Raw genomic sequence first — 530,362 nt, forward strand, 5'->3', positions numbered from 1 at the left:
TCTTTTCCTCCAAAATCTTACAATGGCCTCAGTCAAGGGATTCTCTAAGAATAAATTTCCTTAAATGTGTAGCCTCACTTAAAGAAAGAATAAGGTGACAACGTCTTTGTGATTCATGGGAAACTGTGTTAGCGTAGGGTGGTATTTTCGATGATGTTTTAGGTTATCAGTGGCTTCTGAGGAAAAAACACCTTCAATATGTCTCTTGGCTAACAACCAAATGGACACTTACTTGTTCCCATTTTCCTCACCAGCAGAACCCCGATTTTGCTCAGGCTCCTCCTAGTGGTCATGTCTTTAAGAGGAGGCAGGAGGTGGATCTTAATGAGCTAAACAGAGGAGTTCTCGTGTCCTTTGACAAGTACAGCGTTTAGACGTGGGCATGAGATGTAATTCGAGCTGATTTGATGTAAGGGGAAGTAAAGTTTTCTCCAGTCAGAATATTCTGACTGGAGAATTTTCAGGATATCCCAGTCAGGATATTCCCGGGCACCTGGGTAGCTCAGGGGGTTAAGCCTCTGCCTTCAGCCTTCAGCTCAGGGTCTTGGGATTGAGCCTGACATTCTGCTCTCTGTTCAGTGGGGAGCCCGCTTCCCCCCCCCTCCCTCTCTGTCTGCCTCTCTGCCTACTTGTGATCTCTGTCAAATAAATAAATAAGATCTTTTTAAAAAGGTGAAAAATGAGGATGTTCTCTTTTCTTCCCTTTGGACATTGTCACCTACATGCAGCACTTAAAAGCACAGTTTCCACTGAGCAGCCATGATACAAAGAATCACTGACCTACTGGAGACCACAGAAAAGAGAGATGAACAGTCTCATCCCGGAGTCACTGAACTAACGAACCAATGACCTCACTACAGTGAGACTTCTGTGAGGTTATAAATGTCCTCATTCGATGCCACTATCAGTTGGGGTTTTGGTGAGCTGCAGTTAGAAGTGAAGCATCCTTAAATGTCCTTTATGATGAGATCGTTAAGTTATTTTTCATTTTCACTGTTGTTCTCCTCCACTCTTCTCCTCAAGGCATTCCTTCCTCCTTCATTTGTTGGGTATCCTCCTGCTGTTTTAAATACTCTATTCATTACACTTGAAAAAAGTTGTGAAATTGGATCACTTCCCCTCACAGAATAATTGTGATTGGAGCAAATGGGTTGAAGGGATTTGGGGCATGCGCAAACAGTAGAGGAGACCTTTTTAGGAGACTGAAAACAGCCATATACTATTACTTATGAGGCTGGTCCTGAAGGCTAAGTTTGAATTCATCCTTGGTGGTATTTAGCAGAAATCCCACTTTCCCAGGGGAGAAATTGAGTATTTACACACTCTAGGCAAGTTACCCACCCTTCCCCCTGTCAGAATCCATTGTTTCTATCATGTTTTTACTGCCCCTTCACCCCTCATTTCTCTCCTTACTCAGCGTAGGTACCACAGTAAAGTATTTTTTCCAGCTTTGTTGACAGGTAACATTGCGGAGTTTTAAGACGTACAATGTCATGATGTGATACATGTATAGATTGTAAAATGATTACCGCAACAAGGTTAGTTAACACCTCCATCATCTCACATAAGTACCTTTTTTGTTGTTGTTTGAGGTGTGGTGAGAACATGTAAGATCTCTCTTAGCCACTTCCAGGATTACAATACAGTTTTGTTAACCATGCTCCTTCCGCCACTCTTCAGAACTCATTCATCCTGTAAGAGTGGGAATTTACACCCTTTGACCACATCTCGTCATTTCTCCCAACCCCCAGCCCTGGTAATCACTATTCTCCTCTTTGTTTCTATGGGTTCAGCATTTTTGGATTCTACATTCAAATGGTATTATACCGTATGTATCTTTCTCTGACTGACTAACTTGCACTCTGCATAATGCCCTCAAGGTCTATTCATGTCTCAGAAGTCGGGATTTCCTTCCCCATATGTGTGTGTATATAAATATACAGATAAATCTCAGATTTTTTTCTATCCACAGATGGACACTGAGATTGTCTCCATGTCTTGGCTACCATGAATAATGCCTCACTGCTCATGGGGGTGCAGATGTCTCTTCAAGATAGTGAGACGATGCTTGCATTTCCTTCAGATACATACCCAGAAGTAGGATTTCAGGATCATATGCTGGTTCTATTTTTAATTTTCTGAGGAACTTCCATACTTTTTCCATAGTGGCTACATCAATTTACATTCCCACCAGCAGTGGCCAAGGATTCTCTTTCCTGCACCTTCTCCCCAATACTTGTTATCTTCTTCCTTTTTTTTTTTCTTTACAATAGACTTTTTAACAGGTATAAGGTGATACTGCGTTTGTAGTAAAATAGTAATGGCTAATTTCTGTATACCCTCAATTCCCCTGCCCCAATCTCCCTTCATCAAACTACCCTGGCAAAAAGCAACCGATTAAGATTAAATCCAGCCAATTTAGCTTCAAAAACCATGTAGCTGAAAACGGCTGAAGAACAACACCCAAATTCATACCAGTTAAACTCAAGTAGGACTTTAGTGCTGCTCTCCAAACCTACTATTTCTTCTATAGTTTATTCACTTTTCCAGTCTCCCAAGCCACTCTTTCACACATTCATTGATCTCAAACCTTGAACCCCTCCTCCCTATTTGGCATTCTCCAATGACAACTTTGCTCCTACTTCATCAGAAGATAGGCACAATCAATGTCCATCTATAAATTTCCATCCCTATATGTATTAAGCTTCTTCTGCTGTTGATGAAATCTCTGTGTTCCTATTTAAGGCAAACCCCTATTTAAAGCTAGATTCCTTCCTCTTCCTACCTGCACAAAGATGGCAATCCCTTCCCTTTCTCTCCAGTGTCAGCAAATTTTCCCTTTCTATTAAACTATTCCTATCAGAAAAAAAAATGCATTGATATATTTAGAAAATAAGAAAATATCTAGAAAAAGAAAACTCTTCCCACACCTACTTCCTACTCCATTTCTCTGCTCCTCCTAAACAGAGTTTTCCATACCCACTGTCCAAATGTTCTCCTTCCATTCTCTTTTAAACTCATTCCAACCAGGTTTTGGACTTCACCACTCTTTGACAGGCCTCTTTTCGATGTCGTTAATGACCTTTTTGTGTGACTAAGTCCTACAGCTGATTTTCAGTCTTCACTTCCACCTCTCAGAAGCATTTTGTACAGTTGGCTACACTCCTTTTCTGGAAACATATTCTTTTCTGTCTTGGCTCCTAGAACTCTGCTTCCCCTTGATTTTCCTCCTACATAATTAGATTCTCCTTATTCTTCTTTGCTGATTCCTCCTCAGTCCCAGGGTTTGGTCCTCAGATAACCCCAGGTGAGCTCCTCTAGTCTCATGACTTTATTTCTTTTTCAATGAATTATTTGTTTATTTTAGAGAGAAAGAGAGCAGGAAAGTGAATGGGGGAGGGACAGAGGAAGAGAATCTGAAGCAGATTCCCTGCTGAGCTTGGAGCCCTACCCTGGGGCTCAATCCCATGACCCTGAGATCATGACATAAGCCGTAACCAAGAGTTGGACACTAAACCGACTGAGCCACCCAGGTTCCTCTAGTCTCATAACTTTAAATATTACCTCTATGCTGATGATTCTAAAGTTTATTTCTCTAGCTTCACCTATCCCCCGAACCTAGACTGTATATCCAACTGACATTTCAGTATCTCAAGCTGGACATTTATTAGATATCTCACATTTAACATGTCTAAAACCAGTCTCTTGATTTCCTTCCTCAAATATTTTTATCTCCATGCTCCTTTATTTCAGCACATCTCAAATCCACCTGTCATCTTATCAGGAGGAAAGAAAATTCTATTAATCCGTAATTATTTTTTATAATTTTTTAATAATTATTTTATTTTTATTTTTCTACATCCAAACTTTCAACAAATCCTGTTGGCTTTACCTTGAAAAAATATTCAAAATCTAACCATTTCTCAGAACTTCTTACCACTTCCACTACTAAATATCACCATCAATATCCTTCATCTGGATTATTGCTATAATCCTTGATTTTTTTAAAAGAGTTTATTTATTTATTTGAGAGAGAGAGAGCTTGAGAAGGGGGAGGGTCTGAGGGAGAAGCAGACTCCCTGCTGAGCAGGGAGCCTGATGGGGGACTTGATGTGGGGACTCCAAGATCATGACCTGAGCTGAAGGCAGTCCCTTAACCAACTGAGCCACCCAGGTGCCCCTATAATCTTTGATTCTTTACAATATCCCTCATCTGGGTTATTGCTATAAGCCTTGATTTCTTATTGTATGGTCACAGCAAACAGCTAGAATCATCCTTTTATTTTTTTTAAGATTTTATTTATTCATCAGAGACACAGAGAGAGGGAGACAGGCAGAGGGAGAAGCAGACTCCCCACTGAGCAAGGAGCCTGATGCAGGACTGGATCCCAGAATCCGGGCATCATGACCTGAGACCAAGGGAGACACTTAACTGATTGAGCCACCCAGGCACCCTAAGATCATCCTTTTATAACTTTAGATCATGTTACTCTTTTGCTTAAAGAGCCCTGACTCTCATCTGCACAAATTAGAATATAGGCTAAAATGTTTTAACAGAGACCCAAAATACAGTTTAAAAAAAAAAAAAAGACTGCCTTTCTTTTTTTTTTTTTTTTTACCCACTGTTAATATTTATTATTTGAGGAGATTATATTAAATTAGAGTTTTCAGGGTTGGGTATTTTTTTAATCTTTTTTTTTAATTTTTAATTTTTTATAAACATATATTTATATCCCCAGGGGTACAGGTCTGTGAATTGCCAGGTTTACACACTTCACAGCACTCACCAAAGCACATACACTCCCCAATGTCCATAACCCCACTCCCCTTCTCCCAACTCCCCTCCCCCCAGCAACCCTCAGTTTGTTTTGTGAGATTAAGAGTCACTTATGGTTTGACTCCCTCCCAATCCCATCTTGTTTCATTGATTCTTCTCCTACCCACTTAACCCCCCATGTTGCATCACCACTTCCTCATATCAGGGAGATCATATGATAGTTGTCTTTCTCTGCTTGACTTATCTCGCTAAGCATGATACGCTCTAGTTCCATCCATGTTGTCACAAATGGCAAGATTTCATTTCTTTTGATGGCTGCATAGTATTCCATTGTGTATATATACCACATCTTCTTGATCCATTCATCTGCTGATGGACATCTAGGTTCTTTCCATATTGGCTATTGTGGACATTGCTGCTATAAACATTTGGGTGCACGTGTCCCTTCGGATCACTACGTTTGATTCGTTAGGGTAAATACCCAGTAGTGCAATTGCTGGGTCATAGGGCAGTTCTATTTTCAACATTTTGAGGAACCTCCATGCTGTTTTCCAGAGTGGTTGCACCAGCTGGCATTCCCACCAACAGTCTAGGAGGGTTCCCCTTTCTCCGCATCCTCGCCAGCATCTGTCATTTCCTGACTTGTTGATTTTAGCCATTCTGACTGGTGTGAGGTGATATCTCATTGTGGTTTTGATTTGTACTTCCCTGATGCCAAGTGATATGGAGCACTTTTTCATGTGTCTGTTGGCCATCTGGATGTCTTCTTTGCAGAAATGTCTGTTCATGTCCTCTGCCCATTTCTTGATTGGATTATTTGTTCTTTGGGTGTTGAGTTTGCTAAGTTCTTTATAGATTTTGGACACTAATCCGTTATCTGATATGTAGTTTGCAAATATCTTCTCCCATTCTGTCAGTTGTCTTTTGGTTTTGTTAACTGTTTCCTTTGCTGTGCAAAAGCTTTTGATCTTGATGAAATCCCAATAGTTCATTTTTGCCCTTGCTTCCCTTGCCTTTGGCGTTGTTCCTAGGAAGATGTTGCTGCGGCTGAGGTCAAAGAGGTTGCTGCCTGTGTTCTCCTCAAGGATTTTGATGGATTCCTTTCACACATTGAGATCCTTCATCCATTTTGAGTCTATTTTCGTGTGTGGTGTAAGGACATGGTCCAATTTCATTTTTCTGCATGTGGCTGTCCAATTTTCCCAACACTATTGAAGAGGCTGTCTTTTTTCCATTGGACATTCTTTCCTGCTTTGTCGAAGATGAGTTGACCATAGAGTTGAGGGTCTATTTCTGGGCTCTCTATTCTGTTCCATTGATCTATGTGTCTGTTTTTGTGCCAGTACCATGCTGTCTTGATGATGACAGCTTTGTAATAGAGCTTGAAGTCCGGAATTGTGATACCACCAACGTTGGCTTTCTTTTTCAATATCCCTTTGGCTATTCGAGGTCTTTTCTGGTTCTATATAAATTTTAGAATTATTTGTTCCATTTCTTTGAAAAAGATGGATGGTACTTTGATAGGAATTGCATTAAATGTGTAGATTGCTTTAGGTAGCGTAGACATTTTCACAATATTTATTCTTCCAATCCAGGAGCATGGAACATTTTTCCATTTCTTTGTGTCTTCCTCAATTTCTTTCATGAGTACTTTATAGTTTTCTGAGTATAGATTCTGTGCCTCTTTGGTTAGGTTTATTCCTAGGTATCTTATGGTTTGGTGTGCAATTGTAAATGGGATTGACTCCTTCATTTCTCTTTCTTCTGTCTTGTTGTTGGTGTAGAGAAATGCAACTGATTTCTGTGCATTGTTTTTATATCCTGACACTTTACTGAATTCCTGTACAAGTTCTAGCAGTTTTGGAGTGGAGTTTTGGAGTTTTCCACATACAGTATCATATCATCTGCGAAGAGTGATAATTGGACTTCTTCTTTGCCGATTTGGATGCCTTTAATTTCCTTTTGTTGTCTGATTGCTGAGGCTAGGACTTCTAGTACTATGTTGAATAGCAGTGGTGATAATGGACATCCCTGCCGTGTTCCTGACCTTAGCGGAAAAGCTTTCAGTTTTTCTCCATTGAGAATGATATTTGCGGTGGGTTTTTCATAGATGGTTTTGATGATATTGAGGTATGTGCCCTCTATCCCTACACTTTGAAGAGTTTTGATCAGAAAGGGATGCTGTACTTTGTCAAATGCTTATTCAGCATCCATTGAGAGTATCATATGGTTCTTGTTCTTTCTTTTATTGATGTGTTGTATCACATTGACTGATTTGCAGATGTTGAACCAACCTTGCAGCCCTGGAATAAATCCCACTTGGTCGTGGTGAATAATCCTTTTAATGTACTGTTGAATCGTATTGGCTAGTATTTTGGTTAGAATTTTTGCATCTGTGTTCATCAAGGATATTGGTCTATAGCTCTCTTTTTTGATGGGATCCTTGTCTGGTTTTGGGATCAAGGTGATGCTGGCCTCATAAAATGAGTTTGGAAGTTTTCCTTCCATTTCTATTTTCTGGAACAGTTTCAGAATAGGAATTAGTTCTTCTTTAAATGTTTGGTAGAATTCCCCCGGGAAGCCGTCTGGCCCTGGGCTTTTCTTTGTTTGGAGATTTTTAATGACTGTTTCAATCTCCTTACTGGTTTTGGGTCTGTTCAGGCTTTCTATTTCTTCCTGGTTCAGTTGTGGTAGTTTATATGTTTCTAGGAATGCATCCATTTCTTCCAGATTGTCAAATTTGTTGGTGTAGAGTTGCTCATAGTATGTTCTTATAATAGTTTGTATTTCTTTGGTGTTAGTTTTGATCTCTCCTCTTTCATTCATGATTTTATTTATTTGGGTCCTTTCTCTTTTCTTTTTGGTAAGTCTGGCCAGGGGTTTATCAATTTTATTAATTCTTTCAAAGAACCACCTCCTAGTTTCATTGATTTGCTCTATTGTTTTTTGGTTTCTATTTCATTGATTTCTGCTCTGATCTTTATGATTTCTCTTCTCCTGCAGGGCTTAGGGTTTCTTTCTTGTTCTTTCTCCAGCTCCTTTAGGTGTAGGGTTAGGTTGTGTACCTGAGACCTTTCTTGTTTCTTGAGAAAGGCTTGTACCGCTATATATTTTCCTCTCAGGACTGCCTTTGTTGTGTCCCACAGATTTTGAACCATTGTATTTTCACTATCATTTGTTTCCATGATTTTTTTCAATTCTTCTTTAATTTCCTGGTTGACCCATTCATTCTTTAGAAGGATGCGGTTTAGTCTCCATGTATTTGGGTTCTTTCCAAACTTCATCTTGTGGTTGAGTTCTAGCTTCAGAGCATTGTGGTCTGAAAATATGCAGGGAATGATCCCAATCTTTTGATACCGGTTGAGTCCTGATTTAGGACCGAGGATGTGATCTATTCTGGAGAATGTTCCATGTGCACTAGAGAAGAATGTGTATTCTCTTGCTTTGGGATAAAATGTTCTGAATATATCTGTGATGTCCATCTGGTCCAGTGTGTCATTGAAGGCCTTTATTTCCTTGCTGATCTTTTGCTTGGATGATCTGTTCATTTCAGTGAGGGGAGTGTTAAAGTCCTGTACTATTATTGTATTATTGTTGATGTGTTTCTTTGATTTTGTTATTAATTGGTTTATATAGTTGGCTGCTCCCACGTTGGGCATAGATATTTAAAATTGTTAGATCTTCTTGTTGGACAGACCCTTTGAGTATGATATAGTGTCCTTCCTCATCTCTTATTATGGTCTTTGGCTTAAAATCTAATTGATCTGATATAAGGATTGCCACTCCTGCTTTCTTCTGATGTCCATTAGCATGGTAAATTCTTTTCCACCCCCTCACTTTAAATCTGGAGGTGCCTTCGGGCTTAAAATGAGTTTCTTGTAGGCAACATATAGATGGGTTTTGGTTTTTTATCCATTCTGATACCCTGTGTCTTTTGATTGGGGCATTTATTTAGCCCATTAACATTCAGGGTAACTATTGAGAGATATGAATTTAGTGCCATTGTATTGCCTATAAGGTGACTGTTACTATATATTGTCTCTGTTCCTTACTGATCTACCACTTGTAGGCTCTCTCTTTGCTTAGAGGACCCCTTTCAATATTTCTTGTAGAGCTGGTTTGGTGTTTGCAAATTCTTTCAGTTTTTGTTTGTCCTGGAAGCTTTTAATCTCTCCTTCTATTTCCAGTGATAGCCTAGCTGGATATAGTATTCTTGGCTGCATGTTTTTCTCGTTTAGTGCTCTGAAAATATCATGCCAGCTCTTTCTGGCCTGCCAGGTCTCTGTGGATAAGTCTGCTGCCAATCTAATATTTTTACCATTGTATGTTACAGACTTCTTTTCCCCGGGCTGCTTTCAGGATTTTCTCTTTGTCACTAAGACTTGTAAATTTTACTATTAGATGACATGGTGTGGGCCTATTCTTATTGATTTTGAGGGGCGTTCTCTGAACCTCCTGAATTTTGATGCTCGTTCCCTTTGCCATATTGGGGAGATTCTCCCCAATAATTCTCTCCAGTATACCTCCTGCTCCCCTCTCTCTTTCTTCTTCTTCTGGAATCCCAATTATTCTAATGTTGTTTCATCTTATGGTGTCACTTATCTCTCAAATTCTCCCCTCGTGGTCCAGTAGCTGTTTGTCCCTCTTTTGCTCAGCTTCTTTATTCTCTGTCATTTGGTCTTCTATATCACTAATTCTTTCTTCTGCGTCATTTATCCTAGCAGTGAAAGCCTCCATTTTTGATTGCACCTCATTAATAGCTTTTTTAATTTCAACTTTAGTTCTTTTACTTCTCCAGAAAGGGCTTTTATATCTCCCGAGAGGGTTTCTCTAATATCTTCCATGCCTTTTTCGAGCCCGGCTAGAACCTTGAGAATTGTCATTCTGAACTCTAGATCTGACATATTACCAATGTCTGTATTGATTAGGCCCCTAGCCTTCGGTACTGCCTCTTGTTCTTTTTTTTGTGGTGAATTTTTCTGCCTTGTCATTTTGTCTAGATAAGAGTATATGAAGGAGCAGTAAAATACGAAATGGGTGGCAACAACCCCAGGAAAATATGCTTTAACCAAATCAGAAGAGATCCCAAATCGTGAGGGGGGAGAAAGGGGATAAAAAGAGGTTCAAAAAGAAAGAAAGAAAAAAATTTAAAAAAAAAATAAAAGAAAAGAATTAAAAAAAAGAAAATGAATAAAGAAAAATATAAAAAAGAAAAAAAATATATATATATTAGATAAACTAGTTAAAAAACGTTAAAAAAGAAAAGGGTAAAAGTTTAAAAAAATTTTAGCAGAAGAAGAGGAAAAAAAATGAAAAAGAAAAAAATTAAATTAACTGCAAGTCTAAAAAAATCACAGGGAGAAAGCCATGAGTTCTGTGCTTTGCTTTCTCCTCCTCTGGAATTCTGCTGCTCTCCTTGGTATTGAAACCACACTCCTTGGTAGGTGAACTTGGTCTTGGCTGGATTTCTTGTTGTTCTTCTGGGGGAGGGGCCTGGTGTAGTGATTCTCAAGTCTCTTTGCCCCAGGCGGAATTGTACTGCCCTTACCAGGGGCCGGGCTGAGTAATCCACTCGGGTTTGCTTTCAGAAGCTTTTGTTCCCTGAGCGCTTTCTGTAGAGTTCCAGAGGACGGGAATACAAATGGCGGCCTCCTGGTCTCTGGCCCGGAGGAGCCGAGAGCCCGGGCCCCACTACTCAGTGCGCCCTCAGAGAACAGTGCCCAGTTGCTCCCGTCTGCCTGACCTCCGGCCGCGCTCCAAGCTCATGGAGCCTGTGACCAGTTCAAGGTAACCCCGAGCTGTGAGCTTACTGTTGGCTCTGTCTCTGTAGCTGGTTTTCCCGTTCCAATACCCGTCAGCTCTGCGACACTCAGACACCCCCAATCCTTCTGTGACCGTGCGGGACCTGAGGCCACGCTGACCCTGCGTGGGCTTCACCCCGGTTTAGCCTCTGGAGCGATGACCCTCAGTGGAACAGACTTTTAAAAGTCCTGATTTAGTGCTCCGTTGCTCCACCGCTTGCTGGGAGCCAGCCCCTCCCCCCGGGGTCTATCTTCCCTTCGCTTTGGATTCACTTCTCCACCAGTCCTACCTTTCAAAAAGTGGTTGTTTTTCTGTTTCCCGAATTGCTGTTCTTCTTCTCTTCGATCTGCCAATGGATTTGCAGGTGTTTGCAATCGTTAGATAAGCTATCTAGCTGATCTCCTGCTAGCTGATGTAGTCTCAGCCTGCTACTTCTCCGCCATCTTGACTCCTCCCCTGCCCTTCCTTTTTTATGTAGGAGTCAAAGTAATGAGGGAAGTTCAGAAGGATGTGCAGTGCTACTCTATCAGTTGGTCCTGAAAGCCACGTTTTGTGTGTCTTATTGTGCCAGCTTCCTGTAGTGCAAGTCTGCTAACAATGAGTTCTCTTGGTTTTTATCAGAGAAAGTTTTTTTTATTTCTTCTTCATTTTAGAAAGATATTGTTACCAGCTATAGAATTCTGATTTAACTCTTTTTTCTCCCTTGTCCTTTAAAGCTGTCACTCCACTGTCTTATGGCCTGAAAATTAATCTGTTGTTCTTTCCTTTACACCACTTTTGTTTTTTCCCCTTCTGGTTGCCTCTGAGATTTCTCTTTTTATCTTTTGTTTAAAACAGTTTGAATAGAATATGTCTATATGTATATGTGGGATTTTGTTTGTTTCATTTTGCTTGCTTGGTATCTATCCTGCTTGGTGTTCTCTGAGTTCCCTACCACTATGGTTGGTGGTATTCATTAGTTCTGAAAAATAAGTCTCAGCCATGATTTAAAATGTATTTATTTGATCTTATTCTCTCTGAGATTCCAGCCACATGTTTGAGACTGTTTGGTAATGGCCCACAGCTTTTGGATGATCTATCCTGTTTTTGTAGGAGTTGAGATTTATTTATTTGAGATAGAGACAGCGTGCACATGCATGAGAGTAAGAGGGGAAGAGGGAGAGAATCCTTAAGCAGACTCCAGCTGAGTGTGAGGCGTAACGTGGGGCTCGATCGCAGGATCCTGAGATCATGACCTGCACCAAAATCAAGAGCTGGGCGCTTAATCGGCTAAGCCACCCAGGGGCCCAGTGCTCCTTTCTATACTCTTTTCTCTTCATATCTCATTTTGGGTAATTTATATTAACCTGGTTCACTTCAGGTTCACCGATGCTTTGCTCGGATGTGTTGTTTCTTCTGATGCACTTACAAGCCTTTTTCGTCTCTGTTATGGTTTGTGTGATTGACCTAGTTTGAGATTTATTGTTGCTATGGTTACACTTAGGGCACCCCAAGTTTCAAATTCTTATAACATTAGTTTGTTTTTAGAGTGGAGCTGATTTCCCAGAAAGTATTTTTTAGTGTCTTGTTCACCTTTAGGTCTTTCTACCACATTCTGTTCAATAGAAGAGTCACTAAATCTAGTCTAACCTTCAAGAAAGGGGGAATTAGGTTACATCTTTTAGACAGAAGGGATGTTAATTGATCAGTTAATTAGTTAATTAATTGTGGGGTCCACAGAGAGCACTTATTTATTTACTTATTTATTCCATTTATAAAAATCAAAATGTAATTCATGTATAACACTGGGTAAATTTTAAGTGTATGATGATTTATATATTTATATATAATTATGTATTTGTATATTATAATATGATTTTCTTTTGGGGGAGGAGTCTGGTGGAAACTCCAGAAGAGAAGAGACAGAAGAGACAGAAGAGAAGGGTTCAGGTGGGGTCTTACTCCCATTCCCCAGGCCTGATCTGCAAAGGAAATTCTCTCAGGGCTCTCACCAAATTTCTTTAGTAAGAATTCTGCTATGTCCATGGAAGAAAGCCAATGAGTGGGTGGGTACACGTTCTCCTTGTATTTGTGGCCCCAGCTGTCTCTATATCTCTAAAAAGACCACACACATTATTAATAGTAATTTGTGAAATAAATTGTTTCTCTTTTTTTAAAGATTTATTTATTTTAGAGAAGAGAGAGTGCATACACATGTGTGTGACTGGAGGGGGCGGCAGAGGGAGAGAATCTCAAGAAGACTCCTTGCTGAGCATGGAGCCCAATGTGGGGCTCTATCTTATGACCCATGAGATCTTGATCTGAGCCAAAATTACATGTTGGATGGTCAATTGACTGAGCCATCAGGCCTCTCAGCTAAGTGTTTTCTTACCAATGTCTAGAGGTATCACCTCTAAGTAATCAAGGGCTCAAGACCCATCTCTTCAAAGTCTTCAGAGTCCTTCAGATTGCTTTGCCATCTGCAATCTCAGATCTCTGATGAATGCAAGTGAAGTTGTGATTTTGCAGATTTCTCAACATATTTTGTTATTTTAATAATGGGGGGAGCAAAGCTCTTCTCAAATTTCTATATCAATAGCAGAAGCTGAAAACATACTTCCATCACACATTCATAGACTGCCATATGCTTGAAGTATTTCAAGCTATTGTAGCTTTTATTTTTATTAGGGCTCAAATTTAAGGTGGTGGAAGCCTCTTTAAGGTGGCTCCTAAATGTTTTTTTCACAGTCTCCTAAGTATTTGATAGCTTTTCTGATTTTTGCATGTTCCAAGACCACCCTGTACTTTTTCTGCCTCTCAGCTGGAATCAGCCATTTCTCAAAGTTTCTCTGTTTGTACGAGAGGAAAATGGTGTTTAGAAACCAACATCTAAGCACTAGGGGTGCTCATTGCAAAGGGTTACTTCTTGTTTCAGACTCTTAAGCGAGCAAATATTTATTAAAGACAAAGGAGATCATTACTATAATTGAAACTTTAATTTCAAAATCAGATGTAAAGGATTTTTACTTAATCTCATCTATCTTATATCTGTTTCTCTTTTTCACTGGTTTCCAAGGACACCAGCACAATCATTCATTTGCTTAAAGTGCATGTTGCCTAGATCTTTCTCCTCAAGAATAGGGAACCCATTGCCCCCTCTGCTGGAAATATTTCCTGTTGAGGCATCATGCTGAGACTTTCCCCAGGAATTGTCCTCAGCCAGAGGATGATGACTTGGCCAAGACTATATCTCTTCTACCAGTGCAATATGGAGCTACAATGGTTTAGTACTCTTGCCTCAATTTGGAACATATTTAAAGGGCCATCACAGTTTAAGAGTCCCCCAAGGTGGTGGGCCCTGGGTGGCTCTGTTGGTTAAGTGTCTGCCTTCAGCTTAAATCATGATCTCGGGGTCCTGGGATCGAGCCCTGTGTTGGGCTCCCTGCTCAGTGGGGAGTCTGCATCTCCCTCTGCCACTCCCTGCCTCCATTCATGCGCTCTCTCTCACACACACAAATAAATAAAATCTTTAAAAAAAAAAAAAGTCTCCCTATAGGGGGTAACTGGGTGGCTCAGTTGTTTAAGTGTCCAACTCAGTTTTGGCTTAGGTCATGATCTTAGACTCATGGGAATGAGCTGCACATTGTGTTATGCATTCATCAGGGAGTTTGCTTCACTCCCTCTCTCTAAGCCCCCACTCCCTGCTCTCTCTCTCTTTCAAATAAATAAATAAATCTTTAAAAAAGAAAAAAAGAGCTCCCCATGGGATCAACTGAAGCTTCTCTTGCAACTGTCTGACAGTTCAACTCCTCCTTCTGCCCAGTCCTTCACAGGTATTTTTTTTTTCCTGAGCACACTTCCTGATAAATGATCTGCATGCAAATTCTAGAGTCTTAGAATCTTTTTACCTAAGAATCAAATCTGTGATAGCTTTGTACTCACAATGCATAGTCATTTTTACAATAATATTACCCACAATATTATTAGCAACAATACTTACAGAAAAAAACTTAAAATTATTTGTTTATATCATTTTTATTTTGTGTACTTCTTTTGTTCTTAGATTTTATCTTTTCAGGAATTCACTAATTACCTTTTTGAAATCACTTGAAATAGTTCTTTTCTGTGTGCTTATACCAATAACTCAATATACAGGTGAGTTCTTTTGGTTCATTATGTTTTTTACTTTTAGAGGTTTAAATTTAAACTTATATTTTAATTATGTAAAATAATTACATGGTTCCTATCAACTATAGAAAATGATGTATATTTTCAGTAATCAAACTTCTCTCCTTTATTCCCCATGCTTTCTCATGTGGAAATATTTTAAAAGCTTTTGGCTTATTCTTCCATTGTGATAATTATATTTTCACATAAATGGATACTGTGGGGAGGGTATGGGTACACCATCTCCACTTCATAGATGAATGGTAGCAAAATATACACATTTTTCTTTCCCTTTCATTTTTCACTTGAAAATGAATCTTGGAGGGGCACCTGGGTAGTATAGTTGGTGAAGCATCTCACTCTTGATTTTAGCTCATGTTATGATCTCAGGATTGTGAGACCAAGCCCCGTGTTGGGCTCCATGCAGAGCGGAGAGTCTGCTTGAGATTCTCTCTCTCCCTATCCCTTTGTCCTTCCCACTCATGTTCTTTCTCTCTCAAATAAATCTTAAAAAAAAAAAAAAAGAACGAAAATGTGTCTTGGGGACCATTCCACAGAAGCTTATAGAAGTATCCTCCTCCTTTTTGTCGCTGCCTATTCCTCCATTATTTGGGTGTTCTGTACTTTATTTAACCACTCAACTATTCCTGGATGTTTAGGGAGTTTCTAGTCTTTTCTACTTAAAAATGTAGTGCTGTGGGGCGCCTGGGTGGCTCAGTGGGTTAAGCCGCTGCCTTCGGCTCAGGTCATGATCTCAGGGTCCTGGGATCGAGTCCCACATCGGGCTCTCTGCTCAGCAGGGTGCCTGCTTCCTCCTCTCTCTCTGCCTGCCTCTCTGCCTACTTGTGATCTCTCTCTGTCAAATAAATAAAATCTTTAAAAAAAAAAAAATGTAGTGCTGTGATGACCCAGCCTTCTGTACAGATTCCCAGAGGAAAGACTGCTGAGTCAAAGAACAAATGCATAGGTAATTTTTCTAGAAATTGACTAATTCACTGGGATTGTATCATTTTGAATTCCCAGCAGTGATGTGAGTGCCTGTTTCCCCACTCATACCAAGAGTATGTCAATCTTAAAGCTAGTAATTTAAAAAAATAGTATTGTGCTATGGTTTGAATTTGTATTTTTCTTTTGCAAGGGAAGTTGAGTATCTTTTCATATGCTTAAGGATCATTTGTGTGAATGAATGTGACTCAGCATACCATGTTCATATACTAGCAAGCAAGCTGGAAAGACAAAAGAAATGGAGGGTTGGCAGATTCTTTTTAAGAACATGACATATGAATTGTACCTCATAACTTTCACTTCCCGTTAGTTACAAAAGAAACTAGGGAATGAAATTTCCAGTTGGGTGACCATCAGTTCCATTAATTCCTGGAATGGGGAAAGTGTTCTATTGCCTGAAGGAATAAAGGGTGAGTGGACAGGGCTGGGGACAGTTAGCAGTTTCTACCACACCATCTCATTTTAAGAAAAAAACAGCCATCACCATTGCTATACAAGATTTGGTCATATGTTTTCTTCTTCTTTATTTTGTTTTAATTTTTTTTCTTTTTAGAGAGGGAGAAGGTGTGGGGTAGAAGGTCAGAGGAAGAGAGAGAACCTTAAGCAGGCTCCATGCCCAATGTGGAGCCCCATGTGGGAATGCCATGGGGCTCAATCTCATAACACTGAGATCATGACCTGAGCTGAAATCAAGAGTCAGACACAACCAACTGAGCCACTCAGGTGCCCCAACATGTTTCTTCTTTACCCTCGTCTCCTATTATTTTCCTTCTTACTGGTCTTGCTGTTTCTCCAAAAACCACGCATCATCTCCATGGGTCTATTTGCTTTTCCATCTACCTGCAATAGTCTTCTCCCAGAATCCATGGCTCACTTCTTCACTTAAATTTCTGCTCAAAAGTGAGGCTTTCTTGAGCATTGATACTGATTAGTATTGTCCTTCCCAACTCTTCACTCTCCTTTGCTTTTCTTCTTAGAACCTGTCATTATCTGACGTAATAAGCATATTTCACCTTTGCTTGTTCAGTTTCTCATGTCTTGTACTCCTCAACCAATGAAAAACTCTTTGTAATGCTCCAGTGCATCAGGTACTGGCCTAAGTGTTCATGATTTCTCTATACTTAAACTGAGTTAGTTCTCAGGACAACCCTCTCATTGACTATTGCCATGCTATTGCTACATAACAGATCTACCACAATTATAAGGCATAAAACAATGATCATTTATTATTGTTCCTGTATCTGTAGGTTGACTGAGGGTAGATTGATATGGAGCAGGTTTAGCGGGACTTGCCTCTGAGCTCAAGTTGGGTCCAGGTTGGTTCCTTTCAGCAGAGAACTAGCTGGGGATGTACTGCCCGTGACAATGGCAGGGGCATAAAAGGCCAGGCCCCACCATACAGACACATTTCAAGCCTTTGTGTCATGTCGGCTAACATCCCATTGACCAAAGAAAGTCATATGGCCCAATACAACTTGAAAGGAACAGGAAAGGATACTCACTCATGAAGTCAGGGGAAGGTAATATTTACTGAAAAAATAATCAAATCTGCCATTTTATTATTCCTGTTTTAGATGTTGAAAGTGAGACCCCTAGAAGGTAAGTAGCTGTCAAGGTCACATACTCAGGACTGGCATGCCCAGTTGGTATCGTTCTCCTCTTGCCAATATTACTCTAGTTTATACCAGTGATATGAGCAAGAACTTAGTCTGTTGTATTTTTCAGCACCTAGAACAGTGTTTAGCACTTAGAAGGCTTTCAGTAAATATTTGTGGTGCAAATAAATGAATTCAGCACAGTACATAGCCCTTGATTGGTTGGTACTTGATAAATGCTGGCTATTTTTTTTTTAAGATTTTTATTTATTTATTTATTTGACAGAGAGAGATCACAAGTAGGCAGAGAGGCAGGCAGAGAGAGAGAGAGGAGGAAGCAGACTCCCTGCTGAGCAGAGAGCCCGATGTGGGACTCGATCCCAGGACCCTGAGATCATGACCTGAGCCGAAGGCAGCTGCTTAACCCACTGAGCCACCCAGGTGCCCAGTGCTGGCTATTGTTAAGAAAAATTATTAAAAACTTGAGAAAAAGGTCAAGGAAAAGCAGCCTGTCTTTTCCATGTCACGTTGGAACATCATTTAACCAAGAGATTACTTAATTATCTAGGGAAATGTACCTCTTTTGATTAATTTTTTCTTAAGATTTATTCGTTTATCGGGCGCCTGGGTGGCTCAGTGGGTTAAAGCCTCTGCTTTCAGCTCAGGTCATGATCCCAGGGTCCTGGGATCGAGCCCCACATCGGGCTCTCTGCTCAGCAGGAAGCCTGCTTCCTCCTCTCTCTCTGCCTGCCTCTCTGCCTACTTGTGATCTCTGTCTGTCAAATAAATAAATAAATCTTTAAAAAAAAAAGATTTATTCGTTTATTGAGGGGTGGGGACAGAGGGAGAGAGAGAGAGAGAATCTTAAGCAGACTCTGTGGAATCCAGTGGGGCTTGCTCTCAGGACCCTGTTATCATATACTCATTATTTACTACTGATCTGAACTCTATGAAGTTATATTTTTATTTATAGATTTTTGTTCATTAAAGATTTAAGTTATTTCTAAAATCAAATTATTTTTAAGAAGACCTCCAAACAAAAGTTAATGTTACAGTGTTCTGAAGGACATTAAGGAATATTGTATGTATCCTAGTAATCTATTCTAACAGTCTTCCTCCATGGACAAGAAATCTTTTTCTCTTATTCCCTGTGGAACAACTTCACCATTTTCTTTCCTTAATAATGAGTTGAATATATGTTTGCAATGTCTTCATTCTATATTTTGAGTTATGTATTTAACTTTTTGAAAATTTTACTTTAATCTTAACATTATCTAGTTTTGTTTTTTTCCCCTGAATCTGAAAGTGGGTGCTCACTATTTTTTTATTATTTATTTATTTATTTGACAGAGAGAGAGACAGGGAGAGAGGGAACACAACCAGGGGGAGTGTGACGTGAGTCGAAGGCAGAGGCTTAACATCCAAGCCACCCAGGCACCCCAGGTTTTCACTTTTAAGTCAACTCTTATTTACAGAATTTCTATTTCTCTAGGGTAAGGGATGCAAAGCTGGAATGGGGTGGAGGTGCGAGGAGAGATGAAGAAGCCATAGGTGTTTTCCGGGATTCCCAGACTTGCACCCTAGCCACTGGAGGATTGCTGTGGCCCATACCCAGAGCGCTTGACGGTCTGAAGTTGTTATAAAGGCTTTCCAGGAGCCTGTATTAATTCAAGAATCTGATCATGTCACTAGAAAAGCTTACAGATTGTCATCAGACTCATTGAGGGCAACACTCCTTCAGAGCTACTATGACAGAATTGGGGTTTGAAGTCTTTATTTTGATGTGAACAAGTAAAGGGGACCCATTAAAAAAGTTTAGTTCGAGGAACCGTCCTCAAAATTCTGGCTTCTTCAGTCATCAGAATTTCCTTAATAGTCTCAATAGATGTCATTTATTGATGAATACTGAAATCCCATTGCAATATCGTGGAGACTCTTTAATCTGGAACTTTTCTCCCCAGACCTTTTACTCTGGGATTGCGTAATAACTCCAAGTACTGCTTTGCAGTGTACAAAGAGCGCTATGCATTTTCTTATTGGGCGTATTAACATTCTAGTAAGTGGCCAGTGAGGATCAGATTCATGACTTCTAATACCTAGCTCTTGTATTTCCACAACTAGGAAAGTTGATTGCCGGGTTAGCTCTTTCCTGGTAATATTGGGACAACCTCCAGCAAGGGGAATAAAAGCCTGCAGCGCGGGGCCTGAATTCCTGTTCCACTTTCCCCTCTTTAAGCAGCTACTGTGTGACTCAGTTTCCTTGCCCACAGAACAAACTGACCAGTCGGAGCCCTGACTTTTTAAGGATTATATGAAATAATCAAGGTGAAGGATTTAGTATGGAGCTCGGCACGAGACGGCATTGCTTAAACCATGATCAATCAGTGCTGGGCTTTTACTTTCGCTGGCTAGGAGCTACACCAAACATCCGCAGGCCCAGCAGCGAGAGGGCAGAAGCGGCGGCCCACCCAGCGGCTCGGAACCGTGGCTCTCGCTCCCGCCCAGTTCAGAGCCCAGAGCCCGAAGGCCCCACCCCCGGCGCTGACTCCGCCCCCAGCGGCTGGGGCGGGGACGCCGTCTCCCGGGAAACGGGACGCGCAGCTCAACTCCAGCCTGCGCCTGGGCGGGTAGAACTCGCCCTGCGAGCAACACCCTCCAGCCAAGTAGCCCCAGGTTGGGGCGAGGGACACGCTGCTTGCAATCTCCCGAGGAGGTGGGCGCCTCTCGCGACGCGTGTGGGAGGAGAGAGGAGTCCTCGCCCACCCCAGGCTGAGCAGGGGCGAGCGCCGGTCCCGCATCCTCTCGGACGCGCGGGATGGCAGCCCGGGAGGCGCGCGGCTTCCCAGAAGGCCCGGCCCTTCGCCTAACCCCGGGCGCTGACCTGGAGGTGGCGGGCCTGATAGACCTGGAAGAGGAAGAGGAGGATGAGGAGGCGGCGGCCGCCAGAAGAGCGCTGAGTTTCGCCCGAGACTCGCGGGTGCGCTTTCTCGGCGGCTGCCTGGAGCTGATGCTGGCGCTCCCGGCGGAGAAGTGGAGCCAGTATTTGGAGAGCGAGGACCACCGGCAGGTGCTGGGGGAGTTTCTGGAGAGCCCTAGTCCCACCGGCCTTGTGTTCAGCGTCGCCGCCGCGGGGCCGCTCGCGGTCTCCCGGGAGGTAAGGGACGACGGGCAGAGGGACCCGGTCTCGCCGTCGGCTCTGCATAGCGGGGACGGGCCAGTCGCGCCTCCTTGGGTTCCCGTGGAGCACGCATTCGGGCGCTTTAAAAAACTTTCTTTCGAGCTCTTGCTATGGATTCTGCAAAATCCCCCCCTCCCCCGCCACCACGTGCACCCACTCTGCAGTTAAGCATTAAGCAGCTGTAGTTTAGTTTTCTGGAAGGTCGGTTTGTTCGACCCACCGGGAAAAGCTGTCTGGGCCTTAGGCGAAAGGTGGGTTCTTGAAAGGTGGGTTCTTGGTTTTCCGCAGCTACCGTTTCAGTCGCTCTTGGGTCTGGGGACCTGTCTTTAAAAAATGTTTCGCAGAGCCTGAATGATTTGTCCTTTGCTCAGTCTGACTGCTTGTCAAGTTTCATCTCAAGTAAAATACTTCGTCCTTAAAAAAGTAGTGCCCGCGCAATCAGTGCTCACATGGTATTTACCAACCGTGGAGGGGGACAATCCCTTCTTTCTTTCCAACTTTTCCCCCTTTTATTTCCTCTTTTTCTTTCCTTTTTAAAATTAAAAAATTACTGCTCCACTTGAAGAGCTTGAAGATTAAGGTATCACAGGTGCATTTTTTTTTTAAGTGGGAAAACTTTGGAACAAGATTTACAGTCTTCAGTGTTGTACAGTGCCTCAGTGGAATGCTGTAGAAGTGTTTTTTGTTGCTGTTGTTGTTGTTCTATTTTTGGTTTGTTTTTGTTACCATCAGTAAAGGTGGTCACTTTAATAGTTGGGAAATGGAATCCCAGTGGAGAAAGAGACTAACAGGAGTTTGCCTTAGGATTTTGAGTGTTGAAATTTTTTGTTCTACTTTCACAGTTATAAATAATTAAAAATGTGTCAAACAAGGAGGTAGGACACTTAACTCCAGTATTCCCCAAGTTAAATGACAATATCTGAAGAAATAACTGAAGAAATATCTGAAGAAATAGTTGGGGAAATGATAGAATATCTTCATTAAACATTTTATCTTGAGAATAGAAGTAAATATTAACTTCCTGTGCCTGGTCTTCATTTCAGTTTGGCTTATTTCCAAACAACAACAAAAAGATTATAAAAAGGAATAAACCTTTGCTGAGATAGAAAACTTCTAAATTTTCATTATATTTGTTTTTAATTAGGAAATGTTATGGGATGTAATGATCTTGGCTAAATGGCTTGCCCTTTAAAGGTGATATTTCCACACCAATAATGCCATAAAATTAGCATTATAAAAGAACAAAAGTGTATACATTTTGTAGAAAGGAGGAAGAGCAGTGGAACTACTTTATGTATAAAGATAGGCTAGATGCCAGATTTTTTCTTTTTCTAGCAATCCAGCTTCAAGTAAGATACAGCAAATCCTGTTTGTTAATGTGGAAACTGTACTGTGAACTTAAACTAATCATCTTGCTCTTGTTTCAGATTCCAAGAGATGCAAAACATAAACTTGTCTATATTGCCAAGAAGATTACCAAAAATATTGGAATACATGGTTTTTCTCAAACAGTTCTATTTGGAGAGTTAACTGCCTTACCATTTGGACATGTAACTGCTTTCCTAGATGAGGTACTGGGCTATCTTTAATATCTGAATCTTTAATTCATCTCTATGACACTTGGAATTATTCAGAAAAACTCTTGGCTATTAAAAAAAATGTAGAAGCCAGTCATCTTTTTAGCGAGATAGTTGGAATATGATAACAGACTCTTTCTGAAATGAGATGATACTGGTGCTAATATTCAACGGACAGTAATTTGTAGGATTATCCTTTTTGTTTCTAAATAATGGAAGTAAAAAGCAGCTTAAATTGAATAGCCTTTTGTAATTAGCTCTAGTTTTAAATTCCACATTGAATGAAGACAAACTGACTCTTTGTAAATGAGTATTACAAGTTTTTCAGATTTCCCTTAGTTTCTGTGTCTCTCAGGTTAGATAAAGAGGAAAAGGCAATGGAAACAAAGTTTTTAAAATGATTGCTTTAAAATTCCTCTTTCTCTCCCCTTAGAGAAGAGCTCTCTAAACCCAGGTTACTTAAACTTTTAAGGTAGGATGTTTTAATGTAGGGTTTTTTAAAGGTTGTTTTTTTTTTTTTTAAGATTTTTCAAGGTTTTTAAAGTGGGGTTTAATGTGGGATCTGGGGGATTTTATTAAAGGCAGTCTGCTCTAGGAGGTCTGGGGGGGGGGGAGTGCCGATCTTCTTCCTGTCTAACCTTATACTTTTGGTGGTTGTTCAAAGACCAGCTTTGAGGAAAGATGTACCAAATGACCAGGTTTTCTAGAACTAGAGTAGTGGTTCTTAAACTTTGCTGAACATTAGAATCACCTGGGGAACTTTCTAATCTACCCTTGCCCTGTCACTCCTAATACCAATAAATGAGAATGGAGTCGGAGCCTGGTGGGAATTGAAGATCCCCAGGTGATTCTAATGTGCCCAAACTTCGGGAAACACTAGATCATATATCAGAGCTCCATGATCAGTTCAGACCTGCCATGGCGATGCTTAAGGTAGGAATAATTACTGGCATATGTATCAGGGTTTGCCAGTCTCCCTGTAGCATGCCTCTTCTGCTTTCCGAGCGTTGCTCTCTTGGGACCATCCAAGGTTTCACTCCCAATTTCGGTATCCTGCCTCGGTTTCCTGCCTCAGTTTCCCTCTCCTCCTATTGAATTGACTTGCTTTTCGATGATTTCAGGGAGATGCTAAGAGAGTTTTTAATCCCCCAAGCTTCTGGGGCACTTTTTGGTCTGTAGCAGGAGCTCAAGAAATTTTTATTGAACAGAACCTGATGAAAGAATTTCACATGACATGTGAATGGATTTTGGTCATTTGAACCCAAATTGCCATCCACTGGGGCTTGGAAGGGCAAGGTTGCACTCTTCTTTGGAGTTTTTCACTACCATCAGTGTCTCGCAACAGAAGATACACAGCTCTCTCAGGTTCCTCTTTCTTACCTTTTTCTGGATTTGTATCAGTACCAGGGTCTGCATTCTGCTCTGGAAAACGTTAAATGGAAGAGCATATGCCATCAACAAGTATGTTTATTGTAGGTATAAAGCATTCAGAACCTCAGAGTTTAAGTGGTTTAGAAGACTGATGTAATTATGCTTGAGAATCTGAGTATTAGGGGAAAAAAATGTGAGAATGCACTTATGAAGTCACCTGGGTTTGTTTATGAATAAGATTTAAATTCGGTATGAACAAAGCAGTAAGGCATGACAGTATGTTAGGTTAAAAGCATTTACAGACAGTATGTTAGGTTAAAAGCATTTACAAGGAGGGCCCCTGGTGGCTCAGTAGGCTGAGCATCTGACTCTTGATTTCAACGGATTTCAGCTTGGGTTGTGATCTCAGGGTCGAGGGATGGAGCCCTGTGTCAGGCTCTGTGCTCAGCGGGGAGTCTGCTTGAGATGCTCTCTCTACCTCTGGCCCTCCCTGGGCACGCTCACTCTCTTTAAAATAGTTTTTAAAAGGATTTTTGTGAGGATTGTCTTTGCTTAGTATCCAGTATAGCTCACAAAACTGGCTGATTGACAGTGGTTTATGCTGGGCAAGGTACTCCCAAACTTCTTTCTAGCTGAGAGTTCTCTCCCAAATTTCAAACTTGGAGATCCACTTGTTTTCCTGAAATTCATGCTTGTTGGATAATAAACATCCCAAACCTACTATTCAACATTGAACTCCTCTTCCCCAACCTGCATTACTTATGGTTACCTCCAGAACAGTGGATGTGAACTCCATTCTTGCAGTTGCTCAAGTCAGAAGACCTCAGAGTCAACCCTGACTCCTTTCTTTGTATCCATTCAGCCACAAAATCATGTAAGTTCTACCTTCAAAATACCTTCAGAATCCACCTTCGTACTCTCTTCCACCTCTGTGATTCTGGGCTGGTTCACCTTGGTCTCTCAATAGTCTCATAATGGAGGTCTCTGCTTTTGCATGTTTCCCATCTAGAACCTATTCCCAACAGAGCTGCTGGAGGGATTCTGTTGAAGCATGAGTCAGAACATGTCACTTTTCTGCTCAGACCCTGCCCTGGGTCCCCTTTGACTCCCTGTCATGTTCTCTGTGGATCAGAGCTCTCAGTATTAGCTAGACAGTTGTTACCACTCTAGAATCTCAGGACCTTCTTCAGAACTCCTGAATCCTGATTCAGGTCATCAGGTCATTCTTAGCCTTACTATGGAATGAAAACCCTAGTCCAGAATCTGTGATCTGACCTCTCCATGACTTTTTTGCTATTACTTGTCTTAGGTACATTGTCATTCCTGCTGTTTCTTTATCTTCCCCAGAATTCAGTGAGCACCTTCATGTGCTTCACGTCTTTCTGCTCAAATACTCCTTTTCGTAAAGCCACCCTTTGGGGGGCAGGAACCTTTGCAGGGTGGAGATTAGAGGTAGCAAATGAGGCACTCAGTTCAAGAGTGAAATTTACAGGTGGGCAAGGACGAAAAACAAGAACCCAGTGATCAAGATGTTTAGTGTAGCATGTTAAAAAAAAATTTAAAAATCAATACTTTAAATAAAAACTGGATAGTTCAAAGTGCCGTACTAGATCATATTGGAGCCTGGAGCAAAAATAAGTCAGTAATATCGGTTGCTGTCTTTATTTTGTAATGTCGATAATTTGTTCCTCATTACTTTCTTTGCATTAATTTTGATTTAAAAATGCCTTAAGGGGTGCCCTTTTGGCTCAGTCAGTTAAGAGTTGACTCTTGGGGGCACCTGGGTGGCTCAGTGGGTTAAAGCCGCTGCCTTCGGCTCAGGTCATGGTCTCAGGGTCCTGGGATCAAGTCCCATATCGGGCTCTGCTCTGCAGAGAGCCTGCTTCTCTCTCTCTCTCTCTCTGCCTGCCTCTCCATCTACTTGTGATCTCTCTCTGTCAAATAAGTAAATAAAATCTTTAAAAAAAAAAAAAGAGTTGACTCTTGGTTTTATCTCAGGTTATAATCTTAGGGGTCATAAGATCGAGCCTAGTGTTCATCTCCATAGTCAAAAGGGAGTGGGCTTGAGATCCTTTCGCTCTGTCTCACCCCATCCCACCTCTACACTCACGTGTGAGACTGCACACTCATTTGCTCTCTCTCTCAAAGCCTCAAAAAAGCAAAACAAAATATTACTCATCTCCATTCCTAAATTTTTTGGTACCCTTAGATATTCAGCTCCAATAATATCCAATAGGTATTCAGCTCCATGAAGGCCTCACTTGCCTTACCCTAGCCCCTGCTCTGAGTCTTTGTTTGGCTCCCGGTTGTGGCCCAGACACCTAAGACCTTGCCTGACTCATGGTAGGAGCTCAGTACTTGTTCAGCGAATCAAAGTCAGTTAAGGGCTACTTGACATGCTGTTCCCGTAAGAGACAAAACACTGAGGCATCAAGGTATTCCTTTAGAGAAGAAGCACTTGGTGTATGATCTCTGATAGTCCATTTTAATCTTTTTGGACGTGTGAAAAGGACACTTGGGGAATTTCATGCTAATCTCAGTTAATAACCTATATTTACTGAAGACCTACTTAGTGCTGGTGACAGGACAGACGTGGCAACTAGTGACGTAGTTTGGACCCTCAGGAAGTATGCAGTCTGTTCAGGGAGGTGGACTGCTGGGTCTGCCGTAGGAGGCCACAGTGGTCATATTGTGGGAGCCTAGGGGCACTTGCCACACCTGGAGGGCTGGCAGGGGTGTGCGGACTCGGGAACAGGATGATTATAGATCTCACTTCACCTGGGATGCTTTGGGTTTCCACCTGTTACAGATCAGTTAAGGTCTGTTAATAATTTTCCTCTCAAGGTACCATAGCTGTATAGTGAATTACTTGGTCCCCACAGTGTGGAAGGACAAGGAGGAGAGAGCTAGGTGGAGGAGGAAGGGCATTCTGAGCGGAGAGAGAAACAGTGTGAAGGCACAGAGGTGAGGAAATGAAGTTTGATTTTTTATTTTTATTTTTTAATTTTTTTAAAGATTTTTTTATTTGACACACAGAGAAAGATCACAAGTAGGCAGAGAGGCAGGCAGAGAGAGAGAGAGGGAAGCAGGCTCCCTGCTGAGCAGAGAGCCTGACGAGGGACTGGATCCCAGGACCCTGAGATCATAACCTGAGCCCAAGGCAGAGGCTTAACCCACTGAGCCACCCACACGCCCAAAGGTTGATTTTTTAAAAAGGAGTGGATTATTGTAGCTGGACAGGGGAACCAGAGCTGGAAGGTGGTGAGAAACAAAGTTGGAGAAGCTGATTAGAAAAAACCAAATGGACAAAGAGACAAAAACAGCCGTGTATTTCAGGTAGTTGCCAGAAAAGACAATGGCCAAGCCCATACTCGTGTGTTGATTGGAAGATGGTTGTGGTAATGCACATTCTGGGAAGGTTTTTATCAGGGCAGCCTTAATTAGGAAGTTGTGGAGTCGAATGGAATGTCAGTGGTCCTTCATGCCTTTCATTCCAAGCTAATCAACTTCTAACTTTCTGATTTGTACATTAACGATAGCCACACTACATACAAGGACTAGGAACTGGTGATTCTGTTGAATGAAGGAGAGACTGATACAGTAATTGCTTTGGAAGGTACTGAGGGAGATTTCTGGTGTTTGACTTCTTTAATGGGATAGAATAAGGAAGGAATGGACCAAGTGTTTGAACTGTAGGTAGGGAAAGTCATTTGTGCCTTCATATTTTTTTTTTCCTCTTTTAAATGATACTCTGGCTTACAGTCAATGGTGAGCAGTTTTTGGAGTTTGACTCCACTCCACAGAGTAATGGAAATTGATGCTGAGGTTCTCGGGGCCTCTCAGACTTCTGTCTCCAGCCTGGCTCTCTCCTAAACTCTAAGCTCAGATGTCCACCTTCCTTGTGGATGTGGCCACTTAGTGTGTAATGTCTCAGATCTAACCTGTCTCAAGTTGAACTCCCAGTCTGCTCAACATCATTACGTGTTGCCATACAGTGTGGTTTGTAGAGCTGTATTATATTTAGCAAAACTATTTAAAATGTCATGTAGCTCTTTATTATGTTGACCCAAATCCTTAAGGAAATAATAATTGTGAATTATCCTCATTACTCATTTGGCTTCAAGCCCAAATGGAAATATGATTTGGTTTTTGAGGTTAGTGTCTAGGTCCCATCCTTGGGCATTCCAATTTAAGAAGTCTAGGAGACTATGGTGAGTGCTGTGAAATGTGTAAGCCTGATGATTCACAGACCTGTACTCCTGGGGCAAAGAATACATTATATGTTAATTAAAAAAAAAAAAGTAAAGAGGGAAAAAAAAAGAGTCTGGGAGAAGCCCTGTCTCCTGAAAGTATTGCCCAGGTGACAGTCTCTGTTGACTTAAGAACCATTATGAAAAGAAAATCCCCAGTTAAAAAAGAATTAAAGAAGGGGGGACACCTGGGTGGCTCAGTCAGTTGGGTTCTTGACTCTGGATTTCAGCTCGGGTTGTGGTTTCCAAATTGTTGGGTTGAGCCCTGGGTTGGGCTCTGCAGGCATAATGGAGTCTTCCTCTCCCACTAGCTCTGCTTCTCCCTCCACTTGTGTTCTCTCTCTCTCAAATGAATAAAATAAAATCTTAAAAAAGATCAAAGAAGGTAAGTAGAGAAAACCATCACTAGGCCCCATAGTTCTTTAATTTGTAGTTATACATGGTACACCTATTGAATATGTAAACAGTCAAATTATTTTAGTTTTCAGGAAAAGCTTGGAATTTTTCCTCTACACCCCAAAAAGTAGGCAAAAAAAAACTTCCCAATGGAAACAAAATAAAACCCCCAACTAATTGAATTACTCTGTGTATAGTTTAATAAGACGTACTCTAATTAAATAGCACATCCCAGGTCTATTTGTTTTAAACGAGGTTTATAGTGATGCTCTAGCTCTTTGACTAATCACTCTGCAAAGCACATGGCTCAGAATTTCACAGTTTTATCTGCAGTGTGTGACAGAAATACTTTAAAATAAGCTGGCTTTGTCATAGAATCATAAGTGGAGTGAAAGTTTGAAACCATACCCAGTAAATTAGCTATGCTGAATAACCAGAATTTTCCTCACGCCTGATGTTCAGAAATAGTTGTTGAAATCTGGGATTTAATTGAGAAAGAAGTTTTCCAATAGGTCAGTGCATGTTCCGCCCAACAAGCTTTGACCCTTCAGTGTGATTTCCAAAACTCTTCATGAACAACTCTGCCTTTCCTGAAGCTAATTCTGGGCAGGCCAGACTGGCAGTTTTCCAGAAGCATTTTGCTTCTGGAGTCCTGATCAGTGTGTTTATCCTGTGTTTCTACTTCGCATTCTGAATATGCCTCAAATCATGGCAGTTCTTGGAGCAAAGGACCTAACCCACTGAGCCATTGCAAGCAGAGACTGTTTCTTACTCTGCTCTTCTAGCTTGACATGTAGAAGGCGCTAAGCAGGAAAATGTAATAATGTGATTTGGAAAGAATTATTTCAGCACCGTTAGAAAACAAAAGTGATTGTATTGTCAAAATAGACTTTGAAAAGGGGGAGTAATTATATTCTGAGCGTTTTAGCTAATGGAAATTTTATGGTATAATGCTGGTACACCTGGCGGATTATCAGAAAAATGAAAAGTGTTGGAAATTAGTCGATACTAGAAAGGAGTGGGAAAGCAGAAAGAGGCTAGAAACTTCATTCACTCAACAAGATTCTTATTAACGTATGCTAGGCACTGGGAACACAAACACGATTGTTGAAGGCTTTCACATGCTTGGTATCCCATATGTGATGCTTCCATTTCAGTGGTAGAGGGAATTCCAAAAAAGGGCCATATGATTAACAAACATGTATTTTTTTTTTTAAGGTTTAAGATTTTTTAAGATTTTTAAGATTTTATTTATTTATTTGACAGATCACAAGTAGGCAGAGAGGCAGGCAGGGTGGCCGGGGAAGCGGGGTCCTTGCTAAGTAGAGAGGCCGATGTGGGACTCGATCCCAGAACCCTGAGATCATGACCTGAGCCGAAGGCAGAGGTTTTAACCCACTGAGCCACCCAGGCACCACATAAACATGTTTTTGACTATGAAACTTGAATGCACTGGTATGCCCCCAGGGGTTGAGAAGATTTATTCACTTTTGCTTTGATGTGATTCAAAAAGATTTTTTTTTTCATTTATGTACTTGCCAATGTGCTTGGTTTGCCTGAAGAAAGCTATTTGCCTGCCCGATGTGACTGTGCTTGGTTTATGCAGTGTTTGAGTTATTGGGAACCTCCTCGAATGCTTGATGAATGGGTTAATGAACCAACAGGCCGCGTCGTATTTCCACTTTGAAAGATTTTATCTAATTGATGAAGTCTCAATGGGATACTGATGGTGTCCTGTCTTTGTAAATTTGATATCCTAGGAAGGTATTGAACAAATAGAGTGGTTTTGTGGCTGATTTTGTGTGATAAGAAAATCTTTGAAGGAGTATGTTGTCTGCAAATTAACCTCTTTTTGAAAATGTTTCTCTTTCTGTAGATTTTAGTGCCCATTCTTTCTAATAGGAACAACCATAAATCCTGGTCCTGTTTCATTTCACAAGATGTGGAACGCCATGTAGAAGTCATGAAAAGTAAAATGCATGTTTTTCGGGGCAAAATGCTGAGAAGAACTCTTCTACCAATTCCCACGATAGCAGGGAAAATGGACCTGGATCGGAAATACTCTGAGACCAAGTATATAATGATATGATATACATAGGTTGTTAAAATGGAGATCCCACATACCCGATTAATATACTTTCCCCAGAAAACTATTCGTAAGATAATTATTAGAACTATATAATTTTTTAAAGTTGTGCAGAGCACCTATTACTTACAAAGTATCCTTCTTGGGCTCTTGTGTGGCTCAGTCAGTTAAGTGACTGCTTTAGGCTCAGGTCATGATCCCAGAGTCCCGAGATCGAGTCACACATGGGGCTCCCAGCTCCACGGGGAGTCTGCTTCTCCCTCTGACCTTCTCCCATTTCATACTCTGTCTCTCAAAATGGATGAATAAAATCTTAAAAAACAAACAAACAAACAAAAAAATCCCACAAAGTATCCTTTGCTGTAACAATTGCAAAAAGCAAGCTGTAATAATTGCAAGATGTCAGCCAAGTTCTTTGGGTAGTAATGGTGTGAGCATATGCTCATTTGTTATACAGTGTTGATGCCACAATTAAAATTGAGGCTGTAAAAATAAAAGATCTGATTCTGAAATACTTAAATTTGGGAAGCTAGTTCATGTTAAAAATACTGCTACATCCGAGTCCTCTCTTCCTTTGGGCGGGGTAAATTGGTTTTTGAATTATTCTGTTGATCATTTCAGTGTTGGTATGCTAGACATAAATGAAAGGATGCTACTCCATGCAATTGAGACTGTGGTTATTAAATGGTCACATCAAATCCAAGAGATTGTAGAAAAAGATTTTGTGCAGCCCTTGCTGAGTGGTCTTCACTCGAATCCTCAAACTGAACTGGATTTCTGGATGATGAGGAGAGAGAATCTGTCATGCGTTTATGATCAAGTAAGTAGACAGTTCCTCCACGTGGCTTTTCAACTAATTTAGCCAAGTCCGTTGTAGAATCTGGTTTCTGGAACAGTGTTTTTTAATCACTTTAACAGTTTAACATACTGTCTTTGACCTAATAGTCCGTTCTCATTCCGAAGTTCTGTATCATTTAAAAATGAATGGGATGGGGGCTCTTGGGTGGCTTAGTTGGTTAAGTCATCCTACTCCTGATTTCTGCTCAAGTCATGACCTCAGGGCTGTGAGATGGAGCCCCACCTCAGGCTTGAAGCTGGGCATGGAGGCTGCTGGGGATTTCCTCTCTCTCTGCCTTACCCCCAACTTGTGTGTGTGTGTTCTCTTTCTATTAAAAAAGAAAAAAAGTAAAAATGAATGGGAATTAGAAGTAATTTTGCCTTTTTGAGACTATTTTGACAGCTTTTGATAATTGGAAACACTGTGGCATAGAGAGTGGTTCCCCCAGGGAAATGTTGAAGATGGTAAAATTTAATTAATCTAGTTGATTGAATTGATTTAAGAAGGAGTGGGGAGTGTTGCTTGGTGGAGAGATGCGGCTTTGGAAGAGCTAACTTTGCTTCCTCTGGTGTTTGCCTGACGTAGTACTTAATTTAATGTTCGGAAAACTAAGACATTCATTTGCATGTTCACATGTCTCTCAGATTTTCTGAAACATAGCAAGAGATTTTATATGGAAAATTTAACATTTTACACATGAAGTGTAAGTTGACACACTTTTTGAAAACTCAAGAGTTATAAATGTAAAATAAAATTCAAGCTGAAGGAAGAAATGCTGTTAAAAATTATTTTCAACCTGAAACCATATACGTCTTTGCGTATGAAATGCTGTGTGTATCGTGCATGATTGGAATAGAACTTAAGTATTTCATTACCAAATGCATCTATTTAGACATTATTACAGCTTCTGCTTCATTTTCTTTTTCTATTAGCTTCAAACTCCTGTTGTCCTCAACATGGTTAGGATCCTGGAAATTAAACAGAGCAGCTATTTTCCAACTTTGAAGGACATTTTTACGGCTGTGAAAAATGGTAAGACTCTTGTTTTTTGGTCTGGTGTTGGTGTCCCACTTTATCTTACCCCACCTGCTGCTGCCCAGCCTCATCTACCCTTCACCATTAGCATGTGCATGAGGTGATGGCCCTTGGCTCTTCTAAGGATAAATTAATCTTCATCAGTACTTCGTTCTCCAGTGATATTAAACTACTTTTCGGATAGATTGTAGGGACCTAGCAGACAGGCTCCAGATGAAGTTCTAATCAGAATGTATGGGAGCAAGGCCTTTGCGGGGGGTGAATGGAAGCCCAACATGGGCGTTTCTTAGTCAATGTGGGGCTACGCTTAGTCCAGTAACTCTCTGATAGAGTCTCTGGTTCTTGGCATTCACAACACACTTAATTCAAAAGAGCTCAAATTCTTCATCGAAGTTTCTGTGAGGATTAAACAGAGAGGACAGTCTGTTTGCCGAATTTTGGACAAGTGCATGCACATGGTGAAAAACCAGAAGTTTCAATGAAAAGTCTCCTTGTTCCCTCACTGTCCAGTGTTAGCTCCACCCAGGGGTGACAGCCATCTTGTTTCTTGACTTCTCTTCTTGTTTCTTGAGGCATATTTAAGTGAAAAGGAAAACACATGACTGAAGTTTTTAATGTTGCAAATGGAAGATAATTGGAAGATAATAACTTTTTTGGTTTCTAACATTAGAAAATGATGGCTTAATTTTTTAAAATTTATTAATTATTTTTATTACCATATAATGTATTATTTGCCCCAGGAGTACAGGCTTACACATTTCACAGCACTCACCATAGCACATACCCTCCCCAGTGTCCATAACCCAACCACCCTATACCTACTCCCCCACCCCCCAGCAACCCTCAGTTTGTTTTGTGAGATTAAGAGTGTCTTATGGTTTGTCTCCCTCCCATCTTATTTTTTCCTTTCCTTCCACACCAAAGCCCCCACCCTGTCTCTCAAATTCCTTGTATCAGGGAGATCATATGATAATTGTCTTTCTCTGATTGACTTATTTTGCTCAGCATAATACCCTCTAGTTCCATCCATGTTGATGCAAATAGCAAGATTTCATTTCTTTTGATGGTTGCATACTATTAAACTGTATATATATACCACATCTTCCTTATCCATTCATCTGTTGATGGACATTCGGGTTCTTTCCATAGTTTGGCTCTTGTGGACATTGCTGCTATAAACATTCAGGTGCACATGTGCCTTCGGATCACTACATTTGTATCTTTACGATAAATATCTAGTAGTGCGACTACTGGGTCGTAGGGTAGCTCTGCTTTCAACTTTTTGAGGAGCCTCCATGCTGTTTTCCAGAGTGGCTGCACCAGCTTGCATTCCCACCAACAGTGTAGGAGGGTTCCCATTTCTCCACATCCTTGCCAGCATCTGTTGTTTCCTGACTTGTTAATTTTAGCCATTCTGACTGGTGTGAGGTGGTTTGTCATTGTGGTTTTGATTTGTATTTCCCTGAGGCCAAGTGATAGGAAACACTTTTTCATGTGTCTGTTGGCCATCTGGATGTCTTCTTTGCAGAAATGTCTGTTCATGTCCTCTGCCCATTTCTTGATTGGATTATTTGTTCTTTGGGTGTTGAGTTTGATAAGTACTTGGTAGATTTTTGGATACTAACCCTTTATCTGATATGTCATTTGCAAATATCTTCTCCCATTCTGTCAGTTGTCTTTTGGTTTTGTTAACTGTTTCTTTTGCTGTGCAAAAGCTTTTGATCTTGATGAAGTCCCAGTAGTTCATTTTTGCCCTTGCTTCCCTTGCCTTTGGCGATGTTCCTAGGAAGAAGTTGCTGCAACTGAGGTTGAAGAGGTTGCTGCCTGTGTTCTCCTCAAGGATTTTGATGGATTCCTGTCTCTCATTGATGTCTTTCATCCATCTTGAGTCTATTTTGTGTGTGATGTAAGGAAATGGTCCAGTTTCATTCTTCTGTATGTGGCTGTCCAATTTTCCCAACACTATTTGTTGAGGAGACTGTTTTTTTTTTTCCATTGGACATTCTTTCCTGCTTTGTTGAAGATTAGTTGACCATGGAGTTGAGGGTCTATTTCTGGGTTCTCTATTCTGTTCCATTGATCTGTGTGTCTGTTTTTGTGCCAGTACCATACTGTCTCGATGATGACAGCTTTGTAGTAGAGCTTGAAGTCTAGAATTGTAATGCCACCAACTTTGGCTTTCTTTTTCAACATTTCTCTGGCCATTAGGGTCTTGTCTGGTTCCATGTAAATTTTAGGATTATTTGTTCCATTTCTTTGAAAAAAATGGATGGTACTTTAATAGGGATTGCATTAAATGTGTAGGTTGCTATAGGTAGCATAGACATTTTCACAATATTTGTTCTTTTAATTCATGAATATGCAATGTTTTTCCATTTCTTTTTGTCTTCCTCAATTTCTTTCATGAGTACTTTATTGCTTTCTGAGTACAGCTTCTTTGCCTCTTTGGTTAGGTTGATTCCTAGGTATCTTGTGGTTTTGGGTGCAGTTGTAAATGGGATCAACTTCTTAATTTCTCTTCTGTCTTGCTGTTGGTGTATAAAAATGCAGCTGATTTCTGTGTGTTGATTTTTATATCTTGACACTTTACTGAATTCCTGTATGAGTTCTAGCAGTCTTGGAGTGGAGTCTTTGGGGTTTTTCACATAAAATATTATATCATCTGTAGAGTGAGAGTTTGACTCCTTTCCTGATTTGGATGCGTTTTATTTCTTTTTGTTGTCTGATTGCTGAGGCTAGGACTTCTAGTACTATGTTGAATGTCAGTGGTCATAGTGGGCATTCCTGCTGTGTTCCTGACCTTAGGGGAAAAGCTCTCAGTTTTTTCCCCATTGAGAATGATATTTGCATTTGTTGTGGATTTTTCATAGATGGCGTTGATGATATTGAGATATGTACTCTCTGTCCCTACACTTGAAGAGTTTTGATCAAGAAAGGATGCTGTGCTTTGTCAAATGCTTTTTCAGCATCTATTGAGAGTATCATATGGTTCTTGTTCTTTCTTTTATTAATGTATCACATTGATTGATTTGTGGATGTTGAACCAACCTTGCAGCCCAGGAATAAATCCCACTTGGTCGTGGTGAATAATCCTTTTAATGTACTGTTGGATTCTATTGGCTAGTATTTTGGTGAGAAGTTTTGCTTCTGTCTTCATCAAGGATATTGGTTTTTAATTTTCCTTTTTGATGGGATCTTTGTCTGTTTTGGGGATCAAGGTAATGCTGGCCTCATAAAACGAGTTTGGAAGTTTCCCTTCCATTTCTAATTTTTGGAACAGTTTCAGGAGAATAGGTACTAATTCTTCTTGAAATGTTTGGTAGAATTCCCCTGGGAAGCCATTTGGCCCTGCGCTCTTGTTTGGTGGGAGATTTTTGATGACTGCTTCAATCTCCTTACTGGTTATGGGTCTGTTCAGATTTTCTATTTCTTCCTGGTTCAGTTTTGGTATTTTATACTAAAAATTATCTAGGAAAACATCCATTTCTTCTAGATTGTCAAATTTGCTGGCATATAGTTCTCATAATATGTTCTTATAATTGTTTGTATTTCTTTGGCGTTGGTTGTGCTCTCCTCTTCATTCATGATTTTATTTGGGTCCTTTCTCTTTTCTTTTTGATAAGTCTGGCCAAAGGTTTATCAATCTTACCAATTCTTTCAATGAACCAGCTCCCAGTTTCATTGATCTATTCTACTGGTCTTTTGGTTTCTGTTTCATTGATTTCTGCTCTGATCTTTATTATTTCTCTCCCCTTGCTGGGTTTGGGCTTTCTTTGCTGTTCTTTCTCTAGCTTCTTTAGGGTTAGGTTGTGTACTTGAGACCTTTCTTGTTTCTTGAGAAAGGCTTATATCACTATATACTTTCCTTTCAGGACCGCCTTTGTTACGTCCCACAGATTTTGAACAGTTGTGTTTTCATTTTCATTTGTTTCCATGACTTTTTTTTTTCAATTCTTCTTTAATTACCTGGTTAACCCATTCGTTCTTGAGTAGGATGCTCTTTGGCCTCCAGGTATTTGACCTCTTTCCAATTTTCCTCTTGTGATTGAGTTCTAGCTTCAAAGCATTTGTGGTCTGAAAATATGCAGGGAATGATTGCAGTCTTTTGGTACCAGTTGAGACCTGATTTATGACTGAGGATATGATCTATTCTGGAGAATGTTCCATGTGCACTAGAGAAGAATGTGTGTTCTGTTCCTTTGGGACGGAATGTTCTGAATATATCTGTGATGTCCATCTGGTCCAATGTGTCATTTAAGGCCTTTATTTCCTTGTTGAACTTTTGCTTGGATGATCTGTCCATTTTAGAGAGGGGGTTGTTGAAGTCCCCTACTAATATTGTATTATTGTTGATGTGTTTCTTTGATTTTGTCATTAATTGGTTTATATAGTTGGCTGCTCCCATGTTGGGGCATAGATATTTAAAATTGTTAGTTCTTTTTGTTGGACAGACCCTTTAAATATGATATAGTGTCCTTCCTCATCTCTTTTATAGTCTTTGACTTAAAATCTAATTGATCTGATATAAGGATTGCCATCCCATCTTTCTTTGGATGTCCATTAGCATGGTAAATTATTTTGCACCCCCTCACTTTAAATGAGGTGTCTGGAGGTGTCTTTGGGTCTAAATTAGTTTCTTATAGACAGTATATTGATGGATCTTTTTTTTTAATATCCATTCTGATACTCTGTGTCTTTTGATTGGGGCATTTAGCCCATTTATTTTCAGGGTAATTGTTGAAAGATATGAATTTAATGCCATTGTATTGCCTGTAAGGTGATTGCTACTGTATATTGTCTCTGTTCCTTTCTGGTCTACTACTTTTAGGCTCTCTCTTTGCTTAGAGGACTCCTTTTATATTTCCTGTAGGGCTGGTTTGGTGTTTGCAAATTCTTTAATTCTTGTTTGCCCTGGAAGCTTTTTATCTCTCCTTCTATTTTCAATGATAGCCTAGCTGGATATAGTATTCTTGGATGCATATTTTTCTCATTTATTGCTCTGAAAATATCATGCCAGCTCTTTCTGGCCTGCCAGGTCTCTGTGGATAAGTCAGCTGCCAATCTAATATTTTTACCATTGTATGTTACAGATTTCTTGTCCCAGGCTGCCTTCAGGATTTTCTCTTTGTCACTAAGACTTGTAAGTTTTACTATTAGATGATGGGGTGTGGACCTATTTTTATTGATTTTGAGGTGGGTTCTCTGTGCCTCCTGGATTTTGATGCTTGTTCCCTTTGCCATATTGGGGAAATACTCTCCAATAATTCTCTCCAATATGCCTTCTGCCCCCCTCTCTCTTTCTTCTTCTTCTGGAAGCCCAATTACTCTAATATTGTTTCATCTTATGGTATCACTTACCTCTCGAATTCTTCCCTTGTTGTCCAGTAGTTGTTTGTCTCTCTTTTTGTCAGTTTCTTTATTCTCTGTCATTTGGTCTTCTATATCACTAATTCTCTCCTCTGCCTCATTTATCCTAACAGTAAGAGCCTCCATTTTTGATTGCACCTCATTAATAGGTTTTTTGGATTTCAACTTGGTTAGATTTTAATTCTTTTATTTCTCCAGAAAGGGATTTTATTTCTCCAGAAAGGGTTCCTCAAATATCTTCCATGTCTTTCTCAAGCCCAGCTAGCATCCTGAGAATTGTCATTCTAAACTCTAGTTCTAATATATTACCAATGCCCATATTGATTAGGTTCCTAGCCATCAGTACTGTGTCTTGCTCTTTTTTTTGTGTGGTGAGTTTTTCTGCCTTGTCATTTTATCCAGATAAGAATATATGAACAAGAGAATAAAATACTGAAAGGGTGGCAAAGACCCAGAAAAGTGTATGCTAACCAAATCAGAAGAGACCCAAAACTGGGGGGAGAAGATAGGGGAAAAAAGGAAATAGATATAAAAAAGTTAAAAATTAAAATATATATGTATATATATATTTTAGACTGGTGAATAGAACAGAGCCACCCACTTGATTTTGGATATATTCTTGTCTCTTAGAAGAAACCACCTCCCAACATTTAAAAGAAAAACTTATATATATATACACAAAAATAAGGGTAAACACGATGAAGGGATGGAATATGACTGTAAAGATGAAAATTAAGAAAAAATTCTTAAAAAGGAATTGATAGGATAAGTTGGTTGGAAAAAGAAAAAATAAGAGGAGAGAATGTGCTCAGGCTGGAGACTAGAACAAAGGCATGTGCTAGATTTAGGGTATATTTTGATCTAGTAGAAGAAATTGTATTCCAAAATTTTAGAGAAAAAACTATATACAAAAAATAAGGTTAAATACCAATGAAGGGATAAAATATGACTATAACAATGAAGTTTTAGAAGGATTTTTTTAGAAAGGCATTGTTATGATAAACTAGTTAAACGTTAAAAGAGGAAAGAGGAAAAGTTAAAAAAAATAGAATAAGGAAAAAATAAAATTAGAAAAAACATTTATCCAGGACTAAAGGATCATGACTAAAATCCATGAATTTTATGCGTTGCTTTCCCCTAGCTCTGGAGTTCTGCTCTTCTTCTTGATTGGTGAGCTTGATCTTGGCTGGATGTGTTTGCTGATCTTTTGGGGAAGGGGTCTTTTGCAGTGAGTATCAAATGTCTTTGCCTGAGATGGAATTGCACCACTCTTGCCTGGGGCCAGGCTAAGTAATCTGCTCAGGTTTGCTCTTAGGAGCTTTCCATGGAGCTTGAGAGGATGGGAATGAAGATGGTGACCTCCCAATCTCCAGCCCATAGTTGCTGAGAGCTCAGGGTCCCGCTCTTCAGTGTGCCCTCAAAGCAAAACAGTCAATACTTCCCACCTCCCTGGTCTCTGGCTGTGCTCCATGCTCACCTGGCCTGTGACTGAGCATTTCTGTCTCTGGTGCATGGCCCATTTGGAGTCCTCAAACCCAGCAGATTCCTGCCACGTGCTCCCATGCCGCTCCTTCCGAAGGAGGAAGGTGAGTCTCTCTGGATCTGCCACTTATGGAGTCCCTGCTCAAAGAGCACTGGCTCAACTGTGCCTTGGATCACTGTTTAATGTAAACCTGAGCTGATAGCCCACTCTTCAGCCCCATCTCTGCAGCTGGCTTCCTTTCTTGGATACCTGGAAGCTCTGCCACACTCAGACACCCTGGTCTTTCTGTGACCCCATGGTACCTGAGACCACACTGTCCCCGTGAGGTCTCCACCTCTGCTTAGCCTCTGGAGTGATGTCCCTTAGTGGAGCAGACTTCTAAAAGTTCTGATTTTGTGTTCTGCTGCTCCACCACTTGCTGGAGAATGGCCCCTCCTGCCTCAGTCTATCTTCCCGTTGTTTTGGATTCACTTCTCCACCCGTCCTACCTTTCAGAAGGTGGTCGATTTTCTGTTCCTAGAATTGCTGCTCCTCTTCTATCTCTTGTTTAGTTTGTAGGTGTTCAGAATGGTTTGATAACTATCTAGCTGGACTCCTGGGTCCTGATGTCATTTCTGGCTGCTATTCCTCCGCCATCTTGATTCTCCTAGCGGCTCTTTAATTTCTTCCTATATAATATATGTAAGTTAGGAAATACTTAAAATACACTTCAGAGTTAGATGATCTCTTCAGGGTTTTCCCCAAGAGCTCTCTTGGGAAGAGGACATGAGGGGGAATATTTGGGTTTGAAGGTCTGTCAGATCAGAATTCCTGTCCCAGCTCCACTTAGTACATCTTAAATTTGCTGAACTTCCTGTTTTCGTCAGCCAAATTGGCATATTAACACCTTCCCTGCAGAATTGTTCTGAGGATTAGAGCAATATTTCTTAACCTTGTCATTTTTTTAAATTATTCTTTTCATGGTTTATCACCATTGACATTTGGGACAGGATGATTGTTTGTTGTGGGGAGCTGCCCTGTGCTTTGTTGGATGTTGAGTGGCATCCATGGCCTCCACCCCCCACCCCACCCCATTGCATCTGTGACCATCAAAAATGTCACCAGACATTGCCAAATGAGCCCTGGGAGCAAAACCTTTCTTGGCCAAGAACCTTTGGATTGAAGATAAATTATACAGGGTACATAGTACTAGGCACACAGTGACATATCTTCAGTGAGCCAAAAGTGCTCAAATTTTTTTCTGTCTTGGTATAAGAGGAAAATTTTCTATGGATAAAGTTTCTGCAGGAACAAATCCCAGGGGGTACTCAGGGCCTTAGGAGCACATGGATTTTGAGATTCAGACATAAACTCTTTCAGTAGAACAAGTGGCCCGAAGCCATTGTCAGTTAGATATGCAAGACCCCTTCTCAAGGATGTCCTTGAGGCCTTGTGAAATCACCAGATGTGCATATTGTACTTGAAAGGCACTTATCAGATATGATTATTTAATTTTGAAATTAACATTGATTAAAAACACTAATTTGAAAGCATGAGTACAACTGGGGAAGAAAACAGTTCTTGGATGCTCTCTTTCTTCCGAGGTCTTTATTGTTTAGGTGGACAGAAAAATGGATTATTGTTAAGTGGAGTAATAGGAGTGGTGCATTCCTGACCCTGACAGCTCAAAAAAGTTGGCAGGTTTGTGTTGCTTTGTTTTTTGCCCCTGACAGGAATCTTTCCTGTCTTATTTTCTGGGGTTATCCTGAGATAACCCCAGAAAATAAGAATTTACTTAATTCCCTACCTTCATAAATAAAGCCTGATTTCAGTTAATCAAAGGTATTTGTATTCTCAGAAGCAAAATCCATTTGGTTGGAGATCTATTCAGGGTGCATTAAAATGACTAGTTTGTTTTGTTTTGTTTTAGTGAGCAGTTTGGGTGAGGGGTGGAGGGGAGGGGCAGAGGGAGGGAGGGAGGGAGTGATTCTTCAGCAGGCTTGCTGCCTAGCACAAAGTCTGACTCAGGGCTCGATCTCACAACCCTGAAATCATGACCTGAGCAGAAATCATGATAGGTGCTTAACCAACTGAGGAACCAAGATGCCTGTTTTTGTTTTTTTAAGTTTTTGTTTTTTTAATTTTATTTATTTGACACAGAGAGAGAGAGAGATCACAGGTAAGCAGAGTAGCAGGCAGAGAGAGAGAGAGAGAGAAGGGAAGCAGACTTTCCGCCGAGCAGAGAGCCCGATGCAAGGGTCGATCCCAGGACCCTGAGATCATGACCTGAGCTGAAGGCAGAGGCTTAAACCACTGAGCCACCCAGGCGCCCCATGAGATGTCTGGTTTTTTTTGAAATAAACTCTGCACCTCGTGTGGGGTTTGCACTGCTCATCCTGAGATTGAGTTGCATGCTTTACCAACGGAGCCAGCCAGGAATCCCTGAAATTACTAATTTTAATCAAGAGAAAATTTGGATTACATCAAGCAGTAATTATTTTCTTCATGTATATCATGTTTTGGGGAAATATTCCTTATTCATCCTGCTTAATGATTTTTAAGATGGAGATAAAATTTATCTCACATAAAAATAACCATTTTGGGGGCGCCTGGGTGGCTCAGTGGGTTAAGCCTCTGCCTTCAGCTCAGGTCATGCTCTCAGGGTCCTGGGATCGAGCCCCGCATCGCATCAGGCTCTCTGCTCAGTGGGGAGCCTGTTTCCTCCTCTCTCTCTGCCTGCCTCTCTGTTTCCTTGTGATTTCTGTCTGTCAAATAAATAAATAAATCTTAAAAAAAAAAAAACCATTTTGAATGTAGTGTTGAATGACACATACTACATTCACAATGTCCTACAGCCTTCACCTCTCTCTAGTTCCAAGTTATTTTTTTATCACTTATATGGGACAATTTTAGTAGTTACATTTTTGAATTATATAAAATTCCACAGTCATTGCCTGAGTTACTCTCATAGGACATTGGGATGAGACACTGAAATTGTCTTGATACCAAGTACCTAAGAGGAATTAACATTGCAGTGATGAGCTTGTAACCCCAACCATAAAGTGACGACAACTTTGCAGACCTGCTTTATTTCTGTAGTTTCGTGCAGTTGGGTAAATATCCTTAGATCTTAAAGGTGTATTTTCCCAGTGAGTGTTGCGTCATGCTTTCCTTGGGCTCTGTAGGTAACGATACCAGGGCTTGCTTGGATGGCTGCTACATGCAGACTGTATATAAGTCTTCCAAATCCATAGTGGCTCAGTTGTGGGGTCCTTATTTAAGTATAGCCATGTTCTTTAGCTTTGTTTGCTTGAACTTGATAAGTGAATTTCAAAAAAGAGACTGCAGCCCATTGATGGTGGTTTTCGTTCCTCTTAGCGCTCCTGGAAGCCCAAGATGTGGAGCTTTACCTGAGACCCCTGAGAAGACATGTTCAGTATCTCCAGGAGACAGAATTCCCTCAGATCCATGTGCTCATCGCCCCGTTATTTCATACCACCTGCCTCATCTGGAGTCATTCCAAGTTTTATAATACTCCTGCTCGGATTATAGTCCTATTGCAAGAGTTTTGTAATCTCTTCATTAACCAGGTATGTGGTATTAAAAAAAAAAAAAAAAAAAGAACCATCATTGCTATGTGGTAGGTTTTAATAAACCAATGACGAGCAAATAAATGTAGTCTTTAGTAAGAACACCATTTTCCTTTGTTTTTTTTCCAGAAAGGATCTTTATGGTAACAAAGACCAGGTGACTTTTTATTCTAAATGGCAGAAAAGCTCTGGAAATGCGTCCAGTGCATTCAAATGACAGTTTGTTACTGGATTAATACTCTACCTTTCTTCAAAGAGATTGAAGGCAGCTTCTAATAAAAGGCAGATAGGTAGGGCACCTCGGTGGCTCACGTGGCTAAACATCTGACTCTTGATTTTGGCTCTGGTCATGATCTCAGGGTTGTGGGATTGAGCCCTATTTCGGGCTCCAGCACTGGGCCTGGAGCCTGCTTAAGATTCTCCCTCTCCATCTGCCCCCCTGCAACTCCCCCTTCTCAAAAAATTAAATAAGAAAAGTCAGATAGACCTAGTCCCTTCTTCGCAGCTTTCTCTTTTGTTTCCACAGGAACACTAAATGATGGGAGACTTTTGGAAAATAAAGTAAGAGAACCTGGCTGAGAAAGAATGCTGAAAAGTGTAATGCAATTTATTAAAAAAACGGATTCAGGGTGCCTGGATTGGTCAGTGGGTTGAACCTCTCTGCCTTTCTGCTCAGCTCATGATCTCAGGGTCCTAGAATTGAGCCCCATATTGGGCTCTCTACTCAGCAGGGAGCCTTCTTCCCCCTCTTTCTTTGTCTGCCTCTTTGCCTACTTATGATCTCTCTCCCTCTGTTAAATAAATAAATAAAATCTTCAAAAAAATTGATTCATAGTTGACCTTTAACAATCTCAGGTTTATATTTGTTTCTCTATTCTTCACTTGGAAAATGTTTTTTAAAAATTGGACTGCATCCTTAAATATTCTGTATGAATTTTAATTCTTCATGTGCCCATAAAATCAGAGAATATTATATAATTTGAGAGCTAAAAGATAGTTGGAGGACACATAACCCCGTGGTTCTCATTTGGGGCTGTGTCTGAGTCTGCTTGAGCTGCTGTAATGAAATACCATAGACCGGGGTGGCTTTATTTTCAGAAATGGTTTTCTCACAGTTTCAGAGTTGGGGACTCAGATCAAAGTGTCAGTATGGCTGTGTTCTGTTGAGAGTTTTTTTTCCTGGCTTGCAGTCGCTGTGTTTTTCTCTGTGTCCTCACATGGGGTGGGGGTGGGAGAGCTCTTTTTCTCTTCTTACAAAGTCACAGCCCTATGACATGAGGGTCCTGCTCTTAGGACTCCGTGTAATCATAATGATCTCCTAAAGACCATTTCTAGACAGTCACGTTGGTGAATAGGGCTTCAGCATATGGGCTTGGGAAGAGAGACTGTTCTTGGGGTAGCAAATTCCGTATGCAGGAAGTGTATCTGAACCACTAAGGAGTTCTTATAAAATGCCAGAGAAGCAGGATCTGTGTCTGTATGGCTTGGACTGCGAGTTGTTAAGGTTGCTTTCCATGAGAAGTGGATTGCCTCCAGCTGCAGTGGACAATCTGAAGGAGAAAAAAACAGTATAAATTCATGTTAACTGGAAAGTTAAGAATGCAGCGGCTTCTGGAACAGCTTGTTTCAGAGATCTCAGATGATAATTTCAAAGCTCGCTGCCATCCTCCATTTTGGTCGCTTTATTTTGGACTTTATTCTCATCACTTGTTAAGTAAGATGGCTTTTAGTACTCTAGATATGTCCCTTTTTCATAGAGTAACTTCCCTGGAAAGGGACTGTCCTTCTTGCTTAGTTCTGGTCCAGTGGGTTCTGATTCCATTCTGGGAGCAATCTTTGTGGCAGAGGAGATAGGCTACTTGGGACAGTTCTGGGTCACTTGCTTAGAGGAGGTTGGATGACTGTGATTGACCTAAATCTCAGATCTAGACTAATGCCTCCCAGTGGTGTTGACGCTGTGACTCACATGGAAAATAAAAATGCTTTACTGTACAGTTGGGTGAGTTGGAGAGCATTTGGAACCCTGGAAGTGTGGTCATAGACCAGGCGAACAGCTTGAAGCTTCTGCTGCACCAGGCCCTAGAGCCTTGCTGTTACAAGCAGTAGAGAGAACATGGTGGTAGGATGAACAGCAGTGGTTTGGGAACTGTATTTCAATCCAGTCTCTGATATTTTTTTAGACAAATTACCTGAGACTTGAAAAATGACATTATTTCCTGAATTACCCTGAGAATTTAGGGTGAAATCCAGATTAAAGAATGGGTCTCCTAACTTGTGAGATGGAGTTCAGTGGTGTGTGCGTGTGCATGTGTGTGTTTCTCTCTGATTTTAAAGGGGTGGAGAATATGGAGAGGGACTTCGGCCTCAGACCAACCTGAATTCAATTTTAATGGGAATACTTAAAGCAGAGTGAAATTGGTTCTTGAGAACTCAGTTTCCATATCTGTAAGTGAGGGTAATGTCCAGTTCATGGGCTGTTTTGAGGATCAAGAGGTAACCTAAATGGAATGCCCAGTGTGACATTTAACAGGCGCTCAGTCGAAGCTAGTTCTAAGCTATTGACCTTCAAATTAGTTGCAGCTATTGGTGGGAGATAACAATGGATCAGTTCCTTGCTATATTCTCTCCTCTGGCTTTATTCTATTTCTTTCTTTGTTGGTCAACAAGTATGCTAGGTCCTAATGGCTTTGCATCTCCATGTTAAAGACCTTGATCCCTATTGAAAAGTCAGCAATGTATTCTCACAACTTCTGCTATACCCATTTTAAAGGATCCTCATCACATTTTAAGATTTACTAAAACTTAATGCTACAAAGCCCTGCTAATTTATCAACTCCAGAGGTGGTTATCTATTGCAGTAAGTAGCTTTTAGGAAGTCCTTTAAACCTGTGCTCCCTGGCCTCTAGTCTATGGCATGGCCAGTTTGCCAAGCTCCAAGCAAATAATGTAGCTTTCCTTGTTGCTTAGTGTTTCTGGCTCCTGTCCAAATGTTCTGATGACCTGATTTCCTTGATTCTCAAATGGACTTGGTAGTGAATGTTCCCCAACATGTTACGAATCACAAATCAGTAATGAGCCAACTTTCATACCTGGGTCCCCTGAAGAGCTGAATTCTCCCCAAGTCTTCCCCAGTGATCTGCTGTCTAGTTTATTTCTTATGTTAACAAGCAGTATATAGTGCCTTTTATTTGCGAGGAACTCTTCTAAGCCTTTACAAAAACTAAAAATGTAATTCCCTATCAATGCTGTGACATAGAGATGCTATTAGTAATTTGTTTTATAATTTAAAAAAAAATCCCTTGAACTCAAGAGAAGATAAATAGCTTTCCTAAGGTCACCCAGTTTTTTAAAGTGGCACAGTTTCTTAGCCATTACTCTAGGCCCCATATTTTAAAATAACAATTTTGATTTTTAATAACAATGTAATATGTGGTATTCTAATGATAATTGTAAAATATTTTCATTGTATATGATTTATAATAATAGAAATAGTCCTGCACATCGATCACCACAAAATTCAGCCTTTTTTATATTTCATATTCTCAAAACTTACTTGTATTTATGCATTTTATCACACATGTAATTATTTTTTTATTAGCTCCTTGAAAAATTATTTTATTGTTGGATATTTAGGCTGCTTCCAGTCTCCTCTGTTGTACACAATATGCAGAAAACGACTTTATATGAGAGTCCCTTTTTCGTTAACTTGGGTCATCAGTTTAATATAAATTCCTGGTAATGATCAAAGGGTGCAATGTTTTCATGATCCTTGAATAATTTTTGATATTTACAAATTTTTTTAAATGTTGTATCAATTACATTGCTATTACTGATGAGGGAGCATGAGGCTGGCTGAAGACAAAGCAAAAGCTGGCGCCTTGTACCCCCCCCCATCCGCTTCCCCTCTGTCATATGTGTAGCATTCCTCAGGCAGCCCTGACTGCCATGAACAATAAGCAAATAGTTAACTTGCAGAGCTCACAATCCTGCTAGACAGGAATCTCCCTTGGCTTACAATTGTCCTAAATCTCACTAACAAAGACGATTGATAGCAGGATTGTGACACCCCACCAAAAAGTCTCCCAACTATCTTAATGTTAATGGCTGGTCTAAAGACAACATTGATCCAGCCGCCAGGGCAAAGCCTGGGACATCCTGGCACCTTGTAGGCCCTCTTTAGCATATGAAAACTCCACTGACACCTCCCTTCCCCTCACCTTCCCCCAACTGCAGGGTACATAACCTGCCATCCCTCACAACCCGGGGCAGCCCCAGCTCTTCCTGCCCACGGGTCCTGTCCCTGTGCTTTAATAAACCACCATTTTGCACCAAAGATGTCTCAAGAATTCTTTCTTGGTCATCAGCTCTGGACCTCAGCCCACCAAACCTCACCTAGGTTCTAGAACTTCATCATATGGTGCCCAAACATGGGGCTGTGAGTCTTTACATTTGGAATCTGAGCTTTGGTGCAATATGTAAAACATTTTATTATAATTCACCAGCTTTGAACATTACCTCTTTTTTTTTTTTTAAGATTTTATTTGAGAGCAAGAATGAGTGAGCATGAGTGGGGTGAGGGGCAGAGAGAGAAGAAGAATCTCCTCTGAGCAGGGAGGCCAATGTGGACTCCATCCCAGGAACCCGGATCATGACCTGAGCTGCAGGCAGATGCTTAACCAACTGATCCACCCAGGCACCCTGAGCACTACAATTTTTTTAAAAAATTGGGGCGATTTATTGGGTATATAGTGGTAGCATCGTGATTAATTTGTACCTTGCACAATTTTTTTTAAAGATTTTATTTATTTATTTGGCAGAGATCACAAGTAGGCAGAGAGGCAGGCAGAGAGAGAGGAGGAAGCAGACTCCCCGCTGAACAGAAAGCCTGATGTGGGACTCGATCCCAGGACCCTGAGATCATGACCTGAGCCGAAGGCAGAGGCTTTAACCCACTGAGCCACCCAGGAGCCCCAGTACCTTGCACAATTTATGTCATTACACATTTTGTGTTTTTTATAATTTTATAATGTAGCTTTCATGTACTTTGTATATACTTTGAATATACTTTGTATATACTTTGAATCTATTGACCTTTAAGTGTTTATGAAACATTTGAACCCTTGCTGTGTTCAAACATCAGAGGTAACTTGGCATGCTATCATATGTATTTGACTAATACATCAATGCAATCGTTTTAATTTCTGTGGTATTTTAAAATTTTAGAAAAGTATTATTTAAATTGAGGAGGTCTCACTTAAATTTCGGTGTTCTACCCTCCACTGAAAAGTTAGAGATCTCACAGCACTGGCTGTGTCATGGCCATTTGCACAGTCTGTTATAGGAGCTTTGGGTACCCCTTTGGAAAGGTCATGTGCTGTCTAGATGACTATGGTCTCCACCATTTGCTGTTATTCCTGGTTGGTTCCATTCATTTTCATTCTATGACCGATCTTTCTAGGCATTCCAATTTCAGATCTTTTTTATTTTAGAAGTAAATATGTTTCTCTTCCCTTGTTTTCTAACAGTGGCCATTAACAGTCATTTAGGCTGGATTTATAAAAGGCATCATCTCTTCATCTGGCCACCTGGCCACCTCAGTTGATGGCACACCGGAGTTTTGATAATGGGGTCTTTTTTTTTTTTTAATGGCTTGCTTCTTTTCTCTGGTAACCTGACTCCATTCCCTATTTTTTGTACCTCATTACTACTCTAGGCCCACCACTCTGTTTCATGGCTCGGTATCTCCTTGTCGATATTTTCTTAAAGATCCTAGATGAAGAGGCGTGCCCAGGTGGCTCAGTCTGTTAAGCATCTGCCTTTGGCTCAGGTCATGATCCTAGGGTCCTGGGATGGAGCCCCACATCAGGCTCCCTGCTCAGGTGGGAGTCTGCTTCTCTCTTGACCTCTGATGTTCCACCCTGCTTTTGCTCTCTCTCTTTCTCTCTTGGTCAAATAAAATAAAATAAAATCTTTGTCAAAAAAGATCCTAGGTGAAAAGAAGTTTTAAGTGTGAGAGGTCAGCTTGGAAAAGAGATGTCGTGTTTGAGCAAAAATAAGAATCCATAAAAGCACATTTTAAAAAAGCAGCTGAGAGATAGGCATCCAGCTAACATAGTCTTGCAGATAAATTGCTTAATTAATAATTGATTAATTGGCTTACTGATAAATTGGTTAGCAGTATTTTAGTGTATAAGGTCTCTGAGTGGGGACCAGTTCATCCTAAATCCCATGGGTTTTTGGTGTATGCTGAGACCCTTGAGTATGAGAGAATAGAGTACTCATGGTCAGGCGTGCTCCAGAGTGTTGCTGTAGGAAGCAGAAAAGAATTCAGAGTTTAAGAGCTAAGAGGAATTTTGAGATTTACTTAATTCATCTCGCTCCTTTCATAGATAAGGAAACTGAGATCCTCTGAGATAATTTAGCTAATATCACAAAAGCAGTTAGTAGCCCCTAACTGGATCATAACTGCCTCCTGCTGATCGCTTTTACCTCACACACCCTGCTGCCCATTGAAATGATATAGACTAGATTTTCTTAGGGTATTTAGTACTATGAGTACTATATCCTTGTCTTTGGGAGATTAATTGCTGTGATTGTGTCATTTGTGCGAAGGTCCATCAGGAAGAATAAGAATGAAAATAAGAACAGCTTGCCTGGACGTTAAGTTAGATGCAGGTAATTAAGTCACTGGGGGCTTCTGAAACAGAGAAGGCAATTGAGTCATTGCCACAGATTTTTTTTTTTTTTTTAAGCTTCCTGAAAGGACACAGGGCACATTTTTTATAAAGCGCACATAAAGATAAAGGTCTCTGGAAATCCTAGTTTGTACCAAAATGTTGACTCCTTTATAACATAAGGGATTACTGGTGGTTCTCTTCAGTGTTCTCTGTGCAGTGTTAGCAGCATACAGGCCATGTATGCTCTTCTGGGCAGCTGCAGTGGGAAGTAAGAGCACAGATGGGCGATCTACAGCTCAAACTCAAAGAATTCTAATCCGTAGGGGTTTTAGAAGCTAAACATGAGTTTCTTACTTACAAATTATGGCACAGTCTATATTACATGTAAAACTGTGACCATTAATGGGGGAAGAATACTATGTCTACATTTAGAAAAAAATCCTTCCATCTGTAGTGAACTCAATGGCTTTCATTACGTACTCGACTGGGATAGGTAACAACTTTCTAAGCAACCACCACATTCAAGGAACAAAATTTAAGCCTATGATTTATGTGAGTTGAAGATGCTTCGGGAAGAAATAGTGTACAAAAGAGCCTATCGAATTTATATTTTCTTGAAGTCCTTAAGGAGGGAAATTCTGAATATTCCTAACAAATATGGGTAGGGAAGGTCTGGAAGGTACCTAGATGTGACTGTCCTATGAGAAATTGACCAGTGTACATGAATCTGCTACTAGAGTCTTTTTTTTTTTTTTTAATAACTAGTTTCCATGCTGAACATGGGGCTTGAACTTTTGCCTCAGATCAGTGGTCATGTGCTCTACTGACTGAGCCAGCCAGGTGCCCCTGCATGGGTCTTTCTTTTAAAAAACCCCTCTTACCTTTCCATTTACTCTACTTAAAACTCATTATATAGCATTATTTTCACTAGATTTTATGTCCTGTCATGTTAGTAGAAGAGATGCTTGCTACCATAAGAAAATTGCTGGTGTGACCCTTAACTATATGAGCTCTTTCTCACCTTTACAGATGACCCACTGCTACCAGGTAAGGTGACCGTAGTTTTTAAAGCCCATGGTCTTCAAGAGTTCCCCTTCTGGTTTGTGTATTTCTTTATATGAAGGAAAAATTAAGCAGAATATTTGTAGTGAGAATACCCATGCAAATGCTCATTATACAGTTGTCATACCTGCAAAGCTTAGCAAAAACTTAGTCATTGCTAGAAAGTGTATTTGGAAATTGTACAGTCTCCTGTATATCTACAGGATATACAGGATTCTAATGTATACAAGTATGTCATTGAAAACCCAGTGTCAAAAAAAAAAAAAAAGAAAGAAAGAAAGAAAGAAAGAAATCCCAGTGTCTGAATTTTTAGAATTTTTTGTCTCACAGCATTGCTAGCCCAATTCTAAGGATGTATCATTTAAAACATGCGTTGAGGGGCGCCTGAGTGGCTCAATCCACTCCATGTCTCACTCTTGGTTTCTGCTCAGGTCATGACCTCAGGATCATGAGATCCTGCCCCAGGCCAGGCTCAATGTGGAGCATTCTTGTCCCTTTCCCTCTGTCCCTCTACTTCCCCCCAGTGCTTCTCACTCTCTCAAATAAAATCTTAAAAAGCAAAAAAAAAAACCCCAAAAGATTGAGGGGTACCTGGGTGGCTCAGTCTGTTAAGTGTGTCTGCCTTCTTCCTGGTCATGATCCTGGGGTCCTGGAATTGAGCCCCATGTTGGGCTTCTTGCTTAGCGGGGAGCCTGCCTCTACCTCTCTTCTGAGCCTCGGCACATGCTTTCTCTTAAGTAAATAAACACAATCTTTAAAAAAAAAGATTCATTGAAAAAAATCCATTGAAACAGGTGTTTTCACTAAAAAACCTTTTTTTAAAACATATTTTTGATCAGAGTTTCCTTTTATTAAAACCTAGGCAATAGCTTATCTTTCACCTGAAGACCTTTTGAAAGGAGAAGTTGAAGACTCTTTGGAAAAGATTCAGGTGGCCATTAACATCTTAAAGACTTTCAAAAAGTCTTTTTTTGACTACAGAAAAGAATTGGCAAGCTATTTTAAGGGAAACAAGGAGCTAAAACCGTGGGATTTCCAGTCTCAACTGGTGTTTTGTAGATTTGACAAATTTCTGGACCGTTTCATGAAAATAGAGGTATTTATTGACTTGTGATTTATTTGTATTGTGGATGGGTTAAAAAATCTTGTTTTCTGTATCATTTGGGAGATAGTTTATTCTGTTTGGGTGGGAGAGAGGAAGGTCTCCTTTCTGGATTATTATGAAGTGCTGACAAGGCCAGTGCTGTTAAGGCTGTTCTTATAAACTTTACTTTGATTTCTTTCTTTTCTTTTTTAAATTCATTTTTTATTCTTTTAGTATACTGAACATAAGTGAGACTCTCTTATGTATTAGTGATCTTTGACTTCTAACTTAATAAGCTCTTGGAAGACCATTGTAAAACAAAAATCTCTACTATACGTGAAAAACCTATTTGATTACCTAAAATGCCATACTATCTTTCAGAATATTAATATATGGACTATAAAAATACTAAAGCCCATCGTAAAAAAAAAGAACATGGAAATATGTGCTGTGTGTAAATAGTTTTTCAGATACTTTAAAAACAAACAGTGAATACACGCATGTACAAACATTCACACACGTAGTTGGAGCCAACTGGCTAAGCGTTTTTTTAAAGCAGGGGATCTAGTGGCAGTGCCTTCAGCTCTTTGTAAAACTCTTTCAAGTTTGGACTTTCTTGTTATCATAAAATTTGTTGTATTTCATCCAAAATTAGAACTGCGTGTTTTGAAAATTCCCATCCCTTAATCAGCCTGAATGCCTCTCAAAGTCTAAGAGCTAAATGCCTAACTAGGGGCGACTGGTCCCCTTTCCTTAACAGTCTTCTGCCCCCTCTCAGTACAGGAGGTAATTCACTGCAAAATGGAAGCTGCAGATAGGATTTTAGATATGACCTTGGGATCTGAGGTAGGATTAGAAGGATGTAAAAGTACAGAATCATATGTTTAGCTCTGCTAAAGTAGGTATTGCCTGGACTGCTGGAAAATTCTTAGGAAATGTGAAAATGGGAATATGATTTTAAAACCAGTAACTTTGTTCATTTAAATCATTTATGATTTTCTGTCATGTAAGTGTCCATTAAATCACTCATTTTTTTTGAATACTTGAAAGAGTTTCATCTTTGCAACTTTAAACTGCTCCCGTCCTGTTTGAGGTGGTGGAAAGATCTTTATTATACTGTGTTTTTACCAAGGATATATTTGTCACCATATTGGAATTTGAAAAGCTGGAAAGACTTGAATTTGGTGGTACCAAAGGAGCGATTTTAAATGGACAAATCCACGAGATGATGGAAGAATTTATGGAACTATGTGAAGTTTTTAAACAGAGCACTTATGACCCATCTGATTACAATGATACGGTAATATTATACCTTTGCATTTCATTGCATAGAACCTTATAATTTTAAAGCTAGAAAGGATGGAAGGTCAGAGTGGTAATAGGTTCCGCCTTGTAGAATCTCTCTAGGATGAAAGAGGTTAAATGACTTGCCCCAAGTCTCTCATTTACTTAGTGGTAGATCAGGGACTGGAACTTAGGCCTTTGTATTTAGAAGTTGAGAACATTGACAGCTGTTTCTAATGTAACAGTGGACTCAGTCAGGATTTGTTTCTGGCTTATGTGTACTTTGAAAAGGAAGTTTTCAGATTAACTCATTTCTGTATGACTGATGTCTCTGTAATTTGTGTGTTTTATTTTGTCCTTTTCTTGAATCACCGGATTATTTTTTGGTCTATTTGAACATTCCATTTCAGGCTATTCACTATATATATTATGAAGATGTATATTGTCTCTCACATATTTTTGCTTTCTTCTTTAGTGTTCTTTGTAGTTTCATAATTTCAGGCTCAAGGAAATACGGGGAAGCTTTCAGATGTAGGTGCTTCTGTTTTCTGCCACTCCCAGTGTGTTAGTGGCCAGGGAGTTGCCTGGGAGGCTCCCTGCAGCTCTAGGATAAGAATAGCTTCATTTCAGTTGTCGGCCATGAGCGGTGAAGTCTGAGTACTAAAAAAAGAAAAGAAAAAAAAAAGGATTTCACTCTTGTCTTCTTTTTTTTATACAGAATGTGAATTTCTTCACTGTTGTGCTTATATTTGGTCAAATAATGGGTTATGTGTAATGCACAAGTGCAGTGAGTTAGCTTTATTAAAGCCAAGGTCAGCAGACTTAATCCTTTTGAACTCTAGTCCGCTTTTGGGGAGTGGAAGTAACGGCAAGAGGATGCAGCTGTTATGTGTCCTGCTATTTTGTGCAAAAGTAGGAGGAACCTAGGACCCTGGTGAGTAAGAGCCTGAGCTCATCTCCAGAGCCTGTAAGATGTCTGTCCCACGTGGTGGGCATTCCAGGAATCTGGATGGAATAGAACTCTTGCAGCTTAGCTCTCCTGAGCAACTTGGCAGAGAAGTGTGAGACCCACCGCACAGGGAATCCTCGGGTGCACCTGAGTAGCTAAATCTGGATTTCCCCATGGTGGGAACACCTGGCAGGTTTTCAGAGCACAGGGGTTGGAGAGGGAGGTGAGGTTTAGCTGATGTCACTACCTTGGCAATGCCAGAGGTCCTGAATTTATCCCTCTGTCTTCCCAAAGCCTGGCACAGTTGCAAACAAGGAGGAATACAATATTCATTTGCTCCTAACATACGTATTTACTTAGTATTTGTATTTTGGTATTGAGTATTTTGAAGTCCTATTCATTTTGTGAGTAAAATGGGCAAGGCTTACTCCTTTATTTATTTATTTAGAAAGATTTATCTATTTCTATTTAGAGAGAGTGCACACACAAGCAGAGGGAGGGTCAGAGGGAGAGGAATAGAGAGAATCTCAAGTAGACTCCCTGCTGAGTACAGAGCCTACCACAGGCCCCTTGGTCTCACAACTGCAAGATCATGCCCCAAGCCCAAAACAAAGAGTGAGATCCCCAGCCAGCTGCATCCCCCAGGTGCCCCCGGGCTTACTTCTGATGTCCGTGTCTGGGTTGAGACGTTAATAACCTGCCCTTGAAGTTCTTCATCCTCTTCTCTGGGTATTTCTCTTTAGAAGAGAACCTAGAAGCTCCTTGACTTTGGCCCTTCCTTAAAATTAAAATACTAATTAACTAAAAGTTCATTTAATTGCTTTTCTTATGTTGAAGAGTTTTGCCTTTTGTTTCTTTTGAAGATTTTATTTATTTGTTAGAGAGAGAGACAGAAAGTGCAAAAGCAGGGGCAGTGGAAGGCAGAGGGAGAAGTAGGCTCTCTGCTCAGCAGGGAGCCCGATGCGGGGCTCAATCCCAGGTCGCTGGAATCATGACCTGGTTATCAGTGTTGCCTCAGAATGTTGCAATGATTATGTATTTTTAGCTTAATAAGCTTTATCTGGGGCTTTTTAGCTGAATTCATTTTATTGATTTTTATGATGAATTCAGTTGGTAATTTTTAGGAGACATTTTCTGAAATTATTTCCAGCCTAGTATATTCATACAGTCATATCCACATGCCCACCGCATGCCCTTCTCTTCCCACTGCATATGCTTTTGCATGTTCCCTGGTCCCCAGTTAATATACACGAGCACTAACATAGCAGTTGATTGTATCATGACTTTAGTATAATAATGGTTCAAATATATTTCAGTAAATTAAAGAAATAATTGCTGATTTGCATTTGGATGTACTAGTATTTGTTTCTTTCAATCACTTTCAAGCCTATAATCAGGCAAAAGAGGTGTGCCACTGTGGTCCATTTATAGAACATAGGGATTTTCTCAGGCATATCCTTAAAAATATTTCTAGGTTTCTCAATTAATTTTGAATAGAAAGATCACTTCAGGCATTTCTTTGGCTTCTTCCTATGGAATTTTGAGATTTAGACAATAAAAGGGAGAGACTTGGATTATTTATTTTGTTGAAATTGATTTGACATTTAACATCGTGTAGATTTAAGGTATACAACTTGTTAATTTCAGACATTTTATATATTGTGATACTGTCATTGTAGTGAAAACCACCACCTCTCTCACACCACGTAGTTATATTTTCTTTTTAGTGGTTGGAATCATTATGTTCTAGTCACTTAGCAAGTTTGATATTAAATGAATATAGACACAACAAGTATTGTATTAAAATAACAAACTTGCTAAGAGATTTGCTTTATTAGTTGTATTTAATAGCTAGTCAGATCACTTCAGCCCCAGCAGCTTTCGTTTGTTGACATTTTGAGGTGTTACTTGCGTAGTTATCTGGAGAATTTTCTTTAATCAGGGGTAGTGGCTATTTGTGAGAGGAATGTCCTGGCTCCACTTAGTTAGTCTCTGTTCATCAGAGTCCATTAATATTTACTGAGTAATCGCTAGGTACCAGGAGTTATGCCGAATCTTCACACATTCCTGTTTCTTTCTCACTATAATCCTGAGAGTGATGTTGTGGTGGATAACAAGCAAATTACCTGAGACTCCACGGTCTCCTGGGAGGGGACCCGGCTCCAGCCCCGAACTCTGAAGCCCATGCCAGTGCTCTCCCCTGTGCCTCTCTGACTTCAGTATTTGCCTCCTTGTTGTCTCCTCATTGAAATGAAGGGAATAAGTTCATCTGGGCAAGGGGGGGTGGTGCTGTGTTTGGAGGAATCAACCTGAGCGCCTGTGCCCCAAGGTGAGCTGATCCCAAGATACAGTATCTTTTGCTTCCAGTCTGTCTTTATACCAGAATCTAAAATACATTTTCCAAGTTGTTCTTTAGTTAATCCATACTAGGTTGTATTCCAGTTCCTACAGTTCATCCTCTGTTCTGCTCTAGCCTACCGAATGATTAATTCTTCTATTACTGTATGTAGCATTTTCTAATTTTAGTGATAAAACTTGTTAGCCATCTACAGGATTTTCCTATGTCTCACCTGCTTATTTTTCGAGATAAAATTTATTCTTTAAAAGCATGACACTCTTTTGAAAACATATCATGCAAAAAGTCTCCTCCTTCTTATCCTGCTGTCTTATTCCTTAATTTTCCACTTTTTTCTCCCCTAAGGCATCTACCATTAGGAGTTTCTAGTATAATATTCCAGCGATACTTGGTTCATGCACTAGCAAATCCATGGGTGGGTTCTCTTGCATTCTGCTTTTGCACAGATAGCCTTCTTTACACACCACTTACACCTTGCTTTCCTCACTTAATGTATTTTGGCAGTCATTTTGTATCACTACAAAGGCATTGCCTACTTTTTAAAGAATTGCATCTTATTCCATTGTATTTATGACTATTTATTTTTAAATGTTAAAGTAGTAGATAACATTCTTTAAAGATACATTTAGGAACTTCTGCTTCTGAGAAGATGAAATAGACATACTTTTCCATATACCTTTTAGTAAGTAGGGCTAAAGCATTTTTATATAAAATTGTTACCTGAAATTTACCTAGACATGGGACTGGATACACTGGCAACCTGGAAACACCAATGAGCACAGACATAACTTGCCCCAGTAAAAGCCTGATCTCTCTTAAGAAGGGAGAAACATAGTAAGAAAACTTGTAGACCTAATCTCTCTAGTTCATCCAAACCCTACAGAAGAAACTGTGTCCTACCCCCATTCATGCCAGCAAAGACCGAGTGGGAAGCCTAGACTTAAAATCAGTCTGGGGATGCCTAGGTGGCTCAGTCAGTTAAGCATCTTCCTTTGGCTTAGGTCCTGATCCTGGGGTCAAGTCCCACTTTGGGCTCCCTGTCCCTTCTTGCCTGCCCCTCCCCCTGCTTGTTCACTTTCTCCCCCTCTTTCTTTCCTTCTGTCTGTCTCTTTCTCTGGCAAATAAATAAAATCTTAAAGAAGTCTGTAACAGGTGCCTCAGCAACCTCCCACCCCCACCGGGATGGTGCCAGAGATTGGGTAATTGGAGAGCTGTGATTGTCGTCCTGCCTGGATACTAAAGAGCTCCCACTTTGTGGTGTCAGTGGAGACCCCATGAGAATCCTGGACTTTCTTCCTCATCCAGTAACATACTAACCCCACTGGGGTAGTGTCAGAGGAATCCTGCTGGAGAGTCAGAACTTTGACCATGGCCAAGTGGTAACCAAGTCACCTGCACTGGCATCAGTGGAGACCACATGGGGAACTTGAATACCCAGTTATGGTAAAGAGCTCCCCACACTTCGGTATCAACCAATGCCAAGGGAGAACCTGGATGTCTATCTCTACATGAGGCTGGAGCAGTATTGGAGAAAATCAGCGAAAACAAGTTTCAAGATCCAGTGTCTCATAATATGAAAGTGTCCAGAGTCCATTGAAAATGACTTATTATACCAAGAGCCAGGAAGGTCTCCTCTGAATGAGAAAGATCACTAATAGATGGCAACATGGAGATGACAGAGATGTTAGAATTCTCTTACGGATTTTAAAGAGCCAGGCTAAAAATGCTTCAATAAGTAATTATGAACATGCTTGAAACAAATGAAAAAACAGCCTCAGTAAAGAAATATAAAGTTTCAACAAATAGATGATAGAATGAATGAATTTTAGAGCTGAAAACAGAACAAAATATGAAGCACTGGGATTTGGAATTCTGTGGCAGAATGGAGGAATAAAGAATTCACACACCGGAGCCACCTGGGTGGCTCAGTGGGTTAAGCCTCTGCCTTCAGCCCAGGTCATGATCTCAGGGTGCTGGGATCAAGCCCTGCATCAGGCTCTCTGCTCGGCAGGGAGCCTGTTTCTCCCTCTCTCTCTGCCTGTCTCTCTGTCTACTTATGATCTCTCTCTCTCTCTGTCAAATAAATAAAATCTTAAAAAAGAAAACCAAACACACACTGGAAGGTAGAGCAATAGAGACCCCTCAGTCTGAACACTAGGGAGGGCTAGAGAAAGAGAAAGAGCAGAGCCTCCGGGGCTTGTGGGAGTGTACCAGACCTAGCATTTGTGTCACTGGACACCGAGAAAGACCGTGAAGCTGAAGGTCTCAAAGAGATAATGGCTGAGAACTTGCTGACTTTGATGAGATAGAAAACTACAGATTCAAGGAAATAAGAACTCAAAGGTAAATCCAAGGAACAACCCAGAGAATTCTGTGCCAAGAGACTTAATTAAACTTTAGAAAACAGAAGACAAAAAAATCTTCAAAGCAACAAGGAAAGTCTTGCCTAAGGGGAAAGATGATTTGAATGACAGGGAATTTCTAATCAGAAATCGTGGGGGCCAGAAGGAAATGGCAAAATATTTTTCAAGCCCTGAAAGAAAAAATCCATTAACTCTGAGTTCTCTATCCAGTGAAAAACACCCTTCAGGAATTCAGGACAAATCAAATTCTCAGAAGCACAAAAGACCAAGAGAATTTGTCGTGAGTAGACAACCTAAGAGAACAACTGGAAGAAGTTCTTCTCACAGAGAGGAAATGATAAAATGGGGAGCCGTGGGACCCCAGGAAGAACATGGTAAGGGAAAATATGTGTAAAAATAAAAATCCTTGTCTTCTTGCGTTTTCTAAATTGTTTGACAGTGAAAGCAAAAACTAGAACACCGGTTTTAAGTGTATGTGCTGAAAATATTTAAGACAATTGTATTTTAAAAGAGCATGAAGGGATCAAAATGGAGGTGAGGTTTGTTCTGTTTTTGCCTCTTTAAAAATTGTGGTAAGACATGTTTTACATTTTACTTTTGTGTCCATTTTTAACTGTCTGGTTAAATGGCATTAAGTATATTCACAGTGTTGTACAATCATCAGTGTTATCCACTTCTGGAACTTTTTAATCATCTTGCATGAAAACTCTACCCATTAAATGGCCACTCTTCCTTGCCCCCTCCTCCTCTCAGTCTCTGGTGGTCCCTAGACTGCTTTTTGTCTCTGGACATGTTTATTTTATATATCTCATATTAGTGGACTGATACGATGTCTTTTGTGTTTGGCTTATTTCACTTAGCATAATGTCTTTAAGGTTCATCCAGTTACAGCCTGCGTTGAAGTTTCATTTTTTTCAAGGCTAGATAATATATGTAAATGCTGAAATTCATTTATTGATGAACACCTGGGTTGTTTCTATCTTTTGGCTCTTGTGAATAATGGTGCTATACACAATAGTATATTAAGTATTTGTTAATCCTTTCTCTTCTTTGGGGTATATACCTAGGATTGAGATGATTGGTTGTGGGGCTCCAGGGTGGCTCAGTTGGTTAGGTGTCGGACTCTCACTTTTGGCTCAGGTCATGATCTCAGGGTCCTAAGCCTGAGCCCTGACTGGGGTGCTTAGTGGGGAGTCTGGTGAGATTCTCTTTCTCCCTTTCCCTCTCTCACTCCCCCTTCACTTCCCCCATGTACTCTTATACACTCTCTGTCTCTCAAAAAAAAATGCTCAATCATGTGGTAATTTTATATTTAACTTTTTTTCCTAAAGATTTTATTTGAGAGAGTGGGAGTGTGAGCACGGATTTGGAGGGGCAGGAGTAGAGGTAGAGGGAGGAGCAGACCTCTTCCCTGAGCAGGGATCCCAATGTGCAGCTCAATCCTGCAACCCTGGAATCAGGACCTGAGCCAAAGGCAGGAGCTTAACCAACTGAGCCACCTAGGTGCCCCTATGTTTAACTTTTTGAGGAATTTCTAAACCTTTTTCCATAGTGGTCAAACATTTTTGCTTTTCCACCAGCAGTGCAGAAAGATTCCAAGATTACCATGTCCTCACCAACACTTACTGATTTTCTCTTTCTTTTCTTCTTTTTCTTTGCCATCCTAATGCCTCTGAAGTGATAGCTCATTATGGCTTGATTTGCATTTCCCCAATAGCAAGTATTGTTGGTCTTTTTTTTTTTTAAGTACCTATTGGCCATTTTTATATCTGTGAAGACATGTCTGTTAGAGTATTTTGCTCTTTTTTTTTTTTTTTTATTGGAGTCTTTGTTGTAGTTTTCCCTATATTTTGGACATTAATTCCTTCTTAGATATAAGATTTGCAAGTAGTTTCTTCCATTCTGTGCATTGTCTTTATACTTTCCTGATAGTGTTTTTTGATGCCAAAAAGTTAACTTTGAAGTCACATTTATCCATTTTTTCTTTTGTTGTCTTTTCCTTTTGATGTCATATCCAAGAAATGGTGGCCCAATCCAATGTCGTGAAGATTTTCTCCAGTATTTTCTTATAAGAGTTTCATATTTTTAACTCTTACATTTAGGTCTTGATCTACTTTAAGTTTATTTTTGTATATCTTGGGGCACCTGGGTGGCTCAGTCGATTTAATTTCTGCCTTTGGTTCAGGTCATGATCTCAGGGTCCTGGGATCAAGTCCCACATCGGGCTCCCTGCTTTCAGGAAGGAAGCCTTTTCTCTTCCCTACTTATGCTCACTCTCTCTCAAGTAAAATCTTAAAAAAAATTTTTTTAAATATCTTGTAAGGATTGCCTTTATTGTTTGTCAGTAAAGTATGGAAATGCAACTGATTTTTGCATGTTGATTTTGTATTCTATGACTTTGATGAATATATTACTGCTGAAAGTTTTTTTGGAGGAGGGTTATAGAATCTTAAGGGTTTTTTGCATATAAAATCCTTTAACCTGTTAAGAGATCATTTCACTTCTCGATTTCCACCTTTGATAATTTTTTTCTTACCTAATATTTCTAGCTAGTACTTGTTATGTTGAGTAGAATTGATAAAAGTGGGCATTCTATTCTGTTGCTGATCTTAAGGGAAAAGATTTTAAGGTTTAAGCAATGAGTATGATATTACCTCTGCAGTTTTGATAGATGGCCTTTATCATTTAGATAAAGTTTCCTTCCATTCTTAACTTTGTTGAGTGGTTTTATCATAAAAGGATGTTGAATTTTGCCATGTTTTTTATGCATCAGTTGAGATGATTGGGGTTTTCTTCTTACATTTGATTAATGTGGTGAACTACATTGATTTTCATTTGCCATCCTTGAATTCCAGGAATAAATCTACTTGGTCATTGTGTGTAATTTAATATGCTGATGGATTCTGTTTGCTCATTTTTTTTCGTGAGTATGTTCGCATCATTACTTATGAGGAATACCAGTCTAGAATTTCCTCCTCTTGTAGTATTTTTGTTTGGCTTTGCTATCAGGGAGATGTTTGCCTCATGGAATGAGTTAGGAGTATTTCCTTTTCTACAGTTTTTGGAAGATTTTAAGAAAGATTGTTTTCTTAATTTTCCTTACTGCTGGTTTGTTATTATAAAATAGAAGTGCAACAGATTTCTGAATATTAATTTGGTATCCTGGAATTTCACTGAATTCATTTATTCTAATAGTTTTTTGTTTTGTTTTTGGTGGCATCCTAAGAGTTTTCTCTATATAGTATCATGTCATCTGCAAATACTGACAGTTTCACTTCTTCCTTACCAATTTGGATGCCTTTTATTTCTTTTTCATATCTGATTGCTATGGTGAGGGCTTCCAGTACTATGTTGGATACTAGTGGTGAGAGTGGACATAATTGTTTTGTTCCTAGTCTTAGAAGAAAAGCTTTCAGCATTTTACCTTTGAGAATGATGTTATCTGCAGGTTTGTCATATAGACCCTTTATTAATGTGAGGTGTGTTCCCTCTAAAAGAGTGAGTTATGTTCTCTCTAAACCTACTTTGTTGACAGTTTTATCATGAATGGATGTTGGATTTTGTCAGATGCTTTTCCTATATCTATTGAGATGATGATAAAATGATTTTTATCCTTCATTTTGTTAATGTATCCATGATCATGGTGAGTCATCCTTTCAATGTGTTGTTGAATTTGGTTTGCTAATTTTTGCATCTATGTTCATCACGGTTACTGGTCTGTTATTTTCTTTATGGTGTCTTTGTCTGGTTTTGGTATCAGTATGCTGACCTCGTAGAAAGAATTGGGAAGCATTTCTTTCTCTTAGATTTTTTTGGAATGGTAAGAAAAAAATAAGTATTAACTCTCCTTTAAATGTTTGGTAGAAAAAAAAAAAGTGTTTGGTAGAATTCACCTGTGAAGGTGCCTGCTCCTGGATTTTTGTTTGGGGTTTTTTTAGGTTTTTTTAGTTACTGATGGATTTTTGTTACTAGTAATTGGTCTGTTCAGATTTTGTGTTTCTTCCATATTTAGTCTTTGCAGATAGCAGGTTTCTAGGAATCTTTCCATTTCCTCCAGGTTGTCCACTTTGTCGGTATATTGTTTTTCAGAGTAGTCTCTTCTAATTCTTTGTATTTCTGTGCTTTTGATTACTTTTCCTCTTTCACTTTTATTTGAGTTTTCTTTTCTTTCTTTCTTTTTTTTTTTAAGATTTTATTTATTTATTTGACAGACAGAGATCACAAGTAGGCAGAGAGGCAGGCAGAGAGAGAGGAAGGGAAGGAGGCTCCCTGCTGAGCAGAGAGCCCGATGCGGGACTCGATCCCAGGACCCTGAGATCCTGACCTGAGCCGAAGGCAGCGGCTTAACCCACTGAGCCACCCAGGCGCCCCGATATCCTTCTTTCTTGTGGGTTCCTACACCAGGGGTTTGGTTCCTAAAGTCCATCTCTGCCCCCCTTCTTCCCTTCTCAGTGTGGCTCCTTTTTTGCCTATGGCCATGGGTGATCTGTTCTGTTCATCTTCAGGTCATTTTCAGAATGACTTGCCTTATATGTACCTGTTGCCTCTGTGTGTCATGGGAAGAGGTGAGCTCAGGATCCTTCTACGCTGCTGTCTTCCTGGAACTCTTGTGTCAACATAGTTTTCATTTCCTTTTTGATATCTTCCTTGAACCATTGGTTATGGGAGGAAAGATATTACTTGAACCGGTGAAAGATGATGACATTAAACATTAGATAACTGATGTACATATAATGTAAAAATAAATCTATGTATCTAGATATGTAATATCTCGAGCATCACAAAGAGATACATTTAAAACACTATAGATACATCAAATGTAAGTCTAAAAAAATTCCCAGAGAGTTGCAGAAAAAGGCAAGAAATGAAGAAAAACAACTGAAAAGAAAAAAGAAAGGGGCAGAATTAAGCCTTAATGTAGCAATAATTACCTTAAAAGTAAATGGTCAAAATACGCCAATACAAAGAGCTTGCCAGAGTGGATTAAAATATAAGACCCTACTGTATGCTTTTTTTCAAACACTCCAAATATAACCATATATGTAGATTAAAAGTGAAAGGACAGGAAAAGGCATATCATGGGAATGTGAATTGAAAGAAAGCAGTAATGGCTGTCTAAATATCAGATAAAGTAGATTTCATAGCAAGAAAAAATTAACAGAGAGAAACATTATATTAATGATAAAAGGGTCAATCCACCAAAGAGATCTAGCAATCCTAAATGGGTGTGCACCAAATAAGATAGGAATAAAATATGTGATTCAAAACAGACAGAACCTAAAAGAAAAATAGACAAATTCACAGTTCAAATTGGAGATTTCATTGCTCCCTTTGAGGAACTGAAAGAACAGGCAGATAGGAAATTAGCAAGGATATGGAAGGGTCCAGTACCACCAGCCAGGAGGATCTAATCAACATTTATAGAACATTCTGTGCAACAATGGCAGAATTCACATTGTTTTCAAATACTCATGAAACATAGACCATGAATATGTTATATCCTGGGCCATAGACAACCTTAACAAATATAAGAGATGTGAAATGGTACAGAGTATGTTTTTTTGTTGACAGTGGAATAAAAAAGAAATCAGTAATGGAAATCTAATAGGAAAATTTAAACTACTTAGAAACTGAAATGACATCTTTAAGTAGTGACTTGACTTTTTTGTCTTTTTTTTTTTTTTTTTGCCATGAGTCAAAAAAGTAGGGAAAAAAATGTAGAGAACTTAAAAAAAATGAAAATATACCAAAATTTGTGGGAACAGACACAGTAGTTCTGAGAGGGAAATTGATAGCTATAAATAAGCATATATTAAAAAAGGAAAGTCTCACATTGGTAATCTGAGTTTCCACTCTACTAACCTAGAGAAAAGAAGAGCAAAATAGGCACAAAGCAACTAGAAAGAAAAAATAAAGAGCAAAATCTATGAAATTTAAAACATGGAGAAAATTCAATGAAACTAAGAGTTAATTCTTTGAAAAATAAAAAAGTGAGAAGGCAAGTTACCACATCAGGAATAAAATGGCTACCACTACATCCTCTGCAGATATTAAAAGAATAATGGGAATATCAAAACAAGAAATAACCTCTAAACACGTAATTTGACACCTAGAAGAAATGGATTAATTCCTCAAAAACCAGAACTATCATAACTCATTCAATAAGAAATAAGTAACTTTTAAAATTGTAATATAATATTGTATTAGTTTTGGTTGTGTATCAGGAGTGAGTTGACATGGGCATATATGGAGAAATGGTTATCACAATTTTATTTATTACCCACATAGTGATTTTTTTCTGTGATAAATGAAGTAGAAAATTTGAATAATACTATAACTATTAAGGAAATTGTACTTGTCATTTAAAAAAAAGTACTCTCTGAAAGGAAATGTCAAGGCCCAGACTGTTTCACTCGAGAATTTCTCCAAGTATTTAAGTATTAAGATCATATCTACACAGTGTCTTCCAGAAATGCCAGAGGAGGAAACACTTCCTAATTTGTCTTGTGAAGCTAGTAGTTACTGCCCCAAATACCCAAACCAAAGAAGTTAATGCAAAAAAAAAAAAAAAAGAATATTTTGCTTCCCTAATTTCCCCTCCTAAATATAGACATAAGAATTCTCAAAGTATTAGTAAACAGAATTCAGCAATATGGAACAGGGGCACATTTTATATGTAACTGAGGTTTATTCCAGGGATGTGAGACTGGTTTGATATTTGAAAACCCACATATTAGCAGGTTAAAGAAGAGAAACATGATTGTGTTAACTAATGCATGAAAAACATTTTACCAAATTCAGTGCCCATTTCTGGTAAGAATTCTTGGGAAAAAGAAACAGAGAGTAACATCCTCAAGTTGCGTAAAGAACATATACTGAATGCCTATAGCACATGTCATGTTATGGTGAAGGGTCTTCCTAAATCCCAACCCATAGCATATAGTCAGCTGCCCACTCAACGTCTGTGCTTAAATATTTGATAGACATCTCAAACTTGCAAAACTGAAACTCTGGCTGTACTCAAACCCCTTCCCTGTCTTCTCTCCATCTCCTAAAATGGCACACCTAGTGGGCTACATGGCGCACAACCTTGGAGTCATTCATGATCTTGTTCTTTTTCTCATGATAAACATCAGGTTCTGTCAGATAAACCCTGAAAATATATCCAGATCTCCTCTCTGACCCGAATGACTGCATTTGCCCTGAAACTGCCTCCTTAGCCCCTTTCTTGACTCCATCAGGCTCTGTTCTTCCCTCAGCAGGACGAGTGCCATTTTGAAGCTAAATCAAGCCAGCACATTTCTCTAGCTAAGACTCATCAGTAATTTCTCACGTCACTAAAAGGGACAATTTTAGAGTTGTCAGGATAAAGAAGAAAAAGATGTTTATCATTATAAACATTATATAATACATTTTTTAATGTATATCATTATCTTTGAGTAATACCAGCGTATCGTTGATGCTTTAATTAGTATTTATTGAGAAGCAGCTATGTGCCCTAAGAACCCCATTAAATACTGGTACTGTAATTCTGGAAACCAAACCTGTTCATTGGACTCCCAGGGCTGGGAGTCCAGGGGACAATACAGGTAGGCAGTTACCCAGGGTACTCAGTGCCAGGGTCTCTGAAGTACAGGGTTCAGGGAGAGTATTTGTGAAGGGCCCCTTGCCAAAGGAGGTGCAAGGAAATTCGAAAAGTAACTGAAAGAGACATAGAACTAAAAAATAAATAGAAATTAAGCCGGTGGAAAGTAGGTAGAAAGGGATGAGTGGGAAATTGTATCCTGCCGCAAGAGAGAGTATATGACAAGGCAGGTGTGACAAGATCCTAGTGTGGAAAGGGGGGAAGGTGCTGGAATAGTTCAGGGCAGTCAATTAAAAATTAGAGTGCCGGGCTGCCTGGGTGGCTCTGTTGGTTAAGCGTCTGCCTTTGGCTCAGGTCATGTGGGATTGAGCCTCACGTTGGACTCCCTGCTCAGTGGGGAACCTGCTTCTCCCTTTCTCCCCTGCTCATGCTGTTCTCTCATTCTCTTTCTCTCTCTTTGGATAAATAAAATAAAATTTAAAAAATTTTGAGTGACATAAGATTTATATTTTAGAAAGCTTATTTCAATGGTACTTTGAGGAATTATTCAGAGAGATAATAATAGAGACAAAGAAAGTAGTTAGAAAGTGGTTAGCAGAAATCCAGGTGAGTGGTGACGGTGATCTGGACTGAGTGACACCTCGAGACGGGAAGCGTAGTGGGTGTGTTGGTGAGGAGACAAGAGGAGAGATAGACAGCTCCTGACCTTGCAAGATGAGCTTGACTTCGCTGTGGGAAGGAAGGGGGAGAGGTGCCTTTGGCCGTTCTGAATTTGGGTTGGATGAGTAAAACCGTCTGGGAGAGAGGGAGAGAGAGTTGGGATAAAGATTTGCATTTTCCCCTTGCTAAGGTGTTAAGCTCTAACTGTTTAAGTAATATTTGAGCATCTTCAGTTGTAAGTTTCTTGTTCCCTTACTGAGAGGAGGGATAAATTGGGCTTGTTACAACTTGTTGGGAGGTTGTGTTTACTTTCACAAGTCAGTGATGCTTGAATGAAGAGACTGGCTCTCATTCAGACCTGGAGACTTCCTCTTGATGCTAAATATAACATTGTGGTGTGTAAGACACTGTACCCTGGGACGTTGCGTTCTCAGGGCGTGTTTGAGTCCACACAAGGGGGCAGTCCTTCGTAGCAACATCAAAACATCGAAATGGTTGCCAGGCTTTTAAATTCTGGTTCTGCCAGTTAGCAATGTTGTGGCTGTGGGTGGATGACTAACCTGCTCTGCATTCGCCTTGTCACCTGTAAAATGGAAGCCGTATGACCTACATCCCATGTGGTCGTGCACATCAAGTTAACAATGTAAAGCATTTAGAACAGAAAACTGCATGTTCGCTGTCATCATTATGACTGTTACTAACAGACGAGGCTTACTTGACAGAGGAGAGGACTTCATTCCACCAAATGTGTGGTGGGCATTCTCCCCGCGGCCTAACTGGAAAACCCAAGGGGTGTGTGTGTGTTTCTGGGACTTCTTCACCGTGACCTGCCCTGCGGTGGAGATGGTAGTTACTCTCTCATGGTTTTGTTCTTTGTGTTGATGAGAGCTGCAAACTAACACATGGGGGAAAGGGAAGAGCGTGGTGTCTCATCTGCGTCACTGGAGGACGCTTTCTTACAGACCTCTGATGCTACTTCTCACCTGAAGAAAGAGTGCCACTTGCTAGGTTTTCTGCTCCATGAAAAACAAAACAAAACATGTTCCTATTTAAATGGACACTGACGTTGTGATGAGAGCGTGGTGTTTTCTGTTTGTTTGTTTGTTTGTTTGTTTTGTTTGGAAAAGGTTTGCTTTATCATTTATAATCAGAATGGATTGGGAGAGGGCAGAGTGCTGTTGATGGGGTCTGAGCCACTGAAAACACCCGGGGAGACGTGGACTCACAGGGCTCAAGGCTCTGTGCTCCTCTAAGGTTGCCGTTTTGAATGGTTAGTCCGAGCTCTCCATCTTCCCCAGAATCCTGCGATGAAACCTGCATTGGGAGAGATGGGGCGGGGGAGGGAGTGAAGGGGTGCAGGGAAGGGTGAGACAAGGAGCCGGGTGGGCGAGAGGAGCCACGTGGCTCTGTGATGGCTGTTTTCAGTGGTGGATACTTTGCTGTAAACTCTTTCACTTTGAATCTTACAGGAATTTGAAAGTGATTATGTTGTGTTTAAGTCCAAAACTGTGGATTTTGACAGAAGGCTTGGGATGATTCTCTGTGAAGCTTTCTTTAACTGCAGTGGTTTAGAAGCTGCATTTAAGGTTAGTTCTGAAGAAGCTGTCATTAAAAAATACTTTACTAATAAATAATTTCAACTGTTAGATGAAAGGAGTGGATACATTTCTTTCTGGCCCAGGTGAACTATTAACTGGTCACATTCTGTTGGTATTCACCTCACCGAACTAAATTTTACACACTGCTCTAATGAATGATGTTTACTTAGGGACAAGGTCAATTTTAGGACTTTTGACTATTGATATTTTTTCAGATTCAGTAGGTTAGCTCTCATTACCTTTAGAGTGACTTGGCCTGGCCTGTGAAATCCTAATTCAAAATTAAGCCACCGTGAAAAGAGAAAAATACATGTTAATGCAAGATTTTCTCTATAGCATTGTTTGCATGTGTTGGGTTCACCTGCCCACTTCATTACTATGACTGAAACAAATAATAATTTGTATAATACTTTCCATCAGGCATAAGACACCCTTGGTGATCAGACATACCATTATTTTGTATATAAATAAAATGCCCCCAAAATGATGATTCCATTATTATATAACATAGTCCACTTTCCGATGTTAAGACACAAAGAAATGTTGGACAGAGCATTAAAGAAATGCAGTATGGTATTTCTGTATTCTGAGTTGCATAAAAGGAATGCATCTTCTTAGACGTCCCACATGGATAGCTTAGGATGTGGGGAAGAGGGACACCATGTGAAACTTGCTTATCAAAGCAAAGAACTACAAGTAAGGTGTAGAACCAAATGATGTCCCAAAAGAGGAACGGAGACTTCTGTTTCTGAAGAAACACACCTAGGGGATCATGGGCCCAACTCGTTGGAAATGGCAGTGCAGGGGTGCCTGGGTGGCTCAGTGGGTTAAAGCCTCTGCTTTTGGCTCAGGTCATGATCCCAGGGTCCTGGGATCGAGCCTCACATCGGGCTCTCTGCTCAGCAGGGAGCCTGCTTCCTCCTCTCTCTCTGCCTTCCTCTCTGCCTACTTGTGATCTCTGTCAAATAAATAAATAAAATCTTAAAAAAAAAAAAAAGAAAGAAAGAAAGAAAAGAAAATGGCAGTGCAAAATAAGGAAACGGACCCAGACTTGATGTGGGATACTGTTTGATTTTGATCTCCAAATTCACATGGTGGGTCAGGGGGTGGTGAAGGTCCAAGTATTTTCTGGCTCCAGGCGAGCATTTTTACATGGAGAATTCGCAACGATCGTGGTCTGGGTGGTTCAGTGGGTGACACATCCAATTCTTGATCTCAGGTCAGGGCTCGATCTCAGGGTTGAGATTTCAAGCCCCATGTTGGGTTCCACACCGGGCAGGGACCCTACAAAAAAAAAAAAACAAAACCAAAACCCTCATAAGGATTAAATAGTTATTTGTTTTGTAAGAGCTGGTAGATGAAACTTTTAGATGCTGTTGGCCAAAATATCTGGCTTATTATTGTAAAATTAAGCTGCCTGTGATTCCCATCTCTCAGAAATTATGTTAGCTACATATGTATACATGTATCCCTTTGACAAGAGTGACATCACAGGCTGACCCTCTTTGGTAACATTTTCCACTTAGGAATGAATCCTAAACATGTTCTTGGTTTCACAGCAGAAATCATGATTTTTGTAATGGCTCCATAATGTATCACACTCTCTGTTGCTGGAGCTGCTTGGCTTTAATGCCTTCATAAATAACAGAAGGAAAGCGTGTAGATTGTTCCCTTCACAGAAGCTCCTACTGGGTCTAATTCAAGTCTCTCTTCCCGTAGCACAACTATTGGTAGGGTTTCTGTTTGAGTCCATGCCACTTACTTTTTTCTAAGTGATCTTATATTTTTGTCATGTATTTTGTCTTTAACTTTGTAACTGTTTGTATCTTGTCTGTGGAAACATGCAGCATGAGCCCCTGCCCAGTAGCTCTGTAGGGCTGGGACATCATTTCACAGTTTGTGTTCCAGTTAGATCCCCTTCTTCAGTGTCTTCTAGAGCAGACATCTAATAACTGAGGTTGGGGTGATGGACTGGTAGTCAAAGCCCTGGAACGACTCACAGATGAGGGTAAAATGCAGCAAAAGTCATGGTAGAAGAAAAAAAAAATCACAGGATGGCGTGTTAGGGGAAAAATTATTTCTACCCTAGATACAGGGTGATGAGCTCTGACCACGTGCCGTTGGGTCCCAGGGAATAAATATTTGCAGACCGTTCTCTGGAGACCATGGTTCATGCCTGCCCTCGGCCAAGACATGACCAGGAGGGGCACTGGGACCAAGCACTGTTCTACTCAAACATGAAACTGTAGTTCAGAGCCCACAGTGTTGGCACTCAATAAAAAACAAAACAAAGCAAGACACTAATGGATGTTCCTCTAAAACTTAAAACAATATGTCTCCAAGAAGGTAGACTGGAGTGTCTCAGATGAAGCATCCAGAGAAGTCTTCAGGCGATAAAACTGAAAGCTATAAAATTGTAAAGTGCACGAGGTTTCAGACAGCAACAGATTTAAAATATCCTCAAAAGAGGCAAACCCAGAAAAAATATAAATAGGTGATGAACAATGAATTTTGGAACACTGAAAAAGAAATAAAATGGAATGGAAAAAAAAATAGGTATTGCTTGAATAGTGGCAAAGGCATTATCCCAAACCTTGAGGAGTGGAAGAAAAGGTAGACCACACAGATCTCAAAAGGGACAGTTAGGGAAAGAAACATGTGGTAGGGGCTCACTTTTAATCTTTGGAGGTCGAGATGAAGAAAAACATCTATACTCTTCCCAAAAATCGCTCTCGGTTTCCTGAGGACAAGGAAGCAAGAGGTCCACTTGACCCTTGTTCTCTTCCCAGAGAGTAGTTTTTCTGTAACTATGATGCTGAAAAATTACAACAATGTGTACTACCTGAAAGGCTAAAGGCTATCCTTACTACTATTAGCTGGCTTTACAGCCTCCCCAAAGAATATTTTCTGTGTCTTTTTTCTCTTCTACTTGGAGTTCAGTCCCACTAAGCATATCAAGTAGGCAAGATGAGATGCAGCTGGGAAGCTATGGGTATTTCAGTTGTGGTCAGTACATTAAGTGTTTGAAAAGAACAAATCATGAAGTAAATACATTTCCCTGGTGTTGGTGGCCCGCTCTTTGTTAAATCTGCGAGTCAGTGTTTGCTTTTGACTGTTAACATGAAACGCAGAGTCAACAAAAGAGTGGTTCAAAGAAGAAAGTTAATAAGCATTTTGCTAGGGAGCAGCTAACTAAGCAGGTTTTAAAATATTTAGCAGTTTCTCTACTGCTTATAATTGATATTACCGGGGTGAGAAGCCAAATGTATCTAAACTGACCTCTGAGATATGGTTTGATTTACATTTTACTTTGTACAATTTTTTCATTTTTTTTTTTTTAGTGAACATAGTTGATATAAATATTTAGAGAATGTTAATAATAAAGCTGTTTTTAAAGAAACAGGTATTTCCCCTTTATTTTACTTAAATTCCATTATAATTAATATAGTGATAGGTTAGTTTCAGGGGTACAATAATGAATCAGCAGTTGTGTACATTACTCAGTACTCATTGTATAAGTGTATGTCTCTAATCCCCATCACCTGTTTCACTGCTCCCCCCACCCACCTCTCCTCTGGTAGTCCTCAGTTCTCTACAATTAAGAGTTTGGTTTTTTGTTTCTATTTTTCCTTTGCTTTATTTCTTAAATTCCACATATAAATGAAATTGTATAGTATTTGTCTTTCTCTGCATGATTTGTTTCTCTCAACATTATATGCTCTAGATCCACCCATGCTAAAAATGGCAAGATTGCATTCTTTTTTAGGGCTGAGTAATATTCCATTGAATATACATACACCACTTCATTACCATTCATCTCTTGATGGGCTCTTTCCGTATATGGCTATTGTAAATAGTACTACAGTAAGCATGGCGGTGCATATATTTTAAAATTACTGTATTTTGTAAATACCCACGAGTTCAATTACTGGATCATACAGTAGTTCCCTTCTTAATTTTGTGATGAACCTCCATTCTATTTTCCACAGTGACTGTATCAGCTTGCATTCCTTCCAATAGTGCATGAAGGTTCTTTTCTCTCCCATCCTTGGCAACAGTTGGTATTTAAAGAAAACAAATTGTTAAAGAAAACAAATTTGAGGAACACTTATTATTTCCTTAAGAGGAGTAACAAAACTTTCTTTTTGGCCATGTTGCTAACAAGGCACAGAGCTTGGTATATGGTTTTCTGCCATCTTGATTACATTTTACTTTGAAGGAGGTATCATTTTTTGTTATTTTTTTTAGAAGATTTTATTTATTTGAGAAACAAACATTTTAATTACACTATTGTGCTTGCAAAGAAAGTTGTCTCACACTGGCACACAGAAGGAGCCACATGGGGCAGAGAATAAGGCAGGAGGCTAATGGAAATCCAAGGTTGGGCTCCACAGGTAGCTGAGCTTTGAGGAAGCTAGTGGTGAAGGTGAGTTTGGATCTGGGTGTGGGGCGGGGCATGGACTGAGTGAGGAGAGCTTCAGGACTTTTACTTTCCTGCTTGCTGGTAGTGTGTCGCACCCCCCTACCCCCACAACCCCAATACCCGTCTCCCTACTCATTGGCTTCCTCTGCTTGCTAATAGTTGTTGCTCACTCCTAACTTGCTATCTTAGGTTCAGCCTGCCATGCCCTGGTTCTCTTCCTGGGGAGGAGAGAATGTGATTAGTTCAAAGCATTAGTTTAAGGTAGGACATTCCTGTCAAAGGAGCTGTCTGCCCGTGAAGTGGTTGTTCTTGCAACAGGTCACCGCTACTGCCCCAGGCCATGGTTTTGGGGTGGCTAGTTGGTGTGGCATGGGATGTGGGCTGCCAGGGACAGGACAATCCTAGTAACTGATCCATTTTTTTTTAAATCAAAATTTTTTTAACAATTTTATTTATTTATTTGACAGAGAGAGACAGCAAGAGAGGGAACACAAGTGGGGGATGGGGTGGGAGAGGGAGATGCAGGCTTCCTCCTGAGCAGGAAGCCTGATGCGGGGCTCGATCCCAGGGCCCTGGGATCATCACCTGAGCCACCCAGGCACCCCCATTCGATGTAATTATTAATGGTGTGACTTGAAGGTCCTTGACGTGGATGTTCTACGTTGAAAGAGCACCTGTGGGGCGCCTGGGTGGCTCAGTGGGTTAAGCCGCTGCCTTCGGCTCAGGTTATGATCCCAGGGTCCTGGGATCGAGTCCCGCATCGGGCTCTCTGCTCGGCGGGGAGCCTGCTTCCCTCTCTCTTTCTCTGCCTGCCACTCTGTCTACTTGTAATCTCTGTCTGTCAAATAAACAAATAAAATCTTTAAAAAAAAAAAAAAAGAGCACCTGTGTAGGAGGGCAGAACAAAGAAAGAAGATGTACATTTTGCTTCTGATTTTCTTTTTCTTTTAATGTTCTGCATATTTTTAAAAAATTTACTTGGATTTTATTTTATTTTTTTCAGTGATCCAAAATACATTGTTTATACTTCTGATTTTCTATCTGCAGACCATCTTCTCAAACTTTCCCTGGCACTGGGCAGGAGGAAGTGGTGGTATCTGTGAGCAGGGATTGCTGACAGATAGTAGTTAATTTCTGACTCCTCTTATTTTCTGCTGAGGAAGGGAAATTACATTTAGTATTTGTCTTATTGGAAACGTGTCTTAGATTTGGATTTCAGGATTCCTGCAGGGTTCTAGATTTTTGTTTAAATTCTAGGCACGTAAAAATCCATGGTCCTTAACCTTTTAACTTTGATTTTTACAGCTTTTGACCATATTTGGGAATTTTCTAGAGAAACCAGTTGTCATGGAAATTTTCAGCCCACATTACAGCACGCTACTGCACATGTTGAATGCAGAGTTGGATATGTGCAAGCAATTATATAATGAACACGTGAAACAGGTAAGCAGGGGTTGACGCTGAGCACATCCCAGCGTCATTTTTGTGGGTAATAGCCATCGGCTAGAACTTTATTGAATGGTACCCTAACTCTACTAATCAGGTTACATAATGCATACATTTTACGTCTTTGTACTGTGAAACTGCCAAACTGAACAGCTGCTTTCGGAATGCACTCTGATGAAACATTCCCTTCCTTCCTCTTCACCAAAATATGATTTTTCAGATCGAACATGGAAATGTAGTTCTTCACAGGAATATGCCATTTACCGCAGGCAACATCAAATGGGCTAAAGAGGTCTTCGAACGACTTCAGACATTTTGGTCCAACTTTGCATCTCTCCGGTATTTGTAAGTTATTAGGCCTATTTCATGACAAAATTATCCTCATGAGACAGGCAGTTATTATAAAGGGCAGTGAACTGTTCATTTCAACATTTGAGGAGTCATTGCCCTACTTAACGCTTTTCCTAGGCTGGATTCATTGAGAAGGTTTCATCCCCGTGGTTTTAGAATTCATGCACTGGAACTCTTAAAACCTCCATGTTTCCCTGTCACAGGTCCTTAGATGTTTTCTTCTCACTTTTCCTTGGCACCTACAGTATGTTGGTAGTTTTTGGTTCCTTTTCTTCAGTAACTAGCTCTCCTTTTATTTTCCAGATTTGTTTCTGTAGGAATTGTAACTCACCATCAGTAGCAGAAAGTTACCATCTCTGGTAGTTCCATTCATTTCATAACTCTGTCTTTTAAGACAAAGACCATTCATAAGCATTATTTGGGCTTTTCTTGTTTCTATTTCTGTTTTTTATAGAGCATTTTATTATACGTTCTAGTGTATATTTCCTTGTAAAGTAGTTAAGCTGAAATCTAATATGTAGGAAAGTAGAAAAATTCTATTCCTACAGATTCTTGGAAAGTGCTGATGATGCCCTAGTTTATCAGAAGTACATTGAAATGACTGCTCTGCTAGACCAATTTGAAAATCGTATCTATAATGAATGGAAAAGTAATGTGGATGAAATCTGCGAATTCAATTTGAATCAACCCTTGATTAAATTTAGTGCTATAAATGGGCTTCTCAGTGTCAACTTTGACCCAAAGGTAGGGGTGTGATGTTTTTAAATTGTTTTAAAGATGCTATTTTAATTACAAGTATATTCCTTATTTACAGTCATTTATATTTAATTTTGGGAGAATGTCAGTCCTATGAGGATTATAACTGAAAACAACTTCTAATAGCCCTTTGTTTGAAAGATTTGTTTTCCAAATGCTATGCCAATTACTTTTTTTTTCTTTTGCCTTGTAATTATTTACCACTTCTACCTTTACTAGATAATGAGCTGAGAGTAGGGTGCGTTTTATCTTATCTTTGTGTTCTGTGTTTCTAGCATAGTGTTGGGCACTCGGTAATACTTAATAAACATTAGCTCACTTGAATGTAATCATTAATCTTTTATAAGAGTTTCCTGGCTTGAATTATATTTGTAGCATATATACCAGTGGTTTTTGTTAATTAAAATTTTATCATGTGAGATTTGGGGAGTCCACAAAATGTATGGAATGAGAATAATCTTCAGAGGGGCAGTAAACTGTAGCATGTTCATTAGATTGGTAATTTTTATAAAACAGTTTTCTGAAAAACATAAAACAACATATAAATGCCCCCAAATAATAGGAACAGTTAAATATATCTAGAATGAAAATTACCTTTATTGAAGATACCTTTTTTATCCTATGATAAACCACCTAACAGAGGAATTTCATAGATTCTCTGAACAAGTTTATTTTCTTAAAATGTCATTACATGTTATGTAATAATGAAAGTGGAGGAGCTTTAATAGCAATTATATATGTGCCTGTGTGTGTATTTATAGATAATGTACTATATGTGCATGTATCTGATAAATGATATCCATGCGGGTATGTGGATATTTTAACCTGTCTCCGGCTCTGAGAGTTTGGTAGGGAGCATAAAATAAACTTTCTTCTCTATTGACCTCAAAGAATATGCTTTATAGGAAAGAGCAAACATATGAAAGTATCTATTTGTAAGTTGCCATTACAAAAAAATTAGTAAACATTTGGCTAATTTTTTGATAGTGAAGATTATATGCTGTTTTTTAGCAATTGCCCTCTCATGTCAGTTCGAACGTATGTCTAGGTAGGAAGTGAGAAAGTTAGCTTCCTGGATCTGTTTGTCATAATCTGCCCCCAAATTCTCATGTATTTGTCCTAAAATAGTACCAAGAATAGCATCATTTAATTATATTTACAAACCTTAGCCCACGTTTATGAATATATGACCGAGAGAACTTCGTTTCCTCCCACCTCTGATTTCATGGAACCAACTTAAGGAAACTAGATTCCTAAGATGCTTTGGGGCTAATTCCTGTGATTGTTCCTGAAGGAATTCTAACAGCAGCAAAAGTATGGTACCAGCTCACCAGTGGTGTGACAGCCTAAGGAGGTGAACTGGTTTACCTTCTAAACATGTTACACAGTCTTTTCCTCAGAACCTGTGATTTAGAGATATAGTCCCTTCTGCTACAACAGGACATGCGTTCCTAAAATTCACTGTGCTGTGAAAGAATTCACCATAAAAAGTACAGCACTTAGGGGGAAAACAAGGGTTTGGGCTCTCATACTTAAAAGCTGTCAGCGGTGTATTAGGAAAATAGGAACCTAGGAAAAACAGCATTTTACACATTTCATTCAAATGGCTAAATAATACATAAACACTGCAGTAAATATGACACTTTGCCCTGACACAGACTAGAAGTTTCCTCATGGAAGTGGGCGTTGGACAGGTGATGACTATGCGTTAGTGTGAAGTGCCAGGAGGAGGGTTATCTGATACCAGGCAGGAAGCTGTACCCCTCGACGTGAATGCATGTGGCTCGTTGTACTTGAGGGAACTATGGTCGTGGTGGCTGCTGGCATGTGAGCATTTTGCTTATTTCTAAGCCTTTCAGTGGAGTTGGGTACAGTTTATGGCATTTACCTAGTGTTTCTTGCTAATGAAAGTGCAGATTAGTACAGACAAAATTTATGGTATGCCCACATTGCTAGTCTATTAGTTGTATTGGAACAAATTTATCTTTTCAAAACAAACATTGTGACAGAAAGAACAGTCCTGGGAAAGGATTGAGGTCCATGTACACCCTTCCATCTCACAGCTCAGTGTGCATGTGTCTCTGTCTTTTGCCTGAATTCTTTCTCTGAGGGTAGGCCATAGCCGTAAGTAACATTGTTATTCATACTTCTAAGAATGTATGATGACTCCTTTTAAAAGCCATATGAAGAAACAGTCTCTTCACCTTGACAATTTGGAAATATTGCAATCGTTGACTGAAATTTTAAGTGTTTGGGTTTGACATGTGTTAAAAGAGAATATCATTCTTAAAATACAAATAATCCTTGATTTTCTTTTAATAGCTCATGGCTGTTTTGAGAGAGGTGAGATACCTTTTGATGTTGAAGAAATCCGACATACCAGATTCAGCATTTGCCATCTTCAAAAAGAGAAACACTATTTTAAAAGTGAGTGTTTGGGGCTCCTGCGTGGCTCAGTGGGCAAAGCCTCTGCCTTCGACTCAGGTCATGGTTTCAGGGTCCTGGGATCGATCTCTCTCTGTCAAATAAATAAATAAAATCTTTAAAAAAAAAAAATGAAGGTGAGTCTTTGTAGGTATGAGGGCATTTTTGAAAAAGAAGTATTTTGATTCATAATTAGGAACACATGGACCTATAATGCTTCAGTACCTCTAAGACAGATAACTTTAACGCGTTTGGCACTTTCTGTTTTGGGATTTCCTTCCATTCAGTACATTGGGAATCTGGAACTTCTTGTGCAAGGATATAACACGCTGAAGCAGACTCTCCTGGAAGTGGAATACCCTTTGGTGGAGGGTGAGCTGAGGGCCGTGGAGGAGCAGCTGCAGGCCGCCGCGACATCGCTGACCTGGCAGTGTGACTGCTGGGCCTACATCGAGAGCGTGAAGGCAGCCACGTTGGAGTTGGCGCGCAGAGTGGAGCGCACGCAAAGCAACGTGAAGGTGATCCAGCAGACCATGAAGGCTTGGGCCGAGTGTACGCTCCTTCCCAGGAGGGAGCCCAGAAGGGAGGCTGCCTTGACTTTGGAGGACAAGGGCCATCTGTTTGCTAAAAAATACAAGCAAATTCAAGAAGATGGCTGCAGGATACATAACTTGGTGGAGGTAATGGCTTTTAAGGTTTGGAAATTGACAGAGGGTCTTTTCAATTAGTTGAGAAAAGAGCAGGCATACCCAAGCTAATGATGTAGGATTCTTTTATTGGGCCTGAGAGAGCTTTGTGTATGGTTTTATTCAGCATTTTAAAATGGAGGAATTTGCATGACTTGCCTCTAACTTCTGCAGCCCTTCTTGTTTTCATTCCTGAGGGAAGAGATTAGATCCTAGAGATGGGATCCTTGTCTTTTTCCTAGCTCTGTGCTCTCCTGCATGCTGTTCATAGCTCACAGGGTTTGTGGAATGCCTGTAAGTCCAGCTGACTTGTCTGCATCCCCTCCTGCAACCCTCCCAACCTTCTCCTGAGGGTGCACAGGAATCACTCTCCTTTTAACAAATATTTGAGTTTTTAAAACAGCAACAAGCACTATTCCAGAGTTCTCAATTGTAGAGGAGACAAAATAAAACAAAGGAAACAAGATAGAAAATGAAAATGGAACCAAACAAAAAGTCCCTTATTTCTTGAATCTTACATTCTAGTTGGAAAAGGTAGAGAAAATAACATACACTGAATAGGAGAAACAGTGGAAAATACAGTAGGTATGATAGGGAATCATTGGTACAGGTGTATTTTATACGAGATGGTTTGAAACATTTCCATCCTAAGGTAGCAGTTCTGCAGAGTACTGGAAGGGAAAGAGAATGAACCACATGGATATCAGGAGAAGGATGCTCTAGGCAGCAAAAAGTACAGAAGTTTGAGGAAAGCGATAACAGAGATAAAAGAGATAACAGATACCGTTGGTATCTGTTAGAGAGCCTACCTTCCAGAAGCAGAATTTGCAAGGGGAATTGTAGTATTTGAGGAAGCTTGGAAGGGACTGAGGACACATATGTGGGATTGACATTCTGTGAACTTGGGTTTTTACCATGAGGTGAAGTGGCAGCCAGACACTCTCTGCTCAAAGGCCAGCCCTACTGAGTATAAATCAGAGGTGGGCAAGGAGGTGGTAGGAGGTCCAGAGACATAGTTTTAATAATTTAGGTGATAATGGCTTGGGTCAGACAGTGGGGATAGACGGCGTCATGCTGGATATATTCTGAAGGCAAATATTCTGGTCGAGCAAACAGGATTTGCTGTGATGAATCAGGAGAGAGAGGGAGGTCAATGATGAGTTCCAGTTTTTTGGTCTGAGCAACTGGAAAATTGGAGTTTGCCTTTACTGATATGGGGAGAGCTGTGCTAGGTGGATTTTGTATGGAAAAGAGAGGCTTTGGGTGGGGAGGCCATGTTGCTTAGAGATACACGCCCAAGGGAAGATTTCGGGTAGGCTGGCACTGCAGCCGAGGCTGGAGTCTGGGGTAGAAATCCAGGTCAGGAACCTAAACTTGAGAGTCAGGAGTATGTATGTCATATGTGAAGCCATGGACCTTGATGAATTCATGTAGGGATTAATTAGAGATCCAAGGACTGACCTTGAAGTCCTCTCTGAAGCCAGGGAGAATGGGAGGGTCCAGCACAGGATGCTGATAAGGAGGCCAGTGAAGCAGAAGGAAAATTCAGAGAGATGCTGTCCTGGAAAGCAAGAAGCCAAGAAGACATTCCAAGGAGGAGGAAGCATTTGACTTTGTCCCGTCCTGATCCAGGACCTGAAAATGAGGGCCAAGGTTGGCAGTCAGATATTGCACCACGGACGCTGTCGGTGACTGTGACAGAGCTAACCTGGTACAGTGGAAGCCAGAATGGAGTGGCTGACGAGAAGGGGAGCAATGGGATCCAAAAGCTACTCAGCTCCTGAGGAGCTCCGAGCTGGCGGAAACTGAAAACTCCGCGGTGCCTGGGGCATGTCGGGGAGGGGGAGGATTTTATTTTTAATGCCGGTTGGTCTTTCCGAGTGATGGTATGTTGACCGGAATGATCTAGTAGAGGGGAAATAATTGTTGGAGGAAAGTCCTGGAAGGAAAGGGATTTCATATATACGTGTGGAAGTTGGCTGTAGATAGGAACTTGGAGAGTTCATCTGTAGTAACAGGAGGGAGGGGGTCCAAGGACAGGAATGTGGTGCTCACAGGGGGGCAGCTCCGATTAAGGTGATGTGGGGAAGTTCATTTTTGATTCTTCCTAAGGGAAAAAGGATGGGGAACAAAAGAACAGTTTGTATTTCTTTCTGAGTGTGTTTATTATATGGATTATTTCTGTAGATCAATGCAGTCCTTAACCATGACACTCTCCTTTGGGCAGAGCACCAACACCCCTGACCTCTACCCCACACTCCCATACCCCCACACCCCTACCCACCCCTACCCACCCCACCATCACAAAGCACCATAGTCAGGGGTTTGCCCATGGTGGAGGTCAAAAACCAGGGTTTTTAGTCTTGTGTCTTCCAGAAACCACGCCTGAATTTCCTTATGTGTAATGTAAACACACTTTTCTCTAGGCTAACTTTCAGTAAGAGAATGAGCAATAGACTTACAGTTTTTATGCTGAAATAGACTATAACCAATTATGTAGTTTAATGTTCCAGTATCCTTCACTTCCTCAAGAAATACTTCAAGCGAGCCTCTTATGGGCCCAGTACCAATTTAGCTTCTTGAGATACTTGAGTGGAAAGAATAGGGACCCTTGCTTCTGTGGTGCTCCCATCCTAGGGAGGAGAGAGATGTCAGAAACCGTGGATGTGAGGCAGAGGTGGTAGAACTGGTTGAGTGCTGCGGAACAAAGAGGAAACGAGAGCAGGGTGCAGGAGTTTCTGACGCTGGGCTTGGGGTTGGGGGGTGGGGGTTTAAACAGGATGATCAGGATGAGCCTAAAGGAGAAGGTAAGATGAGAGCCAAGTTACAGAGTCAACACAGTGGGCGGGTGGGAAAGGAGTGTTCCAGACAGAGGAAGTGGTCATCAGGGAGGGAGGTGCCGGGTGTTTGGTGCGAAGCCTGAAGGCGAATGCGGCCCCTGCTCAGGGGTGTAGGGGGGTGCAGGGGACAAGGAGCTCAAGTCAGATGCTCAGACGCTCATGGGCCATGAAGAGGGGTGGAGTGGCCCGGCACTTCAGGGAAGTCCTCACAGGCCTTTGTACAGACTTTGGCTTTTACTCCAGGCTCCTTGGGGAGCTCGTTGTAGGACTTGGAAGAGAAGAGAGTAAACATGATCTAACTTTGATTTGGAAGAGAGTCCAGCTGTCATGTTGAAACTCAAGCACAGGGGACACAGGGGATGTGGGGGTCTGGGGGGGGGGTTACCATGGCTGTAACCTAGGTGACAGAGGCGTGGCATCTGGCTGTAACCTAGGTGACAGATCCCTGGTGTCTGGACTGGGGTCGTGAGGATGGAGGTGATTAGGAATGGTCGGATTCTGGATATATTTTAAGTTGAGTATAACAAATAGAATCTCCTAACAGGCTGGATGTAGAGCTTCATAAAAGGAGGCTTTGAAGATTATTCTAAGAATTTGGTCCCCTCAGAGAATAAGGTTGGAGTTTTTCTGCTAATAAATGGACTCAATTCTTTTTTCCTCAAGCCAGAAACTAAGCACCTCTGGAGTCCTTGTTCTCAGTATGAGAACAGAGGAGAGGTTCCAGCTTGAGAGAAGTCAACTTCAAAATAGGGTTGGAATGATTGTTTCTAGAAGTTGTATCTTTGTGATTTCCTCCTGTCCCTGGGATCAGTCCATGATTTTGAGCCTGGCTCTCAGACGTCCTCTGAGGAATGTTATTTGGGGGAAAGCTGTGGAAATACTGCAGAGCGTAGGTCATTTCTGTCTTTTAAGGCTGCACCCTGTGTGGCTGAGGGGATTCCAAGGAATAGTTTGCAGGCAGAGTCTAAGATGAAGAGAGAAGAATGGAACCCTGAAAGATTAGGTTTGGAAGGGACCTGAGCCATGCCTAAGTTACCCAAAGCTCTTCTTCCCTTTTCCTCTTTATATTAAATTGTTGAAAATAAAACAATCACTATAAATGGCACTGCAGTATATAAACTGGATATCTTGGGATGGAAAAGTATAAACAGGGTGCCTGGGCAGCTCATGAGTTAAAGCCTCTGCCTTCGGCTCAGGTCATGGTCCCACGGTCCTGGGATCAAACCCCACATCGGGCTCTCTGCTCAGCAGGAAGCCTGCTTCCTCCTCTCTCTCTGCCTGCCTCTCTGCCTACATGTGATCTCTCTGTCAAATAAATAAAATCTTAAAAAAAAAAGTATAAACAGTGAGGCAGTCACAGGTACTATACTGTGATATGTTTAGAAGAGCCCTACCCTGGGCGGGGGGGTGGTCAAAAGGTCCTATTTGTAGTCCTAGCTTGGGTGCTAACTTCCTAGCAGTGTGACACTTGGTGTGTTTTAGGTCTTTATTTTTATACCTTTCTTTTTTTTTTTTTTTTTAAGATTTTATTTATTTATTTGACATAGAGATCACAAGTAGGCAGAGTGGCAGGCAGAGCGGCAGGCAGAGAGGGAGAGAGGGAGAGGCAGGCTCCCTGCCGAGCAGAGAGCCCGATGTGGGACTCGATCCCAAGACCCTGAGATCATGACCTGAGCCGAAGGCCGCGGCCTAACCCACTGAGCCACCTAGGCGCCCCATATTTTTATACCTTTCAAATGAATAAACTTTTCATTCGAATGGTCTTTAAGGATTTTTTTTCCTAGGTGTAAGATCTATACTTCTCCTTTCTAGTGACTACAAAGGATCCAGGTCTGTTCTGTACAGATGACTAGGATATCTACTGTACAACATGCTCCAGGGATGTGGGCCACATATACTACAGATATATACAGATGTGAATGGTTCCAGCTAGATAGGCCAGACAGCATCCTTGAAGGGAGCGGTCCTTAAATTTGTTGAGGGCAAGATATCCCTCTAAGAACTTTCCAATCTAGGTCCCATTTTATCACCTCTGTAGTTGTGGTTCTTGCCTGTAACACATATCTTTTGAATCGTGGATCATACATCCATAGTAGCAAATGATCAAAGAAAAGGCAGAGTATCATCTATCTTATCATCAGCCCTCATTCAAGTGTCTCCTTTGCTCTGTGATCTCGTTTCTGCCTTGGGCATCTGCCCCCCAGACTGGAGGGACTACGTAACCTTTACCACTAAAAAGGTATCTCTGGAATCTACCCTTGCTGCCCACCTGACCTTTTCAAATCTGTGTCCCTAGTCCTGCTACACCATATACTCGGCCTCCAGCAGTCCTAAACAGTATTCATGTCTGACCTTGTCATGCCCTATCGACCTATTCATTACCCATACTCTTGGGAGATGTCAAGGTAGAAGAACTTAATACTGTTGAAGCACAAAGGGAGCTTTGCCTTCACCAGGCTGGTTTTTCTCAAGCTGAGTTACTATTCTACAGGCTGCTTATAGGTGGTTTGCACAAAGTGTTTGTCATTTGGTTGTTTGTTTTGGTTCAACCAAGTTAAGCTTTCAATAGTAGCACAGTGAATCTCCCAGAAAGGCCTAGACTACATAGCACTTTGCAGACTATGTGATTTTGGATATTCCAGAACAGTGTTCTCTGAAAGACCATTTTGGGAAACCTCATTTACACATAAGGCCATGGAAGACAAAGCCCAGGCCCACACAGAGTTCAGATAGAGCAAGAGCTGGAGCCTACATCCAGAACATAGAGAATGCATTAAAAAAAAACCCCCAAAACCCTCTACCTCTAGTACATACTTGAAGACAGCATTTTTCATTATGATTTTTCCTTTAAAGGATGACTTTTGAATGTATGTTATAGTTGATCTAGGTGTTACAAAATCCTGCTGAGATAGTTACTGTTCAGCTTCCGGCTCTGTGACCTGGCATTTAAATGTTCCTGTCTCATGCACAGAAATGCAGTCTCTTCTTTAACAAAACATTTCAGTGGAAAGCTCTCATTTTTGTAACCACTATAGTTGATACCCCTCTGTTACTATTTATGTTTTAGGAAAATAGGAAGCTCTTCAAAGCCAATCCTTCTCTGGATACCTGGAAGATTTATGTGGAGTTCATCGATGACATGGTGGTAGAAGCCTTTTTTCAAGCCATCATGCATGACTTAGACTTCTTTCTGATGAATACGGAGAAACAACTGAAAGCTGTGCCATTTTTTCAAGTGCAGATGATCTTAATGCCCCCTGAGATTCTCTTCAAACCTTCTCTAGAAAGAGAGGCAGGGGATGGCTTCTACGATCTCGTAGAAGAAATGCTGGGCAGCAGTTGTAGGATGTCTGCCCAGATGGAGCGAGTGGCTGCACATCTGGAAATAGCAACTTATCAGGTATTGTCCCTGAAAAAGCTTGTGACCTTTGATTGAAACATAACTGGAGATAATGGGGAGCACATGGAAAGGAGAAGTGGGAAAAAACCAACAACACAGTTTATGAGTTCACCAAGTACTCTCCCTTTGACAGATGGCCTTCAGTGATGTTACCTTGCTTGTGATTGACAAAGCGAGGTGCGTTCTAATGAATGTTTGATTTTCCTTTCATTTAGAATGACATGGAGAATATGTTGGGCCTGGTAGAGGTCAGGCAGGAGATCATGAAGAGAGTGGCAGATGTCATCAGCAAAGTCTTGGACTTCAGAAACACCCTGGACACGTACGCTTACCTCTGGGTTGATGACCGAGCTGAGTTTATGAAGCATTTTCTCCTGTATGGCCAGGGGGGGTCATCTGAGGAAATGGACACTCACACACTTGAAGAAGTCCTTGAACAACCACCGAGTCTGGAACAGTTCAAAGAACAGGCAAGGAGAACCCTCAGTGTTCCCTGTAGTTTCTCCTGTCTGACTGAACTGTCCAAGGACTTTTTTTTTTTTCCTAATTATAGATTGACATTTACGAAGCCTTGTATGTTCAGATGAGCAAGTTTGATGACTTCAGAGTGTTTGATAGTTGGTTCAAGGTGGACATGAAGCCTTTCAAAGTGAGCTTGCTGAACATTATTAAGAAATGGAGCTGGATGTTTCAGGAGCATCTTTTGAGATTTGTCGTAGACAGGTAACCTTCTCTGCTTTTGGGATTTGGAATTACAACTCTTAACACCTGACTGCTTTCTGAAGCTGAGACATAAATTTTAAGAACATTAAAACTACCACTTTCTTAGAGACAGAGTAATGTTTAGAAAGAATCTTATATTCATTATTGACTATCAGAAGTCTTCTGAAGGTTTTAATGTGTTTACTTTGGGTTTGTGTGTGTTCATGTACGTATATGTTTGTGTGTATCTATATATGTATGTACTAGTCTGAATGAGCTCCAAGAATTTATAAAGGATACAGATGCTGGACTTCGGAGAGATTTAAGTGAGGGTGATCACGATGGTTTAGTTGATATCATGGGGCATCTTCTGGCAGTAAGAAGCCGACAGAGAACTACGGATGAACTCTTTGAACCACTAAAGCAAACCATCATACTCTTGGAGAACTATGGCCAGAAGATGCCTGAGCAAGTCTATATTCAGCTGGAAGTAAGTGTCATGGTTAAGTACCCAAATTAACATACATTAGGTACCTCCTTTGGCCAAGTTCTTCATGTGACCTCTCTGAGAACATCCTAGAACAACCTGTACTGGAGACAACTGTTGTCATTCTGCAGGTTAAGAATCTGAAACTTAAAGAGATATAATACGTTTTTCAAGGTCACACAAGTCATTTCAGCCTGGATGAACCTAAGTGTGTTTTATGCCAAGATATTCCATCTCAACTGCTGTGCCCGTTGCCTTCTTGCTAGGACGTATTTAGCGAACAGCCTTGGGGCTGCTCCTTGGAGTTCCCCAGCCGTTCCTCCCAGACATGAAACATGCCCCTGTTCTTTTTCATTGAAAGCTGTTTCTCAATTGAGAAGTGTCCTAGTCTTCAGAAACATATCATGGACATTTTAATAAAGAATAAAGAAAGCCCAAGTGACGGAGAAACTACTGTTTTCTAAATAGGAGTTCTGTGTCGTCCTCCTGTTTCTATGCTCTAGAAAGTTGGTGGCTGCTCTGTGCCCAGTGACAAGCGAAGTCTTTTTAGTTTGAACTGGAACCATGAATCAAAATCTCATAGGTTTCTCTCTGCACACCTGGGTGGAAGATGGATAGATCATATATTTCCATTCTCCATCAGCTTCCAGCCTGGGCTTACATTTAACTTGGCAAGTGTGAGCAGTGGACACATTCAATACAAGAAAGACTTGTATTAAATCCTAGTTCAGTGATTCGAACCTGGAACCCAAGTACAGTGTGAGGCCATCCCATCTGCTTGCCTCCGAGCATGCTTCCTCTTCCGTAAACTCTCTCTCCAGACACCTCGCTTCTAAAATGGGTATGGTCTCCAGCTTCCCACTTCTTTGATGAGGTGAAATTCACAGTTCACGTGCCATGAAAGTAATCCTTTGAAAGTGTGTGACATTTAGTACGGACTTAATACTGTGTAACCACCACCTCTGATCTCTAAACATGTTCATTGCTCTGACAAGAACCTCTACACCCACTAGCCATCCTTCCGCATTCTTCCCCACTCTCACCCTGCCACTGGTCCTTGCTGCCCCCAATCTTTGCCTGTATCTATGCATTTACTTACTCTGGACACTGCACATAAATGGAATTATCCAGTTTGGGGTAGTTTGTGTCTGGCTTCTTTCACTTGGCCCAGTATATTGGAGGTTCATTGGTCTTGTGGCATGTAAATGCCACGTTCATCTCGTGTTTGAACACCAGCTCATTGTGTTTGCATCAACCACAGCTTGTTAAGCTTTTCATTGGTTGATGGACATTTGGACATCTGGGTGGTTGCCATCTTTCCGTGATCATGAATAACACTGCTGTGAGCAAGGGTTCGCAGGTGTTTATTTGGGCATTTGTTTCTTTTTCTTTATTGCTTTCTTGCTTGCATGTTTGCTTGCTTTCTTACTTTTGTATCAGTTTTCAATTTCTTCTGTAACACAGTAGTGAAATGCAGGGTCTTGGAGTGATTCTAAGTTGCCAAACTTTTCACAGCTGCTGCTGCCTTGTGTAACTCCTGTTTTGTTTTGTGAGGATGAAATGCAACAGTGTATTTACAGGTGGAATCTTTTGAATCTGGGGACTATAAAGAATTAATACAGATGAATTACTCAGTTCTCTTTATGAAACTGTCCTTAGATCTGAAATCCACTTAGACACAGAGATGAGTTGTGGATACATAGCTACATAACAAGAGTGAGAGATGAAATGGTATAGGGCACAATGTAAACATTTGTTTTTAGAAAGCTCTGGATATTCTTTGAGCCAGGTCTTGGACCTTAAAATAGAGAAACGAGTAGGAACACAGGTCATGGATACCAGGGATTTTAACTACAGCTAGAATTTATACTATAAGAGTTTGGCTACTTACGTGAGGTTAATGAATTATTGAAAGCGTTAGGGTTTTTAATATTTCAAAAGTGGGCCACACTTCTAGCTATGTGTGTGCCTCCGTCAGTAATTCAGGCTAGTCAAGAGAAAAAATAAGACTCAAAGGCAATGCACATTTCAGTTGGAGGCTAACAGTGCCCCAATTTTATTTTTATTAAAGCAGCTTGTGATAGTTAGTGTTTCTTCTTCATAATCGTTAGGAGTTAGCAGTTTCATTTCCCTAATACTTGCCTGTGTTGGGTTCTGTGCTAAGAAGCCCCTCCGTGTGGCTGTGTCCTCACTCCCTCTCTACGATACAGTCTGGAAGCAGGATTAAACTTCAGTGTATAGATTTGTATCAAGTTCCTTCTTGTTAGGAAGCCTTCACTGATGGCCTCTAGCCTATGAGCCCCAACTAGTTGCCCTCCGAGCACTCTTCTACCCCCAGCCTGCACTGGTCATCTTACCTTGCAGGATCTCAAGGATCTTGCCCTAGTTTCTGCCTGCTAGAACCCAGTCTTGTCTTTGAGCCACAAGTTCTGTGCTACCTCTTTGGGGGAATCCTATCATTTAACTTCAGAGATTGTCTGATCTGTGGTTTTCAAGGAACATCTGTTTGGATCAAGTGGAAGCTTATTTGGAATCCCTAAACAAGAAGCAGGTTAATAGCACGTTTACTGTGTCAGTCAGGATTAAGGGGCGTGACCCAGGGATGTGACCTTTGTACCTGTTACTCCCCAGGGTCCAGGAGATGGTTAGGTTCCTGGGCTCAATTGGAAATGCGAAGTGAGAGTGCAGAGATGAAGGTGTGGAGTTTGGATGAGAAGGGTAGAAAAAGGAGATAAAGGACTAGGAGGGTTTAAAGCCCAGGTCTCTTGGTCTCTGGTCTGTTTCGGTAATTCCATCAGGAATGTCGCCTTCCAAGCATTCTGTCCCATAGAATAGTTCTTGGGTGCTTCTCATTGACTCTGACAAATTGCGAAACAATTTAAGTGGAAGAACTTAAATTGTTTTATCTTTCCAGTACCCCTCCCCCACACGGATACAGTTGACACTTAGCACGGCGTACTCTTCATAATTGGCAGCTACTCAATCATTCATCAAATATTTATTGAGGCTTACAAAATAGTCTTTAGAACCTTTGTTTTTGCACTTGAGCTACACAAGTAGAGTCCCCTCACTATGGGTGGTTTTGTATGACAGAACAATTTCAGTGTCCTAGGAGATCACCCAGAGAAACAATGCTTTGTTAGTCTGGGCACAAGGAATGCTTTTCAACAGCATGTATGCACAACGGCTCTTCAAAGAAAATAATTTGCTGTTGTCCTGTTTGCATTGTAGTCAGGCAGTGCAGAGCGGAGTTGCTACCTGAACTATTTATTGCTGCTTTTGTCCTACATCAAGTAGAAATTAACCTTCCCTTCCCTTGGCTTCTCTTCACTTCAGAAATCCTGGTTACTTGCAATGAACCTGACCTAAATGCTCGAATTCTCTGTCTGTCAAGACAGAGTACACACAGAGCTTTGGAAACTAGAGGAAAAGGCAGGAGATTAACTTTATGCCTTCCTCTGTGCCCCCACCAGATTCAAAGCATCTTTCTTCACTTGCTAAATTGCTAAACCCGGCTCCCATTTCCACTTGTTAGACAGCTGGGAAGTCCTTTCTAGAGCCCCTGAATTTCATTCCCTTAACAGCAAAACAGTTTGGAAATTGATGTGTATTTGGAAAAGACTTCCTGTATTCTGCCATAAATCTTAGGCCAGAGGACAAATCTGGCTTATGCTTGGAAGAGATGAATCCCATGGTGCCAGTGGGTCAGCCTGGCCGGAGCCTTTAGCCACTTGCATCTTTCTGGGGATAAAGTCCTTCTGTTCCAGAGGAATGTGGAGATGTCATGGGTTAATGTATAGAGGTGGGAATAATTAAATCCTGTGGACTTCATTTAATGCAGTCGCTGAAGTATTTTCCCATCTGTACCTTTGTTTCTGTAGGAATTACCCGAAAGATGGGAAACTACCAAAAAGATTGCAGTGACTGTTAGACATGCTGTCTCGCCTCTCCAAAATGCAGAAGTCACCCTCATAAGGAAAAAGTGTACTTCCTTCGATGTAAGCAAGCTACCAAGTTTTAGGGGTGTTAGGTTCGTTTTCTCTTTGTTTTAGAGAGAGTTTTTACAAGGGTGACTGAAGCTGCTGTTGGTAATTCACCTTCAGTGTTTTCTGCCCTCATCAGCGGAAGCAGGCCGAGTTCAGAGAGAGATTCAGACACTACGCTCCTCTCAGTTTTAATGCAGAAAATCCGTACACAGTGCTTGATAAGGTAATGCTGATCTCAGTTGTTTTTTGCTACAATAGCCCTTGTAGAAAGTTGGATTAGACACTGACTTACTGAGATATTTTGCCTTAGTTTGGCACTTAGGTAGGCAGTTGAGAATTAACTGTTAGAAACCGGGTTATGAACCGTTCACTCCAGTAGTATTTTAAATCATGTCTCTCAAAATGACCATCATTATCAAAGTGATCACGATAGTGAAAGTAACAACTATTTTTAAGTACTTACTATGTAAATGTGCCAAGAACTTTAGATGTATTGCTTAAATATGGTTTTTATAATATTCCTATGATGTAGTTTCTCTTCTTTTCAGATAAATCATCATGTGTAGTTGAGTAACATTGGGGATTACATGGTGGCAGAATAGTATTAAAATGCTAGCTGTCCGAATTTTTTTTAATCAGGAATTTTATCCTCTATTATTGTTGGCCCTGTGATACTTTCCTAGCAACTTTTAACCATAGCGAAGAAAGCCCATAACTTAACTTTTAACTTGGGATACGAATATTATGGAGTCATCCAGCCCTAGTTTCTAATGAACTGCTTTATTGTCGTTGCCTATAAGAATGAACTTAATGGGCATACAACCCAAAATGGTGAGTAGTTCACATGAGGCTTGAAAAAAATGTATTAAAAGATTACTAGAAAAATAACACTTTCATTTCTTTAGGAATTCTTAACCTAGGATCCAAAAAGAGCAATGACTGTGAAGTTTAGATTCAGGAGCGGTGAAGCTTTCTGAGATCTTCACGGAGGCTGCCATCCTGTTTTTACTCCAGAGAGAGGCCTGACTCCTTAGACTGGTAGAAAACTCAAGCGGACACAGCTTGTACCTCCCTGTCCCATGTTCTGGGTTGAGTTTAGTTTTATCTGCTTTATGCCCTTTCAAAAAGCACTGTACTGGAGCAGATCTCCTCCTGCACTTGGCTGTAGAAAACTGGTTAATGTATGCATTGCGGGTTAGAATATGCTAATAGAGTTGTGGGGTTTTTAAAGATTCTGTCTAAATTGCAGGTGGTCCGAACAGATTGTGGAAGGGGAGGCATTTTTACTTGAGTAACCAATGTGCTGTATGTAAACATTTACTACAGATATTTATTGAATGCTTTTTTTCATGCTGTAATGTAACGGTATAGAGTTAAATATTTAAAAGCCAAGAGATATTTATCTTGATACCTACAGAAAGTGTCAAGGGATGTTCTGAATATAGTAGGACTAGGGTACCTTTATTTTGAAGTTGTTTGTGTGTGTGCCTGTGTGTGTGTGTGCATGCATGCACGCACGCACTCACGTATACACCTAATACTTACTGAAGCAGATTCATCCAGAGGCATGTATCTGCTTGTTCTGGGAGGGTGTGGTAGACCCTTGTACTCAAGGCACCTCACTCCACCAGACAAAACCTTTGACCCTCCAGAATCAAAGGGAGTAGTATGGTGAATCTCTCCTTTATAACTCGTTCTGTGGTAAACTTAGATTATGTGCTTTTGTTTCCTCAAAGCCAAAGACATAGGACACACTTGAATTAACATAACTAGGTGTGTATATTTAGGAATAAGTTAGTATAAGAAATGGAAAAAATGCTGACTGGAAGGGCTGTTGACTTTGGGGAGCATGGTACTCTAGATGATTCAAAGAATCCTTCATTAAAGCAGTTGCCAAAACACATGCACATTTGTGCAACCTGAAATGCATTGCTGAGCTCCCCAGAAAAGAAGAGGAAGCTCCTAAAGGGCAGGCAGGGAAAGAAATGGAGGAGCTAAATCGAGGGTGGAAAGCAGCAGCAAGCATAGAAGCCTGCACCGCTGCGGGGGCGCATGCAACGTTTCACACCACAGGGACAGGGAGATGCTTGGGAGCATGAGCACTGGTTACCTGGAGGGCCTAAATGACCATCAGAAGCAGACAACAGTAACTGTGTTATCTATACAAGGTAATAAATTAAATGTAGTATTTATGCAGGGTAATGCTTACACAGTAGTAGGAATCAATGAATTTCCCACAGCCTCATGAATATATATAAATGTGCCTCAAAAATAAAGATGAATTGGAATGTCTTAATACAGAGTATAAAATTATTCACATAAACTTCAGAAATAAACTTTAAGATTTTAGTATTTAGCAGTGCATACAGAGGTTATTAAAAAAAACAAACAGGAATATTAAATAAAAATTAGGTGGTTAATTCTATAGTGGGAAGGAGGGGAATAAAACCGAGGAGTCCATTAAAAGTGATTGAGAACATAGTCCTAAGCTGGATGGTGTGCGCACACACCCTTTGATGTGCATGGGATTTTCTTTCCTCCCAGAAAATGGGTGAAATGAAGAGAATTGTGGTTCTTGTTTATAAAGGTGTGACTTACAAAAATGAAATCCGTAACTCCTATAATGAAAGAAGATGAAAGTGCTGATCCTCCTCTTGGCATAGTAGGGAATCAAGAGTTAAAAACTGATGAAGCAAAAAGGATTAAGCATGAGTATTTAAATTAAAAAAATCAGAAGAACTAAAGTAATAGTTGGGTATTGAGAGGAGCATGGGAGAAAATATAAGTGGAAAAATAAAGTCAAGTCTTTAGTTTTATTTTGACAAAGCCGGTAACCTAATGTAGTGGCTCAAGTTGGTAAATGAAGAAGGAGTGGCCTGTGCACGGAATTAGAGTTAGAGAAATGGCGCCCAGAAGAACTGGAGAGAGAGAGCGAGCTGCTTCTGCCCCACCGCCGCCTCCTGCCCCACCGCCTCCTCCGTGCTCTTCTAACTTGGACCATGTGAATACACTGCTATGTTCATAAAAACTAAAATTAAGAGTTGGCTTATCGAGAAAGAAAAAAAGACTCCACTTACATTTGGCACAACAGACTCTCCTCCATCACTGGGATGATAGACCAGTTGGGGGAAAGATCGTCGTACAGTGAAGCTTCTCATCTGCTGTCTTTAGCTCCAGGGTTATATTTCGTGAATTCTCTTCAGTACAGTTTGTGCGGTTGATAACCTCTAGGATATTTTTTAGATCCGAAACTTTTTTAAAGAAGTGGTTGCGTCTTCAATGGAAGCTCTAGAGCCTCACCGTTGGCTCTCTAGAGCCGAGTCTCCAGCTGTACAATGAGAATCGGGAAGACAGTTGTCCCAGACGTCTGTTACCTGAGCAAATTTTGTTGAAGCAGGCGTGGGGGCATGATTGGGTTGCTGACTAATCTCCTCTCACTTTCTGAGTAGCCGTGAGTTTCCTCATCAGAACCCTACAGTTTACCAATAATTACACTGCCAGCTTCTTTTAATTTTCATTTTAAAGTAGAGGTTGCAAATGTGGACCTAGCCAGAGGTTCACAGAGCTGTGTGGCTTCTCTCTCTATGGCCGTTCACTGAGTGTGAAGGGTGTTGAGGTACGTGTGTGTGTGTGTGTTTTCTCCTTAGGCAAATCAAGAGCTTGAGGCATTGGAAGAAGAAATGTTACAGATGCAAGAATCGACCCACCTTTTTGAAGTGGCTCTTCCTGAGTATAAACAGATGAAGCAGTGTCGCAAAGAAATAAAATTGCTCAAGGGCCTCTGGGATGTCATTACTTACATTACAGTAAGACACTGCCTTTCTTTTTTTTAAATAGTTCTTTTGTATAAATAGGCAATTGTTAGTATCTATCTCAGTCTTTGGGGGCTTTATACTGTGAAATCTGTGGGCATTATAGTCTCCTCCCCCCCCGAATTAGAATTGTCTATCCCTATGAAAAGATTCTTCTCCAAATTATCATTTATTTTCTTTTTGGATCTGAATGAAACTGTATAGAGAGTTGATTGCTTCAGATTCTTTTCAGGGATTATGTAGGGTATAAATGAAAATAACACGTAACTATATACTACATGTATATGGTGACCTGTGTGTGCAAATTCATGTATACACTCCTACCTACATGTATGTGCGTACGGAACAGACCTGATTGAAGTTAATTTGCATGTTGTTAATTAAGTCCCAAACTTAAGTGAGTGAGTTCTGGGGAACCAGGTATATTGCAACACATATTATACATAATTTGAAGTTAGTCGAAAGCCATATAGAAATGTGTTCAGGGACATAGAATATGGTCAAGAAGTTAACGAGCATTTTGTCAATAAGGGACGAACACTGTCTTATGGAAGCTGATTTCGTGTTACATGAAGAATTTCAAAACCTGGTATTTAATGGTAATACACTTATCAATTCAGAGTCCTCAGGATTAAATGATAATGATAGTATGTAAATGGAATTTGTCACTGCTGCTGGAAATTAATACATCATAATGTTTTCACCTTAAGTTTGACATGTCCTGACAACTTTTTTGTTTTGCTGATAGGGAAGTTTTGACAAGTGCAGCTAATATTTAAATAATTGACTTTTCACTGGATGATGGAATCACTGTGTATCATCAGTTTATGTATTTTGCTGTGGAGACTTGCTTTCACCAAATGTTGTTGACACTTTTATCTGCTTGTGCGTTTTCAGAGAAGCATTGATAATTGGACTAAAACCCAGTGGAGACAGATTAATGTGGAACAGATGGATGTAGAACTCAGAAGGTTTGCCAAGGCAAGTTCCATAACTGTCGATTACAACCATTTCTCTTTCTCAGCCCCACCTCCTTCCATCCTGCCTAACCGAGGATCTGCTATGTTGGGCTGCATGTCCTTATTTACTTCAAACAGGATGATAGGAGACAGTACTTTTTTTTTTTTTTTTAAAACCCTGAGCCAGTTGCATTTCTAATCAAGCCTGCCTTTTTGTGAATGAGTGGATGAAAGCCTATTAGGGCAAATGGATTCATGAGTAGCGGCTATAATCTTGAACTTCCTCTGGCTATCTAGAACGGTGGATGTTAAGATTTAAAGTACTGGGGCTAAGAGGTTAAGATTATGAAAACTTTTGAGTCCTTTCCTTGGCAAACATCATTTTATAGTCAAATACAGCTTTTGATTCTGGGATTTGGGGCAATAATTGAAGCATGCCGCTTGGGAATGTATATGGAATACTGGGATCTTTGTTCTTGTTGACTGTTCTGCTATCCCAAAAAGGGGCTCAACATATACAGAACAGAGCTGATTTGAATATAGTGCTTTGATGTCTAGTCACGTGCCCTCTAAAGAGGGTAGAACCTCTTCGGATAAAGCCAAAATGCACAGAAGTGAAAGACAGCTAAAAACTGGCAGGGCCTTTGCTTTTTTTCTCAGAACATGTTTGCCTCAACTCATGAGGTTTCCTCATGGGATACCGGCGAGAGCCTGTGAGTAAGAAACCAGTGTCTCCAAGTGACTTGTAGGCAGAGGACTTGTGATAGACAGATGAGTGGATCCTTTTCTGTTTCTCTGGCTTTAGCCCTTAACCAATGGGCTTAAATTCTTCTACTCTTTCATAATCTAGGGAAAGGTACATTTATTCTTTCCTGGAACACAAATTGTGAAATGTACTAATATATATGTTTTTTTTTTTTTTAAATTTAGGAAATCTGGTCATTAGATAAGGAAGTCCGTGTGTGGGATGCTTATGCTGGCCTGGAAAGCACGGTGAAGGAATTGGCGGCCTCCCTGAGAGCGGTCATGGAGTTACAGAGCCCTGCACTCAGAGAGAGGCATTGGAACCAGCTGATGAAGGCCACTGGGGTCAGTTTTCTGGGTCTTGTTAATTGAGTATTTTTGTGACTGTGAAGTGTTATACCTTGGTTTACATTATTCATCTGGGATGAAGTGAAAAGACTTCAAGTCAAATGGGGGAGGTCAACTCCTCAAGATAGAACCAACAGACTGATCATGCAAAGATCCTCCTTCATCCCCCACTGTGAACTAAATGTCATCCCCTGACCCATCCCAGCGCACTCCCCACCCCAGTTCATACACTGAAGCCCAGGTCTAAGGTGAGGGCATTTGGAGGTGGGGCTTTGGGGAGATGATTAGCTCAGGAGGGTAGAGCTCTCATGAATGGGATTAGTGCCATTAGAACAGATGGAAAGACTGGACATTTCTACCCTCAGCCATGTGAGGCTACAGGAAGAAGACAGATATCAATAAATCAAGAGAACCTTCCCCAGGAACCCGTCCACGCTGGCACTCTGGTGCTGGACTTCCAGCCTCTTGAACAGTGAGCAAGTAAATAAATGTTCATTGTTTAAACCACCCCGTGGATGGCATTCTTTACAGCAGCCTGAGCCAAGACACCCTCCTTTGGTCTTTTACAGACTCTGTAACCTCAAAAAGACTCTTAACCTCTCCCTACTTTGCATTTTGTTTTTTATTACTACAGTGAGAGGATGCTGTGTGCTCTCATACATCAGAGGATTCTCGTAAGCATCGAGTGAGATGATGTGAAAGCCTTGTATAGAGCACAGCATGGCCACAAAGAACAGTAGTCGCAGGCTGGGGAGAGCCGGAGGGGCTGCAGTGACCAAGAAGCAGGGACTGGGTATTAGCAGCTGTGGGACAGGAAAGGGCTTTCCTGTAACCACCAAAGCAGAGTCAGCTCCTCAGGGGTGAGGGTTGTGGTTGGATTTGAGCACTTAGGAAGAGTAGAGAGCTTCTTAGCAAATACTGGAGGGTTGTAGGGGCGGTGAGGGGCAATAGTCAACAAGATGATGAGGAAATAAATGTGAAATATTTTGTCACATGGTAAATATGAATAATGATGCTATGAGTAAGGGTATTTTTTTTGCCAAGAAACTCAGATTAAATTAGTGAGAAAACTAAGTTAAATCACGGAAGCAACTGGGAATTATGTCCAGTGAATAGAGTACTTGAGGAAGAAAAGACAAATGAGCTACTCCCTGATTCCTGGGATTTCAACCAAATTAAAATAAATGAGCATGTGATTCTCTTTAAAAATGGGTTTTGTGAGCAAAGAGGTAAGAAATGAGCTGACGAAGGATATGAGACAAAAGAAAGTAGTGAAGTATGAACGTGGCCTAAGCCTTAGTTAGCTTCTGGTGGGTGATGCCTCAGTAACTCTGAGGTAAAAAACAGTAATCGTTCCCACCTTCTAGAACCAGAGGTTGCTCAGCACCTGACTTGAATATATTTAGCTGTGATTCAGCCTTCTGGCCATCAGGCACAAGAACCATTACTACACGTTTAATGTAAATTCTGCCCTTTTCTCTTCCTAATTAGGTCAGATTTTCAATCAATGAAGCCACAACTTTGGCAGATTTGTTAGCATTGCGGTTACACCAAGTGGAAGATGCCGTCCAAAGCATCGTGGACCAAGCCGTGAAGGAGCTGGGGACGGAAAAGGTGGTGTCTTGGGGCTGTTCCCAGTTACACTGAACTAGTTCTGTGCAGTAACTCCTGAGACTCAAAAGTCCCCGTGCCATGAGTGTGTGGACACCTGAGGCCCGTTTTCTCCTCTGCTGCTTGTGTGTGTGTGTGTGTGTGTGTGAGTGTGAGAGAGAGAGAGAGAGAGAGAGACAGACAGACAGACAGACAGACTCTGGCGGGGAAACTAAATCCTCCTAAACAGGAGGGTGGGCCCAGTCGTTGGTGACAGCGGGTGCTGGTGGTGGTGGGTGCCCGTGATAGCAGAGAACACGCCCTGTCATTTAGTTTGTTGCAAGCACTGCTCCGAGTGCTTTATATGATTTCATTTGATTCTGAGGTTGGTAATACTCTTGACCCTGTCTTACAGATGAGGAAACTGGGGTGCAGTGTGATAACTGACTCACCCCAGTTCACATCGCGTCTCCAAGCGCGACCGGGCTCCTGAGGGCTGACGCGTACATGATCTCTGTTAACCCTTTAGATGAGTTTTGGAGTCCCTTTCATCTCTGGCATTCTGTGTCAGTGAAGGATGTAAAACTCAGATCCAACAGAAGTTTGATAATAGAGTGATGCTTGTTTTTGTGAGATGGAATTCATTCTCTGAATATCATCACCATGAATTATTTGCAGGAAAATAATGAGGCCAATAATATTGGATAATGGTTTTTATTTATTTATATATTTTTTTTAGAATTTAAGAAGGTTTTTTAAAAATTTCACTTGGGGCGCCTGGGTGGCTCAGTGGGTTAAGCCGCTGCCTTCGGCTCAGGTCATGATCTCAGAGTCCTGGGATCGAGTCCCGCATCGGGCTCTCTGCTCAGCGGAGAGCCTGCTTCCCTCTCTCTCTCTGCCTGCCTCTCCATCTACTTGTGATTTCTCTCTGTCAAATAAATAAATAAAATCTTTAAAAAAAAAAAAAAAAAAAAAAATTTCACTTGATAGCCTAGATGTTCATCACAAAATAAACTTCTGTGCACATAACTTAATGCTGTTTATTTCTAGGCTATTACTGAAATCAGTCAGACCTGGACTTCCATGGAGTTCTCTTATGAAATTCACTATCGGACTGGCATTCCATTACTAAAATCCGATGAACAACTTTTTGAGACTCTGGAGCACAACCAAGTAAGATGGGTGTTTTGATTATAGATTTTTTTCTTTTAAGTGGCAATTTTGGGCTTTTTCCAAGTTCTAGTACTCGGTATTTATTCATTCATCAGGTGTCTACTTGTCCCAGACTCTGGGCATGGTACCATTTGCGATCAAAAGGTATGAGCACTTACTCTCAAGGAACTTGGACTTGAGCAGGGAGACAGATGGTAGGGCTCCAAGGGATCTAAGAAGTGACAGAGAGGTTTTGTGTTGGGGAGGGTAAGAGATTCAAGGAGAGCGTTGTGAGTTGGGCTGGTAAATCAGTAAAGAATGATGATCAGAGTCGGGTGTTTGGGGCACTGGGGACAGCAGTGGTTGTCAGGGGCTAGGGAGTGAGGAAATGTGGAGATGTTGGTCAAAGGGCACGCATTTCCAGGGATAAGATGAGTAAGTTCTGGGGATCTAAAGTATAATGTGGTGACTACAGTTAACACTACTGTATTGTCTACTGGAAAGTTATTAGGAGACTAGATCTTATTACCACACCCGCAAAAGTTATTCCATGAGGAATGGAGGTGTTAAGGAACCTATTGTGGTTACCATTTTGCAGTATATATATATGTATTCAGTATCACATGGTTCACTTTAAACTTCATGTAACATGTCGATAATAGCTTAATAAAATCAATTCTGGGGGAGAAGAGTCAAATGTACTAAGTAGTTAGAGGTGAAAGAGAATGAAAAGTGTCCTTTCTATTCAGTGACTTTCTGAGATTTCAATGTCAGAGAACGGAGAGAAGTGCTCACCAGACTGCTTGCCATCCATGCTTGGTAGTTGACAGAGAGGGAAGGAAAATGGAAGCCGAGAACTTAGGAAGCTGCAGAGAAGTTGCTTTTATATTTTCAATATTGGGGAAAAGGTATTTATAACCTTGCAATGGTTAATAGGCAGGACCTCAAGGAGAGAATGAGAGAAGGAAAAGGAATAAAATTTAATTCTTAAAGCTGTACCCTGGAGCACAGGGTTTTTTTTCTGCCTGTGAAGAGATATATGTTCTTCTTATAGAAGATACAGGAAATGCAGTTGCTTGTATTTCTCTCTCTCTTTTTTTTAAACATGTCAATATGAGTATTTAATGCCATCAGTTGATCTCTGTAGCCAATACTGAATGCCTGTTCCAGGTATTGCATGGTAAATCATAGGAATCCAGGAATCAACAGAAGAGGTATGGTCCCTCCCTCATGGTACTTGCAGTCTACCAACTGACCTAGTACTTCAAGCTCTTTGTCTTTCTCTTAGGTTCAGTTGCAGAGTCTACTTCAGAGCAAGTATGTGGAGTATTTTATTGAGCAAGTGTTAAGCTGGCAAAATAAATTAAACATAGCAGACTTGGTCATCTTCACTTGGATAGAAGTCCAGCGAACTTGGTCTCACCTGGAAAGCATCTTTGTTTGTTCAGAAGATATTCGAATCCAGCTTGTGAAAGATGCTAGAAGATTCGATGGAGTAGATGCTGAATTTAAGGTTCACAGCAGATACTGTTTTGTATCCTAGCAGTTTTCCAAACCATCTGAAAATCTTGTAAAGAACCATGATTTGGGGTATCGTATTTATAAAAATACATGGTTGCATTTTAGGAAGGTGGAGCAGGAAGCTCGCTTTTGTGAAAGCTTAGATAGTAAGTGTTCTAGGCTTTGCAGTTGCGTATGGTTTCTGTCACAACTACTCAGTGCTGCCATTGTAGTGTGAATGAAAACAGACACTGTGGAAACAAATGGGTGTGGGCATGCACCAATAAAACTTTATCAACACTGAAACTTGATTTCTTAGAGTTTTTATGTGAGAGAGAATATTAAGCTGCTTTTAACTTTTTCCACCAATTAAAAATATAAGAACCATTTTTAGTTTCTGGCCACACAAAAAGCAGCAGCAGGCCCAATACTTCCCTTAAGCCCTGCACTAAGGTGCAATAACATTAATCTTCATGAAGTAAATACTGCGGAGGGGATGCTGGTAACAAAACTATTAGTTACTTGTTTGTTGATTTTATAAGGGCCAAAGAAAACACCCAGAGATGCACGTGTGATCATGATGAATGATTTGAAATCCTTTCAGCGAAGAATAATGGCTATACTTTTTCATATAGAAATGAGGAATAACCTTTTTTTTTTCTTTTCTAAAGAAGAACACCCAGAGGAATACTATTTTAACTTCAAAGGAAGGAAAAATAGACCATTCAGCGTTCATCCCCTTTTCATATGTCAATGTCCTGCTTAAGATTCTGGGTTCTCTCTCTCCTTATTCTTTTTGTTCGTTTGGACCCAGAATGGTCAGAATTCCCATTGAATTTATTTTGATAAAAACTGTGTGATTATACTTTGTTTTGGATCTTCATTTAAAAGCTTAAAAGGAGATGTGGCTAGGCCTGGTGTTAGAAGTCTCTTTAACCATACTTTCTTAGAGCTTGTTCTTCATTTTTAAATGCCCCAAAGGATGAAAAATTGAGGAAAGTAAATTCTAATACCAGTGGTTCCATCTTACACTTTCATACAGGAGTTAATGTTGAAGACAGCTAAAATAAAGAATGTTCTAGAAGCAACATGCAGACCTAATCTCTATGAAAAACTTAAAGATTTACAGTACAGGTAAGATAAAACTATAAAGTGATCAATTTGTCGTAATTTTATGAGATTGCTTTCAAGTATCTTATAGTATCTAACATCGTGTTATTGTAGGTAGACCTGTATTAAATTACTATACAGTTTTGCTTAGAGCTGTCTAGTTGCCTTGGACATAATAGATGGTGTGTATATAATGTAAACCAAATACATTTCTCTTGGCTGAAAGGAGTACCATAGTAGTAAAACTGGAATATTATCAAGAGAACTGATATGATTGATTGATTACTTTTTATTGAAGTATCCTACAAATATTTATTAAGCATCTACTCTATTCCAAGAACTTGGTTTGCTCTTAGTGATTTTGAATCGTTTATTTTGTATATAGTTTATACTAGAAATTACCCTTAGAAAGCCTGTTAGTACTTAGGAAATCCTTAAGGGCCATTTGTAATTTCTAACACAGAATTCTACACAGCAGCTATGGTGGTTAGGATATTCTGGCTTTTGATTAAAAAGAGGCAGTCAGCTACTGAAAGAAGAGGTTTATGCAGAATTCTGATCACTTTTTATTGCAAGGTAGAAAAGAGCTCTAGATAAAAAATATTACATAAGCAAAATTATTTCATAATCTGTAGGCTCTCTAGATATAAAGTTACCCATAAGTTTTAAAGGGTATTTCTATAGAAGTTAATTCTTTCTTTTTTTTTTTTTTTTTTTAGAAGTTTATTTAAGTTATCTTTATACCCAGGTGCAGGGCTTGAACTCATGGCCCTGAGATAAAAATTCACACGCTCTTCAGACTGAGCCAGCCAGGAGCCCCAGAAGTTAATTATTTCTTAGTGATCTTGGGGTCTTGGGGGTTCTGCCTCTGGATCATCTCTGCCAAGAATGATAAAGCAGAAATGATTCTGAGTCCTAGGATGCCTCTGAATACCAGAAAGGGCTGAAGCCATGTGTGTTTTGTAGGCATTCAGTGGGTAAAGGAAGACCTTGAACCAAAGACATCTTAAATAATGCATTTAGTGTTCAGGAGGAGTGATGCTGAACCTAGCTGACCTTGCTGAGTAAGAGTGTATTTAAGAAAAGTGACAAGTGGGGCACCTGGGTGGCTCAGTTGGTTAGGCATCCAGCTCTTGATTTCACTTCAGTTTGTGGTGTCAGGGTTGGGAGATCGAGCCCCACATGAGGCTCTGTGCTCTGCTGAGAATCTGCTTGAGATTCTCTCTCTATTCCTTTGTCCCTCCTCCTATGCTTTCCTGCTCACTTTCTCTCAAATCTTAAAAAAAAAAAAAAAAGGAGTGATATCAACCTAAGTCTAACCTCTGTTTAGCCTCAGCCCATGGTGTGGTGTGTGTGTGCACCTGTCTCCTACTTGACAATATTTGTAGATTAGTCACAAGCATGATGATCTAAGAGGAGTGAGGCTGCGTGTTAGACAGTGAGCTTATTATGGTGAGTGGACAGACGGGAGGAGCTGGTGTTAGTTTTGTTGGTGTTTTAACAACTGAATGTGAAAGAGAGGCTTAAAAAGCGTTTCCATTCCCATAGGCTTTCTCTCTGTGAAAAAGCTCTCGCTGAGTACCTGGAGACCAAGCGTGTGGCTTTCCCGCGGTTCTATTTCATCTCTTCTGCGGACTTACTTGACATTTTCTCAAAGGGAGCTCAGCCTAAGCAGGTAATGTATATTTTTTTGAAGTCTCATATTTTACTATATCAGCTAAGGAATGCTACAGTTTCTCTGTCGTTGTCAGATGCCACCTACGTAGCTTGTCACATGCGTCAGGAACTAGAAAATCAGCAATAAAAATTCATAATGCAGCAACAGAAGGATGTCAGAGCTGGTGCTAAAGGAACCAAGTCCATGGGGCATCTGGGTGGCTTGTTCAGTTAATCATCCAACTGTTGATATCAGCTCATGTTTTGATCTCAGGGTCATGAGTTCAAATCCCAAACTGGGCTACATGCTAGTTGTGGAACATACTTAAAAACCAAAACCAAAACCTAAACAAAACTATATCCTCAGTAAAGGGAAAGGGTATCAAATGTGCAAGGCTTAGTGACCTGCAGGAAGTTAGTAGAAGAAACATAGGCTCTAAATCCCCAGAATTCCGAGACAAGGGCTGGAGTAGCTCTTGCCTGGTTAGCAGCTTTCCTAGCACAGAAGATCTCCCTTGGAACAAGGGATGTCACAATAATGATCTCAAACTGGTCCTCAGTGGTGCCAGAGGTGGATAGGCGCCCAGTTGTGCACCTCGTCAACCTAACCCTCTCATGTAACCCTACCTGTGCAGGAACAACAGCCCACCCATGACAGTATTTAAAGCAAACAAAAGCAGTTGCCATCTGCAGTCATCTGAATGCTCAGATCACAGAACAGACGTGGTTCCATCCCAAAACCCTCCTTCCTGCAAACTTTGGGAGGCTGTCGCCTTTGACTTGTGTCTCTTCAGTTTCTGACATTCACTGAGGTAGTTCTGGGGTGACAGCTGACAGGGGCTCTTCCTTCTAGAACAGACTGTATAGAAGAGGATGGTAATCCCTGAAGCTGTGCTTTATTGTTGAGGATTTCTCTTCATGATCTTTCTCGAGATGTTTTTATGCATAGTCTTGGGACCCAGTAGTTTTGCTGAATTCTGCTCTTCTTTGGACACAATATCTTGATTCTTTCTCTCCCATTCATCATTTCTCTTGGAACCTAACTTTGGTGGGATGGCTCTGCTGTCCAAGTGCAATCATGCTATTGATGACAGATTTGTTCATCGAACTTGGGCAACATTTTCAGGGTCAACCCTCAGTCATGGTTTCCTATATCCATGCTAACTTCCAGATGGTCTTGTGAATAAAATCCCTCTGATTTCATTGACTAACAACCTGGTATATCCATCTCTCATTATGTATCACACAACTGGTTGTTTGGGGTGTTTTTTTTCCCTTGAATTAGTCTCAGAGCTGTCATAACATTCGCGTGACCAGCTGCTGGACCCTCGAACATGATAGTGAGGTAGAAGGTATTATATTCCATTACAGGTCTATGTTCCTGAAGACTTGGAAATCCAAAATACTTACAATTCTGAATTCTCAGTGTGAAAATTAGAAGGGAAGGATAAATCTGTAACTGGGATAATATTGTTTTTCCTTTATTTACATTCTTTAAACATAATAAGTGTTTGTATGATTGGCTTATCAAACGGCGTTAATTACAGAGAGTACAGACATGAAGTTTTATTTTCTATGACTATTAATTGCAAACGTACACTGTCGAATCTCCTTGAACCGAGTAGCAAACCACTTAAGAACACTCGGGGTAGGTATCCTACATCCCGGTCTCTTTTCCTTATTTAAAAAATAAAACAACAGCAGCAGCAGCAACAGAAAACAGCTCAGCAAGGTCTAGTTACAAATCCAGTCTTACCTCTGTATGGAAGCCAGGCTTTCCCGTAATGAATTTGGAGGTGGCAAGGAGATACTGATTATTTTCTTAACTATCCCCTTCCCACCCATTTGTCGTGGAGAGGAAGTGGAGCTACCATCTGTCAGTCACTTGCATTTCTTAGTACTCATTCTTGATTCCTTCACCAGCAGTGATGGACTTTTCTCTGCCCTCAACAGCAAGCATCTACCTGTTGGGTCTCTTGTGGAAAATGGGTGTCGGGCCTCAGGGGACAGAGAGGAACCTCGTAGGGGATGTATACTACACAGTCAACTCTGTCTTGGCACTTCCAGTTCTTGCTCTGGGCAGTGAAATCCGCCATTGGCTTACATCTTCTCTTTCTTTTCCACCTCAGCAGGCGGCCAGCAAGGGACATCTCACAGATGGACCTCTGGCAGTCACCTGTAGCTTCTATGAGGGATTCTCCCACACCTCTCTCACTTGATGACTCAAGGATGGGGGCTGAGCAAAGCAGTCCTTCACCTGCCCCATAAGGAGTGAGGAAAAGCCACAGCATCCCCTCATGGGCTGAGAACTTGCAGCTGTGAGAGGGTCACCTCTTGTCCCCTCCATTCTGCGGTCCTGGCTATAGAAAGGGCGGATGGCAGTAGACGATGGTAAGGGGCTGAGCTGTGGTTTACAGGCCCTGGAGGGACTAAGCTGTCCCGACCCGTTTGCTGTCCTCAGAAGATGTGCCTACGCGGTGCCCCTCGGTCCTTACTGGAAGCCCTAGACTGCTGCTGGGGGCACAGCTCACTACCGTACTTCTCACTTTATTTCCAAAGAATCAAGCAGTGCTTTGCGCCTTAGCCGGATGACATGTTGGGTTGCCGGTACCTGCGTCCGCCGTGCCAACTTTGTTTTTTTCCACTATCCTTTCTAAGTCCTAGGACGAGTTGTTTTTTATGTATATAAACTTCAAAGGTGTACCTTTGAGATCATTCTTTGTATGTTTTCAGTGTCCCTTTAATACTGGAGTGTCCTCTGACATGACTGGCACTTACCCTCTCACCCTTCCTTCCGAGCTCCGTAGTCAGAAGTTGGACATCTCCAGTTCGGGAACATGGCTCGGTCCTAGTACTGCTACTGCTCCTTAGTGAATGACTAGATAGTATAAGACGGTAAAAAGATTTTAAATTAGAATGAAACCGAATATTTAGGCTCCTGCACAGAAGTCTCCAGAACTGCTCACAGCCGGGCTGATCAGTGCCACCGGCAGCATTGTCCACCGCGTGCTTCTGCTCGCCAGCAGAAGGGTCCAGTGAACGGCACCTGGGTGGTGCAGTGAGTTAAGTAAGCGTCCAGCTCTTGATTTTGACTTAGAGCAGAGCCCTGTGTCCAGCCGCACACTCAGCATGGAGTCTTCTTGGGAGACTATCTGTCTCTGCCTTTTACCGTACCCTGCCCTGCTCCCGCCAAGTAAATGAATCTTTAAAAAAGGGGGGAGGGGAGTCCAGTTATGTGGCTACAATGTAAACATGGTTTATAGATGTCCTGACCTGCCAGCTTTTGGAAGCGTTAGGTTATTTTTTTTACCCTGTGGTTTTCACCTTAATTCCATAGTACTTCTATAATTTAAATTCAATTAATTCACCTCTAGTGTATTAATAGTTTCAGAAGTAGAGTTCATTGATTCACCAGTTTTGCCTAACACCCAGTGCTCATTGCATCACATGTCCTCCTTAATGTCCATCACCCCGTTACCCCATCTCCCCAGCCCCCTCCCTCCCATCCAGCAACCCTCAGTTTGTTTCCTAAGATTAAAAGTCTCTTACAGTTTGTCTTTGTGATTTCATCTTCTTTTATTTCTCCCTCCCCCATGTTCATCTGTTTTGTTGCTTAAATTCTACATGTGAGTGAGATCATATAATAGTCTTTCCTTGATTGACTTATTTTGCTTTGTATAATACCCTCTAGTTCCATCCACATTGCAAATGGCAAGATTTCATTCTTTTTGATGGCTGAGTAGTATTCCATTGTATATATACACCACATTTTCTTTATCTGTTCATCTGTTGATGGACATCTGGGCTTTTTCCATAGTTTGGCTTTGGCAGACATTGCTGCTTTAAACATTGGGGTGCATGTGCCCCTTTGGATTCCTACATTTGTATCTTTAGGGTAAATACCCAGTAGTATGATTGCTGGGTCATAGGGTAGCTCAATTTTCAACTTTCTGTGGAACCTCCATGCTGTTTTCCAGAGTGGCTGCACCAGCTTGCATTCCCGCCAATGGTGTAGGAGGGTTCCCCTTTCTCCGCATCCTTGCCAGCATCTGTCATTCCCTGACTTGTTCATTGTAGCCGTTCTGACTGGTGTGAGGTGGTGTCTCATCGTGGTTTTGATCTTTACTTCCCTGATCCCAGTGATGTTGAACATTTTGAAAGGATTAGATTTTTGCTATTTTTGAAATTGGTATTTTAAACCCTACTCAAAATGTGATCCCACTGAGTTTTTGTAGTTACATTAATGAAACTTCTGACAATTCACATTCACATAAAATGGTATCCTACTGTTAGTAAAGGTGCATTATTAGAAAAGGTGTTTCACTTACTCTGTGGTGCAGATAACCGCTCAGATAACCGCTCGGGAGTGACTAAGGTGGGCAGGGAAGTGAGGAGGAGGTAAGGGCAGCCTGAGATGGCTAGCACCACGGTCAGCGTCTTTCCCTCAAGCAGTTCTGCAGAGTGAAGGTGCTTTCAGAGTTCTTGGTCACTTACTAGGGAATAGTTAGTTGATGGTTTTGGTAATTACACCAAAGAGCCTGACCTTGCTACACTCTTACCTGCTTTTCAATATCAGAATCTGTTTTGGACCACCAGACACAGCTTTTCCGTCTTTGCCTTTTGTCCTTAGAATACTGAATGTGCTCCCTGCAGTGTGACCAAAATAACAAGGCCACCACGGCCTGTGGAGTAACAATGCAGTTTGGCCAGGAAAGAAACCCTTTGTGGGGAGATAACTCATGTTGACATCTTGTGAATGACTTGAATTCTTTAACACCCCTCCCCTCTAACCGTCACACTCGATTTGACAGCGTTAGCCCAAGTGGGAGTTTCTGCAGTTCATTATGGAATTCTATGAGCCTGTACCCCTTAGCCAGGGAGGTCTGATAGCACTATGACCTCTGTCTCGTAAGCAGAAATTCCCTAGTACGTTGGAATGCTAGAGGGATAAAATCAGTGTGTCTGTTGTGCCTTCAGTGAGGATTAGCTGCTGGGAAGTTGGTTAAGATCAAGCTGTAAAGATGTCCTCCTTCAGAATTCACCCTGCTCTCCCAGAGGCCTGACCGCTCTAAAGGGGCCCTGTGTGGGCCCTGCCTACCTGCAGAATCAGCATCTCTGGGAGCTAGTTATGGAAATACACACCTAGGGGGGCACTTGCAGGATCCACTGACATGGTGCCGTAGTTATGCGCAACTGGTTTGAAGTTACACATTCATTACTAACATTCTCTGATTCCGCCCTTTAGAAGAACATCCTTTTGTGGTTTTTTTTTTTTTTTTTCCCAAGTGTCTGGTGTAGTGGTTACAGGCAGACAGAATAACGGTCCTTTGTTACGCGGCGCCTTCACATAGCAGACAATTTCATGTAGTCAAAATGTGTTTAGCCCCTGATTCCTAATAACTTGAAAGATCCTTTTGTGGTAGAAGAGTTTCACATTTTTTTCCTCCCTTGTCCACGGCCTGATGAGTGACAGCTTCTCCATGATGGAGCTGAGCTAAAGAGAGACAAGCTTGCGATGGGAAGAGCAGCATTTGTATCGCGTAAGGCGGGGTAGCCCTGAGCTGACCGCAACCAGGGAGTGCTTTAAAGGCAGAACCAAGGAAATGAAATTTTTATTTTTTATTTTAACATTTGTTTGTTTGTTTGTTTGTTTTTAGGGAGAGAGAGAGCATTGTGAGAGCATGGGGGTAGAGGGGCAGAGGAAGGGGAGGGAGAAAATCTTAAGCAGGGGCTCGATCTCACAACCCTGAGATCATGACCTGAGTCAAAATCAAAGTTGGACACTTAACCAACTGACCCACCCAGGTGCCCCTGAGTAACTGAGTTTTTAACTTTAATAAATTTTAATGGATTTAAATGTAAATACTGGTATTTGATTTCGTTATTAGAAAACAGAAGTATGTTTGAATCAACTTAAGCATGTAAATCTACCTGTACCGCAGTATATTTTATGAAATTGAAATACAGATCAAGTATCTCTGATGAGGACTCCAAATTGAGATATGCTGTAAATATATACTCCTGACTTGAAAGATTAACTATGAAGAAAAAAATGTAAAATGTCGGAAGCATTTCAGATATGCTAGGTTAAATAAGATACATTAAAGTTAGTTTTGCCTGCGTCTTTTGACTTCTTTCAGCATGGCCACTAGGAATCCACTGTTTGGAAATCGAGGTCACAGTGCAGTCTCTAAAATGAGAAGATCGGGGGTGCCTGGCTGGCTCAGTTGGTAGAGCATGTGACTCTGTATTTTGGGGTTGTGAGTTCAAGCGCCATGTTGGGTGTAGAAATTACTTAAAAATGAATTTTTTTTAAAAGTGAAAAGAGGTGGTCAGAAATACATATATACTCAGAAATGTTAAAAGTTTCCATCAAGAATTCTTCAGCGATGTCAACCCAAACCTACATGAGAGGAAATCTGCCTACTTGTCTATTAAAAAAAATCCCCAAATTTGTGGTGATTGCACAGATGGCACTAAACTGGTAGCCTTACTGGTCTGTAAATATAGGCATCTGGAAAAGTGCATGTCAGGAATGGGCTTCGTATTTGGTGACAAAAAGCCCTGCTGGATCTTTGGGGTACATAGGTAAGACACCACGTTTCTACAAGCACGGTGTGTTTCTGTAGGGTGCTAGCATTCGGTTGTCTCCACACTGTGGGGAGACACAATCTCTTTTCTCACAGAGATGAGTCTTCCTTCAATGACTATGGTGAAAAAGGCTCAGAATTCAAGTGGTTAGTTGAGGGCATGCAAGAGTGAATGTGTTTTATTTGAAACACAATCAGTGAACAACTGCAGCTTCTTAGAAGAAATAGAAGGCTGAAGGGCTGTTAGGTACATAAAGTGGAGGAAGGGGTTGCCCTTGAGTTTGGGCTGGGACTGAGGATGGACTGAGGAAGAGGCAGTAGAAGGAAACAAGCATAGAAGATGCTCATGGTTTCAAACATCTTGCTTTCATCTCTACCGACCTTCCAGTCAGCAGGGAGGCATAGAAGCTGCTCACCTAAGTGTCATTTGTCCTAGAAGTGGCCACGTGAGAGCAGAATCACATGACGTAGGTGGCGAATATGTCATGTTGGACATGGGTGCCTTCCTGCAAAGGTAGCCTCGTACTCAAAGGACTGAGGTATTCACGTGTGTGACAAGAAAATAGACCATCTCACTTTACATATGTCATAAATTATATATCTCCTTGGGATTATCCTTGATTATCCTCACAAAATACCTAATAGATGGTTAACCACAAATTGTGTAACAGTAGATCCACTTTTTGGGGTTCATTTTGCAAGTGTATTGCCACTGATAAGATTTTTGTTCCCACTCTGTTATAGGAATCCTCTCCACAACCAAGTTATAACTTACACAACAAAATCAGGGGTATTACAATGTGGGATTAAAACAAAATATCACCTTAATATTATGAGATCCAAAAATTAAGCCTTATAAATTCTGGATCCTGCCACCAAGGAGTTGTCGGCCTTGCTGTGGCATCTAGAATTCCTGGTCCTCACAGAGGTCATTTGGCTTCAGTTTAACATCAGAGGGCAGGGCTTCTGGCCAAAAGAGATGAGCTTTTCACAGAGTACTGTGCATTCTGGGAACCACTAGAAAGGCTGGATAAAATGGCCAACTAAATCTGCTTAAATGTGTCACAGAGTTCTTAAAGAACATTGAAGAAAAGTCCACAGCTCAGGGCCTAAGATATGAGCAGAAAGACACCATAGATTTGCCTGATGTTTGCTACTGATGTTTCCTTGGCAACATTTGACTATTTGTAAGATACGACAAAGAGCATAAAAAGCTGATCAGAACTTTGATCAGTATCATGGACCTTAAAAGGAGGAGAAAGAAAGAACTAGAATCAGGCACCATCAAGGAAGATGTTCTTCAGAGAATCAAACAATGTAAATGGTTCTGAGGTGATTTGGGTATAAATGTGCAGGGATGAGGGAAAGGGGCATCTGCCACATACTGTCTAAAAAATCAATTCCAGTGAATGTAGTTAGAAATTTGGAAGGTACAACAACAAAATATATAATATAGGAGAAAGAATGATATTTGAGCAAAAATTTCTCAAGTTGGACATGAAAGTATTGAGTGTAGAGTAAAGGTTGATGGATTTGACAGTATTTAAGTTGAAAACATTTCCTTATTAAAGGATACTGTTAAGGTACTAACAGTGTAAGCCACAAAGTAGAGAAAGATGTTGGCAGTGCCTCAAACAAGCAAAAGGCTCATATGCAGAATACACAGTGAACTCCTACATTCAAAGAAGAATGGACAGATCGATAATTGGGTGTGAAAGTAGGCAGAATACACAAGGAGGCTGTTCACAAAAGAAGTCTTTGTAATGGCCAATAAATAGGAAAAGTTGCGTAACTCTGTAAGTTATCAGAGAAATGCAAATTAAAGCCACAAAGAAATCTACACGAGTGCTTCTGGCCAAGATGGAGTAGGAGGAGCTGGGTTTACCCACCTGCTTGAAAGAACCCAACACTTTGACAAAATATGTGAAGCGGGATCTTTTTAGACATGGGACCTAGGACACCAAAGGACAGCAGTTCATGAGAGACTTGAAACAAAAGAGGTGAGCTCTGTGCTGGTTCCTGTTGTTTCCTCGAGTGAGATTCCAGGCATCGTACAGGGAGGGAGAACTAAGCAGGATTTGGTGGGCTCCTGGAGTTGAGGGCTCAGAGCTGAGAGTCTGAGCAGGAGAAGGCAGCAAGGGTTAGCAGAGCTGAGTACCAGAGGAGAGAACTGTAGAGAGAGAACTGCAGAAACTTCTAGAGGGGTTTCTTAGAGTCTTCAGCAGGGAGAATAATTAGCCCTGGTTACACACTATCCCATTTCTGCCAAACTAATATTAAAAGTAAGATCCGAAAGGATCACATTGTTTCCAAGTAATTTAACTGTATCCCAGAACAGAACTCAAGAAGATAGGAATAAAAATATATTTAGTTCCAAGGAGGGTAACTTTGTGATGTGTGACATACCATTAAAGATACAGAGCATCTGAGGAGGAGTATGCAACCCTCAGAAAAAAGAAAGGGGGGATATTCAACTTTTATAAAGAGGAAACTTACCCATCAAAATGGATACGAATGTTAGGATTAACAGACCAAATCATTTAAAGTTATAGCTGCATTTGTACGTTCAGAAAATGAAGTGGAGATATGGAAAAGATAAGAAAGTTCCATATGTGTGTATATCAGATATCCTTAAGTGTGGAGGAAGGGAGCCAGAAAAAATACTTGTGGATAACAGCCAAAAGATTTCTCACTTGATGAAAAGTAGACATCCGTAGATTTCAGCTCAGTGAACCGAAGCACAAGCTACAAAGAAACCTAGATCAGATCACTCCTATTGGTCATAGCCAGTGATAAAGAGATCCAGAGATCTTCCATAAAGTCACATTATGTACAAAGGAGTAAACATAAGCATGGTGAAAGGCTTTGCAGGGCAAATGAGGAAATAGGGAATCAATAGCTCCAAGGAACAGAAAGAAAAAAAATCCACCTATAATTCTTTATGCAGGGAAAACATCTTTTAAAAGTAAAGTCAAAATAAAGAGGTTTCCAGACTCAAAAGCTGAAAGATTTCCTCATCAGCAGACTGGCAATACAAGAAATGTTAAAGGAAGTGCTTCAGGCAGAAAGAAGATGGTACCAGATGGAAACCTGGATCTACACAAAAAATTGTCAGCATTGAAATGTTAACTGTGTGGCACGAGACAAGACAGACACATCAGCTATCCATCAGAAGGCAGAAGGATAAGAAAGAACAGAGTCTTTGAAATGCTACCTGCACTCAAGCCCTCATTCTGTAGATGAGTGACTAGGTTACTGCTTTACTTTTCTGAACATCAGTTTCTTTGTATACCAAGCGGAGAAAACCGTAGATACTATCTCTTTGATTTCTGGGCAAGAAATGAAACGAAGTAGGTAAAGAAACACAAAAAGGACTTATAATAATGTAAAAATAAGAACAGCCCCAAATTCTTGCCCTCCATGCATCTGTGCCCTCGTAGTAGTGTGATGGTGCCTTTTCATCCACGCTAGAGCTTGTATCTCTGTCTGGACTGTGATGGGACTTGTTTGAGCCCAGCGGATCATTAGCAAGAGTTTGACAAGCCCCCCCCCCCCTCCGCTAGGGCATACCCTCTTGCCCCTTCTTGGAAACCTCAGACTACGGCATCGTGAGGGAGCCCCGGCCAGCCTGCTCGAGGAACAGCACACGCCGTCGCACGTTAGGAGCTGGGGAACCAGCCTCTCTGTGAGCAAAGCTACTGATGACCAGCCGACCACAGACATGAGGGCACCGGGTGAGGCAACCCAAAGGCTCACACGCAGAGTTAGAAGGAAAGAAAGTGTTGCTGTTTTAAGCCCCTGGACTTTGGGGTAGTTAATCACACTGCAGAAGCAAATTCAAACACATTAGTGAGGTATTTACATTTATGGGCCTAAGTACTTGAATAGGCATTCACCAGTCTCAAGGACTTATACGTGCTACTGATTTTTGACGTTAGAGATTTTACTTGAGGGGCGCCTGGGTGGCTCAGTGGGCTAAAGTCTCTGCCTTCGGCTCAGGTCATGATGCCAGGGTCCTGGGATTGAGCCCCGCATCAGGCTCTCTGCTCAGCAGGGAGCGTGCTTCCCTGCCTTCCTCTCTGCCTACTTACGATCTCTGTCTGTCAAATAAATAAGTAAAATCTTAAAAAAAAAAAAAAAAAAAAAAAGAAAAAAAGATTTTACTTGAAATTGAGAAACAAAACAAAATATTGAATACTAAGCCACAGAACTGGGTTTGTCTGGCTTCTCTCCATTTTGTTTTATTTTGTTTTCCTTTGTTTTGTTGCTTTTTCTGGCTGAAGATACTTTGATAAGAGCTGTGGCATTGTTTTGACATCACTGAGGATGGGAGGACTGTGAGAATATCATGAATTGGCATGTTTCCCTCTCTTGTCTGTTTGTCCATGGAGTTCCTCAGGCTTTGACCTGACTTGGCATTAGAAAAACACATAGGCTCACACAAAGAGATGCCAATATCAATCCCATCAAAAGACTAACATTAAAGAGACAAGATGAAGTAATGGTAAGAATGTGGACCCAGGGACGCATTCTACTCTAGCCACTGAGATCATAAATTGAGAACGACCTTTCAGGAAATCTATTTAACCGTGTCTTATTAGTATGAAAGTCAGAAAACGTAATTTTCCAGCATTTTCTTTTTTCCTTGTGTGCTCAGAAGTGTATACATATGTGGACCAAAAAACGTATACAAGAATTTTCCTACCTACTTCATCATTATTTATCATAGTTCCAACTGCAAACATCCAAATGTCCCTTAACAGTAGAATGGATAAAAATGCTGTGTTATGTTGCTGCAATGGAATACCACTTAGCAATGGAAAAAACCAAACTAGTGCTGTACCTAATACCATAAATAAGCCTCATGAACATAATGTTGAATTAGAGAAGGCAGACACAAAAGAGTACTTCTTGTATGAAGCTACATTATGTAGAGATAGTGTCCATTTTTGAGAGGAGGGACTAGTGGCTGCCATGGGATATTAGGGGTTTTCTGGGTTCAGGTATATTCTGTTTCTTAATTCTTGGTGGTTATAAGAGTCGTGTTCACTTTATTAAAATCTATTAAGATGTACACACTTGATTTTTTTTTTTACTTCTCTCAATTTTCAGAAGGTTATTTAAAAATAGCATTTGTGTTGTGACTATATTTATGTAAGTTTATGTGTGCATGCTAAAGATGTTAAGAAACAGAATCAGCCCTGCTCTATAGATCCAAGTTATATTTATAAGTAGAAGGTCAAATTGCAAAGTATGTATATTTTATTTTTAGTAAAAATAGATTAAGCTTTACCTGTTACCTAGTATTGGCTATAATGATTTACAAAATCTGTAACAAGCTAATTTAGTCTTTTGGGGGTTATATAAGTAATTGCATCTTCATTATTGAAAATGTGAAAAATATGGAAATAAACATAAAAGATTGGAATAATATACTGCTAGATACTGTTTTTGAGTGATTATAGTTTTTAATGTGTCTATGTCATATATACTTATTCAAAATTGGAATGTTCTTCTACAATATATTTAGAATCTGTAAAATGTTTCATTATAAGAATATGCCATAGTCTATTTAAACAATGTCTAGAAAGTTTTTGCACATCTAGATTTTCAACAAAGTTGAATGTTCATTTCCCTGCACTGTCACCAATACTGAGTAATATTATTAAAAAGAAAAGGAACATTTTGGCAGATTGGCTTAAATTTTTGCTCATGTAGAAGTAATAAACTCATTTTACCTTATTCTGGAGGATAATATCCATAATAGACAGGACTAACTTTTGGACATTACTTAATCATACATACATATCATACATAATCATTATGGCTGTTACCATTATAATGAATTAATGAGTTAATGACTACAGAGGAATACATCTTGAGGTGCTCGCCATGCCAGAAGTGGTACTAGGCTTTTCTGTTTTTCTCGGTTAATCAGCAGAGGCATCTTTCATAGATGGATCAAATATGAAATTAGATATGGGCAAAAGGCAAGTGGTAAGCTTTGAGAACGTAATAAGAAGCTCTAGTGATTTTATTTTCCTTTGCCTTTGTTTTCTAAGTGAACATAGGGTAGACCAGCTGATGTGATTGATGGCTGGATTGGTTTGCATGTTATGTTATAATATTATGTAAATGAGTTAAATTTTTTACTTTATTTACACATAGGTAAATAAACACATTTAAATAGAGAGCTCTTCCTAGGCACAGTTGCCACATATAGGAATTCAGTTACTAAGGATTGGTTAAGTACCAATCCTTAGTAACAAAACCAAACCCAGCAACACGGTCCAAAGTTAAGATACTGCAGTACATTTGATGTGAATAAGAGCAAAAGACAGACTTCACAAAAATCACCAGGTGAATAACAAAGGAGCATCATGCCTCATGGACAGTTTAGACCATCTGAAGTCTGTCCACGATTGGCCATCATGCAGCTGTTACTCTTCACACAGAGACAGCAATGCATGTAGTGTGTTATCTCCTATCCCCAGCGGTGAACCATGTAACATTTTACAGACAAACATAACTGAAGGAGGGAATTTGTGGTAAAATTGGAAACCTAGCGAAGAAAGAACATTGATCATGCTAAATGTTAAATTTGGTACTTAGATGTAGTTATAGAATGCTCACTGGGAATGATGGCTCTGTATCATTTAAAAAATTCTAAATTTGCAGCCAGAGGATTTCGGTGAAAATGAACTTGCTGATACAAATGAAAACAGTTATTGTGCCAAAATGGAAGAAAATGTCCCAAGGGCAATGAAGGAAATACCACCCCACCCCAAAGATAGCTTCACATTAAAGAAACTCTAAAAGAAATTTGATGACGTTGAAAACTCAAAGGATAAAATGCTGGTAGATGATCCAGATTTTGAAAGGAGTGTGGCAATTCTTGAAGGCAGAGGAAAGATGCTCACTCTGTGTCTTAAGTTCTAAGATAAGAAGAAAAACACTAATCAAACTACCCCTGATAAGTTTTCTATGAAGAAATAAAAATCATCAATATTTTTAATATTTTAAATTATACTGTCCGAAATATTTGTAGTTTTAATTTTATCTCCTTGTACTTCTGTAACCAAGAGTGAGAAGGATTTTAATGTTTTAATAAAGGCTTTTAGAAGTCTGAGGACAATCATAAGTTTCCCATCAGTTATTCAGATTGTGCAGTCATTGTTATGATCCCACACTACTGTGTGAAGCAAGGACTGCCTGTGTATCTACTCATTAATGGGTGGATGTACCTGATTGCTATAAACGGTAAACTGAGAGAATAACCTTTTTTTTTTTGCTGCTAAACTTTTAGAAACCCATCTGAGATATGATGACATTATTGATTTGTGATTTAAAGTGTTCAAATCCTTTCTTTTTTTTTTTTTAAAGATTTTATTTATTTATTTGACAGACAGAGGTCACAAGTAGGCAGAGAGGCAGGCAGAGAGAGAGAGAGGAGGAAGCAGGCTCCCCACAGAGCATAGAGCCTGTTGTGGGACTCGATCCCAGGACCCTGAGATCATGACCTGAGCCAAAGGCAGAGGCTTTAACCCACTGAGCCACCCAGGTGCCCCAAAGTATTCAAATCCTTTCTCTTTCTTTAGTGAGATAAAAACAGGGGCCTCTAAGGCACTCATTTTTCTTTTTAATCATATAAAGGCATTCTCAAGATCACACTAACAAGGAATTTTATTTTAGTGTTAAGAAACACAGAGATCTTCATAGAAATAGAACAGATTTGAGGACACCCGGGTCCACATTCGTTAAGAATCAAAGAGAAACAAAATAAGAAAAAATCCAATTCTGTTGTCTCAGAAGCTTTAAATGGAAGATTGGACATGAAAACGCCCAACTTCAAACGTGTCAGGGGTGACGACGCTGCAGCCCATGGGGTTTGCATTTCCCGGTCACTGACTGAGAGACTCTGAGTAGAAGTTGTTTGGAAACTGTTTTCTCACCAAAGCAATAATGTCTGAGAGTGTCTAATAGTTGAGGTCTCATTTATCCTGCAGCTTTCACCTGAATATTATTTAGGCCCATTACACAGTAGAAGCCATTAAACATCTGTGCACTTCCTGGCTACTTCAGCTGTGACAGTGAGTTGTTAGATTATTGGAGATACTTTCTGTGTGTAAATGTCCACTGGGTAATGTACGGGGATGGAGGAGAATATGATAACCGAAGCTGTGATCATCCGCTCTTGCTCTGTCTACTTTCAAAGTAAGTGAGAGTCTCAAAAACTCATCTATTTTCAACTCTGATTTCTAGCTGCGATTTTCTCTAGTACTAAAACTGCAAATACAGCACAAATGGTGAGGCCCAGCGCTTCAAAGATTAAATCAACCTTAAGGAGTTCCTTACCAATATTGGTTTTGGCCTTGTCATGCGGGAAATTGAGGCAAGTTGGTGTTGTTCCTAGAAGCTGCTATTGGGGTAGTTCTGAAGTCTGGTTAAACTGTATTTCAAGAAAAACTCATTATGGGGACGGCATCTGTACTCTGCTAGTAAATGCTGTGTAGCTTTCAACCATCTTCTGGCTCTCAGCACCTTTCTTTTCCGTTGAGGCGCACAGTTTACATAACCTAGAATTAAACATTGTAAGGGACACAGTTCATTGTATGTATGGACCACATCATCTTTATCCATTCCTCTGTTGAAGGGCATCTTGGCTCCTTCCACAGTTTGGCCACTGTGGACATTGCTGCTATGAACATTGGGGTGCAGGTGCCCTTTTCTATATCTTTGGGGTAAATACCTGGTAGTGCGATTGCTGGGCCGTAGGGTAGCTCTATTTTTAATGTCCTGAGGAACCCCATACTGTTTTCCAAAATGGCTACACCAACCTGCATTCCCACCAACAGTGGTAGGAGGGTTTCCCTTTCTCTACATCCTCTCCAACACTTGTTGTTTCCTGTCTTGTTAATTTTAGCCATTCTGACTGGTGTAAGGTGGTATCTCACTATGGTTTTTTATTTGTATTTCCCTGATGGGTACTGATGTTGAACAATTTTTCATGTGTCTGTTGGCCATTTTCTGCCTTCTTTGGAGGGGTGTCTGTTCATGTGCTCTGCCCATTTATTGATTAGGTGTGATTGCTCATTGGTCTTTCAGTATTTGTTGACAGAAAAAAAAATCATTATATGCCATTCATTTATAAGTTAATTGAAGATGAAATTGCTAAAAAAAATTAAGTATACAATTCAGTGGCATTTGTGCACTCATGGTGTTGTGCAAACATTGTCTCTATCTAGTTCCAAAATATTTCCATCACTCCAAAATAAAACCCCATGCCCATCAGTCACTTGGCATTCCCTCCTCCCTCTAGCCCCCAGCAACCACCAATGTGCTTTCTGTCTCTAGGGATTTCCCTGTTCTGGACAATTCATCTAAATGGAATCATATAATATTTGGTCTTTAATTTAGCATCATGTTTCCCAGGTTCATCTGTGTCCCGTGTATCAGTACTTCATTTTTGTGTCTGGACAACTTCCCATTGTCTGTATGTGCCTCATTGTGTCCAGTTATATACATCATTGGATATTGGGGTTGGTTCCACCTTTTGGCTCTTGGGAACAAGACTGCCATAAACGCTTGTGTACAAGGATGTGAACACTTGTGTACAAGGTACCTGTTTTAAAATATTTTGAGTATATACCTAGGAGGGGAATTGCTGGGTCTTAATTGTATGTTTAACTTTTTGAGGAAAACTCAAGTGTTTTCCACTCACAGTGTTTATTTGTACTTTTTGTAAGGAGGGACCTCTTCTTCCCATTCTTGATACTGCCTCAGGTTCACGCTCTGCCACTCACTATACCCCAGGAGAGGCCAAGTGCCTCACCCGATTGTTGTCCTTGTGAGTCTACTTTCAGAATGCACGCTTTCCTCCTCTTTCCTCCTAACAGCACCTCTAGGTGGGGAGCCCTGTTCTGGTCTGTGCTGATAGACTACATGGACAAGTATGGTTCTTCCGGTACTCCGAATTCCAGTTAGGCTTTAGTCTCCAAATCAGCCTCTGGCTGAACAAATGCTGATCTGTGTCTTTTAATTTGGTTTTATTTTTCAAATAGTCTGGCACCTATAGTAGAGTTCACAATGTTATTGGGGGTTCCTTTGGAGATATCACGATCTAAGGTATCAAAGTTAATGATGGCAGAAGAATTTGAACTTCATAGATAGGACCTGGATTTGGAGACCTAACATCTAAAAGCCACTTAGTTTGAGCATTGTCAGCCTGACAAAGTCATCTAGCATTTTAGCTTCAGTTTCCTTGTCAATAATGTTGGGGGAATCTTTTGTAATAGATATGTCATAGAGTACACTTAAGTATCAAGGCAAGCGCGCACCAACATGAGACCCAACACGAGACGAAGGTTGTATGTAACGTAAATTTCCCTTTCAAATATTTGAACACAGCTTTCCTGTAGTAAACGATTTCTATAGCTTAAGAATATATCTGAACTTTAGAAACTCAACCATAAAATTCCCAGCAGGGTGATTGCTACAGGTATATGGCACAGACAGGGAAGTTGGTAAGTGTCTAATCTCTGAATAAAAGATAGGTAACTTTTTATGATAAGCATTGACCACCTAACATCTGATAATCCAGCCAGAGTGCCTGGCCACTTCTCCATCAAGGCCCATTCATTCATTCATCCATTTTTAAAGATTTATTTATTTAGTGTGACCCAGGGGGGAGCAAGGGGCAGAGGGAGAGAATCTCCAGCAAACTCAGTGCTGAGCATGAAATCCCACATGAGGCTTCATCTCTGAGCACTGAGATGGTGACCTGAGCTGAAATTAAGAGTTGGTTACCCAACCGACTAAGCCACCCAGGTGCCCCCATCAAGGTCATTTTAAACTCTGGAATTTAAGAAGTAATGGCTATTTTGAAGAAAAACATTTTGAGACAACTTTTATTACATAAAGAAAATTGCATGAACTCATCCTTACTAGGTTACCCAATAGATCTCCAGTAAAAAAAAATGCTCTTATCTTTCCAAATGATCATAGGTGACACGTCACCTTGCCAAACTCTTCGACAGCATTACAGATCTGCAGTTTGAAGAGGGTCACGATGAGTCGACCCACAGAGCGATCGGAATGTACAGCAAAGAAAAGGAATACGTCCCGTTCCAAGCTGAGTGCGAATGCACAGGCCACGTAAGATTTGATGATGAGGTTTTCTGGGCTGTGAGAGTATTTTCAGGGTAATTTTTAAAGGATTGAACAAGAAAAAAATCAGCTGCGGTCACACCAGGCCCTGGTTGGTTTGGAGATCAGAGCTTCCTGTTTGGCCTCGACCGGTGTGACCCCTCTGCTTCCCGGTTCCTGCTCACATGGCTTCAGCGCCCCACAGGCTGTCAGAAAGGCTAATGGCTGAGCTTGTTAGGAAGGATCATCACGGGTTGAGCGAGTGGACCCCAGAAGGAGAAGCAGGTGCAAGCCCAGTGACAGGGTCTCGCACAAAGCTTGCTGGTTCCACCACTGAGAGTTGGGGTGAAGTAGTGCCTTGCAGGAACGCACGTTTAAAGAGTCATGTGGTTCAGGAATGTGATGTGAATGTTTAGAATGGCTGCTCATAAATAAGTGGATGGAGTCTTCCACACTGATGTCCCGTTTCCTAACTACCACATGCTCCGACAGTTAGGTTAGCGTATTTGCTCCTCGCCCAGCTGGATACCTCAAAAATATGCTGAACGGTCACCGGCGAGATTGGCTCATGACGATTTATGAAAGAGCTCCTGGTGTTTGCAGATGATGTAGAGGAATCGCATCTTTTTATGATGATGCTTGTGCAGCTCGAGTTAATCCATGGAGTCACTGAGACAGTGGCCTCCGTTCTAGAGCTGTTTGGGTTGTGGCGGGGTTCCTTAAAATGTCCCTTGCAGAAATGCAATGCCAAGCTTCTTCATCTTTTTTTTTTTTTTCCTTTTTTTTTTTTAAACAGGGGTTTTCTTCATTTCTCTCTGCTGCTTTTTAATATTGTACCAAGAAATCCTGCCAAATGAAGGGAAAGCAGATGGTGGAATACTTTGATTAAAATATATTTTTTGATCTCTTGGGCTCTTTAGGATATTATTACAGTGATTAGAAAAAGTCACCATAAACTATCTTGACAAAAGTGTGCTGCTGCCTGCTCCCTGCCCGGCAGGCTGCGAGCCGATTGGCATAGTGCCCAGAAGGAGGACAGTCCACTTGACGGATGTGGTTGTCAGTCGCAGAAACCCTTGGTACTGAGCGTTTTCACAGAGCTCTCATTAGTTCTCTATAAGCAGTTTCGGCCAGAGACTCGAGCATACACTACGCTGATCTTCTAATTGCCTTTGTTTGATAAAAGATGCTTTTCCTTAAGGTCTTTTCTTCCCCTGCACTTTGATGATTGGTTTCTCCCAATGTAGACTATTTGTATTTTGTTTGATGAGTGTTGATTGAATACCCACCATGTGCCAGATGCTGGGTTAATCTTCTGGGGATCCAGAGATAAGTAAGACATGGTCCCTGTCTTTGAGGAGCTCGTGGGCTCCCTGAAGAAATGGATAGTTGGCAATAATGGGAAGTGGTAATCGTTGTTAAAGAGGGTTGGGCAGAAGCTGAAGAAACACCAGCACAGGAAGGGATCAAACGACATCTCATCAGAGCTTAGTTCTCAGATCACACTGAGTTAAGTAGCCATTGTTGGCACAGTCATTTGAACATGAGATGATCCATGAGTCTATATGTGTGTTTGGTCTTCCCAGATGGACTGGAAGGTTCTGGAGAGAAGGCGGCTATATTGAGGGTAGGAATCCCAGAGTATTTGGGAAATGCTCAAATGATGTATGATTTCCTGAAGGAACTAGTTGCTGGGTGACGCCAAGGGTTGTGACTTAGTGACTTAAAGTAGTGATGGGACTAAAGTAGTGATGGGATCACAGACCTTGAATTTAGACATGCGAACAAAACCCAGTTACAGCGTCAGAAGTGAAAGCTTTGGGGAAGATGGAGCCCATTGCCAGGGCAGTGCCACCTTTTTCATTCAATGGGGAAGACTGTCAGCTCATTAACTACACAGTACTCCTTCCCAGTTCTCCAGAGAAAGATCCTAGGAATGAATGTTTCTGCCATTTTCACACACAGACAGAGGGGGAAAAAGTGTTTTGCTTTTTTTTTTTTTAAAGATTTTTATGTATTTATTTGACAGAGAGAGAATGAGAGTGAACGTGAGCAGGGGTGAGGAGCAGAGGAAGAGGGAAAGTGGGGGAAAGAATTTCAAGCAGAGCCCATGCTGAGAACAGAACTGGATGAGGGACTCCATCTCACGATCCCTGAGACCATGACCTGAGCTGAAACCAAGAGTTGGACACTCAAATGACTGAACCACCCAGGCACCCCCCGACTAAACAGTTTCAACATCTTCACGATCTCTTATGGTCCTTGGAATTGATTTATTATAGTCATTTTTTATTGCTTAGGTCATCTATTTGTGAATATTGTACATATCCTTTTTATGAGATAGTATCATTCCATGGCAACAGATATATGGGTAAATACAATAAAGCATATTTGAATAGGTTAGAAAATGGGTTAAGATAAATTTGTGGGGGCAAAATAAACTTGCATTTTAAAAAAAAGATTAACTTTCGCAAGTCAGCAGTTGTACTATCTCTTATACTCTCCTGCTGTCTAATTTTTGACAAGTGTGAAGACGAGAACCAGTAGGGAATATAATTAAGACATTTGCTGGAAACACTTTGTCTTAAGACTAAGAACTAGGAAGATTTCAGAGAAGAGTTTTCAGTATATTTAAAAATTATCAAAAAAACCATATTTTTAAAACAATCTACCAATATCCCCAGAGCTCTAGAATATTATTCTAGCATATGCCTCTATCTAGTAGATGGCTGTGATGGGTGGTTTCTCAGAACACTGTGCATTACCACAGGGGATCCTAGTCCAGAACCCTCTTGTCTTCGGATGTGAAAAATCAGTAATTGAGAATATCTCCTCTGTTGAGGCTGCAAAAATTTATTAGCCATCCTGTAGGTGGAGTAACTTGAGCACTGTCCTGGGAAAAGACAAGTTCAATGGGCTTCCTTCACTGTTGTTCTGAGTTGTTCTGATCCTCTGAGTTCAACTTCCTCTAGTTTTCTACCTGGATTTAAAATAAATCCGGAACCCCTGGGTGGCTCAGTTGGTTAAGCGTCTGACTCTTGATTTAGGCTCAGGTCGTGATTTCAGGGTGGTGAGATCAAGCCCTGCATCCAGCTTGAGATTCTTGTCCTCTTCCTCGTTCCCCCATTCATGCTCATGTGTGCTCTCTCCATCTCAAAATAAATAAATCAATCTTGAAAAGAAATCCATGTAAGGCCTCTCTCTCTGCATGGCTTTTAAGCCCATGGAGGGATGGAGTTCTCTCTCTTCCACAGTTAAGCCTGTGTTAAATCATTTCAATTTGCTTCAAAAGGTGGAAACATGGCTCCTGCGACTTGAAGAGACCATGCAAGGTACAGTGCGACGTTCCATCACAGAAGCCATAGCAGCTTACGAGGAAAAACCTAGGGAGTTGTGGATCTTGGATTTCCCTGCACAAGTTGCCCTGACAGGCTCACAGATCTGGTGGACGACAGATGTTGTAATAGCCTTCAGTAGACTGGAGGAAGGCTATGAAACGGCCCTCAAGGATTTCCATAAAAAACAGGTATTTTATAGGTGCGGGCTTTTGAGGCTTGAGGGCACTTGAAGAGGTAAGCATTCATTCCTCCATCATTTAGGGAGTGTTGTCTGTGTGCCAGGCACTATGCTGGAACTATTTCAGCAATCAGTGGTTTGATTTTTCTTTTTCTAGCTTTGTGTCATCCTTCTGGTTGGCTACACGGGTAAAAAAAAAAAAAAAATCACGTCACTCATCTCTCAAGTCTCTAGTGTCTCACATGTACTCAGATACTGTGCCTATTTCTGTCCTTCTGTGTAAGACTCTCCATCTAGGCTAATGGAGTATTTATTACAAAATATGTACATGATTTGCATGACTCAGAGAGATGGAGGGCTCTTCGGCAAAGACAGATGTTTTCATGTATTTTGGGTTTTGGTTAATTACAGATCACAGATGAGCAGTTTTGGAAAATGGTCTATTTCGAGTTCCATTTTATGCACCCCGCTTCCTCTGGGACTGCTCCGTGAGCCTCCCGTCTAAAGGTGTGCTCCTTGTTATGGAATTGTTTAAAGATTCGGCCTTTTTATTGGCTTTTAGATTACGAGGATATTAAGCTGGAAAGATATTTAAATATTAGTGTTTACTTTTCTTGGTTTCAGCGGCTGAAGTGTGAATCCAGAGACATTAAGCAGTTTTCCCAATGTTGTACAATTTGTAAGTAGCACTGGCAGGACTAGCAGGATTCCGAATGGTCTCCACTGCTTTCTATTGCTTGTCCTCTTAGCACTACTTTAAATTCAGTCCCTGAAAAATCAAATAGGTGCAGAGGGTGAAGGATACTTGGGTCATTAACATATTCAGAAATTTAACATTTTAGAGTGTTTTGATTTTTTCTTTTAATTTTGTTTGAATCTTGAGTGGAGATCACCTGACTTACTGATGTTACTAAAGAAGTCTTTATATTACTTACTTTTGGAGAGAAATGGATCCTTGATGTGCGTCTTTAGGAAAAGGGGACGTTGGTTTATATTGAGTAGTCTTTAGGTTACTGGGTTGGATTTTCAAAAGTGACTGGTTTCTTCCTAGGGCAGTGGCTCTACAATTCTAGTCAGTGCCACTTGGGTGAGGAAACTAAGTAGGTGATTTTTTTTTTCATGGACATTACCAGTTAATTAAATTGCAATTATATTACAGTTTTATAAAAATAAGTTTCTGGTTAGTTAATTTATTGATATCTCTGCCTTTATTAAAAGTACTTTCATTATCTATTGAAGAAAGGATTCTTTAAAAAAAAAGTTTTAACATCCTCTCTTAAATTTCAGGTATTATCAATCATTGCTGAAACTTAAATTTTTCAGCCTACATATGCCTACGTTATTTTTCCCTGACTTCGATCAATTATCTCTTTGCTTACAAGATACCATTTTGTGTGATCATTAAATACTTAATTGCTTAAAACAGTAAATTATATGTTGTGGGTATTTCTTCTATCAGTTTTATTTTCAGTGTCATGATTTCTTTATTAACGTGTGTTATGAAAGATTTAGAAAAAGAAAGTACAGATTGAGAAAGAAAAAAGGGAAAATAATTTTTAGAAAACACCCATAGCCCGATAGCTTTTCTTCCCACAGGTGACCATTGATGACATTTTGGCATATAGGTGTCAAAAATTTTTCCTCTTTTTTTATAAATGTGTTGACACATCAGTCTGTCTCTAAATATATGTCAGTGTGTAGCTATTGACATAAACATGTACTTGTGCTGTTATCTGTCGATGTATCTACATATACATAGAAAAAATATTTCTTTATATTTAATACATTTTGTTACTTTTTCTCACTCAATGTTATCTACCATTTTTCTTGCTATAAATATATATCAAGTTGGCAAATAGAGTGATCGAATATGGGTATGCCAGAATTTATTTCCTCCCTTCTCTAGGTTTGCTCTGATCATCTGAGGGCTCGTCAGCCTTTTTGTAGGTTCTATACGTCCAGCAACAAAGTTCTTGATTTCACAGTGCTTACGTTCTGGTCAGCTGTTACTAGATCATCCTCTTCCTCACAAGGACTGTGGAAATTCTTATTCTGATCTCCACTTCCTATTTTACATGCTGCTGTTTAATGTTTTTTTTTTTTTTTTTTTTTTAAGATTTTGTGTATTTACTTTTAGAGAGAAAGTGTCTACAGGGGAAGGGGTGGAGGCAGGGAATCTCAAGCAGACTCTGTGCTGAGCATGGAGCTCAATTTGGGGCTTGATCTCACCATCCTGAGATCATGACCTGAGTGAAACCGAGAGTGAAACACTTAGCTGACTGAGCCACCCAGGCATCCCTAATTTAATTGTTTTTAAATCAACCATTAATTGGGTTATCTAAATCTTCGATGTACCAACATATTAAGCTATGACTTTGCTTTTTTTTCTTTTACTCCATTTCTTATTTTAAAATCCAATTCCCTTCTTCCTGTAGTGTATCTTTTAGTGATTTGTTCAGTGACAATAATGTCCTGCTTATGGAGGACATTTTCTGATTCCTTGTCTTTTGACTTCCTTCTTGACAGTTAAGGCCTAAAATTCTAAGTTGAGAATAATTTTCTTTCAGAACTTTAAAAAATATTCTGTTACCTTATGGCCTTCATTGTTGCTATAAACTTTTGGGTCATATTATTTTTCCTTCATGTTAATTGCAGGAACATTTGGTCTTTGGTCTTTGGCTGCTTTTATGATTTTTTTGTTTCTGTGGTTGTGATGTTTTCTTCTAATGTATCTACCTGTACATTTTTTTTCTCCTGCTATTAAAATTTAACCTGCTTAGGACTCTGAGAACTTCTTGAATCTTTGGTTACATGTCTGTCTTCAATTTTGGAAAATTCCCCTCCATTTTTTCTTTAATTGATGCCTTTCCTCCATTTGCTCTAATTTCTTCATTTAGAATTTTATCTGCTCTATGTTGAACCTTCTCATGCTCTCTGTCTTTCAACCTCTATCTCATATTTTCAAACTCTCCATTTTTTTGTGCTGTAATTTAGGTAGTTTTTTGAATAGTTTATTTATTATTGAATAATCTCTACACCCAACATGGGGCTCGAACACACAACTGTAAGAGCTAGATTTGCATGTTCTACTGACTGAGCCAGCCAGGCGCCCCTTACCTGACTTGTTGAATACATTTTCCACGTCACTAACTTGTTTTTCATAGAGGATAGTGATTAAGAAAGAAGTATCGAGGTCCATATTATATAGGTTCAGATGTCAACTCTACCATTGGTTTATTAGCTGTGCTGCCTTGGGCAACTTATTTAATAATTTTGTGCTTTGGTGTTAAAATCTGTAAAGCAGTAATATTAATAGTACCTGTATTGTAATATTAGGATTAAATTAGTTAATATATTTAAAACACGATTTTAGAGTGCTTGACCCAGGGATGCCTGGGTGGCTCAGTTGGTTAAGTGGCCAACTCTTGATTTTGTGTTAGTCATTGTTGCTGTCCCCAAAATGACATAACATTGGTGTCTAATGTGATGCATAATTAATTTATTCCCCCCCATAATTTATCGTAACATTTTAATACAGACAAGGAAATCGAATTGTACAATGATGTGCAAACCTAACACCAGGATTCTACGATTAACATTTTATTTTCTTTATCACATTATCTGAGCTTTATCCCCTGCTCTATAGTTCCCTTAGTCCACCTTATATTTACAACGAATTGCAGATGAGTTGTAATTGCAGATGCCAGTAATCTTTACCTGTAAATATTTCAGTATAAATACTAATTTCATCAGTTTTGATTATTGTATCTCTAATTTCCCAAAGTTCTTTTTGGTTTTTGAAAAATCAGTTTATGTTGACTTACCTATCTCTCTTTATGATGACTCATCTCTTCATTATGGTTTTTATTTTTTATCTCAATTCTTTGAAAGAGATATTTTTTCTTTAAAGATTTTATTTATTTGACAGAGATCACAAGTAGGCAGAGAGGCAGAGCAGAGAGCCTGATGCGGAGCTTGATCCCAGGACACTGAGATCGTGACCTGAGCCCAGGGCAGAGGCTTAACCCACTGAGCCACCCAGGTGCCCCGAGAGACATTTTTAATAATCTCATCTAGACTGTTCTAATGCTAGTTCTTTTAAGGCTGGTTCTTCTGTTAAACTGAATCTGGTTTTTTGTGTGTTCATTTTAAAATTTGAACTAGGTGTGTGTTCTCTGTAGGCATTCTATGTGCCCTGGAGAAAGCGTGCATGCCTATAGTGTGTTTCTCTTCTTTGCTTCTTCTAGGTCTCCACAGATTTTGTGGATGCTAGATTAATTTTGTGGTTGATAAATCAGTTGAGGATTTCCAGATCACGTGACATGGGCTTAAGGTTTTGTTATCTCTGAAGGGACTTTTTTTTCCCTCTCCAAGGGCTTTCATCTTGCCTCTCTGAGCGGGTGGGTAGAATTTTTCTAGAGCTCTGTATTAGGCTGTGTAAGACTCAGAGAATCTCAGCTATATATCAGCATCTCAGTTCCAACTCACGGGCTTGCTCAGGGAGTGCGAGAGGCAGGAGACAGAAATGTTGTGTTTCCGTGTGGCAGTTTGAATCTCAGTCTCCAGATGTTTGAATCTGTCCCCAAATCCTACGTTAGGTTGTCATGACATTTGCTACTGATGAGGTACACTGCCGGCATCGGGGACTATCACACACTCACTCCCACGCCCCCCCCCCATTCCCTCTCTCCTTCCACCTCTCTCGTTTTTGCCATGGACTTTGCACATGGGATATGTTTGCTTTGTGTGTGTTTAATGAAGGAGTTGCCCATTTGGCTTAATCTAGTACATTGCAGAATGTCGTTTATTACGACTGCTTAATACTGGTGATTAGGTTGGTTTTTGATTTTTGGCTGTCCTTAATAGTACTGCAGCAAACAGCCGTGTATATTCATACATACAGATTGTGCATATTTTTCTTTATTTTTTCGGGATAAACTTCCAGAAGTAAGATTGCTAGGTCGAAGAGTGTACCTCTTTTAAGCCTTGTGGAACATTGTGGAAATTCATCTTCCCATTCTCAGTATATGAAACATACCCACTCTCTCCCGTTGGCAACAATGGATTGTTTTTATTCTTACAGCTAAAGTTCTTCATATCCCAAGAGCTTCCACATATTCCACTAATTAACAGAATTTAGGGTTTTTTTTTCTCCCTTAAAATAAAGTTTTCCATTCTGTTCAAGAGTTATGTAATGCTTCCTTTTCATGTTGGATGAGAAGCAGGCAACGAGGAAGGTTTATGAAGAAGGCATTCATCCGCTTAATTATGAAACACTTTTAGCACAAATTGAAATGTTTGACAGACCACCCAACAGATGCCTTCAGTACAGTGTTTCAATTTTGTAACTGATACTAATATGCATATTAGAGAATCTAACATTTGAATACTGTTGAAGCCTTGGTGTGGTTCATGAGAAGTGTGTGCATCTAAGTTGAAACCCCTTTAGTGTGCTCTCTTCGAAAATGGATGTAACCATCTGCTGGAGTTTGTTTTTAATTAAAATTACTCACGCTAATACTGTGAGCAGTTTTTAAAGTGAAACGTTAGTCCTTTAAAATTGCTCCATTTTAAACTGAGATCAGAATTGGCTATAATTGATGATCTACCTGCCCAAGTTATTATTTTAAATTCTTTGTTTCCTTTTATGTGAGATAATGTTGGGATTAAAGGCAAAGATACTGCATTTTGGGTGTATATCCCTACTACCAATCTAATAAATTCAGTCATTCAGATTTGAGGGATCTTTGGCAAAATACTTTGTTCTGGAGGCTTGGGATCTGGTAAGAAGGATTTTCTACTCTTCCTTTATTTTTAATCTGTGTGAAGATCATCAGAAAAGAGATGGGAACATTTTGGACTTGAAAAGCTTAGTTGCTACTGTGTGGGGACATGACCCTGAGCACTCTCAGTAACTCAAGATAAGCAATATAAAATCATTCATCACCCCTCCCAGGATGAAGAAATACATATAAGAAAGAGACTCTCATTTTGCTTCTTAGGGCCAGTGCTTGGCCTCACTTTTAGTCACTGAGAGATTCTTTCAAAACCAGTTGGATCCAATGTTGATAGTGTTCCTTATCCCAACTTTATTGCATGAGTAGGAGAGCCTATGAAGCCTGAAGCTACCCAGTGTATGCTGAACACACGAGTTATTCTTCTTGCCTCTCTAGAAAAGCATGATCTGATAACCTCTTTTTTTGTAATGTAGCAGGAACCCATATGAGTGGAACACATACTCTTTACCTCCCCTCTCATCTATTAAAAGAAAAATTTCCATAATTTACCAATTTAGCAGGCTTTTACTGAGTGATTCATGAATCAGGCATCATCTAGTCTAACAGAGGCCCCAAAATGCTGATAAAGGAAGGGATTTTTATAGTCCAAGTGAGCAGGCACAAGGAAATTATACAGGGCATCTGCTGATTGGTTAAATCAGGTTTCCCTTCCTCAAATGGAGCAAAGGGACATCTTGGAGCTGCGGCAGGTCTCTTGTATGGAGCAGGCGGCTGCTGGCTGGTTGCCCTTGGCCTGCCTTTCTAGGGAAGCTGAGCCCAGAAATTAAGTTCTGGTGTGCTGACCCAGGACGAGGCCTGAGTGACTTCATCTTTGGGTTTCGTCTGGTTACTTTCACACAGCCAGAATTTTACTGAATAGCCAGCAAACAATAAAAAAAAAAAAATCGTATTGTATCTGGATACACTAAACCAGTTACTTTGAGGAATGCCTAGAAGTGGACAGCAGATGAGATTGGTTGTTGAGAGCGGAGAAAACTTCAGGTGAAACAAGAGACTATTATAACAGGAAGCCTGTTTGATCCAATGAAGTTGGAATTTGTCATTGGAAATGACAAACTCAGATTCAATAACTAAAACATAAGTGGGGTCCATGGCAGCCTTAAGGAGTAAGTGTGGAAGAGACGGACAGTTGGAACCACTTCTGCCTTCTGTATATCCCAAGAGATTTTCAGTGGGTGTGTTTGCTCCCAGGATGAAGTCCTGAGAAGTGCTTCATAAATACTGTGAGATGTCTGTAGAGGACTTTTGCTATGACTACATCTTGACCCTAGATTCCTAGTTGGGCAACATTTTCTTTGAAGGATAGGATAGAAATACTTTAGTTTCTTTGGGCTGTATAGTTTCTTTCACATCTGCTCATTTCTGCTGTTGCAGTAGGGAAGAAGCCATAGGCAAATTTTTAAATAAAGAGCCATGGCAAGGTTCCAATAAAACTTTATTTATAAAAACCAGTAGGGATCACCTTTGTCTGGTGGCCGGTGGTTTGCCAATCCCTGTTCTAGAGAAAGCAGCAGAACAGATCCTGAGGTAACTCAAGAACTCCACAGTGACAGATGTAAGAGCAGATTTATTGCCCATATATGCCATGTGGGTCCAGTCTGAGCCATAAATCCAAGGACTGTTTCCTTAAACAGACCATAACAGCAAAACTTTTTAAAAGATTTTATTTATTGGTCAGAGAGAAAGCGCCCAAGCAGGGGCAGCAGGAGGCAGGGGGAGAAGCTGACTCTCTGCTGAGTAGGGAGCCCAGGATCCAGGGATCATCGCCCAAGCCCAAGGCAGATGCTTGACTGACTGAGCCACCCAGGGATCTACATAACAACAAATTTTTGTAGTTAAGAGGAGAAAGAAAAAAAAGTCGAGTTTGGGGAGAGAAGGAAAAAGATCACGAAAGGAACCGTAACTTCCTATGAGAAGAGATTTTAAAAAGATCATGTAATACTATGTGTGACTTAATGTTTAGCATAAAAATTTAAAATAAAATTTAAAACAAATGGATGATTTTCCATGAACATTGTTTCTGAGATAGATTCAAAATGAGGTAGAAATTTGAGTAGACCCATAACCACAGAAATAATTGAAATGGTAATCAAGGCAGTTGAGTTGGCCAATCTCATGAATTTATTCTCTTTTTTGGTCTGGATTTTTCACTTCACACTGTTGGGTGACCATCTTCTGTGGGTCTCAAGTTTTGTACATTTTTTGAGCAGAGGAACTTAATGCCTTTGTTTATTATATAAACACCCTTGGAAGATAGTCTCTCTCACATTTCTCTCCAGGGCAAAGGGTAGATTGGCTTACTGTCCAGTATAATAAAGAAAAAAACCTCCTTCCAGGGCTAAGTTCAGACATGGTTTTGCTTTCGTAAAGATTTGGGTTCCCTAAATTCAAGATTCTTGTCCTATAACACACCTCACTACATATACAAGCATTATGTGGCTCTTTTGGGGTTATCCCTTAAAAGTCCGGAATCGGGGATGGGTGCAAATGCTTATATGTACATACTAATCAGTGCTATTGGTGTGACTAATGACCTGTCCTTTATCTGTGACCCAGAGACTCTGTGTCTTCTGCCAGGATCCCTTAATCTGAGCCAGGCTGACTTGAGCATACAAGGAGAGTAAAATCTCACACTGTTCTCATTTCTTAACAAGTGTGTTATTGCATGTGTTAGAAGTTCATTCTTGGGCGCCTGGGTGGCTCAGTGGGTTGAGCCGCTGCCTTCAGCTCAGGTCATGATCTCAGGGTCCTGGGATCGAGTCCCGCATCCGGCTCTCTGCTCAGCAGGGAGCCTGCTTCCTCCTCTCTCTCTCTGCCTGCCTCTCTGCCTACTTGTGATCTCTGTCAAATAAATAAAATTAAAAAAAAAAAAAAAAAGAAGTTCATTCTTTTTCGTTGCTTACCATTCCATTGTGTAACCATAGCGCACTTTGTGTATCCATTCTGTTGACTGATATTGGGGTTTCCAATTTGAGGCTACTGTTTCTAAAGCTGCTTGAAACATTCTTGTCCAAGTCTTTTGATAGGCATAGATTTTCCTTTCTCCTGCATAAAATATCTAAAAGTGAAATTGCCGAATCATAGGGAAGGTACATGTTTACTCATTTAAAAAAACTGCCAGACAGATCTCCATTGTTACATTCCCATTAACAAGGTGACACAATTCTAGTTGCTTCATATACTGGCCAGTATTGAGTGTCATCAGTTTGTACAATTGCAGACATTCTAGTGGGTGTGACATAGTAGTAGCTCGTTGTGGTTTTAATTGGCTTATCTCTAATGTCTAGAGATGTTGAGTAACTTTTCACATGTTTATTGGCACTCGTGTATCTTTTATTGTGAAGAATCTGTTCAAAAAAACTTGCCCAGTTTTTTTGTTTGTTTTTAATTGGGATGTTTATCTTTTTATTGTTGATTAGAGGATTTCTTTATTTGGTAGCAGTTCCTTTGAAAGAAATGAACAGACTGCTCATTTTATTAATGGTATGTTTTGTGAGTGAAATGTTTTCATTTTGATGTGTAGTGTATCAAATTTTTCTTCTTTGATTGATAATTATTGTGTCAGGCATAAGAAATTCTTACTGTCTCAATGTCATGAAAAAGAGTCTCCTGTTTCCTTCTAGGAGCTTTATAGTTCTGGGTTTTTCATTTAGATCTGTTATTCATACATAATTTTTTTTTTTTTTTGCCTTTCCATTGTATTAACTTGGCACCTTGATCAAAGTCATATAGAAAGAGATCTATTGCCAGACTCTCCTGTTGTATTAATCTCTTTATGTATTTTCATGCAAAATCCACACTGTATTAATTATGATAGCTTTATAGTAAGCTTTGAAATCAGGTTAAATATAGCCTCCAACTTAGTTCTATTTTTAAATTTTTTTCCACAATTGTTTGGGCCATTCTAGGTTCTGTTCATATCTACATAAGTTATCATACTGTTTATTTTTGGAAGCCTAATCTTTTAGCCTAATTAATTTTAACTAGGATGACATCAAATAGAAATAAGAATGTTGGGAGGGTGGATATCTCAACCATGATGCATCTTATCTAAGAACATGGTGTATATCTTGACATAGGTTGTGTTTAATTTCTCTCAAAATATTTTCCTATTGTTTTCAATGTCAGGGTCTTGCACATTTCTTGTTAGACATAATTTTAAATACTTAATATATTTTGATGCTTGAAAATTTGTTTCCCGATTTTTGTGGCTGGCATATAAAATAGATTTTTTAATCTTAGGACTTTGCCAAATTTGTCTTAGGACTTTGCCAAACTTTGCTTAATTGTTTTAGTAAGTGTTTTTATAGTTTCAAAGGCTTGCTGTGTCCATGAACATGTCCCTCTGTCAATAATGACAGTTTGACTTCTGGTCTCGTATTCTTCTTTGCCCTTTATTCCCTCTTCCTGAATTTCTGACTCAGCTAGAACCTCCAGCGCCATGTTGAATGGAAGTAGTTAGAGCAGACCTGCTGGCTTATTTCTAAGGGAAGAATAATTTAAATTTTCACCATTAAGTATGATTGTTGCTACAGATTTCTGGAGATGCCCTTTCTGAATTTGAGGGAGAGCCCTTCCATTGCTATATACTGAGAGTTTTTATCTTGAAGAGACATTGAACTTCTTCAAATCTGTTAAGATTTTTCATGTGTCTGCCTCTTTTATTCTGTTACTGTGGTGAATTTTTGAATGCTAAGCCAACTTTGCATGCCTGAAATAAATGCCACTTGGTTAATGATGTATTATCATTTATATATGTATATATGTATTTTTGCTGGGTTTCATTTGCAAATATTCTGTCTAGGAATTCTCTATATATGTTCACAAGGAACTTTTATCTGTAGTTTCCTTTTAATATCTCTGCCAGTTTGGGCATCAGCATTATGTTCTTTAAAAGGAATTGGAAAATATTGTATTCTCATGTATTTTGTGAAAGAGTTTACGATAGAAATCACTGGAGATACCATCTGGGCCTGGAGTTTTCTTTTGGATCATTTTGTTAATTATAAATCAATTTCTTTTTATATATATATATGATGTTCTATAGCTTTTTCTTTTTCTTTTTTTTCTTGTATCACTTATGAAAATGTGTGTTTTTCAAGGTACTTATCCATTTCATCGAAGTCAGGTCTTGGCACATTACAACCCTCTGGCCACCTCTGGCCCAGTGCCTGTCTTTGGATGCTTCAACGCTGCCATAGCTACATGGAGTCATTTCAGTGGGGACTTTGTAGACCTCAGTGCCTCGGATGTTGACCGTCTGGACCTTTACAGGACCTTGACTTTCAGCCTTGATCTAAATTTTCAAATGTATTGACGTGAATTGGTCTTCAGTCCTTAACATTATCCTTAGCACACCTGGAGGATCTCATACCTAGTGTGGGTGGTTTGTGTTCTTGCTCTCTTTCTCTCTGTCTCTCTCTTTGAAATCAGGCTTTCTCTGTGTTTATCCTTTTTACTTCATTTTCATAGAACTGATCTTTGACTTTGCTGATTTCTGTCACTTGTTTGATAGTTCTCGGATTTCCGCTTTATCTTGATTACTTCCAACTCCTTCAATTTCCTCCTCTTTTTCAGTTTTCTTAAGGTGGCAGCATACTGATTTTACACCCTTTTTCTTTTCTAATACAAGCATTGAAAGGAAACATTATAACTTGAGGAATATCCACTAGAAACCTGCAGAGAAAATCATGCTTAATGGTGAAACTTTGGAATCCTTTCCATTAGTGTCAAGAATGAGGTAATTAGGTGCACTGTCGCTGACATTGCTCAGTACTCTGCTGGGTTTAGCAGTGTGATTAATGGAGAAGTAGGAAATGCACAGCGGAAAGGAAGGCCATAGTGGAAAGGAAGGCCATGCCCTGATGGTGTCAAGAGAATGTGGGACCTGGTTTCTTTGCCACTTTGTTCCAGCTGAAAAGAAAATCCATTGCTCCTGATATTGCTGAAGTGGAAACATGGGTGGTTTTCAGGATTCGAGATCCTTGTTGGTATTGTTCTAAACCAAAAGCAACATGACTTCCTTGTTAGGTCCAGTCGGGAAGGGATCGAGGGTTGTGGTAGCTGACCCCTAAGCACTATACTCATTACTTTGCGGTGCTCGCTCAGGTCTGTGAGCTCAGATCTTAACATTTAAACAGAGGGCCCCTTCCAGCTTCTCGGCCACTGTGGCTCAGGTGTGCCTCAGTTGGGAAAGGACTTGCCCGATGCTGGTGAAATTGCACACTTCTGCTGCAAAGATGATGATGTTCTGCGTTGTCTTATTGAAGCCTGTAGGATTGAGAGGCATAGTTCTTTAGGTTCACATATATGGTCTCTTCCTGCCGCCCCGTGACAAGAGCTGGGTGGGTCAGGACAGAACTGACAATCAGCCACCTCCATGGATCAAGAACCAGCCCTTTTCTCTGACCTTGAATCTGTGATGCCCTGTGCCTGATACCTTACTTCATGGTGAGCTCACCATCATCCCACCAAGCAAATGGCCCTCTTTTTGGACCTTAGACATCTCTAACATATAAGCCTATTATATGTTTAAGACGTGTCTTAGATGTCTCTAACATATAAACCTCAGTGGTGGTCATGAGTCACGTGGCTCTTTTGGGAAGTGTTTCCATTTTTATGCAAACAAGAGAATTCATGGGTAGTGGATACCTAGTTATTTCCATTCATTGCCAGAATCATTACAGGTCAGTTCTTGCCTGGCCAGCATGACTTGGTAGTGGATAATAGGTTGTCTATTTGGAAAAGTTTTATGTTTATAAAATAGGCAATAAAATCCTAGAATCCGGTCCTAAATCCTGGTTCCACTGTTTAGAACTGTGTGATCTTGAGCAGATTTTCTTATATAAAATTGGAATCATGGTGGTACCTTCCCCATAGGGTTATTGTGATGATTAACTTAGATTTACATACCTATATTCTTTTTTTAAAAAATATTTTATTTGTTTATTTAACAGAGAGCTAGAGAGAGAGCCCAAGTAAGCAGAGTGGCAGGGAGAGGGGGAGAGTGAGAGAAGCAGGCTCTCTGCTGAGCAGGGAGCCCGATGTGGGGCTCGATCCCAGGACCCTGGAATCATTACCTGAGCCAAAGGCAGCCACTTAACCAACTGAGCCACCCAGGCGCCCCTACCTATATTCTTTATGTATGCACACATACAATGCTTATTAGATAGTAAGAGTTCATTAAATAGCAACTCTCCTTATCTGTTGATACCATCAGAGAGAACTAGATCAGCCACCACGAACTAGTGTTCATCCCTCCGCACTACCTCCTATCTTGTTCGAACACAAGCAGAGCCTCTGACTATTGTGAGCCCTTCCTCCACCTGTGCTCAGGTCTCTTCTGAAAGGGACGCTCAGGATTCCCTGGCTGCCTTTTCTCCTGTGTCTTCCGAGTCTCATTTTTGCTCCTCGCTGTGCTCATTTAAACATTCCCAAGTGTCTCATTGCTTACAAACAAAACAACCGGCAGATGTCACATCGCCCATTTCCTGCTCTCCCCCTGTAACTTTTATTATAATGAAACTGTCTGAGCTAAATATCAACACTTGACTTTTATCTGCTCTTTCTCATTCCTCTCCACGACCCAGTTCCACCCCTCGACTGAGTCTCTCTGTGTTGTTGTTAGAAACGCTTCGTCCTCCTTTAATACTCTCTTCCCTTATTTCATGTCTGCTTGAAATCTTCTTTATCATCAGTGTCTTGGGCTCTTCACTTGCCTTTCCTTGCTCCTCCTCCTCCTCCTCGTCTGTTCTGGCTCTGACTTCGGTGCCTTTGTCCTCTCACCATAACGACGTCCCTGCTAATCACGTCTGCTTTTACGGCTCTTTCCTTCCTTTTATAAGATGCTCCCGATGATGACCTTCAGCTCAGACCTCTCTCCTGAAGCACGTGTCCTGGGCTTTTCCACTGGACATCTGACAGGCACCTCCAACCCAGAATGTGGGAAATCTATTCACTCTTCTCAAACCTGCTTCTCCAGTGTTCCGAAGGTCAGAAAGAAACACCCACTGTCCTTCGCTCGTTGCCCACCTAGTAGCCTGTTTGACCGCTCTTTTACCCTCTGTCCAGTCAGCCACCACGTCTCTTCAGTTACCCTAAATATACCTGTTCTCATGGTTTCCTCCACCGCTTTGTTAATAACCTGGTCCCAAGCACCCATCTTTCTTACCTGGACCATGAGAGCATTCTGCTGTCAGGTCTTTCTCCTCTAGTCTGGTTTCCCTTCCAATTCATCATCACACAGGCAGAGAAATCTTTTAAAAACACATCTAATTACTCACACTTTTAAAAACTCTTCAGCAACATCTCATTGCCGTTGAAGTTCTGAGTCCTCAGTAAGCTGGCCGAGCCCTACACGGTTGCAGTCTCCAGTCTCCAGTGTCTTAGAGCGTATGGTCCACCTGGCCCCGCCCCTCTCCCGGGCCAGACGTGTGTCAGTTCCCTGACAGGGTCACCTGGCTGTCTCCTGGCTGTGTGCACCGGCTGCCTCGGGTGGCTTCCACTCCGCCTCCGTAAGGGGCCAACCTCTGAGTTTTTTTACAACCTAAATGATAATCATCCTGAATGTCTTAGTATAAATACCCCTTTCTCCAAAATGTCTTTCCAAGCCCTTGATGAGACCAGGCCCTTTTTCTGTGTGCGATCATGGCACTTTCTTCTTACTCTAGCAGAAGGATTCTGCATTCTGCATTCTGCTTTGACCTGTAATCTCTGGAAACAGTCATCACATTTGCATTACCCTATGACTGAGAGAATAAAATACTGATGCAGTGTGGTTTGTTGCTGCCCACCCTTCCTTCCTTCCTTCCTATGATGTGTGTGTAATGAGATCATACCTACGACAGGTAAGGGCCTTGTTCCTTTAAAGCTTAGAGGCAGGTGGAGGAGGCAAGTCGTAAACAAGGAAATAAGTAAGTGAATGATAGGCTACTAGGAAGTACCATGAGGAAAATAAAATAGGAACCTATAGAATAATTGGGTGGGGGTAATACAAAACGGGTTGGCCAGAGGAGTCCGATCTGAGGAGGTAATTTTGAACTAAGACATGAATGATGAGGGCAAGTCAGCCATGTAAAGAACAGAGAGGAAATGCCTCCAGGAAGATGAAACCATTTCTCTGGCCCTGAAACAGCCATGATGGAAGAACATCAGGGCCAGTACGGGTGGAGGGATGGGAGGTAGGAAGCAGGCATCGGAGGCCTTGGAGGACTTTGTGCTCATGAAGAGGAGTTTGGATTGTATGCGAAGGTAGGCTTCTTTCCGGCACAGGATCTGTGCTGTGCCAAAGGCGAGGTGTACAAGGAAAACAGTCCCTTGGGTTTCAAGGTGGGGCGAGGCTGTTGACTTGAGGCAGACATCCATGATCCTCTGAGAACATCTCGTAACACTGCTTTGATCAAGGGTAAGAATGAGTGCCGACTGCATGAGAGGGTATTTTTTTTTTTTTTAAGATTTTATTTATTTATTTGACAGAGAGAAATCACAAGCAGGCAGAGAGGCAGGCAGAGAGAGAGAGAAGGAAGCAGGCTCCCGGCCGAGCAGAGAGCCCGATGTGGGACTTGATCCCAGCACCCTGAGATCATGACCCGAGCCGAAGGCAGCGGCTTAACCCACTGAGCCACCCAGGCGCCCCGAGGGTATTTGTTTTTTAAAGCTGCTCCGCTGTGTTTCATATGTCACAGGCCAAGAACGTGTATGCGTTGGTAGTATGACCAGACAGTGATCGTGCCTAATGCTGCTGCCCCAGTGATAGACATTTTATAACTGTCTTGTTGTGAGTATGGAATTTTATTGCCCATGGGAGAGCATTGCCAGGAATGTGGAATCCTGAGACACAACATCAGATCCCCAGCATAGGAAGCTGAGCAGATGATGTTGACGAGTTATATTTTTAATTCTCTTCCTCTTGACTGTAGGTCGGTGGCAAGTGAATCAATAATGGAGAAATCACAGGGTGAAGGAGCCTCAGACAAGACAATGCATGTGAAAGCATTGCATTTATAATTGGAATTATAAATGTTCTTACAAGGCATAAGATACTATTATTGCCACTATAACCCACTCTTGTTAAGCAAATGCCAGAACTGGTGTAAGATTTGAGACTGGAAAGCCTGTATATCTTGACCCAAATGAGAAAACAGCCAATGCCAAAACACCTCTTTTCTAACCAACATATACATGAACTTTGGTGCTAAACTTGGATGCACATAAGTTCGTGATGTACATTCATTAGTGTATGCGGCAAACACCGAGGACCTGCTGTTTGACAGGTAGCTCTTTAGGAGGCTATACGGATGAAATAGTGTCCTAGACAGACACAGATGTGCCTTCGTGGAACCTAAAACCTCAGGAACCCCGAATGTGACATATGTGAAACCGTGATCACCTCTGTTGCTGTATCATGTGGCTTAATTTTATAGACAAAGTTTTAAAAACAGATAAATGCTTATAAGGGTGTTGTATATTCTGAAGGTCTAAAGTCCATGCTTTTCATTCCTCTGAACTAACCTTCCATTGTATGGAAGTCTGTCCGGAATGCCTCTTGGACAGTGGGTTTCTCCACCTCAAAGGTGATGGGACCAGTAAGAGCTCAGGCTCAGAAGGCAGACCATCTGCCTTTGAATGGCCCCTTTCCTGCTAATACGCTCGTGACTCAGTTTCCTCATCTGCAAAGTTGGGATAGTGATTGGGTTCGTGCAGATTGAATGGAAAGATACAGACAACCTGGTTAGTGCCTGGCACCTTGCATATTCTAGGGTAATGTGAGCCATGCGTGTTATGGTTACTGTCTTTCTGCCTGCCTTCCGCCTCCTTACTGGAGTTACAGCAGCGTCTCCGGGTCACCTGCCCCAAAGGCTCAGGGGAGTCTGCAGTGCTGGCTGTTCTCTGGGATGCGATAAGAGTGCTGTGGGGAGCATGATTTTGATAATAGGCCACAAAGGTTTGAGAGTCTCTGCTTATGTGTCATATTCACTCATTACCAATTCTCTCAGAAGCTAACAGTTTGCAAAGGACTGTCCTTTGCAGAGTAAAAAAAGAGAAAAGGCAGTATTGTTTTACTCTGTGTTACCCTGAAATGGCAGAATTGTGGGGGGTGGCAGGGGAAGGCATGGAGTGACTAAGAAGCCTTGAATAAAGCAGGCATGCTTTCAATAAATAGCCATGCTAACAAAATGACCACCTGTGGGAGCATCTTAAAAGCTTTCTGGCTATTAATAGTAAGACATATTTTGTATCAGATTTAGTTTACACATACATATATGTATACATACTCAAGAGTCTGAGACCAAAAGCTTCACAAAACAATACATATTCTTCTGTATGCAACATTTTCTATTCCCTGTCATTCTACTTCGTTCCCTTGCATTCTGTGAAAAGAGACTGGAAGTTTGGAAAAATACTAATATAAGGAGTCAGGGGACCTAAGAATAGGGATATGGCTAAGAAAAATTAGTGCAATAGTCTGTAACTATACATTGTAAGTATTTTCCTGCTAACCTGGCTGCTCTATAAAAACAAAACAAAACAAAACCTAAATAATGGGGCACCTGGTTGGCTCAGTTTTTTAAACATCCAAAGCTTGGTTTCAGCTCCGCTCAAGTCCCACATCAGGGTCCAAGCCCAGTGAGGGTCTGCTTAAGGATTCTCTCACTCCCTCTCTCTGCCTATCTCCGGCTCTCTTTCTCTTTCTCTCTCTCTCAAATGAATACGTAAATCCTAAAGAACAAAACAAACAAAAAAGAATGACAAATAAAAACAAAACAAAACCAAAAAAAAAAAAAAAACAAAACAAAAGACGACTTGATCCTTAGTTCCTAAGGTACTTTTATGGAGGTTAGCTCAATCTGACCTTTTAAAATTTATCATTTTTTCCATCCCAGCAAAGTTGTGGACTCATTGTCTTGAGGATGGAGAGTCAGTTCACTGCAGCCAGCAAACGTTGCTGGCAGCCCCCACCTCTGTCATTATTTGGGCACTTGCCTGCTGTCCTGAGACTCAGCTCAAGGGGTTGTGGGTAGGAGTTATAATATTTATTGTCAATTAATTAATGAAGTGTCATTAATTTAATAACATCCCTTCCTTTCTCTCCAACCCCCAGGTTGTTCGAGGGCTAGCTGAAATACATATTTGAAATGGATTTGTAAGCTAGAGGGCTCTTCACAAATAAGAAGACTGTTGGTTTGTAAGACTCAATATTTGTAATCTTTACCTTTTTACACAATTTCTTCTAGATTTCTCAGTTGAATACCCTCATTGCACTTTTGCTGGGAGAACTCCTACCTGGAGACAGGCAGAAGATCATGACAATTTGTACCATCGACGTCCATGCCCGAGATGTGGTGGCCAAACTGATTTCTCAGAAGGCAAGTTCTTCTTAGAAATTCTATGTCTTTTTGTTGTTGTTTCCTAAAAGTGGTTTTTATTATCAAGAGTACTTCTGAGGAAGTCTTTTTTTTTTTAATGTGTATTTTTAACTAGTTCTGGGATATTAGTTATGGTGACTAAGAGTGACTTTGATTTCAGTTAGCTGATCATCTTCATGAGAGTTAGCCCAAGTGGTGTCCCACAAAGTTTCTCCAAGTCAAAAACTTCTAATACATATCATCCAAATAATTACCACAGGATAGGAGAACCTCATGAAGTCGCCATTTCCCCATCTTCAGGCTTTTCCGCATGCTCTTGGTCCTTTGGCCTGGGATTATCACCTGTGTGATTGTCATTTACCATCTCTGTGTGCCTTTGTTTTGAAGAAAGAAATACTGGCCATCCTTGTCTTTTCTTTTTAAGGCTAAATGACAGAGTTTAGAGAAGTCATATTCTAATCCTTTCAGGGCATTAATAGCCTTCTTATCTCTTTACCAAGACTTTGTATCTCTTAAATACTGGCGATGTTTAACGGGAAAGGAGAATTTCCTCAGCTTTTTTCTAAAATATGTTCCTACTTAGAAATGTCACAAGTGTGCTTGTCTCCTGAACAATGTTGGTTATCATGCTTATCAGCTACTTTCTCCTCACCCCTTTTGTTATCTCAAGGGGGTGGCCCTCTAAAGCAAGACCGTTCCTTTCTCAGTTTGAATCCATGTATGTGTCTTGAGATGCTTCTTGTTGTTTTGGTAGTTCTTTTTCAATTTATTAAAATCAAATGAATTTTCATTCTCTCCAAAAGGTACAAGTAGTGCTTTATGGTGTAAGCCATAAATGGAAAAAGCAATGCTTTATCCAAATTCTGGACCTTTAGTGAATGATGTTGTTTAATTGCTAATCCTAAACTGATCCTTGCAAAATGCCCCTTACTGTGTATTCTCATTTTGATAATGAACCATTGATAACAACTCTTTGAATATGTATGATCTTGTACCTTCCTACATATTATGTTTTATCAGTGGTGATTACTTGAAGTAGGGTAAGTTATGATTTAAAACATGTCCTTTGTACTCAAAGAGGTAAATTACACTTCGCCTAATTTCTGATAATTTAATATGCACAAGTGTGCAGTGTTGACATTTATGTAGATGTCAGAATGTTAGTAGATAATAATTTTGGTAACTTCAATGGTCCCCGAGAAATCATAGGATCACAAATGTATAAGACTGGAATAATTTTTTCAAAATGGAAAAAGAATGGATAGGCTTGAGTAAGATAAAGAATAGCAATGAAAACAAAACAAAAAAAAAAACAACTTATAATTTGATTGAATGAAAAATGAAGTGGGAGACCACTGTCCTAAAAGTAAAACTGGTTTTAGAATGGACTTTGTTGAAAGTACAGTTTGCATCTCTGACACATGGAAATTACAGGGTATGTGTTTGACTACGGAGTGTGTTTTTCCATCTGATTTCAGTGATATGAGTATAAAGTTAGAAAAGTGATCAGATCCCCTAGGCTGATTCATAAAAGGGGGAAAAAACTTACTTGAATAAACTGATTTTGCTTTACAGGAAAAGCCTTCTTAAAATGGAGACTTTTATGACACGTATTCTGATTAAGTACGGACTCATCTCTTTGCAATTGCAACTTGTAGGAGCAAAGAAGAGATGGCCCTTTTGTGAGAGTTTTAGAAACGGGAAACAGCAGGATTGATTAGATTAATAAAGTTTGTTGCCTCAAAATTATAGTGTCTTGGGTGTAACAATCATGTGATGTTTTCAGGTGATCAGTCCCCAAGCCTTTGCTTGGCTATCTCAACTTCGTCATCAGTGGGAGGACATTCAGAAGCACTGCTTTGTTCATATTTGTGATGCCCAGTTCCAGTACTTCTATGAATATTTAGGAAATGGTCCTCGGCTAGTGATCACTCCTCTAACTGACAGGTAAGTGTGACAAGTTGGAGTCTGATGGGAGAAAGTGAGCCAGAAAAGTCCCCGAATGTGGGTAAAGCTATGTGACATGCAGCAGAACGGAGTAAGAGAAAATGCTGAACGAACTTGGAAGGTGTGAAAGCTGTGTGTAAGTGTACTAATGAAGAGACAGAGTAGATGCTGACTTCAGTTAGAGATAAGGTCAAGAGGACCAAATGAGAGAAGCAGAAGTTTAGGCAATATGCAATCCTGACAATATGCAAATCATGAAATCACGAGCAGATTAATATGGTGGAAGACAGGGCTCTTGATCTCCGCGTCCATTCCCTCCGATTGTCCATGGCTAACATCTTCAGACCAGGGTCTGTAGCCATCCCCCACCCCCCCGTGTCCCTTTATCAAAAGTGTAAACATAGGAATTGCCTACATGCAGATTCATTTTTGAAGGGATACCTACAGTGAGAGGAAGAAAAGACTGGGAACGTAGGTCCGTTAAATGATTTAACAAACACTTAGGAAGCCTGGTGCTGAGTACTCCTCCAGACTTAAACACGCAGGGTTCCTGGTCTCACACAAAGTACTTTCTAGTTGACTGTGGCACGTGAGTGGCTGGGAATGAAGAGGAATAATAACTAAGTTAACAAAGTTATTTTAGTAGTATATGCTATGACAAAAATAAAACAGGATGATACGTTACAAGGTATCTTGGATGGAGAGTCTGCTGTAGATGGTGCGAGTTAGGACCCAAATGATACCGAGGAAGCTATGCAGACATCCTGGGGCAGAAAGTGACAGGCACAGACAAGTGCAGAGTTGCTAAAACAGGGAGGGGTTTGGCCAGTTCAAGAGGTAGATATAGAGCCAGTGTGATTCAAGTATGTCAAGGGACTGGGGTTACCATTATTAGAAGTTCATTGCCACTTGATTCTATATACACATGGTCAGAATGCTGTAGAAGCAAGGATATGTCACATTAGTAAGGAATTCCCTATCAGTGTTCCAGCCTCTGCTGGATTACTTGGTGTGTGTGTGGAAGGGAAGTGCATTAATTTGTTGGCATTCCTGGAAGAATAAACATCTCAAAATCACAGGAGTGTTCCCAATTATGTGGTATCATCATACCATACAATTTATCTGGGAATGAAAGTATAGACTTTCATAGACACTACAGAAAGCATGACTTTAGATAAGTTAGTAAAGCTGGCTTGTATTGATGATCTTGGGACATCTGTGAAATTCTCCCACTACCTTTGTGATTGTTCTTGCTTGTATTAATCTCGTGAGTTCATCACCAATACATGCAATTCTATTTTTTTTTTTTAAAGATTTGAGAGAGAGCACGTGTGTGTGCGAGAACGGGAACACAAGGGGAGGGTCAGGGAGAGGGAGAAAGAGAATCCTTAGCGTATTCCCTGCAGAGGGCAAAACAAGATGTGAGGCTCCATCCCATGACCGTGGGATCATGACCTGAGTGGAAACCAAGAGTCGGACGCTTAACCAACTGAGCCACCCAGGCGCCCCTGTAATTCTTTCTCTAATTCAGTTCTCTTTAACTTGTTCCTAACTGAAATTCCGTCTTCCCTATCTTAATTGGTTAATTTATGCACGTTTTTCAGTGTGAGAAATTAAAACTTGGACCTTGACAAAATCACTTGAGAATCGTCCAGACTGCAAATAGTGAGAGTCTGCTGCAGATGCGCCATGATCTGTAAAGCTGAGAAGAAGGAAGGTCCGGGGTGTAGGAGGAAAAGGGAGGAGACACTTGAAAGTGGGCCAGTATGTGGGACCAATAGCGTATTGGCTTTTTAATCTAAACAAACAAACAAACAAATCACTGTGTGCTTTATTTGCAAGTTGAAAGGAAGCTGAATATTCCTTTAGACGGAGTGAGCGGCGCTGCAGGAGACATTCACTTTGCATGCATTTCTTTTCCATTTCACTTTTTTGGGTTGTTTACTAGTTGTTTACCTTCACACAGCAATGCCTTTTAGACACACTCGCTGTATCTCATTTGGTGTTGACCTTCCCTTTGTGTGGTAGGCGGGCTGCTTCCCTGTGTGGACAGGTTGAGAGACACAGGTCAGCAGCGCGTAACTGAGAGTTACCTGCGAGAGTGCCAGGGGCACGGGTTAGGAGCAGAAGGCTAAGCCGTCACCCAGAGACCCAAAATAGAATGGCTGCCATTACACAGACGCTGGTGTGTCCCTTGTGTCACAGTCTAGAGGTGAGCGGTTCCACCGTAGAGCCCAGCACGTGGCCAGCGTGCCAGATGTGACTTCCACTTTGTGTCAGCCAGGGAACAAGAGTAAAGCATCTAGAAGGGGGTGCTGTGGGATTTGTACATGGCCATTTCAATGCATAGTATGTTGGTTGGAGCTTGGCCACTGAGGGGTTCCTGCCTGGAAGGTGGTGGGAAAGGTTGTCTATGTCCACATGTCCAGCCAAAAGTTGAACCGTGAGAAAAGATGTTGGGGGGATAGTCCACCCTATAAAAAAATGTTATAATTCCTACGTTAGAGGTCAGTCTTTCCATTCCATATGCATTGAAAGGTGCAATTAAAGATGGGCTGGCTGTAAAATCTAGAAACACTTTACATTTTCCTAAGGAACTGCTTCTGTTTGCATTGTACTCTGACTTTCTTCAGGCATTTGCCTTGGGCATTCTTAATAGAGCCCTCGTATTACAGAGGAGAAATCGGAGGCATGTTGATGTCGAAAGACTTGTTTAAGATTAACATCTGATGGAGGCGCCTGGGTGGCTCAGTGGATTAAGCCTCTGCCTTCGGCTCAGGTCATGATCCATGGGTCTTGGGATCAAGCCCTGCATCGGGCTGTCTGCTCCAAGGGGAGCCTGCTTCCTCCTCTCGGCCTGCCTCTCTGCCTACTTCTGATCTCTGTCAAATGAGTAAATAAAATCTTTAAAAAAAAAATAAATAAAGATTAACATCTGATGATTGGCAAAGTAGAACCTGGTCCCCAGTTTTCAGATCTCCATGCAAATGTCTTCTTATTAGGTCCACTGTCCATACTGAGATAGAATTAATTTATGGAAACCTCAGTGGATCCTTGCCATGTGTTCGTTTTTTCTTCTTTTACACATATCAAATTCTGTCTTTGCATAGTTCTCCTCAGTCTGAGAACCTCTGAATCTTTCCTGCAAAAATAGGTATATTTTCATAATCTAAATGCATGTGGCAACACATGCAGAATGAATTCCTGACATACATTTTAATGTAGCAAATTGTCTTTTGTGTATTTGCTTTATACATTGAAATATGTATATATTTGCATACTCTGCATGTATATGTATTTACATATCTCTTAATGTATTCATTAAATAGCAATTTAATGAAGTCAATGTTTAATTCATTCAACATTGAAGATTTCTGTTTTTCTTTTATAAACAATGGTTGGGGATGTTGTCTGCCATATTAATAGTGTCTTTACCTGGACACATCAGAAATTCAGTAGCATTGGGAATCAGGTGTTACTTGTATCAATGCATAGTTCTTAGGAAATGAGACAAAGCAGTACATGCTTTATTCTTTTTAAGTAGCCTACCTAAAATTCTGTATAAAACATTATTCTGACTCTTATTATTGCTATGAACAAATCATGGGTTTATCACTATTTTGTGTTAGTACCACATTCTAGACCCTGACTTCTTAAACTAAAGAAAAAGTTAGATTGCTCCTCATGTTCTCTAAAAATCTCACGTCAGACTGTAATATTTGTGCTGTCAATGATTTAAAGGTGTTACATCACTTTAACTCAGTCACTTCATTTAACCATGAGTGGAGCTCCAGCTGGCCCAGCCGGTACTGGGAAAACAGAAACCACCAAAGATCTTGGACGTGCCCTTGGCATGATGGTTTATGTATTCAACTGCTCAGAGCAAATGGACTACAAAGTGAGTGAGTTAGAAAATGCTACATTCTAACAATATTATCCCAGATTTGGAGTGATGGAAACTAAGCTCAAAACCCTCGTCTGTGAAATTCTTAATGCCTTGCTCTGTGATTTAGTCCATAGGAAATATCTATAAGGGATTGGTGCAGACAGGGGCCTGGGGCTGCTTTGATGAGTTCAATCGAATTTCTGTGGAAGTCCTATCTGTGGTGGCCGTCCAGGTGAAACTGATACACGATGCCATCAGAAACAGGAGAAAGAGGTGAGTAGTGCCTGGCTTCCTTCTGTTGTTACCGAGAGGAAGGAAGACAGTCAGCCTCATCTTGCCCTTTTCTTGCTGCCTCTCCCTGTCTCAGGAAATGCCTTAAAGAAGAGAGACTGGCTTATTTTGAAGGATGAGTTTGAATAACCTCCCATTTTTTAGTGTTTTTTTAAAATTGTTGACTACACCAAAAGTGTATACCTTAACACCAGAAAAAACTAACACCCTCAACAGTGCTGAATCCACTTACCGGTTCTCAGTCATGATTGGACTTGACCTTCTGGGGGCATTGGACACACCTGATCCTTCCCTTCTGCAGGGCACACTTCTTCTCGTAGGTTCCAGGCCACCACCATCCTCTTGGTTTTCTCCCTCCCTCAGGAATGCTGTAGGGCTGATTTCTTCTCCTTTTCAAAATTGGAAAACAGGGGCTACCATATGAATGACGATGATTGCTAAATCCAGAGCACTTGGACAAGTGTCTGACACCTAGTAAGCACTGTGTCAGTGTTTGCTCTTATTTTTTCTTGGTAGTATTTCCCGACCTTATTAATAGTGGATGCCACAGGCCTCAATCTTCAGGTCTAGAGCCCTTCATGATTTCACCCTGTCACATGGCTTTGGGAAGCATCTGTTTGCTTCTGGCTGCCAGATACCCAGACTTTGTTTCTCTGATACCTAGACCTCCAAAGACCGTGCTTCTAGGGCATCTCAAGACTACCTGATGTCCTGTGGGCCTGTTAGATTTAATAGATCTGAAATCAGATCTGGTCTGGTCTGGTCTCTCCAGCAGCACCTGCGTGCTTGTTGTTCCTGCCCTGACCATCCCAACCCACACAGTCTGCTGGTTCCTCCATTACTTCAGAAACCTCCCAAATATCTCCAGAGCCTAAGAACTTCTAATGTGATGCCATACTCTAAAAGATAAAACATGACTGGCACTTGGGGTCTGATGGCTTAATTTGAGAAATAAGTATTATAGGGGTGCCTGGGTGGCTCCGTTGGTTAAGCACCTGTCTCTTGGTTTGGCTCAGGTCATGATCTCAGGGTCCTGAGGTTGAGCTCTGTGTCAGGCTCCATGCTCAGTAGGACATGTTTGTCCCTCTCCCTCCCCCTCTCTTCCTCCCTGCGCTGGCTCCATCTCTGTGAAAAAAAAAAAAAAAAAAAATTTAAAAAAATAAGTATTATAGCACTCAATTGTGGTTTTCCTTATAACATTTTTTGTATACAAGGCAATCTCATTTTTTGGCCTTCCCACTTACCCCCCCCCCCCAACTTCTTAGGGTATTTTGCTGAGCTAGTTGTCTTGTCCACAGGAACACCTCAGTCTCCCAGTGAGGGACGGCTTAGCTAGCCCCTTGAAACTGTGACTCTGTTACAGAGGTTTCCAGATTTTGTTGATCACATCTGGATATTTCCTCCTCGTAGAAAACTCTCAGTCCTTCTGCGACATGGCTCTGGGATACCAGTTGGGAAACCAGTGACCACGTGGCTGCTCCCTTACCTGCCCCCACTCTGAGGCCACGTGAGAGAGGGTAGATTCTTTCCTCTTTGACTGCCCCTGCCTGCATATTTTTAGTTTTTAGTCAAAATCTTAGCATTTAATGTAACTCTGATGTCATTTGAGACCGTCCTTTCTAATGGAGACTTATGTAGCTGACCCATACAAGGGTTCCTGGACACTCCCAACCCCACTTACGAGTCGTTTGCTCTCTGTCCATGTCTGTGTGTATGAGTTGTACCTGTTGATTGCATGCTAGCCCAGGGGCAGAGGCCCAGGCTGCTTCGTGGTTTCATGCATTTCATTACATGCTCTTTACATCCGAGGACTGAATCAGTAGGGCCGTGCCTCAGTGAAGCCCACAGGCATCTTGCTGGCTCTGCCCCGTCAAGGTCCATACTCTTGACTGTGGCTGTTCCTACTGTGTCTCACTGGAGAGCAGTCAGGGACTCTGTTAGACTAGTTTCCTCTCTGTGAGCGGCTCTGCCAGGCCTGTCTGCCTTCCCTGGCCGGATCGGCTAGGAATGAAGGTTTCTCCACTCCTACCTTGGCTACACAAAATCCATCTTCCCTTAACTGTCTAGTACCTAAGAAACTCTTTGTCCTAAAAATTGTGCTTGTCTCTTCACTCTCCGCGCCCTGACATCAGCCCATCTCCTCGGCCGCTTCAGCCCTTCTCTGTAGCCTTTTCTCTCTCTCTAAGAGAAGATCTTGCACTTTGTCCTTAACTGTCATTTGAAAGTTTCCTTCTATTTGTCCCTCACTTTGGCTCCTCCATCCATGGCCCAGTCCATTGCCCGGGCTGTCGACAGTCTAACTGGGCCCTTGCAGATGTTCCTACAAATCTTTCCCTGCTTCCCCAGTGCCTTTAAGTGATGAGAATAGGACTAGTCATAGCTAACATCTCTTGAGTATTTACCATATTCTAGGCATTGTCCTCTTAGCCATTTATATGTATAAACTCTTTTATAAATTTTTTTATTAACAGAGAGAGAGAGAGAGAGAGTGCAGAAGTAGGCAGAGAGGCAGGCAGAGAGAGGGGAAAGCAGGCTCCCTGCTGAGCAGAGAGCCTGATACAGGCCTCAATCCCAGGGATTATGACCTGAGATGATGACCTGAGCCAAAGGCAGAGGCTTAACCCACTGAGCCACCCAGGTGCCCTGCATAAACTCTTTTAATCCTCATTTAATTTAACAAGGTGGGTAATGTTCTTATCCACCCCCCCCTTTCCTTCTTACGAGGGAATTAGCATGTGTCTCAAGTGATAGAGCTGGTTTCCGAACACTCACAGGCCGGTTGTCAGCAGGGACTTGCTGCATAAACGGGAGGAAAGGTAGGAGGCAGTGAGCGGGGACGGTGAGCAGAGTGAACCAAGAAGCCACTCTCACCTCGCACCATGGCTATTTTCTGTCTTCACAGTATCCCATTCAAGGGGCCGCAGCCCACGTTGAAGGCACAAATGACATGACCTTTCAGTTGACTGTCAACATAGTAAAGTCCTTCTTTCTCTAATCCAGCCTGTATGGTTGTGCTCACATAGAAAAGAGTTCCTGCCACATTTGTAACTCTTGGTGGGGAAGGGAGTGCGTTTTTAATACTCATGCTTCAAAACATCTTCAGAATATGTATGCACAGGAGTTTCAAAGAAAATCCCGGGGAATCAACAGCTCCCTAATAATACTTTGCATTTTGCCACGGTCTGCATTTGTCAATGTGTTGTCACATTCAAGGAGCTCGTTTAATTCCGTCAACATTCTTCCTACGGTAGATTTGTATTTCTCGGGGAAGCCGTCACACTGAAGCCATCCGTTGGAATATTTATTACTATGAACCCAGGATATGCTGGTCGAACCGAATTACCGGAAAATCTCAAAGCTCTTTTCAGGCAAGTGTTAAGCTGGGCGGTTTAGCATCTGGAACACTCATGCCACCTAACGTTGCTGGTTTGCACTGTTAAATGATTTGTTTTTCCTTGTGAATCCCTATGGAGAACCTCTTATTATATCTTTGGATTCCCTGATAGCAAGAACTTTGGTCATGATGAATGAACTCTTTTGAAATATGAAGCCAGAACTTAAAATCATTACTTAAAAGTTACAGGGTACATTTGAACACTTAATACCAGCTCTGTGTTATACATAATATTATTTAAAGTTTTTAGCAATTATGGAATATTTAGAAAATATAGGAAAGAATAAAGAAAAGGTGATAGCTTTACCACCCAGAAATGATGATTGTTATATTTTTTTCTGGTCTCTTTACAATGTAGATTTTATGGAGTTAAGATACGAGGTTAGGTACGATTTTTATTTATTTATGGTTTAATATTTTGATATAAGTAGATTATCGTCTTATCAGAAGTTCCTTAGAAATGCTCCTTTATGTAACTTCAAAATAGTGTCTCTCATGGTTTGTCCATAATTTTCTAAACTGTTCCCTGTTTTCTGGCATGAAGGGTTTGTGTTTTTCTTTTCGGTTTTTTTATGATCATAAAAGAGCAGACTATAAACATCTCTTCACCGGAAGAGTTACTTTTTTCAGATTATTACCCAGAACAGATTCCTACCTCTGGAACTACCTGGTGAAAGATTAAAATATCTACTGACGACCTGCTTTCCAAAAATATTTCACCAACAGACACTCTTATTAACAGCCCGTCAGAGAAGCTGTGCTGTGTCTGAACCAGTTATGTTTAACTCCGATTGTAAATCAGAGCTGCTCAGGTATACTTTCCTGTAAGAAGACGCGCGCATCTCAGGTTACAGTTTGTGAAAACGTCACCTCAGTCACAGTGCGGAATATTTCCGGCACAGCCAGAAGTTGTCTTGTGCCCCTCTGAAGTGAATCCCCCCACACCATGGAATGTGTTTTCTGGGCCTTGAGGTTGAGGGCGTCTTTCCTAGAGCTAATGTCCAGTGGAACCGCCCAGTGTTGACTTGTTTGTGTTATTAGCCTCTTTCCTGGAACACCAAAGTTGGGGGATTCTTCCCAGTTGAGTGTCGCAGGAGTTCCTCTTGGTAGGTGGTTAACACTCTGTCGTGGAGACACACTACCATCTGTGTCTTTTCACCAGTTGGTGGATGCTTGGGTTGTTTCCAGTTTGGGGCTCTTAGGAATCAAGCTGCTGTGAACATTCATCTACGATCTTTGTGTGAACATACATTTTCTTTTGGGTAAATATCTATGAATGACGGCCGCATGGTAAATGTGTGTTTGACGTCATCAGAGTCTGCCACTCTGGTTTCTGAGGGGGTTGTACTGTCACCTTCTCACCATCAGTGTATAAGAATTCCACTTGCTCTGCGTTCTCATCAAAACTTCGTACATGCAGTCTTGTCGGTTTTAGCCAACCCAATAGATAAGTAGTGGTGGGTCATTGTGGGTGTCGTCTGCTGCATTTCCATGATGGCTAATGATGTTGAACATTTTCTTGCATAATGTACCGGCCATTCCCACACTTCACTTCTGTGAAGGGCTGTCCTCTGTGGGCTTCCTTAAATTCTTGTGTCACAAATATTTTTTTTCTCTTCACTTGTGGCTTGTCTTAATTTTCTTAATGGTGTCCATCAAAGGTAGCAGTTTTAAATTAGATGAAGTGCAATTTATCTGTTTGCTCTTTAAAATAGGCTAGTGAAGAAAGTTTGACTAATCCCATGTTGCAAAATTTTTCGAGTATGTGTTCTTCCAGAAGTGTTGTTTTATAGTTTTCGTGTGTTTTCTCCTTTTTTCTGTTGAGGTGCTGGATGATATTGACTGATTTTTCAAATGCTAAACAATTCTTCAATGTTATATTCCTGGGATAAACGCCACTTGGTCAGGAGACCAAGCCTTTTTGCGTGAAAAGCCTTTTTATATTTGTTGCTGGGTTGCATAGGCTACTACTTTTTTAAAGATTTTGAAATCTATGCCAGGAGGGATGTTGGTCTGTAGTGTACTTTACATATTATTTTTATCTGGTTTTGGCATTAGGGTGACACTGACCTTGTGTAATGAGTTGGCCATTTTCTGATCTATTTTCTTGAGTTTGTGTAGGGTTGGTATTATTTACCCCTTAAATACCCGATAGAATTAGTAAATTAAGCCATCTGGGCCTAGATTTTCCTTTGTGGCAGTTTTTTTCAGAGCTAAACTCAATTTTTTTAGTAGATACGGAGTCATTCAGATTTTTTTTCCTTCTTGAATTAGTTTTGATAATTTGCATCTTTTAAGAAATCTCTCCACATGATCTAGATTATTGAATGCATTGACATTCATTTATGATATTCCCTTGTGATCGGTCGTGAGATTCTGTGGTCCATGGGAGTCGTGGGTCATTTGTGTCTTCTCTCCTTCCCTTGCCTTGTTGAGCTAGAGGCTTGTCTGTTACATTTTTAAAGAGCTCTCTGCTGTTCACAGTATATATTGTTGTTCACTGTCTGCCTTAAAAAGGATACACTGCCTAACCTATAATGTAAGAACCTCTAGTTTTTAGTGGGATTTCTTTTGAGTTTAAAATTTGCTTGTCCATCCATCTGTTTAACCATGTTTCATTTGTATTTTCTTCTCATTTTTATACTTTAAAAATGCGCTTTATTTATTAAGAACTTCTTTTGGCAGATAATAGGAATATTTAAACTGAATTCTTTTTCCAGTTACCTACTCTAGCGTGCTTTACTGAATATTTTCCTTTCCTCCTAGATGCTTTGTCAAGCATGGCAGCTCTGTGATGTCTGTTTTTCTTAAAAAATGATTTCAGAGAATAATATCGTAGCAATGTCATGATTATAGAATAATTTGATTTGAAACTTAAACCTCTATGCAGTGTTTTTCCATTTGCCTCCTGGTTCATCTCCTGCCTGTTTTCACTTGGGTCTTTAAGCTTAAGCTTGAAATTGTTTGACGACATTTTCCTGAACTTGGTCTAACTAAGGACGCATCACTGATGTTGGGATGCTAGTACTTGCATCTGCAAAGGTTGAAGGACAATTTGGATGACGCTAGTAGCGTTTGTGAGTGGAGGCAGTGTGCCTGAGCCTTAAGAGCCCCATGATTCCACCCCTGACCTGCCATGGGGCCTGAGGCGTGTGCTTACCCCGCTCAGAACCTTGGCCTGCACCTTGGCAAAATACAGGTGAGAAGAGTAGCCACTTCCTAGAGTTGTGTGAATTAAGGGAGAGAGTGCGTGAAAAGCCTGTAGAACCTGTACAGCAGGAAGAAAGTGCTCAGTAAATTCAAGTTACAATAGTAATGTATGTACTGGGCCAGACAACTTACTACCTTTTCTGTCCCCTATTTCCTGTTGATCTTTACTGCTTCTATTGTATGATAGAGTACAAAACGTGGAGGAAATGCGGGCTTAGTTTAAATAGAAGGACTCGGCGCAGATGCCAAGGAACAGGCATGTTCAGCGTGAAAATTAGATATGCATGAAGCCGACTGTAATTTTATCTACAAGAGCAGGTGGATGAATATTACTGGGCTATGCACTTCACGGTGTCTAAAATCCCAGGCTTGCTTACTTACTTGGTTCCTCCTTTGCACTTCAGTTGAATGTAATTTTTTTTCAGACGTCGCTTTAAATGGCAGTGGTCTTTGAAAAAGACTTTCTGGAAGTCTCCCTCCAAAAAGGGGATTTAAACGTGACATTTCAGTAAATTTTTATCTTAAAAGTCTAACCTCGGGGCACCTGGGTGGCTCAGAGGATTAAGCCTCTGCCTTCAGCTCAGGTCATGGTCTCAGGGTCCTGGGATCGAGCCCCGCATCGGGCTCTCTGCTTGGCAGGGAGCCTGCTTCCCCCCCGCCCCCCGCCTGCTTCTCTGCCTACTTGTGATCTCTCTCTCTGTGTCAAATACATAAAATCTTAAAAAAAAAAAAAAAAATGTTAACCATGCTGGCCTCAGGAGGCGGCACACCAGAACTGGCCCGTACCACCTGGAAAGAGCCCATGGTTAAATTTTCATTGGAACTTAAATTTTGGAGTTTGTGGTTAAGCATGGCTGCTGATAGAAACTAAATTATATGGCCTTATGGTTGTACTCAAAACGCATCGCTGCCTAATTGAATTTCTGTGTTTAGTATTGATGCTCTCAGATCCTTTCTATCTATTTTGTCTGCGTGGTGGTGTGCTACTGTGCCTCTCTTCCCAAGCCCATGTTGCTAGATGGAGGTTAGCCATGCTGGAGGTATTTATTGCATGGAAACCAGCAGACGTTCTATTTTGGAGAGCTGGTCATTAAACATTGACAAGCCTAGCGCTGGCCATGGGTAAAGGTGGCCTCTATCACCGGATACCACATCCCTTTCTGCAGGGACAACTTGTAGGAGTGGACTGGATATACTTAGAGATTTCCCTTAAACTCCTACACCCATTCTTCTGCCTTTTCACACATTCCATAGTTGCCTACATTATCTAGTAACAAATGGGACATTTTTTTAGTTGAAATGAAGGGTCTTGTTAACTGTGACGGACAGAGGTAATTGTGAGTTGCTTGGGAACGGTGAGAATATGCATACAAATTAATCACTTGATTTCAGCAATTTGTACTTACTACCTTATAACATTAGAAAGCTGATTCTCTTACTCACTTTTTAGGCCCTGTGCCATGGTGGCCCCTGACATCGAGCTAATCTGTGAAATCATGTTAGTGGCTGAAGGGTTTACAGATGCTCGTTCATTAGCCCACAAGTTCGTCACGTTGTACACGCTCTGCAGGGGGCTCCTCTCCAAGCAGGTGAGTGGTTTTTCCCTTTGGCTTGGTTTTTACGTCCCATTAAAACTGCTTTGGAAATACAGATGCTGGGTAGTCTGTCACTCACAGGACGGTTAGATGTTTTAGAGTAATTTTTTTTATTTTCTGTAAAATTTTGAAAATCTTTATTGTACAGTTCTAAATTTTTTTCTAAAATTAAATTTGAGACATTTTAAGTTGACCATTTTTTAAAAAATATTTTATTTATTTGAGAGAGAGTACAGGAAGTGGAAGGGGGGGTGGCGAGGGGCGTGGGGAGAAGCAGACTCCCTACTGAGCAGGTAGCCAATTTTGGGATGGGCTCGATCCCAGGACCCCAGAATCATGACCTGAGCTGGAACCCAGGATCGTGACCTGAGCTGCAGTCAGACACTTACCTAGCTGAGCCATCCAGGTACACCTTAAGTTGATTGTTTTATTGGAACTTTGTACAGTTTTTAATCGATGGGCTCTGTGATTTTCTTTAACCTTCAGCAGTGCTGTAATTATACATGGAATTTTATGATGTGTCCTTTTCTTGGTGAGAACATTATTTTCTAGTAAGGGATGGCAGGATTGTCCATAGAGTCAAAAGAAGTAAAAGCTGATTTTCCGAAGAACCCTTCAATAAATTTTAAATGAAAAATTCTTTCGTTTTGGTGGTCATGTTTTATTTGCAGGTGGGGTTGGCTTCTTTGTTTTTTGTTTTTACTTTGGCTCCGTAAGTCCCTAGTCTCTGAAGTGGGTCAAACTTACTCTTTACTCTCCTCACTAGCTTGGATTTTTTTCTTTTCTTTTTTTTTTTAGTATAGTTGAAAATGATGCTACATTCATTTTAGGTCTGCAGCATAATGATGCGATATCTCTATATGTTATGTCGTGGTCACCACAAGTGTGTCTGCGCCTGTCACCCTACAAGGCTCTGCCAGTACCACTGACTGTATTCCCTGCGCTGTGCCTTTATTCCTGTGCGGTCCCTAGCTTCTTGATCTTTCACCGAAGCTGCTGATGTTCTACAGAAATGAGTATCAGTATCAGTATCAGTCTCGTTATTTTTAAATTCAGCTTCGTGGCCACCTTTGACTTCAGTCTTTTTTTTTTTTTTAAGATTTTATAATTATTATTATTATTGACAGAGACAGAGATCACAAGTAGGCAGAGAGATAGGCAGAGAGAGAGGAGGAAGCAGGCTCCCTGCTGAGCAGAGAGCCCGATGCGGGCTCTGGGATCATGACCTGAGCCAAAGGCAGAGGCTTTAACCCACTGAGACACGCAGGCACCCCTTTTGATGACCTTTCATTAATTCCTGGTGACATTATTTTGCAACTCTTCCAGCATGAAAGTATTAAAATGCCACAGTTAGAGTCACATAGTTACCTGTACTGACAGAGGTACTCATTCTAATTACCTGTTGCTGAGGCAGAATTTGGGATGTGAGAGAGAAATTCATGTTGTCATTTTAGTGAATTTAATAATACAGAAAAATGTTTATGACAGCGTTGCATGCAGAAAACAGCATACCAAACTAGATGTGATATACAACTTACATGTGCTTTCTATTTTAGACTCTGCATTGTATACATGCTCACACACACACACCCACACACACACACACATATATGTATGTATATAGATATACATATGTTTGTGCTTTTTAATTTTTGTCTCTGGGTATTAAGACTAAGTATTTTTTATTTTTCTCCCTGTTTGTAATTTCCTTTTTATTTTTATTTTTTTAAAGATTCTGTTTATTATTTATTTGACAGACAGAGATTACAAGTAGGCAGAGAGGCAGACAGAGAGAGAAGAAGGGAAGCAGGCTCCCTGCTGAGCAGAGAGCCCAATATGGGGCTCGATCCCAGGACCCTGGGATCATGACCTGAGCCGAAAGCAGAGGCTTTAACCCACTGAGCCACCCAGGTGCCCCAATTTCCTTTTTATTTTTGCAAGGAGCTCGTTTTAATTTTACTATGGGCAGGAGTCAGAAGAAAGGGATGTCACTGAACCCAAACAACACAGAGTTGCAACCACATCTATTCCCTGTGGTCCTGTTTAAACATTTAGTGAGCATTTCCTATATCCAAGTAATATGTCTGTTGCCAGTGATGAAGAAGGTAAACAAGAGCAAATGAAGCAAAGCCCTCCGATTCCTGAGTTCGGAGGACTTGGGAGATTCGGTTTATGTGAAATAAAATCACGAGAAGTTGATCATAGGTAGAAGAGGGAGGTGTTGGGAGTAAAAGAAGAGTTGCGAGAAGTGCTCTCCGACTGGGCCAGTGTCATGGATGAGATGAGGGAAGGCAGAGAGACCAGGACAGAAGGGCCGAATTAGGAATACTCGCTGGTACTTTTCTAAGCTGGAGGGATGGATTTAAGAAGAACCAGTGGATGCCTTTTTAAAAATAATTATTTGTTTAAGAGAGCATGCCCATGTTGAGGGGGACAGGGGCAGAGGGACAGGGAGAGAGAGTCTCAGGCAGACTCCCCGTTGAGGGCAGAGCCTGATGTGGGGCTTTGTCTCATGACCCTGAGGTCAAGCCATGAGCTGAAATCAAGAGTTGGACGCTTAACTCCTGAGCCACCCAGGGGCCCCACCCGTGGACATTTTTAAAATTCAAGTTAATTTTTATTTAAATTCAATTAGTCAACATGCAGTACATTACTAGTTTCCAATGTAGAGTTCAGTGATTCATCAGTTGCGTGTAACCCCTAGTGCTCGTCACATCACGTGCCCGGCTTAATGCCCATCACCCAGTTACTGCATCCCCGAACCCCCGCCCCTCCAGCAGCCCTCAGTTTGTTTCCTGTAGTGACCAGTGGACGTTTTTGGCCGATGGAGTGAAGCAGTGAAGATGGTGAAGATTATTGTAGTGCTTGTTGCATTCACATGCTTAGGAGAGTCCCCAGATCCTCTTAAACCTGGATCCGCAATTTCTTCTACCTCCTCTCCTTTAATGTTCTTACTGTACTGACTCAGCACCCCTCTGGCCTCCACACTCCTGGCTTTCCCCCTTCCCTCCTCACCACAAGCCCTAGTCTCCTCCTGCACCAGTGGCTCTCCACTGATTATTTTTACCATGACCCACGGCAAATACTGCTTATTCTGTTGAGCTCAGGAATACAGCCATGTGTGTTATATGCATAGCTGTGAAACAAGAATTTTCACCCAACACTCCTTACCTTTCCTATTTGGAGTACATTCTGGTATTTTTCATTCTATTCTGTTCTGTTTTATTACCAGCAGAAATGATGGTCAAGACCTACTAAATTGAATTTACTAATGCACTAATGGATTGAAGAACATATTTATACATGGATATATTGTTTCACTGCCCACAAAGCATTAACTCGTTTCATTCCTACAATAGCCCTGTGAAGTGGTTAGATTCATTTATGTGCCTTTTTATAGACGATGATACTTGGAGAGGGCAGTGATTTTCCCACAGGCATTGTTGGAAGATATCTGAAGAAGAACCCAACTCTGTGGGTTGTAGATAAAAGGCAAAAGACAGTAGGCCTGTTTTATGTGATCAGCCCGTTAACTCATTGTCCCCTTCCTGAGCACATGTCCTGGGCAGTGCCGGGACCTAGAAGACAAAAGGGAATAGATCTGGGGTCTGTTCTCCAGGAGCTCTGAGCCTGTGAAAGGCATCTTCCATCGGGATTATGTAAAAGTCTCAAAGGAGAGGTACTATTTTATCACCAAGTTTCAATACTATAGCTTGGACTGTGTTCAACACCAACATCAGTGCTAGAGCATCCGAGTGATGAAGAGGTAGAGTAGGGGCGCCTAGTGGCTCAGTGGGTTGAGCCTTTGTCTTAGGCTCAGGTCACAATCTCAGGGTCCTGGGATTGAGCCCCGCATTGGGCTCTCTGCCCAGCAGGGAGCCTGCTTCTCCCTCCCTCTCTGCCTGCCTCTCTGCCTACTTGTGATCTCTGTCAAATAAATAAAATCTTAAAAAAAAAAAAAAAGAGGTAGAGTACTTAGGCCAAGTAGAGATCTGAGCCTGGGAGGGGTGGACTCACAGGACTGTCCACTGAACTGAAGAAGTGGGCCATGTTTGGAGGTGAAAACGCACAGGTAGTTCAACTCCTGAGTTAGCAGGTTTCTGGGGAGAAGAGCCGGGAAGGCAACTGGAGCCTGGGGCACACGCTGCAGCTCCGTGCTGTGGGCAGAGATTTGCTGACAGAGGCAGAGAGCCAGAGGGAAGAGGCAGGAGGAAGCTGAAGGGACATGGTTTCCACAGTTGCGAAGAGGAGAGGAAAGCACTACTCCATACCCTTAAAGCGTGTATTTATCTGAACTCTTTTCTTAGAGCTTTTGGCTTCTACCTCTGGAATGAGAATCTTACTCCCTCACAAAATTTTTGAGAAAATATAACCTATGTTTTGATTTTTAGGATCATTATGACTGGGGACTTCGCGCTATTAAATCTGTGTTGGTTGTAGCTGGCTCTCTGAAACGAGGAGATAAAAATAGACCCGAAGATCAGGTACCGCAGTGCTGACTTGGTTCTGGGGCGTGAGTGGCTCAACAGCTTCACAGAAATGAGAGTGTATACCTGGATGAGGCGCCGTGCCTAGAGCAACTTTGAACAAACAGAATCTCTGTTTCTGTAGAACATCCCGAGGACGGGCATTTCTTACGTTATTAAGGATATGACTACAGGAAGGAAAAGGGGGCTTTCTAGGCGCTTCTGAGGTAGCAGCTACAGAAAATATTTTAGCCATCATAATCACATAATTCAGCAATCACCGGTTGATTTCCTCTGAGGAACATTTAGAAAATCTGATTAATTGATTTGGGAAATTAATCCTGAAAAGTCAGTGAAAACATAATCTCACGGGGTGAAGTGCGTCTCTTTCGTGGGCATAAGATGAGCGTGAGGAATGGAACGGGAAGAGTGGTCACCTGACACCAGTGAAATGCTCAGGTGGTTAGTCACAGCGGCTGGGGCGGTGTTCGATCCCAGCTGGGGGATAGAACAATAACTGCTGCCTTCTCTAATTTTTTTGGAAGCATTTTTCCTTTATTAAAGAGTGAGAACAGTGGCTCTGAAGCACTGTATATATTCTGTATGGCTTCAGAAGTTGAAAACAATCTATTCCTGTGAGTTTCTTTTCGTGTTAAAGGACACTTACATAATTTCTACTTCCAAAATGCTTTCCTCTTCCTCTCAGTCATAATTCTCTGCTGGGTAGGATTTTCTTGCCTTTCTTTGCTATGTTATCAGTGTTTTTGCATCGCTTATCTCTTTCTGTAAAAGTCGTGCTGATGTTCAAGTTACTGCTTTTAAAATCTAAAGCCCTCTTTGGTTTTCAGCCAATACAAGAACAAATACCCACACTAAAAAGGGTTCGGTTCGCAGAGATTCTCTTTGAAGACAATGAGCTGATAGGCCTGGTTAATTATATCCTGGAGTTTGAGGATTAAAGAGGGAAGAGCCTTAGACTCTTTGTCAAGATCAAAACAGTTGCCGGAACAGAGCCTGCTCCCTGACTTGAGTCTGAGGTTTGGGATACCAGCAGAGCCTTCTGGTGTTCTGATACATGAGCTTGGCAGCATTTACCCTTCCTGTAGATAGGACGCCATCCTAAGGGAGGACCAGTATCAATAGCCTGTGCTTTGGGTACAAGGTTTGAAAATAACGTGTCTGGTACACCCTGTATTGGCTTCCTCAATAAAGTGTTTTCTTTCTAGGTACTCATGAGAGCACTGAGGGACTTCAATTTGCCTAAAATAGTGACAGACGACCTTCCCGTGTTTCTGGGCCTGGTTGGTGACCTTTTTCCCGCCCTGGACGTGGCCCGGAGGAGGACGCCACACTTGGAACAGACAGTCAGGCAGGCCACCTTGGAGCTCCACCTGCAGCCCGAGGAGAGCTTCATTCTTAAGGTAAAAGCAGCGTGTGCTTCTCATAGCAGCTCTAGGGATTTGCCGTGAGAACGACTGCATTTCAGTGGTCTTTAACCAAAACATGAACTTACGTATTCCGCGGACCTTTATGCAATCTTAATATTTTCTCTAAAGCATTCTAAATTGACAGGCTTTACGCCAGTTAAATACAAATAATTATTTTAGAGTTCCATTCTTGAGTAGGGATACGATTCAGTCACGCTTCTAAGTGTGAGCATACTTTTCTTCAGGCCACAAAAATTTCTTTGCTGCTCCTGGTGACATGCACCAGAAATCCCTTTTGCTCTTTTTTCTCTCCACCTTTGAGAAACTTACAAGTAAATCCTTAGTACTTGCTTTTAGTGGGGAAAGAAATGTTGACACGTATGACATCTGACTTAAGGGCTTGTGCCCACACATGCTCAATTTGGGGGTAGTGAATACGCAGATGTTAAAACACGCTTAGAGAGTATCTACTTTAGATATCCTGAAGAAGCTAAGTCGTTGCCCAGGTGTAGGTCAGTAGCCTCGTACTGTTTTGGTTCAACACTTTGTGAAGAGGCAGTGGTTTTGTAAGTCATGCCTTCCATGTGCCGAGGACTAGTGTACCTTGCCCCACCTGTAGCAGTGACTCGCCAAGGAATGGTTTCTCTCCGTTCATCCCCCCATGTTGTACTTGGGGAGATTCAGGAGAAACTGTGGTTGGCACGGGTCATCTCTTTGAACTCTTCTGGAACGTCATTTTGTTGGTGGGAGCTGGCTTGAGTTGTCAGCCAAGAATTAAGCCTGAAAACGGGTGGGGTTTTGTTTTTGTTTTCAGGGCTGGGGGGTGAGGTTCGTGGTTGTGTTTTTTTGCTTTCTTTTGAAATGACCAAATCACTGAAGGAACTGGTGACTGTTTGGTCACAGGTCGTCCAGCTGGAGGAGCTGTTGGCTGTGCGGCACTCGGTCTTTGTGGTTGGAAATGCAGGCACGGGCAAGAGTAAGGTATGGTAAATTGCCCGTTTGTTTTCACCCCTGGAAGGAACACGTTTTGGTCGGGCATATTTTCATTTCTATTTAAGCATTCCCTTTGCCGAAGTCCCCCATAATTTTGAGTTAGAATCTGAGACTCTAATACAGCTTTTTTGATCCAGGGATGCTTTTTTTTAATTCCCATATTAGTGGCAGGGAGAGTGCAACACATAGAACCTTGTGCTGAAATAGGAAGAGTAAGCTGAGAGAATATTGGGCTTTCCATATTCATCAAAACTACTTTTTTCTCTCTCCCAAGTTATTTTAGATTCTCCTTCCCATATCAGTAAGAAAAACCCAAATATTTTCCTTCAGTACTTTCTCAGAAAGAGAGCCCTCTATAGGGGCAAAAGAAATGTTGAAAAGCAAGGGAGACAGCAAATCCCACATTTTGGAGGTACCTGTTATGTGCTATGCTGGATGCCTCACGTGTGTTTTATTGTGCACGGTGATGGTATGCTCTGGGTATTATTATCTCCATTTTTACCTCACTGCTTGATTTTGTTTGATCTTACCGATAATCCTGGCAACATACTTATTTTCTTGGTTGGCAGACAGTCTATGCAGAACTGCCTGCATTTTAATTCAGGGTGCTTGGGTATAAACATACTGAGTAGCCAAGGACTAAAAATAATCAGACTGGGCATATGAGACTTTAGAGCATGGGTGTGTATAGAACTTGCCAGGATTTAGATCTGAACCCAAAGTGGAAACAATTGCAAAGGGAGGCCTGGTATCAGAATTTTCTAGTGAAAAATGTAATAATTGAAATATTGAAGTGGATAACTGATAGACCTGTAATTATTTTGTTAGAGGAAGTTTCAGATGTGGGCCATGGTTCAGGGAAGGATAAAATTAAATTCTATAATTTCCAGTAGATTAATGGTTTCTAAAAATACAAGCTTAATATTCCTAAGGCATTCAATTTCTTTCATCTAGTCTCCGCTGATTGTGTCCCAGCCAACCTTTACTTAAGCTGATAGAACTAGAACACTGGGGCTCAGGGCCGGGTTACATAGCCACTTACTCTTCCAAAGTACTTGGCGGTTGTTGATCAGTCCTCTGGAGACCTGTGGGTCGATTAGGATGATGCAGCTCTAAAATAGTAGCGGTGGCTTTTCAGAGAAGGCAAAAAGGATATTTGGGGGAGATGACGGAGCTAGGGTGTCAATTACTTAAACAGACCTAGAAAAAGCGTCTACCCGGTGAATCTTACCCAAGCCTTCTTCTTCTCAGGCATCTCGATCAGAGTTTCTCAGCTATGCTCATGGTTGCCGTGCTGGCTCAGATTACTCTTGGTCATGGAGGCCGCCCCGTACATTCACCGCAGGCTCTTGAGTAGCACCCATGGCCTCTGTTGAGTAGCACGCCCTCTTCCTCAAGTGCAGACCATCTCCATCTGAGAACCTCGGCTCTAGGTCACCGGGTATTGGAACATCACGGGCATCACCTGGGACATTATTAGCCATCCACATCCTCAGTCTCACCCTAGACCTGCTGCCTTAGACTCTCCGGGATTAGGCCCAGCCATCTCTGTCTTAACATCCTCTAAGCCATTCTCCTGCACCTACGTACAAGCAGCGTGGATTCCCCCACATGAATGAACACTTGTTGACTTATTTGCCCATGTGGCTAAAAATATTAAATGATAGAGTGACTTCCTTTAGTCTACATGGTTCCAAGAATCCAGTGAAGAGATCCTTAGAGACGGTAGGATTACATTTTTCAAGATGGGAACAAAAATGTGCACATGCCCATTTTCCCCCATACTGATGATACTCAGGATGTCTAGGAACGTACCATGAAGAAGAAAAATCCTTTATAAATGATTTGCTTTCCATTTCCTTTACGGGAGTATTAATTTTCTTAGCTTTTTCCTTCTTCCCTTCAGATTTTGAGAACATTGAACCGAACATATGTTAACACAAAACAGAAACCTACTTGGACTGACTTAAACCCCAAAGCTGTGACAACAGATGAACTCTTTGGTTTCATACATCACGCTACTCGAGAATGGAAAGATGGCAAGTAGTAGTTCCCCTTTACAAGTGCTAACGTTTTTCTTACCCAGAAAACCATTTCTCAGTTCAGGCCAATTTCAGTCAGAGTTGTAGATTTATTGTTTATGTGTCAGCATTATCGGAAATGGAGCAGCTCACAGCAGCATTTATAACCGATAAATTAAAACCAGATTTGAATAAGTGGTCAATTTGTATTCGGCAAGTTTGCACACAGCTGTGTATTTTATCCCATGTCATTTATGTCGGGGCCCCCTTGTGAAGCAGGCAAGAAGTGAACTTGAACGCCTCAAGAGAATCTGTGAAGTATGGGATGCAAGACACAGACTCTGAGTTTCAGACAGACACTATTGTAGGCGCCAGAGACAGAAGTTAATGGGACATGTTCCTTGTCCTGAAAGTGTTTGCAGACAAACAGATCCTCTTGTTAAAATCTTACTTCCCGTTTCAGTAAATGCACTAACCTGGGCACCATCTTTGAGTCCTTTCTCCCTTTCAAGCTGTGCATTTAGCCTCATAGCAAATCCTATAGGCTTTACCTTTAATCTGTTGTCTTCCAGTACCCTTTGCCTTCTCTGCTGCTCCCGTCAGCCTGGACTGTCATCACCTATTGTCTGTATTTGTGCGGTCATCCCCGCTCTTGTCTCCTTGCAGTTCATTTCCCACACAACAGAGGGCGCTCCTGAAAATACAAATTCTCTGCTTGCAGTTTCCAGTGGGTTCCATCTCCCTTAGAATCCAGCCTTAATCCCAGGTTTACGAGGTTCTGTGTGATTAGATCCCTCCTCCCTCAGCTCTGGTCTCGTTTCCTATGCTCTGTTCCTCACCTACCATCATCCATGCACTCTGGCCTCCTTGCTCTGCCTTGAACATGCCAAGCGTCTTCCCATTGCGGGGCCTCTGCCCTTGATGGTCCTGCTGTTGGCAGCACTATAGGTAATGTGTGTGTCTTAAGGTAAGGAAGTATCTGGTCTTGGTGCCACCTCAGAGAAGGCTTCACTGAGGATTCTGTCCATAGGAGCACGCCTCACCCTTCTTGGTTTTCTTACCATGTGTGTGCCTATTTCTATAATTTGGGGACAATCGAAACTGGTTCTTGGCCTTTCTGTCATTTTTTTTTTTTTAAAGGATTGTGGCATGAAAGGACTAATACCAGTTTATGCTGAAAACCTGTGTAAGCCATTCAGATCTGTGATCATTAGGAAAGGTGGCCGTTTTTTGTTTGTTTGTTTTTAATGAGTCATAGTAGTAGGTTTTGCATACTGTCATTTATTTTTGGACAAAACGAAACGAAACATTCCACGTATGTGCATCAAAACAGTTTTTCTTACAATATTATATACTTGAGTTTTGAAAAAGCAGTGATTATTACATACATCATGTAATATACGTAATACCTGAAAAGGACTGTGGGTTTAAAATATTTTTATCGGGGTGCCTAGGCGGCTTAGTCGGTTGGCCATCCAACTCTTGGTTTCAGCTCAGGTCATGATCTCAGGGTCCTAGGATCGAGCCCCATGTCCGTCTCCATGCTCTTTGGGGAGTCTGCTTAAGGATTCTCTCTCTCTCTCTCTCTGCTCCTTCTGCCCACTGTAAGATAAATAAATCTTAAATGTTTTTGTCTTCTCATCTTATAAACTACTAAGCCAATCACCAAGTTTCTCAAAAAAATGTAAAACACCTCTGAATTAGCTTCAGAATTCTATCCCATGAATATTGTTGTAGAAAAACAGAGAAAGGTAAAATAAACTAGTATTTGGCCTAAAATAGATAATGTATGTACATGGAAAAGGATAATGTCTTTCTTTGGTGTAACATACATGTATGTTAGCCCCTATAAGTCCCCACACCTGTTCTTCGAGGAAGCTACTATCTTTATTTGACATGTGGGAAAGCCTCAGAGAAGGTCAGGCATATCCTCACGGGAGTGAAACTTGTTCATTGGTCTGCAGTCCAGGTGTAGCTCAAAAGGTATCCCACATTGCCCATCAGAAAGAGGAAGCCAATGTACAGCAAATTTATTTACCCTTTTTTAAGACTTTATTTATTTATTTGAGAGAGAGAGTGTGTAAGCGGGCAGAGCGGCAGGGAGAGGGAGAAGTAGGCTCTCTGCTGAGCAGGAAGCCCCACGCAGGGCTCGATCCCAGACCCTGGGATGGTGACCTGAGCCGAAGGCAGACATTTAACTGACTGAGCCGCCAGAAGCCCCAGCAAATTTATTTACTTAATAAAAGAGCTTCCTATAGAAATAATGGTTTATTTTAGAAATAAAGAGCATGTAACTCCATACTCTATTAGCTTTTTAAAAATTCAATTAGCCAACATATAGTACATCATTAGTTTTTGATGTAGGGTTTAGCGATGCATTAGTTGAGTATAAGACCCAGTGCTCCTCACATCACGTGCCCTCTTTAATGCCTCTCACCCTATTACCACATCCGCCTCCCACTACCCCTTCTGCAACTCTCATTTTGTTTCCCAGAGTCAGGAGTCTCTGATGCTTTCCCTCCTTCTCTGATTTCTTCCCATTCAGTTTTCCCTCCCTTCTCCTATGATCCTCTGTACTATTCCTTATATTCTGAATATGAGCAAAGCCATATGATAATTGTCTTTCTCTGACTGACTTATTTCACTTAGCATGATTTCCTTCTGGTTCCATCCATGTCATTGTAAATGGTAGGTATTCATCCTTTCTGATGGCTGAGTAATATTCCATTGTGTATATGGACCACATCTTCTTTTCTCTTTTCTTTTTTTTTTTTTTTGAATTTTATTTATTTATTTGACCGACAGAGATCACAGAGAGGAAGGGAAGCAGGCTCCCAGCCAAGCAGAGAGCCGGATTCTGGGCTCGATCCCAGGACCCTGGGATCATGACCTGAGCCGAAAGCAGAGGCTTTAACACACTGAGCCACCCAGGCGCCCCTGGACCACATCTTCTTTATCCACTCATCTGTTGAAAGGCATCTTGGCTCCTTCCACAGTTTAGTGACTGTGGACATGGCTGCTTTGAACATTGGGGTGCAGGTGCCCCTTCATTTCACTACATCTGTATCTTTGGGGTAAATACCCAGTAATGCAATTGCTGGGTCATGGGGTAGCGCTAGTTTTGACTTCTTGAAAAACCTCCATACTGTTTTCCAGAGTAGCTGCACCAGCTTGCATTCCCACCAAAAGTGTAGGAGGGTTCCCCTTTCACTGCATCCTCGCCAACATTTGTTTTTCCATGACTTGTTAATTTTAGCCTTTCTAACTGGCATAAAGTAGTATCTCATTGTGGTTTTGATTTGTAGTTCCCTGATGGGGAATGGTATGGAGCATTTTTTCTTGTGGATCATTTACTCTGAATGTGTAGGTCTCTTCTCATCCATTCTGCGAGAACAAGCAAATCTTAAGCACGAAGGACCAAAATGGATCATCCTGGATGGAGATATTGATCCCATGTGGATTGAGTCACTAAATACCGTCATGGATGACAACAAGGTGAATAATACCTTAGTGCTAAACAAATACCACACCCGGAGTGTAAGAAGATCTGTTCACTTGTTCATTGGAATACCAGTTTTTAATCATTAGCCCAATGTTCTTCATGTAATTGCTATTTTGATAAGTGGCACTATCCTGATAATGCTCTTAATTTCGTTGTTAAAGAGTTGAAGGGAAATAACGTTTTTCTTGTCTGCATAAATTTAACCACCTTTAAAGAAGGATGGATACCTGAGAATTGAGTTCATACACACCTCACCATTTTCCAATGGTGTCTAACCATTAGAACTCTAATTTGTCTGACCAGACAAATTATTATCTTTGGTTATATATGCAGTACTTGGACAATAAAAGGGTGAGTTTGTGCCCGTGTAAATTGATGGAATTTAGCTATTAGAATTAAGTAATTCCTATGGCTATAGAATGAGTGTAAATGCATTTCTAAGCATTTTTGCTGTGGCTAATCCAGCATTCCCAGCAAAGACAAAACATGATAGTCCAGGCCCGTGAGACACCACTTAAAGCAACACAGGGTCTATGGTTAGGGTTAGGAGAAAGAAATAGGCAATCATCCTTGCTACAGAACAGAATTACGAACCCCCTTAAATTAGCGGTAATTACCGCTTTCCGCTTTAAGACACTGTTCATCATAAAATGTAGGTCTGAGATCTTTATACTTGCATGAGTTTCTCTAGCACAATTGATAATTGTGGTATTTCAGATTCTAAAGAAAGTTTGTTTTTTTGTGGTATTCAGGCCTTTTCATGTAATCAAATCTTAGAACAAATATCTTCTGTTCAGTAGTAATTACTGCAGACACTTAGTGTTTGGCATGAATGAGTCCGTGTTGGTGAGTTTGTTCCTCAGGGGTCAGTGAGCTCTCATCTGGGATTAACTGAGATCTTTATTCACACCACTTTTCCAACTTGGGAGAGCGAGCTCATCACTTTTGGCACTTATACTGAGGGGGTTGGCCAGGGAGAGGGAGTACTTGGTGTTCTGAGTTCGCTGCATAGCCTTTGCCCCCCAGTGGCAGCACCTCTTTCACACTGTGCTGCTCTGTCCAGGTGCTGACCTTGGCCAGCAATGAGCGCATAGCCCTCACCCCTTCCATGAGGCTGCTCTTTGAGATCCACCACTTGCGGACTGCAACCCCAGCTACTGTTTCCAGAGCAGGGATTCTGTATGTGAACCCACAGGATTTGGGCTGGAATCCGTGAGTACTGCTTTTTTTTTTTTTTTTAATTGTGGTAAAATATACGTAACAGAAAACATTTTCACCATGTTTAAGTGAACAGTTCAGTGGCAGTAAGTACATTCACATTGTGAAACAACTATCACCCCCTAACTGTCTCCGTAACTTTCTCCATCCTCCCCAGTGGAAGCCCCATACCCATTAAACAGTAAGCACCCAATACGCCCTGCCCTCTGTCCCTTTCTCCTTTCTCCCTCTCTGAATCTGATCCTGCTGCATACCTCTTGTAACTGGAATCATATGGTAATTGTCTTTTGTGGTGGCCTTATTTCACTTAGCATAATGCCTTCAGACTTCATCCATGTTCTAGCATGTTCCAGAATTCCCTTCCTTTTTAAGGCTGAATGATGCTCCCTTGTACATATGCAGCACGTCTTGCTTATCCGTTCATCTGCTGGTAGATACTTGGGCTCCTTCTACCTTTTGATAGTTGCAAATAATGCTTTTGTGGACATGGGCATACAGGTGTATCTTTGAGTCCTTCCAGTTATTTTGGATATATACCCACAAGTGGACTTTCAAGATTGTGTGGTAATTCCATTTTTAATTTTCACTGGATCCACCATACTGGTTTCCATAGTGGCTGCACCATTTTGCATTCCCTCCAGCCGTGTACAAGATTCTAATTTCTGCACATTCTCACCAACGCCTGTAATTTTCTCTATTTTTTTATGACAGCCATCCTAATGGGTGTGAAAATGTATGTCACTCTGGTTTTGATTTACATTTCCCTAATAATTAGTCATATCAAGCATCTTTTCATGTGCTTGTTGGCCATTTACATATTTTCTCTGGAGAAATGCTTATTTCAGTTTTAAATCTATTTCGGTTTTGTTTTTATTTTGTTGTATTTCTTTTTTCAGTTTTAGTTTTAAAAACTGAAATTTTGGGGCGCCTGGGTGGCTCAGTGGGTTAAGCCTCTGCCTTCAGCTTGGGTCATGATCTCAGGGCCCTGGGATCAAGCCCCGCATCAGGCTTTCTGCTCAGTAGGGAGCCTGCTTCCCCCCCACCCCCGACCCTGTGCCCACCTCTCTGCCTACTTGCGACCTCTGTGAAATAAACAAAATCTTAAAAAAAAATAAAAAAATAAAATCTGAAATTTTATGTGATCACTTGAAGATACAGTATTAGTAAATAAATTGAAAGCTAATTGAGCAGGCTAATATAATGAAATTAGCACCTGTATGCCTTTGTCAGTTTTACAGGAACATTACCCTATTCACACCTTGTACATGTTAAGAACTCAGTGTTTGTTGAATAAGTGAAAAACAATACTAGTTCATATGGAGCACTGAGATAAAAATAAATCATTTCTATAAATATATTAATATGTCATATAAATGCATGTATGTTTGTACATACCCATAGAATAGCCATACACAAATAGCGGTAATGCTTTGATTCAGAGCAGGTTGACTGTGCCTACCTGCTTACTGTTCAGATGCTTGCACTTTCCAGAATTCATCCTGGAGGTCATGCGTTGGCGCCTCTAGCTTTCCCACTGTGAGCTGCGGAAATGATGTTTGATCTCCGCAAGTGACACATGCTTGGGCCTGGTGTGCTACTGGGATCAGAATCTTCTGTTACCCTCCACCCTACTCTGTGACCCACTCTGTGACCCGGAGGCTGTCTAGGCTGTCCAGGCTAACCCCAGAGCCACTTCCCTGGGCTCCTTGCCCTCTAGCTTCTGGTTGGTTTGGCCCATGAGGAGCCCTGGCAGGAAATGAGAGGGAGAGAGAGGATAGTGAGGTCAGGCTATTGAGTTCCCTGGCTCCCTCCCCGCGGTGTCACATCAGGATAACTATGTCCTTCAATGGCAGGTCACTCTCCTCTAAAATGTCTCTGTAAGATCAGTCCCTTCCACATTGTGACAGTCCTTCATTCCCTTGTCCCTGCAGGCACAGGTCCACTAACCAGTCCTCAGTTAATACCTGTGGCATAGCTTTCTCCCTTCGGTTCCCTGCTCCATATCCACCTTTGCCAATATCCTTCTAGATTCTTCCCTGTTACCCTGATTTAAGGATAACTGCTGTTCCCTGCCAGGTGCTTGGCTGATGCACTTCTCTAGGCTGCTTTCTCTGGTTCCTGATTTGTTCCTACAGGTCTCATTCCTTGAGTCCACAGCAAAGTAGAGCCATGCCCAGGCTTCTGTGTTTAACAGCATTTTATTGGATCTTTCTGGGGGCAGAGTCATTTTCAAAAGCCTAAAATGGAGAGTTCTTGTTGAGCTAATAGGTCCTTTCCCTAGCTAGGATTTGGACTGTCCTCTAGGATGTTTCTATGGGTTTGGGGCTGGCTAACAGAGTATCTCTAGTACCCCTTGATCCCCTACCATAAAGAGAGCAGAGGCATCTCCACACCCCCTTTCCTTCAAGGGGCCCCTCATCTCTCTGGGTGTGCTCTGACTTCAGTCATGAACCTCACAATTCCCATGGTCTCAGCAACATCACATGGAGATTCGTGCTAATAAAAGCTATCTAAATCCTTATTTCAAGAAGGACTTTTATCTAGTAAGTCAGAGTCTTACTCGATTAGAAAAAAACAGTTTGCATTCTTACAAAAGTTACACAACTCTGTCTTCACCATTACACTTTATTTTTATGGAGGGTTTTTGCTTGATCTAAGGTCAGTGGTTAAGTTTTAATTTTCATGTGTGTGACCACAGAAACATTAACCAAAACAATGGAAATTTTCTCTAAAGGATATTTTTATACTTATACCTCCTATCACCAGAATCTTTATTTATTTTTTTTGATTATTTATTTATTTGAAAGAGACAGATATAGTGAGAAGAGACCATGAGCAGGGAGAGGAGTGAGAAGCAGGCTGAGCAGGGAGCTGGATGTGGGGCTCCATCGCAGAGCCCTGGGATCACAACCCAAGCTTAAGGCAGATATCCAACCAACTGAGCCACCGAGGTGCCCCCAGAATCTTTAAACGAACTACAAAAAAAACCTGTATTTTTTGGATTAAGGAATATGTTTTCACTTCATATTTATTGGATATATTGCTACCTTACTTTAATGTCATAATTTTAATTATGGGATAGCTTTGCATATATTGACTCATTGAATCCTTAATTACCTTCTGAGGTAAAATAATCAAACCAGTTTTCCAAACCAGTATCTTTGGTCTCAGTTTCCCCCAACTTTTTAATTTGAAAGTGTTGAAAATTATAGAAAATTTGAAATGGTACTAGTACACTATATACTTTTCCCTGCAGTACCACTTGTTAGTGTCTTACTACATGTACTTTCTCTCTGAATGTGCACACACACACTCTCTCTCTCATGGCTGTAGAGGCATATTTTCTCCTTTTACTTACTTTTGCAAAATTATCTGAAGACATTAAGCCTCTTCACCACTGAGTACTTGAGTATCTATTCCCTAAGAACTAGGAAATTGTCCTATGTGAAGCCAGTACAATTAACATACCTAAGATATTAGTTCTGGATACAGTAGTATCTGATAAACAATAATTTTTCAAATTTTCTCAGTTAACTGAGAAATTTCCTTGGTAGGCTTTTTCTTTTCTTTTCTTTTTAATCCACTGTCACAATAAAGATCATGCATTGCATCTACTTGTCTATATTTTCTCCTTTAATGCAGAATATCCACCCACATTTTTCTTTCATGACATTGATAGTTTTGAGGGTAATCAGTCAGATGCCTAGAAGAGTGACCCAATGGTGGTTGCAAGTGGTGACTCCCTAATTCATTCCTTTCTATTTACATAGATGAGGTGACATTTCCCTATAAAAAGTGCCTCCTCCTCTTTCCTCCTAATCCCCTCCCTCACCCCTCCTCTTCCCTTTCTTTTTCTCTCGCTTTCTCAGTCCCACTCCCCCTTTCTTTCTTAATGGACATCATTTTCTGTTCATGGTTTCTTTTTTTTTAGTTCAATGGGTTATAATGCATTAGCAACATGATCATACTGAACGCTACCTTTGTCCCAAATGTGCCAACAAGAGCCCTTTCCAGGCAGCCCCTTACTTGTTCTTTTTCACTTTTCATCCTCAGCCAGTCTTGTAGCGCTTGACTTTCAGGCTAACCAGCATGATTCAGGCCCCTTTCGTTCTTTCTTTCCTTCACCCAATTCAGTCATTGCTCCACGGAGCCAGAAGGAGCAACTTTTCATGTAAGGAATGGTATTTAGAATCCAAGACAGTGATGCTAGGTGTGCTCATTGCTACTGATAGGTCATTGCTTTTAGGCTCTTTCAGTGACCAGAATTAGGAAATCCATTTTCTTAATTCATATTGTGGGAAATCCTAAGTTATTGTGGATAGTAGAGATGATAAAATATTTTGTTTATAGTGTCTCTGCACGATTCGTTTAAGAACTAAAGGTAGTGTCATTATCATGTAAGCTTCTTAGATATTTTGTTGAAATTCACTGAGCTACTCTAAAAAAAATTTTTATATCCACACTTAACAGATACAGAACATACCAAGTCACACAAACATCCTTAAAATCACATGAACATGGGACTGGCTGTCAAAACCAAATACTATTCTACTTCTCAGTCCTAAGTAGATTTACTAGATGAATGCTGGACAGTTCACATGTGTCTGTTGAGATCTTGAGAAACAGAGAAAGAATGGGAAATAGAAGAAAATTTCTAAAAAATAATCAAGACCTTTTTCTTATTAGAAAGGGATGAAATGCATAAAAAGGAATGAAGTGCATAGAAAAGGAAAAAGCAAACAGGAAATGAATTAAATTTATTCAGAATTAAATTATTTAAATCACTTAACTTAAAATTACTTAAGTCGCTTAGCTTAAAATTATTTAAAGTGAACATCATTGAAAATATACCCAAACGGTCTATTACTCAACTTCTAGAAAATGATAGGAAAATGTGGGACTATCTCCGAAATTCAGTCTGATTCCCAGAGATTACTGGAAGGTAACTTTTGACAACCCACCTTTAGATCATACTTATTCCTTTATCACTTTCATGGATAAAATCCTTTCGATTTTCTCTCTCTCATCCTCTCACTTGCATTGGATGAGCTTCTTGTCTTTTTTTACTTTTTTAAGGTTTTATTTATTTGAGAGAGAGCGTGAGTCTGGGGGGTGGAAGGCAGAGGCAGAAGGAGAAGCAGGCTCCCCGCCGGGCAGGGAGCCCGATGCGCAGCTGAATCCCAGGACCCTGGGACCATGACCCGAGCTGAAGGTAGAAGCTTACCAGACTGAGCCACCCACGTGCCCCGAGCTTGTTGTCTTCCACCCCTGCGACCCCATCCTTGCATGTTGGCAGCCTGTATATATTTGCAAACATACGGATTCAGAAACCATCGACATTCGCTGCCACTCAGCATGTTGTAACTTGGGCCATTTTTCCGGGCCACTTGTGAATGACGAGAGAGGCTGTATCTTGATTTGAGGGGCCAGTATATAACCAGAGCTCTGGTGAGTTCCTGCTCTTCTCCAGGACACTATTCCAGTCCCAGACTCTTGAAGAATAAATTAAAGAGTCCTCAGGAGCCTGAAAACTTGGGCTACTAAGTTTCCAAACTAGAGGGTCTTAGATTCCTGTGATCATGCGAACAGCCCATCTGAAGAAGGGCCGGGCAACACAGCTGATGGTAGGGAACACATTTGCAAAGGCCGAAGAGCCAAAGATCCTTTGTTTGTGAGCTGGATGTTGGTGTGAAGATGGTGCTTCAAGGTGTCATGGTGTGGCCCCTTCCTGAGGCAGGGGCCCCAGTGATCTCTTATGTAAGCAAGAAATAAATATGCCCTTTTAGCATGTCATTTGCCATGGTGTGTTGTACAACAGCACTGAGTTTCATCTGGTCATGTTCAAATGTACAGCATCTCTTAGCAACCCTAAGGGACTTTTTTATGAAGTACGGTGGAAAGAATTTTCAGCAAAGATCTGGACCTTCCGTTTCTGCCATTGCCGAGGATAATAGTGTCTTCCTCTGAATTCACTGTGTTTTAACATCTATTTTTAACCCAAGCTATGAAGATGTATACATAATTTATATGTGAAATTTTAAACTGTTTATATTTGACAATATAGACTTTTTTTTTTTTTTTTACTCCCTTTGCTATGTGGTGTGGTTGACCCCTAGCAGAAATTGTTGGAGGCTTTTAAGGGGCTGCAGGATCCTATCTCCTGGTTTGGTCATACTCAAGTCCTGCCCTGTGGAGCTAGTTTGTACAAGGGCAGCATTTGCTTGTGGACCAGGTGGGTGTTCTCTCCAAGACTTGTGCTCCTGCCTCTGTGGGTCCATGAAGCAGCTCTCACCTGCCCCCTCGGGCAAACCCCTTTTCCCCTTCTCTGGCTCTCTGGAGGTTTTAACCCCTGGTCATCCCTGCATAGGCCTCTGCTCCACTGACACCAAAGGCCAGGGGGTGGAGGCAGAATTTGTTGTACCCAGCAGAGCACTGGCCACCAGCCCTTGGTCCCTGCAGGACTCTACTGCCTTGAGGAAATGCACAGATCAGCGGAGCCAGGATCTGACCCCAATTCTTGGGCTTCAACCAACTCTGTGCTGGCTAGCATTTATTGAGAAGTTGTCGTAGGTCAGAGAATAATCCAAACACTTTCTGCAGGAGAAATCATCTCATCCTCAACAATCCTAGGAGGTTTGTGAGAAACTTAAAGCACAGAGAAGTGAAGCAACTCACCCTAGGCAGCAGTTAAAAAATGGTGTGTCTGGATAGCCAAACTATGGAAAGAACCTAGATGTCCATCAACAGATGAATGGATAAAGAAGATGTGGTAGGGGGCACCTGTGTGGCTCAGTGGGTTGAGCCTCTGCCTTCAGCTCAGGTCATGATCTCAGGGTCCTGGGATCAAGCCCTGCATTGGGCTCTCTGCTCAGCAAGGAGCTTGCTTCCTCCTCTCTCTCTCTCTCTCTCTCTCTGCCTGCCTGTCTGCCTACTTGTGATCTCTCTCTCTCTCTCTCTCTGTCAAATAAACAAATAAAATCTTAAAAAAAAAAAAGATGTGGTGTATATATATATATACAATGGAATACTATGCAGCCATCAAAAGAAATGAAATCTTGCCATTTGCAACAATCTAGATGGAACTACAGGTATTATGGGTATTGTGCTTAGCAAAATAAGTCAATCAGAGAAAGACAGCTATCATATGATCTCCCTGATATGAGGAAGTGGAGAGGCAACGTGGGGGGTTTAAGGGGTAGGAAAAGAATAAATGAAACAAGATGGGATCAGGAGGGAGACAAACCATTAGAGACTCTTAATGTCACAAAACAAACTGAGGGTGGCTGGGGGGAAGGGGGTCAGGAGAGGGTGGTGGGGTTATGGACATTGGAAAGGGTATGTGCTATGGTGAGTGCTGTGAAGTCTGTAAACCTGGTGATTCACAGACCTGTATCCCTGGGGCTAATAATACATTATATGTTTATATAAAAATTAAAAAAAAAATGGTGTAGCTGGGCTACAGATCCAGGCGGTCAGCCTTGAGAGCTCAGTCTCTCCCCTCACTACCCCTCACCACCCCCACTGCCCCAGTGAGCTCCGGACACTAAGATTCTGCTTCTGGCAGCTGCCTTGTGGTTGAACAAGCAGCTCAGAGGTAGCTGAGGTCCTTGTGCCTTCAATTCCAGTAACTCACACTTGTTTACCATCGTGCCCTAGTGCCCGCTGTCCCCACCGCCCGGAGATGCTCTCTCAAGTTCCCGTCCTGTACCTGGACTTCACCGAAAACCATTTCTCTTGGACCTGGAGAAGTTTTGACAGTTGATATCCTATAAATCTCAGTGTAGTGTAAATGTGATTGAATAGTTAATAGAGCTCTATTGTGGCGCTTTGTAAAAATCAAAGGGAGCCTTTTATAGGATAATTATCTTGCCTTAATTTCTTCCAATAGTGGAAATGTGAAATCTGATTTGCTTATAGCAAGGTACAGCGGTAGCTGTATAGCTGTGCCGCTCATGCCTGGATGTATTTATCACTGCATCCCGTTTGATGAGAACTTTTTGAGCAATTATTTTTCATTTAGCATCACACAGTGTCTCCCCAGAGACGACTGTGGGAGCAGCTAGGCTATGTTTCATTTCATTGATAAGTATGACTTTATTAATATGTTAGGGTTATTTATATATCAAAACTGATAACCTTTTGTAAGCTCCAGATTAATACACATGTACCCAAGCATGAGATACCATTTCAGAGTGACTTATCAGAAACGCATTATCTGCTTCTCAGGTTGGCGTTCCCTCCAAGCCACTAGAAAAGGAGAGATTCTGAAATAGCCCCTGTGGAATTTTCACCTTTTTATATGTAACTGATTTGTCATTACTAAGTAATTGATGCCAAGATTAATCAAGAAAAATCCCAAGCTGTTTTCATAAATAAAGCCTACCCTATGAAACTAGTTTCAGTCCCTTAGGAAATGACATGCTACACCTCCTTATAAAGGCTCAGTAATGGCCTACTTAGACTCCATTATGTTTGCCTTCTAAGTGCTAGTAGGAGTTTCTTCTACAGTTTTTTCATTAGGGTAAAAATGGCCATTAGAATAAGTTTTTAAGGGGTCATTTAAAAATATTTGCAGTTTGAGAAATAGAATGAACTCACTACACATGTCCCCGAAGGGTGGCATCAAGCTGTGTTGGGTGGAGGGGTGGCGGGGGGGGAGTTCAGAGTTGGTGAAATTCAGCTTTTCAAGCCTCATGTTCAATAAAAGCTTTTCTGTGTTCTTTTTCAGGTATGTGGCCAGTTGGATAGATAGAAGGCAGCATCAATCAGAAAAGGCCAATTTAACTATTCTTTTTGATAAATACGTTCCTGCCTGCTTGGATAAGCTGAGAACAAGCTTGAAAACCATCACTTCAATTCCGGAGAACAGCCTGGTGCAGGTCTGGCTCTGGTTTCACCATCATACGCTCTGGTCCTGATGCAGTGGTGTGGCCTGACAGAGGCAGCAGGAGCTTTTGTTTGCTTGAGGAAGGAGACTCAAAGAGGGGTGCCTGGGTGACTCCGTCGGTTGGGCGTCCGACTCTTGATCTCAGCTCTGGTCTTAGTCTCAGGGTCATGAGTTCAGGACCTGTGTTGGGCTCCATGCTGGGTGTGGAGCCTACTTGAAAAAATGAAAAATAAAAGATACAGCAGTCAGTGTAATAGCTGCTCTGCTGAAAAATGAAAAATACGATAAATGAAAAATAAAAAATGAGGCAAAGATTGCGGGGGTCGTCAGGTGGCTCCACTTCTCTTTCCCCAGCTCCTTGTTCCCCGGGGCTTTCCGCAAACCTCTGTGACACACCTATCAACTTCTGTTATCACTCGGGCTTACAGACCGGTTGTTTTCATGAGACTGTGAACTAGAGGCCAGAAGGCACCTTGTATTTATTTTTATGTCCCCAGAAATGTACATAGTTCCCTCGCACAGAGCAGGGGCCAAGTATGTGTTTACTTAATCATTGTGTTCCTCCAAGTATATTGGAATAGACTAAGAAGAACAAGGTAGTAACAGGCATATTTATTTTTCTGTCTCCTAAGTAACTGGCCCAGAGAAGGGGCTCAGTATGTTTTTCACTACAGTAAATCCAGCATCTAAGCTGGGCGGTAGGAGAAAGCTTCCGAGCTGACCATCCCCGGCCCTCCCATGCTCTTCTTCTTTCCTGTGCACCCCCTTCCCCAGATACTCCTGAAGTCAGGGCAGTCTCCGGGGGGAGTTCCTAATACTCCAGGAACAGGTCTATTCTGACCCTTGGTCTGAGACCCCTGGTAAGACTGAAGGGTATGTGTATGATAGGTTGTCATGGAAGCAAATGAAAATAATTCGCAACACACAGAAATGAAGGTTGTGATCTTAATCTCAGCATGAAGAAAAACAGCCCCCAGCCTTTACAAGTAGAAAACTTCACAAAAGATTTACAATTAGAAATCCATTTTTTTTTTTTATTCTCTAGGAACAAAATTGGTGTGAGAGTACTTTGATACCTTTAAGTTCCTGTTACCAGATTTGTTTGAAGCTAAATTAGAAAGAGTCACAAGCATAATAAGAAGAGAAAGTTCAGGTTTTTAGATAATTCACACACCAATTAAGTAAACGATAGTCTTCAACAGTAATTATCTGAGGTATAATTTATTTCTGAAAGCAGGTCTGAATTTATTCATAATGAATTAATTATGTGGTTAGCCTAATTAGACTTCCTCTGGTGTAGTACTTGCAAAAGCATGACTGTGTTCTTTCTCGAGTTGACTTATATATTTGTGTGATTCTCTGTAGTGTGAATTTTTTCATTCAAGACTAGTGTGAAAATAGGTCAGTAGGAATTAATATGACTTTGCCTCTCACTTCCTCCTTTTGTAGTATTCAGAAATGGCATTTTGTCCTCAGCTCCTTTCTAGCAGTTGTTTATAGAGTAGTCTCTCTTCTGGGATTACTTGCAAGGACAAAATTTGAGATGAACATGAGTACAAAGGGGAACACCTTCAAATGCCTACTTTAAGAAATTAATGTGCTCTGTTTTCCAATAAATGACATGTATTTGCTTTTTAAAAAATATTTATTTATTTGACAGACAGAGATCACAAGTAGGCAGATAGGCAGGCAGAGAGAGAGGAGGAAGTAGGCTCCCTGCGGAGCGGAGAGCCCGATGAGGGACTTGATCCCAGGACCCTGAGATCATGAACTGAGCTGAAGGCAGAGGCTTAACCCACTGAGCCACCCATATATTTGCTGCCCGACATATATTTGCTTTAAGTTTGGTTAATCATATTAATTCCTTCATAATATACACCAGAGTCTGACGTTAGTAATTGCTGACACAGAGCTCCAAGTGTTTTCCAAGTACTGCACTGGGGAGAAAACAGAGAAATGATGAGTTAGTCAAGTCCCCAGATCAGCAGATGAGGACCCCCTGAAATCTTCCAGTCCCTGTTTTGGTTTTGGTTTTAACAGTCCCATACAGCACTAAGGCTTCTACTCAGAAGTAGCAAAGCCTCACCGTCTTACATTATTTTTCTCGATACGAAATGGGTGATTTTTATATCTTTGGAGGGATTAAATTGGCAGATATGGAACTATATAATATAATAGAAATCAAGACAGAAGGTTGAAAAATACAATAGGCGATCAACTTTTCAAATTGAAAACCTTTGTAAATTACTTCCAGGAGCTCTTTCCTGTGTTACCATGGCTTTTCCCTGGTTTCCGGTGCTGGGAAAGAGAGACACAACGTGTAGTTCTGACTTGTTCTGTAGTGGCTTGCGTTGCTGTCTGTGTGATAGTGATCAGATCTCAGGCTGCCTCTAGAAGCCAGGAGAAAGGTTCCAGGAGTTCTGAGAGTCTGGGACACCACTGCTGTGTGACCCCTACACCTGTGCTTCAGAGAAGTAGCTCGAAAACATGTTCACGATGGTTATTGTTCCCTTTGGGAAAGGCCTTTGCAAGCAGCCATGTTCCCCTCCTCACCGACCTGATTATCCTCAACTCAGGCTGTGTTTCTGACCAACAGCTCGTTGCCATCTCACACGGAGGGAGTAAAGGGCAAGTTCCTGAATAGTGTTTCTTCCAAGGTTAAATTTAGTTCGGTGTTCCAAAAAAAAAAAAAAAAAAAAGTCACAGGCGAAGGCTGCCAGTCTGTCTTTCTAAGTTTATACAACAGGTGGGAAAAACCTGCTGCCAAAGCACTAAGGGAAAGTGGGTTATCTAAATGTCCAGCAGGAAGGAAACGAATAAATGCCTCTGTCAAGTGGAGTCCTATGCGTCCACTCCCACTCGTACGTTAGAGCAACCCTTACTGGGAAGGCAGGGTATCTGAAGTTTGTTACTGAGTGAAAATGTGAGCTCTAGACAACTCTGTAGTGCTGTGACTCCCTGTTAATAAAAAAGAGCTTAGATATATTCCCCATTATCTTGACTTTGTGCCTGTATGTACCCATGTTTATTATAGTGATTACAAATTGGATAAAATAGTCCTTTTTAAAAAATAGTTGATTACTTAGAAGTTCGGTTTCATTAAAAGTGGCAGAGGTGGCAGTGCCTGGGTGGCTCAGTGGGTTAAAGCTTCTGCCTTCGGCTCAGGTCATGATCCCAGGGTCCTGGAATCGAGCCCCACATCGGGCTCTCTGCTCAGTGGGGAGCCTGCTTCCCTTCCTCTCTCTCTGCCTGCCTCTCTGTCTACTTGTGATCTCTGTCAAATAAATAAAATCTTTAAAAAAAAGAAGTGGCAGATATTTTTCCACTGTTGACTTAGAAAACCAATGCAGTGATTTTTGTCTGTCTCAACGTCACAGATTAGGGAAAATTCTATAATCTCTTAAGGAGAAAGTGGATTGATTAGTATGTCCTGTGACCTGACTCTGCTATTAAGGAGCTATTGCCCTGAGTGAATAGCTATTTCTTTTTCTTTAGACAATTTGTACCCTTCTGGAATGCTTGTTGACTCCTGACAACGTACCTTTGGACAGCCCAAAAGAGGTTTATGAAGTCTACTTTGTCTTTGCTTGTATCTGGGCGTTTGGAGGCACTCTGTTGCAAGATCAGGTATGTTTTGAGATGGCACACAGAAATAATTTATAGAACCAGTTTTACTTGGGGTTGTAATGTGATCCCTGTTGGTTTTTTATTTTTAATATCATCATAAACCTCTGCCGTCGGCCCTGTTCTCTTATAAGCCAGTATGTTTAGGCAAGCTCGTCCAGGCTGGTAGCTCTAACTTGGGCTGACGCTGCCCCACATCTTCTTGGGAGCTCAGGGGTCGGTGATTCCACTTGCCTGGGGGAGCAGCGCCAACAGTGTGCTCTTCCAGAGGCCAGTCCTGCTCCCTGAGCCAAAGACAGAGCTCTGTCTTGGCCACACCCCCAAACTGGCTCTTTGTCTTCACCCTTTCTTATCCTCGGGAATACTCACATTCCTTCCAGTTGCTCGAGTTAAAAACCCAGGAGACCCCATTCTTCTTTACTTCTGTATCCAGTGGTCAGCAGATCCTTTCAGTCACACAATACCTGTCAGGTCTGTCCCCACCTCCCCATCCCTACAGCCTTCATTCAGGAATGTATCATCTTTAGGTTGTCCTGGGCTGTCACAGTGTCTTTGCTCGGGCTGCCGTAACGAAATGCCGTACCTTGGATGGCTTAACTGACGGAAATTCACTTTTGTTTCTGGAGGCTCAAGTCCAAGGTCAGGGTGCCAGCATGGTCAAGTTCTGGCAAGGGCTCTCTTCCTGGCTTACAGAGAGCTGCTTTTTTGCTGTGTCCTCACATGACAGAAAACAATAAAAAGCTTTCCGATGTCTTTTTTATAAAGACACTAATCCCATCACAAAGGCCCAAGCCTCATGACCTCATCTAAACCGAATTACCTCCCAAGGCCCCATCTCCAAATATCATCACATTGGGGGATAGAGCTTCAAAATAGGAATGTCGGGGAGGGGGGTGGGGGTGGGCACATTCAGTATACAGCCTGTAAGAACCTTGGGATCAGTTTCCCTGTGTCTGGTCCCTTGCCTCTAATCAGTCTCTTACGTTATCCCTGGAGTAGTTATTGGGGAACCAGACTCAACTCAGGCGAGATCCTTTCCATGGGTCTTGCCTTCAGCCGAGCATGAGGCTCCCATGCCTGCCCAGCACTCCTAGAGGAGCTTGTCCATGGCTGCTCATTTCTTTTGGACAAACACTTGAGCTTGCTCGAGTGCGTGCATAGGTGCATATTCACACATGAGACTTACTCAGGTGCAAAGTGGGAGTGTTTCAGTGCTAGAAAATGGCACATCTCATCTCCACCAGGTTCCTCCTCTGTATGTAGATTTTGCCATGTAACATTTCCAGTAGCTGCGTAAGCTATCTTCATGGTGTGCATAAAGCTCAGAGGGACAAAGGGACTTGACCAAGGTTATGCTGATAGGAAATGACTGCACCAGGATTCACGCCTGTGTACATCTCCAAAGGCCACCCGTTCGAGGATACCTCAGGATCCCTCACGGTCATAACTGATCCCACATGTAGCCCTGAATCTTTGCCTTAAAAATAGATGGCACCCATCTTCCTGACTTTGCCAGATATTTCCACTTAAATTGGAAGGCATCACAGCCAAAAGGGCCCCATATTTCCACTGGTTGACTTGTTGTAGGCCCTCAGATACAAGGTTGCTTAAACCTGTGGGCCAGTTCTGCTTCTTGTCACTAGGTCACTGTAAATCATGTCTATAAACAGGCGTGGAATTCACTTGGCCTGCTCGACCTGATGTTGATCCCACATTTCCTTCTGTAATATCCAAGGGCTTTCTAAAGCAAAGCTGCCTGTGTTGCTTTGAGTAAGAGTCAAGAGTTGGCATTGGGTGACTTCGTGTGGTCTTTCTCAGGCACAATTTACAGCATGTGTGAGCTTCTCCTTCATGGAGGGTGTGGGCAGAATCTCCCCCCTCTTATCCCACCCCCCATGCTTTTTTATGTTTTTTCTAGGGTTCTCCCCAAGGTTTTTCCTTCACTAGGATATAAACCAGGTAAAATTGTGTGAGTAGAATGTGGACAGTGGAAATCTCTCTGTTCCTGACGACTTCCCTCCCAGCTGATTGCCTTCTTGTCTTTCCAGTTTTCAAACATGGCTGCCTTCCCCACAGTCCATCAGGCCGGGCCCTGGGCCACCGCAGTGGCCCCCTCACTCCTCCAGACACTCTTCTCCCTGAATGAGGTTCTTCTCCTTCATCCTCCTCCTCCTCATCATCACCACCACCTTCACATCTTCAGAAGGGCTCTCACTACGAAGCATTCAAAGTAGAGGCTGTTAAGTTGTAAACATGAAGGAAAGCTGAAAGAAATACTCTTAAAATCGCCTTTTATTAGTTGAACAAATCTGAGTGCCAGCTGGATGTCCAAGAATGTGCTTACGCCTCTGAGTTTGCTACTTTCCTGAATTTTCAAAAAAATAAAACCTCTATGTATAAGTACAACTATCCTCCTCCCCTTTTACAAAAGAGCCAAAACTTAGCCTGCTTGAGGATGCCCAGGTGATGTCTGAGCCACTCTCCAACTGCAGCATGCTGGCTCGGCTCCTGTGTTCTTAAGCCAGGCCATTGCAGGCAGCTTCCAAAATAAGTCTTGATCAGCTCTCCCCAAGCTCCCATCAACTGCTATTATCACTTCTCACTTGGCTTCTAAGGTAACAGCCTCACTGGTCTGCTTCTGTACCTCCCCCATAATCCATTATCCTCTCAGCAGCCAGAGCGATTTTTTAAAATGTAAATTGAATTATAGGATACACTTGAGAGTTTAAAACACTTTAATGGATTCCATTTGCTTTTAGGATAAAGTGAAAAATTTAATACTATTTACAAGGCCCCTGGATCTTTGGTCCTGCCAGTCTTTTCCTGCTTCTTCAGCCACCCCTTCTCCCCGCCACCCCCGACATCCCACATGCTTCCGCCAGCTTCGGTGCCCATTTCTGGAACCCAAGGTCTTTCACACCACAGGATCTTCACCCATGGTGACCTCTTCCTTCTTCTTGGAATTGTCTTCTCCCTAATCTGTACCAGTTCTCAAAGAAAGCCCACCTGAACGTCCAATTAAAATAGGTTCACCCCTTTTTGGTGAGGAGGCGGAGAAATGGCTTAACCCACTGAGCCACCCAGGTGCCCCCATGGAGACTCTTAGAACACCCTGAGGGTTCATGGAGGGAGGCGGGTGGAGGATGGGCTGGATAGGTGGTGGGTTTTGGGAGGAAACTCGTTCTGATGACCACTGGGCGTCCTACATAAGTGATGAATCACTGAATTCTACTCCTGAAACCAGTATTGCCCTGTACGTTAACGAACTAGAACTGAAATAACAATAGATTCACCCCTGTTACTCTCCATTAGAGCAAACTCTGCTTTCACAGCCCTTGCTTTTTTCTGCGTTTATCGGCTTAGCCTCTACTTCCTCCGGTCTCTGCTTCTATCTCCCCGTAAGTTCTGTGATGGCAGACACTCTGTTGGCTTTCCTCCCCAGTCTAGAACAAATGCACTGTAGTTGAGTGCACTGAAGAGTCAAAGATGTCTTACCAAAATGATCTTGCTGATGTAGTGTTTAGAAATTTTGATGTCAAGTCCCCGTCCTAGATCTTCTGCCTACAGGGAATCTTGCCAGGTGTTTGGCCTTTGGAACTGATTTGATTTAAGACAAACTTTTGTAGGGAGATAAAGTAGCCATGCCACCAGCTTGAAAACAACTCACACGAGCCTGGACTCATGAACCCGTGAGTGGTGGTGAGCAGGAGCGTGAGCTCAGCGTGTTTGGCAGATGGAGGCAAGCTCTGCCTGTGAAGACTCCTCAGCCTTCTCTGCCCTCAGCACACACCCCTGCTCTCCAGCCCTCCTGTCTCTGCTCATGTGTGCAATCAGCCCAGTGCAAGAAGTCAGCCATAGTCCAAGGACGTAGGATACCAAAGAAAAAGCAGTTTTAAGCATGTGACCGGAGAAAAACGGGAGTTAAGGTCTTGAAAAGTCTAAGACTGCTGAGTGCCGTGGCCACTCCCACACACTGTTCTTAGAGATCCCCCAAGCTCAGGGTGGTCATGGATCCTGCAGGTAAAGAAGTGCCTCTACCAGGTTGTTCTGTGACTTAAAGGGATGAAATAGGGTTACCCAATGTTTGCTTTTCAAAATAAGGGCATTTATAAATAATGACCATAAGGAATACCATAATTTTATAAAAGAAAAGCTATTTCAACAGCAAAAGTTCCAAGAAGCCTGTATGCTCAAATAGAGGGTAGTATTTAAATCAAATAATGTTACCAGTTTTTTAAAAAAGTGTTCCTTTGTTCTTATCTTTCCTACTTTATCGAGAATTGATGTGAATATTCGTAGAAATCAACACCAGTGTTTGAGAAACACTATCTCACTGGAGCTAGAGGGTAATTTGCCTGAGAGCTCATTGTTAAATTAAATAACCCAGGGGTAGTCGAAGGTTCACCTAACCTTACTTTGCTTTTTAAGTTAATAATTGTTCCAGAAAATTTGTACCTTTTGGATGTATGGCAATTATAGCTTTCTGCCTCTCTGATATTATCACTCATTATAAGTTACTTCTAGTTATTTATTTTTCTTGGGTCAGTTACTCTAGCCCATTTGTAATTATAACTGTGTTATAACTGCAAATAACTGTGTTCAGCGGGATTTGGAGGGGCTTCGTATGTGTTCAGAATTACCTCTAGGTCTGCCTAAGGATTTCTCTTGTTGTTCTTAGCTTTCTGACTCTCAAGCTGAATTCAGTCGGTGGTGGCATAAAGAGATGAAAGCAGTGAAGTTTCCATCCCAGGGGACCATCTTCGATTATTATCTGGACCACAAAACTAAGAAGTTCTTGCCTTGGGCTGAGAAGGTCCCCACATTTACTATGGATCCAGAGGTCCCTCTGAAGGTAGGTGGATGGAACCTAGAAATTTTCAAGCCACACTGTGCTGCTTTGAGCCTTTTTGTTTCATGTTTGAGCAGTCCTTCTGCTCACCAGTCCTGCCTTTTGAGACATTTTTATTGATATGGTCGAGCATATAGCATATTGCCTGGGAGAGAAGAATCTTAGTTCTAGGAACAACTACTGAGATGGCCCTTAAGTTTATGCAAACTTTTAAAAAAAATGTCTACCTAAGTCTATTATAACTGTTTTAATAAGACACAAAAGCAATTTTGTGTCTTATTAAAAATCAAAGACCTACTTCTGTTAGCTCCAATGATTCTTTTATCTGACCATATTGTGAATTTATTAGCACTTTTCCTGTCGAACTTAACTGCCCCCCCCCCAAGCCATAAAATAGTGTTTAAGCTCCTCAACTCAAAGGTTTGAAATCCTCATGGCTGATGGCAAATCAAAGAGAATCTTTTTTTTTTTTTTTTCATTATTTCTCTTCATAAATCGTTGTTTTACATTTCTCTGATGTTGACTGATTCTTCGGTCATCTTCTTCTGCCCCAATCTCATTTCCTTTTCATTAGACTTCTTAAAATCTCAACATTTGGATTCACATGGAAGCTTAGTGCTTCCGGTAGCACTGTATGAATAGAATATACAGGGTTTCTATGGTATTAACTAAGCAGCTAGTGTGAAACAAGACCCAGTGTATTCACTTCCTGGAGCTGTAGGCTAGACGGTGAAAGACCAAGTGTTCACAGGAATGGTTCCTCCTGAGGGTCTCCAGGAGCCTGCATTCCAGGCCTCTGTCTGGAGTTTGCTCTTGATCTTGGGGTGCCTTGGCTGGTGGCAGCACAGCTCCAGTCCTAACATGGCATTTGCCCCAAGTGTGTCTCTGGGTGTGCAAATTCCCCTTTGCATGAGGACACCAGTCTTCGCTTTGGGGGCCCTACTCTACTTGTCTTAGTGTGCTGGGGCTGCCCTAACACGATACCGCACACTGGATGGCTTAAACACCAGAAATTCATTTCCTTGCAGTTCTTTATGGAGGCAAGAAATCCAGGATTGAGGTGTTGGAAGGCTTGGTTACTCCTGAGAGCTCTCTCCCTGGCTTGAGGATGGCCGCCTTCTTGCTGTGTCCTCACATGGCCTTTGTGTGTGCCTTCCTGAGCACTGTCTTCAAGTCTGTCCAAATTTCCTCCTCTCAGAAGGACAACAGTCAGATAGGGGTAGAGCCCGCCCTAATAGCCTCATTTTAACTTAATCATCTCTTTAAAGAGCCTGTTTTCAAACACAGTCACTTTATGGGGCACTAGGATTTTGGGCTTTATTATGCGGATTTTGGGAAGACACAGTTCAACCCATTAAACCTAACCCCAAGGAGACTTCATGAACAAGAAAGCAGATGTAGGATGGCCCCAAGACTGATTAATTCTGTGACTTGGTGATATCACCAAGAATTTGGATCTTTCCAGCTCTCTGCTCTTAACACCAGCATCATTTTTAAGACTAGTATCCTTCCTGGTCTGAAGTGGGCTCTAGTTGCCCCAGGAGTTTCCTTCAGAGGAAAAGCCACATTGTCATACAGTTTTCATTAAGAGTGAGGATACTTCTCAGAAGCACCAGAGCAGACCGCCCCTTGAGCATCTAATACTCCAGGGCTCACATGCCACCCTTAACCTGTCTCAGGCTAGACTACTGGGCTACCCTGATTGGCCTTGATGACTCTTCACAGTACCATGGGAGCCAGGTTGAGCTTCCCTTGGAGCACGTGTGTATGGAGGAAGCACGGAGACTTGAACAAAGTGGGAGCTCAGACAGGAAGGGGAGATGGAGAAATGGGTGCTAGGAGGCAGCCAACCATGCCTGTTCCAATTGCCTGAAAAATTGTGAAATCTGCTTTTGCTTAATTGACCTGCACTTCACCTACCTGGCAGTATTACCTAGCTGGTTGAAAGCTGAGAGTTTGTTAACCAAAGACCAAGAACTGGTATGGCGAGGCTGATGCATCTGGTCAGCGATGCCTTTTATTCCACAGGGAACTTATTAGGACTTACACACAGTGGTACCAAGCATGGTTAGTCCACTAACCGCTTCTTAACATATTGGAAGAGAACCATACTGAGTCAATAGTAATAGACAATGCTAATATTATAGAAGTCTATCTCAGACCTTTTTCTAATTGCTCTATGTAGATTAACTAATCCTTAAAACAACTTTCTTTTCTTTTTTTTTTTTTTTTTTTTAAAGATTTTATTTATTTGACAGAGAGAGAGATCACAAGTAGGCAGAGAGTCAGGCAGAGAGAGAAGGGGAAGCAGGCTCCCCACTGAGCAGAGAGCCCGATGCCGGGCTCGATCCCAGGACACTGAGATCATGACCTGAGCCAAAGGCAGCGGCTTAATCCACTGAGCCACCCAGGCGCCCCTTAAAACAACTTTCTAAGGCATAGTCTATGGATAACCCTTTTACATATGAAAAATGGGAGTGCCAATGGATGGAGTAACGTGTGGCCAATCCATGTCCTGACGTGCCTTCTTGCTGGCTCTGGACAGGCTTGGGCTTTAATCCAAATACCACCACTTACTACTTCGCTGTGACCTTCGTCAAGTTATTGGTGTTCTCTAAGCTTCAGTTTCATCATCTCTGAAATGAAAATCACAACACAACCCCAGTCGTAGATGAGTTATGAGTATCAGATGACCTAGTGTATGAAATGCTTAACATCATACCTGTCACATACTCAGCTGTCAGGAAGTGTGAATTATTGGTATTAATGTATAGAGAGCAGAGCTAATAGCCAAATTAAGAGGCACCTGAAGACAAGGAAGAGCCAAAAAGGAGAAAAAAAAATGTATTGTGAAATGTAACTCTGATGAAAAGCAGTCATCTGGTTCTGATTGGTGTAGCATAGAACAGTCTGTGCCTTTCAGTAGGCCCCAAGATTACCACCAAATTAAAACAGAATTCTAGGGGTGCCTGGGTGGCTCAGTGGGTTAAAGCCTTTGCCTTCAGCTCAGGTCATGATCTCAGGGTCCTGGGATCGAGCCCTGCATCGGGCTCTCCGCTCCGTGGGGAGCCTGCTTCCTCCTCACCCTGCCTGCTTCTCTGCCTACTTGTGATCTCTGTCTGTCAAATAAATAAATAAAAATCTTAAAATAAAAGTAAAATAAAACAGAATTCTAGTGTAAATATTCATAATCATGAAAATGATCCTGAATGATCTATAAAATATTCAATTGTATTCAGTATATGCTAACCAAACAGGGGAGAATATATTGTAGAATTTAGGTGTTCATTGTTTTTTAAGAACAGTCTGAATCTTGCAAGTGTTCTTTTTACCTCCTTTTTAATTTGGCCTCCAAAAATGCAAGAAATGTCAACTCTGTTTTAATCACCATGCAGGATTCTATTTCTTGCATGTCTATGCCTGCTACCTCTCTACCTGTTGTTATGTATTAGTCCGTATTCCCTGAACCTGCTGTTTATTTCCATTCTTCATTTTCTTATATTCCCCTAAGCCACCTCACATTTGTTGTGAAGCCATGAAGTGTATAAATAAGTAACCAATTTTCAAAACATAAGGATTGCTATTAAGATATTTTTAACAAAACAATACATAATGTGTTCAACATGTACTTTGCATTTAGGAATATTTCACTTAACATCACTGTTTCCCACCAGTGGGTCTCTCCCCATGCTGAACTCCTTTAGTGTAAGTTCTGCCCTGATCATTAGGCCACTTAATCTTACCCGGCCAAGGCATTGCTCCCAACTTTGATTTATGTGCGACTTATCTTCTCGAATGTTCTCTCAGCTCCTAGAGAGTGGTGGACAGTTTCGTAACCTTTATTGGATTCCCTTGTATGCCTAACACGAGGTCTGTGATTGGGGGCTTTGGCTAACACTTAAGTTGGAAAAGATAGATCTGTTGCTTATACTACTGCATTTTGATGGCACTACCCAGTTGCTCTCCTCAAGCTACGATGTCTGAACTCTGATAATTCAAAACTGAGTATCAGGTAAGATCTCCCCTACTGAGTGTGAACTTGACTTAAGAATTCATTGGGTCTCAATTCTCCAGTGACTGTGTCTGTTAAGATAGAAAATTTTGGAATGCCTCTCTTTCTGACTTCTCTCATTCTGTTCTCTCCACCCTACCCCAGAGAGTTGTGGTTCCCACATCAGAAACAACTCGTCTCCGATATTTCGTAGAGTTGCTGCTTGAGAAAAGACGACCCCTCATGCTAGTAGGAAATGCTGGGGTGGGAAAAACAGCCTTTGTAAGCGACACGCTGGCAAGTCTCTCTGAGGATTACATCGTGTCCCATGTGCCTTTGAACTACTACACAACGTCTGCAGCTCTGCAAAGTGAGTCTTCTTCCTGCTTATATTTTTGGAACAAGGCATCAGAAATGGTCAAGGCTGCGGCACGTAGCCGGAGGGGGAGACTGCTTTTCTTTCGGCTTTAGACATTTGGCTTTGGCCTCAGATGAATTTTTGCTTACCACTAATTGGGGTAAAATATACTTTGTTTCAATATTATGATTTTTGGCTTTTTATATCACAAATGGCTTTATGTGGGTTACTACTCTTTTTTCTTTATTAACCTATGGTGTGTTACTTGTTTCAGGGATACAGGCCTATGATTCCTCAGTCTTACACAACACTCAGTGCTCACCACAACACATACCCTCCCCAGTGTCCGTCACCCACCCATCTCACCCCTCCCCTCCCGCAACCCTCAGTTTGTTTCCTAAGATTAAGAGTCTCTTATGGTTTGTCTTCCTCTCTGGTTTCATCTTGTTTCATATTTTTTCCCTCTTCCCCTATGATCCTCTGTCTTGTTTCTCAAAGTCCACATATCAGTGAGATCCTATCAGATAAAGGGTTATTACTTTTAAGAACAGCAAGAATTGGCATCAACAGTGTTCACTGCTTTGCCACTATACACTTTGGTCACTTTTAATCAGTTTTCTGGAGCCATAGCACAAGGGAGAGTGCCCTGGTTACCTTTTCAAGTAAGGGATTGATTTAGGAGAACTTCCTTAAAACCATGTTGATGAAATGCCAGGCCATGTACTGCTAATTAAATCTTAGGAAAATTGTAAGAATAAATTTTAGCCTTTGAATAAACGTATCGGTGTAAACAAAAGAACCACACAGCGTTGGGGCACTCTGAGTTAGGAAGGGTAAGCTAAGTAGACACGGGAAGTGGAGAGAGTGTAGAAAGAGCTGATACTGGCAGAGCGGTCACTGCCCAGGAGAGTGCCAGGGTTGTGTTGGTGGTGGGGGCAGTGAAACTCCCTATTATCCAGTAGTTGCTTAAACCTGTTGAGTTGCCCTGACTGTGGTGTGTGTGTGTGCACATGCATGCATCCGTGCACACGCATGGGCTTGAATATATGTTGTTACTGTTTTCCTAGCTTTATCAGTAGAGAGTATTAATACATTTTCTTACTGACACCATTAGTTACTCAGCCAAGAGTTAGTTTTGTAATCTCTTAGTGAGGTTTGTCTTCCTTGATCTCATGAGTGAAGCAGGGAAAAAATCCAACTTGGCGATGTTTCATTTAATTCTTCAGCAAATCTATATTATTTATCTATTTTTTCCAAGGTGTTGTGTCCTGCGCATGTTTTTCATTCACAGATGCAGAAGGAGGGATCACTTTATCACTTGTAAATGGAAGCTGAGGGCTACAATCCCATAACTGAACAAAGTACTTGACTGTGCGATGAGTTCATCTTGATAATAGCTGAAAGGCTGAAGGCATTGGTGTAAGGTTTAGACATGGCCTATTAGCACAGAAAAGAGACCAGTGTATTTGAAAGAAGGTTTGGGTTTCAGACCATCACAGTGGGGTAGTATGCAGGCAAAGATGGGATTTGGGAAAGAAAAATCAGTGTAAGCAAACATAGGAAAGAAAATTACAGAAGACATTCAATTAATTGAATTGAATTAATTGCAAAGGGATGGAGTAGAAGATAGGGAAAGGCTGCAGTGGTGCGTTGGAGCTAGACTGCCAAGTCCGCTGCTTAGAAGATGGCTTTGCTAACTTATTCATGATACACTTCTTTGTTCTTTGATTCACTTAACAAATGGCTTGTTGTGGTCGTCATCAGGAATATAGTCATGAACCCGTTCTTGTCCTCCAGCTATTCATAGTCTTTTGGAGAGTCAGCAGCTATGAGACACTGTATCTTACACACTCGGTTCAGGATTTCCTATCCCCATGGTTTTCTCTCAAGTCCATACAAGTCACTGCGGCACACGAAGAAATGTAAGTTAATGTGTGCACAGGATAGAGTCTACGTACAGCCTTCCTTACACTTGTGCCATTGGATGGCCCAAGAAGAGAGGTTTGGGAACTCTCTTTGTGCATAGACGGTCCTGTAGAGGGGATAGGGAAGGACTGAGGGAGCAGGCTGTGGGTTAGAGTGCGTTCGGGGAGCAAAGCGTACAGACCAACAGTGACATGTCCTCAGATTGCTGGCCAGTGTGATGCCCTATGTCAGATGTTGACTATCCAGGAAAGGAGAGGCGAGGTGAGCTCTGCCAGTAGGAGGGAGGTTGGCAGAAAAGCATGACATAGAGTCAGTGACCAGAGGGTCATCACTGATACCAGCCTGCGCAGTTAATACTTGAAGACTTAGGAGTGGATGAAATGGACAGAAGATGAAAAATGAGGGAAAAGAAAGACAAAGGACAGAAAGTGACATTTTGTCTGATAGGTGGGCAAAATGATGCATTTGTTCCAGGAATTCTTGAGAAACCTCTAGAGAAAAAAGCTGGTCGTATCTATGGTCCAGGAGGAAATAAAAAATTAGTTTATTTCATTGACGACATGAATATGCCTGAAGTGGACCCCTATGGCACAGTGCAGCCCCATGCTCTGATTCGGCAGCACATCGATTACGGACACTGGTAAGCAGTCCTCTGTGTCTTACTCTCTCCTGAAATCTAATTATTGATTTTATGGGTGAGTTCTGAAGAAGAAAATTACCCCAATCTCTTCTTCTTTTGAGGAGCATTTTCTGGGATAACTTTTGGGTTTCACTTTAGATTCCCTTTTCATTGTCATAAGTGCAGTAGGTTCCCTTTGTATCTTGGGACAAATTGGATTGAAAAGTGTCTTAGAAACATGACTGTCTAGTTGAAGCATTGACCTCACAGATTTGTTAACTCGCACTAAGGTACTTAAACACCTGACCTTACTCTGCGAGATGTCACTGTTAGGTAATGTCTGGGTGTTGCCGCGTGTCCATTCCTTCCGTTACCTAGAAGGAGGGCCCCCAACCTCCCCGGGAACAGGGTCCCGTGGGAATCCGTAGGCAGGAATAGCACGTATTGATTGAGCTCGCTGTATTGATTCTGGCATCAGAGGAGCTGTGAAGACTTCCATTTCCTCAGCTTTGGTGTCTGTGTCTCTGAGTTGAGGCTAACATGCCCAACGTCCCAGAGTGATTATAAAGATCGAAGGAGACCATGTATGAGGAAGTCCTGCATAAACGGAGGGGTTTTGTTGTGTTGTCATCTTCGGGTTTTGGGCTTACGGTCCTGTTGGCTGTCTTTCAGGTATGACAGACAGAAGGTGATGCTTCGAGAAGTGCACAGCTGTCAGTATGTTGCCTGCATGAATCTGAGGGTGGGCAGCTCCACAATCAATCCTCGACTCCAGGTAGGGGTGGAGTCCTGCCGGCTCCTAACTGGCCCAAAGAAAAACCTCACACATTGTAGACTGTGATTCCTGATGCTTTTCCTACAGACTAAGGCTCCTACCAGACTTTTGGTGAAGTGCGTAAGCTTTTTTAAATTTAATTTTATTTATGTTTTTGTTTCTTTTAATTATGTTCAGTAGCTTTTGCCTTTTCCAATAGACGATTTTTAAAGAGCAGGTACAGGTTTACAGACTGTTTGAGCAGTTTTAGTTGAAAGGACTGCAGAGAGTTCCCATAATACCCTCTCCCCCTCCTCCTACCTCATTCTACCCTATTATGGGCATCTTGCATGAGTGTCCTGCCTTTATTACAGTTGATGAACCAATTTCAATCCATTATTATTGACCAAAGGCCAAAGTTTACACGAGAGTTCATTCTTTGTGTTGTATATTCTGTGGGTTTTGGCAAATGCAGAATGCCAGGTATCGCCATGAAAATAGTAGACTGAGTAGTTTCACTGTGCCGAAGCTCCCCTGGACTCCTCCTGATCATCCCTCCCTCCCTCCGGACCCCCTGTCTACCAGTTGGTCCTTTCATTGCCTCCATAGTGTAGCCTTTTCCAGAATGTCACATAGTTGAAATCCCATAGGATGAGGTCCTTTCAGATTGGCTTCTTCCACTTGGCTTAAATAGACATTTAAGCTTTCTCCATATCTTTTCTTTGCTTGATAGGTCATTTTTTTTTAACCACTATGTAATAATATCCATCATATTTGTGTACCAGTTTGTTGACCCATTCACCTGTTGAAGGATGCCTCGCTCGTTTTCACATCTTGGAATAAGGAATAAAGCTGATAAAAATATTAACGTGCATGTTTTGTATGTGCATATAACCTTTTAATAACAACACCCCCCACCACCTGTAACATACATAAAACAACAGTATACGACAGTAAGTGTTGCTTACTCCCTCATCTGGAATCAGCTGGGGGTCCACTGGGTGACTCTCCATCATCGAAGCTGTGGTGGCTTTGACTAAAGTGGTAAGGACAGGGTGGCTCAGCTTCGTGGGTCTCTCACCCATTAATAGGCTTGCACAATTCATGGCGAAGGTAGGGCCTTAAGGGAGCAAGTGGAAACACACAGGCTTCTGACAGTGACTGGCGCGGTGTCAGTTCCGCCTCACTCTGGGGGCTCAATCCTATAGCCAGGCCCAGAGTCAGAGAGGAAGGTACCACTCTGACACGGCAGGGAGCATGGAATGCGGGAAGGGATTACAAAAAATCAGAGAGGGGAGAGGCTTTTTTTGTTTGTTTGTTTGCAATCTAATGGTACCATTATAAACCCTATTATACGTAACTCTTAGATTTCTTTTGTTTTTCAGAGACATTTCACTGTGTTTGCATTCAACTTTCCATCTTTGGAGGCGCTGCAAACCATCTATAGCCAAATTCTTAACTTCCATTTTCAGCAGCAAGCCTTTGGCCCATCAGTTCTCAGGAGTGGGCCCTCTTTGATACAGGCAACAATCAGGTTCCATCAGATGATGACGCATAACTTTTTACCCACGGCTGTTAAATTCCACTACCTCTTTAATCTGAGAGACCTATCAAACGTCTTCCAGGTACCTGGTGGCTCTGGGTTCTTGGTGGCATCTTGGGTGGAGGAATGATTCTGGTAATATTAATGTTGTTCAGTTATGGAACTTAGTTCAAGGTGATGCTGTGTACTGTGGCATCATAAACTCCTCTGAGAAGTCTGTATGGCAGGTTTATTCCCATTTTACCGATGGGACTAGTGGGTTCCCTCGGGTTGTGCAGAGACTTAACTGCAGAAGCAAGGGCAGGAGTCTGACTCCCTTTCTGTGTAAACATCAGAGTGCCTCCTTTTGGGCCAAGGGAGGGGGATCATTTGTTATTTTTTCTTATTTATACAATATCATTTTTAAACATACCTCAAGAGAAACCACCATTTCTTACACCATTAGGTTGTTTTGACTTGACCTTGACTCTTAATAGACTTAGCTGGTAAAAGGACGATGTTTCTGTATTTGGTTTAGAAAGAAGATTCCAAAGAGGGAATTGAAACCAGAATTTTAAAAAAATAAAAAGTGAGCTGGCGTGATCTACCCTCTACAGTGAAAGCAGTTGGAGGGCTATTTATGACCTGAGGTTCTTTGTGAGAGAGGTAGTGGAGAATTTCAGGAGACTTCTTTAGATTTGGTGATTTTTGCTTCTTTATATTTTTGTAAGCGTCTTTTCTAAATCACTGCAAATGCCTTAAAACCCTAACACTGTGTCAGACAGCAGGTTCCTGAGAACATGGACCACTCACTCATTCTCATTGCTGTTTCTAGCACCCCTGCAACAACTCTGCTCGTTACAGTGTTGTTTAAAAGCCGATTTAAAAAAAAAAAAAATTTATTTATCAGCGTGAGAGAGCAGGCAGGGGGAGGGGCAGAGGAAGAATCCAATCTCAAGTAGATGCTGGGCTGAGCACGGCGGCCGACATGGGGCTCCATCACTTGGCCCCGAGATCCTGACCTGAGCTGAAAGAGTCTGATGCTTAACTGACTGAGCCCCCCCAGACACCCCAAAGCTGATTTTGGGAAGGAAAGCAATAGGTGACAAGGGATCAGAGGCTTGTTCATGGCCTCTGGCAGCTACTCCTCACACCAGCAGCTGATGAAACTTTGTAACTACTCGCCTGCACCTTGCTGTGCTCTCCTCGGAGTCCAGAGCCAGCTGACTCTCTCCAGAAGGAGTGGGTCCCAATGAATCCGAGATACTGACCCTCTGTGTGGGCAGGGGGTGGGGAGTGAGAATGGTTCAGGGGCTAGTTCTGGATCTACCCACAAAACGTGATTTCAGTCAGTTTACTTTTGGTCTCATATTCTTCATCTGCTAAATGGAAGGGTTAGATTGACAGATACCAAAGGGTTTTAGGATTAAAAAATGTTGATCCTCTAACATTCATGTTCGCTCTTTGTACTTCAATTTGGGAAACTTCATCGGCTGGGAGACTTGATAGATGCAAGTCCTCCAATGAGCTACTTATTTCCTTGGTGGCTTGTGAGATACAGTCTTACCTACTTTCCGAAACTGGGTCTAATGGTAGTCAGTTTTTAAGATGTTACTTATCAGAGAGTAAAACTACTATTATAATAATTCTATTTAGAGTACTTCTTCTAACTTAAGTTGCTGAATTTAGTATACAGTTAAAGTGTTAAAGGAGAAGAATATTGTGGAATGTCATCAGTTTCCGAATTTTTAAATCTTCCCATTCTTGTCTTGTAGGGGATTTTATTTGCTTCCCCTGAATGTTTAAAATGTCCGAATGATTTAACCCACCTGTGGCTACACGAATCTTCTCGCGTGTATGGAGACAAACTGGTAGACCCAAAGGACTGTAATTTGTTTCAGAAAAAAATGCTGGAAACGGCTTGTAAATATTTTGAAGTAAGTGTGTGGGATGTCAGCGGTCACTGTGGTCGGACCACTCTGGTCAGTCTGGCGTTGGGGCAGAGTCAGCTAAGGATGTGAAGGAACTGTGCACGTGCTGACCCTGCCGGAGCAGGCAGGGTTCCAGAATGTACCCAATCTGTACTTGGGAACGTTCCGCCCAGCAACTCAGACTGACCTGCAGGTCCTTCCTCTGATGGGCCACTGTGCTTCCATATGAAGTGCTCTGGATGGCTGACGTGACCGGATCTTTGTCTCCCTTCTCCTGCAGGGTGTAGACAGTCCCGTGCTGCTTCAGCCGCCCCTCGTCTATTGCCACTTTGCTCACAGCGACCCCAATCCGTGCTACCTGCCGGTGAGGGACTGGGAGGTGCTGAAGACGGTGCTCACAGAGGCCTTAGACAGCTACAATGAGCTGAATGCTGTCATGCCCCTGGTGTTCTTTGAAGACGCCATGCAGCATGTGTGAGTTGAGAAGTCTTGATGCTTTTTCACAGAGTAAAAATGGCGAGGTCTCCACAGTCATCGTGCTTCTGCGGATTGTACTCAGTACTCCTAGCTGGTCGTCGCCTGTCTCTTGTTTGCCATATAGTATGAAACCGCAAGTGTCTCTCTCAGTTACGTCCTCATCTTAATCATGTCTGAGGCCAGTGTACTATTTTCTGAAACATCACACAGCCAAAAATTTATTCTATTTCACTGTAGCCCTGATAGGTAAGAATATTGAGAAAGAGAAAGGCATGTGACTCCCTCAAAGCCATAAGGTTCCTACCCAACAGAAACAGGATGAACTGAAACTGCTGGTCATTGAGGAAGCATGTCTATTGAGTGCCTACTGAATGCTAAGCAGGTTTGCTTAGGAGTGCCAGGCATTTGCTACTCTGGTACAAATTTAAAAAAGAAGGGGGCATGTTTTCTTGGCAGATAATGAGACAGATGTCACTATCCTGATGTAGAGCTTGACTGACAAGGCTCAGTCTCACCTCCTAGACTGGGTGCTTTGTGCAGTGCACAGATCTTGCAACCATCCATAGCCCCCTTGCTGTCAGACATTGTTCTATGTACTGATGATACAACAGCAAACAAGATAGTCTAGTCCTTACTCTAGTTGAGCTTAGATTTTAGTGATGCCGATGAACATTTATAAAGACACAAGCAAGCAAGATGGCAGAAAATGACGTGTCTCGCTGAGAAATAGATTCTGAGAAATAAATATGGGTATTCCCATAAAAGATCTGGGTATCTCAATGAAGAGGTGACATTTGAGGTAATATCAAATGGTAAACAGGAGCTAAGCCTGGAAAGATCTGGAGGAAGAACATTCTAGGCAGGGGCGTATTTTATGTGGCCCCAAGGCTGAATGTTCAAAAACAGAAAAGGGGGTCATCATGGCTGGAGAATGGTGAAATAGTAGAGAGCGATATTCGGCAAGCATGGAAATGCCAGAACGGGTCTTACTGACATGGTATTTCCCTGTAACCAGAGGAAGGAGCTTCCATTTTATTTTAAGTGCAGTGAGAAGCTTTTCAACAGATGTTAGCATGGGAATGACTTCATTTGTGGAAGAGTCTCAGCAGCTGGCCGTTGTTGCTGTCGCTGGGTGGACAGCTGGGTGCGTCCTCATGTCCTTCTCTTTGTCACCATGATTTGTCACTGGCTGTATTAGTTTACTGGAGTTGCCATACCAAACTACCACGTATGGGTGGTTTAGAAAAACAGCTATTTATTGTCGCACAGTGGAGGAAGAAGTCTGAAAAGGAGATGACCGAGAGCCATGCTCCCTCTGCAGGTGCTGGGAAGAATCTTTTCCAGAATTCGCTGCCAGCGTGAGGCAGCATAACTCCTGCCCTCACATGCCCTCCCCCACTGTGTGTGCCTGGGTCTGCATTTCTCCTGTTTATCAGGACACAGGTTGTAGTGGATAAGGGGCCCACCATACTCCAGAATGATACTGTCTTGTCTTCACCAAGTACTTCCTCAGAGACCCTATTTCCAGATATGCTTATATTCAGAGGTATTGGAGGTTAGGACTTTGATATGTGAATTTGGGGGGATGCCATATTCGGAAAGCAGCGCTGGCCTTACCCACAAGTGATATTTGGGCAAAGATTAAAATAATGAAATCATGGTTAAAAATGAGTCAAGAAAGGTGGAAGTATGGGAGGAAGGAAATTCGAAGAGACACCAGAAAGGCAGAAAGTTCCATTTTCATGAGTGGCAAAGAAAAAGTGGGGAGGCCTCCCCACTGTGAGTTATCGGAAGCATGCTAAGTATTGATTGCTTCGCCAATCCCTTTCCAGCGGCAGTCCGCCGATGGCACACATACAGCTTGTAGTTAGAATCTATGACTGTGGTGCTGATTGAAGTATTAGTGACCCTGCTCCTGCTTGGGTTAGGACACTGACTGTGAACGCAAGTCATGGGGCGGGAGAAAGAGTTGGCCCCAAGGGCAAGAGTCTTCCCACTGATCTTTCCTCATGGGCTTCTCAGGGGCCTTCGAGCAGAAGGCTGTTGCCTTGATCAGGGATCGTGAGCTCTCAGCTGATTGGCTCAGGGTTAGAGATGTGCTCTCAGAACGTGCCCTTGAAGTCTCATAGAAAGGAACTTTGCTGCTTCGAGAAGCTGGTGAAACCCAAACCTCAAAGCATCCATTAAATCCAAAGGAAAACTTTGCCTGGTAACTTCGGGGTTTATTTGCCTCGTAGTATTTTATGGCTTTCCTGAGGTGGTTTCCTTGTGTGGTCACGGGAAGTCCCCCTCACGGACCAGCTCAGCCTCTCACGATGACCCACCTCTAGTTATTGATGGTTTGCAGCTGAGATGTGTGGGTCCTGGTGTAAGTGACCCCAACCTTGCTTTTTCACAAAGCGCTTTTGTGAAGAGTCATCTAGGCCTATCAGTCAAGGCCGGAAATTTACATTCACTTGAGGAAAGCAACCTGGACCTAATAACCTGGTGTCTCCTTTGTTGCGTTTGGGTATCTGTATGCTTGTATTTCAGTTGTTTTCTTTTCTCATTATTTATAACATAATTATGACCTATTTCTTCAACCGAGATGGTAAGATCAACTTACTCCTAACTGTAAAATGTAGCAATAATATCAGTAGCTCAGTCATTCAGAATCTCTTCAATAACAGAACAAGGGATTAGTGGGCCTTGCTGGATTCTGAAGGCTTCAGTAAATTTTCTAGAGGGCTTGAGGACAGACAAAGCTTTGGTGCAAAGGAAAGAAGAATCCTACAGGCAAGTGCTAAAACTGCATCAAGTAAGTCACATGTAAGATGTTCATTGACCTAAAAAACTCCAGTCTTTCCAAAGTAATTCTGCAGCCCAAGTTTCCAGCATGAAGACATTTTCCCTTTGATGTTTGCTGCACAGGCTGCCTGGGTAAAGTTCGGGTCTCTCTTGCTAGTCACCCTCGAAGCCTTGCAGAAGGGCCTTGTCTACAAGTAGGAAGCAGTGAGAGTCCCAGAAGTGATTTCCACAGGGACAGCTGCTTAGGCATCCGGTGTGAGGGGCCTCTTTGCTTCATGGGGAAGCAGATGAACGAGGACTAAAGATATAAAATAAATACTCAGATTTCGTGTCAAAAATTTGTAAACAAACAAAAACTAGATGCAGTCCCCGGGCCCTTCAGTCTTCTGCTCCCACCGGCGTGCTGTCTCTGAGCAGGTGTCGCATCAGCCGAATCCTTCGGACCCCTGAGGGTCACGCGCTCTTGATTGGCGTGGGCGGCAGCGGCAAGCAGAGCCTATCCCGGCTGGCGGCTTACATTTGCGGCCTCGACGTCTTCCAGATCACTCTGACGGAAGGCTTTGGAATCCAAGAACTTCGGGTGAGTGGAGTGGGAGCAACCCTTCCCTCCTCCTGCCTGGTGGATAAAGCCAGAGCTGGTAGCGTTCCCACGTCAGCTCCGACTCCCAGATTGGGCCAAGGCTTCCCCAACCAAGAGGGAAAACTTTTGGGGGATTTAGTTACATTTCTCTTTCTGTCCTTCATGGTAAATAAAGTAATCATGAAATTCGTAAATGTTTATAGGTATATAAACCTGTAAGCAAAGAAAAAGTTGGGAGACCTCCCCACTATGAGTTATCAGAAGCATGTTAAATATTGACCCAACTCGGAAAATATTTTATTGCATACTTGTTTACAACAGGGGGCACCTGGGTGGTGCAGGGAGTTGAAAGTCCAATTCTTGGTTTCAGCTCAGGTTGGGATCTCAGGGTGGTGGGATTGAGCCCCACCTTGGGCTCTGCTCTTAGTGTGAAGTCTGCTTGGGTTTCTCTCTGCCTCTCCCTCTTCCCCACCTCCCTGTGTGCTCTTTCTCTCTCAAATAAATGAATAAATCTTTTTAAAAAAAAATAGTTTAAATACTTGCTTACAACAGATGTGGTTTTTCCTTTGTATCGACCACGCCTGCTGTCCCGCACTGTAAGTACTCCCCTACATTGGAGGGGGAGAGAAAGATACCACCTTTACAGGTCCACTTTAGATAAATCACAAAAATAAAACGTGATGAGAACCTATTCAGGAAACGCTCATGGGCTCTTAAAAGTCGGCTTTTTCATCACAACGTTACTTATAAAATAGTATTCAGAGTTTGTGGCAAGGGAAATGTAGGTGAAATGCGACCACTTTTCAACCCAAAAAGAAAACAAATCTCGTGCTTTCAGTATTATAAAACAAAGCTAAATAATAAAACCGTTTTCAATGAAATAGTTGTGGAAATGAGCAGAGTCTTCTTTTTACTGCGTTGCTCAGCAAGGACGTCACCAAATTCATTTTCAGTCTCAGGAGGGAGCTGTCCGTCAGCCGCCCATTGTCATCCCTATGCTTCATTAAGCCACGAACATGGCGTTCATCACTAAATGCCAGAAAAGGAGGTGATGTCATGCTGTTTGCCCCCCATGCGGGATCACGGAGAGGGAAGGATGTGTGAACAGGGAAAGCTCCTGCATTATAGTTACTGAGCTCTTCCCAGCCCTCACACACATCCACCCCACGTCGCATCAGCACTTTAACAGCACATGAATGATGGCCTCCCTTCCTTACAGGTAGATCTTGCCAATTTGTACATCAGAACTGGAGCCAAGAACATGCCCACTGTGTTCCTGCTGACAGATGCCCAGGTTCTAGATGAGAGCTTCCTCGTGCTGATTAATGACTTGCTGGCATCAGGTGATTAAACCAACACATTCCTTGAAAGATCTTCCCCAATGACAAATTATCTGCAGTTGCAGTGAACTTTAAAGAGAGATAATTTGTCTTTGAGAGTTTGCTGGGGCAGTCTTTGGGGAGAAACCTATAAACCTAACTAATTTGAGGTGTATCGCTTTCTTAGTTTGCTTATGGATGTGAGGTGCCTTAGAGGAGCCTTCAGTGAAGTAAATGTTATTCCTACAAGGACAAGCTTGGTGGGCGTGTCCAAGAGAGCTGGTCCTCAGTGGGGGTGTGTCTCGTAAATGCAAAAAACAAAAACAAAACACCTTTCTGGTTCCAAATTCTTTATCCTTTAAATTGAACTTTGTATGATAAAACATTCCAAGCACCGAAAAGTCCTATCTAAAATTCGAATTGTGAATGTCTCTCAGTAATTTTCCTCATTCCTTTGGGGGCAGGAGAAATCCCTGATCTGTTCAGTGATGAAGATGCAGACAACATAATTTCTGGGATTCGTAATGAAGTTCGTGGTCTAGGCATGGTGGACTCCAGAGAAAACTGCTGGAAATTCTTTCTGGCCAGGGTGCAGCTACAGCTCAAAGTAAGAAACCCTAGTTTACTTGCATAGTATTCAAAACCTGCTCTTGGAATCATGACACGGTTCTGTTTCCGGATCCATACGAGGGGCCTGAATTGCAGCCTTTCGTTTTAAAAGGACATTTGCCTTTTCACGTGTGCCCACATCTGGAGTAGACCTTCCCGAAGTGTCCGTGATGCTGGGCACCTGCAAAACATGGGTCCAAGCAGACAGCGCAGTGCTCGCTCGAGCTGGGTGTGGTCTCTGTCCGGGAGGAGCTGACGCTGCTCCAGAAGGGCCCTCACCAGCAATGATCGTGCAGGACAGTTGGGGTAGTGACTCGGGTTACAGAGGAAGGTGGCATCCCTCTCTGCACCGGGCTCTGCTGGAGGAGGCGTTCTGCCTGCGTCAGGCATGGGCCGGAATCCACGGAGAAGCAGTTGGGCGGGGGGGGGGGGGGGGGGGGGGAGCCTTTAGGGAGAGAAAATAGCATTTATGTACGAGGAAGGTTGGACTGGACAGGACGCCTTCAGAGAAATCCAGGGAGAAGGAGGGGGATCAGGCTGGAAAGTAAATTAGGATGAGCAGGGCGCTGAAAATCATGAAGGGTGCGGCGGAAGAGGTTTAAGTTACAGACATGAGTTATTCAGAACTTTAAGGCAAGCCAGATGCTCGAGGCTGGAAGTTCTTCCCTCCAGATGACTAGGTAAGTCAGTGGAGCACTCAGGGCTATAATGTAACCAAATACTAGAAGCGCCTCTCACCTCCCGGCAGGAAGCTAACTGAAGGCAAAATTTGGCTTCCTGGTATAGAAATGGGTAGTAACTTAGACAAATGTCCCCTTCACTGCTACTTCTAGTATCCTGGGTCCATCAAGCCCAGGCCGCAGGGGAGCCTGGAGCCCCCAGGAAAAGAGGATGGGGCAGCGTGTTAGCCGGGAATACACCTCTCCCTGGAGGTAGGAGTGTTGGTAAGCTGCTCGGCTGCTCTATTCTTAAATTCCACATTAATCTTCCTGAGCAGTTCTGGGCTGATGTGAGATCAGAATTTATGGTTCAGTTGCCCAAAGAGTTTTATCCCCATCAACATGTTACTAAGAATACTTTCGCCAGGTCGTAACAAGGCCAGAGTTTTCTCTGTGTTCCGGGGCGGTACATTTAGATCACATTGTCTTTATGAAATACAAAAACAAGTACAATAAGAGAACATGAGATGGTAATGCTCTACATCACTGACTATCGAGGTCTGTTCCTCAGCGCAACAAAATTAACATCACCTAGAAACTGTTTTTAAAATGTAGGTCTTGGGGCGCCTGGGTGGCTCAGTGGGTTAAAGCCTCTGCTTTTAGCTCAGGTCATGATCTCAGGGTCCTGGGATCCAGCCCCGCATCGGGCTCTCTGCTTGGCAGGGAGCCCGCTTCCCCTCACTCTCTGCCTGCCTCTCTGCCTACTTGTGATCTCTCTCTGTCAAATAAATAAATAAAATCTAAAAAAAAACCCCAAAAACATTCTGCTTAAAAAAAAATAAAAATAAAAATAAAATGCAGGTCTTGGGGTGCCTAGGTGGCTCAGTGGGTTAAGCCTCTGCATGGTCTCAGGGTCCTGGGATTGAGTCCTGCATCGGGCTCTCTGCTCAGCAGGGAGACTGCTTCTCCCTCTCTCTCTGCCTGCTGCTTTGCCTACTTGTGATCTCTCTCTCTCTCTCTCTCTGTCAAATAAATAAATAAATAAAATCTTTTAAAAAAATGTATTAAAAATGCGGGTCCTGCAGTCCCACCCCTGACCTGTGGAATCAGAAACTCTGCACGGCATGCACAATGTATGTTGTAGTTAGCCCTCCAGGCAATGCCGAGGCCTGCTAAAATTTTGAGAGCTATTGTTTGAAATAATGCAAGGCTGCCTGGGTGGCTCAGTCAGTTAAGCATTGACTCTTGATTTCAGCTCAGGTCATGACCTCAGGGTCATGAGGTCAAACCACGTGTCAGGCTCCCAGCCGGGTGTGGAGCCTGCTTTGGGATTCTCTCTCTCCCTCTGCTCCTACCCATCTGCTCAATCTCACACTCTCTGTCACTTTGGGTTGGGGGGAAGCTAAAGTAAGCGCCCTTTACAATGTCTTTTATACACACCTTTGCTTGCTTCTTGTGGGATAAATTCCTAGGAAGGGTATTGCTAGGTTCAAGAGATGTAGCCAATAGTTTTAAAATGCGTCTGACAGTTCTTCGACGTGCTTCTTACTCACAGGCAGGGTCTCAGCCCTCTCTTGTTAAATCAGGGTGGGCTTGTGAGTGTGGGACTACAGGCAGGACACTGAGGAACTTGGGAGGCTCAGCTCCGAAGGGCCACTTTTGCATTGACTTACACATGGTTTCGTTTATCAGAGTTCACTGTATACCATGCAGTTCATCTTAACATATGTGCTACGTGTATTTTGCCTATCATCATTTAATCTTTTAAGTATATATATGGTTCGAATTTGTTTATAACTTGAAGTTTTTTATTAGTTGGATCAGTGTTTTCCTTTATGGATTTAGAGGGGCTTGTGAATTCTTAGCAGAGTCTTCCTCTCCAGGATGATAAAACTTGTCACTAGCAGCATTTAGAACTCAACTGGGCAGCAGATAAAATATCAACAATTAAAAGACCCGTGCTTTCTGGTCTGCCCCTTCTGCCAGTGCTCTCCCCGGTGCTGCCTGCCTCGTGAGCGCCACACGCATGCAGTGGGGTCTGTATTCGCAGGAAGGAGGGGGTGGGCAACCTTGGGGCGCTCTGGTAGGAAACCAAGGCTTCCTCCGCAGACCCTAAGCTGGCCCTGTGTATCACCTGCCACCTCTGCCTCCCAAGGAGTCAGAGGAAGTGGATTTGCTTATCTCATCACATGACCTTTATGAATAAAATTAGAAATGTATTTTGAGATAGCCACAGAACCCATCATGCCAGTACCTCTGTGCTTTCCGTTGAAAACTTGACTATATCTAGAATATATCTATTATCATATATGATATAGAGGGAGTAGAGAGGTTTCAGGTTATTTTTTTCCAAAATAGTGACTTTTCATCTTAACACCATGTTTTCTTATGTACTGATTTAGAGTAATAAACTTTTATTATACGTCCTACCTGGTCTATTTCTAGATCCTCTGTTTTCTTGTTAAGTCTCTGTACTACCAGTCCCAGCCTTGTACTGTATAAATTATTAAGGTTTTATTACACATTCTTATATTAAATATCCCACTGTTCTTGTCTAGTTTTTCTTTGTTCTCACATGTCTACACATCTAGAAAAATATCAGGGTCATTTTTTTCCAATTCTAAATACATTCCATTTTAATTTTGATTGAAATTATGCTGATGGCTTATTTTATATTTGGGAGAACTTAATCTTCGTTATTTAAAGTTTTCTCTAGAAGGAAAGTTTCTTTCCTAAGGTTTTCTGATGGTGTATTTTTTTGTATATAGGAGAGCTATTGATTTTTAATTTTAAACCCACAACGTTTATAACCAGCCTTTCTGGTAGTTTCTGTTAGTTGGTTGCTATCACATAGCCTGCAGGTAATATTTTGTCTTTTTTAATATTCTATTTATCTACTTTCCTCCCTCATTGCATTGGTAAATCTACTGAACATTAAATAATTATGGTCATGGAAATTTTGTCTTCATTTTTACATTAATAAGGATGTTTCTGATATTTCACTATTAGGTCTTATACATCGGCTATATCTTGTCAAGGAAAGTATCTTTTAAATTCCTTTTCAGCATCTATTGAGATAATTACATGGTTTTGCTCCCGGAACTTACTAATATTCATGCAGTACAGATGGATGTACAGAAATTTTACATTTTTGTACTGTTTGAAGCCCGTCAGTCTTGGGATGCCTGGGTGTCTCCATTGGTTAAGCGTCCGACTCTTGGTTTCTGTTCAGGTCATGATCTCAGGATCCTGGGATGGAGCTCTGCACTCAGCAGGGAGTCTGTTTGACATTCTCTCGCTCTGCCTCACCCCCTACTTGTATTCCCTCTCTCTCTCTCTCAAATAAATAAGTCTTTAAAAGATAAGTAAATCCATCAGTCTTTCCCCTCACCCATTTTTTTTTTTACTCCAGTCCAGGAAGCCTTCCCAAAGCTGGGACCAGTTTTAAGTTCATCTCATTTCTGAGGCCCCTTTTCAGTATTTACGTCTGTACACGCTAGACTTTATCTTGGAGTTCAATATGGATCATTTTCCCTACCTTGTCACAGGATTACTGACTGAATAATCTCTTTTCTACTAAAATGAGTAGGAGAGGTTTTGGGGGTTTTGTATTGTTTTTGCTTGTTTCCTGCTAAGGAGAAGTAGGACATCTCCCTCAAACAGTCCCCATCCTTCTTGGCCTTGTCATTCAGGTTGCTGCGTCATGAGAAGGGGTGGTAGTCAGCATCTTACCCTGAGGGAGAAACACCATGGCATAAAAGTGGGTCATCTCTTTGCTAGAAAATGGCGACGTCTTTCTCTTCAATACATAAATATTACCCTCACATCTCTGGGTTTTTAAAGAATTCTGGCTTGCTCTGTGTTCGTTTCATATACTGTGATACTCAGCAATGTGTACTAAGGACTCCGAATTCCTGATGAGTGGATCCTTCCCTTGCATACGTTCCTAACTGGGCAACATGGGAAGCTAAATGCATTATGGGGTTGGTGAGCACACCTGGCAGGTCGAGCTCAATGATGTGTAGTTGCCACCCCATTACCCATGCTCCCCACCCAAAGCCACATCCCATTTGGAATGCAAGGCCAGTAAGAACCTGTTGGCATGAAAATGTGACCTCTGAATCCCACAGAGCAGTTCCCATTAATGATCAGATGTGAGCCCTTGGATTGCCTGAAAAAAACCAATGAATAAATGCCAAATGCCTTCTCTCCTTCACGTTTGTATACGTAGTTAACCCAAGAACTTTTCTTTCTTGCCTTCCTTTCTTGGCCATCTGATGCCATGGGGAAAGGAACACTTAATGTATGTAGTAGCCTGTGATTGCTGGAGACAGATACCCATCTATCTTGTTATGTCTATGTCTACTGAGGGAGCATGTGTGTGTGTGTGCTTGTACACATACATACTCATACGATTTTTTAATTTTAGAGAATGAAAGCATGCTTTCTGATGATGTAAGATATATGTGTTCATTGTAGAGAATTTAAAAATATAGAACCATATGAGGAAAAGAAATTAGGCTTTAATTATATTGCCTGGAGGTAACTACCAAAAGCGTATTAGTATATCTCTTTCCAGTTTTCTGTAGGTATATAAATGCATGCAAAGTATATATTCCAAACTGAAGTGTATTTCCACATCTCTCACATTTTTCTTCATACTTCTCTTGGCCTTTTTATTAGAAGCCTCCCCCAGGGTGGGGGTAGAGGGCCAAAAAATGAAACGATTCCAAGAATTTGGTGTATGGAGTGAAATATTTCACTCCCATGTACTTTATTCTAGTTACCTACTTGTAGAACACCTTCATTCATGTATGCCCTTTACCAAATTTCCTACTGGTTCATTACAGTTTTTGTTGATTTATAGGAACTCTGTATATCTGGATAATATTCCTGTGCCCATAATGTTCTTGTCTACTTTACATGTTGCCAGTGTTTGTCAAAGTTCATCACAATCCTAACTTTGTTGACAATGACTTCTTTTTTATATTTATATTACCAAACAATATCTATTTTTTCTTCCATGGATTTTATGTCTTACACATACACATTTTTTTAAGGAAACATTTCTATACTTCATGGTTATTGAAAATATTATTCGGAATTCTATTTAAATTAACTTAAATAAACTTAAAATACTTTGAATGGTTAGCTCTGGATTGTGGTGTTTAGTACAAGGTGACTTTTCTATTGTCCCCACCCCTGGATTCTCCAAACACCATATATTATATAATATTTTACCACTGATTTGAAATGCTCCCTGTCTCATAATTATAAACTAAATGTCTAAATATATGGTATTCTATTTTATGACTCTTAATGTTTATAAATCTGTTCATCTCAGCCCGCATGAATACCATACCGCTTTTCTTATTGTACCTTTGTAATTATATTCTGGAATCTAGTAGAATAATATCTTCCTCCTTGTCCGCATTTACTTAGCTACTGCCTTTACTAGATGAACTATGGAATCAGCTTAACATTAAAAAAAAATCCTGTGAGGGGCACCTAGGTGGCTCAGTAGGTTAAATGTCTTGATTTGGGGTTGGGTCATGCCGTCAGGGTCATGGGATCGAGCCACATGTTGGGCTCCAAGCTGAGTGTGCAGCCCGCTTGAAATTCTCTCTCTCCTTCAGCCCTAACCCTCTGCCCACGCTAGCACACGGGCTCTCTCCCACTCTCTCTCACATTAAAAAACATTTTTTTTTTAAATCCTATGAGAATATATAGACTAAACTGAAGGTGATGCATGTATCTACAATATCAAATGTTTCCATACTGCTTTATTAATAACTTAAACTTAAGTTTTGTTCCTCGACAGTGTAAATTGTGAATATTCTCTTTTTATGAGTGTCCTTAGCCTTTTTTACTCAGTCTGAACTTTAGAATCATTTTGAGAAGCTCCACTCATCTCGTTAGGAATTTATGAGAATTGCCCATGATTTGTTAATGAATATGAGAGGAATAAATACCTTTATAACAGATGATCTTCTCCAGAAATGTGGCACCTCTTGTCGTTTGGTCAGAATGTCTTCACTGACCTTCAGTAAAGCGGCTAGCTATCTTCTTATGTTCTACACATTTCTGAAGTCCTTTCTCAATATTTTACATTATTTTTTTGATCTTGCCAAATTTTCTCACAGGTCATGGTGGACAATAAGAGTGCCATTGGATGGAGGGAGAGAGGGAAGGGTAGATGTTTGTTTGTTTTACCAGCCAGTCCATTGAACACTCCAGTAGGTTTTGCATTTTGTACTTTAGAGTTTGCTGAGTAGGTAGTCACATAATCTTTGAATTTTTTTACTCTTCCTTTCTAAAAATTAATTTTCTGTGTATTAAAATAGCCATAATTTTTGCATATCAAATTTAGTACCAAATAAAACAGCATCTCTGTTTTATTTTTTATTTTAATGGGAATGCCTATAGCTTTCCATCATTAAGATTTTTATTGTTACATTGGATTATATATAGGCCTAAGATATTTTTGATATTTTTAGGAAGAGCTGTTGTACTTTATCATATATGTCCTTTCATAAATCCCCTTGTTTTATTTTTTTTTCTCCTAAGTCTTGGACTGTTTCCTTATTACAGGGTTTTTATAACATTTCTTCTAGCCTTTTGAGAGTGTGAAGTAAGTTTTCTTTTTTAGGTTCTTAGATACCTCAGTGGAATTACCTTCCTTTAAATCTACTGGATGTTTTTTAAAATTTTTCTTCTTTTCATAATATTTTTCCTCAGGCCCTAGTTGAGCTTTCCTTACTATTCTGGCTTGTGTTCTTTCTCCCTCTTCCTTCTTCTCAGACAGAAAATCAGATGTTGCAAAACCCTCTTACCCTTGCATGGTGGTCAAGTCAATGTCCTAGATCTTCATGGGTTAACAAGCAAAGACCCCAGCTTCCTTTCCTTCATGTGAATGACCACCCAGTATGGCTTTATCATGGAGGAGTGCTGTCTTCCATCCCTCCTGCCCTTCATGCTCATACTTGAGTTGCTGGAAGACAGTCCCACTCTCACGGACAGCTCGTCCAGTCCCAATCCCAGGCCCTGTCAGGCTCTGCCCTTCTGATAGTGTTTTGCTGATCAGGACCACACCTCTCTGAACATAGTACCCTAGCTCTTCCCTTTGCATTTTTTGATATTATTTACATAAAAGGAATGGAAAGAACATCAGAGAGACGAAAGGCATGACCTTGTATTTTGTATCTGAGGTTCACTGCTCTTGAAATTTCATAAAACAGCAAAACATTTTTGTCTTTTGGAGGTAGGGCCAAAGAAAAGAGTCAGGGATGATTTCAGGGTCTGTGGCCTGAATAAACAGGATAAAGGACATATCATTTATTGAAATAGGGAACCTGAGGGGAGGTGTGCCTTATACTTGTTTGGTGGATGAGGATAAATAAAAAGTTCTGCCTAAAGTTAACTTAACATGCCCATTATGCATTCAAATAGAGACGAACAGGATTTAGTTGAACATAGCCATCGGAGTCTGGAGAAGAGGGTGGGACCAGAGACGGAGTTTAAAGCCACCTTTGACCACCAACCCATGGCTTAGATGAGGAAATTGTGACCTGTGAGAAGAGAAGTGGTCCAGGTGCTGGTTCAGAGCAAATTAGGATGCAGATGTCAAAATTTCGTCTTGCTCTGAAGAATATTTCACATTGCCATCTGTTGACTCCTTGATCTGTCTGCTGGGCCTCAGCAAGTATTTGCTGATTGCCTGTGGTGTGCTGGTCCCTGGGCATAGGATAGTAAGCAGGAGACGGCCCCTGCCCACTGCATTGTTGGAAAGACCAGCCTGAACCTCACGAACTGAGTATACATTCACACCTCTCTGTATGAGAAGGAAGGGGTATATGGGATAACAAAAGCCCGGACGAGAAAGGTTTCAGTGAGGTGGAAAAAGGATTGGGAAGAATCTCTAAGATGTCTGTTCTCATAGATATCATCTCCCTTATTTTATACTATAAAAGAAATTTTTAACACCAAAAGTGAAGGGCTTATTCCAAGACTAAAGGATTTATCCATTTCAATTGAAGAAACTTCACATTCCAAGGAGCATGGTCCATGTTTTTCACATTCTGCTTCCAGTTGGGTGTGGGGTTTTCCAGCATGGTATGGGGCTCGTGCTTGTACGTGCATATGCGTGTGGCCTTACCACCTCATGCCAGCAGAAATGCCGACCGCTAGCAGAGCAGCACAGATCACAGGCCAAAAACTTTGCATTCGTGGTTCAGCTCTGGGCCTCTTGGGTAGATCGTTAGGCACCAAATAGCTGTTTGAGAAAATAAAAACAGAACACTGTTATACAAGTGTACGGAGCTGCAGACCGGCCTGGAAAGTAGTATGGGGGCACTTGAGTCACTGGCATCAAGCAGGGCAGCTGAGACCAGGGAATACATTCCCCTTGTAGACAGGAACCTATAATAGGAGGTACCTAGTGGGGAACAGAACTCCTACTGTCTTTACTCCCCAGGAATGGACTTGCTTCTGGCTCTCTTTTAGGATTACACATACAGTTTCTTTATGAATTGAAGAGTTTTGTTTAAAGAAAGAAAAGAAAGAAAGAAAGAAAAGAAAAGAAAGAAAACTCCCTGATGTAGGGGTGCCTGGGTGGCTCAGTCAATTGAGCAACCGGTTCTTGATTTCGGCTCAGGTCACAGTCTCAGAGTCATGAGATCGAGTCCACAACTGGGCATGGAGCCTGCTTAAGATTTTCTCCCTGCTTCTGCCTCTGCCTCTTCCTCCCTTCTAAAAAACAAAAACTCCCCAATGTAAAATACTATCTCTTAGAAAAATTAGTACTGATCAATAGACATAAGTAAAAGGTAGTATGAATTATGTCTTTGTGTGTTACCTAAAAATAAAATAAAATATAAAAATGTATTGAATGTGTATATGTTGAAGGTGCTGTTGGAGTTCATGAAAAATAACTGAAATTAAAAGGTTCTTGGATGGTGGTTGATAAGGGAAATTAAAAGGCTGATAAAATGATACTAAAACAGTCAAACAAGGGAAGAGTTTTTCTGCTAAACTTCCTAAGAGGGTTCTCTCTAGAAGACTCAGATCTTATCACTCTTGAAAAATACTTAGACTTTAGAGGATAAATGCAAACCTAAGTTATGGACAGAAGCTTCTGAAGTAAATATGTGGGAGGGTTACTTCTATCCGAGAATATATCAACTGGAAAAAAATACAGAGTGACAGTAGCAATTCAAATTTCCATTACAAGAGGAAATGGACTGAGTCCTGTTAGTGATATACAAATAAATATGTACTTACAATGGAATCTTACCCAAAAGAAATTGAAACATATTACAAAGCACAATGAAAAATGGGTTATTGCAAATGAGTCCTAATACCTGTGTTAGGGGGGAAAAAGGGGAGAAAATTCTATGGTATGGATTCCGAAAGCAAGATGCTGACATCCAAATATTAGAGCTGTAGAAGTACATAGATGGTGATTTCAGGGTTTGCTTCTTACTTGTGAGAATTTGCTTTTAGAAGAGAGCACAGCTGTCTGAGGCATCTTTAACTTTATTTTCTTAGCAGTCTTTTCTCTGAGTCCACTGTTAGGAGCTAACTTAAGCCAATTTGGTTATCCGCAGTTGTCGGGGATTATTTGGGAGGAGGTGTATGTTTCAATGATCTTCAGTACTTACAGGTAGATGGCACCTGTTCCGGAGTCGGGGAGCTCTTGTGCCCCAGTATCCCAACTCAGGAGTGTCTCAAGGAGAGGAAGTCTCAGACTGAACTCAGGTACACAGAGTTTGTGTGTAGCACCTAATTTAAAATGGTTCTTAAAGGTTCAAAACCAGCTCTGTGAGCTTACTGCAGTCTTAGCTCTGTTCTTGTAGGAAATTGAATAGCTCTTACTGGAAGGATCCTTTGGGGCAGTGGTGGCAATATTCTCATGGTAGGATCCAGCTGATTTTCTCACTGGAATCACATAAAAACAATTTTTCTGTAAGCGGTTTTCCACAGGACTGGTCAAAATCCAAGTCTAAAAAGCCAAGGGTGTAATTGTTAGGATACTTCGATATCTAGACTTTCCTCTTTGGTTTATACAGCGGTAGAGGTAGAAGTATAATATTTCCATTTTCCTCAGATATCTGGAGCACTCTTCCTTTCATCAACAAGAAAGTCAGATCCGGTGTTCATGATGCCAACTAAATCAATCATTTATGTTGATGAAAGAGGCTAGCTAAGAGCTCAGATAGCTGACTCTGCATGTGTGGGTTTCCATTAGAAATGGGAAGTGCTGGTTAAGCCTCCCTGGCCTCTGTGGTTTCTCTTGGTACTTCAGATTCTAACCAGTGGCCTCCTAAAATATAAAATGAGAATTTACATGCCTGTCATACAAGAGTGAAGTTATTTCAAAAGTAAGTTATACAGGACCAGATGGCTCTCACTGGTGAAGTCTATCAAATACTTAAATTAGAATGAATATTAATCCTTCAAATTCTTCCAAACAATTGAAGAGGTAGAAACATTTTACAAGGCCAACATTACCCTCCTACCAAAGCAGACAAGGATGTCACCAGAAAATAAATTACCAAGGCCAATATCCTTGATCGAAAGATAAGAAAATCCTCAACAAACTAGGAACAAACTGAATTTAATAGTATATTAAAGCAACCCTACCCCATGACGAAGTGGGATTTATTCCAGGGATTCGAGGATGGCTCAACATCGACAAACCAATCCACATGATGCACCATATTAACGAAATGAAGGATAAAAATCTTATCATCTCAATAGACATAGAAAAAGCATTTGAGAAAACAGAGCATTCATTTGTGATGAAGACTCAACAAACCGAGAATACACCTCAGACAACAAACTCAAACTCAGAACATACCTCAATGTAATTAAGGCCATATAAGACAAACACACAGCCAACACCAGAGTGAACAGTGGAAAACTGACAGTTTTTCCTCTACTATCTGGAACAAGGCAAGGTTACCTACCTACTCTTACCACTTTTATTCATCACAGTACTAGTACTAGAAGTCTCAATCAGAACAGTTAGGTAAGAAAAAGAAATGAAAGGCATCCAAATCAGAAAAGAAAAAAATATGTCTCTACTTGTAGATGACATGATTTATGGAAAACTCTAAAGACTTGACCAAAAAAACTGTTAGAACTAATAAATGAAATCAGCAATGTTCAAGATACTAAATCAACACAAAAAAATTTTCTTTTCAGTACACTTACAATGAACTATCAGAGAAATTTAAGGCAATGTTATTTACAGTGGAGTTAAAAAAGCAGGGACAAATTTAAGGGGATGAAAGATCTCTGCACTAAAAACTAAGATGATATAGCAAGAAATTGAAGACAGAAACTGAAAAATATCCTATGCTTGTGGATTGGAACAATTAATATTGTTAAAGTATCAATATTATCCAAAATGATCTACAGATTCATTGCATCTTTACCATGATTCCAGTGTATTATTTGCAGAAATAGAAATGAAAATCCTAAAATTTGTGTGCAACCAAAAAAGGTCTCACCTAGCTAAAGCAGTCTTGAGAAAGAGCAAAGCTGGAGGCATCATATTCCCTGATTTCAAGCTACATTATAAAGCCATGATAATCAAAACAGTATGGTATGGGCATAAAAACAGACACATGTATCAGTGGGGCAGAATAGAGAACCCAGAAATAAGCCCATACTTCTATGGCTAATTAATATTTGACAAAGAAGCCAAAACTATACAGTGAGAAAAGAATAGTCTTTTGAGTAAATGGTGTTGGGAAATTGGGCGGCGACATGCTGGGCCCCTATCTTAAACATAAGAAAAATCAACCCAAATGGAAAGAAGACTTGAATGGAGGACAATCTATAACTCCTAGAAGAAAACATAGGGGGCAGTCTCCTTCGCAGGAGGTCTTGGTGGTGATTTTTTAGATTTGACACCCAAAGCAAAGGCAACAAAAATAAGCAAGTAGAACTGTATCAAACTAAAAAGTTTCTTTAAAAAAAAAAAAGATTTTATTTATCTGAGAGAGAAAGAAAGCTTGAGCAGGGGGAGAAGCAGAGGGAGCGGGGGAAGCAGACTCCACACTGAGTGTGGAGTCCCATGTCGACCTCAGTCACAGGATCTTGGGATCATTACCTGAGCGGAAGACAGAGGCTTAGCCAACTGAGCCATTCCATTCCCCCAAATTAAAAAGCTTCTCTTCAGCAGAGGAAACCATCAGCAAAATGAAAAGGCAACCTAATGAATGGAAGAAGATATTTGCCAACTACACATTCAGTAGGAGGTTAATATCCAAAATATACAAGGACCTCATAAAACTCAATAGCAAGAAACCAAATAGCCCAATTGAAAAATGGGCAAAGAACCTGAATACTCCTTATTTCAAAGAAGGTACACAGATGGCCAACACATGTGTGAAAAGGTACTCAGCATTACTCATAACCAAGAGATGCAAATCAAAACCAACATGAGATAACACCTCAAACCTTTTGTTGTTTTCTGTTTGTTTTTTAACGTTTTTTAAAATTTAAATTCTAGTTAACATCCAGTGTAGAAATAGTTTCCAGTGTACAGTATAATGATTCAGTGCTTCCATACATCAACACCTGGTGATCAGGATAATAAATGCCTTCCTTAACCCCTATCATCTATTTAACCCATCCCCCCACCACCTCGCCTTGGGAAACCATCACTTCTCCCAGTTAAGAGTCTGTTTCTTGCTTTGCTCTCTTTTTTTTTCTCCTTCACTCATTTGTTTTGTTTCTTAAATTCCACCTTTGAATGAAATCATATATTTGTCTTTCTCTGTTGGACTTATTTCACTTAGCGTTATATGCTCTAGCTCCATCCGTGTCATTGCAAATGGCAAGATTTCATTCTTTTCTATGGCTGAGTAATATTCCAGGGTGTGTGTGTGTGTGTGTGTGTGCGTGCGCGTGTGTGTGCACGTGTGTGCATGTATATCACATTCTCTTTACCCATTCAGCAGTTAATGGACACTTGGGATATTTCTATTTGGATGTTGTCGATAATGCTGCTGTAAACATGAGGGTGTATGTATCCCTTCAAATCTTTTTTTTGTATCCTTTGGGTAAATACCAGTAGTGTGATTATTGGGCCATAGGGTAGTTCTATTTTTAACTTTCTAAGGAATCTCCATACTGTTTTCCAGAGTGTCTGTACCCGTTTGCATTCCCACCAGCAGTGTGAAAGATTGCCCTCTCCACATCCTTGTGAACACCTGTTGTTTCTTTTTTTTTTTTTTTTTAATTTATTTGACAGAGAGAGAGATCACAAGTAGGCAGAGAGAGAGGAGGAAGCAGGCTTCCTGCTGAGCAGAGAGCCCGAGATCACGACCTGAGCCAAAGGCAGCAGCTTAACCAACTGAGCCACCCAGGTGCCCCCAACCCCTGTTGTTTCTTGTGTAGGTGATTGTAGCCATTCTGACAGGCTTCAGGTGCTATCTCGTTTTAATTTTGATATGTATTTCCCTGATGATGAATGACATTGAGCTTCTTTTCATGTGTCTGTTGGCCATTTGGGTATCATTGGGAAAATGTCCATTCATGTTTTCTGCCCCTGTTTTAATTGGATTATTTGGGTTTTTTGGGTGCTGAGTTGATCAGTTCTTGATGTATTTTGGATACTAACCCTTTACTGGATAAATCATTTGAAGATATGTTCTCTCATTTCATAGCTTACCTTTTTTTTTTTTTTTAATATAGTTTTGTTGGTTGTTTCCTTCTCTGTACAGAAACTTTTTATTTTGATGAAGTCCCAGTAGTTTCTTTTTGCTTCTCTTCCCCTTGCCTCAGGAGTCATATCTAGAAAGAAGTTGCTACCTGTGTTTGCTTATAGAATTTTTACGGTTTCAGGTCTCACATTTAGGTTTTTAATCCGTTTTGAACTTACTTTTTGTATGGGGTGAGAAAGTGGTCCAGTTTCACTTGTTTGCACGCTGCTGGCCAGTTTTCCCAGCACCATTTGTTGAAGAGCCTGCTTTTTTCCTATTGCATCTTCTTCCCTGTTTTGTCAAAGAATAATTGACCATATCATTGTGGAATCATTTCTGGATCTTCTGTTCTGTTCTCCTGACCCGAGTCTCTTTTTATACCAGTTACATACAGTTTTGATCATCACAGCTTTGTAATATAACTTGAAGTCCAGAACTGTGATGCCTCCAGCTTTGTGCTTTTCTTTTTAAAGATTGCTTTGGCTCTTCAGGGTCTTCTGTGGTTCTGTACCAACTTTAGGATTGTTTGTTCTAGCTCTGTGAAAGATGCTTCTGGTAGTTTTCACCTCACACCTTTTAGAATGGCTGTCACCAAAAATGAGAAGTAACAAATGCTGACGAGGGTGTAGAGAAAAGGGTGCCCCGGTACAGTGTTAGCAGGAGTGTCAGCTGGTGCAGCCACTCTGGAGAACAGTAGCGGGGTCCGTAAGAAACTGACAGTCGCAGTACCCTGTGATCCGGTAATCCTACTTCAAGGGATCGAACTAAAGGAAACAAAACCGTTATCTCATAGAGGTACCTGCCTTCCTGTATTCACAACACCATTATTCACAGTAGCCAAGGTACCAAAACAGCCCAAGGGTCGGTCAGTGGACAACGGGCATAAGAAGATGAGAGATACGCACACGTGCACCCACACACCTGGACACAAATAGAAAGGACTATTTTCAACCTTAAAAAAGAAGGATATTTTGGGGCGCCTGGGTGGCTTGGTGGGTTAAGCCTCTGTCTTCGGCTCAGGTCATGATCTCAGGGTCCTGAGATCGAGTCCCGCATCAAGCTCTCTACTCAGCGGGGAGCCTGCTCCCCACCCCCCACTTGTGATGTCTGTCAAATAAATAAATAAAATCTTAAAAAAAAAAAAAGAAGAAGGATATCTTGTCATTTGGAACAGCATGGGTAAATCTCGAGGCATTACACAAAGCGAAATATGCCAGGCAGGGAAAGTGAAAAACTATATGGCATCCCCTCCATGTGGGATATTGCCCGGGAGTAGGGGAAATAAGCACCAGTGGGTAAAAGGGCATAAATTTTCAGTTACAAGATGAGTAAGATCTAGGGATCTACCGCATAATGTGGTGACTACAGTTGAAAGCACTGTATTGTGTCACTGAAATGTATTAGGAAAGTAGAACTTAAATGTCCTCAACAACAGTGATAACAGAGAATAAACATATGGGTTGATGGATGTGTAAATTGACGTGATGGGAGAGTTCTTTTACACTGTCTAGGTATATAAAATCATCACGTTGTACACTTGAACTACCTTAGAATTTTGTCAGTTATACCACGGTAAGCCTGAAAAAGTGAATAAGAGATAACCAAACACCCTTTTTTAAAATCTCTGTTTTTATTTCTTAAAAATCCTCTGCTATTTTAATCTCCTGAAATTAAGAGAAATACAATAGCAAAATTATCCAGGATGATTTTTCCCCATTGTAACATTCCTCGAGGTAACCACTCAAGTTTATTTACCTGTAATTGTGGAAACTTTTTTTTTTTTTTTTTTTTAAGTAACACAGCATGGAGTTGATGGAGCTCTATTCATGCTTCAGCGGGTGTGAGGAGGGCTTTCATATATATCAGTATGTTTTCCTGGGGACGCAGGGAGGTAACTGATCATTTTGGAGATGCAGGCAGTTCAGTATAATTAAGAAATGTGACTGTTCTTACATTACCTGTGAACAGGTTGCAGGGTTGGCATTCCATCCCATGATCACCATAAACGTGGAGACCATTTTAGAAAAGAACAGAATAACCACCAATCTCCAGACATTAGGATGGGCTCTCAGAAAAATCTCACATAGGACTACTATCAGGGAAGCTGGATGGCAGGAGAAAATCTGTGCTAGATTTCTAGCAAAACTAGAAATTACTGAGTAATGCATTGGGTCAGTACTTGCACAACTCAAGTTTGGTGTGGTTTTGGCCTTTCCCTTCATAGGAAGTACTAATAACCGAGCATTTCCTGTAAATTAGTTCCCAAGGCCTGTTTTAAAGGATAGAATTTAGGTTATCCATGATTATCTAATTTATTTAAAATCCTCTCAGTTTTTCATTTTCACTCTCTGTATAGAAAGAGACTAAAATTCTATGGTATTCACCCACTACAGGAGCACTGAAAATGGTAAGTGTTTCATTAAAATATTCCCATAGAAAATTTTCAACTAGAAGGTTGTAATGGCGGGTGTCTGAGTCACCTGGAGGTCTTGTTGAAAACAAACTGCCCAGCCCCATCCAGAGTTTCTGATTCCTTAAGTCTAGATTGGATCCAAGAATTTGCTTTTCTAACCGGCGCCTCATAATCCTTTGAGAATCATTGATGTCCTGCCAACCGCCCTCTGCGTAAAATGTAGCTGGCATTACGAGGATCCTTATTTAAGCCATAATAAATAACACAGGGAAAGATGTCTTCAGCTGTAAAATTGTAGGGAAGAAAAATAATTCTTTCAATGAGGAATCTGTATTATCTTTCAGTAATGAAGTTATGTCACTATATTAACTCAAAGTATTTTTCCTTGAGGCTTAAACACACATGGTTCAGATACTTTGTTTTCTAACAATTTCCACAGACCTGATAGTGTGCCAGTAACAAGAAGGGAAATGCAGTAAGTTTAGAAAAGATGGAAATATTTAAGATCTCAAAGGATGCTTCCCCCCCCCCCTTTGCCTTGGCTGTAATTATCTATAAATGAAGCTTCTAAAATTGCCAGGAATGAGAGAGAAATTAGGTGTGGAAACCAAACCTCTAGGACAGAAAGAAATATTTAAGTCCGGGGAGAAAGGAAAGCTGGTGGGGTAAACCTAAGAACTGTGATGGAAGTGAAAAATCTACATTGTAACTGAAGTTCATTAACCCAGTACATGCACTCTTAGAGCAAGTATGTAGTTTGTAACTAGACTGGCGTGTAATGAATACATGATCCGTCAGCTTATGTATTGTTAAACATTTCAAATATTAGGATTTAGCTGTCAAGTTTTTCAAGAGCCATAGTATATAAAATAAACATAGTGAAAACACATGTTAAATAAGATATTATATGGCTTCCTATATGCTGGAGATTTTTAGGATGTGAATTTTTAAAATGTTCTAAGAAAAAAATACCATGCCTTTTGAAAAATCATTTCATTGGTTGCCCCATCTCAAAGGGTTAGAGACTGAGTTGAGAGACTTCCAAGCTTTGTTTTCTCTCAAGTCTGTGCCATTTCTAAAGAAGAGGAAAGCAGGACGGTTGGCACTCTCACACCTTAGCCCAGCTGGTGTCACTATTAGCCCCAGTGTTGTCGAGTCCATGGGAACCTAGGAGGGAAGGGAGAGGAGGAAAGGAGTGCTTCCTGAGCCCCTCCTTGTGCTGCCTCTTCACATAGGGCGTCTCATCTGAGAGCCGTGTGACCCTCAGAGATGCCCAGACAGGACCCTCAGACCCCCACAGCCCTTCATCACCCCACCCTCAGCTTGTGGACCCCGCCACAGCCCAGCTCAGGCGCTCCTGCCAGATAGAACCCTTGCATCACGACAGAGAGTATGGAAACATAATCAGATGTAAACTAACTCTTAAATCATCAAATGCACTGAACTTCACTTTGAAACCAGAAACTTAAAATGTTCTCGCTGGAAGCATGTATAAACTGCATCTCTTATTCCCTTGAAAAAGGGAAGAATGCAAGTGGATTTATTTTAAATAAAAACAAAGTAAACCTTCAGGATGATACAAATTGTTTTTAAGTAAACAACAAAGTTTTACTGGACCTAATAAATTACAGAATGGAAGGAGACAGAAAGTGAAAGTATTGGTATAATTGTATCATGGTGATTTGGTTTGGATATTGGTTTGGATATTTGTGGTCTATCGCTATTCTGTTCCTTGGGTAATAGAAAAGAATACGTTTCTAACTCTTAATGATGATCCAAAATGCTTTTTAAAAAAGGAGAGGGACCAGCTGGAAGGAAAGTACTCGGCTGTGTTTCTGAGTGTTCGAGAGGGGCAGCCACCTGCGGCAGATTTATCCTTTGGTTAGCAAGGAGGGCGCTTCCCCCTCTCTAGGGCTTTAGGATAGCTCCATGTCATGCTTAGCTACGCTCCTTGCTTTCATTGTCTAGGACTGCGATGTAATTCTTGGCTCACTCCTCACCCTCCCCTTTCTGCCCTGCCCCCGTGTCTCCACAGATCATTCTGTGTTTCTCTCCTGTTGGTCACACGCTGAGAGGGAGAGCTCGGAAGTTCCCAGCCATAGTTAACTGCACGGCTATTGACTGGTTTCATGAGTGGCCGCAGGAGGCTCTGGTCTCAGTCAGCAGGAGGTTCATTGAGGAAACCAAGGGAATTGAGGTATGCCGAGTCAGCCTCTGAATCCCTCTGTCTCTCTGTCTCCCACACGCGTGTGCACACACATACACACACGCATACTCACTTGGACCAAACGTCCTCAAGAAAGAAGTAACTTCCACAATGCATCTCCTATCCCTTTTATTAGAGATAAGATCATCTTGGTTTTCATTCTATGGAATGTGGTGGTTGACCTTTTTGTATCAGGTTGAGATGTCTGTGCCCACAGGCAGCACACGCAGCACACCAGCGGTCTATAGACTAAATCACCTGAAAGCCAGGATCATTACTTCCTTGAATCATAATAGGGTTTGCTGAATACGAATCCTTCAAATCTACAAACAAAAAAGCAGCCACCCATAGTCATGCTGGGCTTGATCTTAACAAAGCAAGGCAATGGATTGTGATATTTTTTCTCATTATGGTATGGATGGGTGAAAAATCAGCAGTCACTAAGTCAAATAATGCATCTGCTTCTTTGTTTTATGGATTTATGTTCTATAAATTAGGTTTGTCATTTGACTGTAATGAAATTTGCACATCCAATTACATTTTAAAATGGTTGCCTGAGGTTTAAAAAAGCACTTCCAGTGCACTTCCCAACTCAGACGGAAAAGGAATGCAAACATAAAGGTATCATTGAGGCTTCCTGGAAATGAAAATTTATTGGTATCTCGCGCCTCATGACTAGATAGCTTGGAAAGGTGGTGGTTGCGGACATTGCCCAGAGCGGTTTGTCTTCCGAGTGCACTGAGCGATACAGCTAGCATGGGTCAGACATGAAAAGTGATTCTCGGAGCCAAAAATAGAATCGGGGCTATGTAAGGAATGAGGACTGCTTCCCGTTGAAAGTGTTTTGTTAGCAGAGACAACCCCCTCTGACCTCCCTTCATCCCAAGAGCATAACTGTCACTTCTCCAAAGAATCCTTTCAAATTTTGTTGAATATCTGTTGTGGCCAGATAGTTAGAAATCTGGGCATGGGGGTGCCTGGGTGACTCAGTGAGTTAAAGCCTCTGCCTTAGACTCAGGTCATGATCCCAGGGTCCTGGGATATACTTGCGATCTCTCTGTCAAATAAACAAATAAAATCTTGAAAAAAAAAAAAATCTGGGCATGTTTGCACACTTACCTAATTATTTGTGGGCAACTAGTGTTATTGCTCATTTCTTATTTTTATGGATAGCTGTATTGTAATGAGGTTTATTGTCTTTTCTGAAATGTCCATTAATCTACTTAGATGCGGAACTGATATGCGGCACCTAAAACCTGTATATATCATAAAGCCTTTATGACATTCAAATACTTCTACTTCCTTTCTCCTTTTTTCACACACCTAAAACATTTCTGTAAAGAAATGAAAAAAAGGGGCGCCTGCGTGGCTCAGGCAGCTGAGCATCTGCCTTCAGCCTGGGTCATGATCCCAGGGTCCTGGGATTGAGCCCCACAGCTCATCTCCCTGCTCAGTGGGGAGCCTGCTTCTCCCTCTCCCTCAGCCTGCCACTCCCCCTGCTGTGCTTGCTCTCTCCTTCTGTCAGATAAGTACAATCTTTTTTAAAAATGGAAAAAAAAAAAAAAGATTGCTTCTGTTTCTGGATGTTTTTTTCACATCCAGAAAGTTTTTCTTTTGCCCGTCTCAATACTCAACATTGGATGCACTTCCCTGGACCTTTAAAACAATGGCTTTCTGGCTAAAGAGTGAAAAATAGGAATGTATCATTTGATTTTTTTTAAGTGATTTTCATGTTTTCCCGCTGGTCAGGAGGCACTGCAAAATGCTTCTTAAATTGGGGGAAAGGGATATAAATTTGTGCTCATGAGTAGGTAAGTGGAATCATAGACACTCCCAGAAGAGGTTAATTTCTGTGTGAGCCCCTGCTTTCCCCCTTCACTGCGTTTTCCTGAAGAGCCAAAGGAGCCCCACTTAAATGGAGACTTACCACTAGCATCAGATAAAGTCTGCCAGAAATACTTTGTACTTCAAAATCTGAAAACACATTAAATATGACAATTAATAGTGACAGTTATTTAAACCACACATTTCTCAAGCTCTCTCCAGGGTCACTGCGTTACTGGAATTATACAGGACCTTGTTTTTTTCTCCTCCTCATTGTGAGAAGGGTGCAAAATACCAATTTATTACAGAATCAGTATGTTCCCTTCATAATTATGTTTTAAACAGTTCATTTGAACCCATGAGGGGTTTGCTGAAGACCAGTGTGCTTCTCAGCTTCATATTAATTTCTCAAAGGGGAGGAACCCAAGGCTAGGAAGTAGCATGGTTTTTCTTAGTGTGTTTGGCATGGTGCTTCTTTAAGTTTCTTGCCTTTGCTTTCCCGGTGCAGACTTTGTCCTGCCAAGTCAGGTGCCACCTGACGAATAGCTAGTGAAGCAGACGGAGCTTTGATCCGCCAGTGACCATTGACATCTGCTGGATGAGGCAGGACTTGCATCCTTTTACGTCCAAAGCCGTCCTGGCAGGTGCTAGGCTCTATCTCACGGTGTCATGACGCCTCCTATAGGATGCCGATTGTCAAAGACGAATTTTAAAAGTGCTTAAGCCCCCTGTCTGTTGAGCGGAATGGTGCCTGCAAACAGCTCAGCCAGATGATTTCGTCTCAGTGCCCTGTGCTTATTTAACTTTCCCACCTTCCCGAATTATCATTCAGAGTGCAATGTGTCTGTCTTCTTCTAAAAATGTGTGGTGCCTCGTCTGCAGAGGTCAGAAAAAGCTTTTACCTTTTTTTTGAATGGGCACTAACTCAATCGTTTCCTTAGTTAGAATTTTCAACATCAGGACTGAATGGTGGCTGCATCATTTAGGCCCTTCTCAGTTCTTGACCTTATTTGCTGAAGGTGAGGTCGTTTTCCAAGGTGACCCCCTTTCGCCCCCGAGGAAAGGATTCGTGAAAGGCAAGCAGTGTCGTGTGTGTGGACATACGCTCTTCCAGCAGGACGCAACTGGCCCCCAGGGGTGTGCGCTGCCTGTGTGTGAGGAAAGCTTTGCACTACTTTCCTGCTACCTGGTGTTGAACTAAATGACAGCTGGCCGGTGACTACACTCACTCGTGAAGTATCACCTTGGTGTCAGCATACACTCCTCACGCCTCAGGTTTGGGAGTGCAGATGGGGGCATGTGGGGTGAGGAGGGAGAGAAGGAAAGGCGCCCTGGGTATCCCTGGAAAAGTTGGGAGAGACGGGTGTTGCAAGATCGGTGGTGGTGTTGGTTCTTTTTTTTTAAAAGATTTTATTTATTTATTTGACAGACAGAGATCACAAGCAGGCAGAGAGGCAGGCAGAGAGAGAGGGGAGGAAGCAGGCTCCCCGCGGAGCAGAGAGCCCGATGCGGGGCTCGATCCCAGGACCCTGGGATCATGACCCGAGCCAAAGGCAGAGGCTTTAACCCACAGAGCCACCCAGGGGCCCCGTGGTGTTGGTTCTTGACTCAAAGTGAGTAACAGACACCCAGGGGAGCTGGGGCTGAAGAAAGCAGAAATCACAGAAGGGACGTGAAAAGGTGAGACTCTGACTGCAGAGTGAGATTTGCACTGGGATCCGAGCAAGGTGGAGGACCCATTCTTTCTGAGCATATCGGCCGCCTGACAAGCTAAAGTTCTCTCTCCTGTGGATACGGCACAACTGAATAATTCTGTAAGGTGAATAGCATCAGCTTTTTTCCATGAAATTCATTAACTTCCCGATGCCTCTGCTTCTTCAATCCAAAGCTTGCGGCAAGATCTGGCAACAGATGAATGGCGTATTTTACTAGCATTTGCTGATCTGATCAGGAAAAATGCCCCCTCAAAGGGGAAAGTTACTTTACGGCTGTACATGAAGACTGATCTCTTCAGTGAGTCCCTGAGTTTTAGAAATGGTGGGGACAGTGTGAAGAGTAATAAGCAACCCTTTGCTAGGGGTATGTTGGCAGTGTTTTTCCTACTGACTTTGAGCACTGTTTTGTTTTTGAAATACAAATGAGGATTGCTCAATATGAATTTTAAAAGTAGAAAGCCTTGTGCAGTAGAAATTCTGCAAATTTGGGGGAAATCTCCTCCTCCTGAGAAGTACTGTAGTCATTTTAAAAGTCAGGACAGAAGCAAATCCAATCAAATTTATCCTGAAACTGCCTACACCTCTAACCGGCTTAAGTCTCTATTCCGACAGGAGGGGAGACCCCCGTGGCTGTTAACATCCTCCCCTGTTCTTCAGCCTGCCCTTCCTGTGCATGCACACTAATACACCGTTCATCATGCATTTCTTTCCCTGTGTAGATTAATCAGATGAAGAGCAGAATTGCAAAAAGCGGTAGAATTCCGCTTTCCAGAGTTTTTGCGGTTAGATAAACTTTAGGAATCCCCTTCACCTTGAAAGAAGGTTCAAGTTACAATAGCTGCCTATAAACCTGGACTTGGTGTTAAGCCCAAAGTTGAAGTCAGTCAAACAGAGGCATCACTCCCTCCAAATCACAGCTTTGTGGCTTTTCTGGCCTCTCCAGAACCAGCTACAACATCTGCCTTGTCCCACTGGCTCTGGGAGGCGGAGCTGGGTTGCCTTTCACCTCTTCGCCGCCCACCCCCCACCCCCCCGAGCCCCCCTCCCCCGTCCTCAGTTGCTCCTTTCTCTGGACGTTGTGTCAGAGACCAGGGAGGCTACCTTTTCAGTGACTGGAAACTCTTCTTGAAGATGGCTGGTTTAGGTTGGGTTTGATATTGCCTTTCGCCTTAGAGAGTAGCCTCTCCAGTTAGAGATAAAACTTTAAAGACATGAGCAACCTAACAAAATGCACTCACCAGGCAAAGTAAAAAACAAACAAAACAAAACGGAGACACCAGTGCGTGGTTCAGGAAACTGCTGGGTGCTGCATTTAACACTCGTGGCATTTAACACTTCCTGTCTAGCGGAAGTCATCTTCCTGGGACCAGCACCAGTGCAGAGGGGCTCATCGACTCTACTCACCACCCTAAGGAAGGGATCCTGGGCTTCCCAGGTGAGGGGATGGGGGACTGATATCGTGGCACAGGATCACTGAGCAGGTAAGGGCCCCCTCAGCCCTTGGACGCCAGAACCCACAGTCTTAAATCCTGCTCGGAACTGGTGAAGAGTAGTTGGACTGTTCTGGAAAAAAGAATACAAGGAAAAGAAGAAAAGAGGCAGACTCAAAGGAGAGAATACAAGAAGAAAAGAGACAAACTCAAAGGAGCGCCAAAAATCTAATCTTGGATTCTGAGGGCGGGACACAGGGCAGGGAGTGCTGTCCTTTGCCCAGCTATACAGAACTGGGAAGGTACCCCACGTCTCAGGATTCAAACCCAGGATCCCCAGCGGCCTCCAGAATCTTTTTTTTTTTTCTCGGAGGGAATCAGCATTATGGGAACTTACGAGAAGTGCTCAAATGCAGCACTGCTCATTTCACGTATCATTACATTTTCTTTAATAAACCAATTTTACAACCACAGTATCTAATTAGTCTCCATTATTGAGCACCCCCAAAGGAGCTAAAAAGTACAAATAATGGATTCTTAAACCCAGCAGTTTGGAATTACTATAAAATAACAGATATTAAATATGTGTGGGTTTTTGTATATCACTTAGGCTTCAATAGAGCTGTAGAAAACAAACATAGAAATAATTCCCGAAAACAACTTTCAAGGAAGGGGTATGGGACATCCTATGTTACAACACGATCCCAAGTTAAACTTAAAAAAGAGTTTTCCTTTCAGCTCCATCCTCTCTGGTCCCACCGTCTCTTTCCTGGAATACAGAGCTCCTGAAAGTCCGAATTTAAAAAAGTACGGACCAATGTAGTCTTGAGACCAGCCGCCCGAAGGCCGGTGTGAGATCCTGCAGAACCCAGGGTGTTTGATCTGATTCTGTATCGGCCTCTGGTATTGGTTTTTGTTTGAATTTTGTGGTCTGTTATTTTCAACACCAGGGCCACACTGGGCACTTGCTTTAAGAGTCAGGTGGCAGGGTGGTGGTGGGGGGGGCTTGCTGAGGCGACTGCTGCCACTGCTTGAGAACCGTCACCCCAAATAGCAGACTTGTCTCTGTGTTTACAGGGAGCCCAGCAAGAGAGTCAAAATGAAACTTCATTCTAACTGTGAGGGAATAAGCCACTTCACGCGTGTATCCATTGACGCATCGGCTGCAACATTGTTTTCCCGGGCATTTCAGTGGAGAAATCTTGGATTTATAACCGTGTGATACTGGCACTTTGCTTATTGAGATTTTTGCTCTCACCATGATTGGCTGCTGAATGACGACAGAATCAGACCCCCTGGTTTTCCTTAGGGGACCCAATGTAGCAGGAGGGACAGTCTCCGCCTGCATCTCTGAAAACAAAAAATACAGCCTTGCCTTCCCTTCTCTGCAGCGGCACCAGCAGCCATATCCTCCCTGCACAATGCCCCTCCCCCCCCCCAAAAAAAGAAAACTGGAGATAAATGAATGGCAGAATAAATAATTTATGCTAATGAAATTACTGCAATTAGTAGTTCTACAATGACCCTTTTAAAAGCCACAGCTGTTAATGTCAGGAAGTGCTGTCACTACTGACCTTATCATAAGAGAAAGTGACAAATTGAGAATGCAGGGAAGACCAGTCATCAAAGAGGTCTGTTCTGGAACGATTAGAGTTTTCTGAAAAACAGTGTGAATTACAACCAGCTGCTCCCTGGCTCTGCAAGTCTCCCATGCTGTGCCATTTTGTTAAGCCCGATAACAATAGTTATTTTGCCCCATTGAGACAAGTTGTCTCGGGCCACTTCCAGCTCTCCCGGAAACCATTTCTTCCATCCCAGATTTACAAATGAAACTGTTGTTGGAGAGAGCTTTTCAGGGCAGCCTAGGAGCCTCCTCATAAGGATCATGGTTGGGTAGAGGCCAGGTCCTCCCCCACCGACCCCCGCCCCACTCGAGGAAGGTCGTTCTTGGCCAGGGAAGTATTTACATGGAGAAAGACATGTGCTCGCTTTTGGTTCATTAAAACAAGCTAGGACAGGAATGCATTTCTATCCATGTTTATGTCGCAGGGAAGTCTTTTAAAAAATCCCGCAGGGGATCTCATTTCTATGGAGTTCTAGAACTTCTTAAGAAGTTTCCATTCTGAGTCCCCTATTAGGTAACATTAAACACGTCTCAGATCTGGAGAACAAAGACTACTCAGGATTTGCATCATTCTATATATACCTTTGGCTTTAAAAACATTATTTCAGTTACTGGCGAGGTGGATTTCTGGGACGCAGGATGATCCTATATATATGTACTGAAAACCCTCTCCCAGAATTTTCATGAGGTGGGAAAGCTAATGTTTAGACATTGCTCGGGAGCGGTTGCTTTTCACCAACAAGAACTGGCCTGTCTCCTCTCGAACCCTGTTTGTAATATTAATGGTGCAGGTTGGAAACGCTGCATCCCCAGCCGCTTGTGTGCAATTTTCCCAAAGACGTCTGAACGTTATTGACAACACTTTGGTAAATTATGTGTGACTTTCCTAAGAGTTGGTGTAGCTCATTTAATTCATATTAATTGATTTTTAGGCTTCCCTTGATTAATTGAACCTGGTTCATCTTGTACAGAATGCAATAAATAATCATTAAAATGAGGGAGATGTGACTCCACAAATTAAAAAGTTAACTACTTCAGAAGTCATAGAGGACAAAACAGAATGAATGGTATAGTAGGGGGTTCTCTAGTAAACCTTCTAAGGGAAGTTACTCGGGGTTTTTTTGTTTGTTTTCTGTTTTGTTTTGTTTTCCAAATGAGAATAGAAATGGTATTTTTCTCTTAAGCCTTACCATCCTGTTTGTTTCTATATGGGTTCTTATAAAACTGTATTTTTCAGTTTCAGCTGTGTGTGTGTGTCTATCTGTCTGCTACAGTTTAGTTTGAAAGCAACACCAAAAATCCTTGTTAGAGTACTGTGTCTCAATTTCTCCATTTTTTTTTTCTTTCACACACTTGATAGATAAAAATCACGTTGTGAAAGCTGTGTTTGTGTTATATGTTGGCTTTTGGGTTTGGTATGTCGAGCGCATAAAAATCCTTTGCCCTACTTGGCAAAGCTGAATGCTTTATTGTTATCTCTCTAATCCTGTGGCTATCTCTTAAAGAGTAACAAGTCTTCCCAGATCCTCCTGTAATTTGTTCTGCTTAAAAACAACAACAACAACAACAAAAAACTACATAATTTTTCTGATTATTCTTTTTTAAAATTGCATTCTTGTCTTAATTTGGGAGAATTACTTGTGAATTTCAGTGTTTATATTTTCAGCCACTGGACAAAGATTCTATTAGCCTCTTCATGGCACACGTTCACACCAGCGTGAATGAAATGAGTACCAGGTATTACCAGAATGAAAGAAGACACAACTATACCACCCCAAAGAGTTTTCTAGAACAAATATCGCTGTTTAAGAATCTGTTGAAGAAGAAACGAAAAGAGGTATCCCAGAAGAAAGAGCACTTGATGAATGGCATCCAAAAGCTAAAAACCACAGCCTCTCAGGTATGATCAGGATGTGTTATTACTGAGTAAAATGTATGCTCTTAAAGTGAAAAAATAGGTAGTTACTTGGAAAGCAGCATTTCAACCCATTTGTATAAGATGCTCAATACTAAAACGTGCAGTTCAGTGACACCAAAACAACACTCCTCATGCTTTCATAATCCAGAAGGGGATTGACCTGTTCCTCTCTCATGCTGGTTTGGAAAGAACACTTCACTTGTTGGCCTGACTCAGTGCATAGCTCACTCCCATCTTCTGTCTGCCTGTTTTGGTGCCCTGTGTTCACTGTTAGGAATTCTGTCACACAGCAGTGGAATCTTTTGGCCTCAGATTCTCAAGAGAGTTATTTTCTGTCTGGTGACACAATACGGTTTGCTCTGCTTGAGGTTCCTAAGTGTAGCCATTTTGTCCCATCTTGGTGTCTCATCTCCTTTGGTCATCATTTCTCTTCGAACAAAGTGCCCAGTGTGGTCTTTGTCCTCGATCATAAGGCCCCTGCTACCTTGAAGGACAGTAGGAAGGAGGAAGTCAGAAGAGACTCTGCAAACCGTGTGTGGGTATCTACATCTGTCATTTCATTGTAGAAATTATAAACATTTTTATGAAGTTAGTGTTGCTACTACACTTTTTTTTTAAAGATTTTATTTATTTATTTGACAGAGACCATAGTAGGCAGACAGGAAGGCAGAGAGAGAGAGGAGGAAGCAAGCTCCCTGCTGAGCAGAGAGCCTGATGCGGGGCTCGATCCCAGGACCCTGAGATCATGACCCGAGCCAAAGGCAGAGGCTTTAACCCACTGAGCCACCCAGGTGCCCTGCTACTATACTTTTATAGATGAAATTTAGGCACTTAAAGTCCATGGGACCTATGAGATAGGAGTTTGAACCCAGATTTGTATTATTCTAAAGCTGTTGTCCATAGCCCAATGCTGCCTCTGTGACCAGGGGAGAAAAAAATGAGAAAAAGAAAACATGGAGACTTTGGAGACTGGCTTGGCTTGCCCTGAGGCATCTGGGCTCTAGGGATGGAGAAGGAAAAATTCTCCCTGGAGGTCCCTTCCAGGCCAGGAATTCCAGCGGGCTTCTTCAAAGGATTGTCACTTGGTCATAGTCCTCCCCATTTGAAGAGATTGGGCCGGTTTCCTTCCCAGGTGTGTCACGTGGCCTGTCTGTACCCAGGCTACAAATAAGCACACGGTGGTGCCTTTCACTCTGAAGGCTGCCTGGCCACGTCTTCCACGCAGTCTGTGGCCAAAGCACCTCCTGCATCCTGTGCCCTTCGTTTTGGAAGCCGGGAATGGCTCTTGGGGAACCACTCACCTATGCTCCATAGTGGATAGGGGGACCACGACAGGGGCAGAGGAGCCAGAGTAAGGAGGTTTCCAGGACAGTTCCTAGAATCAAGTGATGCAAAGAATAGTTGTTGGGAAGCCCCCGAAGAATGTATCTGTATCTGTGGATCTTTTCCTTTTCTTTCAAAAGAAAAAAGAGGGGGTACTTTTACTCTGTGTGTGCATATTACCTTACTCTTTGACTCTCTGCCATCTATCACTTTCCTTTTTCTTCTCTCTACTGATCCTTCCACTTCCATTTCACTTAAATCAAGACTCTTTTTCCTAGTGAAGACTTGCCTATGAGTCCAGCTGAGCTAGAAGACATTGTGTGCAGGAGATCCTTGTCCCAGAGCATTAATGTCCCTTTGGATAATTTCCCCTGCTGGACCTGTTGACTTTGCCCCAGGAAATGATAGTGTTGACTAAACTGAACTGTCATACTGGTGGGGCAGGCCTTGGCAAGGGGGAAAATGGCCTGTGCCGCACTTCAAGTCCCCTTCCCGGACACCAGAACTGAGAGTCTGAAAACAGAGTGACACCATGACCAGCCGCTGGGGGAGACAAAGAGGCGGTAGAGAGGAACAAAGAAAGGGACAGACTCTCCGTGGTGTCTGCCAGGCCCGGGGCTGCTGGCGTCTCCTTCGTTCCCCTTGGCTAGAAGGCAGAAAGTCTAAGAAGAAGAGATGTAAAGTTTTAATTGGAGGACTACTGGCGATTTCTTTTCATTAAGTATTTGTGCAGGGAATGCTCTTAGAGGAGTGATTAGAAGATTAGAAGATTGAATATCTCCCTAAGACTTTTTAAAATTTCTACTGATTATGGAGGCACCTGATTATGGTGGCTCCATTGGTTAAGCGACGGCCTTCGGCTCAGGTCATGATCCCAGGGTCCTGGGATTGAGCCCTGCATCGGGCTCCCTGTTCACAGGAAGCCTGCTTCTCTCCCCATCCCACTCCCCCTGCTTGTGTTCCCTCTCTTGCTGTCTCTTTCTGTGTGTCAATAAATACATAAAATCTTTTAAAAAAAATTAGACTGATTATGGAAAAAAAAGCATAGTTTCTTATGTAGACAATTGGGAAGACTTACAGCGTGAGATCAGGTTATGTGGGGAACAAAATGCCTTCATATTGGAACATGTGTCCTCTACAGACCTGCCTTAAGTCATTCCCCAGAGGGGAATATCCAGGCCATTCGAAATACGTGTCTAAACCTGAGCCCTGTTTATTCACTGCAGTAAAGCCATAAATTCCTGTTAGAGCCCCATATCCTCTCTCTGGATGTCAGCTTAGGTCATCATAGATAGCCTCACGGCCTTTCTTCATAGATAAGGCTTCGCTTCCCGAACTTGAGTCACTGGTTATTTCAGACCTAACAGCTTCCTAGAAACTGAAATCAGGGCTTGAAATCACCATTTCCTCCTAGTGTCTTGGATGACTCTTGATTTTAGTCTAATATAGGGCGCGTTTCACATGGACAAAAAGAACAGACAAGCAAATGTCACTATACATGATCACCCTGTGTTCTCAGGCTTAAAAAACATCCGTCTTAGCTTAACCTGCAGTAAATCATACAGGTAACAGTAATAGTAGTGATCATGTCATTTAGGCAGAGGGCAAGTGGACTCTGTCGAGGTGGGGGTCACAAGAGTTCTGGACTGCGGTAGTGAGATGTTGTTCCTCAAGATGTTGTTCCTCAAGAGGAAACCCCACCAGTATGACAGTTCAGTTTAGTCAACACTATCATTTCCTGGGGCAAAGTCAACAGGTCCAGCAGGGGAAATTATCCAAAGGGACATTAATGCTCTGACAGGCCTTGAGCCATTGCGTCAACATAAGTGATGATGGTTATTCTTGGCTTCTGTGAGTTTTTAAACATAACAACCTACTTCTGGAAAATAAGTAGAATGAAGAGGTGGTTATCATGGTCTATAAAGCTGCTCTCGTGCGTCTCTGAGAGCTGCGTCACGTTTGTTTTCCAGCACTTCTGCTTTTCTACACAATCCACCCAGTTAGGAACCTTGTGGTACCTTCTGCGCCTCGTGAACTCCCAACGGAAAGGGCAAAATCATTCTTCAGAGCAGATTAGTTTGTTGGTGCCTCAGAAAGAACTGAGCTCCTCAGGAGCTGAGGGAGGCTGTTGAGTTGGGGAGCCGAGAGGAGGAATGCCCATCAAGGGGGCTCACTGGGCTTTGCACACCCCTCCTGGTCCCCACGGGCTGCCCGTGGTTCGCCTTTCAGTAGTAGGTACTAAGTTGAATGTTGTATGAGGTGGGAGAAGCTAAGAGGACCGTTTCTTATTTTGTGGGAAGAGATGAGACCTGTCTGTGGGCATTTCCATCAAAGTAACTTTAAATAAATGCAAAGTAAGCTAACCCCCAGGGCGTACTAATGCCTTCGCCTTATCCGAGCCTTTAGTGACGTTCTGGGGGAGAGAGCAGCTGGGAGCTCCTCCAGCTTGTCTTCCCATCAGGTCTCCCTGTGGCCTCTGCTGCCTTGAGCCTGGGCTTCCCAGGACCGGAAAACCAGGGTTGTGAGTGACATGTGCTCAGGGGACATGTGCTCCAGTGGGGATGGCTGTTGGCGCTTTCCTGACTACAGGAGAGGATAAATGCCAAGTTGGTGCTGACAGAAATGACATTTTTTCAGAAAAACCCCTGGAAAGCATGATTCTTGATGTTCCTTTTTGGGAGGGAAATAGGGCTGCATTTTTGCTCATGGAACTTAAGTCACAGGAGGGAAAGAAAGAGGGAAAGGAGGCAAACGGGTAGGGATCCGTGCGCTCCTTCCACAGAAAGTAAGCCGTGCCTGCTGTTTGCTGTTACTGAGGGGAACTGCTCCCACATGCCGACTTTGCCTTCAGGTGGCAGATCTGAAAGCCCGCCTGGCCTCCCAGGAAGCCGAGCTGCGAGTGAGGAGTCAGGATGCCGAAGCTCTGATCACAAAGATGGGGCTCCAGACGGAGAAAGTGAGCCGGGAAAAGGCCATTGCCGACGCGGAGGAGCGAAAGGTCAGGCTAATGCCACCATTAGAGTGCTGAGCTATATTTAGCACAAAATAAACCTTTGTAGGTGAACAATTTTGAACAACTTCCTCTCCAGGGAGCATAAAATCTGAGGAATTATTATAGTTACACATGTAACAGCATCTCACACCATGATTACCACTTGACCTTTCTTTACATTATGCATTTTCCCACCCTTTTAGCTCTTTTAATGATACGAAAGAACAATAAATACTGAGCTCATTCAAGCATATAATGGATGTGGATCTTGAACATCAGGCCTATTTGTAATACAGTAAAGGTCATGAAGTCACCTCTGAGGTTTCTAAAGGTTTCCAGTTTTTAGGCAAATTGAACAACTCAATTGTTAACAAAGCCCATTCCATCACTTTGCAGGATGGTTTTTCAAATTTTTTTCATTTTAATAATATAACTTGAGTTTATTATGAAATCCTAAGCCAAATTTGTTCTTTTTGATTCGATTGAGGTCCTGGTGTTTTGTATTTCATTTTACTGTTGGAAACAATGACTTCTAAGATGATATAGGTTCTGCTTTCTTTATGCCTGGGTTACTGGCAATTCTGAAATAAATATAACTTCTTTGTCCTCTTCTTTAACCAGGACTTTGGCCACAAAAGGGAGGTATTTCTTTTTTAGGTGTCTTATTTGTTTGAAAATTGAATACGTTTGTTTGAGACATATTCTTTCATTTTAAACAGAAGATTATAGCTGGGATTTAGTTGATGAAAATATATAAATTATGACCACACTTAGAGCCATTGAATCAGTAGGCTTTATATCATTATTCTTCTGTTTTTATGATGCCAGAAAGACTTGAGCTTTCCAGTACCATTGCCATTCATTCTTAGACAATTGAGTTGTTCTTCCCTTTTTTCTAATAGGTATTAAGCATGTTGATGTCTTGCTTCCACAACTAAAGGGTTGAAATGTACATTGAAAATCAAAATGCTGAATGATTGTTTTCTGTTTTTTTTTTTAAACCTTATTTTTAAGTTGAAGATAAGCTACATTTGACATGGCTGATGGGCCTATAATTCCTAATTCTGGCAATAACTGTTTCCATTGAGTTTCAAATAAGCAGAGGATGTCCTTAAAAGTGTATTGTGTTAAGCGATTATGTATCACATTATGATGTGATTACCATGAGCCATTTCCACCCAAGGGATATTTTTCAAGCATTACATATATGATGATCTAGTAATTGTTCTATTACAACCTATCTCTACAAATACCTTTTAGAGATCTTGAAATGCTCCAGAGGTATTTTCACATCTTGCATGCGAATTTCTAAGGCAAAATCATCCTTGCAAAGAAGGAAAAAAAAATGTTTTAGCAAATGTTTTGGCATACTTATCTGACTGGTTGTTTTATGAAGTTCTTCAAACATGAAAAGACACGTACTGCTTTTTTAAAGATTTAATTTGTTTGACAGAGAGAGAGCATAAGCATAGGGAGTGGAAGGCAGAGGGAGAAGGAGAAGCAGGTTCCCTGCTGAGTGGGGAGCCTCATGTGGTGCTTGATTCCAAGACCCCGAGATCATGACCTGAGCTCATGGCAGGTGCTTAACTGACTGAGCCACCCAATTGCCCCAGCACATACAATATTTATATCTAATCTATACCAAGAAATAAAAATACTTTCGCTTTACCCATGATGCCCAATTTAATTATCAATAACAAATACTAAGCAGCTTTTTTTGCCCAGCAGTCTTCTAGGCCCTTGAGCGTATATGACAAACAAGACACCCTCTCGTAGCTTCCATTATAACGGAAAAGACTGGCCGGAGACAAAGTGACAAGATAATTTGGGTTAGTGATAAGGGGTTAGATAAAAATCAAATGGAGGCCATGGTGGAATGAATTTTTAAAATTGATTGGTCATGGAAGGAGTATATCGAGTCAAGGTTTCACATTTTTCTTATGTTCAGCAATATACCAGATTGGATGCAATTATTAAATGGGTATATGGGACCACTGTGACCCTATGAAGTTGGGATCTCAAGGCTTAATGCACGAGAAGTTATTAAGAAGTACGTTGCCATATTTAACATGACGAAGCAGATAGCGACTGCCTCTTGCCATCCCCTGTAGAGCGGCAGCTTGAAATTGTTCCTTTGGATTCGTGAAACAGTCAAGAGCCATTCAAACCACTGACATGACCAGCAGGGACCAAGCAACACGAGCACCATGAAACCTATGAAATCTAGTTCTTGCAGCTTCGTTTGACTTACCCGTTCCAAGTTCTATGGGTCCTCGGATCCCTTTCACGCTGCTTCCTTTGTTGAGTTGAGTGTAAGCCTCATGAGTTAAAGTACCTGCCACATCACAAGGCTAATATAATCTCCTCAAAAGCTGCACATCCTCCTTGATTTGGAGAGGTCTTCTGTTGTTTGGTCTGTCTTTTCGAAAGGTGGGAATGGCTGGATTTGGAAGGCTCCTCTGGGATTTCCTAGGGTCTGAAGGCAGATGAGAGCAGTGTGTCAGCTTGCTTGGGCTTCTGCAACAAAATGCCGCAGACTGCATGGCTTCAACAGCAGGAATTTATTTTCTCACAATTCTGGAGGCTGGAAGCCCGAGATTAGGAGGCAGGTTTGTTTCTCCCTCTCCCCTTGGAGAACCTGTCAAGGACAGGCCCCATCTACAAGCGTAGACGGCCACCTTCTCGCTGGCTTCACAGGGTCTTTGCTCTGTGCACACATCACGGCGTCCCTCGAACCTGTCCAGAGCACCTCCTCTTAAAAGGACACCCACTAGACTGGACTGGGGCCCATTCTCATAGGCTCATTTGAACTTAATCACCACTTTAAATGGCCTGTCTCCAAATATAGTCATATTCTGAGGTGCTGGGGTGAGGGCTTTACCATATGCGTTTTTAGGTGAACATCCTTCAGCTCATAATTAAGTCATTATTAGTACTTAATTCTCTGTGAGCATCGCTAAATTTCACGAACCATTTGCAAGGAGCTTTTGACAAATAGCAAAAAAGTACTGTGTATCCAAGAATGGGAGTATCTCCAATACTCTGCTTTAACAGACAGCAGTCAAGAAAAGACATTCCAAGTGATCTGTGTTGCTCTTCCCTACTGCCCCAAGTTGAACCTTGCTGACCACTCACTACCCAGGAGCCACGGGGCAGAGGAAACTGCACAGAGACTTACCAGGTCACTAAGATACACAGCATTTTCCCCACTCCACTGTCATTGCCCCTGAAATACATAAATGATCGTACCTTAGAATTTGAATAGGTAGAAGGAGTTAAATGTTAGTCCTTCGTAGAACTCCAAGTGTCCTAGCTTTGGCCCTGGGTGCAGTTCCCCATGGTGATTGTGGTATAAGATCTGTGAACAAAAGTGTGCGGAGGGGATTGGAAATAAGAAATAAGTTGACTGACCGAGGGTATTTTTTTTTTTTTCATTTTCATTTGTGGGGTTTTGTTAATGTTCAAGACCACTCTGGTTAAAAAGATTAGCCCAAAGAATAATACTCCAGGTACAGTAAGGGAGTCAGATGGAGAACAGCAACACCCAGTCTCATCGAAACAGCCCTCAAAAGAAATGCTGTCCTAGGACTAATACTCTGTGATCTTGAGACCAACTTAAAATGAGGCTATTATAAATAGTGGCCAATAGCATTTATAGATTGAATGCATCCTTATGGAAGGTAAGTAACCCTGCGGTATGAACTCACTCACTCCCCTCTCCGCTCCCTTTTGTTGGTGGCGGTGGCCTCTAGCATACCAACAGTGTCCTGGTCTGACAGTTTTTGTGGTCCATTCTTGGCAGTTCTGAGGGGTTTGGAGTGATTCTCATTAAGCATGCAGGGTTTTCTTATTTACTTAACGGTAGCTGTGCACAGATTGGCAGGAGATCACATCTCTACCCTGAACCAATTATGTTCATAAAAGCTACAGTACACAGTATACAGCAAAATAATGGTTAATCAGAAGAATGGTAATTACCGCTAATAAAGCTGTACTAGACAACGTAATTTGTTGTAAGCACTGTTAAATTTATGGTAGAGTTAAACCTGTTCATTGCAAACACAGCTGAGGAAATGCCCTTTTGTTCACACGTTACCTGCCCTGGTCACCACTCCTGAAAGCTGGGCCCCCTGGAGACTGGACCCTGGTGCCTGGTGCCGTAGCTTTGAAACTCCAGTTTCTGCCAAGGATCAAAATGGACTCTTCCTGGCCATTTGATTTGTATACATGTCTTACGAGGAAGAGGAGGGTAAAAACTACAGAGCTTCTCATTTGGTCCCGGTTGAGGTTTACCAGCATGGCTTCCCTCCAGGCAAACCATCAGTGCTCACCTCGGGAGGCTGATGCTGCCCCCCTCTCTGGAATGTGAAGGGAGCTGCTGGTTCCTCACCAGTGGGGTGCACATCAGTGTGGTTGTTGCCTTGCCAAAGACAGAACTGGGCTCTCCTAGCTTTCATTTCTTGCCAGGTCCTCAGAGACACCAGTACTTAGTCTTTACAAAGATTAGATCAGTGGTTAAGAACACACAGAAAAGGACACCTGGGTGGCTTAGTGGGTTAAAGCCTCTGCCTTTGGCTCAGGTCATGATCCCAGAGTCCTGGGATCAAGCCCCACGTTGGGCTCTCTGTCCGGCAGGGAGCCTGCTTCCTCCTCTCTCTCTGCCTGCCTCTCTGCCTACTTGTGATCTCTGTCTGTCAAATAAATAAATAATCTTTAAAACACACACACACACACACACACACACACACACAGAAAGAACAGTACCTTCTAGTCAGTTGAACCAAAAAATCCTCCCCTCTTTGCCTAAAGAAAAACCAATGTGGCTTTCGGGCAAATGTAAACAAAAATCAGATAGAGATTTCTAGCAATAATATTTTCTGCCTATGTTACTGATCCAACTTGGATTTCCCCTTGTCCAGGACACTCCCAAAAAGAAAATGGAAGAGCACAGGAATCGCTCCATCTTGAAATTATTATTACCACCTTAAAAGTGGAGCCCTTCTTGGGGCACTTCAGTGTTTGAGTCCGTTTGAGTTGGGGTGTGTGACTGTATTCGGCGCATATACAAAGCTTCGTGTGTACACGGTGCCTGAGAGAAATTGGTCCTTAGGACAAACTCCTCGCCTGTTGAAAATAGAGACAAAAGGGTTACTGAGTCAGTGCCTCTGCGTCAGCCTGTGGTGTTCAGTAGCGAGATCCAAGGTGACAATGTGTGTTTGTGGGTTTGTGTGCTTTTTCCTCACTGTTTAGGTGACAACCATTCAGACGGAAGTGTCCCAGAAACAGAGAGAGTGTGAGGCTGACGTGCTCAAGGCTGAGCCTGCGCTCGTGGCGGCAACAGCTGCACTCAACACGCTCAACAGGGTAAAGACTGTTACCTGGCTCGTGGGATTCTGCCACATGGTATTTAAAGGTTCTCAGAGTCTGGATAACTGAACTCAGTGGATTCCGTGCAACCGAGGTTTTTTGTTTTTGTTTTTGTTTTCTGTTTTTTGAAAGGAACGTGAGTCCCCTAAAATATTAAAGTGGGAACAAGCATTTGAGGTCATCCTTAATAGTGTGGCTTCCTTTGCCATCCTGGGCTCTCCTTCTGCACCTCATCAAGCAGTCTCCTGAATACTTCCAATCCCGTGGGATTTCTGCTTTCATGAGAGGCAGCTCTATTGTTAGCAGCTGGATTCGTACCAAATACGGTTGTTCACATTGTGTGTTAAGAACTGGGTTGTTCACATTGTGTGTTAAGAACTGAGTGCGTACTCTTTATTTCCTGTGAATGTAAGAAGGGGGCATTAATGAGAGATCCTCATGAAAAGAATAGAGGTGGAGATACCTAGGTTTGGCCCACATCATTTTTCCTGGCTTCAGCTTGTTAGCAAAACCTCATTGAGCATTCGAATTCCCCTAAGAGAAAATAATGTGTAGTAGTCAGAAGGGTATTGTAAGGAAAAATGGAATTGTGGGCACTGTTATTTCAGGAATCCGCAGCTCGTTTTGTACTCGGGTTCCACTAGGCCTCTAGGGAGAGTCCTGGGGAATTACCAGGCCTGAGGTTCTTAAGATTCGATCTCAAAGAGTAAAGGATCCAGACTGCAGCTGCCCTTCACAGAAATCATTCAAGTCCTTTTTCTTTTTCTTTCCTTTTTTTTTTTTTTAAGATTTTATTTGAGAAAGAGAAAGCGAGAAACAGAGCATGCACAGAGGGGGAGGGAAAAAGGGAGAAGCACCAGGTTGAACATTTGGTAGGTTTTATAAGCAAGAGTATATTAGGTAGCTCATGACATGTTACAGGAAGTATCTAGTTTTGTAAATCCTGTCTCATGAACTTACATCTACTGCTCATAGATAGTAAATCCCGCCTCAAAGTATTTGCCTTAACACCAGTAGTTCATATCAACATTAATACCAATGGGGGGTAAATCAAGATTTTAACCAGAGGAGTTTAGGGAGTCGTGCAGAGAGTAGGTTCAGCCTATCTGGGCACATTCTCAGTTGAGAGTCAATACAGTGTAATCAAAGAGGTTTTCTGTGCAGGAAAACAAAACCAAGAGACTCAACCAAGGGATGATGTTTCTGGGAGGGGCCTGGTTAAAATGCAGATATATTACATAGGTAGGATAGAACCCATAAACACATTAAAGACTTTGTGTATAAAAATTCCCTGGTCTTGGCGAACCAGGCTCTTCAGATGGAGTGGTGTATCAGATGGAGAATTTTTTGGAAGCGAAAAAAGACCAGTGCAATTTCCAGAGTATCAGAAAAGTGTCTGGTGAGAACCTAACCTCCTGGGGTCCCAAGATGGCATCACTGGGCCGCAAAGACTGCCAAACCAAGACTGGTGGGACAAGGAGAGGGAGGGGGCCCTGACGACCAGCTTGCTAATAACTTCACGGCTCTTCCCCAGCCCTGCCCCACTCTTCAGTGTGGCTCTGCTTTTCTTCAGGTCAATCTCACTGAGCTGAAAGCCTTTCCCAACCCACCGAATGCCGTTACCAACGTTACCGCGGCCGTGATGGTCCTCCTGGCTCCCTGGGGCAGAGTGCCTAAAGACCGGAGCTGGAAAGCAGCTAAAGTCTTCATGGGAAAGGTATCAGATAGCCTGGCAAGAGGAACACCCTGCAGTTTCTCTTCTCAGTCCCATGGTTCTACTTGACAGCAAACGATGTTCAAACCAAAGGAGATCATCATTGCATTTGTCAGTGTAATCGACCACGTCTGCTCTCGACTTACAGTTTTTCTTTGCCAGGTTGGAGGTTAGCTTGGGCTCCCAGCATACCTAAGTCAACACTAGCAGCACTCGGAAGGTTGCTAATTATTTGCAAAATTATGAAAGCGGTTAAGTGTGGGAGGGAGAAAATTACATGGATTTCTTATGCTGGAAAAATGGTACTAATGCACAAGAAGGTGAGGCGGAGGGGCTTTTGGTAGGTGTTTTTCCTTTTCTTTTCTGTCTTTTCTTCAAAATGTGAATGCCTCCTGTGCGGGGACTGAATATTTTACCCTGGGATAGAAGAGATTTTGAAAGTGTCCATTGCTAATTCTCACTTCATACCATAAAGACTGAACAAGTCAAACAGTAGGATAAATGCAGCTTGCCAATTTTGCCTTTGTGTGATGTGAGTCCTAAAAGCTGGTTTTAACTTTTGATCTTGGAATTTTCTCTGCAGCCAAAATGGGTTCATTGCAATCAGTCTTTTTGCTTTACAGGTTGATGATTTTTTGCAAGCATTAATTAACTATGACAAAGAGCACATTCCAGAGAACTGTCTAAAAGTAGTAAAAGAGCAGTATTTGAAAGACCCAGAGTTCAATCCAAGCCTGATTCGGACCAAATCCTTTGCAGCCGCTGGTCTATGTGCTTGGGTCATCAACATCGTGAAGTTCTATGAGGTATCAGTCTTACTCCACTGGGCTACAGCCGCTACTCACAAAGACCATCAGGATACTAATTTTTATGGTGGCAAAAAAAAAGGAAAATAGTGTGAAGTTTAATTGCCTGGATAAGATGAAGTTCTCAGAGTGAGATCTGAAAATGTCAGACTAAACAAGAGGTCTACACAGGAAGATATTTGAAATGTTTGAAACTATCTTTCTTTTAGGATAGAGTGATCAGCTATTGTAGATCAAATAGCAGTTAATTTGATTTGATTTGATTAAAAACTTGCTGGTAGATTAATTATATTTCTTAATGTTAAAATATTAATTTTGTGGGGTGCCTGAGTGGCCCATCAGTTAAGCATCTGCCTTCAGCTCAGATCATGATCTCTGGGTCCTGGGATTAAGCCCCACATCAGGCTCTGCACTCAGCAGGGAGTCTGTTTCTCTCTCTCACTATACCTCTGTGTGCTCTCTCGCTCTCTCTCAAATAAATCTTTTTTAAAAAATTTCTTTAAAGATTTTATTTATTTATTTGACAGAGATCACAAGTAGGCAGAGAGGCAGGCAGAGAGAGAGGAGGAAGCAGGTTCCCTGCTGGGCAGAGAGCTGGATGTGGGGCTCAATCCCAGGACCCTGGGATCATGACCTAAGCCGAAGGCAGAGGCTTTGACCCGCTGAGCCAACCAGGCGCTCCTAAAATTTTTAAAAATAAAATAGATACTAATTTTACATTGACTCGACACAACTGCAGGTCTTAATTCATGTTTCAACTTGGTGCCTATGCTCAATGCAGAAATTGACACCATCTATTGTAGACTTAATGAGATGAGGAAATAGATTCCCCCCACTTTATTTTGCTTTAGTATTTTAACGACAAATACACTTGTGACCATATTACGGTCTAATCCAAAAGTTTGTATGTTCAGACAGCATAGAGAGCAATGATCATTTCAATTATCAGGTACTTAGCACCTGCCGCTTGTCTTGCCAGCACTTTGCAGAAGGCTGGATGTAAAAAGGGAACAGTGCATGGCCCTTGACTCGGAAGAACAATCTCATTTTTTTTTTTCTTGGAAGATTATATGTTATATGCAAAAATAGAATTACAGAGGAAATACCAAGTGTAATCAACGGCAGTCCCAAAATGATTTTTGTAAAACCAGGTTATATAGCCTTTATGTCGGGGCCCTATGAAGGGGACTCACAGGAATAGGACCCCATTGGTCTGTCTCTTCAGGGGAAGCGTCTATCGAGCAAGCTTTTGGACAGATGGTAGTTGACATATCGCCTCTCTCCCTGAGAAAACATCTGACCCCTGTGCTCTCTTTGCACCATAGGTGGAAAAATGAGCATGGAGCTAGACTGTGGCTGTGCTCTGTGTGGTTTTACTTTAAAAGAGTAAAGAAAACGTCACTTCCTTCCTCTCTTGCTAACAGGGAAGAAAGTGGGTACCCCACGTTCTCAAACCACCTGTTGAAGTAACGTACCCTGATGTTGGCAGGGACTTGGAGAGTGGAAGCGCGCTTAACACTGGGAGGCTGTCTCCCACGGTCCTTCCTGGGTTCAGAGAATTTCTCCACACGTGTTTTCTGCCTTAAAATCAAAACTTGGTCCCTGCTTGAACTATAGTTCCTGCCTCTTGCAATTCCTAATGATAGGAAGATTGTCTTCTAATTTTAGGACATACTTACGGTACCATCTGAATGTTGTTTATTGTCTATAGCACTTTAGGCAAGGATGTGTGTCTCTCCTGTCTGGAAACAATGACTCAGTCAGGAACAACCAGACAGAACTAGGAAGGCCGTGTCACTTTTGGCTCTGCCATTGAGCAGGGCCATGGCTAAGAAATAAAGCCCAAGTAGCCAGGTGAGATGGGAGTTTTAATGTCAAAGCTTCGCTGAGATGTAGGGTTGAATGATTATGTGTCCTCTTTGCCTCTCCCTACCCCATGAGTTAAATCCCATATGGATTTTCAGGTCTACTGTGACGTGGAGCCCAAACGGCAAGCGTTAGCCCAAGCCAACTTCGAATTGGCTGCAGCTACTGAAAAACTCGAGGCTATCAGGAAAAAGCTTGAGGTGAGTGCAAAACGCATCACTGAAGAAGAGATGGTACCCCACCCCCAGATGGGGTCATGTCTGAGTCCACGCAAGCATAAAGGAGCCTGAGCTTTCCTCCATACACTCATTTACCTACTCGTTCAGCAGATACTCCTTGTCTGCTACGTGCTAGACCCTGACCTGAAAAAATAGAAATGTGGATGGTTTCTGCCCACTAAAAATCCTTCCTGGCCTGGGGACAGAAGGAGCAGCGTAGCACAAGGTGATTCAAGGCAAGGACCCTGGACCCTGGACCCTGGAGCTAGACTGCCTGGGCGGATATCCCGGCTCCAGGATGTACGATTTCACCCCTCGAGACTTAGCTCCCCTCTCCGAGCCTCTGTAGGCTCATCTGTGTAATCAGCATTATAACAGTATATACTTTTTGGGTAGGACTCTAAGGATTAAATGAGAGTAATTCATATTCAGAATTTATCATGGAACGGGGCACATGGTAAGTGCTTAGAGAACATCAGCTACAAATATAGTCATGCACCCGGTCATTCCAGCCCGGTGTTGTAAGTACATTTGTGACTGTGTGTCTCTGTGAGGGGACACCAAAAGAAGATTGTTTTTGGAGAAATTAGAGAAAATTTCATAAGGAAGCTGTACTTGACACGGGCTCCAAAAGTTTCCTAGGAATCCCGGGGATAACTAGGCTGAGAAAGGTATTCCTAGAAAAGAATAAAGAAAAAGAAGGAAATGGAGTTGGTGTACTTGAGGAAACTCAATAGGCCAGAACCCGACGGAACACGAGCATTGGGGGGAAGGTCGGGAATCGCACGGAGTGACCAGGATTGAACGTGCACAGGGGAGCAAAGGCCTTCTTAGACTTCTCTGCTACAGAATTTAAATGTTACCAGACAGGTGAAATTGGACATTTTGAAAGATTTTAATAGGCTAGTGATGTGATCAAACTACCTTTTAAACAACTGAGTAAGGGCAGGAGGGTGGGAAGTGCCTGGATGCAGGAAGACAAGTCCGAGGCCCACAGTGGGTCCCTGTAGGGTCTCCGCTAAGGCAGGAGCAATGGTGAGGGAGAGAGCGAGGTGGCTGGCTGGCTGGCTGGCTGATGGCAGGTGGAGAGGGGGCAGGGACCTGAAGAGGGCTACTGAGCCCACGGAGCCCTGCACAGAGATGATGAGACTGTCCAACTCTGGCAACCTGGGTAATGCCCGGAGCTTCATTTCTGTTTCTGTGACACGGTGATTTTAACAGCTGCCTTTCAAGGTGGGCGTTTGTGATCTGTGGCGACCTAGGATCCAGGCTCCCTTCTGTGGGTGATAACAGGCTGAAGTATCTTGGGGGAAATGATCCCTCCTCATTGGAAACACTCAGGTGGGGCTTTTCCCAGAGATGTCCTTCTGTTCTCCAGCTAAAGGCTGGATCTACGATCCAAGCTTTGCCATTTTTCACCTCAGTCTCTAGAATTTGAACCATGAGCACAAGAATAAAGACAGCTGACAGAGGTCATGCATTCTAGAGACAGGGTCCAGGTGAGACTTGGGAGGAATTCCTATTCCTAAGACCCTCAGGAGCTCCTGGGTGCCTATTATGTGGTTCTGTGCCCTTTTCCCTCCCTAATAGCCTCCTCAGTCTCCATTCCCTTCCCATAAATTCCCTGTAGCTTAAATTAGCTGGGCATGGTTCCTGTCACCCACCCCACTCCGTCTATGACTCGTGCTGCACTGAGATACTGCTCAGTGTGCAGTACACAGTCAGTGCCGCATACATGTTCGTTTCCGCTCATCCTGTAGAAAACCCAGGTGTTAGGTGTTGAGCTGTCAGAGCTGGAGTTTGAGGCAGGCCTGGCTCAGGAATGTAGAGTTGAGAACGTGGCTGTGAAGGTCACAGATGTAGGGAGTTGGTCCAGTGGGAGGGTAAAGCATAAGGAGTGGGAGCCGAGGCTAGACCTCGGGGAGGATGTTCCCGTCGCGGAGTGAATCCTGCCATGGGTCCCTGAGCAGGTAAACTCAGCGGCCATGGTAGTCCTAGAGTCTGGGGCTCACAGCAGCCAGGCAGCGCGTAAGCCCAGCTTCTTACAGACTGAGGCCAGAATTAGACCTGCTTGTGTCTGAGGCCACTACTTGTGACTTTGGCATGGAAAAAAAGTCTGTGCAGTGTGTAGGGGAAAAGTGCAATTGCTAACAGAGAGCATCTCCCAGATATAAGGGCAGGTTCTCCAAAGACAAGGGAGATCATCTTTCCAGAGCAGAGCTGGAGGTACTGACTTTTAGAAAATAACAGAAAGGGATTAAATTGGGTCCTCAATTTTATTATTCAGTCATTAAAAGATGTCTTCTTTCTGGTCGCTACTTTGATACGATGGCTAATAGCCCCAAAAGTGTTCCTAAGGTGTGGAACATTTCAGCACCTCTGCCAGTCATCCACACCTCGTCCCTGCCCCGCGTGCTGCCCCGCCTACACTTCCCGACCTGCCGTCGCTCCGGCTGTCACTCCCTGCCCACGTGACTCGGCCACCCTGTCCTCTCCACGCCATCCACACGTATTTCCTGTTACTGTGCCGTCCGTGCTATTCAGTAAATACCCAGTGACTACTGAGATAAAAACAGGCAAACTGTTGATAAACTTAGAGCAAGCGTACTCATTTTAGAAAAACCACCTTCATTGGTCAAAACTTTGTCAACTTGACCAAAGCCTTTAAAAAAAAAAAGCTGCCGTCTGCTGTGAATGGCTTCATGCCAATTGTAAGCAATTAAATGTTCATAGATAAAGGCTGAGGGTGCCAGCCCCATGTGATCCTACACGGAAGACTCTCCTGGGTTGTAGAATTAGTAATCCTTTGGGCACAGCCTGCAACTGGCTGAATGAATTGTTCACGTCAGTTGTTTTCAGAAACCCACAGAAGAGCAGAGGTTCACGTCCCCGTAAGCCTCACAGCTAAGCTTGCGGACGCGGAGAAAAGAAGACAGAGTAGTAATTGAAATGTCTTGATGAAGAATGGCGCCCCTCTACCCCTGTACCACAAATGGATTTCCAAAGAGAAGTTACTAATGCCATTCCCACCAAGGACAGAGAATCTCAGCGTAGTTGCTATCTGTTGGCACAGGTTAGACGGATGCGGGAGCCCAAGTGAAATTACAGTTTCTCTTAGCATTGCCTTTGTTTCCCGCCGCCTCTGATTTTGCCTCCCTCCCGGCCTCTCCTCCTGATTTGCCATCTCCTGTTGCCTGCCTCCCTCGCACAGGAGGGACATATCTGATACTGGCATCTGTGTGGCAACTCTTTCAAACCAGAGTCACTCTGCATGTTTTTGTTCCTTTTACTCCGATCTCTAGTTTAAGACTAAAAGGTGACCTTTTAGGGAAGGTTGAGCCGAAAAGAACGGGCTGAGTTGGAGTGGAAGAAAAGTGGCGTGTCTCTCAAACATCCAGGAGCTAAGGGGAGTCATAAAGAACATCTGAAGTTGTTCTCCTCGGGGCCCTGGTTCTCTGGGTATGTTCCCTAGACCTCCAGCAGCAGCGGGGTCCCCTGTGAACTCTTTAGAAGGATGGATTCTCAGACCCCACCCCAGACAGACTGAATGAGACACTGTGGTGGGGGACTTCTGGATCTGGGTTTACCAACCCCCCCCAAGGTGGTCCTGATACACATACAGGTGTGCCAAGCCCTGATTTAGGAGAGCTGATAGACTGCATTCCTTTTTTTCCTCATTCCATTTACTTCTGGAAGCTGAGAGGCCAGGGCCTGTCAAGAACTGTGAAGGAGCCGACATTTGACCCTACTTACAAGCTAACAAGTTAGCCTGCCACAGTTTTATGGAGGCGGGCGGGAGACCCAACCCATGGGGGTGAGAGAGCGGAGGACCCCATGAAGGACAGGGCAGCCAGCAGCACGGACGTCGTGCATTGGTTCTCTGGGCCCCAGTCCCCGTGGGAGCTGATGCCGTCCACCATGTTAGTATCACAGCCGAGAGACATGGCAGGCACAGGAGTCCCGGTCTAAAGAGCACAGTGACTGAACTGGCTCAGGCTTTCCCCCGGAATGAAACCCATCATCATCCTTCCCGCGAGACAGTTCTGTCTTGTGCCCAGGGAGGAACACCGTCTCTGTCTCCCACGCCTATTTGCTATGCAGGTGTCTTAGGAAAGAGAACAAAAGCAGTCAGAGCTTCCTCACAAGAGACCTAGAAACCACTGTAAGAGCCTGTGGTCTCTCGACACCCCGCTCCCTTCCCCAACTTTAGACGGGCATGGATATAACCATTTTATGTCATAGTTGTGTGTATATTTGGGTCAGCCCTATGAGCTGGGTAACATGACTTCCGTTCTGCAGATGGTGAGACCGAGGTGCAGAGAGGTTGTGCAAGCCGTCCGTGTTGACGGGCCTTCGCTGCTAGCGGAGTCTGTGTGAGCACAGGTGTCGGATGCCACAGCTCCCACATGCTCCCGTATTTTATAAAACACGAGCACTTCGAATAACCTAAAATGGACACTTAAATACTATTTGTTTTAGTCTGATTTTTTTTTTGGCAGATCACAAGTAGGCAGAGAGGCAGGCAGAGAAAGGTGGGGTGGGAGGAAGCAGGCTCCCTGCTGAGTAGAAAGCCCGATGCAGGGCTGGATCCCAGGACCCTGATATCAAAGGCAGAGGCCTAACCCACTGAGCCACCCAGGCGCCCCTGTTTTAGTCTGATTTCTAACTGGTTCACCTGTTCTCATATATCTGACCTTATTTTGCACCTTAATCTTAAGTCGGACCCGTACATCTTTTTCTTTTAGAGGGGCTACTTTAATGGCCTAAACTAAATAGTGATACAATAACTGGACCATTGACACATATAAGCCATCTCTTCATTATGAATAGTGTACGTTTGACAGGTTTGCTTACTAAAGTCTCTGAGATTTTGGCACTCACTTACCAAAGCCGTGTTATAATTCTCTGAGATTGTTAGAATTTGGCAGATAGCAAGAGGCAGTAGTCAGGAGTCCCCGTAGGACTGTACTCTTAGTCAAGGGGGGTTTTTTTGGCTATCACTAACAGAAACCTACTTAGAAAACCTTAAGCCAAAAAAGGAACTGAGGATGAGTCACAGACTCTGAGGGAATGAAGTGTGAGCTGGTCTCGGGAGCAGAGAGATCCAGGAAACGGGAGGCTGCCGTGAATGTCTGTTAGTGTCTCTCCAGAGCCTTGTGACTTCTACAGCTTGGTTTTCCCCTGCTTTTTTGTGTCCCTAGTGGAACAAGGTCCCTCTCCAAATGAAACCCTCCAAAATGTGCACCTCTTTCCTGGTCTTTTGATGCTAAAGGCAGTGACATACCTCTGAGTTTCAGTGGCCTATTTCCAGATACAATCTGATTCATGGCCCAGGCTGGGTCAGGTTGCTGAGGTCTGGAAGGGCTCAGTCATTAACACCCCTCTTCATTGCCTGAGTTATGGATCATTGAAAAATAAGAAAAGAGTCAGGAGGTGGAGAACCAAAAAATGACCATTATTATGAATAAAGGTGTTACCAGAGGATGAGGCTTCGGTACAAGGGAGAGGAGACATGCACTCAGGGTGTGTGTGAGTCCGGAGGGCTCGTCCACCACCCCGCATTCCCCACCCCCAACCCTCACCGGTGGCTGTCTGCACTCTGCTTAGTGCAGAAGGCAGGCAAAATATGTATGCTTACAGGGGCAAAGGTCAAGGAGGAGGGAGGCTGGCTTCATGGACCTGAAGGTAGTAGATGCTTCACGATGATTATATTATTTCATTTTACCTAACAGTGGCTCACAAGCTAATTTTCACTCTTACCTAGGATTTGGATCGACATCTGAGCAGACTTACAGCTTCATTTGAAAAAGCAATTGCCAAGAAAGTCCAATGTCAAGAAGAGGTGAACCAAACTCACAAAACTATTGAACTAGCCAATAGACTTGTGAAGGAACTCGAGGCAAGTTGACCTTTTCTTCCAAATTTCCAACTAAAATATCAAGATCACCCTTTTTTTGGGGGGGGGGATTTATCTTTACTTGCTATCAATAATAAGTAAATAGACCCAGAATCAATAGTGAAAGGAAATAATCAGCCTTTGTACCGTAGTTACTGCTGACCGAAAGGGAGAAGTGATGGGTTCTTTGCATTTTTAGTAGGGAGCCAGGAACTCAGTGGTTTTCTGAGATATGTTAGAAACCGAGGACAGGTGTTGGGTAGCTGTGGGACTGAACTGTTGTCTGATCCTTTTAATAGACATTTGCAACCGAGTGGTAACTTCAAAACGTTTTTTAAAACCGAGTCTGCTTTGTTGGTTGACTTTTTCCTCCTGTGACATGCTTTGACAAGTGACTGACATATTAATGTTAATAGTTAATCCTATTAAATAAAGGTTTTTTAAAAGATTTTTATTATTTTAGATAGAGGGTATAGCCGACGGGGGTGGGGGGCGGAGAGAGGGAGAAGGAGAAAGACCAGCAGCCTCTGCATGGGCCTGACGCCGGGCTTGATCTCACAAGCCTGAGATCGTGACCTGAGCTGAAATCAAGAGTCGGATGCTCAACTGAGCCACCCAGGGGCCACTATTCAATAAAGGTTTTTGAAACAATTCTTATTAAATTTCACCTGTTTGAACACAAGTGGTAGAAGAACATACAGCCTTTGTCCTCAGGAAGTCCAGATTTTATTGACTCTCCAATGTATAGTATCTTCATATAATAGATTATTATTTGACCATAGAAAGGATTGAGGTCTTGGTACGTATTACAACATGGATGAACCTTGAAAATATAAAATAAGTGGAAATGGGCGAAAGAAGAGACAAAATGCCACAGGATGCATGATTCCATGTATAAAATATCCAGAAGGGACAAAGCTACTGAGACAGCAGATGAGCTGTTGCTGGGGGCCGGAGTAACTGCCAGCAGGTATAGAGGTCGTCCATTGTGTGAGAGAAACATGCTCAAATTAGTGAGAATTATCATACAAGTGTGTGAATACGTGAAAAACCACTCAGTGATGTACTTTAGAGGGTGAATATCACAATATGTGAATTAAGTCTCAGTAAAGCTGCTGTTTTTATTTGAGTGCTACCTAAGAGTATGTAACTAAACTATCAGAAATGCATTGAACTGAAAGGGATAGAAAAGTTAAGATTTATAGTGGCTTGAACAAATGGGAATTTATTTTTCACATACTGCAAAAAAAAAAAAAATTGCATGGGTAGACCGTTACCATTGCTGATTTGCGGAGTTGGTGGTCAGACAGTGAATCTCTTTTTACCCTTCTGCTTCTCCGTGCTTAGCACGCAGTCCTTCGCTCTCTCGCTTTCTGCAGCCCTACAGATGTCCCTACATCCCGAGGGTGTACCTCCAGATTCAAGGGGGAGAGAAAATAATCTGAAACAGCTGGCTTCTTCTCGTTTTCCTGGAGACTTGTCTAGCAGACAGCCATTTACGCCTCTTTAGCCAGAACTAGATTAACCACATCTGCTTCAGAGAAGCAGGGAAGATGGGAAATGGGGTTATCATCCTCGGCTTAGCCAGTCGCAGTTCATCTCGTGGGGCTGGACCCATCACCACTCTTGAAATTCAGGTTTCTCTTATCCACAAAGGAAGGAGGATTTGTATTAGGACGAGTTGGGTGGGCGATAGCCTAACCTTTAAAGTAGACTTCAAAAAAAATCTAATTAAAATTTCCTACAAATTTGGGGCGCCTGGGTGGCTCAGTGGGTTAGGCCTCTGCCTTCGGCTCAGGTCGTGGTCTCAGGGTCCTAGGATCGAGCCCCACATCAGGCTCTCTGTTCAGCGGGGAGCCTGCTTCTCCCTCTCTTTCTGCCTACTTGTGATCTCTCTCTCTGTCAAATAAGTAAATAAAATCTTTAAAAAAAAACAATTTCTTACAAACTTGAACTCAACACCTCTCTGACGCTCATGGATCGTGGTGTATCAGTTCAGGGTCCGTCCTGCAAAATCCACTCTCTGCGTTCCAACTCAGTACTTACAAGTTTCTTCCAGGAGTCACAGCACAAAGCTGTGGACTCACTCTTGAGGTTTTATTCTCTTTCTCACGACCCACACCCATTCCATCAGCATAAGGGCTGTGCCTTCGAAGTCCATCCCACATCCCAGCCTTGTCCCCCACACTGGTCCAGGCCACCCCCTCCTTAGCTCTGGAGGATTGCCCCCCAAAGTCCATGCCCCTTGTCGCAGCTGAGTAATTAAAAAAAATTAAGTTCATCCATGTCTTCCCTCCAATAATTCAGAGAAGTCACCAATAATTCATTGCCTAAATCAAGTTATAGTCCAAAGGCTTTCACTGGTCAGCATGATCCAGCTCCCAGATGCCCCTCTGTCCCTACATCTGTCACCTTCCCTCTAGCTTCTCCTTCACTGGTCTCCTTGCTTGTCCTCACACTCTTAGTCACTCCTATACTTGTGACCTTTGCCTTTTTCCTTCACATGGCTTACACATTTCCAAATAATGACATCAGTAGCTCCCTCACTTCCTTTCAGTGGCTGCTGAAAGTTCTCCTTATTACATGGTTTTGCTCTGCCCATGCCTGCGCACGCGCACACACACACACACACACACACACACCCATGGCTCTCTTTATGCTAGGTCGGCTTTATTCACAGCATCTCTCATGACATGACACACTTACGGATGAACGTATGTGAGTACATATTCTTGCAGGGAGGTCTTTTTCCCCCTGACTAGAATATAAGCTCCACAGGAACAGAAACTCCATCTGTTTTCTGCCCCGCTTGATCCCAAGTAGAGAGAATCATCCTTGGCACGTCACAGGCACCCATAGATACTTGTTGAATGAGTGAGTGGTTGAGTCTGGGGAGCCTCCTGTGTTCAGAAACAAAAAAATTCTGTAGCCCCTGAAGACTTACTCTTCTGAGATCACTTGAGAAATTCCACTGCTCCTAGTGGAGTTTATACCCGTTCCCATTGAAAGCGATGTGATTTAAGTAGTTTGCCATTTGTGAGGTACCAAAGAAAACGAAAAAGTGCCATTTGATTAGACTGTTTGCTTGTAGTAGGTTTAAGATGTCCAAAACTTCTCTGAAGGAAAGAACAGTCTCTACCATGTGTCTCTGACACACGGCAGTGTTTTCCAAAGGCTTGGCTTACGCATGATGATTTAGGCGAGGAGAGGAAAGAAGGTGAAATCATGTTAATCAGCCAAAAAACAAATCACAAATATATTTATATACACACACGCACCTTCTTTTAAGGATTAATTGAAGATGTCATACCTTTTCCTTTGAGGATAAATTCTTTCTGACTAGAACAGGAGACAGTTAACTTCTGAAAAGCATCAAGACTGATGATTTTGTCTATATAGCATTGACCTGGAAGCTATAGTCTCAACCATTCAGACTAATAAATCAGGCAATTTATATTTAATCATTAACTAACTCCTGAGCTGAACAGCTGTTCAAAATTAGAAATGGGTCACCCCAGCCAGGATGACATTACAGGCAATCTATAATGCATTAGAATAAAATTATAGTGATTTTTAACTGTCTAGAAATTTATTACAGGACATGTTCCAACTCTTAAACCCTTGTTAGCCAATGTCAGTAATGATTTATGTTGTGTGGGTGGTATAGTGAAATTATTGACGATTTCAATAGCCAATAAGTCTGTGTTTAGTAAATCTTCAAATTTCAAAGCTGTTTTGGAGAATGAGGTGGGTGCACTTTATTGTTTATCATTTACTATCCAAAGACAACAAAGATGGAGGAAAGGCAAATGAGAAATTTCTCTTCAAAATTAATGGATATACGGTCGGTAGCTGAGGAGGGAAAGTAATGAATTCTCTAATGAAGGCTAAAGAGTTGAAGTTCCTTAGTGTTTGTATAGCTAACTTGGGGTGATCTTTATCAAGCACAGCAAAGAGACAATCTTAAAATAGCTTTGATAACCATTCTCACTTGCTAATTTGACAACCTCCGTGTTGCGCGTATTATGGTGGCTCGCCGGGGAGCTGGCATTCCAGTCTCTTCTGACATAGATCATTTTTGCTCTCTGGGTCCTGTCTCTCCTCTTTCACAAGCAGAGCTAAATTCCATAGAGTTCTTTTTTGCTTGGACTATCAGATTGCTTACTTTTTTCAGTACCTGTTAATTTGCATGTTCTCAGGATGTGATGCTCATTTTAGTATGCACTGAAATGGTGAGTTAGTGAGCTCTCCTACAGTCAATCCATAGACATTTACTGCAGTTTTATTTAAATCCAATATTAAGGCATCTTCATATTTAACTTAGAAATCTGATTAAATGACCATCCAGCTAGATAAAAGGACTTCAACAGCATTCTTTGAGTGTATTGTCTTCAAGACTGGTGAAACCCTCCTGATTTCATTCATATATATATATATATATTTTTTTTTTTTTTTTGCATAGACTATAGGCCCTTCCACGAAGAGAGTGATTATATTAGAGAAATAACCCAAGTTTAGAAACTACCAGCATTATTCTTTAGTTAATAGCATCTAGGATAGGTGGCTCTTAAAGCTTTGCATTTGAATTAATGAATACAAGTGGTGTTGGTCATTTTTCGTTTATCTCTAATCAGCTGACAGCCAATATATTTAAAACGATGTTTGCTCAGGGCAGTGGAGTACCATTGGTGCAAAGCAGGAGGAAGGCAGAGCCGCTAAGCTGCCATCAAAAATTCTAATGTCACTTGGGATTGGCCAAAGCTCTTGGTCCTCCATGCTCAGAGGGATAGGGAAGTGACTGTCAGCTTTGAAGAAAGAGTTAGAGCATCTGACAGGAGATGGGAAAGATCTAATGCCATATTGCAGGAAACTGCACTAAAAGGGAGTATGAGAGTCCCCTTCCTTCCTAATGATGGCTTTCAGACATGAGGAAGATGATGATAGTCGTGAAATCCACTTCTGTTCCTTCTCAAGGCTTTGCAGAAGGACGTAGACTAAAAGAGAGCTGAAAGGTGGTCATGGTAAACATTTGTTGAGTTGGTGTTCACTCTGCAATTACATCTGAGTAATTTTACCTTTCAGTCTGAGAAGATTCGCTGGGGTCAGTCTGTTAAATCATTTGAAGCTCAGGAGAAGACCCTCTGTGGAGATGTCCTCCTGACGGCAGCCTTTGTGTCTTATGTTGGACCCTTTACAAAACCGTATCGCCAGGAACTGGTAGACGTCAAGTGGGTTCCCTTTCTCCAGCACAAGGTAAGCTCACTTCCTTACCTTGGCAGCATCTGGAAGCATTATCTTGACACTTCAGCAGACAAATCAGTATGCATACCAGGCTCTTTTGTACCTCTATAATGACCCTCTGACTGACGGGAAATTCCCATATGACAAAGACATTCCTTGTGTGTCGCAGTGTTTCTTGTTTAAATGATGGTTTCAAAAGAGAGATGAAAAAGAGTAAATTACTTTTTATAAACTCTAACGATACAGTTGCAAAACTGCTTTTAACAAAACTGATAACGGAAATCAAATTGGGGTTATTCTGATGGAATAACAAGCAGTTTTTCTTTCTTCTTCCTGCCATGATGGGTTATTTGTTAAAGACTCTCTTTTCACACCTACCTTAAGATAAAAAGTTAGCATTTTGGTTTCACTTATTTGTGAAACATAACAAGTATCATGGAGGACAAGGGGTGTTAGAGAGGAGAAAGGAGTTGGGGGAAATTGGAAGGGGAGGTGAATCATGAGAGACTATGCATTCTGAAAAACAATCTGAGGGGTTTGAAGTGGCGGGGGGGGGTGGGAGGGTGGGGTACCAGGTGGTGGGTATTATAGAGGGCACAGATTGCATGGAGCACTGGGTGTGGTGAAAAAATAATGAATACTGTTTTTCTGAAAATAAATAAATTTAATTTTTAAAAAAAGCATTTTGTATGCACGTATAAAAATAACGCCTCCTAAATCTAAAAATCCAAAACCACAAGCAAAGTGAAATCACAGATTTGGAAGATGTGAAATCATCTGGTTCATGATTGTCCTTGTACAAAAGAGGAAAGTGAGTCACAGAAGTATAAGTGACTAAGGTCGTGTAGAAGAGGAGGTTAGTCCTCCTGAATCCATGCCCATGTTTGCTCTGCAACATTGTGTCAGCTCAGTTGACAAAAGCCCTTAAGATATCTTTACATCTCTCTGAATATTAACATTCTGCATTGGTAATAATAATAATTAATAATAATTCTGCCTCACTCTTCACAATAGTTGTTTCTGTGACATAAAGACATGTCAGTGGCACTTGCATAGATGAAATGATGGAGGGAAAGGTCACTATTAAAGGCATTCCGTAACTGATAATTTTAGAGGAATAGTCCTTTTGTAATGATTTAATATACCTGTGGTATCAAACAGCTGTAATGTCGAAGATTTTTAGAAGGAGTTTGTCTCTACTATTCCCCAAAAGTGCAAGGCTTCTCTTTAAGTATTTCTGCCCTGACACAGGCTTTTACATAAGAACACAGAGCCTCCTGCTGAGACCGTCCAACTCTGACTGTGCTGTGGGCTTCAGAGTATCAGCTGCCTGACTCCACTCGTGCCCTTTTTCTCGGGTTCGTCTTCACCAGTCTTGGATCCTCTGTACGGGTGTCTTGGCCCGCATCATCCCGTGACTAATTCCGAGTGACAATTGTCCTCTTACGTGGTCCTCTCTGCATTCTCCTTCATTCACAGAGCTTTCTCATTCTTTCCAAAGCTGTAGGGAAATTCACCTTCATCTCGAGCCGTCCAAACCTTGAACTTCACCTTGTCTTCTTACTGTCACGATTCCTCTTCACTTTGGGGGCATGTCGTAGTCCTGGCAGTTGGAACTTAAGCTCCCAGTCATTTTACAGTGTTGAAGTTGGAAATGTGCCTTCTCAAGTTTAACTTTATAATAGGTCTTAAGTCGCTGGTAGAGCATCCTTTAGTGTGTGTGTTTCTAGGAAGTTTCCTGTCAACCCATGTGTATTTTCGCACTTAGTTAAAAGCCCAAATGTTACATAAAGTCTTGTTTTGAAGAAGTCATACAAATAAAACAAGAGAATTGATTGACTTACCCAAAATGTCTCAAGCATGCTAAACCTAGCCCCAAAGCAGAACAGCAGGTTTCTGATGCTGTACGCTGTACACATACTCATTTTAACTGTGGGCCTATGATGCCCATGGCCCCACAAGCCTCTGCAGGGAGCCTCAGGCCTGTTTCCCATCCTCTCCACCCTCTCTCCTGCCCTCCTGAGTGCACAGGCACCGTGCAGACTGAGAAGCGGGCCCTGAGATGTGACCAGCTCATGCTTGCACCTATCTCCGGGCACAACTATGCTAAAGGAAGAAGATGCTTCCAAATTATATGAATGATGTTCCTTTTGAAGAGTCCTCTCTGTCGCTAAGACAGCTGGCACAAAGTGCCCCCTAAAACCTAACAAAGGTCTGTCCATCTGGAAAGAGGGTTCCAGTTTCTGAGCTAGTTAACCCTGCCTCCTTCTAGATCCAGTCACAGCAAGGTGGGAAGATCATCACATCTGTGTAAAACCTGTGCCGGGGCCTAGAGGAGCTAAAATCGCTTAAGAATGTGCATTTTTAAATTACTTTTCCTCCAAAAGTTTTTCTTCATCCTCTTCTCTCAAGAAGCCAGTGTTGTTATTTCTTTTCATTATGTTAGGGTGGCTTCTGGAGCTCCACTTGCCTGTAGGGAACTGCCCCCTAAGTGTCTCTGACTTGTCAGTTTGGTTCGGCTATCCTGGGGATTCAGAGGGTTCATAAGTTAACCCGTCAGCAAGTGACTATGGTTGTGATTTTTAAAACCTACAAACTAAGCATGGCATTTATTAATGACCTGTTGAAATAGGTAAGGTGACCTTGGAAGGAACCCTTTTTTTTTTTTTTTTAAGATTTATTTATTTATTTGACAGAGAGAGATCACAAGTAGGCAGAGAGGCAGGCAGAGAGAGAGGGGGAAGCAGGCTCCCTGCTGAGCAGAGAGCCCAATGTGGGGCTCGATCCCAGGACCCTGGGATGATGACCTGAGCCGAAAGCAGAGGCTTTAACCCACTGAGCCACCCAGGCACCCTGGAAGGAACCCTTTTATAAAGCAGGTCAGCCATCCTTAATCCTTCCTAGAAATGAAGACTTCATATTCTAAACGATTGATTCTCCCCGATTTCATAAATACGTTTAATTCCATTTGAGTCAAAACTCTGGGGGTGGGGAGAATTATATTTTTACTTGACCCAGTGGTTCCAAAGTTTGTTGAAAGAATATGTTCTTGAAAACACCAAGATAATTTTGGGATAGAACAGTAAGAAAGCACTTGTCCTTCGAGATAGTAAAATATGTTCTAAATCGACAATAATTACAACAAGGTAGTTCTGCAGGGGAACTAGAAAAGTAGAATCAAGTTCAGAACTGATCAGGATGTCAAGAGACATCCTACAAACAGATGTCCCCTGTGATACCTATGCTCATACCGTGTCTTCGCTCCTGATGCTGTAAGAGGAACAGCTGACACTTCTATCTAAGAGGGATCCTCTGGGTTTCTTCTGGTTTCCGTCTCCTTTCCCTTCCCCAAGGATAATGCCAGAGCAGTTTCCCCCTCTCCTCAGTTTTTCCCTCCCTGCTAATTCATGACTAGATCATTGCCACTGGCGTGCACATACGTGGTGATTTCTCCCATCAAACAAGATACACCCAACACGTTTCTCTTGACCCCCTCCCTACCCTTCCAGCTACTCTTCCATTTTTCTGCTCATTTACAGCAGTCACTTCAGAAGGGTCATCTGCAGTCGCTGTCTCCAAGTCCTCCCTCCATTTTCTGAATCACTCCGGACAGGCTTTTGTCCCTACCACTCCACCAAGCCTCCTCTGGGGTAGTTTTGCTTCCACGTTGCTAAGCCCATTCTCATCATATTTGCCTCTTGGCTGCCCCTGATGTAATTGACCACTGCCCCCCACCCCCGCCCCGTCCTTCCATCAGTACCTTCTCTACTTGGTTCCAAGACCTCCCCTTGCCCCGTCTCCCTCCTACCTCACTGACCAATCCTCCTTGGCCTTCATTATGTTTTTCCTCTTCTCCCCACCTTTAATGGTGAAATTCCCAGCCTTTACTCTTTGAGCTGCTTTTCACCAGGTTCCTGGCTTTAAATGTTTCTGATATGTCAGTAATTCGCAAAAGTGGATCTGTGGCCCAGACCTGGCATCTTCACTCCTGTGCCTGAAAGATGTCCACGTACAGCGCATCCCAACTGAAATCCCACCTTCCCCCCCCAACAAACCCTTCTACCCAAGTACTCCCAACTTGTTGAACAGCAGCTCAAGCCCCACATGATCACCTTCATGTGACTCTTCCCTGTAGCACTCGTGTCCAGTCCACCTAGGAAATTCTGTAGGCTACGCCTTCAGTGTCTGTTCAGAATCTGACCAGTTTTCCCCACCTTCTCTGCTCCCATCCTGGGCCAAGCGACCATCCCTCTCTTGAGTAACTGCAGAAATGTCCTCATCTCCTAGACTGCTTCTCCTGTTATTGCATGTGTTGTTCTCCTCCAAACCTGATCTCAGTGTATCAGCCAGGGTGGTCAGCTACAAGGGCAAGTCAGAGAAAGTGAATTTTCTTTGAAAATCCCTCTGATGACCCCACCCCACCACTGCACTTCAAGCAAAAGCTAGAAATCCTAGGAAGTGTTATAAAACCCTCTAGGAATTTGCCCCGTACTCTCGTTGTCTTGCTTTCTATTATTCTTTTCCTCACTGCCCTGCTGCAGTCACACGGGCCACCTTTCTTGAATACACAGTTGTGTTCCGACAACTGCAGGCCCTTTGCACCAGCTGTCAACTCTGCTTAAAGTCTTCTCTCGGGACATACAAGTATCTCTTTCCCATCCATCAGGGCTTTGTTCAAATAACATCTTCAGATCCCTGGATAGGATTATAACCTCCATCCCTCAGCATGCCTCCTCCCACTCCATTTTCTTCACCATAACATTTGTCACTTTCTAATATGTTGTTTCATTTATTCATTTGCTGTGGTTAATAGCTTTCCTCTCCCTCAAGTATGGTGTAAGATCCACAGAAGCAAGGATTTTGTATGTTTTTTTTTAACTACTCTATGCTGAAATGGCACCTGGAACGTCGTAAATGCTCGGTATATCTCTTCGTTGAGATGTGAGTTACATACCATATAGTTACCCATTTAAAGTATACACTTCAGTAGTGTTAGGGTATTCACAGAGTTGTACAACCGTCATCACAGTCCATTCTAGAACATTTTCATCACCCCCAGAATAAACCCCATATCCGTTAGCTCCAGTCACCCCTTCCTCTCCAGGCTTAGACAGTCACCAACCTAATTTAGGTCTCCACAGATTTGCCTGTTCTGAACACTTCCTAAGGATGAACTCACAGAATGTGTGGTATTTGTTGCCTAACTTCTTTTACTTCGCATGTTTTCCAGGTTCATCCATGATATATGTAGCCTGTATCAGGGCATTGCTTATTAAGCCTGAATTATATCCTATTATATGAATGTACCACATTTTACTTACACATTCATCAGTTAGTGGGCATTTGGGTTGCTTCTATTTTTTGATTATTATGAAAAATACTGCTGTGAACATTAGGGTTATTTGTGTGAGTTTTTTTGCATAGACATGTTTATTTCTCTTTGGTACATAGGCAAGAGTGAGGTTGTTGTTGTTGTTGTTTTTAATAGGCTGCATGGTAGCTCTTTGTTTGATCCTTTGAGGACCTACCAGACGATCAATATGTATTTTTAAAATAAAGAAATGTATGCTTACATGTACGTTGCATATCAGTGGGGGGAGCAATGGAGTTTTCAGTGAATGGTGATTGTACAACTGACCAACCTTTTGGGCAGAATGACAGCACTTTCCTTCATAGCTTCAAGGCAAACAGAAAGAGTTCCAAGTGACTTAGAATGTTAAGTAAGCTTCAGATATGTAAATACACTGGTATATCATTAAAGATGGGAAAATACAGCTGAACAAGACAAATTAGTAAGGAGCCATATTATAATCCCCATGTTATAAACGAAGAAACAGAAATTGGATTTTATCATAAGCATCAGGAGTCATTGAAGGATTTTAAGTCGGTCTTTGGTCAGAATTACACATTCAAAAGCTCACACTGGGCACAGAAAGAACAGTGACTTAGAAGGGGAAGAGACTGTTGTTCCTGAGGCCATATGTTACAATGGCGGTCCAGAAGACTGTGAGCTGAGCAAAGTGCTGACAGCAGACATGGCCAGCAGCGGGGTGATGCCAGACGAGACAAGGAGGAAGCACTAGTAAAACAAAGCCCTGGATTGCCGATGGGCACGGTGGCGAGATAGGCAGTAGGCGCGGGTGCCATTGCCAGAGATTAAAATTGGTTTGGGAGAAAAGATGAAGGTAACAGAAAGATGACTGCACGGTATCTCTGAAGCATTCAAGTGTCGGTAACTGGTAGGAGCTAGATAAGAACAATATTGGGTGGAGAGTCAGATTTGGGAGCCATCAATGTGTAGGGAGTTGCTGGAAGTGCACTTGGGTGAGATCACGTCAGAGGAGCTTTAGAGTAAAGGGAACTGCCTCAGTGCTGGGCAGTAGAGAAAGATGAAGAATGAGCAGAGACTGGAGAACAGCTCTGGCCATCTGGTGCTGGGAGGCGAGAGTGTAAACATGGGGACGGTCAGTAATGCTGGAGCCACTGGGACAATGTGGGAGGAGAGCTAAGAACTGAAGGTGTCCTCACCTATGGAAATGTGAAGGTCTTCTGTGACCACGAAGGTCTGACAAGCCAGAAGCCAGATTGCACTGAGTTACACAGAAAGTAGGAGGTGAAGGAGTAGAAGGAAAAGACCCTATTCTTGGAGGAATTTGCCTGTGATGGGAAGGAGGTGAGCAGAATGCCTAGTTAGAGACATGGAGTATGGGTAGGGGTGGTTTTTCAGTGTGAATGAGATGGGAGCATGTTTTCTTGCTTCAGGAGAAGAAAGGGAGAAGGAATTGTGAAGGATAAAACGGTGAGGAGGGATGAGGTCCCGGAAGTGGGGAGGGACAGGCTCCAGAATAGAGGGAATAGAAGGACCTTCAAATTGGAGAAGCAAGACTCTTTGAACTTAGGTGGGAGGGAAGCAGACAAAAGTTGTTAGAGGTAGAGATCTAGAGAGAAAGTGGACACATCCACATGTACTGGTCTCTCTCCTCTCAGGAAGCCGGGGAAATGCAGTACCCCCCCGCACCCCCGCCAAAGATGAGCAAGCTGGCACCAGGAGAACATGCGTGAGGGGAGTGAAAACATCAAAAATGCCTGTTGAGGGCAACAGGAGGGTAGATGTTAATTGTTGCCAAGCAGCTTAAAGAAACCAAAGATGAGTTTGGAAAAGATAAATGCATAGTCACAGTAATAAAGCTTTCATCAGCAATAAGTGTAAGAGGAAAAAGAAAGGACAAAAGATGTTGAATCCAGCCAGGACAGATAAGCCAGAAGGAAACGAAGGCAGAGAAGGTCATGGGGCAGGCAGAGGAACAGTTAAGGGATGGAAGGTGCTAATGAGGCTGGAGGAGATGCGGGTGTAGCCAGAAATGTGTGGTTAAGAATATGATAGAGTTTTTCAAAAAATTAAATACAGAATTACCACATGATTCAACAATTCTGCTTATGGGTATATGCCCAAAGAAGTTAAAGCAAGGACTCAAATACTTGAGTATTTGTTCATAGCAGCGTGATTCACAGTAGCCAAAAGGTAGAAGCAATCCCTGGATAAACAAAAGATGGTGTATACAGACAATGGATTATTATTCAGTGTGAGGAAGGAACTTCTGTCACACGCTACAACATGGAGGAACCTTGTAGACAGTATGCTGAGTGAAATAAACCAGTCATGAAAGGGCAAGGATTGTATGATTCTATTTACATGAAGTATCTAAAGTAGTCAGATTCATAGAGACAGAAAGGACAATGGCAGTCACCCAGAGCTGTGGGAAGAGGGGGCTGGGGAGTTACCAGTTGATGGGCATGGAGTTTCAGTTTGGGAAGATGGAAAATTTGTGGAGAGGAATGGTTAGGATGGTTGTACGGCAGTGTGAATGTACTTACTGCCACTGAACTGGACACAGAAAAATGGTTAAAATGGCAAATTTTGTGTTATAAAGATTTTACTGTAATAAAAAAATATATGGTAGGTAAGAGACTAAGTATCTTAGTACCGTTGGTTAGAGTAAGTATTGTGTTTAAAGGTGAGAGATATAGACAGTCATGTTTAATCAAGTGGGGATTAGACATTTAGATTTCAGTGAAATGATTTCAGATTATTACAAGGTCTGGGACAGCGGTTGTCATCTAAGGAAGGAGATAGGGTAACACCTGATCAGAAACATGTCACGCTCATTGGAGGTGGAGCGTGTGGAGAATCCAGGGATGGGGATATGGTGTCATCCTTCTCGGTGGTCCTATTACTTTCCTCTCCCTCCGCCTTTTTGTCCAGAAAAGGATAAAGGATGTCAAGGCCAGAGATTAGATTCATCATCTGTATGGGAATTGATGTTGTCACAGATTGATAGCAAAACTTAGAAAGGCGAGAAAGACTAGTAGCTACGTCCTTAATAATTAATATGAGGAGACACACAGAAGATTGTTTATCTAGACTCCATGAGCCTCAGAGGTGGCATTTTTTATTAAAGATTGGGAGCAGTGGTCTTGGAATGACCTGTAGGGAAGTAAGAAGAATGACAACTATTTTCCTACACATGTGTTGAGTCTGAGAGTATTAAGAAAACAGTCTACTTGAGAAAGCCCTGAAGTGAAGTAAGACCTAAGGGAAGCCATTCTGGCCCCCCAGCCTCATGCTGAGATTATGTGGGTGTGAACTTACAAAATATAGTGATGTTGGTTAAAGTTGAGTCATTAGAGATGGGAGACTACACGTTGGCAGCATTTGAAAGCTCTGGCACATTCTAAAATGCAGCGTGGGGTTGAGAACCACTGCCTTAGGTGAGAGCTGGTATTTTGGTGAAAATGAGTGGGTAGTGGGAGCAAGGTAATTTGGTCCAAATGGGATCAGGCTACTAAAGGGCCTGTGGGAAGGGTTGTCAGAATGTGCAGCGTCAGGAGCGTGAGTCTGGAGAATGGATGGGGAAGAACCAGAGCAGCATAGCAGGGACTGAAAGGACAGGGACAGTGGGCATATGTGGCCTGGAGGGTCCAAATTAAACTGTTACTCAAAATTGCTTTCTTCCAAAGAGTAGCTCAGAGAGCAGTGACCCAACAAGACAGGGGTAATAGTCATACATGGCCTGTGGGTCTAAGAAAAATGTTACCCAGAATTGTTTCCACCCAGAGCTGTTATCCTCTGGCACATGCCACAGAGACCTGGACATGTTGATGGAGGCATTTACAATCTGCTCATCAGTCTGACCTAGCAGTTAACAGACAGAACAAAACATGGAGTCGTTAGCGCTCTTAGCCTCTTTACGCCTCAGTGTCCCAAGCAAAAACAGACAACCAAAGAGGTCTACTTGCCAGAACTCCTCTAAGTTAAATGAGACCTTGAAAAGAGTGAATGTATGTGATAACTTTTATAAACACTTAAAGCCTTATAAATAGTAGTTTTGTCACTGTCTTTTTCAAAGAAATGTGTTTTATTTCATTGTTTTAATTCAGCAGCCTCATGGTGGTTTTACTGTAATCCAGTGTAATTGGTGTACAGTGTGATTAGTTTCTGGTGTCCGCGTAGTGATTCAACCATTCTATACATACCCAGTGCTCATCACGATGACTGTGCTCTTTAACCCCCTCACCTATTTCACTCATCCCCCCACTTCCCCTCCAGTAACTATCAGTTGGTTCTCTGTATTGAAGAGTTCCTTCCTTCCTTTCTTTCTTTCTTTCTTTCGGCTTGCTTTTTTTCCCTTTGTTCATTTGTTTTATTTCTTAAATTCCACGTAGGAGTGAAATCATATGGTATTTATCCTTCTCTGACTGACTTTTTTCACTCAGCAATACACTGCCTACCCCTATAACTTGAAGTTTATTTTCCCCTGCCTAAGCCTAGGTTAAAGTTGATTGTGAGAATGATTCCTATGATATAAATATCTAAAAAAAAAAAAATTCCAATAAAAAAATCTCTTGATGTATTCCTGCAACTATCTGAACACAGTGCTATCAAGAAAATATCCTGAAATTTGTGTCTAAAAATTTCAGTGTCAAAGTCTCACACAGCAGTCAGGATCTTCTTTGGTGTGAGCTACCTGCTCTCTTTCCCCTAGTAGATGAAAATGATCATTTAAAAAGGGAGATGGAAGGTTCTCTTTGATCCCCTGCACTCAACTGTGTGCCCAGTAGGTGCTTAAGCAATTCAAACTGTGGAATTTGGACACAAGATCTACATGTGTACTGTTTCCTATTCCTTGGAGCATCAGAAATTCAAGTTATTTAAAGCCTCTGGTTGTTACAAGTTGTTTCCCTTAAGTCAAAGTTAGGAAGTTAAAGCTGCAGACTCCTTGCTAATAGAAGGATGCTTGTTCTAAAAGATAGCGATTTTCTCGTGTCTTTGAGAAAACTGTGTGTCAGTCCCAAGGCTTGTTGGTAGGAGATGGAGTTTATTGCTAAGATAACATTGTGGTCAGAGACAGTAGGACTATTGTGCCACCTTCTCTAGAGATAGTGACATGAATTGCATCACAGCTCTACTGTAAGAATCCTGCCGCCATTTTCTTTGCTGCAGATCCCTGGCCAACCAGTAAGTCTTGATTCCGACTGCTGCTACACCCCAGCCACCCACCCCCTGCCCCTGGCCCATTCTATGTAGGGGTCTTACTGCCTTCTCTACTGAAGGCATGTTTCCATGTTAGCCCCTCACCCAGCCACCACATGGGGTTTAGTACATAGGAGGTGCTCCATAAATATTTGGTGTTGGATGACTGATTGAAGAAATTCTTTAATAAATTCCCTTCTATAGTCTTGTGTATTTTTGTAAAGTCCACTTTTGTAAAGAATGATCCTTATTCTTTAAACAGATGTTGGGGACACCTGGGTGGCTCAGTCAGTTCTGAGCATCTAACTTATAATTTGAGGTCAGGTCATGATCTTAGGGTTGTGAGATCAACACCCCTCCCCACTCCCCGCGGCCTCTGCAGGACTCTGCACTCAGCAGGGAGTTTGCTTCTCTTCCGCTGCCCTCAGCCCCTCCCCTCCCCTCCCAAACTCCCTCATGCTAGATACATGAGGCTGCCATCTCAGCCCCAGGGCAGAGAATACATCCTGTCGACCTGCCCACAGAAGAGAAGTCATCTCTTGGTAATGTTGGCCTGTGCTACAGGATGAATTGCCTGAGCAAGATACTGTGTTTGAGCCTTGCTCATGTGGGATGATGACCCCCAGAGCAAGTACATTTCTGTTCTCCTGTGGTTCTTTCTGTTGTCTAAGCCTCCCTCCCCTTGGGGGAACAGCCAATGTCTCCTAGGGCCATGTTTCTTTCTCTTGAAGTCAGATGCAATAATAAACCACATGTTGAATATTGAATTTGACAGATTTCAGAATGGTCAGTACCGTGTCTATAGGGTCAAATTGTGTTCCACAGCAAGAGCTGCATTTGGCTTCCAAGAGCCCAGAGAGAATTGGCAGGTGTTGTTGTCTTGGCTTTCATCTCTCGTTTCCTTGTCTGTCGCATGGAGTCTTTTCTCTCCTACCCTGGCAGTTGACTGCATTCAACTCTGATTCTCAAGGTTTCCATCCCTATAACCGAAGGCCTGGACTTGGTTGCCATGTTGACAGACGACGCTACCATTGCCACCTGGAATAATGAGGGGCTGCCCAGTGACAGAATGTCGAAAGAAAACGCCACTATCCTGACACATTGTGAGCGCTGGCCCCTGATGATCGATCCCCAGCAGCAGGGAATTAAGTGGATCAAGAATAAGTACGGAGCAGACCTGAAGGTCACACATTTGGGCCAGAAAGGGTACGTGAAATCAGCAGGATTGGATTTTTGTTGAACGGCCATGAAATGGGTCTGATTTTTGCCAAGTCCCAGTGTTGCCTGCCCTCTCTGCTACTGTGAAAGGGGGCAGTATTGTTTATCTGCTTGCTCACGCTTCACATAAAGTATCTTTGTACATAGGGCCTCTCTGTTAGGTGGGCATCCACTTACCTGAAGATGAAATTAAGCTGAAGGTGAGAACAAACCCTGCACCAGAGTAGAAAGATAGGTGGGTTTCCTGAGGCCAAGAATGGAACAGGATGGACCATTTTCCCTGAGGACATTTGGCATGTGGCAACACAGCAATGGTCAGTGGGTGAGAAATCTATTCCCAAACATACACCTGGCGTGTTGTAGGATTTTAGGGTGCCTACAACCCCAACGCTGCCTGAAGAGAATTTCCTAGTCAAGTTTTGTATATTGCCTTGGAGGACTGAATCTATTCTGAGACTTTCTGTCATTGGCGCCTCATGACATTACTGTTTGATAAATTTGTCTTGGATGAAGTTGGTCTTCAGTTAATATTGAATAATTTAGACTTACTGGTATTTGATTTGACCCTTTCATCATCTTTTCACATAGAAAACGAAATAAGGAATTTCTGCCGTTGTGCAGATAAATGTACTCCTTGCTTATCTGAAAACTTGAAGAAATTATTTTTGAGGGGGAGAGCCTATGTTTGGAGAGGGAGGATGAAATATAGTGATAATTTACCACTTGCCAAGACAGAACTTAAAGGTTTAAAAAAAAAAATCAATGCTTGACTAAACTACCAGGCATTTAATATATTTTGGATTTTTTTTCCCCCTCGAAAAAGGGACCTATTAAATGAATTTAAATTTATGGTGTTTGGGTAAGTTACATTTGTCTCAACCATGGTTATTGTCAAAAGAACTAATTTACACATGGACTTACTCATACTGTTGAATTTCACTTGGAAAATATCACTGTGTAATTCATCCTAAAATCTAATCATGAATTTCTGTGTAATCTAGTTGAATACTTTATGAAACAGTTTTCTCTAAGTTAGTCTGTCTCATTTTTAAAAATCTACATTAAATCAAATATAATTTAATATAAATAATTTTGGACATTTTTCCTGTGCTTATTTACATGCTATTATCTCAATTCTGATTGAATTTTCAGGTTTTTGAATGCCATTGAAACTGCTTTGGCCTTTGGAGATGTCATCCTAGTTGAAAATCTGGAGGAAACACTAGATCCAGTGCTTGGTCCCCTGCTTGGCAGAAACACCATTAGAAAAGGAAAGTAAGTTTTCTTGAATTTTTCACCTCTAATTTTGTGCTACATATGAATACACTTAGCAGCTTCTGTTAGCCTCAAAATCAGCACAGTCCATTGGAATCTTGTTAGTGATGTTTCTGAGTTTCCATTCTGTGGCACCTCAATTCTAAGAAGCAACCTCAACATGATCTAGATTTGAAGACGATGTCATCGGTAGATTTAGACTCAAGTTATCCATTCCCTGATTTATAAACCAAAAAAAAATGCATTGTCACAAATCTGCAAGTAGTTGCTGCTTGATCAGTTCATACCATAGAAGCTTGAGACTTTGCAAAACACCTTTAGTGTGTTTACCTAAACTGCCTGTCTTCTCTATCCTTATTTACTTAATGTTTTTCCAAAGGACACTTCTAAGTCCACTCACTGTTTTTGGTTTAACTCAGCTTCATCCAAAGTAAGGACATCCACAAAATGAGGGGTTTACTGGGCTAGTTCTCTTTTTTCTAATACACTTACAATATGTGGAAAATACGTAATTTGAAAAAATTCATTAGTGGGCCCTTAAAATCATTCCCATACTGGCAGAGGTGCCACCAACAACTTGAGAACATGCCCTGTGAGCTCTGTGTGATGTTCGAGATAGCTGCCATTCCCCTGGACACCTGACTGTCCAGGACATTGTCCCAGAGGCAGGGAAGCCATCTGCAAGGAGTCATCATAGCACGGTCTATAAATGTGTGAAAAGTCACATGCAGCCAGCATGTCTCTGACCGGGTCTTCGCGGGCTCATGGGAGTGGTGGCATTCCATATGCTCTCTGTGCCCCTTCATGCAGGAAACCGACACTCCCTAGACAATTCACTGGGCTTCCTTCTCTTCTTATGTGTTGTTTTTTTTTTCCTTCAGAGAGCTATGATTTCAAAATTTCTCCCCCACCCTTCTTTGACACCCAGTCTCTGCCTCAAAGTTAACAGTCTCCTTTCTATCACCAGTTTATTCCTGTCAGTTTTAAGTGAAAATAGGTCTACTTAAGGATAACTAACTTCTGTTTTTTAAATAGTCCCTAACGGATTAGTCGAGTATTTATTATACAAGTAAATCCATTTACAGTGACTGACAACTTATAATTGTTTAATAAGCCAAAATTTACCCAGCCAAGCATTTAGAAAAATTTAATAAGCTACTTGACAAGCTGCAACTCTGACATAAATATAATTGTAGCTGCGTCTGATGTGTTAAAAATACAGTGTAGAATCTTGAATGTCACTGAAGTGAAATCTTCGTTATTAAGATTTTGGCTCTATTAGTAAAGACCTAAAATTTTTTGTTTGTGAAATACACATTCTCTAGCTTTAACTCGGACCTTCTTCTTTTAAACTTGGACCTTTAATAACACAATTTAGGTATAAGAAATTTAATGATTTTCTCTCTCTCCCTCTCATTCTCCCTCTCTCTTTCTCTAATTATATTATTAAATACATTATAAATATATAATATGATTTTATTTTTTATTTCTTTTTATATATTATATATGTATTTAAATATATAAGAATATATAATAAATATACATAAAATATACGTAATAAAACAAATATAAAATATGTAATACATAAAATAATATAAATTCATATTTTCTTTATATTTTACATATTATATATGTATTTTAATATATAAGTAATACATAATATAAATATAATAAATATAAATATATAATTTTATGTATTACATAAATAGTATATTACATATATAAGTAGTATATAATGAATATAAATAAAATATACAATATATTTTATATGTAAATTTTAAATTTTTATATGTATATTATATATTATACATGTATATGCACAGATGTATTATATACATATAAATTTAAATTTTCCAGGGACTAAAAAATTTGAGTCACAGTTTTTCTTCAGACTGGCTATAGTTTCTTATTATTGTGAATCCCAGAAGTCTTATATTTCAGAAACAAATTATTTTATGTAGAGCATCAAGGCTTTATCACAGTCTAGAATATCTTATTCCAAATTATGTTATTTCCTGAATATGTACTCTTTATTAGGTTTTATGGAACTGATCTTATCATTCCAGCATTTTTTTAAAGACCAAGAGAATTTAGAATGATACATAAGAATATAACAAATGGTGTTTACCACATGTAGTTATTACGTTAATAATCCTAGTTCCTAAACCCTCACATGTGGGGACGATGACTTACTTGAGTGTAAATTCTTATCTGTATCTCCAGTTTTTCCCCCTTCCCTCTCTCCTTGCAGATTTTTTAGTATCTTTTTCCAGAGAATCTGAGTGCTGGTGGACTCCTTACATACTGTATCAGCCACTAATAAAACTTCTCTGAGCACTGTTGACCAGGCACTGTACTGGGGCCTGCAGATCCAAAGTATGATAGGGGAGAGAGCCATCTTTTAAGGAAGCTCCATTTCCATAGGAAACAGAAGAAATACCGTGCTGTTGGTGTGACGATAGAAGTATTCATGGCAGGGGTTCATCATTGCCAGAGTGGAGACTTGGAATGACTTTGTGGAAAAAATGACATGAGATTACATTGACATTTAATATGAGTCTAGGAAGATGAGTGGGCCTTTGTCAGACAGACAAGTGGGAGAGGGGAATTTTGGAATGAGAGAACTAAAACCAAGTAGCGGAACACAGAACAGCCTCACAGCTTTGGGCAGGACTGCAAATGGGATCCACATCAGTGGAGAGTCTTGGGTCGGAAGGCATAAAGGGGTGAAGGGAAGCCTGAGAGATGGGCAGGACCTCCAGAGTGTGAAGGTCCTGGGTACCCACAGATCACTTCTAAATTGGCCCTTTTTCTATAGGTTGATAATTTTTTTTCTTTTCCCCAAACACACTAAAGGGGCCCATTCTTCTCAGTAACATTAGCTGACAAGAGCAGTGGTCCTTATCCAAAGGACCTTCTCTGAGTACTGTTGACCAGGCACTGTACTGGGGCCTGCAGATCCAAAGTATGAAGTCTCCATACTTTCTGGAGTATGGAGTCTCCATATTTTCACTTGAGAATCATGAGAAGGTCAGTGGGGAAGCTAGTGAAGACTCATAAGCATGCTGGGAGGAATATAGTCAGATTTATTTCTGAAAGGGCATGCTGCTGGCATCATATTTTTTTTTAAAGATTCTATTTATTTATTTGACAGCTAGAGAGGGAGAACAGCAAGGGGAGTGGGAGAGGGAGAAGCAGGCTCCCCACTGAGCAAGGAACGGGCTGCAGGGCTCGATCCCAGGACTCTTGGATCATGACCTGAGCTGAAGGCAGAGGCTTAACACAGCTATCCAGGCACCCCAGTGTTGTAAAGTATTGATTGAAGGGAAATGGACCAGAACCCATAGGGCCAGGATCTAATTAGCAAACAATGGCAGTCATCCCGTGGAGGCATGATACGACCCTAAATAAGGCAGTGATACTAGAAAAGCAGGAGAGGACAAATGAAAGAATTCTCAAGGAGTTAATTTCTTTTTTCTTTTTTAAGATTCTATTTATTTCCTTGCCAGAAAGAGAGCAAGAGCAAGAGAGCGCACAATCAGGGGGAGTGGCAGGCAAAAGGAGAAGCGGACTCCCCACTGATCAGGGATCCCAGCGCAGGCCTTGATCCTAGGACCCTGGGATCATGACCTGAGCTGAAGTCAGATGCTTAACGACTGAGCCACCCAGGCATCCCTCAAGGAGTTAATTTTATCAGTTCGTGGTTTTTAATGGGATTTTGTTGGTAGGGAAAAAACGGAAGGTTCAAGTGTGATTTCCAGTCTTCTGCCAGGTTAAATGATGGTGTGACTTATGGGGAGTTGTGGTACAGCAATAGGAGTAAGTGTAGGGAAAGAGGTAATGGTTTCTTTTATTAGACTTTCAAAGATGAAGGTCCTACTTTAAGATTCTCAGAAAGGAAGTCTAAGAAGCCAGTGGGCATGTGAGTATGGAGCTTGATAAGGAGATCTTGGGGAATATGTACATGGAGAGGTAGTTAAACCAGCTTAGTAGATGTGATTTTTTTTTTTTTTTGAAGATGTATTTATTTTTGAGAGAGCGCACACGTGTATGTGAGCAGGGGGAGGGGCAGAGGGAAAGAATCTTGAAGCCGACTCCACACTGAGAGAGGAGGTTGATACGGGCTTGATCCCAAGACCTATGAAATCATGACCTGAGCTGAAACCAAGAGTCAGACACTTAACCCTGAGCCACCCAGGAGCCCCTGTAGGTGTGATTTATTTGAGCGCATCTTTTCCAGTCAGAAGATCAGAGGTCACAATCACTTCACAGATGAGAAAAGCTAAATGTCGTCTTGAATGTCCTATGATCATATAAAGTTTAATACATAGGTGGAAACATAGTTTCTTAAGTTTTTCCAAATAAATAGGCACTACCTTCTTTCAGTAGAATTCCTGTGAGTGCCACTTGGACATCATACCTCTCCCTACTCTTTTTTTTCCCCTAAACCTTGTTTATTTTCTCATCAGTGTTTTGGAATTCATGTTTCTTTCTTTCTTTCTTTCTTTCTTTCTTTTTATCTACATCTTACAGTATAGTTCAGACCTTTCATTTCTTTACGCTGAATGAAGTAACGTCTTTACATTCTCACTCTGCTCATTCCTCTCCAACCCAGAGAGGGGTTAAAATAATCTTACCCTAATATTGTTTCCATTGCTGGTCTGTTGAAGAATCTGTTAAGAATTCTCTGTTGCCTATTACATTAAATTGAAATGAAGCTCTTCTCTGAGGCCTTGAAATGCTTTACCTGTTTGATACTTCTTATTCCCTTCATTCACACAGATTAATTGCCCCCTCCTATGATATGCTATTTTACTTACCTTGTCTTTCTACAGATCCCAAATTCACTTAATTCAGAGTTCAACTGCTATTTAATTAATTAAATGGGAATTTTACGTTTCCACTTTCATTGCTTCCCACTCACAGTCCGTTCTGTACTGGGCCACTGTGACATCCTGCCTTTATCTGTCCCTCTTAGGATTTTTTTTTCCAGTGCTGTATCTGTATTAAATTGCAAGTTCTCCATGGATAAGAAACATCTATGTCTTTAGAAAGATGGTTAACCAAAGTAAAAATAATCAAAACATAGACTTATTTCGGGCATTATGGCAGATTAGATGTGTGAGTGCTGAAAAACAACAAAATATGGTAAAATAGTCACACCTTCTGGCACTTGGTTGACAAAGTGCAACCAAAAAGTGGGAATTGGATAGACAAGGAACACCAAAGCTGATTTTCTTCTTGAGGTTTCTGCTAAAACCTGATGACCGTGGATTTCTGTTGTGATGGACGCCTAGAGCCTGGACCAAGTCCGTTGAAGGTGTGAAGTCTGACTAGAGATTGCTGTGCCTCAAGAGGGCCATCCCTTCAATTTAAGGGTAAATTTGTCAAAAACTAAACAAAACCCAGCCCTGCAGTAAGGAGTGCTTTTCTCTCTGTACCTTGGCACTGAGAGGAAGTGGGAAAATGTCCCCTGAGAATTCCTAATCAGAAACTGTCTCTCTCAAAAATGTTTAAGACAGATTTTTACTTAGATGACCTAAAAACCTCAAGCCAATAACTTATTTTTAAGCAGGACTGGATTGGTCCCACCCCAGTGTACTTGACAGACAGACACAAACAAAAGTCCTGTCTGTAATTATGTACATAAACCCAGATTTCAGAGGATTGTACAGGTTATAATTCCAAGGTATATGAGTTCATGGGCAAAAAATCACAGAGCATAGGAAATAAGGCATCGTGAGTGAGTGCCAATAGTAACATCAGATAACAGAATCCTTATCTCATTGCTGCTTTGTTTCATATTTCCTTGATTGTTAATAAGGATATGTTTATTAGTCTTCTAAGATTGTTTATTGGTAACTTTTGCTAATGATTTCCATGATATTTATCATCAATTTCTTTCATTCCTCATTTTTATTTTTTTTTGCTTCCACTCATTGTTCTCTTTCCAACATGATGTTGAATTTATTCTTTTAACGTATATTTTCTCATCTTTTCCATAGGACTTGGCATGGGAGGGAAAGTAAATACAATGATCAGTCCATGGTCTGGAACTAGCTGCGTGAGCATTTGTTTTCAAGGGAGACTTCAAGTTCTGGGTTGGGGCTTACGCGCTAGCACGTGGTTGTTAGAAGTTAGCACTGGAGTAGAAGAAGGAAGATGAAATTCGGTTCAAGTCTTGGCTCACTGCCCTCTAGTTTGGTGAATTGGATTAAGTCGTGTAGGCCATTTTTTTCTGTTTATGTTTTCTTACCTGGTGATGAAAAAAACAATACAACATAGCAAAAATAGGTAGTCTTTTATTTTATTTACTTCAAATCTTGAACCAGTGAGAAGGACAGTATGTGGGTGATTGGGAGCTTGAATCAGAGGCTAAGCCAGAGATCCTGAAGTAAAACATTGTTTTTTTGGATGGGGGATGTGTAAACAGGGAATCAGTCCTAGCCGTTGATGTTTTAAGTTGACTTCTAAAAACAGGAGAGAGTTTTGGTTATTTAAATTGTACTATGTAGTGCTGGTACATATAAAATACATAATACACAAAAGAACGTATATATTCTAATATTAGAATATTCTAATTAGAATTAGAATTAGAATTAGAATATTCTAATATTAGAATATATATTCTAATATATAAATAGAATATATATAATATATATATAACATATATATATTATTCTAATATTAGAATATATTAGAATAATATATATATGTTATATATATATTATATATATTCTATTTATATATTAGAATATATATTCTAATATAGAATAATATATATTTATATAATATATATATTATATATATTCTAATATTCTAATATTCTAATATATTCTAATATATATATGTTATATATATATTATTCTTATATTCTAATATTAGAATATATATTCTAATATTAGAATAATATATATATTATATAATATATATAATATATATATTATATATATTCTTTCTATTATATATATTAGAATATATATTCTAATATTAGAATATATATATTCTAATTTAATAATGAATTAGATATATATCTTCCATTCAAACTGTGAGCAGAAACAAGACCAATATTCTTTAAGCTGCATTTGTGCTCCTCTCGTTCCCCATTGGGTCTCCTCTCCCAAAGGTAGTATCCTAAACTTTGTTCTCATTTCGAAATTTTATTTAAAGTACATTGATTTATTTTTGTTTGAGTTGGGGCTTTACAAAGGTGTCCTCATTATGTATATAAAGGGACTCGAATTTTCTACTGTTCCATATCTAAGATTTCCCTGAATTCTTGTTTTTAGCTCCAGTTGTTTGGTTTTCATCATCATCATTATCAGAGCTGTTCCTCAATGTATCTGATACAGTTATTGAAGGACATTTCGGTTATTACAGGCCATGGTGCTGTGCATATGAATACGCTGAATGTTTGCATATTTGTACATGCATCTCCTGGTGCACATGGCAAGGGGGTCCTCAAGGTTTATATTCTGGAGAAGAAGAGTTGGGCTGTAGAGTGCGTGCACAAATCAGCTTTAAAACCTAATGCCAGATTGTTTTCCAAAGTGTTGGTGCAAACTCACATGCTCACCACTAGTGTAGAAGATCTAGGGAGGGTTTCAGAGAACTAAGGTAGTGACTCACGCCCTTCTGCTGTTTTCTGGAATACAGACAAGCTGTGTTTTCAGTCCTATTAACCGCCTCTTCCTAGGAGGGACTATTCTACATCCTTTTTTTCTTTCTTTCTTTCTTTTTTTTTTTTTTTTTTGCCACCTCTTATTTTTGATTGGAAAAAGTTGAGGACGCTCCATGTTTTGATATTAGTTTTGTTTACAAGAGCTTTAAAAGTACTTTGGAATAATGTTTGATATTTTAATGATAGTATTTCCACCTGATAAAATGTCTGTTTAACAAAGCAAATGCTTCCCTGCAACTTCATGTAACTCTAAAAAAAAAAAAAAAATTTTTTTTTAAAAATTCACACACACACTAGGAGGGGATATGCAAAATTTAACTGGTCAATGTAAGAATTATTTTCCTTTCTTTGGGTGAAGTAAATAAGGAGGAGAAAACAATGGAAGAGAAAAATGATGGGAAAAAGGTCAGTTGGGCTTTTATAATAGAGATACCTTTTTGTAGTATCAGAACAGGAACAGAAAAACTTTGACTTTGCCTTGATCACATCCCAAACTGACCTACGTGGTTGTAAATTTTCTAACAGACATCCCATTCTCATGTCCAGCAATGAACATTTTACTTAATTTTTTTTTCCTGCTCCCTTCCGTCTTTACATGTCTATGTTGTTCTCTCTCTACCTTTGTGGCTGCAGATGTTTCCCTTCGCATTGTAAAGGAGAGGTAGCATTGAAACCCAGGAAAGGGGGTGGGGGGACACAACCCACAAGGATTGCAGCGACCCTGTGTTCACCCAGCATGTCCTCACTGCCTCTCAGTCCTCCCACACAGGTGGGATATCATTTGCATTTTTTTTGCAAGTCACATCCTTCACAGAGTTTTCTGATATTAATAGTGCTTTTGTTTATTTTAGTTCTGTTTGTGTTCGGGGCCTTTTTAAAACCAATATTAGTTGATTCTTCCTAATAATGAATGTCTGAGAAGATGCTTGTGATAGATACAGCAGAGTCCAAAAGTTGAAGTTCATTAATAATTGGAATGTTGCGGAGTATGAAGTAATGAATACTAATTACTCCTTTCATGTCTCACAGGTCCCTGTGGACCAATACATCAGCCCAGACTTTAATTTGGTTCTAGTAATGGTTTCATCAATAGCACATTAAATCTGCATTTGAGAAGATATACAGTTGAACCTGACCCACATAGTAGATACCACTGTCATAAAATGGCCACAGGCTGACAACAGCTGGGTAATTACAAATAATTAAATTCACCAAACTCCAGACAATCCTAATTTTAACTAAAATACATCTTATCATATCAATCGACAGAAAACATATCGGAGAAGATTTATCAACGTGTACTTTTTGCAAAGCAAATTTACTGGCTTACATGTTAGGAAAGCTGCTGATCTGTGAAGCATCTTCATAAAATTGTATCTCTTCAATCTTTCAAATCCCCCCCAAATATTATTGAAGTCGTTTTTTAACTTTAATCTTAGCTGGAGCAACCTTACTGTGAGATGTATTTCAGATGGTTTCTGAGCATATAAATATTTTTTAAAAAACACTTTATACTTTTCTTATATTTTTCATGTAATTGTCCTTTTAATGAATCCTTAAGTAGCATGTCATATAAAGAAACTTACAACTAACAAATATTAACTATATGATTATAAATTTATTTTATAGAACTATTATAATGAAAGATACTTTACAGATATTTATCATGACTGTGTTTCCTAAAAGTGCTATTAAGATTAATTGGGAGACTTGCTTACAGTTAGCAAGGTTTCAGTTTATTCGGTAATATTATTCAGTAAAATTATCAACCCATGGGGTTGATGCTACATGATTGTACAACAGTTGATATTAGATCCGTTTAAATAGATGAGGGCTTGGGTTGGACTTAAGATAGAGAAACATGTTAAATTAAATCCCACACTGTGGCAAAATGTGCTCTCTTGAACTAGGAGCTTCTTTTTAAATAAACTCAGGAGGTATGTAGTCTTATCGTTATAATATTTGTGGATAGGAATTGCTTAATTTTCAAGTTAATTCATGCCCTGATATAGTTGAATTCAGCATTCTAGTCCCTCCTAATTTCTAAATGCAACATAAGGTTTAATTACAGGAAAGACCTTTCTGTTAAATTTGGTCAAGCTGTTGTTGTTGTTGTTGTTTTTAAGAATAACATTCAGGGGTACCTGGGTGGCTCAGTGGGTTAAGCATCTGCCTTTGGCCTGGTCATGATCTCAGGGTCCTGGGATCGAGCCCCACATCTGCCTCCCTGCTTGGTGGGGACTCTGCTCGCCCTCTCCCACTCATGCTTGCAATCTCTCTCTCTCTCTTTCAAATAAATCAAAATAATTAAAAACAAAACATTCACATCTATAGATAATCCACACACACTCATAGTCATCTTGGGTAGTAGTTTGACTTGATGTGAAGGCAAATTCCAAATAGGTCACAGATAAAGAATCTTTACTTTCTTAAAAAAAGCAAATTTCTGGGATGCCTGCGTGACTCCGTCGTTTAAGCTGCTGCCTTCAGCTCAGGTCATGATCCCAGGGTCCTGGGATCGAGTCCCGCATTGGGCTCCTTACTCAGAAAGGAGCCTGCTTTTCTCTCTGCCTCTGCCTGTGCACTCTCTCTCTCCCTGACAAATAAATAAATAAATAAATAAAATCTTTAGAAAAAAGCAAATTTCCTTAAAAAAAAAAAAAAGCAAACAGAACCAGAATTTCTTTATCATGATACATTATAATATTTAAATATGGCTATATTGAAATATGAAAGAGATACACATATACATATGTCATCATATTGAACACAATATGTGTAAAAGGTGTACATATTCTGTTTCCCAGAAGGGAAATAATCTGCTCCAATTTTCTTTTTTAGCTTCCTTATTTCTTTCTGCATGAGGGTACCTGGAGTCCCTGCACAAGCAGTCTTTTTTTTTTTTTTTTAAATTGAAGTTTGCTTTTATCTGAGAAGGACATGTTGGTTATATTAACTATATGAAGCAGCAAGACAATTAACTCATTTCTATTCAGCACTTCTTTCCTCCTTTACCTGGGCCGTCTTGCCAGCTGTGCGGCTTTCAGCCCAAACCTTTCCCCAGGAGCAGGAGTTTGACCAACTCCATGGGGGCCCCCCCAATGGGGTTGCTAAGTAACACAGCCGCACGGTGAGGGCCACCTGCCACTGTGCTCCAGGCTGGAGCCATCGGGGCTCCCAAGCCTCATTGAGAAGCATTTAATTTGAAGCAGCAGGACATGTAGTAAAGCTTTTAGATGTCCATTGAAAAGTTTGGATTTTTTTCCTTTTCTTTTCCTAAGTGTGTTTTTTCTGCAACGACTATATTATTTTCTTATCTCAAAACCCACCCGCCATCTCTCTACCTTGACAAGCAGGACCTGGTGAGAGGCCTGGAGAATTCCTCCAGTCCAGGGAACTTGTGAGCTCTCTGAATTGCCCATCATAGAGGGAGGCCCCTCAGGGTGCGAATACAGTGTCGCAGGAAATTTCTCTCTCCACGGCACCGTGAGAAAGGTTTTGCAAATCTTTCTTAAAACAGTCCTCCTGCAGCTGGGTCCTTTTTCTAAATTGAATATGCTGCTTTTCCAAGTTCTGTTTTAGATGGCCATAAAAAATAATGATGGTGTTTGTTCATGTACTCAGAATATCTAATCACTAGAGAAAAGTCGTTTCGGTTTTTATGATCCAGGACTGATGGCATTTTCAGCAGCAGCTACACTAAATCTTGAGAACAGTTCCAACAAAAGGAGAAGATACTTCCTCCGTTTCCGGATAGATATCTTGAATATAAGATCTCCACCTTGAGAGTCTCATCATGATTATGTTGAGATAATGGTGCCTCAACTCACAGAGATTCTGGTTTTCAGAATCATTTCAGAATCTCACAGTCACATTTCTGGGAGAAATGTTTCCCCACGTCTGTCACAGATGTGCTGTGACTATTAAGCCATAAATTCATTTCACGTGTATTTATATCGGTCCTCTACAGTAGAAATGACCTATGACTTGAAGACATTAGGAATCTTTTCATCCCAAAGCCCCTTTTGGCTGGATTTTGAATAATCTCTGAAAGAACTTTGAAGTTCCCAATGTACCTGATTTTTATGTAAACCTGACCTATGAAAAAAATTGAATTAATAGTTACTTTGTAGTTGATAGTCTTTTATACAATAATTTATGTAGCTGACTAGTGAGCATTTGGCATATTTAAAAGACTACTTTTTTCCCTTAAAGCCAGAAGATAGAAAATTTTTCTGTATGTTGAGTGATTTATTTTTAAATTTTATAAATTAATTCATTTGATGAATTCAGCTACCAGAAATTCAGCTCTTTGGTTAGACCTGGACACCTCAACAATCAGTGCTATTCTCCTTCATAAGCAAGGACAGAATGTCAAAGCAAAGATCAGCAGGGGATGTTCTCTGGGCTTCATCTCTATCTTCTTTTCTCTGGTGGCCACAGATTGTACTGAGTCGGTCATAAGCTCTCAGTAGCCTCTTGTGATCGACGGTCAGGTTGACGGCGGCTGGGGTCACCAGCTGTCCCCCTCATACAGAGCAAATTAACTTGCAGTATGGTGCAGTGAAATGAACTTTATACTAGGAGTCTAGAGACCCAGGTTCTAGTCCCAGTTCTGCCACTAAGCTCTGTGACCTTGGGCAAGTCATAAACTCTTTGGGTCCATAAAAGGGAATCAGTTGAATGATCTCTAGGGGAACTTCCTGCTCTAAAAGTACAAGTCTACCAGGTGAAACAATGTTTTTGATTCACCCTCTGTCCGATCTGGTAAAACCATACTGTTTGTACTGGGGAAAATAATTTTATATCTGATCTGAAGTTGTATAATTGGTCTCTAACCTCCACACCAGGCATTCTGAGAAAAAGGGGCAGGAATTGGTCACTCCTTTGGAGAGATGGAAAAAACCCATATGGGAGCAACCCCATCCAGCTTCAGAGATTCCTGGCCCACATGATTCTCCGTGGGATCCAGTATCAGGGTCAAGTCCTGCTTGGTGGGGGCATGGGGCTGGAAAATGTGTTGTGAATGACTACTTTAAGATAATAGCCATACTTGCAAGTGTTATGTTGTTCTTCACACCTGTTGTAGCTTCTCTTTGGAGTTCAAGTTCAAGAGCTGTTGCTGGTTACTGTATTCTAGAAGTCATAACCTCTGGGCTCCTGTCTTTCACAGAAACAACAAAGTGATTGTTTGCTTTTCCACCCCTCTGGTTAGCTTGGTTGTTTTTTGGATCCTTCAAATCATAAGAGAGCACTAGCTGTGTGTTTTATTTTCCCAGATAGGAGATTAACCAAAAATTAACCTAGCAGCAATGAAAAAACCCACTGAGTCATTATGCAGTTTTTGCCTTTCATAGATCATAAACACCCCAACTGAGGATAATTTACTTTCACTGGGAAATTTGAACCTATGAAATAATGAAATAATGTTTCCAAGCCAAATGTAAAACCCAGTTTTATAGGTAGACATCCTTCTATTTTCCTCTAACTGTCTCTTCGGTGAGAAAATCTGACCTGTTCCTCAAGCCAACCAATTCTCCATTCTCAAACTGGGGTATGTGAACACTCCAGGGTACGTGTAGGTGTAGAAAAGGGGGGTGTGCAAGGGAAATTGGGAGCCACAGAGTCATCTCCTTTTCTGGAGCATCATACTAACTCAGGTATCTGCAGAGTATTTACCCAGTTGAACACGTTTGCTACCTACACCCAGAAGCAAAGTTGTTCAAATCTCGTGCTTCATATTGGCCAGTCTCACACTTTTTCTTTTTCTTGAAAGCCCAGGGAGGGGAGCAATGTTAGGTGTAGTAGCTGATTGGAAAAATTATAACTTGATGGTACTAGGAAATGGAGTGTGATTAGCTGCTGTTTACTTACAAGGAGATGACATTCATACCAGTAACCATGGGGTCTTCTGGAGTGGAGACAGGCAAACAAACTGTCTCGATACAACCCGTGAGCTGAAAGTGGTTTCTGAAGGGTTGTCAACAAAGAAGAATATTTGGTAAAGATGTATGCAGCCCACAAAATCTGAAGTATGGGTTCTCTGGCCCCTTATGGAAATAGTTCTCCAACCCCTCTCTAGAGAGATTTCTCCGTGAGGCCTGAACAGCTAGGACTTCCAGAAATAAGGTAGTCATCTTGTGGGGCTTCTTCTAATTCTTATGTGTACACACACACACACACACACACACCTTCACATGCAAACATCGAAATTAAACTTCTTACCTCAGTTCCTCAGCCCGCCACACGGACCTGGCCCAGTGGATAACAATGAGGAAAACTCATTGGTTCATTCGGTATTCTTCATTAAAGTGCACATTTTTAAGTGGTAAAATATTTACATTTTCTTATCATCTGGGGATATAGGTTAGTGATTAAAACAGAAAGTTTATGAGGTGTGAACTCAAATCCAGTAAAAATTCATAAGCAAATTAGGGAATATTGAATCTGAGGTCCTGAAAGGTGGTGATAGATAGCATATCCGAGATACTGCCCTGAGGAGGAAAGAATTCAAACCAAGATGGAGCAGTAAATCACAAGATCACAAGACGTACCAGAGGTTTTATTTTAAGTTTGGATTTTATCACTGCGGTGGTAGAAATGAGTATCAGTTTTGGTATCACTTATGTTTGGGAGCCCCAAGCACAGTAATGAAACCTTCACTCCTGACAGTTCCTTTAGAAGCCAGTCAGTGAATAGTGCTAGCAAAGAAAGATCTTTCTCAAAGTTACCTTTGAGATTAACTTTGGAAACCCTTGGAAGAGAAGCTCAAGCAATGGGAGAAATTTTGATCACGCTTCAAGTGAAGGTGTGATCAAATATGTCTTCATCAAAAAGAATTGGGCTAACCAACAGAGACATGACATAGGATGGTCTTATGTGACGAGATTATCTTTCTTTGGGGTATATACCCAGGAGCTGAATATTTGGATTAAATGGTAGCTGTGTGTATAAGATTTTGAGAAACTCAAGTTGCCTTCTAAAGTGGTTGTACCATTTTCCATGCCCACCAGCAATGTATAGGGGTTATGATCTCTCTCTCTCTCTCCTTGTCAGCCCTTGTTACTACTGTCTTTGGGGGTTGGTTTTGTTGTCATCTAGTGAGTGTGACGTGGCACCTTTTATTTGCATTTCCCTGATGACTTGTACTGTTAAACATCTTTTCAGATGCTTATTGGCCATTTGTATATATTCTTTGGAGAGATGTCGTTTCACATTCTTCACCTCTCTTTGATCTTGATATGACTGTCATGTTATATCAGGATATGTCAGAGGCATATCTTTGATCTTGATAGGACCGTCATGATGTAGGCAATTAATGTGTTTTCATTTCTTGAACAGACTAAACAGAAGAATGGCTACATCAGTATGTAAGATCTTATGGTCATAATGCCTGTTAGGAGGGAGTTAAGTAATAATGTTTGTGAGAGCAGAGACTGCCTATTAGATGCCCCGTGCCTACAGGACTCTCCGACAGCCTGGCGTGGTGTAGGTGTTCAATCACTGCCTTTTGAGTGAATGAATGTATGGTTGTAACATGTTTCTATGAAAACAAAGAACTGAAGAAATTATCACTAAGGTATATGATGATTTTAAGGAGCATAATATCATCTGGAAGGTATTTGCAAACCTGTAAACAGATGGTATTATTTCCATGACCTGTGAAACAAGGGCTTAGGGCCACTGTGCTCTTTGGATACACTAATAGCTGCTCTCTGTTTCATTTATAACATTTGGCCTGTGGTTCATTCATCTCTCTTCCCCCCCCCCCTCAGTGTTTCCCTTTAACGATGATGTGAATACTCATTTTATTTTATTATTTTATTTTTTTTAAAGACTTTATTTATTTACTTGAGAGAGAGCACAAGCAAAGGGAGGGGCAGAGGGCAGGGAGAAGTAGACTTCCCACTGTGCAGGGAGCCTGATGCGGGGCTCCATCCCAGGACCCCAGGGTCATGACCTGAGCTGAAGGCAGATGCTTAACTGATTGAGCCACTGAGTTGCCCCTATTTTTTTTTTTTTTAAGATTTTACTTATTTATTTGACAGACAGAGATCACAAGTAGGCAGAGAGGCAGGCAGAGAGAGAGGAGGAAGCAGGCTCCCTGCTGAGCAGAGAGCCCAATGCGGGGCTTGATCCCAGGACCCTGAGATCATGACCTGAGCCGAAGGCAGAGGCTTTAACCCACTGAGCCACCCAGGGGTCCCTATTTTTCATTTTTTTAAAAGGGAAGCATATTATACAAATACTATACCAGTTTAGAAGAAAGTTGCTACCTGAATTGCTCTTCATCCTTCTAGGAAAAAAATATTAAAGTGTAGAAACACAGTAAAAACAACCCAAAACTAGATCACATGAATGGATTGACCATTCAACTTAATAAAGAATGCTTCCAATGGTTTGTTTAGCAGATCTTTTTCAAGCTTAGAATCCTGTAAAAGTTTTTGCTGAAAATATAAGATCATTACAATGCAAACAAAATTTGAGAGCTGGATGAAGAGGTAATGAGTCTTATCTGTCTTTTAAGATTCTTAGCTATAGTGACTAAAGCTTTAGTGATTAAGAGGGATTCTGAGCTAAAAGCTTTAGTGATTTAAGAAAACTGACTTTTTAAATAATCATTACACACTACCATTGTTTTACAGAATTCTTCCTTGTCAGATAAAATGGCCAGTGGTTCAGAAGGCCTTTCTTCACTAAGAGGCCCAAGAGACTAACCTCAGAGTAAGATGAAATTACGAAACATCCACGAGCAGCGTCCTAAAATATTGCCACATCACAAATTTGGGGCATCTCTCCTCAAGTTTAAAAAAAGTTGTTGCAAGTATTGTGGCATTTTAATAAAAAGGAATGTTGTCTGAATGCTAAACTTGTTTTTCAATGTCCTTTTGAATTCATCCAGTTTTCCAAAATTGATAAATTTTGTGAAATAACATTTTGTCTGTAAGTCAGTGAGTTAAGTAGTATTTTTAAAAAATACTGTATTTATATAAAAATAATCTGGCCTTTGGATAACTTTCTGTCACATTAGAATTCCTCTACAATTAAAATACTGTATACACTGACTACGAAAGAATGCAGAATTTGTGTATTTAATATAAAATAGGAGACTGAGAAGACACTCTGTTTCAGGCTCACTTGTAGGCTTCTTACATGTAATTTTCCTCCTACGCAGTTCAGACCTCTTTGGTGGAAGAGTCTGAAAAATGTCAGTATTTGTCATTTGTTTGTTGCATGAATTTTAAAACCCTTCTACGGAATCCTTGTAGCAGGTTCCTGGCAGAAAAACAAGACCTCAAAGTAGGCCGGAAATTTTAATAGAATTAACAGAGTAACTGTTGACAGAAAGAATGTTCAGAGGGAAGCTTAAAGGAGCCCAGGAGTGCAGGCAACCAGGGATTTACATCAGGAAGCCATTACCACCTCTAGGCGCGAAGGTGTTCTTTGGTCCTGTGAATGGAGCTGTGGGAAGAGGCCCATCCCAAACCCGGAATACCGTCATGGCAGGGCACAGCCTCCCCCAGACCACAGCACGGAGGCAGGGAAGATCGGCCTCGAACTCCTCCTCCTGTACTGCCATGTCTTGCTAGTGCTCCCATTGGCCAACGCCCTTCCAGAACCCAGAGCCTGGGTGATGAGGTCCTTACAAGTTAGACCTCAGTATCTGAGAAAGAAAAAAATGAGACCCTCCCCCGAGAGTGAGGCTGTGTCCTTGCAGAGCTTTGCTTGCAATTCAAGAAACCACCTCCATCTAGCTGAAGCCAAACAAAGACTGAACCCGAACGTCACAAGGCTGCAGGGTGTCATGGCAACTGTGTTTAAAAGGCAATCAGGGACCTGGAAGCCCGTAGAATCCAGAACCTGCTCCCTTTGTATGACTCTGCAACCTGAATATTGGTTGACTCTTCCCTGGGGAAACCAGGAATGTCTTTCTCTGCTCTGTGGTTCACAGAAGGAAAGGGTGACATCAGCATGAGCCTAAAGGTTCCATTTCCAATTCTCCCTTCTCTTTGTTCCAATCCCAAGTCCCAGGAGAGCTCACTCTGGGGTGTTTTGAAGTACCTGCTTCTGGTCCCTATGACCGAGATAACTGGAACGTAGGATAGAAGCATGGTTGTCAAGATCCTGCCCATGTGCATTCCATACAGGAGGCTGCTTAGACTTTGCTTATGAGCCGGTACCAAAAATCCTGAAATAGTAATTTAAAGTGTAGTTGTATTTCTAATATGTATATAAATTTTAAGTATATATACACTTAATACACACACACAGCTACATGCAAACACATACTCATCCTTTCAGAATAGCAGTATTTAGGGATGTCTAGGTGGCTCAGTCGATTAAGCATCTGCCTTCAGCTCAGGGTACAATTCCAGGGTCCTGGGATCGAGACCCACATCAGGCTCCCTGCTCAATGGGGAGCCTGCTTCTCCTTCTGCCTGCCACTCCCCCTGCTTGTGCTCTGTCTCTCTCTCTCTCTCTCTGACAAAAAAATAAGATCTTAAAAAAAAAAAAAAAAAGAAATGTTTAATAGAAGCTTATTCACAGAAGTATAATAGAAGCTAATGTTTGTTGTTATACAACCTTCGTATGAAGTACTGCATTTTCTTATTATGGTGACATTACGAGACGAGTACTGTTAACAACATTTTGCATGTAAACAGTCCTATAGAAGTTTAGTGGATAATTCCTATTTCTTCTGTACTTTTAGGGAGACATGGTAGCTGAAAAATCCTGAATTACCTGGTCTTACAGCCTGGATTCGTTATCAGAATAGAGGAAATGGAATGCCCCCTACATATCAGTTATGGTTCATGGGAATCTCCTGAATGTTTGTGTTGTCCCCCTTTAGATACATCAGGATTGGAGACAAAGAATGTGAATTTAACAAGAACTTTCGCCTTATCCTTCACACAAAACTGGCAAATCCTCACTATAAGCCGGAATTGCAGGCTCAAACAACGCTCCTCAATTTCACAGTCACAGAAGATGGTCTAGAAGCCCAGCTCCTGGCAGAGGTGGTCAATATGGAAAGGCCAGATCTGGAGAAACTTAAGGTAAAAATTACAAAACCGTCCATCAACATTTAACCTGGTATCTGCTTTGCCCAAGTTAGAGTGCTTCGCCCTAGGATAGGATACTTGCCCACCTGGGGTTTACACTCTAACTGAGAAAAATGAGGATGTATGTGAACAGTTAACACTTCGAGGGCTCTCCTGTTAAAGCAGGTAGTTAGCAGCATGCCCCCAGTAGGAGATGGGCTTGCTGTAGTTTGATGCAGGTGACAAGGACAAGCAAGGATATGTAGGAGTCATGAGAAACAGAAGGAGAGAAGCAGGAACATGTCCCGATAGGTTCAGTGATGATAGTCCAAATCAGCCAGGGCAAAAGAACGAAAAAGAAGAGTAATGGAATAAAGCTGGAAAAATTGAGGAGATCATAGCTGATGATGACTAGCACTTAAAGGAAAATGTATGGCAGTGATTAAGGAAAAAAAATAATAAAAATGTGTTGATTTAACACACCACTAAAAAGGCCCCCAAACAACAAATGAAGCCTGAAAATGTAGAAGGAAGTCAGTAGCCAAGGTGAATCGTTGCAGCAGAGATTGTACGTCTTGCCAAACCAAAGATACTGGCCATCTCGCTTTTATGGCAAGTGTTTGTCACTCCAGGTATAAATCAGTGCTTCTCAGATGGTGTTCCTAGAACATCAGCATCAGCTGGGAACCTTAAATGAAGAATCTCGGGCCCCAGACCAGATCCTGCTGAATGTGACCTTCTGGGGCAGGCCCAACCGTCTGTTTTAGCAGAGTCTCTGCAAGGGATTCTCACCCATTTTCAGAGTCCATTGGAGGCAGCATTCCATTGGATTTACTTCTGCACCAGTCACCAACCAGAGCAGAGACAGTCCTGGGACAGAGGCTGAGAGTGAGTGGCCTCGGTCCCCTCCGGTCTCCTCGTGTGTGTGTCCCATGCGGTGACATCACAACCTGCCAGTAATGAGTGATCCAAGGCCAGGGTTTAGAGGACCACGGGCTGCTGGGTGTATCACTGCCAAGTTGGACACGGAACATGTCCATATTTGAAACACCATATGACCGTATAAGAAAATCGTCTTGTCGTGGTCGGTCATTCATGTACACATGCTTTTTTTTTTTGCAAAAGCTTAGACAGTTCAATTAATTTCTTTATTTGTTTTTATTTTTGATAGCAAAATTTTTCAAACATAGGAATGTAAAGAAAATAGTTCTAAGTTTCCATGTGATCATCATTTAGCTTCAGCCATGAGCAACATTTTGCCTCTCTCCCCCTCTTTTTTTTTTTTTTTTTTTTAAATCAGAAACAAGCTTTTAAAATAAATGTTAACTTACTCTGGAATAGATTTAGATTTATTTACACAAAAGTTACAAGATACTACAGGGTTCCTGTACATCACTAGCCCAACTTCAGTTTCTCCTAATGTTATCCTTCCTTTTTGCAGTACAAAATAATAAAATGTATTTAAAATACTATTCTACTTCAGTAAAACATGTCCATTAATTGTTGTTCAGTAAAGCATAGTAATCTTTCTCCCTGTTTTTTATAAGTTTGGGATATCGTTCACATATCCTTTTTAATTGTATAATTCCTTGGTTTTTAGGTCATTCACAAAGTATCGATTTTACAACGCTTTCAGCACCTCAGAAAGAAAATCCATGCTTACGGCTGTTACTCCCTGGCCCATGTCCCCACTTACCTAGCTCCTAAAAATCATTAATCTCTTTCTATCCCTATAGATTTGCCTGTTCTGGACATATCATGTAAATGAAATCTTAAAACAGCTAGCCTTTGTACCTGGCTTCTCTCACTTAGCCTAATATTTTTCCTAATATGATATTTCCACATCATATGGATTTTGCATCCATATGATAGCATCTATCAATTCTTCCTTTCTTATGACTGAATGATATTCTATTATAGATACTATAGACCATATTTTATTTATGCCCTCATCAGTTGATGGACATTCGGGTGGTTCCCACTTCTTGGCTGTAATGTTCAGTGCTTCTCGGAATGTTCACTGTAAGTTGTGTGGACATAGATTTTTCATTTCTCCTCGATATGTACCTCGGAGCAAAATTTCTGGGTCATATAGTAAGTCTGTGTTTAATATTTGAGGAACAGCCAGACTGTTTTCAAAGCAACTGCACCATTTTACATTTCTACCAGCTATGTGGAAAGGATGCAGTTTCTTCACATCCTACCCTATCTTTGTCTCTCTTTTTGATAATAGTCATAGTAGTGGGTGTGAAGTGGTATCTCACTGTGGTTTGGACTTTCTTTTCCCTATGGACTAATGAGGTTAAGCATCTTCTCATATATTTATTGGCCTTTTATATGTCTTCTTTAGAGGAGCATCTGTTTCAAATCCTTTGCCCATTTTAAAAATTGGGTTATTTTTATTGTTATATGATCTCTTCATATACATTGGGTATTATACTCTTACTGGGCATATAATATATAAATATTTTTTCCCGTTCTGATTGTCTTCACTTTCATGATGGTGTGTTCTGAAGCACTCAAGTTTTCAATGTTGATGAAATCCAGTTTACATCTTTTTTCTTTATTGCTTGTGCTTTTGATGTTGTATCTAAGAAACCATTGCCTCACACAAGTTTACTCCTATGTTTTCTTCTAGGAGTTTTAGAGTTTTAGCTCTTACATTTAGGTCTATAATCCACTTTGTTTTTAGTGTGAGGTAGGGATCCAGCTCCATTCTTTTGCATGTGGGTACCCGGTTGTCCCGCACCATTTGTTGAAAAGACTGTCCTTTCTCCCTTGCTTTTGCTACTTGTCCAAGACGAATTGACCATATTTCTGTGGATCTATTGTCTAATGTGAAAACTATACCTTCCTTATTAGTGGTAGCTTTATAGCAAGTCTTTTTTTTTAAAAAAAAGATTTTATTTATTTATTTGACACACAGAGAAATCACAAGTAGAGAGGCAGGCAGAGAGAGAGGGGGAAGCAGGCTCTCCGATGAGCAGAGAGCCCGATGCAGGGCTTGATCCCAGGACCCCGAGATCATGACCTGAGCCAAAGGCAGAGGCTTAACCCACTGAGCCACCCAGGTGCCCTATAGTAAGTCTTTAAGCTGGGTATTGTCAGTCTTTCAACTTCTTCTGTACATTGACTGTTGGCTCTTCTAGATCTTAAGCCTTTCCATGTAAACTCTAAGATCAGGTTGTCAATATTTGCAAAATAATGTGCTGGAATTTTGATTGATAGTATGTTGAATCACAGAAAGGAAGACACGATACCTTAACAATGTTGTTTTCCTATCATGAATATGGATTCTCTCTACATTTTAAAATCTTTGGTTCCTTTTATCAGAAAATGGTATATCTTCAGTATAATTTTCTTTGATTGTTACCTAAGCACTTCAGTTTTTTGGTGCTAATGTAAATGTGTTGTATTATAAACTTCAAATTTCATTTGTTCATTGTTAGTGTATAGAAAAGCAATTGTCTTTCATATATTAACCTTGTATCTTGCAGCTTTGTTATAATCTCATATTTGTTAGGAGTCCTTTTGTTGATTCTTTAGGAATTTCTACAAAGACAACCTTGTCATATGTGAACATAGATTGTTTAATTCAGCCTTCCCATTCTGTATACCTTTTCTTTATTTTTCTTGTCTTTCTGCATTTGTTAAGACTTTCAGTACAGGGCGCCTGGGTGGCTCAGTGGGTTAAGCTGCTGCCTTCAGCTCAGGTCATGATCTCAGGATCCTGGGATCGAGTCGCGCATCGGGATCTCTGCTCAGCAGGGAGCCTGCTTCCCTCTCTCTCTCTCTCTGCCTGCCTATCTGTCTACTGTGAACTCTCTCTGTCAAATAAATAAATAAAATCTTTAAAAAAAAAAAAGACTTTCAGTATAATGTTGAATAGAAGAGGTAAAAGGAGATATTCGTATCGTGTTTCCAGTTTTGGAAAAAAGCAAATAACTTCTCACCATTAAGTGAGGTATTAGCTAGATGTTTCATTTTTAGATGTTCTCTATCAAGTTGAAGTTCTTCTATATTTCTAGTTTGCTGAGAATTTTTATCATAAATGAATGTTAGATTTTCTCAAACGTTTTTTCTTCATCTATTTTATTTATTTATTTTTTAAGATTTTATCTATTTATTTGACAGACAGAGATCACAAGTAGGCAGAGAGGTAGGCAGAGAGAGGAGGAAGCAGACTCCCCACTGAGCAGAGAGCCCAATGTGGGACTCGATTCCAGGATCCTGGGATCATGACCTGAACTGAAGGCAGAGGCTTTAATCCACTAAGCCACCCAGGTGCCCCTTCATCTATTTTATATCATATACTTTTTCTTCAGCCTTTTGATGACATGAATTATGTTACTTCTCAATGTTGACTTGGACTTGCATACTTGGGATAAATCCTACTTAGTATGGTATATAATTCTTTTTACACATGTATTTGATTTGGTTTGCTCATATTTAGTTGAGGATTTTCATATCTATGCTCATGAAAGATATTGGTATATCATTTTGGGTTTTTTCTGTAATAGCTTTATCTGGTTTTGATATTAGACTATAATGCTGCCCTCTTAAAACAGGTAAGGAAGTAATCCCTTTGCTTCTATTTTCTGGAAGAAATTGTAGAGAATGGATAACACTACTTTACATACTTGGCAAACTCATCAGCAAAATCACCTGGACCCAGGTGCTTACTATTTTGGAAGATTATTGTCAATTCAGTTTTTTAATTAGATGCAGGCCTATTCAGATTATATGGTTTCCATTGTAAGAGTTTTTGGTAGATGTGTCTTTCAAGGAATTGGCCTACTGCATCTAAATTACCAAATTTATGGGCATACCATTATTCATTATAGTCTTTTATTGTCCTGTAACCTATAGAATCAATAGTGATGGTCCTTCCTTAATTACTAACATTATAATCTGTGCTTTCTCCTTTTTTTTTCTTGATTGGCCAGGCTACAGGGTTATAAATTTTATTGACTTTTGTATAGAAACGATGTTTGGTTGATGATTTTTTTCCCCATTGGTTTCCTGTTTTATATTTTATTGATTTCTCCTCTAATTTTTATTGTTTATTTTCATTTCCTTGCTCTTTGTTTATATTGCTCTTCTTTCCGTAGTTTCTTATGGTAAAATCTTAGGTAATTAATTTTAGAATCTTCCTCCATTTCTAATAAATGTGTTCTATGCTATAAATTTTCCTCCAAGCACTGCTTTGGCTACATCTCACACATTTCATTAAGTTGTGTTTTCATTTTTGTTTATTTCAATATATTTTTCATTTCTCTTGAAATTTCTTTTTTTCCTCTGTCTGTTACATAGAAGTATAGTGTTTAATCTCCAAATATTTGGGGATTTTTTCAGCTGTCTTTCCATTACTGATTCCTTATTTAATTTCATTGTGGTTTGAGTGCATACTTTGTATTTCTGGGGTGTTTTAAACTCTCAGATGTGTTTTCCGGCCCAGAGTTTGGTTTATCTTTTGAATGACCTATGTGAGCTTGAAAAAATTGCATACTCTCCTATTTATTGAGAAAGTATCCTATAAATGTTAATTACATCCTGTGATTTTTCCTATTTGGTTCAATTACACTGTTACTGAATCTCTGCCACTAGATATATTAGCTAGAGTTTTGAATGCTCCAGCATGTGGTTTTGTCTGCATCTAGAAATTTTATCAGTTTGTCTCATGTATTTTGACACTCTGTTGTCAGAGACATGCTCAATACGGATTCTTATGTTTTCTTAGAGAATGGACCTCTTTATCCTTATGTAATTTCCCTTTTAGCTTTTGATATTTTTCCTTGTTTTTGTGTCTGCTTTGCCTGAAATTAATATAGTGCTTCAGCTTTCTTTTGTGTAGTGTTACATGGTATATCTTTCTCCATTCCTTTGCCTTTGAGCAAAGCAGATTTCTTGTAGATAATGGACAGTTGGGTCTTGTTTTGCTTTTATGTTTTTATTTTTGTTGTTTGTTTTTGTATCCACAGTGTCAGCGTCTGTCTTTTAATTGATATACTTAGAAAATTCACAAAGTGATTATTGTTGACACAGTTGAATGAAAATCTACCATATTTGTCATTATTTTTTTTATTTACTGCACTCCTCCTTATCCTTTTTTTTTTCTTTACTTTCTGCCTTCTCTGATTTTAATCAAGCATTTCATAGGATTCTATTACTTGTCCTATCTCAGCATGTAAGTTATACTTCTTTTTAAAAACATACAGCCCTTTCTTGGGGCACCTGGGTGCTCAATGGGTTGAGCCTCTGCCTTTGGCTCAGGTCATGATCTCAGGGTCCTGGGATGGAGCCCTGTGTTGGACTCTCTGCTCGGTAGGGAGCCTGCTTCCTTCCCTCCCTCTCTGCCTGCTTCTCTGCCTGCTTATGATCTCTCTCTCTGTCAAATAAATAAATAAAATCTTAAAAAATAAATACATAAAAAATAAAAGCATATAGTCCTTTCTTTAGCATTTAGTATATACATTTACCAGTAACCTAAGTCCACTTTCAAGTCACATTGTTAAACTTCCTACTGGGACATGTGGGTTCTCTTTTAAAAGCTTTCCTGTTTCCTCCCTCCAGTCTCTCATCACATTGTTGTCATTCATTTCATATATCATAAGTTATAATCAAATACATTGTTGTCTGTATTATTTTTAACAGTTCTGTCCTGAATAAGAAAAAAAGGGGGGCACATGGGTGGCTCAGTTGGTTAAGCCATTGCCTTTAGCTCAGGTCATGATCCCGAGTCCCGGGATTGAGTCCCACATTGAGCTCCCAGCTCCACGGGGAGTCTGCTTCTCTCTCTGGCCTTCTCCCCTCTCATGCTCTCTCTCACTCTCTCTCAAATAAATAAATAAAATCTTTAAAAGAAAATAAGAAAAAAAATTTTTACCTCCATTTATTCTTTCTCTGACATTTTTCCTTTCTTTATGGAGCTCTGAGTTCTGACCTATAACATTTTTTTCTCTACGACAAAAAATTTTAACACTTCTTGTAAGACATGTCTCCTCGTGACAGATTCTTTCAGTTTTTGTGTGTCTGAAAGGTTTCTATTTTTCCTCCATTTTGGAGGAGTGATTTGGCAAGATAGAAATTTCTAGACTGATGGTTTGTTTCTTCAGTATTTTAAATATTTACTCTTTTTACTTGCATGGTTTCTCAAAAGTTCTAGGAAATTCTTGTCCTCTTTCTTCTGTGGGTGAGGTGGGTTGGTTTGTTTGTTTTCCTTGTAGCTTTTTCTAAGATTTTTTCTTTATTTGATTATGGTCTGATATATTTGTTTGTTTCTTACTCTGCTTAGTATGCTGTGAGCTCCCTGGATCTATGGTTTGGTGAATGTCATTAATTTTGGAAAATTCTTTGCCATTATTACCTCCAATATTTCTTCTCCTTTTTCTCCTTCAGGATTTCCCATGATGTGCATGTTAAACTTTTTGTAATTTTCCTACATTTACTGACTATTTTTTTCCTTTTTTTTCCATTCCTTTTCTCTTTCCTTTTCACTTTGAAAAGTTTCTTTTGACTTACCTTTGAGTTGGCTGATGATTCCCTTGATATGTCCAGCCTACTGAGGAGTCCATCAAAGACTTATGATAAATGAGTTTATTTCTAGCGTTTCCTTTCTTAGAGTTTCTCTCTCTCTACTTGAAGTGTCCAAATAGCCTTGCATGTTTTCCACTTTACCCATTAGAGCCCTTAGCACATTAAGCTTAGTTATTTTTAATTCCCAGTTTGATAATTTCAAAATCTCTGCCATTTCTGACTCTTGTTCTGGGGTTTGCTTTATCTCTTCAGACTATGTTGCCTTTCAGTGTGCCTTGTACTTTTTTGTTAAAAGCTAGATGTGATGTATTAGATAATTTGAAGTAATTAGATAATTTGAAGGATTAGATAATTTAAATAGAGCTTTAAATTTATGAGGTTAGGAGTTAGACTGCATGTCACATTTGCTGAAACTGTTAGTGTTATAGGCTTCACTTTCCCCTCAGATCCCCGTTATTGTCTTGCTGTGTCCTTGGACTATTCTAGAAGCTCCTTCTTAAATGGAGTCAGTACCTTGCACTCTGTTGTAATCCAGTGTTATCATACTGGAGTCTCTTGATGTGATGTGATGGTAAGGTATTTTGGATGGGAAGTATTCTATAATCCCATCATTAAATCCAAGGGTTTTCTAATAGGCCCGAGTCACTGAAGTTTGAACTTCAGACGAGTTTATCATTTATTTTTATATTCCCTATGCAAGAAAGGACATCCAGGGGAAACAAGAGTTGTCCAATCATCCTCCTGCCTAAGGTCAGATAAGGCTCTGACAATAAAATTTCCCTTGAGGGCAGGCATTTGTTAAGAGAACAGAAGGCTCCTGCATGCTTTAAATAGTTGCTTTCCTCTGGACATATTTCTTTCTTTTCTTTTCTTTTTTTTTTTTTTAATTTATCTGTTTGACAGACAGATCACAAGTAGGCAGCGAGGCAGGCAGAGAGAGAGAGGAGGAAGCAGGTTCCCCACTGAGCAGAGAGCCCAACATGGGGCTCCATCCCAGGACCCTGGGATCATGACCTGAGCTGAAGGCAGAGGCTTTAACCCACTGAGCCACCCAGGTGCCCTGGACATATTTCAAAATGTTTTTTTCCCCACTTCCATTGCCCAAAGCAGGAGTAGATTTTTCTTTTTTCCCCTGATCTTCACTGTAATGAACCTGGTAAGTCTCCTAGAGGCAAATTCACTAAAGTATGAAGGGCTTCCCAAGACCACACCCCCCGAGGTTTTGAACCCTCAAGTTCTGCCTTCAACAATTAGCCAATGACTATAGTGAATTTGGCAGCAGCTGTGATGGTCTGTATTCACCCACTGCTCTGATTTTGAGAGTAACCGTTGGCCCTGTGACCTCAGTTCTTTGATGAATGTAAAAAGACTTGAGGATTCACTTTCTCCCTGTTATGAGGTTGGAAATTACTTCCATCTCTTTAGATAGGAAGCAGAAACCAGAAGTTTCTTCCTATAGAGTAGATTCTTCCTGTAGGTTCCCAATGTTAAATGTTCAGGACAAATATGCATTCTCTGGACCCTGGTGTGCAAGCATTTCTTACCACATTTCCCGACTTATTTTAAAGTAACTTTTTAAAGAGGATTAGTATGTTTTTTAATTGTGAGTGCGATTTACTATATATGATTCTGTGAAATTGGTGATTAAAGGATCCGCTTTCAAACCTGAATTGAGCCACCATGTCTCACCCCTTTTCCTGGTTTGTGTTAGTTGGTTTTGACGAAGCACCAAAATGACTTTAAGATCCAGCTAAAGTACCTGGAGGACGACCTCCTTCTGCGCCTTTCTGCGGCAGAGGGGAGCTTTCTGGATGACACGGAGCTGGTGGAGAGACTAGAGATGACGAAAGCAACCGCGGCAGAGATAGAGAGCAAGGTAAGAAGACATGAAGGGCCCCCAGAGGGGCACAACGCTCCTTTTGATTCAAGTGATTGGCATAAAAATGTGATCAAGCCTGACAACTTCTCTAAGAGCGCTGACTTGTGGATTTCGGTTCACTTAATAAACCGTCCTTAAAAATGTACGAGGCTCTGTGTGGAGGAGGAGGTGGTTGGACTTGTACTTATCCTAATTCAGCATAGATCCAGTCATTCACAGGAGACTCTGTCAGGCTATTATTTTTCCTGAGTGGCCAAATCAGAAGAAAATTGGAGCCTGCTGGCTTATATGGTCTAAAATCGAAAAAGGCTCAGCGTCCAGCTCTGGCAGACTGACACCCTACAGTCCCACCACAGGCTTCCTAGTCTGTTGTGCCTTTCAGGGAAATATTAGAGCTGATGTTTTGTTTGCAGGCCTTCACTAGTGGGAGACCGAGCAAGGGACGGTCTCCTGCTGTACTCAGATGCATTATTCACCCTGGGAAACAATGACATTTCCTGAATGCCAGTAAAAACTTTCATTGAGTAGATTTCCTGCTGGACGTCCAGCCTATGTCTCAATCTGCCTTGCGCATGATGTGCACTTTGGACTCATACAACTGGCCATAAACTTTAAAAGTCTATTGTTTCAGAAGGAGAGGAACCTCATTTCCTTTCTGTAATATCCTCATTACTAAGTAATCTATTAATTACCCAGTTGAGGCTGTGTCACCACACATCCTATATGTTTGTCTTAATTTTAGCTAAGAAATGGAATCCCAAATTAGTCTTTCCTTTTAAGTAAGTGAATTCTAGGTAGCTCCTAAGATGGTAAAGATTGGGGCAATTAAGTAAATTAGGTCTTAGCTTTGACGTTAGCTTCTAATTGTCTCTTAAAATGTCTCTTCCTATCTTCTTAGTATATTGCTATGTAGGGATTTCCCCCCTGCCCTGCTCTACATTTTATTTCCATTGATACACAAGTATGAGGAATCAACTTTGTTAAAAAAAAAAAAAAAAAGACGATCTTAAAAAGCTATAGGACAAACAGTAGTCCTAGATTTAATAAAAAAGGATATTTGAGCCTTGAGTAAAAATGAGTATGTTGGTTGTAGGTGGTGCTGCTGTTATTGTTGTTTTAATTATCTCTCTGACTGTGCCCAGGGGCTAATACATAAAGATAAACTAAATGAAAAATATGGGCATATGGATCATCTGGTACAAAGTCAAACAGTCATGAGAGTCTTCATATAAAGGCTTTTTAGTAAGCCTGGCTATTGGATATATTATTGACCTTGACTGCTTTTGTATACCTTGTTGACTAATAAAGTTATGGGCATTGAATTGACCCAGCAGACTTTTAAGAGCTATCCCTGGGAGGTGATAGAGCTGGGTTATTAAACCTGAAAAAGAGAGAGGAGGCAGGGGAAGGTGACATTACTCAGAACAAATTCTATAAAACCCAAACCAACCAGGTTTGTTTAATCTGTGACCGTAAAGCAGCTAACATTATGTCCATTCTCACTGAAAACTCAGTTTATGAAAAAAAAAGTCATTTAAAATATGAATCTAATAATTTTAGAAAAATTGAAGCACATAGATGCCACACATGTGATCTATTTTAATGCAAATACTTTTTCATTTCAGATACATCCCTTCCATTAGTTGGGTAGGTATAAAGAACATGAAGAGTAAGTTACTAGTTACTTACGTTGTTTGATCTCACCATAGGTGATTGAAGCTAAAGAAAATGAAAGAAAAATCAATGAGGCCCGAGAATGTTACAGACCAGTGGCGGCCAGAGCATCTCTTCTTTATTTTGTTATTAATGACCTCAGAAAAATTAACCCCATCTATCAATTCTCTTTGAAGGTAATGCTGAATAGGCTAAGAAAAATTTTTGATTTCGTGCATTCAACTTGTTTCTGGAAGTTTAGAATTTATTTTTAAGCAATCTCAGTATATCAGGACTCAGTAAGGAGTCCTGAGGATCTAGTGAGGAAAAAAACCCCTCATTTTCTCAGGAACTTTTATTTAAGGTTTTCATTAAGGCTTTAAGATAATTAAATTATGTGGCATCATAATACATTTTTTTTGTTCTTAAACTGAGTCTTGAGTTTATTATATATAAGGGAATTTTCCTTGTGATTCTTTTACTCTGTGAAAATGTAGGTGTCTTATATAAAGATTTCTCATGTTATTTTGGTAGAGCAGGAGAAAGACTGAGAACAACTATTCATTAAATCACTCTATTCCATACCAGGCATTTTCATACTTTGTTTCATTCTTATGCCTGAAACATCCCAATATATTATTATACCCCTATTAAAAAAAAAAAAAGAAAAGAAAGAAAGAAAGAAAAGAAAGTAGTTGCCCAAGAATTCACATTATAATGGTAAAGGCAGGATTTGAACTCGTGGTTGTGATCCCAAAGGCCATGCTTTTTACTTTGCCACATTGTGCCTCTAGGCAGTATTTATTCATTCTGTCACTCAGTTTTTAAACAAATTGCTGTTGACATCAATCATCATGCCAGATGTTGTGCTGAGTATCCAATTTAAAAAAAAAAAAAGGTATGAGTGGAGATACATCGGTGTGTGTGTATTTGTGTGTGTGTATGTGTAAAAGTGATAAGTACAGTGAGAGAGAATAATAACTGTGGGAAGGATTCTTTCACTCTTACCTCAGGGAAGCCCTCTCAGAGGAAGTGACATAGTTGATTTCTATAGAGTTTAGCCACCTCTGGAGTGCTTGGGGAAAACAAGGATGTGTGAGGGCATGAAAGAGTTTGAGATTCAGGTGGTGAATGAATCTGTGTGGCTGGAGGGTAATTAATGAGTGAGGGAAAAGAAGACAAGACAGGAGTCTAGAGAGGTGAGAAAATGGAGATCATGGAGACTTCATCACCAGATGGGGGATGATGGGTTATAGTTTGTCTACAAAAAGTAGCCATTGAATGGTTTGAAGCAGATGACCGATGACAAAAGACTCAAAAAAAAACTTGACCCGTGGTTTGAAGCTAGAATAATCAGCCCTTGGAAATGGATTGGGTATGGACAATAACGAAAAGTGTCAAGAATAACTAGCAGGTTCCTAGTAGTTTGGAGCTAGTGTACAGAAGCTCTGAGAAGCACAGAGTGGTTGGATTTTGGAACAACCACAGTGTATAAAGAGTAATAAAATTAAATCAGTAATATCAGCCCAGCATTATCCAAATACGAAAACCAGACTAAGACATCACAAGGGAAAAAACCACAAAGCAGACCTCTTCATGGACACTGTTGCCAGTCTACTCAAGGAAAGACTGGCAAATTGATCCAGCCACATATAAAAAGAACAGTATATTATGTCCAAGTGGAATTTATGCCAGGAATGCAAGCTGGTTAAATATTTTTTAAAAATAACACAAGTCTTCATATGAATAAAACAAAAGAGAAAACCACATGATCACTTCATTGGATGCAGACAAAGAATCTGACAAATTTCAACACCTGGTCAAAAAAAGGAAAAAAAAAAAACTGAGCCAACTAAGAATAAATGGTAACTTCTCAAAATGAAAATGGCCATCTATAAAAATCTATAGCTAATATTATACTTAATGTTGGAAAGTTGAATGCTTTCCGCTAAGATCAGGAACAATGTCTTCTCGCAAGACTTCTATTCACAACCTCCCTGCAGGTTATGGCCAATGCAATAATAAAACAAAAGGCACAGACATTTTAAAAAAAGAAGAAAAGGTGTCTCTTTTTCCCCCACAAATGACCTAATCATGTATGTAGAAAATCTTAAGAAATCTACCCAAAAAACCTACTAGGACTAAGAAGTGAGTTTTTAGCAAGATGGCAGGATATAAGTCAATTGTTTTTATATATGAGGTACAAACAATTGGAAAATAAAATTAATAACTCAGTACTATTTATAATAGCTTCCAAAATCACAAAACTCTTAGGGATAATTTTAACAAAACAAGACCCATGTGCTGTAAGCTATAAAACATTGTTGAGATAGACCATGGAGGAGGTATACTGTGTTTATGGATTAGAACATTCAATATTACTACGATGCCAGTTCTTTCCAAATTGATCTGTAGGTTTGATATCTCAGTCAAACCTCTAAAGGCTTTTTTAATAGAAATCAGCAAGGTAATTCTAAAATTTGTATAGAAATTCAAAGCGTTTAAAATGACGGAACAATTTTGAAGAAGAACAAGAAATGTAGGGAATTTACAGTACATGATTTCAGGACTTATTATAAACCTATACCAATTGGCCTAAAGAAAAATATGTAGATAACAAAGAGTCCAGAGATAGTCCCGCAGATGTTTGATCAGTTGATTCTTGGCAGTGATACCAAGTCAGTGAAGAAGGGATAGTTTTTACAACAAATGGTGCTGAGGAAACAGGATATCCCCAACCTGAACCATTACATTACACTTTATACAAAATTAGCTCAAAATAATTAAGCAAAACTATAAAATTTCTAGGAAAAAATGGGAGAGAGTCTTTGGGCTTTAGGTTAGACAAAGATTTCTTAGCATACAAGAGAAAGAAAATAATAAATTAAATCCTTTTTTTTTTTTAAAGATTTTATTTATTTATTTGACAGAGATCACAAACAGGCAGAGAGAGAAGAAGGGAAGCAGGCTCCCCACTGAGCAGAGAGCTCTATGCGGGGCTCGATCCCAGGACCCTGGGATCATGACCTAAGCCGAAGGCAGAAGCTTTAACCCACTGAGCCACCAAGGCACCCCATAAGTGAAATCTTATCAAACTAAAAATATATGGTCTTCAAAAGACATTAAGCCACATACTATAAAAATCTTCCAATACATGTATCTAATAATGAACTTCAACCAAAATATGTAAAGAACTTGGACAACTCAATGCAAGATTTGAACAGACATGTCCTATTATGCTTAGTTATGTGTACTGCCCTGAGCACATATTTAAATGCTCAATGTTCCTCAGAAAAATATGAGGAAAAAGGAAAAGCAGAATAAAGTATTATTGAATACCAAAAAGAATAGCCACATTTGTACAAGCCCGGCGGTAACAAGTATCAGCACAGTTGCCGGACTGCAGCTCCTTCATGTTGCTGATGAAAAGGCAAAGTGGTAAAACCATATTTGGAAAACAGTTTGGCAGTTTCATGTACAGTTCAACATAAACTTACAAAGTGATTCCACATTTCTACTGTGTGTCTGGGGGTAGCTAGACATCGGTCTTACCAGTCACTTTGAATTCCCCAGGCTTTCAACATGCTGTTCCTCAGGGCAATCGAACAGGCTGACAAGGTGGAGGACGTGCAGGGGCGCGTCTCGATCCTAATGGAAAACGTCACGCATGCCGTCTTCCTCTATACCAGCCAGGCGCTGTTTGAGAGGGACAAGCTCACCTTCCTATCCCAGATGGCTTTTCAGGTAAGGAATTCGGTCACTTGAAAGCATCCCCAGAGCCACACAGTTCCCTACCTCTGTTTATTACATGCTTTATTTCCACTGAAGGAAGACATGACACCTTTCTTGGAAGCCCTTGGTGGTGTGAAGTAAGTTTGAATTTCCCAGGGTAAACTTGGACATGTCCCAGCCTTTGAGTAGGTTCTGAAGTGTTGGTTTGGGGGAGGGGTACACACTTTAAGTGACCCCCATCAGCCGTCACCCTGAAAAACAGATCAGTGAGACCTCCCCCTCGCTTCTCAGGTCCTGTGCAGAGCCTGCCAGGTACTACCAAGAAGATGGCTTGAGATCAGAATTATGAGTCTAGATCTGGATGGTCCTAGGAGTCTCTCTGTCCCTTTAGAAATCAGTAAATGCGTAAAAGAGCTCCAGGTTTCACACTGCCACCTTTAGTGAGATCTACTCTCCTTTTATTCCTTTTTCTTTTCTTGATATGGACTTCAGCAGAAGATGTGATGTATGTATTTGAGAGAGAGCAAGCTGGGGGAGGGGTAGAGGGAGAGAGAGTCTCAAGCAGATCCTCACTGAGCAGGGAGCCTGACGCAGGGCTCCGTATCACAGCCCTGAGATCATCCCCCAAGTCAAAATCAAGAGATAGATGCTTAACGGACTGAGCGCTCCAGGTGCCCCAGCAAAGATTGCTTTTAAATAACGATGCCCATGATGGGAAGAAAACATCGAGGACTGGACCCTAGGTGGAATAGGCATGTGTCCTTTCATTAGTGTTATTGCTGTCTAACTTTTTCTTATCAGCCTGCATCTTGACAAAAGGTCAATGCCTCTTCTGTGCTGTGCCCTCCAAAGTGCCTTGCCCAATGAAGGCATTTTATAAGCCCCTGCTATTAGCAGGGACAGACTATTACATTCGATATTTTCAGTGCTTGTAGATTTCACTGGGTTATTTAAGAATATGTAGGTATAGGTGCTTCATAATGTAAGTGAGGACTAGGAGCAAGATACGACAAAACGAAATTTTTGTTCTTACACGTATTATTCATTAACGGTAAAAAGCCAGGATTGAGAATAAATGATATGCATGCATGTGTATGCACATTGTCTATTTAAAACTGTCTTCCTGGGCCATGTGGGTGACGCAGTCCATTAGGCATCCAACTCTAGATTTCAGCTCCGGTCATCAACTCGGTGGTGAGATCGAGCCCCAAACAGGACTCTGTGCTCAGCAGAGAGTCTGTTTGAGTTTCTCTCTCTCTCTCTCTCTCTCAATCTCTCTCGCTTTTCCCTTCGCTCTGCTCTCCCTCCCCAACCACTCCCCCCACCACTCACACTCTCTGTCTAAAAAAAAAAAAATTCCTCCTTGGAAGCCAGAAATAAAAAATAAATTATAGCTTATCACAAATCCTGACGATTTTTGTAAATCAAAACTTCATGTATGTATATACATATGGCAATTATTTGTTGAAATAAATCGAATTAATAAATTATTCTTTTTTAATAAAATATTTTTAATGTGTTACTACTCATAATGCATTTTGAAGATACCTAAGAGTTTTGTTTTGTTTTTAAAGATTTTATTTATTTATTTGAGAGAGAGAGAGAATGAGAGAGAGAGAATAGGAGTGGAGAAAAGTCAGCAGGAGAAGCAGACTCCCTGTGGAGCAGGGAACCCAAAGTGGGAATCGATCCTGGGACTCTAGGATCACAACCTGAGCTAAAGGCAATTGCTTAACCAACTGAGCCACCCAGGAGCCAAGTACCTAAGAGTTTTAAAATAGCATAAAGCTCCAACACTTTACCTGTTTAACTTTATATGGTATTATAATTTTTATGTTTGTTTAGTTGTATCTATAAAACAATAATCTCTTATTTTTCTTAATCTCACATTTAAGAAAAATTTTTCAGGATGCCTGGGTGACTAAGTGTTAAGCGTCCACCTCTTTTTTTTTATTTATTTTTTTATTTTTTCAGTGTTCCAAGAGTCATTGTTTATGCACCACACCCAGTGCTCCATGCAATACGTGCCATCCTTAATACCCACCGCCAGGCTCACCCATCCCCCCACCCCCTTCCCCTCCGACACCCTCAGTTTGTTTCTCAGAGTCCACAGTCTCTCAAGCATCCGCCTCTTGATTTCAGCTTCGATCATGATCTCAGGGTTGTTAGATCAAGCCCAAGCTGCTCATCAGGCTTTAAACTGGGAGATTCTCTCTCTCCTTCTCCCTCTGCTCCTCCCCACCTCTCTTTTTAAAAAATCTTTCTTATATCTCATAGTTTATTCAGTGTAATTTCCGTATTAGCACTAAATTATAATACTGGTTCTACCTTTTGTTTAGTAATTTGATCCATTACCACCTAAGGCTTTCTCAATTCATGCAACCAGTTTTTTTTGTTTTTTTGTTTGTTTGTTTGTTTTTAAAGATTTTATTTATTTATTTGACAGACAGAGATCACAAGTAGGCAGAGAGGCAGGCAGAGAGAGAGGGAGAGAAGCAGGCTCCCTGCTCAGCAGAGAGCCCGATGCGGGGCTCGATCCCAGGACTCTGGGATGATGACCTGAGCCAAAGGCAGAGGCTTTAACCCACTGAGCCATCCAGGCGCCCCCATGGAACCAGTTTTAAGACAAGTTTGATCTAAGAGCAAAAGACTAAATATGAATGTATATTTCAAATAATTTGCTAATAGTCATGTGTTAAAATTGGGGAAAAAATAGTCTTCATAATTATTTGTTACTAGATTTTTAAGCAGGGTTTTGAGATCATGAGCATAATCTGAGATTTATTATTTCAGCTTTAGAACAGCTAGGTGAAGGTTGGTGGACTTGGTTCTGCCTTTTCAGTCCTGTCTGTTAAATGGTGACTACCTCTTATGTCCTGATTTTGATATAAACTAAATGACCCTTTTCAATTTCATGTGCCCTCAAGATTTTGTTGCGAAAGAAAGAAATAGACCCTCTTGAATTGGATTTCCTGCTCCGGTTCACAGTTGAACACACTTACCTGAGTCCTGTTGACTTCCTAACTACTCAGTCATGGAGTGCTCTCAAGGTATGTGAGGAAGGGAGCTTTTCACTTTCTAAAACTTATTTCAAGTATCAGTTCTTCCAAATGTAGAAATGTTTCAAAAATACAAATGATGGATTATATCTCATTTCATTTGTAGAAATACGCTATGTAATTTCAAATTGTCTTTTTATTACTAAAGTATACAGTGATTAATTTCTTATTTGAAAATAAAGAAACTTTGACCTACTTATGGGTGGAAAAGTTACTGAATATGTATATTCTGCAGGACCTTTGGTAAAAGTCAAGAAACATTTTTGTCAATTTACCTAAATCAGGCTTGTTTTCTTTTTTATAATACTTCTCCACTTTTCCCGAATTTGTGTGTTAATTATATAACAACACAGTAGTTTATTCTCATTTTAAAGTGTTGAAGCAGAACAGAATATTGTGGAGAAAAAAGTTATTCATCAACCTCAAGTGCCGATTCTTACCTCATTTTTCAGTCAGAAGATCCTACTGTTAAGTTTATTCCCTTAGACTTTGGAATCCTTAAAGAAGCCTATATGATAACATACACATGGTATTTGCTTCATTCTTTTTCTAAGAAGGAAAATTTCTGTCTATTGAAAATAACTGTCATCCCTTAGTTTTATAGTATGTTTAGATGTGTTTGTAGTAGAATTTTTAACTAGGTTATGTAGAAGTATAAATTCAAGTCTATTTGTTGATCCGTCAGGGTCTCAGCAGAAAACAGATGGCTCATTCAAAGGGGTGATAAAAAAAAAAAAAAACTTTAACAAAGAGTGTATTTGCATCCTATGGAAAGAAGACTAAAGGCATCAGCCAGGAATGGGGATGGAAAACGGAAGAAAGGAGTAATTACTGAAACTGTGGAGAAATGAAGTAAGGGGGGCGGCCAACCTATGGGAGCTGTGACCTTCTGTAGATGAACATAGTCACTGCCAGCCTATGTCACCACAGCTGAGGAGGAAATACCCCTGCGACCCTCTCCTCTAGCCCTCCAGTCTCTGGTCAGTGCCCCCTCCTGGCCAAACCCAACCCAGCCAGAGAACCAGGGAGTTTAGTGCCAATAATCCAGTAACCCTCATAGCAGGGGAGGCAAGGATGTAGAGCACATCTGGCCAAAAACGAAGACTGCCCAGCCCAACCTGTTGACAGAGGATTCGGTACCTCCACTGGTCCCTGTCTCAGACTCTAAGCTATTTACCCCCCATCCTGTGTCTTCCCCTTGTATGACAGGCAGTAGCCCTCCTGGAAGAATTTCGAGGCATAGACCGAGATGTGGAAGGATCGGCCAAACAGTGGAGGAGATGGGCTGAGTCCGAGTGCCCAGAGAAAGAGAAGTTGCCGCAAGAATGGAAGAAGAAAAGTTTGATACAGAAGCTGATTATTTTGAGAGCAGTACGCCCTGACAGAATGACATACGCTCTCAGGTGGGGCCGTTAGCATTTTTGGAAATACAGTGACCTAGAAGAGACTTAGTCTTAGGGGCAAGGAGCTTCTGGGGGAGGCATTTGTGGTCCCTGTTCATGAGCCACGATGCTGCCGGAAAATCTGATACTTTCATCATTACTATTGATACTGAAATTCGCTGAATGCTAACCAGTGTGCTGGTCTGTCATCAGGCTGAGACCGCCCTTCCTGAATACCTTGCTTCTGACACCAGGAGGGGAAACGGGGAACCACTGGAAATATTCTAGCTGGAGAGATGGGTGTCAGCAGAGTTCAGAGGCCAGGAGCATGCATTTTCCCAGGGCAATTTCCACTGTCTTTATTTAGCTGGAGCATTTGGGCTCCGAAGATTTTACACATCAAACAAAAATGAGTTCCTTTCATGGAGACACTGATAGTCCTATAACTTTACAACCAATGCAATTTAAAGCAGGAACCCCTGTCTGCATCTTGGTCCGTGTGTCGTTTTTCTTTGCCCTTTCGGCTCCTCGATGGTAATATGCTGCCTAATTCACACAAGTCGTGTTCTCATTTGAATTCACCAACCGAAGAGTTCTCAAGTTCCTTCCTTTTCTGCTCCTCGTTCAACAGCAGTGACACACCTCCAGTCTTTTCCTCTGCTCTGGCCAACTAATTTCCCCTTTGCAGATGCCTCTGCATGCCCTACTTTACAAGTTAATTCTGCTTAGTAGTACTTACTTTCTGCTAAATCTGATACTGCGGGAAAATAATCCTGCTTAATTGAGCTTCCCTATATTAGAAACACCCCAAAAAGCATTTGTATATTCATGAGAAACCCAGCAGGCTGGAAAATTGCACTGTGGCAAATCTAATGAACTGTTAATAAGTAATGGGGGATCTGGCAGGAGATTTGGGGGGGATACAAAGCCATACACAGGCAGCTGGTGGGACTCAGTCGGGGGGGGGTCTCAGTAGCCCCCAAAACGGAATATAGGCTTCTGATTTTCAGAGCTTCTGAAGCGGGGAGGGACTTCACTGACACTGATGCATAAATCTAGCTGGATTCGTATTGTTCCGCAAAAATATCCCATGTAATGAACATAGTTTGCTTCCTTCCTGTGCCTGTGATTTAAGCTGATCCAAGTTGTGGCACTTTTCAAGGTCATGAGCACTGATGCTGTCTTTTGCCTTATCCTTTTCTATTAGGAATTTTGTGGAGGAAAAGCTGGGTGCCAAGTATGTGGGGAGGATCAGAGTGGATTTAGTTAAAGCATTTGAAGATAGCAGCCCGGACACGCCCATCTTCTTCATCCTGTCTCCAGGGGTGGATGCCCTTAAAGACCTCGAGATCCTCGGTGAGGGGCCCGGAGCCTTGCCTTCCCGCCCTCCCTATCGCCCAGCACGCGCCTGGCCTGCTTCTTGGTTCACAGCCAGTTACTTTCATTCTCTCTCTTTCCTTCTTTCTTTTTCATTTGTGGGAGATGGAGTCTATGGAACACGTAAGGCTAATAACACTGTGGCCTGAAGAACTGTTCAAATGGAACATTCCTCTAGTTGGCATAATGCAAGTTTCTTTTGTACTGTTTTCCACCTTTTGACTATGTAAGGGCCAGAGGGCAATTTTCTCCATTCTAGTGTAATCTTGTGCCCCCTGTGACTAAATAGTGGTCATTAGAGCAAGCCTATTCGATTGTGCAAGGCACTGTCGCTTTGTGCCGTGGATTACTATTCCCCACAGCCCGCACCGAGAACACCAGGTTAATAGAGCGGTGACCTGACTGTGCTCGATTCAAGCATGGCCACAAGGTGAGAGGCTCCTGCATTTACCCAATGAGCCAATTTGTTCAAAAAATGATGTGATAGCTACCACACGTTGCTCCTTTTTTATGAAGGAAATGCTTTGCTACTCCGGCAAGAGTTAATAAAGCTCAATAACAATACTTGCCATCTATCAAAATGTCAAAAGCTTCATTACCATAAAACCAGAGGAACTGATTTCCACAGGCTCTGCTAATGCGCCCCAGGAGGCAGCCGTTGAGAGAGCTCAAAATGCTGCTTGCTGAAATGACAGGAGTTGGGATTGGATTCTTGAGGCGAGTGACCTAGAAGGTGGCAGCCGTAACCACAGGTGGACATGAGACAGAAAGTTCCAGACTCCTCTTACCTCTCCTGAGTCACTCTTCCTCTTATCCTGTTGTGTGCTCCCACAGGCAAAAGACTGGGATTTACAATCGACTCGGGAAAACTCTACAATGTGTCTTTAGGACAAGGTCAGGAGACAGTGGCAGAAAAGGCCCTGGAGAAAGCCTCCAAAGGAGGACACTGGGTCATCCTCCAAGTGAGTATGGCATTTGCTTGGACAACACTGGGAATGATCACGAGGGATGGATGGTGCAGAGTTGTCCAGGCCCATGGGAATGATCTGTCCTCCTGACAGACGGTGATTTGCAGGGTCCTTGGGGTTCTCTCAGGACTAGTGACCTCTCCAAAGGTGTTGAGGGACTCAGCTGACAAGGATAGCGATCATCTTTTGAGAGATTTTCAGGCCATCATGCTTTGAAATTTAAAAATATTAGAGGAAACCCCCTCATTCTCCTGACTTACAGATACCTGGAACATTCTAAGAGTGCTAGAAGATAAACAGGCTTGTATATAGATTGCCAAAGCCATAGTCATAATATCTCACATTTGAAAGTTGCTTTTTTTTTTTGTTTTAAGATTTCATTTATTTATTTGACAGAGAGAAAGCACAAGCAGGGGGAGCAGCAGGTTGGGGGAGATGGAGCCTGAGGTGGGACTTGACCACAATCCTGTGGCTATCTCAGTTTCTTGAGGTTTTTAGTACCTTGTTGCCATATAAAAGAGAAGCAGGACTTTGAATAAAGGGGAGACCAGCATAATGGGAACTTGTTATGTTGTTTGCAATGTACGTTAAATTATATCCACGTAGGCATATGATAAGTATGCTCATGCGAATGAGCTCTTAACCAGACCCTACAGTGGTCAGTTCCTGTGGTCAGATAGAGCCCTTCAAGAGATGTTCAACTAGCATTTTATCAGAAGCCCACACACCAGAGAAAATGTGCGCACAGGTAGCAGGATGGCATCTATCTTTGTCTCAGATATACACCAGATGGCTTGTGAAGTGACATACCGGATTTTTAAAATCTATTTTCACGGGCAAAATGGGTCCAAGATACATGGATTCGCTACAAATGTTGCCCAGGCATCGCTGCCCCTGGGCAAGTGGGCCTAAGAATCTAGCCAACGTCAAAGCCAAGACCCTCAGGAAGATCCTCAAAGATCAAGAACACCGAGACTGCAGTCCAGAATGTGCCTGTGTCTGGGGATGGCTCACTTGGAGAGTCTTCTGTTCCTTGACCGCAAAGTCACTGCCTATAGTACCCTTGTATTTGTTTCAAGTGAACTTCTCAAGGAAGGTCTTGTAGGCCATAAGATAGAGGAGTCGTATTTGAGCTTGCAAAACAGTTTTTAATTGTCGTTGTTGTTTCTGCTTGCTTGTGTGAGGTTCACAGTCAGGTGTGAGAAGTACTTTGGCTATAATCTAATAGTGAGCATGGAGGGCGGGAAACTCAGAGCCCTTACTTACTGTAGAAGGTTGCTAGGGTTGCCAGTCCAAAGTGTCCCAGATGGGGTGGCTTAATCAGCAGAAATGCAATTTCTTATAGTTCTGGAGGCCAAAAGTCTGAGATCAAGTTGTCAGTAGGCTTGGTTTCTTCTGAAAGGCTCTCTCCTTGGTGTGTCAATGGTTGTCTCCTCCCAGTGTCTTCACATGGTCTCCCCTCTGTGTGTGTGTGTGTGTGTGTGTGTCCTGATCACCTCTTCTTTTTTTTTTTTTTTAAAGATTTTATTTATTTATTTGACAGAGAGAAATTACAAGTACACTGAGAGGCAGGCAGAGAGAGAGAGAAGGAAGCAGGCTCCCTGCTGAGCAGAGAGCCCGATGCGGGACTCGATCCCAGGACCCTGAGATCATGACCTGAGCCGAAGGCAGCGACTTAACCCACTGAGCCACCCAGGCACCCCCTGATCACCTCTTCTTATAAGGATGCCATACTGGATTGAGACCCAGTCTAATTCTTATGTTTACTCTTAATTACCTTTTTAAAGACCTATTCCAAATACAGTCACTCAAGCACTGAGGTACTGAGGGTTAAGACTTCCAACATTTGAGTTTGTGGGCACACAGTTCAGCCATGACACCTGCCAGTGTATGTTCAGTATTAGCCAAAGGAAGAAAAAGCCTCATAATGTGAACAACTAAATTGGCATTAGATCTTCTTACAACAGAACTGTTGCGAAGATAGATATCTATATTATTATTCCATTCCCTATTTGCCTTTATTCTTTGGGTTTTTTGTAGCTTTTATAATATCAAATGTTTTTCTTTCCTGGAAATAACTACATATTCCTAGGTGTGATGTTGCAGTCATTACATTAAGGACATTGCCAGAGGGAGAGAGCCTGTTCATTCTGTTCTCACAAGGCCAACTACCATGTACTCCATGGGTGGGAGGGCTGGAGGATTGTGAATCATAAAACTGAAAATCATGAAGTGATGGTGGTGACATTGGTTTCTCTCATGATTTTTGAAAGTTCTATGATTTAAGGAAATTAACCTGTCAGGGACCTGCAGAGCATATGAACAAAGAGAGATTTCTTTTTCGGCTACCCCTTTACCTGTCTCATCCTTTGGAGTTCATCTACTAAGGATAGACGCTGAGTAGAGGCGGTTAGTATCAGAAACAATGAAATGAGTGAGGTACATTTCTGGCTTTTAATTTTTATACTTGATTAAACTACCCAGGTAAGTCTTCATAACTGAATTTGAACTGTAATGAAAAAAAGTGTCAGAAACTCCACCTTCAAGGTGATGGTGGGTGTTGGAAGTGGCTGAGTATGTTGGAGGAGATTGTGGTTTGCACCGCTAAGTTGTGGTGATTTGGAACCCGCCACGTGTTCACTGTGCAGTTGCGTTTTGGTGCTTGGTTTTGTTCCCTAACGTGATAATACAGGAAAAATTGGTCTCTGGTTTTCTACCCATTGATATATAGGAAAATGTTGTGATCCCATCATTTAAACAACATACTTCAGTTTCACCAGAATTATAAGCCATACTGTGTTTTCAGAATGTCCATTTGGTAGCCAAGTGGCTAGGCACCTTGGAGAAACTCCTCGAAAGATTCAGCCAAGGAAGCCACAGAGATTACCGGGTTTTCATGAGTGCTGAACCTGCACCTACACCTCGTGAACACATCATCCCTCAAGGACTGCTGGAGAATTCCATTAAAATTACTAATGAACCCCCCACAGGAATGCTGGCCAATTTGCATGCCGCCCTCTACAACTTTGATCAGGTAAGAAAGCAGAAGAAGCCTGGTCTGATGGCAGAGTCAGAGTTTTCTTACAAAACTGGGGCGATGGGGGGGGGGCGGGGGGAATTAGCTACTACACATGTGTCTTGTGCAGAGGGATGAAGTGAAATCCCAATGTGTAGTTCAATGTTTTGAAAGGATACCCCTGTCGTTCCCTGTTCCAATGACTAGAAAATCTATGTTTTTGCCTTAAAAATAGAGCCACACGCTCAGTTGGTGAAGCATCCTACTTTTGGTTTCAGCTTGGGTCATGGTCTTAGGGCCATGAGATGGAGCCCCATGTCAGGCTCTGCACTGGACATGGGGCTGGCTTAAGCCTCTCTCTCCCCTTCCCTCACCTTCACTCAGGCTCGCACATGAGCTCTTTCTCTCTCTCAAATGATAAAATCTTTAAAAAAAAAAATACTGCAGCCACATGTTTAAGGAGAATAAATTACATTCCTTTTCTGAAGAACCCACTTATTGAAGACAAACATGGTAGACCAGTATCTCTTCGCACAGGAAGAGAAGCCACTATTATTCTGGTTGCTGTTCCTGAGGACGGCAGCAACAGTAAAGGTATGGGAAGAGTTCCAGTATAAAATTCATTGTGTCAGATCCGCTTTTTTTTTTTTTAAAGATTTTATTTATTTATTTGACAGAGAGAGATCACAAGTAGATGGAGAGGCAGGCAGAGAGAGAGAGAGAGAGAGAGAGGGAAGCAGGCTCCCTGCTGAGCAGAGAGCCCGATGTGGGACTCGATCCCAGGACCCCGAGACCATGACCCAAGCCAAAGGCAGCAGCTCAACCCACTGAGCCACCCAGGCGCCCCCTCAGATCCACTTTTGATGTTAGCAGACTTAAATCATCTTCTCCCTGTACATCCATGTTGCCACCTTATTTACACTTTGATTTCCTTCCAAAATAAAACAAATGCCTTAACACAAGCACAAATGCTCCTATGATTCTCCTTGGGCAAATTATCACAACTACCTGTATAGTAATCATGTGTTTCAAACAAGTTTCCTTTGTTGTTGTTTCTCTGAGTTGCCATTCCCTCTGATTTTTTACACATCCTTGGGAAACAGTATTTTGTTTGTTTCGGAGAAAGAGAGTGCAAGCAAGGGGTTTGGGGTAGGGGAGAGGGAGAGAATCTTAAGCAGGCTTCATGCCCGGCACAGAGCCCGGCACAGGGCTCCACCTCGCATCCCTGAGATCATGAGCCCAGCCGAAATCCACAGTGGTATGCTTCACCAGCTGAGACGCCCAGGTACCCCGGGAAACAGTACTCTTATTAGGAGAAGTAGGATGAAACCTAAAGAGGAAATGCACATGGTTTGGTATAAATATTAAGACTCCTGTTAGAAATATTATCATTTCTCTCTAGTATCTTCTGGACCAATACTCAAGTCAACATTATGAAGGAATTATAATAATTGGCCATCTAAGATTATAGTTTCAAAGAATACAGTTAATTGTCTAGTTAATTAATTTATAGGCTATATAAAAACTGTAGAGTGTAGAAAGAGGCACTCAGGAAACCTTTCAAAGAATAGTTAATTGTCTAGTTAATTAATTTATAGGCTATATAAACACTGTAGAATGTAGAAAGAGGCACTCAGGAAACCTTGTTGAATGTATTATATAGTTGCAGTACTTTTTCTTTTGGGAACCATGGCAGCCATGAATTTATTTTTTATTCCTTGGTTGATAATTTCTGACCACTTAGGACATTCTCAACCTCTTTCCCAAAATACAAAATAGGAATTTAATATATTTAAATAGGATTTATCCAGCCCCCATAGGACAATTATCTGTATTTGGGGAAAGTGAGTATGTCATGATCAAATATGCCTCAGCCCAATCGTCCATCAGTGTTTTTTCTCTTTTTGTTGGTTTTTTTGTTGTTGTTTTTTGTTTGTTTGTTTGTTTGTTTTGGTAAGGACCTCTCTGATCATCTGGTAAAACCACGGACACTCTCCCCAGGGAAATGCCCATTGAAAAATATGTTGCATATCATGGCAGGGATGAACCGATGCCACAAAGTTTATACATGAGTCCCTACCCCCGTTCCAGTTTATTTATGAAAGTATTCATTCTTCTGACTTATCTAGAAAGCCACTTAGACTAACTAAAGATGACAACTATTGGAAAGACTCAAGTACTTAAAGGGGCAGGAGGTCATTGGGGGTAGGGAGGGAAAAAATGAAACAAGATGGGATTGAGAGGGAGACAAACCATAAGAAACTCAATCTCAGGAAACAAACTGAGGGTTGCTGGGGGTGGGGAGAGGGATAGCGTGGCTGGGTTATGGACACTGGGGAGGGTATGTGCTATGGTGAGTGCTGTGAAAGGTGTAAGCCTGATGATTCACAGACCTGTTCCCCTGAAACAAATAATGCATTATGTGTTAATAGGAGAAAAAAAAAAAGACTGATGAATCACAGACCTGTATCTCTGAAGCCAATGCAGTATATATTGATTAATTGAATTTAAATTTAAAAATTTTTTTTTAAATGGGGATGACTAGGTGGCTCAGTTGGTTAAGCAGCTGCCTTCGACTCAGGTCATGATCCCAGCGTCCTGGGATCGAGCCCCACATCTGGCTCCTTGCTTGGCAGGGAACCTGCTCCTCCCTCTGCCTCTGCTGCCACTCTGCCTGCCTGTGCACGTGCGCTCTCTCTCTCTCTCTCTGGCAAATAAATAAATCTTTAAAAAAAATTTTTTTTTAAATGAAAGAAGAAGGAAGGAAGGAGTCATAAGGGAATACTATTTAGGCTCCTTTCATATAAACATAATAACCACATTTTTAAAATAAGATACTTTTTTTTTTTTTTTTTTTTGAGAGAGAGAGAGAGAGAGAGAGAACATCCTGGGGAGGGAGGGGGAAGCAGAAGGAGAGAGAGGATCTCAAGCTGGCCCTATGCTCAGTGTGGAGCCCAGGCACAGGGCCCAATTCCAAGACCCTGAGATCATGACCCCAGCCAAAATCAAAAGTTGAATGTTTAGGGCGCCTGGGTGGCTCAGTTGGTTGAGTGCCTTCAGCTCAGGTCATGATCCTGGAGTCCGGGGATCGAGTCCCGCATCGGGCTCCCGGCTCTGCAGGGAGTCTGCTTCTCTCTCTGACCTTCTCCTTGCTCATACTCACTGTCTCTCTCTCTCTCAAATAAATAAATAAAATATTTTTTAAAAGTTGAATGTTTAACCGACTGAGCCTCACAGGTGCACCTAGATTTCTTTTTCTGTAAGATCTGCAGCAGAAACAGATAACTGGTAATTGCACACGTGAAACTGGCATTTGTGTGCATACCACCTGCTATTATGTGAGTGTGGATGCCTGTCCTCTGGTCTCTGAGCTGTTTGTGTATTTTCTGATGGTAAATTGCTCATCTCTTGGTTTGTAAAAATACAACTGACCTGATATGTAGAATGTTAGGTAGACTCATACTTTTTCCTAATTTGAAAAACTTGATTCATATTTTTTTCATTTGGAATTCATATTTGGCATTTATATTATCAGGGCATAATGAAATGGCATTAAGTTGTAATTTTTTTTGAGGAGGGGTGGTAGGGTGGAGGAGGAGCAGAAAGAGAGAGAGGAGAAAAAGAGAATCTTAAATGGGTTCCCAGCTTAAGGAGGCTCTCACAGCCAGTACAGAGCCCAGTGGTGGGGCTAGATCTCACAACCCTGAGATCATGACCTTAGCTGAAATTAAGAGTCAGACACTTAACCAGCTGAGCCACCAAGGTGCCTACATTGTAATTTTTTTTTTTTTTAGCGCTGAGGATAAAACTAAATCTATTATATGAAATATTTATGGAATTAATGTACTTAGTTATAGTAGTACATTGGTTTTCTGTGGACTATGTTATTCAGGAAGATGGTAGGTGAGTTGTTAGATCATAATTCCTAAGTAAAAGTTTGATATTTCTATTTTGTCTCCTAGAAACTTCTTACATTTAAAACTAATACATTTTTTATATTCTTCAAGATTAATTCCAATTATATGTTTTTTTATTTTCTTCCTTCATGAGCTTATCTTTCATTTTATGTTTGTGGAAATGTTACATTTAATGATTATGTATCTTTAAGCCCCATAAACTACCTAGAAACAGCCTAGTGTTTTAGAATGACCTAGTGATTTAGTTGGGTCCGCACTGTGGATGGCCTGGCCAGTTCTAGAACGACATTTGGTAGTAACGTTGGATTCTTATTAGAGTAAGTCATAAAGAAACTGAAAAGCTTCTTCTAGTCCTAGAACAAGGGAACAAGTCTAGTCTTGGTTTGGTTTAGACTTTTACTAGAAGTTGCCTGGGAGACCAGATCTGAACTCTCACCTGAAAGGTGCTAAATGCACTTTGTAGATGGTCCAAGTTGTCAGATTCATTTTAAATGTAGACTGGCTATAATTGGGCCATTTTAAAGGAGAAGGGAAGAAGGTACAGCTTTGGCCTTATCGTCCTCTAGTGCCCAGCATCAGTTGAAGTAGTCCTTTTTTTGCCTCACAGAACTGCCGAATCTGAGAATAAAGTACTACCACCTTTAAGACAGAGATTGGATGGTGGTGGTTCACCTTTTAATTTTATGGCTGTGGGAGCCATAACCATACAGCATGCTAGGATTTAATTTTCCCTCTGCAATTTCAAAAAAATGTTACAGATCTAGTCTACAGGGTGTGTTTCCCTGTCTTCCATATGCCATTCTCTCCACCCAGCAATGAATTCTACCCTAAGTTCATTGGAAGGAAACCATTTGTCAGGATGATTGTATGAGCTCGGGGACACTAAAGAATTAGAGTGCTCCCAACAAGATGACTTCTTGCATATATAACTGGCAGCTGTGTTTCATGAGCTCAGCCACACACCCAGGCTGGTAGGTGTCTCCCCTGGAACTCACTGACGGCTTCCCCGGTTGTCTGGTCAACCTCATGTCTAGCCCACAGAGAAAGGAAAAGAGTGACTACCAGGGCAAACAATTTTGTTTTAACTAAATGACATGAAAATTGTACACATCACTTCTACTCACATTCTTTTGGCAAGAACTTGGTCATATGGCATATCTGGCTTCAAAAGATGGGAAATGGTTTTTTGATGGGTGGTCCCGTGCCCAGGTAACCTGTGTGACTGGGAAACAGAGGGAACGAAGGGCTGGGGTTTAAGTGGTATTCTGCTATGCTTATGATACAAAGGTGGGGTCCTTTGGTCAGCTAGATTTCTCAAGGAGAATTTTGCAGGGAAAAATGACCTCAAGCAGTATCATCACTGCTCAGATCTCAAGCAATACCATCACTGCTCAGAATGAATTGCGTCATTTTCTAGCGAACTTAGAAGCATTCGGTAAAATAACTGAAACGAAGTGAAAACATTCCTCTGAAATTAACAGACTGGCAAGGGCCAAATGGCCAGTCTCCTATTATGCGCTGATAGGATAGACAGCCGGGCTTAGAATTGCATGGTAGCCCTTGTCCTAGATCTCCCTCAAAGTTATCTACAAGGTCATTGAACTTGCAACCCCTTGCCCTTGGAAGGGGTGCAGAAGGGTAATCAACTATTGTCCTTTCTTCCCAGGATACACTTGAGTCGTGCTCCAAGGAGCAGGAGTTTAAAAGCGTCCTCTTTTCTCTGTGCTACTTCCACGCTTGTGTGGCTGGGAGGCTGAGGTTTGGCCCCCGGGGCTGGAGCCGCAGCTATCCCTTCAGTCCTGGAGACCTCACCATTTGTGCCAACGTCCTCTACAACTACTTAGAGGCAAGCCCTCATGTAAGTGCTAGTGGTCAGATAACCTCTTCCAAAGAGTGTACTGAATCTGTCAGTCTTTGGCCACTATCAAATGGGCCATAATTTCCTCTTTTGAAGCTATTATTGAAATAGCTGACACTGTATATGCATCTTCTGCCAAGTGTGAAAATACACCAGATCAAAGGTTTTCCAGCAGTGGAAGCTCAAACTTCACAAGATAGGTCAAACCAGTTCTACATCAGCAGCTTAGTGCCAAAAAAAAAAAAAAAAAAAAAAAAATGTCCTTCATTATGTTAACAAAAACAGTGGTTTACATGTGCATATATGCCAGATTCATTAGGCAGGTAATGAAGCATTTGCACAAATGTAATTACATACAGCAATTCTGACAGTTCATAACACTGCATTAATAATCACTACAATTAGTTCTTATGATGGAAGCAATTTACAGCGCGTCACATGTATAAATAATGGTGCATTTCCTGCATATGTCATTATTATGTATTAAGGATGCCACCTTGTTGTGACTTTCTCAGTAATGTTCCCCTTGATTGGAAGTTAAAGGTAGATGAATGATTTTATTTCATGGCTAAAATGCGTTTTACAGATGGGCACGGGAATGCTTCATCAAGAACATTTGTGTAAACTCTTAAAAACCCCGTGATTGGATTACAAAAAGGAAGAGCCATTTGTAGGAATTTTCTGGCTTAGTCTTCATAAAGGAAACTTTTTCCCTTCCGTTAAATCTGTTACAATTGAGATACATTTGTCCAACCAACTGTTGTGCCCTGGGCCACACTTTCTGTAAAGGGCCTTTAAAATGACTCATCTGTGTTTCTGTGGGTAGAGTCACTATGTGTTCTTTTGGTAACCATTGTTACAATTTTTGTTACCAAATAAGTCTTCTCAAGCTTCAAAGGTGAGGTGACCGCTATCAGAATAGGTACACTCAGTGTATAACGTGGCCGTGTTCTCCCAAGGAACATATTTTGAGTAAGTTGTATCTAAAATAAGCGGCTTTAATACTGTATGTGATCAGTGATGATCTGTCATGTTCTAAATTTTTTCCTTAATTTTTATTTATTTATTAGAGAGCATGAGTAGGATGAGGGGCAGAGGGAGAAGCGCACTCCCCACTGAGCAGGGAGCCTGATGCGGGACTTGATCCCGGAGTCCTGAAGGCAGGTGCTTAACCAGCTGAGCCCTCCAGGTGCCCACATAGCTATCGCTTTTTAAATAGACAAAATTTGAGCATATTTTGATCCTCGTAATGGATAATATTTTGAGTTGCTCTTAACACATTTTGTGTAAAATTTTGCAGGTAAAATCGACTATTATAATAGTTTTGGAGAAAGTGAAACAGATCACTTAATCCTCTTATACAAGTCCTTCACAAATGTCCCCTGACGCTGAAACAAGGACTGTTGTCCACTTCAGCTGACTCCTGTACGCAGCCGAGGCAGAAATGATGGGGAGAAAGAGAGGAGCGGACTCCTGTTTGTCCCTGGCTCTCATGTCCCGAGACCTAGCAGCCCTGCGGTGGCCCTAGTGACTCCCGTTGTGCTGCTGCCCCCACTGGCATCCCAGGAACAGCACAGCTTGCAGTTCTGAATGCTCTGTCCTCCCTCGGATGTCTACACCCAAGGCATTCACTGCACGTGGCCAAGCCAGTGACCAAGATTTGGAAGTAAGGTTATATTCACAGTTTGGTGATACAAAATGCCCTTTTCAAGAAGGCATATGATCAAAACAAGGATCAGGATTTGGGGGAAGAGCGTCAGTTATTGATAATAGATAATAATAGAGCCCCAGCTGATGAAAATCTTGAGGGTGGTGCATATCCGCTGGTAGAACGCACAGCCCGTACTAACGGACCGCCCTCAGGGAAACGAAACAGAGAAGTCTCTGTCGCCCATCCACTTCATGAGGGTGACGTGGAAGGTTCCCCCGGGGTGGTTCCGGGAGCCTGCTTCAGTCCGCTCGCTTCTCCCGTATTCCTCACCCACCTCAGAGCAGCTTTAAAGAAAGACCTCTTTGAGGTTCATTTATTCAAATTCAAATAAACTTGTAACCAGTACATTTGGAATAGTTGAAGCAATTTTACTTGTTCTGTCACATTGTGCAACCCACGAAGGCTATAATTAAGTTTTTAGTTGAACTGTTGGGAGGCAATCTACTGCCCCTGAGGGTATAAAGGTTCCTGTCTGGAAAGGCTTCATCACAGACTGGCATGTTTTGCAAACCCTGAGGAAGCTAAAGGGTAGCAGAGAGAGGCTTCAAATCCTGCTAAGCCAAATAGAGAGGAGATACTGGTATTTCCTGAAGACCACATGGTCCAGTCATTAGTCAGAACCCTTAGAACAGTCAAGGAGTAGGCCAGTCGTGCCATGAACCAAACCCTCAAATCAGTCTACAGCAGGGGGTTTGGTTTGCTGGGATTTTTACAAGGAGAGGGCATCCTAAACATCCCCCAAATGCAGATTGTATAAGGTTTTCTTCATTTGCCTAAATGGATCCTAAAACCTGCTATCACATCCTAAAAACGTGACGTACCACAAAGGCCCTGTGAACTAATACCTTTTCCCAATTTTTGGATGAGATTTTGAATTTATCAAGTTTCCCTGCGTGGCATGTTCTAGGAATAATTGCTTTAAAATCTGCATTCAGTGTTCGTGAATTTTCACCAAATGTATTTAAACACCCCGAATGTAATTCTGTCAAGAAATTCTGGGGAGAAACCTAGACCATTTCTGAACCTCTTTTAAATGCTCCCGTTGGTGGGGATTTGGGGAAACATGGTGTTAGAGGTACTTGGAGAGAGGCGTGTACTGCTGATTGGCGTGTCTGAGGCAGATGCTGGGGGTCTGGCGGTGAACATCTATGTGCCGTCCTTCCCAGGTCCCATGGGAAGACCTCCGTTACCTCTTTGGTGAGATCATGTATGGAGGCCACATCACAGATGACTGGGATCGCAAACTGTGTCGGGCGTACTTGGAAGAATTCATGAATCCATCTCTGGTAAGATATTTTATATGTCATTTACAGAAGAGAAAATCCTAGTAAGGATTTAAAATATTTTTTAAGTTTTATTTATTTAATCTCTGCACCCAACATGGGGCTCGAACTCACAACTCCAAGATCCAGAATCACATGCTTCACCAGCTGAGCCAGCCAGGGGCTTCTTGATTAAGAATCTTTTAAAATAACATCACTGTATAAATGCTTCTTAAATATTACTGAGGAATCTTGACCTTTTGCAAGTATATACTTGCCACTGTCACAGAGTTTGGAAGTTTGTTAGAAATGAAGAGTGTTGTTGTTGTTGTTGTTGTTTTTTAAGATTTATTATTTATTTGAGAGAAAGAGAGCATGCAGGCATGTGAGTCAGGGGAGGGGCAGAGAGTGAGACTCTTCAAGCAGACTTTCCACTAAGCATGAATCCCCATACAGAGCTCCATCTCTGGACCCAAGAGATCATGTCCTGAGCCGAAACCGAGAGTCAAAGGCGTAACCCAATGAGCCACCCACATGCCCCAGAAATGCAGAGTGTGGGGCGCCATCTCAGATCTGTGAAATCCAAATCTGTTTCAGTAAGACCTCCTCGCTGATTTATCTGTGAGTCCTCATGTTCCACACCCAGGCAAAGGACCCTCACGGAAACTGGCTGAATCTTAGGAGTAACCCTTGGAGATCGTGGGCATTGCCTATTTCATGGAAACACAGGGCGCCCTACATCTCTTTTCACACTTGAACAGGATACCAACTATTTTTAAAGGTGTGCCATGTCATTTCTTTGACATCAGCCAGAGCACCATCTTTCTAATAGGCATCCTGAGGCAAGGGAAACAAAAGCAAAAATAAACTATTGAGACTTTATCAAAACAAAAAGCTCCTGCACAGGAAGGAAACATTCAATAAAACTAAAAGCCTATAGAATGGGAGAAGATATTTGCAAGTGATGTGTCTGGTTAAGGGTTAGTGGTTACCAGAATATATAAAGAATTTCTAAAACTCAACACTCAAAAAACAAATAATCCAACTGAAAATTGGGCAGAAGACATGAATCGACATTTTTCCAAAGAAGACCTACCAATGGCCAACAGATATGTGGAAAGATGCTCAACATTATTCCTCATCAGGGAGACACAAATCAAAACTACAATGAGCTACCACCTCACACCAGTCAGAATGGCTAAAATCAGCAACACAAGAAACAACAGATGTCGGTGAGGATGGGGAGGGGAGCAAGGGGAACCCTCCAGTATGGTTGGTGGGAATGCAAGCTGGTACAGCCACTCTGGAAAACAGGAGGAAGTTTTCCCAAAAAGTTAAAAATAGAACTACCCCATGGGGGACACCTGGGTGGCCCGACTTCAGCTCTAGTTGTGATCTCGAGGTCTTGGGATCGAGCCCCATATTAGGGTCCCTGCTCAGCAGGGAGTCTTCTTGTCTCTCTCCTTCTACCTCTCTCCCTCTCCCCTGCTCATGTACTCTCTCTCAAATAAATAAAATGTTGGGGCCGGGGGGAAGAACTACCCTATGATCAAGCAATTGCACTGCTAGGAATCTACCCAGAAAATACAAAAACTAATTCAGAGGAACACATGCACCCCGATGTTTATAGCAGCATTATCTACAATTGCCACATTGTGGAAACAGTCCAAGTGTCCATCCAGTGGATAAAGAAGCAGTGGTGTCTATATGACAGTGGGCTGTTAACCATAAAAATGAAGGGATCTTGCCATGTGCAAGGACACGGATGGAGCTAGAGCGTATAAATGCCAAAGGAAGTAAGTCAGAGAAAGACAAGTGATTCCACATGATTTCACGCGTGTGGAATTTAACAAAAGAAAGGCGCAAAGGAAGAAAAGAAGCAAACCAAGAAACAGCCTCTTCACTATAGAGAACAAACTGATGGTTTAGGTGGATGGGGGATGGGTGAAATAGGTGATGGGGATTGGGGGGCACTTGGGATGAGCACGGTGGATGTATGGAAGTGTTGAATCTGTATTGTACACTTAAAACTCATACTACATGATATGTTAACTAACTGGAATTTAAATATAAGCTTTATTTTTTTTTAAATATTTTATTTATTTATTTGACAGACAGAGATCACAAGTAGGCAGAGAGGCAGGTAGAGAGAGGGGGTGGGGGAAGCAGGCTCCCCACTGAGCAGAGAGCCTGATGTGGGGCTCGATCCCAGGACCCCAAGATCATGACCTGAGCTGAAGGCAGAGGCTTTAACCCACTGAGGCACCCAAGTGCCCCTAAATATAAGCTTTAAAAAGCAAATATGCTAAGGACTATAAAAAATAACAAAGTAGTGCATATTTTTTCATTGTTTGAGCCACCTCCTGTTGATAATTTCTCTGAGAACTTCATCTCATAAAAGTATTACGTAGTTCTTGATCCCCTTCCTCGAGTCCATTTTGAGAAGTAAATAATCATGTAATAGAAAATGTGTATTATCTGTTGTCTAATATAGAAAACTGAGGACAGATTTTGTTTTTTACTACTTTTAGTAATGTTAAACAATTTGGGGACAGTGCCAAAAAAACCCCAAAAAACCAAAACCAACCACCTTTCCTGCCACGTGATCATTATTTGTTTCCGTTGCCGTGAGTCTCCCAAGTGTTTCCTTAGTTCTAATGAGCAGGATTTCACAGGTCAGAGAGACACTGTCAATTTACTCCAATTCAAAGTCCCTCCTCAGAAGAGGTCTGGGAGCAGGTTACCATGGAGATGGGAAAGCTATAAACAGTTTGAGGCGTGCGACCTTTACAGAGGTTGATTTCTCCAAGCGGTGGTGGAGGTCACGGGGCAGAGTGAGAAGCTCATGCTGGTGTTCCCTCTCTGGCTTGGGCCTGAGGACAGGGAGCGAATGACTGTTGCCAAACTAGACAGTCCATTAACCTTGCCAAGTCTGAACTACCATTCGAACAGCGGTACAATGAACACAGAGGGGCAGCAGCGGAGTGTGGGTGAGCCCTTTAGAAATGTAGGTATCCACCCTCCGTGCAGATCTGCTGATGTTTTCAGGCTCAAAATGCTTCCTTTGCTGTCTGGCTTCCTCCCCGGACAGTACCACTTCTCAGCTCAACAGAGGAAGTTCAAACCCTTGCTACTTGGTGGCAGAAAAACACTGCAACATCCCAGTTACTCTGTTCTCTTGCAGATGTGTCTCACTCTTGCTGTTTATTTCAGGAGCTTGATCTAACACCTGTGCATCTGCAGGACGTCTTTTCACCACTTCTCATGTTGGGTTTGTTGGTTTTTGGGTTTTTTTTTTTTTTTAAGATTTTATTTATTTATTTGACAGAGACACAGTGAGGAGAAAGAGAACATAAGAGGGGGAGTGGGAGAGGGAGAAGCAGGCTTCCCGCTGAGCAGGGAGCCGGATGCTGGGCTCAACCCAAGGACCCTGGGATCATGACCTGAGCCAAAGGCAGATGCTTAATGATGGAGCCACCCAGGTGCCCCTCACATTGGTTAACTTATTTAGAAATTAGTACCTCTGGTTGCACTGAACCATAATCAGAAAAGCAACTCATTAATGGTGTGGAATTTAAAGCTCAGCCCAGAATGCCTTCATGGTGTTGTCCTGTGAGGGGGATGGGTGGGTTTCTTGCTGGATAAGTGACAGAGACCCTGGGAGAGGGTTCCCTGATGGCAGTGTGCCTCCCAGGTCTCTAGCAAGAGGTAGGGAATTATTTATTAATATTATTCTCTCACCTAAAGCATGCACAGGGCAATGCTAAATGAGTAACACAGAAAATTACTTTTAGAAAATAAGGTATCAGGTCACCTGAAGGTTGTCATATATTAAAAACTCTTCTGGTAATACAAAGTAACCATTAGGAGGCTGGGCTTTGAAATAAAAAACAATACTAGGGGGCACCTGGGTGGCTCAGTGGGTTAAGCCCCTGCCTTTGGCTCAGGTCATGATCTCAGGGTCCTGGGATCGAGCCCCGCATCGGGCTCTCTGCTCACCAGGGAGCCTACTTCTCCCTCTCTCTCTGCCTGCCTCTCTGCCTGCTTGTGATCTCTCTCTCTCCCCCTCTCTCTCTCTCTGTCAAATAAATAAATAAAATCTTAAAAAAAAAATACTAGTGTTCGCACTCAATTCTCCCTGTATTTGCTTTTATTGTAGGCCCCTCCCCTGAGTCTCAGTTTCGTCTACTGAATAAGAATGGCCCATTTCATAGGTTTGGTGTTAGGTTTAAACATTGGTGCAGTGTTAGAACAACATGCTTAATAATTGGAAGGTCTTTTATTTATAAGTGTAAGTTTCCATGCTATCTTTCGCATACTTGGCTAGATTTAATCTGTGATTATAACAATGGAAACAATTTATTAAACACTTGCTCTGTGCTGGGGATCAGCACTCCACATCTCATGTGTGTTATTTTCGGGCTGCACCATCATCCTGCCAAGTAGGTATTAATATCCCTCGTAATCAGAGAAGAAACCCAGATTCCCACAGGTCAGACAGTTGGTAAGTAGCTAAACCAGAATTCGAGCTCGCAGTCAGACTGCACGGACCGCAGGCTATGTCTGCCCCACGCTGCATCAGTTGGAATGCTGATCTGTGTGCAGTATCTGGAGCTTGGGGCACCGATCCACTGACTTGTGTCTGTGCTTTGCGCAGTGGGTGCCCAGGGGGCTGCCGTGAACAAAACCGGGCAATCCGGGAGCTCTAGGTTCTGGTTCTGCCACTAACTTGCTGTCCAGCTTTGTGCAGGACCTCCTTGTGCCTCAGTTTATTGATTTACAAAATGAGGGTACTGTCTAGAAAATCACTCCAGTACCTGTCAGCTCTGAAGACCTCATGATGATAGAATTTACCCTTGAGTAATTTCTGAAAATCCCTTACAGCACTTTGGGGTCATGGCATTTTTTACTCAAAAGGCAAAGGGCAAATGCATGTGTTTAGGTTCAGACTGAGCTGGGGGCTAAACTAGGCAGGACTCCTTGGAGAGGCAGCATAAGAGGTGGGGCTTTTATTAAATGCCAGAAAGCAAAATGTAAGAAGGACCATAGTCCTCCAGAGTCAGGCGAGATGCTGGCTTTCCCAGTGCCTAATAATTGCGCCTGACACTGATTTCTGTAAAAATGACTTCAAATCCTTGATGATTTGGGGGGGGGGGGCATAATGCGGAGTCTCATTCTCTTTGAGCACAATGCCATTAATTTTTTCAAATAACTTTATTGAGACAAATTCAAAGAGAAGTTTACCAATTCCACTTGGACAATCCAAAGGCTTTAGGCATATTCACAGCTGTGCCGTCACCATAGTCTGTTTTAGACACCTCGTCACCCCCCACAGAAAACCCTTTACCCATTAGGAGTCACTCGCCATGCTCTCCCCGACTCCCCAGCCCCAGGCAACTACTTACTCATCTACTTTTTGTCTCTGGGTTTGCCTGTTCTGGATATTATGTAAATAGAATGATACACAGCCTTCTGTATTTGCTACCTTTCTCTTAATGTAATGTTTTCAAGGTTCACCTATGCTATAGTATATGTCATTGTTTCCTTTTTATGGCCAAATCATATTCCATTGTATGCACCATTTTCTTTATGCATTCATCAGCTGATGGGCATTTGGGTTGTTTCTGTTTTTTTGGCTATTAGCAGTAATGCTGCTAATGAACACTTATGAACAGGCGTTTGTGTGGACATACATTTGCATTTCCTTTGGGTGTATACCTAGGAATGAAATTGTTGGATCATAAGGTAACTCTGTTTAACATTTTAAGGAACTGCCATATGATTTTTCCAAAGTGGATGCACCATTTTATATCCCCACCAGCAGCGTATCAGGTTCTACACTCTCCACTTCTCTGCTGACACTCTTGTTACCCCTTTTTTTTTTTTTCTTAAGCCATCCTGGTAGGTGTGAAGTGGTACCTTGTTGTGGTTTTGGTTGGCATTCCTCTAGACACTAACCATGCTGAGCATCTTTTCATGTGCTTATTGGCAATTCATTAGTCTTCTTTGGAGAAATGTCTCTTTAGAATTATTGACTCTTTGAGGAGTAACAATAACCTCCTCAAATAACCTCCCCCAAAGGTCCATATGCAGAGCGCTCTACTCTTCTGGCCTCATCACCAAGCAGCAGATTTTCATAAAAGCCTTGGGTAGGAAAGGATTCAGAACCAGGATTCACAGAGCTCCTTGAGCACATGGAAACCTTTACAGTTTTCTTTCTTTTTTTTAATTTAATTTTTTTCAGTGTTCCAAGATTCATTGTTTATGCACCACACCCAGTGCTCCATGCAATACATGTCCTCCTTAATACCCCCGCCAGGCTCACCCTAACCCCCAACCCTCACCCCTCCCCTCCAAAACTCTGTTTGTTTCTCAGAGTCCACAGTCTCTCATGGTTTGGTTCCCCCTCCAATTTCCAACTCACTTTTCCTTTCCTTCTCCTAATGTCCTCCATGTTATTCCTTATCCTCCACTATGAGTGAAACCATATGATAATTGACTCTGTCTGCTTGACTTATTTCACTCAGCATAATCTCCTCCGGTCCCACCCATGTTGATACAAAAGTTGGGTATTCATCCTTTCTGATGGAGGCACAATACTCCATTGCATATATGGACCACATCTTCCTTAGTCATTCGTCTGTTGAAGGGCATCTTGGTTCTTTCCACAGTTTGGCAACTGTGGCCATTGCTGCTATGAATATTTGGGTACAGATGGCCCTTCTTTTCACTATGTCCCTTTACAGTTTTCTTAAAGGAGAAAGAGAACAGGTAAACACCTACATGAACAAAGACTCATTTTTCGAACTTTGCCTGTTTGACATCACAGTAGGAATGTACAGTGGAACATTCCTCAGGTTGTGTTTCCTCAGAATATGTTTGAAATAATCATGTCTATTCCCAGGACACAGAAAAGACCCAAACGAACATCAAAGCCTACTTACATGCTTAGCTGTTTGCATATATGGTCTTTAAATTCCCAGTCATGATCATTAGGTTGCTAGTAAGAGTGATATTTCACTGATGAGACTGAAACTCAGATAAACTGTCATATTTTAAGGCCTCCAGCCACCAACCCACTCAGGGATGGGAACTGCACCATGTCTGGCTGACCAGAAACCTCAAGCCTTTGCCTTTCCGTTGTGGTTTTCTTGTGTTTTGCTCATTAACGAACATATAAAAGCACTCTTCCCGTGTTTGTAAAAAGACTGCTTAACTGTCTCTCCAGAAAGTACAGACCATTTGCGTTCCCACCAGCACTATAGGAGCAGGCCCTCCTTGCTCCTTCTAGTCCCCATGGAATTTTAACATTTCTAAGCAGTTCCACTTCTTGGTTTCTTTGCTTGAAACTCTGTTTCTAACTTTCTGTCTTTCATGGAAGGACAATTTAACTGGCTTTTAAGATTTCTTTCAACAGTCCAGTGAGCCCTTACAGGGAAGATCAAGTCCTTGTTTGCAGGGACCAAAGTCTGGTTTGTATATATGTATTCTAATTTCTGGTTTCATTATTTGTATTTTGTGCCCATATCTCTGTTTTGAATAAATTATCTCATAGACTAATAATACAAGCTAAAATCTCCCCCACAGTTTTGTTTCGGTCACCTTGAACAGGTGAGATTGAAATGGATTATTCTTAGGGACCCTGGTGGCTCAGGCAGTTAAGCATCTGCCTTAAGGTCATGATCCCAGGGTCCTGGAATCGAGCCCCGCATCGGGCCCTCTGCTCAGCAGGGAGCCCGTTTCTCCCTCTCTCTCCCTCTGCCCTTCCCTCTGCTTGTGCGTGTGTGCACTGCCTCTCAAATAAATACGTGAAATATTTAAAGAAAAAAGAAATGGATTAGTCTGATTTCTAAAAATGAAGTGCTAGAAAGTGCAGATAAATGAGTGAAATAAACCATGCTAACAGATACTGGCGGGGAGATGGTCCAAGTTGCTCCTGTTTCTCATGAAATGAAAGAGTAGCTTAACTTCCTAGTGCAGAACAAGTGCCAACTCCAATATTTAAAACGCCTTCTGGAGTTCACAACCACCAGTGAGCATCGTCAGTAAGGACACAGGCCCTCCGGGAAACTGGCGATGGCAGGTCTGAGAACGAACAAGCTGTCAGTACTCACAGCTGACCTGGTTGTATAGAAAATCACTTCCTTTGTCCCCATCAGACTTGGAGTTTCTTAAGAACTAGAATAGATGAAACTTTTATACTCCAGAGGCTTGTTAGGCTACACTAGGTGGTGAGTACCTAGTATCCAGTAACAATCTGCGAATACCTACTTTGTCTCCGGGTGAGAGAGAGGGGACCAGTGGCATAACATACACAATTAGAGGAACCCCAATTTCAGAAAATGATTTAGAAAATCCAGGCATAAAGGAGCTACATTCGGTAAGTGATTTTTAAAGTGTCCCACTGGGGGCGCCTGGGTGGCTCAGTGGGTTAAGCCAATGCCTTCAGCTCAGGTCACTATCTCAAGGTCCTGGGATTGAGTCCCACATTGGGCTCTCTGCTCAGCAGGGAGCCTGCTTCCCTCTCTCTCTCTGCCTGCCTCTTCGTCTACTTGTGATTTCTCTCTGTCAAATAAATAAATAAAATCTTTTAAAAAATTGTTAAAGTATCCCACTGTCCATTTAAGCACATCGAGACAGAATTTATAGCAAGAGAGATTGGGAAAATGAAAGAGGAGGTTATGGCCCCTGGGAACTAAAAAACAATTGAGAAAAGATTTGAGATGATGCTGAGTGATCCAGAAAATTCTAAGCACTTGACTGAGTTTATGTTTGGTGAGAGGACCAGGTGCATAAATTGTTTTGCTATGTTTTGAGGAACCGTGTTCACATGTCCAGGTTTGGTGCTGCTCTTCATTGCCTTTGTTAAGAACCTTCCTCTACATGGAATGTCTACCCACTGCCCCCGCCTTAATGAAGTAGATGGGCATGATCAATGCCTCATCATGCCAGCCTTCTGTTCGTTAGGCACCTGTGCCTCATTCAGTGAGCACCAGTATGTGCCAGCAGCGGTCCCAGGGTCTGTGGATCTTGAGATGAGCAACACGGGCTCTGTCCCGAGTAGCTCAAAGGTAAGGAGGCAGCACTGATAGGATTCTCTATATATTCTGCCCTGTACAATGTTACATACGCACAGTCCTGTTTTTCAGTATATGTACATGGAACTGTGTTTATAACATGTGTATGTATCACATATCAAATAATTCGAAGCCCTATTGTGAAAAAGTATATACATTTGGAAAGCAAAGCCTAGAGAGTCATAGAAAGTGTGTGCAGAATGAAGATGTAAATCAGGCCTCTTGCCTGGGGGGCGGCGGTGGGGGATTACTCTGAGTCTCAGTTTCTCTCTGCAGAATGTTTGCAGAGGTTTGGGACAGTCACTGACGGGGAGCACGTGATGGGGTGATCACGCAGTAGATGGGTCAGAACCCAGTTGGCCTTTCGTGTGCATGGATCTTGTTGCCCCAAGCAAACTGCAGACTCCATCTTCTGGGGGCAAGGATTCACGTGTTCCTTGGACTACCCCCTTCCCCCCGCCCCCACCAGAGGTCAGCCTGGTGCCCTCCATGGGGCAAAAAGATGGGTTACAAAAGCATCATGAAACATTTTAGAGAGCCTGCACCCCATGCAGCATTGCGCTGGACATTCCTACCCAGCATGTTCTCAAAGTGTCTTAGGATGCTAAGAGTGATTTCCTTTTAGACTTGTCATAACGGACTTTTTCCCTTTGTGGCTGAAGATTGAAGAGGAGTTCATGCTGGCACCGGGATTTGCAGCCCCACCTAACCTAGATTACTCAGGCTACCATCAGTACATAGAGGAGAAGCTGCCTCCAGAAAGCCCAGCACTGTACGGCCTCCATGCAAACGCTGAGCTAGAACTCCTGACAGTGATGTCCAACACGCTCTTCAGAACGTTGCTGGAGCTGCAGCCCAGGAATGCGCTCATCAGTGAGGAGCTGGGGCAGTCCGCGGAAGAGAAGGTAGGCGGTCTATTTTCTGTTGCGCTGTAACATGTAACATGTAACATGTTCACAGTGAGTGATCTAAGTGGACCACTCGATGGCTTTTTCCCTTTCCATAGACCCATATAATCACCACCCAGGTGAAAATTCTTAACATTTCCAACACTTTGCCTCTGTTTCTTTGTCAAATGGATGCGTTCCTTCAGTACGTCCTGGTGCACATGCAGCCCCTCTCAATCCATGTTACATTTACGAGATTCGTCTGTATTGTTGCCTGGACCAGTGACTCAATTTTGTCTAGTATTCTATTGTACATGTATATAGTTCATGCTTTAATTCATTCTATAGTAGATGGATGTTTGGGTTATTTCTAGTCTTTCACTGTTTTGACTTTTCACAGCCATGAATATTCTTGGAGTCTTTTGTCAACCGGTACAGGCAACTCCCAGAGGTCTTCTCCAATATTCCTCACCCCCTTTCCTCAGAAGTGGAGTGGCTGGATTGTGGGATGTAATGTGTAGCTTCAGTAGATATTCCCAAATATCTTCAGTAGATATTCCCAAAGTGTTTGTACCACTTACACTCCCGCCAGCAGTGTGCACATTTCATTTGCTCTCCATCCTTGGGGTTGTGTTAGCAGTATTAATTCATTCTGGTTTTAACTCTGCATTCCTAGTCAAGGACTAAGGCTGAGCATTTTTTCCTATGACCTTGGTCATCTAGATGTAATCTTATATGAAGTGCCTGTTCCAGCTGCTCGCCCATTTCTTTGTTGTCAGTGTTTTTCTCACAGATTTGTAAGGACTCTATTCTCATTGTACATTCTTTGTCAGATGGCTGTATTGCAAACATCTCCAAATCTGTGACTTGCCTTTCACGCTGTGTTTTTGGCTCTGTCATTTTGTTATGGTGTCTATTTTACATTATCTTGGGAGATTGGCATTATTTCTTTTTTCTTTTGGCATTATTCTTTTGAAGGTATGTATTATCCTAGAACGACAGGGATGAGAAACAGACATCAAGTCTTATTTGGTTTTACATTTAGTTTATTTTCCCCCCAGATAAATTAGCCCTCATTTCCCTCACAATTTAATCAGGATTCGACTGACAAGGATTCAGGTTGTTGGAACACACTAACCATCAGATTTAATTATAGTGAGATCTGAGGAATTTTCATGTTATTTCTTGAAATAGGGCCATTTGCTGAGGCCCTTGGTTGTCATTTAGAGGCTTTAGAATTTGTTGTGGGGTGTTTTATTCTATATACTAACATTTTCCTTGTATGATTGTTAGACCTCTTTGTTTGTTTGTTTTAAGATTTTGTTTATTTATTTGATAGAGATCACAGGCAAAGAGGCAGGCAGGTGGCAGGGGGAAGAGGGGGAAGGGGGAAGCAGGCTCCCTGCTGAGCAGAGAGCCTGATGTGGGGCTCGATCCCAGGACCCTGGGATCATGACCCGAGCTGAAGGCAGAGGCTTTAACCCACTGAGCCACCCAGGCACCCCTGTCATTATGTTTTGTTTTTTAAGATAAAAAAGGAAACGTTCATCCATTTGGAAAAAGCTTTCTATTTTTTCTATTAATAGAAGCAGAGAGATGGATGAAGTCTTCATTTAGTTTTGGGGCTTTGATCTTTCCAACAAAGAAGCCATCTATTAAACCAGAAACTGCGAAGCAAATAATCTGTAGATGCCTCAACACAGTGAACAGGCAAACAGATTGTGGCAATGACTCTTTTGGATGCTTACTATATGCTAGGCAGTAAAGGACGTGCTTTACAAATAAGCCACTTAATAGCTTCAAGTAGTATCAGGATCCCTATTCCAGACTTAAGTTTAGGGGACTTGTCAGACTGCTAGAAAGGGACAATGAAGGAAACCAAACTCTAGCTAATTCCAAAAGCCATTCTTTTACCTAACCTGCCTACTATACTGTTTCATTCTTTCTAAAGATGCTGCAGGTGAGTTTAAGATTTCAGGACCTGAAAAATAACCTGCCAGGGTGCTAAAGCAATTTGGGATTAGGCTTCCAGAACCACAGTCAGTAGTGCAAGAAAGCAAGGAAAGAGTGAAAGCTGCCTGAGGCTGAAGACAGGCAGTACTCGTAAATCTTTTGTCCATTTTAGGTATTCGTTGGTTTTCCCCAGTCCAGTAAAAGATGAGAAAAAATATGTATATTGAAGTACTACATACATTTTCACATCTTTAATTTATAAATCTTTTATTTCTTCAAGGCAGTAATTAAAGAAGACAGAGAGACTCCCTTGGTATTAGAAATGTGGATCCAAATTGCTCCTAAAATTTTAGGCTATGTCAGTTGGGAGGGCCACATCATAGACTCACCAGAATTAGCTCAAGCCTAAAGGGCATTTTTGGTTCATGTGACTTTTCAAATGTTTTTTTTTTTCTTTTTTAATTAGCAGAACATTACCAAATATAGTACCTAAATGTTGGGATTCTACTTCCTCTGATTCCATCTTTGCATACCAGTGAAACATAGATGATGATGACAGTTCTTCGATTCCTTAAACGCTGACAGCAAATAAACTGCAGACAAAGAGTAGCTCCTTTCCGGTGGGATCTGCAGAAGGGGAGGGGCTGCCTTGATGCAGAAGTAGTTGAGCTCGTCCACAGTGCATGTCCGCCCATATCCAGGGAGTAGTGGGTCTCTCTTAAATGCGTTAGCAGGCATCTTTGGGAGTGGTGGAATATATTCTGGGACTTCTTTGAAACGTCAAGGGCATGGTTCCTATGACTAAAAATGAAACACAGAGGAGCTAAATCTTGTGTGTTAATGATTTAAGGTTAGGAATATCTTGGATGACATTTTGGAGAAACTTCCAGAAGAGTTCAACATGGCGGAGATAATACAAAAAAGCTCCAACAGAAGCCCCTATGTTCTTGTTTGCTTCCAAGAGTGTGAAAGGATGAATATTCTCCTGCAGGAAATCCGTGTGTCGCTTCAACAGTTAGAACTTGGTTGCAAGGTAAGTTTACAAGTTTAAAAGCAGTCAGTTTGAAATCTAACCCACGTCCAAAGACACTGACTGTGTGGCCTCTCTTCTCCGTGCCAGGGGGAGCTGCCATTCTCTCCTGAGATGGAAGCCCAGCAGTCCCAGCTGAGTTATGACACCGTCCCAGACACTTGGAGCAGACTGGCTTATCCATCCACGTATGGCCTGGCGCAGTGGTGAGTTGCCCCTCCCAGGCCCCCGGCCAGTATCTGCCTGGCTGCTGGCTCGGTGTTCTCAGTTCCTGTCGCGTTGGAGCAGCTATGAAGAGTGTACTTAGTGAATTTACTGGCCTGTGGTCGTGCAAACAGAGCGCCACCACTTTCACTGGAGTCTTTTCCATGTGTTGCTTTAAAGGCAAAGATCAGTGAAAAGTTAGGGTCAAAGCAAGAGTCACATGCTGCCCCTTCCTTAGTTGTTGTTTGATCTTGGACAAAATACCTGATCTTCCTAGTATCTGTTTATCATCAGGAAAATGCAGGTAACCATTCCTTCATTATTATTTAAATGGCCATGGGAGGCAACTTGAGTTTGCTTTCCTGTTATTTCATATGCTTATTTACGAAGGTAGTGATTACCAATGCCATCTCATAGCTAACTTTGAAAAGATTTTAGTAGAGGGGCGCCTGTAGGTTCAGTGGCTGCCTTTGGCTCAGGTCAAGATCCCAGCGTCATGGTCAAGATCCCAGCGTCATGGGATCCAGTCCCACATCGGGCTTCTTGCTTCTCCACCTGTTCTGCCTGCTGCTCTCCCTGCTTATGTTCTCTCTCTCTGGCATATAAATGAATGAAATCTTTTAAAAACAACAACAATGAAAAAGGTTCTGGTTGAGTATACAGGAAAGCTGACCGCTTGGGTGTATGGTTGTGAGTGCAGAACTGTTCCAGATTCCAGGACCAAAATTCACAGTTCCCTGATGGCCAGTGCTGCTCCTTGGCTTTTGTAGTCAACATAGGAAGTTTCAAAGATTCTCTCTATTCCTGTATTCTCCAGTACCAGAATTTTTTTTCTTCCTTTCCCATCTTTTTTCCATGAACCAGAATGCTACTCCGAGCCTTAAACTGGAAAGTTCCATCAGAATTCCACATGAGGGGCACCTGGCTGGCTTGGTTGATAGAGCATGCAACTCTTGGATTGTGAGTTCAAGCCCCATGTTGGGCATAGAGATTACGTAAAAAAACAGAATCTTTAGAAAAATTTTCAAATGACTGCACCTTAGAACTGCCATCCAGGCAGCCAGATGTTGGCTGTGTGGGTTGTGTGCAAACATAACGGAAGGGGCAATGTGGAAGGGACACAGATGACAGCAATAACCATGGAGGGGGAAGAGTGAACAGAGCTATTCACTGGATTTCTGTGAACGCGATGGATATCCCAAATTAGATTTTGTATTTCCAATTAAAAATATTTACATTACACTTAAGTTTTATAATGTAATTTTTGGAGTCACTTCCATCTTATTTTGTGCTTTCTGGTTTCTGTATTTCTCATTTATTCCAATTTTTTTCCAGCTTCTGTCAGTTTGTCTGGGTTCCTTTCCCCTCCCCTGACTTTTCCTTTATTAAAGTAGGCTCCATGCCCAGTGTGGAGCCCGACGTGGGTCTTGAACTCAGGACCCTGAGATAAAGACCAGAGCAGGTATCGAGAGTCAGCTGTCCAACTGAGTCACCCAGGCGCCCCCTAATAGTTTTCTTTATTCCATATTTATCCCTGTACAGTTCCTGTTATTTTTTTTTTTTAAGATTTTATTTATTTGACAGACAAAGATCACAAGTAGGCAGAGAGGCAGGCAGAGAGAGAGGGGAGGAAGCAGGCTCCCTTCGGAGCAAAGAGCCTGATGCAGGGCTTGATCCCAAGATCCCGGGATCATGACCTGAGCCGAAGGCAGAGGCTTTAACCCACTGAGCCACCCAGGTGCCCCAGTTCCTGTTATTTTAGCAGAGACACTTTACACTGTAACCTACACACTTGATTTTTCTAACACAATGTAAAGTCAACACTTTTAACCTCCCTCTGAACATCAGCCTCTTCTGGTCTGCAACTGTAATTCAACCTTACTTTAAACCATAGTATTTGTGTTTTGTTTTTAGTCAATTATTTTCACTTTAGCAACATACATTGATTTCTTTGTTCATTGTTGCTTTTTATAGCTCATTCTGGGCTCCTTTGTTCTGGGTCCTCTTACCTGCTAAAGGACAAGATATACAACAGGGCTTTCAGCTTATGTGGTGGGGAGTAAACAGGGCTCTTTGTGTGTCTGAATTTTCTTCACTCTTGCTCCATAGTTTACCTACATGTACAATTCTAGGATACCATGATTTTTCTCTCAGCCCTGTGGTTTGGTAACTCCATTGTTTGCTGGCATTTATTATAACCAATGAGACTGTAAATGTACCTGTCATCACTTCACAGCTAATCTCTTTTCTCTGGAACATTTTTCACATTTTTCTCTTCATCTTTGACGTTCTGCAACTTTACTCCTTTATTTAGGTGTGGACTTTTTAAAACATATCCCCATTAGTACCGAATTGTTGTAAATGTGTAGGTTTGTCTGCCTGTTGCCTCCACTCTGAAAAATTCTTAGCGCTCTCCCAACACTGCCTTCCCCCATTGTCTTCATTGTATTTACCTACCTGAAATCTTCTATTTTCAATCTGTTGTCTTGTTCTGCTGTACCCTGGTTGATTTCATTGGTCTGGCGGGGTGGGGAGGACTCCATTTTTTCCAGTTTATTGTGTTTCCCCTTGCCCTTTAACATTTCATTGTCCAAAATCAATTTTCAATTCCATGTTCTTTATATGGGGGCAGGGGAAGTATCAGTCTTGGTTTCATAAATTCCTGTTTTTGTGACTATTACTCTAGTTTCTTAGGAGTTTAAACCTATCAAAGAGTCTTTTTTTTACCCCCCAGATTCTTCTTATGTTTATTTGCTAGGTTGTCAACCTTCTTGTTTGTTGGATTTGGTACAAGTTTTTTATGCCATATAATCAGTTGTCTTTATATTCAAATGACAGGCTGGCTGGTTATAAAAAAAAAAAAAATTAACCTTATTATTGTGGGGCGGCTTTGTAGGCAGCACAGCATTCTCTGATCAAATGCTGCTGTGGGGGTGTCTGCAGAAGACTCAGAGAAGGGAAAAAAGACTGTTTCCCTGGGAGGATTCCATCTTCAGTCAGTATTAAGCTGTATCTTAGTATTGATTATTCATTGCCTAATTTTCCTGAAACACGGCATGTCCAACTTCAGAGTCAAATTTGTAATTGAGAAAAACTCAAATTTCCTAGAACTGTTTCCAATCTTTTTCCCATTTCATTTAAAAATGCTTACTCTGAACTCTTTCTACTTAATGTCCTTTTTCTACCTTCCAAACCTTAATCCTACTTGAACAAGCAATCATTTTTGTTTAAAAACCTACTGTAAATTGGCTACAATGCCTATCCCCTTGTGGCAACATTTTTAGATGGAAAGTCTTTTCTTTTCCTATCTCTTCCTGTTCTTCACCCTCCTGTCTTCAAGTAGGTTTTCCCTACAGCAGCTATTTGAAAGAATTTAAATTGGGCGGACAAGGGCCATGTTCTAAGAGCAGGGATTTTCCTGGCAGTGACCCAGGTTTCTCTGTGAACATCATCCCTGCTGCTTTTGCAACCCTTAACCCAACCAGGTCCCAGAAAACTTGGGAGCTAGCCTGGGTGCCCCGCCCCCTTGGGGAACTGCCTGCTGGCTTTGATCTTGGCGCTGTCTTCCATCTCATACCCCTGCTCCATCTTCCTTTTCTTTCGGACAGCCCTCAATTTTACGTTTTAAAGCTTGATGTGTTTGATTTTATCAGAGAGTCATTTTCCTGTAGCCTCCCTTGTGTAATTGTTGTGCTGATGAGTTCAGAACCTGGGTAAAACCATCACTTTCTCACAGGCAGGTAGAGGCTGGGAGGTGCTGTTTCTCTTCATTACCTGTCTTCCCTTCTTCAGGCGACAACTGTTAGTGGGAAGACCACAGCCACAGCGGTACCGTCCCTGCCCTTCCCAGCAGCCTTCCCCTGCCTTCTCGAATCCTGTACACAGTCTACCTATGTGAGATCACCACCCATCCCTAAAGTCACTCAGTAGGTTGACATGAATTTTCCACATTCCCATGTTTCCTGTCCCTAATGGTAATAGTTACAAAATTTCAACAGGAAACAAAATCGAGCTTTTTATAGGAACGGTGTTTTGCAAATCTAAGGATGTTTTTGGTTATCAGTGGTGCGTCTGTCCCATGTTCCCTTGAACCTACCTCAGCGGATTGGAAAACTCGTACTAAAGAGCACGTCTGTGTCTCCCTGCCTTGCGTTTACCAGGTTTAATGACCTCCTTTCACGGTGCCGGGAACTCGAAACCTGGACCCACGATCTTGCCCTCCCAGCTGTGGTGTGGCTTTCGGGCTTCTTCAACCCGGAGTCCTTCCTAACTGGTAAGAGCTGCCGGGCCCTCTTGCCCTGCTCCCCAGGGATCATGCAGGGGCCAGCAAAGGGGCCCAGAGAGGGAGAATTCCAAGTGGAAGGGCCACATGAAATGGGACGGAGTGCACTTTAGTCAACATTTTCTGTGAAGGGCCACATGGGCTCCGTCCCAGTGGCTCCACTGTGCCCCGCCAGTGCCAAACCAGGGGACAGGTAACCACGGCGCATGGCTGTCCCAGTGAAGTTCTTCCACAAGAGCAGGGCCGGTGTCCTGTAGGCATTTGCCGGCACTGGTCTAGCACAGCCCCATGCCCCACTGAGGGCCGGGAGCGTGTCGCAGGGCGGTGGCCGTGGCCGGCTCACCAGCGGCTCCTGTGAACCTTCACACCGCCTCCTCCTTGTCCTCCCACAGCAATCATGCAGACCATGGCCCGAAAAAATGGGTGGCCACTGGATAAAATGAGCTTGACTGTTGATGTCACCAAGAAAACGAAGGAAGACTATGGCCATCCTCCACGGGAAGGTGCCTATCTCCACGGGCTCGTCCTGGAAGGTACGCTCCCCCGAGGAGCCCACGTAGGGCTAGTACCTGGAGGCCCGTTCTTAAATTTGGCTTGGCATTTGCCCTTGTTCACTCCACTCCTCAGCAGTCACTTTTCTCTAGTGCTTGCGTACCTCATTTCCTAGTTTCACAGAATTTTATACCAGGTTCTGTGTTCAAGGTCAGCCCAAGCTTAAGGCATTTAGGGTGATGGCCGTCAATTCAGCGCAGGCCTTAACTTACTCTGCAGTGTTAACACGAGATGTAGATGCAGATTTAATTCAAAAATCTTAATTAAAAAAACCAACTTCACTGCTATTTTACTACAAGACTTCTTTAAGCCCTTCGAATCTCTAAAGGGGGTTAAGAGGGAATGTGCTGAATTAGAGACAGTCACACTGTTTTGAGAACAAATTCATTAGCTCTACTGTGCCTGGATTCCTGTAGAATCTGTTTTCATGCAAATTTTAGACCTTTTGAATTTCAGTGTAGTTTTTTGAAAGGAAAGCTGAGGTGTGGAGCCCTGCTTACCACCACTCCCCATCCCCCTCTGTGGCAAGAAAGCTCCTGACAAGAAGTAACTGCCAAACCAAACATTTATTGCCTCCAACAGGAGAGGAGTGGTACCCACATGCCACATTCTTGCAACTCTTGTGTTTTCTCGGTAGGTGCCCGATGGGACACACAGTCAGGAACCATTGCAGAAGCCTGCCTCCAGGAGGTCACATCGGTGATGCCCGTCATCTTTGCCAAAGCCATCCCCGCGGACAGACAGGAAACCAAACACACGTATGAATGTCCCGTGTATAAAACCAAAATGAGGGGCTCTAACTATGTGTGGACCTTCCGGCTGAAAAGCCAAGATAAGACCACCAAGTGGGTCCTGGCCGGTGTGGCTCTGTTGCTTGAAGCATGAAAACGGGCCACAGCCAGGATGGTCACTGGGGTCCATACACGCTAATTTACTTTACTGAGAGCTACCAAACCTCCCTCCCACTTAGATAACTTTGAAGTAATGTACATGTGCCTTAATTTTGTTTAAACACCATCCTTAATAAAGTCTCCCCATCAGTGAAGGGGAATTTTAGCTCTTGCAAACATTAAACAAAATCTTTTTAAATTAAAAATGAGCCCTGACATTCTTAGTCTGACAGCAGGTGACTCCTGAATGAAGGGGCAGCCGTTCCCGCCAGCCAGCAGGGCCCCATGGCCTCCAGTGTCATGAAGGTGACAGTCTACTTTCTGTTCATTCAAGTTTTCATAAAAATAAAACTCTAGTACTCACAAGATCTATGAATAATTGCACTTTGTAATTTAGGGGAATGTTCTTTCACAAATTCCAATGACCCAGAGAAGGGTTAACTGTGTGGTCCTGGACTAGAGGTAAAGATCAAGGCCACACAGATAAACAGTGTCAAAGGCAAGAGCTGCTTATACAATGTTTTCTCTGGAACTTACCTGGACTTGAACTCCACCCCATTTAAACTGCTTTTTTTTTCAATCATAAGCAGGTTCTTTTAAACAATTCAATATATGTAGGGGCCTGCGGATACATGTATAGAGATTCCTCTGCTGAGCCGTCTTCCTGAGAAATCTTTTTAGACAATCTTAAAAAAAAAATAGCATTTAGGTCTACAAAGAATTTCTGTATAAAAACACAATGGTAAGAAATCTTAGGCACAAGTGGCATGGCAGGGCCGGCCGGCGTGCTCTACGGTGAGCGGGCTGGCTCTTCTCTTAATGGTCTTCCACCAGCTGCTTCTGTAAGCTGAAAAACAGAGGGGACGGAGGCATATATAAGGTAGATCCTAGGCTCAACCCCTCATGGAGAGTGGGGAGCCCAAGCCCGGATCTTTGATGCAAGGTTGGTCCTGCCTCGTCCTGCTTCCGAGAGAGGAGACCCTGCAGGCAGGCCCCAGGAGCCCCCAGCCTCACTCCAGAATGGAGCTCTGGACTTCGGGGCTGTTTCCTCAGCACCAGAAGGTGAGCACAGCCTCCCCGGAGCACACCACCCACCGCACCCTGCTCGGCCTGCACCGTCTCTGCCGCTCCCCATTTTACACAATGAGGGGGAAACAGGCAGTGCCCAGATGAAAATTCTAGCAAAGGAGGGAACGTTCTAACAAGGCAAACAACAGTCCTGAGCTGCTGCCACGTGAGCAGACAGGGAATGGGTGGCACTCAAGCCTCTGCCGGCGCTGGGATCTCAGCCTCTGTCGTGGGACACTCACCTCTCGAGGTATTCCTTAACGTTATTGTAGCCGTAGAACTTGGCCAGGTGGATGAGGATCCCCGTGGCACAGCGGCCGTCCCGCTTCCGGCAGTAGCTGCAGTTGCAGATCCCGCGGCAGGGAGGGCACACCCAGTCCTGGAAGAACGGTGTCCCCATGACCTCTGCGCTGGGGCCCAGCCCCCCACCGCCGCCCCTCCAGCCTAGAGTCCCATGTGCCTTCTAGGAAAGAGCACACGGTGACCCCATGGGTCTCCCTCCTCCACCTGTTTCAAGGCCCAGACAGGCTGACCACCCAGGGTGCCGCATGGGCAGAAACCCAACCAGCAATTGTGCAGAATCTGAGGAGGACAAAAGAGCAGTGAGACTGAGGTGTGAATTCGAGCTCTTCTACTTCCTAAACCACTTCTTCACCGGAGTTGTTTAGATTCGTCTGCCCACTGGGGACAGTACCTGTTTACCCCACATCCATAGGCCGAGGGCAGAGGCTCTGGAGCCAGACTGCCCAGGTTCAAGTGTATGGATCTTAACCATACTATTATCTCAAGGACCTGAGGAACAGGGAGGGTATATATCTACTTCGCTAGGTTAAACAAACTAGCCAACCACAACAGAGAAAAAAAACCTTAGACCAGGGGCCGCCACGCCAGAAGCACTCTCCACAGTGACCTCCCTGCCCCCGAGCTTTGCCCGAGCTAACCCCGCTGCTGCAGGAGAGCACACAGGTCCACCTTCGAAATCCGAACTGAAAAAAAGCGTGGCTCTGACCCCTGCAGACATCGCCTCTGTCATACCGGCCAGCGTGCTCATTCCAGAAGGAAGCTGTACTTTTCATTTCCTCCCGCGTGCTGGGTCGTAGGGATGGCACACTGCAGCTACCGGTCCCCAATAGGGCCCAAGGAGCCCCTCGTTCCACCTGCTTCTCTCTGCCAGTACAGTTCATCACAAGCGAACACGACTCCTACCGGGTCCAGCAGCGCGGATCTCACATCCTCCCCGTAGCGATTCCTCAGGCACGGCCCGCAGAACTGTCCTCGCACACCGCCGCAGCTCTGGTTCCGACACACAGTCTTGGTGTCGATGGTCTTCTGCCTACACTGGTGGCAGGTGTTGCCCTGAGGGAGGAAGACGGGATTTAGGGGGTGATACCCACAAGGCCACATGGGGCCATGTACGCTCATCGGGGCATGAAGCAGTACGGCCTCTTTGGCACAAACCACAGCCCTGTCTAGAAGCCCGGAAGGAAGGACATGATCAGAGGGACCAGCAGAAAGCCGTGAGGCAGGGGAGGAAGAGCCCACAGATGGTGTCAGGGGCCCAGTGGCCATGAGTCTCAGGCAGCAACACGGGGCTCTGGCCTCGCTTCCAGGAATCCCGGTCTTTTCAGAATACAATTTGTTGGTGTTAAAATGCTGACAACTAAAAACCTCTTACTACCTTAATAAGACACTGCCTCATCTTAAAAAAAAAATGCATACCACCATGAAGCCTCCCTCCGAATCACTGTTTAATAAAAAATATTTAACCCATTTCCTACTGACTGAAGATACTCTGTCAAACTAGTTCCTATGGCTATATGAATCAAAAAGCACACACACAAAACCCCCCCCCCCCAGTCACCCTACAGTGTGTTTTTCCCCTGTTTAAAACATGAACACTCTAAAGATTATTTAAAATGTGACTATTCTAAATGCACTTTTCCAAACTGTATGCCTGCCTTCCCAAAGATCATATGCATCCCCCAGAGACCTTTCCCGAGAATTCCTACACCAAGGGGCTTCCCCTTCCCAGTCACAGCTGACCCTTCCTGTCAGAGGGGAGAAGGCCTGGGGGTATGAGCCCAGCTATAGTTTAAAGACAATGCAAGATTTCAAATACCACTGCCTCAGACTCCCCATTAGAATCACAATCATGTGAATTATTTGTTATATATAATTTACCAGAACTTTATCATAGATTTTATCTCGAACAGTTATGGCAACATTTTCTAAGTCCTCTTCAGTGATATCCTCCACTGGCCGAAAAGATGATATTCGGTGACGCCGTCTGTACCCCTGGCATTTCCCCTATAAAACAAACCAAAGCAGAACCTGGCATAAGCTGTTTTGACTGGTTAAAAAAACACATAAAAATTTCACACTCTGAGGGCGCCTAGGTGGCTCAGGCGGTTAAACCTCTGCCTTCAGCTCAGGTCCTCACCTCAGGGTCCTGGGATCAAGTCCCATATGAGGCTCCCTGCTCGGTGAGGAGTCTGCTTCTCCCTCTCTGTGCCAACTCCCCGCCCCCCAGCTCATGTTTTCTCTCTCAAATAAAATCTTAAAAAAAAAAATCATTTCTCACTCACAAAGCTCTAGACCATAATGTTAACCATGTTCCACTTCTACTCCTTCTACTCCCCTGGCATCACTCATTACGGAGCTCCTGCCACAGGCACGGGGCCAGCTGCCTTCACGGTACGGTGATACAACAGTAAATGAGCAGCCCAGGTTTGCCCTGGCCAAGAAATCGTCAGCAGCAGCTGTAAACTCTGTGAGGACGGGAGTGAACCACAGTGAACGGCCACACCTGCAAATGGGAAGGACCTAGTTTCTCGCTCCAGACTCTGAAAACACTTAACACACCCTGTCCTAAAACTGAAAAGTGAGGAGGAAGCACTGCCCTTTCCCACCAGCAAAACCACAAGGCAGACTGGATGGGCCTTTGTTGCCTCCCCGGCAGATTAAGCTGAGGGTCTTAACCCTGAGCAGCTCCTTTGCTCAGCTGAGGTGGAGCGCGCTCTCCAGCCTACAGCTCAGGTGGGAGTGGGGGGTTTCGTCCCTGAGCGTGGTCCTGGGAACACCAGCGCTGCCTGGGAACGTGATAAAGATGCCCACCCAGCAGCACGCCTGCCGGGTCAAAACCACAGCACAGGCTTAGACCAAGAATAACCTGTTTATGGTGCTCAGAAAATACCCCACTCATCGTCTTCCTTCTCCTGAAACTGTAGAACTCTTCTGCAAATTTGGCAGCTGAGACGGTGAAGTTCTCCAGGGCAAACTTCTCGGGAGGCCGTGCGCTCCGGGTTGGGTTGGTGCGCCGGGTGACCTGTCCCTCGGAGAAAGCCCGCCTCGAGGCCCTCTTCTTCTGCAAGCAAGAAGAGCACAGTCCGCTGCAAGGGGAGCTGCCTTGAATAAAAGCCGTCTGGCAACAGATTCCGTCTGTCAGTGCTGGCATCAGGAATTATAAAGGAGTTCTACTTACAGAAGCTGAGTTCGGGGTTCGTACTGGGAAGAAATCTGGCATAGAGTTCAGTTCCGCCAGTAGCTGAGCGAGCTGAGGGTCGGAACAAAACAGAGGACCTCACATCAGTACTGCCACGCCTCATTCATGAACACCTTATTCCCATGTCCCCAGTTTTACCAACATGAGAAACCTGACTCAAGTAGTTCAAGTACAGTCTCAACAGTTGCTGTGTTTTTGACCTCGTATGTAAAGACTTCTACCTCCAGAGGGAAGATGCTGGATCATCATTCATAGGAATAAAATCTAAACCCATTCTTTATATATAAAGGTCGTCACAGCACATGATGAACGGGCACCTGGAATGAGGTGGCTGGCTGAGGAGGTGGGACTCCTGACGGGGCCCCTGACGAGCAGCGTGACCCCTGGAACAGATCATCGTGCACAGGTCTAAGTCAAGTTTTGTCAGTTTCAAAACAAGAGGTTCAACTTGACTCTTCGGACAGTTACTTAGAGCTCAAAAAAACCGGTTTATTTTTCAATAGAAAAATAACTTGTGTAAATAATCCCATTTTCATAAGAACCTCAGAACACCGAATAACAGGCATTAATATTCCAATCAATTCAGATTTTTAATTTTAGACTTAAACAAATGTATAGGTGTCATTAAAAATTCAAAATTATAGTTATTTTAAAAATGCAGATACAGTGCTAAAAATTTCCCTTAGCTAATCACAAATATGTCTTAGGATAAGCTACACTCAAAAGGAGGCTCTTTATTTTCTTACTAGAAATCTAAGGCTGCATATATACCGTATCATATTATGCTTTTTAAAAAGAAAATATTAGAAATATTCCAAAATACTAAAAGTAACTAAATGGCAGAATTCTAATTCTGTATATACAAAATTATGAAGCCAACAAGTTAGTGACCAAATACAGAAAAACCAAATACACAAAACAATGATTTCCCCTTGTGTCATCATTCATTCCAGGGAAGACATGTTAACGCGATGCACAACTGCTCAGTGTAATACCGAGGCCTCCTGCATTCCCTCATCTGAGGGCCTGAAGCCCCAGGGGGTCATCAAAGGACTTCTCGCTGCAAGCTGCTCACCACAGCCCTTACGTGGGCTCCTCCACACCCAGTCCGCATCTGCTCCTCTCTGCTGGGAGCTGCCAGCTGTTCAGCCCTCCCCTCTCCAATACCACCACCTAGTGGAAACTTAACTTTCTAATAGACAGGAAGTAGCAAGAGGTCACCACACCAGGACAAGGAGCTGAAAATCGTCCCGAGGGCTGGCTTTCTATTTCCAAGCCACAGCCAATCCAGTGTCAACTGGCTGGGGGTTCAGGAAGAGAGGAAGGACACCCAATACCCTGGGGACACTTCCTGACGGCAGCCAGGGCTGCTGCGGCTCCCAGGACAGCCCCGGAGCCCCAGAGCCCCAGAGCCCCGGACCGCCCACCGCGGAGCCTTACCATGGCTTTGTTCTCCCTGATGTTCATGGTCCTCTTCAGCAGAGCATCCGAGCCCTCCTGGCCCTCATCCCTGGACTCGTCCTCGGACTCCGAGACCGAATCCTCTCTTTCCTTCCCCTGTCTGCAGCTTCTCTTTCTTCCAAGAATGGCTTTTTTACTGTCCTGTAAGCGTGTGCTAGAAAACGGCGGCTCCGAAGAATTGTCATCTGACTTTTTTGCCAGTTTCTTGGTGGGGAACTGAAAGGCTACTCGAAGACCGATACTGCTCCTCCTGGGTCTGCTTCTTCTAGGTGTAGCCTTTGCTCCTTCATCGTCGTCCTCTTCCTCACTCACTGAAGATGCCTTACCCGCATCACTCAGGTCTGACTCCACAAGCTAACAAAACCAAAGAGAAGAGCAGAGACCATGTTTCGTGACAGGCCCCCCAGAACATGTCATTTAAAAGCACTCCGTCATTACTGCAGAGAAAAGACGAGAAGCAAGCTCCCCCTTCCTCTTGTGAGCTCCGGCTGAACTCTCAGTGAGGTGCTCTGCTGAGGCATCTGGTGGAGAGCAGGCATTCTCCTGCTGCCCTCTGGCCCGGCCCCAGCCCCCGGCGGACTGCCGCCTTGGGAGCACGGGCTGCAAGCGGGGCGCTCACAAAGGAGGGCTCTTCCACTGCGCAAGAGTGGAGTATTTGGAGGACAGGCCAAAGAAAAGGCTGTGCGTGGTGTAAGTGTTAGCGTCAGGTAATAATGGAGCGCTCGAGGAAGACAAATACTCTTCTGTCCTGAACAGGAGGGACAGGGCTTCTAGAGGGGACAGGAGAGCTGACCTCACCTCAGCCAAGGACAGAGGAGCAAGCAGATGATGGGGTCAGTGGGGCAGCCTTATCCCCAGGACATGACAGGTCCTCCCTGCCAGGGTCGTCCTCTCCCTGTCCTGCAACCCGTGGAGCTGCAGGGAGACATCAAGGCAGATGGTTCTTGGGCTGTTGTGAGGCACCTGTTCTGTCAGCTCAAGAAACTTTCACCCCCAATTATGTGATTCTGCTGGATATGGGTTTCTGGCATTAAAATGGATCTCAGTCTTACACATGAGAACACAGAAGGCAGTGGCAGGTTCACGTTACCCAGGTGCGACATGTGACATCTCAGATGCCAGGGGACTCTTAACAATGGCAGACACAGGCTTGACTATGGAGATCAAGGCCCCTCCTGGGCATCTTTCCTTTATCACATGCAAAGACCCTCTCTCAGGGACTCTAGACAACAGGGCCGCTGTGAGCAGAACAAGGAGCAGCACCACCATGGGCCCAGGTAAAACCCCTTACTGAGGTAAATGACAGCTTCCTCCTCGGTGACTCCCCTACGCCCCAAATTCTAGCTGGACTCAAGTTAAAAATAAGGTAGAGGACAGGCACCTGGCTGGCTCAGTTGGCAGAGCGTGTGACTCATAATCTCAGGGTGGTGACTTAAAGCCCCACACTGGGCATGGACCCAACTTTAAGAAGGAAAAAAAAAAAAAGCTAAAAAATGTTTTGGGGCACCTGGGTGGCTCAGTCGGTTAAGTGTCCAACTCAATCTCAGCTCAGGTCTTGATCTCCATGTCATAAGTTCAAGAACACTGGGCTGGAGCCTACTTAGAAAATGAATAAATAAGGAAAGCGGGGGGCAACGTGCAGATAGCTTCCAAAGCTTGGGATATGTATCAATCCACAGCATGCCAAGGAGAGAAATAAGACCACAGTATACTGATATATATATATATTTTTTTTGGTATCCTGAACTTTCTACATCAGTAGCTTTAGAATCCAAATGGTGGGACTGGAGGAATCCAATGTTAGGAAGACAGTGTTGGGAGAACTTCAGAGGAAATCTCTCTCAGATTGGCTTTATTTATCTACATCATCCTCAAACCCGTACCCCTTTACTAATAAGGACCCTGTAAGGGACTAAAGTAGACAAGGGCAAACTGTAACCAGCAATGGGGACCGAAGGCAAAGCGCACGAGGCCCAGCACCACCGCTGTGGGGGCTTCACATACAGCTGAAAGACCACGAGACACCAGGGGATAACATCCTTCCGTCAGAGAATGTGGTCTCGCCAGTCCTCACTACGGTGGGTGGGAGGTCGGGGAGGGAGACAGTAACACGTGTTGGCTCGCTGCCTGGGGAAACCAAACTTGTAGGTAGACCTGCCCTAAGCTATGAGTTCTAATCAATCAGCAGGTCACAGTTCATACCCCAAATGTATAGACCATGAATAAGGGGGGAAAGAAACCTTTGGAGTAGTTTTCCAGTGCTAGGAACGCAGATTCTCTGAATCACCTGAACTCACTTAGCCAAAAATCAGAGGACAAGTCAGTCACTAAGAGTAGACAATACCCATTAGGGTCTGGAAGGATTTTAGTTAAGTGTCTTGCTGGCAAAAAACCAGAGGCTGGCCAGCCAGACCTCCAAAGTAGGTTTGGTACCGGCCAACCAGTACCAAACCTACTTGGTACAGCTTATTTAAACTTCTTTTTTTTTTTTTAAAGATTTTATTTATTTATTTGTCAGAGAGAGAGCGAGCGAGAGCGAGCATAGGCAGACAGAGTGGAAGGCAGAGTCAGAGGGAGAAGCAGGCTCCCTGCAGAGCAAGGAGCCGGATGTGGGACTCGATCCCAGGACGCTGGACGCTGGGATCATGACCTGAGCCGAAGGCAGCTGCTTAACCAACTGAGCCACCCAGGCATCCCGCTTATTTAAACTTCTACCCAAGTTCCAAGCCAGCTTGTCAGCCGAGGTTCCTCAGGAGCTTCTGAATGGGAAGAGGTTTAACCTCCATCCTTTATCTTGATACCAAAGAAGGAAACAGTGGGCTGATTTGGAGGGATACATGGGTGTTATTTTTCAGTTAGCAGAAGACCCTCTGATGCCTGGAAAAAACCCAAAGGTTCTTTAAAGGTACCCGGAGAGTCCAATACTAATTGGCAGTACACTGGCCTCAACATGGGGAGTGAAGGAAGAAATCATCAAGTCTCCTAAAGGTCAAGTGCTGAGAGCAGACCTCCCTCAGCAGTCAGACAAAGTCATCTTTATCACTGAAAGAGCATTTCTGCATCCAAACCAAAAATACACAGGGAAAACTCTAAGTTTGTACCATAGCTACATTTTGGCCAAATTAACTCCAAACCCAAGAGCATGACTTTACAAACAACAAGAAATGACTTTAAGGAACCTGCTACTCCTAGACAGACGGTCCTCTTTCCAGATAAAAGATGTTCCCGAAAGTCTAAAATAAATCCTTTCAGAAGGACAATAAGGGACACCTGAGACATGTCCCCCCAAACCCCTAAGGTACCAGGAAAAGACAAGTGGATTTCTCGTAGGAGAATAATGGACTGGTGGGCCAGGAATTAGCCTTAGAATAGCCAATTCTATATTTTGTTAACCGGCTTAGAAGATAAACATGTAAGAAAAAGTCATTCATCTACGAAGTGACTGAAAATACAATTCAGAAACAGGACAGAAACTATGACAACCCACACTCTCCCGTGTCGATAATTCTTACCATGACTTCTGGGTTACTATTTCCATTCAGGTCGTTCTGCGTAAATCCTTCAAATTCTTCCGTCTCTGAGTCAGTGTCCTCTATAAAAATTCTTCTTAGCTCTTCTGAGAAGTATTTGGAATGGAAACGTACATCTTGCTAAATTAAAAAACACAAATGTCATAAAGAAAGAAGAAGAGAGGTGACAAGGGGGCTAAGCGGAAGTGAAGAACTGTTTAATGGGGAGTTTCTGTTCGAGGGGATGAACACGTTCTGGGTCACGGGGACAGCCGTGCAACCCCGTGCCTGTCCTTGATGCCACCGAGCAGCTCCCTGGCAAGAACCTCAGCACTCGCCCACACTTAAAAAATGGTGAAATGGGAAATTTTATGCTATGTATATTCTACCGCAATAACAGAACACACACCCATAGACACACACATCTTTCTATAGATTAGAGAAACAGAACTGAACAATTTGAAACAACTACACCATTTCCAAGAATCAGCATGGCCACGGGCTCGGCCAGCTGCTTCTGTGGCTGGTGAGTGGCAATGGACTTCAGCTCCTTCCGCCGGGGCTGGCCATCAGGTAGATGTGCTCTCACACAGAACCGAACTCACATGGGAAGGAGTCATGGGGAGCAGCCCTGGCTCCCTGCCATAGGCCGACTCTCCCTCCTAGCAGCTGTCCAGAGCCGGCTCCCCCAAGTCAGGGAGCACAGCCTGCCTCGCTTCCAAGACAGCAAGTTGTTGTGCAGGAAAGGGCCAGAGCCCTTCACACCCCTCCATGCCCCCTGCTGAGAAAGCCACCTCTGCACCCTGACTGCCCAGGGCAAGGGAGGATGGGAACGTCAACCCCCCCAGCCCCCAGGCGAGCCTGTCCTGCAGGAGGTGGGAGGCCAGCAACCACCGACAGGTAGCAAGTGAGCAGAAAGAAAGATGCTCTAGGATGCTTAAAAAAGAAAGACATTTTCTTGCCATTTGCGACAACATGGATGGAACTAGAGCGTATCATGCTTAGCGAAATAAGTCAAGCGGAGAAAGACAACTATCATATGATCTCCCTGATATGAGGAAGTGGAGATGCAACATGGGGGCTTAAGTGGGTAGGAGAAGAATCAATGGAACAAGATGGGATTGGGAGGGAGACAAACCATAAGTGACTCTTAATCTCACAAAACAAACTGAGGGTTGCTGGGGGGAGGGGGATTGGGAGAAGGGGGGTGGGGTTATGGACATTGGGGAGGGTATGTGCTTTGGTGAGTGCTGTGAAGTGTGTAAACCTGGCGATTCACAGACCTGTACCCCTGGGGATAAAAATATATGCTTATAAAAAATAAAAAATAAAAAAAAAAAAAGAATATTCACTTTCCCAAAAAAAAGACATTTTCAAATGACTTTTTCTGTCTTTTGAACCAGTAAAAGGCAAGGAACGGGGCTCTCTAAATGGCTCTCTTGACAGAAAGGAGGGAACAGACAGACCTGCACTGCGGAAAGGAGACCCCCAGACCGGCCTCCTCCAAGCTGGCAACCAAGGCTGGAGTCAGTGTCCCCAGCTGCCTCTGACGTCTCTTCCTCCTGCACCCGATATAGCAATGACCCCTCCTCGCACCACATTTGGTTGGAGAATCTGTATCTCCCCCACTGCCTCTCCCTGACTTTAATTATATACTTCCTCAAGCTCACATCATCTCTGGAGAAAAATAGATATAATAGATGAGTGGGAAAATTTACAGGGGGATAGAGAAAGAAATGTCTGTATCTAGCATTTTTTTAAGCTTAAATGTCTCCTATGAATTATTATGGGTAATTGGAATGAGTGTGCTTGGAGCTAAATTACTTTGTTTCTTTGTTGATAGCTGTGGTGCAGCTGCTTGGGAAAAAAAAAATACAAACATAAAAGGGAAGTTTCTTTAAAGTGAAATTCAAATGATGTTTAAGAAAGACCAAAGTCAACCCTGCTGCATGCTGTGTGTGCAAGTCCGTGTGGCTTCTCTTGGCTGGTTAACATGCATCATGCGTGTATGGGGTCAGGGAGGAGAAGCCACAGGGCCGGGCTGATTCTTAAGGAATACCGGGACATGGCTGGCTGCCACAGAAAGCCACCAGGAAACTGCTACGTGCCGGGGCAGGAAACATCCGGCTCACGGAGCCTGGAGCTGGCCTCTGCAGGCGGCTCTAGGGCAATGGGGTCTCTGTGTCCATTCTGTCATACACCCACTGTCCTTGTCTCGGGCCCAAAGAGAACAAGTAACATCACAGAGGAGCAAGCCCCAGCCTTCCGTCCTCCGGCTTGCTTCACTCACTGAGCTGGCCTCACAGGGAAGTGGTCGGCCTGGGAGAAACTGGTATCCTTGGTGACCAGATCAAACCCAGAAAGAACTCAGCCACAGTCCTAAACCAAGGCCCCTGCTCTTCTCCTCCTCATTCCACAAGCTGTGAAAACTGTTCTGGGGGCACCTGCGTGGCACAGTCAGTTAACCGACTGCCTCTCATCTCGGTCTTAATCTCAGGGTTGTGAGTTCAAGCCCCGCTCTGGGCTCCACGCTAGGCATGGAGCCAACTTAAAAGACAAAACAAACAAAAAACAAAAAAATGATTCTTAATGCGAGTGTGTATAAAGCAAAATATCCACTCCATGGTCTCACTGCAGTCTTGGTTACAACGCTCACACAGCTCTCTGCTCTTCAGAATTTGTGACCCTTTCAAGTCAGTAGCAGGCAGTATGGTCTGGCCCGGGTCCCCTGCATCCATCTCCCATGATCAAGAACATAAAGCAAGTAACAGATGAGAAGAGCTGCAGACAGAGCACTTACACTTTTTGTTTTGAAGCTCATGGGACAGGAAGAAATCGACTGGAAAATGATGGTGAGCTGAGCCCGTCAGACCGGCGCCCCATCTCAATTCCACCCCGAGGGGGCTCCTTCACCAATGGGCGCTGAACACATGGAACATGAGGAAAGGGACAGCATGCGGAAGCTGTGCAACCCAGGAAAGCTGGGAGGCATCGGTCACGTATGGGGCGCCTCCCCCCAAGGAGGTTAATGGTTTAGTGGGGCAGTGGGACAGAGGTGAGCATCAGTGTGATAAAGGAGACACGAGCAATATGGCACAGAAAGAGGAGAAAAGAAAAAAAGAAGAGAATAGAAAAGAATGAAAAAAAGAAAAGAAAACAGGAAGGAAAAGAAAAGAAAAAAAAGGAAGAAAATCAAGTAAAACTTCAAGCAGCAGCAGCAGCAGCATTGGAACTGCATCAGACTCCAGAAAAATGAGAAGACACATAAGCAGATGAACAGCACAGCCCAGTGCCTATGGCAGGTGGACTGGTGTATGCGGAGGGTGCCCCTGTGGCTTCGGGTCCCCTGCAGCAAAGGGGAGCAAGTCATGCTGCCAAGTCATGCTCCCAGATCTCCAACATCCCGACCTGGACACTTCTCAGACATGGGAGCCTAGACACATCACCTCACTGCCCAGAGCTTTAGTTTCATCCCCTGTGAAACAGGGATGACAACACCTCCACTGTCCCCGGGAGGTGCGTGCGTTCAGGGCGAGCTGTATGAAAGCACAAGGTCATGGGCCATCTCAGACACACCGGAGTCCCCATCCACAGCTCCCCACCCCCAGCAGGGGGAGCAGGAAAGGCAGGTCTGACGGCACAGAAGGAACAGTGTCCAGAGCAGCAAAAGCAGCTGCTTTGGCTTTTTTGTTTTAAATTTCCATATTTGAATCTAGTTGACCCAGAGTGTTAATTAGTTCCCAGTGTACAACACAGTGTTCCACCTTCTTTGTACCTTATGCTGTGCTCACTAGTGTAGCTCCCATCTGTCACCACACACCTCTGTTCAGTATCATTGACTAGAGTCCCTGTGTTGTGCCTTTGTGCCTTTTCCGCCCCATGACTTATTCGCTATGTCACTGGAGGCCTGTACCTCCCACTCCCCTTTCCCACCTCGCCCAGCTCCCTACCCCCCTCCCTGCTGGCAGCCAACAGTTTGTCCTCTGAATTTATAAGTCTTATTCTGCTTTTTATTTTTGAGATTCCACAAGAGTGAAATCATATGGTATTTGTCCTCCTCAGTGTGACTTAGTTCACATAGTATAATACCCTCTAGACCCATCCACGTTGCCGCAAATGGCAAAAACCTCATCCTTTTTATGGCTGTATAATATTCCATTGTACACATACTCAGCATCTTCCTTATCCATTCTTCCACTGACAGACACTTAGGTTGCTGCCCTATCTAATCATCAGGAAAACGCTAATCAAAACCACACTGAGATATCACCCCCTGCCTGTCAGAATGGTTAAAATCAAAGAGACAAGAAGTAAGTGTTGAGGACGTGGAGAAAAAGGATTTACTCGTGCAGCACTGACGGGAATGTCAACTGGTGTAGCCACTATGGAAAACAGTACGGAGAGTCCTCAAAAAATTAAAAATAGAGCTACCCTATGATCCAGTAATTTCACTACTGGGTATACCCCCCCTACCCCCCAAAACCCCCAAAACACTACTTTAACAGCCCTGTGTTTATTGCAGCATTATTTACATTATTTACAAGAGCCAAGGTAGGGACGCTGCGTTGTTTCATGATGCCAGGGCGCCACTCTCCCTCACTGCCTCGCCATGCTCGAACAGCTTCTCAACAAGGCAAGGAAGGAGCATGACCGGAGCTCAGTTTCGACACGGAGGTAAGGGTTAGGAGGACCAGGGGAACAGAGGAAGGGAGGGGGACGGGAGGGAGATGAGCCGCATAGCAGAAGGGTCGCAGGTGCCTGCAAGGGAGTTGGCAGATGGGAGAGGCGGGGGAGGGGTCACGAATACCAAAGACGGAGATAAAAATGAGGAAGACAAACGGACAACCAGGGAAGGAAAACGGTGAGTTTTCCTGATGGAGACTGGTCGGACTGGCAGTCAGACTATATCCCCATGTGTGGGGCCTGAGAGGGAAGTCAAGCCATCAAGAACGGGCTGGTAATGGCTGAAAGCAGGCGGGTCCCCAGAGCACTAAGAGAAAAAGGTCTGAAGACACAATCTTGAACCACATCCACAAATGGGGACGGGAGACCAAAGAGAGGACGGCGAAGTAGGAAACACGTAAGAAAGAGGAAGAGACCAAGCAGAGAAGCAGCAGGGGGCGAGTGGGTCAAATGAGACAGCACGTCAAGTGCGGAGGACAGAGACAGGGGAGGCCCCTGAACACGGGCAAGACCAGCTCCCACAGAGGCCAGAACACACACAGGCAGCCCGGCCAGCAAGCCGGCACCTCCCTATACAATCAATTGCTTCTCCTCCTGCACCTGCCCAGTCAAGCCAGGTGGGCTTAATTTACAGTCTTTTAAGAGAAGCCAAGGTCAAGGGAGAATGAAGAATTTTGACAGCCACAATGACAGCGAAGAAAAGGCCACCGAAGGCTGGTGATTCTGACTGGCCATGCTCCCGCTGAGGTACAAGAGAAACCTTCAGGAAACTAACTCTCAGAGAAATGTCTCTTGTGTTTGCCAGAGAGCCAGGTAATCCAAGAAAGAGTAACGCCCTCCCTGGCAATTCCAAGAGTGAGGTGCCAAGAGAATCACGCTCCAGGAGCTTAGGGACTGGCTCAGAGTAACTCCGAGGTCCCGCTCCAGACTGCGGTATGGACTGGTGTTGTGCAGGCTCAGCCTCTCCTGTCGGCCGGCCTGGAACTCTATGAGTGCAGCCTCCACACAGGCTGCAACCCTGAGGTTGCAAAGAAAGTGCATCTGATCATGTGAGGCCCCCTTTAAAAAGTTTGTGTGTGTACACATATATATGTCTTGCACAGAAAGGGCTGGAACAGTAAAATGATCTAGGTACTCTCCCTGGTTCTTGAAACATGAAGGCAAAACACATAAAACAAATGCTCGACAGTTAACCACGATCACCAATCTCAGACCAAATTCAAATAAAAGAGTATCGGAACCGAGATCCAGGTTTCCCTCGGACCAGGCCTTCCATGAAAGGAACCATCCGTACCTGTTTCCCTGACTCCAGGGAGTCGAAACTATCACAGCTCTCCTCTGATGAGAGGGTTTCCATGGGAACATCATCTCGGAAACCAACAAACTCTTCATCATCACTGGGGGCGTTAAAGATGTCAGCCACTTCTTTAGGGACCTGTGTCGGATTCAAAAAAGAAGGATCAAACCAGAGGCTGTTATCATCACTTAAATTTTCTAGATAGCAGGAGGAATTAGCATCTCCTAGCTCTATCGATCTGCCCAGTAACCCCGGAGCAGGATGTGTTTCAGCAGATTCCCTGTGGCAACAAAAGCAGGTGGGGTAGGGAAGGACAAGAGTGTTTTCAAACCCCAGAGACGTATCCCGTGCTACAGACAATATCAAGGCCAGACCCAGACAGAATGTCACGGCCAGACCTAACACAAGCCATGTGTCACCTCTTCACAAAAAATAAACAGTCATCGGGTTTTGAGAAACCAACAATCTATTTTTCTCCTACAGCGGATGTCTTTAAATCCTCACCTATGTCAACGTAAGATATTACTAAGCTTTTTTTTTAATTTTTTTTATTTCCACCTGTAGCTCTTTAATTTTTCTGCTCTTCATCATCTGCTGATTCAGACATGGAAATCCATACAGTGAAATAAGTACCTTTTTGCTCCTTGTCTATATTCTCAATCAGTAGTTTCAGAATTCCAAGAGAATATAAACGCTATTATAGGCAAATATGCCAAGAATGTTGTCAGCACACATCATCTAACAACTGTGTATCTGTTCAGAGTTCATTGTCATATGCTGACTACCCACTTGTTCCCAACTCTTTATTTTGAAAAAGTTGGAACCCAGAGTAAGGTGAAGGAATGGTACACACATCTCTATGTTCTTCACAGGAGTCCCCCATATGTCACCACGTTTGTTTTCTTTCAACAAACATTAAGTGGAACCATTGGCAGTTGCTAGTATTTCACAGTTTGTGACCTAGAGAAACAGCCAGTTAGTATGAGCCAACTTAATCCACGTATATTTATCTTTTTTATGTTTTATTTATTTGAGATAGAGAATGAATGCACACAAGCAAGGGGAAAGGGCAAACGGAAGAGCGAGAAGCCAACTCCCCATGGAGCAGGGAGCCCCACTATTATAACCTGAGCTGAAGGCTGCCGCTTAACCAACTGAGCCACCCAGGCACAACCTGTGTATATTTGAAGTGCAGACATCATACTAATTCACCCTAAAATACTTAAGCACCCTTCTCCTGAGAATAAAAACATTCCCTTACAGAGCCACAAAACTATAATCATACCTAAAAGAATTAACATTAATTCAATAATATCATTTACTACAAGTTTATATTTAGATATCTGCAACCGTCCCCAAGATGTGAAGATCATGCACTGTATTTTTTTATAACAAATTTGTTGCTTTTCATGACATGACATCATTTGAATAGCCCAAAAAATCATAGCCTTGAATAGCCTTATCAAATATCATACACTCTGAGCTTATCTGATTGATTCCAGATACATTTAAGTAAAATATTTCTGGCAATAATTCTATACAAATGACATGCGATTCTCAATGCAATGCATAAAGAGACACAAAATATTAGATTATCTCCTATTAATTAGTGTTAACGTAATTATGTAATTTTCAAATCAAACCCTACGTAGGCAGGACAGTACAAGGAACACACACATGGACCCCGAAGCAGTTTTGTGCCCATGGCTAATCTTTCCCCATCTGTAGCCCTACCCAACTGCCCTCCTTCCAAATTTATTTTGAAGCAAATGAAGATACAGTATCATTTCACCCTGTATCACCAGCAAATACACAGTCTGTGTTCACAGTTCTGTTAACTTATATTTTTTAACTCATTTGTATCATGATCTGAATAAGCTCTGTGCAACGGTCAATAGCTCTATAAAGTCTTTTCTCATGTGCCCCTTTTTTTCCCCTTTGGCAACTTATTTTTGAAGAAATTGGGTCATCTGTGGAGTTTGCAAAAGTCTGGAAGTTTGTGTTTGGGGTTTGTGTCTGTTTGTTGCAGCTGCAAGATGGTATTTAATAAACTCCTATGTCCCCACAGATTTCCTAGGATTTGGTAGTTGAAGTTACAGGCTCAGTCAGATTCAAGTTCTTTCTGACAAAATGATGACTACTTCATAGGTAGTACCACATTCTTCACTTAGAGAGCACTTAATGGGGCGCCTGGGTGGCTCAGTGGGTTAGGCCTCTACCTTCCGCTCAGGTCATGATCTCAGGGCCCTGAGATCAAGCCCTAGAATCAGGCTCTCTGCTCAGCGAGGAGCCTGCTTCCTCCTCTCTCTGCGTACTTGTGATCTCTGTCAAGTAAATAAACAAAATCTTCAAAAAAAAAAAGCAAGCACATAACGTCTGGCTATCTCTGGTTTTTAGTGGGGATGCTCTCTGATCAACACGTTAAGGTGGGATGTGCCCTATTTCTCCTTAGCAAAAATACCTTTTCCTCTGTATTTAGCATGAAGTAAGTGGGGTGATGTTTGACATCCTGTGACTACCCTTCCCCCTGATAACAATTCACTCAGTGGTTTCAGCATCCATTGACAACTCTCACCTGAATCAACTACTACACATGAGAGGTTCCAAAATGGTCATTTTCACATTCTATTCGTTCTTCATGTATTAGCTGGCATTCTTCTAAAATACAATACACACTCTCTCTTGCTATGCCCCTCCCTCTCTCTGCTTCTCTTGCTCCCATGTATTTCATGGTATTTTTTTTTTTAATTCAATGTGCTATATAATCCATTACTGTCACCATTCTTTCTGATGCTTAAATTATCCTAAATTTGGCCAATGGGAGCTCCTTCAAGCCAATTGCTATGTCCTTTTGACATACCTTAACAGTCTTTGCGTAACTCTTTGCTTTCTGGCACAAGTATACCAAGCTAGCCTTATACTTCACCTGCCCCACACCCCGGATCAGCCATTTTCCCAAAATGCACAGGCATTGAGAAATCAGAGGTGAGGACTTGGTACACTCCTTGCTAGTTAAGTATCATTGCTTCTAAGCTCTGACTGAACAGGGTAAAGATACTTTGTATGTCTTAAGTCACACATTCACAGTGACACTTTGAATTCAAATCCAAAATCAGAATTCTTCCTCGCTCCCTCAATCCCAGATTATTTCCCTTCTCCCACAATGAAAGCTCCAACTCTCAGTATTTTGCATACACTTACCCCACTTACCCATTTGCTTTACCTATAAGACACACAAAACAGTTTCAAACTTTACCATCAACACCACTACCAACAATAGCCATCAATGACAATCAAGTTTAATTTTCTTTCATAGTTTATTTTTTTTTTAATTTTATTTATTTATTTGAGAGAGCAGGCAGAGAGAGAGGGGGAAGCAGGCTCCCTGCTGAGCAGAGAGCCCGATGCGGGGCTCGATCCCAAGACCCTGAGATCATGACCTGAGCCGAAGGCAGCGGCTTAACCCACTGAGCCACCCAGGCGCCCCTCTTTCATAGTTCTTATCAAATTCAACACCCAAAGAACAAATAATCCAATCAAGAAATAGGCAGAGGGGCGCCTGGGTGGCTCAGTGGGTTAGGCCGCTGCCTTCGGCTCAGGTCATGATCTTGGGGTCCTGGGATTGAGCCCCACATCGGGCTCTCTGCTCAGTGGGAGCCTGCTTCCCTCTCTCTCTCTCTCTCTCTGCCTGCCTCTCTGCCTACTTGTGATCTCTACCTGTCAAATAAATAAATAAAATCTTTAAAAAAAAAAAAAAGAAATGGGCAGAAGACACCAACAGACATTTCAGCAAAGACATCCAAGTGGCCAAGAGACACATGAAAAAGTGCTCCGCATCACTCAGCATCAGGGAAAAACAAATCAAAACCACAATGAAATACCACCTCACACCAGTCAGAATGACTAAAATTAACCCATCAGGAAACAACAGATGTTGGCGAGGATGCGGAGAAAGGGGAACCCTCCTACACTGTTGGTGGGAATGCAAGCTGGTGCAGCTACTCTGGAAAACAGTATGGAGGTTCCTCAGAAAGTTGAAAATAGAGCTACCCTATGACCCAGCAATTGAACTACTGGGTATTTACTCTAAAGATACGAACACAGTGATCCGAAGGGGCACGTGCACCCAAATGTTTATAGAAGCCATGCCCACAATAGCCAAACTATGGAAAGAACCTAGGTGTCCCTAAGAGACTCTTAATCTCACAAAACAAACAGGGTTGCTGGGGTGTGGGGGGTTGGGATAGGGTCGCTGAGTTATGGACACTGGGTAGGGTATGTGCTATGATGAGTGCTGTGAATTGTGTAACCCTGATGATTCACAGATCTGTAGCCCTGGGGCAAATAATATATGTTAATTAAAAAACAAACAGTGGCAGAAAGCACCAAAACACCTGAATGCACATTTTTCCTTGTACATTCACACACATAAAGGCACAAATGACGTCTGTGTCCAACTGTTAACGGAAATCACTTCCACAAAAGGAATTAAAGAGGACTCAGTGGGGGGAGTTCTTTTGTAGTTCTTTCTATCCTTGGGATATATTCCCATTATTTCCTAGATCTTTGCCCTGAGATAACCTGACAATCACTTTCTCGGGGATGTACAGGTACTCTATCTATACTTCCCATTTCATCATGTGAATATTAAAGAGGTGTCCTCAAGGGCTGAGATTTTAATATAATAATTTTTACTGCTACGAGACATTTTTTTTTTAAGAGAGAGGAAGATGAGGGGCAGGGGAAGAGGGGGAGAGAGAACCATAAGCAGGCTCAGTCTCACGACCCTGAGATCATGACTGAGCCAAAATGAAGAGCTGGACGCTGAACTGACTGAGCCACCCAGATGCCTCGACTGCAATAAGACATTTTTATGTGAAACTGCCACCTAGAATTATTACAACAATAATTCTGTCCTCCTAGACCACACCGTGTCACACTAGCACACAGAGAGGTACATTTGGAAGTTACTTCAAGTCCTTGAATTTTTTTCTGTGCATTGAATTAATTTTACAGGTAGGTTTATTGAAGAAATCACTGTTCTCTAATCTTACTTTTGTCATAATTTTAATCTTCTTGTTCAAAAAGTGATGAGGTCAATGGCTTAATTGAAGGAAGTTTCACATTCGGTGTGCAGAGAACACAAATCCAGAAGTTGAATATGCCAAATTTAATGGTGTCAGAGGATTAACACACATGCTTTCCCACCATCTAATGAAGTCACCTCTTGGGAAAAAAGGTCAGACACAGAAGTAAAGTTCCAGTAACAGTAAGGAAAACCAAACAAAACAAAACCCTGCCCCATTTATGCTGAGAAGCTCCTAATGAAGTCTTAAATGGTTTAAACTTCTCATAAGGAAGTCAATTTGCAGTATTTCACATCCTTATCTTTTCTTTCTTTTCTTTTTTTTTTTTTAATATTTTATTTGTTTATTTGACAGAGAGCTAGAGAGAGAGCACAAGTAAGCAGAGCGGCAGGGAGAGGGGGAGAGAGAGAGAAGCAGGCTATCTGCTGAGCAGGGAGCCCGATGTGGGGCTCGATCCCAGGACCCTGGAATCATGACCCGAGCCGAAGGCAGCTGCCCAACCAACTGAGCCACCCAGGCGCCCCATCTTTTCAAAGATACTTTCTAGTCGTTTCATCATGAAACCAAAATAATACTCGTAACAAGAGAAACCTAGATAGTCCTTGTTTAAGGGTGTGTTCCAGTGTACGTGAGAGTGCTGGAGTCCCATCCCCGCATTGGCAGCGAGAGACATGGGCCCAGATTGGTTTCTGTCATCTTCTTCTCGACTTAACCACCATTCTATGAATCAGAAAGCTCCGCTGGCCCAGAAGCTTGCTTTAACCTAAAACGGTTAAAGGAGGATGAGCACACCCTGTCATGATTTAATGAAGCACCTGGAAGGACGGAGAGTTTGGCACCATGAAGAAACCGGGTCCAGTGGCAAATACATCAGCATGGGTACAGCTGCAGCAGGCCTGTCCTCACCCCCGTACCCCCCCCCCAAGTCATCCAGGACTTCTGCGTCTGCTCCGGAGTCTGCGCCACAGGTACCAAGGCAGGGGTGGGGGCGGGGGGGTGGGGGTGGGGAGGACGGTCAGCTGTGATTACCAATGAGGAACAAAAGCAAGGAACACACTCTGGAAAAAAACGAGTATGCATTCTCGGGGCACACAGGGCTCTGTTTCTTGCTGTCTAACTTCCTTCACGAGGCATTAAGAGAAGAGTTTCAGGCACAAGCCCCAAGATTCAGAAAAATCTCCGTAAGATATTCAAGGGTCCCTTTTGCCTCGATGCATCCGAGAGAGCAAGATGGGTCACCAGCAGCTCTACTGGAGCCATCCGAGGAAATTTGGCCAGGGTTCTTGTTCTTGCCGCGTCTGCTCAAACCGGCACGGTCTGATCCGGAAATACGGCCTCAATATGTGCCGCCAGTGTTTCCGTCAGTATGCGAAGGATATAGGCTTCATTAAGTTGGATTGAGTGAACTTCCTTGAATGGGTCATTCAAGATACCTACCTGCAGATAACCAAAATACCTACCTTAATGCCAGCTCATTGTACATAAAATAAAAATCCTCAAATTTAAAAAAAAAAAAAAAAAAGATATTCAAGGGTCTTCAATGCAAGACACTGTTCAACAGAGCTGACAAATCAAGATATCCACACAACGCATCTGCTAAAAGATTCATGGGGGCATCCTCCTAATGCATGAGCAGTTCAGAACATGACAATACATTACGCCCCAGGAGTTGGCATTTCCCTGTGCAGATCACTGGGGATCCACTGGGCAACTCCCTTCTGAAAGTGCAAAGACTATTTAAGGAGTCATAATTTTTTCAAGTACACACATTTATTCTATTTCCTTCACATACACTTGCTACCTCTGTCCACTCTATCCTTGTCCACTCACCAAGAGGTCAAGGAGGGACCAGGAGCCAAATCTCCTCCAAGGACACAGGAACGAGGATGGAGTCCCCAGCATCTAACATGGGGCCTGGCCTAAAGCAGGTTCTCAATAACCCAGGCTGATCACCAGACATGCATCTGCCCTTGTCATCCGTTTCCTAGGGAAGGTGTGCGGGGGGAAGAGGGGCACATTATACCATCCCTGTACGGGAGAGATGGCCCATATCAGAATATTCATGAACAAAGCAGTCCCCAAAAGCTCCTCCTTCGCAAAGGACCACAGATCACCTGCAGGCCCTAAACACAACCTCAGAGCTCATCTCGGGAGCAGAGATGGAAGGTCAGCAGTTCTGAGGGCTAAACAGGAAGATGGAAAGGCAGCAGCTCAGGGTAAGCCACCACGGGCTGGGGCGCACTGGTGAGCTCAAGACACAGGTCCAAAAGTGGAGGCCACTCTCCAGGACAAGATCATGACATGTAGAAATGGGGGTCCTGTGGGCTCCCCCTTCAGCCCCCTCCTCCCCCGAGAAGCCAGATGTCTTGCTGAGACATCTTCCAGTCGTAGAACATCGGCTTCATCCCCGCTGGACCTCACACTCATCCAGCGACAGTGCACAGCAGCAGTCCTGGGGCCATGCAGAACCCAGAGGACGTTTTAAATGCCAGATTTCAAATATGACCAACAGTCTATCTGCTCGTGTCTGGTATGAACAGCAGTAGACACTGGAGTGCTAAGAAAACTAAGTAAAAAGAAAAACTTCACATTAAAAGGAGCGCGGCCACCCTGTTGTTCTCTACAACAAGGAAGCTGAGCAACCGGTTTGGCAATGGCATAGACCCCACAGACAAAGAGAGGCAGAACCTGGTGGAGACCCTGATGGACAAGACCCTCACCCTGAGGCTGAGCCCAGGGACACATGTCAAAAGGAGAATGTCAAAGCCAAGACCAAGGTCAAGGAGGGCCTCCTGCCTGACCAGCAGCATCTGATTTCTGCAGGCGAACAGCTGGAAGGTGTCCACAATGTCCAGAGAGAGCCCTCACACACACTTGGCACTATGACTGCAGGGTGGTGAAGGTCTGCCGCCAAGTGCCCTGCTCACCTGCACCCCTGCACAGCCAGTAGCTGCAGGAAATGCACAACCCCAACAACTGTGCCCCAAGAAGGTCACATAAGGCCATGCCCCAGGCTCTGCCTTTGCCCCACGGCCCTGGCACCTCAATAAAGTTTCCCTTCCACGGACTGGAACAGAAAAATCAATTCATTAATTAAAAAATGGCCCTTCTGTTGTTGACAGAAGCACTATATTCAACAGCCACAAAGGGGAAGCAACCCATGTGTCCATCCATGGAAGAATGGACAGACAAAATTCATAGACACGTATGATGAAGTATTATTCAGTCTCAGGAAGCAAATTCTACAAATATCGAATCCCGCAACTAATATGCCAGAGGTCAATTACACCGCCACAACATTAAAACAAACAGATAAACAAAAGAACCGGTGTGAAACAGTCTGTTGGGGGGAGAGCCTGAGGTTCTACAGCTGTAGCAAGCTCCCCGGTGAGACGCTGACACCCGTCTGCAGAACATACACTCACACAGAGCAGGGGTGTAGGCCCACTTTCTGCTCCCGTCCTGCGCGGTGTGACCTTTTTCCTGCTTGACACCAGCTCTTCAAGGGCTTATCTGAACCTCCTAAATGGACACTTAACTCTCAGAGCAGACTCTCGAGCTCTCTGGCATCTCCCCCCACCCACCATACTAGGCCCTCAAGCACCAAGAAGAGTCTTATGTACTTAGAGGTACTTAATCAACATCTGATTAATTGATGAGCAGTGTTAACTAACTCAAAAAGAAAAGGAAGGAAATCCCGTCACACGCTATAACATGAATGAAACTTGAGGGCGTTATGCTAGTAAAGTAAGCCAGCCACAAAAAGACAAATATTTTGATTCCACTCACAGGAGAAACCTCATGGGACCGGTCCGAGTCACAAATACAGGAAGTAAAGGGGAGGCTGCCAGGGCGGGGGAGGGGAGCGGTTGTTTCATGGGTACAGGATTTCAGTTTTACAAAATGAAAACCTTCTGGAGATTACTTGCCCAACAACAATTTAAATGTGTTTAACGCTACTTAAAAATTATTAAAAGAATAAATTTCATGTTATGTGTACCTTACCACATTTTTTTAAAATTCAGCAATAAAAGACCAACTTTGGAAGACAATCTAAAAGTGCAGAGAAAACCTTCCTTTTTAAAAAAATTTTTATTTAAATTCAAGTTAGTTAACATACGGTGTATTATTAAGTTTTAGGGCTAGAATTCAGTGACTCACAGTCATATATCTCACTCAGTGCTCATGACATCTGGGCCCTCCTTAATGCCCAATTACCCCATGCCCCCCCCCACCCCCCTCCAGCAGCCCTTGGTTTGTTCCCTATAGTTAAGCATCTCTTATGGTTTGCCTCCCTTTCTGTTTTTGTCTTATTTTTTCTTCCCTTCCCCTGTGTTCATCTGTTTTGTTTCTTAAACTTCACATAGGATTGAAATCATAGGGTATTTGTTTTCTCTGACGTACTCCATGCTTAGCAAAATACCCTCTAGTTCCACCCACAGCAATGCAAAGATTTCATTCTTTGCAAAGATTTCATTCTTTTTGATGGTTGAGTAACAGTCCACTGTTTCTGTGTGTGTGTGTGTGTGTACAGAGAGAGAGAGAATATGTTGAATATTCCACTGTATGTATGTGTGTGTGTGTGTGTACATACACACACACACACACACACACACACACATACATCACTTCTTCCTTATCCATCCACCTGTCAATGAACATCTGGACTCTTAGCATATTTTGGCTACTGCTGCTATAAACAAGTGGGATTTATTCCTGGGCTGCCAAGGTGGTTCAACATCCACAAATCAATCAATGTGATTCACCACATTAATAAAAGAAAGCACAAGAACCATATGATCCTCTTAATAGACCCCAAAAATGCATTTGACAAAATACAGCATCCTTTCTTGATAAAAACGCTCCAGAGTGTAGGGGTAGAGGGAACATACCTCAACATCATAAAGACCATATACAAAATATCATTCTCAACAGAGGGAAAAACTGAGAGCTCTTCCCCTAAGGTCAGGAACATGGCAGGAATGTCCACTATCACCACTGCTGTTCAACACAGTTCTACAAGTCCTAGCCTCAGCAATCACACAACGAAAAGAAATAAAAGGCATCCAAATTGGCAAAAAAGAAGTCACACGCTACTTTCACTCTTCACAGATGACATGACATGACTCTGTGGAAAACCCAAAAGACTCCACCCCAAAATTGTTAGAACTCATACAGGAATTCAGCAAAGCGGCAGGCTAAGAAGTCAATGCACAGAAATTTGTTGCATTTGTACACATTAACAAAGAAAATCTTCTCTCCTTAAATGAATGCAATCTTTTCTCAAACTCCAGAGCACCTCTAGACCTCCATCCACTTCTACCTGAGGGGTATGTGGTTTAAGAACCCAGCGCTTCATCCTAAGGCAGGTTCAAAAACATCACTCCCCCCGCCCCCGCAAGTCCAGGCTTCAGCCTTCATGCCTGGCAGCACCGCACCCTGAACCCCGGAACCTGGGCTCTGAAGCCCAGAAATTAACTGCAAGTCTGGGAGACAGAGCTGTCTGCACAACCTTAATTGGTTTAAAATCCAGCTCTGTTCTCTCCCAACTAAGCTCCACTAATAAAAATCAATCCTGCCCAACTGCTGCTTGCTTTGTAGTTATTCGGTGCCCTTCTAGCATTTCTTGAGGAACACTAAGCCATGCTCTAGAGCTCTCTTTAACGACCTTAGCCTAACCCTAATTGAAATTCAATTAAAAAAAACAAAACAAAACACAACTAATAAGCCATAAAAAGCCTCAAACCGCCAACTGCTTTTCAATCAAGTATACACTCTTGAAAACAAATGAGCATATCGTTAATCTAAAACTTTGTATTTTTAAAATTAAGTATATTTTTTTAATTAAGGCTTTTCTGTACCTCAATGACCTACAAATGTATTCTTCCTAGACTGAGAAATACCACCTCCCAGCTGGAAGGCACATATTTATCAGCTACTAGTTTTTGAAGGAAAGCGACAGATTCTTCTTAAAGGCTGATTCCAGAGCTGATTTTGATAAAGCTTCAGGAAATGTTTCTTATTCCAGCAACACTGTGTATGTTTCACCTGGAAACAAGTTCCATTTGTAGCCCTAAGGAACTGCACAAAAGAAATCTGTGCATACTACTGCATTTTCCTTAGTAAGTGTTTTGAAAGCAATTTTGATAGCAAGGAAAGCAGAATTTGCAGGGTGTACTCTCTTGCATCTGCAAAAGAACATTTTACACACAGGAAAGCATTCCTTCAACCCTCCACAAACACCGCTGTTTTGCATTATTTTCTATCACAAACACTGTCATTTCTTTAAATCGCTTACGGTTAAACTGGTAGATCCACAGGACACACCCATACCTTACACCATTTACAAAAACTAACACAGAAGAGAGCAGACCTAAATATAAAATCTAAAAATCTAAAACTTCTAGGAGAAAATCTTTGTGACCTTAGGTTCACAACACCAGAAGCAGAATACAGATTTTAAAAATTTATAAATTAGACAATCAAAATTTAAAAATTCTGCCTTTCAAAAAACACTTCAAATAGAATGACAAGAAAAAACAACAGATTGGGAGAAAACACCCACAAACCATACACCTGATAAAGAACCTATACCCAAAATATATAAAGAACCTCAAAACTCCTTAAGAGAAGAACACAATTTAAACACGGGCAAAAGATGCAGGCAGACAATTTGCCAAAGACCTAGGACTAGCAGATAAGCACATGAACAGAGGTCGGACATCCACAGCCCTTAGGGAAATGCAAATTTTAAACTACAATGAGACGCAATTATCTACCTATATAGCATGGCTTAAGAAAACAGGACAATACCAAGTGCTGCCTGGCAAAGATCTGGAGCAACTGACACTCTCCTAAACGGTTGGTGGAAACGCAAAATGGTAGGACCACACTAGAAAACAATTTGGGAGCTTCTCATCAGGTTAAACATACTCTTACCACATGATCCAGGATGAAATGAAAACTTAGGTTCACAAAAAAAAAAAACCACTATCATTAGCAATTTTATTCCCAAACCCAGAAACGATCCAAATCAGCTAGGGAATGCATAAACAAAACATGGTTCATCCACATCACTGACTCCTGCCGGCAATAAAAAAGACTAAATTACTGACAGACACACTTACATGGATATATCGCAAATGCATGAGGCCTAGTGAAAAAAGGCTACATGTTATCTGATTCCACTTCGGGACATGTCAGAAAAGGCAAAACTAGAGAGACAGAACACGTCAATGGTTGCCTGACACTTGAGGTCAGAGGGTATTTTGGAGCAGTGATAAAATCAACTGTGACAGTGATTACACAAAAAGCTCATAGGACTGAACACTAAAAAGGATGACTTCTACCGTATGTAAATTAAGCCTTAGTCAAAAAGAAAATGACGTAGAAACAGTGGAACATACAGACTGCCTAGAAATGGATCCTAGTACATATCATGAAAATCTGATAGGACAAACACCACAAATCTATGGGAAGAGATGTCGGTAAGTCAATAAAGGATGCCGGCAAAACTGCCTATTTGAGGTGAATTCAAGAGTCCATTTTTCTTCTCACCTGATACTATCTATGAATCAGAAGAGAATCAGAAGATGAAAGAGTTCAAAGGTAAACAAACCACAGGACAGATTATAATTGATGTGAATATACAGCTGGTCCCGGCATGAGGAAGACTTTAAGCACCCACATAAAGGAGATCAGAATGGAAAACAGTAGTATCACGGACCGCTTACCAGTTCTAAACACCTTAAAAGACGACAAATTTAGGGGAGAAAAAAAAAAAAACCTTGGGAAAAAAGATATGCCACAAATAGGCAAATTACTGGTACTGAAAAGCTTTTGCAAAATGAAGTATTGCAAGTCACACAGATAAAATAGGTAAAACAAAGAAAAGTCACTAAAAAGGGAACACAGAAAAGGCTTAAAACGTATTTAAAGTCTTCAGTCTGCCTAAGTAATGAAAGACAAGGTTGCTTCTCCGCTAGCAGCTTAGCTGTCCATTATGGGGACACTCAGCAATGGCGGCACGTGACAAGACAAGCACCCTGATACAGAACCGGGGAGCAGACAAGTGGGCCTGAAGTCTCAAAACACCAACGTGGTCATGTACATCTAAAGCAGGGGAGTTACTTTTTTAGAAGTATATGCAGTGAGATTTGAAAACCTCCAGAAAATATGGTTCAACTCAGAGTGATGGAGCATATGAGCTTTTATTTATAGCTAAGAGGATCCAGGGTCCAGGAGTCAATGTCGAGGAGTACAAGGAGATCTCCTCCATCAGCTGGAGCACCTCCTCTCAAAAGGGAGCAAACCTGAGCCTACTTACTCAAGGGCACACAGCTTGCTCATACCCCTACAAACGACATTCAGGCAAATGCTATTTTTCAATAAAATAACTACCCACTAATTAGCATTTGTGTTTAAATTCAATCAAAAAGCTTAAACTTTTTGGCCAAGAAGCATGAGCAACAAAAAACTGATTAAACCGGACCTCATCAAAACTGAAAACATCTCTTCATCAAAGGACATTATCAAGAAAGTGAAAGGCAACCTACAGAATGGGAGAAAAAAGAGCTGCAGGACACCTAAGTGATAAGGACCCAGCACTCTGAATATACGAAGATCCCCTATGATGCAACAACAGACACCATCCAATCAAAACATGCATGTAGAACTTGACACATATTTCTCCCCCCGCCAAAAACTATATATACAAATGAACAGCAATACAAGAGAAAATGTTCAACATCATCAGTCATTAGGGAAGTACAAACCAAAAATACAAAATACCACTTCACATCCTCTAGAGTCCAAAAATCATAGAGAAGAAGTGTTGGAGAAGATGTAGAGAAGCCAGAACACTCATACATAGGTAGTGGGAATGTAATGGTTCAGTCACGATGGGAAACATTTTGATGATTCTTCAACAAGTCAAACACAGAATTCCTATCTGACCCAGCACTTTCATTCTTAGGTAACTAAAAGAACTGCAAAAACAGGTGTTTCAGATACATGTACATGCATGTTAACAGCAGGACTACTTATAACAGCCAAAAGATCCATCATGAATGAGTGGATAAGAAGCTGTAGTATATACAATATACAGTGGGTTCTTATTCAGCTATTAAAAGGATGAAGTACTACTGATTCATGCTATGATGTAGCTCAACCTGCAAAGCATTATACTAATAAGCAAGCAGAGCCAGACCCAAAAGTCCCATGAATTGTTCACTTTAAAATGATTAATTTGGGGAGACTGGGAGGCTCAGTCGGTTGAGCACCTACCTTTGGCTCAGGTCATGATCCTGGGGTCCTGAGCTCAAGCCCCACATCAGGCTCCCTGCTAATGGGGAGCCTGCTTCTTCCTCTGCCACTTCCACTGCTTGTACTCTCTCTCACTCTCTCATTCTCTATCAAATAAATAATCTTTTTAAAAAATAAATAAGGGGTGCCTGGGTGGCTCAGTGGATTAGGCCACTGCCTTCGGCTCAGGTCATGATCCCAGAGTCCTGGGATCGAGTTCTGTGTCGGGCTCTCTGCTCAGCAGGGAGCCTGCTTCTCCCCCTCTCCCTCTCTCTCTGCCTGCCTGCCTACTTGTGATCTCTGTAAAATGAATAGATAAAATCTTTAAAAATAAATAAGTAATAAATAAAAGGGTTAATTTTATGTTACATGAATTTCATCTAAATTTTTTTTAAAAACACCTAAACTCATTATAACAGTTAAAAAACTTACTATCCGGGGCGCCTGGGTGGCTCAGTGGGTTAAGCCGCTGCCTTTGGCTCGGGTCATGATCTCAGGGTCATGGGATCGAGTCCCGCATGGGGCTTTCTGCTCGGCGGGGAGCCTGCTTCCCTCTCTCTCTCTTTCTGCCTGCCTCTCCATCTACTTGTGATTTCTCTCTGTCAAATAAATAAATAAAATCTTTAAAAAAAAAAAAAAAAAAACTTACTATCCTACTATTCAAATTGGCCTATAAATATGTAAAAGTAGGCAAGTGACTTACTAAACACTGCAAATCGTAGGCAGAATGCAGCTCCTTACAACACTCACCACAACACTGTACCCAATCGGGGACTGCCTGAAGAGACTGGTCCCTCTCTCACCTAACTCAGTCTCCTGCCAGGAAAAGCTCCAGCCATTGCTCGTGAAAGCTGCAGGTGACTACGGACCTGCAGGTGACTACAGACCTGAGATGAAGAGTTTATGCATGGGGAAGTACAGTAGACCACCCAAAGCCCCAAGGAGAAGCTTGGGTAACACTCTGTGGGAAACCAAGGCATTCCAAAGCAGCTGTGTCCCATCAGGGAACTAGGCAACCCTCACACCAGGCCAGGCCAGGCCAGACACCTGCTCAGCAAAGATCTGACAAGACTTTAAGCTTCCAGGCTCAGGGCATGCCCAGCTAATCAATGAATGACTTCCCTGGCATAAAGCCAGTCTGTGAAGACTAGAAAAGGTGGCTGTTTCCTCCAACACCCACTCTTCCACAGAAGATCAAAGACAAAGAAATAGAAAAAACTGGCCCACTCAAAGGAACAAAACAAACTGACAGAGAACATGCGTGAGGTAGCACAGACTGTGGATTTACTAGACAGAGGACAACTGCCTTCAATATGCGCAGAGAACAAAAGGAAAACTAAAGTAAATTGGGAAAAGGATACACAGTTAATCCTTAACACCACGGGTTGAGGGCACTGACCACCCCTCCATATAGCTGAAAACCCACATGTAACTTTTGACTCCCCAAAACTTAACTAATTAGCTTACTATTGACTAGAAGCCTTACCAATAACACAAACAGTCCATTAACAGTTTGATAAGTTGTATGTTTTATATGTTGTATTCTTACAACAAAGCAAGCTAGGAAAAGGAAAATATTAAGAAAATTGTAGGGGCGCCTGGGTGGCTCAGTGGGTTAGGCCGCTGCCTTCGGCTCAGGTCATGATCTCAGGGTCCTGGGATCGAGTCCCACATCGGGCTCTCTGCTCAGCAGGGAGCCTGCTTCCTCCTCTCTCTCTGCCTGCCTCTCTGCCTACTTGTGATCTCTCTCTGTCAAATAAATAAATAAAATCTTAAAAAAAAAAAAAGAAAGAAAATCGTAGACACTATATGTATAGTACTGGACTATAAGAAAAAATGTATGTATACTGAACCCACGCAGTTCCAATCTGTGTTATTCAGGGTAGACTGTATAAGCAAAATGATGTCAACAAGGAGAAATTATAAAAAGGAACAAGAATTCTAGAAGTGAAAAAATACAATAGCCAAATTGAAAATATCATGAGACAAGTTCAAAATCAAACTGAGGAGGCAGAACAAAGAATCAGAGAGGCTATTTGACAAAGTAATGACCAAAACCTTCCCAAGTTTGACGGAAGACTTGAAGCTCAATAAACCCCAAGAGACCCACACTGAGACTTATTTAAATCAAACCCATGAAAGACAAAGAAAAAGAGAATACTGAAAGCAGCCCAAAAAAAAAAACAACTCATCTCACATAAGAACTCCTCTAAAGGAGTATCAGCTGATTACTCAGAAGAAACCTTGAAGGCCAGAAAGCAGTGGAATGATATATTTAAAGCACTGAAAGAAAAAATTGTCAACCGAGAACTCTACCTGGCAAAACTGTCCTTAGACATTACCAGATAAAAAGCTGAGAGTTCATTAGCACCAGACCTGCCGAACAAGAAATCCTAAAGGGAATTCTTCAAGAGGAAATGAAAAGTCACTAGAGAGTAACTCAAAGCCATATGAAATATAAAGTTTCGAAGTAAAATACAAATACTGTTAGTAATATAAACTCACTTTTTTGTTTTCTCCAATTAAAAAATGCACCTATGATTCCACATTTTGTACTGCATGATGCATAAAGATAGAATTGCTGACAATGATAACAAGAGGAGGGGAGGAGCTGTATACCAGTAGAGTTTTTGTATGCCACTGACAAACCAGTATCATTCAAATCAGATTATTTCAATCGCAGAGTATTCTATGTAATCCCCATACTAACCACAGAGGAAAAAAAAATCTATAGATTACACAGAAAAGAAAATGAGGGTATCAAAACATGCCATTAATCAACAGAACACCAAGGTAGGCAGTAATGGAGGAAACAAGGATCAAAAATGCTAAGAAGAATACAGAGAACAAAACTAAACAAAAATGTCAAAAGTCCTTCCCTACCAGTAACCACTTTAAATGCAAATGGATTAGACTCTGCAATTAAAAGACACAGACTGGCAGTAAGAATTAAAAAAAAAAGGGGGGGGACCCAACTATACCCTGTTTACAGAAAACTCACTTCATACCTAAAAAAGACAGTGAGGCTGGAAAGTGAAAGGACAGAAAAGATATGCAAATGTAAACAGTAATCCAAAGAGAGATGTAATGACTATAGTGACATCAGAGTAGACATTATGTCAAAAAAAAAAAAAAATTACAAGGACACTGCATATGGATAAAAGGGTCAATTCACCAAGAAACCATAACAATTAAAAATATGCATGCACAAAACTTCAGAGCTCCAAAACATATGAAGCAAGTGCTGACAGAAATGAAAGAAACAGTTCTACAATAATAGTTAAAGACTTCAATATCCCACTTTCAATAATGGAAAGAATAAGACAAAAGATCAACAAGGAAACAGGAACTGAGCAATACTATAAACCAATTCGAACTAACAGACATAACACTCCAACCAACACAGTAGGATACATTTTCTTTAAGGTTGCATGAAAAACTCCCCAGGACAGACCTTATCTAGGCCACAAAATAAGTCAGAATAAATTTAAAACAGTTAAGGGGCGCATGGGTGGTTCAGTGGGTTAAAGCCTCTGCCTTCGGCTCAGGTCATGATCCCAGGGTCGTGGATTGAGCCCCACATGGGGCTCTCAGCTCAGCGGGGAGCCTGCTTCCCTTCTTCTCTCTCTCTGCCTGCCTCTCTGCCTACTTGTGATCTCTCTCTCTCTCTCTGTGTCAAATAAATAAATAAATAAATCTTTAAAAAAAAATTTTAAATAGTTAAAATTATACAAACTATCTTTTCTGATCAGAATGAAATGGAACTAGAAATCAGTAACAGAAGAAGACTAGCAAATTCAAAAATATGTGAAAATGAAACACCACTGTCAAATAACCAAGGGGTTGCTCCAAAGGAGAAATCATCACAAGAGAAATTAGAAAATACTTCCAAACAAGTGAAAATGAGAACAAAATGTACCAAAACTTATACTATGCAGAGGAAAGCAATGCTAAAAGGGACATTTAAAGCTGTATACACTTGCATTAAAAAAGATCTCGAACCAACAAGCTAATTTTACACCATAAAAGGAAATAGGAAAAGTATAGCAAACTAAACCCAAAGATAACAGAAGGCGGAAATTATAAAGATCATAGTAGATATAAATAGAGAACAGAAAACCAACAGAGAAATATCAACAAAACCAAAAGTTGGTTCCCTCAAAATATCAATATTGACCAACTGTTAGCTAGACCAACTATGAAAAGAGGTACAAACTACTGAAATAAAAAGGAGTCATCACTACCAATTTTACAGAAATAAAAAGGATAATCAATCAAAGAGTGCTATGAGCATTTGAATGCCAACAAATTAGGGTTAGCTAGATGAAATGGAGAGAATCCTAGAAACACATAACCTTCCAAGACTGCATGAATAGAAAACCGGAATAGATGTCTCACTAAGGACACCCAGATGGCTTCACTAGTGAATTCTATTTAACTTTTAAAGAAGAATTAACATCAACCCTTCTCAAACTCTTTCAACAAATGAAGAGAGCACTTTCTTTAGCTCATCCCACGGGGCCAGTAGGCTCCCATGATGCTGAAGACAGATAAAGACAAGGAAAGCACAGAGCAATATCCCTTTTAATTATCAACAAAAAAATCCTCAACAAAATGCTAGCAAGCCAAATTCAGTAGCATAGTAAAAAGATTACACAAGATGCCTCAGTGAGATTTCATTTTGGTACGGAAGATGGTTCAACATAGAAAACAAAACACGTGATCATCTCCACAGATGCAGAAAAAGCATGTGACAAACTTCAACACCTTTTCATGATCAAACCAAACCAAACCAAAAAACAATCAACAAAGAATGGAAGGAAACTTCAACATAATAAAGGTCACATATGAAAAACAGGTAACCCCATACTCCACAAAGACTAAAAGCTTTCGCTTAAGATCAACAACAATACATGGATCCCACTTTCACTACTTCTATTCAACACAGTATTTGATGATCTAGCCAGAACTACTACACAAGAAATAAAAGGCATCCAAATTGGAAAGGAAGCAGTAAAATTATGTTTGCAAGTGACATGTTCATATACATAGGAAAGCCTGAAGATTCCACAGAACCTGTGAGCAGTAATTAGCCAAGTCAATAATGCTGCAAGGTACAAAATCAACACAGAAAAATCAGTTGCATTTCTACATGCTAACAACGAACAATTTGCTAAGGAAATTAAGAAAACAATTCCATTTACCATAGCATCAAAAAGCATAAAACACTTAGAAATTAACTGAGGCAATAAGCAGAAAAACTACACTGAAAACTACAAAACATCACTGAGAGAAATTCAAGAGGGGCGCCAGAGTGGCTCAGTGGGTTAAAGCCTCAGCCTTCCGCTCAGGTCATGATCTCAGGGTCCTGGGATTAAGCCCTGCATGGGGCTCTCTGCTCAGTGGGGAGCCTGCTTCCTCCTCTCTCTCTGCACACCTCTCTGCCTACTTGTGATTTCTGTCAAATAAATAAATAAAATCTTTAAAAAAAAAATTCAAGATGACAGAAAGAGATGAAAAAGCACCACATATTCATGGATCAGAACACCGGATATCGTGAACATGACAATACTACCCTCCAAGCTATCTACAGGTCCAGTGCAATTCTATCAAAATCCCAGCAACATTTTTTTTGCAGAAAGAGAAAGGCCCTTCCTAAAACTTGTGTGGAATCTAAGGGGATTCAGAATAACCCCTCCAAAAATAAACAAACAAACAAACAAACAAACAAATATCTGTAAAAAGAAGAACCAGGGGAGCCCAGCAAGCTCTGTCAGTGGAGCGTGCAACCCTTGACCTCATGGGTTGTGAGTTCAAGCCCGATGTTGGTTGTAGATATTATTTAAAAATAAAATCTTTCAAAGATAAATAAACAAACAAATAAACAAATAAAAAGAACCATGATGGAAGGCTCACACTTACTAATTTCAATGCTTATTACAAAGCTACAGTAATCCAAACAGAGATATCCTAGTATAAGGACAGCCATATAGGGGCACTTGAGTGGCTCAGTCAGTTCAGCATCTGCCTTCAGCTCAGGTCATGATCTCAGGGTCCTGGGATGGAGCCCCATGTTGGGCTCCCTGCTCAGCAGGGAGCTTGCTTCTCCTTCTCCCTCTCCCCTGTGCTCTCCTTGTCTCCTTCATTCTCTCTCTTAAATAAATAAAATCTTTAAAAAAAAAAAAAAAAGACATACAGACTAGTGCAACAGAATGACAAGCTTGAAGACCAACCCTCACACACATGTGGGTCAAATAATTTTTGACCAAATGCCAAGACTATTCAAGGGGGGAAAGAGCGGCCTTTTCAAGAAATGATGCTGGGAAAACTGGATATCCACACTGAAAAGAATGAAGCTGGATCCTTAACACAAACATCTCCCAAAAAAACCTCAAAATGTAACCAAGACCTAAAACTAGAAGCTAAAACTACTAACTCTTGGAAGAAAACATAAAGGAAAAGTTCATGACATTAGACTTGGTAATGATTTCTTTTATAGAATATCAAAGGCGCAGGCAACAACAGAAACAGACAGATAAATTGGACTTCAGCAAAATCAGGACCAGTTAAGACATCAAAGCACACGATCAAGAGACTGACAAAGTATCTGCATATCATACATCTGATAAAGATTTAATATCCAGAATAGAGAATTCTTAGAGCTCAACACCAACAGCAAAACCCAATTTAAAAGAGCCAAAGACTTAAAGACATTTCTCCAAGAATAAAAAGATGGCCAGTAACCGTGTGGAAAGATGTTCAACACTAATCATGAGGAAAATGCAAATCAAAACCACAATGAGATACCACTCCACAACCACGGGGGGAGAGGGGGAGGACTATTATTTTTAAAAAACACCACCACCACCACCACCACCACCACCACCACCAAAAAACCAAATTACGTGGTGGTGAATATGGGGAGTAACGGGAGGCTCTGGGCAGTGTCGGTGGGGAGGTGAAACAAGGCAGCTGCTGTGGCAAAAAACATGGTAGCTCCTCAAAAACACACACACAGAATTACCACATAATTCAGTAATTCCACTTTAGGTATATGGCCCAAAACACTATAATCCAAGATTCAAATAGTTATTTCATACCAATGTTCACAGTAGAATTACTCACCATACCCAAAAGGTGGAAACAGCCCAACTGGCATGGAAGGAGGAATGGATAAAGAAAATGTGGTATATACATGCAATGCATCATCATTCAGCCTTAGAAAGGAAGGAAATTCTAATCTAGATAAACATGGATGAACCTTGAAAACATTAGCTGAGTGAAATAAGACCCGACAGGATTAATAGTCCATGATTCCCCTTCTGTGTGGTACCTAGCACCAAATTCAGAGAGACAGGAAAGGAGAAAGGTGGTGATGACCACTGGTAGTGGGATCAGTGATTAATGGGTACAGAGTTTCCGTTCAGGATCATGAAGAAGTTCTGGAGATGGTCAGAGGTGATGGCCACACAACAATGTGACTACACCTAATGCCAGTAGATTTTATGCTATGCATATTTTACCACAATAAAAGAAAAGGCAAAACAAATAAACAGTGCTATTTAAAAAAGAGATCATGTAAATGCGGAGAACCTTACAGACAGGTATGTGCAGAGGGCTTAGAAGAGCTATCCAGGTGAGTCACAGAAGAAACTGGAGTTTTGGCAGAGGTTCTAGGAGGAAAGTGAGCCAGACCACTTGGGATACGCTGGGTGGTTTCCTTTTCCAGAAAGGTTAGCAGACAGGAAATAGGAAGCCAGTATCAAGATTTCACTGGTCCCTAACAGACTGATTATCAAACTGACTGCTCTGTTTTTCAAGAAGGTGCTATTGGCATTCTGGACAAGAATGACTACTGTTTCCAGTGAGACTTTCCTGCTCACCACAAGGCACTTACCATCTCTAACTCTGAACCCTTTCACAACCACGACAACCCACCACCAACCCCAGCTCACTGACAAGAACAGCAGAGTGAATCCAACAACTGAAGTGTGAGAACCTTTAGTGTGTCAGGACATGTCAGGTTATAAAGCAGGAACAAGCAACTCCAAGTCTTAAAGGGCTGAACAACAAAACGAGGTTTCTCTCTTTTTGTGACCTTTCATCCCGGGCCAGCCAGGTAAAACATTCCACACTTCTCCCCACTGTCCTCACACGGGACTGGGGCTGCCACAGAGACCAATACCTGGAACGCTGGCAGAAGCAGCAGGAGAGGGAAGGACACACAGCAAATGACCTAGTGGCATTTGAAAATTCCACTTAGGGGGATGCCTGGGTGGCTCAGTTGGTTAAGCAGCTGCCTTCGGCTCAGGTCATGATCCCAGAGTCCTGGGATCGAGTCCCACATCGGGCTCCTTGCTCAGCAGGGAGCCTGCTTCTCCCTCTGCCTCTGCCTGCCATTCTGTCCGCCTGTGCTCGCTCTCTCCCCTCTCTTTCTCTGATAAAAAAAAAGAAAATTCCACTTAGCGAGGCGCCTGGAGGGCTGTCAGGGAAGCACCTGACTCTTGATTTCGGCTCAGGTCACGATCTCAGGGTCATGAGATGGGAGTCCTGTGCTGGGCTCTGCACTGGGCATGGAGGCTGCTTGAGATTCTCTCTCCTTCTCCCTGCCACCCAGTCTCTCTCTCTCCATTAAAAAAAAAAAAAAAGGCTTTCTTCTAAAATAAAAATAAAAATTCCACCTAGAAGTGACACACACCACTTCTTACATTTCATTGGCAAAAGTAGATCTAACAGTCTTGCTTATTACGAGGACTAGGCAATTGCATTCCTCCCATTTACCCTGAAGGAAAAGAACCAGAGATCACTTGTTCTGAGCCCTGACAGCTTCCCGCCTGTGACTTAAGAGCATTCTGCGAGAACGCTCTGTCCCTGTCCATGACTGAAAGTTACAGAAGAGCACGTGACCAGTTCGTGTGGTTCCTAAGAGGGTGCGACCCCAGCACCAGGCTAAGGAGTCCCAGGAGGGATGAGCCAGGGGCTGGAGGAGGGAACGATTGCTACACACTGTCAGTGCGGGGTGGGACACAGGATCATCAGGGCAGTAAATGCAGGAGGTCAACTAACCCTGCAGGGCGGGGAATGGTCCCAGAGCCTGTGCGCAGCCTCCAGGTAGCCCTGTGTCCGCAGGCACATGGCGGGGTCAGCCTGAAGGAGGGCTCGCAGCGGACAGGCGGGTGAGAGCCAGAGTGGAGAACAGGGGCATCTGTGGGAGTGGGAGAAGTCGGTCAGGGTCGGCTCAGGTCATCGCTTCAGGCTCCTGGGATAGAGTCCTGTGTCCTGCTGGGCTCTCTGCTTGCTTCTGCCTCTGCCATTCCCCCTGCCTGAGCCAGTAGGCCTGCTCTGTCAAATAAAATCTTTTTAAAAAAAATTTTTTTTTTTTTTTAAAAAAAAGGACGTGGAGAACAGGCACGCAGGGGGTACCTCTCTTTCAGAGGAGACAAATGTCCCTGTGCTCGTCCCAGCAAGTGCTGAACAGACCCTCACAGGGATGGGAGTGTGGGGGAGGGATCTTCATCCCACAGCCCGCCCCAAGAGCCTTGAGACAGGGATCCTCTGGACACAGAGCACCCTGCTGGGGCAGGCGGTAGGGACCAACAGTCCCGAACAGTCCCTGAAGCGAGGCCCGCGCAGGCTGCTGACAGCACTGAGCTCCGGGCATTGTGCCACAGTGGACATCCCATTCCCCCAGTGCGGCCTTTCTCGGGACCCACTGCAGCCAGGGAAGACAATACACTTCCTGCAATGAAGGTCACGGAGACCAGGTGCTCTCAGTGACATGCTGAAGCCAGCAGTGTGGTCAGACAGAATGAGGAGGGCTTGGTTGTCTGAGGTCGGTCGGTGGAGGCAGCCTGATGTAGGAGGCCTGTGTGAGTGAGCGGATGGCTAGATGCGGCCCCACTGCCTTCAGTTATTTTAATTAAAAAAAAAAAAAAAAAAAAAAACTCCCCCAATAAAAAAATGCCTGGAACCAAGGATCAGGAAAAAAAAAAAGAGAATTAAGAATAACCAGTCATTTTAAATGCACTTTTATTTTTCTTAGCTTCCCATTTTAAACCAGTGTTAATAGTGAGCAAAATAAAAGCTCCATGTTAAAAAAAATATGCCCGCTAAAATATTTTGTTGTTGTATTTTTTTTTCCCCATTTAACTACGCTCAGTCGTGGAGCTTTCCATACAAAGATATTATGGGGTGGAGGAGGAGGCAGGGAGGTATCTTTTCTATTTCAGGATTTATTACAGGTATGCTCTCTGAATGCTACACTCAGCAAGCAGTTCCACACTTCTCAAAATGAGGAGCTCGGTGACAGCCCCAAGGTTTCAAGACCATGGGTGGCACAGGGGAGGCGAATTTTCCTCCCAGGAGGGTAATTTTATAAAAATCCTTTTTGTGTTAAAATAAATAAAAATGTATTATGGAATAGAATGCAAAATAAGTGTAATGTGCCTCACTTTTGAAGATAAAACTGCAGATGGATGAAAAAAATCCCCTACACAGATGGTGGGGCTGCTGCCCCTCTGGGCCTCTGGGGCAGGCTGGGACTGGCCTCTGCCATCAGTCCAACAGCAGAATCTGATAAGCCCCACAGAAGGATGCTGCAGGCCGTCATAACTCCTACTTCCTCTCACTACACAGTGACAGCCAGAAAAGCCATCTTTCTTTTTTTTTTAAACAATTCAACAAATATTTAACACCTGTTAATATGCCAGGCCCTGCACCCTCAGGGTAATTATCATTTGGCCTGCCGTGTGATTTAGGGTCACCACACACTACCTTGGGGTAAACCCTTGGGCCCTTCTAACAGAGGGTGAGGTGTGCCAGCAGGCAGCCGAGGGGGGCCACGCCAGGCTCTGTGCCAAAAAACCCAGATGCCAGAGCTCAGAGGTGTGGGGGTCCTGCCCAACAGCTGTGCTGCTGCTCTGGAGGGCTTGGGGGAACAGCAGAGAGGGTCTGTGGAAGGGATCCCTGGACTACACCCGGTGCGGAGGATACCCAAAAAACTGCATGGGCGCAAGACGCCTGGGAAGTTGTCCCCCATGTGCCTGGGGCAGGTTAGGCAGTCTGAAAGCACAGACTTTAGGACTCACTCATAGGAACTGTACACACTATTTTTTAAAACATTTTAAGTGCAACAGAAAGCGCATATCGCTTCCACGCATAGCCTGGTCAAGTTTTATGAACTGCACCAAACCATGACAACCAGCACCCAGATCCAGAAGGACATTCTTCTCAGCTCTCAGAAACTCATTAGGAGCCTATGGTTTTACCTCTAGACATTCAAGTGTCGATGAACACTTATTTTCAGACATCTAGGAGATGATTTATAGTTGAAATAAGCAATACAAAAGAAGGCAAAGTGATTCAGTGCCACCCAGGGTAGGAGCCCAGAGCAGGGTATCTCCCCCCACCCCCACATCCACGTGACCAACTTGCAGAATTCCAGGCCAGCCCAATCCAGAGGCACTGCCAGTATGCTCCCATCTTCACCGTTTCCCAGGTGGTAAAGAAGAACACACCTCTAAGACTACTCTCCACATTTCCCCAAACCAAAAACACATGGCTAGGTGCTCCATGTTCAGGAAGAAAACAATGTTTCTGTCTAGTTATCATGAGCCCGTGTTCTAACCTGAGTAGTAAACACTGCTTTCTCTTAGCTAGCACAGCACAATGAAGGGGAAAAAACATTGTGTCAGAGACTCCCATCCACTGCAAAGCAGGCACACTCCTTTTGGGAAACAGGAAGGACTCAATAAAGAAATCATCATTAAAAACAGCGTGGGGACACCTGGGTGGCTCAGTGGGTTAAGCTGCTGCCTTCGGCTCAGGTCATGATCCCGAAGTCCTGGGATCAGAGTCCCGCATCTGGCTCCCAGCTCCACAGGGAGTCTGCTTCTCCCTCTGACCTTCCCCCTCTCATGCTCTCTCTCACTCAAATAAATAAAAAATATATATATCTTAAGAAGAATAAGAAATAAAAAAAATAAAAACAGCGTGGACTCCAACACAGGGCACAAGGCATATACCAGCTCAAGACATTTATTGAAAAGTTCTAATAAAGAAAAAAAATTTCAACAGAGAAGTACATAAAATACACACCAAGGTGAAAGGCCACAGTCATTAAAAATGAAAACTGTGAAGACCTCCGAGCTACTCAGAAATAGCACTGGCAGAGCTAAAGACAGCAGAATTCAAACTGCCATCATACCGAAAATTAGGCAAAAATGGTGACTAAACACAGGCAAACACCGGATGGGAACGATCAAGAAAACGACACCCAGGGAGTAGGGGAGGTAGAATAGTAGTTCCAACTTCGTTTTTATTTCAGCTTCTGTGAACCTGATATTACTTGTACAATACAAAATTCATCTAAATATCGCTCCTATGTAAAAGCCTTCTGAATCTGATTCATATTCCAATGCCAACTGTTACAGTCAGTATCAAGGAATCCTGTCCAAAGCCTCATCTGGCCAGTCTCTAAAAAAGAACCAGACCAGCTGCTGTGAACGCCCCAGCTCTTCCAGTTAAAGGGAGGAGCAAAAGTGTTAGGAGAAAACCCCAATGTGACAACCTCTTATATTTATTTATTTATTTATTTTTAAGATTTTATTTATTCCTTTGACAGAGACAGATCAGAAGTAGGCAGAGAGGAAGGCAGAGAGAGGAGGAAGCAGGCTCCCTGCCAAGCAGAGAGCCCGATGTGGGACTCGATCCCAGGACCCTGAGATCATGACCTGAGCCGAAGGCAGAGGCTTTAACCCACTGAGCCACCCAGGCGCCCCACAACCTCTTATATTTAAATAATAGATTATACTTAGCATGCCCTTGCTTAAGCAAGGATTTCAGATAGAGTTGTGACTTGCCGAGATCCCGTGAGTCTACTGGCCAAGTCAGGCATTGGCTCTGAGGACAGAATCCTGGCTCAGGCCCTTCCTGGCTGGGCTGCCCAGAGCAAATGGCTCTAGTTCACCTTATCTTTAAAATACAGATAATACAAGCCATTTTGGAACTACAGTGAGAACTAAGTCTGATAAAAGGAAATGAGTTTCCATAGGCGGGGGATGGGGGCGATGGGGGGGACAGGATGGCTCTTCAGATCTTCTTCCATTCCCAAAACCTAGGGCCTTGTAGGTCCCCAAAGCACAGTAGGGGCCAGCTGAGTTCTGGCAAAGGCAGAAGAGGCAAGGCGTTCCAGACCGACCTTAGTACCCAGCACACAGTAAGTGCTCAAAGAATATCTGAAAACGAAATCAGGGAGCCCTCTGTCATGAGCTGATGATTAAGAACAGGCAGGAAGCCCTCAGCTCTGTGAACTAACTCTGGCCCCTTTTAACTGTGAGACTCCACACGGTGCTTCTGCACTACATACCAATGGCAGCATTTACCACTGTGGGAGACAAAGTCTTCTGCACGTTATCTTCAGCTATAGTTACCAAATATGCCTCTGCGTGATCCTACTTAAAAACATTCAGAGAGAACAAACTGATGGTTTGTTCATCAGTTCATCCATCAAAGGGGAGCTGGGTGAGGAATGGGTCAAAGAGGTGACCGCGGTTCAGAGCGCAGCTCTCATGATGAGCCCTGGGTGGTGTACACAATTGTTGGTTCACTGTATTGCACACCTGAAACTAACAAACACTGTGTGTTAACTGCACTGGAATTCAAATTAAAAACCTAAAAAATAAAATATTCAGAAACCACTGCTTTCCCAAAAGAAAAGAAAACAGCCCTACTAATGCTCTTACTCTGTCAATCCTACTTTGGTGAATAAAGCTATCTTCTATGAAACAAAATCGTGTCTTGGAGGTAAAAATTGCAAACTGTAGCTCAGACAAGTGCTGATGGGTAAAGCAGAACTCTCAAGGACAGTTTAAATGAATATGCCTGTTCTATTTCAATGGCTTTATTGATCTTTTTCATTAATTTACTGTAATATACATAAACTGTTTTAAGTCACATCATTATCTCGTGGATTTCTGTCCCATGTGCCCGACCAGATCAGAATTGATGCGATCTCTGAAATTTTTCATTACTGAGAATTCAGTGCATGGCAAATCACCGTGCTGTCCTTCCAAGAAGTGACAAACCATCCCTCTCTGTGAGCAGCTTTCTGTGGGCACAAACTTTGAGAGAATCAAGAGGACTCTTTGTAGCTATGAGGTCAGCACCAAAGAAATTCCTCTTTACCATGCCAGCAGCGTGCACCAGACCCTTTCCTGAGACCATCTGCTTCACTCCTTCTGAGAGTCCAGCCTGCACCCTAGAGCAAGAAGAGAGTCACAGGACAACACTGACAGCCAGGACTTGCTGGTTCCTCTGCTGGGAGGCGGAGGCAGTCTCATCCTCCAGAAATTCTTAGCTGCACTGCCAACTGCTCTCAGAAAGGGACCATACCCTCCCCTTCACGGGAGTATTTCTCTGGTCATTCGACAGAAAGACACAAAGACACAGTGGTCAGCCCCACAAGGACTACACCCATAGAAGCTGTGGTCTGAGTCAGTGGACAGCAAATCCGACACATGGGTGAGGCTGCAAAAAAGCAGAAGCTAAAAAGGACTTTGGTTTAAATCTCGGTCTTCTCATAACATAGGCTGCTTTGCTGGAAGCCCTTCCCACTCTGTCCTTTCCAAGGGATGGAAATTCTATTGATTGTATGTGTGAGAGTAAAAGGCACTGTGCACTAAGTTCACCCCAGGCGGTTCATCACACTGCTTTATTCATAAGGCTGGGGGACAGGGGAGGACCGCACAAATTTAACATCTTGCTGTGCCTGAAATGTTCGTTAGTGTTCCTATTGGCAGTCACCTGCCTACCCCACGAACCTTTCTGCTAATTTAGAGAGACTATAATCTGCTCACATTTGAATTATAATGAACAGGAACATTTCCACTGGAAAAATCGTCATGCATCTCAATTTGTGCTGCAAATTAGGTCTTTGGAAAAGGGTGGGAAAAAAACAAACCCGATCCTCTTACATATAGTAATTTGCCCTAATTGGTGTATAATGGGTCAGATGTAATTTGTGGATTACCCCCACATGGTAAATAGTTTATTTAACATTTTAGAAGTACCAAAAATTAGCCTTATTATTTGATGGTAAAAGGTTCACTCCCGACGACCATACATTCTGGGGACATTTTGAAACTAAACATAGACTGTATATTTAAGTAGTGGGAGTACAGTTGGAGCAGAACAGGTTTCCGGAGTCCTATGTCATCCAGATACATTGTCTGATGAAATTCATAGGGGGCTCCAAGCTCCTTGCAGAAAGGGTTAATTCCTAGAGAATATTCATTATATGGTAAAGGTCAGTGGAAAATAAAACACAAAGCCGACTCAGTTCTTACTCTTGTTTCTTTTCCTTCCTTTTAATACCTCCCCCCTCATTGGGGAAATTCGAAAACAGTACTCTTTTCTCATCAACATCCACAACAATTTTTTCTCAAATCTCTACTTTCAGGAAGCCTTTCGGACATCACTGTATGGCCAAAACGACCAACCATTAGTAGTTTTGTCTTTAATTGGCGCCAGGACCCAGGCAGGTGATAGCGGTCTGGGCTCAGGCACGACTGACTTGCTGGGTCACTTCCATTTCCCAAGAGACGCCCACAGCCCCGCCTTTCTCCCAGCACCCGGTGGAGAAGGAGGAAAACACTACTAGTGTAAGGTAAAGTAGAAGCGGTGAGTTAATGGCACTCACAAAAGCAAGAAAAAAATCCAACCGTCACAAACCTCTCTCGGGCTCCCACAAGCTATTTCCTTCCCTTTCTAAAAGTTTTATATTTAGTTCATTTGAAAAAAAAAAAAGTCGGTATTGCTTACCTCTGAAAATACTAGGTATATTCGTTACTAGAAAGTAAGGAAAAGCTCTTTTAAGAAGTAGAATACAACACTGAAGTCACGTTCACATTCCCCACCACCCCCGGAAACATTTGGAGGAGGGGTACTCTCAAGTGTTTGTGAATGAGATTTTTAAAACCCAGTGTGGACCATAAAGCGTAATTGGGGTCCCGCTGGGTTTACGGCTTGCGATCTCTTGCGATCTCCGGGCTTTTTGTTTTTAACTTGGCCTCATGACGTTGCCATTTCCCCTTCCAAGTGCTTACAAATTCCTTGCAAACACTTAGAAAAGTTCTAGAACAAATACAAGAGCAATTCCTTGTAAATTACACTCCCTCATCCAAGTTGAACTGGACCCCCAGCTATTTTTTAAGAATAATTACACTTCTCTGAAACTTCCTCATCTCCGTGCCAATTCCCGGAGAAAGTGGGGGGAGCGCACCAGAAAAGCTCCCCGCACACCGCCCACCCCTCCACGCCAGATCCACCAGCGCTGCAAACGCAGGCGCTACGCCCCTGCCGCTCCCCGCCTGCGCTTCCCTCGAAACGCGTCCACTCCAGCGGCTCGCGGCTCCACCGGCCCGGCCTGCGACCCCCGGGCTCCCACCGGGGACGGAGGCCACCGCCGCGCAGGAAACGCCCAGACTCTTCCATCCCGGCCCCCACCAAGTTGACCCACCGCGCACACCTGCAGGGCGCGCCCGCTCCGGCGTTCCCGGGGCGAGGCTGGCCAGGTCCGCAACGCGGTGGCCAAGGGCCACGTTTCCAGCCCCAAGCAGGGAGGAGGGCCGGACGCAAAAGGCAGGCCGGCCGGGAGGCGTCGGGACTGGGGCGGGCGCCGGGACCCTCACCTGGGAGCGAGACGCCAACTCCATTCTTCCCACCCGGGCTCCGGCCTCCTCCTAGTACGCGGCTACGGGAGCCTGGCTCGCCACGGGCCCGGTGCACGCAGAACACCCGCGGCCGCGCAGCCCGCGCGCTGCGCCCAGAGCTGCGGCGGGCCAGGGGGAGGGGCGCACTCGGCGCCCGGGACAGGGGGGGAGAGAGCCGCGCCGCTCCCTCGGCGCCGCTGCGCCCGGCTGCCGGGCTCGGGTCTCGGACCAAACTTCGCCACCGGGACACTTGGCTTCGCCCGCGGCGTGAGAGGGGGGTGCCGATGGGCGCGGCCCGTGGCGCTGCCAGTGCGGGGGCGCCGGGCTCCCCCCTGCAGCGGAGGGAGGGAGTGGAGCCGTCCGGCCGGGTTTCGCGCGGGAGAATTGAGGGGGCAGTCCCGGCGCAGCCTCCAGCTGGCACGCCGGGCTACGCGCGCGGGATATTTGCAGGGTTTGTTCCAGCTCCTGCCCTGAAGCACATGCCTCTGCTGCAATCCGTGTCTCCGCTCCGGGAGAGTATTTTCGAGCTACTTCGGAGCTCATTTTGTTTAGTTGTTGTAAAGGGGCGGGGTTCCGCCGCCTCCCCAAATATTGCTACAGTGTTCACTTTGCACCACAAGCAACCCGGGTTTCCTTACCGAGGCCCTGGGGTTGGGAAGCTTCAAATCCCCTCCAACTTTCCAGAGGTTAGAAATACCGATTAACAAATAGTGGCTGAACAACTACCATGCGTCAAGCACTGTGTCAGACCTGGAAACACGAGATGGAACAAAAAAAGAAAAAAAACAGGTCCCTGCTCTCTTGGGAGCTTGCAGTCAGGGAGCCAGCCACCAGCAAGATGATATATAAGTGCAATCATGATACAAGTAAGTGTAATAATAATGTAGCAACGAATTTCATTCATAATTTAATGATTCAAATACCATTAATGTGATAGTAAGCTCAATTATAATGATGCAAATAAAAGTAAATTTGGAGCTATGATCGACGCCATGAGGGCAAAGGTAAATGGTACTATGGTGGCTTAAAATAGGGAGACTTAATTTGGCACATGTCAGGGAAGACTTCTTAAAGGTTCAGGTAAGCAGAGTGAAGAAGTAAGTGGGTGGAGAGTGTGGAAGACTTGAAGAAGGGATTGGGGAAGGCTGGTAGGGAAGTTGTCCTGGAATCAGAGCAGGTTTGTGGAGCAGTATCGAAAGCCTTTTAGCACTGTGGTCACGAGTTCAGAGTGGACCACCGTATGCACGAGACCTTCTGTAGCCCTTCTTGGCTGCTTGGGATCTGAAATTCATCTTTTTGTTGAAGCAGTGAATGAAGTTGGCCAAACATTTGCTCAAGCTTGAGGAGAGAACATCTGGACACTTCCTCCTTTCATTGGTTCAGCAAATACATGTGCTACATCCTCTCCATGTTCCAGACTGTGGGGGAAGAAAGATCAATAAAACATAATGTGATTTTTTAAAAATTTTTCTCTTTATTGGGTAATATAAACTTCATTAAAGCCACTTTCATTTTGATTATGCTTTAGAGTTCTCCTTCATATATATAGTATCTTTTTGGATCTTCCTAACATTCTTCCAGATTCTTACTATCCACATTTTTAAAATGTGGAGATGGAATCTAAGATGATGCATTATGAGAAAGATCCCTGTCCCCCTGCTAGTGAATGACAACTGCAGACTGCCAAACTGGAAAACACTCCTTATGCCTCCAAATTCAAAATTTATCTTTTCCTTTTGGCTGTTGGGAAACTCAAGAGTGAAATGTGTTCCACTGGAATTTTTTTCTTTTTCAGTGAATTTGCTTTCCGATGAACCAGTGATGTTTTCACTTAACTTCCTTTCAGTGTAGGATGCATCACATCCCTTTTGCAAAAGGGAGTATAAATTTGAAATAGGTCAGAGTGTGCAAATTTGCAGATTTTGAAGTAACCTAGTTCCTATTTGGAAACCTGTATGTAGCTGCACCTTCTTGCTTTAGAAATTTGCTATAACTAGTACTAAGTCTTCAAATGGCAACATGGAAACTTTCTTCCTTTGTCCTGAAAAGCCCATGCACTTGAATAGTACTTAGTAATTGATTCTATAGTGCTGTTTTTTGTTGTCAGATTTTGGCTCCGTGCTGTCTATTTGACCCTTGAACAACCTAGCAGTGAGGAGGGCCAAGCCCCAGCACAGTCAAAAACCTATATAGAACTTTTGACTCCCCCAACACTTAACTGCTAATAGCCTATTGTTAACACATATTTATTTGTTCACACACTTTATTACAATAAAGTAAGAGAGAGAAAAGAAAATCATACGAAGAGGGGCGCCTGGGTGGCTCAGTCTTTAAGCATCTGACTTCTGCTCAGGTCATGATCCCAGAGTCCTGGGATGGAGCCCCACATGGATTCCCTGCTCAGCCGGGAGTCTAATTCTCCCTCTCCCACTCCCCCTGCTTGTGTTCCTTCTCTCAGTGTCTGTCAAATAAATAAATAAAATCTTTTTTTAAAAAAGAAGAATCATACAAAGAGAAAATACATTTACAGGGCTGTACTCTATTCATCTAGAAAAATCTACATGTAAGTAGACCTGCAGTTCAAACCCATGCAGTTCAAGGGTCTACTGTATCTCCTACTCATGGTTATGGATGGGAGCATGGTTGTGAGTGTTGGGTTTCAGCACGGCACTGCAAGAATGTATGTCCCTTCTCAGGAGCAGTATATTGCAACAGAGGAAAAGGAGATGACAAGTGTTGCAAAATTTCTTAAAGAATCTCTGTCTAGAAATCTATGGTTGCTTTTTAAATGTGTCTGAGATTTAAAACCGGGTCCATAATACCTTCAACAAGATAAGAAATTTGGGATTAAATGCCACTGCACATGCCTCAAATGACATGAAATAGTTGTGATGATCGTTTATCATTCCTGGCCCACAACTTTTTCCTCCATAAAAGGAGTCCAAATATTTCTCTTCTGCTCTGAAGTAGTGGCTTTGCCCGCCCCATGGAGCTCAGCTGTGGGCAAATCCTCAGTGCACACTTTATAACAGAGAAGTATGCCAGGTTGGAATTCTAAACGCCCAGCAAAGAATTCACCTTTGGTAGAGGGTTGGAAGCAATGTGAGTAATATCTGAATACCACTTAGCATTACATTTGATTGTGAATAAATGAAATGACAGTTATACAAGATAACATCCACACTTGTTCTCTTTCTCAGCATCTTGAAACTCCCATCTCATCAAGATTAGATAACACCTCACCCAAATGGGGAGACGTCTCTAAATTTGAGACACTCCAAGATAACATTTCCAAGTTGTCGCAGAATAAAAGATCTAAAATCAAGTCTCTTACAGCAAAGTCGTCACCTAACAGTGACTTGGTGCTGATCTGGGATGTTTCCTTTAATTCCAAGTTGGTAATCTGTCTTGCTGACTTAGCTTGCCAAGAAACTGCTGTCATAGCCAATTTAAATATATTCGGATAATAACCACTTGAACAGCTATGGAGAAAAAGACAGAATGACCAATAATCGATGCCTTCATATATTGGCTGCAGAAGAGTACACATCATGGTGAAACTGTAATGCCCATGGTTCCAGCAAAAAGCCAGTAGTCATCATGGTATCAGTAATAGCAGTAGCTAAATGAGCACTGGCTGGGCACCAAAGCCTGTGCTGAGTTCTCTTTGCAAGCATTCTCTCATCTAATCTTTCAACTGTGACAGTTACCCATCTGCTCCTCAAAAATAGTGCTGGGAAAATAAATGAAAGAATATTTTCAAAGCATTTGAGATTTCTTAGCGACGGTATATAAACTCAAAATATGATGAGTGTGATCCATATTTCATAGGCTTTTTGGAAAATATATAGTATTAATCATTTAGTCTCTAAACATAAAATATAATTATGACCAGGCACTGACAATAAAGGGATGAAAATGAAAAGATTATTCAAAGCACTTACCTTTCTAAGAACTTAAGGTATTAAAAAAGGAAAAGATAATGATCTATTTCTACATCAGTGGTACCGATAAAGGCACTGTGATACACAGTTTTTAAAGAACTAAGTTTTTTCACAATGTATTATATATGCAGCATTTTTTTTATTGAAGATTTTATTTATTTATTTGAGACAGAGAGCCAAGGGGAGAGGGAGAGAGAATCTGAAGCAGACTCCACACTGAGCACAGGGCCTGCCCAGGGCTCAAGCTCACCATGGTGATACCATGACCTGAGTCACAACGAAATGGAAAATTGGGAATCGGAAATGTAAAATTTCTCTAAGTAGTTGGCTCTACAAATATTCTGTATTAATTCTACATGTACTTTTTATAACAACTTTCCAGACTTTGTAGAATTTCTGGTTATTACAGATTTATTCTTTTTTTACTTGGAATAATAAAGTATTTATACTGGTAATAAGGCTAAATCACATTTGTGATAGAAAATTCACAGGCTTGGGCAATTGTGGGTTCATTTATTGTTCCTTTATTCCCTTAAGCCTCCAGGCAATTTTACGAGCATGGATGTTTGAGAACCATTGCCCTAGCCTAGCTTGGTGTTTTGCCAAGTAGGATCCTCAGCCCAGCAATATCAGCATCACCTGGTTTTAAAAAAAGTTCCAATTCTTGGGTCCCACCCTAAACCTACTGAATTGGAAACTTTGGAAGGGGAGCTCAGCAATCTGGGTTTCTTAATCACCGTCCAGGTGATTCTGATTTTTGCTTAAATTTAAGAACCACTTTGGTGGTCCTCCAAGGTCTACTGTTCACCAGCTGGGTGACCTTGGGACTAATCACTGAGCTTCATTTTTCTCATCTGGAAAATGGGGATCTCGCATGGCTGCCGAATCCCTGCAACAGTATTCCTACAAAGAAGAACGTGTCACACCAGATGTGATTGTACTCCGAGAAGGCTAGAGTGGTGGACACTTGTAAAGTGGTATTAATAGTATTGACCTTTCCATTTTTTGAACACTGACCACATTCCAGGACCTGCGTATGCATAATTATACTCAGTCACCACCACTGATGTGGGATGAATGTAACATATTCCTCATTTCTCAGATGAGGAAACTGATGCTCTGAGTTTAAGAAACTTGCTCATGATGAGCCAGTGAAGCCAAGAGGGAACCCAGATCCATCCTGCCACAAAGGGGTACTCTCGCTTTTTGCCTTGATTCGGGTAGCTTGAGAGGGTGGGGGTAGGGGGCGTGTAGAAATTTAACCTTTAATTTTAAAAATGAGAATGAGGTTCTTTATGTTCTATCATTCCAACCTACTTATTTACCATACTAGGAATTCTGGTATCTTCTTCCTTGTTTCTGAAAGTAGTGATTTCTCCATCTACAGGATACCTTTAGCAGGTGTCTCTACGTTCTTTTCAAGAGCCTCCCCCACCACCACACATTCCCATCTCTTTTTTCCAAAATCTACATATTCCAGACTCTCAAGTGGTTCAGCTGTCCCAGATAAAATTACTCTCCACTGATAATCTGATCACCCTGCCTTCTGTAGCTTTTGGCTCTGACCTGCTTATCATGCCTGGATTTGTTTATAGCCTTGAGTCCAAATGAGCTCCTGACCTTGCTAACTGTAGCCCAGTACCAGGAAATTTCTGACAGCATAAAACTCAAGGTCTCATCTTAAGACTATGTAATGAAACCGATAACCATAAATTCCCAGGTGGGCTCAGGAAACGGAATGCAACGGGACTTGGGCATTTCCAACTGTTACTTCCAAAGCAAATCATATCTGTTTATGAAATATGGACTAGAAGTCATGCACTCGGAAAGCATGTTAAACATGGCTTGTTATAGAATGTAATTTTGCAGGCACAGCCTTATCATCCTCCTCTTATAAACAGGAGGTGGACTGTTTCAGACACTGACCAAGTGAACTGAAATGTTTTCAGTCTTCTTGTTTTTTTCAGAAAAGCAACATACCAGCTCCCCTGCCTCTTCCCGCCCATTGCTCCCCTTCCCATCTTCCCTCGTCACTTTCTTCAAACACTCTAAAACCGCCAAGCATTTTCTATCCCAGAGCTTGCAGCTCTCCACAGGGCCCAGGAAAGTCGGAGAGGATTTCTTAGTAAGAAGTTTCTGCCACTGTTTAGAAAAGCTAGGGTATGTGATGGCCCAGACAGAATCTATTGTACTTGAAAACTGAAACATGCCTCCCAAAATAGGAAGAAAAGCAAAACAATCAAACAGAAACCAAGACAATAATAACTGTAACATAGGGAGTTGTCCTTTTCCAGAAACTTCTCATGCTCTATGGATGATTAGTGCCTGGGATAATAGTCATAGCCTAAAATACATGTTTTGAGAGAAGGTAAGTAAGGCAGTGCTGACCTTACAACCAAAAGGGAATTCACCCACAATGCTGAAAGAAAAAACGAGGCAAGCAAATCATTTATTTGACCTCATAAATGTAACGTTTGCTTTCTGCTCTTCCTTAAAATAAATAAAGAAATAAATAAGGCAAACTAAACTACTGAAATCGATTAGGCAAAAGCCACACCTAAAATCAGCAGTCTCTGAAGTTTATTAACTTCTGAGTAAAACTGTAACTGCTTAAAAGTGTTCACGTACCTTTAATCCTCACGAAATCGGTTCACCCGAATCCTTGGAGATGAACAAACATGGTTGGGCTGACAGCTTCTGCTTCAGCATCTGGGCTCCGTTCCCTCCAGCAATGTAACTGCTGCGCACCCTCGCCAGATCACATTTCAGCAGTATTTGATCCTCCTTGTAGACCCTCAAGCTGTAGAAGTTCCCCTGCACCCCTGAGAGCTTCACATAAAGACATAGTTGTGGTCTTGTGGCAAACACCCCATCTTTAAGCAGACTGTTTCTTTGTTTTTTAAAAAGTAGATTGTTTCTTTCTCTCCAGGGACCCACACAGCGATGAAATAACACCTCCAAAAGGGTCATTTTTATTTGCAACTTTTTTTGAGATCATGGTAGATTCTCAGGCAGTTACAAGCAATAGGACAAAATTCTGAGTGCATTTTGCCCCGCTTCCCCCAATAGTGACATTTTGGGAAATTATAGTATAGTTTCATCCAGGATATTGACACTGATACAATTTACCATTCCAATTTAGATTTCCCTTATCTGACCTGCAAGTGTGTGTACATGTGTGTGTTTAGTTCCATACATTTGTATCATATATGTAATTTTGTGCCTACACCCCAAGAGTCAAGATACTGAACATTCCAACCTTACAAGGATCCCTCTTGTTGCCCTTTTAGAATTGCATCCACTTCCCTCTTACTGACCTACTCCCCTCCTTAAATTATCCTCTGGTAAATTATCCCCTGGTAAAATGTTATAAATCTGTTGTCGATTTATAACATTTTATAATTTTATGTTAGGGGAGCCTGACTAGCTCAGACTGGGCAACTCTTGATCTCGGGGGTTGTGAGTTTCAACTCCATGTTGGGTGTGGAGCCTACTTCTTCTTCTTCTTCTTCTTTTTTTAAGATTTTATTTATTTATTTGACAGACAGAGATCACAAGTAGGCAGAGAGACAGGCAGAGAGAGGAGGAAGCAGGCTCTCCACAGAGCAGAGAGCCCGATGCGGGGATCCATCCCAGGACCCTAGGATCATGAACTGAGTGGAAGGCAGAGGCTTTAACCCGCTAAACCACCCAGGCACTCCATGGAGCCTACTTCTTAAAAAAAAGTTACATAACCTCTTAGAGAACAGTATGTGACCTTTTGTATTGGCTTTTTAAACTGAGCATAATTCTCTAGAGATTTGTCCAAATAGTTGTATCAATCAAATAGTTCACTTCTGGGTGCCTAGGTGGCTTAGTCCATTAAGCCACTGCCTTCAGCTCTGGTCATGATCTCAGCATCTTGGGATCAAGTCCCGCATTGGACTCCATGGTCAGCAAGGAGCCTGCTTCTCCCTCTGCCTGGAACTCCCCCTGCTTATACTCTTGTACTGTCTGTCAAATAAATGAATAAAATCTGAAAAAAAAAATTGCTCACTCCTGTTTCTTGCTGACTAGTATTCCATGATATGTATGGATATACCACAGGTTTTAACCATCACCTGTGGAAGGACACCTGGGTTGATTTTAGTCTGGGAGTGTTACAGGTAAGACTGCTATGAACATTTGTGTGAAGGTAATCTTCATTTCTCTGGAACAGATGCCCAAGAGCAAGCCTACCCGGTCACATGGTAGTTGTCAGTTGGAGATGAAACTGCTGACTGTTCCCAGACTGGCTGTACCATTTCACACTCCCACCAGCAACTTGTGAGTGACCCCATCTCTTATCCTGGGTCCAGGACCCTCTCCAAATGCACCCTCTCCCGTATTTGGTGTTGTTACTCTTTTTTATTTTAACCATTCTGAGCAGTGAGTAGTGTTTTTAAAAGCTCAGGGTGCTTTTAATTTGCATTTGCCTGATGGCTAATAATGTAGAACATCTTTTCATATGCTTATTTACCATCCATATTTCTTCTTTGATAAAATGTCTGCCTTTTCTTTTTTTTTTTTTTAAGATTTTATTTATTTATTTGACAGAGATCACAAGTAGGCAGAGAGGCAGGCAGAGAGAGAGGAGGAAGCAGGCTCCTCGCCAAGCAGAGAGCCCGATGTGGGGCTCGATCCCAGGACCCCAGGATCATGACCCAAGCTGAAGGCAGAGACTTTAACCCACTGAGCCACCCAGGCGCCCCTGTCTTTTCTCTTTTTGCCCATTTTCTAATTGGACTGTTCCTTTATTGTTGAATTTTGAGAATTTTTTGTGTGTGTTCTCAATAGGAGTTCTCTGTCAGATATGTCGTTTGCAAATATTTTCTGCCAATCCGTAGTTTGTGCTTTCATCCTCTTCACGGGGGACCTTACGGAGCAAAAGTTTGTAGTTTTGATGCAATTCAATTTCCTACTTTTTATTTCCAGAAATAGTCATAGTTTTATATTTTATATTTAAGTCCATGATCCATTTTGTATTTTTTTAAGATTTTATTTATTCATTTCACAGAGAGAGAGGGGGGCGGAATACAAGCAGGGGGAGTGGGAGAGGGAAAAGCAGGCCCCCCACCAAGCAGGGAGCCTGACGCGGGGATCGATCCCAGGACCCCAGGACCATGACCCGAGCCGAAGGCAGACGCCCAACGACCGAGCCACCCAGGCAACCCCTGTATTCCTTTTTTAATAAGGTGTGAGATTTAGGTCAAGTTTCGTCTTTTCCCCCTATATCCAGTTGCTTTTAGCACCATCTGATGAAAAGTTTGTCCCTTTTGCATTCTCTAACTTGTGCGCCTTTGTTGAAAGTCAGTTGAACACGTTTGTGTGGGCCTATGATTGGGTTCTCTATTTTGTTCCTTGATAGCCCTCAGCCCATATCACACTGTCTTCATTACTACAGCTGGATAGTTAAGACTTTAGTATCAGATGGAGTAATTCTTCCCACTTTATTTATCTTTGTAAAGATTATTTTAGCTACTCTCAGGTCTGTGCTTTTCTATATAAATTTAAGAATCAGCTTGCCTATAGACTACATAAAGATTGCTGGAATTTTGATAGGAAATGCATTAAGCCTAGAGTTTAATTGGGATAGAACTGATGTCTTTACTATATTGATTCTTCCAATCCATGATCAAGTTATGTCTCTCCATTTATTTATATCTCTTTTCATTTCTTCCATCAGCATTTTGTAATTTTCAGCATACAGATGATACATATGTGTTTAAGTGCATACCTAAATATTCATTTTCTTTGGAACAACTTAAATAGTAGTTTTACAATGGCACTATAGTTTTTAACTTCAGCCCCTATATGTTCACTGTTACCATACAGAAATGTAATCCATTTTGTTCTTTTATCCTGTGACCTTGCTGAACTTGCTTATCACTCCTAGGAGGTTTGGGGAAATTCTTAGAGATTTTCTATATAGACAATCATGTCGCTTGCAAAAAGAGACAGTTTTATAGCCTTCTTTCTAAATGACATGCCTTCTATTTCTTTTTCTTGCTTTACTGCAGTGGCTAGATCTCCCATTACAATACTGAATGAGAGTAAAAGAATCATTTTAAATGTTTGGATTTTCTAAATTTTTATCTGTTTTGCTATAGGTTCTGGCAAACTGCAACATTCCTCTGCAGCCCTTTCTTTGTACCCTCTCCCTCTTCTTCATGACTAGAACATCTGGCCCATGCACATTATTCAAAATGTCAGATAGTAGTCAACAGATGTGGTTGTCAAAAAAAAAAAAAGAAGAAAAGTTTAGCATTTCTTGTGGGGATTAATGTGTACACACATATTTTTCACCATGACAGCATCATGTGGGGCAGCTGTAAAATGATACATTTTTTACTTTGTTGAATATTATGGACTTAATTGTACCCCTCTGTATTTATATGTTGAAGCCCTAACCTTCAATGTGATCCAAATGTAAGGTCTTTAGCAGGTAATTAAGGCTGAATAATGTCATAAGAGTGGGGCCCTAACTCCGCAGGACTATGGGCTTTATAAAAGAGGAAGACATCTCTCCCTCTCCTTCTCCCTGCCATGTGTGCACATGGGGAAAAGGCAGCTGTCTACAAGCCAGGAGAGCTCTCAGAAGACACTGAATCAGCTGGCACCTTGATCTCATACTTCCCAACCTCTAAAATTCTGAGAAAATAATTTTCTGTTGCTTAACCCACCCAGTCTATGGTATTTTGTTTTGTCAGCCCGAGCTACCTGATACACTGGCTATGTGCCAGCAGTACCCTGGCACAGAAGCCCTCAACTACACTTGGCCAGGCTCTGAACTACACTTGGCCAGGCCACACTCCCATGAGAAAGCATTGGTGGTGCATCCTGTCCTACAGATCAAGGGAAAAAAGAAAACAAAGTGTGATTCACTTTTTAGGCTAAGATCTCTTATCAGAAGCAGGGGAAATTGCTAGGATTTCCACAATGTGCCAGGACAAGTCACTGAAACACTTTACTTCAATCAAGGAACACTTCCCAATAAGGAGGCAGCATGAAGCTTGGACAAAAAGAGGTCCATGTGTATGTCAAGCCCTGGGATACCTAGAGTGGTGGTTCTCACATTTGCATGCCCAAGAAGTAGCTGAGGTGCTTGTTCAAACTGCAGATATCTGCAGATATCTGCCCTTCCCTTTAAGATGTGGATTCAGTAAGGGCATCTGGATGGCTCAGTTGGTTAAGCATCTGCCTTTGGCTCAGGTCATGATCCCAGCGTCCTGGGATGGAGCCCCAGGCTCCAGGCTCCCTGCTCAGCAAAGAGCCTGCTTCTCCCCCTCCCTCTGCCTGTTGCCCTGCTTACTTGTGCTTTTTCTCTATTTCTCTAATAAATAAATAAAATCTTAAAAAAAAAAAAAGATGTGGATTCAGTAGGTCCAGCATTAAGATGACCGACTATCCCAATTTGCCCAGGACTGTCGTGGTTTTATGGAATCATGGTATTCTGGAAAGCCCTCAGTTCTGGGTCTTTCTGCTGGAAACTGCACATTTAACAAGCATTCTGGTAAACATCTGTGTGGATAATCTCCAGACCATATTTTGAGTAATGCCAACCTGCACAGTTGAAGTTGACTTATTAATTCTTACCAGGTGGAAGAGAAGACGAGATTAAGTACACCCATGAAGAGAACTTGGTGGATTTTAAGTATAGTCACTTTTAAGCCTTGATTGTGGATGGGAAAATGACAAGTTAAATATTTAAGTATCCCAAATCCATCAGACTTTAGCACCTAATGTCCCCCTTCTTGCAGTGCTCCATTGGTCACATTCATGGTCACTTTCCCCCTTGAATCATGGTCTTACTTTTCACCCTTACTCCCAGCATCATTCTTGCTGACTTTGACATCGGGGTGTCCTGTTTCTTTCTGGACCTCCTCACACTCCCTGTCAGTCAGAGTCCAGTTAGGAAACAAGAACCACGTCAGTTATTTGCACAGAAAGAACTTAATATGAAGACTTGTTAGCTAGGTACAAAATTCTCAACAAGGTAACTGAAAGGGTAAACAGAGAACACTAAGGTACTAGTGTGGTCGGCAGCTCCCATCCTAGGGCTGGGTGGGGGGCAGGGAGGAGTCCAGGATTAGCAAAAATTAGATACTAAGAAGAGGGCCAGCGGAGCTGACACGCAGAACTCTGAAGGGCAGCATGCTGGACTGGTGCTGGTGTCTCTAAGATGGGCTCCGTAAGACCGTCCTACATGTGGTGGGAAAACATGAACTGGACTCTTTGGGCTGCTACAGGAAGGAACTTCTGCCTGGGTGAAGAAACATGGCTGGAGTAACAGTGATAGAAATGGGAAACAGGAAGGAGCAAGCCCCTTCTTCCTTCCCCAGCCCTGCAGTCTTGCTCCGCACGCCCCCACCGGCACAGTGTAAAGCACAGCGAGCTGCGAAGTTGAGACCCTGGTATCACAAGGGGGAGCACAGAAGGTGAGTTCGCAGCACAGGGATAAGGATGTAGCAGTGGGCATATCTCCTATGACATTTTCTCTCACCTCACCTTCGGCAGACTTTTTTTTTCTTTAAAGATTTACTTATTCATGAGAGACAGAGAGAGAGAGGCAGAGGTAGAAGCAGGCTCCCCCTGAGCAGGGAGCCCAATGTGGGACTCGATCCTAGGACCCAGGACCACAACCCAAGCCACAAGGCAGATGCTCACCGACAGAGCCACCCAGGTGCCCTCACCTTTGTCACTCTTTTCCAAGATCATGCAGTTGAGCTTGTCACCACCAGTATCTGTGTCACCTCTGATATAATAATCTCCAGCCTCTAACTGATGACTACTGCCATACACCTAAGGCTCACCCGCTCAAACACTCCTATTTCAGCATCACTTTGACCTCATTAAAACCTCCAATCCATTGACACTTGACATTCACCATCTCTCCTTTTCTGCCTATACTCGCCTTCTTACACAGCTTGGATTCCATGTCATGATAGTTAATTTCCTTACTTTTAACTCCCTGCATTTTCTCCCCTAGTGTCCTACTTGCCCATCAGAATGTCACCTCTAGTTAAGCCCAAACAATCCAACTGCTTCATGCCTGCAGCAAAGCAGCTGATCATTGACTGGTCTCACTTTAATTCCATGATCATACATTTCAAACAGATCCTCAGTATTCCTCAACAATTTGACCGTATCTTCCTGGTATGTTTACTTCCCTCCCTTCCCAAATACTATTTCACATTTTACATCTTCTCTTTCTCCTCTAGTCTCATTCACTCTACCCTTCTCCCCATCACTGCCAGCTAATTAACTTTTTTCTCATTTAATGGCAAAAACAGAAACCATCTTACGGTAGGCTTCTTCAACTTCCTGTCATCAGAGAGACCAAGCTAACTGCATCAGAACCTAGACATTTTGCTTTCCTTCCTGCAGAATGGGTGATGTGAGCCTGTTTCTATGAAAGGTCAGCCCCCTTGTTTTGGCCCTCTCTTCTTCCTAAGGACTTCACTTCTTTTTTTTCTTTTTTTCTTTAAGATTTATTTATTTATTTATTGGACAGAGAGATAGAGCAGAGTAGGCAGAGTGGTAGGCAGAGGGAGAGGGAGAAGCAGGATCTCCGCTGAGCAGGGAGCCTGATGTGGGGCTTGGTCCCGGGATGTTGGGATCAAGACCTGAACCAGAGGCAGAGGCTTAACCGACTGAGCCACCCAGGTGCCTTAAGGACTTCACTTCTGCAACTATCACCCCCTTACTTCCTGTAATCAGTTTCTCCCTCTCCACTGGATTATTCCTTATGCCTATGAGAAGTCTCAAAAACTTGAAAGAAAGAAATAAAAAGTGGGGAGGAGCGACAAAGAGAAGAAAAAAGAAAAAAAGAAAAAACTTCCCTTGATTTCACAATCTCCTTTCAGCTACTAATCCATAGCTGTCCTCCATTTGACAACAAAAACACTCTGAAAGAGTTCCCTACAGTAGCTGTCTTATTTCCTTATATACAATTCTCTCCAGAACCCTAATTAATTGGTCTTCAGTCAGCATTACAATGACATCCATGTTGCCAATAACAATGGTCATTTCTCTGTCTTTATCACTCCTGAACACTCAGCAGGAACTGATTCAGTTGGCCACAGGACGTCTCAGTTTCTGAAATACCAAGTCCTCCGGTTCCTCCATCTAAGCGGCAACTCCTGCTCAGTATCCTTTGCTGATCCTCTCCGCTGTTTCCCACATAAACGCTGGGATACCCAGAGCTAGATCCTGGAACCACTTGCCCGATCTATTTCAACTCTTTCTCTAATCAGTCTTATCCCATGACTCCTGACTTGATTGTTCAGTGGTCTATTTAAAACTCCAGTTGGTTTTTTTTTTCCCCAAATTTCATTTTCCAATTGTTTGTTGCTAGTATATACAACTACGATTGATTTTTATATATTGACTCTGTTTCCTGAGATCTTGCTAAATTCACCTTTTCTAGGAATTTTTGTAAGATTCCATAGGATTTTCTATCAGGAAAATCATGGCATCTATAAATAACCACACATTCGTTCCTTTTTTACCAATCTTTATGATGTACCTGACAAATAATAACAAATAGGAAACTGGCATAGCATTATTAATAAAAGATAAAAAGCATTATATTAGTCAGCTAGGGCTTCCATAACCAAATACCATGGATTGGGTGACTCAACAGATACTTATTTTTTCATAGTTCTGGAGATTACAAGTCTAAAATCAAGTTTTTGGCAACTTGGCTTTTTTTCTGAGCCGTTCGCAGATGGCTATCTTCTATGTCTTCACTTGGTCTTTCCTTTGTATATGTAAATGTCTGTGCCTTAATCTCTTCTTTTCATAAAGACACCTGCCATGTTGGATTAGGGCCCACCCACGTGACCTCATTTTACTTTAATTACCTCTTTATAAGCTCTATCTCCAAATACAGTTACAGTTTGAGGTAATAGGATGGGGTTAGGATTTTAATACATGAATCTTGGGGATGGAGGGCTGAGTTCAGTCCATAACAAGCACTATAGGAATTAAGAGAGAATATATAATAATAAATGGAATAATCCCTTAAGAATGGGATTATGTGTTTTTGCATACCTGCCAAAATAATCTCAAATGTAAAAAAAATTAAGAATTATAAGAAGAAATTGACAAATCCGTAACATTGATGTGAGAGACTTTAAACACAGCTATCTCCTTGAAAATTTTCAATGCAGCTTACCAAATATTAGGAAAGATATAGAACATACACATGTACAATTTATGGGATTCATAAATCCTGAAACATATTAAAAAATGGACTATGAGCAGGCAATAAGAAAATATTAGATACTTGCAGAGTCAAAATCACACCTGTCATGTTCTTTAATCTCAATGCAAAATAAAGTAGAAATAAAAAACAGAAAGAAACTCAAAACAGACAGAAATCAAATTTGCTTCTGAGTAACTTGTGGGTTCAAAGGAAATAAAATACAAAATAGTACTGAGAAATATTCAAAGTGCTTCCAATCGCAACATGAGGATACAGATAAAAAACTCAAATTAAAATGCATTAGAATAGAAGACATACTGAACATAAATGAGCTAAGCATTCAGCTGAAAGTTCAAAAAAGAGAAAGGGTACACTGAACTCGAAGAAAACAGAAGAAAATAATAATGATAAAAATAACAACAAAGAAAATGAACAAGGATGGCAACATAGAAAAACCAAGCTGGTTCTTGGAAAAGACAACTAACATAGTCGTCTTACTAGAAAGGAATGGCATCCACACACACTGGACACGGAAAGAACAGATGCAAGGAAATGGCTTGTGCTGAGCATCGGGAAGGTAGAGGGAAAATCAAATGAAGAATATCCCAGGCACTCTAGTGAGACAGACAGGAAAGCCTCTGTTCCCCTGAATGAGTGAGTTGGGGGAATTTGCCCAGACTTCCCATGACGACCAATTGGCTTTGCCCAGCAGTTACTTAAACCTGAGCTGAGGGCCAGGTGTCCTCAGACATGGCTGACTGGTTTCTCAGAACCACCCAGCCATGGTGGTCTGGCCAACAGAGAATCCCTGAAGTCGGGTGCCTGAAGTTTTTTGGGTCCTGGACCAATCTCTGACACCTAGAGCCCCAACAGTAGTAAAGTAGGAGAAGTTGAGGTGAGGCACTCAGAGCCCCTCGTACCTCTACCGGACTCGTGACTGGAGACCACCTACTGGCAGAAATTGGAACATAGCTGATTTTTGTTTGTGGGGGGAAGGAGCGAGAATGAACCTGAGAACTATTAACTGAAGGCAGTTATACCTGTATAATGACTGATTTTTTTTAAAAGATTTTATTTATTTATTTGACAGACAGAGATCACAAGTGGGCAGAGAGGCAGGCAGAGAGAGGAGGAAGCAGGCTCCCCGCCGAGCAGAGAGCCGGATGCGGGGCTCGATCCCAGGACCCTGAGACCATGACCCGAGCCAAAGGCAGAGGCTTTAACCCAGAGCCACCCAGGTGCCCCATAATGACTGATTTTAAAAAGGCGGGGTGGGGGGCCCCTGGTTGGCTCAGTTGTTAAGCATCTGCCTTTGATAGGGTCATGATCCCAGGGTCCTGGGATCAAGTCCCACATGAGGCTCCCTGTTCCACAGGAAGCCTGCTTCTCCCTCTCCTGCTCCCCCTGCTTGTGTTCCCTCTCTCGCTGTGTCTCTTTGTCAAATAAATAAAATCTTTAAAAAAAGTGGGGGGGAAGGGAAGTAGATTATAAAGAAAAAAATAAAAGATTTCCTGAGTATTATTATTCTATATACATGAATACATTCTCACATAACAAATTATATAGACAAATAAAAAGTCAAATTTTAGTTCCTCTTTATTCCTGTCCCCGCCCCCGCCCACCCACGCACATCAACTCCCAGAGGGGACCTCCAGTCAGTGGTGTCCGCCCCATTCTTTTCAGTGCAACCACATATGTGTTATCTGATCACTTTCAAGTAGAGTTTCTGTTTTCATGCTTGTGACGCTATCATCCCCCTCTTTTCAGATCAGAACCCCCAGCTTCAGAGTGAAGAGGAGAAACCTTGGAACAGAGTGGGGTGCTCGAGCTAACAGGGATTTTCAAAACAAAGTTCTGAGTTCAGGGTCTCAGAAGCACTTCTTTTCATTTATTTGACAGACAGAGATGACAAGTAGAGGCAGACAGAGAGAGAGGAGGAAGCAGGCTCTCTGAGGAACAGAGAGCCTGATGCGGTGCTCAATCCCAGAGAGCAGGACCCTGGGATCATGACCTGAGCCGAAGGCAGAGGCTTGACCCACGGAGCCACCCAGGCGCCTCTGAAGCACTTCTTTTCTTTGGAAGAGATGCTTGTTTTCTAAGTGGACAATTAAAAATTCAGTACTGTTTCTGCGACTTCCTGTGAGTCTGTCATTCTTTCAAATCATAAAAAACAATAACTGTTTAAACGCCAGCATGCGGTCCGACATATTTTTCTATTCCTTGGCTCGGCAATTCTGGAAGCGTTGTGTCCAGATGGAACGTTCATCAGCCCGGGTCTCTGGGTAACCGTGATGAGCAGACCTCCTCGCCCACCCACGGTAGACGGGTAGCAGATGTGTGAAATATGCTTTGCTGGGTTAAACGAAAATAACAACAACAACAAACAAACAAAAATACAGACTGTGGCTTTTGTCATGGTGCCTCGCGCGCTCGAGCTCTCTGTGAGCACTCATTGTGAGTGCATCCTGCAACTCTGTGAGGACACCCCGAAGCTCATGAAGAGGCACAGGGGTGCGGAGCTGAGGTACCCGGCCCACGGCCACCGTGGAAGAGAGAGCTGTCGACAAACCAGGACTGAACCAAGAGGGAGAACTTTCCCCGTGCCGCCCTCAGTGATGGGGTCTAAGCCGCTCCCTGACTCCTGACCCCAGAAACCGCACAACATAATAAAGGTTTGCCTTTATTGAGGCTGCGAAGTTGGAGGGTGTGAGGCAGCAAAAATAACTAATACCCACAGGCAGGACCACATTCCGCCTCCTGAGGGCCCCATTCTGGCCTTCGTAGATGACTTCCTCTCCGTAAATGTCAACAATTCTATTCTGTGATCGTGCTGGTATGCAGACAAAGATAACCCAGGCTGGATTCAGGATTATATATTCATTTTTATGATGTTCATGTTTCTTTTCTGATTGTATTTAATTTTTATTTTTTAGGCTTTTATTTTTATTTATTTGCAGAGAGAGAGAGATCACAAGTAGGCAGAGAGGGAGGCAGAGAGAGAGAGGGAAGCAGGCTCCCTGCTGAGCAGAGAGCCGAATGCGGGGCTTGATCCCAGGACCCTGAGATCATGACCTGAGCGAAAGGCAGAGGCTTAACCCACTGGGCCACCAGGCGCTCCTCTCTTCTGATTTTAAAAGAAGTGAATTTTGGAGGCCTTCAAGTATCATGTGCCCCCAGGCACTGTGCCCTCTGAGTCGAACGATTGTCAGTCCTGCCCATGGGAATAGCACAGGAGGGGCACGTAGTTATGGAACAATACCAAATACTGAAGGGTAAGGGACTAGCCCCAACAGTCCTCAAAGCCAAGCAAGAAGTCTAACCCCCGGCAGAACTATTAGGATTTGGGCAAAATCCCAACCCCACGCTTGTGGATCCTATTGGGTCCTACATCTCCGGTGACCCGGAAGAAGACAGACTGACTGTGTGGGGAGCCAAGCACCTGCGGCACTAAGTGATTACCAAAAGGCAATGATGTGAGCTGCACGTGTGAGGTCCACTGAAATTTGGTGTACTGGCTGCAGCTACTCAAGGCTGACACTGGGCCACGTAACACTGTGTTCTAGACTCGGTGTCTTTCTGGAACTGTTATCAGCCCCAATTTGAGTTAAATCTGGAGGCAGTGAAGTATGTGGTCTCACAGACACAGGAGTAAGCTGGCTGGAGCACCTCTGGTCCTTATCTGCTGTGTTACCTCTGCAAATTTCTTAACCTTCCCATGCCTCAGTTTTATGATCTATAAAGTGGGAATAAAAAAAAACAAAAACAAAAACAAAAACCTACCTCATAGGATAGTTCTGAGGACTACATGAGTTCACACGTGTATAACACTTAGAAGAGTACCGGGGACAGAGTAAGCCCTCAACATTATTATTATCATCATCAAAGCCATTTTTGTTATTAGTACTGAGCATCACTGGCACTCACCCTACCTACCAACGGGCATTTTTATGACTCTCCTCACGGGGTGTGCAATTACGTCTCAGGTATGTGAGAGCGGCCATTTCATAAAAAGGAGCTGCAGAGTGTCTTCATCGAATGCAAGGCAGTAGTCAGGAACAGGCCAAATGGAAAGATCCAGGTGGAGAGCCGGGTTCTTGAACAAGGCCAGCAGAGCACAAGGACTGATGACTCCTCAGTGTCTCTGGATGAACAGTCTCCATCTGGGGCTCAATGGGCTCTAGTTTTGAGATCCTTTCCAAATAATTACAAGCCACAGCTTGGTTCACCAACAGTATTAGTTCATGGTTATTGGTGGTAAACTGCCATTCCGTGGCCAATGTTTAGAGCATGTAAGTGGAAAGAACAGAGAATAAGCAGTCTGTTAGGCCCAGGTCTGGCTGGCATCATTGCTGGCCACCTGGTACATACTCATATGAGCTCCTAGATAACTGCCACAAGTCCATGAAGGCCAAGTGGACAGTGGAGAGTTGGGTCGTGTAAGACAGGCCATGCTTGGGCTCAACAGATGCCGAAAAATTGGGCCCATCGGGTTCAACCTGGAATGGCACATGGTGATGAGAGTTTTATTGACCTGCAGAACATCGAGTGGGTTCACAGAGTATCAGGACATGGTAGTCTGCACATCCTGCTTGGGTATGTCTCATTGTCTCTCTAAAAACCAAAATATTGCTGCAAAATGGGAACAAGCGAACACAACCAGGCACAAGCTCAGATGAGCACAAACCCCCCACTGCTGGCAGGTGGACTGAGTCAGAGCCTGGTCCAGGGGCGAGAGGCACCTGCTTGTGTAGTGAAGGAAGTTGGGATCTCTTTGGATTTAGAATTTATGTTCCTTATCCCAGAAGCTTTGGCAGCCAACACTATATAAGGGCAAAAACTTCATCAGCTAGGACCTCAAGCCTAAAGTTGCCCCACCTAGAATATCCACCCCACTAGTCAATAATGTAAGACATTATTGGTCTAAAATAATGGCAAGTGGTTATGTCACATAGACTAACTTCAAAGTCAAAATAGCTGTTGGAAAATTGGCATGGATGGCTAGATGGCTCCACTTGATAAAACCATTACAAAAATATGAAGCCTATGAAGAAAGCTGTAACCTATTACTGAAAGACATAGAGAGTTGAATAAAAGGACAGCTGACTAAAAGGACTGGGTTGGTGAATGAAAACATTCACTGGTGAAAAATTCTCCATAATATAATATACAAGTTAATCACATTCAAAAGGCCAACACACAATTTTTGTGCAATGTGACAAACTTTAAATTCTGAAATTTATATTTAAGATGAGGCTTCAAGAAGAGTAAAGATGGGGGCACCTGGGTGGCACAGTTGGTTGAGCTCCTGATTGTGGCTCAGGTCACAATCTCAGGGTCATAAGGTCGAGTCCTGCACTGGGCTCCACATTCAGTGCAGAATCTGCTCAAGACTTTCTCTCCCTCTCCCTCTGCCCCTCCCTGTGCTTGAGCCCTCTCTCTCTCAAACAAATAACTCTTAAAAAAAAAAAAAGAATAGTAAAGCTAATTCTGCACAATAAGAACTAAGATGAAATATGCCTTAGCAGATAGCAAAATGTATTAGGAAGACAGAATAATTACTATACGTGTTTAATTCAGAAAAAATAGAGTAGAAAGTTGAGGAGGAGATTGATATACACACAGAACTTTAGTCCTTTAGTACAGGATACAATCAATACTTAAAGTTTACAGGGAAATGAAAGACTATCAGTAAATACTGTTGGGATAATTGGTGAGTCTTCTGGGAGAAATATTTTGCATTAAATTGACAAATTTAACTACATCCAAAAATTTTTGGCACAGCTAAAAGGAAAGGAACCTTTTGGATAAACATGCTAGACTCACTGTTTTTACCTTTCCTCCTTCTCCAGGCTCCACTAAAAGAAATGTGAAATCATAATCAAATGTATTAAACCACAAGGGTAAAGAGAGGGGAATAGGAAATATCAGTGGAAGACACTTCTACCTATTTTGGGAGAAGCACGGTGAATGGATGACTGCTAGTGGACTCAGCAGAGTGGAAGAATTTGAATCCATAGGGGGATGGGGGATGGCGGCAGAGGGGGTCCACTTGCTTCCACAGCCTGGAGGTGTTAAGCATGGCTGCTGGCCATGACTCTGAAAACACACAGATTGGTTCAAAATCTGCTGAGTATGTGGTCCCACAGACCTCCAGACTGCTTCCCTTACTCCTTATGAAACCTAGTAGTCAAGCTTTGGGCACAAAATCAACAATATCTTCTCAGAGAGACTGGACAGCCAGGAGGGAAACCCCACGTACAAACTTCTGAGGGTCCCCAAGTCAATGTTCAGTGCTCTGCTCTGTCGTCCTAACATGAAGGCAACAAGTCAACATGCCCACTGGCCACCAGAGCTTCCAAATCAGCCTTGCACGGACCCCTTTATTATTTATAAATAGTAAAACAAGGAACACCAGGCATTTTAGATATGGCTCCAGCATGAAAGAAACTCAAAGAAGCCAAATGGAAAAATAAACCTGGCAAAAAGATATAATTCACACAGAAGAAATATTTTTAAAATCTTCTTTGTGTCCTCAAGAAGATACTAGAAGATATTATACTCATTCTGTAGGAACAGGATACCGCTGAGAAGGAAACACTAATAAAGACTTCTCATGAATTAAAAATAAGGTCATCAAAATAAAACATTCAGTGAAAGGTTCTGAAGATCAAGTTTAGGAAATCTCCTGGCCTGGAAAATAAAGCAAAATGAAAAAGGGAAGGGACACCTGGGTGGCTCAGTGGGTTAAGCTGCTGCCTTCAGCTCAGGTCATGACCCTAGGGTCCTGGGATCAAGTCCCACATCGGGCTCCTTGCTCAGCGGGGAGCCTGCTTCTGTCTCTGCCTCTGCCTGCCACTCTGCCTACTTGTGCGTGCTCTTTCTCTCTCTGACAAATAAATAAAATTTTTTTTTAAAAAGGGGGCGGGGAATATTAGAGAAAAGCGAAAACATAGAGAGTTAAGGCAGAAGTTTCAGTTATTTGATGAAGGTGAGTTTCGGAATGTGAGAACAGAGAAAATAGCGTGGAGAATAAAGCAGAGAGAGAGGGAGAAAGAAGGGAGAGAGAAAGAGAGGAGGGAGGGGGCAGGAATGGGAGCAGGAGGAGGGAGAGAGAGAGAAGGAGAGGGAGAGAAGAGAGAAGAGGGAGGAGGAAGAGCAGGGCAGAGGGAGAGGAGGGGGCGGGTAAAAGATCCAGATCCAGAAATGAAGGTCGTGAATATCCTTCCTGAAAGAACACTGAGCAGCTAAGGTCCGGGGAGAACGCATCCTTGTCTTCATGCAATTCCAAATTACCATGAGAATTCAACAACGCCGGGCATAAAAAGAAGATCCCCCAAATTTACAGAAAGTACAGACCACAAGTATCAATGCCACCAGGCTTGGCTCTAGAAATAAGTGGAGAATTATTACCAAAATACAGCAAGGAAACGATTTTTAATGACAACTAATCACCCGGCGGAGCTAATAATTCAGTGTAAGCATAAAATAAGCCATTGATTTGTAGGAGGAAAGACAGGAGAGGATGGACTTAGGAGTGTGCAGAGGGCAGCACTCAACGGTAATCACAGAGGAGGCTGAGCAAGAAAGCACCAGCGGGGGGACTGGACTGGAGCAGAGCAGGGAGCTGTAAAGGCAGGTCCCCCCCCCCAACCCCCCGTGTAGGGGTGGGGAGGAGGGGGATGAGTGGGTGGAAGGGGGGGGTGGGAGGGAGAAAGGAAGAAATACAGCATCAGATGGAGCATTTGGGGAAAACACAGGAGAACAGATTAGACCAGGGAAGAGGTGATTTGAGACTTGAATGAAAACACAGAGCTGCACTATAAACTGTAATTTTGATGTACATCTTGGCTCTAGAATGTATGGGAAGGCAGAGTTCTGACATAAATACTGATTATTACATTAAAGAGAGTTATAAAAAGTATCTTGGCAAGGTGAAAGGGGGGTAGTAAATGTAATATAAAGAGGAGCACATTTTTATATGTCAGGAAGGAGCCACCGGATAGTATCTAAAATTAAATCATCAAGAATAGCAATGTTAGTATATTATTTAAGAATATGAAAATACCTAATAGAATCACAGCTTTTTAAAAAAAAAAAAGCCAAATACAGAAGACTCTGGGGATTAGGAGGAAAGGAAAAACAATAGTAGGGACTTCTTGTTTCTATTATAAGCTTTTAAAAATATTACCAAGGGCAGATCTAGGTTGTGTGTCCCTGGAAGCCCACATAATTGTTGGGGGGGGGCAGTTATACCCTTGAAGCAAAAGAATAAAATTTGTAAAATTAGTTTCAAAAGTGAATTATTTGGGATGCCCGGGTAGCTCAGTCGATTAATCGTCTGACTTTGGCTCAGGTCATGATCCCAGAGTCCTGGGATCGAGTCTAAGATCTTAGAAGTCTAAGTTCTCCTTCTGCCTGCTGCTCCCCCTGTTTGTGCTCTCTCTCCCTCTCTCTCTCTCTGACAAATAAAATGAATAAAATCTTTTTGAGAAAAAGTGAATATTTACAATGAAAAAATGCCATAAAAATGACAAATTTTAAAAGAATGTAAATACCAAAGATTGTATCAGTCCTTTCGCATGGGTGGTTGAAACTGTTCTTTATTATTGACAGTTTAGAAAAGTTCCTTTAAGCTTCACACCTTAATTCTGATAATGTCACTTAAATTATTAGAATGTATGACAAATTTGGGAAAAGCTCTATTTACTTTTCTTAACGTATGAGCCGTAAAATTTCGAGGCATTTAAAATTTTCTTGTGCAAAGACTAATCTTAAATACTCTTTAAAAAACCCTTTAATTTTAAGATACTGCGAAACCCATTTGTCACCCATGTTCTTGCAGTGATATATGACGTTATGGAGGCAGTGATTTATTATGAGAAATAAGAACTTCTAGGCATAGGATGAGAACCTAATTCTCTGTTTATAATTCACATATCTGATCATTGGAAGAATGTTCCATAGACTGGTTTCTGGCTTTGTAAATTTCAAATTTTGTTTCTCCTCTCTCACACACACTTCTAGTGCTGGGAGAATGGAATGCATTCATCTTGCTGTGTGACGTCTGGCCCCAGGACCTTGTGTCATGATACTAGGTAAGTTGACAGGATAAGCAAAGTATTCCTGAAAGCCACCCCTCCACCACGATGGCCAACAGTAACCTCGCTTAATGTGGAGGTGACTGTGAACCACATAAATATATCCCACCCCAAGCAAACAAACTATGTCTCCAAGTCAACATCCTATCAGATCGCTATAATTCCAGCACCTGCTCCCAATATGAAGGCAAGTAGGAGTGGAAAGAGGCAACAGTCTCAACAGATTGTCACTAAAGTATTCCACTTTTATAAATTTTGTGGAAACCCATGACAGTGTGCGTACTTTGCTAGCACCTCTCGCAGGGTTCTACAAAGAATCCATGGAAGTGAAAGCTCTAAAGGTTAAGTTTCATTAGCTTCCAGAAAAATCCACTGTGTATGTGAATTTGTTATTTTTTAACTATGTGCATATATTATCTTGATAAAAACAGAATAGAAAGAAAAAATACTTTCCATAACTGGGAAAATACTGGGGTTATATATAATCGATAAAAGATTAATATCCAGCATATATTTCTTAAAACCTCATCCACATTGGAAAAAGACAAGCCAACAGAAGAATGGTTAAAATGTTACGACTTGTGTCACAACCAAAGGGATATGAAAAGAGATACACAAATTCTAGAAAACAAAAGAACAATGATTTTAGTGAACAAAAAAATGCCAATTTATAATAAGATAATAACTTGGGTAAGTATTACTAAAAATCACCATATTATGGGATCTTGTACCAGATATATGGCAGGCCTAGGAAGATAAAGGCATTATAAACATAACATTAAAAACCATAAAGTCTCAAAAGTAACATGCTAAAAAAGTAATTAAAATAAAACAAACTGCCCTCCCCCTCGAATATTATCACAGTTTTAAACATCTTAAATTCCTAGTAAGAATTAACAGCATCCTTTGCCTGGGTGAAAGATGTGAAGTGTGGTTTGTGAAAACAGATCTGGTCATGTGCCACAGCACGTCCCAACAGAGGAGAGGCAGTGTGGTGAATGGGGTCATCGTATTTGCAGACAAACGTTGTGACTCGTGGTCCCAACTTTCTTTCTTCCAGTCTGGATGCAGAGAGAAGCCTGCTTTTGTTGTCGATTTCAGTATCCCTCTTTCTATAAAGAAGCGGCCTGTCTGGTTCCAAATCAGACCAGATTCCAGGAAATGCTAGCCTGCTGCTGCACTTGGCACTATCGTTGAGAGTTTTAGTCCACAGCAAGTGCTATTTGATGCCACTGAACGCAGAGAAAACGGATGTGTTACGCTCTTCTTTTTGCTGGATTTGCGATCTTGGCTCAGAAGGTAAAATGCATATGCCTTTAGGCCTGTTGCTCTTGTGGTATCACATTCGTTTTTTATCATTTCTTTCAAAAATCCATATATTATTTCAAGATCCTCCTCCATAATTAAGGCTTTCCCTATTTGTTTATTATGTGGGCTCTGAAAACCAGTAGGCTTACTCATGTTTGGGATTCTGTATTAAACACTTTTTAAACTTTTAATTTCAAAATAATTATAGACTAACAAGTTGCAAAAACAGTAGGTGTGCCTTCACTCAGCTTCCCCAGTAATAACTTCTTACATAACTATAGGACTTTCTCAAAAGCGGGAAAGTGACATTGGCACATTTGTTAAACGTTTTCGTCAGGAAAATTACACAAACTTGGGACGGTGTGGTATCACCAGAGAGAAGGTGAATTGGGGTAAGAGAAAGAAGATGAGGGTGTGTGTGTGTGTGTGTGTGTGTGTGTGTGTGTCTATTCTTCCAAGGGTCACTATTTTCAGCTAGATGGCATTTTTGTGTGTGTGTCTCTGCTAGCAAAAAGCATAGTCCTATTCTTATCCCTTCTCTTTCTGTGAGAGACACAGAGTACGTGAACTTCTGGAAGACATGGCAGTCTCCATCAGGTGTCTGGCTAGAGGACTCCCTGATGGCAGTGCCAAGCTTTCCTTGAGCTACACTGTAATACTCCCATCACACCTCCTCCCTCTCCTTCCCTCCTCTCCTGCACCTGAGGCTCGACCTGCAGTGAGGTCCTCCCGACTCCCTCCGCATTTTCTGTCACAGATGTTTTTCCAAATACATTTCTTGCATGTTTCACGCCGTCTAGGCATCTCCTCAGAGATTCCAACTAACACACACATCTCGACGGTTTTAATTTCCCTACTTATCTTCTGTGTATAAACAAATTCAAACATCGCACTCACATGACATAATGGAAGAGAGGCTGAACCGTTTCCATCCTCCTCCTACTTTTTGCAAACCCAGACTTTATTTCCTCCTAATCGCCTCTACTTCACAACTTAAGTCCCTGACCGTCATCATGGTTCAGCCTTCAGCTGATGTGGATACTCCACTGTCCGCTTTTATAGGAAACCCAAGTGCACTTAAGCCTAGCATGAACCTGGGGGCTTCTGGAGTGTGCATGAATCACAGGACATGAAGTCACATCATAGGAAGCACGTCTCAGCCATTTCAGTGGTTTTAATCCCATGGCCTCTTTCCCTACACAGATCTCTTTAGCTCCTAGCAGATGACATCCAAGCACAGACTCTTGTGAAGTCTAGTCTGCCCTATCTTTTCTCCCTCATCCTGTCCCAGCCCAGTGGCCTTCCCTAAAAATGGCAAAACCAAGCACATAGATGAATAAATGAATGAATGTTGTAGAAGAGTAGAGTAGCCTGTCCAGGAAAAAAATGCCCAGAAATAAGAATAATAGGAGTTCTGGGTACTGTATCAGCATGAGGCATTCTCTGCCCCTCATTCCCCATCTGTTCTTTCTGCATCGAGATGCTTCCCTCATGTCACAGAAGGTATCTCCCAGAATCAGAGAGATTATAAGAGAGCTAGTGTTGCTCCACTCTTTATAGATGCCTCTAGTGAGTTATTATTGTAGGATATTTTTAACTGTTTCACAGAGGAGGAAGTGGGGACTCAGATTGGGTGAGGAACTTGCCCCAGATTACACGGCAAATAAGAGGTAGAGGCATGATTAGAACTCAGGTTTCCTGAATCCCAAAGTCTTTATTCTTTGCATTGTATCACCACATTCCCCCCACAGTCAACAACCCATCATAGGAAGGGTGTTTTTCTAGAAATAGAGGGGTGGTTGAAATGAGTCGGATATGGTCAGGACCCACCCCATAGCCTCTTGCATTCAACCACAAACTCAAGGTTCTCCTACAGGCCAACGACTTCTTGTCCCTCTCAGCTGAGGGCATTTTTAGGCTACAACAGAGAGCTCAGTAAGCACATGGATGGCTAAAAGTACTCCAGAGTTTATGTCCTCGGAACATATCTTAGATTCTCCTAGATATATACCTCCCTCCATTTCTCCCTCCACAAGTGGGACAGTTCCCAGTAATGATCTGCATAGTTCCTCCAAGGGTGCCTGGTGGGACTGAGCCCTGATGCCTGCAGCAATAACCTACTCATGACCTTACCCTCACTGCTCTCCCTCTCTTCCCCTGTCACGCACTGCCGCCCTGCGATCACCTCCCAAAAAACTTACTTTCATTTAATTCCTCCCTCGGAGGCTACTTTGGGGGAAATCCAAACAAAAACGACCCCTCATCATGGCTCTGAACGTCTTTTCTAGGCAACACTGCTATACGCTCTATCATACATAACATAGGCTATAGCTCTCCTTCCTTAAGCAGCTCACCATTGTTAACTGGATACCCTCCAAGTCCTTAACCCAGTATTTGGGGCTCTCTACCATGTGACCGCACCCTCCCTTCTTACCTTACCAATACCTGGTCTCCTCCAGGACACCTGTCCTCCAGCCACACTGCGTTACTGTTTCAAACACACCCTAGTCATTTGTTTACATAAGCGGTTTCCTGCCAGAAAGGAAACTGGCAGGTCTAAACACCACTTAACATTCACATCTCAACTGCCCCACAATGGGCTAAATTCCTGATATGTTATATTAGTTAGGGTATGATTCACTAGCTGCTGTAACCCATTAGCCCAAATCTCAGTGGCTTACCACAGAGAAGTTTCTTTCTCACATGAAGTTCGATGAGTGTTTGGAAAGGTTCCTTCCATTGGGCAGTCTCATCATCTCCTAGAACCTTAGAATCCTCTGCTGGTCCTTCTGCAGGTGAAAAGAGAGCCATAGTGAATCACTTGGGAAGTCTTTATGGGCCCGGTTTAAAAACAGCACACATCAGTCTTTCCCCTATATACCATTGACCAGAACCCAGTCACATGGCCTTTAAAAGCCTCAAGGGATGCTGGGAAATGTAGTCTAGCCTTAGTTCCCAGAGAAGCAAGTGAATCCATTCTGGTAAGCACACAATGTATTAATTAACTTCTGCCACAATATAGTAATTCACTTATTTCTCACAACAATCTTTTAGGATAGGTAGTGTTATTATAGATAGGTAAGCTGGGCACAGAACAATGGAGCAATTTGCCCAGAATGATACAATAAGTACATGTCAGAGTCAGGATCTGAACCCAGGTAGTCAGGCTCTGTCTTTAAACATCTGTATGGATACTGCCTCCTTCTTCAGTAAGTGGTGGCTTAAATGGACTAATAAACTAATCAACTAAATCTGTTTTTTTGTTTTGGGTTTTTTTTTTTTTTTTTTTTTTTTCAGAAAGACTTTGAGCTTTCAAAACCAACTGAGAATCACACAGCTTCATTTGGAAAAGACAACTTCAACACTATCTCTCCTACCTACCAATTTAGAGACGTGGAAACTGAGGTCAGAGAACTGACCTGTCCTGCAGCATCAGGACTGGGAACACATTCTCCTGATTTCTATTCTAGCGCTTTCCCCACCACCTCCTGCTTCCTCCCAAAACTCTATTTGTATTGTCGCCTTTTTTTGGCACCAATGGACAAGGTCATACTCAGTTAAGTACAAAGGCAAAGAGCTCTGCCCTCTTCTCTCTTGCTATCTTGCAGTGAATTTTCCTGTCAGTTTCCAAATCTCCTCTAAATACCACATACTTTAGTGTTGACAGCTCATGCACCTGGTGGCCAGAAATATTTCTCATTTGTGGTAAAGTACGCACACGAAGGGAAGGAGGAATTTCACTCCAGTCTTGGTAGTGTTTGCACAGCAGCAAACGATGGGGTTTTTTTTTCCCAACACAGGTAGCAATTATTCTTATTTTTTGGTTCCATTTTTTAATATCTGACTTTCTAGACTCTCTCCCTGAGCCAGGGCTCATTTGTTTTGTGTGCATGTCTGAGCTTACTGACCTGTGTGTTAAAAACCCTGGTTTCTTGTCCTCTGAGGGGCATAATGCTCTGTGTGTTTTGCAACACTTCCTAGAAGATTAAGCTCTAGTTCCCACTAAGACATTGGACTTAACAGTAGTGCCTTTAATGCCCACCTTCCCATCTCTGGAGAAGTTCTCTACTTCCTTAGGAACGGTCCCTAAACTTTCTCAAACTCTTTGCATACAATGCTTCAGGTCAGGGTCTGCTTCTGGGAAAACCATGATGTTGGTCATGAGTGACTAAACTAAGCAGTTTCAGACAATCATGTGCAGGACTGTAATTTTTTGATGTTGTGATACACAGAGTCCAAACTAGAACTGATCTTCCTGTTGCTTCCGCATCTGACAGGAACTTCCTGTTGCTTCCACATCTAACAGGACCATCATGTATACATTTCCCTCTGAGTGTGTGTTCCTGGATGAGACTCAGTCAACAGGCTTTTTCTAGATGATTTTATTCAGTTGTTTACTTCCTAGAGCCTATACCTCATGCTCTGTCCTGCTTTAAACTCTCTGGGAGGGTTTGGGCCTTGTTCTTCTGAAAAATTATGTGGTTCAACAAGGTGTTAGATGTTCCTTAAAGTTCCATGCATTGAGTCCATGATTTTCCAAGGTTTTTTTGCTTGTTTTTTTTTTCCTTTTGAGGATTTCCTCCTTTCTTACATCATATAAAATTATAAACAACCCAAATGCCTATCAACAGATAAAGGGGTAAACACACTGTGGTATATTCATACAATGGAATATTATTCAGCCATAAAAAGGAGTGAAGTACTGATACATGCTATAACATGGATGAACCTTGAAAACATGTATGAGAAAGCAGCCAGGTGCAAAAGGTCAATATTGTATGATTCCATTTGCCAGTAACATCCAGAGTAAGAAAATGTAGACATAGAGGGCATACTGGTGGTTGTCAGGGATTAAGGAGAGGAGGAACAATTGCTTAATGGGTACATGGTTTCCTTTTGGGATGACAACAATGTTTTGGAGCTAGAGGTGGTAGATGCAAGAAATCATGAATGTCCTCAGTGCCACTGAATTGTTCATTTATTGTTTTTCAAAAGATTTTATTTATTTATTTGAGAGAGAGAGTATGAGAAGAGGGAGGGTCAGAGGGAGAAGCAGACTCCCCACCAAGCAGGGAGCCCAATGCAGGACCAGATCCTGATCCTGGGACTCCGGAATCACAACCCGAGATGAAAGCAGTCACCCAACCAACTAAGCCACCCAGGCGCCCCTGGATCGTTCATTTAAAAATGGTTAATTTTGTGTTATATGCATTTTACCTAAAAAAAAAAAAAAAAAAAGTTAATGATTTATAGAATGCTGCTGAACTATTTTTTCAGGCTAGAGCTAAAGACCTTTACCGTAAAATTGGCTATAGAGAGTTAGAAAGCTGGTGTGGCTTTCTTCATATCAAAGTCAACTTTAGGACAAGGAGTATTAACAGAGAAAGACAGTAACTTCATAATGATAAAATGAATTTAAGTTAGACACTTGAAACTATTTAATCTCGTCACATTTTTTTTTTTTATCCCTGACATCTCTATTCAACCACTCCTAATGTAGGCCCCTACCATTAGCTGTTTTTTCCACATCCCTCTGTCACTCTGAGTCTGTTTCCCACGACCCATACTTCTAAACCTCTTCACTCTTCCTTCTGGAACTCTGGTTTATGGAAGTAAATTTCTTTAAGTCTAAATCTCCTTACTGATTTTACATCAACAGCCAGTAGTCATGATGTAGTCTGTCACTAGGCTCAGAATCATTCTCATCCTCATCCCTTCCAAAACTTCAATATTCCTTGGGGACGTCAGTGGCCTCGTAGTCCTTTGTCCTTCTCAATACAGCGAGCTTTATCTCCATGCCACATAGTCTACTCATCCTCAGAGACAAATATCAGTCTCTGTCATCACCTAGAAATGCTATACTCTGAACTTCTAGATTGAGAAAAGTTACCCTCTGTTCTCCTTACATTTGTTTATTCCACATTATTACTGACTGTCTGCTATGTGCCAGGTACAGTTGCAGGTGTTGGAGATACGTCAGTTCATCAAACAGGTACGATTCCTGTATTGCTAGAAATTATAGTCAGTTTCCCTCTAGTTCTCTTGTTCCATTGCCACAGCTCTTCTGCCTCCCTGAAGAAATGGGCTGCTTTGTGTCAACCCGCTTCTTTCTTACTATTTTTCCTAGCCAGCCTGAACTCCTGAACTCTATACCTTCTGTAACCTGCAACCATCTTGTCTTCTTCTCTCTTTTAAAACAGCTGCTTTGGGGACACCTGGGTGGCTTAGTCTGTTGGGCCGCTACCTTCACCTCAGTTCATGATCCCAGGGTCCTGGGATGGTGTCCTGCATCAGGCTCCTTGCTTGGCAGGGCACCTGCTTCTCTCTCTGCCTCTGCCTGCTGCTCTGCCTGCTTGTGTGCTCGCTCTCTCTCTCTCTCTGACAAATAAATAAATAAATCTTAAAACAGCTGCTTTGTAAATCCCTTGTATTAAATTTTCACTTTCAGGCAAGATAGAGTCACAGAGACCAGGTTTAACTCTTCTACCTTCAACAAGAGACAAAATATACGGAGCAGTTTTTAAACAATGGACAACAGGCAGGTGGGAGAGTGTTCACTGAGAGAAGCGATGATAATAAAATGGCCCCATGACTGTCCCAGCTCACTGCGTGGCAGCCATAATTCAGGAAAGGAGAAACCAGGTAGAACCTGGAAGTCTCCCTGAATTGATGAGATGGAACTGGGAGTTTGGGGGCCCAAGTAGCTAGAGTCTGCAGGGCACAGAAGTGAGAACTACACAGAGAGGGAGGATTTCCCCTTGAGTCTTCAGCTGAGAATGATTGATCCGTGCATACTTAAGACAATACTATCCAGAGCCGTTAAAGAACTACCCCCAAGATCTCAGAGACAGTCCTTGTAACTCATATGGAGCTAAGAATAAGTCATAATCCCACCAGCTAGAGTAGCAAAGCCTTATAAAGCCCATGGGTTTTGGATAGAGTTCTCTGAATGGATGTGCCTTAGCAGTGATGAAAAATAAGCCCTAGACTCAAAGCTGTTCTGATCCTACTGAATAAAGCTTAAATGCAAGCCTCAAAAAGATTGAAGTGGGGCTGCCTGGGTGGCTCAGTTGGTTAAGCATCTGTCTTGGGCTCAGGTCATGATCAAGTCCTGGGATCAAGCCCCACATCCGGGGCCCTGCTCAGTGGGGAATCTGCCTCTCCCTGTGTGTGTGCTCTCTCTCTCGCAAACAAACAAATAAGTAAATAAATGAATAAAGCTTAAAAAAATAAATCAAAGTGTTACCTTGTAACTTAACTATATCTCAGAGCTAGGGTCAAGATTACTTTAAAAAAAAAAAAAAATCCGGCACCTCACGAAGTAAAATCCACCATGCCTAGTATCAGATAAAAAATTACCAGGCCTGCAAAGAAGCAGCAAACATGGGCCATCATGAGGAGAAAGAAATCAATCGACAGAAACTGATACAGGTATGACATTTACGGTAGAATCAGCAGACAGGGACAGTCAAACATTATGTTCAAGAAGACAGACAAAAGCACATGCATATTACGCACAGACATGAAAGTAATTTTTTAAGAAGACCCAAAAAGAACTTCTAAAAATGAAAAATAGGATGTCTGAGGTGAAAACCCTTACCCCAATTCAATCCAACAGCCTGGCTTCTTCATTCTCCACCTAAGCTACGAGAGTCTGTAGGATGGTACCATGTGGCTGGTACCAGTCAGGGCACGCCTATGAAGGAACTGCTCTGCAGGCCTTCTAACATGTTTACCTCCCGCCCCTCCCCCACCTTCTCAGCAGTTTCTCCAAGTCTTCACCATCTACCATCCCCTGCTCTTTCCTCTCATGAAATGATATGGGAACAGCTTCACAGAGAAAATGGAAACCATCTGACAGGAGACCTTGCCCTGCTCCTTTCTTGGGACCTCCGGATATCACCGCTCTCCACCTGCCTGCCCCCACAACACACCTCAATGATCTCTGAGAACTTGATCCACCCATCATCCCCTTTCTTCCGTGTTTCAAACTCCACAGCAATTCTGGCATTTTTCCTCCTACCTTATAAGCACGAGCTTCCTCTACTTATCTCAAAATAATCTTCCTGTGGCTTTAGGTTCTCTCTTCTCCTTTCCTACTCTAGCGTCTTAAAAAACAGTGTCTATAAAACAATAAAACTCTTAGAAGAAAACACAGGGGTCAAGAGTCATCAAATTAGATACGACAAGGATTTTCTGCATCTGACACCAAAAGTACAAGCAAGAAATGTAAAAATAGGCAAACTGTACTACATCAAACCCCAAAACTTCCATTCACCAAAGGATACATTTAACATAGTAAAAAGACAACCTGTGTAATAAGAGGAAATATTTGCAACCAAATGCCTCATAAGACGTTAAATCCAAATACAGGAAACCTTTTTTTACAACTCGACAGCAAAAAATAACCTGATTAAAAAATGGATTTGAATAATTTCCAAAAATGAGATACAATGGCCAAGAAGCCTCTGAAAAGATGCTCAACATCACTACTCATTAGTGAAATGTAAATCAAAACCACGTGAGATAGCAGCTCGTATCCATTAGGAGGCCTACTACAAAAAGATAAACAAAAAATAACAAGTTTGGGCAAGGATGTAGAGAGATCAGAACGCTCACACTCCCTTGGGGGGAATGTATAATGATCCAGCCGCTATCGAATGGGGCAAAGTTTAATAGTCTCAAAAATTAAAAATAGAATTACCATGTGATCCGGTGGTTCTGCTTCTGGGTATACACCCAAAAGAACGGAAAGCAAGATCTCAGCAAGACCCCTGCACATCCAGGTCTGTAACAGCACTATTCACAAGCCAAGTAGCCACCAGCAGATGACTGGATAAATGAAAGGGGGTACATGTATATAATGGACTGTTACTCAGCCTTAAAAAGGAAGAAAATTCTGATCCAAACAACAAAGATGAACCTGAGTGCTGTATTAGTTTGCTAGAGCTGCTGTAACAAAATACTACAGATTATAGGGCTTAAATGACAGAACTTTACTCCTCACAGTTCCAGAGACCAGAAGTGTCAGCAGATTCAAATTCTCCTGTGTGTGGCCTTCTCTATCCCCTGGTTTGCAAATGGCTACTTTCTTGCTCTGTGCCCAAACAGCCTCTTCTTTTAAATACACCAGTTAGGTTGGATTAGGGCTCACTTGAATATGATCACCTCTTTAAAGACCTGGTCTGAAAATAGGGTTGCATTCTGAGGTCCCGGGGGTGAGGGAGGGGGGTTAGGGCTTCAACATAGGAATCTGGGGGGCGGGGACGCTATTCCGTCCACAACAAGGACATTCTGCTAAGCTACATAAGCCAGTCAGAGAGAGACAAATCCTGTATAATCTACCTATATAAGGTAGCTACAGTAGTCCCATCCCCAGAAACGGAAGGTCAACGATGGTGGCCAGGGCTGGGAAGAGGGGGACATGGAGAGTTGCCTACTGGGTACAGAGTTTTGGTTTTGCAAGATGAAAACATCTGAAGATTGGTTGCACAACAATGTAAATAAGTAATACTTAACACTGCTGAGTTGTATACCTGGAAATGGTTAAGATAACAGATTTTAAATGACACATTTTTTACCATAATAAAAAACAAAAAAGAAAAAAGAAGAGATTGTATGTGATTGCTCCAGATGTTCTTCTCCACCTCAGCACAGGACCATCACCACCTTCCTCCACACCTTTACTACCATCGGCTAGGAGAGTCAATGACCACGGAATCTTCCAGAAAAATACCACAGAGGCTTCCATACAGCATGATAAGACTCTTCAGTTTTCCCCAACTGGCGCTCCTTTCTACTCAGCCTGCCTTGGTGAAGTTGATCATCCTCTTTCCCCCGCAAACCTAAGTCATCCTCATCCCCTCTGCTCTGCCCACATGCTCCCACTTCTGGTCATTGAACAAATCTACCTCTTCAACGTCTCTGAGCTCTGACCCTGTCTCCACAGCCACTGGCTTGGCCACATCCAGTCCTTGCCTGGACAACTGAACAGTAGTCTCTCTACCCCTAGTTACTCTCTTAATTCACTGCCTTCATCCCTTTGGGCTGCTACCACAGAACACTAGCAACTGGCTGGCTTACAAACAGCAGAAATTGACTTCCTCCCGTTCTGGAAGCTGGGAAGTCCACCATTGAGTCACCAACAGATTCTGGGTCTGGTGCACCTCCACTTTCTGGTTCTTAGACGGCCGTCTTTTCTCCGTAACCTCACATCAGGGGAAAGAGGCGAGCAGTCTCCCCAAGGCCTTACTTCTAAGGGCATGAATCCTATCCATAAGGGTTCCATGTTCATGACCTAGTCACCTCCCAAAGGCCCACCTCCTAATACCACCCCTGTGGGAGATAGGATTTAACATATCAATTTTGGGGAGTCACACATATTCAACCTGCAGCATCCCCCTTCCACACTGTGGCCAGAAACCTGACCATTCACTCTAAATCACAAACCTGATCATTCACTCCCCCACGTGAAAGGTGAAAGCCTCCCCAGGAGAAAATGCAAATGAGATCACCCCGGGCTGCCGCACCCCCCCACACAGCCTCTTCTCTCACCTTCCCCCACGACTCAATCATCCTCCTTCCTTTCAGCCCTAAAGAAAGAATCTAAGAAGGCACCCGCTGTGCACCCCCACATCCCAGGCCACATTCTCCTTCCCTGTTCTTGTGACTTGGCTCCTGCTTGTCAGGCCTCTGTATGGGCACGGCCTCATATCTGAGCAAGAATCGCTCACCTCTTTCCACAATACAAGACGTTCCACTCTGGGCAGCAGGCACCCTGAACTGTCTACATTTCCCATCAGATGCTGAGCCCTGTGAGCAGAGACCATGTTCTTCCTTCATGTTACACATACTCCCTGAGCTGACATTTACTGTACACCCCCGTACTAGATCCTTCTGTCCTCGTCTCCGGGGTTCAAAGAGTACCTGGCATGCGGGCAACTTGATACATGTTTCTGGGAATGAACTGTACATCTTTTCAGCTTAAGTAGCCTGGATTAATTCACTATCTGTGAAGTGAGCGGAGGCATGGCCACGCACTGGGGTGTGTGACCTAATGAAGAGAAGAGAGAGAGGAAGCAAACAGTTAACGTTGTCCATGGGCAAGCAGAATTTACCACCCAAAATATGTCCCTTTGGGCATGAGGATTATTTTGAACAAAAGGTAATCAAAACCCAGCGGATTCAGGAAAAGCACTTCACCTCCCCTCACAACTGCCCACATTTACTTTGGAAAGAGACCTGTACCAGGAAGAAAGACGACCAGAGACAATGACCTGAGGTAACTTTTCCCTAAGAAATGCCTCTGCCTTCCTGCCAGTTGCCTTCCTCCCCTGTTCTGTCCCCAAACCCTACCCCCGGGCGGGGCTCCTTCCCTGGCACCTGGCTTCCTAAGCTGGGATGTTCCATATGCTTCCGTGCCCTAGCTCCCCACTGAGTCTCCATATCTTTATGTTTTTCTCCTGTTAATCTGTCTCATATCAATTTCATTATTAGCTCACCCCAAGAACCACAGAATAGAAGCGGGGAGTATTTTCCTGTTGGACACCAGAAACGCCCCAGGGCACGGAGGCTAAGTAGAGCAGCGGTCTTGGTAAAGGCCAAGCAGGAGGCTAAGAGCTCCTCCTATAGTTAATGAGAATTCAAACAGCAAATTTGTGTTTCTTCTCCCTTATCTCACTGGGAGACAAATCAAAAATGCAATCAGTGTCAGTGGAAGTTACCAGAGGAGAGTTACCAAAGAAGGGCTTGTCAGCAGGCCCCCAATAGGCCTGGGGAGACCATTCTCTGATGCTTCAATATTTTGCTCTGGGCTCTCAGGCATGAATCTCAGACATAGAAAGGATCATTTGCTTTGATTTTAGAATTGCTTGAATACTGACCAGCATCTACTACATTTCTAGGTCCTGATATCATTCAGGACCTTCTAATGGATAGCCCTGAGGAGTGCCTCTCTCCCCCCAAGAAGTAAGCATCGCAGTCCACACACCGATCCCTACGGGACAGGACTCTGTAAGAGGCCGCCCCACTGGTGAGTCTTAACACTGTCTCAGGGAGGTGGGGACCAGCATGGGTTTTAAAACTCCAGGCTCCTCTACTCATGGATGAAATAAACTAGCCAGTCCCTTCTACTTTCCATGCTTCTGTTTCCTCCTTTTAAATGGGGCTAGAATTAGTATTTATAATCGGTATGAGGATTAAATGAATGAACATGATGTCAAGGTCTCAGAATTGCAGTAGGCTCATAGTAAACGCCATGTAAGCATTAGCTAACGGCATCACTTGGCAAGAGTACAAAAACGATTCCGGCATCATCCTGGGCTCTTTGGATGGCTAATTCTCTTCACCACACACATGCCGCATGCGTCCGTATGACACTCCTCTGGGACACATGAAAAAGAGAACTGCACATGGGAATCACCCACAGAGGCTTCAAAAAAATCCCAGAAAGCCAGGCCACACTTTGTACTAAAATTGCCACCTCTGGAGGCAGTTCAGAAGCACCAGGATTTTTTTTAAAGCTCCCGGGTGATTTCAGGGGCACCTGGGTGGCTCAGTGGGTTAAGCCGCTGCCTTCGGCTCAGGTCATGATCTCAGGATCCTGGGATCGAGTCCCGCATCAGGCTCTCTGCTCAGCAGGGAGCCTGCTTCCTCCTCTCTCTCTCTCTCTGCCTGCCTCTCTGCCTACTTGTGATCTCTCTCTGTCAAATAAATAAATAAATAAAATCTTAAAAAAAAAAAAAAAAAAAGCTCCCGGGTGATTTCAACGTGCACCCAGGTCTGAGGATCGTGGGGTTAGACTGTATGCCCAGGGTCGTTCTGCACAGGCCGTCCCGGCTCCAAAGCTGCAATGGGGTCCTCAAGGCCCGGGTATTTTGTTTTAATTATGTGGTCTTTCAATTCCTGAATGGATTCAGTCAATGAGCGAAACAAATTCAAGACCCCCAAATTAATCAGGTTTCCAGTGAGATAACTGATGGCTCATACTAGAAAACTTTGCATTTAACTTTACCCTCTATTGCTTGTTATTGCCTCCCGTTTATTCAAGAGCTGCTTTCCTGATTAGACCGGTAGGTCCCGGAGGGCAGAGAGCACAGCAGTCCTTGCAAGACACTCAGAGGGACACCTGAGTTGATGGCAGTGTGGCTGCCTGACGGACCTGCTCTTCCGTGTGCTGTCCTGCGGCTTTCTTGATACAGTTCTCTCTGTCACATGGCTACACGCTGGAGAAAGACCTTAGGTTCTCAGAGCTGAATGTCTGCTTCTCTCTTTATCCTTTATGTTGTGCCATCTTCTGAAAGGATCTGACGCAAGGGACAGAAATTTAAAGGCATGTGATGGAAGGTCATCGCAAAATTGCAGGAGTAAATAGTTAGCTGCATATAACTATCAAAATTAATTTTAAAATGTGAAACAGTTGCAACTAGTTTGAGGTTTTTTTTTTTTTTTTTTTTAAGATTTTATTTATTTGTCAGAGAGAGAGAGTGAGCACAGGAGACAGAATGGCAGGCAGAAGCAGAGGGAGAAGCAGGCTCCCCTGCTGAGCAAGGAGCCAGATGTGGGACTTGATCCCAGGACGCCGGGATCATAACCTGAGCCGAAGGCAGTCACTTAACCAACTGAGCCACTCAAGCATCCCACTAGTTTGAGTTTATATGCATGAAGTATTAAAGTGCTTGAGATTCAGGAATTGAGGGACTTTATCAGTAGTCTCAGTGGGCCATCACCATCTCAACAAGTACGGTTACAATGCCTGCCTCCTCTGATTTTTAAAGCAACTTGGGCAAAACGGGCAACTCCAAACACACACAATGTCCTTGTTCCACAGTAACTTACATTAAGCATTCCTCAAAGTCTACATGAGCATCATTCTGCCTCCTCCAGAACTTATACCGTGACCTTATGTCATCTGTTATCCACTACGTGATCAGTATGGTCTAATAAACAGGGCTTTCCTAGAAATCCACAAAGCACTCAGAGACAACACAGCACAAGGCTTCACACATCCGTGGATAAGCGCTCACTCCCAAGTCTCCCAGATGCCATTTTGGGGAATTCCTCTTCTCCCTTTGATCTCAGTTACTTTTCTCTTGATCTCTGTTACTCTTCTACCAGTCTTTTAAAAAAATTAATCTTGAAAATGACCAGGTATTTTTCATAGGGAGCATAATTTATTAAGAATAAGTATACAATAAAGTTTAATACTAGACACATACCCCATTGAGAGTAGCATTTACTGTTGACTTAATCTTTGTTTCTCCCTAGAGTGCTCTGAATGGTGTCTAACCCACAACAAGTCCTCAATAAATATTGAAGAAACGAATGAGTGCATGAATGAACGCATAAGGTATGACTTGAAGCTCCTGGTATTTTTTAGCCAATTACATTTCTCATTACTGTTCTATATCAAGACGCAGCAGTGTTATTCAAAGGAGCCAAAATGTGATAGCAACCCTTGTCTCTTAATGAATGAACAAAATGTGGATACAGGGGTGCCTGCGTGGCTCAGTGGATCAAAGCCTCTGCCTTTGGCTCAGGTCATGATCCCAGGGTCCTGGAATCAAGTCCCACAACGGGCTCTCTGCTCAGTGGGGAGCCTGCTTCCCCCCAACTCCCTGCCTGCCTCTCTGTCTACTTGTGAACTCTGTCTGAAAAATAAATAAATAAAATCTTCTTTAAAAATGTGGATACACACAATGGATTATGTGTCCTTACGAAGGAAGGAAATTTTAACACCCACTACAACACAAATGAACCTTGGGAAAATATCATGGCAGGTCAGGAAAGACTGGATGATTCCACTGATACGAGGTACCTAAAACAGTGGAATTAGTAGAAACAGAAAATAGAACTGCAGATGCGGGACTGAGGAAGGAGGACATGGGGAGTTATTATTTTGGTGGGTGGAGTTTTCAGATGGGGAGAGCGGTTGCATGACAATGTGAACATACTTAACCCTACCGGACTATACCTTTAAAAGTGGTTAAGAAAGTAAATTTTGTGATGCATGTATTTTTAGCTCAATAAAAATTGGGGATCAACCTGACCCCCAACTGGCAAGGTTTCATGTGCGGTATTGGCCAAAAAAGTGACTTCAGTTTCTAGTTTCTGCTAACAAGAGCACACAGGATGAGCAGGTGAAAAGCACGGCCTGGGGGACCGGTGAATGGAATGGGAGATACCTAGTCTGGAGACAGAAGAAATGGTTGGGAGGTTATTGAGTTCTTCAAATACCGTAAGGGCTGTTTTGTGAGGAAGGATTAGATCTGGCCCAGTTGCCCCCCAAAATGCAAGCCAACTGAGAGAAAGCTTTAGATACACAGATTTCCACTCAAACCTTCTGTAAGAATGCTCTTTCTATGTGTAATAAACTGTCTTTTTTTTTTTTTTAAGATTTTCTTTATTTGACAGAGAGAGATCACAGTAGACAGAGAGGCAGGCAGAGAGAGAGAGAGAGAGGGAAGCATGCTCCCTGCCAAGCAGAGAGCCCAATGCTGGACTCGATCCCAGGACCCCGAGATCATGACCTGAGCTGAAGGCAGTGGCTTAACCCACTGAGCCACCCAGGCGCCCCTGAAATGAACTGTCTTAAGTGGATGTTCCCAACAAAGCAGGGCGCCTGGGTACAGTCTGCAGGGCGCCTGGGTGACTTGGTTGGTTGAGTGTCTGCCTTCAGCTCAGGTTATGATCTCGGGGTCCTGAGATGGAGTCCCGCATCAGGCTCCCTGCTCAGTGTGGAGTCTGCTTCTCCCTCTATCCTGCCCCCCGCCCCCGCAACCTGCTCGTGATCTCTCTCTCTCAAATAAAGAAAATTAAAAAAAAAAAAAAAAAAAAAAAGAATAGTCTCCAAAGTTGCTTATCTGGATGTTATATAGAAGAAATTCTTCCGAAAAATACTTGCTTCTGTAAAATCCCAGGTCCTCTTCCTTTCCTTTGAGATGTCCTACACTACTGAAGGTTACCTCTAATGCTATATAGTCTAAATAAAACCATCTCCTTAGTTTTGGGTGCATTTCATCCTGGCCCATTTTTATTCTGTGACTTGTGTAGGAGTTGAAATACATCAACTCCATGTGAGTAACGAGGCCCCGGGAGCCATCTGTGCTCTGTTCCTGACTGGTGATCTGGAAACCAGTGTTGAGTCCAACTTCTTAACCTGTTGCAGACTTTGGCCCATTGCTTATATGGATTTAAACTGGATTCTTTTTGAGTTCTTTCTTCATTTCTGGTACCTCCTTCTTTTGGTTTTGTGGTCTGACCATTTGGGGATCTTTGCAAACGGACTGACGGTTCACAAAGTTCTTGTCTCAACTGGGTGAACGATGAGATAGAATCTTATTTGTTAGTTTCTCCTGTTGTTTTGTCTATTGGTCCGCTTTGAGCTCAAATCACTTACGTCATTCCTGCGAGGAAGAACAGTCCTTTGATATGGTTCAGTGAATTCTGTAATTCTCTACTCACACTTCATCCGTGGCTCAAATTTTAGAATTGAAACGAGAAGCTCTTTGTGCCTGTCTGTGTTAATGTAATTTGGAAAGGTCTTTACTTCTCATGATGTCAATGTATAGTATTTTCTTCCTCTGAATAGTGTTATCCAGGCCCTCTTCCTTTTCTTGAGACTTTCCTCTTAATCAATATTTTCCCTATTGTAATAACCTGAATAAAATCATCTTCTTAATTGTCTGGTGCATTTTGTCATTTGCAGGTGAGATGATCTTTAAGTAGGTTACAGGATAACCATATATAACCTCATGTTTTACCATCTAGGATAGTTTGGAGCATGAAGACGATACGAACAAAGAAAACATATAATTTCAAAGACATTTAATTTTTTCTAAGAACTATTTTTATGGGGCGCCTAGGTGGCTCAGTCAGTTAAGCACCTGCCTTCATCTCAGGTCATGATCTCAGGGTTCTGTGATTGAGTCCCACATCAGGCTTCCTGCTCAGTGGGGAGTTCGCTTTTCCCTATTCCCTGTGCCCATCCCCCACCCCCAACCCCCAGTGCCTGTGCTCTCTCTCCCTCTCTCTCAAATAAATAAATAAAATCTTTAAAAAAAAAAAGAACTCTTTTATGAAATGGTAAACATATATAATGGTTCTATTCAGATATTTTATTCAAAATAAAATTCTAAAAATAAAAATTACATACATCGAAGTAATCTTTTTTATACTGATCATCAAAACAATCCTTCAGATGATACCCAGAACAATACTGAAAATAATGTAAGCATTTGAAAAATTATTCTGGGTACATATTCCTTCATTTTAATCCATTTCCTGGCTGCATCTGTCTGCACAATCATTACTATCTTTCCAGGGAGAATATGTGGTCCTATTTTTAACTTTTTCATAAAACTGCCATCAGTCTTCTTCACATTTATATTTTATGGTTGATGTATTTGAAACTGACCTTTCTCAGTAGGCCATATTCTTCATTGAGAAAATACTCCCTCTACAAGTATTGCTGTACCTGGTAAGTTCAGAGCAAACGCTGCTCAATGGAGGTTATCCACAATTCTAATTATTTCATATTAAAGTATGAAAATCTCTTAGTCCAAAGAGCCTCATGTGTCCTGTTTCATCCCCATTCTGAATATTTTTCTTAAACATATATTTTTCTTAGATAAAAATGATCAAATAACTTACTTACTTAGGATTCTCTTGAATATTAAGCCAAATTAACATGCTACTCAATGTTCTATTCTAGCAGTGAAAATAAATTTATCCAAGTAAAATTAGGTGCACCATCAAAAAATGTTTTCTAGGGCGCCTGGCTGGCTCAGTCGGGTAAATGTCTGCCCTTGGCTCAGGTCATGATCCCAGGGTCCTGGGATCTAGCCCCACATAGGGCTCTCTGCTCGGTGGGAAAGCTGCTTCTCCCTCTCCCACTCCCCCTGCTTATGTTCCCTCTCTAGCTGTGTTTCTCTATGTCAATTAATAAATAAAATCTTTAAAAATATGCTTTCTACATGTGGAGATACTCCAAAAAACACCTGGAGGATTTAAAAATTGTATCTTGTGTTTATTGGTTTACTAGCTTAGGTCCTTCCTTGCTTTTGTAGAAATACATTTCAATCTCTTCCTTTTTTATTTTTAGTAATGGAAATTTACTAAACATGTCAAAAGTTGAAATTTTCTGACGCTCTTTTTTTGTGTATTGAAGATTGTGTATTGAAGACTGTCCAACTGATTCGGACAAAATACAACTACGATGTGGAAGACTAACTTATTTAAAAGTTCTACACATCAGAGAGTACTTACATTGGTTTACAAAGCAGTTAACTGCTAAAAGTTTTCTGACTTTAAGATTTTATTAAGTGATCTGTACACCCAATGTGGGGCTCACACTCACAATCACGAGATCAAGAGACGTATGCTCTACCAGCTGAGCCTGCCAGGCTCCCTGACTGCTAAAAGCTTCTGAAAGCCACCTGATGGCAGGCGGGAGAGAGAGAGCGAATGCTGCCACACTCCACTGTTTCTCTTTACAACGACAGCTTCATGACAAAAATTTCGAGTTTCAGTTACTCTGTTCACATTGAAAAATCTATTTATTAGACAACTACTGTTTTCATATTGATTAGAATATTATAATGCGTATGAATGAAATTATACACATATATGTAGCATAATTCCAAGTACATTCCTGTGCCTTCAGGATTTTTTTCCCATAAGAATATCGTTTATAGGTAGACAATATGGCGGTTTGATACATGCACACATTGTGCGGTGATGACCACCCTCAGGTTAGGTAACATACCCACCATCTCACACAGCTTTCTCTCAGGTTTGGTGAGAGCGCTTAAGAGCACCTCTCAGGGGATGCTCAGTCAGTAAGTGTCCGGCTCTTGATTTTGGCTCAGAACCCCACATCAGGTTCCATGCTCTGTTGGGAGCCTGCTTGATATTCTCTTTCTCTCTCTCTCTCTCTCCCTCTATCTCTACCCTCTCTCTCTCCCTCTATCTCTACCCCCTCAGATAAATAAAAAAATCTTAAAAAAAAAAAACAAACAAACTTATGCTCTTGGCCAATTTCAAGTATATAATACAGTATTCTCAACTATAGTCACCAGACTGTACAAAGGCTCTCCAGAACTTATTCCTCTTGTAACTGAGAGTTTGTTGTCTCTGACCACCATCTACCCATTCTCCCCACGCTCAGTCCCTGGTAACTACCTCAGTTTCCCCCACTACCTTAGTCCCTGATAGAACATTCTACTCTCCCTTTCCAGGAGTTCAACTTTTTTTACATTCTACATATAAGATGATATGGTATGTTTGTGACTTATATCCCAGTAAAGCTGGGGGAGAGAAAATGAATTTTATAACATGATTCTGAGGTCCTCAAGGTTTTGTGAAGAAACCCCCTTGGTAAGAAACCTGATACTCACTGGAAGCAAACGTCATTTGAGCTTCCTTCTTGCTTTCTTATTTATGAGTTTAAGCTAAGGCACGTTGTGTTTTTACCACAAATATGACCACAAATACCAAATTTGCTGTGGCTACAGTTTCACTTTAATAATAAGATGATTTCGGATTTTAAATATTGACTAGCTAGGAAGTTTCCTCTCTCCCACCTGTCGTCAGCCTTTTCAGCATTATGTAAGGGGATACAGGACAGTAATGTTAACGTCTATTTTTGGCAGCACATTAGCACGTTTGAGCTTCCATTTCTTGTGGAGTGAGGGGTGGAAGGTCTCCTCTGAACGTCTGTGCATCGAGAAGAAAAGGCATTATTTGAACTGCCGGAACTTAAAGCCCCATGTTAAGCATCTGGGAAGCAGCAAATCTCTGTTGTAAGAAAATAAGTAAACACGTAAGTCTGGATTTTCCAAAGGCCACAATTCTTCCACTTAAGAGCAATGAACTAGTCTTTGGGTGTGATTTCTGCTCTTTTTGGTGTAAAGTATAAATAGCAATTCCATGTTTCTAATGCTCTAATAATGGCCTGGAATAAGACCAAGAAGGACAATTAATAAGTTGAAAACCAGTGAACTTATTATAGGAGCAGCAACTGCTGCTCCGAATAATCGGACGATTATTTGAATTAACTGTTTTGGTTTTTTTTTGACACCACTGATAGAAAAGTTATCCTCTAATTATTTTTTAAGTTCTTCCGATAATGGAATTAACACATGAAGTGCTATTGCTTTATTTTTTCAAAAAAATATTTTATTTATTTACTGACAGAGAGACAGAGCACACACAGGCAGGGGGAGCAGCAGAGGGAGAGGGAGAAGCAGACTCCCTCTTGAGCAAGGAACCTGATGCGGAACTCGATCCCAGGACCCGAGATCCTGACCTGAGCTGAAGGCAGATAGCAACCCAGGTGACCCTATTGCTTTATTTTTGAACAAGCAAAGGAAAACCTGGAATCGAAACAAGTGACATTATTTTAGAATGAGGTGGGCAAACTGCAGACAAGGTAAAGATCATGTTTTATGTTATTCAAGGGTTGAAAACCAAAGTCAAAACCCAAACCAAAGAAGAATATGTGAAAGAGACCACATGGGGCCTTCAAAACCAAAAATATTTACTATCTGGACTTACACAGAAAACTGGTTTTCTGTAAAGGTTTGTGAACTCCTGATTTAGAACAATAATCTTTTGAAAAGTTGTTCTCCAGAGATTGGCCATATATATGCATCTTTGAAGATAACATTCAAAGAGGATGTTGGCTCTTTAAGTGGATTTAAGTCTTCTGGTTTTCATGCTCAGGGATATGACATCATTATGAGACCATAGCAGATGGTAAGTATTGACAATTTGGGCAAGGTACAAGTTCACCATCAACTTTCATGAGGAACAGAACTTCTAATTTAAGTAAAGATGCACTTAGAGTTTTTTTTAGCTCATAGTAGCTAAAATGCTTTAATTGATAAAAAGACTTTTCTATTTTATTTATTTTATTTTTTAAGGTAGGCTCCACACTCAATGTGGAGCCCAGTGAGGGGCTTGAACTCACAACCCTGAGATCAAGACCTGTGTTGAGACCAAGGCTCAGACACCTAAGCAACTGAGCCACCCAGGCACCCCCCATAAAGATTTTTAAAGTATTACAAAAAAGTATTCTCAAATAGTAAAATAATTAGCTATAATGTATATCATGGTAGAGCAAACTCACTTATAAAACACCAAAAAGATAAAATACTTAGGAATAAATTAAATAAAAAAATGTGCAAGCCTACATGAGAAAAAAATTTAAAACACTCCTCAAAGACACAGAAGCAGACATGAACAATGAAGGATATAGTCTATTATTAGATAGAAAAGCTGCAGCACATAACATAGTTCCTTAAGTTAATGTATAAATATTAATATAATCCTAATAGAAATATTAAGCATTGATGGGCAGTATGATAATGGTACATGCATATACAGAACAGAGGAACAGAGTGCAAGCCCAGAAAAAAAAAACTAAGTACATATGGAAATCAAATATATGATAAGGGTGGCATCTCAAATTATTGCTGAAATGATGGACATTTTAATAAATGGTGCCGTCAAAACTGGGAAACTACCTGGGAAAAAAGATAAAATTAGGCCTGTAACTCGCAACACCAGTAAGAATAAATCAGGGAGTCTAAGTGTAAAAATTTAAACCATACAGGGGCCCCTGGGTGGCTCAGTGGGTTAAAGCCTCTGCCTTCAGCTCAGGTCATGATCCCAGGGTCCTGGGATCGAGCCCCGCATCGGTCTCTCTGCTCAGCGGGGAGACTGCTTGGCCCCCCACCCCACCTGCCTCTCTACCTACTTGTCTTCTCTGTCTGTCAAATAAATAAATAAAATCTTAAAAAAAATTAATATAAATACAAGAAGAACATATGGTGAATCATTCTTCAACCTCAGGGTGGGGGGAAAGCTTTTAAAGTATGACTCAAAAAATAAAAGGGCAATATAAGAAAAAAATCAGTAAATTTTACTACATCAAATTAAAAAATCTATATGGCAAAAGCATTATAGTTAAAATAAAAAGACCACTGGCAAACTTGAAGAAAATATTTGTTACATGTACTACAGATTAAAAATTAATATCCCTCGTGAGTATGTATATATGTGCGTGCACATAAATCTTAAAAATGGAGGAGCAAAGGACCAAAAATCCACTAGAAAAATGAAGAAAAAAATATAAGCATACAATTCACCGAAAAGGACATAAAATAGCCCTCAGCGATCTGAAAATATTTTCAGATTCCCATACAATTAGAGAAATGCAAATTAAAACAATACTGAGATGCCATTTCTTGCCTATCAGATTCACAATAATTGAAAAACTGATAATACCTTCTGTGGATGAAGCTGTGGGGAAAAAGACACTGAAAAATGGATACAATCCTGGGGTGGATGAGGATTTGCAATACCTAACAAAGCTACATATGTATGCATTTATTTAAGTTGTCTTTTATTGTGATAAAATATGAATCACAGAATTGACCACTTTACCATTTTTAAGTGTACAATTTAAATGTACAATTCAGGAGCACATGTGCATTGTATAACCATGACCCCTATCCACTTTTGGAACTTTTTCATCATCCCAAACAAAAACTCTGTGTTCTTTGAACTCCCAAATCCCTCCCCCCGACCCCGATAACCTTTATTCTGTTTGCTGTCTTTATGAATTCGATCACTCTAAGTACCTCATATAAATGGAATCATATTTTTCATTATGGATATGGTTTATCTCACTAAGGACTATGTTTCTGATGCATATTATGGCATGAACCAGAAGTTCATTCAATTTTATGGCTGCATACTATGCCACTGTATGTGTATACCACATTTTGCTTGTCTCTTCTTCTGTTGGTGGACACTTGGGTTGCTCCCACCTTTAGCTATGGTGAATCATGCTGCTATGAAAACAGGTATACAAGTATCAGCTGGAGTCCTGTTTTTAACTCTTTTAGAGTGAAAATGCTAGGTCTCTGCTAAGTATATGTTCAACTTTCCAAGAAACTACCAAAAATAATTTTTCACAACTGTAATTATCTTTCGTTTCAGCAATCCTACCTTTAGGACTCTACCCTGAAGACATACATCCAACAATACAAAAATATATACATACGAAGTTATTTGCTGCAGTGCTGTTTCTAACTGACAATATGAGAAACAACTTCAATGCTCACATGGAGGAAAGTGGGTTGAATAAACCACAGCACATCGACCCAGTGGAAAAATACACAGTGTGTATTTAAAAAAAAAAAAGAAAGAAAGAAAGAAAGAAAGGTTTCTGTGAACCAGTACGGAGTAATTTCCAGGATACATTGTTAGGTATAAAGCAAAGTTCAAAAACCTATTTACAATATGATCTCTTTCATAAGAGAAAGGACATAAGAAAACATACACGTATCTGCTTCCTTGTGAAAGAGAAACATGGGGACGATAACATCAGAAATTAAACTCTGCAGGTTACCAGAGAGAAGGGGCGGGGATAGGCCGGAAGGGATGGGAGAACCGGAACGCGGGAGCGAGACCCGGGGGAAGCCACCTTGTCTCAGAACGTGTCTTTTATAGCTCTGACTCTCAGAAGGAGGTAATATTTCCCATCACCTCAAAACAGAATGAAAATCAGCAGGAACACAGAGAAAACCCCAAATAGACCATGAACCGTAACAAATAAACCTACGTGAAGAGCACATGAGTGACGCAACCGTGCTGAAGGGAGTGAGTGCGGAGAAGAGGAACTGGGACCGAAGTAAACAGGGAAACGTGATTTTGACCTGACGCTGCAAGGCTAAAAGCTGAAGACCCTGCCTACAAACGCCTTCACGGGTCACTTCTCTTCCAACAGGGACGGGGGCTAGCTCTTCTGTGCGTCCTGGGATTGAAAAAAGAAGCAACTATGAGGAGAGTAGGGGGTTCTCACCATGAAAGAAAGAGGTTACAGATAAAGAAAGAAGAAAGACAACCTCAACGAGAACGAACATGGTGCTACTGGTTCGACTCAGAGGGTCAGTGTAAAATCACGTGTGCGAGTATGCGCGTGTGCGCACGTGTGGAGGCAGGCAGAGAAATAAATAGAGATGTACGTGCATGTACGGGTTAGTATACATATATGACATTCCAGAAGTAATGATGCCCGGAAGTAGTTAGTTAATAGCACTGAACCAAAGTTTAACTTCCTTACATAACCTACTGTTGTTAAAACCCCCCAAAGCCTTGGGGGAACCTGAGGTTTCCTACTGAAAAATGAGGGCTTTGCACCATGTGTTCTATAAGATCCATCTTGGATACGAAGTCAGGAGTTAGCAATTGCCACGTGGAACAAACATCACCCCTCCACCACCAATGTGCTTGAGCAGCAAGGAGCATCTCGATTTACCCAAATAGTATTTTGTTTCTGGTAAGGTGCACTGCCGTGTACCCTCATCACTCTGAAGTAGCTGCTGGGTCTGTATTTCTTGAAGAAGGGACTGATCCCACCGAAAGGCTAGCCGGTCTCTGACCTCAACTTTCTTACCTGTAAGTCAACGTTCGACCTTTGAATCAGACCAGAAATTAATCACTGAATAATTGAATCAATTACTCAGATCTGGTGGCAATATCAGTTTTAATACCAACAGCCACCATTTATTGAGGACCCGCTTTGTGCAGGGTACGTTGCCAGGCTGTGTATCTGGAGACCTCGAATCCCTCAGAGCTGCACCACTGGAACTCGTCATTGACTCATTCCATCCAGACAAGGACCATGGGGCTAGACTGAGCAAGTGGAAAAGCCAAGATGTGAACTCTTTTGGGTTCAAAGCACATGATCTTTCTACCATGCAATTCTATAAACGTGAACAAGCCGTGGTAAACGTGAAACACCTCCACAACAAAAGTTGGGTCAATCCATCACTCCTCACTGTTACCTCAGAATGGTAATAACAGGTAAAGAATCAAAATACAGCTCAGTTTTCTTGGTCTCTTTATTTATTTATTTATTTTTTAAGATTTTATTTATTTATCTGACAGAGAGAGAGACCACAAGTAGGTTGAGAGGCAGGCAGAGAGGCAGGAGGAAGCAGGCTCCCTGTGCGGGGCTCAATCCCAGGACCCCGGGATCATGACCTGAGCCGAAGGCAGAGGCTTAACCCACTGAGCCACCCAGGCGCCACCCAGAAGCCCTTGGTCTCTTTTTAAAAAACAAAACAAAACAAAAACAAAAAGCAAAAAGCAAAAAAACCCACAAATATTTGTTAAACTTGGGGATGGGGAGGGATGCCTGGGTGGCTCAGTTGGTTAAGCGGCTGCCTCCAGCTCAGATCATGACCCCAGGGTGCTGGGATCAAATCCCTTATCCGGCTCCTCAGCAGGGATCCTGCTTCTCCCTCTGCCTGCTGCTTCCCCTGCTTGGGCGCCCGTGCACTCTCTCTCTTTCTCTGACAAATAAATAAAATCTTAAAACAAAACAAAAACAATCTTGGGATTGAGGCATGGGAAGAGAGAGGGTTAACTGTGCAAACTCCATTAATATAAAAGTGTACAGTCCCTGGAATTACCTAACATACACACATTTGAATACGACCTTCTCCTTAGCGCCATCCATAATGTACCACAGGGGGAAAAAAACATTATTTTCGTTATTCACCTCTTTCCTATGATTTGTCCAATGGGGGAGAAGGGGTCCTTTTAGAAGGACAGCAAAAACCTTCCTTAGTCTCTTAACCCCAGGCTACGGGTTGTTTTTATACAACAGTGTCATCTACTGGAAAAACTTGGAATTACATGACACTTTAGAAATTTTCAACTTCCCTTACTTTTATTTTCTTTCATTTTTTAAAAGATTTTATTTATTTATCTGACAGAGAGAGCGAGAGAGCACTAGCAGGGGGGACAATGGGGAGAGAGAGGGAGAAGCGGACTCCCCGCCCGAGCAGGGAGCCAGATGCGAGATGCGAGGCTCGATCCCAGGACCATGGGATCATGACCTGAGCCGAAGGCAGATGCCTCTGAAGTCTCAGAGCCACCCAGGCGCCCCAGCTTCCCTTACTTTTAAAATTAGCTAAAAAAATAAGATTTCCATTTTCAGTTACTGTTATTAATAGCTCTATTTTATTAATAAACATGTTTTCATAGGCCAAAGACCTGGCTGATTTCTGGGTATGCACTAAAACCACACAACAGCCTACAAATGTCACTCAAGGATTTCATATTGGAATAAAGAGAAATAGATGCGTATCTGGGAGTCCAGATTTTTCTTTTGAAATTGAAAAAACACATTTTTTCAAATAAATTGTTCCTTGTAGAAAGATAAGAACATTTAGAGGGGCCAAAGGAAAACATAATCATGAAGCTCTGCTAAAAAATAGCGATCCTTTGGATTTCTTTGTACTTTTATTATTTGTAATTGTGAAATCCCATCTATTGTCCTATAAACTCTTTCTTCCATTTAGTAATAATAACATCATTATTATAATCGTCATTGTTCTGAATATTATATATATAATCATTGTTTCAAAATTTTTAATCTTCATGGTCTAGGTCAGTGCATGTAACTATTTTATTTCAGTTCCATTTGGACAACAGGGTCTCAGGACATCTCTGAGGAGGGGCTTGGCTCTCTCGTGGGTATGTGTTTGTGTAACCAGCCCTAAAACACCACCTATTACTAAGAATGCATAGGAACAAGAAGCTAAATATTCCCCAACTCTGTCAGTCTCCCCCTCTTTCCCGCTGTCCTTCAAATGGACAAGGGGAAGTGAGGTGGCGGGGAGGTTGAATCACAAAACAGAAAATAAATTAAAAGACCAGTTTCAAAAAGCTTCTGAGCCACAAGTCCTCCGTGATCCTTTAAATATTTAGAAGCTGTAGTGACTAAATTGGAAAAGACTAATTCTAAGAACAACGTGAAGGTCACTGGAATTATTTTGAATGCTTCTGCCTTCCCAGAGAAATCTGGAAGCCACAGCCATAGAATGATTTCCTCCGAAATGATTCTAACCTGTAAACAGAGCAATATTATCATAAATTAGGGGTTACTGGAAGCAAGGACACTCAATTCCCATGCGTTGAGTTTGGAGTGATGCTTTCCTCTTTTACATATTTGCTTGATCTGGGTATCATCCTGTGTGCCAATTGTGCAGAACCTGGAAGATGATTTTATTTGTTAAAACCTGCTATAGGTTTATGGCTGTTTTATATCTCCTTCTTTGACACATTTTGGCTCATATGAATGATTTACTTGATTCCGAGGCCTTGTTCAGGAATACAACCACCAATTAGAACATCATTCCTATGGGAAAATATGCAGCACTTGGCAATGAATCACTTTGCAGTGTGGTTTCCAGGAGACCCTTGTGGAAATCAAAAGTAGTATGTTTGTACTTGACGTTGGAGTTCCGTGAGGATAAACACGAAAGCTCATATATTATAGAAGGAAAATGAAGTCTCAGACTCAGAGGGATTTTGTCTCTGAAGAAGCAGAGAGAGGCTACCATCTCAGTCTTCCTTCCTCCATGCACTTGGCTCAAGTGACATTCTTGGTCTGCCCTTGATGACAGCGACAGCCAAGGGTATGGACCCATACCTCATGCTGGGTGTGAGTCTATGGTCTGTACATTACTTAACTGTGCATTAGGAAATCTGCTGATCTCTCTGTATTTGGTATTCTTATCTGTGAAATGGGTCATGATAATGGCACATTATTATAGAGTTATGATGACTAATAAATCAATAAAGCATTTAAAACTGTGCCTGGCAAATAAAAAATCCTTTGATAAATATTAGTTACTATTAAGTACGTAGTCAATAAAATCATACTCTACTAGGTATTCCAAGTACTCAGAAACATCAGCAAAAGTAGTAACAGTTTAAATAATATTAATAGGGGCGCCTGGGTGGCTCAGTGGGTTAAAGCCTCTGCCTTCGGCTCAGGTCATGATCCCAGGGTCCTGGGATGGAGCCCCGTAGCCTGCTTCCTCCTGTTTCTCTGCCTGCCTCTCTGCCTACTTGTGATCTCTGTCTGTCAAATACGTAAATAAAATCTTTTAAAAAATGACATTAATAGGGGCACCTGGGTGGTTCATTTGTTAAGCATCTGCCTTTGGTTCGGGTCAAGATCCCAGGGTCCTGGGATCAAGCCCCACATTGGGCTCCCTGTTCATTGGGAAGCCTGCTCCTCCCTCTCCCACTCCCCCTGCTTGTGTTCCCTCTTTTTCTGTCTCCCATAAAATCTTTAAAAATAAAATAAAATGAATGACATTAATAAAATCAGCAATTTCCATTGGTGGGAGCCTACTATGTATCTGGCACACTCCTTCCATATTTTCTCTCATTTGTTGTCTTATCCCCATTTTAAAGATGGCAATTTGGAGTCTCAGAGAAATAATTAACTTTCCTAAGTGGAAAAACCTGATTTAAAATCCAGGTTCCCCCTCTGCTAAAACCTGCTGACATTCCAGCTTTACGTCAGGGGACAGCATCCTAAATGCCGTGAAACTTCGTGCTTTATTTGATATAATAACAGCAGTTTGGCTCAGAGTGAAAAAGATGCATTTCTGATTGCGATAGACTTCTTTTTAACCAGAGCTTATTTTAAGAGAAGCCATTCTCTAAGAATTCGAGTGCACCCAGTGGCAGACATGGTGCCAAGACCTGGAAAGTCAATGATGAACAAGACACGATCCGTGGGTTTAGGGTTCTCACAGGCTAGTGAGTGACTGTTCTGCATCACGGACATGTTCCCCAGGAATGGCAGAATCAGATGCTAGGGGGAACGTATTTCTTACCAGGGGCACCAGCCCAGCCTCGTGGGGGTAAAGGATAGGTGGGAAACATTAACAATTTTTCTAGGAGCAATTAATGGAGTTGCTAAGACCCTACTTATCCCATGAGGCTTAAGACAGCATCTTCGAACATATAGCCATTACCTAGTCAGCAGCACGCAGGCACTTAAGATGTGTTATCTCATTTAATCCTCTAGTTCTCTAGGGGGTGGTACCATTGTTCCCATTTGGCAGATAAGAAAACTGAGGCTTCGAGAAACCTATAGTAAGTTATCTGTGGTCACCAACTAGTAAGTGGCATGCTCAGGATTTTAAACTTAGTCTGTCTGACCACTATGCCCAGGTCAGTAACCACTAGATCAGACTGCTTCTGTTCTTACATTGTTTTCTTGCGTTTTGTGCAGATGAGTATGAATTATAATTTTGCCTTCAGGGGTATCTATCTTTTGCTGCTTCGCTTCATTCAATAAGCATTATTCCATAAAATTTTAAATTTTTTAAAATAATTTTTAATTGTTATTATAATATTAAATTAAAAAATTTTATTATATAAATTTAAATATTTAAAATATTAAATATAAAATTCAATATTTAAAATAGTGAATATAAATTTAATATTTTATTATATATACATATATAAATATTTAGTGTAAAATTTTAATATTTTTATAATATAAACATGTTAACTGTTATTAAAAAGAATTCTTACTCTCAACCATTATGTTCATAGGCTGACCCTCTGCACTTTCCCTGCTCCTCACAAACACAGACATCTATTGTACGGGTTCCCATCTGCAGGGCAGTAACTCGGTAGACTTGGGGAAAGACCATTCAGCTTTCAATTGATGTGGTGGGGCAGGTCTCTAGTTTCCTGTCCTAAACCCTGTTTGACAGATTTGCAGCTCTTTGGTTAGACAGTTGTACAAGGCAACACCAGGTTTCGGGAAAAGAGGTTTAACCTTGCTCTGATTCCTTGAGACATCTACCAGAGGAGGAAGATCACATAAGGGCCTCTTGACATTCTCCTGTAATAGCACAAATCAAGACCAACCAAACAGCTGTCCCAGCCAGAGGATACTGGAATATTTAGCAAGACGTAGTTAGCTGCAAGGTAGGATATGAGCAAAGCATGGTTAGCGTGACATTCAGTACCCCGCAAACTCTCCTTTGGTGAAATTCTGTCCTGGGGCACCATAGCGGGGATGATCTGGCCCTTGACTCCCCTTCTGTCGTGTCCTGCACCCTCCCGCATCCTACCATCTCCCCACCAACCTCGAGATGCCAGCATATACTTGCCATCCGGCCATGGCAAACTTCCTCCAGCTCCCTGAACAGGCTGTGAGCTCTCTTCCCTCCCAGCCCCTGGGCCAGTATTTGCCTCTTGCTCTTCCCCTCTCATAGCTTCGCCCACATAACCTTGACCTCTGGATTCTTACTCTTTCTTCAAGGTTAATTCCCATTCAGATCCTCTCCAGACATTTCTTTGCATCTGCATCGAGAGAATCAGGAGTTTTCTCTTTGGGCTGCCCAAGAAGCCCCGTGAGAGCCTTTATTCTTTTTCTTAACCACAGCTCTAATTATGTACTGCATGTCCGATTTCCCAATAAACCATAAAATCACCTTGTATTCTCTTCACCTGAAACAGTGCCTACTGCAAGTTACACATTTCCTAATGCAGTGGGTGGTATTCACTCGAGCCAAGGACCATCACATACTCTCAGATCAACTCAGAAGGGAGACTCCTCAGTACAGACACCATTCATCACTCAAAAATTAAGGACAGAGGAATTTCAGATGTCACGAAGAAAACGTTTAAGAAGGAGCCTATAATTACAGGAACAAAGGGTATGGCCCAGTGACTCCCCCAGCTTAGACCAGTTGTTGGAGTTTACTGACCTAGGCTAAAAATGGAAAAAAAAAAATTACGGAAGGCATTTAAATAAAATAGCATGTGTAGATTTTCCGGAAGTAACACAAGACCACCTGAAAGAGGCAAGAGACACTCAACAAGGAAATGGCAGATACTCAAGATAGGACAGGCTCTGGATAGGGTGAACACAAACAGGTCACTCCACTCTCCAGTCAGCTTCTGAATCCTCGTGCTTTCCCTGTGGGAGCAGAGCGGTGAGGAGGGCAAAGGGGTTTAACCCTCTTTTTTTTTTTTTTTTTTTAAAGATTGTATTTATTTATTTGACAGACAGAGATCACAAGTAGGCAGAGAGGCAGGCAGAGAGAGAGGAGGAAGCAGGCTCCCCAAGGAGCAGAGAGCCCGATGTGGGGCTCGATCCCAGGACCCCAGGATCATGACCTGAGCCGAAGGCAGAGGCTTTTTTTTTTTTTTTTTTTTTTTTTTTTAAGATTCCATTTATTAATTTGACAGAGAGAAATCACAAGTAGACAGAGAGGCAGCCAGAGAGAGAGAGAGAGGGAAGCAGGCTCTCTGCCGAGCAGAGAGCCCGATGCGGGACTCGATCCCAGGACTCTGAGATCATGACCTGAGCCGAAGGCAGCGGCTTAACCCACTGAGCCACCCAGGCGCCCCGGGGTGGGTTTAACCCTCTGATCTGCACTGCTGGCAACACTCCCTAAGTGGGAAGAAGGAAAAGATACTTCTATCTTCGTTTATGGGAATGAAGTCCTCCAGCAAGATAGAATTTAAGACCGTGGTGGAGTGAGGTCATCTCCTATTTCCTTCCCATTTCAACATGGTGAAATGGTCCTCAGGCCCCAGCAAAATGCACCCAGAGGGTGTCTGCCAGGCGGGCAGGCTCTGTGACAAGGCCCCCGCCCCACCTTTTAGCAACTCTTGTTAGCACACATCGGGCTTTGTGTCTTTAAATTCTACCAGTCCCTGCTGGTGGTGCCTTTTCTGCCTGCCTCTGGGGAAGTGATTACTGCCAATGTGCAGGATTTTATCCACAATACACAGTATCGTGTGAAGCTTGCTTTTATTGCCTTCAGCCTTTTCTTTCTTACAATTTATTTTAATACGTGTGGAATTATTATCCCAAACATTAGCCAGTTGGCCCGCTGGGGTTTCCTTTGCTGGGTCCCAGGTCTCTCTTTTTCTAATCCTCTCTTCATGGATAATCCACTCTAATGCTTTCTTGGCTGTTGAGGGGGTTTTGCTATTACTACCTGTTGATTAGAAATTCACTTTGTCCTGTGTAGGTGGTTCTAATCGTTTGGTAATGAACACCTTATTTGAGTCAGCTGAGGTCAGAGTTATATGCATGAGATTTTCTTTCTTCTTTCCAGGTTTCTGGATGCTTACTTGTCTTTTCAAAAAAATTTTTTTTTCTCCTGAGGTACAATTCAGCTGGTCTTTCAAAACAGCCTCTTAGACCAAAAGAGAAGGAAAAAAAAAAAAGAACTATAAGAAAAAGAAACTATATGGCAAGGTCTGAGAAAGAGCAAGCTTTTCTGTTCTCCTACAGTTCAGGCACCGGCATAAATGGCTTTTGTCTTTGCCAGCGGGTGGGCCTTCAGAGTCCCTGCGGAGGGGTCCCCTGGGAGAGAGTTGGAGAGTCTGTCCCTCAGACGTTAAGAAGGGAGTCCCGGAGAGCAGGCAGCCTTATCGAAAGAGGCCTCTGCACTGCAGAGGGTCCAAAGAACCCCACGGGCTGCCTTGCTGTCTCCCTCTTGAATCCCGGAAGTCCTCCTACAAGGCACTAAGTCAGAAGCAGGTGTGTGACAAGTGGCAGATGCACCAAAGCGGAGCTGCTCCCTGTGGCAGTCGCCCACCACTGAGCCTTCGCAGCTGCAGACGGTCCCCGTATCCTCTGGGGAGAACCCCAGATGACTCCTGCTTCTTCACACCCATGTCAGGAGATCAGTGCCTGCGTCTCTAGTTCACGCCTTTTTCTATTCTTTTTTAAAGATTTTATTTATTTATTTGTCAGAGAAAAAGATAGCATGAGCAGGGGAAGCGGCAGAGGAAGAAGCAGACTCCCTGCTGAGCAGGGAGCCCCCCGATGAGGGACTCGATCCCAGGACCAGGGCCAAAGGGATCATGACCTGGGCCAAAGGCAGACGCTTAGCTGACTGAAATACCCACGTATCCCTTGTTTTGTGCATTTCTGTCTGGAAAAATCTATAGTCTGTATTTGTCCAAAGGTGTCCGCAAGTTGCAACAACCACCACGTACATCTCACTTGAAAATACAAACAAGTTTTTTTTTTTAATTATTTTGTCGTTATGACATGTTTCAGAATGACACTCTCTGCCCCCATTTATGACAGCCCCAGGGTAGGAATCGCACCCTCAATCCATCTGTAGCCATTCTGGGAGCTTCGAGGCTTCTCGGGGGTCTTCTAGTTCCTCAGGGGACACTGTTGTTTGTAGCTGGTTCTGCTCTGTGTCCAGACATTGCCTGGCACTTGGCAGGTAACCAATCCAAAGAGGGAAGCCGAAAGAGAGGAAAGGTGGTGAGGAGGAGGAGGAGGAAAGGAAAGGGGAGAGAAGGAATTTGTACAAAAGATACAAAAAAGAAAGCAAGAATTACTCAAAATCCCACTGAGGAATAACCTCAGGGAACAGACCCTTCTCTTGACTCTTCCAGCCTTCTATGCTCACTTCTTTTCCTTCATTGTTTACCAGACTCGGACTGAGACTGTCAGGCACTTGGGGACCGGAACAAGCCTCTGTGCACCTGGAACGTTCCCAGCAGCCAGTTACCGCTTTTCTTGCAGAGCAAAGCACGAGCTGAGAAGCAAGCCCAGACAGGTCTGAAGCAGTTTGCGTCGAGATGGACCCCCGAGCTGAACTCTTGACTTTCCCCCTCGTGATGATACTAAAAATCACGGGCAGGGGGGCAGGTAAAGAAGCATGACCTTGAAGTGCACAGGCACTAATAATTCCCCCCACCTCATGGGCTCACTGTTTCCTGGCTGTTGTTGGGTGAGCCGGTCCGACACCTCTGCCATGACTGGGTCTCCCTTCCACGGTAGCCGTTGCCTCAATAAAGCCTTGCCTATGCCTTTAAATGTGGGGTTCCTGGCTGGGTCCAAGGACCAGAGTCTGGTAACAAGTTCACGCTACATACTCAGTTTGTATTCTGCCTTTTAAGATTTTATTTACTTGAGAGAGAGAGCAGGAGCAGGGGAGAGTGGCAAGGGAGAGAGAGAAGCAGAAACCCGCTGAGCGGGGAGACCCCGGCCCACGTGGGTTCGATCCCAGGACCCTGGGATCATGACCCAAGCCGAAGGCAGACACCCAACCCACTGCGCCACCCCGGCGGCCCTGTATCCTGCCTTTTCTACCACCAGTATTTTCGCAAGCTCGAAATGCTGTAAAGAACATCTTTCTGGCTAAGTAACAGTTTACTCTTTGAACACACCATTGCTTCTTGAACCATTTTCCTACTGTTAAGTTCATGACTGTTTTCATGCATCTATTTAAAACAGATATTCTTCTTTGAGGTGTTATTCTTTCAGTGATTTTTCAAAAGTTATAACGCGTGGAACTTACTATTAGCACTTGAAATTATATTGTGTTTAATATAAAGTGGCACAGAACTTACAAGCTAGAATTGGTTTCAATATTCAAATATACTCATATATGGGGCGCCTGGGTGGCTCAGTGGGTTAAAGCCTCTGCCTTTGGCTCGGGTCATGATCCCAGGGTCCTGGAATCGAGCCCCACATTGGGCTCTCTGCTCGGTAGGGAGCCTGCTTCCCTCTCCCTCTCTCTGCCTGCCTCTCCGCCTACTTGTGATCTCTGTCTGTCAAATAAATAAAAATCTTTAAAAAAAAATTTAATTCAAATATACTCATATAAACGAGGCTATTACCTTCCATGGAAATAAAAACAGAAGTTTAATGCAATTTTTGGAAATAAGAGGTTTTCTTTTTAAATATTTTATATCCTTTTGGCTACTGGTCAATCTGAGCCACATTTTTGGTTTGCTTCCCCACTATATGATATTTAGGATAATGACTGTAATAGGATTTTGACAACACTCATCAAAAATCAGTGTAAAAAAAAGTCAGTGTACTTTATTGTGTCCATAAATGTAATAATGTCAAAATTCTTCACTGAGGCTACAGCTCTCCAAATATGGATTCCTTTGCACTTACTACTCCATAGTCAACCCTTTTTGGTAGCATGGTAGCCACCTAATTGCTTTGGGAAATTTTTTATAGCTAAAAAGTTAAAGTTAAATATTGAAAATATGTCCTTATTTATTAAGATATTTTTATTTGAGAGAGAGAAAGCAAGCATGGGAGAAGGGCTGAGGGAGAGAATATCCAAGCAGTCTCCCACTGAGCACAGAGCTAGACGTGAGGCTCGATCTCACAACCCATGAGATCATGACCTGAGCCGAAGTGAAGACTCACTTAACTGAGTCATCAGGGAGCCCTAGATATGTGCTTATTTAATGCTGATTTTGCTGCTGTCTCTATCCTGATGAGGTTTTAAAGAGATCACTAACAAAATACCACATAGATATATTTAAGAATGGTAAGCAGAAAGATACACAAAGCTAGTCCTAAAATTAATTAAGCAAATTATATTTTCTAAAAACTACCAAGTTAACTGAGCTTTTTTGGTTTTTTCTTAGGGAACTGAGAAAGTTCACCTCTCCTACAATGGTGGGCCACCAGTCCAGAAGAAAGAGACATTGATTAACCAGATTGCCTCTATTTCAATTTTATATATTTTGGCATTTTATAATGTATTTGACGAACATCTACCTGACAAGCAGCCACTCTCTCCCAGCCTTCCCTCCTGAGAGACTCATGCAGATGCGCACACAATGGTTGGGTACCAAGAGGGAGACAAGACAGGGCAGCTCTGAAAAGCTCTGTCCTTTGAGTATGGCCCAAGAGCACCCATATCATGGCTGCTCGGTACCTCTAGGATTCTGCCCGTTGCATTTTTTATTATTTATAGGGGTGATTCATTATTTATAGGGGTGAGTGTTTTCCACTCTGATGGGCACCCCTGGGGTTATTCATCCCTATATTCCGAAAAGCTAGCAGAATGCCTGGCATGATGAACGCTCCATTTTATTTTATTTTAAAGATTTTATTTATTTATTTGACAGACAGAGATCACAAGTAGGCAGAACAGCAGGCAGAAAGAGAGGAGGAAGCAGGCTCCCTGCGGAGCAGAGCCCTATGTGGGGCTCGATCCCAGGACCCTGGGATCATGACCTGAGTTGAAGGCAGAGGCTTTAACCCGCTGAGCCACTCAGGCACCCCTGAACGCTCCATTTTAGTATTTATCCTAAGAAGCAACAGGTGAACAGGAGAACATTAATTTAGCATCTTTTTTTTTTTTTAATTTATCTAAGAGAGAGAGATTAAGAGTAGGCAGACAGGCAGGTGGAGTGTGGGAGGGGGGAGAAGCAGGCTCCCCGCTGAGCAGAGAGCCTGCTATGGGGCTCGATCCCAGGACCCTGGGATCATGACCTGAGCCAAAGGCAGAGGCTTAACCCACTGAGCCACCCAGGCACCCCCTAATTTAGCATCTTAAAAAAATTATTTAAAAAACCAAAGCACTTTAAATATGGGAGGGTTTTTTTTTTTTAAGATTTTATTTGTTTATTTGACAGAAAGAGACACAGTGAGAGAGGGAACACAAGCAGGGGGAGTGGGAAAGGGAGAAGCAGGCTTCCCGCTGAGCAGGGAGCCCGATGAGGGGCTCATCCCAGGACCCTGGGATCAGGACCTGAGCTGAAGGCAGACTCTTAACGACTGAACCACCCAGGTGCCCTGGGAGTTATTTTCAAGATGAAAAACATTTACATCTTTCTGGGGACTTGGTAAAAAGGTTAGTGCTGATCAGTGTGGTGCAGATCACGGTGAAATTTAAATGACACAGTTGAGCAACGGGCTTCAAAAGCACAAGTTTGCTCAGATGCATTCCACAGGAAGTGCTAAATTGCAGTAATGGTTATTTTTTCTAGGCGTTAATGATCTGATGAATGTTCTGCATTCAGGATCCTGAACAAATTCTCCCCTTCCTGTACATAAGCATTTGGGGATTGAGGAAGAATAAAATCTTTCTGAAATACATCTTATTGACTTCCTCCTGGCCCGACCTCCCTCTGCAGCCAGGATGCTGTTTTACCTGTCTGAATTATCCATGGGGTTTGACGTGCCTGGTGTAATGTGTTGGATTGAAATAGAATTGGATTGTAATCCTAGGTTTGCTACTTTCTAGCTGTGTTACTTTGGGCAAAACTTTCAGCTCCCTGTGCCTTGATTTATTTGTAAAAAGAGAGAGAGTATCTATCAAATTGGATTGTTGGGCAAATTAACTGCTCTGATCCTTTAATGTGCTCAACACATAACGGTGGTTGCTAAACCCTTTTAACTTGTCCCTGTGCAGATTTTCTTAGTACTTTGGCATTCCATTTTCATCATGTTGTTCATCTGACTGCAGCATTAGCTGGACTCACTGTAGGTGTTTCTGGCGGAAAGGCCCTCAGTGAGACAAATGGAAGCAAATGGGCGGGAGTAGGTACAGTGGCGGTCCTCCAGAGGAAGAACTGATTCTGGTTCACTATTTGCTACATACTGTTCCTCTACCCAACTAAGTAATAATAGCTTAAATAGCATAGATATAAGTTATTTCTCATGGAATTACTGAGAGTAAAAAGTTCAGGAAGAATTGTTGACTCCGTGGTCTTGGACGCACCATCTTTTAAGCCATTTTTTTTTATCTCATCTGAGTCTACCTGTCCACCTGGGGAAAAGGGCGTAGAGTGCCTGAGCATAGTCTTTCCTTTTAATGTCAAGACCTGGAACTTCTGTACATCACTTCCATGTATGTTTCTTCTGCCAGGACGCAGTCATAGGGCTACAAGTCACAGGGACGCAGGAAATACAATCTTTATTTTGTGAGGTCATGTATCTAGCTGAAGTTCAGAAGTTCTGCTACTCACAGAAGGGAGAATCAGTTTCAGGAAAAATAAATCCTGGGCTCTGTCCTAGGTATGAAGTTTGGCCATCAGCTGTATAAAACCTCAGAGGAATCGAACCTTTTCAATGTCCCAGAGTTGATCATGCTCAGGGAGGCTGACTCACATTGGAAATTTCACAAGAGCCTGATGTGTGAAATCGGAACACAATAAAAATGACGGTGAAAAATATTCTTTCCAAGGAGACTGGCTGGATTGTCTTAGACACAATTGTTTCATGTATGTAAGCTGGACCGGAAAAAGAGGTGGGTGCAAACTGTTGGAGGGCTGCTTGGTGAGCAAACAATCAGAACCTCTGGGTGCGGGATAGCATCTGGCTCTGCTAGTCCGTTGCTTCCATCTTCACAGCAGCCTGGTTACTCGCACTGGTTTCTCTCCCCGGCAGTGAGCCAGTGGACCCTGCCAGCCATTGTCTCATGGACTCTCCACGAGCTGCTACCTCTTTTTTGACCAACAGCTTTATTTTGTTAGATAAGCCCACCAGCTTTAATCCCTTCCTATTCAACCCTGGAGTCCTTTTGGCCTCTCCTGCTCTCTGCTCTGATCTATATGTGTTAATGGTTTTAATCCCACCTACCACTCCACTTCTACTAATGCTTTGAACTTTCCATTATCATTGTAGGTATTTATAGCTGCTTTAGGGCAAGACCCTCACCTCATACTTCCTGGGACCAAGCTCTTCACTGTGGCCCACCAGGGCACTCCCAGATGTAGGGCGTGTTGAGGAATGACACCAGGATGAGAGCTATCTCTGCTGGCACAGGAGAGCTGTGGTCAGGTGAGAGACGTCAAAATGTGTTAGCTGTCATCTGAGCAGGAACGGGTTAAAATTGCCCTAACAAAAGTCAGACCGAGACCAGGAATAAAAACTTAATACAAATGTAATGAGCCAGGATAGTCAGTAAATTTAAATACAGAAGCTGTGGCTTTTGTATTTTGCGATTATAGTAGGAAAAATGAAAACACATGATGTGCTTTCGGAAACCTGAGTGTGACCCTGCTTCATTTCCTCCGTATTGTATTAAGACTTTTAACCTAACTTCCCCACAGTAGCTGTGTGTGCGCACACACACACACACCTCTATGCGTGTGTGCACATGTGCACATACGCGCATGCCTACTCTGCTTCTGGCTTTAGCGAATGATGTGAGGAACGCATGACTGGCTTGGTGAAATTGGGTACTTAGCAATACTAAGACCAGATGCCCACTGAACAGAATGCCAAAGAAAAATGTTGGCATCCAGTTCTTTTGGAGAGGTGACTGAATCTGATGGTTTCATGACAAGCTGGTTCAAGTCCGGGTGAAGTCACAGTCCATAAGCCCTCTGAACCTAGCAGACCAGGCAGAGCTATTAAATGTGAACAGTCAGAACTCGCAGCCTTGCTATCCCTGCGCCAAGGACATGGGAATGGAAGTTTTGATGAGGAAAAGTGACGGGAATCTTCAAGCCATAGGCCCTGGAGGGGTTTACGGGAGAGAAAGAGGGCATGACTGAGGGCCCAAGGACAGATATGGAAGGGGTGACCTCGGGGTAGACAAAGGGGAAGCTGGGAAAAACACACCGTCAGAAGGGTGCTAGAGAGCAAGAGGGAAATGGTAGTTTAGGCCAAAGCCAGTCTTGGAAACTAAGGAAATGGGAGTGGCAGTTGTTGACCGTTTCGAGGAATTTATCAGGAAATAAAGGGAACCAGAAAGGCAGATGGACTGAGCAGTCAGGTCAGGTGAGACTGCCCCTCTCCACTACCCTTCCTTGGCACCCAGCGCTGTGGGACGGGGGCCTTGTGGCAAGGTCACACATCCATGCTACGAGATGGGAGGCCATCCAGGCTGGCAGTAGGGCTGGGACGGTGTTGAAGGTGCTCCCTGTTGAAGGATATGGGGATCCGGACAAACGGGAGCTGCGGGCCAAGATCCACTAAGCCCCAAAGGACGGAAAGGCTTGGAGTATCCACCTGGAGGGTAAAGGGATGATGTATGGAGACTCTGGGAGAGAGTTTCTTGATACCCATGGCCAGTGGCCTATTCTGGGCTGAAAGGTTCAGTAGCAGAAGGTGTACACTGTGCTCTGGCCCCAGGTGCATACATATGTGACAGCCAGGAAGGGGGCCCTAATTTGTGATGCAATGAGTCTGTTTTCAGGGCGTTAAGAGCCATAAAGGTGAGGTTACAATGTTGGTATGTTTGTTTGTTTTGTTTTATTATTGCTTTGTTTTTTCATTTATTCAGTAGGTTGGTTGGTTTTTGTTGTTGTTATTGTGGGTATGGCAAACTTTTAAAAAAATTTTTATTTATTTTTTAAATTTCTTTTCAGTGTTCCAGAATTCATTGTTTATGCACCACATCCAGTGCTCCATGAAATACATGCCCTCCTTAATACCCACCACCAGGCTCACCCAACCTCTCACCTCCCTCCCCTCCAAAATTAACAAGACAGTAAACAACAAGTGTTGGAGAGGATGTGGAGAAAGGGGAACCCTCTTATACTGTTGGTGGGAATGCCAAGTTGGTACAGCCACTTTGGAAAACAGTATGGAGATTCCTTAAGAAATTAAAATAGAGCTTCCCTATGGCCCTGCAATTGCACAACTGGGTATTTACCCCAAAGATACAGATGTAGTGAAAAGAAGGGCCACCTGTACCCCAATGTTCATAGCAGCAATGGCCACGGTCGCCAAACTATGGGAAGAAACAAGATGCCCTTCAACAGACGAATGGATAAAGAAGATGTGGTCCATATACACTATGGAATATTATGCCTCCATCAGAAAGGATGAATACCCAACTTTTGTGTCAACATGGATGGGACTGGAGGAGATTATGCTGAGTGAAATAAGTCAAGCAGGGACGCCTGGGTGGCTCAGTTGGTTAAGCAGCTGCCTTCGGCTCAGGTCATGATCCCAGCGTCCTGGGATCGAGTCCCACATCGGGCTCCTTGCTCAGCAGGGAGCCTGCTTCTCCCTCTGCCTCTGCCTGCCTCTCTGTCTGCCTGTGCTCGCTCTCTCCCTCTCCCTCTCTGGTAAATAAATAAAATCTTAAAAAAAAAAAAAAAGAAAAGAAAGAAGTCAAGCAGAGAGAGTCAATTATCATATGGTTTCACTCACTTGCGGAGCATAAAGAATAACACAGGACATTGGGAGGTGGAGAGGAGAAGTGAGTTGGGGGAAATCGGACGGGGAGACAAACCATGAGAGACTGTGGACTCTGAGAAACAAACTGAGGGTTGGTTGGTATTTGATGTCATTGTTGCTATGTGATTGTTTTGAAAATCAGTTTTTTGTTCTTTTTTTTTGGCAACATATTAGGAGGCTACAAGGGAGCAGTTAGGAAAGAGAGAAGCTGAGAAGGTAGAAAAGATGCAAGTGTGGGGTTGTGCGCGGAGTGCCTGGCTGGCTTAGTGGGTGGAATGTGTGATTCTTGATCTTGGGATCCCGAGCTGGACCCCCACCTTGGGTAAAGAGATTATCTTAAAAAAAAAAAAAATTTAGGGATGCCTGGGTGGCTCAGTTGGCAGTATCTGCCTTCAGTTCAGGTCATGATCTCAGGGTCCTGGAATCAAGCCCAGCACTGAACCCCAAATCAGGCTCCCTGCTCAGCAGGGAGGTTGCTTCATCTTCTCCCTCTGTCCCTCCCCCCAATCACTTGTGCGTGTGTGTGTGTGTGTGTATGTGCTCTCTAATAATAAATAAAATCTTTTAAAAAAATCTTAAAAGAAAAAAAAATGCAGGTGTGGGGCAGAAGGTCTCCCCGGAACCAGAGAAGGGTGAGACTGAGGTCAGAGCATTAAGAGAAGCCTAAGTGTAGACAGACAGACACTGGGTGGGAGGCCCCTCCACAAATACCTATTAAGTGCTTACTAGGTGCCAGGTCTGTCCTTGGTACTTCTCTTAAACTCGATACAGTGGTGCTTAGAGGTCAGCCTCTAAGCCTCTTTATTAGGGGAATAAATAAAGTAAAATATTTAGAATAGCTTTTGGGGTTGCAATTTGACTTTTTTTTTTTTTAAGATTTTATTTATTTATTTGACAGAGAGAGAGAGAGATCACAAGTGGGCAGAGGGAGGCAGAGACAAGGGGGAAGCAGGCTCCCTGCTGAGCAGAGAGCCCGATGCAGAGCTCGATCCTAGGACTCTGAGACTATGACCTGAACAGAGGCTTAACCCAATGAGCCACCCAGGTGCCCTGCAATTTGACTTTTAATGAACAAGGAACCAAAGAGGAGATGAGCAGAAATTGGCCATTAGAAAATGTGTAGTGGGACTCAAATGTCTGCAGGGCTAGCTAATCCGTATTAAGAAGTGAAGAGAAATGACTATATTCCATTCATCTTTCAAACAAAACCAGAACGAAACCCAGAAATGCTTTATAAAAATAGCAGGGCCCGGGAAAGAAGGACAAAGCACCCAGACAGATGCGACACATTTCCAGGCTCCCCTTTTTGCCCTGGTGTTTCCTCATGGTTGTTAATAAGAACCCGGTTTTGATTTCACAGGAAAAATGGAAGAGAAATGCCAGATCTGCAGTTGAGTGAAACCAGTGTCCCAGTACAATACAGGGGCCTATTTCCAGCAATAAAGGCTGATGCATATTAATTCATTCAGCCGGCCCCTTTGTTTATAATTCTTGCTTACATTTGCTGTCATGCATCAGAGTTAAAATTTACACCCTTTTCTGGATGCAAGAAGTTATTTTTATTTATCTTTCTTTGTTAGCTGTTTCACTTCACAATAATTAATCAAATCACCAAAGCAGCATCAAATTGGGGAGTGACGATTTATTTGCATTACTTGGCTTTTCTAACCAGGACTCTCAGAGGGCGAGGACTCTGCTATAATATGGCCCTCTTCCTTTATGACAGGTTGCAATTTTCTTGTAATGTTAGATGTGGTTCATCTTGATAATTATGCTAAATTAAGTAGTCCTACACATTATAGAAATGTATGTTAAGATACATTAACTGAGATTAAGAATTTTAATTGGGTTCTACATATCACAGAATACATATTAAACAAGAAATCATCTTAAGTTCAGATTTTGAATGTAATTCTATACAACACAAGTGAATTATTAATGGAAGGACTGGGGGTGTCCCCAGCCTCCCAGCCTTTTCCCTGGTATGAAAAACGGTAGTGGCTATTAAGGTCAGTGTAAAAGTGAAAACACCCATCTAGTTAGCAGCTCGTTGCAGATTTTCTCCTTTTCCTGGCCTGTCCTGTTCCATGGCTTGCTCTTTTGCTGTTCCCTTATCAGGAACAGAGAAACGGGTCTGAAAAGCAAGGTGACATGTCCTGTGAAATCTGGGTGGGAAGGGCTGAGAAAAGAAAGACATAAATAGAGTGTGTGGGGGTGGGAGGGTTGAGGGAGAGCAGGTCTCTGGCTCTGTTCTGCCTCCGGGAAAGGGGCTGTGTATACACATCAGCTCTGAGATCCTGGTGACGATACAAGAGGGAGGCTCCAGAGGGCAGTGAACTTCATCAAGGTGTAGGAGCTGCCTGGACAGAGGGAGCTGCTGCTACAAAGGCCTGGGGCCCCTCCCAGAGGGAGGCAACAATTAGCAAACCTGGGACTGAATTCAAAGGGGCCACCATTTAGGTAAAATGCCTACAGAGTTTCCAACATGTGGGTTCCCTATATTAGTTCACCTTTTGGTTTTGTTCTTTTTGTCAGCAGTTAAAACCAATTTTGACTGCTTGCCATGGGCCACGTTAGGTCAAACTGCATCCCCTCAAAATTCATATGTTGAGGTCCTAACCCCCAGTACCTTAGGAGAGGGCTGTATTTAGAGACCCTGCCTTGAGAGAGGTTGTCAGGGTAAAGAAGTCATACAGGTGGGCCCCGATCCACTATGACTGGTGTCCTTATAAGAAGAAAATAAGTCAATGTACAGAAATCAGTGGCTTTCTTATACACTAATAATGAAAATACAGAAAGGGAAATTAGAGAATCGATTCCATTTACTATAGCACCAAGAACCGTAAGATACCTGGGAATAAACCTAACCAAAGAGGTAAAAGATCTGTACTCAAGGAACTACAGAACACTCATGAAAGAAATTGAAGAAGACACAAAAAGATGGAAGACCATTCCATGCTCTTGGATCGGAAGAATAAACATTGTTAAAATGTCTATACTGCCTAGAGCAATCTATACTTTTAATGCTATTCCGATCAAAATTCCACCAGTATTCTTCAGAGAGCTGGAGCAAATAATCCTAAAATTTGTATGGAATCAGAAGAGACCCTGAATTGCTAAGGAAATGTTGAAAAACAAAAATAAAACATGGGGCATCAGGTTACCTGATTTCAAGCTTTACTACAAAGCTGTGATCACCAAGACAGCATGGTACTGGCATAAAAACAGACACATAGACCAGTGGAACAGAGTAGAGAGCCCAGATATGGACCCTCAACTCTATGGTCAAATAATCTTCGACAAAACAGGAAAAAATATACAGTGGAAAAAAGACAGTCTCTTCAATAAATGGTGCTGGGAAAACTGGGCAGCTGTATGTAGAAGAATGAAACTCGACCATTCTCTTACACCGTACACAAAGATAAACTCAAAATGGATAAAAGACCTCAACGTGAGACAGGAATTCATCAGAATCCTAGAGGAGACCATAGGCAGTAATCTCTTCAATATTAGCCACAGCAACTTCTTTCAAGATATGTCTCCAAAGGCAAAGGAAACAAAAGCGAAGATGAACTTCTGGGACTTCATCAAAATCAAAAGCTTCTGCACAGCCAAGGAAACAGTCAAGAAAACAAAGAGGCAACCCACAGAATGGGAGAAGATATTTGCAAATGATAGTACAGACAAAAGGTTGATATCCAGGATCTATAATGAACTCCTCAAACTCAACACACACAAAACAGACAATCATATCAAAAAATGGGCAGAAGATATGGACAGGCACTTCTCCAATAAAGACATACAAATGGCTATCAGACACATGAAAAAATGTTCACCATTACTAGCCATCAGGGAGATTCAAATTAAAACTACATTGAGATATCACCTTACACCAGTTAGAATGGCCAAAATTAGCAAGACAGGAAACAACATGTGTTGGAGAGGATGTGGAGAAAGGGGAACCCTCTTACACTGTTGGTGGGAATGCAAGTTGGTGCAGCCTCTTCGGAGAACAGTGTGGAGATTCCTCAAGAAATTAAAAATAGAATTTCCCTATGACCCTGCCACTGCACTCCTGGGTATTTACCCCAAAGATACAGATGTCGTGAAAAGAAGGATCATCTGTACCCCAATTTTATAGCAGCAATGGCCACAGTCGCCAAACTGTAGAAAGAACCAAGATGCCCTTCAACGGATGAATGGATAAGGAAGATGTGGTCCATATACACTATGGAGTATTATGCCTCCATCAGAAAGGATGAATACCCAACTTTTGTAGCAACATGGACGGGACTGGAAGAGATTATGCTGAGTGAAATAAGTCAAGCAGAGAGAGTCAATTATCATATGGTTTCACTTATTTGTGGAGCATAACAAATAGCATGGAGGACATGGGGAGTTAGAGAGGAGAAGGGAGTTGGGGGAAATTGGAAGGGGAGGTGAATCATGAGAGACTATGGACTCTGAAAAACAATCTGAGGGTTTTGAAGGGGCAAGGGGTGGGAGGTCGGGGTACCAGGTGGTGGGTATTATAGAGGGCACGGATTGCATGGAGCACTGGGTGTGGTGCAAAAACAATGAATACTGTTATGCTGAAAATAAAAAATAAATTAAAAAAAAAAAAGAAAAAGAAATGAGGACACGGGCATGCACAGAAGCAGAACCATATGAAGATGAAGATGGCCATCTATAAACCAAGGAGAGGGGCCTCAGAAGAAACAACACACCTACACCCTGACTTTGGACTTCTAGTCTCTAGGACTGTTAACAACAAATCTGTGGTTTAAACCGCCCAGTCCACAGTACTTCGCTAGGTAGGGTCCACTAGCAAGCTCTCGTTACCATATCCTGTTGTAAATCAGCATTTTCCTGGTCACTGAAACTGTTCTTCTGTTTTCAGTCTGGGGGTGGAAGCAAAGAGATATGAGGAGGAGGAAACGGAGGGTGGGATAGGCTGTATCCTGAAAGAAGATGGAGGAACTCCTCATTGTGTCCTTCCTTTCCTATTTCTCAGGACTTAGAATAAGTTGTTTTTGATTACAGATTATGAAAAATACAAAGGAGTATTGGAAGGGATGCCCAATTACTGACCTTGCCTTGGGCGCTGCTAGGAGGTGGAGTGCATCATACAAAAATTCGTATGCAGAAGTTCCCAGTACCGCAGAACATGACCTTACTGGGAAACAGGGTTGCTGCAGATGTAATTATTTAAGGTAGAGAATGAGGCAGCCTGCACTAGGAGGGGCCCCTGATCCCAGATGACTGGTGTCCTTACAAAAAGGGGGAATTTGGGCACAGGTGCTCCAACAGGGAGAACACTACCTGAACACGAATATGGCAACTGTCAAGCCAAGGAGAGAGGCCTGGACCGGACCCATCCCGCACAGGCTTCACAAAGAACCAAGCCTGCCACATGCTGACTTCAGACTTCGGCCTCCAGAATTGTGAGATGATAAATTTCCGTTGTTCTAGTCACTCCCTTTGTGGAACCTCATTACTAAAGCCCTAGAAAACTAGTACAGATACTTATTTACCTTGGTCCAGTGCTTGGGTGGCTAGTTTCTTGATTCTTAGAACTTCCGGGTCAACTAGCACTGTGTTCCTCCAACTGTAAGGTGTGCCCGAAACACATGGGGTTCTTGATGAAAGGTGTATTCTGATGCAGGTCTGGGTGAGACCCCAGAGTCTCTGATTCTTTTTTTTTTTTTTCAAAGATTTTATTTATTTGACAGAGATCACAAGTAGGCAGAGAGAGAGGAGGAAGCAGGTTCCCTGCCAAGCAGAGAGCCCGATGAGGGGCTCGATCCCAGGACCCTGAGATCATGACCTGAGCCAAAGGCAGAGGCTTAACCCACTGCACCACCCAGGTGCCCCCCCGCAGAGTCTCCGATTCTAACAGGCTCCTTCCTGGGTAACACCGATGTTGCCGGTCCACAAGCCACACTTGGAGAAGCAAGACTGTAGCATTCTTGAGTAGCAAGAGCAGCCCTTTGGCAAGAGTGGCTTCGTATCTGTGACATGAAGGTAATTCTGGAGTGTCATATACTGGAATCTCAGTGGAGGGACCCAAGCATGGGTATGTTTTTTAAGAGGTCCCCGGTGATTCCAATCTGCAGATTGGTTTCTCCCCTGAATAAATAAATAAAATCTTTAAAAAAAAAAAAAAAAAACCAAAAAACCAAAACCACTGAGCTGGGGCATGATACACTGGAGATTTATACTCTATCATTAGGTTACTCACTTGATAATACCAGAAAGTAGAACAACAGAGGATATCCTTGTGTTTAACTTCTGGGAGGAAATATTTTAAATGATGACCCTTTCCCCAAGTTTGTATGTTTGTCTAAAAACAGGTTGGGGTGGGGCACCTGGGTGGCTGAGTGTGCGACTCTTGGTTTTGGCTCAGGTCGTGATCTCAGGGTCATGAGATCAAGCCCAGCATCAGACTCTGAATTCAGCATGGTATCTGCTTGAGATTCTCTTTCTTTTCCCCTCCCCCTACTCACTCATTCACTCCATAAATAAATAAATACATAATTAAATAAATAAAATCTTTTAAAAAAATCATTAAAACAGCTTGGCATGATCGACAGTGTTTTTCTCATCAGAAGGCAGAACCCCCCCCCCCCCACTTAATGGGGCCTAGCACTAAGTATAGTCCCCCAACAAGGCAATTTTTCAAACTCCTGTTCTTTCTTCCTTCTAGCAGCAGTCCCTCATCCTCAGAACACACCTCTCACTCCTCCTTGGTCTTCTTTTCAGTTTTCAGTTTCCTGTTTTTTTTAAGATGTTATTTATTTATTTGACAGACAGAGATCACAGGTAGGCAGAGAGGCAAGCAGAGAGAGAGGAGGAAGCAGGCTTCCTGCTGAGCAGAGAGTCCGATGCGGGGCTCGATCCCAGGACCATGAGATCATGACCTGAGCCAAAGGCAGAGGCTTTAACCCACTGAGCCACCCAGGCGCCCCTTTTCTGGGTTTTTTATTTGCCTCTGTATCTTTGGTTCTGCCCACTGACCGATCCCTTGCAGCAAATGGCTTCCACAGCCCAAGTCCCTCCTGGGCTCAGCTCCAGACAGGCCAGCCCAGAGCAGAGCCCTGGATCTCTAGTTCTAAATCGAGGCCAGGATAGACAAATCCATCAATCCATCTACTCATCCATCCCACTATCCATGCATATCCCTCAACCCATCGAACGACCCATCACTCGGTGTCCAACGTCTGCTATGTTAAGTTATTTACTTGGGAGTAAATGGAGGGCATGATAGCGACAGTCCCTTCCCTCTGAGCAAATTTAAATACATCAGTAAGATCTCAGCAAATCTAAAATACAAAGTTCTTGAACATTACCTATGGGGTGAGGACTGCAAAGGAGGAAAGCAGCCGCCATGGGAGTATACTGAAGGAGACTTCAACCTCTCCCCAAGAAGGCAGTGAGGGCTTCGGAGGAGACGAAGTTTCAGCTGAGACACGAAAAACAATTATAAATTGTTCTGCGGTTGCCGTGACAAGGATAAAGGGTGTCAGGAAAGACCCTCTGACTAGGGCAGAGTGAGCAAAAAAAAAAAAAAAGAAAAGAGGGGCTGCTGGCCCTGTGGGCAGAAGCCAAGTGGGGCACACCCAGCAGTGGGGGCTTTGTCTCAAGCACCCATGAATATAACTCTAGCTCCCTAGCTCCTAGAATCCCCCTCAGGGTTTTACTTTCCTTTGTTCTATTCAATTTGAGGAGTGTTTTCTGAGCATCTATGCTATGGGATGGTGCTGAACTGGAGGGGCCCGAGAAGGTGATGCAAAGCCAAGAGTCTTGGCCCCTGTGTTTGAAGTGCTCCTGCACAGAGACAACAGTGTCTAGCAGAGGATGATGGGACTACAGGTGAGCGCCAGGAATGGGGCCATTAGGGGATGCAGAGGAGGGCCGAGATATGAGTAAATATCCATCCCTCTATTTATCCATACCTCTTACCTATGTAAATTTACATTTATATAGTAAATACAAATGAAAAGTGCTCAGCTATAAAAAGCATCCCTGGAGTGCCTGAGTGGCTCAGTCATTAAGCATCTGCCTTTGCCTCAGGTCAACGATCCCAGGGTCCTGGGTTCGAGCCCCACATTGGGCTCCCTGCTTGGCGGGAAGCCTGCTTCTCCCTCTCCCAGTCCCCCTGCTTGTGTTCCCTCTTCTACTGTCTCTGTCAAATAAATAAAATCTTAAAAAAATAAAATAAAATAAAAAGCATCCCCCAATTGAACACGGGTATTTTGCTAATTGGGGCGGCTAGATTTGGGGAGGAGTTTTGGGTCTGCCGTGAGGACTCAACAGGGCGCCTTCCTGTCCTTTCACTCATGGTCTAGACAACCTTCTTCTGCAACCCACTTAGGACAGAAGAGCAACTCTCCAACTCTTGAGCAGTCAGTTTTACCAGAGGAAAAAATGGATTAATAGGTTCTGTAAAAAATGAAATAATGGTACATGAACGAATGTTTAGCATCCAGGAACTTCAGTCAAAGATGAAGGAACCATTAGGGCTAAATTATAGTGGAGGCCTAAACTTTGCTTTTATTTATTCCTTGCCTGCCGGGCCCTATATAGTAAAAGAAATTATTATGTTTTTCTTCCATAAAATTTTAGCGTGCGAATTCAGACAGCTCTACAGGGGCCCAACTACAGCATGGGTGGGGGGGAGGTTAACGCCATACAATCTGTCTAAGCCGCAAGAACTGAGAGGCTGATTATTTAACTCCATTTCCTGTAAGGCTTTTTTTTCTTAGTGGGATGACTCAGTCCCACAGAAATCCACAGTAGGGGGACCTAACTTGGGACAATTACATTGAATCACTCGCCTTCCCCAGACAATTTACTCTGTGGGGAAGTCCCCAACTTGCGCCTGCCTCTCTTTCATAGAAGCCTTATTTTATTTTCTTTGCCTCAGTGGGAGAGGAAATAGATGTTATCATGTTGTACCCAGAAGAGCAATATATGCTAGATACACATTTTATAAACATCATTCTAAGCAGGTTAAGGGATTTTTTTCCCCCCTCTTAAAAGTCAGAAGACTGCGTGGAAATGTGTGTATTGCCACATTGGTGTTAAAAAGAAGTAAATAAAACTGGGATGAAGTACCTCAAGGAGAACTGGGGTGGGGGGGCAGGGCTAGGCGGTGGGGAGAGGGGAGGCGATTGGGGAGACCTGGATGAGCTCTGCTGCCAAGACCAAGCCTCTGATGTACAACCCCAGGAATACCAATCGCTGTATACCTTGCGACCAGAAATTAATTGATATACATGCAACACTCATTTAATTTGCCTAATTGCAATTTGTTCACACCCGCACCACAGGGCTTTGTTACAAATGATGCCCCAGCCCAGTCCACTGGGTGGGGGGTGGGATGTCACTCTGCAGTGGTTTGTGGGGGAAATCTGCCGAGAACATCTCCCCCACCAAATTATTAATTGGCTCCCGGGGAGGCGCGGGTTTCCAAGGTTCCGCTTAATTACCGTTCATGTCAAGGTTAAACATCTGCCCCGCGGTTAAGCGCCGGTACCTGCTAACTGGTCTGCACCCGCTGCTGTCAGCACCGTGTTTATGTTCACAGCTAGGTAGCTCGTGTCAACACATCCTCTCCATGAAAACAGCAGCGAATGTTGTCGCCACATTGTTTATGCTGATGGAAGAAGGTTGTGTGCGTAGAATGTAAACAGGGAGAGAGAGGCAGCGCCTCACACAGCGGCGGGCGTGGGGTCCTTCCCCGCCACGCGCCCTCTTCCCACCCCTCCCTGCTGAGGGTGCCCCACGGCTGCCCAGGGTCGAAAAATATTCTCCACGTGCCTCCTGAGCGTTGCGGGAAATTTGTGATGCCTTGTAGGTTTCGTGGAAATAAAAGCAGTCCCTCCTCCTCCTTGTCCGCGGGTCCCATCAGATTGAAAGATCCTGTTTTGGAAATGGGCGATTAGGCCAGTTAGGTTAATGAGCAGGCCCGTTTCCCGGGCTTCCCCTCTCCGGGGCTGACAATACACATTGCACGCATGAAGCTGTCTTTGCAACTGGAAAACCCCATTTCGATTTTCATCGCCCCTGTTCCGTTCAGCCTGCTGGGGAGAGACCAATTTTAACAGCAAGGAGAGATGGAAAGAAAGAAACTGACCTCAACGTACTGTTTTGAAATAAATCAAAACGTACAGTTTTTGAAATGATCTAGAACAGCAGTCACCAGTATACAGCAGACAGGCCAAGTCCAGCCCACACTGCCTGGTTTCATAAATGAAGCTTTACCGAAATACTGTTAATGCTCATTCACTTCCATACTGTCCGCTGTGAACTGAATTGTCTCTTCAACGCTTCACCAGGAAGAAATCATTTGCTGAAGCCCTAAATCCCCTTGACTGTATTAGAGGCAAAGCTTTGGAGGGAATTAAGATTCAACGAGGTCCTAAGGGTGGTGTCCCAGTCTGATAGGAATGGTGGCCTTTAGAGGAAGAGACGGAGAGTTCTCTTTCCAGCAACACACAGAGGATGTGGCCATGTGAGGACCCAGGGCGGAAGCAACCATCTGCAAGGTATCACAGCCTCCAAAACTGTGAGAAGATAAAGGCCGGTCTGTGGGGTTTTGTTAGAGCGACCTGAGCAGGCTCGAACATCCTCTCTGGCTGCTTTTGATCTATGGCAGACTTGAGGGGTTGGATAGAAAGTACATGACATGCAAAGCCAGAAATACTGACCGTCTGGTCCTTTACAGGGACGGTATGCAAAGCATGAGGTAGAGTGTTACCTTCCCAAGCCATAGTTGGAGAATAAAGCGATCCCATAAATGAAGAGGGGGGAACCCCTCACTAGAAGTAGGCAGCAACGGGGGCACCTGGGTGGCTCAGTGGGTTAAAGCCTCTGCCTTCAGCTCTGGTCATGATCCCAGGGTCCTGGGATTGAGCCCTGCATCAGGCTCTCTGCTCCGCAGGGAGCCTGCTTCCTGCCCCGTCTCTCTGCCTACTTGTGATCTCTGTCTGTCAATAAAATCTTAAAAAAAAAAAATCTTAAAAAAAATAAATCTTAAAAAAGATAAAATCTTTTAAAAATCTTAAATCTTAAATAAAATCTTAAAAAAAAAGAAAAGAAAAGAAAAAAGAAGTAGGCAGCAATGTAGCAGTTAGGTGAATTTAGACAGCCATGAATCCGAAGATACAGGTTAGAAAGGATGGAAGGTGACATGACTAAATACTGACAAGGACCAATTATTGAGAGAGGCGGACTGAAAGAAGTAAAGGAATATAACTGAAGGAGTGTGACGTTTAGGGCAGAATTTTCTATCAATGGCAAATTCAAAATGGTAACGTTCTAAAACCAGGGAGAGTAACAAGTTTCAATGCCTACAGCAAACACACAGGTAGTTGTGTGGGAACCGAGAAGGAAGAGCACAGACTCTGCCAAAAGAGGCAGAGACAGCTCAGTGCTCATGAATTCTTGCCAGTTTTTCTGATTTTATGAAAAAAGTCCCAAAGTCTGAATTCTTATTTGAAATCTCTCAATTATTTTGATTACAAAAAAAAAAAAAAAGTTCTACAGAACATACAGAACAATGTGAATAAAATCCCTGACCCAGGGGCGCGCGTGGCTCAGTCATTAAGCGTCTGCCTTCTGCTTGAGTTGTGATCCCGGGATCTGGGGATCGAGCCCTGCATCGGGTTCCCTGATTCTTCTGCAACCACTCTCACCGCTTGTGTTCCCCTTCTCACTGTCTCTCTCTCTGTAAAATAAATAAATCTTTAAAAAAGGAAAAAAAATCCTTGACCCAGGAGCCACTAGTTTGTAATGAAAGACTTAAAAAAAAAAAAGGAAAAAGAAATCAAGTATCTCCCTTGCTGAGCTTGAGCTCCTTAATAATCATTGAGGGCATCCTTTCTAGAGATGCTTGGGTTGCAGACAGGTTCAATTGCACAGTATTTTCCCCGTGTTTCCAAATGTCACCAATGGATTAACCACTGGGGTGTCACTTAAGCCCCATTAGTCCTGCATTTTGGCAGGTGTAACGCGTTATGATGCAGGAAGCTTGGGAAACATTGACTGATAGGCTTTAATTGCACTTAATTGCTTTCACTTGAACAAATAGTCTATATTTGTTTACATACACACTTTTTTTTTTTTTTTAAGTGAAAGCAAACAAGGCAGCAAGGTCATGTTCTTAGGAAGTCTTTAGTTCCCATCAGTATGCCTGCAGGAAATCCTAAATGATACTGAATGATGACATCTCTTGTGGTCTGGCCTTGTTTTGTTAAAACAAAATTTTTTTTTGCCTTTGACACATCAAACTTTTTTTTTTTAATGTAGTTAGTTGCTTAAAAAGTACCATTTTGGGGGCGTCCAAGTGGCTCAGTTAGTTAAGTGTCTAGCTCTTGATTTCAGCGCAATCAAGAACTTGAACTTGGGGTTCTGGCATTGAACTGTGAACTTGGGGTCCTGGCATTGAGCTCTGTGCTCAGTGGGGAGTCTGAGATTCTCTTCTTCTTCTGCAGGTGCGTGCACTCTCTTTCTCTCTCAAATAAATAAATCTTATTAAAAATTAAAAAAAAAAGGGGGCGCCTGGGTGGCTCAGTGGGTTAAAGCCTCTGCCTTCGGCTTAGGTCATGATCTCAGGGTCCTGGAATCGAGCCCCGCATCGGGCTCTCTGCTCAGTGGAGAGCCTGCTTCCCCCTCTCTCTCTGTCTGCCTCTCTGCCTATTTGTGATCTCTGCCTGTCAAATAAATAAATAAAATCTTTAAAAAAAATTTTTTTAATTACCATTTTCAAGAGAAATAACTGAGGTAGAGAGCTAGAAAAAGTTGTTTGAGCCCAAACTTAGAATGAAAGGCAGAGCTACCGGCAGAGGATCCTGTGGTTTGTGAGGACCTGACATTAGGTTCTTTGCTTTTACTCTGTTTCTTTAAAATCTATAGATGGTTTTTTATTTCATATATATATTTCATATATACTGGAAACCTTATTAGAAGGATCAGGAACACTACTAGTTACTTAATCAAAAAAGTCAGTTAAAGTAGGAAAATATTAAAAAAAAAAACACCAAAAAATTCATACATAACTTTAACATTTTATTGTAAAATTATAAATGCACATTACTTAGCCAATTAATTTTTTGTGGAGAGCCAAGGCGTCGTGATTGAAAACGGGTCTCCTGATTAGAATTCCTCAGTGTCCTTCTTACATTAACCAAACACCCAATCCTTCATGCAGTTTCTGGCTTGCTCTCCTCAAAGTGGAATGAAGAGAATTAATACACAGGTAAAGCAACCTGAATGCTTGAGTACTTCCAGACTACGATTATGTCCCCTAATCTATCACACTTGTCTCATCACCAACTTGACAGCCATTTTTAAGCGAATGTATTTCTAAGTCTCTTCAAAGTTTCATCTTTTGTTTTCACAGAAACTCTTCACATTCATATTCCATTGCTCTGTAGAATACTTAATTAAATTATATCATTGTAACAGCAACTACAACTGGGATATGTAGGTTTGGGAACAAACACAGCTAATTCTTGGTAAGTATTCAACCCAACTGGTGGGAAAGGACAAGGACGTGGGAGGTCCTATCTGAGAGGAACCGCACCCCTGGCAGTGTTCAGTGAGGTCGGTGTGCATGATTTACCAGAGAGAAAGGAGAAGTCAGCTTCATCCTGTCAACTAGGGGAACTTCTACTGTAGAGCTTTGGGAAGAAAGTCCCTTCCACATATGACAGCTAATATGGGTACAGCTGAGAATGGTGACCCATGGTCTGTCGCCCATAGCAGACACTCCATAAAGAAACTGGGGCCCCTCCTCAGGGTCCTAGACCAGCTGAGCCGCTCACAATTCCAGTGGGGATCGCACGGCTCTTCAAACTCAACCTGCTCCCACCTCCTCTGTCCTCCCCTCCCCCTGCTCCTCCTGTACGGTTCCCCACTCAGGTGACTGACACCGTCATCCTCCTGGGAGCTCTGCTAGAAAGCTGGCTCACTTCTGCAGCCCTTATATGCAAGTGGACACCAAGCCAAGTCCAATTTGCCTTTCAGCCTTCCCATTTGTCCTTTCCTGTCGACATGCACTGCTTTGGCTCACGGACTTAGTGTTTGATGCTGCCCCTCAGTCTCAGTCCCATCATCCACGTATCTGCCAGGGGGATCTTTCCAAACGGCACTTCTGACTATCTTGCTCCCCTGAATAAATCTTTCAATGGCTTATCACGGCTGTCAGGATAGTGTTCAAACTCTTTAGCCTGGCATTCACAATTCAGCCACCACCAGCATTTTCAACATGTCTAGACACGCGCACATCGTTTACTCCAACCATACTGAACTACTCCCCCAAACACATCAGGCTGTTTCACACTTTTTTTTTCTTCTGCTGTCTGTAACGGCTTCCCTCACCATGTCCCCTGGCTCACTCTGCTCCTCCATTAGGACTCAGCTCCTGGGTCACCTCATTCTGTGTATGTGGTCCCTGAGCCCTCCCCGGTTTTAAGCCTCTCCCCTCTGTACCACGTAAAACACTATTTAAAAGTATCTATTGGGGCGCCTGGGTGGCTCAGTGGGTTAAGCCGCTGCCTTCGGCTCAGGTCATGATCCTGGGATCAAGTCCTGCATCAGGCTCTCTGCTCAGCGGGGAGCCTGCTTCCTCCTCTCTCTCTCTGCCTGCCTCTCTGCCTACTTGTGATCTCTCTCTGTCAAATAAATAAAATGAAATTTAAAAAATAAAAAAAATAAAAAGTTTCTATTGAATCTAGTCATGACTGCCAACTTCCTTGTCTGCCTTGTCTATCAGATGTTGCTCCTCAAAGATAGGGATCCTTATTTTGTTATCCTCTGTGTCTCTTGCATGAAAGGATACCCTGAAACATGCCAAGAATTTGTTAGAGGAGTAAGGGAATGAAAGAAAGTCATAAAAAGAGACTTCACTATGTCTTATCCACTAAAATACTCACTTAGCAGTAAAGTGATATACAAATGAGCAATATAATTAAAGGGGAATTAATTTTCAAGTACTGAAGTTTTAAAAGTTTCTTAAAAGGTACAGGAAGGAAAAGCATACCTATAGGGGATTTTATCTGTACTTATGCAGGAGCATATAAATTACTACCATATAATAATATGTTGTGGTGTGATTATGGGGAATTTGAGGTTTATGTTTAATATGTATATTAAACATATATAAATGTGTACAGGAATCTATTATCGAACAAAGATATAAAATGGGTAGCTGCTGTGGTGATTGTTATCTTTTTTGAATTAGGAATGAAGATTCTGTGTGTCTGTATATATAAAATTATATACAGTTTACACCTATATGGATACATATATCCACAGACCTCTATGGAACAGTTATATAAATATATATTTACATATGTAACAGAACAGTTATATACTATATTATTTATTATAAAATTGCTATTTAAAAGCCATTATTAGGAGACTTAATAATCTTGAGGCATAAACAACAGGGAGGACAAAAATGAACATTTGGTTTATCATTTTGTGGGCAGTTTGCTGAAATGAAGACATTTATATGAGAGAACACCACAAGTAATCACCTAGCTATTAATTTCAATGCCAAACTGTGATGTCTGAGAACAATTTGGAAAATGGAACTGCGCACAAAAGTTGTTACCTAGTTGTTTTCAAACCTTAATGTTTATAGGTATCAAATGAAGATCCCATTAAAACGCAGATTCTAACTCAGGTCTGGGAAGGAGCCTGAGATTCTGCATTTTAACGAGCTCCCAGATGGTGCCAGTGCCACAGGCTCTCAGACCCAGTTTGCGTGGGAGCAGTGTACCCCAATCATGATAAATTGTAAGAATACCCTAGGATGATTATTAAAAGTATGGATTTATAAAAGAAACAGAAACAAAAATAAAACCAAAATAAATATGGAATCCTGGACCCTTATTGAGTAAAAACACACAAATACACATCTGTGCTCATGGAACAAAATTTTGAGTGGGGGGACAGGGTAGGTCATTAACAGGTAATATGCAAATAAGTATTGATCATATTTTTTGTGGACACTCACTGATATTCACTATAAACCCCTCAATTTCTAGATCAGTCAGAGGCAGCTTACAAACTTAAGTATTTTTGAATAATCTTATTCAAATATCCAAACCAAAGTCCTTGGACAATCCCTACTTTTTACCTTTTCATTCTTTGTCAGCACTGTGCCATTCCTAATTCTTTGATGAAATGAACTAGGTATTCCAATTTTGAAGATTTCTAGATAAATTCTTGGTTAAAATTTGATCTTGGAAATATTCAAAGATGTCTTTTTAAATGTTCCTCCACCCGTCCCAAGCATTTAGCCTGGTTATGAAGATGATATCTGACGTTAATATGATTATTTTGGATTTAAAAGAATTTCCCTCCCTTTTCAACAGTGTATGGAACTGGATAGAGGTCCCCTTTCACTGATGATGATGAAGACGGTGATGGGACTGAAAAGAGCGGACACTTATGCAGCACTTAACTCCACGTCAGCCACGTTCCTAGCACAGGTTCATGTGGGGTTATTAATATCACCATTTTATAGATGAAGAAACTGAGGCACAGAAGTGCTTTGCTGAAGATCACAGAGCTCAGGAACAATGGAGCAGGATTTCCTTTCAGACCATCCGACTCTGCAGTCTGATATCCCTGCCTGTATTACTTTTACTACAGGGCTTTTTATTTTTATTTTTATTTTTATTTTTTTTAATTTTTATTTATTTGACAGAGAGAGATCACAAGTAGGCAGAGAGGCAGGCAGAGAGAGAGAGAGAGAGAGAGGAGGAAGCAGGCTCCCTGCTGAGCAGAGAGCCCAATGCGGGACTCTATCCCAGGACCCTGAGATCATGACCTGAGCCGAAGGCAGCGGCTTAACCCACTGAGCCACCCAGGTGCCCTACTACAGGGCTTTTTAATGTGAAATTGGGCCAGACAACGATCTTCAGTTACATTTATGTGCTTCGCATGACTCCAGGAGACATCATTCCCTTGAATAATCCTGACAGATCTGTGTCATTATTGTCATTTTATAAAAGACATTATAAGTATCTCAAGTCATCTTATTCATAACCTGCAGGGCGAGCAGTAGGAACTGAGTTTTGGCATCACTAATTAGATGGCTGTAGACTGGAAAACATAGCCAATATAATTTTGTAGCTACTCCAGTCAAGGGATGGATTCTACGCATGCCTTGAATTCGGGCTGACTTGGAATGACCAGTAGAATGTGGGAGAAGTGAGGTTGTTCAAGTTCAGAAGGGTTGGTTTCAAGAGACCTTGAAGCTTGTCTTTGCCCTTTTGGGACACTTCTGCCATTCTATACAGAAGCTTGGTCCAACCTACTGATTGGACTGGATGGTAGGTCATGGAAACTATAATCGAATGTTCCAGCTGACAGCTCCAGGTAATGGTCAGACACGGAGACAATGGCCCTCCACCCTGTCATAGCTTAGCTTAGCCCCATGCTGGTCCATTGCAGCTGAATGACTACACTCAAGCCCGACAGAGCAGTTTCTCAGCCAAACTAGGAATAACGGGAATTAATAAAGTACTCTTTTCAGCTACTAAGTTTTGGGGTTGGTTGTCTGCAGCAATATGCCTGTGATACTGTGGTTCAAAAGATAAATAAATTTAAGGCTGTCTTTCTAACGAATGGTATTTGGAGAATTGTTCAATGTAATAACCCTTTTTGATTCAGTAAAATAATTTTGTATAAAAGCCTGTGACCAAACTGGAGATTTAAGGAGACACATTTAATTATTTCTAAAATCACATATTTTCCTAACTAGCAATAGCAAAGAAGGCTATTAACTAAATGCACTGCTGCAAATTCTGAGTTGTTATCATTGATTTTATAATCTGAGATTTGCAGCTAGCGGCTAGAAAAATTTTCAAAGTCTACATTTTTTATAGTAAATTTGATAATGTATTAAAAATAATATAAATCCCTTTTTAGAAAAGATATTATGATAACAGAAATATGAATCTCCATTTAAGAGGGAATTCAACCACTAATTAAAAGGAAACTATGAAGCAATCTCCATGGATCTAAAATCACTTTGGGGTGTGTGTGTGTGTGTGTTTTCAGTTACTGTGTTGTAAATCCCTTCTCTACGTTGGCAAAGAAACTTGTCAAATTGTTTTACTGCAGAGCTTGTCTCTACCCACCTAAATTGTAGACCTTTATATTTTTATTGCTGTCAAAAGTTTGTAAAATACGTTTGAGATAATTGTGGAAAATCATAAAACCTGCCTGGGGTTGGAAATAGTAATAGTTCACAAATTATACTTACTGTTAATCAGTTCAGACATAACTGAACTGCAAATGAACTTACTTTTATTTTTTTTTCCCCACCTCAAGCTAAGCCCCATGTGCTCCAACACATTGTAATTTCTTATAATGGAAACTACAAGCCTTCCTTTGTCTTCTCTCTGCAGCAGTAACTAACATGAGAGCTTCTGACAGTTTCAAAATCTCACACTCAACAAAGCATTGTTTATTACTCTGAGAGTCGAGGTAATCTAACACGGGCTACAAACAGACTAAGAGCTGCATGACATGGGAAAGTTGCATGACATGGGACAGTTGCCATGTGTTAGTTATTTGGAAGTTTTCTTTAAATCACAAAACTTTAAAGTCATTGGTTCCATAAGGCACTGATAATTTTTTTGTAGCTTCTTAGCATTTACTATGCACAATCAGTAATCTATCAGAAATCAGTAAAAGGTAATGCATTGCATTTCTCTCATTATCTTCTAAGAACCTATTCATGTGAAATGTTTGGTTTGGAGTGACAGCCAAAGGGTTTTTTGTTTTGGTTTGGTTTTTATTCTTTAAAATTTTTAAATTATGTTAGCTGTTTGGGTTTGTTTTTTTTTTTTAATTTGGATATTTTTTAAAATTTTTATTTGGCTATTTTTTTTTTACTTTTTATTTGGATATTTTTTATTGTTGGATTTTTTTTTTTAAAGATTTTATTTATTTGACAGAGAGAGATCACAAGTAGACGGAGAGGCAGGCAGAGAGAGAGAGATAGAGGGAAGCAGGTTCCCTGCTGAGCAGAGAGCCCGATGTGGGACTCGATCCCAGGATGCTGAGATCATGACCTGAGCCAAAGGCAGCGGCTTAACCCACTGAGCCACCCAGGCGCCCTATTGTTGGATTTTTTAAAAAATTACTTTAGCTATAAAATATTTTTTTAGTTAGGAGTCCAATGGATTTATAAGATTTTGTGAAACCTCTGCCAGATTTTTGCATTAATATGATCCATGCACCCATCCATGTAAGGAACTTTCCCATCTACTGAAAAAGCACTGAAGAATTCCAATGAATGAGTCTCAAACACTGCCTGGAATTTTAAGAAAAACTTTAAAAATCCAGCTTGATCTGCTGGTTTATTGTCTTTAAACTTGACAATATTTCTGTTGGCTGGGTCCGTTTCCTTGAGAAACCATCAATAGGTGCCAACAGCTTTTACATGGAAATTTAGACCCTCTTGCCGGATGGAGGTATCCACCCTTTTATATGAAGTGACCTCAGTCACTCTCTGACTCTCTCTTGTGTGAATTCTGAACCCCTCCCCAGGATATCTGTCGTTCTGGGTGGCTTGCATTTTTAGGGTCACTCCTGGCCCATTGAGCTCCTTCTGTGGTTTCAGCTGATCTTGAGAATGTCCTTACTGTCCATTGCTTTAGCCTAGATGTGAAATTCCGCTGCTTTCCTTGATGGCCAAACACACAAGACCCCTCTTCCCAGAGGGAACTTGAGTGAAGCCTTGATGGGAATGTTTGGGACAGACTGAGAGGTTTTTACAAGACTGCAACCCCTAGTAAACAACTTAAAACTGTTAACCAGATACCCTCATTCTTTTATTTTAAATCGAAACATTATTTTATTTTAAAAGGCATGTGTGCCTTTAGCAATATATTCAAAATGTGCGAAAGTCAAAAAAGTAAAAATTTTTCCTCCCACCCTTGACCCTCTGCCTACCGGTTCCCCTCCCTAGAGGCAACTACACCTAATCATTTCTGGTGTGTCCTTCAGAGCTGTCCTATCAGTATAAAAACTATGTGAGCGTATTCTTATTTTTTAGAAAAAGAAGAAAAGCTTATACCACAACTTGCTTTTCTCATTAAATACTGATTTTTTTTTTGAGATCACACATACTTGCACCAAACTGCCTCAACACATGCTAGTCATTGTCTGGGTGCACTCTAACTTACTCAATCAGTCCCTTGTTAATGAACATTTCAATTGACGCTTAACTTCAACTGTCACAATCAGTGCCAGAATACGTCTCCTTGACAGGTGACATGTAAGCAGGGCAGAGTGTAGGAGCCATTCCTGGGGGACATGTGCATTCAGAAATTTTTGCTGGAGGTGATGAAATTGTGCTATTTACTTCTTAATAGAGATGAGATCATCCTGTAAAATAATTCTGATTCTTGCTTATTTTTAACTCGACTGTGGGTATTATCCTTTCCCCATATTATTCAAAACTCTTCATACACATTCTTTTCAGCAGTTGTAAAAGAGTGTTTCTACGAAGCTGCCATAAAACAACGTGGTCATTTTCCTCTTTGGCTGTTTGAGGTCATCCTCAATAAAAGCCTTGGAGCAAAAGTATTTGCTTACGTCTCAGAATGTGAACTTCTAGACAAGACTTTCGGAAGAGAAATCATTAAGTCAAAGGACAAAAACATCCTCACTGCCAACTTGCTTTCTGGGAAAGGAGAGACAACCTTCCTTAGTCTCAGATCCCAGCAGAATGCCCGGCTGACCACATACTCGCCAGCAGCACCGCTTCTTTCTTCTTAATATATGAAGAGCTCTTAATGATTTAGGGTAAAAGCCATCTCAAGTTGTTGTTTCATTTTAACTGAGTATTTATAAAAACTGATGTGGAAATGTTTGGCTCACTAGATTTATAAATTTCATCTTCTGGAAGCAGGAGACACAGGTACATATATAGTTCAGTTTTCTTATCCTACATTAAAATTGTGTGTGTGTACTTTGTATATTAAAGTAGGATACATATTTTTTCCACTTCTAAGCAATTTACAGTATTATGACAAATCCACTGCTGTGCTTTTCACTTCCTTGTGTAGGCTGGGGATAGGGAGAATTAACTTTCCACAGTGGAAGAACTATTAACATTCAGTCCCCATACACTTTTTCTTCTTCCAATTTTTAGACTGGCTTAAAAATAATGCATTGTGGTGGGAGCCCACTTTCTCACTGTTGAAGTGAGAATTTACAGATAAGCAAAGGGAAGAGATTAGAATGACCTCTGTGGTAATGGATTACAACTGGAGACATCAGTGGGAATTCATATTTAGCTTAAAATAGGTATTGATAGGAGTGCCCTGGTGGCTCAGTCAGTTAAGCATCTGACTTTGGCTTAGGTCATGATCTCAGAGTCCTGGTATTGAGCCCAGCACCAGGTTCCCTGCTCAGAGGAAAGTCTGCTTGTCCCCCTGTTCCTTATTTGACGCATACTCTCTTTCAAATAAATGAAATCTTAAAAAAATAAAAAGATACAGACAGTTACATATGGAAAATATTTATAAATATATCTATGCATGGGTTGTTATAAATATATTTCCTTGCACTGTGTGTTGAGAGGGCCTAGAATAGCAAAAACACTCAGTAGCATCAAGCACACTTAGCATTCAGATCTTGGCTTCTAATACCATTCCTGAAAAGAAGTAATCAGGGATCCATGGAGAAATGGCTGATTCTAGGACCTGAGCAGGAAGCACACAAGGTGAATTTGGAGACTCTTTTAGTACCAGCAAGTAAGGAAGAGATTTGAAAACAACCAACCAAACTCAATCCAGGGGTATGTCAAAAGGACATAGGAACCAACTGAAAGTATTTCTAATGCCAAGGCTGAAAAAATTTCAGTAGCAAATAAACTACTATTGGATTAGAACTCCAAGCATAGAGTAAACATCTATGAGTCCATACTGACATAGAGTTTTGAACAAGTACATAAAGGGGGAGAAGAGATAAATATCCCATTCTGAATTCCAAATAACTTATGCAGATACTCTGCTCTCAAGGAAGTAGAACGTAACACGATACTACTTAAATTAAGTGTGGGCTGCACATGGTGACCCCCTTCTAGAGAGTGGTACAGAAAGGGAAAACTTTACTATAAAAAGAGTAACTTGAGGGGGTGCCAGGGTGGCTCAGTGGGTTAAAGCCTCTGCCTTCGGCTCGAGTAATGATCTCAGGGTCCTGGGATCGAGCCCTGCATCGGGCTTTCTGCTCAGCAGGGAGCCTGCTTCCTCCTCTCTCTCTTACTCTGCCTGCCTCTCTGCCTACTTGTGATCTTTGTCAAATTAAAAAAATAATAATAATAACTTGGCAGTGGAGAAATGTGACAGGCACTATCTCAGCCAGGTGATCATGGTCAACACTGACAGAGATAAAGTGAGGTACCCTTTATATGACATGATGACAATGGCACCTTATCTCCTCTCCAAAACACAACGTCTAGTCTAATCATGAGACAAACATCAGACAAAGCCCATCAGAGGGACATTCTATAAAACACCTGACCAGTACTGTCAAAACACTCAAGGTCATCAATAACAAGGAAGCCTGAAAAACAGTCACAGCCATGAGGAGCCCAAGGAGATATAACAACTAATTGAAATATAGTATCTTGGATAGGATCCTAGAACTGAAAAAGGACGTTAGTTAAAAACCAAAGAAATGTGAATAATATATGGACTTCAGCCCCAATACCATATCACTATTAGTCCATCAATTGTAAAAAAAAAAGTACCACATTGAAGTAAAATGTCTAAGTAATAGAGGAAGTTGAGTGGCGCATCTGGGAACTCTCCACTTTCTTTGCAATTTTTCTATAAATCTGAAACTTCTAAGAAATAAAATTTACTCAGTAAAATGTATTATGAAGTACTTCTGAAATATCAAAAAATATTAAAAAAAATTAAAAATGAACACCATGTGCCCACCTCCCAGCTCAGGAAATGATGCTTACCAATAGAGTGGAAGTCCCCTGTGCACCCCGCTTCATTTATACTCCCAACTCCCGTCTGCCAGGAGCAACCACTGTCCTTTATTTGGTATTTATTATTGCCATTTTATGACATATCACTTTGCATGTTTTAAAATTTTGTATCAACTGCATCACATGACATCTGCTTCGGCGAACATCTCACTCAATATTAAGCTTATAAGGTTTATGTTAATTTACGTAGCTCAAGTTCATTTATGTTTTCTGCTATGGAGACTTCCTTTGGATGGATACACCCAAATCTGATCCCTCTGAGGACCTCTCAGGGTGTTCCATCACTGCTGTTGAAAGCCCTGCCATTTCCCTTTCATTTGCCCATGCCCTAGGGATGTCACATGGGCTGACATCCACACGCGGCATCTCAGCCTAGTGGCCTGACTTCTCTCTCTCCCCTGCGCTTTCTTCTTCATCTTTTCATCGCAGACTGGCCTCTGGAGTTCTAAAGTCTTTTCTCCTTATTATGCACCACTGTTTAGCATTCCCGCCTCTTGTCTCAGACACGTGCCCCAACCTCACTTCTTATAGTTACAAACCAGCTAAGATCTCAGCTGAACAAAGCATCCTTCTTCTCTAGTACCTCCCATCGTGGGTAAAACTATGACAAAACAAAAACAAAAACAAAAACAAAAACCGCTGCTCTAATGTGCTTTAAAATAATCCAAAAGAGAAATATCCATAGTTCTTTTACAAAACAGTATTTAATGGCATCGAATAGCTCAACCTATTAGTGAGGAAAGTTAAAATACAGCCTTGACTATAATCTTAAAGCAGTCTATGTAAAACAAATGCTCAATAAATTAAGTTTCTATAAGGCACGTGATCGTCCAACACTTGGCAGAATTTGGAAAGAAAGAACCCGCTGGGTGTCAAATGGTATCAAGGCAAGATAAGTGGGAAATTCTAAGTGGGAAAGAACACATACCAATTTTTATGTAATTTCTGTATCCTGAGTGAACTTCACTTCTTTCCACTTAAAACCATCCACATGGATAAAGGAAAAGTTCTGTCTTTGTGGGGATGCAGAAGGAGTGAAATGCCAACAAACGCAACTTCAGGTAAATGGAATCAGAGTTTGGAGAACCCTGAATTCTACAAAGATGATTCTTTTCTGAACCTGTAGGCAGTCATCTTGGAGCGTTTTCCTTGCACTTCAAACTGTAGCGAATAATATTCCTGGCATTAAGCTACCAAAAAAGTCATGTGCATATTTATATTGAGAGAGAGAGAATTTTTTTTTTTAATTACGTAAAATCAACACTGTTCTCCCAATTAGGAAACTACTTTCCGTTCTTAAGAAGGACATAAGCTTAACAGAAATGGTGTTTTTGCACTATTCACTTGGCAACAGCCTGTTGGATGCATGAGACGGCGATGACGTGTGTACTTATTTGTAGGGGAGCAGCGTTGGTGACGAGAAGAGCAGAGTCTGGGCTAAAGCAGTAATTTGGGTATAAAGCTAGAAGACTGAGATCGGGGTAGGGCAGTGAAGGGGGAGAAAGGTGGAAGAGACGTGAACAGTGAACTGTTGACATCACTTGGCTAGAACTGATTAGTTAAGGGAAAAGGAGTGAAGGGTCAAGGAGATTTCGCTATTCAAGTGTGGGGGACCTGTCAAGGTGGGACCAGGGAGAGGAAGGGAGAGCACAGAGGGGTGCCACTTAGAGTGTGAAAGGGGTGTGGAGAGGGCACCACCCAGAGAGGGCTGGACACAGAATGCCGCATCTCCCCGTGAGAGCTGGGGCTGACCGGACAGTCAGGAGACAGCCACCCGAAGCAGACTGGAGACAGAAATGAAACCAGTGGGGCGCCTGGGTGGCTCAGTTGGTTAAGCAGCTGCCTTCGGCTCAGGTCATGATCCCAGGGTCCTGGGATCGAGTCCCACATCGGGCTCCTTGCTCGGCAGGGAGCCTGCTTCTCCCTCTGCCTCTGCCTGCCTCTCTGTCTGCCTGTGCTCACTTGCTCTCTCTCCCTCTGTCTCTGCAAATAAATAAAAAAAATCTTAAAAAAAAAAAAAAAAGAAATGAAACCAGTGAAGAGGATGGGACAAAACCTGAGTACTGTAACAGGGAAACGGAAGAAACAGAATATTCCCTTGTCAAATAGAGCCGATTGAGGCTTAGAGAAGGCTCCTGATTGTGTCACACAGAACAGCTCTATGTTTCTATATCCTTCACTCCTTTTCCTGATTTACACTGATTAACTTCAGTGACGTGACGGAACTTTCTGGTGTCGTGTTTTGGTTAAGACCTGGTGACGTGCCCTGCAGTTCCCTCAGTGACAGAGGAATGATGTAGCCTCAGGCCAACGTGCACCTTATGAGTGAGGATGAGAAATGGAAAGAAAGACAGAAGGCCTGGACAAAGGGCCATCGAGAGAGAGAAGGACTGCCTCTCACAAGGGTTTTTCTCTGACTGCTAGTGCAAGAAGGTGTACTCTTTGAGGGATCCAGATTTAATAAGGGTACCATGGTGTTTAGTTTTGTTTTGTGTTTTTGGTTGGTTTTGGTTGACGGTTTTACAAAAGTATAGTCCTCTTCGGAGTGTATTATAAACATCACATTCAGCTTAGTTTGTAGGAGTTGGTTTCTGTCTGGGCTGGGTAGAAAAATAAGTTATTATTTCTGTGGGATTTACTGTGGGATTCAGTAAATGATAAAAGCCAAGAAAGCTTTCACATGCCTATTGAGGAAATTGCTCCTGGGGAGGTTCTATTCTTGTTCTGGGTCCTTGTGTCTTCTCTTTAGAATCCCTTAACTCCTTCGGAGCCGAATCAAGTGAAATCGCAAACGGAGTTGAGTTTTTTCAGATGCGCTCTGGCCCTGAAGTCTCTTCACCCTTTAGGAAAGTCAGGCAGATTGGACCAAGACTCCTTAAATGTAAAAGAAAGAGATGCCTTCCCCATGACTTTGTTCCGCAGTAGAGAATCCCACTGAGATAACACGACAGCTTCCTGCAGGGGCCACAGACCCACCTGCCCTAAGGATGACCAGTCAGTGGCCATCACCTCGCTCTCTCCCACCACCAGGGCAACCTGACTTTGTAATTCAAATAAGCCTCTCTCTCTCTCTCTCTCTCTCTCTCTCTCTCTCGAAAACCAAGTGCAGTGGCCTTCAGTCTTGGAAGGCAGTTAAGCAAATTTTGCATTTTATGAGCGAGGATAATCCTTCCGCATTTTCAGAAGTAAGTTTACAAGCCCACGGTGAGCAACGGGAGCCCTGTGACAAATGGGGACACGGAGTGTCCTCCCGGCAGTCTGTGTGACACGCAGTAAATCCTCCAGCTTTGGCAGGTCAGCAAGTGCGGCGTGAGAAAGCAAGATCAATTCTCTCCCGGCCTCACAAAGGATCCTTCATTGCTGATTGCTGCTAAACCGGCGGAGAAGCTTAATGAAGTAGATACTGAAGGCTGACAGGAGTATTGGAAATGAATATAGAGAAAATGAAAATATTATGCACCAAATTGGCAGAACAGAGGATTGAGTAGCTATTAGGGGACAGAAAAATAGAGCGTGGCTGAGCGTGTTCTCAGGCAGCTGTGTGACCGCGGAAGGGCTGCGCGAGGAAGGAGGAAGATGAAACCCACACGTGGTGGGATGCGGAGGACTTGGAAATCCAAGTCAGACCCCAGGAAGCGGCACATAAATTGCACATGGGGCCTGACGGCATTTTTGAAAAAAGAAACACAGCTATGGCGAGGGGGACTTTGAGTATCTGAGCCGGGGAGGAAGGTGAATGTGCAAAAGCAGAGTAAGAAAAGATAAACACCAAACAGAAGCTGAGGGCAGAAAACCTTCCAACCCAGCCTTCTCTCTGGTGGCTTTCTCCCCGCTCTCCTAATGTGTTTTTCGATTGGTCGTGGATGGGCCACCTTGTTCTCTATTCTTTCTCTTTCCCATTTTCCTTCTGTGAATTTACACAAGTGTACGTGAAAAATAACATTGCAATTCAAGTGGAAAATTAGCGCAAAATGGGGAAACATAACGTCTTACAGTTTTCGCTGGTGCTATGAGCAGGTAGGTCCAGAGAAATAGCAGAGGGACAGAATGGAAAAATAAATGCAGGGCAATTACTAAAAAGCATAAAAGTGGCAAGGATGCTACTCTCCTGCTTTCAGGGAAGAAGGTCTGGACTTTGGAAAGAACAGAAGTATCACTGAAAAGTGCATTTTCTTCACGAGAGCGAATTCCTCCCTTCCATGTTCTGCTGAGGCAGCCGGCCCATGGTGGGTCGCTCCCCGGCGTGTTCAGCATCCTGCTGTTGTCGGCCACACACACTGTGTGGAGAAGTTGTAGGTGGAATCCAACCACCGTCCGGAGTTCAAGTTAGGAGACAGTAATGGGAGCACACTGCTTCATTCCTGAAGAACTCTCCCGAAGGAGACTTGGCTGCTCAGGAACAAACTGATGGAGATCAATGAGCTCTGGTGACACTGTTCCATCAGGGAAATAGGAAATGAAACGAGAAGAGATCACACCCTTAGGAGTCAATCCCACAGGCTAGACTTGTTTAACCCAGACTGAGATATCCGTCTGCCCCTTGCCTGACACAGTGAAAGCAGGGGGCCTAGAAGATGCTCTGTTAGCTCGATCCACGGGATCACCACCAAGTGGGAAACCAGGAGTGGGTTTGTAGGAGGTCAGGGTTTTCGTGCCTGCCTCTAATGACAAAGCCCTAAAGTAAAGCAAAAATCTCTGTGTCATCCTACAAGAGGACTCGAAGCCTTGGCTGTGAATGGGATTCAATCTTTCCACGGGAAAGCACTGGTTTGCTTCTGAGACTGCTTTCCCAGAGGTGACGGAATTTTGCTCTTTTACATCCCCAAAGGGTCGTCTCAGGCGTCTGGAGTCTTGCCTCAAGGAATCTATGCCCTGTCACCTTCCCTCCGTTACAGTTTCAAAGATTATGCCCAAGAACAGGGCAGAAAAGCTAGCAGCTAGCATAAGGGACAAAGAAGTGGGGGGGGGGGGAGATGAGGGAAACAAAATGGATTATGAATTTGAAAATTGCCAATTATCTTGTATCATACAGCTCAGAGCCCTGGCACAATGCTCAGCCACAATCCAGATTTTTCAGCTTAAATGGCTTTACATTCAAGCAAGCAAATTAACCATAAAATAGGGGGGGGAAAAAAAACAAAATATCCCAAGAAAGAATAAACTGCAGATAATAAGCACCAATCTGGTGTTGAATGCAGCCCAAGATACCAATTGTTTTAAGTCACGACAAAGACAGCTGAATGCTCCTCTGGTGGTTAGAGTGAGGATGATTGCCTGCCATGAGTATCTTCGCTCACAAATAACAGTTTTTTCGCTCTTAATTTTCTGCTAAATTGGAAGCTAACTGCTTCCCACATTGTCATCGGAACACCTGCAGCTGTGCTGGATTTCTGCGCACCATTTCTTTTAGGTAAAACAGCACTCGGCTTCCTTCAGCTCCTCATTATGGCGAGGTCTTTCTTTCACTGCGCCCGCAGCACTAATGATGCAGGCAGGCTGGTCAGTCATTAAGTGACAAGCAAATGATACCGTGTGCAACGTGTGAGTAATCGGTCTGAACAAATGAAATCACAGACTTGCCTTTCCCATCATTCATTTCACAAACAGTAGCAGTGTGCCGCACAGCAGGTAGTTCAGTTAAAACCAGCCTTGTAAAACAAATTTCCTGCAGCCGTGCGAGGGAAGGCACTGGGGCTGGAGGCTGGGGGCTCTCGATGACGCCCCCGAGGAGGGAGAGGTTGGGCTGGAGGGAGAAGGGGAGGGAGGCGAGCCGAGAGCAGAGCCTGGGACATACATTAGAATAATGAAGGGTTTCGTGTCTTATTGGTGTGTTTTCCATTTGTATGGATCTCAGAAATGACTGTCGGATTAGCGAACCCAAAACATACAGCGTTGGCTTCTCGGGTGCCTTGTCAGGGGGTAGCAGTTAAGAGACGGAAGCGAAGCTCCCAAATAAATAATTCTAAATTTGGAGTCGTGAGGACGTCATTGTCAATCAGAGGGATGGCTAGGAAGCGATTAAAAAAAAAAAAAGCTTCGTGGCTTTTATTTTCACAGTAGATCCCCTTTTGATTCATTGGTTCTTTGGCAAACAGAACAACTGATAGAAATCCAACTTGCATGCTAAAGCTTAACATGAATTAGAGTGGGGGGGGTGGGGGGAGATGTAAAATGAGAGAGGACGACAGGGAAATCTCTAGAGTCCCAAACTTTGAGCCTTCAGGCATCTGGCTAGCATGTCCTGGGACAGGGTGAGGAGCTGCTTTCCTCATGGGACTGGGGTCTCCCCAGAGGCCACACTCACACTGTACCCACACCGGCTCTCCTCCCCCCGCGCCCTGGCACATGGGGGAACCGAGGGGTTTTTAGGTTCCGAGTGTATTCTCACTGTTCTACAGCCACACTGCTGGGTTGTGGGAGGACAGCCTGGAAGGAGAACCACACCAGCGATCTTCCCTCCACACCATCAGGAATCAAACAGAACGGGGTCTCATGGCTGGCACCTGTTTTTCCTCTTCCTGGCAGTCCCCTTTGGCTCCAGACTTGTACATCATGTCCTCTTAGGCGGCTGGCAAAAGCTCCCGGGAAGGGCCTGGGCAATCTGGCTGGACTGCAGGCCACGTGGTATGTGAACTCTGAGAAGCTGGGCAAGGGGGTGAAGAAGGATGTCCAGGAGGACAGGTTCTGGCATCCCCCAGGACTGGGCTGGCCTGGACACTTTCAGATACAATTTCGTGTCAACTGTTCCCTGATGCACTGGATGACACAGAATGTGTTACACAGAGTGAAAGGAAGAAAATGTGAACATCACAGAGTTGAGTTCCTTCTGGATGAGGTTCATGTTCTTGGTCTGGAAGCCCTTTCTGGGTGGCATCAAATTCTCTAAGGCTACGATAATAAGACATTCTTGTAAATAGATAATACGGGGTCTGTTGCCAATAGGGCATCCTTGCAAAAGGACAATCTCCTGTATCTTCAACCCTACCTCCATCTGCGCCCAGTGATAAGTTTATCCAAATAGGACTAATGCAAAGCTGTCTTTGACTTGCAAGAAGGACACACAGATATCAAAAGTATTCCTTAACACTGAATTAATGCATGCTTTGCATGGATAAATCAAATAGTATAGAAAATTGTACAAAACACTGCTCCCTCTGTGCTTGCCTTCACCAGGGGTAACCATTGTGTATTTTTTGAGACTTTTTTAAAAAAGATTTATTTTAGAGAGGGAGAGACTGAGATCTCAAGCAGATTCCCCACTGAGCATACAGCCCAATACAGAGCTTGATCTCCTGACTTGGAGATCATGACAGGAGCTGAAACCAAGAGTTGGACGCTCAACCGACTGAGCCACCCAGGGGCCCCAAATCACACACTTTCTGTGCTTATACCAACACACTTGTGGATGGAATCCTACTCCACATTCTGTTCTGCAACTAACCCAGACATAGCACACACCTTTCCCAGTCAACATGTGTAGATTTCTATCCCTTGTTTTAACATCTCTAGAACTCTTTGGTTGGGGGGCATGTTAATGTACTTAACCACTCTCCTACTGAAGGATTTCCAGTTCTCACTTTATTGAAAATAACATGTATGTTTTCTAGTAAAAACCCTTTTATACATATCTCCATGCATTTGTGAGTATAATTGTAAGGCGAATTCCTAAAAACAGAATTACCAAACAGTATAATCCTTGCTAATCAGACAGGTGACTGGTTTCCACTTCAGTCTTATTTAACTAAATATGAGGTTGAGAATCGTTTCATGTTTCATTTGCAATTCTCTCTGTTTGTGCCTTGCTGATTTGCCTGTTTTTCAGTTAGACTGATGGTCTTGTTGATTTATAAAAGCATCCTTTTAATGCATGTCTATCCAGCTTGTGTTATGAATTTTGGGGGTCACTTTTGACTCTTAATGATTTTTACTCTAAAGAAATTTTTGGCTGTTTATGCAAATATAACAATTCTTACCTCTTACTACTTTTGGAGTTTCATTATGTTTGAAAAGTCTTCTCCACTGTAGTATTATAAAAATAGTCACTTCTTTATTTTAAGAATGTTTATGGCTCCATCCATCTGGGATGAGTTGTGGTTGAGAAGGAAGCGAGAGATCCAGTTTCACTTTGTTTCCACATGGTTGGCCATTATCCTAACACGGTTTGTTCCGTGGTCTATCTTAAGAGGCAGTGTGACCACCCCAGGCTGTATTCTCATAGAAATGTTTTAAGCCTGCTGCTTTCTCATGGATCTAGGCACAAACGCTCAAAGCTACATATTCATAACGTCTGTCCTTAAATGTCAAAAATCTCCACTTCATATAATCAAGATGTTTTAAGCTCCTCTCAAGATTCTGGGATTTTTCAATTCTGTTGGTGCCGGGTTGCCTCTTAGTTCTAAAATAGAACACGGTCTATGATCTCATATTCAGCATACCAAAAAGCAAAAAGCTCAGACCGCCCTCAAGTTTTCTGTCATGATTCACTTGATGGCAAAATCGAAACTAATCCATCATAAAGTTTATAGCCTCTATTCTGCTTAGTCCGAATGTCTACACCTTTCGCAGTGGATCTCCATATACGGTGGGTACCCTGTATTCTTTCAAAATTGAAGAGAGTATGATTGTTAAAAATATCTGCTCCTAAGGATTTTGGAAAGGGGACTGGGGCTCTGCTAAGAGTCATTTGTCTTACACAGAAGCAAAAGCTCGCCAATAAAGGGAATGGAATGGGAATGGGAAAAAGGGGGCAGGGAAGAAGGGAGAGGGTAAAAACCGAGAGAAGCCGGAGAGGAGGAAACGCTCTCACAGTCCTCCTATTTAAAGCCTCAAGGATGCGTATCAATCAGACTTCAAGCTCAGTGATTTGGTGGGAGGTTTTACTAAGTGTAAAGCTGTAAGGAAGCCCTTGCAGCACAAAACACGCCAAAACGGCACTGAGATTTTTAAAATTATCCGTAAGGAAACAAAGGTCACAACTAATATTATACTAATAAAATAATGTTGGGTTTTCCTGTTTCTTCAAGGATCTTGCACTACTTCTTGGTACTCTGGGATGAGGTTTCATTTCTGTCAAAAGGGTAGGTAGGTAGGTAGGTAGGTCCTGGACCTAGATTCTCCCAGACACATTTTAGGCTAACTTAGGGGTTTTCATTATGTTTGAAAGTCTGATCCACTCTAGTATTTCAAAAATAGTCCTCTCTCTTTTTTTTTTTTTTTAAAAAGAGAATCTTAACGGCTTCTTAGAACCATAGCTAGGAAGCCAGAACTCTCTCAGCTCTGGCTGTTTGATCTACAGCACCAGAAAACAGGACAGACAGTTGGCCTTTGCTCAGCTGAAACCAAACAGAAGGAAATAAGTAGGAAGAGAAGGAAAGATCTGAAGCTTCTCAATCTTGGCCGCATATAAGAGTCATCACTTAAAAAATTATCAACTACAGGGGTGCTTCCCCATAAACTTGAATGTGATCAGAATCACCTTGGAGCTCTAGCTCACAGAGCACTGGGCCTCACCCTCAGTTTCAAAATTGGCAGGTCAGGGCTGGGGCCTAAGAACATGCATTTTAAGTAATTTCCTGGGTGCTGCTGGTCCAGGGTTGTCATTTTCAGATCCCTATCTATCTGTCTATCTGTCTGAGAGAGAGATTGCCAGAGACAGCACAAGTGGGCAGGAGAGGGAGAAACAGGCTTCCTGCTGAGCAGGGAGCCCAACGCAGGACTCGATCCCAGGACCCTGGAATCAAGACCTCAGCAGAAGCAGACACTTATCCTACTGAGCCACCCAGGAGCCCCTGAGATCACCCTTGAGACCTGAGTATTTCTTTTTCAGAATTCCCCAGGTGATTCAAAGAGGCTGCCAGGCTGGGGAACCACTGAGCAAGGCAGAGACTTTCCTTCACAAACCAGGCCAAGAGAGCCCATGTCTTTCTCCACACCATAAGGAGACAGTCCTCAGTCTCATCTTCAGGACTTTTTAGCTAAGGGGAGAAGGTTCTTTATAGAGTTCTGGAGAGAACAGTAACGTTGCTTTATTGGAGGAGAAAGGTGATCCAAGAATACAAATGACTTGGTTGATCAGGATGGGATTGGGAATAAGATTCTGGGATTTTCCATAAAATCTAATTTAAAGCACACACTTTTTCTTTTCTTAGAAGCATAATTAGAAACATTTGAGAATGCTGGGTTCCTTGTAAAAGGGATCTAGAGAATTTACAACAGGCTATTGCTTAAGAGCCCACGATAATTTGGAACATAATAACCCTGGGCAAAAGTGAATTTTGCTTAAAAGTTGCAGTGCAGGAGAAATTCCAGAGACTGTACAAATGATACCCTTGGAAAAGAAATGTCTGTCATGATGACTGTCAGTTCATTTCTGGAAATGCAATAATCTACTCTTACAAAAGATTTTTTAATAAGATTGTAAAGATGAATGTCAAGGCTGAGCCAGGCATTTGATTTGCTTGAAATTTCACGCAAACCCAAGATTTTGTTTCTCTGTTATTCCTAAATGTTGGAAGAGGCAGGAGACATGCTCTAACATGCTTATTCACTCCCTGGCAGACTATGGCACTAGACTGATTTGATTCTCCCTTATTTGTTGATTTTTTTTTTTTAATAGTCTCTGGCAACATTGTTTGGCTCTGGGATAATAACCACTTGATCCTGCCAAAAAGAAATCTGGGAATTTTCTGATCTGCCTTTGTTTGTTTTCCAAATCTGCTTTGAGGACATGCAGAACCGGATCTGATGGGTGGTAAAAGTAGAAGTGAAGAGAATGTAGATTTTGCTGAATGAAACAGAAAAAAAAAGGACATACACCTTCAGGATTCATCAGTACTGCAAGACTGGTTTATTTATCTCTTAGCCTCTTTATTTGCGCTTCTATCAAGCCTCACTACATCCGCTAGACATTCTCTTTCACTGCCACGCCATCTGCACCCAGGTGAGAACACGTCTGTGTTCTTCTGTCACCAAGAAGACAGAACCCACAACAGCAAAGACTGAAGTCAGGCTTTGCAAGGAAAAGATGCACTTAGCTTAAGTAGTAAAGGCAGGAGTGCTTCTAACTTCCTTCTCTAATGTAGCTAATCGTGCCCAAGCCCCCTGCTTGATTCAGTTCCCTCATGTGGCTAATGCACGAGACCGTGTTTCACTGCCAGGTGAAAACAGACTTATCGAACAGATTTATTTATTTGAACCTGAAATTGCTAGAAACCTAAGAGACAGGAGATTTTAGAGTTTAACTCCTTTTCATCCTTGACATACCTTCTGGGATAAGACACAGGTCACTGCAGGGCAGAGCAGGAGACCGGGCCACCGTCGCTAATAGGCTATCATCAATCCCCCTTTCAGGGGTCCTACAGGGACACCGAGGATTTCCTCTCACCCGTCTCCCCCTAGGTGAGGGTCATTTTGCCACTCATGCGACCTTCACCAGGTGGCCTGGAAGGGACAGCAAAGGTAAAACACAAACCAAGCTGCTGGTCTCTTTGCTAGTTCTGGTTGGAGGCAGCTTCGCACAAAGCTTGACTGTCCGAAGTCAGATTCCACTTTGGTGACAGCTCAGAGCTCCTGGTCCTTACTCCACCTCAGCTGTCACACTGGCAGCAGGAGAGGAGCCTGGCAGGGGCTCTCTGCCATCCTCTCTGGCTGATCACTGTGGAGTCCTTAGTGTCTCTGATCATGGCGCATGGCAGTTAACTGGGAGGTTTTCTTTCTGGAATCCCTTTTGGTTTTCTTCTCACTGCCTGCCTACCTTGGCATACTGGAACACTGGGCTGACCAAGGACATCTCCCTCTCTAGGTCTTGAAAGCCATTAGAGACCATCTTACTACAGAGTCATGCTGCCCATCACAGAGACCACACCACTCACCAGCACTTAACACACTTTCACAGAAAACCCTCCGCTTCCTGCCCCGCTCTCCATGACCAGGTTTCCCCTGGCTGCGTGAGCTTTGACTCATTCATCAACACATTCCTAATCCCCCACTTTGCCCTAGCTCCTATGAGTTTCGTCCCCAAAACTCAGGCCCTAATCCACAGAGGACTGTGACTTCCTCTCCTTCTAGCATGTTCAGAAATATGTATCGTAACAGGCTTGCTTCTTCCTTTGACAAAGCCTAGAATCAACCTTGGAATAATGCATCGTTTTGAGACAGACATATGGGACGCCTGTTGCTTAGCATACAGAACCTGGAACTTCCCCCAAGACAACTATTTGATACGTACAACTGCCAAAGAACAAGAACGGAGCATCTAGAAGCCATGAAAATCAGCTAAAAAAGATGAACAATCCAAAAGCAAAAAGGGCATGAGGAGAGGAAAGGGTTGTTGAAAAAAAAAAAGAAAACTTGAAATATCAATAAATATCTGAGAGGAAATTCAACCCCACTAGTTCTCAGGGAAATGCAAATAAAATCACGATCAGATGAGCAACATTTTTTAAATTAAAAAAAAAAAATTGAAAGTCTGATCCTATAAACTACTGACAAGGACAGGGGTGAGAGTGGCTATTCTCAGGTCCTGGTAAGAATGTTAACTGTCTAGTCCCTCTAGAGAAGACACAGACACGGCTGGGAAGTTGATGGCACACTTGACACATAGCCCAACACTTTCCCCGACGTATAGGTTCTATAGCATCTCTCACAGATACACACAAGAAGTTGTTTACAAGGGTGCTCAGCAAAACATTGTTTGTAATGACAGAAAGACATGGAAACATTCTACATATTAATCAATAGGAAATGGAGAGATAAACCATTGTATATACTCACATAATGGAACAGTGTACAGCATTTCTAATGCATGAGCTAGAGGTCCCCATAACAACACGGATAATTTTTTTTTTCTTAAAAGATTTTGTTTATTTATTTGACAGAGAGAGATCACAAGTAGGCAGAGAGGCAGGCAAAGAGAGAGAGGAGGAAGCAGGCTCCCTGCTGAGCAGCGAGCCCGATGCAGGGGCTCAATTCCAGGACCCTGAGATCATGACCTGGGCCGAAGGCAGAGGTTTAACCCACTAAGCCACCCAGGCATCCAAAATGGATAATTCTTACAAATACAGTGGAGTACAACACAATTCATCTGGAGTTTAAAAGCCTACAGCATACTACTATGGGCACTATTTCTAAATATATACCTGTATATTCCAAGTATTACAACACAGACGGGGAATCTGGTTGGCTTAGTTGGAAGAACATGCAACTCTTGAACTCAGGGTTATAAGTTTGAGTCCCATGCTGGGTGTAGAGATCACTTAAAAATAAAATCTTAAAATCTTAAAAAAACAAAACAAAACACAGAAAACGAACAGAAATGGCAAACACCACCAACAATACTGTGGTTACCTCTGGAGAGAGTGGGAGGGACGCACTGACCATTATATCCAAAAGCTTTTATTGAAAAAATAAAGCAAAATGGCACAATGTTCATTTATAATAATTATGGGTGGAAATGGATATAGGTACTTTTCTGTATCTCTGAGATACTTCTCTTTTCTCATATTATAATAACTTCCATGTTGGTCAAGAATGGATCTTTTAACCTCTTCAGAGGACAAATAAACCCACCAACTGAACTCGGAGTTTCTTCTTTCTTTCTGGTTCCCGGGCCTCTCCTCCTGGGTTTTTATAGGAAGCCCAGGGATGGGACCAAAAGTTGCCAAGTGGACATGCTGGGCACATTGAGTACCTTCAACCAGCAAACCTCTCCTCAGGCTGGGCTACACGTCAGTGCTCAGACACTTGCAGAAAGCACTTTTTGTCTCATTCTCCTTTAAATGCTACATAGGAAGAAACAAAAGGAGATGCCCCCCGTGGCTTTAAGTCAAACCCTTAATTTTATTTGAATATAGTTTTTTGTCATTTAATTACTGCCATTTTTCTTTTCTTTTCTTTTCTTTTTTTTTTTTTAACACTTCCAGATCGCTGTGTAATTTTTATATCTATGCAGATTAGATGAAGAGTCCAGGAAGACCCAGCCACATAATTAAGGACAGAATGGAATCTTTCACTTTTACAACCATCTTTCCCCATTTAAAATATGACATTTTCTGTTTTCTAAATCATACGTTTTTGGCTTCCAGGTTTTTGCTTTAGACAAATATTTTCTCCTCAAAACAGGCTGCCATGAATCTGCAACCTCTCAAGTCAACATGGTCTGGAATGGACAAATGTACCAGTTTTCTGCTCAGGATCCAATTCAAGGAAGAAACAGTGGGGACCACAGGAGAAATCCCCCCCTCATTCGGGGCTTTTCCTGGAGAGCTTTTGTAGGATCTCAAGCTAAAATCTGTTACAGATTTGGAAAGACTTTTTCGCAGCACTTGTCTCTTTGTTGCCTACCTGATCTTTAAGGCTGAATTACTTTATGAGAAGTAAAGGTAACAATGGGTTATCAGTTGTTATGGGCATACCCATGTTGGGGAATTTGAGGAAAGTTTGATACAGAGACTATTTACAAAAATGTCATCAGTGTAAATGAGAGCCCAAGATTAGTGCCCCTCAGGCTGTCACCACCCCTAGACTTCAACAGGCAAGAGGAAGGAAGGGATTATCTACAGCCAGAGACTGTGTGTGTGTGTGTGTGTGTGTGTGTGTGTGTAACAGGTGGGTGCTAGGACAAAGGCATCATTTCAGGGAGGGGCCAGGAAAGAAAGACTCAGCACTTCCTCCCTCTGTCCATCTCTGATTGGTGCCCCTCCTTAGCCAAAACTCAACTGGGACCAGAAGATCAAGAACCTTGTGGATTTCCGGTCAGGGTTCCGGAGCAGAGTAGGACTAGTAAGGAGAGTGACTATCAGCACACTAGGCTATCCAAAAAAGTTCTATAAATGTTCTCAGGATCTCCACTTGTTTCACGTTCCACACAGGCTAATGCACATCAGGAATTATTCTGTGGAAGGTATGTTCCCCATTCAGGTAGTTGGGGGAGCCAATTCTTCAGACAGCGTACTTATCATCTAGAGATGCTCTGATCCCGCAAACTGTTCCACTAGTTAACGACCAACTGGCTATACTTTGATCATATGTAGATGATAGATCAGAGGATGACGCAGCACATTTTGCACTGACCAGGAGTGTAATAAAATAAGACCAAATGCAAATGGATACAATTGCAGCTGATCTGTGACATAAAGAAGAGGCCTTTCTTTGTACTTCTGTGTTCTGTAGAGCACTGATAGTGGGTCTTTCTATCCACAGAGGAGATCTGGATCATCACAGAAAAAGTGTACTACATTTTCTCTCATGTGACGATTTACTGAAACTTACATGTACTAACCAGAATGCATTATTAAATTTGAAAAACAAAAAACAAAAAAACAAAAAAACCCTTACTGGTGCAAAATACACCATTTCTATACGAAAGGTGCTAGTGAGATGACTGAAGCACAATTCCTGCCCCCAAGACAAAAATAAATGGTCCTTTTCTGCCAATTAGGAGAGTCATAACTGGGTTACTTTGCGTGAAAATGGCCAAAGCCAAACCCAGACACAGCCAACACCCTACTCACCCACCACACCCCCCTGATGGTCCTGTCTCAATACGGTCCCACTTAAACCTTCTTTTTGCAGTTCAACGACAGGACACCTGTGTTTTGTTTTGTTTTGTTTTTGTTTAAAATATTTTATTTATCTATTTGACAGAGAGAGAGATCACAAGTAGGCAGAGAGGCAGGCAGAGAGAGAGGAGGAAGCAGGCTCCCCCCTGAGCAGAGACCCCCCCCCCCACCATGCGGGTCTTGATCCCAGGACCCTGAGATCATGACCTGAGCTGAAGGCAGAGGCTTAACCCACTGAGCCACCCAGGCGCCCCTCTAAAGCAATTTTAAAAGACATCTCTCATTTCCTTAAAATGTGTTTGCAGAACAAGACTATCCAATACGTAGAGGATAGGCAGGCTTAGGTGGGGATGAGGGGCGATAAACAAGGAAGTAAATGATTTTATTTCAAGAACCATCAAGTACAAAGTTCAGGACCCTGAGAGTGAGTTATCTCCTTAAAGTTTATGCCCAGGATGCTTTAATCACACATCCCTACTCTGGGTGATCTGATTAAGAATTCTTTTGAAAAGGCGGATTAAGCAGTAGGTGGGCAGAGGGAGTGCAAGGGGAAAGAGAATGCAGCCACACCCATTCTTCACTCTGCCTGAATACTGCAAACGTGTGCAGGACTTCTAAAGATAGCAATGCCTGGAGGACCCCTCCGAAGATTCTCATTTCCCTGGTCCGACGAGAGAGTTTGATCCTGGGTACCCTGTAACTTTCCCAGGTGACTTTAATAATCAGACTGGCTTGAGAAAGGCTTAGCTCTTGTGCAGGGAATAAAAAAAGACACCATCAGATCCAGAGAAATGCAAAATAAGTGACTGGAACCATCCAAACCTTTAGTTACCGAAAGGCATTTTAATTTACAAGTAATATTATTATCATGTCCTTACAAGGCAATACCCACTGTGCCCAGGAACATAACCATGCAGGGAGAGGGGGCTTGGACCACTTCAATACAAAGCTGTATCCCTGAAAAACGAAGCTACAGACGGCACCTAGGAAGATAGGGAGGGCTGGATTGTTTCACATCAATTTCATGAAACTGGGGAACCTTCCTGAAGACTCTTGAGTACAAACTCCGTCAGCTATGGCTAGTGGAAGGCAGAGAGAGTCATCGTGACGTAGGTTTGGATAAAAAGCAGATAAATACATGTCTATTCTAAGAATGGAAGCAACATGCAAAAGACAGTCCAGCTATTTCCATGAATGCAGATGTTGGTTATAAATTATAGAAGGAAGGACAGAGGACTATTTTGAAGTACAGTGGAAAAGCAGAGAATTCCCACCAAAAATAAAAAGGAGAAACCTACCCTCCTTTACTTTCCATCTTCATGGAAAGTTTTATGCCTTTTTTTTTTTTGCCCCCTTCCTTCTTGTCTTGTCTCCTGACACCCCCTAATTAGCGCTCTCATCTCTGCCTCTGGCACGGTGCGTGCTGTAGGTGGCTGGCGTGACATAGGAAGCCTGCCCCTGCCGCGCTAGGAGGCACCCTGTGGCGCCCAAACAAAAAGCCCAGAAAGCCTGACCCAACTATTTTCCTATGAATAGAACGTGTTTTCTTTATTGAGATAAAAGGTGTTTGTGTGCATCTATTTGTACAAAGATAAGCTATAAATATAGGGGGTTTTGTGCGTGTCTATTGCATGTGAGTTTCTGAGTCTATTTAAAAAGGTTTGGGATCAGAATATTTCAGTGGGTCCTCAAATAGGACTGGAAACCCCTCAAAGACTCAGTATTTGTCCTCTCCGTTTGAAAGACTAAGGGAAGAAAGTGTAACTTTCTAAGAAGCAAGCTGGAGTCGAGTGAAACATTCCTGATCCTGAGATTAAAGGCGCTCCCAAGAAATAGGTTAACCTCCTCTTCCACCACCTTCTTTAATGACATCGTAAGATGGAACTGCTCTGCCTTGGAAACAAAAATCTCAGAAACTTCCAGCATGGGGATGTGAACAGTTTTTTGTTCATTTTTGTTTTGTTTTGTCTTGTTTTTACAGTCAGACATCCAACTAGGATTTATCCGGTGACTCCAGAGGGCTGAGCGTCTTGCTGTGTTGAACCAAGGGCACTCTGGATCTCACTGGGGGGTATTTTCCAGAGACCTGTAACGCCACCCTACCGTGAGTGCTGAGATGCTGAAAGATGATGGGTGGGAATAAGCAATGCTGAAAATAGTCCCAAAGAGGAGGATCTGGACCTCTGTCTCTCCCCGGGGTAGGGACACATTTGGGGAAGTCCCAGTACGAATGCTAGAGGGATCAGTGTTACAAAGCCAGGGCAGTAGAGAACATGGTGATTCATCAGACCAAAGCCCACTCAACTCTCTAAAATGCAATGATGTAAGCTCTCTGCTATAGTCCTTGACCTGAATCTGGGAGGCAGGTTTTCCCCCTTTCCCCAATGTCTGTTGGAAACTAGAGTCTGAATGTGTGCTTTCTCCCCAACTCTGCCCAAATTCATGGATTGAAAGCCTAACCCTTAAGGTGATGGTATTAGGACATGAGGCTGTTGGGAGGTGATTAGGTCATGAGGTCTTTGCCCTTGTGATTGAGGTTAGTGTCCTTCTAAAAAAGAGGGCCCATGGGGCACCTGGATGGCTCAATTGGTTGGGCGACTGTCTTCAGCTCAGGTCGTGATTCCAGAGTCTCAGGATCTAGGCCCACATCGGGCTCCCAGCTCCATGCGGAGTCTGCTTTCTCCCTCTGACCTTCTCCTCTCTCATGTTCTCTCTCACTTTCTCTCTCAAATAAGTAAATAAAATATTTTTAAAAAGCGGGGGAGGGGGAGCTCAGTTGGTTAAGCTTCTGCCTTTGGCTCAGGTCATGATCCTAGGGTCCTGGGATCGATCCCACATCGGGCTCCCTGCTCAGCGGAAGCCTGCTTCTCCTTCTCCCTTTGTTCCTCCCCTCTGCTCCTACTCACTCTCTCAAATAAATAAAATCTTAAAAAAAAAAAAAAAAGAGGGCCCAGGTGATGGCTCATGCCTTCTACTATGTGAGAAAAAAGAGATCCTCTCTATGAACCAGATTCCAAATCTGCTGGCACCTTGATTTTTGGACTCTCCACCGTCCAGAACCATGAGAAATAAATTTCTTTTATTTATAAGCCACCCAGCTGAGGCACTTTTGATCCAGCAGTATGGAGAGACTCACATACTGTCTTAGACAGTGGCAGTAAAATGTACTGCTCATTCTACAGCTGTAGATGCTAAGTGCTCATACACTTAGCATATACCCCATTAGCCTGGGACAGGCCCACTGAATCCCCATTGTCCTGGTGTAATGATTATTATTATATTTTAAAGATTTTATATATTTATTTGAGAGAGAGTGTGTGTCCACACAAACGGGGAGAGACAAATGGAGAGGGAGCGCAAACTCCCCACAGAGCAGGGAGCCCAACTCAGGGCTCCATCCCAGGACCCTGAGATCAGAATCTGAGTGGCAGACAGAGGCTTCACTGAGTGAGCCACTCAGGCGCCCCTGTGTTGGTGTGTTTATTAATAGAACCTCTTACCCCACAAGCACCCAGGTTTGAGTCCCTAGTAAGAACTGAGTGGAACGAGGATTTGACACTTACAATATAGGATCTGAAATTGACTGGTACCTTTGGGAGCCTGGTTCACACGAAGTTAGGAAGATTCTTTTCATTGTTAACAGTAATTGAGGACTTTTCTGTTTTAAACAAGTTGAATGATTTGTCAAACCTTTCTGAGGGAACTGCTCTGTGCGAGGTCATTCACTGATGCTCCGTGGGCTCTCCTGTATGGCTGTGCAGGTGTTCCAGCTACCGGGAGGGAGCATGGGTGAGCGGGTGGGTGGGGGATGGGCATTCTGCCTCCATGCATTGCACCCACACTGAGCTCCTTTTCTGTTCTGTTTTGTTTTTTTAAGATTTTATTTATTTATTTATTTGACTGAGAGAGAGAGAGAGCGAGCCAGTGCACATGAGCAGGGGAAGAGGGAGAGGGAGAAGCAGGCTCCCCACTGAGCAAGGAGCCCAGAGTGGGACTCGATCCCAGGACCCTGGGATCATGACCTGAGCCAAAGGCAGCCACTTAACCACTGAGCCACCCAGGCATCCCCTGAGCTCCTTTTCTTACTCATCAAACAAGAGCACTGTGTGGAGAACAGTGGCCTTAGGCATGGTCCCTCACAATGAAAAATATACACTGTGTTAAGGAGAAGGGACCAACATGACCTAACTATTGCTAAACCCTACAGGACAGGAGATCATGAAGAGCTAAATTTGGAGTGCCTGGGGTAGGGCAGGGTAGCCAATCCATAAAGGTTGACTAAATAAACAAATGGATGGTATCAAATACCCATCATATGCCTTGAGTTCAGAGAACTGGAAACCTACTAGAGTTAGACTGGGACAAACTGTTTTAATGAGTAACATGGGAATCCTAAGGGAAGGATGAATTGGATTGGACAGAGAGGGAGGATCTGTGGAGAAGGGGAGGGGGGAGGAGTGTTCCATTTCAAAGGAAGAGCAAGACTGTGTAGGAATCTAGACAATGCAACAGGCTGACGCTTGAGAGAAGACTTCCACTATCTTCCTAAAAAATAGATGCAAGAGCTGTTCCCCTGTAACCACCATGTATAATTTGGCCAACAGAAAAATTAAAAATATCAACTTGATCTTCCAGTATAATGGAAGGAACAGCACAGTTAAGTTCTCTAGAAACACCTTTGTTACTTCCAGCCATGTAAACCACCGGCCTTTTTGACCTCAGAATCTTTTTTATGTGACTGTGTGTGGGCATAGACACCCATGAATGACCGGGCATTTTAGAAAGAGCTCTGAACACGTGCAGAGCATCTAATTCTTTGAGGTGACAAAAGAGTCCACACTAAAAATTCCAGAGGCACAGGAGGAACCAAGGCCAGGGCTGGGCATGCTCAACTCCTGGGACCACAAACTCACATGCCTTCAGTAGCCAGGCAGCAAGTGTAGGACTGAAGCTGATGAGGTGAAAACAGTAAGAAATGGCACACAGGCTTGTGTCTTCTAGTCAGTGTGTAGCTCTCTTGAAGCACTTAAACTAACATTTATAACCCACTCAGCTGGGGCACCTGGGTGGCTCAGGTGGTTAAATATCAGCCTTTGGTTCAGGTCATGATCTCAGGGTCCTGGGAACTGGCTCCTCCCTCTCCTCTGCCTCTCCCCCGGCTTGTGCTCTCTGTCTCTCTCTCTCAAATGAATAAAGAAAATCTTAAAAAATAATAAGTAAAATAAAATAAAAATAAAATCCACTTAACCAACCAAAGAAATAATCTGTGAGCTGAGCTGACCCTCTGGTTACCAGTTTGCAACCCAAATGCCAACAAAATATCTGTATTCCACTGACATTTCCAAATATCTTAGAATGCTCAAAAGTTTAAGAGAAAAAAAGGTCTGGAGGGATAAGAGATCTTTATCTGTTTGTTCCCTGATTTATCCAAAGTGCCGAAAATGCTGGTGCATGATAGGCACTCAATAAATGTCGAATGAATGAGTAGCCAATGTTCAAGAGACATTTCATACTTACTGTCAGAAAAGAACTCCATGACCATGAGGATGGCTGTCTAGATAGACACAAGGAAAGCTGTTGCCCTTTCCTCACACTTAAAATTTTGCGATAGCTTTACTGGTTGAGAGCGTTTGACACTTTGATTGTTAAACAGATCCCCCTCCTCTATTTCACTGGGAAGAAATTGCCCAAGCCCTGCAAATTCTGACAGTCTCTCTTTCAGTTACATTCACAGCAGATGCACTTGAAACAAATCAGACCATTGCTGGGAGATGTAAAGAACCTTTGAAATCACCCAGATGAATAAACCATGCGTTTATACCCCAAAAGAAGCAGAGATCAAACATTCTTAAAACCAAACTTGCTCCATCTTTTAAAAATAATTTCTACATGGGGGTTCCTGGAATTCACAGGGCAAACTGGGGGATGGGAATTCTTTCTGTCCATTCTCAAATGCTTTGACAGGACAGTAAGGATGGTGGGTATCAACCACATCCCAGATCTAAAAAACCACACTCCTTTCTCTCAGTGTAGCTGGTAGGTAAAGGATGGACTTAAGGATTGGAATTCTACTTCCACCGCCAATGAATGTGACCTTGAGCAAACTTTAAAAAAGATAAAACACAATAACCTGAAACTGTCTCTGGAATATACCTTAATATTTACAAATGAATCAATTTGCAAATGACTCCCCTTCGATGTAAAAATACTAAGAGTTTTAACAACACAAACCAGCACAACTGAATCTTACATTAAAAAAAAAAATGAACAAGAAAAATATATATACTTGGAGGCATTTACTATGTAAACTAGCAGTACCCTGAAGACAATCCATTATGCTCTACCTGAACACACAGACCATTAACTCCTTACACTCCATGCCACCCTTTTGCATCTACACCGTGCACTTGCTGTCAATTTCAATGTCATTTCCAGGCTACATACCCGACAGTTTAGTTTACTGTAACTCTACTTTGGGTGCCTCACAAAAAGAAAATAAACTGAGGTAAAGGGAAGCATGCTTTAATAAAGATGGTTCATAGGCTATCTTACTTTAAAAACCATTCATTCTCCTAAAGAAACCTTCTTGATGTGGGTTAGATGACCGCAAATTCAACGCTGTAACAGGCTCTCATTAATATAGGGGAAACACTGGGGCGCCTGGGTGGCTCAGTGGGTTAAAGCCTCTGCCTTCGGCTCGGGTCATGATCCCAGGGTCCTGGGATCGAGCCCCGCATCGGGTTCTCTGCTCAGCGGAGAGCCTGCTTCCTCCTCTCTCTCTGCCTGCCTCTCTGCCTACTTGTGATCTCTGTCTGTCAAATAAATAAATTTAAAAAAATATATAGGGGAAACACCTAGTACAGAATTAGAAACATAAAAGTAGCTATGTGAGAGAGCCCCTGTCACTAATATTTCAGAAAATAAAACATAAGTTATTGGCTTTGCTCTTTTCAAGACTTAGCAAGTACACTGCTGTAGACAGTGGTTCTCAAATGTAACTGAGCATGAAAATGATTGGCAAATATGTTTAAAATGTAGATTCCTATGTCCCATTAAATCAGGTTATCTGAATTATCAGATTAAAACACTTAAATATATATATTTTTAAAATTCCCCAGTTTACTCTGATGCAAATGGACTACCACAAGGAAACCGCTGTCTCGGGAAATTTTTCCTTAAAAACTTGAAATTTGGGGGCGCCTGGGTAGGTCAGTCGGTTAAGCGGCTGCCTTCAACTCAGGTCATGATCCCAGGGTCCTGGGATCAAGACCTGCGTCAGGCTCCCTGCTCAGCGGGGAGTCAGCTTCTCCCTCTCTCTCTGCCTGCTGGTCTGCCTACTTGTGCTCTCTCTCAAATAAATAAATAAAATCATGTAAAAAAAAAAAAACTTGAAAATTTGAGAATTCAGAAAAAAATACACACATCGATTTAGTATGTGTGTCTTTACATATATATCTATATGTATAAATGTACTGACAAAGATTCCTTGCTTGACCAAACTATAGTCAAGCTCCTGAACCTTCTCCTAGGTCCATTTAAACAATTTCTTGTAAAACCCAGTTTACCAAGAACTAAGTGGGTTTAGTGAAAGTCTTCAACCACCTGAGCAGGTTCCTCATTATTCACCGTCCCCCCAGTGAGGCCTGATCACTCCAAGCCTGTCTTCAACAAGAATCCTGTTAGACTGGCTGAAGCGCAAAATCTCCTCATCACTGATAATTTCTCTTGGTAATTTTCTACCCTCCCCTCCTGACCCCGCTCTTGGCTGTAATTCCCACCACTCAGGCTGCATTTGGAAGTGAGCTTAGTTCTACACTGAGGTCTCTTTTCCCCTATTGCAATAGTCCTGAATAAACTCTGTACTTCTTTTCCTGTTGTCCAGCTCTGGTTTTTCTCTGACACATTCATGTGTATGTAGGCGTGTACATTTTCCACGGCTGCTTCTTAGGGAGAAAGACCTTTGCCTTTTAAGCATTTTTCAAATTACCATTCTGAACTAAAATGAGGGACCAAAGCCAATCAACTTCTCCAAAAATTTAGCAAGCAATCATCTAGATATAGAAATGGTCATTTCAATACTTCAATGTGTTTGTCGACTTCTGTAGAATGAAAAATACTACGACTCACTTTTGATGATGGTGGGTAAAATAAATAAATAAAACCCACTAAGCCAACCAAAGAAATAAACTGGAACAAAACATGAGGCAGCTCATTTTTGAAAAACTGATCTGAACACTTGCCTTTGTGCTGAGAGACAGACAGACTTAGAAAATATTATTGAAAAAGTGAACAATTTTCCGAAGGTCCCCAAGATGGATGACAAAGTGACTGTGTGCCTCACACTCCCCCACTGTGAACACCATCCTCAGAGCTTGACTCTATACAGACGTTTAGACCATTCCATTAAAGGACTGAATGGGGAGGTCACTTCCGTGGAAGCTAATGGACTCTGAGTGGGGGTGAGGATGTTTGCTACATCCTAGCAAGAGACATTTTTATTGATGCCTCAGTCTGATCTGTACCTATATTCTTTTTTTTAAATATTTTTTTAAAGATTTTATTTATTTATCAGAAGAGAGAGGGGGGGAGAGAGCGAGCACAGGCAGACAGAATGGCAGGCAGAGGCAGAGGGAGAAGCAGGCTCCCTGCTGAGCAAGGAGCCCAATGTGGGACTCGATCCCAGGACGCTGGGATCATGACCTGAGCCGAAGGCAGCTGCTTAACCCACTGAGCCACCCAGGCGTCCCTGTACCTATATTCTTAAATTTGAATAATTTAGAGCAAAAATTCTTCTCTCTCATTCTCTACTTTGAGATTTGGGGGGCTGAGGGAATGCGACAGAAAACAATTCTACCCCATATGAGCAAGGATAAAAACAGCAATATTCATTCTTTATCTTCCTTTGTCTCTCAATCATTAAAAAAAAAAAAAAAAAGATGAACTGGCTGGGCGCACTAATATTTTTCAGAGGCCCCACAGCTTTAAAGAACAAGCCCCAAAGCATATCCCTAGGATTAGGATAAAATCATGGGATACTTACTCCTTTTAAAATTTTGATAGGCTCAGCAATGCTAACTGTGAGAATTCATGGGGCTCATTCATCACTGACCAGCTCCATTAGAATGTTTATGTTCTATTATAAGTAACAAATGGACAGAGACTTTTATGTGACTCGGAGAATGACATGATTGCTAGTTAACAATCCATTTAGGAAGACAGTTCCACCCATTTTTGCAGACATAGCCCTGATATACTCACAAATGACCAAAGAAAACATCTCCTCGAGAAACCTGTATACAGAAAGCAGATACAAAATTGAGTAAAACTATCCTGTTGACCAGTGTCTTCCAGAAAAAAATGCCTACCTAGCGTCGTGCCTGGTACACAGGGGCTATGGAAATTATTTATTAAATGAACAAACACATGATGGGAGTGGTGGAAAATGCATTGGGAAACAAATACTAGAAGGAAAGTGCCTGGGCATTCACAGTGTTTTTCTGTCTCCCTTTTACTTTTTTGTATTTTGTGTACTGATTTTCTACAATAAGCACTTACTACTTTTATAGTTTCAAAAAGCAAATAAATATTAAAACCAAACAATGCCTTTTTCTTTCTATTTCTCAGTTTTTCCCATCTGAAAGCTTTGAAGTCTGTTTTCCTATTTGGGGAAATTACTTTCATATTTTATCCCACAGAGAACTATTTATTCCAGTACTGAAAATACAGCTATAAGGGAGGGGGGGGGGAAGAAAAGATGTCCTTCTGCTTGGAAAACTGCCTAATCAAGTTAAAATAGAACTTAACAGAAAACTTCAACAGGGCTTACTACAACCTAATAAGAACAAACTAAGTAAACCAGGAAAACCTGTCCGCCGTAGGAAATGACACAACTTAGCTCAGTGAGCGGACATTGATACTGACACTGGCACTGACACTTCCCAGGCTGGCTAAGGTTCTCTGTGCGTTCATCTGTCTTCATTCCTTCCATCACTCACGCACTGTCACCTCACGCTTCTCAAGCAGCACACTCTTGTAGGAGGCTGGTGGAGGTTCAGGCCAGACGTGACCGCTAAAAGACCCCTCAAGTTCTTCCAGTCTCAAAACAGTGTGGACTTTTCCTTAAAGCGAAAGAATCTCGGCAGTCAGGACACCTAAGACTTCGACAGTAGAGCTCCTCAAGGTCTGCCTTGCCCATGGGGAGAGCCCGGATGGCAGCTCCAGCAGGGTCTGGAGAGCAGGACCACAATGCCAGGTGCCAGGGAGAGAGACTCTTCCATTTGAGTCATAAACGCTACTTACATTTGAACAGAAATGTCCAAAGTCCATTCATAGCCTTCATCACTTTGACCTCCATAACCACCCTGTCAAGTCAACATGGCAGAGTGCCCTACGATGGACAGCTATGTTAGGGACCCCAGAGATGGAGGGACTGACTACCTTCACACTGTTTGCTGGGAGGCAACTGAGGCAGGCCCGGAACGGGGCTCAACTTCCTTTCAATATGGCACACCGCCCTTCTCTACCCTGCAGGAATTTAAAGAGCCAGAATGCTCACCCCGACGGCACGGAGCTATTCTAAAAGTCATCGGCACTACAGTCTCCAGTAACTGATCCGGCTTGATGTGTACACGGGCAAGTAATTTTCTGTTAGACATCATCATCATTACTTTCAACAATTAAGATCCTCGTCCCTTTAACCCAGAGAAGCCGACGGAGAAGCTGTTCAGGTAGTTCTGATCCAAATCTCACAGATCCAGGAGGCTTGGTTTTTCCATCAAAGGGTCAGTAAAGCGTACAGATGATGGGCTGTGGAGTGGCTGCGAATGGCTGACCCTGTTGAGGTTTGCCGGCCACCACGGGCTGTTCTGATCACGCCGTCATCTGGCGGGCAGCTTTCAAGCAATTACCCGTGGCCGCTTAGTGATGGTATTAGGAAAGTTAAGTTGGGATTGTTCCCAACTCCTAATTCACCTCAATAAAAATCGAAAGTTAAAAAGGCAACTAGCTTGGCTGCTGTCTCTAAGTGTTTTTGAAAGACACAGCTGGGGCAGGTGGGAGTGAAAGAAGCCGTCAGGCTGTGAACGGAGATTAGCCAGAGATGCCGGGGGAGGACTGGGAGCAGCCCCGTGAGCTGCTGCCAGGGGCCAAGCGAGCTAAGAGTCTTAAGATGTGCGATGGGACAGTTTGTGCTTATCCGGAGAGTGCTTCTCTTGTATGGATCTTCAGACAAGACCCTGTGATCTCTGCCCTGTCCCAGCCTATTTTCTACACTCTCCTTTGATAATGCATCTCCACCCCGGGGCCATCAACGTGAAAACACAGGACTCTGTTTTGTAACATCAGGAAATTCTGACTTCAATGTGTGATTCTTGAGGACCCATTAACAGGTCAACTTTATCTTTTTTTTTTTTTTTTCATTTTTAAAAGATTTTATTTATTTGACAGAGAGAGACATAGCCAGAGAGGGAGCACAAGCAGGGAAAGTGGGAGAGGGAGAAGCAGGCTTCCCACTGAGCAGGGAGCCTGATGTGGGGCTTGATCCCAGGACCCTGGGATCATAACCTGAGCCGAAGGTAGACGCTTAACAACTGAGCCAGCCAGGCGCCCCATGTCAACTTTATCTTAATTTTTAATCCTGTCGGTTGCATATTTGGTTTTAAAATCATCTGTGATTTAAAGAACCTTATGGGAACTATAACAAAAGGGAAAAAAAAGAGAAAGAAAGGAGAGGGGAGACACCACCCCCCACTCGGCTACCCACCCCCGCTTTTGCTTTTCCCCCATTTCTTTCATTTCCGAGAATTTTTAGAAAGAAGTTTTCCATTCAAGATGCTTAATATTTCATGGCCCTGAGCCTCTGCACTAGAGTTATGATAAAGTGGCTGGATTTCGGGGGGTGACAATTGTCTTAAACGGGAGTGAGTACCGAAGGACCCCAGCGATCCTCAGCTGGCAAATGAAGAATCACTTCCCCACCCCACAGCACTGCGCGCTCTCCCACCTCCTGTGGCTGGCTTCCAAGAATTCTTGACATTGACAATTAGCTCAGCTCCTTATAATTTAAGCAAGACTTAATTTAAACAAATGGTTCTGTTGCCATCTGGGAAAGGCCTGGCAGAGAGTTAGAAAAACCCTCTAAAATGTTTAGTCTGTTTTACTCCACATTTTCCTAATATTTTGCTTTATGTGTCTCTTTCTGGTTAGCAGCTATTACGAGTCTTCATCTCTCTCCTTGCCCACTTACACCTGTTCAGCTCAAATTTCTGTACTTCTTCCTTCCCTCTCTGGTTTCTCCCTCTTCCGATCAGTTTCTTCCTACCCTTTCTGATGAGCTGATAGTGTAGCGTGAGGCACAGCCCCACGGGCTTGTTAAGGAAGTTTCCCCTAGAAAGTCTTGCTTACCTGTTTCTGTCCATCCCAGGGAGCAGAATCTTAATAGGTAGGTAGGGGAGGTACGAAAGTATTCATGTAAGAGTGAGAAACGAAATCCCAACCAATTATGAACTTTAAAAAGCTGACCGATATTGAATGTAAAGTCAGAAAAGCAAAAACAGGGCACTTGGGTGGCTCAGTGGGTTAAGCGCCTGCCTTCAGCTCTGGTCATGATCCCAGGGTCCTGGGATGAAGTCCCACATCTGGCTCCCTGCTCAGCGGGGAGTCTGCTTCTCCCTCTCCCCCTACCCCTCCTCCCTAGTCTTGTGCACTCTCTCTCAAATAAATAAATAAATAAATAAAATCTTTAAAAAAAGAAAAAGAAAAGCAAAAATAAACAAGTGGTACTACAGCAAACTAAACAGCTTGTGCACGGCAAAGGAAACCATCAACAATATGAAAAGGCAGTCTCCTGAATGACAGAAAATATTTACATATCATATACATGATAAAGATTCACATCCAAGATATATTAAAAACTCCGACAACTCAATGGCAAAGAACCAAACAGTCCATTCTCAAAAGGGAGAGGATTTGAATAGACATTTTCCAAAGAAGACGTACAGATGGCCAACAGGCACAGGAGAAGGTGCTCAGCATCACTCATCACCAGGGAAATGCAAATCCAAACCACAATCATCTCACACTCACCGGAATGACTATTGTCTAAAGGACAAGAAATCACAAGGGATGGTGACAGGGGATGCAGAGAAGGGACCGTGCATGCACTCTCGTGAGATGTCAATTGGGGCAACCACTCTACAATGGCAGCTTGACGATCCGTCACCAAATTAAAAACAGAAGGACCACATGACCCAGCAATTCCATTTCTGGGTATTTATCTGAAGGAAATGAAAACACTAAACTTGAAAAGGTATCTGCACCCCCATGTTCACTGCAGCATTATTTACAATAGCCAAGACATGGAAACAACCTGAAAGGATGAATGGATAAAGAAAATGTAGGCTATATATATCATATATACATAATGGAATATTATTCAGCCATAAAAAAGGAAATCTTGTCATTTGAGAAGATGGTTGGACCTTGAGGGCATTAGGCTCAGTGAAATAAGTCAGACAAAGAAATACAGATACCACATAATTTCATTTATATGTGGAATCTAAAATAAATTAGACAAACAAAGAAACAAAAAATCCCTGAACTCAGAGACAAAGAACACACTGATAGTTGCCAGAGGCAGAGCATGGGGTGTAGGTGAAATAGGTGAAGGGGATTAAAAGTTACAGACTCCTCGTTATAAAATAAGTAAGTCACGGGAACCTAATGTAGAGTGTGGTGATTATAGTTAATACTACTACATTGTATATTTGAAAGTTGCTCAGACAGTAGAGCTTAAAAGTTCTCATTACAGGGGCACCTGGGTGGCTGGGTCAGTTGAGTGTTGACTCTTGATTTTTGGTTGGGGTCGTGATCTCAGGGTTGTGAGACTGAGCCCCAAGTCAGTCTCGGTGCTGGGTGTGGAGCCTGTGTGGGATTCTCTCTCTCTCCCTCTTCCTCTGCCCCTCCCTGCTGTTCATGGGCACACTCTCTCTCTCTCTCAAAAAAAAAAAAAAAAAAAATTCTCATGACAAGAAAAAAAAATTGTGCCTGTGTATGCTTATGGATATTAACTAGACTTACGTAGTGATCATTTTGCAATATATATACACATCAAATCATTATGCTGCATACCTAGAACTAATAATGTTATATATCACTAAGTGCACACCTGGAACTAATATAATGTTATATGTCAATTATAGCTCAATAAAAAATAAAAAGCTGACAAATATCACAAACATCACAAAATCCAGAGATGCAGCATTATATATACATAATTTATATATAATTGTTAAAATATATAAAATGTTGGCTGACCAGCCCATTATTTTTTCCTTTACTTTTGGCTGTGCACTTTTTATATGATAAGTTTTATAATATCAAATAGTAACATCTCATTCTTAAATGTCATGCAAATTTTTAGAAATTTTTGTCAAATTTAGGAAAACTTAGGGTATATGGGTGGCTCAGTGGGTTGAGCATCTGCCTTTGGCTCAAGTCAGGATCTCTGGGTTCTGGAATGGAGCCCTGCATTGGTCTCCCTGTTCAGTGGGGAGCCTGCTTCTTCTCCCTTTCCCTCTGTCTGCCCCTCCCCACGCAAATAAATAAATAATTTTTTTGATTAAGGAAGCTATTATTTTTTTTTAACTTAAAATTTTAAATAGTAAAAACTCTAAATGCTATACCTTGAAGCCACTTATGAATTGGCTCGTAACAATGTCCTTGTGGTGGTGGCCTGCTATGAAGGTTTTCTTTTTTCTTCATTTTTTCCCCCCACTTTACTTATTTGAGTATACGTGACACACAATGTTATATTAGTTCCAGGTGTATAACATAGTGATTCGGCTTCTCTATGTGCTATGCTCTGCTCACCACAAGTGTAGCTACAGTCTGTGACCATGCAAGGCTGTTACAATCACCTTGACTCTATTCCCTGAGCCATGCCTTTTAGTCCTGTGACTTCTCCAGTCACTAGAAGCCTGCATCTCCCTTTCCCCTTCGTCCATTTTGCCCACTCCAAAACCCCCTTCCCTCCTGCAACCATCAGTTTGTTCTCTGCATTCACAAGTCTGATTCTTTTTGTTTTGTTTGTTTTGTAGATTCCACATATAAGTAAGATCATATGGTATGTCTTTCTATTTTCTAATTTTTTATCTAGACAGATACAACTTCTGCTTTGGCCCAGCACCAATGAAAACTAAATCTTTTACTTACAAGATTGAAGATCTGATTACATGAGTTTTCCACAGACTAGCTTCTGGCTTTGTACATTGCAAACCTATTCCTCCTTCATTATATACACACTTTGGTCTTAGGCACCTTTGTTTTACAATGCCGAGTGAGGAAGCATAGTAGATCATAGGTATTCAAGGTCCTTCCCCAACTGGGACAATGCACAATCCTCAAAACTCTGTGCAACTTATTTCTCCACAAAAAAACTGGGAACCATGGGACAGCTGGGTGACTCAGTCATTAAGCATCTGTCTTCAGCTCAGGTCATAATCTCAGGGTCCTGGGATGGAGCCCTGCTTTGGGCTCCCTGCTTTGCAGAGAGCCTGCTTCTCCCTCTCCCTCTGCTGCTCCCCCTGCTTGTGCCTGCCTGCCGTGCGCTCTCTCTCTCTCTCTCTGTCAAATAAATAAATAAATAAAATCTTAAAAAGAAAGAAAGAAAGAACTGGGAACCAAATAAATAGATCCTATGAAATCCAAACCAAATGTATCTGCCATTCAACTTTCCTTTGGCTGGATCGCCAAAACTACTGTTACCACCTTCAATGCCACCAGATGGAAAAAGTCACTGGAGTGAAAGTGGAAAAAGAGAGTGGTTCTAACTGATTACAGTTAAAATATCTCGTCTTTCAAATTTTACAAAAGCATGTGACATGTGAATACATTCCCAGCTCAGCCCAGGACTTGAAAAAAGCTGTGCAAATGTGCATCTCTCAGCCTTCAGCTTCATTAGCTGCCCAAGGAGTCTGCGTCTGCTATAAAAAAAAAAGTTTACCTTGGGTTATTTTTTTTAGAAATTGGAAAAGAAAAAAAAAAAGCTTTAGGACCAACAGAAACCTTATTCTGTAATAAGACCTAAATTCAATGGCTTCTACATATTTTTACTGATAAAAATAATTATTTTTGTACAGGGGCTCTCTGTACAGATGTGACCACGGGAGAGCAGTTCAGGTTCGCAGACAACGAGGGACGCCAGGGGACAAGGACAGGGAGGGCGACTTGCTGGACCAAGGCAGCGGTGAGGCAGGGCTGAGCATGCGTGAAGCCCTCCAGCTCAGACCGCAGGCAATCACAGCCTTGAAATGGCTCCTCAACATGACCCAAGCTGTGGAGGTAACCGCCACCTGATTTTTGGCAAGCAGCGCCCTTCGAAACAAAACAAACCCAGAAACCAGACAAGGCTGAAGACAACCTCCCTTCTCCTTTCATCTCACGCAAGAACCTCATTCTTTCTTTGCCAAATCCATTAACCCCGCTGACAAGAGAAAGAAGAATTCTTTTTGTTGTTGTTTCTGGCTGGCTGGGCAGGCACATCAACTTCTGCCTTGGGGTTCCCTTTGGCCATACCTGCCCCTCTATAGTGGGTTTTGATATCATCTGCCTGGTCTCCACACGAAGAAACCAGTGTAACTTCTTCCACAACAGGCTAGAGAAAACGGTCTGCTGCAAGAGGGACCCTAGCAGGTGGCCCATGACGTGAACACAGGGAGTGGGGGAGGGGGGCTGGCATTCCTTTGCCCAGTGGGTATGTTTTTTCCCTTCAGAAACTGTGTTCTTTGTGTGTTTTGACTCTAGAGAATACAGGAGAACCTCAAACACTAACGCGCAGAAGTGAAACAGAACGTTGCTGAGCTCTCCCCCTCACAACTATTCCCCACTCTGTTTTTCCTAATGAAAGGATAACTAAGAATCAAAAAACACAGTGCACAAATTCATTCGTAAATATTCACGCTCAAATATTTCTCAAATGCCAGCCCAGAAGAATTAGCAGTGCATAGGGCAAAGTTCTTGTCCTTGTGGCCTTTATATTGTAGTAGGTGAGAACCTAAGATGGGAATGAGGGAGGAAAAGAGCTCAGTGAGCAGTGAGGAATAGTAGAAGATGAGGAGGGAGAGGCACCCTGGGTTGTAGTCACCAGAGTTTTGAGGACCACAATTGGGGCTTTAGATTTTATCCTAATCCATTGGAAGGTTGGAGTGACTTGATGTGGCTGACATTTTAGAAGGCGCACTGTGCTGCTGCAGTGAGAATGGACTGTAGGGGGCGCACAAAGCCAGGGAGCTCGGTGTTTGGAGGCTGCGGGAATAAATGTCAAGTGATTTCCATGCAATGGCCAATGGTTGGCCAAATCTGCCAAGGTTTGCAGTGGCCTCCAAGTGAAATCCTCAGTACATTTTGTGTCCAACCTGAGTCTGCAGAACTTTCGTGTCATCCTACCAGGGGTCAGGAGCCCATGCTCCCCATCCATTTATACCAACTGCACAGAGGGGTGCAAAGCTCTGGGGGCCACACAGACCTGGAGTGGAGTCAACGCAGACGAGCAGAGACTCGTCTGGGCAAATTTCTTAACCTGGAGAGTCTCGGTTACATGGTGCAGACATGGAGAGGCTGATGCCATCCAGTTGTGAGAACAAATGAGACAATTATGTAAGTAAGGATTGAGCAGAGTAGTAGCAGGCATTTGATTGTAATCAAATCTAAAATGTAGCTTTAACAGTGGTGAAAATGGCCACTTTCCGCCCTCTAGAGGTAAAAATACTTCTGAAATATTCTGATTACCCAGTGAAACATCCTTTGAAATAGTATCCAGATTCCTGGCAAATCTCCAGGAAATTGATTAAATGTGACTGAGTCTCTTAGTGTCGTTCAAAGTAAGGAATGTACCAATTGTGACATCAGAGGCACTTGTTAAAAGTGCTGATTCCCCATTAGGGAAACACAAACCCAAACAGAACTAGATACCACCTCACACATTTCAGAATGGCTAAAATGAAAAACAGAAGAAACAAGTGTTTCAAGGATATGGAGAAAAAGGAACCCTCATGCACAATTGGTGGGAATGCAAACTGATGCAGCCTCTATGCCAGACACTATAGTCTCCTAAAAAAATTATATGTAGAATTACCATATGATCCAGTAATTCCACTACTGCATATTTACCCCCCAAACCCCATAAAAACACTAATTCAAAAAGACATATGCACCTTATTGCAGCATTATTTATCATGGCCAAATTATGGAATCTGCCCAAGTGTCCATCGATAGATGGATAAGGAAGATGTGGTATACCTATAATGGAATATGACTCGGCCATAAAAAAGAATATATCTTGCCATTTGCAATGACGCGGATGGAGCTAGAGAGTATTATGATGCTAAGTGAAATAAGGCAGTCAGAGAAAGACAAATACCAGAAGATTTCACTCATATGTGGGATTTAAGAAACAAAACAAATGAGCAAAGGAAAAAAGACAAACCACGAAACAGACTCCTAACCACAGAGAACAAACTGATGGTTACCAAAGGGAAGCGGGGGGGGGGAGGGGGGCTGGAGGAGCTGAAATAGATGATGGGGATTAAAAAGTACACTTATCACAACCAGCACTAGGTGATGCATAGAATTGCTGAATCAATATACAGCACCCCTGAAACTAATAAAACACTATGTTAACCATAATGGAATTTTTTTTAAAAAATGCAGATTTCCAAGACTTCCACACAGAATTCCCAGATGAGGGCAGGGATATGCATTTAAAACTCCTCACAGAGTGGTGGTGTCTTTTGAGAACCACCCCCTGAAGGCTGCAGGGAAGTCGAGAGAGAAGGAACCCAAGACCTCACCCAACTGGAGGAGGCTGATCCAAGCCTCATCCCCACTTTGTGAAAAAGGACCCTCTGCCTCCACCGAGGCGGCCGCAGGAGGTGCCAAGGGCTAATGGGAACGTGTCTTCATTTGGGGCAACATTTCAGTCCGCCTAGTGTCCCCTCCCCCACTACTCCCCTTCCCTACCCCCATCCCCCTGCCAAGTCGGAAGGCACATCCTTCGCGCCTCTGCAGGCACTCACTTTCCCGACCACAGCGACACCTGCTGAGACAAGGCGGTAAGTGCGACTTGGGAACCGGGCTCCTGGCCGAGCATCCCCGCGGCCGCCTGGGGCAGGGCGACCACACGGGGCAAGGGGCCCTCCCTCACCCAGCTGATGGCCACCGGTGGCTGCTGCCCAAGGGGGCCCCGGGGAAAATTTCAGAAGAGAGCCCCGCTGGCAGCAAGATCTCGCAGAAAGTCCACGGCTTTTGGGAAATCAAAGGACCAGCGCCCTCCAGCGCCCACCAGGTGAGAGCGTTTCTGTCTGGGAACCAGCTTCCCAGAAAGGGAAGGAAGCGACTCTACCATCCAAGAGGGAAAAGCCGCTTCACTCAGTCGGCGCCCCCGCCCGCCAGGCCGTGGGGCCACCGCTCCCGCGGGGCACTCGCCCCGCTGCTGTGTATCTCTGTGCCCTGCTGGGTCTATCCCATCCACATTCCCAGGCGGGAGGACCCAAAACACTAGCGGGACTGGGAAATCTCTCTCGGCGAACCACTGGGGGAGGCAGATAACGGGACAGAAAGGGAGAGGTCCAGAGAGCTTTCTTGGAAAAGCTTAATCCAAGAAGAGGAAAGCAGTGGGAGGGGAGGGCAGGGCAGCTCGCTGGGGAACGCCAGTCATCGCCCACCACACTCCCCTCCCCGCCTTTCCACGCCCACTCCATCACTCTCTCCCTGCCAGCCACGGGGGTCCCACGGTGCACCGCCCCGGAGAGACAGGACTTGAATTTGAATTTTTCCTCACTTGGGGTATGTCTTAGCTGTTGTAACAAATACCAAAGACTGTGCCTTAAGCACTAGAAATTGATGTCTCAGGCTTCTGGAGCCTGGAAAGTGAGGGATCAGGGTGTCAGCACAGTGGAGCTCTTGGTTTGCAGACTGAACTCTTGCCTCACATGACAGAGAGTACAGGGGGACTAATTTGTCTCTGCTCCTGAGGCACTATGCAGATGGGGGAGCGGTCTACACTGATGACATCATTACATCATCCAGGCCCCCTCCAAGCACCATCAATATTAGGAATTAGGGCTTCCAAGGGGGGGTGGGGAGAATAACACAAACATGCAGTCGGTTAAAACGTGCATCAAGAGGGGCGCCTGGGTGGCTCAGTGGGTTGAGCCGCTGCCTTCGGCTCAGGTCATGATCTCAGGGTCCTGGGATCGAGTCCCCGCATCGGGCTCTCTGCTCAGCGGGGAGCCTGCTTCCTCCCCTCTCTCTCTCTCTGCCTGCCTCTCTGCCTACTTGTGATCTCTGTCAAATAAAATAAATAAAATCTTTAAAAAAAAAAACGTGCATCAAGACATCTTAGGGATTCTGACAGTAAGAACCTTCGAGTTATGTATTATCACCTTCTGCTCCCTCCATTGTCAGCTCTAAGGGGTAGAGGTTTTTACTGTCTGTTGTGTTTCATTCCCTGCTGTACCCCATGCCTGGCATTGGCTGCTTAATACTTATCTGTTCAATGAGCATTTATAAGACCCACTAAGTCAGAGCTCATTCTGTGCAGTAACTCACTTATTTTCACAACTACCCCAAGAGACATGATTTTCAGAGAAGGGAAGCCAGGGACCCCATAAATAATGTACATGAGGTCACGTTCCTCACAAAACTTGAAGCTGGGGTGAGACCAGCAACCTGGCTCCAGAGTTCTCCCAGGTCACCGGGGCATCACCCTGCCTCTAGTGAATGAAGAAAGGAAGGGGGAAAAATGTTGGTTCTCTGGGGAAAGGTACAGGCTTTTGGGCCCTGCAAGTTCTTAGTGCCAAGGAGGACCCTTCTGACTTAGTGCTGGGGAAGAACTGGGGTGCCTGGGGTGTCCAGGCTCTGTGGGACAATGCTTTGGAAACTCACCCAGAGTAACCAGCCTATAGCAGCTCTGCACCATGCTTGGGCCTGTGGCAGTGGTTATCAACTTTGTCTGCATGTTAGAGTCACTTCTAAGAGACTGTAAAAAGAAAAAAACCCCAAAAAACTCAGCAGCTCAGGCTACCCACCCCCCCGCCCCCATCCCTTAACGCAATGAGAAGCCTCAAGGATGAATCCCAGCCACCAGTTCAGTATGTCTGGAAGTTTCCAGGTGATTCCAGTGAGCAGTCAAAGCCGAGGACCTGGGAGCCACAGGGTCTACTCAAAAGAACAAAACTTCCTCTTGATGTTTATGCCCAGGGAAGCCAGGAAGCCTAGGAAGCCTGGGAAGCCCGAGAAGCCCAAGGGCAGTGGTTTTGAGAGTCCCACACCAGCAGCAACAGCGCCACCAGCTGGAACTCGTTGGAAATGCAAACGCCTTAGCCCCCAACCAAGACCTTGACCCCGCAAACTCTGGGAGTGGGCTCCAGCAGTCTGTGCCTAAGGTGCCATGGGGTGATGCTGGTTCTTGCCAAAGTTAGGAAAACCACTGCCCTGGGTAAAGGGCCTCAGACTCGAATCCCAGCTTGGTCACTTCCTAGAAGTGTGGGTCTGGGAAGGTTATTCATCTTCTGTGGGCTTTAGCTTCTTCATGGGTTAGTTGTGGGGTCGGGGCGGGGGGTGATTGTATGAATTGTGTCCTCCCTACTCCCAGATTTATACATTGACTCTTCACTCCCAGTACGTCAAAATGTGGCCTTATTTGGAAATAGAGTCTTTGCAGATATAATTAGTTATATAAGATGAGGTCATACCAGAGCGGGGTTGGTCCCTAATCCAGCATGACTGGTGTCCTTATAAAACAGAAAAACTTGGGGGTGCCTGGGTAGCTCAGTGGGTTAAGCCTCTGCCTTCGGCTCAGGTCATGATCTCAGGGTCCTGGGATCAAAACCTGCATCAGGCTCTGCTCAGCAGGGAGCCTGCTTCCCCCCTACCCCCCCACCCCCCAGCCTACTTGTGATCTCTCTCTCTCTGTGTCAAGTAAATAAATAAAATGTTTTTTAAAAACAAACAAACAAACAAACAGGAAAACTTGGGATGCAGATAACCACACAGGAAGAATGTCATTTGAAGAATAGTATTACGCTGCCACAAGCCAAGGAACTACCAGAAACTAAGAGACCTGGGACAGTTTCTTCCCCTAGTGCCTTCGGAGGAAGCATGGCTCTGTCCACACCTTGATTTTGGATTTTTATTTTTTTAGTATGAAGTTTTCTAAAAGATTTTTATTTATTTGTTGGACAGAGAGAGCAAGAAAGCACAAGCAGGGAGGAGGGAGTAGGAGGAGAGGGAGAAGCAGGCTCTTCGGGAACCTCATGTGGGGCTCAATTCCGGGACCTTGGGATCATGACCTGAGCGGAAGGCAGACGCTTAACCAACTGAGCCACCCAGGCGCCCCTTGATTTTGGACTTTTGATCACCAGAACCCTGAGACAACACATCTCTGTTGAGTAAGCCCCTCTCCTGTGGTACTTTGTTACATCCGGCAGCCCTTGCAAACTAATACGGAGGCAGGTGGTATCTGGAACATGGCAAGCTACTAGTGACTTCTCAACAAACATTAGATTTGGTTATTACTAAAAATGAAAGTGATTCTGCACACTGCCCCCTTTAGTAGGAATTAAACCCAAGGAAAAGGAAGAAAGCTTGACATTCTACCCAGTGGACTGGGGCTCAGGTGGGCGGAGTGGTGGTGTGTGCCAGGCCAACTTGGCCCTGGCCAGAGGCCGAGAAACAGTGGACAGATGGTCATCACCCCTGATCTGGACAAGAACCAAATGAGGGATCCAGAGGCAATGGTGTGTTTAGCTCTGATGTAGCTCTCCTCATCTCAAAAGCTCTCTCTGTGGAGGCCTCCGCTGAATTGTCCCATGAATCCCATGAATTGTCCCAGCCCTTCTAGGTCATAAGCATCCCTGACATGGGGACCAGAGTCCATTACAATCCCCTGATCTACTCAGACCTTCCAAAACTGCCTTGCGTATATGTGTGTGTGAGTGTGTGCGCGCGTGTGTGTGTGTGAAAGGTTCATTAAATCACCTAAAATGGAAATAAATGAAGCAGAATAAAGTTCCCTTTCCTCAACACTTACAGACAGCTATCTGGCTGCTAATTAGACAATGCCACCCTCAAACAGTAAGGAAGGGGTGAGAGTATAAGCAGGGAGAAACAGCACCCCTACCCCCAGCTCTGAAACTACTCCTGGCAGGCAGACGAGCTAAGACGGAGTGAAAGGGAGATAAGGGAACAACAGACCAGACCACCTGGCCCCGGAGATGTTAGCGAGTATTTTTCTTCGGTGCCTACACTGTAATCACAGAAAAATTACCAGACCTCAAAGGAGTCCGTCATGAAAGGTGTTATCAATAACAGTCCTTGCTCAAACCAAGAGAGCTTAAGAATCTCACGGCCACAAGCTTCCTGGTCAAGTTTTCAGTAAAAGACCACCACTAAAAGCCCTCGTGGCAACCCATTCGGGAGCCCTCTCAGTCTAGAGAGCTTTTTCTTCCTTTCTGCTCTCACTGAATCAACTTTCACTTCGCTTCACCCTATTGCGTCCACAAGATCCATTCTTCGTCCTGGTGAGACCAGAACCCTGCCATCCTGCAGCGATGGGAGCCTAACCTCTGTAGTCAGGTGACTTCTGTCACTTTCATTTGTCCTCCAGAGAGACAGAGGGAGTCAGGTGCATGTGACCCAAGCAATCGGGGTCCTACCTCCTCCACGCCAGACCCCTCATGCCCGGCACCGGGAATTTGAAGCTCTTAAGAGTCTGTCCCGAGGCAGCTGGCATGCTGGGAGTATCAAGGGGGTGCTTCCTTTTTCAAGACTATAACGCTTCTTTCAAGTCAGTGAGGAGGTAGAGATCGTCTGAGACCGGTCCTCCCTGGGAGGCAAGTGCTCTGTGCCAAATGCTATCATCCCAGCAGACAGGGCTGGCCTCTCTGCTGTCCTAGGCCCTGTGCAAGATCATGGCAAGGTTGGGGCAACGAACTGGGCTCCAGTCATCGCATGGCATCACAAGGGTGACCCTCAGGCCAGCTGTTAGCTGCCCCTGTAGTGACAGCGAGAGGCCTCGGCTCCAGCAGAAAGCTAGCCCTCCAACTGGAGGCAAAGTTCAAATTCAAACTCCTTACCCACATTCCTCCCACTTCTTGCAGATCCTCCTCTCCCTCCTGGCAGCAAGAGACGTAAGGGGCCCTGGTTTTAGAGGGGGAAAGAATGCTGGGTGAGCTTGGGCAGTTATGCAACCTCTCTGAATTGGGGGCTTTAGTTTTCCTTCTCTAAAATGGCTTTCCTCATGAGGCTGGGAAAAGTTAAGGCTGGGTAGATGAAGTGGTCTGTAAACAAGAAGGAATGATACAGATGGAAGCACTGTACAGTAGGGCAACTGATTATGGCCTGTCCACACACAGCTTGCTTATAAGGCCAGGGTTGTCGACCTTGGTATAATGGCTTTGCACTTGGCTTTAAAGAATGCAGATGAGGGGCGCCTGGGTGGCTCAGATGGTTGAACGTCTGCCTTTGGCTCGGGTCATGGTCCTGGGGTCCTGGGATCGAGTCCCGCATCGGGCTTCCAGCTCAGTGGGGATTCTGCTTCTCCCTCTCCCTCTGCCACTTCCCCTGCTTGTGCTCTCTCTCTCTCAAATGAATAAAATGTCTAAAAAATTGAAAAAAAAAAAAAAAGAATGCAGATGAAGTTCAATGGGAAAAGTAGTGGACTGAATAAAGGCAAAGTGAAGTGAACCAGTATTCAATGGGCAGGGATTTTTAGGCCTTTCATTATTTAATCCACTCAAAAATCAAGGGAGAGAGAGGTAACCGACCCAAACGGGAAACCTGAAGTTCTCAAACTTTCTCAGTTCTCAGGGCTCAGAGTGTGCCAGCATCCCTAGGAAAAGAAATACCTAGAGGTTCTATTTATTCTGTAGATAGGTTCAGACAGTAATGTGTGCTGATACCCTCACAACTGAGCACTGGTGGGCCTTGCACAGCTCCAGAGATTTGGAGTCAGGACACGCCCATCTCATCTCTGGTTCCATATTGACCTTCACACACTTAGTATTTTATCACAGCTCCGTGCCTAGCCTCGTGCTGATACAACATCATCAAAAGGAATGATAGGATTTAATGTTGAAATGGAACTATCTCAAGCTAGAGCTTCACATGATGGCAGACACATGTTCCCATTTCCCTTAAAAATTCAAAATTTCCCAGAGAGCTCAAGTGAGTTCACTGTGGTGCCCCGGGCTGCCTCCCTGTGTAGTCTGGAAATTGAGGTAACAAACTAATGCTCAAAGGTTTGAAGTAACTTCAGGTCAGACCTTCTCAAATTTTCACATGCACAGGAGCAGCCCAGGGATCTTGTTTAAATGTGGACTGGGGGGGGTGCACCTGGGTGGCTCAGTTGGCTAAGCACCTGCCTTCGGTCAGGTCATGATCCTGGAGTCCCAGAATGGAGCCTCGCATCAGGCTCCCTGCTCGGTGGAGAGTCTGCTTCTCCCTCTGACCTCCCCTCTTGTGCTCTCTCTCTCTCTCATGCTCTCTTTCACTCTCTCTCTCAAATAAATAATCTTTTTAAAAAGTAAAATAAATGTGGATTTTGATTCAATAGGGTAGGGGCCTGGGAAGCTCCTTTTCTAACAAGCTCCGGAGTATGGAATATGCCACTAGCTCGAGGAATACACTTGGCGAGTAGTAAGGTGCTCAATGAAGCAGTCGGAAGAGGCTGGGCCACCATCCTAAACACCCGGGTCTCTCGAGCCCACGCTCTTCCCCACAACCACACTGATTCCCCCATACCTAAAACTGTACAGGGAAATTTTTCACTTGGATCAATGGACGTCCGGTTTCCAGATGGGCATTTGAAGAAGTTCGGAAGCTGCCTTCCTTGCCTGATGAGGAGGACAAAGGGACGAGAAGAATGTAGATAAAATTTAAATTCCTGCGGTGCCTGGGTGGCTCAGTAGGTTAAGCATCTGATTCTTGATTTGGGCTTAGGTTATGATCTCAGGGTTGTGAGATCAAATCCTGTGCTGGGCTCTAGGCTGGACACTAACCTGCTTGAGACTCTCTCTCCCCCTGCCCCACCCCCATGCACTCGCCTCTCTCTCTCTCCTTTTCTTAAATAATTAAATAAATTTCCTTACACCCCCACCAATTTAAAAGTATATGATCAATCACTCCTCAAAATCCTGGTGCAGTTCTTTGTCCCGTCGCCATGCTTTCATAAAACTACCTTTTTGCACCCAAAACATCTCAAGATCTTGACCATCCGCTCTCGGCCGGCATCGCGTCGTCATCCAGCCACACAATAACAAGAAACGTGGAACAAACTGAAACCCAACAACTCTTCCTAAATTCATCAGAGAACTGAGTCAACAAGACAAACCACTGCCCCCAGCATTGGTGAGACGCACAGGCAAATCCCGAGAACGGTGACCTACCAGGCTCACAGTTCGGAGGCACAAATCCCCAGGACACCAGGACACCAACACAGGATGGCGACACCCACAGGGTAGCTGGAGGCCCCATGCAGGCAGGGCTGGGAGTCAGACTCCAGGAGGGGTTCAAACACCGTGATGAGAGTTACGGCTGCCTCGCGCCTCTTGGAGGGGAGTTCAGAGAGAAGTCCCCTCCTACTTCTGGAAAAGGGATGGGGGGAAACAGCTTTTCTTAAATACACATGGAGATGGCCGTTCTTCTTAACAAGGCCTGCCCGTCAGTAAAACTGTCTTCCCAGAGCCTAGTGAACTTGGGGAAGGGAAATACCCAACTCAGCCCCTCGGGGCCTCCCCTGAGGGGAAATGAAAGGACCCACACCACACCACACCACACCACACCACACCACACCACACCACACCACCACCACCAGTGACCCCACCCCCGGAAGAGCTCTCCCACGAGTCAAGGCGGCCCAGGGGCTCCTCTGAGCCAAGACCCCAGAGTGGGGCTAGAGAATGCTTCCTTCCACCTACCTCATGGCCCGCTGAGGCTCCTGTACAGTAACCAGGGCCGCTGTGAACCTCACAGGAGATGGGAGAAGTCTTGGGAAATCTGAGGACAACACGGGAGACAAAATGGAGGACACCAGAGGAAAGCTCAGCTTCTGACACCTACCCCTGCAGCAACCGGCTCGTGGGGCCAACCCTCAGCCAGAGAAACGTAAACCCTCGCACTAACGGCCCATTTCCCTTGATTCCTTTCACCTGGTATATCATGTCCAGCTTGCAACAACAAAAAAAAAACCCACAAGCCAGGCTAAAGACCACCCCCCTCAATTTGAAGAGCCCCCAAGTCCCTGGCATATGTCCCACTGTCCAGTCAGACATTATTTACAACACACAAGTTCCCACTAAAATTATTAAGACTTTCCAGATGGAGGCTGCAGAGCATCACCCCCAAGGCACGGGTCCCTCACGAGTCCGTGACCCCACACGCAGCCCAAACGTCTGCCAGACCAAAGGCTTGGGAGCTGTGTCGCCCAGGGCTTGCTCATACCTGAGCTCTGCTTCGGGTCCCACCCAGGAACTAGCTCTGGAGAGGACTGTGTTTTGAGCCTGGGGTCCTCACCAACTCTGTGACCCTGTCAATCATTACCCTGTTCCCCAGCCCCACCTCAAGCCTGGCTGGCCCATGGGAGCCCAGGTGCTTTCTCTTTGGATGCCTGCCCTTGCCCAGAGAGCAAAGCCAGCATCCTACCCCCGGAAGAGACCCCTATTCCTGTGGGTGTCCTGTTGTGTTCCGTCACCACCGCCGGGCAGTCTACAACACTTCAATCTGCTCAGCTGTTTTGAGGAGGAAACAGTGTATAGATAAAACTCTGCACGATATTTGCAGAAACAACGCAATTGAATGACATTCCCCGGAGATGTTTACTTAAAGCAAATCAAAGCTATTCAGCGAGACAAGCGAGAAGATACAAGCAACAGGATCTCACTGCAAAAAGGAGTCACCTTGGGCACCTGGGTGGCTCAGTCATTTCAGTGTCTGATTGTTGATTTCATCTCAGGTCATTAATTCATGGTTGTAAAATGGAACCCCGCATCAGACTCATGTGCTGGGTGCAGAAACTATTTGGGACTCTCTTTCTTTCTCTGCCTCTGGCCTGCCCCTAAAAAAAAAGAAGGGGTTACGTCAACATAGAAATGAGAACATGAAAGAATTCAGAAAAATATCAACAAAGCCCTGGTCCCACCAGGTATTCCTGCGAGCCAACGGAATTGAGGCACCAAGTTCTAGTCCATGAAGCCTGCTGGAAGCAGCAGAGGATATCCTGCAAAGGGGGGGGGGGTCCCCCCAGGTGGCAGCAGGAACCTTAAGAGGAAAGTAACCTGCAGTCTGCAATCACAAGCGCCTTGCTGAAGGTGCATCCTGGAGAAATGAAAGACGCATTCCTTCTGCCAAGTTCCTAAATGCATGTAGATGGGCAGTGTGTGGCCTGGAGCTAAGCTTTGGTGGCAGAAACAAAAGAGAGCTGGGGGACTTTGGTTTTGCTCCTGAGGGGATACAGTGGAGGAACTGAGTGGGACCTGGAGCCTGCATTATGGAAAAATAGCCAAGGGATTTTTTTTTTTTTTAAATAAAGGGATGTCATGAATTCAATGTTAAATTGTCTATGTTGCTACAGTAATGGGATGGTATGAAATACTGATTGAAATCCATCTTTTTTAACATATTATCAGAGAGATGGAGCACAAGCAGGGGGATGGCAGGCAGAGGGAGAGGCAGGCTCCATCCCAGGACCCTGCCATCATGACCTGAGCTGAAGGCAGGTGCTTCACTGACTGAGCCACCCAGGCATTCCTGGATCCATTTCTGACTCCAGAGGCTACAGTAAGGTGCAGGGAAACGAGGAAAATCCGCCAAGTCCCCGTATTCTTCAGGTCCACCAGGGCTACCCATCTTCACATGGAACCTATGCAGACAGTGAGCTAGACCAAACAAGTTAACCGCCCTCCTCCCTGGACACACAGATAGGCCTGTGTACGGCGAAGGATGAAGCTTGCCCCAAAGGGAGGCTTGGCCCTGCTGTGCTCCCGGGTCGTAATCTTTGAGCCCTGAGAAGAGTGTATTTGTTTCCATGGGGGCCTTGGGCCACACCAGACAGTCTATGCCAACACTGTGATGTATGGTGGGGACCGTGGACCATGTGATTTCAGCTTACTCTCTGAAGGCTGCAGGCTAGAGGTCGAGACGGAAGACAGTCACATGAGCAGGCGGCCCTGTCTGCATGACCAGGTGGCCCTGTCTGCATGACCACTCCCAGGAAATATCTGGGAGACCAAGCCTTCCATGAGTTTCTCTGGTTTGCCGTACTCTGTGTCAGCTCACACAGTTGCTCCCGCTGCTTGGGTTCCCTCTCTTGCTGTCTCTCTCTGTCAAATAAGTAAATAAAATAAAAGCTTAAAACAACAACAAAAAAGAGGTGATTGGAAAGGAAGAGTCAGTCTGAGATGTGGAGGGAGGCTGCCTGGGGTTTGAACAGAACCCAGTGGGAGGAGCTACTAAAAAAAGGTTTCATACTTACATCTTCCCACTGGGGGTGCCTCAGTGAAGCTGACCTTCTCCGGATCCCCTCTGCACAGCGCTGTCATTCTTAACCCTGACTGTACTTGAGAAGCACTGAACGCACCTGGGCCTTGTCTCCAGCTAATTTAATTCATCTGTTCTGGAGGTTTTAACATTACATCGTTTATAGCTAGCTTTATTAGGAAATAATTGACAATGAAATTACCAGTTTGAGATGAAAAAAAAATTTATGTATTTATTTGACGAGACAGAGAGAGAGAGAGGGAAAGCAGAGGGAGAGACAGATTCCCTGCCGAGCAAGGAGTCTGATAACAGGGCTCATTCCCAGGACCTGGGATTAGGACCTGGGCGGAAGGCAGATGCTTATCCCACTGAGCCACCCAGGTGCCCCAGTTTGTTGAGCTTTGAGAAATGTTTACAGGAATATAAATATGCCAATCATCATGATGAAAAATATATGCATCTCTCCAGAATGTTCCTGATTGATCTGGGTGTCTTGTAAACAACATAAATGTGTTTTTCCCAGTTCTGGAGACTGGAATGTCCAAGATCAAGGAAAAAGCAAGGTCAAGTTCCAGTGAGAGCCTGCCTCCTGGTTTATCGCTGGCCCCCTCTCTATCTGCACATGGAGCCTCTTTTTACCAGGCACTAACCCCATTTATGAGGGCTCTACCCTCGTGACCTAATAATCCCCTCCCAAAGTCCCCACCTCCTCATACCATCAACCTTTGGGGTTAGGGTTCAACATATGCAGGGGGGCACATTCAGACCAGAAGAGTTTCCTTGTGCAGCTGTAGAGTTAATACACTATACATTGCTCTAACCCCCGGCCCCTGGAAAACTATGATCTAATTCTGTCTCTATATGTGTGCCTTTTCTAGAATTCACATAAATCGAAGTGTATATCATGTCATTGGGTCTAATTTCTTTCACTTGGTGTTGTGCTTTGAGGTTTATCCACCTTGTGTTCAACAGCAGCTCGTCACTTTTTACTGCTGAATGTTTGCCAATCTGTGTATATACTGTAATCTCTTGCGTTTTGTTTGTTTGTTTATCCATTCACTAACTGATACATATTTGGGTCTGGTCTGGGACCCCTGACTGAAGGTCTTGCAGATTCCCTTTCTCCAGCCGGGCAGAAGCGCTCAGCGGCATCGCAAGCGTGGCAGCCACTAGATGGCGCTCCGCGCTCACACTGAACTCGAGAAAAGTCCTCAGGCGCAGAATCTGGTGGCTGCCTCATCATCCTTCAAGCACCACAGGCCCAGAGTCTAAGGCCCACGGTACTTTTAGGGACCTACAAAAGTTTTAAAATTTCTTTTAAAATCAAGAGACAAAAAGGAATATAATATTACTGGATTACATTAATCTTTATACCAATATATAATATAATATACTTTATATAATACAATATATAAAATAATATAATATACTTAGCTATTCTTTATATATGCATACCTTATATATTTATTTATTTTTTTTTACTGCAGGTAGGATTCCGTGAAAGCAAAGTGTCTAGGGTCCACAAAAGTCCCAGCTTGGCCTGGATTATTTCTCCACATCACATTTACTGTGTGCATAAAAAATGTCATTGGAAGTTCAGGCAGTTCCCAGAGTACATCTATCCTCATGAACATCTTCCAAGATGCACGCATTCATTTATTTATCTAACTCAATAAATTCATTCTCGGTCAAATTCCTCTTGATCTTACCTCCTAAATTTCGCTCTAATCTGTCACCTTCCCTGTGCACCCACGCAGCCACCTAAGTCCCGGTGACAGGCCTGTTTCTCCTGGATTAGGACATTAGTCTCTGGCTTGGCCTCTCTGCTTCCAGCACCTCTCTGTTAGCAGCCAGAGAACAACCCTTAAGAGCTCTAAGCTGCTAGTTAGCCTTTGTGTGCTTACAAATAATTCACGCAGAGGACACACCTTCTTGGTCATCACCCTCACCCGATAAAATCCACCTGCCCCTTCAATGCCCATCTCTCTGGGCTCCGGCTCTCTGCAGCCTCTCCTTGCTCCTCTCCAAAGTCTGGCTCCTTCATGTACCGCCTTAGCTGTACCATATTTATGTGTTTATATTTTTTCCTTATCATGTTATGGGTGTGTGTGTGTGTGTCTTGTGCATAGAGAACTACTATTTATAGAGTGGCCACTAGATGCAGGATACTGTGCTACACATAGAAAGCTATGTATCCCTTCAATTCGCTTCCCATTTAGGTGACCAACTCATCCTACTTTGCCTGGAACTTTCTACCTTTTAGCTCTAAAAGTCCTGTGTTCCAGGAAACTCCTCAATCTCAGGCAAAAGGGGATGGATAGTTAGTCATCCGAGACAATGAGCCCATCATACAGGTGAGAAAACTATGGCTCAGAAAGTTACAAAAACTTAGTGACGCCCATAAAGCTAGTTAGTGCTGGGACCTGGGCTGTGTCCTTCGGAAAATCAGTCCTCTTTCCACCATGGCGTGCTGCCTGTTCACAGTAATCAACTTTGTAGCTTCATGCCTATGATGATTCCGCATATATTAAATATTTGATGGGTGAGTGAATGAACAAATTCTCCAATAGAGAATCAAAACAGTTACCACCTAATGACATAATGAACTTGCCAAGCCGTGTCTCCTCCCTCTCTGTGATTCTGCGTAGTCACAGAATGTTAGAAAACTGAGCTCAGAGGGGAGAGACGACTTGCCCAAGGTCACACATCTGGGGAAGAAGGTGGAGCACGAACCAGAACACAGGTTTCCTGACTCAGGATCTGGGCCTACTAGAGAACTGAGTGAAATAAAGGAGAGGGAAGAGTAGGAGAAAACTGGACTGTTTTGTTTTTGTTTTTGTTTTATATCTAACTGAAGATGTTAAGCAGCTCTGAATGGCCAGGATCTGCACCATTAAAAAACAAAAACAAAAACAAAAACAAAAACAACAAGCAAGATTGAGAACTTCTTTTCAAAAAAGACAAGTAACAAAATAACAACATCTAGCGTTCCAAGTCCAGAGAGCTTATTACAGGAGCAAGAAACGCAGGAGGTACCAAATTTGTGATCCAGAGGGAGCCTTTTTTCTTGTCGATCCTCCCTAATCCCACTCTGAAACAGTCAAGCCTTGGGTTCAAACCAATCACGCATCTCCAAAACGGAGGGAGAGTTTGGAGACCAAATGGCCAGGCACGGCCAGCCACAGAAGGGGCCATGCGCACTGCAACTGCAGCACAGCTCTGAAATGCCCACTTTGTGTCCAGTTTTATGAGCAGCTCTTGGCTTCCAGGCTTTGTTTGTGCTTTGTCCCAGGCCTTTACTGACCTCTTTGATTCTGAGGGGAATCTCAGCCCCAGGCAAATGGGCATTTCAATGCACAATGGAAACCGGGTTCCTCTAGGGAGTTGGCAGGTCCCAGCATCTTGACTCTGGCCTTTCCAGAGAAGTGTGGCTCCACTGTGCCTGGGGCAAAGAACAAAAGGAGCCCCAGTGGCAACCACTGGGGCCAATGTAAGTGCCTGAGGGATGAAAAGTTGATGACTTTTCCCTCTTTTCCTCCTGGATCTGCCCTCAAGGTTCTTTTATGGGAAAGACTGGAGAAAGGAAGGAATAATCCTTTGTCTTTGCCTTTTGTGTGTCCCCCATCCCTAATACCCCAATCAAGTGGGGCAGGGAAGTCAGCTTCACCAACCTAGTCCCAGGTGTAGCACAGCGCCCCCTAGGCCACGGAGGACCGCTCTGCAACCGGTTGTTGAACGAGCAGTCCGAAGGCCTGGAGCCAGGGTACCTGAAAGGTGTGACTGGGCTGGAGTGGAGCCCGGTGGGGTGGGGAGAAAGGTGGAATGGGGGTGGGGGACAGTCCCGGAGGAGATGGGGAAGCGGAGGTTAGACGGGAGGCGCCCGCTCGGCCCTGTTTGGGATTTTCACGTTCTCCCGAGGGCAGGGCCAGTGCGGGGAGCTGGGAGGAGTGGGGACTTGCTGAGCCATCCCAGCCAGTCCTCACCCTCCTCATCCCCAGAGGACAGCGCCCCCTGAACCCTTCAAGCATCAGCATTCTGTAGTTGAGCTCCTTTCTCATTCCCTGATTTCTGTATTTTCACAAAGGCTCTGCATTGTGCTGGAAAAACAGAGAACAAAGCCTTCTGGCCCGAGGCCCGGCAAGGACGGCAGCACAGCCCCTCGCCTCTCCCCCTGCCGCCGGCCTTGACAGGGCCCCTTTGTGTCCTCCGATTTCACCGGCCCCGCAAGAACCTCAGTTTCAACGGAGGTTGAAGTTCTGCGCAGGATCGTCGCATGCCCACCAGATGTCGCTAATGTCTCGCATATTGGTCACGACAGGACAGGGTCACAGGGCCCCTGTCCATCAAGGATAAGCAAGTGCACTGTGAGCGGGCCGAGCACGTGGCAAAAAAATAAAATAAAATAAAATAAAAATAAATCCTTTTTTTCCCAGGATTGTTCCGAGGTTAAAAGAAAGTCCCCTCTCTCTTATAATGAATAAAATCTGTACAACGGAAACTTTGAGTTGCAAGTCTAGGACCACCTTAAAACGCTTGTTTTGAGGGCCCATGAGGAATCCGGTTTTAGGCATATTGCATTCCACTTGGCTAACTGCAGTCCCCAGAATCTGGGATGACAAAAACATAATTCATATTTCTGCATTTCCCCCCGGATGGGAAGTCTGAATGAGACTGCAGCCCCGGAAGGAACCCAGTGAAGTCAAAGTTGAAGGTGTGGTTGGCAGGGGAAGCAGCCTTGCTGGTGGCCCTACGGAGATCTTGCTGCCCAGTGGGGTGGTGTATGTTGGGTGGCACTTGGAAGGGATGGGTGCTTCCATGTCATTCTACAGGGCTGTGCCGGGCATGCTTGGAGCACGGAGCCCACGGTCTGAAGGAGTGTTATTTAGCTTAAATCAGCCAGAAGCACATGCCCATCCTACACAAGACCCAGGTTTCCCCTTTGACCCTGGTGAAAGGGTCTTCTCTACAAGAGGTCTAGTATACACACCAGACCTCTTGTAGAGAAACCCCTGTGGGCTCCCCAGTGGACCCCTCAAGCCCAATACATCCCAGACTGAGCTCTTAATAGTCTCCTTCAAACCTGCTACTTCTGATGGCTTTCTCATACCAATTACAATGGCATCATTCCAATTTCTCGAGCCAAAATCCTTCGGGTTAACCTTGACTCCTCCTAATTTCCACCTTCAGTTTGTCAGTACCTACGGGCATACATACCTTCTAACTATATCTAGACTTATTCGACGTCATACCGCCCCACTTACCCCACCTGGTGGAAATCACCATTGTACCTTGCTTGGATCATTCCAGTAACTTCCTAACTGATTTCCCGGCTTCCACGCTTACCCCATTTTTGGTCTCTTGGGAAGTCAGCAGCCAGCATGATCTCGCTGAAACACAAATCAGAGCATGTCATTCTCTGCTTCAAACCTTCCAGTGGTTTCTCCTTTGAGTTAGAGGAAACACCCAGGCTCTGTGCATTCTTGCCATATTATTTCTGGCCCCCTCTGCTTCTCTCCCCTCACTGACTGGCTCCAGCCACACCAGACTCATGCTGGTCCTTAAAGTCCGGGTGCATCTTCAGGATCAGCACTTGCTATTCTTGCTGCCTGGGATGCTTTCCCTCAAGGATTTGCAAGGCTGGCTTCTTCCCTCTTTTCAGTTCTTCTCACCAAGTCTCTACTCGTTTCCCAGCGCCCCCATAACAAAGTCCCACAAACTGGATCTCGTAGTTCTGGGGCTGGAAATCAGAAATGAAGGTGTTGGCAGGGTCAGTTCCTTCGGAGGGCTGTGAGTGAGAGTCTGTTCCAGGCCTCTCTCCTCGGTTTGAAGCAACTGTTGCCATGTTCAGGTGGTGTTCTCCCTGTGTGGTCTCCGAATTTGCTGTTCTTATAAGGACACCTGTTTTGCTAGATGACCCATCACAGTGACATGATTTTAACTCTGTACAGACCCAATCTCCAACTAAGGTCACATTCTGAAATCCTGGCAGATAGGATTCCAACATGGGAGTTTTGGGGGGGACCAAGGCGACCCACAGCAATGGCCTCCCCCGGCTGACCTGTCGAACATTGTACCCACCTGCCTGGCACGCTCCAGTCCCCTTCCTCTTCCCTCCTTCTTACCACCTGAGCTATTCCCAATGATTTTACTTCTGTGTCCTGTTTAGCTCTCCAAGGGGACTGGAGCTCCACAAAGGGATCTTCGTTATGCTTGTGGCCATTTTTCCACCACTTAGAAGACTCCCTGACACACGTAGGTACTCAAGAAATGTGTGTGAGGGAGTTGACGAATCATGTTATAGATTAGCATTAGCTTACTGTTAAGAGAGGAGCGAGGGAAAGAGAAGGTTACTGGGTGATTTAGGGAAGAAAAGCACGAGGCAAGTGTAACCTGAAGTCCGGAGTGGGCTGTCCCTCCTGCTTTCAGCCTCTCGGGCTTTTCTGCCTTACAAAGGGCTTGTCATCTCCCCCCAGTGCTCAGTCTGGGCTCATTCTTCTAGTGCTTGCCTCAACAGACTCTAAATGAACCACAGAAAATTCCGTTGAGGACAAGCGTCTGTCCTCAGTCTCGGGTCAGAGCATGATGCTTCTACAGGTTGCCCCCAGGAAGCACGAAGCTTGTTAGGGGGAGCTTATGCCCAAAGGTTCCCGGGCCTGGGGTGGGAGCAGGCGTCCTGCAGGGGCGGGGTGGGAGGGGCCAGGAAAAGGCCTCCCGGGAGCTGCAAGAGGCGGGGTGGCCCCGGATCGCGTCTGATCTGCCTTTCTTCTCTGTGTTCATCTTTGAATGACAGTGTGAACGCTGACATTGGAAGGACCCCAACTTTGCAGGCTCTATGCAGACATCTTTGTTCAGATCAATCAGCAAACATTTAGGGAGCCCTTGCTCTGTCCCAGGGTCTCGCAGGGCCCTCGGAGATTCAAAAGGAAATCTACTCGTATCTCACTCTAACACGCACAGAGGACTCTCAAACGCACCGTCCCTTTCATGGTCACAGCTGCCTGGCGGCAGAGATGGTGCTGATTCTCTTGTTCGACAATTGAGAGCAGTAAGCGTAAGAGAAGTTCAGGGATTTGCCTAGAGGAGGGTAGAAATGTGGGTGCAGATCTGCTGGCATGCATCCAGTCGCCCCCATCATTGTCGTCTTCCTCATGCCCATCAGTTGCTACCACTTGAGCACCAACTGCGTACCGGACATTGGAGTCAGCACTTTACATGCATCTGACTGTGGTTCTCATACCCCCCTGTGCGGTGGGAGTACATGAACCCCTGTTCATTTTATTTTATTTTTATTAAATATTTTATTTATTTGAGAGAGAGAGTATGAAAGTGAGCCCAACTCCTAAATGTTTGAGCCTGATCTCAGCCTGGCAGTCCGCCTCAGAGGCTACGCTGTTCAGTGTTTTCCTGACCCTGGAGGCAGTCCACCCTGGATGGGAGGCAAGACAACTCGGGGTGGTTCCCCAGAGAGCAACTGGTAGGCCCGGGGTGGTTCCCCAGAGAGCAACGGTGGGCCTGCTCCCAAGAACTCAGGGATAAGGGATTCCTGTGGGGGATGGGGTCTTCCAAGGGGGCTTTGGAGTGGACAAGCCTTAGTTGGTAGGATGGAAGGGGGCTCGGGCGCAGTGTGTTTGGTGGGGTGGGGGTGGGGGGAGAGAAGAGACTGGGCAGGACTGGGTGCTGGATCCCAGTAGGGGGCTGGGAGAAGGTGCGCCAGGGCCAAACGGCAGAGCAGGGCACACAGAGGCCGCTGAATGGACAATTTTCCCCTACTGCGTCTCCTCCTTACCCCACAGGAGGCAGTTGCAGGCTGGGGACCCAGAAGCAGGCCCCACCCCAGTGAGTCCAGGGCCTTTATTGGGTTTTTCTAGTGCCGGCGCTCACCTCTGGTAGGACTGAGGAGTCAGCATCAGCGCAGGACAGGAAACAGGCTCCTTTCCGGGCCCCCTTCCCCGCCTTTTCCCTTCCAGTTTGAGGCGGAGCCGGGGTCAAGTGAATACAAAGGGGCAGGAACAGTTATTTCCCACATCAGCCAAGTCGCTTTGGTAAAAAACAAAAAACGAAAAACAAAAAATACCCCAAAGCAAAACAAAACCAATTAGCTCTCACGGTCACGGATCTGCACCAGCTTTCTTAGCAGCCAGTGGCTGGAAGGGACCCTGAAGGTCTCCTGGCGTAGCCCTCATCATTAGCTGTGCATTAATTATCTATAGGACTTTAAGGTTTAATACTTTGAAAGTAGCAAATAAGCCTGGCATACACTTACTTATTTAGCAATTATTTTGTAGTTAGTTACCAATTCCCCACTCCCTCCCC

The 530,362-nt window shown here is 42.5% G+C and overlaps 3 protein-coding genes and 1 long non-coding RNA gene across 7 annotated transcripts; 2 read left to right on the plus strand and 2 right to left on the minus strand.

Moving 5' to 3' along the window:
• The first annotated feature begins 19,919 nt into the window (after positions 1-19,919).
• Positions 19,920-341,329, plus strand: DNAH11 (dynein axonemal heavy chain 11). 2 transcript variants are annotated; one of them, XM_013051673.2, is made up of 82 exons: positions 19,920-20,479; positions 21,931-22,074; positions 29,974-30,170; positions 30,805-31,003; positions 31,954-32,053; positions 42,264-42,475; positions 51,077-51,310; positions 52,431-52,598; positions 67,965-68,081; positions 73,822-73,959; positions 74,183-74,307; positions 74,862-75,057; positions 77,392-77,496; positions 77,781-78,173; positions 84,087-84,419; positions 84,635-84,889; positions 84,973-85,142; positions 85,389-85,611; positions 89,490-89,606; positions 89,731-89,817; positions 93,242-93,400; positions 94,304-94,387; positions 95,296-95,454; positions 96,949-97,071; positions 98,098-98,220; positions 99,488-99,712; positions 100,742-100,833; positions 102,358-102,484; positions 120,060-120,209; positions 123,493-123,726; positions 141,748-141,879; positions 143,666-143,826; positions 147,568-147,724; positions 147,840-147,985; positions 151,255-151,371; positions 156,058-156,196; positions 160,594-160,686; positions 161,895-162,089; positions 162,999-163,076; positions 164,995-165,127; positions 168,477-168,604; positions 169,675-169,823; positions 178,558-178,708; positions 182,212-182,343; positions 187,019-187,192; positions 191,346-191,550; positions 193,939-194,104; positions 194,756-194,858; positions 196,223-196,462; positions 198,135-198,296; positions 198,571-198,764; positions 201,972-202,134; positions 203,354-203,477; positions 203,918-204,060; positions 222,885-223,046; positions 231,315-231,548; positions 235,741-235,887; positions 241,132-241,245; positions 242,822-242,965; positions 243,586-243,768; positions 245,733-245,834; positions 251,617-251,751; positions 256,831-257,001; positions 268,491-268,726; positions 269,891-270,013; positions 288,547-288,751; positions 297,984-298,148; positions 299,861-300,001; positions 303,378-303,548; positions 306,464-306,586; positions 307,805-307,998; positions 309,185-309,333; positions 310,189-310,316; positions 313,129-313,356; positions 318,922-319,113; positions 321,991-322,110; positions 331,826-332,068; positions 334,854-335,036; positions 335,124-335,239; positions 339,398-339,510; positions 339,912-340,052; positions 340,709-341,329. In XM_013051673.2, the coding sequence occupies exons 1-82, from the start codon at positions 20,141-20,143 to the stop codon at positions 340,954-340,956; spliced, it is 13,524 nt and encodes a 4,507-aa protein (XP_012907127.1). In that variant the 5' UTR covers positions 19,920-20,140; the 3' UTR covers positions 340,957-341,329. The 2 variants fall into 2 exon arrangements, with proteins under 2 accessions (XP_012907127.1, XP_044918704.1); XM_045062769.1 differs by lacking the exons at positions 19,920-20,479; positions 21,931-22,074; positions 29,974-30,170; ... (27 more) ...; positions 141,748-141,879; positions 222,885-223,046 and having other exon boundaries at positions 143,683-143,826.
• Positions 341,330-341,331: 2 nt separating this feature from the next.
• CDCA7L (cell division cycle associated 7 like) lies at positions 341,332-387,727 on the minus strand. 3 transcript variants are annotated; one of them, XM_004743365.3, is made up of 10 exons: positions 387,560-387,727; positions 356,479-356,619; positions 350,505-350,642; positions 346,972-347,346; positions 345,511-345,582; positions 345,223-345,393; positions 344,211-344,336; positions 343,236-343,385; positions 342,272-342,408; positions 341,332-341,808 (listed from the first exon to the last, which is right to left on the minus strand). In XM_004743365.3, exons 1-10 carry the CDS (start codon positions 387,581-387,583, stop codon positions 341,778-341,780), a joined length of 1,365 nt encoding a protein of 454 aa, XP_004743422.1. In that variant the 5' UTR covers positions 387,584-387,727; the 3' UTR covers positions 341,332-341,777. The 3 variants fall into 3 exon arrangements, with proteins under 3 accessions (XP_004743422.1, XP_004743421.1, XP_012907129.1); XM_004743364.3 differs by having other exon boundaries at positions 345,199-345,393; XM_013051675.2 differs by lacking the exon at positions 387,560-387,727 and adding an exon at positions 387,397-387,418 and having other exon boundaries at positions 345,199-345,393.
• Positions 362,774-363,071, plus strand: LOC123387016 (40S ribosomal protein S29-like). Its single transcript, XM_045062770.1, has one exon. It carries the CDS (start codon positions 362,799-362,801, stop codon positions 362,967-362,969), a length of 171 nt encoding a protein of 56 aa, XP_044918705.1. The 5' UTR covers positions 362,774-362,798; the 3' UTR covers positions 362,970-363,071.
• A 130,389-nt stretch (positions 387,728-518,116) lies between the features above and the next one.
• LOC106004908 lies at positions 518,117-520,645 on the minus strand. Its single transcript, XR_001177987.2, has 3 exons — positions 519,493-520,645; positions 518,962-519,159; positions 518,117-518,409 (listed from the first exon to the last, which is right to left on the minus strand). It is a non-coding gene; the product is annotated as an uncharacterized LOC106004908 (long non-coding RNA).
• Positions 520,646-530,362: the final 9,717 nt, after the last annotated feature.

The sequence above is a fragment of the Mustela putorius genome, unplaced genomic scaffold (assembly GCF_011764305.1).
Source record: "Mustela putorius furo isolate JIRA1106 unplaced genomic scaffold, ASM1176430v1.1 tig00003845_pilon_pilon_pilon, whole genome shotgun sequence".
In the NCBI taxonomy this organism is placed as follows: Eukaryota; Metazoa; Chordata; class Mammalia; order Carnivora; family Mustelidae; genus Mustela; species Mustela putorius.

Excerpts from the sequence above, each read along its gene's own strand:
- DNAH11 (XM_013051673.2), top strand. The coding sequence starts at position 20,141 with ATGGCAGCCCGGGAGGCGCGCGGCTTCCCAGAAGGCCCGGCCCTTCGC. Across the intron at positions 89,818-93,241 it reads CGTACACAGTGCTTGATAAG|GCAAATCAAGAGCTTGAGGC; the intron begins GTAATGCTGATC and ends TTTTCTCCTTAG. Across the intron at positions 187,193-191,345 it reads ATCCAGAGGTCCCTCTGAAG|AGAGTTGTGGTTCCCACATC; the intron begins GTAGGTGGATGG and ends ACCCTACCCCAG.
- LOC123387016 (XM_045062770.1), top strand. The coding sequence starts at position 362,799 with ATGGGTCACCAGCAGCTCTACTGGAGCCATCCGAGGAAATTTGGCCAG.
- CDCA7L (XM_004743364.3), bottom strand. The coding sequence starts at position 387,583 with ATGGAGTTGGCGTCTCGCTCCCAG. Across the intron at positions 344,337-345,198 it reads TTTCTGAGCACCATAAACAG|GGGAAATGCCAGGGGTACAG; the intron begins GTTATTCTTGGT and ends TTTGTTTTATAG. Across the intron at positions 342,409-343,235 it reads GATCCGCGCTGCTGGACCCG|GACTGGGTGTGCCCTCCCTG; the intron begins GTAGGAGTCGTG and ends CCGTTCTTCCAG.